Raw genomic sequence first — 549,478 nt, 5'->3', positions numbered from 1 at the left:
ATTGTTGTTCTTAACTTCAATGGATACAGGCCTGATCTGTTCAACCTTTCCTCCACAAGATAACACTGCTGTCCCCAATGCCCATCACCCCCACCATCCCAGGAATCAGGTTAGTGAATTCTAACAGTGAATAACTTCCTTGAGTAAGGGGACCAGAATAATACACAGCACTTCAGATGTATAGGCCCAGCGGCCTGTACAATTGCAGCAAAACTTCCTTACTTTTGTATTCTATTCCCCCAGTAATAAATGACAACATCCCATTTGTCATCCTGACCATTGGCTGTACCTGAATGCTCACATATTATGATTCATGTACATGAAAATACCCAATACCCTCTGAACAGCCAAGTTTTGCAATCTTTCTCCATTTAAATAACATGCTGCTTTTCTATTCTTTCTGCCAAAGAGGACAAGTTCACATTCTCCCACATCATACTCCATCTGCCAACTGTTTGTCCACTCACTTTTCCTATCTATAATCTCTTCCTAGACTCTTTTCATGTTGTCCTCAAAATTATCTTCCCTACTGATGTCTCATCCACAAATTTAGCAGCCATACTTTCAATTCCTTCATCAAGGCCCAAAGTTCTGGAGAGATCAAAATATCGGGCACAGTGGTTAGCACTGCTGCTTCACAGCTCCAGGGACCTGTGTTCGATTCCCGGCTTGGGCCACTGTCTGTGTGGCGTTTGCACATTCTCCTCGTGTCTGCATGGGTTTCCTCGGGGTGTTCTGGTTTCCTCCCACAGTCCAAAGATGTGCGGGTTAGGTTGATCGGCCATGCTGAAATTGCCCCTTAGTGTCCTGAGATGTGTAGGTTAGAGGGATTAGCGGGTAAAATATGTAGGGATACGGGGGTAGGGCCTGGGTGGGATTGTGGTCGGTGCAGACTTGATGAGTCGAATGGCCTCTCTCTGTACTGTAGGGTTTCCATGATTCCATATCATTTCTTCCATTCATTTTGAATTTGCAGTACTTTTAACATCCTCAAAGGTGGTTTCTGGCATAACCAGATAGCACCACTGGGCTCCAAAAGCCTAGTTTTCTGCAGCAAGATGTGGGCATTTTACTCCTGTAAAGCCACTTATGGTAGTTGCTTTGCAAACCATTTTTGGATGAATTGGTTTGTTTAATCTATCCATGACTAATGGTTGGCTGATCCTCCCTGCCATTATGGCCAAATAAATAGTTCATTGAACAAACTACTTAATAATTAATGTTCAAAGATTGTGGAACATTTCTGTTGGAGCACAGTTATAGCAAGACAGCTAGTCTTTCATTGCATATGTCTATTAACTAATGTTGCATTAAATTCTTCTTCTCCTGTACACCAGATGGAATTTCATCTCTGGGCAGTGACTTGTGTTTTGGAACCCAAAATGGTGGCATCTTGATGGCATCTGCCATTGCTGCTAATGTAACTGTGGTTTGCTGATTTCGACTGACTATTCACAAGGGAATAATAGATTTTCTGGATGCAATTTAATGAGGGCTGAAGGACCAGTGGGAGCCCCACATCACTTTTCTCAGGGAGGTCCAATGTTGTCTAGGCAAGGGTGGAAATCCTGGTCCATGAGAGACTGGCAGCTTTCTACTACTGGCAGTGTCACCATGGTGTGGTGAACATTGCTGGTAATATAGTGGGGCCATTAGCAGGGATTGCTGATTGATCCCTGGGAAAAGAGAACTATGGGCAGGATGAGGCTTGCAGGGTAGGAGTCACCTATGACGATGGGAGGAGGGGGTTTGGAAGCAAGGGCACTGTGATAGTTTATTGTGGTGATAGCTGTCCCTTGTCTTGCTTCCCCAATGTTGGAGTCACTCTATTAGACACAAAGTGCCTGTGATTGAGGAATCACCCTGGTGGGAACCCAACACTGTTTGCAGGGTGAGGCCCTTGAATGGCCTGCTGCAGATTTGAATATTGATGATGGTGGGATGAAACTCTTAGGTGGCCACTTAAGGATATTACAGCTAGGATTGGGAGAGAACTGAAACTCTTGTACCTTTTTCCTTACTGCCGATAATCAGTGTAGTTTTGGAGAGGAAGATGTCTGTATTTCTTATCCCCCAGAGTGTGCAGTCAATTTAAATAACAGCAGCAAACTTTTGTGGATTTAAATAAAGAGGATTATTTATTCACTCATTCACTCCAAAAGTCTAAATGCTACATGATATCGCACACATGCCTGCATGCAAATATGCACACAATGTAGAATTTGAGGAAAGTGTATAATGAAGAATAGTTCATTTTTCATGTTTGGCTTGGAATGAGAAAAGCAGCTGTGCTACTGGAAAGAGTAGTTTAAATGATTTTAATAACTAGTTATAAATTGAGGACTTTTGTATGATTCTCTTGAAGAGACCACTTGTTTCTTCTTATCAGGAAATTACAGGTAGAGTTAGAATAGAAATAAGAATCGGGCTGGGAGATGTAGTAGTCTCCGGGTTTAAAAAGCTGAGTCCACTACATTTTCTGCTTCTGATATCTTGCAGCTGGTGGTTGCTGTAATCTGCATGAGTTTAAGTCTTGATAAGTACAATTTATCTGAAGACTGATTTGTTCTTGCGATCTGGAAGTCTGAAACCATGGTGTCACAATGGGGCAATGGATGAATGAAGTACTACGTTGTACCTTGTATTGTTAACTGTGGATTAATATTTCACATCTTCTGTTGCCAGGTTTGCTTGTTAAGTGATTTGTCAACTGCTATCACCAAGTCAACATCAATTAATGTCTTTTGGGTTTAATACACTCTGAATGTTCCTCATGCTCAAATGCTTATTGGAATTCTCTATAGCTTTGAATTGCTTATTTTTCAATCCTTATTGCAACAAGAACTTCTCCAGCTACAGTGGTATCCATTCAGCAACTGACATTATTTTCTCACATTTGCCCCTAAGGCACTCCAACGCAATGTTATAATTCAGTGTAATACAAACTAGCTTATTCTATTTAATAATCTGTCTCTATTTACATTTTTGGGTTATACAGTTGATCCTCCTCTTTGTTTGAATGGATTGTCATTAGATAATCACACCACTGTTTTCAGCAAACTGGTTCATCCAAGTCTTGCCAAATATTCGGGTGGATATCATGTTTCACCCCGGCGCTTTCTATAACTGAGATACCATTCAGCTTCTCTTTCTATTCTCCCAACAATGCTAATTTTCTTTGACGCAGATCGAATTCGCAGGGGAAGGATGATTTAATTTATTTTCTGCTACAGCTTCTTTTTCAACTCAGTCAGTTCTCTAGGACTATACCAATTTTACTGGCCTTTTGTTCCATTCACATTGATCTGTGATTGTTGGCATGTTGAAGGTGTTACCTTCGGTGGAGTTCAGTTTTCTAGCCATGCAGCCCATAGATGGCTTTATCTTATACTAAAAAGAGTTTGGTCTATGTCAGATTAGTTATGTATTGTATTGCATACAGACTGGATTCTCCAATTTAACTGAATGCATGATTTATTCTCCAGAAAGTTCAATAGTGTAGTATTCTTGTTGTGTTGGATAGTGCACTGATGCCTTTAATGCCTGATGCATGTGGATTTTTTAATACTTAAATCAGTTTTTTTTTATTCTTCACGCTCTTTTGCTCACTGCACATCTTCCTACACTGCCTCCAGGCAACAAAACTCCTTAATCTTAAAATTCTTTGACTTATGTTTAAATCCCTCCATAGCTGCCTCGCTGACTATGGCTAAGCTTCTCCCACAGCCCGCCAAACCTCAAATCACGCACTCATCCAATTCTGAACTCTGCAGCTGTCAAATTTCTTTGCCCTGCAATTGGTGAGTTGTTGAGGCCCTGGGTTCCGAATTCATTTTCCTGAACCTCACCACCTCTCTTCTCCTTTAAAACTTATTTCTCTGACCAATCTTTTGGTTATCTGCCCAAATAATTTGTGGAACTTCTTGTCAAATATTGCTTTCTTTATTACACCTTGGGATTTCTCATTATGTGAATATACAAATGCAGGAAATGTTTGGATAAATGTCTCTGAATGAAATATGACTTAGTATCCGATTTATCTGCTTTGTTTTAAAGTAATGAGTTCATCATGAGTTCAAACTCAATGATGAAATATTTGATAAATCTATTGCCAGATAAACACAGCAATCACTCTTTAAAAACTCAACTGGTTTACTGATATTCTTCGAAGAAGTGAATTTGCCACCCCTAACTAGCCTGGTATACAAAATTCCAACTCCTGTATTAATACCTTTGGAAATGACCCTGGCAAACACTCCCATTTTGAGGGCAAATAGTCTTAAAAATACAGTTTTTTTGCAGCAGTAAGGAACAGCACGATCTGCAGCTCCTACCTGCTTTACTGCTCTATAGTGGACAAGAACATTCAATCACCTGAAGCAACAGATTAGAGTTTAATTATTGGGGGAAGTAATTTGAGTGTTGTATTAACTGAGACCCTTGCTCCAGTTAATTGATAAAGATCTTCTATCCCTGACCTTCTGCAATAACCTCTTGTGAGGTACCTTGTCAAACGCCTTCTGAAAATCAAGAAAGACCACATCCACCGGCTCTCCTCTATCCACCGCCCCAGATACATCCTCATAGAACTCCAGTAAATTTGTCAGACATGACTTCCCTTAGCGAGGGGGATTGAATATAAAAGTAGGGAGGTCTTGCTGCGGCTGTATAGGGCATTGGTAAGGCCGCAGCTGGAGTACTGTGTGCAGTTTTGGGCGCCGTACGTACGCAAGGATATTTTGGCCTTGGAGGGAGTGCAGAGGAGGTTTACTAGGCTGATGCCGGAGTTGAGGGGATTGAGCTATGAGGAGAGGCTGAATAAATTAGGCTTGTACTCGTTAGAGTTTAGAAGAATGAGGCGAGATCTCATTGAGACGTATAAGATGATGAATGGGATGGATAGGATAGAGGTGGAGAGACTCTTCCCGCTCAGAAAGGATAGTAGGACTAGGGGGCACAGCCTCAAGATAAAGGGGGGGCGGTTTAGAACGGAGTTGAGGAGGAACTTCTTCACTTAAAGGGTGGTGAATCTCTGGAATTCTCTGCCCGTTGAAGTGGTGGAGGCTGCCTCGCTAAATATTTTTAAGACGCGGGTTGATGGGTTTTTGATAAGAGAGGGGATTAAGGGTTATGGGGAGAGGGCGGGAATGTGGAACTGAGCCACGACAGATCAGCCATGATCTTATTGAATGGCAGGGCAGGCTCGAAGGGCTGGATGGCCTACTCCTGCTCCTATTTCTTATGTAAATCGCATCTTTATTAAGAAAATTAAAAAACCCTTAAATACTTATGACTGCTACAAAACTGATTCTCTTGCGCTTTATCACAAGTAACTGCTTCTAGCCTCCTATAAATCTACTACAGTAAGTTTACAAGCGTAGATTTGTAACTAATACATACCTAATGGACTGGGAAAGGGGATGTGGGGAGCATCACTATGCACTCATATGTCAGATATGGAGTGGGGTCAGACTACTTCAAGCTTAGAGCTTGGGGTTTCCTTTTCTTGCTTCTGTAGTTCTTCATTCAATTTTGCTTTCAAGACTTCAGTATTTATCTTTTGAGCCTTGCTGAAAACATGCATTCCCACATGTAGTAACTGACCTTGGATATATTGTTCAAATTAGTTTATTGCAGGCTGCTTGATCTTAAGGCCAGTTGTCTTCAATCATTCTGACTCCATTTTGAGTCATAGAATCCCTACAGTGTAGAAGAACACCATTCAAACCATCAATTTAGAACCAATGTCTTACAGAGTATCTTATCCAGGTTGTTTTCACCCACCCTATCCCAGTAACTCCACACATTTTACCATAGCTAATCCTGCTAACCTACACATCTTGGGACACTAAATGGCAATTTAACATGGTAAATCCACTTAACTTGTACACTTTTAGACTGTGGAGGGAAACCCACACAGACACAGGGAGAATGTGCAAACTCCCCACAGACAGTCATTCAAGGCCGGAATTGAACTAGGTCTGTGGCACTGTGAAGCAGCATTGTGAACCACTGTGCTGCCGTGACACCATTGATCGGTTAGCATGAGTCGTCCATCCTGCAAATTTTCATGGTCAACCTCTTGGACACCTATTATCCAGTACCTTACTGACTTTATTGCCCAACATAAAATCAAAAGTATTTAGTACACACAAACATACTTGTTGCAGGTCACGTACTTAGCCTGGAGTTAAAGCCTCTTGGTTCTCAAGTGAGCCATATTTCCCATCATGTCCTTTCTTTGCTTGGCGATTTTGTATCACTACTCAGACTTCTGCCCTTAATAGTGTTGAGGAGCAGAAGGATCTTGGGGTCCGGGTCCACAGGACTCTTAAATCGGCCTCGCAGGTGGAGGAGGTGGTCAAGAAGGCGTATGGTGTACTGGCCTTCATTAATCGAGGGATTGAGTTTAGGAGTCGGGAGGTAATGCTGGAACTTTATAAGACCCTTGTCAGGCCTCATTTGGAGTATTGTGCGCAGTTCTGGTCGCCTCACTATAGGAAAGATGTAGAAGCTATTGAAAGGGTGCAGAGGAGATTTACAAGGATGTTGCCTGGACTGGGAGGCATGCCTTATGAAGTTAGGTTGAGGGAGCTGGGACTCTTTTCCCTGGAGAGACGAAGGTTGAGAGGCGACCTGATAGAAGTTTACAAAATGTTGAGAGGAATAGATAGGGTGGACTCTCAGAGGCTATTTCCCCGGTTTGAAATGGTCGCTACGAGAGGACACAGATTTAAGGTGCGGGGAGGGAGGTTCAGAAGTGATGTTAGGGGTAAGTTTTTCACTCAGAGGGTGGTGAGTGAATGGAATCGGCTGCCGTCAGTGGTGGTGGAGGCGAACTCGCTGGGGTCTTTTAAAAGACTTCTGGATGAGTATATGGGGTTTAATGAGATTGAGGGTTATAGATAGGTCTGTAGGTTGGTAGGTGATGTGGTCGGCGCAACTTGTGGGCCAAAGGGCCTGTTTGTGCTGTAGTGTTCTATGTTCTATGTTCTATCAAATTACAGCTTGTCGGCTACACAAGAAAAGTGCAACTCCATTTGTTAAGTTATGGGTGCAAAGAGATCCCTGGCACTGTGAAGCCACGAAATTGGTTTTAAAATCAATGGTTTGGACAATTGTTACAGTGGAGAGAGAGAGAGACGATTTGGTCCATTGTGTTGGAGCTGGCTCTCAGAATGAACAATAGTGCTCTTCTCCCTGTAACTCTGCACATTCATCCTTTCAGATTATAATCCAATTCCCTCTTGAATGCCTCGAATGAAAGAGAGAAACTCTACAGTACAGAAGGAGCTCATTCGGCCCATCGAGTCTGCACAGACCACAATCCCACCCAGGCCCTACCCCCATATCCCTACATGTTTACCCACTAATCCCCTTAATCTATGCATTTCAGGACATGAAGGGCAATTTCTTAGCATAGCCAATCAACGTAACCTGCACATCTTTGGACTGTGAGAGGAAACCGGAGCACCCAGAGGAAACCCACGCAAACACGAGGGGAATATGCAAACTCCACACAGACAAATGTCCCAAGCTGGGAGTCAAACCCAGGTCCCTGGAGCTGTGAAACAGCAGTGCTAACCACTGTGCTACCGTGCCGCCCATTGAATCTGTCTCCTCCACACTCTCGAGCAGTAAAATCTAGATCTTAACCACTGGCTGCATGCAAATGTTTCTCCTCTTGTCTCCATTGCTTCTTTCACTAATTACCTTAAATGTGTACCCTCAATCTTCTCTGTCCGGATCCCTCATGATTTTGAATATCTCTATCAAATTTCCCTTCGATCTTTTCTTCTCCAAGAAAAACAGTCCCAACTTCTCTAATCTGCCTACAAAGTCAAGTTCCTCATCCCTGGAAACATTCTTGTGAATTTTCATTGCACACTCACCAAAGCCTTTGTACCATTTCTAAACTTTGGTGCTCAAACCTGGATACAATAGCTGAGGCCAAAGCCATGTTTTATAAAGTTTAACATAATCTCCTTGCTTTTGTACTGTATGCTCTATTGATAAAACCTTGGACACTGTAGCCTTTAATAAGCACTATCTCAACCTGTTCTACTACACTCAATAAAGTGTGGGTGGCATGGTGGCACAGTGCCAGGGACTTGGATTTCAAGTCTGGCCTCTGGTGACTGGGTGGAGTTTGCATTTTCTCCCCATGTCTGCGTGGGTTTCCTCCGGGTGCTCTGGTTTCCTCCCACAATCCAAAGATGTGCAGGTTAGGTATATTGGCCTAGCTAAATTGACCATTAGCGTAAGGGGAATTAGTAGAGTAAATACATGAGGTTACAGGGACAGGCCCTGGGTGCGATTGTTGTCAGTGCAGGCTTGATGGGCTGAATGGCCTCCTTCTGCACTGTAGGGATTCTATTACTTGTGCATCTAAACAACCAGGCCCCTTTGCTCCTGCAGCTGCCTTAGAATTGTCTTTCCTTGTCCTTCCTACTAAGACAAATCACTTGACACTTTTCTGCATTGAAATTCATCGGCCAATCTATTGACTTGTCTATGTCTTTTTGAAGTTCTACACTAACTTCCTCACAGTTCACAATGCATCTGAATTTCATTTGTGAGGGAATCTATATTTGTGGATTTTTGTCTGTGTTTTTCTAAATTAGCAGCCATGGGGGGATGACCCTTACTTAGTTGGCTGAAGATTGTAATGTTCAAGGCACAGGGTGTGTATACCCAGCTTGGATACATCAGATCCTGCCTCAGGGCAAGATGGAGCAGTGTTGGGAATTACTTACATGTCACACAGAGCAGTTTAAAGAGCAGAGGAAATGATAGTTATTGGTGAACATTGGTTGTCAGCTTTGTGCTGGTGAGGAGATTGGGATGGAAAAAAAAGCCTGGTTTAGTAATTAGCCAGTGAAGCTGATGCACAAGGCAGCCATTGGCTCTGTAACATTGGCAGTTGAGGACAGAAAGAAGCCTGTGGACTGTGGGGTTCTGCTCAGTGTAGCCAGAGAGCTGGAATGGGGGTGCAGCCGTATGAATCCAGTGGGATGCCGATTAAGAACCATAGGATCCCTACAGGACAGAAAGTGGCCATCCAGCCCATCAAGTCTGCACCGACTCTGAAAGAGCATCCCACCCTTTCCTCTGCCTTATCCCAAGCACTCCCAACACAGCTAATCCACCTCATTGAGGAACTGGGAGAGAGACAGTCTGAGTTGAAGCAGATTTTGAGGGAAATCTAGAGGGTAGATTTTTAAAAGAGGATCTGAAATCCCTCAGGAGGAAGACTGAGGGCAGAGATTTTGTAATTTTATTTGTTTTCTCAGGCAGGAAAAGTGGGTGGGGGGGGGTGGGGTGTGGGCAGAGATGCCTTGTTGGCCCTGCTTTTCTTGCCAAACTTTGCCAAAAGTACTTTGGAAAAAGTGAGAGGGGCGAGAATCATGATGTCATTGCTGGTAATGTGGGTTCTACAGCAACCTCAGCCTCAGACAGACTGATCTGAAAAGAAGTTATAAACAGGACCTCCCCACAGACACAAAACTCCAACAATACCACCCCCCCACCCCCAAGACATGAAACCTCCCCATCCCGAATCTCCCCTGTAGCAGTGCCCAGGTATAAACCTCTTTCTCCTCCTGGGGGCTGTACTTACCATGCATCCCCAGTGGAAACCATTCGCCAGGGCGCCCTCCCTCCCACCCCCCCAATGGTCCTGTTGTAAACCCCACAGACGTTTGGGGAGGTGGGGGGATAGGAAAGAATTTCCTATGTGAGGGGATAATATAGTGGGGGAGTCTACTAATTATATTTAAATATATGCTAATAAAGTTCTTGAACTTTCATGGCAGGAACCCCATTACATCATTGGCTTACCATTTGGGGACTCCTATTGGATTCTTTGCCTCCACCAGTTTTCCTGCCTGCCAAAGACAAGGGTGGAGAATCCTCACTAAGTTTTAAAGAATTTTGTGATTCAGTAATGTTTGGGTGGTTGGCTGAGAACATATGGGGGAACCTGTTGTGTGTTTCATTTAATGTGGGGTTTTCAACCCCAGTTTGCCTTTTGATTCATGTTTACCTTGTGTTCATTCTGGCTATTAGAGTATAGGATTAATGAGATATTTAGCTTTGCTGACTTTTGTATGTTAAAAATGCTTCATTGTTTAAAACCATGAAATCTTGTTGCTTTACTGAGTAAATATCTGGGATTTCTAATTGTGTCTACTTTAAAACAAAAGTTACTGGTTGTAAAAGTTACAAATCATAACAAAATTTGGGAGTCTGGTCTGTGATTGTAACTATCTGCAGATTTTGAAATTAGTCCATAAGATATAGGACCAGAATTGGGCCATTTGGCCCATCGAGTCTGTTCCAACATTCAATCATGGCTGAAAGTTTCTCACTTCCATTCTCCTGTCTTTTCCACATAACCTTTGATCCCCTTACCAATCAACAACCTATCTCTGTATTAAATATACCCAGCCTTCTATGGCAATGAATTCCATAGATTCACCACCCTCTGGCTGAAGAAATTCCTCCTTATCTTGGTCCTAAAGAGTCGTTAATATATATCTAGAAGAGCAATGTCCCAACACCAACCTCTGGAGAACTTAACCACCACAGATCTTCCTCCAGTCTGAAAAACATCTAAGAAACATTATTGTATCTTGTCACTAAAGCAATTTGTTGTTGCTACTGTCCATTTTATTCCATGAGCTGTAAGTATGTTGTGTGGCACTGTATCAAATGTCTTTTGAAAGTCCACGTTTATTACATCAACAGCATTACAGTCATCACGCCTCTCTGCTACCTCTTCAAAAAACTCCAGCTAGTTAGTTAAAGATTCTGAAGAACTGCTGAAAATGCAGCCTTTAATTAAATGTTGTATTGACTGCCAATAGGTAACCAATTAATTCTTTTCTTTGTACCTTTGTGGGAAATGTAATCTTTTCTGTCTGACCAAAATGTAACTGACTTTGTGAAGTTGTTTCCTTTTTGCTTCAGTGATGTTTTGCACGAGTTATTTGGTAAGATTTTGAGATAATCCATGTTGTCATGTCAAATCTAGGAATGTGAACTGTTTTGTTAGCATTTGAAACTGTCCAATTCTGACTGCAGAGCTCCTGAATAAACCCCTACAAGAGACATGACTAAAGTCAGAACATTTTGAATCATTATAAATGTTACCTGGCCGCCAAGGTTTCCATTACAACCAGAATTCTGGTCACTGTTCCTTATATAATACAGTATGGTATGTGTGCTGCATCTGAAGGCAAGCTGATGCTTCATCCTGAGCTGTTTTCTCAGCAATTTCTGGTCAGTTGTAGTTTGCCATTATCTTCCTTAGGATCAGGGCAAGGAGAACACAATAACCATGCTGTTCCCATAACATCAATACATTGCAAATCTTAAATATTATAAAGATATCAAACTCATTTAATAGCAAGGATAAAAACCTGAATAGTTCTGATGGTGTTCATATTTGCTATCTTGTAGTTCCTTACTATTGTATTTTGAAGGTGGAACTTTTGTTTCAAATGGTTTGAAAAATTCCAAGTCTACCTCAGCCAGGGCAGGAATCAAACCTGCCCTGTTGGCATTATTCAGAATCAAAAGCTAGCTGTCTAGCCAACTGAGCCTCCATGACATGAATGCATCTCATGTTTTCCATGGCCTTAAGTTGTGTGTTTATGATCTCAATCTTGGCATAACACTCCCACCTGATGTATTATAGGTGCCAGAGGTGTAGTTTTCTATTAAGGAGTTAAACTGATTCCTGGGCTAAGCAATAGGTGGTTGGTTTTATATCCCACTGTTGCAGTTGACCAACAAATCCTGCACTTCTCCTGGGTAATAGTGAGCAGCTGTTTCACGAAAATGCACTGGAATTGCAGGAGGATCCACAGCATAGAAGGTCCTTCGACTCAATGCTATTCACTCTCCACGTAGCCCAGTACCAGCCTCTATTTCAAATGCTTATCTACTCTTCCAATAAAGTAAATTGCTCCTCATTGCAAAGCGTTGCAGGCTGCACAGAAAAACATTCCCCCAAATGTGACTCAGATAGTCTAACCTAACCACCCTAAGAAAATCCTTCTTAATTTTAAAACTTTTATTTCGACCAGCTCTGTTCCAGCGGGAATACATATTTCTCATAATCCTTTCCGACACTGGCTATCTTGGTGAAACTAAAGCATCTGTCCTCTATTGTTTTAATATCTTTCCTATTATGTGGTGCTCAAAATTGTAGATGGTCCCACGGCCTCACGATTGTCTTGCCCAAATTAGTAACTTTTTTTGTTTCCTTACTTACTGTATTACTCGTACATACTGTGATATTCACCAACACTGCAGTGTCATGGACTTTACGTTATGTACACTTCCTGAAGTAATCTATCCGCCTAATCTTGAAACAATTCTCTGCTTGCCTGAACAATATTTTTGGAATTTGGGCAACAGTCAATTAACCCTTCCATTCCTTCACTCTCAAGTTCTGAAATAATTAAAGTTAGTTTTTGTTCTTTAGTGAGAAACCTTTAGTAGAGATTTACTAGGATTCTTACAAGTTTTTCTGTTACATTCTTTTCATTAATAAATAATCCCAGGATTATTGAACATTTACAGTCCGTGATTCTGCCTGCCTGATCAGCATCATATGGTGTGACACTTTTTCTGCAAATCATTCACTGTCCTTGCAGGAGCCAAAATTTCACAATTATTTGGGGTGTCAATGAAACTAAGCATCTACACATTTAGTCAACTGTGAAACCAGACATTTCTTTGGTCAACAAGCATTTTCGGCATTTAACTGGATGTTAACCTAATCAAAACCATTCATGCATGTCCTTTGCTTGATGTGCTCCATTGTTGAAGATTAAACCCACATTCCATTATACATTGCCACACTGCAGAAGGAGGTTTTTTTTTGCTGGATTTCAGTTCTCAACCAGTTGAACTGAAAACTGGTCCAGCAAGTAATGAAAATTGACTTTGCTGTTGATTCCAATCAGTTTAACAGTTCTTACAGTAAGTCTTTCATGATTGTTCTGCTCTTGTTCGATTTACTGGAGCATTTTTCTTTTTGTATTTTTAACAGTTTTAAATTTTATATGATCCAAACTCTCAATACTTAACACATGCAATAATTTTAACTTATGTTCTAGCCAATGTATGATTGAATTTAAAAGTTCTATTTATGCATTGTGGAGTTATGAGGTGGAATTCACTCCCTGAAAGAAGTGGAAGAAGACTCAAAAATAATTACATTTTGTTAAAACCTGCAACCCCTAACAGAGTCCGGACACTACACAAAGAAACTTGTTGGATTTTGTTTCGTTAAGAACAGGGGAAAAAAAGATCCCACGTAGATAAAAAAAGAAATGGGCTGGAATTTTACTGCCCTGCCCACCATGGGAATCGAAGTGGGTGAGGGGTGGACAATGGGAAGGTCCGTAGACCTTAGGTGGGATTTTACTGTTTTGGGACGAGTGGGGCAGTAAAGTCCTGCCTGTGGTTTGCACAAGTAGATTGAAATCAATACACAACAGATTTATTGAGATGTTCTCTGCATGGAAGCCTGCGAAACATTCCAATGAAATCATGACCATGTCATGTGATGTGCTCTTAAAGCAATCACGTAACCGCTTAAATATATAACAATTGGATGAAGAGTGGAAATGAAAATATTTGCTAGACTGTGGAGAAAGGGAATAGGACTAATTAGATAGCATTTCCAAATGGCCATCACAGACTTGATGGACCAAATTAGTATTGCCTGTGCTATACCATTCTAAGAATTTGCCCAAATAATTTTAAATGACTTTAAGATTGTGTAGTTGGAATTAGTAAGTCAGTTTTTTAAAGTTTACAATCAGCTGCATGCAATCTTTTTTTTTTGACTTAATAGACAGTGTTCAGATTTAATCATAAAGCAAGTTTTGGAAAGAAAGTAAGTATTGCTTTAAATTATTGAAAGCTTGGTTTTCACTCCTTGGCTTCAGTGCAGTGCTTATCGCAGTTTGTCACTCCATTCTCTTTCTTGTCCCTCCTCTGTTTTCCAGCTTATTAGTTTCATCTTCAAGTGTCTTCAATTCACTACATTTTACACTGCAAGTTGTGCTTTCAGCATGGGAAGCCAAAAGGGGAATTATGTGTGCTAATAAATGAGTTTCTCAGTTTCTAAGTTTTATCCTGACAAGTTGTCACTATCAAGAATTGGAACTCCTTGCAAGGAGGACCCTCTCTTAACCTACCGGGAGGCAGCCAGAATCCACCTGGAGGTCTCTGCACAGCCAGAATGGGGAGAGTGGGGGCAAACCATTCTTAATTGGGTACCTCTGTGTCTGAATTGATTGCTCAGAGGCTGGTTTTGTTGCCAAGGTTCCTGCTAGTGGTGTACACCATTGCAGCAGGAAGAGATCAGGTTCCCCTTCCAATGCTTTGCCCCCACCCAATGGGCTGGGAAAATTCAGTCCCATATCTCAGCAAAACCTCATGCTTTTCGGAGAAAATTGGGCTGATGTGAAAATATATAAGTAAAACAATAAAATGTCATTTGTCCTTCAAGCCAGTCTAAATACCATAACAATCTATTCAATTATAGACTAAGTACTTACATCCCTGAAGGCATAAATAGGCAAAAGTAAACTCATTGCCAGAAGGAGAAAATCTGAATGCAACTTACGCGTATTTGAACAAGATATACATCTGTATGTTTTCCACTTATAAACAAACTGAAAAATGGATTTGCCAAATATTTCTCAATGAAAACTATATTTTCATGTGAAGGAGGACTGATGCATTGTTGTGGCTTCCCCTGGTGGCTAAACTCTGTATTGCACTGAATAAGGAAATCTTTATTCATTTAATCATGCAACACATTTAAGCACATGGATAGTACACCACTTGGCTTCAGTGTGACCATGACTAATCTGTGACCTAACTCGATATTTCCACCTTGGCGGATATCTATTAATATTAGATTTTCAAGGAATGTTTGTCTGAAGTTCTGCACAACAACATTCCGACGAGACAGGGAAGTTTTGGTAGGTTACAGGAATCGTGGTGCACGAAAGTTGTAACGAACCTAGTCAAAAAGAAAAGCGTATAAAAGGTTCAGGGAGCTAGGTAATGTTAGGGATCTGGAGGAGTATACGGCCTTGTAGGCAGGAACTTAAGAAGGAAATTAGGAGAGCCAGAAGGGGTCATGAGAAGGCCTTGGCAGCTAAGATTAAGGAAAACCCTGAGGCGTTCTACAAGTATGCAAAGAGCAAAAGGATGAGATGTGAAAAATGTGACGGTGGGAAAATTTGTATAGAACTGGTAGAAATAGCAGAGGTGCTCAATAAATACTTCAGTATTCACGGTGGAAAAGGATCTCGGTGGTTGTAGTGCAGGTTTGCGGCGGACTGAAAATCTTGAGTGTGCGGACATTAAGAAAGAGGATGTGTTGGAGCTTTTGAATAGCATCAAGATAGATAAGTCGCCGGGACCGGATGGGATGTACCCCAGGTTATTGTGGGAGGCCAGGGAAGAGATTGCAGAGCATCTGGCAATGATCTTTGCATCATCGATGGAGATGGGAGAGATTCTGGAGGATTGGAGGATTGCGGATGTGGTCCCTTTATTCAAAAAAGGGAATAGGGATAGCCCGGGAAATTATAGACCGGTGAGTCTAACCTCAGTGGTTGGTAAGTTGATGGAGAAGATCCTGAGAGACAGGATTTATGAACATTTAGAGAAGTATAGTATTATCAAAAGTAGTCAGCACGGCTTTGTCGAAGGCAGATTATGCCTTACGAGCCTTCTTGAGTTTTTTGAAGATGTGACTAAACACATCGACGAAGGAAGAGCAGTAAAGGTGGTTTATATGGACTTCAGCAAAGCATTTGATAAGGTTCCCCCATACAAGACTTATTGAGAAAGTGAGAGGGCATGGGATCCAAGGGGATGTTCTTTGTGGATCCAGAACTGGCTTGCCCACAGAGGCAGAGAGTGGTTGTGGATGGGTCTTTTTCTGCATGGAGGTCGGTCGCCAGGGATCTGTTCTGGGACCCTTGCTGTTTGTGATTTTTATAAATGATCTGGATGAGGGAGTGGAGGGATGGGTTGGTAAGTTTGCCGATGACACAAAGTTTAGAGGTGTTGTGGATAGTTTGGAGGGATGTCAGAAGTTGCAGCGTGACATAGATAGGATGCAAGGCTGGGCGGAGAAGTGGCAGATGGACTTCAACCCGGATAAATGTGTGGTGGTTCATTTTGGCAGGTCAAATGGGATGAAGGAATATAATATTAAGGATAAGACTCTTAGCAGTGTGGAAGATCAGAAGGATCTTGGGATTTGGGTTCATAGGGCTCTCAAATCGGCTTCGCAGGTAGAGGTTGTGGTTAAGAAGGCGTATGGTGTACTGGCCTTCAACAATCGAGGATTTGAGTTTAGGAGTTGGAAGATAATGCTGCAGCTGTATAAGACCCTGGCCAGACCCACTTGGAGTACTGTGCTCAGTTCTGGTCACCTCATTACAGGAAAGATGTGGAAGCTATTGAAAGGGTGCAGAGGAGATTTACAAAGATGTTACCTGGATTGGGTGGCATGCCTTATGAGGATAGGTTGAGAGAGCTCAGTCTTTTCTCCTTGGAGAGATGAAGGGTGAGAGGTGACCTGATAGAAGTGTATAAGATGATGAGAGGTATTGATCAGGTGGATTCTGAGGCTTTTCCCCAGGGCTGAAATGGCTGCTACAAGAGGACACAGGTTTAGGGAGCTGAGGAGTAGGTACAGAGGAGATGTCAGGGGTAAGTTTTTCACTCAGAGGGTGGTGGGTGAGTGGAATCGGCTGCCTGCAGTGGTGGTGGAGACAGATTCGTTAAGGTCTTTTGAGAGACTTCTGGATGAGTACATGGGACCTCTGCACCCTTTCATTAGCTTCCACATCCTTTCTGTAATGAGGTGACCAGAACTGAGCACAGTGTTCTTGCATGGGGGAACCTTATCGAATGCCTTGCTGAATTCCACATCTACCGCTCTTCTTTCGTCAATGTATTTAGTCACATTTTCAAAGAACTCAACCAGGCTCATAAGGCCTTTGACAAAGCCATGCTGACTACTTTTGAGCATGTTAAACTTCTCTAAATGTTCATAAATCCTGTCCCTCAGAATCTTCTCCATCAACTTACCAACCACTGAGGTTAGACTCACGTTCAGTAATTTCCTGGCCTATCCCTATTCCCTTTCTTGAATATAGGAACCACATTCGCAATCCACTGGAACTTCTCCCGTCTCCATCAACGACACCAAGATCATTGCCACAGGTTCTGCAATCTCTTCCCTGGCCTCCCACAGTAACCTGGGGTACATCCCATCCAGTCCCGGCAATTTATCCATCTTGATGGTATTCAAAACTTCCAACACATCCTCTTTCTTAATGTTCGTACACTCAATCTTTTCAGTCCACCGCGAGCCTGCAGTACAACCACCCAGATCTTTTTCACACAGACATGGGGAGAATGTACAAACTCCACACAGAGAGTGACCTGAGGCTGGAAACAAACCCAGGCCCCTGGCATTGTGAAGCAGCAGTGCTAGCCACTGAGCCACCGTGTCGTTTCTATGGACTTGGACAACATTCCAGCAATAGTACTGAAGACTTGTGCTCCAGGACCAGCCATGGCCCTAGCCAAGCTGGTCCAGTACAGCGACAACACTGGTATCTATCCAGCAATGTGGATAGATTGCCAGGTTGGATTGGAAATCCAACCTGGCCAATTACTGCCCCATCAGTCTATCCTTGATTGTCAGCAAAGTGATTGAAGGGGTCAGCAACAGTGTTATCAAACAGCACCTACCCTGCAATAACCTGCTCACTTTGGGCCAGTATGGGTTCCGCCAGGATCACTCATTATAGCCTTGGTCCAAACTTGGGACAGAATCGCTGAACTCAAGATGAGTTGAGAGTAAAGTGAAATGCCTTGCCATGGAGGCAGCATTTGACTGAGTGTGGCATCAAGAAACTTCAGCAAGACGGGAATCAATGGAAGTTGGGGGTGGGCATGGGAGAAGGGTGATCTGGGGACCCGGTTCGAATCCTGCCTTGGCAAATAGTAATATTTGTTATCAAGAATCTACTGATGACCGTGAAACCATTGACAATTGGTGGAAAAACATATCTTGTTCACTAATGTCCTTTAAGGAAGGAAATTTGCTGTCCTTACCTGGCCTGGTTTACATGTGATTCCAGGGCCACAGCAATGTGGTTGACTCTCTGGGTGGCTTGGTAGCACAGTGGTTAGCACTACTGTCTAGCAGCGCTAGTGATCCGAGTTCGATTTCAGGCTGGGTCACTGTCAGTGTGGAGTTTGCACGTCCCTTTGGGTGCTCCAGTTTCCTCCCACATTCTGCAAGACGTGCTGGTTAGGTGCATTGACCTGAACAAGTGCCGGTTTATGCAATCAGGGGAATTTCACAGTTACTTCATTGCAGTATTAACGTAGGTCTTACTTGTGACCAATAAATAAACTTTAAATTCTCAACTGCCCCCTGAAGAAGGATAACTAGGGATCAACAATAAATGCTGACTAGCCAGCGACACCCATGTCCTACAAATGAATAAAAAGTGTCCTGGGGGTTATCATTGACCAGAAAATAAACTGAATTATCCACATAAATACTGTGACCACAAGTGTCATCATTATGGAGAAAAATCCATGAAATTATGCTCAAAACATTGAACTTTAAAAATTACTCAACTTTTATTTTTAAAATAGGCATAAGCCAGAAAAATGACTGTGAATGTATAATCATGATGTAGAGATGCTGGCGTTGGACTGGGACAAGCATAGTAAGAAGTGTCACAACACTAGGTTAAAGTCCAATAGGTTTATTTGATAGCACAAACTTTCGGAGCGTTGCTCCTTCCTTAGGTGAGTGAAGAGTTGTGTTCACAAACAGGGCATACATAGACACGGACTCAATTTACAAGATAATGATTCGAATGTGAGCCTTTACAGGTAATGAAGTCTTTACAGATACAGACATTGTGAGTGGAGAGAAGGTTAAGTACATATGCTGGATCATTGACACGGATGCCATCATCTCACATGAGGGCACCATCCACCAGGTACAGGGTACATATTCTTGCGACTCAGCCAACATTGCCTACCTGATAACTGCAGGAAAGGATGTCCTGAGGCATTGGTACATTGGTGAGACCATGCAGACACTATGACAATGGATGAATGAACACCACTCGACAATCATCAGGCAGGAATGTTTTCTTCCTGTTGGGGAACTTCTGATCCTCGGGTAAGCATTCTCCAAGGCAGCCTACATGACACACAACAACACAGAATCGCTGAGCAAAAACTGATAGCCAAGTTCCGCACACGAGGACGGCCTCAGTCAGGATCTTGGGTTCATGTCACACTATCTGTAACCCCCACGACCTGCCTGGGCTTGCTGGTGACAATTCACACCTCTTTAACCTGTGCTTAACCCTCTCTTTGTTCTGTACCTGTACCTGTAAATACAGGTCTGTACCTGTAAAGACTTGATCACCTGTAAAGGTTTGCATTCCAACTATTATCTTGTAAATTGAGTCTGTGTCAATGTATGTCCTGTTGGTGAACACAACTCTTCACTCACCTGAGGAAGGAGCAACACTTTGAAAGCTCGTGCTATCAAATAAACCTGCTGGGCTTTAACCTGGTGTTGTGAGACTTCTTACAATGTACAATCAGCCACTGACAGGAATTGCTGCAAGGTGTTTCTCTAAGGGACAATGAATCTTTTGCCTGTTTCCAGAGCATCCGGAGTCTGTTTAGCATCTCCTGTAAAGACAAACAGACATAATGGCCAACCCACCTTGAGAGATCCCATAATTGATTACCATCTCTGGTGAAGACAAAGATGTGGAGATGCTGGCGTTGGACTGGGATGAACACAGTAAGGCGTCTGACAACACCAGGTTTAAGTCCAACTGATTTATTTGATAGTAAACTCACAAGCTTTCGAGGTTTGCCTCTTCGTCAGGTGAATGGAGAGTTCTGGCCTCAGACAGAGCATATAACAGCACAGACAGTTTACAGATTACTGATTAGAATGCGAATCTTTACACCTAACCTGCTAATCAAGTCTTAAAGTGACCAACAATGTGAGTGGAAGGAGCATTGAGCTTGGGTTCATGTCGCACTATCTGTAATCCCTGTGACTTGCCTGGGTTTGCAAAACCTCACTTACTGTACTGTCTGGAGACAATACACATCTCTTTAACCTGTGATCAATGCTCCTTCCACTCACATTGTTGGCCACTTTAAGACTTGATTAGCAGGTTAGGTGTAAAGATTTGCATTCTAATCAGTAATCTGTAAACTGTCTGTGCTGTTATATGCTCTGTCTGAGGCCAGAACTCTCCATTCGCCTGAGGAAGAGGCAAACCTCGAAAGCTTGTGAGTTTACTATCAAATAAATCGGTTGATGACGAAGAGTCATAATGGCCATCTCATCTCAAAAGATCCTGTTTGTAATGCCTAAGCGGACTTGTGGACTCTGTTTTCCACTTGGAATATACAAAGGGGTTACAATCTAGCCGACAGAGTTGCCCCAGTTTGTGCTGGAAGCTTTTCGCACTGAATGTATGGGACACAGTAACAGAAGCAGCCAGCACTGCCCCTGCAAAAATAACGATGTGGAGATGCAAAAATAGCCATTTCTTTGCAGATGTCCATCAAATCGCTCAGTCTGACTGAGGGAGTCAATCCAGCCAACAAAATGTTTGCAGCTGGAAAGAGAACCGAAATTTCTCTGCAAAATTACAAAATACTGGAATCAAAGAACCAACTATTTGCTTACCGAGTCAATTCTACTGAAATCAGATCATAACTGCCAGACACTTCCATCATTGGCTCCTCAGGAATTGAGGACTGTTCCATGTATCCTTTTATATATATATTTACTTACTATTGCACTCAATTCTCACTTCTAACCTGTATGAATGTACATGCATGTTTTTAAATACTTTTTCTCCTTGTCTTTTTAGTAGTTAATAAACTTATTCTATCTTTAACTGAAGAAACCCTGCATAAATTGGCTCCATTTTAAACATAACTTTTGAGTCTGGTTAAGGTCTACACAGGGAAGGGAAACTTTATTAGATTAAACTTGTTGCCACCAGCAGAGGGTGCTGAATAAAGACAGGATCAGTCATCCCTCCTCACCAGAGTTTATAATAATTTGAAGGTATCACTAATGGACAGTGACAAGTCAAGGGGTCACATCCGGATCAACAAAATTGGGGAATTACCTCCAAAGCCTTTCCACCATCTACAAGGTACAAAACGTAGGAGTGTGGTGGAATACTCTTCACTAGCCTGAATGAGTGCAGTTCCCAATGACACTCAAGTAACTCCATCCAGGACAAAACAGCCCATTTGACCAGCACTCCATCCACTGCATTAAATATCCAGTCCACCTAGCACCAATGCAGTGTATACCATCTACAAGATGCACTCCATCAACTTGTCAAGGCTCCTTCAACAGCCTGCAACCTGCAACCCCTGCCACCAGGACAAGAGCAACAGATACTTAAGAACACCACCACCTGCAAGTTCCTCTTCAAACCACGCACTGTTATGACTTGGAACTTCATTATCGCTTCACCCTGTTGTATGGGGCACATTACAGCATTTTCTGGGTGTTTTAGGCATTGCTTTCTGCAATTAGTCCAGTTTACAGTGAGAATTGTAGTAGCGACCCAACACCGAATGATGACAGCATGGGGGGCATACAGCCTGTTATGCCTGCAGCAGCTCTCTTCAAGAACAATACAGCTAGCCTGATGTCCCTATCACTTCCCTGTAGCCCTGTTTTTTTTCTCCCTCTGCTTAGGTGCTTACTTAAAGGCACAATTGAATCCATCCTCACCATATTCTCAGGCACTATATTCCAGTTCTAAACCACTCTTGATAAAAGTCTTTCCCTTGTGTCGCCATTGCTGCTTTTGCCATTCACCTTAAATCAATATCATCTGCCAAAGCCATTTTTTCCTCATTTACCTGACCGAGAACTCTCATTAGGTTGAATGCGACTATCAAAACTACTCTCAGCCTTCCCTTCACTAAGGAGAACAACTTAAACCTTCTGCAATCTACCATGCTGCTTTTTCCGAGAAATTACATGACTTCAGTTAGATGACCAGCAAGTTAAGAGTCCCTTTGTTTTCTTGAGTTAAAGTAAAAGCAAAATGCTGCTGCCAGGCTGTAAACTGGGTGAAGTTCTTGCCGAGCAGTTTTTTCAAACTCAGTGCGCTCATGTGTGCATATTTTGAGATCAAACTGTAAAGGAAGATCTCCCCCCACCTACCCACCCATATTCGCTGTAGTCCAGCATAGCTGTTCACCTTCAGCAGAAAATTCACATCTCAAAATAACTTGTCTGTATTGAAAGCCAGTGAAACTGTGATAAACAAGACTTCAATGAGATTCACTGACGACTCATCTAAAAGATGAGCATACAACTGCTTTGCAAGTTGTTTTAAAAGTTTCATTTCATAATTATTGTGAGTTTATCAAACGCCTGGTTAAGATCTACTTATTCTAGGTCTAGCAGTAGCCAAGGTATACAAGTGGTGAGTAAATTAAACGTTGCTGTGACCTGCACACTTGTAGGATTTTGAAACGTAGACAACAGGTGATTCCATCATTACTGATATTTTTCTCATCCCCCATTCTCCTGCCTTTTCCCCATACTGTGGATCCCCTTATCTGTCTTAAAGGCGCTCAATGACATGGCCTTCACAGCCTTCTGCAGCAAAGAGTTCCACAGATTCGCCTCTCTCTGTCCCGATGTTGTACCGTCTGGCTCTAGTTTCTCCTACTAGTGGAAACATCCTCTCCACATCCACTCGATCCAGGCCTCACAGTATCCTTAAGTTTCAGTAAAATCCCCCCTCATCCTTCCACACCCCAACGAGTACAGACCCAGAGTCCTCAACCATTCGTCATACGACAACTCTTCATTCCAGGGGTCATTCCTGTGAAGCTCCTCTGGACCCTTTCCAAGGCCAGCATTCTTTCTTAGATATGGGGCCTAAAACTGCTCACAATACTTCAAATGGGGTCTGACTACAGCCTTATAAAACATCAGTACATCCTTGTTCTTTTATTACATAGTAAAAGTCTTTCAACACCAGGTTAAAGTCCAACAGGCTTATTTGATAGCTTTCGGAGCGCTGCTCCTTCGTCAGGTAAGTGGGAGTTCTGTTCACAAACAGGGCATATAAAAGACACAAGCTCAATTTACAGAATAATGATTGGAATGCAAGTCTTTACAGCTAATCAAGTCTTAAAGTCTACAGACAGTGTGAGTGGAGAGATCGTTAAGCACAGGTTAAAGAGGTGTGTATTATCTCCAGACAAGACAGTTAGTGAGATTTTGCATGTCCAGGCAAGTCATGGGGGGTTTACAGATAGATACATGAACCCAAGACCCTGGTTGAAGCCGTCCTCATGTGTGCAGAACTTGGCTGTCAGTCTCTTCTCAGCGACTCTGTGCTGTTGTGTGTTGTGAAGGCCGCCTTGGAGAACACTTACCCAAAGATCAGAGGCCGAATGCCCATCATAGCCGAAGTGTTCCCCAACAGGGAGAGAACATGCTTGCCTGGTGATTGTCTAGTGGTGTTCATTCATCCGTTGTTGCAGCGTCTGCATGGTCTCCCCAATATACCATGCCTCGGGACATCCTTCCCTGCAGCGTATCAGGCAAACAATGTTGGCCGGGTACTGTGTACCTGGTGGATGATGTTCTCACATGAGACGATGGCATCTGTGTCAATGATCTAGCACATCTTGCAGAGGTTGCTATGGTAGGGTTGAGTGGTGTTGTGATCACTGTTCTCTTGAAGGCTGGGTAGTTTGCTACGGACAATGGTCTGTTTAGGTTGTGTGGTTGTTTGAAGGCAAAAAGTAGGGGTGAGAGGATGGCCTTGGCGAGATGTTCGTTTTCATCAATGACATGTTGAAGGCTCCGGAGAAGATGTCGTAGCTTCTCTGCTCCAGGGAAGTACTGGACGACGAAGGTACTCTATCCACCGTGTCCTGTGTTTATCTTCTGAGGTCGATGCGGTTTTTCGCTGTGGGGAACAACAGAACTGTTGATCGAAGAGTCAAGCACCATGAGGGCATCTTTCAGCGTCTGGAGGTTTCTGTTGCGATCCTCCTCATCTGAGCAGATCCTGTGTATATGGAGGGCTTGTCCGTAGGGGATGGCTTCATTAACATGCTTAGGGTGGAAGCTGGAGAAGTGGAGCATCGTGAGGTTATCCGTGGGCTTGCGGTACAATGAGGTGCTGAGGTGACTGTCCTTAATGGAGATGCGTGTGTCCAAGAATGCAACCGATTCTGGAGAGTAGTCCATGAGAGTGAGTCTGATGGAACTTGTTGATGTCATCATATAGCTGTTTCAGTGATTGTTCACCATAAGTCCAAAGGAAAATAATGTCATCGATGTATCTAGTGTATAGCATCGGTTGAAGGTCCTGTGCAGTGAAGAAGTCCTGTTCAAACCTGTGCATGAAGACGTTGGCATATTGAGGTGCAAATTTGGTCCCCATGGCTGTTCCATGTGTCTGGATGAAGAACTGGCTGTTGAAGGTGAAGACATTGTGGTCCAAGATGAAGCGAATGAGTTGTAAAATTGCATCTGGAAGCTGGCAGTTGACTACTGAGGCAGTTGCAGCAATGCCATCGTCATGAGGGATGCTGGTGAGGTGCTGAGACATCCATTGTAACAAGGAGTGCTCCAGGGTCAACTGCTCCATGTGTGCTGAGTTTCTGTAGGAAGTCCACAACAAAAGCTGGGGGTTCTTTGTACAATGGGTTTCAGGATGCCCTCGACGTAGTTGGAAGGGTTCTTGCACAGGGTCCCGATACAATACAATATGCCCTGTTTGTGAACAGAACTCCCACTCACCTGAACAAGGAGCAGTGCTCCTTAAGCTAGTGGCATTTGCTACCAAATAAACCTGTTAAGACATCTTACTGTGTTTACCCCAGTCCAATGCTGGCATCTCCACACATTACGATTTTTATTACATGACATGAATGCTAACATTGCATTCGCCTTCCCAACTGTCAACTGAAGCTGCACGTTAACCTTAAGCGAATTTTGAACAATAATTCCCAAGTCCCTTTGTGTTTCTGATTTTCCAAACGAAGAAGAACAAAGAAAATTACAGCACAGGCACAGGCCCTTCAGGCCTGCATCGACCATGCTGCCCAACATAACTAAAACCCCTTTCCATCCTGGGGACCATATCCCTCTATTCATGTATTTGTTAAGACGCCCCTTAAAAGTCACTACCATATCCACTTCCACTACCTCCCCTGGCAACAAGTTCCAGGCATCCACTACTCTGTAAAAAATCCGCAGTAAGAAGTCTCACAACACCATAAAAAATCTGCCTCATATCCTTTAAATCTTGTCCCTTGTACCTTAAACCTATGCCCCTTAGTAATTGATTCTTCCACCCTGGGAAACATTTTCAGGATATCCACTCTGTCCGTGCCTCTCAATTTTGTAGAATCATAGAAAAACCACAGCACAAACAGGCCCTTTGGCCCACAAGTTGCACCGATCATATCTCTACCTACTAGGCTTACCTATAACCCGCAATCCTATTAAGTCCCATGTACTCACCCAGAAGTCTCTTAAAAGACCCTATCGAATTTGCCTCCACCACCACTGATAGCAGCCAATTCCACTCACCCACCACCCTCAGTGAAATATTTACTCCTGACATCTCCTCTGTACCTACTCCCCAGCACCTTAAACCTGTGTCCTCTTGTGGCAGCCATTTCAGCCCTTGGAAAAAGCCTCTGAGAATCCACCTGATCAATACCTCTCAACATCTTATACACCTCTATCAGGTCACCTCTCATCCTTCGTCTCTCCAAGGAGAAAAGACTGAGCTCTCTCAACCTATCCTCATAAGGCATGCCACCCAATCCAGGTAACATCCTTGTAAATCTCCTCTGCATCTTTTCAATTGCTTCCACATCCTTCCTGTAATGAGGCGACCAGAACTGAGCACAGTACTCCAAGTGGGACACAGTACTTACTCCAAGTGGACTTCTATCAGGTCGCCCCTCAAACTCTGTCATCCAGTGAGAATAAACCAACTTTCTTCAACCTCTCCTCATAGCTAATGCCCTCCATATCAGGCAACATCCTGGTAAATATTTTCTGTACTCTCTCCAAAGCCTCCACATCCTTCTGGTAGTGCGGCAACCAAAACTGAACACTATATTCCATATGCGACTTAACTAAGGTTCTATAAAGCTGCAAAATGACTTGCCAATTTTTAAACTCAATGCCCCGGCCAGCGAAGGCAAGTATGCCATATGCCTTGCTGACTACCTTCTCCACCTGCATTGCCACTTTGTGACGTGTATACTTGTACATCCAGATCACTTTGCCTATCAATACTCTTAAGGGTTCTGCCATTTATTGTATATTTTCTTTCTGTATTAGACCTTCCAAAATGCATTACCTCACAATTGTCCAGATTAAACTCCATCTGCCATCTCTCCGTTCAAGTCTCCAACCGATTCCTGCTGTATCTTCTGATGGTCCTCATCACTATCTGCAAATCCAACCTTTGTGTCATCCACAAACTAATCAAACCAGTTACATTTTCCTCCAAATCATTTATATATATTACAAATAGTTGGCTCTATTCTTTCTCCACAGATGATGTTAGACCTGCTGAGATTTTCCATTTTTGTTTCAGATTCCAGCATCCGCAGTATTTTGCCTTTAACAGGTGACTGGATGTGGATTAATACTAATTAGTAAAGAATAAAAGATATCAGGTTTATATATTAATAAATCAAATGGCTTTGAAAGTTACTGACTTATCTGGGAGTAAAGATGTGAAATTCTTGACTATATCTAAACAGATATTTAGCAGATAAATTGAATACAAATAAAAAAAATCATAAGGATATGATTAAAATAATTAGTATTTAGAATTACAAGACACCTGAAATTAATACATTACAGCAAGTCAGCTAATGTTCAGTTGCAAATTGAACAGCTTGATGTGAAAAAATTCAAAGTGAAAGAGTGCAAAGGAAACAAAAATGTTTCCATCATATTAAGACTGCCTACTTCCACCTCTGTAACATCCAACTGTTAAACTCAACGTCCGTGCCTTTATTACTTACGGATTTCACTGTTCTAATGTACTTCTGGCTGACTTCCAACATTATACTCACTGCAAAGTTATCATCTGAAACACGATTGCCCATATTGCTCATTGTTCTCTGGAGCAGTGTACCTGGTGGCTGTGGTGAGTGTTTGATTTTACTTTGGAAGCTTTTGACCGCATTTCCGGTTCGCAGGGTTTTTGTGAGTACTTTTTATTTCTGTAACGGAAGTCAGGCGAGGGGCTAGTCGGGAAGGGAGAGCGGGGGGTATAAAGAGAAGGCAGTAATAGACAGCGGACAGTGTCGGGAGCGGGCAGCGGAGTGAGTGGGAGCAGAGTGAGAGCTATAAGGGCTTTGGCTCGCTGGGCTTAGCGAAAGCAGGCTTAGGCAAGGTGAGTTGCTGGTTCCATCTCTCCTGTGTTCCATTTTGGTACATTTAATTCCAAGGGTGGTCAGGGCATGGCAGGGGCTATGGGGAGGTGCTTTAGCTGTGTTAGGTGCCACATGTAGGAGTTCTTGGAGGCATCACTTCTCCCAAGGGCCCACATCTGCGTCAATTGTTTAGAGCTGCAGTGTTTGAGGGCCCGGGTCAGGCAACTCGAGCTGCGTTTAGAGGATGCATTTCTGGTTAGGGAGGATGAGGAGATAATGGCTATGAACCATGAACAAGTGGAGGTCCCAGGGCCTGGGCGACAGGATGGGTGGGTAACTGTTTGGAGGAGGAAGAGGAAGAAGAAGAATAGTCCTGGTCCAAAGACCACCCCAGTGGCCCCGCAGAAGGCATCGACAGAGGTACAAAAGGAAAGACAGGAGGGCCAGAATGACTCAGAGGGAAGGAAGGGGGCTGGCAATGAGATAGTGGTGGGGGATGGGAGGATCAAAGGAATTAATAGGCGGTTCTGTGGGCAAAAGCGTGATTCCAGGATGGTAGTTTGCCTCCCTGGAGCAGGGGTACAGGACGTATCAGAGAGGATAGAGGGAATTTTGAAGGGTGAGGGGACCCAGGCTGAAGTTTAATACACGTAGGAGAAAAGGACGTAGGAAGGCAGAGTAGGGGGGATGTACGTAGGCAACTTAGGGAGTTGGGGGCCAAGCTGAAGAGCAGGGCCTCCAGGGTGGCATTCTCTGGGCTGCTGCCTAGTAACAGCAGGGCTAGGAATAATGAGATCATGCGGCTGAATGCATGGCAAGGTAGAGGGCTTTACTTTTGTCGATCACCAGGAAGTATTTGTGAGAGAAGAGCACCTGTACAGGAGGGATGAGGAACATTTGAATGGGAGGGGGACAAATGTCTTAGCTGGGAGGTTAGCTGGAGTGTTTAGGCAGGGTTTAAACTAATAGGGAGGGGGGTTGGGGATGAGACTGATAGCTCATTAGGCACTGGGATCGGGAGCGAGTTGGGTGACAGGGTAGGTTTGGTAGAAAGGAAAATTATCAGGGGAAATGAGGATCCGAGTGGGCCTGGAGGGTTGGATTGTGTCTGTTTTAATGCGAGGAGTGTAACAGGTAAAACGGATGAGCTTAGGGCCTTGATGTTCGTGAGGAATTTAGATGTGGTGGCAGTGACGGAGACGTGGTTAAAGGAAGGGCAGGACTGGCAGCTGAATATTCCTGGGTATAAGTGTTTTAGGTGTGACAGAGGAGGGTTGAAGAGAGGTGGTGGGGTGGCATTGTTAGTTAAGGAGCACATCACAGCAGTGCAGAGGGAGGACAATATGGAGGAGTTAGGGATTGAGTCGCTGTGGGTGGAATTGAGGAATAGAAAGGGAGCGATTACTATGCTAGGGGTGTACTATAGGCCACCCAACAGCCCAAGGGCAGTGGAGGAAGGCATTTGTAGAGACATTTTTAGATAGATGCAGAAAGAATAGGGTGGTTGTAGCGGGTGACTTTAATCTTCCTGGAGTCGATTGGAAGGTGCCTAGAGCTGGGGGTACAGATGGGGAGGAATGTGTAAAATGTGTGCTGGAAGGGTCCCTGGAACAGTACGTAACTAGCCCAACTAGGGAGGGGGCTATACTGGATTTAGTGTTGGGTAATGAGCCGGGGCAGGTGGTTGATGTTGCAGTAGGCGAACATGTGGCTAACAGTGACAAGTCTGTCTACTTTAGGATAAAAATGGAAAAGGATGAGTGCCGTCCGAAGGGGAGGGTGCTGAACTGGGGGAAGGCGAGCTATAGCCGGATTAGGAAGGAGCTGAAGGACACTGTTTGGGAGGGGTTGTTAGCGGGCAAGTCCACGGTTGGCAAATGGGAGGCTTTCAAGGGCAAACTGATAATGTTGCAGGAAAGGCATGTGCCAGTAAAGAGGAAGGATGGGAAAGGCAGGATTAGAGAGCTGTGGATTACAGGGGATATTGAGGACTTGGTCAGGAAGAAGAGAGAGGCATATGTTAGGTCTAAACAACTGGGAACGGAGGGAGCGCTGGAGGAATATAGAGAGAGCAGGAGGCAGCTTAAAAGGGGAGTTAGAAGGGCGAAAAGGGGGCATGAAATGGCTTTGGCTGATAGGATTAAGGAAAATCCAAAGGCATTTTACGCTTATATTAGGAACAAGAGGGTGGTTAGAGGGAAAATTGGTCCTCTTAGGGACAAAGGAGGGGAGCTATGCATCGAGTCCGAAGGAATGGGGGAGATCCTGAATGAATACTTTGTGTCGGTATTCACAAAGGAGAGGGGCTTGGTGTCTTGTAATGTCTTGGAGGGAGCTGTAGATCAGTTGAAGGAAATATCCATTACGAGGGAGGAAGTGTTAGGGTTTTTAGGTAGCATAAAAACTGATAAAGCTCCAGGGCCTGATGGTATTTATCCCAGGCTGCTTAGGGAGGTGAAAGATGAAATTGCTGGGCCTCTGACGCAAATCTTTGTCTCTTTGGACACAGGTGAGGTCCTAGAGGACTGGAGGATGGCTAATGTGGTACCACTGTTTAAAAAGGGCAGTAGGGATAACCCTGGTAATTATAGACCAGTGAGTTTGACATCAGTGGTAGGAAAATTGTTGGAAAAAATTCTTAGGGATAGGATGTATAAGCATCTGGAGCATTGCGATCTGATTAGGGATACGCAACATGGCTTTGTTCAGGGGAGGTCTTGCCTTACGAATCTGGAAGAATTTTTTGAGGAGGTGACAAAAATGGTTGACGATGGGTGAGCCGTTGATGTCATCTATATGGATTTTAGTAAGGAGTTTGACAAAGTCCCTCACGGTAGGCTGGTAGAAAAAGTTAAGGCACATGGGATACAGGGACAGGTAGCTAGATGGAGTGAAACCTGGCTAGGCAACAGGAGACAGCCAGTAGTAGTAGAAGGGTCCTTTTCTGGCTGGAGGTCTGTCACCAGTGGTGTGCCGCAGGGCTCAGTATTGGGACCGCTTCTCTTCGTAATATATATAAACGACTTGGAAGAGGGTGTACGTGGTGTGATCAGCAAGTTTGCAGATGACACCAAGATGGCAGGATTGGCGGATAGCAAGGAGGATTGTCAGGTGACACAGCAGGATATAGATACGTTGGTATACTGGGCCGATAGATGGCAGATGGAATTTAATCCTGACAAATGCAAGGTGATGCATTTTAGAAGGAATAATGCAGGGAGGAGTTACATGATAAAAGGTAGATCAATTAAGAATATAGAAATGCAGAGGGACCTGGGAGTGCAAGTGCACAAGTCTCTGAAGATGGCAACACAGGTGGAGAAGGTTGCAAAGAAAGCTTATGGAATGCTAGCCTTTATAGGAAGGGGTATAGAGTATAAGAGCTGTTGTCTAATGCTTCAGTTGTACAGAACGTTGGTTAGACCGCATTTGGAGTACTGCGTCCAGTTCTGGTCACCTTACTACCGGAAGGATATGGAGACCCTGGAGACAGTGCAGAGGTTTACCAGGATGCTGCCTGGTATGGAAGGACTGGGTTATAAGGAAAGATTGCGTAAACTGGGGCGCTTCTCCTTAGAAAGATGGACATTAAGGGGGGATCTGACAGAGGTGTATAAAATAATGAAGGGGATAGATAACGTCAACAGTGGCAGGCTTTTCCCTAGACTGGAGACAACTATCACGAGAGGTCATGAGCTAAGGGTGAGGGGGGAGAAGTATAATTTGGATACTAGAGGAAGGTTTTTCACGCAGAGGGTCGTGGGGGTATGGAATGCACTACCAAGGTGGTGGAGGCAGGCACGCTGGACTTGTTTAAGGTTCACTTAGATAGGCACACGAGTGAAACAGGAATGGAGGGTTATAGAAGACGGTTTTGAAAAGGGTCAGAGCCTCGGGACGATACTGGAAATGTAATACTACATGTTAATGTTTTTGTCTCTTTTAATCCGCAGCTAAGTCGGTCCACCTTGTTGTCAAACGAGGGGCACGCACATGGTGGGTCGTGCGTGGGCTGCTCTTGGATGTTACGAGAGTGGCCCAGTACTTTGTGTCGTTGTGTGCGCTTAAACCTGGACCAGCCGATGGGCACCACAACAGCTCAGTAACTATCACTGCTAGCTGTGCAGATACATGGATTTGGACCAGTGTCTGTGGGAGTTTGCGCATTCTCCCTGTGGCTGCGTGGGTTTCCTCCGGTGCTCCAGTTTCCTCCCACAACCCAAATATGTGCTCTTAGGCTGATTGGTGTACCAAATTGACCCTACACTATTCTCCCCTGAATCTGGCAACAGTAGGTGTACCATTCGCATACACACAGGGTAAGGTAGGTGTAGGAAAATGCTTTGTTGGAATGGCGGCACAGGCTCGTTGGGCCGAAGGGCCTGTTTCCTATGCTGGGTTGTTCTTCGTTCTTCATATCCTTGCACCAAGGTCTTACCTACCATGGCTCCTGATTAACAAACACCCTCATTTCAAAATTCTCATCCTCAATTCCAAACATCTCCCATTCTCCTCAAATTCTGGGTGCCAAAATGTCCTAATTTTAATTGTTCTGCCATTGACATTTGCCTTCAACTGCCTGCAGGTCCTCAAGTTATCCAAATGTGCTCTTTTCCTCCTTCAATACTCCTCTTAAAACCTACCTCGGTAACCATGATTTTGGTCATCTATCTCCTTATTTAAATTTGTATCAGTGTTTTATAATGCCCCTGCAAAGGATCTTGGAATGTTTCATGTTAAAAATTGCTGTACTGCGAAACCTCTTATAAAGTCAAATCACAGGTGTTGATTGGGAAAGTTGATACATATACTAAATAGGAATGGACAAGAGAATAGAACAGTTGAAGAAAAGTTTTTCTAATGAGGTATAACTTTTGACCTGGCCTAAAAATGCATTCACTGGTATACTAATGGACATGTCATTATTTTCTTTCATCAGTTTCCATTTTTATCCATTGCAGAGGGATATGTACACAGTCCTGCCACTGATTATGCCTCATGCAAGGCTTTCAGTTACACATTGTAAATAGTCGATTCCAAACATAACAGATACTTCCCTTGTAAAGTTCAACTCGATATAAAATTAATGGGTAGTGTGTAAAAAAGACGCTACAAACATTTGTGGGATGATTACTAATATTAGCTTTTTTAAAAGTAAGTAGGTTCAACTCCACTAAAGTTTTTTATTATAGCAATTTATTGCTAGTTCATTTTGACATACATGCCTAAAACAAAGCAGTATGGTAATATTAGCATTCCTGAGTTATAAATGGGACAAATGGAAGCTAGTTTAGTATCACATCATTGCACTTTCTTGACAATAGCATTTTCCCCCCCAAGAATGTCAAGTTGCAAATGGATTTGACTGCATTTCTAACAATTTGACTGATAAGAACGTTACTGATCATTATCACAGTGAATTTCTTCTTCCCATCAGAGATATTTTCATCTGAATTTTGTGATGGGTGACAATCAGCGTGGGGTGTGTGCTGGTGGACGGGGGGGTCCATACGTGTGCGTCAGTCCAAATGACTAAAGTCATACGTTGCCTTAGTTACCCAGGAGTTAGATTTGTATCTTTCTATCTAATGTTTGCTGCGTAACTATTCAGATAAGTAACCTTTAACTGTTCAAAGTACCCAATTCCAACTCAGAATTGGGGAGCTTCTTGAAGGACTCATGGGAGCAGAACTGCCCACCAGAAGTTCAAATTTCCCAGGCAATTATCACAGAAATGTTGCCAAGAGGTCTTGTGGGAGATATATCTGGCTCTGACTATCTGCAGAGTGGAAGAGCTAGACCTTTATCTTGCCAGCTATCAAAGACTGCACAAATAACCAGAATGCCTGGATAACACAGCATTCATTAACTCTTGCATACTGCTCTCAATGTGATTTAATGTTGTCTTTAACATAGTACAGCATTTAACATATATTTACAAAGATTTTTTAAAAGAAACTCTTGACATCAATAGTACTGTTATGGATGGCTTTTATTGCATATTTCATGTGCTCTTTGTTTATTTTCCAGGCAGGAGGATACCATCATACTGGAAAAAAAAAGAAATATAACATTAACCAAAGATTGCACTAAGTACATTTGCCAAACTGATTTCAGTTAAGTTGGTTTTTAAACACTTAACAAATGCTTTCAAATCTCTGGCTCAGTTCCAAAGTGCTATCTATAATGTTGAAGCTTATGTAATTACTTACAAGATATAAACTTGAAAGAGGCATGTCCTCTATTTTAAGAATTGCAGATGAAGTTTACTGTATGCCCAAATCACATTTTATTCATAAACAGCATCAGAAACCCAAATATTATTCAATACAAGAAACACAAGAGATGGTAAAGCAATATACAGAGAAAAATACAGGTAAATTTAATACCAACTGAGTTCCCAATCTCAGAAGGAAAATGGCATTCGTGACAAAGTGAATTACAACAGGACTATCCATGTAGACAGCATACAGGTAGCAAATCACTGGGAGCGGGGGAAGTTATCTTCAGGTAGTATTTGGTAGTTAATAGCTTTTCCCCACAGATAGCTGTTAAAAAAAGTCACATTCCCAATTTACTAAATTCTAAATATAAATGTTTGTCCCAGATTAATTTTAATTTTTTTTGAAAAACTGAAATTGCACTTCATTTATGTTTCCCATCTCTGGCCACTACTCTTTTGGTCAGTGCTAATATCTGGAGCTTCAACATTTGACTGCCAGCCAAAAGATCAATGTGGTTCTTCAGATTAACACAGGATCAGTGATCCATTAACAGTCTGGTGCATACAAATAATTTCTGTGACATTTGATCGTGCACACACAGCTAAAATCTCTGAACATCACATCTTAATTACATGCTGCTGGAAAAACAATGCACAATGTAATTCTGGAATTCAAACCAAGGAATGAATTTGTCTTCAAAAAAAAAATCCCAAAGGGATCTTATGGATAAGGAAGGCCATTCCTCCTCTCCTTCCCAAAATAAATAACACCTATCAACACTTAAAATTTAACCCTGTCAGTTCAATCATAGATCAAAACCCCCATTTAATTACCAATCCTTTAACTGATTCACTATTTGTGCATGGGGGGTGGGGGGGGGAGGAAGAACGGAGAGTGCCACACTGAAACATTATAACTTGGATCAGGAATTGTTGGTCTGAAAGTTTTGAAATCTAATATATTCTGCAGCCTTCTTGGAAATCTAACCATTTTAAGCAAACTGAAGATGAAGACAGATGGCATACAAATACACAAGATCCAGTTCTAAATTGATCACTTGTATTTTCCTGAAAACACAAAAACTGAAAGCCAGTCTAGACAATAGACGCATCAAAATCAGAGATACTGCTTACTTTCTGCTGAAACCACCTCATTGACTCCTCCTTGGAAATTTTGTGTTTTGCCCCAATGCGTCCCCGTTTCACCTTTTTATCGGAAATGCTGAAACCAGGCCGCCCCATGACCTGTGAATTATAAACAAAATCATAAAACAGAAACATGACTGGGTATGAATTCTAACTTCAGTCTACCTCATTGCCACAGAATAACTCACAATATCCTGAAGCAATAGACAATGTTGCAGAATCGTCTGTATTCAGAATTGGTCTGGGAAACAATTTGTTCAAGGAACTTGGCTGCTTTTAAAACAATACTGTTCTGCAGCCAGGACCATGGAGTTTCAGCTAGCTATGCCACTGTTCGTCATTAATCATTCAAATGGTGCAGTTAGCCTTACTGTAAGTAGTTATATTGCAGAGAGCTGTTAACCTGAAGGGGATTATGTAGCCTATTCTGAAGTGTGTCTGACAACAGGCTGGGGAAAACATAATCAAGTCCATTGTAAAGGATGTAATAACACAGCATTTAGAAGTAGATGATATAATCAAGCAGAGTCAGCATGGCTTCAAGAAGGGGAAATCATGCCTAGAGGACATAATCTCAGAGTAAAAGGTTTCCCATTTAAGACAGATGAGGAGGAATTGTTTCTTTTAGTGAATCTGCAAAATTCTTTAGCAGAGGGGTATAGAGTTCGAGATGTTCAAGGTTGCGATAAATCGATTTTTAACCATCAAGGCTTCATAGAATCATACAGTGCAGAAGGCCATTTGGCCCATCGAGTCTGCACCAACACCCCCCCCCCCCCCCCCAGACCATATCCCCACAACTCCTTGTATTTATCCTAGCTAGTCCCCCTGACACTAAGGGCAATTTAGCATGGCCAATCAACCCAAGTTGTACATCTTTGGTGATTAGGGGCCGACAGTGGGAAAGTGGAATTAAGGATTATTACATCAGAATAGTCTTGATCTCAATGAATTATGGAACAGACTTGATGGACCAAATAGCCTACTTCTGCTCCAAAGTCTTATGACCTTTATAGCTGACTCAGATTGCCAGCAAACACGTGTAAGGTGTTCATACTTGGGAGATGATGGCAGCCACATGTTTACAGTGGTTAGTGTGATGCTATTCAAAGTCTCAGGAAAGTTGAGAAAGCAGAGAATGTCAGGTCTTAAACAGTAATACCTTAAGCTGTCCATATAATGCAAAGAATGTTATCTCAAGGATAGCTAATCAGCAATTCTATTGGATTTGAAACCAATATGGTTGACTTTGCCACAAAGATGGACTTTGAGAGAGGAAGAGTCTATAAATAATCTTTGCACGCAGTCTGGAATCCAGGAGAGAAGCAGCTGAAGATCAAACATTTCTACTGTTCATTGCACAGGCATGTGGGTTAGAGCTCACACTTGGATTGAAAAGACCAAATTAGTGAGAATTTGAAACAAGCCTGGAAGATTTGCCTTGCGTTAAAGAATCACCGGGAAAAAACCCCCACCATGAAAGTCAGTTCTGGAGTTACAGGTTACCGGCCTAGGAAAGGAAAAGAACGGAAATAAAATCTTGGGTGTTAAGAATCATTTTGGCTTGTATTCAGGAAAACCATGCGACTACTTATCAGACAGCATAAAGTTTATCTATCTGTGAAGTGTGCTGCTCAGTTGTGTTAAAAAGTTAAAATGAAAAGTTTTGGTCTATAATCTGAAGTACAGGTTGCCTATAAAGAGTATTTAGTCAACAGTGTCAAATTTCTTTTTTTTAAAAACAATTGGTCTCTGAGGATCATATAATTTACAAATCTCAATAGTCACTCACCACATAGAAATCCAGACCATAAATTCCAATACTAGGATCATATTTGATGCCCAGATCAATGTGTTCCTGGATCCCAAAGCCAAAGTTCCCAGTGTTACAGAAGTTGCTCTTCCTCAGTTCATATTCTCGAACCTGAACAAAGAGTCGTTACATTTATATAGACTGGAAGCAAAATTTAAATTAATTCCAGGTGAGAAGCTTTGGTGTGAAGGGATGGATCACTTTCATTTCTGCTCCTGGTATCAACATCAAATGCTCACAGCTCCCATATATCATGGCCAGAAGCTATTTACATATCCCTTTACATAAATCTACCCAAAAGTAAACATGCTGCCCAAGCCACAAACACATCTTGGATCCCAGATATGACCCCAGATTCGGTTCTTCTCAGCTCAAGTGGCTGTGGGAACACCACCATTAGTCTTGGTTTCCTGGGTGGTGCAAGAAATTGGAGCAGGAAAGTAAGCCAAGATCTTTGTACTTTATTCGAATTGAGGGATAACTGGATAAACAAGTCAAGATGTTTGAAAGGTAGCTGGGGACAGGACAAGATGCGTATGATGCCTCCATGAACCAAACACCCTGGTTATGCTCACCATCATCACAAAGATAAAGCACAAGGAACTGCTGGCCCCTATGAAACTGCACCTCAGTGACAGTGAAAATTGTTTGGGGTGGGGAAGAAATAAAACAAATAGGAGAAAACTGAACATTCTTGCAATAGCTTTACAATGCACAATTCAAATCAGCAATTTCCATGTGTCATTTTCTACTCTCCCATGAAAAGAGATTGCTTACTAATTACATACAAAATCAATACTGGGTAATATTCAGATTTGAGCTAAGTGACAAGTAACATTTGTGCCACAAGTGGACCTTCTCTGACAAGAGGGAATTTAACAATTTTGCCTTGAAATTCCATTGATAATATTCCTATCAATATCATGGATGTTACCATTGGCCAGGAACTGAACTGAAACAGCCGTATATGGGCGGCACGATAGCACAGTGGTTAGCACTGCTGCTTCACAGCTCCAGGGACCTGGGTTCGATTCCTGGCTTGGTTCACTGTGTGCCGTTTGCACATTCTCCTTTCGTCTGCATGGGTTTCCTCCCACAGTCCAAAAACGTGCATGTTAGGTTGATTGGCCTTGCTAAAATTGCCCCTTAGTGTCCTGAAATGTGTAGGTTAGAGGAATTAGTGGTTAAGTATGTAGGGATATGGGGTTGGGCCTGGGTGGGATTGTGGTCAGTACAGACTCGATGGGCCAAATGGCCTCTTTCTCCAATGTAGGGTATCTATCAATATACATACTTCTGCTGCAAGAACAGGTCAGAGGCTGGAACTCTGTACAAGTAACTCACCTCCTGACTCCCCAGAGCTCATTCCCCATCTACAAAACCAAGTCGAGACTGTGAGGAAACATTCCCCATTTGTCTGGATGAGTGCAACTTCAATAACACTCAAGGAACTCAATCCCAGTCAGGATGAGGCTGACTGCTTGACTGGTACCCCACCCACATTTACCTTCAACATTTACTCCCTTCACCACTGACAGCAATATACTATCTGCAAGATGCAGAGCTGCAATTCACCTCTACTCCTTCAACAGCACATTCCAAACTAGTGATGTCACCTATGACAAGGCAGCAGATGCATGGAAACACCACAACAAAAAAACCAAAGAACAACACAGCACGGGAAACAACCTTTCAAGCTTTCCTCCCCCGTCCCCAAGCCATGTACAATCTTGACTTATACAGTCACAGATGTTTACAGCATGGAAACAGGCCCTTCAACTCAGCATGTCCATGCCACCTTTTTTTTAAACCCCCAAGTTAATCCCAATTGTCACATTTGGCCCATATCCCTGTATATCCATCTTATCCCTGTAACTATCTAAATGCTGTTTAAAAAGACAAAATTGTATCTGCCTTTATTACTATCTCTGGTAGTCTGTTCTTGATGCTCACCCTCTGTATGAAAAAATTGCTCCCCTGGACACTTTAGTATCTCTCTCCTTCACCTTAAACTTATGCATTCTAGTTTTAGACTCCTCTACCTTTGGGAAAAGATATTGACTATCGAGCTGATCTGTGCCCCTAATTATTTTATAGACCTCTAAGATCACCCCACAGCCTCCAACGCTCCAGAAAAAAGTTTGAGTCTATCCAGCCTCTTCTTTTAACTCAAATTATCAAGTCACAGTAGCATCCTAGTAAATCTTCTCCGCACTCTTTCTAGTTTAATAATATCCTTTCTACGATAGGGTGACCAGAACTGTACACAGTATTCCAAGTGTGGCCTTACCAATGTCTTGTACAACTTCAGCAAGATGTCCCAACTCCTTAAACTATATTACTGGACTTGGAACTATGCTACTGTTCCTTCACTGCTACTGGGTCAAAATTCTGGAACTTCTTAACACATGGGCTGCCAGCAGTTCAAGGCAGCTTACTACCAGAGAGGTGCTCTGTACTTCACTTCGGACTGGATTCAAATTTGATTTCCAAATTAGAACATCGAACACTACAGCACAAACAGCCCTTCAGCCCACTAGGTGCGCCGATCACTTCTATACCTACTAAACCATAGACCTATCTATCACCCCCAATCCCATTAGATCCCATATACTCATCCAGAAGTCTTTTAAAAGACCCCAGCGAGTTCGCCTCCACCACCACCAACAGCAGCCGATTCCATTCACTCACCACCCTCAGTGAAAAACTTACCCCTAACGTCTCCTCTGTGCTTGCTTCCCTGCACCTTAAATCTGTGTCCTCTCGTAGCGACCAGTTCAGCCCTGGGAAATAGCCTCCGAGAATCCACCCTATCTATTCCTCTCAACATCTTATAAACCTCTACCAGGTCGCCTCTCAACCTTCGTCTCTCCAGGGAGAAGAGTCCCAGCTCCCTCAACCTATCTTCATAAGGCATGCCTCCCAATCCAGGCAACATCCTTGTAAATCTCCTCTGCACCCTTTCAATAGCTTCCACGTCCTTCCTATGGTGAGGCAACCAGAACTGCGCACAGTACTCCAAGTGGGGTCTGCCAAGGGTCTTATAAAGTTGCAGCATTACCTCCCGACTCCTAAACTCAATCCCTCGATTAATGAAGGCCAGTACACCATACACCTTCTTGACCACATCCTCCATCTGCGAGGCCGATTTAAGAGTCCTGTGGACCCGGACCCCAAGATCCCTCTGCTCTTCAACACAGCTAAGACTCCTATCCTTGACATTGTATTCCTTCATCCCATTGGTCCTGCCAAAATGGACCACTACACATTTATCTGCGTTGAAGTCCATCTGCCACTTCTCTGCCCAGTCTTGCATCCTATCTATGTCCTGCTGCAACTTCTAACATCCCTCCAGACCATCCACAACACCACCAACCTTCGTATCGTCGGCGAACTTACTAACCCATCCCTCCACTTCCTCATCCAGGTCATTTATGAAAATGACAAACAGCAAGGGTCCTAGAACAGATCCCTGGGGCACTCCACTGGTGATCGACCTCCATGCAGAAAAAGACCCATCCACAACCACTCTCTGCCTTCTGCAGGCGAGCCAGTTCAGGATCCACAAGGCCAAAGCCCCCTGGATCCCATGCTCTCTCACCTTCTCAAGAAGTCTTGCATGGGAGTCCTTATCAAACGCCTTGCTGAAGTCCATGTAAACCACGTCTACCGCTCTTCCTTCGTCAATGTGCTCAGTCACATTCTCGAAGAACTCAACTAGGCTCGTAAGGCATGATCTGCCCTTGACAAAACCATGCTGACTATTTCTGATCATTCTAAACTTCTCCAAATGCTCATAAATCTTGTCCCTCAGAAGCCTCTCCATCAACTTACCAACCACTGAGATCAGACTCACCGGTCGGTAATTTCCCGGGCTATCCCTGTTCCCTTTCTTGAAAATAGGAACCACAGCCGCAATCCTTCAATCCTCCGGAGCCTCTCCCGTCTCCATCGATGACGCAAAGATCATCGCCAGGGGCTCTGCAATCACTTCCCTCACCTCCAACAGTAACCTGGGGTACATCCCATCCGGTCCCGGCAACTTGTCTATCTTGATAGAGTTTAAAAGTTCTAACACATCCCCTTCCTTAACATCCACATACTCAATCTTTTCAGACAGCCACAAACCTGTAGTACAACCTCCCAGATCACTTTCCACCGTGAATACTGAGGCAAAGTACTCATTAAGCACCTCTGCCATTTCTTCCGGTTCCACACAGAATTATCCCCCTTCACCTTTTATAGGTCCTATCCCTTCTCTTCTCATCCTTTTACTTTTCACATATTTGTAGAAGGCCTTGGGATTCTCCTTAATCTTACCTGCCAAGGCCTTCTCATGACCCCTTCTGGCTCTCCTAATTTCCTTTTTAAGCTCTTTTCTACAAGCCTTATACTCCTCTAGATCCTTAACGTCTCCTAGCTCTCTGAGCCTTTTATACACCTTTCCTTTCTTCCTGACTAGGTTCACCACAACCTTCGTGCACCACGGTTCCCGCGCCCTATCAAAACCTCCTTGTCTCATTCGAACGTTATCGTGCAGAGCTCCAGTCAAACACTCCTTGAATATCCGCCACCTTCCTTCTGTACTTTTCCCCAAGAACGCCTCCTTCCAGTTTATTCATCCAATTATCTGCCTGATGTCTTCATATTTCCCCTTACTCCAGACAAACACCTTCCTAGCCTGCCTGATCCTATCTCTTTCCAATGCTATCGTGAAGGAGATAGAATTATGATCTCCATCCCCAAGATGCTCTCCTACTGAGAGATCCGACACCTGTCCTGGTTCATTAGCCAGCACCAGGTCAAGTACAGCCTCTCCTCTCGTAGGCTTATTCACGTACTGTGTCAGGAAACCCTCCTGAACACACCTAACAAACTCCTCCCCATCCAAACCCTTTACCCTTGGGATATTCTAGTTGATGTTTGGGAAATTAAAGTCTCCCATCACGACAACTCTTATTACTACATTTCTCTAGGATCTGTTTCCCTATCTGCACCTCAACTTCCCTGTCACTATGAAATCATAGTGTGTTCATCAACATGCATCAACCTAGTATAACTCCAACTGACAACTGCTTGAAGCTTATTAAAACAATTACGCAGTAAGAAGTCTCACAACACCAGGTTAAACTCCAACAGGTTTATTTAGTTTCATGAGCTTTTGGCGCTTCATCACCTAATGAAGGAGTAGCGCTACAAAAACTTGTGATACCAAATAAATCTGTTGGACTTTAACTTGGTGCTGTGAAACTTCTTACTGTGCGTACCCCAGTCGAATGCTGGCATTCTCCACATCATTAAAATTATTACAAGATAAGAATGTCTTCATGATGAATCACTGTTCTCCCATGACAGTAAGTACAACTGTTTGACTTGCTGTCTTTGCTTATCCCTCAGTTGAACTTAGTCATCAAATTCAAAAATATAAATCACGTATCTATAAGCAGCTCACCTTGAGACCCTTCTCCAAGATTTCCTCAGCTTTGGCTCCACGGATTGTGCAATGAACGGCAATTTTCTCATTTCTTCGAATCCCAAACGATCGCACAGTATAGCGAGCTGTTGGGGAAATAAGCAAGTTTGAACATTTGCTACCATTATGCTCTCAAAATGCTGAACATCTGCTCTTTCCAGGCCAAGTAGGACAGATTCAACATTAACCAAAGTACCCTAAAAAACCTACTGAAAAACTCATACACTAATAAACCTGAAGTACATTGGAAAAGAATTGAAGATTCAAATTTTTTGATTCAATCTTAAATTCAATTAAATCAAAGCACAAAAAGCCATTTGGCCCATTATGTGTATAAAATTGGACACATCACTAAAAGTTTATGAAGATTTAGCACAGAAGACTCCAGGGGAGAGGGTGGTGTAGTGATAATGTCACTGAACTAGTAATCCAGAGGCCCAGACTTAAGTTCTGGGGAGATGGGCTCAAATCATAGTCTAAGTAATGTTGACCATAAAACCGTCAACCTTTGTAAATACCCATACGGTTCGCTAACAGATCCTTACCCAGTCTGGCCTGTGTGTGGCTCCAAACCCACAGCTGATGACTCTTAACTGTCCCCTGAGATAGCCAACAAGCGTTCAGTTCAAGGACAGTTGGGGATGGACAACAAATATGCTAGCCTTGCCAGTGATACCCACAACCCCAGAACAAATAAAGGGAAAAAAAAATTCAGTATGCTTTAATAGCTTTATCAAATTATCCTGCAAAATGTAGGTACACCTTCATATACCTGTCCCTGAATATGCTTTAAAATTGTACTATTACATTTGTATTGCCTCTCTTCATATTTCTTTCCAAAATATATCACTTAACTCCTAGCTTAAACTCACCCCTCAGAGGTATACCCAAATCTTGCATCAGGGTCAATTTTCTTATACCCTAGAGCCATATTATGACCCTTAATCAGATTGTCAAATTGCTTTTCTCATCATGAATGAAGGCATAACTGCTGTAAACTCATTCTATTCAACACTTGTGATATTATCTAAGAATTTTGTCCTGGTTGCATTTTAAACCAGAAACATGTTCAAAGCTACTAACTAATTTTCTTTGAAACATTCTGTCCTGATGGAAAGTGAGTATTAACCTTTAGAAAACACTGGGGTCTGGCCAGTGAGTTGCTCCAGCACTTTAGCAGCTCTGGTGAGTCTGTCACCACTTTCACCTACACAAATGTTCAGACATAGTTTCCTGATGCGGAGCTCACGCATAGGATTTTCCTTCTTTTCACCCTGAAACAAACCAATAAAAACATCATGAATAAAATATGACAATGTCTGTTACAACAAGCACTATTTCACTCCAGTTTCCCACAACCAACCTATTCAAAATGAAGACTCAGGAGAATTACCTGTGGCAATGGGAATCTGGCCAAGCAGCCAGTCTGGAGTTGAATGTGATTGAGGATGGGAAAAAGAAACCCAGAGTAGGAAAGGGCCAATGGGTCCTGCAGTGACAGTTATATAAATCACCATGACCAAACTGAACAAGGGGAAATAGTCTTGGTGGGACCTCCTCCTGATCTTCGGTTCCTTATTCTAAAATGATTAAGAGAGTGCATGGCGCTCATCTTTGCCCAATAGAAAACCTCCTAAACATTGCACTCACCTAACTGGGTCTCTTCTGGCAATGACTCAGCCTCCAGTCAAATTTCCCCAGCCAGGTCTTACCCCAGGAGTAAATGAGAAGGAGACTGCCTGTGACCCTTGGTCACCTGGAAGGTTGCTGAAGATGAAATGTGGTTGGAATGACTCCCAAATTTTCCACATTGGTTAGCCACTCTGCAAAAGGAGCTTTCAAGTGTCAGCTTTCAAAATTCCTCAGTGTTGCATTGCATTTACATCAATGGAAAATGAGTTGCATCCACTGAAGATTTCAAAGAAATATTTAAATCAAGATTTTCTGAGTCAGCTTACTGTGCATTAACTGAAGTAGTGAATAGTGTCAGAGAAGTGCAAAATGGGTGAAAGCTCCAATAACATGCAAGAAGCTCAACATCACCCAGGGCAAAGCAGCCCACTTGATAGCATCCATCCACAACCTTCAACATCCACTCCCTCCACTACCAATGCAGAGTGGCAGCATTGTATACCATCTACGAGATGCACTGCTCTGACCCACCTTTGATAGCACCTTCAAACCCACAATCTCTACTACCTAGGACAAGGACAGTAGACATGTGGGAACATCACCACCTTTCAAGCTCGCCTTCAAGCCATTCACCATCCAGATCTGAAAAATATCGTTCCTTCACTGTTGCTGTGTCAAAATTTGGAATTCCCTAACAGCTCTGTGGGTATTCCCATAACATACGGAATATAGTAGTTCAAGGTGATGACTCGTCACAAAGTTCTCTGCTCTTGCCAACACCCACGTCCCAGGGGAAAACAGAAAAGCTGCTGGATGTATTGGAACAGGAGTGCAACGGGTTAATAATACAAGTGAAAACCAAATTGAAAATAATAAGTTCAGGAGGGGTATTAAAACAGGTAAAGCGAGATTAAGAGATATAAAACATACAACTTTTAAAAATCCAAAAACTTTCTGTAAGCATATAAATAGTAAAAGGGTAGAATGAAAGGTAGGGCCAAAGTGGGATACACACACAGAGAGCATGTATACTCACTACATTGAGTACTTTTCATCTGCCTTTTCCATGAAAATGTTACCAAAATGAAAGTGGAGTTAGTTGAGACAGTGAATGGAGCATAAATTTATAAAGAGAATGTATTTGAAAGGTTAGTTGTATCTAAAGTTGTTAGGATATCAGGACTGGCAAAAATGCATTCTGTGTGAAGCAAGGACGGAAATTCCAGAAGCACTGGCCATAATCTTTCAATTCTCCTTAGATTCAGGGGTAGTGCCAGAGGACTGAAAAATTAATGATGCATGGATAAATTCAGCAATTACAGGTCAGCCAGTTTAACCTCAGTGGTGGGAAACTCGTAGAAACAATAATCCAGGACAAAATTCAAGTCACTTGGACAAATGTGGACTAATTAAGGTAAACCAATATGGATTAGTTGAAGTGTTTGATGAGGTTATTTTTGATTGGGCTTTTGAAAAAAATGCAGCAAGTGGCAAAAACCTGGAACTTGCTGCCTACAAGAGTGCTGACAGTGAGACGATGAATGATTTCAAAACAAACCGAATGGACTCCGGAGGGAAATAAATTTGCAGTGGGTTGAATGATTTCTATGTTGTAAAGATTCTACAAGTAGAAAGTTTAATAAGGGTAATTGCAACGCTGCAAAGTATCCAAAAGGCACTTCATGAAATGCCACGAAACAGGCTTGCCAGCATGGCTAAAGCCTATGGAATAAAAGGCACAGTGACAACGTAACACAAAGGTGGCTGATGACAGGAAAGAGAGCACTGGTGAAGGATTGTTTTTCTTGATTTCGTTTTAGGGTGGGAGGTGAAGCTATATAGTGGGGTTCCCTGGAATCTGTACTAGGATCATTGCTTTATATTCCTGACCGAAACTTGGAGGTATAGGCACGATTTCAAAATTTGCAGGTGCCAAAACTTGGAAGGTATTGTGAACCACGCATAGTGACAGACTTTCAGGAAGACATAGGTAGACTGGTAGAACGCGAGAACACCTGGACACATCAGCGAAGCTGGGTGTGTTCTCCTTGGAGAGGAAATTTGATAAAGCTGTTCAAAATCATGAGGTGCCACGACAGAGTAGAGAGAAACTGCTCCCATTGGTAAAAGGGTTGCAAACCAAATGACACTAAAAAGACACGATTGGCAAAAGAACCAAAAACAACACGAGGAAAAACTTTTTGCACAGCAAGTGGTTATGACCCGGAATGCAGAGTCTCCTGGAGGCAGACTAAATCATGACTTTCAAATAGGGAATTGGACAAGCACCTGAAGAGACAAAGTTTTCAGGGCTACAGGAAAAGAACGGAGGAGTGGGATCAACTGAAGTGCTCTTGGAGTACAACAGGCTGAATGGCCTCCTTCTCTGCTGTTCTATGATTTTATAAGTCAGTATTTTCACAGTGCACAGCCACCTAACAATTCAAAATAAAGAACTTCACAGTTTAGACAGAACATTATTCCATAAATTGGCGATTTTGTATAAGTTCAATGCATAACACATCCCAGCACAAGACAAGGCTTCACTTGTAACGAAAGTTAGTCAGAATCTGACTGCAATCTAACTAAAAACCAGTACAAAATAAGAGTTTGCCACTTGCAGAGTGAACAAATTTGACAAATTCAATAGAGAACCCATTCAGCGAAACAAAAATAAAACCCAATTAATTTAGACCATTAATAGAAAATGTTTACTGTAGCGACACCAAAAAAACTTCCTAAATGTCTGTTTATTGCAACATATCAAGAGGGCAGCACGGTAGCACAGTGGTTAGCACTGCTACTTCAGAGCTCCAGGGTCCTGGGTTCGATTCCCGGCTCAGGTCACTATCTATGTAGAGTTTGCACATTCTCCTTGTGTCTGCGTGGGTTTCCTCCGGGTGCTCCGGTTTCCTCTCACAGCCCAAAAATGTGCAGGTTAGGTTGATTGGCTGTGCTAAAAAATTGTCCCTTAGTGTCCAGGGATGCGTAGGTTAGAGGGATTAGGGTAAGGCCTGGGTGGGATTGTGTTCGATGCAGACTCAATGGGCCGAAGGGCCTCTTTCTGCACTGTGGGGTTCTATGATTCTACGATATCACTTTCAAGAATAGGCCTTAGGAAATATTTCTTTTAACACTTAATTCATTAAGTATTTATCAAACTTTTCAAATCAATTATATTTTCAAAGCCAAACCTTTTATGAAAAGGACGCTGTAATTTACTATCTGGTCCAATGTGCCATTCAGTCTAAAAGATGGTAAAAGACACGGTGCCATTCACCAGTAGAGAATATGGCTCTTCACAAAGAAAGATTTGACAATAGCAACACACCACTGAATATTTGACAAGTGATGATAAAACGTGCTGCTTTTAGTTTGGCAACAGGACAAACACTGGATACAAAAGGGAACTTTGCTATTGGCTGTTTTAGTTAGAATCACAGAGGTTTACAGCATGGAGACAGGCCCTTCGGCCCAACTTGTCCATGGCACCCAGTTTTTACCACCAAGCAAGTCCCAATTGCCCACATTTGGCCCATATTCCATTAACTGTCCAGATGCTTTTCAAGAGACAAAATTGTCCCCACCCCTACCACCACCTCTGGAAGCTCGGTCCAGACACTCACCATCCTCTGAAAGAATTCCCCTCTGGACCTTTTCGTTATCTCTCCCCTCTCACCTTAAAGCTATGCCTGCTGGTTTTACACTTCCCTGCCTTTGGGAAAGATATCTACCTTACCTATGCCCCTCATTATTTTATAGACCTCAATAAGATCACCCCTCAGCCTCCTATGCTCCAGGGAAAAAAGTCCCACTCTATCCAGGCAGTAGCATTCTAGTAAATCTTTTCTGCATTCTTTAGTTTAATAATATCCCTTGTATAATAGGGCAACCAGAACTGTACACAGTATTCCAAGTGTGGCCTTTACAACTGCAACAAGATATTCAAACCAAGCATATCAAATACCTTCCTCACCACCCCGTCCAGCTGTGACTCCACTTACAAGGAGTAATGAACTTGTACCCCTGGATCTCTTTGTTCTATAACTCTCCCCAGTGCCCTACCATTAACAGAGCAGGTCCTGTCTTGCTTCAATCTGCCAAAATGCATCACCTTACATTTATCTAAATTAAACTCCAGCTACCATTCATTGGCCCAATTGATCAAGATCCTGTTGCAATTCTAGATAACCTTCTTCACTGTCCACCATGCCACCAATCCTATTAACCGTGCCTTCTAAATTCTTATCCAAATCATTAATATGAACGACAAATAAGTGGGCCCAGCACCTATCCCTGAGGCACACCACTGGTCACAGGTCTCCAGTTTGAAATCAACCCTCTACAACCATCCTCTGTCTGCTATTGTCAAGCCAATTTTGTATCCAATCAGCTACCTCACCCTGGATTCCATGAGATTTAACCTTATGCAACAATCTACTATGTGGTTGCTTGTCAAAGTTCTTCCTAAAGTTCCTAAAGACAATGTCAACTGCACTTCCCTCATCTACCTCCTTGTCTGACAAATTTACTGGAGTTCTATGAGGATGTGTCTAGGGCGGTGGATAGAGGAGAGCCAGTGGATGTGGTCTTTCTGGATTTTCAGAAGGCGTTTGACAAGGTACCTCACAGGAGGTTATTGCAGAAGGTCAGGGGACAGGGAGTTGGGGGTAGGGTGTTAGCGTGGATAGAGGGTTGGTTGTCAAATAGGAGGCAGAGAGTGGGGGTCAATGGGTGCTATTCGGATTGGTGGATGGTGACTAGTGGAGTGCCTCAGGGGTCAGTGCTGGGGCCTCAGCTATTTACCATTTATACAGATGATCTGGAGGAGGGAACCGAGTGTAGGGTGTCGAAATTTGCTGATGACACCAAGATTGGAGGAAAGGCAAATTGTGCAGAGGGTGTGGAGAGTCTACAGAAGGATCTAGATAGGCTGGGTGAATGGGCCAGGAAATGGCAAATGGAATTTAATGTTGGCAAGTGCGAGGTGGTCCACTTTGGTAGGAATAATGGTAGGAAGCATTATCACTTACGTGGCGAAAAACTGCAGCAGGCGACGGTGCAGAGGGACCTTGGGGTCCTTGTGCATGAGTCGCAAAAACCCAGCTTGCAGGTGCAGCAGGTGATCAGGAAGGCGAATGGGATGCTGGCCTTCATAGCGAGGGGGATTGAATATAAAAGTAGGGAGGTCTTGCTGCGGCTGTATAGGGCATTGGTGAGGCCGCAGCTGGAGTACTGTATGCAGTTTTGGGCGCCGTACTTACGCAAGGATATTTTGGCCTTGAAGGGAGTGCAGAGGTGGTTTACTAGGCTGATGCCGGAGTTGAGGGGGTTGAGCTACGAGGAGAGGCTGAATAAACTAGGCTTGTACTCGTTAGAGTTTAGAAGAATGAGGGGAGATCTCATTGAGACGTATAAGATGATGAATGGGATGGATAGGATAGAGGTGGAGAGACTCTTCCCGTTCAGAAAGGATAATAGGACTAGGGGACACAGCCTCAAGATAAAGGGGGGGGGAGGCGGTTTAGAATGGAGTTGAGGAGGAACTTCTTCACTCAAAGGGTGGTGAATCTCTGGAATTCTTTGCCCGTTGAAGTGGTGGAGGCTACCTCGCTAAATATTTTTAAGACGCGGGTTGATGGGTTTTTGATAAGAGAGGGGATTAAGGGTTATGGGGAGAGGGCGGGAATGTGGAACTGAGCCACGACAGATCAGCCATGATCTTATTGAATGGCGGGGCAGGCTCGAAGGGCTAGATGGCCTACTCCTGCTCCTATTTCTTATGTTCTTATGACAGTTTCTTAAACAACTGTAATTTTGCACTGCATGAATTTCACTGGTTTTCTGGAATATTGCATTTAACAATGTAATGAGCAACCTATATGAGATCAATCACAGCAAATATCAAAAAAGTTCATTATCTAGCACTTTGCTGCATCTTCCCAACATTGCAAACCACTGAAGTGCAATCTTATGAAAGTTGAAGTAGCAGACACAGCAGGATCCCACTGATATTAATACAATGAATAACAAAATAACTTTTGACAAATATTGGCCAGAATATCAGAACTTTCTGCACTTGTCCACATTGTTGTGGGATTTTTAAGGTCTACATGAACAATAACAGCAAGACTGGGCTTCACTTTGATGTTGCATCCAAAGACTTTTTACAATGTCTCACTTGAGACATTTGCTCAGACTTCCTCACTTGAGGGGGGTGACCCTCAATTACATGTTTAGGCACTGAAATATCTGACAAGGAGTATAAGTAATACAACAAACATTAAATGATTTCTATTTAAATTACCTCTGTCTGGGTATTGCTTAGCTGTTCTACAGGCATTAACAATGAAACTTCTGAGAAAACTTAAAGCAAAGCCACATGGAGGTGAGCAGTACTAACCAATTGGTACTTAAATATTGGGATTCAAATCATTTGTACTTTGGTAATCCAGTTGTACTAAGGGAGCCACATAACGATAGATCCTTTACTAATACTGCAATTCTACTGGTGATCAGACCTCTACGTCTTTCTAGGGTTTAATTTCCCTGAGCATAATTTTCAACTTTGAAACCACAGTGGGAGGTGATCAACTGTCCATTTGTATGTTTCTTTCTTTGATGCTTTCTACCCCTGCTGAAATTCAAGATCTGCCTCATTGACTGTGGTACAGTTCTGAAGTTAGCAGCAACTTTCATACAAATCAGACAAACCTGGGTGGGATGAAAACACTGATCACGGATTCAAACCTGGGATAGTAAATATCAACAGCTTGTGACCAAGAACTCAGGAGTGATGTGGACAGAATGAGGCAGTGATCTCGGGATCAACTTTGCTCAGACTTCCAATCTGGATCAATAGACTATGGATTTAAACCCCACTTCAGCAACTGGAGGTTAACATGCTGTTGACCATTACATCCTTCTGGTGCAAAATAACCCAACTGTCACTCAGGTGGAGTAAAAGATCACTGAGTAATATTCAACCTAGTACATAACATTTGCCTCAGTTTCCTCAAAAGTATTTTTCAGCCAACATCACTAGAAAATATTATCAGGCATTATCATGTTGCTGTTTGTGGGAGTTTGCTATAAACAAATTAGCTGTTACATTATCTACAATGAATACTTCAGAAACACATTAATGGTGAGCTCTTTAGGGATATCCAGAGATCATAAAAGGTGCCACATAAAAATGCAAGTTCTATTTTCTTCTGAAAGTTCCCATCCAACCCAAGTTATCAATGCTATGTATTTAGCAAACTGAAAATCTCCAGTAGAATCCCAGTCCAAAAGATGGTTGTTAGGTGCACCGGCTATGCTAAATTCTCCCTCTGCGTACCCAATAGCTGCCGGAACGTGGCAACATTGTAGTTTAATGTAAATCTACTTGTGACAATAATAAACATAAAAAAAACTCTACCAGCCAAATGCCAACCTCTATTGTACAACAAATAGACTCGTTTCCTCAGTAGTTTCAACCAGTGTTTCTACAATGAAGGTGAATGGGATGAAAACACTGATCACGAAATCAAATCGACCACCGCCAGGGAACTAACTTACATCACTCCTGCATCGAAATTCAAAAATGTCAGCAACAGTTTTGCAAGGAGAGTAATGAAACCTGTCAGGCATTGTGTTCTGCAGTCCGGTGAGCTGACACAAGCCGCGGCCTTGTCCATCCTCCCCAACAAGCAGTAAGGAGGGTGGCGGCTCAGGCCGCAGGCCTGCCCCACCTCATCTCACTGATAAATCTTACATTATCAGCGCTGCCGCGGGTTATAAACACGGCAGATTGAAAGCTGCAGCCCGCTCCCCGTCTCTACAGCCCACCCGCTCACACAATCGATGGTTACAGTGACCGATGGCGGCGGATTCAAAATCAACCCCCTCCACCAGCAACAAACTCACCGCCATTGCCCCGGCCGCTCAACAGCGAAAGGCCGAACGGCATGTCGGGAAATTCTGACTCCGCCCGCCGCCGCGAAAGGCCCCGCCCACTGACAGCCCGGCCCTCCCAGTCCTCCGAGCACTGAGTCCGGTCCTCCCAGCCCAGCACTGACAGCCCGGTCCTCCCAGTCCTCCCAGCACTGAGCCCGGTCCTCCCAGCCCAACACTGACAGCCCGGTCCTCCCAGCCCAGTCCTCCCAGCACTGAGCCCGGTCCTCCCAGCCCAGCACTGACAGTCCGGTCCTCCCAGCCCAGCACTGAGCCCGGTCCTCCCAGCCCAGCACTGACAGCTCACCAAATCAGCCCAGGACTGACTGCCCAGTCCTCCCAACACTGATATCCCAGATAGTCTCTTCTCAGTCGAGCTCTGACAGCTCAAGTCAACCAAGATCATGTATTATTTATTTAGCGAAGATAGGAGAGATTAAATAGACTGGGCCTGTACTCGTCGGAGTTTAGAAGGCCGAGGGGGGACCTTTTAGAGACTTACAAAACAATGAAGCGGCTAGATAGGGCAGAGGTAGAGAGATTCTTCCCGCTTAGAAAGGAAAACAGAACTAGAGGCACAGCCTCAAAACAAGGCGGGGGGGGCGGGGCGGGGGAGGTGAGAACAGTGTAGAACAGAGTGGAGGAGGAACTTCTTCACTCAAAGGGTGGCGAATCTTTGGAATTCTCTGCCCATTGAAGTGGTGGAGGCTGCCTGGCTGAATATATTTAAGTCACGGGTAGATAGGTTTCTGATAGACAAGGGAATTAAGGGTTATGGGGAGAAAGTGGGAAAGTGGAACTGATCCACTTCAGATCAGCCATGATCTTATTAAATGGCGGGGCAGGCTTGAAGGGCTAGATGGCCTACTCCTGCTCCTATTTCTTATGTTCTAAAATCCCTTAGTCGCCACACTCTGGCGTCTGTTTAGGTACACTGAGGGAGAATTTAATGGTCAATGCACCTACCCAGAGCATTTTCCAGACTATGGGAAGAAACTGGAGCATCTGGAGGAAACCCACAGACACTTTGGGAACATGCAAACTCCACACAGACAGTGATCCAAGCTGGGAATCAAACCTGGGTCCCTGGCATTGTGAGGTAGCAGTGCAAACCACTGTGCCAATGAGCCACCCCAGTCCTTCCAGCACTGACAACCCAGTCCTTCCAGCACTGTTAGCCTGGTTTTCCCAGTACTGACAGCCCAATCCTACTAGTACTGACAGCCCAGTGCTCCCAGCATTAAGAGCATAGTCTTCACAGTCTCCTCCCAGCACTTACAGCCTACCCACCACTGACAGCCTGGTCCTCCCAGCATTAACATCCCAGTCCTCCTCGCACTGACAGCCCCCTCCTCCTAGTCCAGCACTGACAGCTCAGTCAACCAAACCCAGTCCTCCCAGCACTGACAACCAGACCCCCCTGTCCAGTCTTCCCAACACTGAGAGCCCAGTCCTCCCAGCCCAGCTTTGACCAGTTCAGTCAACCAAGATTATTTATGTATTATTTATTTATTTAATGAAGTTAGTGTGAAAATCCCCGAGTCGCCACACTCCATGGCCTGTTGGAGAATTTAGCATGGTCAATGCAGCTAATCAGCCCATCTTTCGGATTGTCAGAAGAAACTAGAGCACCCAGAGTAAACCCATGCTTGCACGGAGAGAATGTTCAAATTCCGCACAGACTGTGATCCAAACTAGGAATCGAAGCTGGTCCCTGGTGCTGTGAGGCAGCACTGCAAACCACTGTGCTACCATGCTGCCCTGTCTTCCCAACGCTGACAACCCAGTATTCCCAGCACTGACAACACAATGCTCCCAGCCCAATATTCCCAGCACTGAGAGCATATTCCTCACACCAAAAGAGAAAATGCTGGAAAATCTCAGTAGGTCTGGCAGTATCTGTAAGGAGAGAAAAGAGCTAACGTTTCGAGTCCGGATGAACCTTTGTTAAAGCCAGAAGGCATAGAATGTGGGAGATATTTATACTGTAGGGTGAGGGAATGAAAGGTGAGTCATAGCCACAAAAACAAAGGGAAAGGCTGCTAATGGCAGTCATTTCAGAGAATAGATGGCATGAAAAGCCAAACAGCAGAAAAACTGAAAACAGAGTGTAAACTGTGGCAGATGAAGATGTGGAGGGGGGAGGGGGGATAGGATGGATGGGAGAGAGGTAAAATTGAGAAAAGGGAAGGGAAGAGGAAACAAAGGAGAACAAAAGGTAAGGAAAAGGGAACAAAATAGGGGGAAAGTGGGGGAGAATAAAAATAAAGAAAATCAAAAAATAGAAAGTAGAGAACAGTTAAAAATTTAAATAAAATGGCAACAAAGGAGTCGACGTGAGGTAGAGCTAATCATCTGAAGTTGTTGAATTCAATGTTGAGACCGGAAGCCTGTAATGTGCCGAGCCGGAAGATGAGATGCTTTCCTCCGGTTTGTGTTGAGCTTCACTGGGACATTGCAGCAGGCCAAGGGAGCAGTCCTCCCAGTACTGACAGCCCAGTCCTTCCAGCACTGTTAGCCCTGTTGCCCCAGCACTGACAACCTAGCACTCCGAGCCCAGTGCTCCCAGCACTGAGAACATAGTCCTCACAGTCCAGTCCTCCCAGTACTGACAGCCCAGTCTTCCAAGCGTGACGGCCCAGTTATCTCAGCCCAATCCTCCCAACACTGCCAGGCTAGTCCTCACAGCTGTGACAGCCCAGTCCTCCTCGCCTAGTCCTCCCAGCACCGTCAACCCAATCCTCTCAGCACTGTCAGCCCAGTCCTACCAACACTGACTCTCCTGCCCAAAGATTAAGCATCAAATTGGGGTAGTGTCAGTGAAGATTATGGGGGTATTGATGCAAGTTGCCAAGAGGAGATTGAAACAGTATATTCATCTGTTGTGGAGCAAGAGGGCAAATGTGGTAACGTGAGTGATGGAGATGGGACTGCCAGGAAGGAGAAAAGAGAGGCCTAAGGCCAAATGGAAAGATACAGTGGCAAGCAACTTAAACACAGTGGGATTGGAAGAGGAAGAGGAATAGGTGACTGAAGAAAGGAAATGGAGAAGGGTGTGAAGTAACCCTGATTAAAATATGCAAAATCACTAAAAGAAGAAGGGGGAGGGGGGACAAGGGATTTGCAGATAATGCAGAAAAGCGGAGTTTTTGGGATAAAGGTTGAATGGTGGAGGTTTGAAGATACAAATGGTTTGCACCTCCTCCTATTTCTTACATTTTTATTTTCTGGGAACAGCCACGGACATCGTAATGCTTCAGGATCTGAAGCAGACAGACCTTATGCCTCCTGCAGGCAAACAATCCCAGTTCTTTAGCAGACAGACAACATAGACTTCCAAGGCCAATGAGTCATTAAGATCTACTTTTATATGCTGTACATTCTGAAAAAGAGACTACTTGTATGTCTGTACATACATGGCGTAGCGGTGCTGTCATTGAAGCAAATTTCAGAGAGATGTGATAACAAAGAGAGGCAGTTTCAATTATTCTAATGTAGACTAGGGAAAGAACAAAGAAAGGAGGAATTCCTGAAATACATACAGGAGAACATTCTTGATCAGAATATTCCCGATGTGGAAGGAAACAGTGAGGGATCTCATTGAGAGGAATGAAGTGGGGGAAAGGATAGCATTTTTGAGCGGAACACAATTAGAAAATGCTGATCACAATATCATTGGGTTTTTAAAAAATGGAAAGGGACAAGGAATGATTAAGTGGAAAATAGTTGTTTGGTAATAGAGAACTTGATTATTACTGGAAAAAAGTGACATGTTGTTGAAGCTTCTCATTTTGCATGACTGACTCAAAAATGCCAGGTTTCTAAAGGGACAATTTATACTGCATGTGAAAAGGCATGCTGATTGGTTGGCAAGTCCACACTGATTGTTCAAGATATTGCCATGGTAAATGCACCAGAGAGCTATTGTTCCTTACACTTCTTTTAATCAAAAAACTGCACCATCTGGATATTTTGCTTTTGCCTGCAGAAAATAAGCCCTACATTTGAATATATGTGGCTTCCAGCAAGCAGAAATGAGCCACATTGAGAACTGGCAGATAATCTTAAATTGGCTGTTAATGTAAGACTCAGCATTCTTGAGATTGTTCAGCTAAAGCTGCCCAATTGCAGAATCTCATCTAACATTAGACAGTGTGTTTTAAGTTTTGCAAACATGGAGTTGGTTAAGTGTGGTCGATAATTTGCCTTTAGTGAACAGGCCAAAGGGACATGATATTTGATAAAAATTGCTGGTCATTAGGGCATTTGGTCTAAATATCTGACGTCCTAGAATCCTGCAGTGCAGAAATAGGCCATTCAGCCTATCAAGTCTGCACCGACCACTACCCCACCATGCCCTATTCCCGTAACCCCATGTATTTACTCTGCTCATCCCCCTGACACAAGGGTCAATTTAGCATGGTCAATCTACCTAACCTGCACATCTTTGGACTGTGGGAGGAAACTGGAGCTCCCGGAGGAAACCCATGCAGACACAGGGAGAATGTGCAAACTCCACACAGACAAACTCCACCGAGGGCAGAATTGAACCCAGATCCCTGGTGCTGTGAGGCAACAGTGCTAACTACTATGTCACCGTGCTGCCCACGACACAATGCTGAAATTCATATACCATGTTACTAATCTGTGATAGGCAGAACATCTTTTTGGTTTGATGGTAGCATCCTGTTAGCACTGAACATCATTTGTATTGCCATTCATTTTAATGAAATGGATAGCTTCCACTTCTGCTCAAATGTTTGAGATACTTTAACCTTCCAGGGTAATTTGTGGTAGATTGGGCAATCTTCAGGTCTGAAAGAAGTGGCCTTAGACCCATTCACGAGATTGCGTGGTAGACAGGGAGCAATGATTTGACCGGTGTAGCCATTATCTTGTAGGATAGCTTTGGTGCGCCCTACTCCAGCATCATGCTTGCAGGGTGAGATTGCTGATAAAGTCAATCTTATAGTAATCTCAACGCATATATTGACCAGTGAAGATAGGGGTGCAGTTGATGCAGAAGATAATCCATTAACGAATTTCTCAACCAGCACATCGAGGAGAGAAAGTTTGTTAGACTGTCCATTTCAAGGTAAATTTGAATGCAAAATGGAACACATGAAGGTAGACAGGGAAATTCTATGATTGAATCTTACAACTGCAGATTCAAACATATCATCTATATATTGAAAAATATATATTGGAGAATGCTTACCCAAAGGTCAGAGGCCAAATGCCTGCGACCGCTGAAGTGTTCCCCAACAGACAGAAAACATTCCTGCCTGGTGATTGTTGAGCGGTGTTCATTCATCCGTTGTTGTAACGTCTGCATGGTCTCCCCAGTATACCATACTTTGGGACATCCTTTTCTGCCATGTATCGGGTAGACAATGTTGGCCGAGTTGCATACTCTTCCTGTTGGGGAACACTTAACCAGTCACAGGCATTTAGCCTCTGATCTTTAGGTCAGCGTTCTCCAAGGCGGCTTTCATGACACATGACAATGCAGAATCACTGAGCAGAGACTGATAGCCAAATTCTGCACACACGAGGATGGCCTCAACCGGGATCTTGGGTTCACATCACACTATCTGTAACCCTCACGACTTGCCTGGACTTGCAAAATCTCACTAACTGTCCTGGCTGGAGACAATATACATCTTTCTAACCTGTGCTTAACCCTCTCTCCACTCACGTTGTCTGTATCTTTAAGACTTGATTACCTATAAAAATTCCCATTCAGCTGATGTAGGGGCAGTGCTCCAAAAACTTGTGGCTTGTGCTACCAAATAAACCTGTTGGGATTTAACCTGGTGTTGTGAGACTTCTTACTGTGCTTAGCCCAGTCCAATGCTGGCATCCCCACGTTATACCCAATAAGCCCATTGTTATCGACATACAGGTCAAATATAGTCTCATATGGGAAACCTTCAACATGTGTATTGAAAACTCATTCAGAACTGGTTATAGCAACTCGTTCAATTACTTGATCAATTTGTGTTGACCATTCATAGACAAAATAGGACGAAATGGGGCATCACTTTTGTGTGTCTTAGGCAGCCTGTACATATGTGGATACATTGAACCATGAGGACGAGTCCTATTGAAAACACCACCAGCCAACTTATTTGTGCAAGTCTAACACAGGTTTCGTAACTTGCTTTTGAGCGGAGCACAATGATCACATGTAATGGATGATGCAATGGAAACGACTTTGGATCTGTCATTAAGAAAAATGTACTTTTCGTTAGTCTTTTTGTCCAGCTTGCAAATATGTCTGGGGTGGCCTTGATGCCTAGGAACACCAATAGACATTTATGCTGCATATGAAAATCAGACAATTCAACGGGTGTCTCTTAATATGCATGTGCTAGATTACTTTAAAGGACTTGGCACTTTACTGAACATTGATTGGGGAGCCATAAATTGCAAATACCTCTTTCCATTTGCTGTGGGACATTGGAACACCAAAATTGAAGCCATGCACAAGGACAAACTCCTCTCCTTCAGGGAGTACATATTAAACAGATTCACTATGTTTTTGTCACAATTACCATTGAGCACTTGACATGTCATCATATTCGAACAGAGGTACGGACCAAGTGCTGGTAGATACGATTAGGTGGGAATTCAGGTGTTTTTTGCATCGGTGAAGATTTGATAGGCCAAAGGGCCTCTTCAGCATTGCATTCTATGATCATTAAAAGTGCAACCAAAATGCTTCTGTTTGAGTGAATCTTGTGGGGTAATTTGAAGGTGGCCAATTGTGTCTTAACTCAGACAATTCAAAACTCACAATTCAAATATCTCTGTGCAAAGACATAATAAATTTATACAACATAAAACAAACAAAATAAACATACAGCCAACTGGAGACTTCCAAAAGGTTAAACAGCTCTGGGAATAGAGCTACAGAAGCACTCTGAAAGACCTGATGCACAGAGTTAATTACAGATTGATTATAGTTTTTTCTAATCAATGATTCTGCCTTTTATTTGCTTAAAATCAATTTCATTTAACAGTCATACATCAATACAAATCTCTGTCAAGTACCTCAGCCAACCATATGATACTTAATAGCATGGTGAAATCTTATTCACCCAGCTAGTCCAGATGCTGTTTCCCTCCTTAGCTCTAACTACATCCCCGTTGCCTGGTAACAGCAGACACTATCACAAGGTCAAAATGGACATTCCCACCAGCTCACGGCCAAGTTGAATAAACATGTGTTCCTGCATTCGGGAGCATATCTATCCTTGTATCTGGGCAGTGAATACATCCATCCATTAATGTTGCAGAACACATTACCTCATAGGAATCCTCCCAAAAACACTGCTGACTAGCTAATTCCCAGACCTTTAGTTTTAAACTAATGATTGTGTGCAGTTTTGGTCGCCGCACTTACGCAAGGATATTTTGGCCTTGGAGGGAGTGCAGAGGAGGTTTACTAGGCTGAGACCGGAGTTGAGGGGGTTGAGCTATGAGGAGAGGCTGAATAAACTAGGCTTGTACTCGTTAGAGTTTAGAAGAATGAGGGGAGATCTCATTGAGACATATAAGATGATGAATGGGATGGATAGGATAGAGGTGGAGAGACTCTTCCCGCTCAGAAAGGATAGTAGGACTAGGGGGCACAGCCTCAAGATAAAGGGGGGTGCAGTTTAGAACGGAGTTGAGGAGGAACTTCTTCACTCAAAGGGTGGTGAATCTCTGGAATTCTCTGCCTGTTGAAGTGGTGGAGGCTGCCTCGCTAAATATTTTTAAGACGCGGGTTGATGGGTTTTTGATAAGCGAGAGGATTAAGGGTTATGGGGAGAGGGCGGGAATGTGGAACTGAGCCCCGACAGATCAGCCATGATCTTATTGAATGGCGGGGCAGGCTCGAAGGGCTAGATGGCCTACTCCTGCTCCTATTTCTTATGTTCTTATGTTCTTATCATGCCTTTCTGTAACTTTGCTTGACCACAGTGAACAATACATTTAAAATATCAGCATATATGTTTTACAATCATAATTACTTGTTCTGATTCACTTATTGCATTCATAAATGTGTAAACTGTTTGCATTGGCTTGCCTAATAATCATTTAACTCTTTACTGATCCCTTGTCCTCTTAAGGACAGCATTCTGCCTATAAATCTTATTAGTTGGTTAGGAAACCCCTTCTTCAGTGAATTTATGGTGTGAGTGTCTTTTAAGTAGATATTGTTCATGGTGAGATCAACTATTGAGGCAATATAATGGCACAAATGGATCAAATTGAGGACAATGATCAGGAGAGATGAACTAAAGCTTTCTCTGTGAGATGGAATATTAAGGAGGGTGCAAGAGATTTAGGGGGAAGATCACTAAAAAAGGAGCATTTTCTGTTTAATTTTATTCCATTAATTTCATGGAATAAACTACCAAAGGAATCAATGATAAAACAGGAGCTGGATGATTTGGTATTGCTGGTTATTTTGGTTACAAAGTAACAATCAATCAGGTCAGTCTGTGATCAATCAGAAAGGGTGTTTCTCATGGATCAAATAATCTTTCCCTGTTCCTTAATTTTTCTTTGTCTTGTTGGTGGGCTTTTTATGCTACTTTATTCATTGAAGGACATTTATAGTCATATTAATTTTAGTGACATTTAAAATGCGTCACCTAACACTGCTTTGTTCAGATTAAAATATGACACAAATGATTTTAGCACGTCATTGTACCATCTGAGCATTAACAGAGGCTATACTGCCTTATCTGGATTATGCTGTGGGGATATTTTGTTATTTTTAATAATGTGGATACGTCATTTTTTAACATGAGGGAGATTTTCTTCACCCATTTTGGGCAACAGAATTCATCTTAAAGAAGATTTTAAAAAAATTAAAACCCTAATACACAAGAACATGTTTCAATGATCTTTCCCCCATATTTGAATTGAATGATGAAATTGTAAAATAGCACCATGATGTTGGAGCCCAAGTATTTTGATTTTATGTCAAATTCCTACCATGTACTCTAAATGATAGAATAAAACAGAATGGAATCTCATATTATTTTTATATGTATATGAATATAAACCAAGACATACTCTTAACATTTAACACTACATAAAATGTAACACTATTTTGTTGTTTTAGCCCTTCAATTTTCTACCTCCATTTCATCCTTGAAGGTACAGTCTACCTCTGTAGGGTCTGGTTCCATATTCAGTAGTTTTTTTGTTACTCGTTCATAGGACAGGATGATGGCAGCATTTAGTACATTGCCTATCCACAGTATCCCTTAAGGAGGTGGTGAGCCACTTTCTTGAACTGCTGCAGTTTATGTGGTGTAGCTGCACTCACAACATTGGTCAGGGGGTATGCTAGGAATTTGACCCAGTGGAGGAACAATGATATAGTTCCATATGAAAATAAGAAACAGGAGCAGCAGTAGAGCTTACAGACCCTCAAGTCATTCAATATGATCATAGCTGATTGTTGGCCTCATTGCCACTTTTCCACCTGCTTCCCGTATCCCTTAATTCCCTGAATGAACAAAAAACTTCCCATCTCGGACTTAAATATACTCAACAATGGAGCATTCACTAAGTATTATCCTAGAACCCCATTACCCAATGTGGCAGTGAAATCCGAAGATTCACAACCCTCTGAATGAATATATTTATTCTCATCACATTCCTAAATGCACAACTCTTATTCTGACGCACTGCCCCCATGTTCTACATTCCTCAGCCAGGGGAAACCACTTCTCAGTGTCTATCCTGCTAAACCCTTGCAGCCCTTTGATATTTCACCTCTCTTAATTCCAGGTAATAGAGACCGAATTTACATATCCTCTCATTGTATGGCTACTCTCTCGTCTCAGGGAACAATCTATTGAACCTCCAACAGAAGTATACTCTTCCTTAAATATGGAGACCAAAATCGTATACCAAATTCCAGATGTGGTCTCACCAAAGTCCTTTGCAATTGTAGCAAGATTCTATATTCTTCTACTCCAAGCTCCCATGCACTAAAAGCCAAGCACAGTGGCACAGTGGTTAGTATTGTTGTCTCAGCACCAGGGACCCAGATACAATTTCCAGTTTGGATCACTGTCTGTGTGGAGTCTGCGTGTTCTCCCCATATCTGTGTAAGTTTCCTCTGGATGCTCTGGTTTCCTCCCACAGTGAGCAAGACATGCTGGTTAGGTACATTGGCGATACTAAATTCTCCCTCAGTGTACCCGAACACTGCGGATGTGGCGACTAGAAGATTTTCACAGTAACTTCATTGCAATGTTAATATAAGCCTACTTGTGACACTAATAAATAAACTTTTAATTCCTCCATACTAACTTTGTTTTCTTTGTACGAATACAAAAAGTCAGGTTGAACATCAACATTTACAAGTTTCATACCCTTTAAAAAATATTCTGCTCTTCTATTTTTACCACCTAAGTGAATAATCTCACACTTCATCACATCATATTCTGTCACAGACAGAAATGTGAGAGAACTTTTGTTCCTTTTCCCTTACTGTCCATAATCTGTGTGTTTTTTTGGAAAGGAAGGTGTGTGTCTTCAATTCTGAGTGTATGGCCAATTTTTAATAATCAGTCACTGCGAGCCCATAGAAAGAGGTGTTTTGATTCCCAAATGGTTAGTCTAGATGGACTCAAATATGCCAGAGTAGTTTCAAGATTCTCTCAACAAGACTGACCAAAGAGTCCAATGGGTGATAGCTTTCCCAGAGGGGGTCGATGTCAGTCTGTCCTGTAGTTATCCAGAAGTTAGAAATGGTTTTAATTCTTCTAACTTTTTCTCAGAAGTTCAAGCTCCAGGGCAGTGCAACTGGGGGCAGGGCACCCCCATAATGTGCTGGGGCACTCCCCCAGAGGTTCCCTGCTAAGGATTGCATGGCAATTGAATGTGATACGTGACATTTCCCTGGGCAATTATCCTGCACTAGAAACCATCTGAAAATCTGACTTAAACTGCAGAGTTCAAATGTTCCAACTGGGTTACATCAATAGTTACCCAGAAACAGTAAGAAGAAATAAAACCCCTCCTACCTTCTGGGTGACTATTGTACTGACCCACGGGAATCTGTACCTGCAGCACCATGTTCCCTCAACACCACTCACTAGATTTGTGCATCTGCTCCCACACCCCTCGCAAGGCCTTAACACTCACATCTCCATGTGATCAACCAGGATCGTTCTGAATGGCTGAACTTGAACTCCTTGGTAGGCAGCATTTTTAAATTCTGGCACCACTCATTTCTGCTGCATGATGCCAGTAAAGAAAATGAGTTCCTGTGCATCTGAATAAAACCTGAAGCAGTTCGGCTTCCAAAATAATTCTTGCTCAGTGGTGCTATCCAGAAATAAAACCTTTGGCATTTTGATGTAGTGTGGAGAAGGAAATATAATTGTTCATCCACCCTCTGCACTGCACCTTACTGCACTAGAGTTAAATGGTACAGATGGTAAAGTGACCTACATTCTGATGCATTATCAATTGAAGAATTATATTTCAGAAAGTGTAGAAAGGCAGCAGCAAAGTCCATTTCAAATCTTAATCTTTAGTATTAAAAATCAAATATACAAGAAAGATCGCACTGAGAGTAATCACAGTATCAGCTATAATATTTTTACAGCTCTCTCAGATTCCAGTGTTTACATACTCAATTTCTGTTTTTAGGCAATATATTTAATGCCTAAAATACAATGTAATTAATTATGCCACTGTCTTACAGTCTTACTGTTTTATTGTTATCTTGCTCCCAAGTGAAACTTCTCAACAGTTATACAATAAAGGTTAAATTGGCAAAAAAATTCAAATGTTTATAATTTGTTTAGAAAGCTGTCAGCACTTTGTATCATGTTGCTCCAAGAAAAACAATATTAAAAATCTACCTGCTGAACATTTTGATCTCTTAAAAATAATTTCTCAATATCTGCAGCCGCATAGTGTTTTAAAATTCAATCTCAATTTTCAAGTGCACAAATTGGTACTCTTTGGTACAGGGCAGAGTCCTGAAAGGATCTGAATAATCTTGAAAACATCCAGAGATTTGAAAGCAAAAGGATGAAGCAAACTTTGAAAACTTGTGCTTCAAGAGGAGGCTCCAATCATAACTTTTATGGTCATAAACCTAGCTACAAGTGTTGGCCCAGCAATTTCAGGGAAGGTGTCCCACAAATCAACTGAGGAAGGTTATGCAAATTTTATTTCACTAAAGCCACATAAAAATTAGGCGGAAAAGCCTAGACTATTTCAAATACTAAGAACAGAACCAATCGAAAGAGGCACTTCAAGATGAAATACTTCAAGATAAACTAACAAACATCCTTAAGAATTTGCATTCTTCATTTCAATTCATGATTTATAGATCAAGAGCACATACCTCAAATGAACTAACAAAACACCTCTAAAACAGAAATGTTCAATCCTTTTGCTAAGTTGAATTTCTGTGGAATTTTATAACCAAGTATAACATGAAACACATGTACATCAACAGACTTAGCAAGCACTGTGTATTTTGCAGTGTGGGCCCATAGCCAATGGAAGTTGGATATAGCCTGCCAATCTGGGGAGGTGGCACCAAAGGGCAGGTAAACAGCTGCTTACTGCTGTAATTGTCTGCTTCAGCAAATTCCAGAGGAACTGAACTACATAGTGCCCCACCCTGGATATATGTGGAAAGTTGCTTCTTTCATTTAAAAGTTTCAGGCAGTTTGTTTTTGCCACAGCGCTGGCATACTGTGGCTACTGCCACCACAACACCAAATCTCACTGCCCAAGGTGACTACCTAGTTTGTCTAGTGCTTTCAGTGTCCTGGTTGTTTGGAGGCTTGTGTGCTCTCTCTCTAATACCTCAGCTTTACATCTATTTGTTCCTGACAAATTTTCTCAATACATTCAGTGCTGTGTCAAATGGGCCTGGCCAATTTTGCTCAGTCACAGGCCAGGAGCTCCCATGAATTTGAAAAGATATTTTGACCTGTTCAGGAATGCTTTCAGGACATCCCTAAAAGATTTTCATTGTCCTCCTGGGAGTATCCTGCCATGGCTAAGATCTGAACAGCACAGAGAGGGGATGCAGTGGTATTGTCACTGGACTAGCAACCCAGAGACCCAGGGTGATGTTCTGGAGACCTGGGTGCGAATCCCACGAAGGCAAATGGTGAAATTTGAATTTAATAAAAAGCATATGGAATTAGGAATCTGGTGATGACCATGAGTTTACTATCAAATAAATTGGTTGGACTAAAACCAGGTGTTGTCAGACTTTTTACTGTGATGACCATGAAACCACTGTGGATTGTCATAAAACCCCATCTCATTCACTGGCGTCCTTTAGGGAAGGAAATCTGCTGTCGTTACCTGGTTTAGTCTACACCAGATCCACAGCAATGTGGTTGACTCTCAAACATCCTTCGTTGAATAATAAATGGTGGACCAGCCAGTGATGCCCATATCGCATAAACAAATTTTTTAGAAGTTGTTTTTCTGGTGTCAGGAATATGAATGAAATGTCCTGCTCAGCAAGGCTGATTTTGAGTGACTAGCACCTTGATGCTAGGCATGTTGGCTTTGGAGGAGACACTGCTGTTGGACAAATGTCATCAACAATGCCTTCACACGATGCTCCAAACCCAGAGGTAAGCACTGTATATTTTGCTGTGTAGGACCATAGCCATAGAAGTTGGATATAGCCTGCCAATCTGGGGAGGTAGGCCTCGCAGGGCAGGTAAAGAGCAGGTGTCAAGAAAATGAACATGTCCCGCTTAGTGAGGCTGGTTTTGAGCGACTAGCACCTTGGAGTTGAGGGGGTTGAGCTATGAGGAGAGGCTGAATAAACTAGGCTTGTACTCGTTAGAGTTCAGAAGAATGAGGGGAGATCTCATTGAGACGTATAAGATGATGAATGGGATGGATGGGATAGAGGTGGAGAGACTCTTCCCGCTCAGAAAGGATAGTAGGACTAGGGGGCACAGCCTCAAGATAAAGGGGGGGTGGTTTAGAACGGAGTTGAGGAGGAACTTCTTCACTCAAAGGGTGGTGAATCTCTGGAATTCTCTGCCCGTTGAAGTGGTGGAGGCTACCTCGCTAAATATTTTTAAGACGGGGGTTGATGGGTTTTTGATAAGAGAGGGGATTAAGGGTTATGGGGAGAGGGCGGGAATGTGGAACTGAGCCACGACAGATCAGCCATGATCTTATTGAATGGCGGGGCAGGCTCGAAGGGCTAGATGGCCTACTCCTGCTCCTATTTCTTATGTTCTTATGTTGATGCTAGGCATGTTGACTTTGGGGAAGACACCGCTGTTGACATTTGTCCAGTGCTTTAAGGAATTTCAGAGACACTGTGATCATGTCTCTTTTCAAGAAAGGAGACAAGTTTGATTGCAGTAATTTCAGAGGAGTGAGTTTTCCTGCCACAAGGAAGATCAATGTAAAGTTCCACCATGATTACTTGCCCCCAGTGGCTGAGGAACACTTTGAACTCCACTGTGGTTTGTGCTCATCACAGGCACTGATCCTGGAGAAAATTTGCAAGGAACAGCAATAGCCAGTGTACAATGCCTTTTTTGATCTCCCTAAAGCAGCGGGCAGAATTTTACACAATAAATTTTAAGTGCCAAACAAACGAGAAAAGAGATATTCAGACAAGATTTTTGGGCGAGTTTGAAAATGCAATCTAATGGACCATTGTACAAAAGAAGTGTCAGGATGTAATTCTCGCCAGCAGGAGGGGATTTTGCTGGCAAAACAGGTGACAAACCCAGGACATTCCTGATTTTTCACCTCCCGGTGAATGTCCTGAGTTTGTCACCTGTTTTGCCAGCAAAATCCCCTCCTGCTGGCGAGAATTACATCCTGACACTTATTTTTGTTCTGTGGTCCATTAGATTGCATTTTCAAACTCGCCCAAAAAACATGTCTAAAAATCTCCCCTTTTCTCATTTGTTTGCACTTAAAATTTCCTCTGAAGCTACTGCAATCAAACTTGTCTCCTATCTTGAATATGGACACGATCACAGTGTCTTTGAAATTCCCCTGGCAAACACTTCTCTTCCCAGATGAGGGATAAAAGGATGTGCAGTCCTGCCAAGAGTCGATCTCTCCCTTGTTTCAGAATTTCAGCAGGGAATTCATCTGCTGCAGGGGCTTTAATGTATTTCAATGTCCGTTTTATTTTTCAACTTTGCTGTGGACTAGGATAGCACCAAGACTGAGCTGGACAGGACATTGTGGAACGAAGTTCAGGATATTTGAGACGCAGACAGAATCTCGGCTCACGTGCTCTTCAAAATGCTCTCTCCCGAGCAGCACTGACTGCCTCTCAATTTGCATCTCTCCATCTTTGCATCTCAGTGGGACACCCTTCAGTGCCAGGGCTATAGATAGTCTTGACAGTGCTGCAAAATTTACGTGTGCACAAATAATTGGATGTCTGCACTTTTTCTACTCACCATTTACCACTGCCTGTAGGAGTATTTATTTTCTCTTGAGCTGTGAAGAGTTTTCCAGTCAATGAAAGCTTTGCGCTTATGCTCAATTAATCCTGGATCCCTTGGTTGTTTCCAGGATTCCAGAAAAACTGAGGGGGCCAATACTAACTTGAAGAAATATACCCTCTGGTGGCCAATCTTGAAACTATTAAAAGAATCTCAGGAAAAGTTTGTGTCACTGACCATCAGATGCTTTAGTCCAAGTGGAATAAAAAGAATTGTTAATGATAGAATGGATGACGTCAACTGAATACACTGTTGGAAAGAAAACAATAGTTTTACAAATGAAAAAAGCATGTGTATATGACATTGTGTTTAATATAAATCAACTTGATTTGAATCCTGGAAATCATACACGGACAAACAAAATTGTGGTTATCACAAAATTACACAAATACATGATGTGTGCCGCCAACCATCAACAAGAACTCAGCACAGATGTTGGAGTTACGTGCCTCCTAATGGAATTATTTTGGAAATGCTTACAAAAATATAACATGTCAGTTTGCCTTTGCATTTGTCAGTTTTTCAGTTTACAACAACAAACATTTGCATTTATACAGGGTGTTTAATGCAGTAAACTATCATAAAATCACACAGCACAGAAGAGGCCTTTCAGCCCATCGAGTCCGCACTGACACATTAGAAACACCTGAGTTCCCACCTAAACCCATCTGCCAGCACTTGGCCCATCTTCCTGAAAGTTATGAAGTGCCATGTGCTCATCCAGGTACTTTTTAAAAGATGTGAAGCAACTCACCTCTAACACCCTCCCAGGCTGCACATTCCAGACCATCACCAGCCTCTGGTTAAAAAAAAAATTCTAACATCCCTCCTAAACCCTCACCTTGAGCCTATGTCCCCTCATGACTGATCCTTCAACAAAGGGGAGTAGCTGCTCCTTATCCACTCTGTCCATGCCTCTCATAATCTTGTATACACCAAACAGGTTGCCCCTCAGTCTTCTCTGCTCCAGCAAAAACAATTCAAGCTTTAAAAACGTTTCTACATAACTTAAACGTTCCATCCCAAGGAGCATCCTGGTGAATCTCCTCGTCACATGGTGTTTAAGAGCGGTGTAATCAAACAAAATTTGACATCCCACCACATAATGAGAAAATAGGACAGAGGGTCATAGAGGTGGAATTTAAGGAGAATCTTGAAGAAGGAAAGAGGGGTTCAGGAAAGGAATTTGAGAGGTTGGGGGCTTGTCAACTGAAGGTATGGCCAACAGTGGTGGAGTAATTAAAAATGCTCAAGAGGTCAGAATCAGAGGACTGCCATTATCTCAGAGAGTTCAGAGGCTGAAGGAGATTGCAGAGATCAGAGAAGGTGAGGCCATGGTGCAATTTGAATTGTGAATTTTAAAATTGAGGAGTTGCTTAATGGGAGGCAATGTAAGTTGATGAGCTTAGGGGAGTTGGGTGAATGGGATTTGGTGCATAGGAGATGAGGTTTGGATGACTTCAGGTTTACAGAAGATTGAATGCAAGATGCTGGTCAGGAGAGTTTTGGGATAATTAGGTCTAGGGGATAAAAAGGCAGGATTAGGGTTTTGGCAGCAGATGATCTGACACAGTGGGCTGAGTTGGAAATGTTATAGACAGACTTAATGATGCCACATATATGTGATCAGCAGCTCACCTCGGAGTCACCAAAGTTATAGACAGTCTGGCTCAAGCTCAGGCAGTTCCCATTGATGTGGGAGGCAGTGGCGCGGGAGTTTATGGAGCTCCAGTCTGATAAATATTATAAATAAAAACTTACGACAAATAAAAACTTAAGTGCTTTGGATAAATGCACTTTGCCTCATATATATTTGCCAATGTTCCAGAATCTAGCCAACTGGATAGACCCACCAGAGGCCACAGAGCATGTAGTCAAAGGATAGGGCATTGGTAACTACAGTATTGGCTTTAGATCCCATTTAGTCTCATAGCATCAGGTCAAATAATACCAAGCAGGCATTCTGATTATCTCCATCACCTTTCCTCAACTTACAAATCAGTGCTTCTTTACACTGGAGTACAACTTGCAGGAAGCAATAATGGAAATAAGGACACCAAAGTTATTGTCGTTGGTGGGGGCTTCAATGCCTATCATTAAGAATAGCTTAGTAGAATCATCCTTGATTGAGTTGGCCAAGTCCTGAAGCTATGAGATTGAACTGCATCAGATAATGAGGGGACCAACATCAAATATGTTGGCTGAAAGTGGCATTGATAGGAGTGATTATTGTCCTTGTATAGCCAAAGCCATGTCTCCACTCTCCACCATATAGGATGACACTGCATTCATGCTGAAAGTGCCAAACTCTGGACAGATGTACAAGTTAAAAACCAGACATTCATGAGGTATTGTGAGAGGGATAGAATTATATACCACTACGATTTGGAACCTCAAGGCCCAGCACATCCAGTATTCCTCCAGCATTATCAAGCTTGGAATATAGCAAGGCATACAAGAGCCATAATCAAGAATATTTTCGATTCTAAGGATGTGTCGATATAATGAAACTACAGCACAAGACACTTTTGCAAAAGTAACCAATGCATACATGCAATGGACACAACAACATTCCAGCTAATGCCCTATGTGATAACATTGGCCAATTCCCTCAGCCAAGCTAATCATGTATAACATTGGCTTCTAACCAACAAGATAGAATATTGCTCAGGTGTATTCTGTTTACAAAAAACAGGACAAAATTAGCCCACATCTTACTGTCTTCATCCCAGTCATCAATAAAATGCTGAAAGATGTCATCCATAGTATTATGAAGCAATGTCTACGCACCAATAATCAATCATTGAACCACTTAGCAGCAGCTCCTTGATTGAACTGACCCAATGGCTTAATGGTAATAATGCTGCTTCCAAATTAAAAGGTACAGGAGTTTGAACTTCACTCCAGACAGTCCTGATTAATGGGAGTTGGAACATCACTCCTGAGTTAATAACCAGCTGGATGCTCATGTCCATTGAGCATGGATATATCACCCAAACCTTCTGCTGGACTGTTTAAAAAATATCAGATTATAATAAAAATATCAACACTCATACTGTGTAGGATTGATCACCGGCTATAAAGACGGTTATGTTCAAGGAAGGAGTTTTCACTTCCTGTCAGACCATTAATCTGACCACAAATATTGCTTTATCTTATTTTTCAAGGGAACATTATGACCTTGCTCTCTTCGCACTCTTGACTCTGAGTCAGAAGGTTTATGTCTCATTTCAGAGATGTGAATACAGAATTGAGGTTGACACTGCAGTGCTGAAAAAACACTATTTTTAAATAGTGCAGTGCTGTCTTTCAGACGTTGTTAAAACTGGTTTCCTCACAGGCTTTCTCAGGGTATTACTTCGAAGAGGAGCTGGGGAGTTATATCTGGTCTGCTGGCCAACATCTATCTCTCAACCATCTTCACTAAAACAAATAATGTGCATATACATTATTTTGGTGGAACCTTGCTGTGTACAAATTAGCTGCCGCATTTTCAACATCATGTCACTTCAGAGTCCTTTGTTGATTATAAAATACTTTGGGAATGAGGTTATGAAAGTTACTATACGAATGGACAAAAGTATGGCAAATGAAGTTCACTGTGGAGAGTTATGAAGTGATACAGTTTGGAAAGACTAATATGGAAAAATAGAAGGCTATAAATGGCATGATTTTGAAAAGTGCAGATGAGTGGAGACACCTCGGCTCCCAAAAAGGCAAATCCTTAAAGGTGGCAAGGGGAGCTGACAAGGTTGTTTAAAAAAAAGCCGAGGCTGAAAATAGAGAAATAGGATCTCAGAATTGTTATGGTGTAGGAAGAGGATATTTGACCTATTTTGACTGCACTGGCTCTTCAAACAAGCACCATGACTTTGTGCCTGTCCTCTACCTTTTCCCCATCGCCCTGTACATGGTTTCTATTCAGATGATCATGTAATGCTGTCTTGAATGCCTCCATTGAACTTGCCTCCACCACTCTTCCAGGCAACCTTGAACCACTCAATGTGTGAAAAAGTTGTTCTCTCACATCACATTTGTTTCTTTTGCAAATCACTTTCAATCTGTGCCCTCTTGTTCTTGATGCTTTTGTGAGCAGGAACAGTTTCTCCCTATCTATTCTGTCCAGCTCCCTCATGATTTTGAACATCTCTATCAAACGTCATCCTAGCCTTCTTCTGCCTGAGGGGAACAGTCCCAACCTCTCCAATCTGTCCTCATAACTGAGGTTTCTTATCCCTAAAACCATTCTTGTACCCTCTTCTGCACTTTCTCCAATGCATTCACATCCTTATTAAAGCAAAGAGATAAGTTAGAACTTTATAAGCCACTGGTTAGGTCTCAGCTGAGTATTGTGGACAAGTTGGGTTGCCACACTTAAGGGATGAAGTAAAACCATTGAATGAACATGATCAGGCTTGAGAGATTTGGTGGGTGGCACGATGGTTAGCACTGCTACCTCATAGCACCAGGGACCTGGGTTTGATTCCTGGCTTAGGTCACTGTCTGTGCGGAGTCTGCACATTCTCCTTCCGTCTGCATGGGTTTCCTCCGGGTGCTCCGGTTTCCTCCCACAGTCTGGTGATACGCATTGATCCGAACAGGTGCCGGAGTGTGATGACTAGGAAATTTCACAGTAATTTGTGACTAATAAATTAATTTTTTACTTTGGATTTCAATGTTGGGATGGAGTTGGAAAAGTTAGGATTGTTCTCCTTGGAACAGAAAAGGCTAGGGGAAATATTCAAAATGATGAGAGGTTGTGTTAAATTGGATAGAGAGAAACTGTTCCCTCTAGAGAGTGAGTGACTATCTCCATGTCACAGATTGAAAATCATTGGTAAAAGATTGGAGGGGAGACAAAGAGAAAATATTTTTTCATTCATTAATTTGTTGGGATCTGGACGTTCAACTTGAAAGGTGGTGGCAACGGATTCCTTAGCTAACCTTAAAAGAGAATTAGGCAGGTATTAGAGTATCAGGAATTCAGACAAAGGGAACGTGGAGTGAGGGGCTGAGGGGGGGGAGCGCTGGGGGAGGAGGGGTGGGGGGAACGAGAGTGGGGGAATGCAGAAGGGGGTGAGGGGGCAAAGGTGGGGCGAGGGAGGGGGGAGATGAGGGGAGGGGTGAACGAGGTGGGGGCAAGGCGTGGGACGGATGGTGGCTGTGGTGCAACAAGGGGGCAGACGGGGGTGGACGAGAGGGCAACAAGGGGGCAACCAGTGGCTGACAAGGCGGGGGCCGAGGGGGGACTGGGGGCGGACGGTGGCATTGGTGGGATGGGGGGGCAGACAGGCGGCCCATGGGGCGGAGGGGGGGTGGATGAGGGGGGATACGAGGGGGGGCAACGAGGGGACAGGGCACGAGGGGGGGCCAGGAGGGACGAGGGGGGGCAAGGGGGTGACCAGGGGGGCGTGGGGAGGGGGCTAGGTGGGGGGGGGGGTGTTGGGGGGGCAGGGGGGTGGTGGGATTGAGGTGGGGCAGGAGGCATGATATTTGTGTCAAACACTTCCAAATAGACAGTAAGAGAAGTGGAAAGGCACCAAGTGCATTCTTCACTTTTAATACAACAGGTTTAACCCCTCATATAGACGCAGCGTATAGAAGTTGTAACCTCAATCTCAGGGGAAGCATTAACCGACCGAAATCTGGCATTACTGCCACACAACAGAGAGATGTGGGAGGTCTCGTCCAATTGCAGATAGAATTTACGACAGCCCTTTTTTTTTATTTTGTCGCCAGTAGCCGCCTGGGTGAAGCGGCTCACTTTCACCTTTCCAACAAGCCGCACCAAACAACAAAAAGCAGTTCCCCAGCGGCTCCGCTCTCCTCGTTCTTTCCAACCTTCCCCACTTCTCTTCTAACATAGGCCGCTGGGAATGTTGACGTCAACTTGAAGGAGGGAGTGTGGGTTCCGGTTCAGGAACTGTAACCAGAGGAAACAGTGAAGGAGCGAGAGAAAGAGAGAGAGAGAGAGAAAAAAATTTAAAGAGAAATGCAGGACCGGGAGAATGAGGGAAAAATAGAGCGGACCTGACACAAACTTCTGCTGACCGGGATACCAATAGTTAAAAGCAGCCAGCAACAGAAGGAAGAGAGAGAGAGGCTGGCTTGGATTTTTTTTTTAAATATTACTTATTTAAATGTACATTTAATTTAATGTACGATTCCTCTCTGCTCTGGTCTTGGTTGTTGTGCTGCGGGTGCAGACAGAAGCTTGGAGGCGGCTGGGTTCTGGAAGCAGAACACGGAGCACCGACAGAACGTTCCACTGGAAGCGCGAGACACTTCCAATAGAACCCCGTCCCTCCCCGGAGCGTTCCGTCGGAAGCGCGAGCCCCGTCCCCTGGACGCCCGAGACATGTTCAACTGCATTCCTCTGTGGCGGTGCAACCGGCACGTCGAGGCCGTGGACAAGAGGCACTGCTCGCTCCTCGCCGTCCCCGACGAGATTTATCGCTACAGCCGGAGCCTGGAGGAGCTACTGCTGGACGCCAACCAGCTCCGGGAACTGCCCAAAGTGAGTAGAGAGAGAGAGAGAGATACCTCTCACCTTCGGGTTCGCGTTTCATTTTCGGACTGAACTGTATGACCCTCTGCTCTCGGGGCACTTATTCATATGCCAGGTTGTATTTTCATACCATACCGCAACCCACCCCCTCCCCCGGGCAAATAAGTTACTCCGGCAAAAGAAGTTAACGAGGTAAGGGTAAGTGGAGAGAAAACAATAGAAACGCCAGTTCACATTTCACGGGATTCAACGTTATTGTCGGTTTTAGTCACTAAAAGAGAAAAGCAGTGGCTACTCTAAATTGATCTGTGGGTTGGTGGTTGTGGTAGCGGAAATCCTGAAATGTCAATAGACTTGGCAAGATTTCGTTTTAATTGGCAAATGGGATGGACCTACAAGTTGGCTTTCCTCACTGGCATTTCACCTTAGGTTCTACACTTTATAGATTTATACCGTTGGTGGGGGAGATACGTTTTGCGCGTTAACTCATGAATGACTCCAGTTACACGCGCAGAAATGATTTAGTATTTAAGCATAGAAGAGTCATTAGCTATGTGCCAGTAACTGAAAAAGGTGTTGTTCCAGGAACTAGATGATAACAGACAGACTTGTTACCTCACTTCTGAAACTGGGTGTAAACCAGAGCCTGACCAATGGGATAAAATCTTGTTCAGTCGTTCCAAAGAATTCACGTACATTTTTCCCCGCAGCTTCAGCCTAATTCCAGACACAGATCCGAGATGCATCTAATTTGGTAGATTTCGCTCAGAAGTCTACGCGGGGTGAGGGCGGTGGGTGGGGGGCTGTAGAAGACTATTTTAATGCAGTAGGTTAATTCTTGAGTACCCAGACCAAATGGGAGAAGCTTTACTCTGCATTTAAACAGTGTTTGATCGTGATACTGTTTCCCCATAATGGTCAATATTTCTGTATTGATAGCCGTGTGAAAAATTTTTTATCCTTAATGAAATTTATTTTAAAACAAAAATGTTTATCTGCATTGAAGCTTTGAGTCAGTTCCCCAGAATACCACACTCCCAAATCAAGCCAACCAGTTTGCTGAATTACATTGCCTGAATTCCAGGCAATAGAGACCAGTTTGATTACCATGGATGAAAGGTAAAGATGTCATTCTGTTTCCTCAAAAGATTTAAATAAAAAAAACTACCAAACAAAATATAATCAAAAGTCAGTGTTGAATTCTTTGAAGAAGTAACAGATTATTGACCAGTGCAAGGCAGTGAATGTAAACACACAGACTTTAAAAGACCTTCAATAAAGTACTGCATGTGTCAGAATGGATAACATGCTGACTGCAAAACAGGAATGAGAGTTTGAGCATTTAAAAGTAGTTCCTCAGACCTGTAGAAAGTAGGAAACGCTGTTCCACTGGCATCTGTGCAGGGATCATTCTTGTTCACCATTTGTACAAATGATTTGGACTTGGGAATGGAGTATTGCTGAGCGTAGTCAATAGCAAGAAAGACAAAATATAAGATAAGCTCAATAGGCCTGCAGAATGGTCAACACTACCAGGATGTAATTGAATGGTGCAGCAAGCTTGAGGGGCTGAACTGCCCACTACTTATCCTGTGTTTCTAGAATGGGTTAACAAACGGCAAATTAATTTCAGTACTGATTTGAGAGATGGTACGTTTTGTTAGGAAGAATCAGAAGGTCACCTTACTGCTTATAAAAGAGTGTAAATGGGGTAGAATTGCAAATGAACCTAAGGATGCAGTGCAGTATCACCAATCGTTGCATGCAGTAATTCAGGCCAAGAAAGCCATGAAAATAATGATCATCGATTTCTGAGCAGTAATTTAGTCTGATGTTGGCTGTGCTTTCAGTTACACTTCAGATAATTATTCCCCCTTTGTCCCTGACTCCATAAATTGCCTCTAGAATAATTGAAATAATTGTAATTTTGGTTGAGGATGCGTTCTGGCAAGTTGGATCTGAGTCTGTTTAAGGCCACAAGAACTGATATGGGGACAATTGAGAGTTGCGAAGGAGTTTGGTGAGAGAACTTTGCCGGTTGGGAATTGTGGGTTTGAGGTTTTGTAAAGTGAGAGAATTTCACGGTTGCTTTCCATCTGCAACAAAGTATGTTTGTGAATGCTGCAGTACCATTTCTTTACATATTGCATTGTATACAGATCCATAAGGAAGTTGCTCATGTTGTATCATGGGATGCTCCTGTAACTATGTGCTACTGGTTGTGACTGAAAATCACCCGAGGGAATAGCAAGCAGTAAATTTGCTTGCTAGTTTCTGTGTCATTTGGATCATGATGTTAGTATGAATATTTAGCTGAATCCTTCTAAATGAAAGCAAATGAGTTGTTGAAATTTTCCATTCGCTGTCGTATCGATGACTTTAGAAAATGAAGCTCATTCAAAGCATTCATTTGGGCATGTTTTAAAGTGATGCCATTAAGGTTCATTTAATTTTATATGTATATATGAAATGGCAGGGCAGAATTAACTCTCAACAATTGTGAGAGAAAGAGAGTGGATGCACAAATGTTAAACGGAAGTAAAAACTCTTCTCTTTACGCTTTCTTTCCTTGTTTGTCAAAATCAGTGAATGCTCCAATAGACTGATAAGTTGCTGAAAATAGTGATCAATATGATAACTTTTGGGTCACCATTTTAATAATTGTAAATAATTCATTGCAGTTTGAAATATTTGGGTTAAAGTAAAACACTGCATTCATGTTACATCATATGTATATGCCCCTAACCATACAACTAAAGTAGATACGAGGCTAAACTTGTATGATATTGTAGACTTGTTATCCAAGTCAAAATTATACTGATTACTAGACCTTTGCATAAGTACCAGCAAAAATGCATAGATTCGTTTAAAATGAAATAGTAAATTCAACATTGTGGAGGAGATACCTTGCTTGGTTCATTGGTCAAAAATGAAACTGGTCTTTGAAGGAATAAACTGAGCTTTGCCTTTGATTCAGCTGTACCAGCTAAGATCAATTAGTTGACCCACAAATAAACCCCCACTCTCTACTAAATCACTGGCATTGGAGTGCTTTTGTTGTGCATTCTACACAGCTGCTAAAATTGATAAAAGTTTCCGATAAATGTCACTCCAGGCTGAATTATCGAATGGGAGTTCAGTATTCTGTTCCCACTCTTCAGACTTTGCTACAATAATGATTTCCTACGTGTTATTAATGTTTTACAATTAAGCCACATATTGTGCATGAATGAAATGTCTTAGGCTGATGGTTTACCGTGGAAAAAAAGACAAACTGTTAATTACTTTAATGTCTTCTGAGCCAGTGCATGCCACTGTGCATGCCACTGTGCATCAAAAACTTGATCATTCTCGAGCTTCATCTGGTGGTTCTGAGAAATCATTATTTACCTATCGGAAATGTTTGACTCACAAAGTGGAAGAAGCAAAACTAAGGGGGAAAAGTTGGATACGGTATTTGGTTCCATCAAATGTCGTGTCCACTGTTTTCTTTCCTTCACTTCCTTTCCCTCTAACGGCAATAAGTTAAGAGGCATACTGATTGAATGCTGACTTCCCTCTTATCAGACTTCTCAAATGAGTTGACCTAAACAGTAAGCGTTACTAAACGTAAGGTTCCATTTTATTTGATAATGCACCTGTGAAGTGTCTCAAGCTGTTTTCCTATATTGAAAAGCAATGTTATATAAATGTAAACTTGTTATTGGCAGTGACTTGCTCACTGATGCTCAGTTTGGGTTCCTATTGTGGCCTTTGGTCAAATGTTGACAAAAGAACTGAACTCCAGAGGTGAGGTGAGAGTGACTGCCCTTGATATCAAGAAATTATTTGACTGAGTGGCATCATACCTAGAGGAAGATGAGCAAAAACATTGTAGATGCAGAGGAAGGTGGCTGTAGGTGTCAGTGGCCAATCATCTCAATCCCAGGACATTAATGTAGGTATTCCTCAGGTTGTGCCCTGAACCCAAACGTCTTCAGCTACTTCATCAATGACCTTCACGCTATCATAAGGCTAAAAATAAGGATGTTGGCAGATGACTGCATAATATTCAGCACCAATTCTGACTGCTCAAATACTGAAGCATCCTGTGTCACAAATACTGAGGCATCGCTCCTTGACATTCATTGGCATTAGCCCTACTATCAGAAAGTGAATTAGACCAGCTTTGGATACAAGAGCAGGTCAGAGGTTGGCAAGTATCTTTTCCTGACTCCCCAGATCCTGTCCATCATCAACAAATCAGGAGTGTAATGGAATACTTTTCACTCCACTTGCTTGGATGAGTGTGGCTCCAACAACACTCAAGAAGCTCAACACCATCCAGAATAAAACAGTCCAATTGATTGGCACCCCATTTACCACTCTCAACATTTACTCCCTGCACCACTGATACACAATACCATCAACAAGATGCAATGTAGCAATTCACTGCAGCTCCTTAGGCAGCACCTTTGAAATTCATGACCTCCACTACCTAAAAGGACAAGGGCATCAGATGCATGGGAACACCACCACCACCTGCAAGTTCCTCTCAAACCCATACCTTATCATCACTTGGAAATGTTGCCAATATTTCAGTTTTGCTGATGAAAACTCTGGAACTCCGTTCCTAAAAGCACTATGGGTGCACCAGATGGACTGTAATGGGTGCAGAAGACTAGGGAAGGGCAACAGATCCTGACTTTGCCAGTGGTGCTCACGTCCCGTGAAATCATTTAAAGCCCTCTGTTGATCAGACGTGTGCATGCTGCATTAAAAGTGCAGACTGCCTGACTTTTATTTCTATGCTCCACCCATAACCAAGGGATTCCAACATCAGTGGTTAGGTAGTTTGCTCAGATTAGCTGGTTTTAATGCATGTAGGGTAAGGTGGAGAAAAGCGATAGTACTATAATATATTGGGTGGTCATATAAAATAGAATCTAATGGTCCTCCATTTGAAAATGAACATGAAAAGGAGTATAAGAAAAACAGTGAAGCTGATTATGAAGCAAAATGGAGATCTATTGCAGATAGAAAGCATAGATGGCCAATGAGTACTTTGGAGCCAAAAGAGAAGTCAAAGGAGAAAATGTTGGGAAATCTCAGCAAGTCTGGCAGCGTCTGTAAAGATGTTTCAAGACCAGGTGACCCTTTGTCAAACCTGGAGTACTTTGGATTGTTGCTTGCTGTGATGGAGAGCTTTGTCAAAGCTGCCTTAAACAAGAAGTTGCTAGGGTACTGAATTAGATTTAAAAAACAGATGGAGATAGTGCTGAAAATGCTGGCATAGTCATTAATACAATAGAAAAGTTCAGGTGAAATACATCCTAAATTTCTGGTGGAAGCAAATTGTGGTGAAGCTTGCCCCAATTCTCCTGAAACTTCAGAAATTACACCCCTTTCAAAAAAAGAGGATAAATTTGCAGGCCAGCACATCAAAGTTAGTGGCGGGGTTGCTTTTAGAAATCACTTTTTCCTGGGTTACTAATAAGCATCTGGACAAGCCTGGGCTAATCAATGCAAGGCTGCACAGCACAGGTTGAATCTGGAAAAATCATGCTTCACTGGCTTGATTTTGTGTGTTGATGGGCAACAGAGGGGTGGATGATGGCCGTGCAATTTGTTTTGTATGTGCACTTTTGAAAGGCTTTTGAGAAAGTATCACACATTAGACTTCTTAGCACAATAAAGACTATGCAATAAAATGGGCAACAGCAGCATGCGTGCCAAATTGGCTGAGTGGTAGAAAGCAGAGAGTAGTGGTGATTGGCAGGAGAGAGAGAAAGATAAAGACTGGAGTTCCCCAAGGTTCACCCTTGTTGCTCATCTTTGTCTAGGTATGATACCAATATTTAGTTAAACTTGGGATACAAAATTTAAAAAATTTCAGATGTAAGTCATGAAGGTGATTGGAATAGATTTCTGGAGAGCATAAATAGACTGGTGGATTGTATGATACATAGCAGATGACAGTGCAAATATCAGATGAAACCTTTTACTGAGAGTGGAATGAAGAGAAACAATATAGGCTAAATGGTGAAATTTTGAAGGGGATTTAAAAAGAGTGTGACCTGAGGTGTTTCAAATTAATCTTTTAAAGTGGCAGCACAGGTTAGCTAAGCAGTTCAGAAAGCAGATGGGACTCTAGGCTTTATAGAGGCTGAGATACAAAAGCCAGGGAAGTTTGTTCAGCATTTTGAATATACAACGCTGGCCTCCCGATGCAGTATTGTGTCAAATTCTGGGCACCACATTTTAGGAAGGATGTAAAGGATTAGGAGAAGGTACAGATGAGATTTAATAGATTGGCTCGAGGAATGAAGTATCGCAGTCACTTGAATCGACTGGAGAAGTTGAGTTCAATCCTTTTGGAGTAGAAATTTGAAGGAGATGTTTAAAATCATGGAAATGTTTAGGTAGGGGCTAAATAAAGAGGCTGAAGGGTCAATAAATCATGGAGTTGGGGCAAGTGGCAATAACTGGAATGCTCTTCTAAAGAGCCGGCACTGACATGATGGGCTGAATGACCTCCTTCAGTGTTGTACTATGTTCAGAGATTAACCCTATTGACATAGTCATTAATGCACAGCAGTGTAGAGGGATCCAAATTGCAGCTTCTGAGCTTTCTATTCCTGATATCTTCCCACCAATCTGGCAACAGTCTAGATTTTAATGGACCATCTAGTCATGGTCTTATACTGTTACAACTTTTGTTTGCCTTGAAATTTGTATCTTCACAAGGTGCTTGTGACAGTGTCAAATTGTATCCGAGTAGTTCAAACTAAAATGCAATTTTATTGATCGTTTAATGATATCTGCTTGTCCTCACCAAGAGTTAGTTTGTTCCATTGTAAGTGAATGAGGTGGGTGAGCAAACAAGGGAGTTTGTGTGAATTGTGGTTTGCTGTCACTAACACTTCATTTGTTATGAGTTGGTGCTCCAAGCCCTAATGTAAAGTCATTGTCCCCAGTTTGTGAATCAGTCTCAGGAAAATTACAGTTGAAGCAGAAAGTTGGCAAATATGACAAGAAACTCAATTTGTGTCAGTAATATCTTGATACCAAACATGTCCGTCGCTTGGCCAAAAAAGTTGATGGCTTGGAAATTGGAATTCAGCACTTGCTGCAAAGGTTATTGGATAGAATTCCTGGCTTAGCTGTCTGGAACAGGGCTTCCCAAACTGTGGGTCACGACCTTCAGTGGGTTTGAGAGACAAGGCTTTAGGGTTGAAAGCTCTGAAGCAGCAGTGGCGATCATGGAGCTCGGGCTGAGTTCTAAAAGCTGTGATCTCCTTCAAATCCTTGCATTTTTTTTCTAATAGGCAAATTTTGGAACCTGATTTCTATGTTTTTTTGTTGTGAAAAGCTAAGTGTTCAGTTGTAGTTTAAGTAATTTCCACTATGTTTAGTCTAACTCTCCCACCATCTACCCCCACACAGCAGATGAAGGCAAACCACATTGCCCCCACCCTCTGTTCAGTAACGTTGAGTTCCAAATTTCCTGTTTAGGGTCAACGTTTGGGGCTTTTCACATGAGGGATAAATTTGGGAAACACTCCTATAGAATTTGTCATGTTGGTGTGTGTGGGATGAATCATGACTGGAAAATCATTTTTGTAGATTGGAATGAATAACTTCAGACTTTGCTTTGATTACCTTTGGTAGGTGATAGTAATTAAGCCATAAATAAAAATAAAACTGAATTGTTTTTGGATTTCGAAGTTAAAGATTGAAGGTGTGCCCTGAATTATGTCTTCATTTCATTTTAAGGCATTGTAAAAGTTTAATTCTAATTTCCCAGTTAACCTTTTATGGAGGAGAATAATATTTTACACTGAATGTTATATTGTGCATTGCATGGACTTCCTCCTAGCCCATTTGGTGTGATATGATATTGCACCATATAGACCAGGAGTATGAATTGGTTAATGAACTCCCTGGGGTGACCTTGGAATTGCTTCAATGGTTCTAAACATAGGAGGAGGTGGAGTGGAGCGGAACAAGGAAATAATTCAGGATTCCTGGTTCTTGACTTCTAACCAGTGACCCCATTCTGGAGCTGCAGTATGTGAATGATAAGTGACGACATGAGCAGGTTTAAGTCTAAATGAATAATTTACTAACACCCACTATCTTGTTGATAAACAAATTATGGTCAGTTAAGCACCACAGCAACTTGTGGCTGCCACTGTATCCCTGAAATGTCATCTGGCTCATCCTTCACAAGATTTCATTGCTTTCTCTCCTTTCAAGCCTCTCTAACTGGAGCAATGCAGTAGTCATCAAGTGATGCACAATAAAATTCACATTGATTTATTTACAATAGCAATTTTTATTGATGCGATTGTACTTTTTTTTTATTGATGCAGTTTTGTAGTGTCTTGTATTGATTAGGTAAGTCTGTTTCTATAAATGTGAATATTGGGACACTGGTATTGCATGCTTCAGGATTGGTGTTGGCATGTAGAGTTGGTAGGGTGGTTGGGAAGAGGTAGCTGGACGATGATTTACAAAGATAATTATAACGAATCAGATGGTTTCATTGGAATATGTTGCTGCTCATGTGTTGGTACGTTTTCATTTCTTCTGTATATGCTTGACAGGTGCTCCCTCTGTAGAGTGTTCTCATGGAGCTGATATAAAAGACTCTAGCTTGAAAAAACAGTAACGTTTGAACTTAAAGATTCTGTTTATTCAGATTCCCCTCTAGTTCAGTGAATTTATCTTCCAACTACCTTTTCAAGAGCAGTTAGGAATGGGCTATGAACGTTGGTGGCACGAGTACCTTGTGAATTAGTTTCGAAAAATCAGGTGCCATAACGATGAACACTTTGTATATTTTCTAAACTAAAGCATTTCACATTCTGAAGGTCAATAAAAGTATCTCGTGCAATACCCTTTGCTTATGCTCCATTGTTGTGAAGTGGTATGGTCCTGTTCGCACTTAGTGAATGCCGTGGTTGGGGAAATAAAATGCCTTTCACATGAAGCTGTATTGGGAATGGTATTTTGGATTTATTTGAGGGACTGGCTTGTGTGGAAAACAACTGAAACAATTGTACAGTCTCTCTCTCTCTCTCTCCATTTATTTTTCTCTGCGAGCTTCAACTCCATTTGTAATAGGAAATGGGCTGGGGGTATCCAGTCAAAAGAATAGGCTGATTGAGACTCCTATTTGTTTGTGCGGTGAGTGAATAAGCTTAACACAGTTAACCTTGTTGTGGAGTGTTGAGTAGCTTGATAGCAGTAGTAAAATCAATGTTTCTTTTTGCCCCCCAGTTATGCCTTTTCATCCGAAATGGGGTCAACTCTGTTAAAAGATCATTGACCTGTAATGCTAACTCTGCTTCTTTTCGCAGATGCTGCCAGCCCTGCTGCGTATTTCCAGTGTTTCTATTTTAATTTCCAGCATCCACAGTGTTTTAGTTTTGTTTCTCTTTTCTGCCACTTAACGATAGTGCAGTCTACCCGTGATGATGCACTGGCTCTCAGGAATCTACCTGACTGTACCTGCTCTGTTCCTTAGTGAACATTCATCTCTTTCTAAAAAGCACTTGCATTTTTGCAAATTAACAAGCTTTTTGTACTAGTAGACCTGTGCTGGATTTTTAAACCTTTTGTAAATAGGCCCACTCTTCAGATGGGCCTTAGGTGGAATTATGATCTGCTCAAATGCACAATAATGGAAGGGTCAGCGCTGGATGATTCAAGGTTGCATGAGAAGTAAGCAGTTAGCACTGACTCATGTGCTTTTTGCCTACTTTGTGACACTTGAGACCGCCCCACTGGAGGAGACTCTAATGCTCTAAGCCACTTTACAGCAAAGCTCTGCTATTTAAAAAATTGACATTCCATGTTTGATCTGAATTATTTGTTTAAAAACCCTGGAATTTCCACATCTACAAAATTGGCAAAATACTTACCTTCGTTTAAATCAAGTTGTGGAATATTGCTATCTGAAACTGTTGTTCTCAAAGTTTAAATGATAGAACGTCCAAGTAGAATATGTCTTTGGAGCCGCAGAAGATAAATTCAGGGTATGTGTATTTCTTTCTTTTTAAATCATTCATGGGAGAGAGGCAAGTAGCCTTGTGGTATTGTCACTGGACTAAGACTCGAGAGATCCAGGGTGATGTACTGGAGACCAGAGTTTGAATCCCAGCATGGTTGAATCTGAATTCAATAAAAATCTGGGTGTCACATTGCTCTTGAACTGGTTGGCTTGCTAGGCCATTTCAGAGGGCAGTTAGGAGTCATTGCTGTGCATCTGAGATCACATGTAAGGCCAGGCCAGGCAATGATAGCAGGTTTCCTTCCCTAAAGAACATTAGTGAATCAGATGGTCATCATTAGACTTTTAATTCCAGATTTTTAAAAATTGAATTCAAATTTCACCATGATTGCTACCTGACTTACCTTGTTATTCCCACATTGAACAAAACAAACAAAAATCAAAAGATATATTGCACTCCTGTAGTCTGAAGTTAATTTTGCTAGCTTTGAAAGAAACATTTTTGATCGTATTTTATTCCTTGGCAAGGTGTCTGACGCACTGTTTATTTGATGACCCGCGTTTCTGTCTGGGTAGCTGGTGGGAGTGCTTCAAGGTGGATCCCCATGGCACTCTCCTGACACCACGGCGAAATGCCTTTGTGGTGAGCCTGATGGCCCATTTGGGATTATTTAGTCAGCATCTGTGTTTCATTGGAAGCTGGAATTTCAACCCACATTTCCTTGTTTATGGCTGCTTCACTGCACCCATATGCTGTGTGATTTTAATTGTTCACATGTTTGTCCTGATCAATTGAGCCTAGTGAGCTGTTTGAATTAGATTACTTGTGTTTAATACTTGTGCCAAAACTATGGTCCGCTAATTGGTAAGTCTGATGAGGACAACATGTACTTTGCAAACTGAGAAAGTAGTTTTTCGATTTTAAATGAAGAAACCTGATCTTTGAAACTGTATACAACCAAGAGGAAATCTAGAATCTAATTTTTTTGGATGTGTATTATTTGCTTCCAGTATTTGTGAGGTTTTGTACTTGCCTTTTATTTTAAATATACCATTGATTAAAACTCCTTAAGGTCACTAATTCTATTCCTAGTAATGTGTAATGCAGTAAATGCACAAGTATATTGGATGGAAGTGAGCTGAGGGGTTTATAGAATTGGCAATTTCAACAAACATTTAAGTGAACTGCTTACTGTTCAGTCTGAAGACTGAACATGACTCATGTGGCATTGATGTCACTTTACAGATTGACTCCTTAAAACTGGGAAAGATACATTCCTTCTGTTGGAGTCCTGTTTATACTGTACACCTGCTGGGAGAATGGTAGGGAGGAGCAGTGTATGTGAATGCAGAGATAGACTTGCACTTTGTGGGGATCTGTGCTCACCTTAATTTCTGGAGTCCTTCCAATGGTGTCACACCTTGCCCCCAATGACTTAATGGACCTCTTGCCCCCACCCACCCATGCCCCGTAGAATCCAAAAGTGCAACCCACAAAAAGACACAGATCGCCGCTTAACTACTTTAGTGCTCTTCAACTTGTAAAAACATATCTGTAATTGCTGAATTGAAATCCAAGCTTACCACTTGTCAGAATCATGGTAGAGATGGTCAATAATGCACTCTGTCTTGAGGTGAGCAGACATAGAACTTGCCAATGAGCAAAGAGATGGAAAAATAAGCCGATGACATGACTTCAATCCAGGCCAGTACAGGACAAAATGAAGTGCAGGATCAAATGATCCAACCAACAAATGCATGTGCTGCCATTCAGTATATTTCAGTCTTGGTTTCAATTAAGTTAACTTCCTCACACCACTCCCAAAATCAAATACGTCATTGCTGTAAATTCACGTGATTGGAGTGTTCAATGAGTCCAAATCCAGTATCAGTGGTTTTGTTTGGCAGGATTCTGTTCCTTGCCTGAGAAAACACTTTCTGAAGGCCAATGTTGAAAGCGATGGGGGATGGGGGTTAGAACTATCTGTATGTGACCAACGGCCAGTATATCAGACCAACAGAAAAACAGAATTTAGACGAGAGAATATGGAAGTGTGACAGATTTTTAAGATTTTCTTGCTTCGTCCCTTATTGGCATGGCAATTCAGATAGGCTATGAAAAGAAATTGCAGAAAAGCTTTCTGCTGGCTCAGGCTGCCTGGCTATGGTATGGCCTTGCCCTTAGTTGTTCAGCCCTCCTCAACCCTGGTTTAGGGATCGTGTCACCCCACTGCTTCCCTCAACGTCTGCTGGAACTTCCTCGGCTCTCACGCCTCATGTCAAGCTCAGCGACCTCGCTGTGCTGACTCAGGTTGCGTACCTGGCTGTGTGGTCTCCTCAGTCCTGGGTCAGAAACTGATTGTTGCATTTTTAAAAACACTTCTAAGGATATCTTTGCTCCTGCTGTCTTCTTCCGAGTCAATTTCACCTCAATGACTTTGGCAGTGTTTCCTCACTCTAGCAGGGCTTGACCAATTCAAGCCCAATGTTGCCCAAATTCATGTTCCAGCTGCCCCACCCTTCTGCTGCTGGCCAGTAATAGGTGGCACCCTATGTCTAGGCACGGTGTGCTTCATTGCACGTCTGTCTTTGCATGTATGAAGGACCTTTGACCATTGCTTGCTTGCCATGGAATGGGAATGTAACATTTTGAGATACATAGTACAAGCAGTCCAATGTACTTTTTAAAAAACTCCACATTAATGGGTAATGCTGTCTCTCATCAGGCAAATCAGGAATTACTGTCGGGTTTCCTATCAGAGATATTTGCATGTATCTGTGCAGCTTGTTAAACATTGCTTTGACACTATTTGTAGAATATTCTTAGCTTAGTTGTTTTCTTACGTGCATGGCAAGGGGGAGACATGGAAGGCAGAACAGGATCGCAGTTGTTTGAACAGAAATCACAATTGACGCGGTGAATAGGAAAAATATTGAGGAATAAACTCCCAAAGGGAGCAAAGAAATGTAGAGAAAGGAAGGATAGTGTGCACCAATAACAGCAAACAATGTTCAGCGTTTGAAATAACGATTCAGAAGTAAACCCATAGGAGGTCAGCTATATGGATGTGGAATCTGTAGGGCATGTATTGTATACCACATTGATTGCTGATCTCACCAATGCTTCTACAAGTTCCTTCTCACCATAAACTTAAAGATGATTGATAAATTGTTGGAGCTAGGATATTATAAATGATTTCTGTCACAACCATTTTGAACTGGTCATTAATATAAGAGAACAAAGAAAATTACAGCACAGGAACAGGCCCTTCGGTCCTCCAAACCCGCACTGACCATGCTGCCCGACTGAACTAAAATCCCCTATTCTAGGGACCATATCATACTATTCCCATCTTATTCATGCATTTGTCAAGACACCCTTGTTTCTACTACCTCCCCCACTATAGTAATGGCTCTGTAATGTTAAGATTTATGGCCGACTGTCTGTTTGCACAGTTTGCACGTTCTCCCTGTGTCTGTGTGGGTTCCTTCGGGTGCTTCGGTTTGCTCCCACTGTCCAAAAAATGTGTGGGTTAGGTGGATTGGACATACTAAGGTGGATTTGGACATGAAGTGATCAGTGGAGCTGTAGAGGCTCACTTTAGCAGATAATTAATTGTTCCTAGAGTTTTAACAAAAACTTTCTATCTGTCTTGTGTCAGCTTTGCCACCGACCAATGTATCTGTGCCAGCTGTTTGTATCAGAAGGCAGTAATTTTAGTGGGTGCAAGTGTTTGACACAAATATAAATTAGATAAAGTGCATTCCAAAATGTTATTTTCTGAAAGAAGTCTGTGTGACTTGAGACATGATGTGCTAAATGTGGTGTGTTTGGGGATAAAAACATCATTTGGGAACTGAGACTGTGGTCCCTAACGCTTCCCGCCCCTTGGATTTTCCTCCCACTGTCTGGGTTGTTCTTTCCCAGAAAGCCAGTTGGTGGAAGGTAGAAATGAAGCCTACCTTTACAGTTTTTAAATTTATTTATGGTTACAAATTACAAGCAGAGACCTCCAACTCTTTGGAATCAAACAATTAAAATAAATTAAATAAACTAAGGGACAGCCCCCTAAAGGGGAACACCCCAAAATGAAACCAAATGTGATTTAAGAGGGTCAGTAAGGCACCCCCAAGTGTAGGCCTCCAAACCCTTTGACCAGCCTGTGTGTATTTTTTGGAGCACAATCTGCTCAATTAATTCCCAAACCTGCCTACAATTAAACACAGTTAATACAAAAATTAACATGATTCTATCATTAATTAATAGAGATTGACAGCCATATTAAATTAACTCCATTATCATTGTATCACATGACTGCAGATAGAGAACTAAATGCTCTATGATCTTTTCTCATTGAACAATTCCTCATGTTCCAATGAAGAATCACAGTCACATAGCCACTGGCTATTCCACAATATCTCTACTTGTGCTATCACTAACAGGTAGAACTATCGTGGAACACCCAATGGGTGGCACAGTGGTTAGAACTGCTGCCTCACAGCGCCAGGGACCTGGCTTTGACTCCCAGCTTGTGTCACTGTTTGTTTGTGCAGTTTGCATGTTCTCCCTCTGTCTGCGTGGGTTCCTCCGGGTGCTTTGGTTTGCTCCCACAGTCCAAAAATGTGCAGGTTAGTGGATTGGCCATGCTAAATTGCCCCTTAATGTCAGGGGGACTAGTTAGGGTAAATGCACAGGATAATGGGGATTGGGACTGTGGTCAGTGCAGACTCGATGGGCCAAGTGGCCGCCTCCTGCACTGTAGGATTTTTATGATTTTAAGATGCCAACTTCCACCTTAATGAAGCTTAGCTCCATTCCTGCCTCAACTCATCTGGTAACACTTTCCTCCGTAACTTTGTAATCTCTAGACAATTCCAAGCACTCGTGGCTAGCTTCCCATGTTCTACTCTCTGTAAACCAGAGATCATCCAAATTCTGCTGCTGGTGTCCTACCTAGCGTCGTGTCTCGGCCACCCATCACCCCTTTGCTTGTTGGCTTTTGTTTACGCAATGTCTTCCCAGCATTTTCAAATCTCTCCCTGCACTCATTTGTTCCCATCTCTGTAACCTCGTTCAGCCCCGCTGCCCACCAATGTATCCGTGCTCTTCTAATTCTGGCTTTTCGAGCATCTCGAGTTTTAATTCCTCCATCTTCAACTGCCAAAGCTTTGCGCTCTGGAATTCTCTCCCCGCAGTCTCTCCGTTTTGCTACCTCTCTTATCTTTTAAGGTGCTCCTTACAAGCTCGGTCTTTGACCAATCTTAAGTAATTTCCCCTAATATTGCATTGTGTGGCTCTGTGTCATATGCTTTATGTTATCCCTGTGAAGTACTGTGGAATGTTTGATTACATAAAGATGTTACATAGATAAAGGTTGTTGGTCACCTTTTAACCTCCTGTGTTCCAAGGAGAATGAGCCTAATTTTTCAAACTTCCTGCCAAAACTGACGTCCCTCACAGATGTGTTGAGAAGAATGGCTGTTTTTAACAGATATTCAGAACAGATTGCTTTTATAATAGAGGTGGTGATTCAGTTTCAACATCTGGTCTTGGGCACGAATAACTAGAAACAAATGTGTAGTAACTCCAAATTTTAGGCAATGATCCATAACCACAGGATAGTCGGGAGCTAAAAATAACTTTTCACCATAATCTTTAGTTTGCATAGTGGGATCTAGAGAAGAAGATTAAGATTTTATACTTAAAAGTAAAATGCTCAAATTACTCATGCTAACCTTTTGTGCAAAAATTATACTGCTTGTGTGGTTTCATTTAAAGATCAATGCTGTCATTGCTCTTTGTAAAACTCCTGGACTTGTGGGTTAATTTCTGAAACAATCTTATTTGTGTTCTCCCTGTGTCTGTGTGGATTTCTTCCAAGTGCTGCGGTTTCCTCCTGTAGTCCAAAGATGTGTAGGTTAAGTGGATTGACTATGGTAAATGCACAGCATTGTGGGAATAGGGCAGGGGGCTTAGGGCCTGGAAGACTCTTTGAAAGAGTCAGTGTAGACTTGATGGGCCGAATGGCCTCCTTCTGCACTGTAGGGGCTCTGTGGTAGAAGCAAAGTACTGTGGATACAGTAAGTTTGAAATAAAAGCAGGAAATGTTGGATCTACTTGGGTCAAGCAGCATCTGCAAAGAGCGATACTGAATCTGTTTTGCAAATACATATTCACTGTAGTTGTACTTCCTTGCAGTATTAAATATTCCAGCCAGTTATGGGAGTTGCTTTTATATATCATGATGCTGTCGACTCAGTGGAGATATTGGAAGCTATCATAGTTTCAGGGATGCCACAGTTGAGAAATGTCTTGGTGGGAATTTTGCCATCATTGCCATTTTCTTGTTTATAAAAATACAATAGGCCTGACCTGTCTTTTCATTATGTTCCTGGCAGCAGTTGTTTCTTCTGTTGTTGGCTGCATGTGCTGCAGGCTCTTCAGTACTGTAACATACGGAAGTCGGGGGGGTGTGGGGTGGCAGGAAAGTTTAGTCCAAATAGCTCTGATTTTTCCTCTTACTACCTGTCTGTAAACACAAGATAATTTGAAATTTTTTTTGTGTAAGCAGTGAATGATGTTTTACCCAACCCTACGATTTTTGTGTGATCCAATTTCTGGCAATAACCCCACGGCAAGCTCAAGTTAGGATTAGTTCATGGTGCGCGTTCAAAACAAAAACTGGACAGCTGCACTTTCGAGAGCTCTGGTGCTACTCATCTTTTAATCCTTTTATTTATCCTCAAACACAACCCATAATTATCTAAACCTGGAGTGTTATGTCCCTGGGAGGATCTGGTTTAATTTGGGTGATGGGAAGCCAAATAAAGTCAAAACAATCCTCGTTTGATCAAGGCGGTCGGAGATAGCTGATGTGGGACCTTATCTACACTGATGGTTTAGCTGGTGCGATGGCTCACGCTCTGGCAATGCTGTAGGCATCGAGATGATGGCTGCCATTGTGAGTAAAGTTGTGGATGTTGTTCTTGGCTCTCTGGCACAAATCTCTGGCGCTCACACTGATGAATTGCAAAATATCTGGAAAAAAAAACATGGGTGAAGTAAAGGAAAGAATCCTGTCACTCGTGAGCCTCCTTGGTGGAGGCTCACCTTCAGACCTTGAAAATCCTGCTGCATAGTATGTCAGACATCTTGGTTAATTTGGTGAGGTGGGTTGTTTGCCTAATCCCCCGAGAGAAGTTGAGGATAACTTCCTGGCCGAATATGAGAACTGGCTGCTGTGCTTTCACAATCTCGATTTTGAAGGCTGAATGTTTCACGCTGAAAGAGGCACACTGTACCCGGTCTTCGAGGACTAGGTTGGTAATTGGCCTTAGTCGCTGATTATGAGTTGTCTTGATCTCCGTGTTCTGGGGGAGGGGTGATGGTGGCAGCCAAATGTAATTGGACCTCTCCAACTGCCGAAGCCTAGGTTTCTCTCATTCGGGGCTTCTGGCTGATGATAGAGCAGAAGTGCAAAGGCTTTGGTGAAGCTACAGACGGATCCTTGTTATTGCGCGACAATCCTACCAAGGCATTGGCCTTTTCAAGCTCAGTGGATGGCTATTTTACCCTGAGGTTTATCATTAATCCTGTACTACTCCACTTGTGATTATAATCCTGATTTTGTGATGTTACCTTTTATCCTGACAAAGATGTTTTTTGTATACGTGCACTGAGGTGTCTGTTGCCTATTATCCAGTGATCTTTGAAAGCCAGGGATATCCATTTAATTCTGATGGAATTCATCCACCAGTGTGCTGTGGTGGGGGAACAAGGGAGAACTTAGTTTAAGGTATGCTACTGTTTATGTTTAATCTTGGTCTTTCTGTGTGGTATCAGGGGAGAGGAGTGGGCAAGAGGGTCTGCCCACCCTGCTTTTGGCCCTGTGTCAAATCAAAATTCATATGGTCTAGTATTTGTAATATGGAAACGTTTCCTTTGCTTGTGAACTGATAACGGATGCCCTCCATTCTATTCGGCAGCCTGCAGGGTTGGCTGTATAGCATCAGGGCTGTGCGACATTTATGCATTTATTTTTTATTTTGTTCAGTAGCCTTGGCATTTCTTATGGAGGATTATACTATATGGCGTCCTTTAATTATGGATAATATGAGTAGCGTCACAACAGGGTGTTAAGCTGGTTGTTTGGTATAGAGATGGTGGGTATGGCCTTCTAAGTCCTCTTAATGGGTGAGGAAAACCCCCTTTAGAACTAATGTGTCGCTTTTTTTTGTTGTTAGTTTGATCTGTGAAGACACAGATTACGTATCCTAGAAAAGACTGGGTTTTATTGTCATTGGCACTTCTGGCATTGGGGGAAGTAAATGCTGGTGTGCACCTGAGCATGGCCAGGGAATCTTTGGCTGTCTTGCCTTTTTTTTTTGGGGGTTCGTTTCCTGTGTTTTTCCTTTGTCGTGTGAGTTGTGACAGTGGCTACTTGGCAGTTTGACTCCTGGAATGTACGGTGAGCACATCATCCTGTTGGAGGGAGAATTCTTGTCCTTCTCATGGGATTCTTCTCGTAGAGAGGTTTACAGCATGGAAACAGGCCGTTTGGCCCAACTACAACCATGGCAAAACCAGTGGTTTCCATGCCACCTTTTTTTTCACCACTTAACTAGTCCCAATTGCCCACGTTTGGCCTATATTCTCTATAGCCATCTTACCGTGAAACGAAATGTTTTTTAAAAGACAGAATTGTACCCGCCTCTACCACTACCTCATTGGGTTTTAGTTCAGTCGGGCAATATGGTCAGTGCAGGCCTGGAGGGCGAAGGGCCTGTTCTTGTGCTATAACTTTTTGTTCTTTTGTTGTCTTATATTAATGAGCAGCTCTAAATGGTTGTGACAGAAATCATTTATGTCCCAGTTCCAACAAGTTTTTTTGTTCCAGACACTCATCACCTTCTGTGTGGAGAAAAATAACCTTGTTGGGAGGGGGAGGGTCGTACTTGTTCTCGAGCTATACTTTGTATATCTTGATGCTCCTCCTCCTCCTCCTCCTCCTCCTCCTCCTCCTCCTAGTTGGTGGGGCCTTGTTAGTGGGGAATTGGTTTAAATTTCTAGACTGAATGTGGGACTCAAGCAGCACCTCCGGTGTGGCTGGAGGTGAGTGAGGCTTATTTGTGGTGAGCCCAAGCATTGTGTGAGAATTTTAAAGCTTATTCCTTAGTGTCACAAATAAACTTACATTAACATTGCAATGAAATTACTGTGAAAATCACCTAGTTGCCGCACTCCGGCACCTGTTCGGGTACACTGAGGGAGAATTTAGCATGGCCAATTCACCTAATCAGCACGTCTTTCAGACCGTGGGAGGAAACCAGAGAACCTGGAGGAAACCTGCACAGACATTGGGACAACGTGCAGACTGCACAGACGGTGACCCAAGCCAGCAATCAAATCCAGGTCCCTGTCACAGTGAGGCAGCAGTGCTAACCACTGTGCCACCGTGCCACCATTCTGAGAATCCTTGACTTATTGGCATTTCTTTTATCTGTGTCAATATCTCTTTCTTTTTTGGCTGTATAGGCAAGAGTAGCAGCTGTTTTGAAAATTCATACATGGAATATGTGGCGATTATGTTGTAGCTTAGGTCTCCCTAATGGAAGGTATCCTGTTATCTTTGGGGTCTGAGGGCAAGTTTTTAACCTGGGCTTTGTTTTATCTGCACTCTTCCCATGCGGCTATATACTGTAATGCCATCTCTTTAGGGTTGTATCCTGATATTCCCCCACTTTCTGTGGGATCCTTTCATTGTTTGGAGTTGGGCCTCTGTTTTAGACTCCAGTTGGTTGTATATGACCCCATACAGGTTCCCTTGTGCTATGTAGCTTGGCCCTTGTTATCTTGTAGGTAAGGGCGTGCACCTTTCTGTCATCTGCTCATGGCTTTATCCTGATATTCCTCACACTCTATATTTCTTTCTGTCCAAAGGGAGGCCCCAGTTACAACAATTATAACAAATGGTATCTGTAGACCCACGAACTCTGCCAACAAGCTTGGTGTATCAAATGTAAATCGTCTCCATGTAGTTCTCTTTGAAGTTGGTCTATTTGGTTCCAGGTAGCCTGTTAGATGCTCCTCAGATAATGAGATGTGACATTTCTGAAACACACTGATAAGGAAGGACTGTAGAAAAAGTGATAACCCGCCATGGATATCTAAGGAAATAAAGGAGGGTATCAAATTGAAAGAAAATGCATACAATGTGGCAAAGATTAGTGGGAAACTAGAGGATTGGGAAATCTTTAAAGATCAGCAGAAAGTCATGAGAAAAACTGTAAAGAAAAGTAAGATGGATTATGAGAGTAAACTAGCTTAGAATATAAAAATAGATAGCAAAAGTTTCTACAAATACATAGAGGACAAGAAGGAGGATGTAATAACTGGAAATGAGAAAATGGTTGAGCCATTGAACAGGTTTTCACAGTGGAAGATGCAAATAACATGCCAAAAATTGATGACAGGAAGGCAATGGCAGGTGAGAACCTAGAAACTATCATTATCACGAAGGAGGTAGCGTTGGGCAAGTTAATGGGGGGGCTAAAGGTAGACAAGTCTCCTGGTCGTGATGGAATGCATTCTAGGGTACGAAAAGAGATGGCAGGAGAAATAGCAAATGGACTAGTGGTAATTTACCACAATTCGCTGGACGCTGGGGTGATTCACGCAGATTGGAAAACAGCAAATGTGACGCTACATTTTAAAAATGGAGGTAGACAAAAGGCGGGTAACTATAGGCCAGTTAACTGAACTTCTGTAGTAGGGAAAATGCTTGAATCTATCATCAAGGAAGAAATAGCGAGACATCTAGATATAAATTGTCTCATTGGTAAGACACAGCATGGGTTCATGAAGGGCAGGTCATGTTTAATTAGTTTGGTGGAATTCTTTGAGAACATTACATGTGCAGTGAACAATAGGGAACCTGTGGATGTGGTGTATCTGGATTTCCAGAAGGCATTTGACAAGGTGCCATACCAAAGACTGCTACATAAGATAAAGGTACACAGTGTAACGAGTAATGTATTAGCATGGATAGAGGATTGGTTAACTAACAGAAAACAAAGAGTGGGAGTAAATGGGTGTTTTTCTGGTTGGCAATCAGATACTAGTGGTGTGCCTCAGGGATCAGTGCTGGGACTGCAGTTGTTTACGATTTACACAGATGATCTGGAGTTGGGGACCAAAAGTAATGTGTCAAAATTTGCAGATGACACTAAAATGGGCAGAAGAGCAAAGTGTGTGGAGGACGCTGAAAGTCTGCAAAGGGATATCGATAATCTGAGCGAGTGGGCAAGGGTCTGGCAGATGGAGTACAATATTGGTAAATGTGAGGTCATCCATTTTGTTTGGAATAACAACAAAATGGACTATTATTTAAATGGTAAAAAATTGCAGCATGCTGCTGTGCAGAGGGACCTGGTTGTCCTTGTGCAGGAATCTCAAGGAGTTGGTTTGCAGGTGCAGCAGGTGATTAAGAAGGCAAATGGAATTTTGTCCTTCATTGCAAGAGGGATGGAGTTTAAAAACAGCGAGGTTATGTTGCAGCTGTATAAGGTGGGGCCATACCTGGAGTACTGTGTACAGTTTTGGTCTCCTTACTTGAGAAAGGATATACTGGCACTGGAGGAGGTGCAGAGGAGATTCACTAGGTTGATTCTGGAGTTGAGAGGGTTGGCTTATGAGGAGAGGCTGAGTAGACTGGGGCTGTACTCATTGGAATTCAGAAGAATGAGGGGAGATCTTATAGAAACATATAAGATTATGAAGGGTATAGATAAGATAGAAGCAGGGAAGTTGTTTCTATTGGCAAGTGAAACTAGATCTAGGGGGCATAGCCTCAAAATAAAAGGAAGCAGATTTAGGACTGAGTTGAGGAGGAACTTTTTCACACAAAGGGTTGTGAATCTGTCGAATTCCCTGGCCAATGAAGCAGTTGAGGCTATCTCATTAAATGTTTTTAAGGCAAGCATAGATAAAGTTTTGAACAGTTAAGAAATTGAGTGTTATGATGAGTGGGCAGGTAAGGGGATCTGAATCCACAAAAAAATCAGCAAAGATCTTATTGACTGGCAGAGCAGGCTCAAGGGGCCAGATGGCCTACTCCTACTCCTAGTTCTTATGTTCTTATGTAAATCTTCAGGACCTGATGAAGTGTATCCTAGGACATTGTGGGAGGCTAGGGAGGAAATTGCAGGTCCTCCAGCAGAGATACATGAATCATTGACAGCTACAGGTGTGGTGCCTGAAGATTCGAGGGTGGCAAATGTTGTGCCTTTGTTTAAAAAGGGCTGTAGTGAAAAGCTTGGGAACTACAGGCTGGTGAACCTCACATCTGTAGTGGATAAGTTGTCCGAAGGTATTCTCAGAAACAGGATCTACAGAGCGTTAAAGAGGCAAAGGTTGATTAGGGACAGTCAGTATGGTTTTGTGAGTGGAAAATTATGTCTCACAAATTTGAGTTTATTGATGGGGTAACCAAGAAGGTAGATAAGAGAAGTGCAGTTGATGTTGTCTCTGTGGACTTAGGCAAGACACTGCATGGTAGGTTGTTGCATAAGATTAAGTCTCACGGGATCCAGGATAAGATAGCCAAATGGATACAACATTGGCTTGTAGAGGGTTATTTTTCAAACTGGAGGCCTGTGACCAGTGATGTGCCTCAGGGATTGGTGTTGGGTCCACTGCTTTTGTCATTTATAATAATAATTTGGATGAGAATTTAGTAGGCATGGTTAGTGAGTTTGCAGATGACACCAAGATTGATGGCATAGTAGACCTTGAAGAAGGTTACTTTGGATTGCAACGGGATCTTGATCACTTGGACCAGTGGATTGACGAATGCCTGATGGAGTTTAATTTAAATAAATGTGAGGTGATGCATTTTTGTAGATTGAACCAGGGCAGGACTTGCTCATTGAATGGCAGGGCACTGGGGAGAGTTCCAGAACAAAGAGGTCTAGGGGTACATGTTCATAGCTCCTTGAAAGTAGAGTCACAGGTGGACAGAGTGGTGAAAAAAGCATTCAGCATGCTTGATTTCATTGGTCAGAACATTGATTACAGGAGTTGGGATGTCTTGTTGAAGTTGTACAAGACATTGGTAAGGCCACACTTGGAATACTGTGTACAGTTCTGGTCACCTTTATTATTGAAAAGTTGTTATTAAACTAGAAAGAATACAGAAAAGATTTACTAGGAAGCAACCAGGACTTGGTTTGAGTGATAAAGAAAGGCTGGATAGATTGAGATTTTTTTTCTTTGGCGTGTAGGAGGCTGAGGGATGATCTTATAGAGGTCTATAAAGTATTAAGGGGCATATACAAGCAAGATAGTCATATCTTTTCCTAAATGTAGGGGAGTTTAAAAGTAGAGGGCATAGGTTTAAGGTGAGAGGGGAGAGATACAAAAGGGTCTTGGGGGGGCAATTTTTCACACAGGGTGGTGAGTGTCTGGAACAAGCTGCGAGAGGTGGTAGTAGAGGCGAGAACATTTGTCTTTTAAAAAGCACTTAGACGGTTTCATGAGTAAGATGGCTATTGAGGGATATAGGCCCAATGTGGGCAATTAGGACTAGCTTAGTCATTTTCAAAAAAGGACAGCATGGGCAAGTTGGATCAAAGAGCCTGTTTCCATGCTGTAAACCTCTATGACTATGTGGGGTTACAGGGATGATCTGTCAGAGAGTTGTTACAGACTCGATGGGCCTCCTTCTGCACTGTAAGGATTCTATGACAGTGAAGGAATGGTGATATAGTTCCAAGTCAGGATGGTGAATGGCTTGGAGGGGAACTTCTTTGGTGGTGTTCCCATATATCTGCTGCTCTTGTCCTGCTCGTTGGTGGCAATTGTGGGTTTGGAAGATGCTGTTAAAGGAACTTTGCTGGGTTCCTGTAGTGCATCTTGTAGATAGTGACAGCAGTATGCACTGTACATGAATGGTGGAGGGAGTGAATGCTTCTTGAAGAGGTGGCAATCAAGCAGGCTGCTGTATCCTGGAACATTGTTGGATTCTGTTCTGTACCATTAGGTTTTCTGATTGTTTTGGAAGTTGTTGACTACTGAATGTTTCTCACTTGCTTATTTATCTCTTTAACTTGAACTTGTCTTGTGTCATCAATCAAACTTTCTATCCATTGATCAATGCCATTGCTGATTTATTGAGTACTATATATCCTCTCCAGTGCTCGCGTCACCTACTGTCATCTGTAAACCGATGTGATTGTTATTGCTAAGCAATCTACTTGTTCCACAGATTTTAAAAAAATGATTGGATCAGGTCTGGAGCCTCAGAACCGATGGAATGATGAATGTTGGGACTTCCACATCAATGGATGTTAAAGACTTTGCCAATTCTACAGATATTAGTGTGCATTGATGCAGTTTCCCAGTACTTCAATTCTCATCAAGAATTTTTATCTTGCCGTCACCAAGGATTTAATTTCAGAACAAAGGAATCCAACCAAGAAAGCAACTTGTTAACTATCTCGGGGAATAGCTGAAAGCCATTTTAACTCTGTCGTGACACACTGTAGAATTTATTAAAACAATTGTTGCATGAGCATTGACCAAGATGTCTGCTTTAAATTACACACTCAAGAATTTGCCTTTACTTCAGGCAAAATACCTAGTTCTTTGAGTACCCCTTGAATTACTCTGGACAAATGGGTAGCACCATCGTTTGGCTGGAGAGTCTTTGTTATTCACCTCCTTGTAGTATTAATGAGAAGAAATAAAAATCCTCTTCCCTGTACATTGTTCATGGGCCGAGCCGCATTTTCTCTGACTATTAAGTTCCTTACAATTCTGGACATAGTCAAAAATCCACCCAGAAACGCTTGAGTCACCCATTCATTCTTTCCTCCATCTGGGCAGATGGTGGAGTTAAGATCACACAGACCAGAAATACCTATAGTTGTCATAATCTTGTGGCTTGCATCCTATGTGACAGTACAGGTAGATGGGAAAATCTCAATTGGAGGAATATACTAGCAGAAAAGGAATCCAGGGCGTTAAATAGCTGGGGCTATTTAAAAAAAACTCAAACTGCCATGAGTTTGCAATCAAGTAAATTGGATTTAAGCAAGCAAAGTTAGTTATTCAGTCTAAACTTCAGTCTAAGTGAGAAGGTGGTTTAAACCAATTTATTCATCAACTGCAGACTGCTGTTGAATCTGTTCCGTTTGCTGATGTACTTCATCAATGTGCTGGAGTTCCTTTTTTATCATAAATCCTTTCTTTGCGGAGTCCAGCACAAGCCGAAAACTTCAATCTTAGCAAACCCAAGGCATAACCTTCTTTTGATATTTTTCAAGGGCTGAGTGGTAAGGATCTTTTTGAATTGGGAGATACTTCAAAAACAAAGTAGCCAGGATCTAGTAAGGCACTAAACTGCATCACCAGTACTGTCGCGCTTGCTCCTTTGGAGAACATGTGCGTGGCAGGCAGCACAAGAAGGTGCTGATACCAAGAAAGAAGTAACTTTGTTTATCAGATTTATTTTGAATCATAAGATTTCTGCAAGTACCATTAAAGCATGGAATCCTTCAGATTATAGTCAAAGCAACAAATACAGTGTTTTGTTTGAATTTCTATCCCACTCCACTTTCCTTAATAATGCCAGAGGAAGGATTCTCCTCTTGTTCCTTCCCAACCAGTTATTATTCATGCATTGGCCTCAACAGTAAGCACTGGAGGTTTGGACAATATCATAACTGAGCTAAATCCTGTCTTTTCACCTGGCAGCCACACATGCACAGCTTTGGGGAGGGATGTCAATAACGTCAACAAAATGAAAGAGATTGTCATCGACTTCAGGAAGCATGGAGGAGAACATGCCCCTGTCTACATCAATGGGGACGAAGTAGAAAGGGTCGAGGCTTCAAGTTTTTAGGTGTTCAGGTCACCAGCAACCTATCCTGGTCCTCCCATGCTGACACTATAGTTAAGAAAGCCAACGAATGCCTCTACTTTCTCAGAAGACTAAGGAAATTTTGGTATGTCAGCTACGACTCTCACCAATCTTTACAGATGTACCATAGAAAGCATTCTTTCTGGTTGTATCACAGCTTGGTGTGGCTCCTGTTCTGCCCAAGACCGCAATAAACTATAAAAGACTGTAAATGTAGCCCAATCTATCATGCAAACCAGCTTCCCATCCATTGACTCTGTCTACACTTCCCACTGCCTCAGCAAAGCAGCCAGCATAATTAAGGACCCCACACACCTTTGACATTCTCTTTTTCCCCTTCTGTCAGAAAAAAGATACAAAAGTCACAACGTCATATATCAGTGGACTCAAGAACAGCTTCTTTCCTGCTGCTGTTAGAGTTTTGAATGGACCCACCTTGCATTAAGTTGATCTTTCTCTACACGCTATAAGCTATGGCTATAACGCTACATTCTGCACTCTCTCGTTTCCTTCTTGATGAACGCTATGTTCTGTATAGCGTGCAAGAAACAATACTTTTCACTGTATGCTAATGCATGTGATTTAAAAATAAATCAAAAGGGAGGAGCTAAGGTGTAAAGTTCAGGAACAGGAACGTTCCTATCCTCCTGTTTCCTAATCCCACTGACATTGGTTGAGGTCACTTTACTCAGTACAGGCCAAACATGAGATATTGCGGGTCTTTGACTAATGTGGTAAGGAAATTCTAATCTATAGAGTTCCTTGTCATCTATGGTGGTGGTGGTAAATTCCACTATCTGTTTGAATTGCTGTCTCCTTTTTACCAACTCTTGCAGTTATTTCAACCAACCTCCTCAATTGTAACCTTCTACATGCTCATTTCTGGGCTGTGATCCATTCCATGGCATTTTGTGGGTTACATATCTTCAAACATATGGCTTATTCATTACAATCTTATGGTGTTGCAATGTATTACTTTACTGCGTGGGGACTCATTACCACCGTCTTTTCTATGACATGACACGATGTGACTGATATCCAAATTGGCTTTCATATCTTGTTCACTTGGGTTCTATGTACTTGCATTATGGAGAAGGACTCGGGAGATTTGTTGTGATATCTTTGGAGAAAAGGTTTGCATTTATATAGTGCTTTTCATGAACTTGATGTCCCAGAGTCCATTGTAGCCAAATAAATGATGATGTTGAAGTTTAGTCACTGTTGTATCATGAATAAATAATGGCCATAATCCATCTCATTAATGCTCAGTAGAAATTGCTCACTACCAAAGGTGTGAGTGACCTTCAACACTAAGATTAGTAGAAAATCTCTTGCACATGATACAAATAAATGATGTATAGATAAATAGTGTATACTTACTGAAACAGCTGCCAGTGCAAAACTTTGTCTCCAAAGATTGACTGATGAAGAACCAGATGTGATAGTGGTATTGGCAAGGTTGGCTTTGCTCTTTCTCATCGTTGGCAAACATTTTCGTGCCATAGCGCATTTCAACATTTCAGTGTGAAGTGGAAGAGGCTGAAAGGTATCTTGCCAGTATCTGTCATTACTGTGTGAATTGAAACCCTATATGATGTAAGCAAGTTGCTCACCAATCTCTCATCTGCATTTCCCAGCTGCCTACAATCAGATGTTATGAGCATGTGCTACCCAACAGAATCCAAAGCATGTCCCGGGTCTACCTGGCGTTGTACAGTCAGTCTTGTGCAGGTATCTGGTTCAAATATTTGAATGTGGGTATATGATACACTTTAAGATTTCATCACCGGATGAGATTGCATGTTGCATCCTGTTATACACTTGGAGCTTATAGCAAATAATTAAATTTATTTTGGTGACCACAGCTTAAAGGCATTCAGCGATGATGGCAACTAACCATCAGTAATATATTTCCTTATTTAATCTTTCAGTGTGGAATTCCCTGGCCCAGCTCAGAAATTTAAGATTGAAGTGAATAGTTAAAATGGTACATCATTAATGCCAGCCATGGCAGTATTTTAACACTGAAGTCAATATTTTATAATTGTTTGTTATGCTTTGATTTCAGGTCTAAACTGTCCTCAGAAGAAGCAGGAGTGATGCCATTTGGGGGGGGGGAAAGAATTGTGAGAGGAGGATGGGAGGAAAAGATTACACATTGATTGTTTAGGGTAGATTTATTGTGGAGCACTTTTCTCAAGTATTCCTTTTTGACCCTTCGCTTTTTGAAATCATCAGTATATTACTACTAGTTTTACAAGCATTATAATCATGTATCTAACATTGGGTTTAAATCTCTGAAGTAGTAATAGTAAACTTCCATTGAAAATAAGTACAAATATATTGACTACATTAGACAGCTATAACTTTCAAACTTGACTCCGAACAGCGTGTCATACAGCCGAAGGCTAAAAATTCAGTAATGTGGCAAGATCACTCCTACACTCCATAAGGCAGTGCTTTACTCCATGGCCTCAAAGAATATCATTTGTTATAGTTTGGGAAAGTGACAAGTCCAACAAGACATGACAAAGAATTAGGATTGATGAAGTGAATGAAGCTGGTTCTGTTTCAGAGGTGGTGCAATTTTCTTCCAAGGATTGAATATAAGATACTCTTCAGTGTTATGTACTAACAGTACTGCCTGTGTGTTTGTTTTGTTTTTGTACTTGAATTAGAAACCTGTTTTCTGTAGAAAGTTTTGCAGTTGATACTTGAATTCAACTGCCATCACGTTTAAACTTTTTCGCTACAAATTTGATGGAAGACTCTCTTCAGTGATATAAAGGGTTTTTCAATATTCTTCGTGCAGTTATACTTTTTTGCATTTGAATAAACAATATATAATTCTCAAGAGAATAGAATGTAATGGAATCAGAAAACATGAACAAACTGGTAAATCTTCTGCAGCATCGGTCTCAACTAGCCTGGGACTAGTCTAGTAGTTTTGATGTTTATCATGGTCTTGCTGATGCCTAAATAACAGCAACAATGGTAGTGCCTTTAATGTAGAAAAACTGCCAGTGGCATTTCACTAAAGTGTAAGCGACTAAAATGATGACAAAAGGAGGAGACATTACATGGTGACTAGAAGCCAGATTGGTGTAGGGAAGGATTTCGAGAATTTGGGATCTCGGCAAATAAAAACACAAAAACACCAGTAGTGTAGTGAAGGGAAGGCGATCCAAAAAGAGGCGATGAAGGAATTTAGACTTGAGCATGAGAACTAAAGCTAAAAATTGAAACAGTAATAGACCAGGGCCACTGATCACAGGAGAGACTGGTGACCAGTGAAAGAAATTGAAAGCACCTTGCATTTTTGTGCATTTTCCCAATCTCAGGATGTCCCAGTGTGGTTTACAGGCAATAGAATGCTTTGAAGTGATACCACTGTGGCAATATAGGAAAGGTGATGGACGAGTTGCATACAGCACTATCATCCTAAAAGCAATCGGGTAATGACAAGATAATCTGTCAGTGATGTTAGCTGAGGGATAAATATTGGCCAGGACATCTGGGAAAACTGTCCTTTTTCAAAACTGTTCCATGGGATTTTTTTTTTGCTTCTATATGAGAGGACAGGCTGGTTGTTAGTTTAGTTTAATAGCTCATCTAAAAGACTGCGACAGTGCATCATTCTCTCAGTACTGCACTAGCATCAGCCTAGATTATATCCTCAAGTTCCTGAAGTGAATCTTGAATCATCAACATTCAACTCACTTGAAAGTTTTCTCATTGAGGTGTGGGAAACACCAAAACAGTGCAAGAGATGTTGTGGGTTAATAGAGTTAAAATTGTGATGATAGAAGATGGGAGGTGAATATTGCAATAACTGAGTTTAGAAATTATGTGGATAAGCATTTTGATTGTGGATGTACTGAGATGATGTGGAGATGCCGGCATTGGACTGGGGTAAACAGAGTAAGAAGTCTGACAACACCAGGTTTAAGTCCAACCGATTCATTTGGTAGTAAACTCACAAGCTTTTGGGGTTTGCCTCTTCGTCAGGTGAATGGAGAGTTCTGGCCTCAGACAGAGCATATAACAGCACAGGTAGTTTACAGATTACTGATTAGAATGCGAGTCCTTACAACTAACCTGCTATTCAAGTCTTAAAAATGCCGACAGTGTGAGTGGAAGGAGCATTAAGCACAGGTTAAAGAGATGTGTGTTGTCTCCAGACAGTACAGTAAGTGAGGTTTTGCAAACCCAGGCAAGTCACGGTGATTACAGATAGTGCGACATGAACCCAAGATCCCTGTTGAGACCGTCCTCATGCGCGTGGAACTTGGCGATCAGTCTTTGCTCGGCGACTCTGTGCTGTCATGTGTCGTGAAGGCCGCCTTGGAGAACGATTACCCAAAGGTCAGAGGCCGAATGCCTGTGACCACTGAAGTGTTTGCCAACAGGAAGGGAACAGCATTGGCTGGTGATTGTCAAGCGATGTTCATTCATCTGTTATCGTGGCGTCTGCATTGTCTCCGCAATGAACCATGCTTCGGGACATCCTTTCCTGCAGCGTATTAGGTAGACAACGTTGGCCGAGTTGCAAGAGTATGTACCGTGTACCTGGTGGATGGTGTTCTCACGTGAGATGATGTCATCCATGTCGATGATCCAGGAGGAGACCATTCAGTCTGCCCCAACCACAATCCCACTGAGGCCCAATTCCCATAATGCCTCGCATTTACCCTACTAATCCCCCTGACACTAGGGTTAATTAAGCCTGGCCAATCAACCTAACCCGCACTTCTTTGGACTGTGGGAGGAAACCGGAGTACCTGGTGGAGACCCACACAGACATGGGGAGAATGTGCAAACTCCACACAAACGGTGACACGAGGGTGGAATTGAACCCGGGTCCCTGATGCTGTGAGGCAGCAGTGCTAACCACTGTACTGCCCCTTCTTCCTCTGATCAAGATCTGAAGCTTAGAATCTCAATTTGATGACATTGTATACAACTCCACCACCCCCCCCCCTCCCCCCACCCCGCAACAAAACCAATTTGCCGCTCGTTGCTGCTTTTGTTTTTGTGCATGGTCTCTCAATTATCTGCGAATTACAGCTTCCCAGGATTCTTACAAATGGTGTCTCTCTGTCCCTTTCTTGCACTCACTCACTTGACCAAAGTATTTCCCTTGTTCTCTTCTACCTTGTTGTTGCCTGATGTGGGTTCTGGTGCAGTCTGGACCTTGGAGTTTCCATTTGACTTCTGTGGAAATAAAAATTCCATGATGCATCTTGTACGCACAAATTTTCCACACCACCAGGGAATCTGCAGCACCGAGACCCAGGTGTAATTTTCAACTTAAGTCTCAGATTGCATTCACAAGAGGAGGCCCATTTAAGGGGAGCTTACAGCAGGCATTCCTTATGTTAAATAACCAGTTTTATGTGTGAGTAGTTGAGTGCCTTTTTTCAAAAGTAGTCTCATTTCATTTATTACACTGTAAGCAGTATTTTGAGCTGCATACAGTGGCTGGATTGAGGAAGAAATTGAAGAAGTTTTGATGAGATTTGCTGGTATATGACTGAGCTTCAGAAATTGATTGTTCTGTTTTGATTTGCAAGCTGATTATTTCTTCTGATTGCAGAATAATATAGCACAGAAGGAGAATGCTTGCCTCACCAGGCTTATGCCAACCCTTGGTGGAGCTGTCCACCTCATTTCACTCTGCCCTTTCCCATAACCCTGCAATTTTCCCCCTTTAGTTATTTAAAATGCTGTTTTCAGACTTATTATTCAATCTGCTTCCATCCTCCTTTCAGGCAATGCATTCCAGATCATCATTATTCTGTGTTTTTTAAGTTCCTCATGTCATATTTGGTTCTTTTTCCAATACCTTGAAACAGTGTTCCGTAGTTTTTGACCATAATGCTACTGGAAACCATTTCTCCTTATTTGTTGTAGCTCAAACTTTACTCGATTCTGAACATGTCTATCAAATCTCTTCTTACCCTTCTTTGCCTTATGGAGAACAATCACAGCTTCTCCAGTCTACACATAAAATTGCAATCCTTCATTTGTGCTACCATTCTGCTAAATCCTTCCTGAAGTGTGATTCTTCGAATTGGACTCAGAATTTCAGCTGAGGCTATACAGAGATTCATAAAAGTTTGTCCTAATTTCCTTGCTTTTGTACTTTATTCCCCGTTTAATAAGTTCAAGGACCCTGTACAGGTTTTCAACAAAGATTTGTGTTCATGTGCCATCAGCCACTTTGCTCCTGCAGTACTTTTAAAATTGTATAATGTAGTTTGTATAAAAATAAAATACCATGGAAGCTGGAAATCTGAAATATAACAGAAAATACTGGCAGTACTCAACAGGTTTGGGTACAGTTGTGGAGAGGCGAGGAGAGTTAACATTCTGGGTCAGTAACCTTTTTTTCAGAACTGGAAAGAGAGATTTGTCGGGTTTTTAAGCAAGTATAGAGGCTGGGCAAGTGGAAATGGGAGGCAAAACAAAACAGTGTTGTGATAAGAGTAGAAGGCAGCAGTGGCTAAAAATGCCTGGTTTATAATTCTTCTCCTTGCCCTTTCTATCAAAATAATCACTTTTTACTCAATTAAATTTCATCTGCTCTTATCACCAGCAGTCTACATCTTCCTCATTGTTTATTACATTTGAGTTTCATGCCATCTGCAAGCTTTGAAAATATGCGCTTGCATACCCAAGTCCAGGTTGTTTATACATACCAAAGAGCAATGGCTTCATCGCCAATCCCCGGGGAACATGGCTGTGCATTTTCCCTCCAGTCTGGCAAAATAAGTACTACACTCACCTTAATGTATTTTAACTAATTTATTCACACTACCACTGTGGTCCTTCAATCCCACAGGTTTTGATTTTATTAACAAGTCAATTATGTGATACCTTGTCAAATGCCTTTTGAAAATCCATGCATATATTAACAACATGCCCTTTATCCATCCTCTGCATTATCTCATCAAAGAACTCAAATCAAGTTAATCAGACATGAGTTGCCTTTTTTTTCCCCTGTTGACTTTCATTTTTTAGCTAGTGTTTTTCCGAATGCTAATTTGCTTTGTCTCTGAAAGCTTTCCTCACCAAAGTTGCTGTCCTGTAGCTGCCAAGTTTGCCCCTCTGCCCTTGTTTTCAACAGAGGTGTAATATCTTGCACTACACAGACATGATGGGCTGAATAGCCACCTCCTGTGCACTAACACTTCTGTGATACACTCTTATTGGAAAATAGTGCTTAGACCTCCCCAATTTCAACCCCTATTCCCTCAATAACTTAAGATGAATTTTATCTGGCCGAGGTTGACCTCTGTACTTTTAAGTGCTTCTTTATTTACTTTTATACTATCCACTGTAATTATTGCTTCCTCCTTGACTGCTACATTGACTATATCCTCGAGTGAAAACGGATGCAAAATGCTAATTCTTCAATTGTTGCTCAACCTTCTTGATTTATTCCTGCTTAAGTTGAAACAGTCTATAGGTTAAGATATTTGTTGTGGAAAATTTATCACTTTGGAGTCAGACTTGGAGGTTTCAACAATGCAGTTTTATTTCAGACAAAGCTTTGGGAGAAAGCACTGGTACTCCGCAGTACTTGGCAGCTAGCTTCTCAACTAAACAATGATAGTTGATCATTTTTATACTTTTTAGACAATAGGCAGTACGGACATTGGCCGTTAACACATCGTTAGAAGTCTAATAGACAGATACGGATGTCAACAGTTAACACATTGTTACAAGTAGACAGATACAGACATGGACAGTTAACATATCATTGTTCATAGAATGGATACATTTATGCATTTTTATGAATGACTGGTTTCAATCTACACATTCAGTGGCTGATCTTGTTACATTTATGAATTTATGTCCCCAGCTGTGGCTGACCTTATTATCAGACTCATTGTTCTGGGTCTGCTCTTATCTAGAGTGCCTCAAGCTCTGACTAGCCTCCTCCAGCAATTCAGATACAGCAGGTTTTAACCCTTTGTGCAACTGTCTGTGCCTAAAGCCAGTGCCTCTTAATGTCCCTTCCCAGGTAACTATTTTGTGTCCATCACTTTTAATTCCACCATAACATATTGATTGATTTATTTTCTGCCCAATGACAATGCATCTTTGAATTCACGCACAGCTCCTGTAACCGTGACGTGATGGCCATAATCCTGACATAAGACTTTGAAGTGTAAAGAAATTATTGCAACAGCGGAATAAATTCAAACTTATTTTCCCTCTTGTCACGCCCTCCAGCCTCCTTTCTGGTTTTGATTGTTCTCAAAAAGATGTAGGCAGGATACAGGCTTACAAATGCTTGTCACTTGTCTGAAGTCCTCTCTTCCCTTTTATTTTACATAGGATCGATAGTACAGAAACAGGCTGTGGAGCTTAACTGGGTTTATGTGTTACTTGAAGCCTGCTCCCATCTATTCTCATCTAAATCTACCATCGTAACCATCTACTCACATCTCTCTCACCTGCTGGTTGAGTTTCCTCTTAAATACATCTATACTATTTGCTTCAACCACTCACTGTGGTAGTATCAACTTCTGACCAGTTTTTGGATGAGCAAGTTTCTTCTGAATTCCCTATTAGATTTCTTGGCGACTATCTTTAATTGACAGCCCCTTGTTATGCTCTTCCCCCTCAAGACGGGGAACCTGCATCCTCTGTTTGAACAGAGAGGAGTATGATAAGATGAGGGCGGAATTGGCGAATGTAGGTTGGGGGCACAGATTGGTTGGTAGGATGGCTGAGGAACAGTGGAGGATTTTTAAGGAGATCTTTTCCGGTACTCAGCAGAAATATATTCTGATGGTAAAGAAGGACTGTAGGAGAAGAGATTAGTAGCCGTGGTTATCGAAGGAAATAAAGGAGGTTATTAAATTGAAAGCTGATGCGTTCAGAGCGGCTAAAAATAGTGGGCGATTAGAAGATTGGGAAAGATTTAAAAAACAACAAAGAATGACTAAGAAAGCGATGAAGAAAGGAAAGATAGAGTAGGAAGCTAAACTAGCTCTAAATATAAAAAAAAAGTAAAAGTTTTTACAACTATATAAAGAAGAGACTGGCTAGAGTGAATGTTGGACCCTTGGAGGATGAGAGGAGGGATTTAGCGGTGGGTGACGAGGAAATGGCTGAGGCTTTTAAATTTTTTTTTTGTGTCAGTCTTCACGGAGGATGACACAAATAGCTTGCCAAACATTAAAGATAGAAGGATGGTAGGAGCTGAGGTCCTTAATGCGATTACTGTCACTAGAGAGGTAGTGCTTCATAGACTAACGGGACTGAAGGTAGACAAGTCCCCGGGACCGAAGGGAATGCATCCCAGGGTTCTGAAAGAAATGTCTGAGGTGATAGCGGATGCCTTAGTAATTATTTATCAAAATTCGCTGGACTCTGGGGAAGTGCCGGAAGATTGGAAAACAGCTAATGTTACGCCGCCCTTTAAAAAATGTAGCAGACAAAAGGCAGGGAATTATAGGTCAGTTAGTTTAACGTCTGCAGTTGGAAAAATGTTAGAATCTGTCATCAAAGGAGAAATAGTGAGACACGTAGAAAAGAACGGTTTGATAGAGCAGATGCAGCGTGGATTCGTGAAGGGGAAGTTGTGTTTAACAAATTTATTGGATTTCTATGAGGATGTGACTAGTGCGGTAGACAGAAGGAAACCGGTGGATGTGGTGTTTTTAGATTTCCAGAAGGTGCTTGATAAGGTGCCTCATAAAACATTGCTGCAAAGGGTTAGGGTGCACGGAGTTGGGGGTAAGGTGTTAGCGTGGATAGAGGATTGGTTGTCTAATAGAAAGCAAAGAATTGGAACCAATGGGTGCTATTCTGGTTGGCAGTTGATGACTAGTGGAGTGCCGCAGGGATCAGTGCTGGGGCCTCAACTGTTTACCATTTACATAGATGATCGGGAGGAGGGGGTTGAGTGTAGGGTAATGAAATTTGCTGATGACACGAAGATGAGTGGAAAAGCAAATTGCATGGAAGGCACGGAAAGTCTGCAGAGAGATCTGGATAGGCTGAGCGAGTGGCGAGGACCTAGCAGATGGAGTATAATGTTAGCAAGTGTGAGGTTATCTGCTTTGGTAGAAATAATAGTAGGAGGGATTATTATTTAAAAGGCGAAAAGCTGCAGCATGCTACGGTGCAGAGGGACCTGGGGGTCCTTGTGCACGAGTTGCAAAAACCCAGTCTGCAGGTGCAGCAGGTGATCAAGAAGGCGGATGGAATGTTGGCCTTTATAGTGAGGGGGATTGAATATAAAAGTAGGGAGGTCTTGCTGCAACTGTACAGGGGACTGGTGAGGCCGCAACTGGAGTGCTGTGTGCAGTTTTGGTCACTGCACCTGCAGAAGGATATATTGACCTTGGAGGGAGTGCAGAGAAGGTTCACTAGGCTGATAACGGAGATGAGGGGGTTAGCCTGTGAGGAGAGATTGAACAGACTGGGTCTGTACTCGGAGTTTAGAAGGCTGAGGGGGGATCTTGTAGAAACATATAGATAATGAAGGGGATAGATAGGGTAGAGGTAGGGAGATTCTTCCCACTTAGAAAGGATAGCAGAACTAGAGGGCACAGCCTCAAGATAAGGGGGGGTATGCAGTTTAGATCAGAATTGAGGAGGAACTTCTTCACTCAAAGGGTGGTGAGTCTCTGGAATTCTCTGCCCGTTGAAGTGGTGGAAGCTACCTTGCTGAATATATTTAAGTCATGGGTAGATAGGTTTCTGATAGACAAGGGAATTAAGGGTTATGGGGAGAAAGCGGGAAAGTGGAGCTGATTCACTTCAGATCAGCCATGATCTTGTTGAATGGTGGGACATGCTCGAAGGGCCAGATGGCCTACTCCTGCCCCTATTTCTTAAATTCTTAAGAGGGAACAATCTCTTTTATATCGTTTCCCTCAAAATCTTTCAGAAATGTCCCGATCACTATTAGGTTGCCCCTAAGAGTCGAGAAGAGAAATTACCCTGCTTTTCTTGTGTCATCAGAAATGGAGAAGATCTTGCATCTGTCTTGGTTGACGATGAATGACCAGGAAACCAGAAGCACTGCCTGGTTATCGTTGAATAGTGCAATGGATCCTTTTATATGCATCTAAATGAGCCACAATTTAACTCATTCAGAGGATCCCATCTCCCATGTTGCAATACTCTGTATTGTCGCAAGTGCAGTGTTTCCTCAGATTGTGCTGTCATAACAACAGTAGAATGCAGGTCTTTGCAAGCCATGTTTGAAGCTGTCCAGACCATAACAAGGTCAGTCTTGACCACCATGTCTCGAGGGAAGCACTGGAGAGAAGAGCTAAGAGAGCCCAATCCTTTGTGTACTCCAGTCAACTTCTGAAATAAGATTCGAGACGTTTGAGCTTTTCAATTTTGAAAGGATGTGCTTGTCAGGTGGCTTTTGTTTGTTCTGAGGAGGTGGATTGCACTAATGAGAAAAGTCCCATCTTTAGTTACCTTGATGGCAGTAAGAATTAGCCATATTATCCAGGATTGGAGTTATCTGTAGACCAAACCAAATGGAGATATAAGTTCTTGGCCTCAAAGGACATTCACATTCATGAACCAGTTGGGTTGAAACTATTAATGACAACTTTGGGACCGGTATTGAGAAATTCTTAAGATTCTCAATGCAAGGAAAGGACTCCTGGATGTAGTAACGAAGATGAGGTATGAAGTCATTTGAGAAAGTGTTGGATGTTTCAGTGGGGAGAATTCAGAACCACCTTGGATGGATATATTGCCATGGGGTGAATATCCTTCATCATCCATAAATACCTTTGTTCACCCACTGTTATTTGACTCAGCAAAAGCACTGAAGTGTCGCATTCTGAACTCGTAAATGCTTTTGGCAGAACAATGGCGAGAGTAATTTCAGATAAATGAGATAGATCTCTGTAAGATGATATTGTGCTGTGCAATGTCAAAATTACTGTCTTTTAAATTCTGTCAACACCAGTAAAAACTAACCTGATTTGTGCACACAGAGCCTTGAAAAATACACTTGCCAAGGGACTTTACAGTGAAAGAGTGCAATGTAACCTTTGAGGGTCACCCTTTCACTATTACTGTTCTTCCTATATAGACAAACAATTTCATTGATGCAGTTGGTAGTTTTACATACATCCTGTGCAAGATGCAAGTTTTTGTGCCACTTAAGTGCAAGTCTGCTTATCATCTAGGATTTTACGTTAAGTGACCTCGATTAGTTTAGTTTAGACCTTGCTTCATAAAGCACAGTCATGGTGTAATCTGTAAAATAATAGGTACTAATTAGTTCAAGAGAACTGAAAAGAGATGTAGGTCATGTAGCATCATACTTGAGCAAACAGAATTCTGAAGATGAATGGGATGATAATTGGTTCTCATGCAGTCAATCGGACAGAAAAATTCAGATGATGAATGGATAGTAATACTTTTTTAATTTGGCAGTTTTTTAGTTAATGCAGCCTGATATAAAAGATTAATTGTGTCCATTGTAGCTTTGAAATTAAATGCACAAAATCTGTTAAAAACCATGGTTAATTTGTTTCTTGTGTGTTTAAAAATGAAGTGATGTGTTTTTTTTTGCTAACCCTGTGAAATCCCCAGTGGTATTTCTTCCAGTTTTAACTGGTTTTGATGTTTAATACTCTTGTATTTGAGTAATCAAAGCCTTCACAACAAAGCGGCCTTGCAGTATACCCATTAGACTGAGCCAAGCGATTTGTTTATTGGATAGAAAAGAGCAGTAGGAGAGCATTTGAATTGATTCTTATGCCAATTACGTCTGCAGTGTAGCAAGTGTGGAGAGACGTTGCTTGCTGAGGCAATGCCATATCTATCTAACAGTTCCTTCAGCCCGTGACCTGATTCTTGAATTCTTGGACATTGTTTACTTTCATTCTGAGCCCCTAGGCAATACTTGCAGTGATTCTTTCAAAGACCTTTTCTGCGAAAGGACTGAAACATTAATATAAAAAAGCAAACTCCAGTAGATGCTGGAAATCAGATATAGAAACAAAAATGTTGGAAATACTCAGCAAGTCAGGCAGCATTTATGCAAGAGAAACAGAGTTATTGCTTCAGGTCTGGTTTTTTTGAAATGTAAGAAGTCCCACAATACCAGATTAATGTCCAACAGGTTTATTTGGTAGCAAATGCCAAATTTGGTAGCAAATGGTGTGGCGTTTGCTACCCAATAAACTTGTTGGATGTTAACCTGGTGTTGTGATTCTTCTTACTGTGTTTACCCCAGTCCAATGCTGGCATCTCCACATTTTTTTTGAAATGTAACAGACCTTGAGCAAATAAAAAAGAGGTTTGAGTTAAGTTAGAAGTTTATTTATTAGTGTTACAATCAGGCTTACATTAACACTGCAATGAAGTTACTGTGAAAATTCTCCTTGTCGCCCCACTCTGGTGCTTCTTGGGGTACAGTGAGGAAGAATTTAGCATGGCCAATGCACCTAACTGACACGTCTTTCAGATTACGAGAGGAAACTGGATCACCTGGAGGAAACCCATGTAGACACGGGCAGAAGGTACAAGCTCAGCACAGACAATGACCCAAGCCGGGAATTGAACCCCGGTCCCTGGTGCTATGAGGCAGCAGTTCTAATCACTGTGCCATTGGAAAAGAACAATTTGATTCGATTTGATTTATTATTGTCACATATATTATCATACTGTGAAAAGTATTTTTTTTTTTTGCACGCTATACAGGCAAAGCATACTGTTCATTGAGAAGGAAACGAGAGAGTGCAGAATGTGGTTACAGTCATGGCTAGTGTGTAGAGAAAGATCAACTTAACGCGAGGTAGGTCCATTCAGAAGTCCGACGGCTGCAGTGAAGAAGCTGTTCTTGAGTCGGTTGGTACGTGATTTCAGACTTTTGTATCTTTTTCCTGGTGGAAGAAGATGGAAGAGAGGACATCCGGGATGCGTGGGGACCTTAATTATGGTGGCCGTTTTGCCAAGGCAGCGGGAAGTGTAGACAGAGTCAATGGAAGGCTGGTTTGTGTGATGGATTAGGCTACATTCATGACCTTTTGTAGTTTCTTGCAGTCTTGGGCAGAGCAAGAGCCATAACAAGTTGTGATACAACCAGAAAGAATGCTTTCTATGGTGCATCTGTAAAAGTTGATGAAAGTTGTAGCAGACGTGCCAAATTTCCTTAGCCCATGAGAAAATTGAGGCATTGGAGGACTTTTTTAACTATAGCATTGGCATTGAGGGACCAGGATAGATTGTTGGTGATTTGGATACCTAAAAGCTGAAGTTCTCGACCATTTCCACTTTGTCCTTGTTGATGTAGACATGGGTATGCCCTCTATTATGCTTCCTGAAGTCAATGACTATCTCCTTCATTTTGTTAACACTGAGGAAGAGATTGTTGTCATTGTACCAGTTCACCAGATTCTCTCTTTCCTATACTCTAACTCATTGTTTGAGATTTGACTCACTACAATGGTGTCATTGGCAAACTTGAAAATCGAATTGGAGAGGAGTTTGCCCACACAATCATATATATATCAGGAATATGGTGAGGGGCTGAGGACACAGCTTGTGGGTCATTGGTGTTGAGGATGATTGTGGAGGAGATGTTGTTGCCTATTCTTACTGATTGTGGTCTGTGGGTTAGGAGTTCAGGATCCAGTTGCAGAGGGCGGAACTGAGGCCCAGGCCACAGAGTTTGGAAATGAGTTTCATAGGAATAATGGTGTTGAAGGCTGAGCTGTGCTCAATAAATAGAAGTCTGAGATAGGTGCCTTTGTTATCCAGGTGTTCCAGTGTTGAGTTTAGGGACAGGGGGATGGTGTCTGCTGTGGACCTGTTGCGGTGATAGGCGAACTTTAATGGATCCAGGTAACCTGGGAAGCCGGAATTGATTTGTCATGACTAACCTTCTGAAGTACTTCTTATTGATGGATGTCAGAGCCATTGGATGATTGTCAAACTGCATGGCTTTTCTTTGGTATGATGGGCATTGTCTTGAAGCAAATAGGGACCTTAGATTAGTGTAAAGAGAGGTTAAAGGTGTGCATGAATACTCCTGCCCGCTGGTCCGTGCAGGATGTGAACACTTATCCCGTTCCCCCATCCAGGCCAGTCACTTTCCAGAGTTGGCTTTCAAGAAGGTTGCTTTGACGTCTGTGATGGTGACCTTGGAGATGGGTTGGGCTGAGGCTTCCGGTGGGCACGCTCCCGCTGATCTCTTGCTCAAAATGGACATAGAATGCATTGAGCTCATTGGTAATGGGACATGTAAAGAAACAAAATATGTGTTTAAAGGAGGTGTGAATGGTAAGATAGCAGCCAGCCAGACATAAGGTAAAGGAGATAAGTGCAAAACTAGAGAAAATAAAATTTGTAATTGTTTGGCTGGGGCAGCAATGAATTGGATTTCAGATACTGGAGTTTGAAAACAAATTAAATGTGAGATAAATATCAAATGATTTGGATTGGATGACCTGTCCATATGTACATGGCAGTCAATACAGTACTTGTAGCTGGGGTCCCAATAACAGCAGGGAGGGAGGTTAAGCTTCCCAAAATTTGGGGAATTAGGAAATTGTCTGTTGGGGAATGTGTTAGATGCCCACTATGTCTCCTTCCAATTCAAAGGGTAGACAATATTTGTGAACTAATGGCTTGTAACATGCAGTGATATGTTTTCTCTTCCCCCGGCTCCCCCAAAATTGATGTGTAGTTAAATCTATTGCAAATTGTGCTGTGGGGTATGATATTCTTTTCATCGAGTAATGTATTATTGTTGCTTTGATATTTATTGTGTTCGGGTGTAGTAGGGGATGCTATTGCCAAAGAACTTGCTTGAACTTAGAGGGATAAATGTCACGTCAATGCAAGAATTGTTAGATTTTAGTTTTTGTTCTTAATGCCATTAGAAGTGGAGTTGAATAGAGCTCCAAAAGCCATGTTTCCAAACACTGGAGATGTCCCCAGAACAGACCAAGCAAGCAGCTAACACTTTGAAACAGTTAGTGTTTGCACCTAATATTATCTATCTTGCTTTCAAAGATCATTTTATTTATGAATCTATGTACAAGGAAGTTTGACCTGTTCAGAGTGTAATATTTGGTGTATTTTGAATTGACCAAGATACAGTGGGCTTCCACCGCATTCATCAATGACCTATTTCCAAATCCAGGTTAGTTGTTAGAGTTTGTTTATATTAAATCAGGATAAACATACTAAGATCTGTTTATAAAGCTTACAGAAATGGCCTAATTGTCAGTTTGAGACAAGGGTGTTTAAGAATGGATGTGATTAATGACATATCTTTGATACCATAAGAATAGTTAATGGAAGAGTAATCTATACTTTGATTTATTATTGTCATGTGAAGTTTTTATTTATTGGTCACAAGTAGGCTTGCATTAACACTGCAATAAAGTTACCCTGAAAATCCCCTAGTCACAACACTCTGGTGGCTGTTCGGATACACTGAGGGAGAGTTTAGCACAGCCAATGCGTCTGACCAGCATGTGTTTCTGACTGTGGGAGGAAACCAGAGCACCCAGAGGAAACCCACCCAGACACAGGGGAGAACATGCAAATTGCACAGTCAGTCACCAGAGCCAGGAATTGAGCTCGGGTTCCTGGCGCTGTGAGGGAGCGGTGATTGCCACTGTGCCACCTGCATGTATTGGGATGCAGTGAAAAATGTTGTTTCTTGCTACAAAACATACGTTCATAAAAGTACATAGGGGAGAAGGAAAGGCAAGGGTGCAGAATATTATAGAACAAAATGTTGCAGTCATAGCTAGGGTGTAGAAAAAGATTAACTTAATATATGTTAGGTCCATGTACTTATACTGAGAGGCAATATTGAGTCTTGCTTTATTGCAATGTACGTTCTTAGAGCTTATTAAAAGAATCTGTATTCTGCATGTGGTTTGTATTAATTCAAAGCTGTATTAATTAAAGCTGGTGTGCTTTAACACTGGATGTTGAAATCATACCATTTCCCATTGCTCAAATCTGTAACCCTGAATTAGCAAAAGGAATGGAATCCAGGGAGACCACTTTGAATTTGGGCATATCAAAGAAATGATTTATTATTGTCACGCATATTAGTATGCAGTGAAATGTATTGTTTCTTGTGTGCTATGCAGTCAAAGCATACCGTTCATAGAGAAAGAAATGAGAGAGTGCAGGATGTAATGTTACAGTCATAGCTAGGGTGTAGAGTTTATAAGAGTTGGAATGAAGTTTGAGAAGTATAGAACGAGAGTAAAAGATAGAATTTGAAGGCATGCTGGGCACAGCTTGCAAGAAGTCGCCTCGCTTCGGCGCCGTCTGTGGAATGTTGCTAATTATTTTGGGCATATAAACAAATCATTAACAAGCGTACATGTGACAGCTTCCAACCTTATCATGATTGGAACTAGCGCTGGTAAAAATCCCCACTGATTCACATAGAAGTTTACATGTAGTTGTACTAACAATGAATGTTTTGTATGTGTTCTTTTAAATGCAGAAGGGTTACATTGTTGTCATTTTGGGAAGTTGGAAGCCTTGCAGGAGCAGAATAGGTTATATATAACTTTTTGTATGCCGTTTGAGTTGACAAGATACTACAAACCTGTTAATAATTTCATGAAGATGACTGTGTGTTTCAGTTGTGACACATTTGATAGCCCCAGGGACAGCAAGCTTGAGTTCCACTCCAGGTATAACTTTCCAAAAAATCTAGCCTGACAATTCAGTGTGCACTGCCAGAGGTACTGTCTTTCAGATGTGTTGTACAATTGCACCTCAGCCATACGGACACTACTGATTCGATGGAACTATTTCGAAAATGAGTAAGGTGCTTTTCGCAGTGAATTTACCACTAAACGGATTTGTCTGTCATAAGTAGTATCCATTTACATGGTCCCAAACCCAAAAGGTGTAAATTAATTTGGGATATTGAAAATTTCAGTTTGGAAATGAAAGCATACATTTATTTGGTTACAATTTTGTTTCTTTTTTTTGAATTATCCATAACTTTTTCTTTTCATTTCAGCCATTTTTCCAACTTGTGAAGTTACGAAAACTTGGACTAAGTGACAACGAAATCCAGCGACTTCCTCCAGAAATAGCAAACTTCATGCTGTTAGTCGAGTTGGATCTGTCCCGAAATGGTAATCTATAGGAGTGAGCTCTGTATTTTCAGTATTGTGTGGTTGTCCCCATTCATTGAACTGCGTTGGGCCTTCAGTCTTTGATTTCAGATCTTTCATTCCATCCGTTGTTACCTGGTTTCAGTTTCTTTGTTTTAAAAAAAAATTCACGCAATACAGGTATTATCAGTGACAAAACTCTGTTTATTTTCCTGGTCGTTCTGTCTTTACTATTGTTTAGCATTAGAAAAATATATGCACAGCCTGAACGCCAGTGATGAGGTAAAAGTCAATGCTTTTGACATCAATGCTGTATTTGACTGTCTGCTGGCTGGACTGATTACCTAACACACAGGAAGGTGGTTGAGTAGGCTATGGTGAATTATCCTAGGCTCAACCATAATTGGCTGCAGGAGCAGAGTTATATGTGCACAAATTGTTGAAGATGACAGAGCAGGTTGAGAAATTGGTTAATCAGACATTTGGATACTGGAACTTATTATAAATTAGGGCAGAAAGTACAAAAGCGAGGAAGTTTTAATGAACCTTTTATAAAATGCTGGTTTGATGTCAGCTAGTTTTCTTCATGTGCTCCAGTTTCACACCCTTAGTCCAAAGATATGCTGGTTAGGTGAATTGGCCATGCTAAGTTGCTTCTAAGTGCCCAAAGATGTTTACATTAGGTAGATTAGCCATAGTAAGTAATAGAATTACGGGGATAGGACAAAGGGTGAGGCTGAGTGAGATGTTCTTTTTGGAAAGTCAATGCCGAAAGCCCTCCTTCTGCACTATAGGAATTCTACAGAGCATCGTGTTCAATTCTGCATTTCCCACTTGGGAAGAATGAGAAGACATTGTATGGCTCCATGAATGAGGGACTTCAATTGTGTGGTTGGATTAAGGAAGCTGGGACTGTTTCCCTTGAAGAAGGGAAGGTTGGAAGAAGATTTGATGGAGATGCTCAAAATCATGAGGAACCTGGGCAGAGTAGGTAGGGAGAAACTGTTCAAATTGGCGGAAGGGAGAAGAGCCAGATGACCACAGGTTTAAGATGATTGACAAAGGTGCCATGAGGAAAACTTTTTTTTTTATACTGCCAGTGGGTTGGATCTGGAATGCACTACCTGAGAATGATGAAGGCAGGTTCAATCCAGTTGCTCAAAAGAGCACTGATAATTATCTAATGAGAAAATAAAATTGGAGAGATGAGGGAGTGACAGTTAGTTGCCCTTGCAAAGAGCCGACTCTGAATGTGGCTGACTGAATGGCCTCCTTCTGTGCTTTCATCGTTCTATAGTTCAATGATCTTCAGCTGTTTTGTCAATGATCTTCTTTACAATGTAAGTTTAGAAATGATACTGTTCACTGATTGTCCAATGCTTAGGCATACATACAACTGGACCTGGGCAGCATACAACCTGGGCAACTTAGTGGCATTTACCATTCATGTCAAATAAAGAACAGGCATTGACCATCTCCAAGAAAAGACTGATTAACCACTTTCCCATGATATTCAATGACATAACCATATCCAAGTCTCATACTGTCTTCATACTGGATGTTGCCATTTGATAGAAATTCAACGCGATAAGCCACTACCTAATTTGCTCGCTTTCCTATGTTTCCTCTGTAGCTGGATGAAGATCTTTACATCTTTACGTAATAACTCGTGGGAATATTTTTAGGCTGTGGTGGTCCAAGAAGCAGGTGAACTGCCATCCTAAGAGCAACTAGGAATTAGTAGTAAATGCCTATTTTTAACAATGTTGCCCACATCCTGAAATTCACATAAAATCAATGTTCAATTTCATAGCAATATTGTTTTATGTACAATTGCAAAGCGTAGATTCTAGGATGTTAGTGCTAAGAAGTGTTCCCGCCTTGGGAGTTTGCACGTTCTCCCCCATATCTGTGTGGGTTTCCTCTGCTTGCCCTGATTTTCTCCCATGGTCCAAAAATGTGTAGGCTAGATGGATTAGCAGTGATAAATGCACAGGCTTATGTGAATAGGGTAGTTGGGTGGGATATTTTGGAGAGTCGGTGCAACCTCAGTGTGCCGAATGGCCTAAATCTGCACTGTAGGGATTCTATGGATGTAATTGTTGGTTTTATATTCTTCAATCATGTAAAAATGTTTATTCCTTTACATAATGGTGCAAATACTCTGCAATGCTGTATCAATGAGCCTGAACTTTGACTTCTTGGGCATAGCACATCATTCTAGTAACAGAACTTTTATAGTTTGCAGCATTTGGTTTGCTTTGTGCTGTGTGTAAATTATCCACTGGGAGTTGGGTAAAAACATATACACCAGTTTTACCAAGAGAACATCTACAGTGAGCATGTGGCAATAAAGGAGACACATTTTATTAAGTGTTTGTAGGTGGCTTCGTAAGTTGGATTGAGTGTACATTTTTCAATTTCCTGTTTCTCTTTTGGCAATTCTTCAAAAAAATTAGAAGAACAAATTCAGCAGGATAATCATTTAGTTATTTGTACTCTGTTGGTTGAATTGGAATGGTAGTCTAAGATAGTTGTTAGCTTCTGGATTGCTGAAATGTTTCTTTCTCCTGGCTGACACAAGAATTAGGAGGCTGTTTTGCCCCTTGAACAAGCTTCACCATCTGGTAACGTCATGACTGATCTGTCCATGGCCTCAACTCTATTTTGCGTCCGCCCTACTTGACCCCCTTGCCTGTCAGAAATCTAACAGCCTTGAATGTAACCATTGATCCAAAGTTCATTGTTTTCTGCGGAAGAGAATTCCACAGACTAACCACTCTCTCAGAGAAAGAAATTCTATTCATCTCTGTCTTAAATTGCAGACCCCTAATTTTTAAACTGTGACCCCTGGTTTTAGACAGCCTAAAGGGGAAATATCCTCTTTGATTTGATTTATTATTTCTTGCATGCAGTACAGACAGAGCATGCCATTCATAGAGAAGGAAACAAAAGAGTGCTGAATGTAGTGTTACAGTTGTAGCTAGGGTGTAGAGAAATACCAACTTGGCACCCACCCTGCCCTCGGATCTTGTATGTTTCAATAAGATCACCCCTCGTTCTTCTAAACTCCAGTAGATACAGGCACAACCTACTGAACCTTTTCTCTTAAGTTAACCCCTTTATCCCAGGAATCACTAAGTGACCTTGCCTGAATTGCTAATGTATTTATATTCTGTCTCAAGTAAGGAGATCAAAACTGCACACATTACACCAGATGAAGTCTCACCAGTGTCCCGTAGCACAAGTTCCCTTTGCAATAAGCACAATTCCATTTGCATTTTTTGATTTGACTTATTATTGTCACATGTATTAGCAGAGTGAAAAGTTCTTTTGTGCACTATATAGATAAAGCATACTGTTCATAGAGAAGAAACACAAGCGCAGAATGTAGTATTACAGTCATAGCTAGGGTGTAGAAAAAGATTGATTTAATGCAAATTAGGTCCATTCAGAAGTCTGACGGCAGCAGGGAAAAAGCTTTTCTTGAGTTGTTTGGTATGTGACTTCAGAATTTTATATATTTTTCCCGATGGAAGAAAGTGGAAGAGTGTGTGTATGGATACGTCGGGTCCTTAATTATGCTAGCTGCTTTGCCAAGGCAGCAGGAAGTGTAAACAGTCAATGGATAGGAGGCTGGTTTATGTGATGGATTGGGCTACATTCACAACCTTTTTGTAGTTTCTTGCAGTCTTGGGCAGAGCAAGAGCCACACCAACCTGTGATGCAACCAGAAAGAATGCTTTCTATGGTGCATCTGTAGAAGTTGGTGAGAGTTGTAGCTAACATGCCAAATTTTCTTAGTCTTCTGAGAAAGTAGAAGCGTTGGTGGGCTTTCTTAACTATAGAGCCGGCATGTGAAGATCGGGACAGATTGTTGGTGATTTGGATGCCTAAAAACTTAAAGCTCTCGACCCTTTCTACTTCGTCCCCGTTAACGTAGTCAGGGGATGTTCTCCTTTCGACTTCCTGAAGTCGATGACAATCTCTTTCATTTTGTTGACTTTGATATTCTTAACATTCATGGAACGTAGAGCATAGAAGAACTACGGCACAAACAGGCCCTTCGGCCCACAAGTTGCGCTGATCATATCTCTACCTACTAGGCTTACCTATAACCCTCAATCCTATTCAGTCCCATGTACTTCTCTTCAAAGACCCTATCGAATTTGCCTCCACCACCACTGACAGCAGCCGATTCCACGCACCCACCACCCTCTGAGTGAAAAACTTAGTCCTGATGTCTCTTCTGTACCTACTCCCCAGCACCCTAAACCTGTGTCCTCTTGTGGCAGCCATTTCAGCCCTGGGAAAAAGCCTCTGAGAATCCACCCGATCAATACCTCTTAACATCTTATACACCTCTATCAGGTCCCGTCTCATCCTTTTTGCCTCCAAGGAGAAAAGACCGAGCTCTCTGAACCACTTGCTGTGCTTGTGGACCAACTTCTTGTGATTCAGGTATCAGGCCACCCAGATATTTCTGCATCACTGAGTTCTGTAATTTCTCTCCATTTAAATGATACATTTCTTTTCCATTCTTCCTGCCAAATTCTCACATTTATTCTCCATTTGCCAATTTTTGCCTGCTCACTCAACCTATCCATATTTCTCTATAAGCTTTTTATATCCTTTTCACAACTTACTTTCCTACCTCTCTTTGTTACATCATCAAATCTAGCCATCATATATTAGCTCCCTTCATCCAAGTTAACTAAACTGATTGTACATTCTTGAAGGCCTAGCACTGATCCCTATGGTGTTCCACTATTAACAGCTTTCAGACCCGAAAGACATTATTATTAATGTCTGCTTCCTGTCAGCTAATCAATATTTTATCCATGCTTATATGCTGTTCCCTACACCATGAGCTCTGACTTTGTGATGTGGCACCCTATCAAATGTCGTTTGGAAATTCAAGTGCACCTCATCTGCAAGTTCCCCTTTATCCATGTTTGTTACTTTCGCAATGAAATCTAAAAGAAATAGTCAAACGTGATTTCCCTTTCAAAAGCCCATGCCTGGTCATAATATAATTTGTGAACTCTTCTGCTGTTACTTCCTTAATCACGGATTCCAGCATTTTCTCTATGACAGGTGTTAGGCTAACTAGCCTATAGTTTCTTGCCTTTTGTCTCCCTCCTTTCTTGAATTAAAGTCTTGCATTAACGATTTTCCAATCACACTGGAATGTTTTCAGAACTTAGGGAAATTTGGAAGATCAACAAGCAATGCATTTACTGTCTCTGCAGTCACTTCTTTTAAGGCCTTAGGATGATCATCAGATCCCAGGGGCTTGTGAACTTTTAATTCCAATAGTTTTCCTCAGTGATTGTTTTAAATAGCTCACTCCCTTTTACCTCTTGATTTTCAAGTATTCCTAGAATTTTTTTTGCATCTTTTTATAGTGAAGACGGCTAAAATACCTGCTCATACTTCTGCCATTTCCTTGTTTCCCATTATTAACTTTCCAGCCTCACCCCCTAAGGAATCAACACTCACTTTTGTTACTCTTTTCCTGTTTAAATACTCATAGAAGTATCTTTAAATTTCTTAGTTAGCTACAGGTGGGGTGTCTTTTCCTGGAATCTTCATTTCTCACTGGAAATGTAACTTTGCTGAAAGTTGTGGATATCCCCTCAAATATCTGCCATGCTTTCTCTCCTTTCTCACTTTTAACTTATTTTCCAGTTCATTTTTGCCAGCTCTGCCCTTCTTTGTAATTGCCTTTATTTCAGTTCAGGATTCTAATTTTAGACCCTTGTTTCTTACCATTCTCTCCCTTGTATTGAATGCAAAATTCAGTCTTGTGATCATCCTTGCTACTGAGAGGCTCTTTTACTAAATGGTCAGTAACTAAGCCTGCCTTGCATACGGTCAGGTGTAGAATAGCCTGCTTTATAACTGGCTCTAGAATATGCTGCTCTTAAAAAATACTGACCTGAAAATATTCTGAATCCATCCGGTCTGACTCATTCGGTCTGTGTAGATTAAAATCCCTATTATTATTGCTGCACTTTTTGGCACGTCCTGTTGTTAACACTGCTGCCTCACAGTGCCGGGGGACAGTGTTCAATTCAGGCATTGGGTGACAGTCTGTGTAGAGCTTGCACTTTTTCCCTGTGTCTGTGTGGGTTTCCTTCAGGTGCACTGATTTCCTCCCATGCTCCAAAGATGCGTGGGTTGATTGGTCATGCTAAGTTGCCCCTTAGTGTCAGGGGGATTAGCAGGATAAATACAGGGGCAGGCATGGGTGGGATTGTTGTCGATGCAGGCTCGATGGGCTGAATGGCCTCCTTCTACACAGTTGTGATTCTGTGTTGTAGTGGCTCAACATGTGGCTCAAGATATGGACAGTCATGGTCCAAACAAAACAAAGACTTTATTCTACCAGTACGCGTACAGAGATGCAGCTCAAGAGAGACAATACAATGAACAAAACTTTGCTGTATTTTTCAATGTGCTTGTTGCTCAGATATCCAGTTAGTTGCATGACCACAACAGTACTAAAGAATTACAGTATCGATGTGTTGTTAGAAGACTAGACTGGTCTCCGTTTAGAATAAACACTTTCTTTGTCAAGCTAATCATGCCCATATTACAGTGACTATGTTTCTTTGACTGCAAATCAAGTTTCCATTCATGGCCATTATATTCTATGTTTCTAGTTACAGACATTATTATAGCTGTGTCTCTTTGTGTGGCTAAATTGCTCTGGATCTGAGTAGGTATGTTTTTAACCCTTTGATATTCTCAGCTTTGTGTCACCCTTGCACTAAGCTCCCAGCCTACTGTGTACCTATATACTCTTCCACGTACCTGTCTAGTCAGTCCCAATTTCCTGTTGTGTACCCCAGCCTACAGTGTAATTATATTAGGAGGTCTATAAATTATTCACGAGTGATGTCTTAGCTTTGCTTTTATCTTATCTGTACCTAAACTACTTCTACACATTGATCTTTTACAACTATATCTCTCTCACTATTGTACTGAAGTAATCTTTGAAAGGTTCTCTCTAGGACAGCCTTTCTAGGCTGGCATTGTGGTGGATGATGACTGAAAGGGGAGGGGGAGTGGGCAGCAGCAATTGCAGTATAAAGCAAAGGAGGAGGACTCAGCAGCAAGCTGGGCTTGGAGACTGTGATGCTAGATGTTCTCACTGATAATTTGTGTGTTCCTAACATTTACAGTGAACTCCTTGTCATGCTAAGCCTCTCTCATGGATTTGGGAAGGGCTGAAGCAGAGCTCTGGTTAAAAATACTGTACTCCAGTGACACTGATTTGATTTAATTTATTGTCACATATTTGCATACAATGAAAAGTGTTGTTTCTTGCATGCTATACAGACAAAGTGTACTGTACATAAGGAAAGAGTGCAGAATGTAGTGTCACAGTCATAGCTAGGGTGCAGAGAAGGATGAACTTAATGCGTGATAAGTCCATTCAAAAGTCTGACAGCAACAGGGAAGAAGTTATTTTTGTGTTGGTACATGATCTCAAACTTTTGTATTTTACTCCTGACGGAAGAAGGTGGAAGAGAGAATGTCCATGTGGGGTCCTTGATTATGCTGGCTGCTCTTCCAAGGCAGTGGGAAGTGTAGACAGTGTCAATGGATGGAAAGCTGGTTTGAATGGTGGACTGCACTTAGTTCACAATCCTTTCTAATTTCTTGCGGTCTTGGACAGATCAGGAACAATACCAAGCAATGATACAGCTAGAAAGAATGCTTTTTATGGTACATCTGTAGAAGTTGGTGAGAGTTGGCGTGGACATGCCAAATTTCCTTACACTCCTGAGAAAATAGAGTTCTGAACCTAACTGTGGTAAACGGCATCAGGGTTCATTTAATGTGAATCAATAGGAGATTCGTAAAGTAGGGAAAATGCCAATCTTCTTCAGCAATCTGAGTTACTCTTGAAGGAGGAATTGGGGGTGGTGTGCATGAGGCAAAACAACTTTTGTGAATGTTAGGCGAGGTGATGGCTAAGTGGTATTATTGCTAGACTATTAATCCAGAAACTAAGCTAATGTCCTTAGAATCCTGGGTTCGAATCCTGCAATGGCAGATGGTGGAATTTGAATTCAGTAAAAATATCTGTAATTAAAGATCTACTGATGACCACAAAACCTATCTGGTTCACTCATATCCCTTAGGGAAGGAAATCTGCTGTCCTTATCATGCCTGGCCACATGTGACTACAAAGCCAGAGCAATGTGGTTGACCTCCACCTGCCTTCAGTCAGCTAGGGTTGGGCAATTAATGCTGGCCAGCCAGCGACATCCACCTCCCATAAATGAATAAAATAAAATGTGATCAGGAAATATACCTCCCTACTCACATAATGACACCTGACTGACTGACTGTTGCCTAGCTTGAGGGTTTTTGCTTTTACACTTGGGAACAAATATTGGTCATTGTGTGGGGAAGTGCTTCCTCATGTCAAAATATAAGTAGGAAAGTAAAGGGATATGGATTTGGTGATCTAGCAAATGAAGTATAATTTGGGCAAGTGTGAAATTCTTCATTTTGATAGGAAGAGTAAAAAAGAAGTTATTATCTAAATGGTGAGAGATTGCAGAGGTTTGAGATACGGAGAGATCTGGGTGTCCCGTGCATAAATCAAATAAGTATAAGGATACAGCAAGTAATTGGGAAAGCTAATAGAATGCTAGTGTAGGGAAGTTACAGGGCATTGGCGAGACCATACCTGGAGTGTGTACAGACGGGTTTCCCAAACATTGCCCTAGAGTACCAACGGAGCCCCTGAGAAATACTCTTATTATGTTGAGGAGTAAACCACAAAATTGTTTTTGTACAGTAGGTAAAAACATACAAAAACAAATTTATTAAAATATTTCATTTCTTTGTACATTTATTATAAGTTCTCTTATTCAACAAAATATTTTCAACAAGTACTCTTACATTTTTATCATTTTTAATGAGGAGAGATTCTGCTTCCTTTGTTCACAAATTTGTTTAATATTAAAAGTGCTGTTGGACATGCACATTTGCACACCCCCTTGCACACTTGTAGTCCCTTCCCCTTTGCCCCATGGCTGCTGCCTTCCTTGCACTGCCATCCATGCTCTTCTTTAGTCTCGCCCTAGCCTGGACCTTTTGAGGACTCACTTTCCCCTTAATTCAACCAAGTCCATACAGAGGCTGAGTTCTCACTCATTGATAGGATCATTGGTGAACCTATCTTCAGCCAATGCAAGGAGAAACCAGCCTTTAATTGGACAAGCAGTTTCATAGCATTTTTCAAATTTTATGCACCAGCCTGGCCTACCGTAGAACTCCTGGATGTTTCCAACAGAATGTCAGGGTTCTGCGGAATGCACTTTGGGAAACACTGGTGTGCATAATTGATCTCTTTATTTATGGAAAGATATAAATGTGTTAGAAGCAGTTCAGAGAAGATTGAATGAGTTAGGCTTGTATCAACTTGAGTTTTGAAGTGTAAGAAACCTTTAAGATCCTGAGGGATATTGACAGGGTGGGTGTGGAGAGCATATTTCCTTTTGTGGAAGAACCTAGAACTAGGGTTATTGTTTAAAAATAAGGGGGCTCTTATTGAAGATGGGAGATGCCAGCATTGGACTTAAGACAGAGATGAAGAGAATTTTTAATTTCCTTTAAGGGGACCAAGACTGCTCGCTGTACGCCAGGTGTGGTTTCACCAGTACCTTGTACTGATGCAGCAGGACTTTCCTATTCCAATACTCCAACTTCTTTGAAATAATTAGCCTTCCTGATTACTTGCTATACTTGTGTGCTAGCTTTGTATTTTGTATACAAGTACCCCCCAAATCCCTTTGTGTTGCAGCTTACTGCAGTTTTTCTCCATTTAACTAATACTCTGTTCTTTTATTCTTCTTTGCAGCCTATCTAGATCCTTCTGCAGACTCTCCACACCCTCCGCACAATTTGCCTTTCCCCCAATCTTGGTGTCATCAGCAAATTTCGACACCCTACACTCGGTTCCCTCCTCCAGATCATCTATATAAATGGTAAATAGCTGAGGCCCCAGCACCGACCCCTGGGGCACCCCACTAGTCACCAACCGCCAATCCGAATAGCACCCATTGACCCCCACTCTCTGCCTCCTATTTGACAACCAATCCTCTATCCACGCTAACACCCTACCCCCAACTCCATGTCCTCTGACCTTCTGCAGTAACCTCTTGTGAGGTACCTTATCAAACGCCTTCTGAAAATCCAGAAAGACCACATCCACCGGCTCTCCTCTATCCACCGCCCTAGACACATCCTCATAGAACTCCAGTAAATTGGTCAGACACGACTTCCCTTTAATGAAACCGTGTTGCGTCTGCCCTATCAAGCAATTCCCTTCAAGATGCCTCGCAATTTCCTCCTTAATGACGGATTCTAACATTTTACCTACCACAGACGTTAAACTAACCGGCCTGTAATTCCCCGCCTTTTGCCTGGCACCCTTCTTAAACAACGGCGTAACATTAGCCGTTTTCCAATCCTCCGGCACTTCCCCGGAATCCAGCGACGTCTGGAAAATAACCACCAAGGCATCCACTATCACCTCCGCCATTTCTTTCAGAACCCTCGGATGCATTCCATCCGGTCCTGGGGACTTGTCCACAATCAGCCCCTCCAGTCTGTCGCGCACCACCTCTCTAGTAACAGTAATGTCATTAAGACCCTCCAGTCCTACCACCTTTCCATCGCTAACACCCGGCAAATTATTCACGTCCTCCTCCGTGAAGACAGAAACAAAAAAGTTATTCAAGACCTTAGCCATATCCCCATCCCCTACCACTAGGTCCCCTTTCTCATCCGCTAAGGGACCAACGTTCACCCTAGCCAGCCTCTTCCTTTTTATATATTTATAAAAACTCTTGCTATCCTTTTTTATATTAAGTGCTAGCCCAGCTTCATAGCTTCTTCTACCCTCCTTTATCAACTTTTTTGTCAATCTTTGTTGACATTTAAACCTTTCCCAATCCTCTTCTCGCCCACTGCTCTTAGCTACTCTAAATTCCTCCGCTTTTAATTTAACACTTTCCTTCACCTCCTTCGTTATCCACGGCTTATTACCTCTCTTCCTACTGTCCTTTTTAACCATCGGAATAAATTTCTGCTGAGCACCAAGAAAGATCTCCTTAAAGATCCTCCACTGCTCCTCAGCAGACCTACCTTCCAACGCGCTCCCCCAGTCCACATTCGCCAATTCTTCTCTCATCCTACCATACTCCCCTCTATTCAAACAAAGGACACGTGTCCGGGAACCCACTTTCTCCTCCTCCATCTGCAACAGAAACTCCACCATACAATGATCACTCTCTCCAAGAGGATCCTTCACCTCAAGGTCCCTAATTCTACCCGCCTCATTACATAGCACCAGATCCAAGATAGCTCGCTCCCTCGTCGGCTCCAACACACACTGTTCCAGGAAACTATCCCGGCAGCATTCCAAGAACTCCTCCTCGAGCCCACCTCGTCCAACATGGGTCGACCAATCAATATGCAGATTGAAATCCCCCATAACTACTGCCGTCCCATTCCTGCACGCCGCACTTATTTGCGCGTTAACAGCCCGCCCCACCTCCAGATCATTATTCGGGGGCCTATAGACGACACCCACCAGCGTCTTCCTCCCTTTGCTGTTCCTAATCTCCACCCACAACGATTCCACTTTCTGCTCTTTGGCTCCGATATCATCCCTTGCTACCACCTTGATGCTGTCCTTAATCAGCAGAGCTACGCCACCCCCTCTTTCCTCCTGCCTATCCTTCCTAAACACTTGATAGCCCTGTACATTCATCTCCCAGTCCCTGTCACCTTGCAGCCACGTCTCTGTAATGGCCACCAGATCGTATCCATTTGTGTCGATCTGCGCCACCAGCTCATCCACTTTATTCCGAATGCTTCGTGCATTCAGATAAAGCGCTTTCATCCCAGCCTTCACCTGGACCCTATTTGCCGTAACGCCACCACTTGGGACATCCTCAGCCTCTTCCCTTACCTGTCCCCTATCCTTAACTGTAGACCTCCTAACATCACCTACCCTCGCACCCTCCCCCCCCCTAATTAGTTTAAAGCCCTGTCTACAGTTCTCTTTACTCGATTCGCCAGCACTCTGGTCCCAGCACGATTCAGACCAACCCCATCCCGCCCGAACAAGTCCCACCTACCCCAATACTGGTGCCAATGCCCCATAAATTCGATCCCATTCCTCCCACACCAATCTCTGAGCCACCCATTCACTTCCTTTATCCTGTCAACCCTACGCCCGTCTGCACTCGGTTCAGGCAGTAGCCCAGAGAAGACCACCTTGTCGGTTCTACTTTTTAATTCCATTCCCAGCTTCTCATACTCCCTCCCCAGATCCTCAGTCCGCACTTTGCCTACGTCGCTGGCACCCACATGTACCACCAGAACTGGGTTCTCACCCTCCCACTCCAGATTCCTCTGCAGCCCAGCTGCGACATCCTGTACCCGAGCACCAGGCAGACAACACACCCTTCTGTGCACTTTGTCATTGTGACAAAGGACAGTGTCAATACCCTTCACCCCACTATCTCCAATCACTACTACGTTCCTTTTCCCCTTCTCTTTGCCTATGTCCTGCTGCATCACTGTACCGTGTGCAGTTTGCTCACCAACCTCACCTGCCTCGTCCTCTTCCAGACTGGAAGCAAGAACCTCAAACCTGTTATGCAGATTAAGAGGCTGAGGCCTCCGCTCCTCACCCCCCTTCCTCCTCCCAGCAGCCCCCTTTTGTTCCTGACCCTTAGATTTAGACAGTCTAGGGGGGGTGGATGTCACTTGCACCCCATTGACAATGACACCCTCTCTCCCCCTGATGAGCCTCAGTGTCTGTAGCTCAGAGGCCAGCTCATCCACCTTGAGCTGGAGCTCCTCCAGCAACCTGCACTTACTGCAGACATGGCCACTGGGAAGGACCCTGGGGTCCACCAGTTCCCACATCATACAGGAACCGCACATCACATGCCCCAGGAAATGGCAAATGGAATTTAATGTTGGCAAGTGTGAGGTGGTCCACTTTGGTAGGAAGAATGGTAGGAAGGACTATTACTTACGTGGCGAAAAACTGCAGCAGGCGACGGTGCAGAGGGACCTCGGGGTCCTTGTGCATGAGTCGCAAAAACCCAGCCTGCAGGTGCAGCAGGTGGTCAGGAAGGCGAATGGGATGCTGGCCTTCATAGCGAGGGGGATTGAATATAAAAGTAGGGAGGTCTTGCTGCAGCTGTATAGGGCATTGGTGAGGCCGCAGCTGGAGTACTGTGTGCAGTTTTGGGCGCCGCACCTGCGCAAGGATATTTTGGCCTTGGAGGGAGTGCAGAGGAGGTTTACTAGGCTGATACCGGAGTTGAGGGGGTTGAGCTATGAGGAGAGGCTGAATAAACTAGGCTTGTACTCGTTAGAGTTTAGAAGAATGAGGGGAGATCTCATTGAGACGTATAAGATGATGAATGGGATGGATAGGATAGAGGTGGAAAGACTCTTCCCGCTCAAAAAAGACAGTAGGACTAGGGGGCACAGCCTCAAGATAAAGGGGGGGCAGTTCAGAACGGAGTTGAGGAGGAGCTTCTTCACTCAAAGGGTGGTGAATCTCTGGAATTCTCTGCCCGTTGAAGTGGTGGAGGCTGCCTTGCTAAATATTTTTAAGAAGCGGGTTGATGGGTTTTTGATAAGAGAGGGGATTAAGGGTTATGGGGAGAGGGCGGGAAAGTGGAACTGAGCCACGACAGATCAGCCATGATCTTATTGAATGGCGGGGCAGGCTCGAAGGGCCAGATGGCCTACTCCTGCTCCTATTTCTTATGTTCTTATGTTCTTATGAACACCTTCACATTTTCCCACGTTTATACACCATTTGCCAAGTTTCTGCCTACTTGCTTAACCTATCAATATCTCTTTGTAAACTATTTGCATCCCCTCGCAGCTTGGCTTTTGACTTATTTTTGTGTCGTTTGCAAATTTGGCTACAGTACATTCACTCCCTTCTTCCAATTCATACTCTGACAATTACCTGTTCCCTTCTTTTTCTTTCAGTCTACTTCTATGGGACATAGATAAGCTGCACAGCTGGGCTGAGAAGTGGCAGATGGAGTTTAATGTGGAAAAATGTGAGGTGATTTACTTTGGAAGGATTAACAAGAATACAGAGTATGGACTAATGCTGAGATAGTTGGTACTGTCGACAAGCAGAGAGATCTTGGTGTCTATGTGCATAGATCCCTGAAAGTTGGCACCCAGGTTGATAGGTTTGTTAAGAAGGCGTACTGTGTGTTAGCTTTTATTGGTAGAGGAATTGAGTTTCGGAGCCATGAGATCATGTTGCAGCTCTACATACCTCTGGCGCGGCCACACTTGGAGTATTGCGTACAGTTCTGGTCACCATATTATAAGAAGAATGTGGAAGCATTGGAAAGGGTACAAAGGATGTTGCCTGGTATGGTGGGAAGGTCTTATGAGGAAAGGCTGAGGAATTGAGGCTGTTTTCGTTAGAAAGAAGGTTAAGAGGTGACTTAATAGAGGCATATAAGATGATCAGAGGATTAGATAGGGTGGAAAGTGAGATCCCAGCTGAGGCCGTTCTCGTGTGTACAGGACTTGGCTATCACTATTCCATTATCATCCATATGTTTACCCAGTGACCATTTAAATGCCCTTACTGTTCGCGAGTCCACTACTGTTGCAGGCAGGGCATTCCATGCCCTTACTACCCTGAGTAAAGAACCTACCTCTGACATCTGTCTTATATTTATTACCCCTCAATATAAAGCTGTGTCCCCTTGTGCTAGCCATCTCCATCCAAGGAAAAAAGCATCCGTATTGAAATTGCAGGGGCTCTGGCAAATATATTTAAAATATCAGTATCCACAGGTGAGGTGCAGGATGATAGGAGAATAGGTCATGTTGTTCAAAAAAGGCTCAAAAAGTAATCCGGGAAATTATAGGCTGGCAAGTTTGACGTCAGTAGTAGGTAAATTATTGGAAGGAATACTAAAAGATAGGATCTTCAAATACTTGGATAGCCAGTGACTTAGGGTGAGTCAACATGGCTTTGTGTGTGATAGGTCATGTTTAACCAATCTCTATTAGAGTTTTTCGAGGAGGTTACCAGGAAAGTGGATGAAAGGAAGGCAGTGGATGTTGTCGACATGGACTTCAGTAAGGCCTTTGACAAGGTCCTGCGTGGGAGGCTAGTTAGAAAGGTTCAGTCTCTAGGTATTGGCTCAATGGAAGAAGCCAGAGAGTGGTAGTGGAGAGTTGCTTCTCTGAGTGGAGGCCTGTGACTAGTGGTGTGCCATAGGGATCAGTGCTGGGTCCAATGTTGTTTGTCATCTATATCAATGATCTGATGATAATGTGGTAAAGTGGATCAGCAAATCTGCTGATGATACAAAGATTGGAGGTGTAGTGGACAATGAGGAAGGTTTTCAAAGCTTGCAGAGGGATTGGACCAGCTAGAAAAATGGCAGGTGGAGTTTGTAGACAAGTGTGAGGTTTTGCACATTGGAAGGACAAACCAAGATAGAATATACAAGGTAAATAGTAGGACACTGAAGAGTGCAGTAGAACAGAGGGATCTGGGAATACGGATACATAATTCCCTAAAAGTGGTGTCACAGGTAGATAGGGTCGTAAAGAGTGCTTTTGGAACATTGGCCTTTATAAATCAAAGTATTGAGTATTAGAGATGGAATGTTATGATGAGGTTGTATAAGACATTGGTGAGGCCGAATTTAAGGTATTGTGTGTAGTTTTGGTCACCTAATTACAGGAAGGATATTAAGAAGGTTGAAAGAGTGCGGAGAAGATTCACAAGGATGTTGCTGGGACTTGAGAAACTGAGTTACAGAGAAAGGTTGAATAGGTTAGGACTTTATTCCCTGGAGCATAGAAGAATGAGGGGAGATTTGATAGAGGTGTATAAAATTATGATGGGTATAGATTGAGTGAATGCAAGCAGGGTTTTTCCACTGAGGCTAGGGGAGTAAAAAACTAGAGGACGTGGGTTAAGGGTAAAGGGGGAAAAGTTTAAAGAGAATATTAAGAGGGGCTTCTTCAGAGTGTGCTGGCAGTGTGGAATGAGCTGTCAGATGAAGTGGTGAAAGAGGGCTCACCTTTAACATTCAAGGAAAACTTGGACAGGTACATGGATGAGGGGGGTATGGAGGGATATGGTCCAGGTGCAGGTCAGTGGGACTAGGCATAGAAATGGTTCAGCACAGCCGAGAAGGGCCAAAAGGCTTGTTTCTGTGCTGTAATGTTCTATGGTTCTATGGTGTTGATGACCTGGCATGTCTTGCAGAGGTTGCTGTGGCAGGGTTGTGTGGTTTCATGGTCACTGTTCTCCTAAAGGCTGGGTAGCTTATTGTGTGCAATGATCTGTTTGAGGTTGTGTGGTGTTTGAAGGCCAAGTAGTGGGGGCAGCGCTACCTATCAGCCAAGTTCCTCATACATGAGGACGTCCTCAACCAGGATCTCACTAACTGTCCTGGCTGGAGACAATAGACACCTCTTTAACTTGTACTTCACCCTCTCTCCACTCACATTGTTTGCACCTCTAAAGACTTGATTCCTGTTAAGACTCGCATTCCAACCATCATCTTGTAATTGAGTTTGTGTCTGTATATGCCCTGTTTGTGAAACAAATTCTGCACTCACCTGATGAAGGAGCGGTGCTCCGAAAGCTCGTGCTATCAAATAAACCTGTTAGATTTTAACTTGGTGATGTGAGACTACTTATTGATCAAAGATCATTGGCCTAAAACGTTAACTCTATAACTCTTCTCAAATGCATCCGGAACTGCTAAGTTTTTACAGAATGTTTTTGTTCTTATTTCAGTTTTCTAGCATCCACAGTACAATGAATTTAGAAAAGCAATGAACACAAGTTTGTTTTGTCCTTGATGATGATTTTCAGTAACTTACTCATCTCTGATGTTAGGCTGACTAATGTTAGGTAGTTTCCTCGTTTAATGTCCTGCCCTTTTTTGCATTGAATGTCATTGACACCTTTCAGAGCTGCACATGGCTCCTGTATCCGATTGAAAGATTATGGATGGTGTCTCTGCTATTTATCCCTTGGTTCCTTTGAGCAGCCTGGAACACATTCCATATTTTTTACTGGTACCTTCTGGTAATTTAAATCTAATCAAAAAAAGCCAATTCAAATTAAGTCTCATTATGGTCCCCACATGAGGGACAAACCAAATCTAAGCTGCCAAGTCATTGTACCCCACCTTGGGCTCGATCAAACAAGATCCAAGCCGACAGGAAGAAACATTGTATCACATTCTGGGCTTGATCAACGCTTCATCTTAGCCAAAAGACAGAGATAACTTTAAAGAATTGCACCAAGTAAAGCTTTGGTTTAATCTCATTGGCTATCCTGATTCTTTACTCTATCCTAGCTTGGGCAAACCACGATTGCAGTTGGACCAGGTGATTTATCAAGTTCTAACAATGCTAATCTCTTTCGGATCTTTTCTTTATCAGTGTTCTGTCCATGACTTCTGTCCCCTCTCTGTGAATAATTTACATCTCATTCACTTCCTTTGTGACAATAGTTGCAAAGTCGCAGTACTTTATCCAAGTCCTTTGCCTCGACATGAAGCTTTCCCTTTTGGTCTTTATTAGACCCAAGCTTTTTCCGAGCTAATCTGTTAAACTTTAAATTGTATCTTAAAACCTTGTATTAACGTGTAATGGTGTTAGTCATCTTTTTGTAACTTTTCTTTGTCTCCTGTATTAATACTTTCAGTTCATCTTTATGCATTCCATAATCTTTCTGGACATTAATTATTAATCTTCATTTCCAAAAGCTCCCTCATTTTAGTATTTATTTCCTTTTGTCAGCTCCAGTGTGAGGAATTTGGATGCTCTATCTTATTCCTGCAAAAGAATATATATACCAGTAGTTTGCACCAAACTATTTCTTCCCTGAATGCCCCCTGAAATTACCTTTTTTAATCTGCCTATTCTCAGTCCCTTCTTAAGTCACTGAAGTCCGCTCATTCTATTGTTGAGCATTTTTACATTCATTATCTTATGCTGCCTTTCCACATGCCATCAAATAATTTGAGTGCTCCACTTCCCTGACTTCATTCCCCAGAATCTCAGAATCCTACAGTGCAGAAGGAGGCCTTTTGGCCCATCGAGTTTGCACCGACTACAAATTCACCCAAGCCCTATCCCATACCTCATGTATTTACTCTAGCTAGACCCCTGACACTAAGGGGCAATTTAGAATGGCCAGTCCACCTAACCCGCACATCTTTGGGCTGTGGGAGGAAACTGGGCACCCAGAGGAAACCCTCGCAGACGCGGGGAGAATTGTGCAAATCCACGCAGTGCCCAAGCCGGGAATTGAGCCCGGGTCCCTGGCGCTGTAAGGCAGCAGTGCTAACTACTGTTCCACCGCGTATTCAATATTGCCACCTCCCTTGTTGGACTGGAGACATATTGATGGCCTAGTGGTATTATCACTCGACTATTAATCCAGAAACTCAGCTAATGTTCTGGGGATCCAGATTTGAATCCCGCCACGGCAGAATTCAATAAAAAAAAAACCTGGAATTAAGAATCTACTGAAGACCATGAAATCATTGTCGATTGTTGGAAAAACCCATCTGGTTCATTAAGGTCCTTTAGGGAAGGAAATCTGCTATCATTACCTGGTCTGGTCTATGTGGTTGACTGTCAACTGCCTTCCAAGGGCAATGAGGGATGGGCAATAAATGCTCTCCAGCCAGTGATGCCCATGTCCCACGAATGAATAAAAAAAACTGTCCAATTTGTGTGTCAAAAATTTCCCTCCTTCCCTGCCCTTAACACTAAATTGTTCTCAGTCTATCTCTTTTAATCTAGCTACTTTTTTTTTGTTTCACACATTTGAAATTTGAGGACAGATTTTCTTGTCAATCTCCTCACTATTTGGAACTCATAATTACTTAAGCCAGATAAATTCAGTCCTTGAATCAGCTAGTAAATCCTTTCAATTTAGAACTGTGGCATTATCCTTAATCAATACTGCCACACCTCCACCTCCTTTTTCTTCTTCTTCATTCCTGAATGCTTGGGAACCAGGAATATTAATGATTGGTCACTGCTCCTGCTTGTGTAGCATCTCTGTTAATGCATCCATAATCATAATCCCATGTAGCAATTTGTGCTTACAATGCATCAACCTAATTAGTGACACTGGATGTTGACATACATGCAGTTTAATGTCACCTTTGTCACTTTTGCTCTTTTCCTTGGTCTGCTTCCAGCATTTTTTGGAATATTTCTAATTTTTATGCTGTTTGTATTTTTCTGTACTCTAATCTCATAACTACTCCTTCCTGCCATTTTCTGGCTCTTCACCAACTGAATCTATGTTCAGGTGCAACCCCTCCCTCCTTTTGTACTGGTGTCCCTTCGTCAGAACTAATTTCAATGTCCCAAGAATCTGAAACCCTTCCTGTACCATTTCTCCAGCCTCACTTTTAACTGCACTATCATCCTGTTTCTGTATTTGCACGTGACATTGGGCGTAATCTTGAGATTGCTATCTTTTGGGTCCTTTCTTCGAAACTTTTCCTTAGTTGCTGAATCTCTGCTTGAAAGGCCTTGACGCTTTGACTTTGTGTGTTATTGTTTCCAACATGGATGATGACTCCTGGTTGCTACCTTTCTTGCAGATGTGCCCACTCAGTGATATTCTTTACCCTGGCCCTACCCACAAGGGAGCCAATATACTATTTGGGAACCAGGTCTGCTTTTTCAGAAACCTGATTGTGTCCCTGACTGTTGACTGCTGCATATCTAACCTCCCTGTTTCCTTTGGCAGTCACTTTTGCTGAAGTCATGGGAATTTGATTCTTCTTGTTTTCCTCCTCAACATTGCTCACCCTCTCAGTATTGAAACTAAAAACTGATTAGAGAGTCTTAAGAGATTACTGCATACCCATGCCTTCCTCCTCCTGTTTGTTTTGTCACCCATTCTGTCACCTCTGACAGCTGTGTGATGTGACCCCCTCAAACCCTTGGATTCACTACAGTGACTCCAGTTGCTCCCCGAGCTCCAAAACTCAAAGTTTGATCTCTGGCAACTGGAGGCACTCCCAGCCACCAGTTTCATGATGTTTATGGGCATTCCATCAAAGAACAGGACTTGCATGTCTCTGCTGGCTTCCCTTAGTGAATCCACTGAACTCTAAATCACTGAGATTCTGATCATAGGAAGACTGAGAAAACAAGACCTAAGAAGTCAATGCCTAAGTTACCTATAAAATTCTAAGGAACTGACCTTTGAAAGACTATAATACTAAAATCATAACAAGTTAACTAAGCGCTCTAGAAATTACATCTGAAAATCTAAATTACAGTGGAATCCAGTATCAAGTGTGCTTCAGTGAAGCAATGACACTGCTTAAATGTCTTTCCTCAATTTCTCATACTTAGACTTTGCCACTAGGTCACCTGCTTTTATTTGTTCTTTTATACGTTCCCCTTGGGTTTGTTCAAGAGTATTGGTGCAGGGAATGGAACACTTTATTGCAGCGACAGAATCAAATACTCTCATAGCTGGAATAGTGGAGATGGATGCAAAGCTACGATCCTTTCACTCTGCCCATGCAACAAAGTGCCATAATGCTAATTCCCAAAGGAAATAAATTGCATTTTCCATATCCGTCACCTTCTGGTATGTCTGAGTGACTTCAGCCATGGTGGAGCATATTAGAAACTGAAATGCAGCAGTCAAACGTTTTTCACAGAAAAAACCTTTTCAAACAGGCAAAGGAAAGTTTCATCCCATCATGTATGGCTTACAACCCAGCTCGTAGAATTTGTAAAGCTGGTGTCTCACCCAATGTACCAACCAATGATTCAAAGAATATTCAAAATAAGAATAGCATAACATATATGTAATAACTCAGGAGTCAGTTGTAAAGGAACAATGCTTCATTGCACAAAATAAAGTGAAGCAAAACCGCAAGCCTGTGGTGAATGCAAACAAGTTCCAATGAGGACAATACAATAATGGACCCACTCAGGGGCCTGCTTTATAAAGGGTTCAGTATATGAGTTCCACTTGTTAAGGTAATTACCAATCACCTGGAAACTATTCTATGAGCCCAACTGGGAGGTCAATTGGGGATTCTTCATGTGATTCCGGGGAGTTATCATATATATCTAATGTATTAAAGAAATGGTGATGATGAAACTCTTGAGTCCCCAAATTGTGATTTTAAAGTAACACAGTTTGGATAAGATGGTGTTTGAAGCTACCAAGATTTAAATACCATATTTGAAGTTGTGGAGTTTAGTCACTATGTTATATCTAGAAGGACCATTGGTTTTAAATATAAAATGAAGCATCATGATGAATTCAAGAGATTATTGTGTGTTAATACTTCTGTTAACATTGTAGCAAATAAAAACCACCAAATCTTTAATACCAGTTATATTCTGTTGAAATAATAATGCTGTACAACCTTATGGCAGAGGCTACTTAAGATCTTTTTGTCTCACAGATTTGTGTGGGGAATAAGTGCTGCCAAAATTCTCAAGCTATCTATCCACTGTGCCCTGCAGTAAAAGGTAGTTTTTCCTCTGCCAACAACCTTTTGACAGACCAAGGAGAGTGCAGTCTGAACAGCAATTGTAGTTGGAATTTTGTGTTGTTGGTATGGCGGATGCATTGTAAGAACATAAGAACTAGGAGCAGGAGTAGGCCATTTGCTGCTTGAGCTTGCTCCGCTATTCAATAAAATCTTGGCCGATCTTTCCGTGGACTCAGCTCCACTTACCTACCCACTCACCATAACTTTTAATTCCTTTACTGTGGAAAAAGTCTATCCATCTTAAAAACATTGAATGACGTAGCATCAACTGCTTCACTAGGCAGGGAATTCCATAGTTTCACAAATGTTTGGGAGAAGAAGTTCCTCCTCAACTCAGTCCTGAATCTGCTCCTTCTTATTTTGAGGCTCTTCCCCCTAGTTCTGGTTTCACCTACCAGTCGAAAGAACTCCCTGTTTCGATCTTATCTATTCCCTTCATAATTTTATATGTTTCTGTAAGAACCCCCTCATTCTTCTGAATTCCAATGAGTGTAGTCCCAGTCTACTCCGTCTCTCCTCATAAGCCAACCCTCTCAATTCTGGAATCAACCTAGTGAATCTCCGGTTCCAGTATATCCTTTCTTAAGAAAAGAGACCAAAACTGTACACAGTACTCCAGGTTGTAGCCTCACCGGCACCTTATACAGCTGCAACATAGTGTAACAGATTATGTACAGAAGTTTTTACCTTTGGGGGAGAAAGGAGTATTATTCTCTAATGCAGGGATGCTGTGCAATTCTAAACCAAGACTGAACTGTTTGGAGACCAAATATGCTCAAACTTTGCTACTTCCTTGTTTGCGTATAAACTCTGAATTTTTTGAGCATGTAACGAAGTGTGTGGATGAGGGTAGTGCAGATGATGTGGTTTATATGGATTTTAGCAAAGCCTTTGACAAAGTCCCACATGGGAGACTTATCAAGAAGGCTAATACACAGCATACAGAGTGATCTGACAAGGTGGATTCATAATTAGCTGAGCAGTAGGAGACAGAGGGTAGTGACAGACAGCTGCTTTAGTGACTGGAGGTCAGTGATCAGTGACATACCATAGGGAACTGTGCTGGGCCCCCTACTGTTTATCATTTATATAAATGACATAGCTGACTGTGTGGGAGTCAGATCAGTAAGTTTGCCAATGTCACAAAGATTGGCCAGGTGGTTAACAGTGAGGTTGAGTGTCTTGTGTTACAGGAAGATACAGACGAGATGTTCAAATGGGTGGCTAAGTGGCAGATGGAATTTAATCCTGAAAAGTGTGATGTGATGCACTTTGGAAGGAGTAATTTGACAAGGAAGTATACTATGAAAAGTCTGACACTGGGAAGTTCTGAAGAACAAAGGGATCTTGGCGTGTTTATCCGTAGATCTCTGAAGGCAGGTAATTAGGGTGATGAAAAAGGCACATGGCACACTGTCTTTATCAATCGGGGTATAGATTACAAAAGCAGAGAGGTCATGTTGGAGTTGTATAGAACTTTGGTGAGGCCACAGTTGGAGCAGTGTGTGCAGTTCTGGTCACCACATTATAGGAAGGATGTGAATGCAGTGGAAGGGTGAACAGCAGATTTACTAGGATGCTACTTGGGATGAAACATTTAAGTTATTAAGAGAGGTTGGACAGGCTTTCATTGGAGCAGAAAAGTCTGAAGGGGTGACCATGATTGACATGTTCAGGATTATGAGGGGCATGGCCAGAGTGGATAAGGAGCAGCTGTCCCCCTTACTTGAAGGGCCAGTTACAAGGGGACACAAGTTAAAAGTGAGTGGTGGGAGCTTAGGGGGGGGGATTTGAGGAAAAACATTTTTACTCGGAGGGTGGTGGTAGTCTGGAATGTACTGCCCGGGAGGGTGGCGGAAGCTGGATTCCTCACATCCTTTAAAAAGTACCGGGATGAGTACTTGGCACGCCTAACATTCAAGTCTATGGACCAATGCTGGCAAGTGGGATTAGGTGCAGATTAGATTCATGATTTGGTGCAGACTTGATGGGCCATTGCCTCTTCTGCACTGTAGCATTCTGTTGATGTACAACAGCTGCAAACAGGCTTTTGCACATGTCTCTAAATTGGAGTTGGGGAAAAGTGGTTTCCCTTTATTGTAAAAAGATATATGCCCTGCAGCTTTATCACTCTGATGAAAGGTTATGATTGTTAGATATGATGTCAACTCAGTCACATCCAGCAGAAAGTCAGTGTTCCACTGTACTTATAGTTCAAGGTTGTGTCATGCTAAGAGTGATCTGTACCTGTGTTAATAAATCCCTTAACTGAAAGAGTGTGAAGGTATGACTTCATTTTTTTATAACTCTTGTCACTGATTTCAAGATAAGTATTCCAAAAGGAAATTTGTTGAAATAAAATGTTAAATGATTTGAAAATTCATATTCATCAAAGTGTAGCATTAATTGTCACTTTGGATTCCATTAGCTGCTGGATTGTTTTAACTAGATGATTTGAAAATGTCGTGGTTAAGTGGAATTAAAACTTTAGTTTTTATTTTCTCACCGGATGTAGGTGTCATTGGCTAAGCCAGCATTTATTCCCTATCCCAAACTGGCCTTGAGATGGTGACAGTGAGCTTTCTTTTTAAACCATTGCATCCATGCATAGTAGGGGCTCTGACAATGCTGTTAGGATTTTGACCCAGCAACAGTGAACGAACAGTTTATAGTTCTAAGTCAGGATGGAGGGTGATTTGCAGGGGAACCTGCAAGTGGTGGTGTTCCGGTGCATCTTGTGCCCTTGTCCTTAAAGGTTGCAGAGGTAGAGAGTTTGGAAGGTGGTGTCAAAGGAGCCTCGGTGAGTTTCTGCAGTATATCCTTATAAACGGATGCTGCTAGTGTGTCAGTGGTCGAGGAATGAATGTTGAATTTGATTTTGATTCGATTTATTATTGTCACGTGAAAAGTCCCATACAATTGTTTCTTGTGTGCTATACAGACAGAACATAGCAAAGGAAACGAAAGTGTGCAAAATGTAGTGTTGCAGTGATAGCTAGGGTGTAGAGAAAGACCAACTTGATGCAAGGTAGGTCCATTCAAAAGTCTGATGGCAGCAGGGAAGAAGCTGTTCTGGTGCCAGTTGGTACATGACCCCAAAGTTGTATCTTTTTCCCAACAAATGAAAGTGGAAGAGAGAATGTCTAGGTTGCATGGGGTCCTAATTATGCTGGCTGCTTTGCGGAGGCAGTGGGAAGTGTAGACAGTCAATGGATGGGAGGCTAGTTTGCACAATGGATTAGGCTACATTCATGACCTTTCGTAGTTTCTTGTGGTCTTGGGCAGAGCAGGAGCCATATCAAGCTGTGATACAACCAGAAAGAATGCTTGCTGTGGTGCATCTGTAAAAGTTGGTGAGAGTTGTAGCTGACATGCCAAATTTCCTTAGTCTTCTAAGAAAGTAGAGGCCTTGTTGGGCTTTCTTAACTATAGTGTCAGCACGGGAGGACCAGGATAGGTTGTTAGTGATCTGGACGCCTAAAAACTTGAAGCTCTCGACCCTTTCCACTTCATCCCTGTTGACGTAGACATGTTCTCCCCTACACATCCTCGTTTTGTTGACATTGAGGGAAATTATTGTCCCTGCACCAGTTCACCAGCTTCCCTATCTGATTCCTGTACTCTGTCTCGTCGTTGTTTTGAGATCCCACCCACTATAGTGGTGCCATCAACATACTTGAAAATCCAGTTGAAGGAGAATTTGGCCAGATCGTCATAGGTGTATAAGGAGTGTAGTAGATGGCTGAGAACCCAACCTTGTGGGGCACCAGTGTTGAGGATGATCATGGAGCAGGTATTGATGCCTATCCTTACTAATTGTGGTCTGAGTTGGGAAATTCAGGATCCAGTTGCAGAGGGAGGAGCCGAGGTCCAGGCTACGGAATTTGGAGATGAGTTTTGTAGGAATAATGGTGTTGAAGGCTGAGCTGTAGTCAATAAATAGGAGTCTGACGTAGGTGTTTTTGTTATCTAGGTGTTCCAGGGCTGCTTTGTTTGGAGCGGTGTTCAACCTATTGAGTGTCATTGGAGCTGCACTTATCTGGTCAAGTAGAGGGTATTCCATCACACTCCTGACTTTTAGATGCTGGATATCCTTTGGAGAATAAGGAGATAAGTTATTCATCACAGAATTCCCAGCCTCTGACCTACTGTTATGACTGCAGCATTTATATGGCTGTTCAGTTCAATTTCTGGTCAATGATAGCCCTCAGGATGTTGGATAGTAGGGATTCAGTGATGGTAATGCCATTGAATGTGAAAGGAAAATGGTTAGATTCTGCCGTGTTGGAAATGGTCATTGCCTGGTGCTAGAGTGGCACAACATCTCTAAAGATGTGTGTGTTAGGTTGATGGTCATGCAAAATTGCCAATTGCCCCTTGGTGTTAGGGGACTAGTAGTAAGAACGAGGGGTTGTGGGGATAGAGTCTGGGTAGGATTGTTGTCAATGCAGGTTTAATAGACTCCTTCTGCGTTATAGGAATTTTATGAAATCTTGTTTGCCACTTATCACCCAAGCTTGGATGTTGTCCAGGTCTTGCTACATTTGGGCATGGACTGCTTCAGTAACTGAGGAGATGCGAATGGTGCTGAAAATTCTGCAATCATCAACGAACGTCCCCACTTCTGACCTTATAATGGAGGGAAGCAGCTGAGGATAGCTTGGCTGTGGACACAATCCTGAGGAACTCCTGTTGTGCTGTCTGGGACTGAGATGAATGAACTCCAACAAATATAGCTCTCCACCTTTTTGTCCTAAGCATGACTCCAGCAAGTGGATAGTTTGCCCATTGACTCTGGTTTTTGCCAGGGCTCCTTTATGCCACACTCGGTCAAATGTTGCCTTGATGTCGAGGGCTGTTACTCTCATCTTACCACTGGCATTTCAGCTTTTTTATCCATGTTTGAAACAAGGCTGTCATGAGTTTAGCAAGTTCTTAGTAGAACTTGTGTCAGTGAGCAGGTTATTACGGGATAAATGTTGCATGAAAATGCTGTGATGACCCCTTCCGTTATTTTACTGATGATCAAGAGTAGACTGATCATGCAGCAATAGCTGTTGGATTTGTCCTGCTTTTTGTGGACGGGACATACTTGGGCAATTATTCACGTTGCTAGGTAGATGCCAGTGTAGCTGTACTCGACCAGCTTGTCTAGGGATGCAGCATGTTCTATTGTCCTATTGTGAGAATATTGTCAGGACCTATTGCCTTTGCAGTATCCAGAACCCTCAACTGTTTGTTGACATCATGTGGAGTGAACCGAATTGGCTGAAGACTGACATCTATGATGCCAAGGACCTCTGGAGGAGATTGAAATGCATCATCCACTGGCACTTCTGGCTGAAGATAGCTGCAAATGCTTCAGCCTTGTTTTTTGCACTGAACTGCTGGGCTCTCCAAGATTATGGATGAGGATATTTACGGAGTCAATTCCTGATAGTTGTTTAGTTGTCCACCACCATTCATGACTGGATATGGCTTGTTTATTCCTTGTTGCCTTTGCAAGTGCTCCAGTATTGTAATTTCACCAGGCTGACCCCACATTTTTAGGTATGCTCAGTGTGGCCCTTGGTATGCCCTTTTGCACTTGCCTTTTGAACCAGGGTTAATCCCCTGGCTTGGCAGTAACATAGAACATAGAACATTACAGCGCAGAACAGGCCCTTCGGCCCACGATGTTGCGCCGACCAGTTACAAAAACAATGACCCACTAGCCTATACCAATCCCTTTTCGTCCATAAACCTATCCAGAGATCTCTTAAACGCCCCCAAACTAGACGCATCTACAACTGCAGCAGGCAGGGCATTCCAATCCCTCACCACCCGCTGGGTAAAGAACCTACCCCTGACATCCGTCCTGTAGCTACCCCCCCTTAATTTAAAGTCATGCCCCCTCGTGCTAGCTTTCTCCATCCGAGGAAAAAGGCTATCACTATCCACCCTATCTAAACCTCTAATCATCTTATATGTTTCAATAAGATCCCCTCTTAGCCGCCTTCTTCCCAACGAAAACAACCCTAGATCCCTCAGTCTCTCCTCATAGGACCTCCCCACCATACCAGGCAACATCCTAGTAAACCTCCTCTGCACCCTCTCCAACGCCTCCACATCCTTCTTGTAATGCGGGGACCAGAACTGCACACAGTACTCCAAGTGCGGCCGCACTAGAGTAGTGTACAGTTGCAACATTACACTGCGACTCCTAAATTCAATCCCCCTACCAATAAACGCCAAGACACCGTACGCCTTCTTGACAACCTTATCTACTTGATTCCCAACTTTCAGGGATCTATGTACACACACACCTAGATCCCTCTGTTCATCCACACTATTCAAAGTCCTCCCGTTAGCCCTATACTCGACACATCTGTTGCTCCTACCAAAGTGAATTACCTCACACTTCTCCGCATTAAATTCCATCCGCCACCTCTCGGCCCAGCTCTGCAACCTATCTAAGTCTCCCTGCAGACTATGACACCCTTCCTCACAATCTACCACACCTCCAACTTTGGTGTCATCAGCAAATTTACTAATCCACCCAACTATACCCTCATCCAGATCATTAATAAAAATTACAAACAACAGTGGCCCCAAAACAGATCCCTGAGGCACACCACTCGTAACTGCACTCCATGATGAATATTTACCATCCACCACCACCCTCTGTCTCCTATCTGATAGCCAATTCCTGATCCAACTTCCTAGATTACCCACAATCCCATACATCTGCATTTTCTGCAGAAGCCTACCATGGTGAACCTTATCGAACGCCTTACTAAAATCCATGTATACCACGTCAACTGCCTTACCCCCATCCACCTCTTTGGTCACCTTCTCAAAAAACTCAATAAGGTTAGTAAGGCACGACCTACCTGCTACAAAACCATGCTGACTATTTCTAATCAATTCATTACACTCCAAATAACTATAAATCCTATCCCTAATAATTTTTTCTAAGACCTTGCCCACAACAGAAGTAAGACTCACCGGTCTATAATTCCCGGCAAAGTCTCTGTTCCCCTTCTTAAACAATGGGACAACATTCGCTATCCTCCAATCCTCCGGGACTACACCAGAGACCAATGACGACCTGAAGATCTGAGCCAGAGGCTCTGCAATCACCTCTCTAGCCTCCCAGAGAATCCTAGGGTAGATCCCATCCGGACCAGGGGACTTATCTATTTTCAGCCCCTCAAGAATTTCCAGCACATCCTCTTTATCAACCGTAATACTGTCTATTTTACACCCCTGCAACCCAATGTCCTCCTCAGCTATATTCATGTAACGGTACAGTAGGGGGTATGCTGGGCCATGAGGCTATAGATTGTACAATTCTGCTGCTGCTAATAGTCTACAGCATCACATGGATGCTGAATCTTGAGTTGCTAGATCTGTTTGAAGTCTATTCCATTTAGCATGGTGATAGTGCACATTGGAGGGTATTGTCTGGACTTTGAAGACTGGACTTCGTTTGCACAAGGACTGTGTGGTGGCCAACTTCTACCAACACTGTCAGGAACAGACACAACTGTGGTAGGCAGGTTTGTGAGGATCAGGTTAAGCAGGTTTTTTGCTTTTGTTTGTTCTCTTACCACCCGCTGCAGACACAATCTAGAAGCTATGACCTTTGGACTTAACTAGCTCGATCAGTATTGCTAACCAGGCAGTCTTGGTGATAAACATTAAATTCGCTCCACCCAGAATACATTTGCCACCCTTGGTGCTCTTCCCAGTTGATATTCAACATGGAGGTGTACTGATCAGCTGAGGGAGCATGCTAAGTGGTAACCAGCAGATGGTTTACTTAACCATGTTTGACCTGATGCCTTGAGACCTCATGGGGTCAAGAATTGAAGTTGAGAATTCCCAGGACCACTTGCTCCTTACTGTATCCCACTGTGCCACCACTTCAGATTGTTGCTCTGCCTTGACGATGTTTCAGGACATACCCAAGGTGGTGCCTGGGGCATTATCTGTAAGGTATGATTCCTTGGGAGTGACTGTCAGGCTGTTGTGTGACTCATCTGAAGACATCTTTCTGAATTTTGGCACAATCCAGATGTTAGTAAGGAGGATTTTGCCAGGTTGACACGGCTGAGGTTGGCATGATTATTTCCAATGCCCATGTCGATGCCGGGTGACCTGTCTGGTTTATGCAAAGAGCTAGAGTGAAACAACCTCAGATCTCGGCTGAATTAGCTTCTCTCTCTGCATCTTTCTCTGTGTTTATTTTTCATGTGAACAGTTGAAATGGCTCATTGTACACTGTGCCACCCCTTCCCCATCTCTCATGGTTATGATTATAATATTTTAACTGAGTTACAATGTTGTTTGTTCCCTTCTGCTGTGCATCAGCTGAATTTGATGTACAGCAATCCTAGATTGGCGTACTGTACTTGTATCAGTAGATTGCTATCAAATTATTATTGCAGATGTTCCATTTTGAATGCTAATCTTCCAGTAAATGGCATTGAACAACTTGTGCAGAGCCCTGTTAGTAAATAAATAAATTGGCTCAATGGTTCTCACTCATAGCCAACCTGGGCTGCGTAATCGCAGATTTGCTTATAATTAATTTCTTGTTTCTTTTGGAGGAAAAGGGAAGAAAAAGGAAGCTATCAAATATTCAGATTATTTCAAATTTATTTGAGTTAACATTGTGTGTAGGCAGTAAGCTGCATCTGATATGAATGCAAGATTTACTGAAATTAGGGTTGGGTTATATAAGTTATGAATCACCTATGTTCTTCAGTCAGATATTCCTACCAAGTAGAATTAAGTGAGCCTTGGATAACCTTTGAAGCTAAAGTAATAGTTTAGTTTCTGGTGAAAGAGAACTAGCGATTAGAACTTTGATTTTGTGGAGAGATCAGTGAAGCTGGGTGTGTTTTGAGTACAAAAAGTTAAGGTGAGTTTTAATAAAGATGTTTAAAATGATGAAGGATTTGACAGAGTAAAGAAGAGGTTTCCATAGGCAGGAGAGTTGTTGACTCAAGGGCACAAGTTGAAGATAAAAAGCCAAGGGGGATAAGAATTGATTTGAAGTGTGATGGAAACAGGGTTAACTAAAAGTTTCAAAAGGGAATTGGATGTAAAGCTGAATTTGTCAGGCTATGTGGAATGAATCTAGCGAGAACCAGCAAAAACGTGCTCCGGGTTGAAGGGCCTCATTTTAAGTGCTGGAAGTCAGGGCCATGCCCTCCACCATGGCTAGCACATGGAGGCAGGTCCCAAATCCGCCACAACAGGGAAGAGGAGCATGGCCCATGCTGTTGGCATGAATCTGATTCAAACATGCTGCCCAGCCAACCAAGCTAACTGGCCCCCAGGGAGTCCAGGTTGTTGTGGCAACATGCACTATGGATTGTAGTGAAGAGGTGCCAATTGCATTATATCACATGCCAGACCAAGAATCTGTCCTCCTCTTACTGCACGTCACTGGCAGGATTTGTAAATTGATAATCAATCTGTCTGGTCATGTCATGAACACAACTTTTAAAAAATTTCATTTCCGACATTTGGGCATTGCTTGTTCCTGAATCGGATCTCCCTTAATCTGGTGCACATGTAATTCCCTAAATTGGCACCCTTTTGTTGTGGAGTCCACTAGAGGTGGACAAGAACGTTGACGATCGACGAAAGACTTGAATAAGGCACGCACACATAAAGTGGGCGGTGTGGGCTTGTAGGGCCGAAGGCCCTGTTTCCTGTGCTGAGCTGTTCTTTGTTCTTTGTTTTGCTGATGAGACCAGCACTTATTGTCCAACACTAGTTGCCCTTGAGAAGTTGGTAGTGAGCTGCCTTCTTCAACTGTTGCAGTCCCTGAGGTGGAGGTCCATCTACAATGCCATTAAAGAGAGAATTCCAGAATTTTGACCCAGCGACAGTGAAGGAATGAAGATGTATTTCCAGTCAGCATGGGGAGTGACTTGGAGGTGAATTTCCAGGTGGTGGTGTTCCCAGGTATCTGCTGCTTTTGACCTTCTAGATGGTAGTGGTTGTGGGTTTGGAAGATGCTATCTAAGGAACCTTGGTGAGTTCCTGCAGTGCATCTTTGTAGATGGTATACATGGCTGCCACTGCGGCAGTGGTGGAGATAGTGAATGATTGTGGATAAGGTGCCAATCAAGCAGGCTGCTTTGTCCTGGATGGTGTCAAGCTTCTTGAGCATTGTTGGAGCTGCACTTGTCAGGCAGAGTGGAGAATATTCCATCAACTCCTGACTTCTGCCTTGTAGATGGTGGACAGGCTTTGGGAATTGAGGAGGTGAGTTCCTCACTGTCGGATTCCCATCTTTTAACCTGCACTGGTAACCACAGTGTTCATGTGGCTTGTCCAGATTAGTTTCTGGTCAATGGTAATCCTCTTTTAGATCCTCCCTTGTTGGAGATGGTCATTACCTGACATTTGTGTGGAGCGAATTTTACTTGCCACTTGTTAGATCAAACCTGGATATTGTCCAGGTCTTGCTGCATTTGGATATGGACTGTTTATTATCTGAGGAGTTGTGAATGATACTGAATATTTGTGCTAACATCAGTGAACCTTACGTTAGCCTTATGATGGAGGGAAGATCATTGATGAAGTGGGTGAAGATGGTTGGGTCTAGGACACTACCCTGAGGAACTCCTGCAGTGATGTCCTGAGACTGAGGTGATTGACCTCCAACCACCACAACCATCTTCCTTTGTGCCAAGTATGACTCCAACCAGTGGAGGATTTCTCCCTGATTCCCATTGATTCCAGGTTTGTTAGGGTTCCTTGATGCCATACTTAATCAAATGACTGACCTTGGCCTGGAGTGGGACTTGAGCCTGGAGCTTTTGGCTGAGGCAGGGATGCTACCCACTGCACCACCTGAAGATTCAAAAGCCTCATGGATAATCTGTTGTCTGTAATTTGAATTGGAATAAACGTATATCTTTTGTGCTATACTGTCAATTAGTAACTTATCATTTTTCATTGATGCAGCTCCACTTTACCCATCTTTTCACTTTCTTCAGTCTATTTTCTTTTTCATACTCACTTCATACTCTTACTTCTGTTGTGGGCAAGGTTTTAGAAAAAATTATTAGGGATAGGATTTATAGTTATTTGGAGTGTAATGAATTGATTAGAAATAGTCAGCATGGTTTTGTAGCAGGTAGGTCGTGCCTTACTAACCTTATTGAGTTTTTTGAGAAGGTGACCAAAGAGGTGGATGGGGGTAAGGCAGTTGACGTGGTATACATGGATTTTAGTAAGGCGTTCGATAAGGTTCACCATGGTAGGCTTCTGCAGAAAATGCAGATGTATGGGATTGTGGGTAATCTAGGAAGTTGGATCAGGAATTGGCTATCAGATAGGAGACAGAGGGTGGTGGTGGATGGTAAATATTCATCATGGAGTGCAGTTACGAGTGGTGTGCCTCAGGGATCTGTTTTGGGGCCACTGTTGTTTGTAATTTTTATTAATGATCTGGATGAGGGTATAGTTGGGTGGATTAGTAAATTTGCTGATGACACCAAAGTTGGAGGTGTGGTAGATTGTGAGGAAGGGTGTCATAGTCTGCAGGGAGACTTAGATAGGTTGCAGAGCTGGGCCGAGAGGTGGCGGATGGAATTTAATGCGGAGAAGTGTGAGGTAATTCACTTTGGTAGGAGCAACAGATGTGTCGAGTATAGGGCTAACGGGAGGACTTTGAATAGTGTGGATGAACAGAGGGATCTAGGTGTGTGTGTACATAGATCCCTGAAAGTTGGGAATCAAGTAGATAAGGTTGTCAAGAAGGCGTACGGTGTCTTGGCGTTTATTGGTAGGGGGATTGAATTTAGGAGTCGCAGTGTAATGTTGCAACTGTACACTACTCTAGTGCGGCCGCACTTGGAGTACTGTGTGCAGTTCTGGTCCCCGCATTACAAGAAGGATGTGGAGGCGTTGGAGAGGGTGCAGAGGAGGTTTACTAGGATGTTGCCTGGTATGGTGGGGAGGTCCTATGAGGAGAGACTGAGGGATCTAGGGTTGTTTTCGTTGGGAAGAAGGCGGCTAAGAGGGGATCTTATTGAAACATATAAGATGATTAGGGGTTTAGATAGGGTGGATAGTGATAGCCTTTTTCCTCGGATGGAGAAAGCTAGCACGAGGGGGCATGACTTTAAATTAAGGGGGGGTAGCTACAGGACGGATGTCAGGGGTAGGTTCTTTACCCAGCGGGTGGTGAGGGATTGGAATGCCCTGCCTGCTGCAGTTGTAGATGCGTCTAGTTTGGGGGCGTTTAAGAGATCTCTGGATAGGTTTATGGACGAAAAGGGATTGGTATAGGCTAGTGGGTCATTGTTTTTGTAACTGGTCGGCGCAACATCGTGGGCCGAAGGGCCTGTTCTGCGCTGTAATGTTCTATGTTCTATGTTCTATGTTCAGTATTCACATTGAGTTATATATTTACTGTCATGGCTGTTTGCTTAGTAATTAGCCCAATGGGGTCTCACCGATTGCAGCTTTCTTTTACTGAGTCATGAATGAATGGGGACAGCACAGGAGGAGGCTGTTTGGCCCATTGGGTTTATGCCAGCTACCTGCGAGAGCAACCCAGCTGATCCCACTCCCTTGTCTTTTCCACATAGCTCTGCAATGCAATTATGTTCTCTTTGGATAATTATCCGTTCTTCTTTGTAAGCCATAATTGAATCTGTCTCCTCCATGCTCTCAGGCAGTGCATTCCCAGCATTTTCTAGCCACATCGTTTCCTCGTGTTACCTCTGGTTCTTTTGCCAGTCATATTAAATCTGTGTGCTCTGGATCCTGACTCTTATGCCAATGGGAACGGTTGCTCTTCATTCTCTGTTCAGACCTCTGGTAATTTTGAACAACTCAATGAAATCTCTTCTTAAGCTTCTCATCTCAAAGGAGAGGAGCACCAGATCTGCCATTCTGCTTGGGTCACTGTCTGTGTGGGGTCTGCACATTCTTCCTGTGACAGGATGCGTTTCCTCCGGGTGCTCCCGAATTCCTCCCACAGTCCAAAAGATGAGTTGGTTAGGTGCATTGGCCATGCTAAATTCTCCCTCAGTGTACCTGAACAGGTGCCGGATTGTGGCAGCTAGGGGATTTTCACAATAATTTCATTGCAGTGTTAATGTAAACATACATGTGACACAAGCTCCAGTTTGTCATGCTCCTGTCCTTGAGCTTCACAAGCCTAAGTTTGGCAGCATTATACTGTGTTCTGTATCATCAAACTTCACACACACGAGTGTGGCAGCGTTATACCACGTGTTTAGTATGGAAGATCTGTATAGGATGTGTATTATGACCCAACTTGTATACTGTACAATATTAGACAAATGCTGTTTTGGTGCACTTTGCAATGGTGATATAAAAGATTTTTTGACCATTTGTTTGCAAGGACAACAATCACACACAATATTATTACCAAGTATCTGACTAATTTAATTTTTTTTTTATTGCAGACATTATGGAAATTCCAGAAAGTATCTCATTTTGCAAATCATTACAAGTAGCAGATTTTAGTGGCAATCCCTTGACCAGGTAAAGAAAAACCTTATTACAGGAGCAAGCATATCTTGTTGTAACAGTTAATGTATGTTGTTTTAATCTGAGCTTTTTGCTTGTATGTATGAAGAACTGCCATTGACAATGTATAATATTATTAACATTACTAATACTGACTTGTGGGCGTTATTAGCATTTTTGTACTCAAGACCCATATGTACCAAATGTTATGAAATGGGTGAGCAAACTTTTTCTGTGACATGATTTACAAATCAGCAGCTTCTTATTTATCATTCAAATAGTTTGATGAAAGCTTTGATTACAGAAAGAAGTGTACAGGTTAACACCTCTTGTACCTTTTGTAGAACTGGATGTTTTATAATGGACTCCGTTCCATTATCATTTGCCTTTTGGATTCTCCAGGGTATTGTAGAGAATATTTTGGATGAGGTAATTGTTAATGTATTAATTTTAAAGATTAAAGAAAAACTCAGGTGGGTTTTCAGTGAATTTTACAGAAGACGCTCAACCATCGCAAACTGACTAGGTTTGTGAATGTGTTCACCCTGTGGGCATGTGCAAATTCACTTGCATCGGTGTGGGCCTGTGTGCACACATGGTCAGTCACACATTTGATGACTGGGCCAGACAACTTTTGGAGGTCCGTACTGTCAGGAGGTTCACAAAGGAACAGCATGGATGTATCTAAGACTAGGGCCTGTGTCTAATGGGGCAGAACTTGTTTATTAGCAAGAAAAATATCTGAAGATGTGATGCAGGTATTGGGATCTTATGGGAATACGTGAATAGAACCTTATCGCGCATCAACAGGCCATTCAGCTAATTTTGCTGGTGCTTGTTCATAGAATCATAGAATCCTACAGTGCAGAAGGAAGCCATTTGGCCCATCGAGTCTGCACTGACTACAATCCCACCCAGGCCCTATCCCCGTAACCCCATGAATTTACCCTAGATCCCCTTGACACAAAGGGTCAATTTAGGATGGCCAGTCCACTTAACCTGCACATCTTTGGACTGTGGGAGGAAATCGGAACACCTGGAGGAAACCTGTGCAGACAAGGGGAGAATGTGCAAACTCCACACAGACAGCGACTCCAGCCAGGAATTGAATCTGGACCCCTGGCACTGAGAGGCAGCAGAGCTAATCACTGTGTCACTATGCGGCCTGTTCTTTGAAAGAACTGTTGCGCTTTGTCCCACATCCCTGCTTTTTGTCTGTGGCCCTCTTAATTTCCTTATCCTCAAGTCTCTGCCGAATTCTCCTCTTAAAATGATTGATTGAGTCAGCTTCCACCATCCTTTTAGGTATAGGGTTACAGATTCCAATCATTCTGAGTTAAAATAATTTTGATCTCCTCCTAGATCTTTTGCCAATTGTTTTAAATCTAGGAACTCTGCTTATTGACCCACTTGCCAGAAGGAACAATTTTTCTCTGACTACTCTTATCAAAACCTCTCATCATCTTGAAAACCCCAATTTGGTCATATCGTAATGTTCTCTTTTCTAAGGAGAACAGTCTTAACGTTTCCAAAATTCGCCACATAAGTCAGGTCCACATCCCTGGTAACATTTGATAAATCCCCTTTACCAAATCCATTACCTTTATATCTTAACTAAAGTTCCGATGTACAGAGTTGTCCATAATATTCCAGTTCAAGTCTAGTCAACCATATATACAATTCCAGCATGATCTCTGCTTTTGTGTCCTGTTCCTCCATTTGTAAACCCAAGTTGCCCACCACCTGATCAGCTTCCCAGGACTTTTAAGGATTTGCATGTATGAATACCAAGTCTATCTGCTCGTTTACTTTTTAATAATTGTGCTGTTTATAATATTCCCTCCAAGTCATATACCCCTCTTTCCTGCATTTAACCTTACCTGACATACTTGCCATTCTGCCTGTCGCCTTCCTGAAGATTGTAATTATCCTCCTCACTGCAAACTACTTTGCCAAGTTTTGTATCATCTGTAAACTTTATCATTTGTTTAAATCTGGCTTTTGGGGAACCCTCACTGCAAATCATCTTCTACCCTGAAAAACTTCTGTGCAGCACTACCTTTTGCTTCCTGCGACTGAGCTGCTTTCTTCTTCATTCCATGGGCTTTCATCTGCTTAATTAGCCTAGTGGATAGTGAACAAGGTTATCTCTGATTGCAACGGGATCTTGATCAATTGGGCCAGTGGGCTGATGAATGGCAGATGGAGTTTAATTTAGACAAATGCAAGACGATGCATTTTGGTAGATTGAACCAGGGCAGGACTTCTTACTGAGTTAATGGGGCATTGGGGAGAGTTTCAGAACAAAGAGATCTAGGGATACATGTTCATAGCTTCTTGAAAGTGGAGTCACAGGTGGACAGAGTGGTAAAGAAGGCATTCAGCATGTTTGGTTTCATCGATCAGAACATTGAATACAGGAGTTGAGGCATCTTGTTGAAGTTGTACAAGACAATGGTAAGGCCACACTTGGAATACTGCGTGCAGTTTTGGTCACGCTATTATAGAAAGGATATTAAACTAGAAAGAGTGCAGAGAAGATTTACTAGGATGCTAACGGGACTTGAGGGTTTGAATTATAAGGACAGGTAGGGTAGACTGAGACATTTTTCTCTGGAGAGTAGGAGGCTGAGGGGCGATTTTATAGAGGCCTGTAAAATAATGAGGGGTGCAGATCAGCTAGATAGTCAATATCTTTTCCCAAAAGTAGGGGAATCTAAAACTAGAGGGCATAGGTTTAAGGTGAGAGGAGAGAGATACAAAAGTATCCAGAGGGGCAATTTTTTCAGAAGGTGGTGAGTGTCTGGAACAAGCTGCCAGAGGTAGTAGTAGAGGCAGGTACAACTTTGTCTTTTAAAAAGCATTTAGATAGTTACATGGATGAGATGGGTGTGGAGGGATATGGGCCAAATGCGGGCAATTGGAATTAGCTTAGGGATTTTAAAAAAAAGGGTCGCATGGACAAGTTGGACTGAAGGGCTGTTTCCATGTTGTAAACCTTTATGACTCTAATCTCCACAACCTTCTCGAGAGCAATTTAGAACATAAGAACTCGGAACTGAAGTAGGCCATTTGGCCCCTCGAGCTTTCTCTGCCATCCAATAAGATTTGGGATGGGCAAGACAAGAATATTTGTTATATAACTAGAATAAATCACATGGTGAATCAAGGCTCCTGTGCCATTCAATATGTTCGTGGTTGATGTCGAGTTTCTACACCACTTTTCTGCCCACTCTCCATACCTGTTAAATTCTGAAAGAACAAAAATTTGTCTATCCCAGCTTAAATGTATTCAACAATGGAACATCCACAACCCCCCGGGCAGAGAATTCTTAAGATTTGTGACCTTTTGAGCAGAGTATTTTCCCTTCATCTCAGTCCTAAATGATCAGCCCCTTACCCTCAGACATTGCACTTGTGTTTTAGATTCCACGCACCCCCACCCACACCCTCTTGCCTCCTGATGGAAACAAGCTCTCAAACCTTTTCAGAATTTTGCATGTTTCATCAAGAGTACATGTCATAGAAATCAAAGAAACCCTATTGTGCAGAAAGAGGCCATCTGGCCCATCGAGTCTGCACCGACCACAATCCCAGCCAGGCCCTACCCCTCATATCCCTACATATTTTATCCGCTAATCCCTCTGACCAATGCATCTCAGGATACTAAGGAGCAATTTTAGCATAGCCAATCAACCTAACCCGCACGTCTTTGGACTGTGGGAGGAAAGCGGAGCACCTGGTGGAAATCCACGCAGACAGGAAGAGAATGTGCAAACTCCACACAGACAGTGACCCAAGCAGGGAATCAAACTTGAGTCCCTGGAGCTGTGAAGCAGCAGTGCTACTGTACCGCCCACTCAATCTAATGTGGGTGATTGGGCAACTTCAATGTCAGACTTTTAAACTTGAGAATTTAAGCCTTATTTGTTTGGCCTCATCATCGGACAACCCTTGCATCCCAGGGATTAGTTTAGCGAGCCTAAACTCTATTATCTCCAATGCAAACATATCCATCCTTAAATGTGGAATCCAAAACTGTACGCAGTATTCTAGATGTGTTCCATCAAACCCCTGTACAATTGGGGAAGAATTCTTTATCCTTATACTTCACATTGCAATGAAGGCCAACATGCCATTTGCCTTCCTAACATTCAATAAATGACTAAAACAAAATGGCACACTGTAACATACTGCATTTACCTTGCTTCATTTCTCAAAACCAGTTCAACATGTTCTTGGTTAATACGAAAGCAAAACCCTGCAGATGCTGGAGGTGTGAACTAAAAGCAGAAATTGCTGGTTATCCATAGCAAGTCAGGGAGCATTTGTGGAGAGTGAAACAGATTTAAAGTTTCGGGTTAATTACCTGTCATCAGAGCCAAGTTCTTGAATTCAGACAGAGAGTCACCGACCTGAAACATTAACTCTATTCCTTGCTGCACAGATGCTACCTGACCTGCGAGTATTTCCAACGTTTTCTGTTTTATTCCAACACTTGTGCTGGAGGTGCATTTTTAGAGTAAGTTATCCAGTGCACATCTCCTTCCCTATCCTCTGCACTATGTTTTTCCCATTTGATAATTAATGTTTCATCACCAATAGATTTTTGTTACGTGCTTGGAAATTTTCTAAACGATTTGCTGATCTATCTCCTTCTAATTCTTTCGAGCTCCAGAATGAAAGACTCAGTGCTATCACTGATCCGACCCTGTTCCCAAACTCAAATCAATTGGAAACAGTAAGAAGTCTCACAATACCATATTAAATTTCAACAGGTTTATTTGGAATCACAAGCTTTGTGATTCCAAATAATCGCATGGTGAGTGCTGCTCCTTCATCACGTCACTCACCCAATGAAGGAGCAGCACTCCAAAAGCTCGTGATTCCAAATAAACCCTGTTTGACTTTAACCTTGTGTTGGGAGCCTTGTTACTCTGCCCATCCCAGTCCAACGCCAGCATCTCCACCTCATGGCAATTGGAAACTGTTCTGGGAGAATGAGCGTATCCTTTCTATTTTGAACTGTAACAGCATCCTGAATGCTACTGCACTCTTTCACTGTCTTTTATCATTTCTCAATGCTTGATAACCAGGAATATTAACCCAGTTCTTGTTTGCTTTGAGTAATGTTTCTGTTCGTGATAAATGAAAGCAGCCTATTTTGAAATCTCTTGGGAGTTGCTTTTTTTAATATGTTGCAAAATGATTAGATTTTTGGCTCCCGGTAGTGAAATGGGCAATTCAATAGGCGGATAAATCCCATGCCCCACTGTTCTGTGGTGCAGCTCTATTTTTCTCCATTTCTATAGATTACTCATAATGACTTTCACAATTTTAAAGTAAAGTTTATTTATTAGTTGCAAGTAAGACTTACATTAACACTTCAATGAAGTTACTGTGAAATTTCCCTAGTTGCCAAGCTGTGACACCTGTTCGGGTCAATGCACCTAACCAGCATGTCTTTCAGACTGTGGGAGGAAACCGGAGCGCCCGAAGGAAACCCATGCAGATACGTAGAGATTACGTTAACTCCATGCAGATAATGACCCAAGCCGGGAATCGAACCCGGGTCCCTGGTGCTGTGAGGCAGCAACGCTAACCACTGTGCCATCCCTATTCATGACAAATTAGCAATTTTATTGAACGCGTGGTAAGAAATAGAGTATTTTGCATAGAATGAGTAACTAATTAGTAAGATGCTATTCCTTCACTTGTCTGCAAGGTAAATATATTTATATTTTCTGAGGAAGTTACATTGTATGATGCTATATTTTACTTAATTGGAGTGGGTTCATGTCTTGTTGGAGAAGTTTCATGTCTGCTTAATGGGGTTTTGGCCTCTGGGTGATTTTATGCTTACTGAGATGAGCACCATTGATTTGTGATGATGTAGCGTGTGCTTACCTTTGAAGCCAAATAAACTGAAGTGAATGATTTTGCTTCTGTGTGCTGGTCAAACTCTGCCCCCCCCCCGCACCTCTATGGGTTGGTGCAGGTGGAATTGAGTGATCCAAACCACATTATAATGCTCACAAGAATGATGGCAGAGGGTGGGGCAATTTGTACCATCTGATGTAATTCACTGTTCATCAGAAGTTGTATCCTTACTTTTTTCCGAACATATAATATGTTACTTAACATTTTTTAAGTCCTTTTAAATAGCAAAAGTGACACCAATTCGGGAACAGTTGACAGGTACAATTTTTTGTGCAGTAGTCTGAAGAGACGGGAAATGCAAAATTGAGGGATTATGCTGGCATCCACTAGCGGGAGCATGTAATGATGGTGTGACGACTTGTTTCCATTCCAATGTGGGCAATTACATTTGTGTTAGAATGTGTTGACAAATGTGAAGTAAGATTTTGTAGATGGGAAACGTGTACAGATTTAAGTTTTTTAATATGTTATGTAGGTGAGGTGTACTGACGCTCGATATCTAAATCTTCTGATAGTTGATGTGTGCAGAACATTTTAATGACTCCTGATGATTTGTCTGCAGGTTGCCTGAAAGCTTTCCTGAGTTGCGGAACTTGACGTGTCTCTCCCTGAATGATATCTCACTACAGGCACTTCCTGAAAATATTGGAAAGTAAGTTTGACAGCTTTCAAAGCGGGATTTCTTAACTCTGTTTGAAAACAGTCAAATAAATTTGCAGTCTTATTTGTTTCTTAGAAATGCTATCGCTGTAACTATATGTGACCTCTGCGTAATGCAAAATAATTATAAATAATTAACTGACAGTAGTCACAAATCATGAGTATATTTTGCCTTTTGAAAGAAAGGATTGGGCAGATGAAAGACCAAAATGAAAATCTTGCTGTGGAGACAAGGGGCAAGGCTTAGGTACCAAATGGGTATTTATCCTCTGTCTTCTGTATAGAGGAATTTTCTACTAATGCCACAATAAAAAATGAGAAGATAGAAACATTACTTAGGATAGAAATAGATAAAGAGGAGGTGCTAGCAGCACTCAAAATAATAAAGACATCAAGTCCAGATAGGATGCATCGAAGGTTGCTGAGGGAAGTAAGTGTAAAAATATTGGATATTTTGGCCACAATCCTTCAATTCTCCTGTGATAGTAGAGTGGTGCCAAGGGACTGAAGAGTTGCAAATATCACACCCTCTGTTCAAAATGGTAAAGAGGGATAAACCTCAAGGATAGACCACAGGGAACTACAAAAGGTCGTGAATGTAGCCCAATCCATCATACAAATCAGCTTCCCGTCCATTGACTCTGTCTACACTTCCCGCTGCCTCAGCAAAGCAGCCAGTATAATTAAGGACCCCACGCACCCCGGATATTCTCTCTTCCACCACCTTCCTTCGGGAAAAAGATCAAAATTCTGAGATCACATACCAACCGACTCAAGAGCAGCTTCTTCCCTGTTGCTATCAGGCTTTTGAATGGACCTAGCTCGTGTTAAGTTGATTTTTCTCTATACCCTAGCTATGACTGTAACATTACATTCTGCACTCTCTAGTTTCCTCTTCTATGAATGGTATGTTTTGTCTGAATAGTGTGCAAGAAGCAATACTTTTCACTGTATGTTAATACATATTGTTATATGTATTAACATACAGTGAACATGTGACAATAATAAATCACATCAAACTGGTAACTACAGGCCAGTCAGTCTAATGTGAGTGATTGGGCAATGTCAAATTTACTTGTCACTGGGAAAGCACAGGATATTAAGTAACAGCCAATGTGAATTTGTTGCAAACAAATAGTATCCAGGATATCTGAGTTCTTCCAATTAATAACAGGAAGAGTTGTTGATGTTAGTGTAGTTGATGTGCATATGGACTTTTTAGAAGGTTTGATACCGAGGATAAGGGGCTTATTTTCTGAGGAAAGATTGGATGCCTGTATCCTTTGGCGCTCACAATATTGAGAGGTGATCTTATTGAAACATATAAGAGCTGAAGAGACTTGACAGGGGTGGGTGTGGAAAGGATGTTTCCTTTTGTGCAAGTAACTAGCTCATGGTGATGCAGCTTAAAAATAAGGGATCTTGCACTTAAGAGGGAGGTGAGGAGAACTTCTTTCTGAGGATCATGATTTGTTGGGACTTTCTTCCCCAAAGAGCAATGAAGGCAGGGTCATGAATATTTTAAGGCAGAGGTAGCTAATCTTTTATACCCTTGTTAGTCAAGATTCATAGTAAGGTGGGGAGTGGGTGAAATGTGGAGTTCAGGCCATCAGATCAGCCATGATCTTATTGAATGGCAGAGGAGGCTTGAGAGGCCAAGTGGCCTATTCCTGTTCCTAATTCACATATATAATTCAGCTGTATGTGTTGGATAAAGTGTCAGAGGCAATGCAGATCTGGAATAATCTGAGATGACAGAGCAGGGAGTAATACTGAACAGTTGTTTATCAATCTGGAGGGATGTATACAGTAACATCAATAGTGGTCGTCATTTGGACTGATGACCCTTTCAATAAGAAGTCTCACAACACCAGTTTAAAATGCAACAGGTTTATTTGGTAGCACAAGCTTTCGGAGCACTGCCCCTTCATCAGGTGAGTGGGAGTTGTGTTCATAAACAGGGCACATATTTGAAAATGTAGAAATATTGAAACTAGAAGCAGGAGTAAGTCAAGCATGCTCCCCAGGTAATTTTGATCATGGCTGATCATTGAATTCAAAACCCTGATACCCTATAAGTGGTTATGGCAAGCCTTTGTAAATCACTGGCTAGACTTTTTGATTTGATTTATTATTGTCACATATTAGTATACAGTGAAAAGTATTGTTCCTTGCGCGCTATACAGACAAAGCAACTGTTCACAGGGAAGGGAATGAGAGAGTGCAAAATGTAGTGTTACAGTCATAGCTCGGGCGTAGAGAAAGATTAACTTAATGCAAGATAGGTCCTTTCAAAAGTGGGATGGCAACAGGGAAGAAGCTGTTCCTGAGTCGGTTGGTACTGATCTCAGACTTTTGTATCTTTTTTCTGATGGAAGAAGGTGGAAGGGAGAATGCCCAGGATGTGTGGAGTCCTTAATTATGCTGTTTGCTTTGTCAAGGCAGTGGGAAGTGCAGACAGAACCAGTGGATGGAAGGCTGGTTTGCATGTTGGATTAGCCTATATTCATGACCTTTTATAGTTTCTTGGGCAGAGCAGGAGCCATACCAAGCTGTGATGCAACCAGAAAGAATACTTTCTATGATGCATCTGTAAAAGTTGATGAGAGTCTTATCAGACATGTCAAATTTCCTTAGCCCCCTGAGAAAGTAGAGGCATTTGTGGGCTTTCTTAACTGTAGAGTTGGCATGGAGGGACCAGGACAGGTGGTTGGTGATCTGGACACCTAAAGATGTGAAGCTCTCAACCCTTTCTACTTTTTCCCCATTGATGTAGACAGGGGCATGTTCTCCACTGCGCTTTCTGAAGTTGATGACAATCCTTCATTTTGATGACGTTGAAAAAGAGATTATTGTTGCTGCATCAGTTCACCAGATGCTCTATCTCATTCCGGTACTTTGTTTTGCCATTGTTTGAGATCTGACCCACTAGGTGTTGTCGTCAGCAAACTTGAAAATCGAGTTGGAAGGGAATTTGGCCACACAGTCATAGGTGTTTAAGGGGTATAGTACGGGGCTGAGAACACAGCCTTGTGGGGCAGCGGTGTTGAGGATGATCGTGGAGATGCTGTTGCTTATCCTTACTGATTGTGGTCTGTGGGTTAGGAAGTTCAGGATCCAGTCGCAGAGGGAAGAGCCGAGATCCAGGCCATGGAGCTTGGAAATGAGTGTTGAAGGCTGAGCTGTAGTTAATAAATAGGAGTCTGACGCAGGTGTCCTTGTTATCTAGATATTCCAGGGTTGAGTGCAGGGCCAGGGAGATGGCATCTGATGTGGACCTGCTGCTGCTTTAGTGGACCTAAGCAGTCTATGGAGCATTCTTATCTAATTCTGACACCACACTTGAGGAAGGATGTCAGAAGTTGCAGAGCTGATTTGCCAGAATGAAGGATTACAGTTCTCTGGAGTGATAAGAGTTTGAGCTGTTCCCCAGAGAGCAAAGGAGGCTGAGGGGAGATGTAGTAAATATGCTCAAAAGAATGAGACGTATTGATTATACTAAATAGGGGAGAAACTGTTTCCACTGGCAGGTGGGTCAATAACTAGAACACTAATTTAAGATTATAGGGAAAAACACCTGGGGGCAATTGAGATTTTCTTTTACATAGAGAGTTGTTGTTATACACTGTCTGAAGAAGTGTGTGAAGTAGAGTGAATAGTAACTTTAAAGGAGAATTTGCTACATTCTTGGAAAAGAAGTTATTTGAAAGGGAAAAAGCCAGCGAGTAGGGCTTGTTGGATAGCTCTATGATGAAATTGGCATAGACATGATGGGCTGAACAGCCTCCTTATGTATTGTATATGCTATGACTTCTTTTGCTGACTAAATAATTGTAATATACGGTCACAAGGGAATGTTAGAACCATAGAAAATTACAGCTCAGAAACAGGCCTTTTGGCCCTTCTTGTCTGTGCCAAAGCATTTTTTGTCAAGTCCCACTGACCTGCACTTGAACCATATCCCTCCACACCCCTCTCATCCATGAACCCGTCCAAGTTTTTCTTAAATGTTAAAAGTGACCCCGCATTTACCACTTTATCCGGTAGCTCATTCCACACTCCCACCACTCTCTGCGTGAAGAAGCCCCCCCTAATATTCCCTTTAAACTTTTCTCCTTTCACCCTTAACCCATGCCCTCTGGTTTTTTTTCTTCCCTAGCCTCAGTGGAAAAAGCCTGCTTGCATTCACTCTATCTATACCCATCAAAATCTTATACCCCACTGTCAAATCTCCCCTCATTCTTCTACGCTCCAGGGAATAAAGTCCGAACCTATTCAATCTCTCTCTGTAACTCAGCTTCTCAAGACCTGACAACATCCTTGTGAACCTTCTCTGCACTCTTTCAACCTTATTTATATCCTTCCTATAACTAGGGGACCAAAACTGTACACAATACTCTTAAATTTGGCCTCACCAATGCCTTATATAACTTTACCATAACACTCTAACTTTTATACTCGATACTCTGATTTATAAAGGCCAGTGTACCAAAAGCACTCTTTACGACCCTAACCACCAATGACGTCACTTTTAGGGAATTCTTATTGCTTCCTTGTGAGATTTCTGTCTGAAAACAAACAGCCCACAGTTTGGTGCCCTGGTATACATGTCCTGCAGTTTTCTCTGCTCAGCTGCACCTCTTAATCTTTCTCTGAGGATGATCATTAATATGGCTGCTCGTTACCTTCATGACGCTCTCAAGTGCAGCATAGCAGGAATGCTGAACTGTTGGATGTGCTTTTTTTTAACTGATGAGACTTTACATCAGGGCCCTGTCTGCCCTTTCAGATGGATGTGAAAGGTATTTGGACCAAGAACTTGGAATTTTCCAGTGTTAATTTCACTTCAGCCTACATTTAGTACAGCATTAATCTTTACATTATTTTGTGGTACAGGGTTTTAGAAGGCATACAAACTAATTTTCTTTTGTGTTTTTATTCCAATTCAATCAACTCAAGTCCAATTCAGAGTCTCAACAAGTTGAGACATTCGTGATCCACGCTGACAAGACAGGGCTCTCACCTCCTGTCCTGGGCTTGATCTACATGATCCAAGCTGATTAGCTCCTCCTCCAAGGCTTGATCTCATTTGCATCTTAGCCAAAAGACCGAGATGCCGCTTTTAAAAATTGCTTCAAATGAAGCCGAAATGTAACCTGATGACTTCCATCAAGATGTGGAGATGTGTTGGACTGGGATAAACAGAGTAAGAAGCTTCACAACACCAGGTTAAAGTCCAACAGGTTTATTTGGTAGTAAAAGCCACTAGCTTTCGGGGTTTGCCCCTTCGTCAACTGAGTGTTTGCCTTTATATGCACTGTTTGTGATCAGAACTCCCACTCACCTGACGAAGGGGCAAACCCCGAAAGCTAGTGGCTTTTACTACCAAATAAACCTGTTGGACTTTAACCTGGTGTTGCGAGACCTCTGACTTCAGCCAAGCACAGCATGTCAATACTACACTTGATCTTGGCCAAAAGGCCAAGAAGGCATACAAACTTGATTCAGATGGTGATGCAGATGATTTAATGAGCGTACGAATTCTTGAATTACTCTCTCTCCTTCACTCTAATAATTGCTTTTTCAGTGAAGTTGACATCCTTTGTGTTGGAACAACCATTGCCAGCTGGGTAATGTGGTAGATCTGTGTTACTTTTAATGGTGACAGTCGCTTGGCAATTTGTAAATAAATGAAATCTATTGAAGTGTTGCAAGAATTGATCGAGTCGTCCTGTTTATATACTGGTGGACTATTTCGCACCAGCCAGCAATATGTTATGATGTGGTCACGTTGTATTTTCAAGTGTGTAGTTTGAGTTTTTTAGGAATTATTGACCTGGTACCCAGCAAAATAAATGGCCTTTTCTGGATTTCCGTGGCTCTTGAAAAGCCCTGTTACTGGATAGCTTCCAAGTGTAACGAGCTTCAGGGTATATTGATGCTTCATGCCAGCATACCAGGGTCGTTTGCAATGCTATCTTGCCTGAACAGAGAAATGAGCTGACTTTAAGAACAAGATTTCAAACACCTAATGATTTGCACAGACATGCATGCTGCAATATTTCACCTACTCAACATATTTGCTAAAATAACCAAATTTACATATGTTCTCCTGCACTGTGACCAGAATCTATTGATACTTTGGTAATTAACCTCTCCAGTCTTAGAAGCTGGTGTTGTATAATTGATGATCTTCATGTGGAACGAGGAAGACAGTTTGTATTAATCATTTTCCATGTCGTGACTTGTATACCACACCCTCACGTGCTTGCCAATGACAAATCAAAATCTAACTAACTAATAGATATCTTCAGAAAAGTTAAATTGACGGATTGCTGAGGTAGTGGGTGAGCAAAGTGGCTTTTGACTCTTGACCTCTGCTGATGGTAAAGATTTGATGTGTAATGAGTACTGATGTGTAATGGCAGTACTGATCTGATTTTGACTGAACCTCAGCAAAAGATTGTTCACAAACGAAGCAAAATGGGAAAACTCAAATCACGTAACATGACCAATGATGTGGGGAGTGTAAAATAAAATCCATTGGTGGAGCAAGGAGTGCTCTTCTGATTTTGCCATTAAGGCAGATTGTTGCAGTTGAATTGAAGGAGCTTCAAGTAGTGTTCAGTGTTATAGTTGACCGGCGAGTGAATATTCTAAACTGAGTGCCTGGAACAAGATATGGTCTGTTTTGTACCACTAACTATTGTTGGGTTAGAGTAGTATTTCAGTAGCTCCAGAAGACTGTCAGCAGCCAACAGCCTAACTTTATTATAACACATTTATCATTACGAGAACACTTCCGTACACTAGCTTCTTTCCAGACATTCAGGTTACTTCCTTCTATGACATCTGGCTTCATTGCATGGTAGCACAGTGGTTAGCACTGCTGCTTCACAGCTCCCAGGGACTTGAGTTTGATTCCCGGCTTGGGTCACTGTCTGTCTGTGTGGAGTTTGCACATTCTCTTCATGTCTACGTGGGTTTCCTCCGGGTCCTCTGGTTTCCTCCTCAATCCAGAGATGTGCGGGTTAGGTTGATTGGCCATGCTAAATTGCCCCTTAGTGTCGTGAGATGCATAGGTTAGAGAGATTAGCGGGTAAATGTGTAGTGTCTTCTTTCTGATCATTACAACCTCTCTGATCTCTTCTGTTGCTCAATTGTAATTAAAGCTCTTTTGATTTCTCTGACTGTCCCCTGTTCCATCTGGACAATGGAAGATGTTGGGTTTGGTCATTTCTCCACTATTTCTCCAAATCTTGATTGCTGATCCAAACCTGTTCTCCCTATTGAAGAGCTGATAACGTTTTGCCCTGTGACAACTATCCTATTGTTTCATCTATTTGATAAGATTCCTCCCTTTCTTGTACTTTTTTAAGTTTATTTACTCGATCTGTGACAGCAATATATATGTGGAGGAATAAAAGTCTGTATCTGCAACCTTCTTCACATGAGTAACTGACATGAAGCCAATAAGGGCGAGGATCTATAACTCAATAGCATGAGATGAATATCCTCCTCTTTCAGTAATGTCTTTATACCTTTCAGGCACCTCTTTTTCCCCTCTGTTCCCCATTAGTCTGAGGAAACTTCATTGAGCTGACTGTGCAAACAGATCCAAAGAATTCTGTTATCTCTTGAATCTCTGTCTTCGTGAATTGCAGACCATTATTGGTTACCACAATATCAGGAATCCTATGGAATGTAAAGATTTATTTTAACAATGATATAATTGGTTTAAATCCATCTCAAGTTGCAATCGACTACTATTACAAACATTTTCCTTTTTTTCTCAAATATGTCCATTTGGGGGTGTTCCCAAGAATTTGTCAGAAAAGACAATGACAGTAGGTTAGTACTGCTACTTCACCATGTCAGGAACCTAGCTCTGGCCTTGAGTGACTCTCTTCTCCCCTTGTCTGTGTGGGTTTCCTTCCAAAGGTGTCCAAAGATGTGTAGGTTAGGTGGATTAGCCATGCTAGATGTGTGGGGTTTTGGGAATAGGGCAAAGGGGAGGGCCTGGGCGGGATGTTCTTTTGGAAAGTCAGTGCAGACTTGATGGATTGTAGTGATTTTATGGTTATCGGTTGTTCTGCACTATTGTGATTCTATGGTTCGAGGTAATTCTTTTGACTATGAATTGAGATACATCTGGGTATCATTCCTCTCAATGATGTTGACAAACTTGGCCGCCGAACCAAATACCACGCTGTGGCTCCGCACTTGGTTATACTAATTTCCCTTGGTGTAGGCATTGTAAAATTTCAAGTCTTAACACTCTTGAGATTACCGTTCTATCATCATTTATTAGTAAGTCATTGATCACTGGCAGATGTGCCCTCTGCTTGAAATATGGGCCGAATTCTCCCCAAAAAATTTGAAACCCCCAATTTGCATGAAAACCGGAGTAACTCCTGCCAGTTTTCTTCAGCGTGATGTTTAGATTGAATCTCCAACCCTCCGTGCATCACAGAGTGCCCTAGCAGAATTTATTCTGAAAATAAAGGGGCGGGACCTATTAGCGCTGGAGAGGCCAGCAGCATAGCGCTGAGTGGGCTGCAACATTGTTGGAAGGACAGGCAGCTTTCTTGGTATCTATCCCCTGAGAGAAATGTCTGCTGAATTTGTCTAAGTAAAAATAGACACATGGTAGAAATACCCAGGAGGTCAGCAGGTGTCATTTGTGGCAAATGAAGCGCCCTGAAGTTGGCAAAACCATTGACAGGTCATCAATCTGAAATGTGAGCTCTGCTCTCCTTCCAATGATGCTGCCCAGCCTGCTGAGCGTTTCCATCATTATCTCTCATCAGATTTCCAGTCTCTGCAGTGTCTTTTTTTTGAGAAAATAGATATTTTTGCACCTTGTAAAAGTAATTTGCTGTGGAAAATGTCCCCTACCATTTCAATTGGACTGTATACATGTGAAAATATATTACAATCGGATACTATTTTATTTACTTGCAAATTGCTTTGATTTAAAAAAAAATTTTGAATCCACCATTGATTTAATCATGGTTTTTACTTCACGAATATAATTAATTGAGATTTTATTTGAAAACAAGACGAACGTGTGATGTTTACTGGATTTGAGCCCTTTTCAATTAAATGACATGTATTGTGTGCAACAGAAATATGGCAAGTAGCTCAGTCTATTTTTAACTTTTAAAATGAACTTTGCGTGTCACGTATTTATTGTGAAAGGTGGCACATCTGTTTAGCACAAAAAATCCCAAATTCTGCTTTTCTGATTTGCTAAAATAATTACTATTAAGTTAATGATGATGATGATTCATTTAATCATAGGTTGCAAGGATTCTGCAGAAAGCAATTAATTCGTTTTTTTCAAAATGTACAAATTTGCAGCTCAAATGTTATGCAACAAGCCTAACACATCACCCTTTGATTTGGTTGAACTCCTTTCAGTATACATGTTTCATTTCTGATTCAGCCAAATATATAGGCATGCAAATAACCACATTAAAGTGATATACTTCCGTAGAACAAAAATACATTGGCCCAAAAAGGAGCCATTTGTTATATGTGAGAAATGCCTCGGCAAAGCTTGCACTACACAGGTTTACCTGCCATTTTGGAACCCTATTGCATAATCTGTCATAACGATGACAACTTGAAGTTATTCAGAAGTCCTACAAAGTCAAAGTGGATCCTATATTTGCCTCTTTTATGCCCTTACTTGCCTAATTTATATAGGTTTTCTTATGCAATTGGGCACCGCAAGCACAGGATGATGCTGCACCCTATCAATCATCCAAATATAATTTAAGATTATTTTGTTACATTGTGAATGACAGCAATAAGGAATAAAAGTGTAACAATTCAGTGTTTCTGCAGCATAATAGAAAATTGTTAAAGTTTCTACAAAGAAGCAAATGCAGATTCAATACCTCACAATTGTCATCATAGCCTCCTTCTGTACAGTAGATTCTATTTGGCCCATCCAGCCTGTACCAACAACAATCCCACCCAGGTCCCATTACCGTAACCCCACATATTTGCAGTCTTAAACCCCCTGATACTAAGGGGCAATTTATCATGGCTGATCAACTTAACCTGCACATCTTTGGACTGTGGGAGGAAACTGGAGCACATGGAGGAATCCCATGCAGACATGGGGAGAATGTGTGGAGTTTGCACTATCAGCTGAGGCTGGAATCGAATTAAATCCCTGGTGCTGTGAGGCAGTTGTGCTACCACTGTGCCATCTATCTGTCATTTTTTTCAGTCTAGACAAGAAATGAAGCTTAAATCTCTTTCCCATGAGTTTTGCACACAATTGATTTTGGGGTCTGAATTGGGAAAACTGACCTGAGTAAAATGCATTTGCAGATCCCAAGATAATGACAACGTTCCAACAAATTCAGCCACTTAGTCACAGTTAATTCCTGATATGTTGACAGAATTGAAAATTGCAATAATATAAAAGCAAAATAGTGTGGGTGCTGGAGGATGGAGAAAGTGCCTGAAGGACTCAGTCTGGGCAGTATCTGTGGAGTGAGAAATGGAGTTAATACTTCGAGTCTCATAACCCGTGAAGGTTCTTTGGATAACACCTATCAAACCTGTGTACTTGACCACTTAGAAATACAAGATCAGCAGATGAATGGGAACACTGGCAAGTTTCCCCCTCCAAGTCACATAGAAACCTGACTCAAAACTATATCAACCTTACTTCACTGTCACTGGGCCAAAATCCTAGAACTTCCTTCTGAAAAGCTCTGTACGTGTTTGTGTAACACGTGGACTATAGTGGTACAAGAAGATAGCTCACTACCAGATTTCCGAGGGCAGATCGGGATGGGCAATAAATGCTGACTGAACCAGTGATGTTTACATCCCACGAATGAGTAAAAGAAAGTAATTAAACATGGGATTTAGGATTGGAGCATAACTTGTACAATGAATGACTAACAGCTACAGTGTCAAACAAATCTAAATTGTAGTAATTTCTGAACGTCTGTATAGAGATTGAATCACTGCCAAATGGCATTGTGCAAAAAAAGCCTGATGTTTATAATTTGGGAAAAAAAAGTGTATACTTTAACATCACAGACAAATTATCTCTGGATGGACCAGATAAGTTCTGCAGTGTTGATATTTCTATGCAAAAGTCATGCCGAATGTTGACCCTGGTACATGTGAACCTGTCATGGTCAAACTTTATAGAACTAAACTTTGTTTAGATTGGTCAGACCAAGCTCTCTGAATTACTTTTTGGCCAAGGTATACCGATTTCTTTTGATGCTTTCCAGCTTGAAAATGGTTGATGAAACCCGAGACACTTATTAAGAATGAACAGATTGTTAGTTCTTTAAAAAAAACAGTTGGTATGGGGAAGGAACACAGGATCTCTAGGAACATTTTACTTCAAATATTTTTAATGCAGAACTGATTTTAGTTTTAATAACAATGACTGTTGTAAAAATTATAGTCTCATGAGATGTGATTCCACCATGCTGTGTTTGCAGTTGATGTAGCAATCTCTGTGGCATGAATTTCACTCTGGCAATAATTTCTATTCACGTTCAGTAGCAGTGGTGCCATCTAGAAGACTAAGCAATCAATCACATTGAAGAATTTTCACAGTCTGCAAACCAGGAAGTAAAAGACATGGATTCACTTTCATTTTTTAAATCATTTTACAGGCAATGAAATTGTTCTGATTGGAATAGGATGAGTGAGCAGTTGACCTATCCCCCACATCTCCTCCACACGCAGTTTTAGTTTAACTATTCAATTCATTCACCAAAATGGCCAATTATTCACTTCTGTTACCCAGAATAGAAGAAAATTTAACCTGGCTTCGTTTAATAAACAATAAACTTATTAGTCTATTATAAACCAGTCTGATTGAACAGAGATGCAAAAACCAACATACAGCATGAAATACGAAAATATACAAATTACTCTCTTGAAATTCCCTAAGTGTTTCTGTGTCTTTCTCTCACAAACACACACGAAAAAAAAGGAATTCTGCCAAAGGTTAAAAGTCAATAGTTCAAAGGCAAAGGATAGATGGTGGAGCCCTTGAAGTAGAATTCAGGTTAAATGCTTGATCTTCAGTGCTGATGCACAAAACAATCATTAGCTCTAGCACTGCTTTCCAGGCAGATTGGAGGGACACTCAGTAGTATTCTATTGCAGCAGCAAGCAACTCAGGAGTAGCATATATTGACTTGTAGCTGTGGACTGGCTCTGGGCTGGAGAAAAGATGTGGGGATGCTGGCATTGGACTGGAGTAAACACAGTAAAAAGTCTCACAACACCAGGTTAAAGTCCAACCAGCTTATTTGATAGTAAACCTACAAGCTTTTGGAAACACTGTTCCTTCGTCAGGCGTGTGAAAGGTTCTGATCAGGGAAGGGCATATGGAGGCACACACACTGTACAGAATACTGATTGGAATGCGAGTCTTTACAGCTAACCTGCTATTCAAGTCTTAAAGATGCAGACAATGTGACTACCCAGCCTTCAGGAGAACAGTGACCACAACACCACACAACCCTGCCACAGCAACCCCTGCAAGTCATGCTGGATCATTGACATGGATGACATCATCTGACGTGAGAACACCATCCACCAGGTACACGGCACATACTCTTGCAACTCGGCCAACATTGTCTACCTGATACACTGCAGGAAAGGATGTCCCGAAGCATGGTACATTGGGGAGACCATGCAGACGCTACGACAACGGATGAATGAACATTGCTTGACAATCACCAGACAAGACTGTTCCCTTCCTGTTGGCGAACACTTCAGCGGCCGTGGGCATTTGGCCTCTGATCTTTGGGTAAGCGTTCCCCAAGGCGGCCTTCACAACACACGACAGCGCAGAGCCACTGAGCAGAGACTGATAGCCAAGTTCCGCACACATGCGGACGGCGTCAACCGGGATTTGGGTTCATGTCACATTATCTGTAACCCCCATGACTTGCCTGAAATTTCAACATCTCACTTACTGTCCTGTCTGGAGACAATGCACATCTCTTTAGCCTATGCCTAATGCTATCTCCAGTTACATTGTCTGCATCTCTAAGACTTGAATAGCAGGTTAGCTGTAAAGACTCGCATTCTAATCAGTATTCTGTAAACTGTGTGTGCCTCTATATGCCCTTCTCTGATCAGAACCTTCCACACACCTGATGAAGGAACAGTGTTTCTGAAAGCTTGTGGGTTTACTATCAAATAAACTTGTTGGACTTCAACCTGGTGTTGAGACTTTTTACTGCAGAAAAGAGGCAGCTGTCTTCCTCTCCAAAGTTGTTTCTTTTCAAAGAAAAAATAAAGCCCAGTTTTTTAAAATATAATTCCAGGTGTGTTTTTTTTTTCAGAGCCATAAAATATTTTGTGACATTTCGCAATTATAATTTTTCCAGGAGCTGAGAGGATGTTGGCTGTAATTGTGAATTCAGCATGCTGGCAAAACCCAGCTCACTTCCTTTAACAAGTTGTAACATTTTTTTCCTAGTGTTTGTGCAACATGACTGATAGTACAAAAAGTGGAAGTTCACACAAATGGTTTCTGAGATTTCCACAGAGACCAGAAAATCACATCCTATGGATGGACAGAGATTTACTGACAATGGCTTCCGGATGTTCATGTTTAACTGCGCAGGGCAGATGCCAGAAGCTGCTGTCAGTTTTGCAGCTGTGATGCAGTGAGTGCTGACAATTCTGCTGCCATGACAACTGCAAAATTCAGGCCAGAACCTCTGCTATGGATTCAGCAAGGGCAGTAGGGGGCTGTATAAAGCTGCTTTAATGGTGACTAGGAAGTTGAAAAGCATGTGGTATCACACAAGAAACTCTGAAGATGAGGGAAACATTTTTGGCTGAGCCTAGTGCATCCCCATTGCCCACATTCTCCTTCCCTCCACCTTCCTGTGAGAATTGCAGAATCCAGTAGTGTTCTAAAATTATTCCACAATTTTTGATTCCACGGCTTGAGTCCATTCCAACTTCTGATTATTCTCCGTACGGAGAACTTCGTGATATCAATCCTATATTTTAGTTTGATTTTTGCCAGTGTGAACTTGTGCCGAGTGTGCTGCTGTGGCTAGTTTTTATTTGTGTGGTATTTTTAAATATTGGACAGCTATAATCTTTTTTGTAATGATCTTGCTCTATCTCTTACAGAGACAGACCTATGTATCCAGTATTTGTTTTAACCTTGAGATGCCTATTAGATGTCCTATGATTTCCAAACTGCTTCTCCTCTTGATTTCCAGATACCTTGTTAATTAATCCAGTCTGCTGAAAGCCTTGGAATTGATATGTTAAATGTGGCAACATGATCCTGCACTTTTAAACTTCTGTTTTGTTCCTTTATTTCTAATGCCTTTTTCTTTCCCTATTTCAAGCCACCTAGCCTGAAGCAACAAACAGCACTAATTAGTAACTTAAAAGCACCCAGGGAAGGCAAGTTCATTGTGTGAAACAAAATAATGTAGGGTGTAATTAATAGATCATTGACTTGTGTTCTGTTGAATCAAGGCTCGTTGAAAGGACCAAACAAAACAGTGGGAAACATCTGCGAGGTTTACTTTACTAATGTTGCATGGTGTCAGTCCTTGACATAATCACAATCCTGTAATCTGCTTAAAATCTGATCCATATCAACTAAATCCATTGTTTTTCCTCCCATTTTCTCCTTTTTTGCTAATCTATTCTGGTATTTAGAACCATGGTCATCTGTAACCATGAATTATATTGTCTGAATGGCCATTTATGTTGCAGGAACTACTACAAGGAGTGCTTTTTGGGCAGTAAACTAATAAGCGTCATGCAGTTTTTAAATTTGTGTTCGTAAATTCAGAGGCTGTGCTCAACCAAGATTGAATAGCTAAAAGGCACTCGATCTGGTTATATCTACAAACACACATTGCAGCATGAGCTACTGGAACATTAAAAAGTGAGGGAACTTTGGCTTTAAGTTTGTAACTGCTTTGGGTATTCATGCTCTCTTCCCTGCTCGTTTCAGGTTAATAACTAGTGCCCAGTGTGGTTTGAATGCGACTGTCCCTGCTGAGGTCAGTTAACTTATTAAAGTCCAACAATCAAACTCCAGAGCACACCAGATAGTACATCTTCTAACTGAACTGTCAAGGCCATTATAAGGTGGCACAGTGGAGCTTGTACGGTCACACAGTGGTTAACGCCAGGGACTTAGGTTCAATTCCAGGCTTCTGTTTGCACGTTTTCCCAGTGTCTATATGGGCTTTCTCTGGGTGCTTCAGTTTCCTCCCACACTCCAAAGTTGTGAAGGTTAGGCGGATTGTCCATGTTAAGTTGTTCCTTAGTGTCTAAATTTGTGCAAGTTAGCCATGGATTAGCCATGGTAAATGTGTGGGCGGGGCTGCGGAGAAAAGGCAGGGGGTTGGGCCTGAAGAAAATACTCACTTAGAATCTGTGCAGACTCAATAGCTTTTTTTGCACTGTGAAACTTCTATGAAAGGGAGAACTTGTAAATTACATGCATTGTCCTATTTCCAGATAGTGTTAACAGCTGAAAAATACTTCCTTTAGAGTAACTCAACAAAACTTCCCTGGGACTATCCATTTTGTGCACAGATGTGTTTACTATATTTAGAAGAGATATCACAAAGGATTTATTTGGGATTTTAAGCCGATTATAGGTTTTTGGTAATATCAGACTCATTGAAATAAAGTTCGCTCGTTCTAAGCAAATCCACTTGAAGCGTGGTTGTTGTAATAGCAATTGTCATAAAAGTCTCACTTTAACTATTGGGGTAACTTAATACATTAACAACAGCTATAAAATTAAAAGTTACTGGGTAGCTGTTTGCCATTTCTGTGTATGTGTTTATTATCAAAGCGGAAGATCTTATTGCTCAGGACTCTCAACACTCAGCAACAACTTGCATTTATATAACATGTTTAAGGCAATTTGCAGGAGTTTTAATCAATATGACACCAAGTTACATCAAGATATTAGGGTGAGCAACCTAAATCTTGTTTAAAGTGGTGTGTTTTAAGATATGTTGTAAAGGAGAAAATTGAGGAGAGGGGTTTAGGAGGGAAGGGCTTTAGCAACGCAAGATATAGTTACTAATGATGGAGCAATTAAGATGAGACTGCTCAAGAGGACAGAATTGAATGAACGGACATCTTGGAGAGTTGTATGTGACTTGTTGATCCAAAATGTGATCTGCAGGTTGCCCGATGTAGAGGCAGGTAGTAGTTGAAGGGTTGGTGAACTGAGTTATTTGGAGGTTTGTGATCCATTTGATTATTCAAGGATTACAGAGTTTGGAAGCGGTGAGGGAGACTATGGAGAGATTTGAAGGAATTAAGTCAATTTAGACTGATAAATAATTGGAGGATATAATGTGGGAGGCCACCCCTCCTTGAAACGGAAAACTTGCTTTGCTTTCGCCCAGCAATTTGCCTCAGCTCCATCCTGTGTAAAGCAATCCCAGATGTACCTGTAAGTTTTTTCCTATTCACACGCCTGCTGTCTTATGGCATTTCAGAATGCAATTGCTAACTAGTTGTCATGCCAGTGGTTGTATGTTTCTTTGAAAACCCGTTCCCCATCCGCACCCCTGTAGAGTGATGGATGCAAATCTGAGAAAGCTGCTGGAGAGCTCTTTTCATAGTTTCAGCATAACTGCTGTAATGGGACTTACTTACAACATTTCATCCACAGCTGCTGCGGCATCTGATGCTCATTAGTCTTTGAGCTTTGTTGGGCAATTATAATATAACTACCTTTTGGAAGGAGATTGGAATTGTTACTGAAGAAGTAAATCTAAATAATACTTGAAATTAGTTACTTGATTTCTGTTGTCTCAAGCGATTAATCATTAAAATTCTACAATGCAGAAGGAGGCCATTCAGCCCATCAAGCCCGCAATGACAACACAGCACAGTGGTTAGCACTGCTGTCCCACGGTGCCAGGGACCCAGGTTTGATTCCTGGTTTGGGTCACTGTGCAGAGTTTGTACATTCTCCTTGTGTCTATGTGGGTTTTCTCTGGGTGCTCTGGGTTCCTCCCGCAGTCCAAAGTTGTGCGGGTTAGGTGTTAAATTTCCCCTTTGTGTTGGGGGACTAGTTAGGGTCATGCATGGGGTTATAGGGATAGGATCTGGGTGGGAGTGTGGTCAGTGCAGTCTCGATGGGCCAAATGACCTCTTTCTGCACTGTAGGTGTTCTATGATTCTATGAATTCCACCCAGGCCCTAACCTGTAACCCCACATATTTACCTTGCTAACCTCCTCTAAGGGGCTATTTAGCATGGCTAATCAACCAACCCTCACATCTTTGAACTGTGTGAGGAAACTGGAGCACCCGGTGGAATCCCTTGCAGACATGGGAAGAACATGCAAACTCCACGCACACCTGAATTGAACCTGGGTCCCTGGCGCTGTGAGACAGCAGTGCTGCCATGACACCCTTAAAAATTGCTTGTTAAAAAATTGATATGAATGTTTTAAAGCTATTTTACATGTGGAAATTATTGTGCCAGTGCACTGTATGCAGTAATAATTCTGATTGAGTCCAACTGCAACATCTGAGAATGTCCAAATTTAGATGTATTATTTTAATCCCTTTCTAAAAGATATGAAGAGCATTTTAGATGAGTTTATATGCTACTGAATGATGAATCATCACTCAAATCAAACTGGCTGAGCACACAGACCACCACAAGCTGATCAAAGTGAGTCATCATGGAAGGGTAGACTATTTTGCAATAATTTGATTGGATCTTTTTGAGGATGTTACAACTATGGATTTTGTCCAGAAAATATTTGAACTGGTTCAGTGGAACAGATTAGCGAAAATAAAGGTAGACTCAATTGAAGGTAACCTTTTAAATTTATTTATCAGTGCAGTGTTAATGTAATCTACTTGTGACATTGAAGTTACTGTGAAAATCCCCTAGTTGCTACACTCCGGCTCCTGTTCGGGTACACTGAGGGCAAATTTAGCATGGCCAATGTACCTAACCAGTGCGGCTTTGGACTGAGAGAGGAAACCCACACAGACATGGGGAGAATGTGCAGACTCCACACAGTGGCCCAAGTCGGGAATTGAATCCAGGGGTTCCTGGTGCTGTGAGGCAGCAGTAACGTGGGCTAATATCTGGGAGTAGAAGACTGAGTTAGGACAGGGGGAATGGACTCTGATTGACAGGATGAGACAGGAGGTCTTCCCAGAAGTCAGTGACTGGGGATCCCTGCACTTCACCACATATGCGTTAAGGAATTAAAGTTGTACATTCAAATTAAAACATTTTTTATTGGTTTTCCAAATTTGAACTTCATTGTATTTTCTCTCATTGTTTCAGTCTTATAAACCTGGCATCACTTGAGCTGAGAGAGAATCTGCTGACCTTGTTACCAGAGTAAGTTCAATGGATGTTTATTGTCATTTTTGTATAAGTATGCATATGCACCAATACAAGAATGTGAATGGAAAATGGTAGCCAAGGAAAATTGAAGACTTTCTGAATTGGCTTCTGTTGTAGGCTAACATACATCACTGTTCTAGTTAGATATTTGCAGAAATATTTGAGTAAGCGAAAAAACTACCTATGAGATCGCCCTTCCCACTCAGTGACTGGATTCCTCATTTGGAATGAACTGAACTGTTTTAGTCCCTGCTTGCAACATGCTCTGTTTCTTATCCCTGTTGGCAGGGAGAGAAGAGAAACTTGTTGGAAGCTGTGATTTTGTAAAATATATTTTCAGCTTCTTGGCTTGTGGTAGTGAAGAAGTTGGTTAACTCAGTTGGCTGGATGTCTGGTTCGTGATGCACAGTGACACCAACAGTGCAGGTTCAATTCCCATCCCGGCTGAGGTTATTCATGAAGGCCCTGCCTACACAATCTTGTGATGATCTTCAGGTTAAATCATCACCAGTCAGCCCTCCTCCTCAAAGGGGCGAGAAGCCTGTGATCTTATGGGACTATGGTGACTTTCCTTTCAGTGAAGAAGAGATGACTAATCTGAATTTGGTGGGATGTAAGATATGTCTCTGCTTTGGCCTGTTCGGAAAGGATTTGTACCGTTACACAAACCATGAAGATCTAGGTTTGATTCCTTGCCGGGGGTGATCATAGCTAAATATGGGGCTGTGTGACTGACCTCTGCTCTAGTCTGCAAAGATATGGAGAATTGGGCTAATGTTCCCACTGCAGATGAAAGTACAAATGTGGACATCTGTAGGGGAGTGGGCAGGTTGGTCCTGAAGTCTTTATCATTGAATTTACTCTGACAATGCTGGTCTAGGCTCACCCATGAGTAATGATCACGTGGGCAGCTGGAGTCTGTGTGGGTTATGTTGTGCATTGCTGTTAAACTGGGGGAAATCCTACTACAAAATCTTTGTATCCTCTTTAGCCATGGGCGAAATACCAGAAGATTGGAGAGTCGCTAATATTGTTCTCTTGTTTAAGAAGGGCAGAAAAGACAATCGGGGAAATTACAGGCCTGTGAGCCTTACGTCAATGGTGGGGAAATTATTGGTGAAGACTCTTAGGGACAGGATATACTCGCATCTGGAAGAGAGGCTTATTAGTGATAGGCAGCATGGTTTTGTGAAGGCGAGGTCATGTCACACAATTCAGTTCTTTAAGGAAGTGATAAAAATTGACTAGGGCAGGGCAGTGGATGTTGTATACATGGACTTTAGAAAATCCTTCAATAAGGTTCCTCTTGGCAGGCTGATACAGAGCAAAGAACAAAGAAAATTACAGCACAGGAACAGGCCCCTCAAGCCTAAACTGAACATGCTGTCCAACTTAACTAAAATCCCCTACCCTTCTGGGGACCACATCCTCCCATTCTCATTCCTATTCATGTATTTGTCAATACGCCCCTGAAAAATCACTATTGTATCTGCTTCCACTAGCACCCCCAGCAACAAGTTCCAGGCACCCACCACTCTGTGTTTAAAAAAATAATCTGCCCCATACATCTCCTTTAAATGTTGCCTTTCACATCTTAAACCTATGCCCTTTTAGTAATTAATTCTTCCATCCTGAGAAAAAGCTTCTGATTAACCATTCTGTCCATTATCCATGCCTCTCATAATCTTGTAGATTTCTATCAGGTTGTCCCTCAACCTCCATCGTTTCTGTGAGAACAAACCAAGTTTCTCCAATCTCTCCTCATAGCTAATGCTCTTCATACCAGGCAACATTCTAGTAAATCTTTTCTGTATCCTCTCAAAAGCCTCCACATCCTTCTGGTAGTGTGGCAACCAGAATTGAACAATATATTCCAAGTGTGGCCTATCTAAGGTTCTATAAAGCTGCAACATGATTTACCAATTTTTAACCTCAATACCCCGGCTGATGAAGGCAAGCATGCTTCATTACAGGAAAGATGTGGAAGCCATTGAAAGGGTGTAGAGGAGATTTACAAGGATGTTGCCTGGATTGGGTGGCATGCCTTATAAGGATAGGTTGAGAGAGCTCAGTCTCTTCTTCTTGGAGAGATAAAGGATGAGGGGTGACCTGATAGAGGTGTGTAAGATGTTGAGAGGTAAAAATCGAGTGGATTCTCAGAGGCTTTTTCCCAGGGCTGAAATGGCTGCCACAAGAGGACACAGGTTTAGGGTGCTGGGGAGTAGGTACAGAGGAGATGTCAGGGGTCAGTTTATCATTCAGAGGGTGGTGGGTGTGTGGAATTGGCTGCTGGCGGTGGTGGTGGAGATGGATTCGATAGGGTTTTTTAAGAGACTTCTGGATGAGTACATGGGACTTAGTAAGATTGAGGGTTATAGGTAAGCCTAGTAAGTAGAGATATGTTCGGCACAACTTGTGGGCTGAAGGACCTATTTGTGCTGTAGTTGTTCTATTACAAAGAAGGTGAGGTGATGTGGGATTGGAGATGGTAAGATGGATACAAAACTGGTTTGGGCATAGAAAGCAGAGAGTAGCAGTGGAAGGATACTTTTCTAACTGGAGGCCTGTGACAGGTGTGTTCTACAAGGATCAGTGCTGGGGCTCGTTTGTTTGCAATATATATAAATGATTTGGAGGAAAATGTAGGGGTCAGATTAGTAAATTTGCAGATAATACAAAAATTGGGGGAGTAGAGAAGAGTGAGGAGGATTGTCAGAGGATGCAGCAGGATATAAATCAGTTGGAAACCTTGCTGAAAGATGGCATATGGAATACAACCCAGATGTGAGGTGATATGATTTGGAAGGCCTACTGCAGAAGGAAAGTATACAGTAAATGGCAGAACCCTTAGAAATATTAGCATACAAAGAGATCTAGGAGTGTGGATCCCTAGTTCCCTGAAGGTGGCAACTCAAGTGGACAAGGGATCAAGAAAACTTATGGCTTGTTGGTCTTCATTGGTTGAGGCATTTGAGTATAGGAATTGAAGAATCATGTTGCAGCTGGATAAGACTTTGGTTAGTGCACATTTGGAGTATTGTGTACAATACTAGTTGCCACACTACCGGAAGGATGTTGATGCATTGGAAAGGTAGAAAAGCGATTTTACCAGGATGTTGATTCATTTGGTAGAGAGACCTGATAGAGGTTTACAAGATTATGACAGGCTTGGATAGAGTGGATAGTCAGAGTCTTTATCCCAGGGTCAAAGGGTCAATTACTCAAGGGTGTCGGTTGAAAGTGAGAGGGACAAAGTTTAAAAGAGATGTGAGGGTCAGGTTTTTCACACAGAGGATGGTGAATGCCTGGAATGCGTTGCCAGAAGAAGTGGTGGAAGCAGATTCTATAACAACATTCAAGAGGCATCTGGATAGATATATGAATGGGAGGGAATAGAGGGATATGGAGGCAAGAAAATATAAGATTACAAAAGCGTATATGTTGGCACAGTCTTATTGGGCCAAAGGGCCTGTTCCTGTGTTGTACTGTACTTTGTTTTTATTGTTGTTTATATCCACAGAGCAAGAGGTGGGAGAAGAATTTGAGATTGTCACATGTCCCTTGAAGGCTACTTATAGAATAAAAGATATTTGAGCACATGATGCCAGGTTTTCTGTTGGTGAAAAATTGTACAGAAGAGCAGGTCCTAAATTGCCAATTTGAATTTATTAGTTTGAATTTATTAGTTGTTCTTCCTCTGCACTGTCGGATATGAAACCCAACATTAGTTGAATGTGGCCAGAGATTGGTTTATGTGTGGATTGTAAAGAATTTTGATTTACTTTACTACAGCCCTAAAGTTTACTCCTGTTTTCTTTTGACAACAATGCAAGGTAGAATTTAGAATTTGTTGCATTAAAAAGTGGAAACTTAAATTGAAATAAAATTATCCTTGTGCAGAACGATGATTTTTCAAAACTGATCTTTTCAACGTTAATAAATATTACCTTTGTTGATGAACAGATGCACAACGTATGTGGCATGGCCTTTGCCAAATTTCATTCATTTCGCACCTCTATTAATTGTTATGAAAAGCTTAGGATGTAAATAACATAGCATTAATAATTTGATGTTGAGCTACTATGTTCATTTACAGATCACTTGCCCTTCTCAGCAAATTGGAAGAACTGGACCTTGGAAACAATGAGCTATTTAATTTGGTAAGAATTGGTTTTAAATCAATTACTTTTTTTCATCTGAATAAGGTGAAGAAGTAAACTACAGTAATATAAGCCCCTCAATTTCATTCACGAAAATAATTTGTAGTTATATAAAAGGTTATAGAGTTCTCCATTGATTATCCTACTACTACATGTTCTACCAGGAGTTATTTTGGCACCTTGAGTAAAAATCACACAGCTATTTTTGGACTCCTTCGCTTGGGTTTGCAGTCATTCTGTTCAGAAATTAAGCCATTGCTGGGTATCGTATTCAATTATTTATGACTGTGTTTTCAAATAATTACCTACAACATCATTTCAGTTTCTCTATTAAGCATTATTATTCATGGTAATGCAATGTGTTGTTGCGCTTGCACGCAGCAGTATAGAATGGTGCAGCCACAGTCTGAATATTTCTCGGCACCTGACCTGTTAACCGGGGTTCCCAGATAATAGGCATGGCATTATGAAAACTTCTCACACATTGAGAGTGGAAAATAGTACATCCTTTCCATAATTGGGTCTGAGAAATAAAGATTGAGCTTGTGTTTATACAACATTTTATATATCCTGAGAGCATTTCAAAATAACGAAGCACTTTACGAATGTGGTCAAAATTATAACATAGAGAAGTGTTGCAACTAAGTTTACGTAAAACAAGATCCCACAGACAATTATGGGAGACGACCAGGTTTTTTTTTTAAGCAGTGTTGGTTGAGGCATGTAAATGTCGCTCGTGACACCAGGGGGACTTACCTGATCTTCAAATTGTAGGATAATCTTTTATTTGCAACAGATGTGGTTAACAGAGTTCAACTTTTCATCTGAAAGATGGCATCTCTGACTCCTTCAACACTAAATTGAAATGTTAACCTAAATAATGTGCCAAAGTAAGCCTTAAAGTCATGGCATGACTGAGGAGTGAGAGTTATTACTGAGTTATCCTTGAAGATGATAGAGATGAAGGTCAGCCACAGCTATTGTATGTTCTGAGTAGAGCAATGGAGTGTACACAAAAGAGGATTTCTTTGTTTATGTAATTACAATCATGACAGTTTTGACAGCTAAATCTTTCAAACGGCTTATTTTGTGAAGAACTTCCAAAATGGGACTGGCTCTTAAAGTTTGATTGCCTGCAAGTTTGAAGACCAACAGGAAGTGTAAACTGACCATAGTAGGTTTTCTCCACTTTAACTTCTCCCCTTTTGATCTTCTGCACTTTTTTCCTTTTTGTCACTAACTCAATTCCTGTCTGGAGGAATTGAATGATATGTGAGTAGACTTGGAGGGAAGTGGGAAGCATAAGAAATAATTTTAGTGCTGGAACCTCTCTCATAAGTAACATCAGCGAAAACAGATGATGTGAAGAAATATGTGTTTAAATGGTCAGGTGCAGTTCAAAATCCTCAGGAAAATAGCTAATGCTGTGGTAATTGTTTTGATGACTCTGTGAATGCTAAAGCCCAAACTGAGTATTAGAGATAATAAATGTTGTCCTGACAATTGAATCTGGAAACTCTGGACTAAGTACTGCAATCCAGCGGGTGGTGAGGGATTGGAATGCCCTGCCTGCTGCAGTTGTAGATGCGTCTAGTTTGGGGGCGTTTAAGAGATCTCTGGATAGGTTTATGGACGAGAAGGGATTGGTATAGGCTAGTGGGTCATTGTTTTTGTAACTGGTCGGCGCAACATCGTGGGCCGAAGGGCCTGTTCTGCGCTGTAATGTTCTATGTTCTATGTTCTATGTCTATAATGGCAAAAATGCACTGTTGAGCATTGTTTGAGGTGCTGTGTGGGCTTATCTCAGGAGAACCGAAGTGATGAGCATTAATTTGTTTAAATTTCAGAACATGCTTTCAGAAGAGGTTTGATAAAATTCCTTGTTTAAAAATTGAGAAGTTTAGAAATCAGTGATGAATGTTGATTTGAATAACTGATTTGACTGTATGATAATGATAAAAGGTGGAGTTGACAGTGATTCACAAGGATCCGTAGAGACCTCTGCTGGGTCATCTGGTCACATTGTACATATCGAATGGAGAATACTGTTCATTGCAAAATATACTGATGCAAAATTGTGCAGCCAAGTGGCAAATAAGAATTTCATGAACAACATTCAAAAACCTTTTTGGAATCATTTAATTAGATGCCCTAAATGGCAAGTGAGCTTGAATGCTGGTGAAATAAATCATTTGTGTTGAAACAGCAAGAAGTGCCTGTTAACAAAACCGATGAAGGTAATAGAAGCAGAGAAAAGTTATGGCACAGCAAGAGGCCATTCAGTCCATGGTGTTTCCGTCAACCAAAAAGAAAAAAAAACTAGCTACCCATTTTAATCCCGTTTTCCGGAGCCTGGTCAGTAGCCTTGCAGGTTACAGTGCTTCAGATACAGATCCGACTACCTCTTCAGTAAGTTGAACATTTTGGCCTCAACTTAGGTAGTGAATCCTAAATGCCCATCACCCTCTGAGTGAAAAAGCTTTTCCACATTATCCCTATAATCTTTCTACCAATCACCTTAAATCAATGGTACTTGACCACTCAGCTGGAGGAAAGCTGTCTACTCTGAATCGGCCCTCATAATTTTGTATCCCTAAATTGGGTCACCCCTTAGCCAACTCATCGAAGAAAAACAACATTCTCTCCTTGGAGCTGCAATTTTCAAAGTTGGCAACATTCTTGTACATCTATGTATTATGATCTCTGTGGAGACTCTGACACTGTTTAAAAAGACATTCAAACTTCCAAATTGATTGCTGAGAATGACATAATAAGATGTCGCGTCTTAAACTTTGCCTCTAACAAAAGACTCAGCAGTATTGACTAAACACTATTCTCTCTTCATGGGCAGCTTATACTTAAAACTGCAGAAAGTGATGGTCCCCTTTTATACTAACCATTCATCACACTCCATGGAATTAGTCTCTTTCACAACACTCCACGTTTATTCCCAGCTTCCAGTAGGCTCCAATATCCCAGTTCCTGTGCCCAGTAACTTTAAGTCTTCATCTCCCAATGTTTTCCTTAGTTTTTGGTGCGCTTCTTAAATCCACTCCTGATCAAGGATTCTTCTCCCTCCTGACAATGTCAGGATGAATCTCCCAAAATCCTTAGATGGCTGCAGGATGCATCTTTTCAACTAGAAACTATCACCCTTCTTCTGCACGTGTCAGTGATATTGTAACCTCGTCTCAAAAATGGTTTCCCCTCCCACATTCCCCATAGCAACATAAATTGTGTTAACCATGCATTCAGATAAAAATGCTAATTAACTATCCTTGATCCCAACTTTCTTAGTTTGCAGCACAACTGTTTACAACCCATTACCGTCAACACCTTTTTGGAGACTTTGGGAGACTGCTGCCATTGTCTCCAAGTGTAAATACCTCGTTTCACCAATAAAGTGCAATCTAAACCTCCCTGTGATAATTAGCAGTCAAACAATTCAAGACTTTCTGTCAGGAGCACTGTAGAACAGGGCATATGACCCCCTTTTATTTACCTTAAATTTAAAGCTACGGTCCCAAAATCTAATAATCTCACAAACCTCAAATGTCATAAAGAAAAGTCATTTAAGGATGAAGCATAATTATTGAAAATTTCCACTCAAAATTAAAGGGATTCTCAAAGTAGATCAAGCATTAGCAGTGCTTGAAGAACATGGGTGACTTTTGTCCAAGCTATCTAGCTATTTTTAAGTACTGTTGAAGTGACATTTTGGGTATTGTGTGCAGTTTTGGGCAGCCTTCATAGGGAAATAGTGACTGGGAAATTATCAATAACAAATGTAATCAGACCTATAAATAGACTGTAGGTCCCTTTGGGAGTTTCACAATCTACTACTAATACCCAGGTCAGAGGAGACAAATGATATAAATATCAGTTTCTGTGAGGTCTCCCACACAAATCTTCTGAAATGTGGTTGACAATTGAGACAGCCCTGTGGAAATTACTGGCAATAGACTGTAAGGATAGTCTTGGAGTATGCAAAGTTAGCTGGTTTCAAGTGAGATTTCCAAGTGGAATTTGAAATAGTTAACTATGAGTGTCCATAGAAAATCTGATCACAGGGAATTGAAAGTTGGTATAGAGTCTATGGAGTGCTATGAGGAAGGAACAGGGCATTGATGAGCCAAATGTGTGTGTTTCTACCTAAATCCTCTTGTTCCTCACAACAACAAGTCAAAGCTGATTACTGTGGGAAAAATGATCAGTCGTCTTGAGAAGTAAATTGCTGAAGGGTTTACAGATTTCTTCGTCTGCAAAAATGGAAACAACTCGCTGTTTAAGTGGAATAGTTTGAAGCACATAATGATTATAGGATAGCTGGAAGTAAATGGTCATGGTGTATCTGGTTGCAATTAGTCACGCAAGATGGATGCATGTACATTTGTAGTTCATCTCTGCATAGTCTGTATTAAATAAAAATACACTTCCTCCTCCCACACACTCAATGTTTTCATTGTGAAACTCCGTGGCATTGCACAAGTAGATAGTGTCGATCATTAAGCCTGATATTATGGGAACAAAAAAAATCCATGTTGGGCGCAAAGAATCTAATGAGCATTCTGACATGCATGCATGTGTTTTGCAAAGGTATAATTTTCTGCAGTTGAGGTGATGGTAAATGTAAATGTACTATCACGTCACTGATCCGTAGATCATTGAGCATGAGAAACCTGTGTTAGTGGCCGGTTTTTAGAAGGTTAGAACCATCACACGATTAATGCATAAAATTGATAGATTTTGGCTTTCTTTTATCTCTCATGCTGTTTTTCTTGCATAATATCATCATGTGCCATTCCTTAATTCAGCACAGTCTCTGGCCCTAATCTGATACCAAGATGGAAGCGTTTTAAATGAGACTTTTAGATGTGCAATTTGCATTGACTTTAGTTGATACTGACAAGAAATATTTGATGACCATCAATTAACGTGGAACTAGTGCCACTTATTGCATCTCCGTAAAGTAACTATTGATACAAAGCTGTACAACATACTCTTTCTTCACTGTTTAGAGAAAGAGAGTTCCACATTTATCCCTTTGATGATCTGGAGTATTTTTCATTACGAATTGCTCGTATTTTGAAAAGAAATTGATCATACGAGAATTTCTTTTCTTTCCAATTATAATTAGGTGGAAAGAACTGAGCATGAGTCGGTCCTCTAGAATATTGAGACTACTTATCCATTTTGTCAGTTGTCTATTTAATCTCAGTTCCCTTTCATTTCTCCTTATCACTTAATACACTTTCTTTTAAACACTTCAACTCGTATTGCATTTTCAGGCACTTTCGTGCAAATGATTTTTATTCTTTGATTTGTTTTTAATTAAGTTATTTAATTATTATGCTCCTTTTTTTTAAAAGCTTTCCTACTAAAAGGAAGACATTTTCATTACCCTTTGCTGTTTTCAACTCCCTCCACTAAGTAAGCAATCTCAACTCGATAAAATCCAACTTATTTGGCCAAATTCTCCTGGTTTAATGTTGAAAAATGTTCTAAGACATCCGTGAAGAGTCACTGGCAAGCCAACAAAGGATTTGTTGGGGATGACTGCAAGGTTGGCCAAAAGTTGGGGATAATGAGGATCTGGAAGGATGGTGAGGTACAGCAGCTTGGAGAAGTAATTCCAGAGTTCGCTGCTTGGATAGCTGACTATGCAGGTGCTGTGGTGAGGTACAGAGAATGGGGGTCGCAAAAGACGCTTGGGGAACATAGGATTCTGGGAAGGTTATAGAGTTGGAGATGGGTACAGAGTTGAGGAAGAGTGACCATGACATGAAGGCAATTAAATGGAGGGATATGAGTTCTAAAGGTGATGTCTTGGGAAAAGGAACCACTATGGGTTAGCATGCAGAAATATGAGGAGTGCTATGGTTTTCAGTGAGAGAGTGGCCAGCGTGGGAATGCAATTAGTTGCAAGGGCTTTAGGCAGATTTTTTGGTTTTCCTTATATAAACTAAAGCAAAGTGTGGCTCATTCAAGTCAGACAAGTAGCCTGTCGAGTCAAAGATCAGAGAGGTTGTGAAACAGGAGCTTAGTCTGTGTAACTGTGGCCCTAATCTTGCGTTTTTGGATAATGTCATTAAAGGGCTATCATGTAATTAAAGAAAGGGAGGGATCAAAAACAAATCCTGTAGATACTGCTGAAGTAGTAATGTGAGGGAGTGAAGAATGGTCAGTTCTGTAGATGCTTTAGATAGGATAGGACCAAGTGAAGACAGACTCCTCAGCAGGGTAAAGGAGGAAAGATGATGTGGTCAACTGTGTTTAATCCTGCAGTGAGATCGTAAAGTACGAGGAGGGTAGCACAATTCAATTAATGACTGGTTAAGCTCATCCCACTAGTATGGAAGGATGGGGAAATTCAAACATTGAGCATAACAGCCATAAGTTCCTTTTAATCGTTTGGTAGTCTAATTTACTGCCAAATAACCTCTCTGCAGCTGAAAATTAATTTTATCAAGTATGGAGCCTCATTCCTTCAGATTTAAATTAGTTTTGGCGATGTACAATTTTTAAAGTTTAATTCTAATTTTTCTTTTTGTCCCTCACCCTCTCTTCAGGTCCCGTGCTTGATTTGATATTGAATTAATTATTCTAACTGCCACTTCCTAGTTCAGACACTGCATTGCTTACAAATGATTCTTCAGTCTGATTGATTAAGGAGACTCATGGTTGCTTGCCCTTTTCACTGGGGCCCCTGATCCCCTGTATAGGTTGCCTAGTTTGGCTGTCCCATTGACTATAACTTGCCCTGCAAAACTCCGTGACAAATCCGTGGTAAGTGCAAGTGTAACAAAGTTTACGGAGGTCAGAGCAAATTCCAGCCCAAGGTCTTTTGGGCAATAAATAATTTGGGTTTATGGGGTTGGAGGGTGGTAGTTAATATACTTGCATATGAATGTTTACTGAAGTGTATAAATCATCTGACATTTGAAGCACAGAGTGTAATTTTGTTCAAGCCTTGTCCATCAAAAAATAGCATTGCATAACAAAAAAGAGTCAGAGCAACGTTAAATATCAAAGACTCACTGTACTCCTGGAACAACTACATTTTTACAATGTTGAATCTTTGGTCACTTACTTAGTGTGCTTTTCTGCTTTGTTTTCATAATGGCCCATGTGTGGGAGCTACGTGGGAGCTACATGTTCACTCCACCAGGTGAAGCTGAATGTTAGACATTTGTAATTAACTTCAAGATAACTACAGAGTTCTGCATACTGAAGTTGATGAGACTCTGAAAGAAACTGACTGATCAGTCATTTTAAAATGATTGTAATGGAATTGGCAGAATAACAACTTGTATTTACATAGCACTGTCAATGCCTCAGAATGTTGTGATGCACTTCATAGCAGTGTGAGCAAATGAAATTTGACACCAAGTCACAGATACACGTTAGGCAGATGCTCTTCCGGGAGCTTTTGAAGAAGGGTGGGGAATTCCAGAGCTTTGGCCCTCAGCAACCTGAAGGCACAGCTGTTGATCCTTTAAAACAGATGAGAAGGAATTTCTTCAGCCAAAGTGTGGTGAATTTGTGGAACTCTTTGTTGTAGAAAGTTGTGAAGGCCAGGTCATTGACTGTCTTTAAGACAGAGATAGGTTCTTGATTAATGGGGGGTCAGGAGTTCTGGGGAAAAGGCAGGAGAATGGGAATGAGGAAAATATCAGCCATGATTGAATGGTGGAGCAGATTCGATGGGCCGAGTGGCCTAATTTTATTCCTACGTCTTATGGGATGCACAAGATTATGAAGGGTGGGAAAGCAAGGGATGGAGGGCTGGAAAAGATTGCATGGTGGAGAAGCGTGAGGCCATGGAGGAATTTGAAAACTAAGATGAAAGTGTTGCTTAACTGGGAGCCAACATAGGCCAGCAAACACTGAGGTGCAAAGTGAACAAGATTTAATGTGAATTGGGACATAGGCAGCAGAGATTAGGATTATCTCAAGTTTATGAAGGGTGGAAGATGGGACACCGGCCAGGATTGTACTGGAACGGTCATGTCTAGAGGCAAGAAGGGTGTGGATGAGGGTTTCAGTTGTAGATGAGCCGAGGCAGTGTTGAGGCATGTTAATGAGGTGAAAATGACGATAGTGTTGATATGTGTTCAGAAACTTATCTTGATTCGAGTTAGATTTGGTATCGAGTGGTTGCCAGGTAGATGGATAGATAAAGACAGTGGCTAGGGAATTGAATTTGTAGTGGGAAATGAAGATACAGGCTTTGGTCTTCCTCGTAGGCTGCTGGAGGCTTTTACATTGCTTTTGGAGGAGCTTGCATTGCCTAGTTTTAAATTGCAGTTGTAATAATTTGTGCCGAGTTGTAACTTTGAGCACAACCACCACAGAAACTGTACTAAGATCAGTAAAAACTATTTGCTTGCTGAGCAACAGTAATCAACAACTTGTATCATTCTCACAATGGGGAACACGTTTCAGAATGTAGGTTGACCAGGTGCTCATGCAGAAGAACTGGAGAGTGATTTCCAAATTGATTCTTCCATATTGTCTTCCATGCAGCCTCAGTTGTGCAGTTCGTTGTCTTTGTATCAAGTTTTGAGGTAAAACTGGGTTGCGCTTTTTTTTGTTTGCATAGTCCATTTCCTGAGCCTTGGCCTTGTTTTCTGTTCAATTCCTGAACAGTTGACAAGCGTTTGTGACTTGCTGTTGTTCTGTTTTTTTTTTGTTTTCAGCAAACAAAAGTCTGTTATTTGTGATTAACTTGTAGTCTGGGTTTTTCATTAGCTAGAGTCAGAAGCGCATGACATTCAACTGAACACAATAACCGCAATGCTTTGCACTAATATACTTTGATACCTGTTTTAGCTGCTTTTTCTAAGAAGATTTTGCTATCAGTATCTTGATGCACATTTGCCTGTTTTGGGCAGCGCTTTTGGTAGATGCCATTGCCCAAGGGAACATGAAATGGACAGTATGAAAGATTCATTAACTGTTTCACTCTTCCCCATCTCTGGTTGTATTTAGCATTTTCTATTAATTGCACGTAGTATGATATTGAGATCTTAAAGGATTTATTAGTAGGACAGCAAAGGATAAATATAGAAAGGATAGAGAATGTGCCTTATTTAATGGGTATCGATGGCTCAAATGGTATTCCAGGAATGAGTGAAATGTAAATATATAATTCAAAGCCTTGGGTCAAGCACAGACCAGTGGACTGATTAGTAATTTCATGGATAGTGATTTGAGTCAATCAAATATATTGACTTAAGCAATAGGAGTGACTTAACCAGAAGAAATTGCTCATGTGTTTTCTGAACTTATCATTCCAATATCATAAAACTGAGTTAAAATAAAACTAAAAAGCGTACACATTCTATTACGTTATCTTCTGCAAGGTTGATTGTTTCTGGCTCATTGATTCTGACTTAACAAGTCTGTTCTCTCGTTTGTATTAAATTGCTGGTGCTGGTTTTTCTACTGTAGAAAATCTGGCATATCATTGGAGGACTTTTATATCCGGTAAGTTAAGTACAATAATAGGGATGAATTTCAGCCCTGGATGATGTTTTATTGGAGAATGTATAGGTGTAAGGTCACACCTTTCATTCGTAAAGAAGTGAGAATTCATCTACATAATGAATGTCGATAATACATGCCCTTGACACAGATGTCGAGATGTGTACCAGAGTAAAACTTAAAAGCACTACACTGATATCCTATGTAATGTAGGGATGGGGCCCGCTCTTCCCCATTGACCGCCCTTCACTAGGCCATGAAGATCCCTGCTGTATCAGCTACTTTTACAACCCTTGGATCATCATTATTGAAATGTGGTGGATTGCCTAGCCAGAGGATTAAGCTGAATGAGGGAGATGCCCTTTCACTTTCAATATTTCTCAACATGCTGCATCTGCTTGCTGCTATATTTATGCCTACCAAGCCAGTTATTCTTGGTGAAATCTTATTCTCCATCCGTTCGATAAATAAAGCTGAGAGATTGTGCAGCCTAGTTCCTTCTGCGATATCTACTGCCAGCAGAAATATAGTCCAGTATTGAGCAGTATTTAATCTACCAACATATTGGATCTTAATTCTAATAAATACAGATAACTCATAGTAATACAAGTTCAGACAGATAGAAACATAGAAAAATTGCAGCACAATACAGGCCCTTCAGCCCACAAAGTTGTGCTGAACATGTCCCTATCTTAGAGATTACTGGGCTTACCTATAACCCTCTATCTTACTAAATTCCATGTACTTATCTAAAAGTCTCTTAAGACCCTATCAAATCCACCTCCACCACTGTTGCTGGCAGCCCATTCCATTCACCCACCATCTCTGAGTGAAAAACTTACCCCTGACATTTCACCTGTGCCTTCTCCCCAGCACCTTAAGCCTGTGTCCTCTTGTGGCAACCGTTTCAACCTTGGGAAAAAGCCTCTTAACTATCCACCCGATCAATACCTCTCAACATCTTATACACTTCTATCAGGTCACTCCTCATCCTTTGTCTCTCCGAGGAGAAAAGGCTGAGCTCTCTCAACCTATCCTCATAAGGCATGCTCCCCAATCCAGGCAACGTCCTTGTAAATCTCCTCTGCACCCTTTCTATGGCTTCCACCCCCTTCCTGAAATGAGGTGACCAGAACTGAGCACAGTATTCCAAGTGGGATCTGACCATGGTCCTATACAGCTGCAACATTATCTACATTCCAAAACTGTAACTCTTTCTCCCTCTTCCCAGGCCTTAGATTTTTGCTGCCTCCAAACCCAAACTCTGATGTACATTAATAAAAACAAAATAGTGTGGATGCTGAAAGTCTGGAATAAACATAGAAAATGTTGCAAGAACTCAGCAGATCTGGCAGCATCTATAAAGACAGAAACAGAGCTAATGGTTGAGTCCAATGTGACTTTCTTAGAACCAAAGAAGAGTCATATTGAACTGGAACGTTAACTGTTCCTCTCCAAAGATGCTGCTTGATGTGCTGAGTTTGCCCGGCACTTCCCGTTCTTACTCTTGATGTGCTTTGTGTGAAAGCGATGAGGAGACGTGTACGCTGTGTGTGGTAAGATTATTTCAATGGCTGTAGAAGTTTGGATTGAGAGAGGAAAGAAAATCAAAAAAAATCTGAAAATATCCCATTCGGACAGATGTATTTTTGCTTAATGCCAAATTTTAAAAAAGTGCAATAAACAAGTATCCTGCTTTGCTTTCTTTTGGAAAGCAAATGAAAACTTACAAATGGATATCGATAGGCTACGAGAGTGAACCAAAATGAAGCATGTGAATATGCGTGAGGTTGTGCATTTTGCTCAGAAAAATGGGAAAGCGACTTACTGTTTAAATGGGGAGAGACTTCGGGCTGCTCCATTGCAGAGGGATCTGGGTGTCCTTGTTCATGAGTCACAGAAAACTGGCATGCAGCAACAGCAGAATGAGAGGAGATCAAATTGAGGTATACAAAATGATAAGAAGTATGGATAAAGTAGACGTGGAGTGGATGCTCCGTCTTGTGGGGCATTCTTAGGAAGTGGTCATAGTCTTAGGATAAGATATGTTGCAAATTTAAAACAGCGTTGCGGAGAAACTACTACTCCAGAAGGGTTGTGAATCTGTGAAATTCGCTACCCCAAAATGCAGTGGATGCTGGGACTGAGTAAATTTAAGGGGAACTTGGATAGATTTTTAATTGGTAATGGTTGAAAGGTTATGGGAAGAAGGCAGGAAGAGGGGATAAAGAGCATATCAGCCATGATCAAATGGCAGAGCAGATGCGATGGGTCAAACAGACTAATTTTGCTCCTATATCTTATGAACTTATGGGAAAGAAAGCTAATTAAATAATTTCCAACATGAGTACACTCCATAACAGTACTTTCAGATTCAATTTAACATTAGCATTTTTTAGTAACATTATACATTCCTTCATTTGAAACGCTAATACATGTGCAAAAGGATTAAAAAAATTTGGAAGGCGCAATTGAGACTCAGGTGCATTATGACAAAGAATTGGAAGTATCAAATATATCATGCAACATCTGTCTGGCACTGCCTAACTGGCAGTATGAAGGGACCATCAGTCGAGGAACATGATTATATATGATGTGGCAAAATAAATAATTACAAAGATGATGGAACTGAGGGACACTTGACTCATTCCACATAGCCATTTTGTGGCCAGGGGTGACAAGAGCAACAGGATGGATACTCTAACAGGAAATGTTAACTCAATGTGTAATTCATTGTACTCGAACTTAAGCAGGCGTAGCCCAGTTGCTATCTATTACTGACATGGAAGAATTACGGTATGGACCAAGTTTAGAGTTATCAGTGGAATTACTAAAGCATTGAATTTTTTTTGTTGTGAATGGAAGGAAGTGAATTGAGAGAAAGTAATTGGTTTGTTTTGGGAAAGAAATTAGTGCAAGCTACAGCATACTGCTACTTGTTAAAAGCACAACACGGATATCCATCTGCCTTGTACATGGCAATGGAAGCTTCTGTGTGAAAGTGCTTGTCATCCTGAAGCTTGGGTAGTAGTAACGACAGCTTTGACTTCAGTAAGAATACTAATGGAGGCTTTCTGTCGTTTGGACTGTTATGCATTCTGTCAGAGTGAGTTTAGCAAGGATTACTTTTCGTTGGGGTGGCTCAAATACATGCCATTTCTTTCAGTGCATTTGTGAAACAACCCTTTCTTCCAGTAGGCCAATGCTGAATACAATTCATAAGCTAGCTGAATTAGACATTGGCTTTGACGGAATTCAGACAATGTTGAAAAAGGATTTTGAGGTTTCGTTGAGTCGGGCAGCATGGTTGGTGCAGGCTTGGAGGGCCAAAGGGCTTATTCCTGTGCTGTAAGTTTCTTTGTTCTTTGATACACCACAAAGCTCTTAGAGTCATAGAGCATGGAAACAGGCCCTTCGGCCCAACTTGTCCATGCCACCCAGTTTTTAACCTTAAGCTAGTCCCAGTTGCCCATATCCCTCTATACCAATCTTACCAGTATAATTGTCTAAATGCTGTTTAAGAGACAAAATTATACCCATCACTACTACTACCTCTGACAGCTTATTTCAGACACTTGCCATCCTCTGCATGAAAAATTGCCCCTTTGGACCCTTTTGAACATAGAACATTATAGCACAGTATAGGCCCTTTGGCCCTTGACGTTGCGCCGATCTATGAAACCAATCTAAAGCCCATCTAACCTACACTATTCCAATATCATCCATATGTTTATCCAATGACCATTTAAATGCTCTTAATGTTGGCAAATCCACTACTGTTGCAGGCAGTTCCATGCCCTTACTACTCTCTGGGTAAAGAAGTATCTCTGACATCCATCCTATATCCATCACCCCTCAATTTAAAGCTATGTCCCCATCTGAGGAAAAAGGCTCTCGCTGTCCATCCTATCTAATCCTCTGATCATCTTGTATGTCTCTACTAAGTCACCTCTTAACCTTCTTCTCTCTAACGAAAACAGCCTCAAGTCCTCAGCCTTTCCTCATAAGACCTTCCCACCATACAAGGCAGCATCCTGGTAAATCTCCTCTGCACCCTTTCCAGTGCTTCCACATCCTTCCTATGATGTGGTGATCAGAACTGTATGCAGTACTCCAAGTGTGGCCACACCAGAGTTTTTTGTACAGCTGCAACATGACCTCATCGCTCATCTCTCTACCAATAAAAGCTAACACACCATATGCCTTCTTAACAACCCTATCAACCTGGGTGCCAACTTTCAGGGGTCTATGCACATGGACACTAAGATCTCTCTGCTCATCCACACTACCAAGTATTTTACCATTAGCCCAGTACTCTGTATTCCTGTTACTCCTTCCAAAGTGAATCACCGCACACTTAGAACACAGAACATTACAGCGCAGAACAGGCCCTTCAGCCCACGATGTTGCGCCGACCAGTTAAAAAACAATGACCCTCTAACCTAAACCAAACCCTTTCCATCCACAAACCTATCCACGGATCTCTTAAACGCCCCCAAACTAGGCGCATCCACAACTGCAGCAGGCAGGGCATTCCAATCCCTCACCACCCTCTGGGTAAAGAACCTACCCCTGATATCCGTCCTATAACTACCACCCCTTAATTTAAAGCCATGCCCCCTCGTGCTAGCTTTCTCCATCCGAGGAAAAAGGCTATCACTGTCCACCCTATCCAAACCTCTGATCATCTTATATGTTTCAATAAGGTCCCCTCGCAGCCGCCTTCTTTCTAATGAAAACAACCTCAAATCCCTCAGTCTCTCCTCATAGGACCTCCCCTCCATACCAGGCAACATCCTGGTAAACCTCCTCTGCACCCTCTCCAAAGCCTCCACATCCTTCCTATAATGTGGGGACCAGAACTGCACACAATACTCCAAGTGCGGACGCACCAGAGTTTTGTACAGTTGCAACATGACGCTGTGGCTCTTAAATTCAATCCCCCTACCAATAAATGCCAAGACACCGTATGCCTTCCTAACAACCCTATCTACTTGATTCCCAACTTTCAGGGATCTATGTACACATACACCTAGATCCCTCTGTTCATCCACACTATTCAGAGTCCTACCGTTAGCCCTATACTCTACGCATCCATTATTCCTGCCAAAGTGAATTACCTCACACTTTTCCGCATTAAACTCCATCCTCCACCTCTCAGCCCAGCTCTGCAACTTGACCAAGTCTCCCTGTAGACTAAGACACCCTTCCTCACTATCTACCACACCTCCGACTTTGGTGTCATCAGCAAATTTACTAATCCACCCAACTATACCCTCATCCAGATCATTAATAAAAATCACAAACAGCAGTGGCCCCAAAACAGATCCCTGAGGCACACCACTCGTAACTGAACTCCATGTCGAATACTTACCATCAACCACTACCCTCTGTCTCCTATCCGCCAGCCAATTCCTAATCCAATTTCCTAAATCACCCTCAATCCCATACATCTGCAATTTCTGCAGAAGGCTTCCATGGTGAACCTTATCAAACGCCTTACTAAAGTCCAAATACACCACGTCGACTGCCTTACCCCCATCCACCTCTTTGGTCACTTTCTCAAAAAACTCAATAAGGTTAGTAAGGCACGACCTACCCGCTACAAAACCATGCTGACTATCTCTAATCATTTCATTACTCTCCAACTAACTATAAATCCTATCCCTAATAATTTTTTCTAAAACCTTACCCACAACAGAAGTAAGACTCACCGGTCTATAATTCCTGGGGAAGTCTCTGTTCCCCTTCTTAAACAATGGGACAGCATTTGCTAACCTCCAATCTTCTGGCACTATACCAGTGACCAACGATGACATGATCAGAGCCAGAGGCTCTGCAATCTCCTCCCTTGCCTCCCAGAGAATCCTAGGGTAAATCCCATCCGGCCCAGGGGACTTATCTATTTTCAAACCCCCAAGAACTTTTCCACATTAAACTCTATTTACCACCTCTCAGCCCAGCTCTGCAGCTTATCTATGTCTGTCTGTAACCTGCAACATCCTTCCTCACGGTCCACAACTCCACTGACTTTAGTGTCATCTGCAAATTTACTAACCCATCCTTCTATGCCCTCATCCAGGTCATTTATAAAAATGACAAACAGCAGTGGCCCCAAGACAGATCCTTGAGGTACACCACTAGTAACTGAACTCCAGGATGAACATTTCCCATTAACCACCACTCTCTGTCTTCTTACAGCTGGCCAATTTTTGATCCAAACCGCTAAATCACTCTCAATCCCACGCCTCTGTATTTTCTGCAATAGCTTACCATGGGGAACATTATCAAACACTTCACTGAAATCCATATGCACCACATCAACTGCTTTATCCTCATCCACCTCTTTGATCACCTTCTCAAAGAACTCAATAAGGTTTGTGAAGCACGGCCTACCCTTCACAAAACCGTGTTGACTATCCCTAATCAAATTCATCCTTTCTCGATGATTATAAATCCTATCTGTCATAATTCTTTCTAAAACTTTGCCCACAACAGAAGTAAGGCTCACTGGTCTATAATTGTTTCTATTTCCCTTCTTGAACAAGGGGACAACATTTGCTATCCTCCAGTCTTCTGGCACTACTGTAGACAATGACGACCTAAAGATCGAAACCAAAGACTCGGCAATCTCCTCCCTAGCCTCCCAGAGAATCCTAGGATAAATCCCATCCTGCCCAGGGGACTTATCTATTTTCACGCTTTCCAGAATTGCTAACACCTCCTCCATATGAACCTCAATCCCATCTAATCTAATAGCCTGTATCTCAGTATTCTCCTCGACAACATTGTTGTTTTCCTGTGTAAATACTGGCAAAAAATATTCATTTATCTCTTTGGATTCCAATGTACAACTTCCCACTACTGTCCTTGACTGGCCCTAATCTTACCCTAGTCATTCTTTTATTCCTGACATACCTATAGAAAGCTTTAGGGTTTTCCTTGATCCTAATTGCCAAAGACTTCTCATGTCCCCTCCTGGTTCTTCTTAGCTCTCTCTTTATGTGCTTCCTAGTTAACTTGTAACTCTCCATGCCTAACTGAGCCTTCACGTCTCATCTTAACATAAGTCTCCTTCCTCTTCACAAGAGACTCAACTTCTTTAGTAAACCACAATTTCCTCACTCGACCACTACCTCCCTGCCTGACAGGTACATACTTATCAAGAACACGCAGTAGCTGTTCCTTGAACAAGCTCCACATTTCAATTGTGCCCATCCCCTGCAGTTTCCATCCACGTCCTATGCATCCTAAATCTCGCCTAATCGCATCATAATTTCCTTTCTCCCGGCTGTAACTCTCTTGTCCTGTGGTATATACCTATGCCTTTCCATTGCTAAAGTAAATGTAACCGAATTGTGGTCATTATGACCAAAGTTTTCACCTACCTCCACACCTAACACTTGGTCTGGCTCATTACCCAGTACCAAATCCACTGTGGCCTTGTCTCTTGTTGGTCTATCTACATACTGTGTCAGGAAACCCTCCTGCACACATTGGACAAAAGCTGACCTATCTAAAGTACTTGAACTATAGCTTTTCCAGTCAATATTTGTAAAGTTAAAGTCCCCCATAACAACTACTCTGTTATTTTTGCTCCTATCCAGAAACATCTTTGCAATCCTTTCCTCTACGTCTCTGGAACTTTTTGGAGGCCTATAGAAAACTCCCAACAGAATGATCTCTCCTTTCCTGATTCTAACCTCAGCCCATTCTATCTCAGTAGACGAATCCTCATCAAACATCCTTTCTGCCACCGTAATACTGTCCCTGACTAACAATGCCGCACCTCCCCCTCTTTTACCACCTTCCCTGATCTTACTGAAACATCTAAATCCCGGAACCTCCAACAACCATTCCTGTCCCTGCTCTATCCATGTCTGCGAAGTGGGCACAACGTTGAAGTCCCAGGTACCAACCCATGCTGCAAGTTCACCCACCTTATTCCGAATGCTCCTGGCATTGAAGTAGACACACTTCAAACCACCTTCCTGCCTACGACCTTAAAACCTTATTCGTGACCTCACTACTCTCAACCTCCTGTACACTGGAGCTACAATTCAGCTTCCCATCCCCCTTCTGAATCAGTTTAAACCCTCCTGAAGAGCATTAGCAAATTCCCCCACCCCCAGATATTGGTACCCCTCAGGTTCAGCTGTAGTCCATCTCATTTGTAGAGATCCCACCTACCCCAGAATGACCCCCAGTTATCCAGGTATTTGAATCCCTCTCTCCTGTACTATCCCTATAGCCATGTGTTCAAGTGCTCTCTCTCCCTATTCCTCCCCTCGCCAGCTCGTGGCACGGGTAACAAACCAGAGATAGCAAATCTGTTTGTTCTAGCTCTAAGCTTCCACCCTAACTTCCTGAATTTCTGCCTTACATCCCCACCCCTTTTCTTACCAATGTTTTTGGTGCCTATGTGGACCACAACTTGGGGTTGGTCCCCCTCCCCCTTAAGGGTCCCGAAAATGAGACTCGAGACATCACGGTCCCCAGTACCCAGAGGCAACACACCAACCGTGAGTCTCTCTCTTCCCACAGAACTCCTATCTGTCCTCCTAACTGTGGAGTCCCCAGTGACTAATGCTCTACTCCTCTCCCCCTTTCCCTTCTGAGCAACAGGGGCAGACTCTATGCCAGAGACCTGTATCCCGTGGCTTACCCTTGGTAAGTCGTCCCCCCAGCAGTATCCAAAACGGTATACTTGTTATACAGAGAAATGGCCACAGGGGATCGCTGCACTATCTGCTTCTTACCACTTCTAAAAGTCATCCAATTATCATCATTTCTAGGAGTAACTACCTCCCTATAGCTTTTATCTATAACTGCACCTCTCCTCTCTCACCTTAAGCCTGTGCCGTCTAGTTTTAGACTCCCCTATCTTTGGAAAAAGATATTGGCTATCGAGCTGATCTGTGCCCCTCATTTTCTTCATTGCAAATTGACTCAGCACATGGATCTCAGAAGTTATTGAGTGAATTGTTTGTGCGGTACCTGAATAATTTACCTCTTCATTTACGTTGTGTGAAGTAATTGGTTGGGAGATTGCTTCCATTCTTCCCATGTCTGTTATACCCCTTCGAAAAGCAGTGCATCTTCACTGTAATGGTTTGACTGGTTTCAGGGACTAGCTGTATTTCCTGCTGTAATGGTTATGTTTGCAATTGTTCACTGCTTCCTTAAAAGCATATGGTGAAAAATTAAAATGTGAAATGTCATCGTCCCCATCAATATAGCCTCAGTTGAGACCCCAGTTTTGCAGTGTTCTTTGGTCTGCGCTCCAGTGCTATGTCTCAGCTGCCCTCGCAGCTTATCGGGTCCTTGCATACGAAATAGCAATTTTCCCTTATCTGTTCCTTCAATAATTAAAGCTGACAATGAATATTTGCCAAAAATAGAGGGTTTAAATAAAGTTTTATGAAATATTGTGCAATATTTTAAGATTTTTTACGTTTCTGTATTTTTTTTTCACGTGAAGTGAGCAGTGCAATTTTCAGTTGTATGGCGGCATTTAGTGATTTTTTTTAACTTTGTATTTGCAGCCAGAATCTACAGGATCACTCTCAAACCTAAAAGATTTGTGGCTGGATGGGAACCAACTAGTGGAATTGCCTGCGGTACGCTTGTTCTGCAATTATTGTCTTTCCTTCAGTGCTGTAATCATGATTGTTGATTTGAATTGCCGTACTCTTGGTCTTTTGATATTTTTTTTCAGGTACTGTTTTCTTTGTTGCAGTTAATTACAATCTTGGTCCTTCTGCTTTTAAGTGTCGCTTATTCAAACCTTTGATTTATCACCCAGCTGTACTCCCATTTGAAGATTGCTTCGGCTGAAAAGCCTCCACATTCATAATGCCTTCCCATCAAAATCTTGAGCATTACTTTACTTACTCCAGGCGTGGGAAAGCTTGATGCTGAATGATTGAGATTTATGTAACCCTTTAAGTTTCATAGACTTCTTACAGTGCAGAAGGTGGCCATTTGGCCCAAGGAGCTTGCACTGACAACAGTCCCACCAAGACCCTATCCCTGTAACCCTACACATTTCCTCTGTCAATATCCCTGACACAAAAGGGCAATTTACCATGGCCAAACAACCTAACCCATGCAACTTTTGGAGTATGGGAGGAAACCCATGTGGACACTGGGAGAATGTGCAGACTCCACACAGTGAGCCAAACTGGGAATTGAATCTGCATCCCTAGTGCTATGTGGCAGCAATACTAGCCACTGTGCCACCATGCTGCCTTAAAACTGGACATCGTGTCAGCCAAGAGCCAAATCTGGATTCTTCTGATCTGTAGTTAGATGCATTATCCATTGCACCACTGGCCCAGTGAAGTTTGTGATCATATTTGTCATTAATCTGTATTTCCTCCTAATTTTTGCATTGGCAATTCTGTGCTTTCTTGTTAGACAGGAGGGTCTGCAAACATGACTTTCCATGCTTGTCTCAGCTAAAAGTAGCCATGCTTTTAGAGGTCAGCAGGACAATAGTTTTCCTCTCCAAAGGCATAATGCTTTCTCAACATGAAAATAATTGTTTCATTGCCTTCACAAGTATTGCCTGGCTGTTCAATCCTAGAATCAAAGAATCCCGACAGTGCAGAAGGAGGCCATTCGGCCCATCGAATCTGCACCAACCACAATCCTACTCAGCCCCATCTCCTAACCCCACGTATTTACCTTGTTAGTTCACCTGACACTAAGGGTCAATTTATTATGGCCAGTCGACTTAACCTGCACATCTTTGGAGAAAACTGGAATCCCCGAGGAAATCTATGCAAACACAGGGAGATTTTGCAAACTCCACACATGATGTGGAAATGCCAGTGTTGGACTGGGGTAACACAGTAAGAAGTCTCACAACACTAGGTTAAAGTACAACAGGTTTATTTGGTTGCAAATGCCTTTCGGGGCTTTGCCCCTCCACATAAACAAGGACCCAAGCTGGGAATCGAAACCAGGTTGCTGGTGCTGTGAGGCAGCAGTGCTAACCACTGTGCCATTGTGCTGCTATTGCATACATTAAAGATTTTGAAATGTTTTTCTCTGGGTGACACCAGAACACCCGCCACCTATCCCACCAACCAGAAACCCCCCTCCTGGTTACTGAAGGAGTACCAATGCCTTCTAGAAAGCAGGGCCTCTAAGGACAAAGTTGTTTTTGTTGGTATATAAGAATGGAAATAATGGACAAATGAGTGTTAGCATAGAGACCAGTAGACTTTGTTGGCATTTTGGGAACACTTCACACCCCACTGTGGTTCAAGTGTTGATGTGGAAGAGGAAAGAGAGAGAGACAGTATCAAGGTAATGGTGGGGGAGGTGGGGCCAGATATGGAAATACTGTTCTGTGGAAGTAAAGGAGCACTGTTGTGGAAATGGGTAGGAGAGACAGTGGGAAGGCTGTGAGCAGTGATGGCAAGGGAATTCCCAAATAAAAATCCCGTAGCATGCAGGAGTGAGTAAAAGATGGTTGATTCAGCGGGTTGGGAGTTCTGCAAATATGTTCTGTTCTTGTATTGAAAGGAAGGAATTGCAGAAGCTACTAAATGGTTGGGGTGAGTATTAAAATGAAAATTGCTGTTTGTTTCACCAGGGGACTGGGCTTGGATCAGTGTTATGGTACAATGTTTGCCTCAAGGCCAAGAGAGGGTGATGGGAGTGAAACTAAGTTTCCGAAACATCAGGAGTTAGAAAGATGAATTTACATTTTATTGAAATGTTTGGTTTTCAAAAGCTGGATATTCGGCTGCTCTGTGGAATCGGCATCTCCTGCTGAGATTTTCCAGCATTTTCTCTTGTGATTTCAGACTCCGGCATCCACAACGATTTTCTTTTATCTGACAAGCGATGCAGTCAATAGTTGGGAGTCCAAATTACACTGCAGAGAACTCATTTTGTAATGAAATGAAAAGCAACAATTATAAAGTGCTGTTTAACATTACATAAAGTAAATCTGATCAATCAAGCGGATCCAGTGCCTTCAGGGAGCTGCTTCTACAGCCCTTGTGATTGTACAGTTCATATGACAAATTCTATAGGTCCCATAGTAAAAGTATGTGGAGAAAAATGTTCAACTTTTTCAGGGAATTCTGCAAACCCGATGGTTATATTGCGCAAAGTGTTAACTTTAGGTGTACATTTACTACTTTAAATGTGGTAAGCAGAGTAATTTTAACACAAATGCAAGACATAATAACCCTAAGTTAAAAGGGACAGATGGGAAGTGTGTATGGACAATATTTGTAATACACATTTTTGCCTTAGATTTAGTTGTTGGGTAAACATTAATAGATAAGGTCTAATCTAATAGATCAAGAAGCTATGAAGTAACTTTTCACCAAATGGGGGGGTGCATTTAAGATGCAGACTTAAATTTATGCTTTTGAATGAATTTGAGACATTATAATTTTTAAATATTTAGCTAGTGGAACATTCTTTTTCACTTTTCATTCACTTAATCTTTTCGAAACCAGGTTAATAAGAACTTTGATTAATGACATTTTCAATTTTCAGAAATGGCTGGCTACAAATACATTTTTTTTAAAACAAAAAGCTTCTGTATTTGGAATCACCGGGAGAGAAATTGTCCTTCTCAGCAGTGCATGCTTCACCACTCAACTTTCATGTAAGGACATGAAATATTTTTTCTTTTTAATTAATACAGGAAATTGGAAACCTGAAGAACTTGCTGTGTTTAGATGTGTCAGAAAATAAACTGGAGAAACTCCCAGAAGAGATTAGTGGACTTGGTTTGCTCACTGATCTGCTGGTTTCACAGAATCAACTGGAGACTTTACCGGATGGAATCGGTGGGTTCACATTTATGGGAGGTCTTTAATGTGCCATGACCTGCTTAATGTTCATGAGACAGATTATTTGCATTTTCAGATCTATCAATTAACAAAATATGCTCTTTTGTTTGGAGAGTGCTTCAATCTTCCAATGATGCCCACTACCTGAGTATTAAACCGACAGCTCCCTCAGGAATTTAAGCTCCGGGAATTTAGAAAACTTCTGCCTTTCCCTTCCACTGATGACATTTATTTCTAAGTGGCTTCTCTTGACATGAAACTGTAGATTTCTTGTGCATTGCTGAAGAAATAATGTGGCAAGAGGAGCAAAGCACAAAGGACTTTTGTCAACTGACCATTTGCAATGAAGCTGTGCGAGCGATTCCATTAGAGGCAAGATGAGCTGTGTGACAGTCCCCATTATAGGCGAGATGAGCTGCGTGACAATCCCCATTACAGGCAAGATGAGCTGAATGATCTCTCCCTTTGCTGAAAGCTACTGTCTCTTCCACTGTTGGTGATGCATTGAGGGAAATGCACAATTGCTTTCCTATCCATCAGGCTTTATTGAACCAGAAAAATATTTGCACCAAACTGTAAATTTGTCTTAATTTGTCTTTGCATTCAGTTTTTTTTTGCAGCATGAAACTCCAGACTTGAGAACTTATTTGCATGAGTAACCTGCACTCTGAACCTGTTGAGCATCTCTCTCTATATTGTGTATTCCAACCCTGAATATTGATTACAGCACTGCTGTACAGCTAAAGATAATTGCATCAAATATTTTGCCCAAATTTCTGACTGCTGTCCTCTCAAGGTAATCCCACCTTTGACTGTGATACCCTGATAGAAAGTGGCATAGAAATAAAACTCCAAGCCTCAATTAGGGAATGGAACCAAATTTGGGTGGCATAGCTGTCACGTTTATTTAGTTTTGATTCCTTGGTTGCTTTGCCGTGAATGACTGATAAATAATGAACATATTGAAAGCTTTTTCTCTATTCCATTGTACCACTTGGAATGTGGCTTCATACTTTGTCATAATTTCAGAACAGGTCTGGGAATAGTTTACCCCCTCTATTAGAAATGGTTTAGAAAGGAAATATAGAAGAGTGAATTTTCTTCGTAGAAACCAGGATGGGCTTTCTTACTCCTTCTTCTTTATATTGTCTGTAAAGGGATGTCATATATCAAATTTCCTTTATCAAATTAAACTAACACCAAATTGCTTGATGTAGATATTACCTGTGATTGAAAATCTCTGCGAACAGGTGTAAACCTAAGCCAAATTTCTTGGTTTCTTAATTAATTAAGATCATTATTTGCACAACAGTGATTTGAATAAAATGTCTCCATTGATCTGAGTACAAAAAATTGAACTTAATATTTCATTGTGCTTTTATAGAGTTATAAACCTCCACCATTCTTGGAGGGATTGTCATTGTTGACCCTGACAGTCTAAATACAAACTTTGCCTGAGAAATGGGATTTCAAAACAAGTTGATGCGCAAAATATCTTAATAAATTTTCATGCAAAAGTTTCCTTTTAGTTTTCCTGTCTTGCCTTCCTATAGGAAAACTAAAGCACCTTTCCATTCTGAAGCTTGACCAGAATCGTTTGACACAGTTGACAGACACTATTGGTGAATGTGGAAACCTTACGGAGCTGGTGCTCACTGAAAATCAGCTGGTGGTCAGTACTGCTATTTATTCATTGTTGCTGTACCTGCATCAGTAACTCCAGAATAAACTTTCTGTCTATCTGTGTTCATGTCTTTCCCCCAGTTCAATTGAGACAAGGTGAAACTGGGAATGTTATCAGTGAAATGGGGTTTTGTAGCATTTAGTTTACAGTACTGAAACAGACCATTCAGCCCGACTGGTCTGTGCTGTTGTTTATTGTCTACAGCTGTCTTCAGTCCATATCTTATCTGACCTGATCAGCAGAAACTTCTCTTTGTTTATTCCTTGTTCTTATCTATCTTTCCCTTAAAGCACGTAAACTATTCCATGTGTGCGTGTGTTCTACAGTCTTGCCAGTCTTTGATTTACATTTATAGCTTCTAGTTTTAGACTGTCGCACAAGTGGAGACATTTCCTTTGGTCTACCCTACCAACACCTTTCATTATCTTAATCAGATCACCCTTCAGCCATATCTTTTCTTCAGAAAGAGCCCCAGCCTGTTCAGTGTTCCTGATAAATATCTCCCCTCAGTTCTGGTGAATATATTTCATGCTTCCTCTAATACTGCAATATAAACTAATAGCACAAAGACCAATGTTATGTACAGTAACTTCAGTTTTGGCCTAACTAAGATTTTATTTGAGTTTAACATGACTCATTTGATTTAAGTTTAGTTGTTCTATAAATGAACCCTAGTAAGTTGGTTCTTTTTAATGACTTTATTAACCAGTGTCATTACCTTTTACTGGAGGTCTTTTGGTGCAGTGGGTAACATCCCTGCCTCTGAGCCAGAAGCTCTGGGATTGAGTCCACCACGGTACTCAATGGCCAAGGAAGGTGCGTTCATAACGCAGTCAAATAAATTGATGCGTCAACCTGCAAATCCTTCCAAACATGCCAGTGGTTCACAGTAAGAGCAGGAGACACTGCTGGTCAATCACACTTTATGTAGAGTGCCACCTCTCAAGCTATAAATGCCCCTGGTGATAGATTAGTGACTTGTTCTGGGAACCCAGTAAAGGGACAGTCTAAAGGAAACTTTTCACTGAATTATAGAAATTCCTGCACAGAAAGAGGCCATTTGGACCTCAATGGTGGCATTATCTCCTATAACCTCATTTGTGCCCCCCCCCCCGCCCCCAGCCACATCCTTTTAAATTTCTCCTGTTCAAATTTTAACCATTTCCTTGTTAAATCAATTTTAAAATATCTACCTTAATACTCGTGTGTGGGGAAGTTCAAGAACATTTCTCTTCCCTTTTGCTCTTGACTCTCACAGGCCAAGTCTTTTTTTCCAAGTTTCACCCCTCTATCACCTTCGCATGGTCCCATTTCTGACACTTCTTTTCCCTTTCTTGACCTCTCTGTCTCAGTTTCTGGTGATAAACTGCCCACTAGTATCAATTACAAGCCCACTGACACCAACAACTATCTTCAATACAGTTCTGCACACACCACATCCTGTAAGGACCCCATCCCATTCTCTCAGTTTGTTTGCTTCTGCTGCATCTGTTCTGATGATGCCACTTTCCAAATAATGCTGCTGATATATCTTCGTTCTTCCTCAATTGTGGTTTTCCAGCCACTGTGGTTGACAGGCTCTCTATAGCGTCCGACCCATCCCCGGACATCTGCTCTCCTCCATATCCTCTTTCCCAGAACCAGGATGGGGTCCCCCTATCACTTTTTATCCCACCAGTTTCTGCATTCAAAGGATCATCCTCTGCCATTTCTGCCAACTCTATTATGATGCCACCACTCAACACATCTTCCCCTCATTCCCCCATCAGACACCCTCTTTCACACTCAACACCTCACCCCATGCCCATGGCACCTTCACATGCAACCGTAAAAGGTGCAACACCTGCCCCTATACTCCTCACTGCTTATCATTCCTGGTCCTAAACACCCCTCTCAGGTGAAGCAGCACTTCACATGCAATTCCTTCAATCTGGTCTATTGCATTCACAGCTCCAAATACGATCTAATCTACATTGGGAGACCAGATGCAGACTGGGTGAACACTCTGCTGAACACCTTTGGCCCATCTGCAAGCAGGATGCAGACCTTGCTGTTGCTTACCACATCAACACACCACCCTGCTCTCTACATTTACTATCAGGATGGTGAAGGGCATTAACTGTAGGTGGTATTTTGGAAAAGTAGGTGATATGATGAAACCAAGAAGCCTAGCATTACATGGGTGCAGGTGCCTGGTTGCTGACTTTGTTTTCAGTCATGATGTGGGTATGCCGGCGTTGGACTGGCGTAAACACAGTAAAAAGTCTGACAACACCAGGTTTTAGTCCAACCTATTTATTTGATAATATACTTGCGAGTATATTATCAAATAAATAGGTTGGACTAAAACCTGGTGTTGTCAGACTTTTTACTTTGTTTTCAGTGCCAGTGATTCTTTTAACATGACCATTTCTGCAGTTTCTCAATATTAAAAATATGTGCTTTCATAGAGTCAGAGGTTTACAGCATAGAAACAGGACCTTTGGCCCAACTTGTCCATGCCGCCCTTTCTTTTTAAAACCTCTATGATAATCCCAATTGCTGGTGTTTGACCCATATCCCTCTATACCCACCGTACCCATGTAACTATCTAAATGGTTTTTAAAAGATAAAATTGTCCCGCCCCTACAACTACCTCTGGCAGCTTGTTCCAGACCCTCACCACCCTCTGTGTGAAAAAAATTGCCCCTCTGGACACTTGTGTATCTCCCCCCTCTCACCTTAAATCTATGCCCTCTACTTTCAGACTCCCCTACCTTTGGGCAAAGATATTGACCATCTTACCTTGTCTATGCCTCTCATTGTTTTATAGACCTCTAAAGGTCATCCTGCGGCCTCCTACGCTCCAGAGGAAAAAGTCCCTTTCCTCACCATATTTCCTGCAGTACTCTCTGTGCTTTGGGATGCCAACTTCCCATTTGATATTCCAACACATTCTTACCTGTAAAGTGTTACCTGACTCAGTCTGTGAGCTAAGAATTTGTGTGTATGTGCATTTGCTTTCAATTTGAGTGATTCAATTTAAAGAACAACCCAACTGACGGGCTTTAAACAAGTTCATTACAAAAACTTACTGCTGAAAGTTATTTGTGTAAGAGTGATGAAGTTACTAACTAAAGTACAGGTTCAAAGATTAAAATTGCAGATAAAGAGTTTAAAAATACTTGAAGATAAGATTTCAGTACCATCTGAGATATCTTAGAGAGCCCATTGTTTGAATTCCCTTTTTCCAAAGTCAAAGGGCAGAAACATAAGGTTCAGTTTAGCTACTGCAATGGCTTCTGCAGTTGTATTTGCAAGTGGATTCGACAAACAAGACAGGTCCTGGGGGTAAGTGAAGGCTCCTGATTCACTTTTACAGTACTGCTTTTAATTGCCTGATTTGGTGCAGCAGTGCAATAGCTGTTTCTGGAAGCCTCCCTCAGTCTCTCCATGTTGAGTAGCAGTTTCTGTTTCAAGCTGTCTTTCTTGTGGTGTTCATGGTGGTTCTGCACACAGTGACTGTTCACAGCCACACTTTGTACAGCTCCAAAACTTAAAATGGCTGCTTTCCCAAACTGTTGAATCATGCTTCCATATTAGGTATTGGGTTACTGAAGTGGTGGGGTCATAGTCCCATCCATTCTCTTTGTAGCTGTGGTAATTAACCTTTTAAAGTTCTCTGCCATTAGTTTCAATAGTTCCATTCTCCCAAGTTTCAGGAGAGCAGAAAAACGCTATTTATATCTCCAGGGAAGCCACAGTGAGTTTGTTTTTTGTTTACCCTGGTGGAAATGCAAATTGAATTCCAAATATCTTCACATGCCTGGATATGTCTACCTGCAATCCACTTGGAGCTTTCTGGGATCTTGATCACATTACAATGAAAAAGGTCAGGTGACATTTGGCAGCTATTTTTATGATTTCTTGTGTCTGTTTAAGCGGGAAGATGAGCTTTTTTACAAAATCAACAATGCCGCAACTGAACCTTTATGACAAATATACAATCTAGAGTTGTATATTTATCTTGAGTTACATTTTTTAAATTAAGAAAACTGTGCAATTCAACTTCAGTGAATTCTACTTGGTTGTTGATGAGGAGTTGAGAAGTAATATAGCCTGTATAATGTTAATTTGAACTATTACGAATTTATTCAGAAGGAGATGAACAAAGACTCGTGATTCTTAAGCTGGTGTGGTTTGTAATATCAAGAGGGAAATAAAGTATTTATGTCTGAAAGAATAAATGTGAATATTGGAAGAATCTGAAAAGAAGTGGATACTGAGATAGTTGATGTGTTGGTTTTAAATTTCCTAATGTTTCCTAGATTTGAGGAAGGTTCCTTGAGATTGGAAAATAGTGAACGTAATTGCTTTATTCAGAAAGAGAGGGAGACAGAAAACAGGAAACTACAAGCCAGTTAGCTTAACATCTGTCATTGAGAAAATGTTGCAAGCTATTTTTTTAAAGATGTTATGGCAGGACATTAGAAAAAGTCAGGCAGAATCAACATGGCTTTGTGAAAAGGAAATCACATTGAACCAATTTATTGGATTTCTTTGTAGGAATCTATGTGGTTTTCTTCTGGGTGCTCCGGCTCCCTCCCAGGTTGATTGGCCATGCTAAGTTGACCCTAGTGTCAGGATTAGCAGGGTAAGTATGTGAGGTTAAGGGAATAAGGCCTGGGTGGTATTGTGGCCGGTGCAGACTTGATGGGCCTTCTGCATTGTAGGGATTCTGATTCTATGAGTCTCATGTGCGACGAATAAAGGGGAATCAGTGGATGTTCTGTCCTTAGATTTCCAGAGGGCATTTGATATGGTGCCACATTAAAGATTAGTGCCAAACAATTAAAAGGTGTTAGGGTGGTTAGTAGATTGGCCAACTAATAGGAAAGAGAGGGGAGACATAAATGGATCCATCTCTGGTTGGTAGGGTGTAATGAGTGCCACAATGATCACTGGCAATTTACAATTTATATCATTGACTTTGATGAAGGGACTGAATGAATGGTTGCTAAGTTGATGGCACAGAGATGGGTTGGAAAGTAAATTATAAAGAATCGTAGAATCATTGGTTTCCTGCACTGTAAGGATTCGTTCAGCCCATCGAACCTGCACTGACAACAATCCCATCCAAGCCCTATCCCCATAACCCCACAAATTTACCCTACTAGTTCTGCTGACATTAAGGGGCATTTTAGCATGGCCAGTCAACCTAATCTACACATCTTTGCATCTAAGAGAATATAAGGAGGTGACAAAGGAACATAGGTTACGTGAGTGAGCAAAGATATGGCAAATGGAGTGTAATGTGGAAAAATGTGAAATTGTCCATTTTGGCAGGAGGAATAAGAGAGGGAAATTGAATATAAAGGTAGGGGGATTATGTTTCAGTTCTAGAGGATGCTGGTGAGACCACACCTGGAATACTGAATACAGTGTTAGTCTCCTTATTGAAGGAAATATATAAATGTATCAGAAGCAGTTCAGAAAAAGTTTTCAAGACTAACACCTGGAATGGGCAGGTTGTCTTATGAGGAAAAATTGGACAAATTAGACTTGTGTCCAATGAATTTAGAAGAAGAGGAGGCAATTTGTTTGAAACCGTTAAGCTTTGAGGACTATTGACAAGATGTATGTGGAGAGGAAGATGTTTCCTCTTGTAGTTAGTAGATTGGTTAGTAGATTGGTCCTCTTAGTTAGATGGTCCTCTTGTGGGACCATCTAAAACGAGGGGTCGCTCATTTAAAACAGAGATGAGAAGAAATTGTTTCCCTCAGAGTCCTGAGTATTTGGACCTGTCTTCCTCGGAAGGCACTGGAAGCAGAGTCTTTGAATATTTTTAAAGTAGAGCTAGAAAGAATCTTGGTAAGAAAGGGAGTAAAGATTATTGGGATAGGCAGGAGTTTACAAACACATCAGTCATGTTCTTGTTGAATGGCAGAGCGGGCTCGAGGGGCTGAGTGGCCTACTCCCACACCTAAATTGCATGTTGTTATGTTGAAAATTTTAATGGAAGTAATTTGATTATAACTGTTTTCATTTTTCTTAAACACGTTTTATGTTAGTTCAGATAGGTAATGAAATAAGAATCCCATCCTTGGAAAATCCCAAATATCTGATCAGCATTATGAACTGGATAGATTCTTTTCACACAGAGGAGGGTGGGTGGCTGTTTGGAATGCACAGCTTGTGGAGGCGATGGAAGCAGGCACGTTAGCAATGTTCAAGGCGTTTCTTGATAGACACATAAATGGGAGGCAAACAGTGGGATAGAAACCGTGTGTCGGTGCAGGCTTGGTGGATCAAAGGACCTGTTCCGGTGCTGTGTTGTTGCTTGTTCTTTGGATGCATTGAGTAACAGTTGTAAATTGTTCTTTCTAAGGGTTTGCCAAGAAGTATTGGAAAGTTACGGAAGCTGACAAATTTTAATGTGGACAGAAATAGATTGACGTCCATTCCTAAAGAGGTAAGTTTATGTGATTTCTTCATTCTGAATCAATGATGCTGGTGTTTAGAAATCATTAATTAGCGCTTCTTGAGTGAGAAGATGGTACAGTTTCTAAAAGTGCCTGCTTCCACCCATCTCTGAGATCACACTGAAAATTCCTCTTATATATCTGAAGAGGGATTTTTCATATTGTAGTTATGGAATCTTGCTTCTTTTTAAAAGGGTTGACATCTGGCACATTAAAAAGCATAATTTTCCCTAGTGAAATCCACTTGAATATTCAAATCGAGTTCAAAGTCCCTTGGCCTTTCCTAAGTAATCATTATATTGAGCACTGTTACTTGGGCTATTAAAAAGGAAATCATTAGCGTTAGAATAAAATCAAAGCAAAATACTGTGGATCTGGGCTCAAACAAAAACAGAAGATGCTGGAAAATCTCAGCAGGTCTGACATCTTATATGGAGAGAGAACAGTGCTAATGTTTCAAGTCTGGATGATTCTTAGTCAGAGAGTCACGAGCTGGCGGGCGCATGCGCGGGCTGGCGGTGGTGCGGGTGCAGTCCGGCGCGTGCATGCATGCACATATGCACTCACAGGCTGGTGCCTGCTCGTCCACTGGTTGGTGTGTGCTTGCCCTCTGGCATGCATTCGCCTGCTGGCACGCACGTGCTTGCCTGCTGGCTATCTGGCACGCACGCGTTCGCTTCCTCGCCTGCTGGCTGGCATGCATGTATGGAGTGACATTCACTCAGTGGCGCACACGCCGCCCTCCCCTCCTGCCCTCGCTCGCCTGCCCTCCCCTCTTGCCCTCGCTCGCCTGCCCTCCCCTCCTGCCCTCGCTCGCCCGCCCTTCTCTCCTGCCCTCACTCGCCGCCCTCCCCTCCTGCCCTCGCTCGCCGCCCTCCCCTCCTGCCCGATGATGACCATGAAGCCATTGTTGATTGTTGTAAAAACCCATCTAATTCACTGATTAGTTGGACCACCTGGTCTGCCTGCATGTGACGCCAGGTGCACAGCAATCTCTGTGCCTCTTAAATGCCCTCTGAAACCACTCAGTTAAAGGGCAATCTAGGGTGGAGAATAAGTGTCACCCCAGCAAGGCAAGCCCACATCTATGCGCATATAGAAATAGTTTGGGCAGAAGTGCTAACTGCGCTGGGGACCATCCAACAAGTGATTGAAGTTGTTAATTTTAGATGGTTCTATCAGTTTTACTCTCGTAGTTACTCTGAGAGAGAAGAAAAAAAGCAGTTCTAACTCCAGAATAACTATTTTAAAGACCTAGACTGAGCCCTGCGCGGTACCGCTTCCACCTCCCTGCCTCCCCCCTCAAATGGGATTCCTAGCTCCGCCACCCTCCCCCGACAAAGTGATGCCACCTTTCCCTGATACGAGCGACAATGCCCCCCACCCCCAACAGAAGCGATGACACCCCACGTTCTATTCATGCACTTTGGAAACTTACTGTCTCCCTTTCAATGGGAGCTTTAAACTTGCCTGCTTTCGGGCAGATAGTGCAGTAAAAAGAGGGTGTATCCTCCTGCTGGTTAGGTGCATTGGCCATGCTAAATTCTCCCTCAGTGTATTCAAACAGACACCGGAGTGTGGTGACTAGGGAATTTTCGCAGTAACTTCATTGCAGTGTTACCGTAAACCTACTTGTGACACTAGTTCATAAACTTAAACTTATACTCAAATTGATGTTACAAACCTTTTTCTTTCAAGTTTACTGTTTCATTTTGAAGAACAGATAAGTCTTTTGGCAGGTTCAGCATGGGGCAGACTTGGTTTATGTAACAGGAGAAAAAAAACTTGACAATGTTAAATACTGTCAACAATGAGTAGGCCTAATTGCTGGAGAAAAGTGCCGGAGGATTTGAAGCTTGACGTTTTCATGTTTTTACTTCCTATGGCCATTCGCTGCTTGAATAATGAGTGAAATAGGAATGTGAACCTGTGAGTATGTTTGTGTGTGAAGCCCATCTTTGATTGCACGCAATGGTGAAATGCTGCATTCTAGTTTGGAAGCATTGTTTGCTTTGTGATTGCTTGACTTCATGCATTGCATTTCATGTCCTGCTTGGATTGTTTGCTTTGATCTATTAACGAAGCTGAATGTTTGACTGAGACAGCATGAGCATGCAAAAGAGGTTGTGTTTTCAATGGCGGTGGGATGCTTCAGACAAATATTATATCAATTTATGGAGTGATTAACTTCCAGCATCATTGTGCAGTTTTTTTTTGTTATTGGGTTGTTGCAAGAGAATAATGGAGATCACCCTTTAGTATCAAGGCCATGTGTGATAAATAACTAGGGTCGTTCATAAAATGTTCTTGAAATTTCTGATTTTATAGTTTTCCTTTTGCTGTCCTTGTTAGGAAGTTCAGCTTCCTGATGGTAAACATTTTGGCCCGTCAGACTGGAGCTTGGGTGTCCAGTATCAGGCCAGGCCGGGGGTTTATCTGGGGGCTGGGAGTGGTTTGGTAGGTCCCGTGTGAGGCTTGGTCTGGGTGCTTAAAATAGTTACTTTGGAGTAACAAATATTTTATTCCTCCCAACTGTTTCAGAGTTGGGTAAGGTAAAACTGGTAGAACCATCCGAAGTTAATGATTTAAATTGCATTATCAAATGATTCCCAGCCCACTGCAATTGTCCAAGAGAAGCTAGCCCTCCTGGACAATTGCTGGGTAAATCCTTGAGTGCAAACTTCTGAGAAGGAATCCCCAGTGCATCATTGGGCTACCCACTAAGTGCACCACTGAGGAGCCAAGAAGTTATGGCCCTCTGTTTTTGGCACACAATCTCATTGCTGTTATTCTGACCATTGGGATTTTCAATGATGAGGAAATCGTAGTGGTGGTATTGGTAAGCGAACTGAAGCATTGAAAATCAAATAGGATAGAGGAGGAAATGTTAAAAATCTAAAAATAAAAGCCATCTGGTTTGGAGTGTTTTAAGGCGGTAAGGGCTAAATTACGTGTCTCAACACATCCAAAGTTGCTTGGCATATATAACCTGTTGAGATCACGTTATCTCTGTAAAATGTGTGCAACTGGTATTTGTTTATCTGAGAGATAAGTAAATACCAAGTTTTGTCAAGTGAAATCATATGTGCTGCATTATTGGACGTCTCAGTTATTAGCTGTGCTGTGCTTACTTTCACTTTTTTAATAGTTGATCTCTGTATAAATGTGTGGCTGTGTATATGCAGTAAATCGTTGGTGGTGACTTGAAACTTAATCGTGTAATTTGTGCAAGCGAAATTGCCCAGTTTTATCCGGTTATGTATCTTTTATTTTCCAGTGCAACTTCTTGTCCAACACCATTTTCAGCATTGTATCAGAAGTGAAGCTTCATGTCTAATTTTGTTATAGGTTTCTGTGTTTTCGGGGTAGCACGTTGGAAAATCTTTGGAATTCTTATTTTTGACCACAAGGTCCAATCTACCAGGAATATATACTATATACCTTATGTCATTACAAGGCATTCCTCATATCATAGAAGCCCTACTACGATAGTGTAGAAGGAGACCACTTGACCCATTGAGTCTGCACTGACTCTCCTCCAGCGCATCTTATCCAGGCCCACCCCCGACCTCTATTTCCATAACCCCACACATTTACCCTGCTAATCCCATTAATTTACACGTTCTTGGACAATAAGGGGCAATTTAACATGGCTAACACCTTTAGATTGTGGTAGCAAACCTGCACAGACATGGAGAGACCATGCAAACTCCACACAATCACCCAAGGTTGGAATTGTGACAGAAGATGAGCAATTTGTTTTGGGTCAGTCTGAGCAAAGAAAATAGTCTCACATACCACTATCTTAATGCTGGTTGCAATGTAATCAAACAAAACACACTTCAGCTTATAAGGAGAGAAACCAGGCAGCCCCCAGGGACGTCTTCATATTGCCTATGTTGAATAATAGCTGACTTTCTGGTGAACTGCTTACATGACTAATGTTACCAGTATTTGAAGGTGAGTGAACAGATCTCTGCATCTACTTTAATTACGCCTGGACAGATTTTGTGTTCCCTTTGATAACCTCACTGCAACCCGTCAGTGAGGTCCACTAACACTAACTATGTAAAAGTATTAGTTGAAAGACTGGCACTTACTGTGTTAATGAAATAATTAAGGCAGAGTTAGACCCTAGGTCCCACTCTGCCATTTTTTGTATGGTACCCAGCTTTACCCTGGACAATTCTCACATACAGCAGGATTTATTTTCTGCTGTAAATGGGTTTGATTTTGGAAAGTGATAAAGTTCAAAAATAAAAAGAAAAATCAGTTGAACATTATTATAGGTTTAAAAACGCTGTCCAGTTCCAGCACTTGTGTCTCATCTTCTGAAGGAAATAGATTTCATTTTAGGTCCAATTTCCTTGTAATTAACTTGCAAACATGCCTTTGTGTCTGGTCCATTTTTGGAACTTAGTTTGGCAGTCGGGGGAAACATTGCAACTTAACTTGGGAAGCACTGCACTCTGTTTAGGGTTCCACAAAGAACCAAGTACGTTTTTATGATCAGGCACGCCAGAAGCATGTTCTTTTGAATGCAGTTCGAGGTGATGCAAGCTTTTCTGCGGCTATTTTAAGTCAGGAGTTCAATTAAACATAACCAGCTATTGCAGTTTCACTTGCAGATTTTTCTCCCCTTTTAAATTCCTGGAAAAATATCATTGGTTTATGGATAACAAAATTGATGGATGGCAAGGAGGTCATTTTGTGTAATCTCCTAGATAATTACAGCAGACCTTAAATCATTTTAAGACTGTTTTATGAGCTGTTTGTTGTTTTAATGTTCACTAAATCTTTAGGACTGATGGTAAAATCAAAAATTTGAGAAGGATAATCAGACATGTTTAGCATTGTGGGGAGATTTGTGGTCACGAAACTGACTGTTAAAAGCTTTTATCTTTTGAGTACCTCAGCCATAGGAATCCTGTATGCAGCTGAAAGGCAAGTAGGTAGAGCAGGATGAACATGTTTTACTGCCAGTTCTGAGAAAATTATCAAAAGATCTGGAATATTTTGGCTTGTTGTGGTTGTTTGAGTTCTGCTAAAAGGCAAGATTGCTGTCTGATATTGTCAGCAAAAAACTTCTTCCTCAGTAATCTGAGGCTCGCTGGAGTTTATTAGAGGATACCAGAAACTGTTCAGGAGTACTGAGGATTTCAGGTGATCTTATTTTGAACAAAGAACAACCCAGCATGGGAAACAGGCCCTTCGGCCCAACGAGCCCGCGCCGCCGCATCACCCTACACCTATTCTACCCTGCGTGTCTACGAATGGAACCCCTAACTTAGCCAGATTCAGGGGAGAATAGTGTCAATTTGGTAAACCAATCAGCCTAAGAGCACATCTTTGGGGTGTGGGAGGAAACTGGAGCGCCCAGAGGAAACCCACGCAACCACAGGGAGAATGCGCAAACTCCCACAGACACAGGCCCAAATCCATGTATCTGCACAGCTAGCAGTGCTATTCACCGAGCTGTTGCGGTGCCCGTCTACCGGTCCAGGATCAAGCACACACACCGACACGAAGTACTAGGCCACTCCCGGAACCTCCAAGAGCAGCCCACGCACGACCCACCGTGTACATGCCCCTCGTTTGACAACGAGGTGGACCTCCACCTGCGGAATAAAAGACAAAGACGTTAACTTACAAGTCTGCATTTCCGGTGTCTCCTGAGGCTCTGACCTTATTTAATAGCCCCTAATATAACCCTCCATCCTCGTTTCGCTCATGTGTCTGTCTAATTGAACCTTAAACGAGTCCAACGTTCCTGCCTCCACCACCCTCCTCGGTAGCGCGTTCCATACCCCCACGACTCTCTGCGTAAAGAACCTTCCTCTCACATCCAAATTATACCTCTCCCCCCTCACCCTTAAATCATGACCTCTCGTATTTGTACCCGGTCTAGGGAGCAGTCTCTCACTATTGACTCTATCTATTCCCTTCAGTATCTTATATACCTCTATCATGTTCCCCCTCAGTCTCCGTCTTTCCAAGGAGAAAAGTCCCAGTTTCTCCAACCTTTCCTTGTAACCCAGCCCCTCCATGCCAGGCAACATCCTGGTAAACCTCCTCTGAACCCTCTCCAGAGACTCCACGTCCTTCCGGTAGTAAGGTGACCAGAACTGGATGCAGTACTCCAAATGCGGTCTAACCAACGTTCTGTACAACTGAAGCATTAGACGGCAGCTTTTATACTCTATACCTCTTCCTATAAAGGCTAGCATTCCATAAGCCTTCCTAACAACCTTCTCCACTTGTGTCGCAACCTTCATGGACTTGTGAACCTGCACTCCCAGGTCCCTCTGTATTTCTATACTCCTAATCAGTCTACCTTTTATCACATAGCTCCCCTCTGCATTATTCCTTCCAAAATGCATCACCTCGCATTTGTCAGGATTAAATTCCATCTGCCACCTATCTGCCCAATGCACCAACCTATCTATATCCTGTTGTATCACCTGATATTCCACTTCAGTACCTGCCAACCATGCCATCTTGGTGTCATCCGCAAACTTGCTGATCACACCACCTATGCTCTCTTCCAAGTCGTTTATGTATACTACAAAGAGGAGAGGTCCCAGTACTGAGCCCTGCAGCACACCACTGGTCACTGGCCTCCAGCCCGAAAAGGTCCCCTCCACAACTACCCTCTGTCTCCTATTGCCCAGCCAGTTCTCAATCCACCTAGCCACCTGACCTCGTATCCCATGCGCCTTAACCTTTTCTACCAGCCTACCATGAGGGACTTTGTCAAACGCCTTACTGAAATCCATATAGATGACATCAACGGCTCTCCCATCGTCAACCGTTTTTGTCACCTCCTCAAAGAATTCCACCAGATTCGTAAGGCAAGACCTCCCTCTAACAAAGCCATGTTGCGTATCCCTAATCAGATCGCAACGCTCCAAATGCTCATACATCCTACCCCTAAGTATTTTTTCCATTAATTTCCCTACCACTGATGTCAGACTCACCGGTCTATAATTTCCAGGGTTATCCCTACTACCTTTTTTAAACAGCGGTACCACATTTGCTACCCTCCAGTCTTCTGGGACCTCACCTGTGCCCAAAGAAGAGACAAAGATTTGCGCCAGAGGCCCAGCAATTTCATCTTTCACCTCCCTAAGCAGCCTGGGATAAATACCATCAGGCCCTGGAGCTTTATCCATCCTTACACTACCTAAAAGCCCTAGCACTTCCTCCCTTGTAATAGATATTTCCTGCAACAGATCCACAGCTCCCTCCAAGAGACCGCACGCTTCCGAACCCCTCTCCTTCGTGAATACCGACACAAAGTATTCATTCAGGAGCTCCCCCATTCCCTCCGACTCAATACATAACTCCCCACTTTTGTCCCTAAGAGGACCAATTTTCCCTCTAACTACTCTCTTGCTCCTAATATAGGAATAAAATGCCTTTGGATTTTCCTTAATCCTACCAGCCAAAGCCATTTCATGCCCTCTCTTCGCCCTTCTAATTCCCCTTTTTAGCTCCCTCCTACTCTCTCTATATTCCTCCAGTGCACTCTCCATACCCAGTTGTTTCGACCTAACATACGCCTCCCTCTTCTTCCTGACCAAGTCTTCAATACCCCCTGTAATCCACGGCTCTCTAATCCTACCTTTCCCATCCTTCCGCTTAACCGGCACATACCTCTCCTGCAACATTTTCATTTTGCCCTTAAAAGCCTCCCACTTGCCAACCGTGGACTTGCCAGCTAACAGTCCCTCCCAATCAGTGTCCTGCAGCTCCCTCCTAATCCAGCTATAGCTCGCCTTTCCCCAGTTCAGCACACTCCCTTTCGGCCGGCACTCATCCCTTTCCATTTTTATCCTAAAGTAGACGGACTTGTGGTCACTGTTAGCCACATGTTCGCCTACCTCTACCTCAACCACCTGCCCTGGCTCATTATCCAACACTAAATCCAGTATAGCCCCTTCCCTAGTTGGGCTAGTTACATACTGCTCTAGAGACCCTTCCAAAACACATTTCACAAACTCCTCTCCCTCCGTACCCCCAGCTCTAGGCCCCCTCCAATCCACTCCAGGAAGATTAAAGTCACCCACTACAACCACCTTATTCTGGGCTTTGCCTGAAACGGCAGTAGTAATATTAGCAAACTTGAGTGTGTCTCATGAGCCATTATGAATAATTGCATTAAAGGCCCTGGGAAAATGTTAAAGTCCAATGGATTGTGAGATATTTTTTCTAAATTTTTTGTATCATACCTGCTTGTCTGTTACCTATCTTCAGCTGCTTGAAGCAGGAACTCTTGAGTTCTCTGCCTGAGCACTTGAGTCTCTTTACCTATCTCTGCCCTTCTCTAAGATGCTTCTTAATATCTATTTCTTTGCCCATGTTTTTGGTGGTGTCCTCTATATTCTGTGTGGCTCAGTGGCAAATTCTCTTTGATGTTCATATATGAAGTTTTTTGGGATATTTTACTATGTTGAACGAGCTATATAAATGCAAGTTGTTCGTAAGAACATAAGAACATAAGAAATAGGAGCAGGAGTAGGCCATCTGGTCCCTCGAGCCTACCCCGCCATTCAATAAGATCATGGCTGATCTGTCGTGGCTCAGTCTAATTGCATTTTCTTGAACTGTGTGTATCTCCATCATCAGAGAGCTCTTTTCCACTTTGGCATTTGTTCTGAACCCGGCTGATGTTATCTATAAGTTTGAGACCAGTTCATGGTGGTGTAAAATTTTATTTACTGGAATGATGTTAGGAGCCACGTGCAAGACCCAGTGAGATCAGTAACTAGCCCAGTAACCAGTCCAGTCAATAGTATAAAACTTATTAAAGACTATTTATTACAAGAAAGAAGATACAAATAGGACTGTAATGATGTAAGGCAGTTATGTGAGAACTACTACACACACCCATACAGTTTAAGCAGAAATTATCCTTTTGATCCAAAATACTTATCCGAGACTGGGGTCTTTCAGGACTTCCTTCTTCTCAAACAACGTTTCAGTTCAATAGATCTAAAAGTAAAGCCAACTTATAGATACCACACTATATATGATTGAGTAGTTATTCTGGGGGATGTTTTTTAGTTCAGCGAAAATATGGTTTTTAACAGCCTCTACAAAGCTTTCTGGGCTCTTGCTAGGGCTGCTAGGTAGAAGCAATTTACAGGCTGCTGAATGGAATCTGCCCATCAGGCAACTGAATGGAGTCTGCCTCCCTGTTTCCACAAAAAGTTTGTCAATCGTACTATTATTTCACTTTGGTTCTCTGTGTATTTGCTGCCTGCCCCCTCAGTTTGTATAATTCTAAAAAATTAACATATGTATACCTTCCCAAGGTGTTTCTTGTTAGCAAGATGAGTTATTCTTCTAGCCTGCCTACAACTGTTAATCTAATTATTGGGACTCCGATCCTGTGAAATACCTTTTGAAATATTGGTGGCTTTTAACCTGTTGGCACATTCATGACATGTTACGTATTTCAACACTACTGTGAAAAAACTAAATTAATAATAATCATTTTAAGTGAAAAAGTTCTTCGAATATTGCACTTAATCCTGTCAGATGGCTTTCAACTAATCATTATAGTCTATCTGGACAGATGCAAGAATGCCAAACTTCAAAGGGAGCAACAATTTATAAATGTACGGAATGGTTTCTGATTAGGTAGCAAGCTGACTCTGGTTGAGGCATTGCCAAAGAGGTTGCACTGGGGAAATATTGTTCCCATGCTTTCGCTTAATTCAAAATAGGCACAATGCCTGGAAATGTTAATTTTGCCTGCAGAGCACAGGTCTCTGCATATGAATGTGGCTTCAAACAACCTTATGTGAGCCATGTGGTGACTCCGACTGATGATCTCAAACTGGTTGTTAGTGTAATTTTCACACACTCAGCATTGTTCAGCAAGTGCTGTCAAATTGCGGATTCACATCTAACGTTAGACATTACGTTTGGAGTTTTGCAAGCAGAGGCTCGTTAAGTAGTCAGTATTCTTCCAATTGCATACAACCTAAAGCAGTGTGTTGATGAATGCAATCCATCGGTTATTGGGATTTAAGACCCTACATACCTGATGTTGCATCAGAACTAAAATTCGTATACCACTTATATGTGTGGTAGGCAGAATGCCCTTTTGGTTAGAATCATAGAGATTTACAGCATGGAAACAGGCCTTTTGGCCCAACTTGTCCCACATCCCTCTATACCCATCTTACCTATGTAAATGCTTTTTGAAAGACAAAATTGTACCCGCCTCTACTATTATCTCTAGCAGCTTGTTCCAGACACTCTGTGTGAAAAAATTGCCCTTATGGACACTTTTACACCTCTCCCCTCACCTGCTGCTCATTTTTTTGAGATACCTTGTACTTTCAGAGTGACTTGAGGTAGACTGCGTACTCTTTAGGTTTGAAAGAGCCGACCTTAGGCTTATTCATGATTATGAGCAATGCACAGTGAGCAGCAATTTGATCAGGATAGCCATTATCCTGCAGGATAGCGTTGACACATCCTAATTTTGGCATCAAGCCTGCACAGTGAGCAAATGGCTCTGGCCTTATTTATGAGATTGCCGATGAGGTCAATCTTATAGCATTTGGAACTGGAACATCAATGCATATATTAACCAATGAAGGTAGGCTTGCGGTTGATAGTAGTGAAGAACCAGTTTACAGTTTTTGCAACTAGCACATTGAAGCAAGGGAGCTCCACTTGATGAGTTTGAGCATGGGACGGAGCCCAGTAAGGTAAGTAAGAAAGTTCTTAAATGAAACTACAGATTCAAGTATGGCAAACATACAATCTATGTATCAATTAGAAATATACAAGGGGTAGGAGGTGAGGGGTGATTCGAAAACTAGCTGACATTTTCATTGATTTTTATGATAAATAAGAACTGGACCTAGAGGGGATTCCATTGCAATACCATCGCTTGGCCATGTGTAGTGTCATGAAGGTGAACTTAACTGCAATTGCTAAGTTCATAGGTTTAATGAATCCAGATTCAGATAATAGCAGTGCGTCTGGACCACCATGACATAGTAGGGTGTGTAAAAGTCTACAGCTTCCTTGAGTGGCACAGTAGTGAATAGGCTTGCAGCGTTGAATGAGCACATAGACGTGACATTGCTACTAATATGCAGGTTGTGCATAATCTTTGCAAAGGTGAAGAGATCCTCTACCATGAAAATTTCACTCAGAACTAGTTGTAGTAACTAAAGAACCAAAGAATCCTACAGTGCAGAAAGAGGCCCTTCAGCCCATCGAGTCTGCACCGAACACAATCCCACCCAGGCCCTACACATTTACTCACTAATCCCTCTAACCTACACATCCCTGGACACTAAGGGGCAATTTCTTAGCCTGGCCAATCAACCTAACCCGCACATCTTTGGACTGTGGGAGGAAACCGGAGTACCTGGAGGAAACCTATGCAGACACGAGAATGTGCAAACTCCACACAGACAGTATTTGGGCAATTCATGTTACGCAGAACCCAGTCACATATTAAGTAGTGCAAAATGGAATATGTCTTTTCTGTGTCTTGGGCAGCCCATTTATTATATGGGGAATCATGAGGATGAATCCTATAATAGATGCTACAAGGCAGCTTGTAACTCTTATGAAAGCCTAACAAATATTTCTGTAATTTGCCTTCAAGCTTAGCAGCCAGTGCAATGGACATGAATAAAGTCCGGTCATTAAGAATGGTGTGCATTTTGTCAATGTAGTAAGAAGTCTCACGACGCCAGATTAGGGTCCAGCGGGTTTACTTGGCAGCACGAGCTTTTGAAGCACCGCCTCTTCATAAAGTGAGTGGACTCACCTGATCATCACTCGCCTATTGAGGGGGCGGTGCTCCGAGGGCTTGTGCTGCCAAGTAAATTTGTTGGACTTTTGACCTGGTGTTGTGAGACTTCTTACAGTGCCCACCCCAGTCCAACGCCGGCATCTCCACATTTTTGTCAATACAGCTATACTTTTGAAAATGGCTGTCCAAGTCCTTTTATCAGGCTTGCAAATATGTATGTTTGGGTTAACCTTGAGGTTTTGCAATGCGACCAGACTTTCGTGCTTCATGTGAATATAGGTATTATGTGTATGCTCAGATTAGCTGGGCATGCTTCTAAGAATTGAATGTTTTCATTGGACATTGGTTTTTGGTGAAGTGACCAAGTTCAAACTGCACAAATACCTCTTCGCTGGCAACCAGAGTTGACATGCCAACCAATCAGCACCTTCCTCAAGCAGTATAAATCGTTGCTCCCTAAGAAATTTGGCATTCTTGAATTGTCCTAGTGTGTGCAAAACAAAAAACTTTGAGAGCACCTCTTTTTCAGAAATATTTGGGTTCTGTGCTACTGAATAATTTGATAAGCTATCTGTTTGCCTAATAATCTGGCCAGTGGTAACGTTACTGTGGAAAGGTCCTGGTCATTAATTACCTTTTTAGGCATCAGTGTTTCAAACCTTGACTGTACATGTGGATCTTGCAACCTGAATCTCTGGTATTCAAGCATATATGTAGTCAATACATAGATGATTTTCTGAATAGATTTATGCAAAGTACATGCTGTATTACTGTCTAAAGGTATGTCTACATTTGATTTTACTATTATTTTAATTTCATTCATGAAAACCGATCACTGGTTTGAGACCAAGTTTCTGTATGGTGGGCGTACTCACAGAGTTCAACTTCACTGCAGGTTATACAAAAATAACCATTCATATTCTTTATTTCGAGAGGATTGGAAGAAAAGGGAAATGGACTGGATAGAGCTTTTGTAGGATTCCATCTGCAGTTGCTCTTTTAGTTCTAGACATTGCACCTCAGGAAGGATACATTGGCGTTTGAAGGGAAGCAGTGGAGATTCACCCAAATGATACCAGGGTTAAACTTTAAGCACAGGTTGCATAATGTAGGCTTATGTTCCTTTGATATAGAAGATAAAGGGGTGATTGGGTTGAGGCGTTTAAGATAATTAAATTAATTGACGGGTAGATAAAGAGAAGCTGCTTTCTTTGGTGAGAAGGAACCAAGTTTGAGCTTGGTTACCCAATGGTGAAATCTCACAAATAGTAGGGGAGACCTGGAACTCTCTTCCCAATTTGTTGAGACTAGATAATTGAAAATGTCAAAAATGGAGATGATAGTTATCGTTAGGCAAGGTACAGGACCAGGTGGAGAAGGAGGCAATGGGATAGACATCATCCTTCATCTGGTTGAATGACAGTGAAGGTGCTGAATAGCCTGTCATGTTTCCCATGATCTTATAATATTCTTGCAAGTTCAAGTTTTGGGATTTTTTGTGTTGGAATGTCTGTTTGACACTAATCCCAAGAATGGGGGATCTGTCGTTTTTGCTTCCTTGCATTTTTTTGCTCGAGTTGTGCCTTAGTTGCTGAAATCAGGCTGGGCTAAAATGAATACTGGATTTGCTAGCTGAGAGTTAGGGTAGGGGCTTGAAGCAAGAATGAGACAGCTGCCCATTAGGGTCACTTATCCTTTGCAAAGTTAATGAGACATAATGCGTGCTTCAAGTCTAGATTAATCCGTTCCCTTTGCTCCCTCCCCGTTCCCTTGCTCACCCCAGCCTTACCCATTTAAGATAGATTTATAGAATCTCTACAGCGCCATTCTACCCAATGAGCCTGCACTGACCACAGTCCCACCCAGGCCCTATTTCAGTAACCCCACATATTTACTCTGCTAATCTCCCTGACACTAGGGTTAATTTAGTATGGCCAATCTTCCTAACCTGCACATAGTCATAAACAGCATGGAATCAGGCCCTTCGGCCCAACTTGTCCGTGCTGCCCCTTTTTTTTTTAAACCCCTAAACTAATCCCAATTGCCTGCATTTGGCCCATATCCCTCTATACCCATTGTATATAATTTACAATTATAGATTATATAATCTATATAATCTAACTATATAATTAGATTATAATTATCTAATTATAATCTAACTATCTAAATGCTTTTTAAAAGATAAAATTGTACCTGCCTCTACTACTACCTCTGGCAGTTTGTTCCAGACATTCACCACCCTCTGTGTGAAAAAATTGCCCCCTGGACACTTTTGTATTTCTCCCCTCTCACCGTAAACTTATGCCCTCTAGTTTTTGACTCCTTACCTTTGGGAAAAGATATTTACTATCTACCTTGTCTGTGCCCCTCATTATTTTATTGAGCTCTACCTCCTATGCTCCAGAGAAAAACATCCCAGTCTATTTAGCCAGTCCTAATAACTCAATCCATCAAGTCCCGGTGGCATCCTAGTAAATCTCTTCTGCACTCTTTCTAGTTTAATAATATCCTTTCTATAATAGGGTGACCAGAATTGCACACAGTATTCCAAGTTGACCTTACCAATGTCTTGTACAATTTCAACAAGACATTCCAACTCCTGTATTTAGTGTTCTGACCGATAAAACCAAGCATGCCGAATGCCGCCTTCACGACGCTGTCCACCTGTGACTCCACTTTCAAGGAACTATGACCAAATACCCCTAGATCTTTGTTCTGTAACTCTCCCCAATGCCCTACCATTAACTGAGTAAGTCCTGCCCCTGGTTCAGTCTACCAAAATGCATTACCTCACATTTGTCGAAATTAAACTCCCATCTGCCATTCGTCAGCCCACTGGCCCAACTGATCAAGATCCTGCTGCAATTGGAGATAATCTTCCTCACTGTCCACCATGCGATCAATCTTGGTGTCATCTGCAAACTTGCTAACCATGCCTCCTATATTCTCATCCAAATCATTAATATGAATGACAAATAACAGTGGGCCCAGCAGTGATCCCTGAGGCACACTGCTGGTCACGGGCCTCCAGCTTGAAAAACAACTCTCTACAACCACCCTCTGGCTTCTATCAGGAAGCCAATTTTGAATCCATTTAGATACATCACCCTGGATCCCATGAGATTTAACTTTATTCCACTACCTACCGTGAGGTACCTTGTCAAAGGCCTTGCTAAAGTCCATGTAGACAATATCAGCTGCACTGCCCTCACCCACCTTCTTGGTTACGCGTTCAAAAAAACTCAATTAAATTTATGAGACATGATTTTCCACTCACAAAGCCATGCTGACTGTCCCTAATCAGTCCTTGCATCTCTAAATGCCTGTAGATCCTGTCTCTGAAAATACCTTCCAACAATTTACCCACCACAGATGTAAGGCTCACTGGCCTGTAGTTCCCAGGCTTTCCCCTGCAGCTGTTTTTAAACAAAGGTATAACATTTGCCACTCTTCAGGCAACTCACCCATGGTTACCAATGATTCAAGTATCTTGGCTAGGGGAGCCGCAATTTCCTCCCTAGCCTCTCACAACGTCCTGGGATATACCTTATCAGGTCCCGCAGATTTATCTACCTTGATGCACTTTAAGACTTCCAGCACCACCTCCTCTGTGATATGTACACTCCTCAAGACATCACTATTTAATTCCCCAAGTTCCCTAACATCCATGCTTTCCTCAACAGTAAATACTGCCCTATTTTGTGCATTATTGCAATGACTGAACTGCAAAAAGTACTTAAAGTAAAATACTGTGGAGGCTGGAGATCTGAAATAAAAATAAAAAGCGCTGGAAGAAATTTCAGCAGGTTTGGCAGCAACTGCGGGGAGAAAAACAGTTAACGTCCCAAGCTGGATCCTTCCACAGTTGGAAGCAGTGGTATACTAGACTGGTCCTGTGGTTAGCACTGCTGCCTCATAGCGTCAGGGACGCAGGTTCAATTCCTGGCTTGTCTGTGTGGTGTTTGCACATTCTCACTCTGTCTGTGTGGGCTTCCTCTGGGTGTTGAGGTTTCCACTTAAGCAGTAAAAGTGTTTGTTGAATTTTTTTTTCCTCGGAATGAAGTGGTTCTAATTTTAAGATAGTTTTGAATTCCCTCACCAAAAGAAAAATCTGTTCTATATCTAATCTATCTAATCCTTTTATCATTTGAATTTTGGATCATCCCTCAACCATCTACACTTAAGGAATACAAGCCAATCCTACACAACCTGTCCTCCTGATTTAACAGTTTTTAACCTTGGGGTCATTTTGGTTAATCTGTGCTGTGCTTCCCATAAGTTAAATGTTTTTTGTGAAATGTGGGGCCCAGAACTGACAGCACAGCAGATAGAGTCCGTCCACTGCTTCCTTTATATGCTGTGCCCTGGAAATAAAAGGCAATATTCTATTTCATTACTTCTTGCCCCTACCCATTTAGGTTTTAGTGATTGTGTGCATAGATGTCTAAATCTCTTCACTCTACAGTTTAAAGTTTCTCACCATGGGGAGAATGCTCCGATTTATCTTGAACCAAAGTGGATGACCACATCTTTTCCTACTTTGAACTCCATTTGCCACAGTGTTGTTCAGTCATTTGATCTGTCTCCATTCCCTTAGAGCATACGGCTCTCCTTCCCAATCCATTTTGCATGATGTACTAACCCAATTTAAATGCATACTTGGCTATGCATGTCCAAAGAAGTGCAGTTTGGTTGATTGGCCATGCTAAATTGACCCTAGTGTCAGGTATTAGCAGGGTAAATATGTGGGGTTACAGGAATAGGGCTTGGGTGGGATTGTGGTTGGTACAAACCTGATGGGCCAAATGGCCTCCTGCACTGTACGAATTCTATGATTCTGTACAATAACTGTGTGTGTGTGTTGTGTGTTCTCAACCCACGTCCTCGGTACAGATCTCTGGGGACTTGTCCCAAGTCGTCATTCAGGGCAATTTTCCTTTATCATTGCTCTCTAACTCTTGCCTCCCCATCATTGTTGCAAGATTACTTCCAATTCCATGTTCCTGAATTTCTGTTCAGCTTTTATGCAGTCTTGGTGCAGATATGTGGTTGGAAGCTTAATTTGCTTCAGACACATCACCGAGGTTGGGAATGGTCTTCCTCAGTTTCAGGCAATTCTGAAAAATCGAAAGGGTGGATAGAAAATGGAGTTTGTGAGGCAAGCTAAAGATGAAAGCTTCTGACTTCCCAATATTTAGTTAAAAGAAAGTATATCAGTACTGCATACTGATGTGCAGTAAAATCACTGCATATGCTTTGATTTAGTGATCAATACTACATTACTAATTTTTATCAGTTATATTTTATTTGGGTTAACGACACTTAATGAACACGTGCTATGCTTTTTTTTCCCCCATTCATGGGATATAGGTGTCATTGGTTAACCATCTTTGGTTACACTTGAGAAAGTGATGGTGGTGAGCTGCCTTCTTGAACCATTGAAGTCTGTGGTGTAGGTATTGTTAGGGACTTTGATCGTGAAGGAACAGGGATATAGTTCAAAGTTAGGATGGTATATGAATGCAGCAAACCAGTGTGTCATTGTGATTGGTACTCTTTTTACCAGACTCCTCCTCCCTACACCCCCATGATGAATTACACCAAATTTGCTTGCGTTGTCGGGGGAGTGCCATGTTGGTTGTTTGATTCTTTCTTGTGACCGGTATGAAGAGGGGTGGGGTGTTGTGGGAAGTGGCAGAGGAGAGTAAAGCATACAGGTCTTTTAAACCTACCATTTTCCTTGTAGCTTGATCAATGTTGTTAGAGAGGAATGGGAGTTACTTGCCTTCCTAGCTGATAGGTTAATGGATGAGCAGTGAGAGAATCAAGAAGGGGAAAAACTGCTTTTTTGAAAGATTCAAAAATTAGTTTAAATCCAGATGATGATTTTTGTAAAGGTTAAAGTTGTAACTATTTTGATTATCACATCAAGTACAATCATTTCAGAATGCTGATGAAGTTTTAGACTGTTCAACTTGTGTGTTTTATACTAAATCGCTAACAATTTCAGACATTATGAAATTCAGTCACTTCCCAACTGCTTCACATTTTTGTGTTCAAAATTGGCAGCACAACATTTGTATGCAGTGGCTTTTTCCAGTTGGATTTGGTTGGGCTGTGGATGATTACATTACTTAAAACTAGTCATTCTTGTCTCTGCAAGTAGTAAAAACCCTGCTTCAAATGACAAGTGTATTGTGGTGAACTTGATCTGCTTTCTGCTTTTTCTGTCATTGAGACAGGAGTTGGGTTGATGTGTGGCTCTCTCTCTTATACACATAGTTTAATCATGCTCCACAATATGCGTTGATATTTTTACAATTATATTTTGTTGTCCATCCTACAGAATATAACTCCTCAAAAGTACTCTTACTCTGTCCAAATGTTTATTACTTGCGTTAAGTTTTTCTAAGTTTATCCTCGAGATGTAGGGAAAGCTGGCAAATCTACTAGTATCCCCAATTGCCGTGAGAAAGCAGCGATGGGTATCCTCCCTTTGTTTTGCCACTTCAGAGGGCATTAAGAGTGGGAGCTATAAAGGCTTCCAGGTTGAACTGAGTGGAGATGACAGGAACTCTTCTCTCAAGGGTAGCAGTGAAGTATTGGGTTTTTTATAGAAGCTTGCATGATCATTTTTTGATTGCTGGCAGATTACAATATCTCATTCAAATTAGTTTCGTATGCTGCTAAAGATATAAACTTGTCCACCTCAGGGTTGCTAGTTCAGATCTATAACTGCGACACTGTCGCACTTAGCTGCACGTTTCTGAGAAATGGGTGGGTATTTTAATATTGGGTTTTTTTCACAACTTTTGCCCTGGGGTCATAAAACTGATTTTCTGTGTTTGGTGATCATCAGCTGACATAATGTTTTGAAGTTATAATCACCATTGCAGTTAGTGGAGTCCTTCTGTGATGTAGACTGCTTGCTGTTGAAGTCATTTGATGGCACTATTGTGCCTGCCACACAGTCTGTTTGAACAAAGAATTGCAAGTAGACTTCATGTTAGTACAACCAATATTTATTTAAAACACACAATCGATAATCACTCACCCAACCAACAATAAGTTATCTTAGAGAAAACACTAAAGTTCAAATCCAATACAAGACCTTGCCTTAACTTTGCGTGACTGGCAGATACCCAAGCAGATATTGGCCTTTATCTGTGTGCAGGTCTCAGTAATCCTCTGCGCGTTCTGGTCCTTTGGTCTGGTCTTTTTCCTTCTCGGTTGTGGCGGCTGTCCTCGTGCTGGTCGTTGCTGGTGATGATACCGTTGTTGTAGCTCGTTCATGGAGTCAGAGAGAGAGAGAGATTCTTGGTTGCGCAGCACCCTTTATACCCTGTTGGGTTTTGCGCCCCTTTTGGCCATTATCAATCAATCAATCAATCGATCAGCAGTTTGATCAGCCTGATGGATAAAGTCCGATCGGGTGCTGCCACACCAATCTGTGGGTCTGGCCAAAATGGCCATGTCTGCAGGTGCTGGGGGCACATATGACACACACCTCCTTCCCAAGTAAGGGGTTACGGTGCCCCTACACCTGGTAAACAACCCAGTTTGACCAGAAAGTCGCTTTTGTCCTGGAGAAGGCCTAAATCCTGTGCCAGTCGTCTGAGTTGCAGCCTGCTTATCTCTGTCTTTTAGGCGACAGCATGCTGTTTTTAGTTCTTGCCCCGTTGTCCTAGAGTGCTTTACAAATCGCCATTTTAGGTGGCCTGTTTGGCAACAGTCCCCCCCCCCCACCCCCTTTGATCCTGAATGCGAAGCATGATGGAACACAAACTCCAGACCAGTATCTATCAGGAATTCCCCAGTCACTCAACAGTGAAGCAAGGCCCAGACATTGGCACGCACACTAATGATACATCCCTACAGCATATTTACATTCCGGAAGCAAAACTCTACAAACAACCACATATTCTAAACACCATTATTAAAATAAGCTAATTATAAACCAACGTTCAAACAAACATTACAATAAATCATTCGCAGATCTGAGGCACACGTTGGTAGTAGGATTTCCAACGGTTCATTAGTACAAATTGCAAAGTGGCAGGCTTCCGGTAAACATTGCTCTACTGAATTAGAGGGGACCATGGTTCAAGGGCGGACCCTACGTCCTGCCTCTGGGTGATCCTCTTTTTTCCATCAGCTGAATTGGACTTTGAGGATGATCAGGTATACCATGGTGAACAAAATCAGTAATGCCGCCAGGTGTGACATCATGCGAACAAATGGGTGGATTTGAATATTTGAGCCTCAGTTCCAAAGAAGTGACTTTAATTTCTTTAATTCCCCTTTTCACCTCTTGGATCTGCTGCATTACTTTGGTGAAGGTTCTGTGGGCTGTAGCCAATTTTACCCGAATCTGGTTCATGTCCTCCGGCAGGGGTTTTAGGCTTGTCATATTTCTCATGGTACTCCGCTAGAGTCTGTCGGTGCTTGTTAGTGGTGTTCAAATCTACCCTCTCCCTCTTATAGAAGTCTATTAGTTGAATGAGGCTCACCCTGTTTGATGTCTGGTTTGATGCAGAGTGTAGTGCTAGTAATGTCACAATATGTCAATATGGTGTGTCTGACCTCAGTGGTTGGTAAGTTGATGGAGAGGATTCTGGGGGACAGAATTTATGAGCATTTTGAGACGTTTAGAATGATCAGAAGTAGTCAGCACAGCTTTGTCAAGGGCAGGTCGTGCCTTACAAGCCTAGTTGAGGTCTTTGAAAATGTGACTGAACACATTGACGAAGGAGGAACAGTGGATGCGGTTTACATGGACTTCAGCAAGGCGTTTGATAAGGTTCCCCATGCAAAACTTCTTGAGAAGGTGAGAGGGCATGGGATCCAAGGGGCTTTGGCCTTGTGGATCCGGAACTGGCTTGCCTGCAGAAGGCAGAGAGGGGTTGTGGATGGGTCTTTTTCTGCATGGAGGTCGGTCACCAGTAGAGTGCCCCAGGTTCTAGGACCCTTGCCGTTTGTCATTTTCATAAATGACCTGGATGAGGAAGTGGAGGGATGGGTTAGTAAGTTCGCCGATGACACGAAGGTTGGTGGTGTTGTGGATAGTCTGGAGGGATGACAGAAGTTGCAGCGTGATGTAGATAGGATGCAAGACTGGGCAGAGAAGTGGCAGATGGACTTCAACACGGATAAATGTGTAGTGGTCCATTTTGGCAGGACCAATGGGATGAAGGAGTACAATATCAAGGGTAGGAGCCTTAGCAGTGTTGAGGAGCAGAAGGATCTTGGGGTCTGGGTCCATAGGACTCTTAAATCGGCCCCGCAGGTGGAGGATGTGGTCAAGAAGGCATATGGTGTACTGGCCTTCGTTAATTGAGGGATTGAGTTTAGGAGTTGGGAGGTAATGCTGCAACTTTATAAGACCCTTGTCAGACCCCACTTGGAGTACTGTGCGCAGTTCTGGTCGCCTCACTACAGGAAGGATGTGGAAGCTATTGAGAGGGTGCAGAGGAGATTTACAAGGATGTTGCCTGGATTGGGAGGCATGCCTTATGAAGATAGGTTGAGGGAGCTAGGTCTCTTCTCCCTGGAGAGACGAAGATAGAGGTTTATAAAATGTTGAGAGAAATAGATAGGGTGGATTCTCGGAGGCTATTTCCCAGGGCTGAAATGGTCGCTGTGAGAGGACACAGGTTTAAGGTGCTAGGAAGCAAGTACAGAGGAAATGTTAGGGGTAAGTTTTTCACTCAGAGGGTGGTGAGTGAGTGGAATCGGCTGCTGTCGGTGGTGGTAGAGGCAAACTCGCTGGGGTCTTTTAAAAGAATTCTGGATGAGTACATGGGATTTAACGGGATTGGGTGTTACAGATGGCCTGGTAGGTATGGATATGATCGGCGCAACTTGTGGGCCGAAGGGCCTGTTTCTGCAGTAGTGTTCTATGTTTTATGTAATGTCACAATATGTCGCGCCATACTGATATTGTTTCAGGGAAGGAGTGAGACAGTATCTCCCTGATCCCTTGTAAGCTACCTGAGTTATGTCTGTGTCCAGTTAGGCTCATGTTTGTTCTGAAGCCACACAGTGCATGCTCATTTAAGTAAACTGGGTACGGACATGTGATTATTTTGTCAGTTTGCTGACATCTGTTTAGAGTAGTGCTGATGAGTCTCCCTTCTTTCTCCACTGCGTACAACAAAGTGCCGTTGAACCCTGTCCAGATAGCCTCTTGGATAGTCCCTATATTTTCCACTTGAAAGACCCTCAATCTGATCCAGTCGTCAGTGATTATGGGGAGCCCTAATATCATTCCCAGGGCTTTCCCTTGAGACCCTTTGCAGACATCATTGAACCAGACTTTGGTCAACCGTTGCATCTAGCAGCCGAAGAGCTCAGGGTGTTTCTTACCTGTAAATAGGTGTTCCACCTGTTGGTCACTATTCCAAGACGGAATATGTCCACTGCGTACCTGCTCTAGGTTTTCCCTTAGCTGTTCTATCATCCACTGTCTGTATGCACTGCATAAAATCTGGTTCTGTTGTTGGTGGTCATCCTCTAATTTTTCCCTGATAATTTGATTGTCTTGGTTTGTCCTTCTAACACAGCTACCATGTGACTGCTGGCTGTGTTCCCAGTCAGTTCCCCTTCAGCATCTTGCCAATTGTCCTCATTGATAGAACTTAGTGTCAGTTTAACCTGTTGGGTCCGAACCCTAAGTTTATTGTCCAGGTCAGCTAAATCATGGGTGTTGATGGTTGCTACTCCTGCTCCTTATGCTGTGTAGCCATGTCATTGACTAACTCCTTCTTGGATCTTTCCGGTCTTTTATCTGTTCCTATCTTCCGTCCTAACAGTCTGCGAATCAAGTGGAGGTATATTCTCAAGTTGGGGAGAGAACCACTCTGGTGGTTGGGTCCCAGCTATATCCACCACCACCACAGGTACCAATTGGTGGTGGATGTTGTCATACAGCGTTTTCCCTGTGTGTTTTAGTATCAATCCATTCTGTGTTCTGGGGGACAAATCGAGTGGGATGGATCTGGGGTTGGCTTCTTAGTTCATACAATGCAAAGTTCCCCTCAGTATCCTGGGGCACCGCTGCCCAAGCTCCAATCCTTTTTCTGGGCTGTTGGCCAGACATCCAATTTCAGGGCAGCCATTATTTGAAAATCCCCACCAATCCCCTTCTATGGCAACAGTCAGATAACATTCAGTTGAACTGCCATTTGGTTTTCTGTATACCAACCACTGGCTGTTACACCCAAACATTATACTCTTCTCGGGGCGCACCCATAATACACCCTCCTCACATTCCCCTGTGTCAGGTGGGGCAAATCGTGAAAGATCTGGATACCACCAGCTCATCTTGCTTGGCGTGTCCTGTACGCTTATCCTGATGATGAATCTGATGAGGTAGATCGTAGGTCATCATCTGTCATTGTCCTGAGGAGCTATAGTGTACTTTCTACTTTTATGGCATCCAATATTTGATATATGCGCATATATTTAAACTGTTCATGGTTCCCCTCTCCCCTTTTTTTGAACACTGTTGACAGTGGTGTGGTCAGGAGGATCTGGGTATATCAATTGTCGCTTGCATGTCGTAGTTTTTTTAATTCTAATTGTGAACCGCTACCAAGCAAATTTTTTTTCAGATCAATAAATGTCATGGGCTGGTGGGAAAATAGTTTGTTTAACTGGCCAGCAAAATCAAGGCAGCCAGTTTTATTCCAGCAGCAGTCACCATTAACCCTCAGGATTCGAATAGCACTGGAATTGGTCTGCAACGACTTGGAGAAGTGTCCGTTCTGAGTGTCTCGGGGTTTGAAGGCGGAATGCATTTAAAATTTAGCACAAGTGCCTCTAAGAGTTGAAAATGTGGCCCCGTTGCCTTGACGATTTTAAAATTTAGCACAGATGTTTCAATGATGTTAATATTTAGCATAGCCGCCTCAATGATTTTAAAATTTAGCACAGCCGTCTCAATGCTAAAATTTAGCATAGCTGCCTCAAAGATCTGCATAGCTGCCTTTATGATGTCTTTATTCAAGAAAGCTGGTGAAAGAGCACAGTATAAATAACGTGGTTAGCCGTACTAGCAGTATACAAATGGCATGGGAAATGAGTCGGTCACGATGGACCGGCAGGTTGCAGGGTTTTTTAAGAGATTCTTGTACCTTCATTGGTCTGTACTGTAGGTTGAATTTCATCATTTGGAGCACCTTAGGTTCCTTCATTAGCATTTCCATTAACAAATTGCCCAACAGAGACTCATCTTCTGACTCGTGTACCTCATCGGGCTCCATCATTATCTCCTCACCCGGCCTCCATACCCGTGTGTTTGTTGGACTGCATTTGGATCAGGGTTCAGGAGTCCTTCATCCTTGTCTTCCAGTCTAATTAATTTATGTGCCTGGTCCCTTACCCAGGTGGGGGATACAGCACTGGGTGTCCCCATCAAAATAACCCAGTGCTGTTTAGTCAGGGCCTCACTGTTGGGCCTGGGGCTGTTAAGGCTTATGTTTATGCGAGAGTCCATAATGCCGCAATATCTAGCGAGTCGTGCCAGCCTCTAGGGTGCGTAAGTCTCCTGTTATGTCTCGGTCGATCAGTGCCCCCAGGATTGGGGGCACTTCAGGTGTGGACGAGGCCCTGGGCTGTAGTGTGGTAGGGGTAAGGGTCTGGTCTGAACCTGAAAGTGGATGAGAAGGTATCCAAGGAAATACATTTCCTGGGTGGGGCCATTCTGGTTGCCTACTGACACCCTCCCCTATCTCTAATGAGAGATGGTGGAAGTGATTATTCTGAGTCCTGTGAGTTTTCAGTTGATTGATGTGGAACCAACCAGTTTTCCCATTGGTGATTAGGACTTTATACACCAAGGAGCTTATTTTGTCAGTGATGGTGTGCACACCTGCATATCTTGGAGGCAACAAAGAACTGGGGTTGTAGAGGGAAATCATTACCTGCTGGCCGACTGTATATTCTACCAGGTGTATCCTTTTATTGAAATGTGCAGTAGAACTGGAAACAGTGTTATGTAACATCATGAGGGCAAAGGGAAGTATCACATGTTGTGTTGTTTTGCTGCCCTTTTAGTGTTTGGTTCATGCGCTCTTCGATTCTACTGGATTGCGGATGGTAGGCGATAAGGGATTTCTGCTTGGTGCCAAACATAACCATAACATTCTGCATCTCCCGCCCAGTGAAATGTGTCCCTTGGTTGGACTCTGCTGCGGGGAAGACCCCGTTGTGTAAACACCTGCTAGACTAATATCTTTGTGGTGGCCTTAGCTGTGTTGGATCTAGTGGTGAGCGCCTTGACCCATTTGGTGAAAGTGTCTATTGTTACCAGGATGTATTTAAATCCATTCCTACATGGCGGTAGTGGGCCAATATAATCAATTTGGAGATTTGTCCAGGAGTCTTTTACTGGGCATGTGTGACTTAGCTCTGCTTTTCTGGCATACCTATTGGGGTTGTTCTGGGCACAAATTAAACAATTGTCGATATAATGGGCAATGTCATCGTGCAGTTTGGGCCACCAACATAATTCTTTTAATTGCTCGATTGTTGTCTCGATGCCCTAATGGCCATGGTGCTGGTAGATGTGCTGATTTCTGCCCTGGGTAGGGACTACATATGTGCCTGTCTTTAATAGCAAACCATCCTGAATCTATATTTTGTCTTTCCATTTATCATATGGGGCTGGGTAGACTCCTTCTAAAATTTGTTTTAGAGAACTGTCAGTGCGCTGTGCCTGGACCAGGTCGGCTATATTAGTTTGGCAAATGGTCTTAACATTTACTTGCTCTCCTCCAAGTGGCTGCCAAAACTGTCCTGTGCGAGCACCGGCCTTGGCTAGTGCAGCAGCCTTACAGATACCAGGTGGGGAGGTCCTGTGGTGGCTTCTAAACGTAATAATTCCATATTTCACCCTTTGGTGGCCTGCAGAACCTGTTTGAGTAAGGCAGCTGGTGATAGGGGCTTTACGTCCACAGAGACGAAGCCTCTGGCTTCCCATGACGGTGGGAACTCGAGCTGTTGCACACGTACATACTATTGGAGTGTATGTTGGCAGGGATTGGAAATAGTCTGGGTGGCTCACTACGTATGCGACTGCTGCTAGTTCAGCAGCTTGAGCACTCAAATGGCTGGGTACCTTGAGGGCGAGTTTTATTAGTGCCTGTTGATTTTCCACATAAATGCCACATCCTGTGATTCTGGTCCCATTCTCTATGGTGGTTGAACATAAATTCTCATGGCTGAGTCTGTCCGTTCGGTGGTTGCCTGTTTTGTCCCTGATCGTGTCTCCTGTTGCTTCAGGATAAAGGGACCTGTGGGGTCCTTTGCCGCACTCATGCGGATCTCCCCCACAATTTAAATTATCTGCCAGGAATGTGAGCGCTTTGGTTCACTTTACCCTCCAGTAGTAGTGAACAATGGGCAGCATCGACCTGGTTTACCGAGCCATCTTTAAGGCAGCCATCCAGCCGACACTGGGTTGGGATGTGTTCAGTGAGGACAGTTATTGGGTTCAGTCCGGTGATAATAGACGAAATGCTGCACGGCCCAAAATACCCCGAGCAGGTGTCGTTCACACCCAGAGAAGCCTTGTTCAATTGGGTCTGATACTCGTGAGGCATAGGCTACTGGGCCTGGTCTACCATGTCTTTCTTGTAATAATACTGCTGAAAGTGTGTAGTCAGCGGCTGCAACTTCTAAGGCGTATGGTAAATCTGGGTCAGGGACTCGTAAGGTTCGCGTTGTGGTGAGGGCGCCCTTGAAATCGGTTACTGCAGCTGTGTGCTGCACAGTCTACTTCCAGGTCACACTTTTCTTTCGCAATTCGGAAAGTGGGGCTGCCTTGGTGGCGAAGCCGTCTATATGGATCTGACAGTACCCTACTAGTCCAAGGAAAGATCGGGGGGGGCACCCACATCTTGGGGCAGTGGGAGGTGCGCTATGGAGTCTATCCTTTTCTGTTTGATTTCCCTTTTCTCATGGGTAATCACAGTGACTAGGTATATAAGCTTGGGTTGCAAAATTTGGGTCTTTTTCGGGTTGAACTTGCAGCCTAATGAGTGGAGCAGTGCAATTAATTCATCCAGCAATGTTATATGGTCCTCTTTGGTGTTAGTCTATAACAATAAATCATCTACATATTGGACCAAGCACTCGGGTTGGGAAAACTTTTCTAGCCCGGCAGCTAGTTGCCTGTGAAAGATGGACAGGGAATTATGGAAACCCTTTGGTCGGCATGTCCAAGTGTATTGCTGTCCCTGGAAGGTGAAGGTGAACTTGTACTGGCAAGACTGATTTAAAGGGATGGACCAGAAGCTGTTACTAATATCTAGTGCTGTGGAAAAACTTTGCCTGAGCTCCCTGTCTCATCATAGTGACAGGGCTTGTGGCTACTGTGTGGGCTGTGAGTCGGGTAACCTTATTTAATTTATTAAGGTAGCACAGTGAAGCACTGCTGCTTCACGGCTCCAGGGACCTGGGTTTGATCCCTGGCTTGGGTCACTGTGTGGACTTTGCACATTCTCTTCGTGTTTGCATGGGTTTCCTCCAGGTGCTCAGGTTTCCTCCCACTCCAAAGGTGTGTGGGTTAGGTTGATTGACCATGCTAAAATTGCCCCGAGATGCATTGGTTAGAGGGATTAGTGGGTAAATATGTAGGGATATCGGGGTAAGGTCTGGATGGGATAGCGGTCGGTGCAGATTCGATGGGCCAAATGGTCTCTTTCTGTACTGTAGGGTTCTATGATTCTATGGATTCCCGATAATCGACCGTTAACCTCCATGGTCCATCTACCTTTCCCACAGGCCATATCAGTGCATTATCTGTGGATGCCACTTGTCTCAACGCCCCCTGCAGTAATAAACTATCAATTACTTTGCCACCTCCCCCTCTGTCTGTGGGAACTGTATTGTCTCTGTGGTTTTGGATCTGGTCCTTCAATTAACACCTCCCCAGGTACCTGGCCACAATCATGTTTATGCCGCGCAAACACCTCATTGTTTCTTTGCAGCATCTTCCTGATGGCTGGATCACTGCTAATCGTTAAGGAATCAAACCAGAATTCCCCTATTGCGCTAACTCTATTAGTGTATGTCCCAACCGGGTTGATTGATGGTGCTCTGCTAATTGTAGCCATCTGCCAAATGCATCAATTAGCTGGATCAAATGAAAGATTACATTTATTCATGTAATTAGCCCCAAAGATGTGTTTAGCGTTTGGGGGAAGGTCAACTAACACCACCGGATGGCCACATGCCATGCTACCTAGGCAGACCTGTACAGGGGCTGTAATGCATCCCTCCTGCATGTGTCCTGTGAATCCACTCAGTGTAATTGTGCCCATAATTTTGATGATTCAGGGTAGTTTGGGAGCCTCCAGTATCCCAAAGGAATTCTACGAGATGGCCTCTTACCTCACCGCTAACTAGGGATCTCCCTATTCCACGTGGTGCCACAGACTCAAGTTGGGGAGACCGGGCACAGGGTTCCATAGAGGGGGACAGTTGGATACAGTGGTGGGCTCGTGCTTACAGTATGCATGGGGTGACCGGGTCCATCTATCGGTGGTGGGCGGGGATCTCTCTCGTACCAAGGAGCTGGCTTAACTGGTGGAACCGGTGCTCCTGGTAGTCTCGGACTCTGTATATGGTGGTGGGGGTCTCCTACAATCTTGAATGAAGTGTCCTGGCTGCCCGCAATTAAAACATGTCCCCCTATCTCTCCCCGCGGCTGCTGTGATGTGGAGCTGTATTTCTCTGGTGTTGGTGATCCCCTGTACCCTCGTTTCTCCACACTGGACCGTATCTCGCCCTCATCGGAATCATTCTCGCCTCCCTTTCTGACCGTGACATTGGGGCTCCCTGAACTTCCTGTTTCCTGACTCGAGCTAAATGTCGGAGAACCCATGTTTCATTGTGTGTTGTCTCTGCGGGGTCAGAATTAGCACAGGCTTTCTTTCCTTCCTCTGTAGTGTGCGAGGCTAATCATAGAACCATAGAACCCTGCAGTGCAGAAAGAGGCCCTTCGGCCCATCGAGTCTGCACCGAACACAATCCCACCCAGGCCCTATCCCCATATCTCTACATATTATACCCACTAATCCCTCTAACATACGCATCCCTGGACACTAAGGGGCAATTTCTTAGCACGGCCAATCAACCTAACCAGCGCATCTTTGGACTGTGGGAGGAAACCGGAGCACCCGGAGGAAACCCACGTAGATTCGAGGAGAATGTGCAAACTCCACACGGACAGTGGCCTGAGCTGGGAATCGAACTCAGGACCCTGGAGCTGTGAAGCAGCAGTGCTAACCACTGTGCTACCGTGCTGCCCATAATGTCATAGCCCGTTTGGATGAATCAGCCTCATTTAACCTAGCCCGATCTAATTCCCCATATACTCCTGTGAAGTGGATCCATAAGCGACCGGCAAAGGCAGTCGGATGTTCCCCTTTCCTCTGCCTACATTTATTTAACCCATCTACAGGATCCCCTTTATTAAACCCTACCACAGGCAATATCACTTCCTTAATTTCGTTTGAGGTTCCTTCCCCGACATTTTGAGGGGCTGGCAGGGCAGACTGTACAGACTTGGTTGAGCACGTGACTGTCAGCTTCACTTCTTCCCTTTCATCTAGCCCATGCATTATCTCAAAGAAACTGGATCAGCCAATGGCTCAAAGGCTGTGGTTTTATTTGCGATTTCAGCCAATTGTGCCACTTGTAAACGGGGTCATGTATGTAACAGCTGGGTCCTGAGACTCTCCGACCCGACGTTCAGTCATCACTGGGTGCGTTGGTATTGGAGGTAAATCTGGCGGCGCAATAGGTATTGACTTCCCCTGGGAAAGATGGTGGTGGACCCCAATCCCCGGTTTCCATAATGTAAAGTTGAGCATTCTCCTTCAACTCTCCCCAATCCGCATCCTCTATCTCCACTTCCTCTACTGTCCTGAAGGTACACACAAATCCGTTCGGAACCGATAATAGGAATTCCAGCCGTGAAATTCCTTGCTGGCATTTGGAGTGGTCAGCGGTTGCCCTGTCTCTGTTCTTTACTGGCTTGATGTAGCGCTTTTATTGCCACCTGCAGATCAGTGCACTTAGCTTCCAATCGTGTTACTGCCCCCTCGGCTTCACCTTTGGCCAAGACAGCGTGCTGGGCATCTTGATAGGCTCTCTCATACTGGGTTTGAAAATTAGCCCAGTTGTAATAAATTTGTCTGGTTGGTTCTTCATAATTCATCTACCTCTCTGTTCTTTTCAGCTCTTATTTGCCAATTGTCTCCAGCTGCTGTTCCTTTGGTTTCTTAATCTCCTCCTCCTTTTCCTCCTGTGTCACTTCGATTCCTCCAGTTCCTTACAAACTGTGTTAAATTCCTTTTCTGTTCCTAGCAGCTGTCCTAAGCAGCTCACAATGGCAGTCGCTTTCCCACATTTGTCCGCCCTTTCTCCCTGAACTTTCCTCCGATCGTCCCAATACTCTGATCTCGGTCCTGTCTCAGTATTGGCACAAGATTCTGCCCATAGGGGCCACCCTTTCTTCTTAATGTATTCTCTGATTTTTGTTTCCTATATGGGACACTCCTCTGTTTCTGTGCTGTTTCCTGCCATTCTATATTCAACGACAAGGGGTAGGGAGTTGATAGGACTACGGCTACGGCTTTGGGCTGTGTTCCGGTCCTAATCACTCCAGATTCTAATGTAAACCTACAGAGTTTACCCTATCTTCCTTGTTAGTAACAACGCATGCACAATACACAATTTCCCGAAAGTAGCTATTTGTCCAATAAGGTGTTTACACCAGTTGGCTCTGTGTTTTAAATAATCATTCAGTATAGATTCTGTGGGATTCGATATCGGAGCAACAAAGTTAACTCTTGTCAATGTCCCGGTGGAGTGGCCAATTGTTGTGCCTGCCGCACAGTCTGTTTTAACCCTTATACATGGACAAAGAATTGCGTGTAGACTTCTTGTTAGTATAACCAACATTTATTTAAGACACACAATCAATAATCGCCCACCCAACCAACAATAAGCTATCTTACAGGAAATACTAAAGTTCAAGTTCAATATGAGATCTTGACTTAACTTTGTGTGACTGGCAAATTCCTAAGCAGACATTGGTCCTTTGTTCTGGTCTGGCACTCTGGCTCTAGTTCTCCTTCCTTCTCGGGTGTGATGGCTCTTCTCGTGCTGGTCGTTGCTGGCGATGGTCACCGTTGTTGTAGCTCGCTCGTGGGGTCAGAGAGAGAGATTCTTGGTTGCGTAGCACCTTTATACCCTGTTGGGCTTCGCGCCCCTTTTGACCATTGCCAATCAATCGATCGGGACTTGATCACCCTGATGGATAAAGTCCAGTCGGGTGCTGCTGGACACACTGTGTGTGTCCGAAATGGCCATATCTGTAGATGCTGGTGGGACGTAGGACACACACCACCCTCCCAAATAAGGGGTCACGGTGCCCCTATGTCTGGTAGACAACCCAGTTTGACGAGAAAGTCCCTTTTGTCCTGGAGATGGCCCACATCCTGTGTATTTAGTCATCTGGGTTGCAGCCTGTTTATCTGTCTTTTAGGCTGCAGCCTGCTGTTTTAGTTTATGCCCAATTGTCCCAGAGTGCTTTACAAATTGCCATTTTAGGTAACCCGTTTGGCCACAGAACATTGGAAGGAAACAAAAAAAATGAAAATGTCTAGTTTTAAAATGTTTTTTTGCTACAAAATGGAGGAGTATTGTTAGTAAGGAGAGGGGACAGGAGAAGAAACTATAACCTGTTCCGTCAACCTTCCCCTCCTCTCTTTCCATCTTCTTCTTCTTCCCCCCCCCCCGCCCAGTCAACCCCAAGCTTCCCTCTTTTACATTCGGACAGGAGTTGCTGGAAAGTAACAGCAGGTTAATGATGCATGATGGTTTGGTTGCACAAATTGGTCAGCAGCTTCAAGAGATTAAGAGATATGCTGTGTACTGCTTGTCTCCAGAACTCGTTGGTAGGTTTAAAACTTGATGGATTTTCATTTAATTGCCTATGGAACTCACTGCTGAAAGTGGGGCCTGAGGTTTAACAGCATGACTAGCTTTTTGACGATATGATAATTGTGCAAGTTGATCTCTTGTGGCTCAGAGATTGAGCAGTTTAAACAGTTCCAATTTTATTCCTGTGCATTGAGAATTATTGGTTTTTGAAATGTAGTTTAAAATTTTAAAGTTTTGTTCTTACTTTCCTGTCTTCCCTCTCTTGGCCCGACCTTTCTTCACTTTTCCTCTTCCTGATTTTGGATCGAATTCACCCTTTTTCTTTCTGTCTTTCTCTTCTGGTTCTTCCTCAACCCTTAATCTCAGTGGTTAAGGAGATAGACTGGTCCTACTTTTTATTGAAGTCCCAGGACTGCAGTGCCATTATCAGCATATATTTCCAGTAAGTTACATTGCAAAATAAGTTTTGAACTCAAGGGTGGAGGGAGAAAAAGGTTTTCCTAATGGTGCCCTGATGGGATGCCTCAGCATGATCAGTACCATAACTGACCAGGAACTTTGTGGTAACAATGATGTCAAAATTGTTAGGGTTCACCATCATTATTTGGATCAGAAATTGGTTAGCTGACAGAAGACAGAGGGTGGTGGTTAATGGGAAACATTCATCCTGGAGTTCAGTTACTAGTGGTGTACCGCAAGGATCTGTTTTGGGGCCACTGCTGTTTGTCATTTTTATAAATGACATGGATGAGGGCATAGAAGGATGGGTTAGTAAATTTACGGATGACACGAAAGTCAGTGGAGTTGTGAAAGTGTGGAAGGAAGTTGCAGGTTACAGAGGGACATAGATAAGCTACAGAGCTGGGCTGAGAGGTGGCAAATGGAGTTTAATGTGGAAAAGTGTGAGGTGATTCACTTTGGAAGGAGTAACAGGAATACAGAGTACTGGGCTAATGGTATACTTGGTACTGTGGATGAGCAGAGAGATCTTGGTGTCCGTATGCATGGATACTTGAAAGTTGGCACCCAAGCTAAAAGGGTTGTTAAGAAAGCGTACAGCGTGTTAGTTTTTATATGCAGAGGGATTGAGTTTTGGAGCCATAATGTCGTGTTGCAGCTGTATAAAACTCTGGTGCAGCCGCACTTGGAGTATTGCGTACAGTTCTGGTCGCCGCATTGTGGGAAGGATGTGGAAGCATTGGAAAGGGTGCAGAGGAGATTTACCAGGATGTTGCCAGGTATGGTGGGATGGTCTTATGAGGAAAGGCTGAGTGAATTGAGGTGTTTTTTGTCAGAGAGAAGGTTAAGAGGTGACTTAATAGAGGCATACAAGGTGATCAGAGAATTAGATAGGGTGGTCTGTTTGAATCTTTTTCATCGGATGGTGATGGCTGGTATGAGGGGACATGGCTTTAAATTGAGGGGTGATAGATATAGGGCCGATGTCAGAGGTAGACTCTTTACTCAGAGAGTAGTAAGGGTGTTGAATGCCCTTCCTGCAATAGTAGTGGACTCATCAACATTAAGGACATTTAAAAGGTCATTGGGTAAGCATATGGATGATATTAGAATAGCATTAGATGATATTAGAATGGGCTTTAGATTGTTGTGCTGACCTGTAAAACCATCGAGGGCCAAAGGGCCTATACTGTGCTATAATGTTGTATGTTCTCTGGAACTGACAGCAACTACTGAAGTCTGTACATGCACAGTTAAATGTGAAAATCCAGATGTTGCTGTCACTCATTCCACATCTCCCCCCAGGCTGTGGTACCCCGAGATTTGCAAGAAAGTAGAAATATACTTGCCTGGCAGGGAAGAGTCAATGATCCGACAGGTTGATCTCCCAGGTGAGGGTAGAGTCAATGATCAGGGTAGCTGATAAAGTTCAACTCTGGCATAGCCTAATGCAATTTTTCAAAGCCATCTCGCCTTTTGGCTAAGATGAAACATCAGATCAAGTCTGGCAGGGCGTGCAAAGCCTTATCTTGCCAGCCTGGATTTTGTTTGATCAAGCCCAAGATAGGGTGCAATGTTTTGTCTTGTCAGCTTGGATTTTGCCTGTCTCTCTTGTGAGGAATGTGAATTTAATTCAGTTTAATTCGGTTTTTAGGATGGAATAAAAAATTTTTGGTAAGTAGAAATGACTAAACTGACAACTTGCCCTTCAACACTATTTGTCTTATTGCAAAAATTCTTGCAAAAGTTCAGCCTTACTGAATATGATGCAATTGCATTTTTAATAGTATTCTGAATTTGTAATTACTGTTGAACAGCTTGCTGCCCTTGAGAAACTAATGTTGTGTTTGTGGAATTCAAACTTCTCCATGGTATAAAGAAAACGTTTTTAATTTATTTGAAACTGATGATATTTCTGCTGTTACCATAATCCCACATGTTTAATCCAGTTCCTTTTTTGGCCCTCTGAAAAACTTATTAATGGAAAGTGAAAAATTCAACACCATTTATTTCCTGGTTGGCTGTCTGTAAGAATACTTCACTGTCATTGGCTGTGTACCCTGTTTGATGATATTGGGTGGATTGGGATCTCCATGACCTGGTGCCAGATTTAAGCTGCTGTCGGAAAGGGGAAAACCACGCTACAGTGACCGCCAGATTTTTATGGGCAGCTTCCTTTGTGGTCAATGGTCAGTGCCTGTACTTCACTGCTGACCAGAAAATCTGGGCCAATTATTATTTTAGTTTTAATAATTGGTTGGTATTGGTTGCAGGCACCGTTGTAACAGCCCAGGTATTTGCGCTCAGAACGTGTAGTAGTAAATTGAAAATTCTGAATTAAGATCACATTCTGGAAGGTAAATTCTAATCCTTAGAGACAGACAGCAGGGCAAGTGGAGACTTCCCTAACCCCTTTGTTTTCAAATGCAGATTGGTGGGTGCTGTAGCCTTAACGTCTTCAGTCTGCGGGATAACCGATTAACAAGAATCCCACCAGAAATTTCACAGGCTACTGAGCTTCACGTGCTGGACTTGGCTGGAAACAGGTAAATGTGTTTTGGAGGTAACAGGTTGCCATTTTTGATATGCTTGCTTTGCTGCCAGAAAGCTACTGGAGATGATTAGGATATTGTTTGAAACATCAGTGCTGCTGGTGAAATACAGATGATTTATATGTCAATTTAGAACAGGTTTAAAAGTGCAGTGATCTAGACAGAGTATGAATTGTTTTGAAATTCAATTTTAGATATTGTGCGGGTTCTGGGAGCTTTAAAATTGCATTTTTCACCTTAATGAACTTAGCAAAAATGAGTTCTATATCAATAACTATTCCTTAAAAGTCCAGTATTGCTATTTTCCTGAAAATTCAGCAGAGGTTATCTGTTACAACCAAGCTGTCCAGTGAACAAGCCTTTCTTTAATCCATGCAGTTTTCCATGACAACAGCAAATACAGAGACTAAGTAATGTGAGAAAATGACTGTCATTACTTTCATTTGGAGTGTAATGAGGGGGTGTAAACCTTGTATCAAGATCTCTCACTCCACAAAATGCTGCATAAAATATAACAATTGAAGTACTCTTGTACGCATTCTGGATGTGCTCAGTCTCCAGTTCACCTGATCAGAGATCATGCAGAGACCATTTCACTGTCAGCAACCTCACCGTGCCAATGAACTGCCACACCTACAATAGTGAACCTGAACAATTCTTCAGCAGAAAGGAGCTGTTGCAATCTGACATCTTCCTTCAACAACTGTGGACAAAGCATCTGTGGGGCATTTGCTAATCTGAATGATAATCATGGAATTCCTACAGTGCAGAAGATGGTCATTTGGCCCATTGAATCTGTACTGACTCTCTGACAGGGTATCTTATCCACTCTATCTCTGTTTCCTGTGGCCAATCCTCTTAACCTGCACATCTTTGGACTATGGGAGGAAACTGGAACACCCAAAGAAAACCCCCACAGACATGGATAGAAAGTGCAAATTCCACACAGTCACCCAAGGTTGGAATCGAACTTGGCTTCTTGGCAGTGAGAGGTAGCAGTGCTAACCACTGTACCACCATGCCGCTCACTGTGCTACCCTGCTGTTCATAACACGGGCAGTGCATTGAGTGGGATGCCAAGGTGTTGGTCCTTCTTTTGCAGCTGCAGTGTACCTCTGCATTCTTCCCAGCTCAACTCCTCCATAATTCAGCACATTGCAGGCTGTTGGCTGGATGACAAGACCCTGACCCCTCTTTTATTTCTGCTGATATTCAGACAGACTAAATCTCCCTTATATTAAGTATAAGCTATGTTTTGGATGATGAAATTTGAATAGATGCCCTAAAGTGTGTCTCTGCAAGTGCCATTTATTGCTACCTGGGATTTACCGCCAATTAAGAATCTTGCAAAATTTGCCGACTTTGATGTTTTAAAAAATTAATGGAAAGTAGAATTGGTGCTCGCAGTCAAATTTAGAATTACATTGCAAAGTCAGAATCAAGATTTTGAGTGGTAGGGATAGACATGAGCAGCAGTGTCTAAAATTGGGTCAAATTGATTTAATACTAAAGCTCATTCTGTGCTGCTTGATTCTATTTATGTCACCCTATTCTATGTGGCGTTAGCAGATCTCAGTACAGAGGGAAAATAATTAGCTGTGGTTCCCCAGGACTGATGCATCTTTAGCGATCTCTTTGCTAGAGTGTATGCCTGTCCGAAGTGAGAGGCCTCCACTGGTTAAATAGCGTGCTGACTTTGATCACCTTAAGTTCACGCAAAAGTACTGGTCACGTGGATAAGTGTCTGCCTCACATTACTGCCTGTGCTTTCAGGAAAGGAAGGAGGAAATTGAGGGGAAGTGGCTTTGTACTGTGGCTCAGAATTTGATGTTTAATTTGCTGTGTGAGGTATCAATGTCCTGTATGAATGTGTCAGTTTTACAAGTAGTAAAATTTACTGTAACCGATCAGTGCCAGAAGGTGAATTGATGTTGTGTGGAACTACTGGCTCGTCATAATTCATGTGTTCACTTTCGATTATTTTCATTTTCAATGCAATGCCAACCAACATTACACCTTTAAATTGAAACAAAAGAACTCTTAAATAATTCAATTTCTTTAAATAACTTTTGAGTTATCACTTGTGATGAAGTATTAGCCTACGGAAATATGAACTGTTAATTTTCATTTGATTCTATGAACAATAGTGCCCAATTGAGAGCGGTTACTCCCAACGTACAGCTATAGGCAATTTGCCATCAGTCCTAAAACACCATATGATTGTGGCTCACAGTAATTTACCCACCAATTGTTAAGCCTGTTTTTCCCATTCAGGCAGATTACGCTTGGCCATGGCTCCACTCTTTGCTTCTTCCTGACAGGCCAATGAAAGTTAAAAATTGTGTTTAGTGGGAAAAGAAATACGCAAACTTGATGGGAATGGCACTTCAGAACAATGGAGGTGCTGTCCCACTGAACTGTCTGAGGCTTTTAATGGTTTATTTACATTGTATTGCCACCTTCTTTTATTCGACACAGGTTGATGTACTTGCCATTGTCACTGACCACCTTGAAATTGAAGGCCCTCTGGTTGTCTGAAAACCAGTCACAGCCTCTTCTCACTTTCCAGACTGACATTGATGTGGAAACGCACGAAAAGGTTCTGACCTGTGTATTGCTTCCTCAACTGCCTTCTGAGCAGAATAACTATGGTATGATATCTGTCATTGGTAATACTATAATGTTCTTGTCAGAGAAGGGCACTTGGAAAGATTTCTAGAAGGATTAATTTTCTTGAAAAACTAGATTGATTGCTACCTGTGGATCATTTTCATGTTTGCTTGTATACGCAAACCTCCTTTTGTCTTTCCACTCGCTCAGTAGCCTGTTTGAAAGTCGACTTCACCCTTGCTCTACTTTCCCACCTGCTTTTGCTTTGCCTGTGGCAATATTGAAAAATAATGCGTAATTCCTTGCGTTGGATCTGTGAAACGTCAGGGGAAAGGACGGTGAGTAATCCAACGATGTTGCATGCAGTGGAAACAAACAGGAATTGTCATTTGAGCACAGCATGTCACCATACTATATTGCTTCAGTGTTACGTACCAATTGCTGAGTAATGCATTCGAGTTATTATCCCACCGTTCCTGATCCAAACTTTTGTTATTTTATTGCACTGAACCAGTTGCTGTTTTTCTGTCTTTACTTCCTCTGCTTAGATGGTATTGTTTTGATAAAAGGATTTTGCTGTTAGCATATGTTCAAGCATTGTATTTTAAAGCACAATCAATTTGCATAGGATTAAAAATAGAAGACCGCAGGTTGGAGAATTTATTTTAAAACTAGACAAACCAGTATAATTGGGTATTGAGCAATCCATCCATCTTGTCTCATATGACTAAATAAGTATTCACTTCCATTGTGCTGGGCATAATTCTGTTCAGTTGGACGTGGCGTCATGTGTTTCTGGAGAATATACTGCAAGAAGCAATCATAAGTTTGCTTCATGGGCACGCCAGTGCGAACCTGCCTTCAAAATTTGGGCAGACAGAATTTGTTTAAAAGACAACCACTTTGCATCAAAAGTGGAAAGTAATGTTGCAGCTTTGGTTGATGCTGAGAATAATTGAGCAGCACTAGCACACTCCTGAATGCTTGTTTTTAAGTTTATTTATTAGCCACAAGTAGGCTTACAATCACAGTGTAATGAAGTTGCTGTGAAAATCCCCTAGTCAGCACACTTCGGCACTTGTTTGGGTACACTGAGGGAGAATTTAGCATGGCCAATGCACCTAACCTGCACATCTTCGGACTGTGGGAGGAAACCCGCACAGACACGGGGAGAATGTGCAAACGCCACACAAACAGTGACCCAAGCCAGGAATCGAACTTGGGTCCTTGGCGCTGTGAGGCAGCAGTGCTAACCACTGTGCCACTTTGCCCACTTGAAGGAATGATGAGCATCACTGTACCAAAAAAAAATCCCTGTACTTGGGATCCATCTGAATGTGACTGACTCTTAGAATGTGGCTTCTGGGTATCATCTTTTCCAGTGAACAGAATCCTTGCCTCTGTTCACTAACATATTTCAGAAGTAACATGCAGTTTTTTTAGCTGCTCTGGCAGAAAGACAAATTGATCTGCTTGCCCATTGCAGCAATGTTTCTGCTCATGTCTATGAGGCTTCCCGATGCATGAACTGAACAAAATCATGCTGTGCCTCTTAATGATTCATCTCCTCCCCCTGGCTTAATTTATGTGCGAGCTCTGTTTCTGCAGTCTACAAACATTGCATTCAATGAGGTCTTAATCACATAGGGTAAACATGTAAATAAACACTTTATTTTTTTAAGTCTGTCCAGCTGCACGATCCACAAGAAGGGCATAATTACCCTCAAATTGCTAATCGTAAATAAAACGCTCTTCTTGCATTCCACAGGGAATATGTTAAGCTGCATTTATCAACGTAAGCAAACATTTTCTTGATCTGAGGAGCTGTTGGGGTTGGGAAATGGGAGAGGAGAGGGGCTAAAAATGGAAGAATAAAGTAAACATCACAGAAGTGAGTGAAAATAAACACAGGAACTGTACACGGGAGTATGTCCAAGGAAGTGAATAAATTAAGAACATCCTGGGGGTTACCATTGACCAGAAACTGAACTGAACTAGCAATGTAAGTACTGTGGCTATAAGAGCAGGTCACAGGCTAGGAATCCTGCACTGAAAGTAACTTGCCACTTGTCTCCCCAGTGCCTGTCCATCATCTACAAGGCACACAGGTTTAGGAGTGTGATGGAATACTCCCTACATGCCTGGATGAGCTCCATCAACACCCCAGAGTTTGACACCATTCAGGACAAATCAGCCTGCTTTATCGACACCACATCCACAAACATTCACTCTCTTCACCATCTTAGCACAGGAACAGCAACATGACCATCCACAAGATGCACTGCAGGAACTCATCAAGATTTCTTAGGCAACCCCTTCCAAATCCACAACCACTGCAATCTAGAAGGACATGGGGAGTGGATGCATGAGAAGACCACGACCTGAGATTTCCCCTCCAAGCCACTCACTATCCTGTCTTGGAAATATATTGGTGTGGATGTGCCACATGGACTGTAGTGCTTGAAGAGCACAGCTCACCACCATCTTTTGAAGGGCAACTAGGAAAAGCAATGAAGGCTGGCTTAGCCAACGACGCCCACATCCTGTGTAGAAAGTGAAATGGTTAGCCAATAAGCACCAACTGATAAATCAACTGTATCAGGTTTAATTCAAATGGTAGCTGCATAGTTTGCATAATATTGTGTACAATGATGTGGAAATAATTAATTCATTCATGTGAGTGTCTGACCTGGCTAAAAACACATGTTTCTCTGAGGTATATAGTTATTACTTTAATTATCATTTTAGAGTTTCAATTAATTTATTTTATGGAATGTATGAATATTTTTTCCTAATGCTTTTTTGCAAGTCCCATTGTGCATTCTTTTCTTTCCCCGTTTATTTTCTTTTCAGCCTTATTGTGCTCTGTTTTCTTTCTCTTACCTTGTGCTTATGTAAGTACCATTGTGTACTTTGTCAATGACTTCTCTCCACTATTTTAAAGTTCCATTGTGCACACTCTACTTGCTCTGCTCTTTCTTTCTTTCAACACTGCTTGCATTTTTTTTATTTTCTCACTTTCTCTACACATTATTAATGTTCATTGAGTTTTCCTTACACAATTTAAGTCCCCTTTTGTGCTTTCACCATTCCTAGTCTCTTAAAAGGCTTATCCCCTTTTGAGTGAAAAGAACTCTTGTTGCGCACGCATTTAAAACAAAACGAATATCTTGTTAACTTGTTTAAACCACTTCTTTGATTAAGTTTTGATTTTGTTCTCTTCCTTGAACATATTCGTGCGCGTATTTTGATTTGCGTCTGTGATGTTTACTTCTTTAGTCCCTTCTCCCAACCACAATAACCCCTTAGGCCTAGGAAGTGTTTCCTAATGTTGCGAAATGCTGCTATAATATAACCCTGTCCCCTAGCATAAAAGTCTAGTTACATTTGGATAACAGTCAAGCCCTATGTCATACTGTCTCTGCTATATCTTTGGACCAAAGATGAGGAATAACTTTGATATTTAAGATGGATGGTATTCCGATTTCTAATATATTATAGTCAGTTTTTAAATCTATTCTTTGCTGATAAGCAGGAAAAGCTGTGAGGAAGCACCAAATCGAGTCGGAGACAGGCAGCAGAAAACTTGGCCAAAAGTCCTAATGCTATTTCGCGTATTGAAAGGCCTCTTTCATATTATTTCCTCTTTCATGAAGAAAAATGTTTAAAGAGCGATTTTCCTCTGTTTTAAAACCGAGTAGCTTATAAATAATTAATTATTAAAAATATAAACATAATGCAAGCTTATTACCACTTCTTTTTTGTAAAATTGTTTAAGTCATTAACTGTACTCAACCAATTTCCTGCAGATAACTTGCCACGCTGCGGAGCATTGGAAAGCTTGGTGAATGACATGTCTGATGAAATGTGGAATGAACGTGCAATGAACAGAATCAGTGCAATACGCTTCTTAGATGACGACGATGATGACGATGAAGAAAAGGTAATAGATGAGGAGCTAATTTCCATATGGTGCATTTTTCAGTCACTCAAGGAAACCAATGATGTTTCCCATAAGTCTTAGATTTCTTTCTTTAATCCTTATCTAAATGCACTGTTTTGCTAATGGTCTGGAGCAGCATTTTAAACATTCACGCTAATGCTACTAAGTGAATTGCAAGTTATCTGAGGCAGTTCAATGTGCAAATGAGTGAATAATTAATGGTACAAGTTGACCATCATCCTAAATCTACCTTTCTCCACTGAAAAGTTGCCTTTTTGACAGCAGACTGAAAAAGGACCATTCCTATTTGGATTAGTTCACTAAATCGTCTGTCTAGGAATAAAGGTAAATGCTGCCAGATTGACAGGGCCATCCTTCCCTTTCTAATTCTCTGGAAAAGGGCACTCCGACAACCTGGAAAGATGGGATGGGGACCGCAGAGTCTCTCAAACTCTTCCCTATTCGTGTGTGCCAGGCCATCCAGTGTTTCTTGCTGCAAGTCCCTTGAAGGCATGTCTGCAATGAATGATGTCAAAATGTGTCTCGCTGAACAATGCATTTCATCTTTCACAAAGCCGTGACTGTTGCTGTGCTCAGAGCATCTGAAATTTAGTGTCAGCCAACCGCATTTTAACTAGCCGTATGCAATCTTGTACATTCCCTCTGCTGCATCGAATACCTTTGTGCAATACTGTTGTCTCCACAATAAGACAAAGTGAGAAACAAATGTTCGCTTGAGGACCACAATCTAGGTTCCCAACCATTCATTGAACACCTCTATACTAAAAAAAAAATGGAGGCATACTTCTTATTTTCTGTTTTCTTCTATTATTGAGAACTTTGTCTTTAAATTCTCCCTGTCTTCTTGCCTGTTTTTTAAATCTCTCTCTGTCTCTCTTGCTCTCCCAGGGTGTTTGTGCCCTTTTGGAGTTTTCATTTTTTTGTCGGTGCATGGGGTGTTTGTCTTCAGTTCTAAATCCCATTGGTCATGTGCGTGGCCCTGACCAACATACAACATCTGAACTACACATGTGCTGCTTTTCCCCAGCTCTCGCACGCTTGGGGTCCCAAACTCCGTCAGGTCTTGGGAAACGCCGACCACAAAGCTGAAGACGAGGATTAGTTTTAGTTTAATTACATAAATTTTGATTCGTTTTGAATCTTTTTTCAGTGCCGCTGGTTGGGAAACACTGATACAGGGCATTCATTCTAGTTGAAGTAAAAGAAAGGACAACTAAAAGTTAGTAGTAATTATCTCACATCAGCAGCAGGTTGAAAAAGCAATGGTACAAAATTTGTAACTGCCCGTCTGTTGGCCCACACAGACTTTGTAAGTTCTCCCCACACCTTTCCAAATGAGTAGTGTCAGAACCATGGACTGCCACTTCATTGCATGTTCTTGTTTGCCATTGACTCCAGCCATTTTGACTGGAACTTCTAGAGGCAATCTTAACTTTTACCAGACTTAAAAACCACAAGATCTGATTCTGCATTCATTTGGCTTACTGCTAGTCAAACGAGGAAACACTGCGTCTTATGCGCTCATCAAGCTGTCACTCCAGGCAGCAAGAAAGTACATCACTTCAGTTTGGAGCAGCCCAAAACACTAATTACCACCAAAATTCCTCACCCTATTGATTTTCTTCATTGCAGTGTTAGTGTATGCCTATTGTGACAGTAATAAATAAATAAACTGATCCTCCCTTATCACAGAATAGGCAAGGCCCTGATACTAATCTGCCATTGGGGAAAGGCAAGAAGAGTGAGAAAAAAATCTTTGATCCATTTCTTTCTCAGCCAAGCCAAAGCAGAAAGTCAGAGTGGGGGACTATGTATAAAGTCTCCGATTTAAATGAGCAACCTGCAGTTTAGTGTGCACGTGTGAATACTGTATAAGAGTCTCAGCGTTAAGTTTAACAGGTACCAATAGACCTAATACGTACTACCGTGACCTGTGCAATAACAACAATAAAAATGTTTGGGAGGGGAATAAAACAAAGAAAAAGGATGACTGAGCTAATATGCCACCTCTCTTTGTTACCGAACTGCAGAATGCTCACTTATACCTGTGCGTTTCCCCCATGCTAACTTTCTGTTTTGACTTGGCTGAGAAAGAGATAGGTCAAAGATGTTTCTCACTCTTGCCTTTCTTCACTGGCAGCACCAAACAGGGTGGAGAACACTTCTTGCTCATTTACTCTCTGCCATTATTTTACAACTACAGTAAACCAGTTCTAGTTACCCTTCATTGTAAACTACAAAATAACACAAACCAATCCCTACCGCGTCTTATTTTTACCACATTTTGTTGTTGAAATGTAGATGTAGCTGATATCCACCTACGTCAAATCCCATCCACTTAGTAAACCTTTGTTTACTGACTGGAAAAGCAGATGCCTGATGTCTGAGCAGGATTTAGATGGTAAAGATACTAATTCTACAAATGATTGCTTTTAGTTTAATCTTGCATTCAATAAACATTACATGGAAGTCCATTAAAGTTTTTTAATGTATAAAATAATATTCTGTTTGTCCAACATCTTTAAATCCAACAAGATACATGTACTTACTACTGTTCACCCTGTTTTGTGGACAGTATAAACTTGTTTTTGAGACTATTGAAGCAATAGTTCTTAATACTACATTAATGTAAGAGAATATTTAAGCAATTAGTTGGCAAATAACAACTGACGTAAACAAGGTTACAATGTTCTGCTATGTTGTTTATCTGCTATGAAGCAGAATGAGTAGAATCCCTGTTAAACTGACCTGGATTTTGCAATCTTTGGTGAAGGAATGGCGCTTATTGTTCATTGTGCTTACCTGCCCACAGAATTTTCTGTGCTATTGAGCAACATTTTGCAGTTACAGAAGATCATTTCCTGCACTGTTTCCTGCGCAGGAGATCAAAGGCAAATGAGCAGGGCAACCAATAGCGTGACCCTTTAACTAGTCAGACTGAAGGATCCTCACTGAGACACAGAGCATATAAACCAGGAAGTATAAATTAGAATATTTAATATCATGTGAAATCTGGTACAGAAATCAAAATAAAGAGAAAAATGGGATTAAGAGAGTGAGAAAAGAGGCAGAGGTGAAGATACTTCCTTCAAAATCTCCAACAATAATTTAACTCTTGGAAGAATGAGATTTTGTAACTATGAAATTTACCTTTTGGGGCCAGAGGTATTGTTCTAATTAAGACCTAATAACATTATTAAGGATACACTCAGACTTGAATGCACCAGCCCTAACTTTTTCGGTTGTGGTTAGTGGATTAAGCATTGTAATTAAACACCCTTGCATGTATTTAAATGCCAAATGTCTTGATGAGGGGGAACAAAGCTTCTGGAGGAGCAGGGGACAACAGCTTCCAGATTGCCACGTTTAACTTTATTCCAAATGAAACATGAAGATTGACAAAATACTGTTTTTAAAAATGAGCTAACATGCCCGTACAACAATGTGCGCAGGGAAGCTGGTGGCAAGTGTGCATTGGGAGGAACCAGACATGAAGATTGCTGAAACATAATTACAGAAAAAAATTCAGGAGGAGGAAATAAAATCTGGAATTAAAAGCTAGCCTTAATAATATTGATTATGAAACCATTGTCGATCGTTGTAAAAACGAAATCACTTAATGCCCTTTAGACCAGGAAATCTAAATCCTTACCTGATCTAGCTTACATGTGACTCCAGACCCGTGGCAATGTGGTTGGCTCTTGACTGCCCTTTGAAATGGCCCAGCAACCCATTCAGTTCAACGGCAAATAATCCAGTCACGCCCACATCTCATGAAAAAATTTTATTGCAACTAATAAAGTTTACAATTACAAATAAACTGCATGGAACTAAATGAGCAAAATATTCACCAACAAATCAATTACTCTGGAGCTACAGACTGGACTGGATTAGAAAGTTCTTCTAGATATTGCTGATTGGCTCTAGGTTCTCTCTTCACCCAAACTTCAAGACATTGTTGAGTTCCTCCAGGTCCTTCTTTTGCCAGCTCTTCCAAAAGAATATATTGAACAAAATACGCAAACCCAGAGGACAAAATCCCTGGTCCTGATTGATTGCATATTTGATCTTTAGAAGAACCGAAGGAAGAGCATTAGTACTTCTAATTCATTAGAAAAAGGCGTAACCATTGGAGGTTTGGTGGATTGCTAACAATTCCTATATTTAAGAAGGGGAATAGGATATATCCAGTGAGATATAGACATGTCAGTTTCACATCAATGTTACGAAAAATGATGGAACCCTTGGCAAAAGAGAGAACATAAGAAAACTAGAAATGAAAAATATACTGAGTAGTCAGTGTGGATTTGAAAAGGGAAAATCTTACCTGATCAACTTTATTAGTTTTTTTGGGGAGGTAACAATGGTAATATGGTAGATCCAATTGTCCGTATTTTCAAAAGGCCTTCAATTAGGTGGCTCACACTAGACTTACAAATAAAATCAAACAGTGTGGGGGCAAGTGACAAAATGGATTGTTAATTGGCTTCAAGACAGAAAGCAAAGACTATGTGAGTAAGGGTCAGAAAGGCAGAATGTGCGTTTTCCATAATGATTTGTGCTGGGACAATTGTTATTCAAAATTTGCTTTAGTGAGTTGGATATTGGAATCAAAAATACAATTTCTAAATTGGTGGATGGCTCGACATTGGGATGGGGCAACATAGTCAATACTGAAGACAACGTCAATAAATGACAGGACGACATTAGTGAATCCTCAGAATGGATATATATTTGGAAAAGCGTGCACAACACAGATAACTGTGAGGTAGCACATTTTTGATGGGAAGAATAGAGGGAGGGTTACTTATTATTTGGAAGTGCAAGATTAAGTGGGTAAAGAAACAAGGGGATCTTGATACAAATACACCAATGAGTAAATGTTGTGCCACAGGTTGGCAATGTCTTAAAAATGTAAGCCATGCACCAGACTACAAAAAGTCATGAATGTCGCCCAATCCATCACGCAAACCAGCCTCCCATCCATTGACTCTGTCTACACTTCCCGCTGCCTTGGCAAAGCAGCCAGCATAATTAAGGACCCCAAGCACCCCGGACATCCTTTCTTCCATCTAGTTCCTTCGGGAAGAAGATACAAAAGTCCGAAGTCACGTACCAACTGACCTGAGCAGCTTATTCCCTGCTGTTGTCAGACTTTTGAATGGACTTACCTTGCATTAAGTTGATCTTTCTCTACACCGTATCAATATAATGCCACATTCCGCACAGTCTCGTCTCCTTCTCTATGAACAGTATGTCTTGTCTGTATAATGCGCAAGAAACAATACTTTTCACTGTATGTTAATACATGTGATAATAAATCAAACAAAAGACTTCATTTTAAGTAAGATCGAACTGAAAAGTAGGGAAGATATGCTAAACCTGAATAAAAACTTCAACCTCAGTTGGAGTAGCGTGTGCCATTCTTGTTGCCATATAGAGGCAGAAGAGAGGGTACAGAGAAGATTGACAAAGATGATATCAGAAATCCATGGCTATACATATCAGAAAACATTGACAGGCTGCACCTCTCCTCTCTTAAAAGTCGAAAACTGAGGATTGAGCTAAAGAGATCTTTAAATTTCTGAAAGATTTTGATTGAGTACGTGCAGAGAAAATGTTTCTGCTTGAGGACGATTATAACAAGAGCTGCTAATACAAGATAGTCACCAAGAAATCCAGTAGGGAATTCAAGAGAAACTTCTTCATCCAAGTGGGTTGAAGTGAATAGTATAGATGCATTGGAGGGGGAACTAGACAGTGTCAGAGAGGGAAGGGAATTGAGGGCTATGGTGGTGAATTTAGGTGCAAAAAGATGGGAGGAGACTCAGGTGGAGCATAAATCCAGGCGTGGACTGGTTGGGCTACCTGGTCTGTTTCTCTGCTGTAAATCCTATATAATCCTGAATAATCCTAAAACTGTGAATGGACTGACGCCAAAAGCTGTTGTCTGATTTACTTTGTAATAATGGTGAGCAGTACTAGTCCCACCATTATTTCTACTGCAAAATTTGGGCCATTGCAATTTTTTTCAATGAAGTACTGTTTGGCTTCCTTCCATGTCAGTAATCTGTGCTACTAGCATTGAGAGCCATATAAATTGAGTCACATATTAGGTGACCACTACAGCCTAGGAGATTTACTTTTCCTGTCTCAAGTATCCATTCTAAATATTAACATCTCTTAGCAACAGCTCAAGATGCACTGAGCTTTGTGTGATATTACAATGATTGCGTTAAACTTTTATTGTAGCTTAGAAAGCAAGTTTGCAGTCTTAGAGTCAGCAATCTATTAAGTTTCATTGAATTAGAAATAAACTGCTCCAATCTCCTTGCTCTTTTACCCTCATCTCTTTGTGGTTAGCTCTTACTCATTTAATAAAATTGACTTGGTTTCAGTGGTCATTTATGGTCCTTCAAGGATATGAAAATTAAATGGGTTTAACACTGTGGCTCAAATAAAAGTGTAATCTTCTCCTATTTCAAATATGCTACCCTTCCTGTTGTTCCATTAATCTCTTTTCTGAAAAGTTGAGACCATACACACTTATGCCTGGTGTCTAATTCCTTATCAGTAAACCACGTCCATTCATATGATGTTCACGCATTAATCACAGTATTTTCTGAAGTCCAGTCATTTTGCAATACAGGCTGCTTTCACCCCACCCCCTCCCTCTACTGCCTGACTGCTTCTGGCACATATTTGTGTACTACCTCCACAGCATGTTGACCTCTTCTGTCACTAATTTGTTAGTTCCTAATCTATATCAAAAGTGAATTGAATCTAGACTGTCTCAGTAGAGAGAAAGAAATTGCAAACAATGATCCTTGAACGGTTTACCTTCATTCCATAGGCTTAACAATCTACGTGTGTAAAATGTAAGAGACTTGGTTATTGCACATCTGACATACTATTTTTAAAATATCTCTACCATCACTGAGACGACCAACCTCCATAATACTGCCCGACTATATACTTTTCTCAACTCTGCTGCTCAAACCCTCCGCCATACCTGTTAATTCTAGACGAGACTGATTCAAAACACTCTTACTTGATCTTGCCTGTTCCATACTCTGTAAACTTGAGGCCATTCAATCTGCTACCTTTGTTTTAATTCACACCAAATCCCATGCACCTGTTACCCAAGTGCTTGCTGACCTTCTCTGGCTACAGATTAAGCAATGCCTTGATTGTAAAATTCTCACTTGTGTTTTCAAATCCCTTCATGACATTGCCTCTTCCTACTTCTGTGATCTTGTCCAGCTGCACAACTCCCCTGTGCTCCTCTAATTCTGGCCTCTTGAGCACCTCTGATTTTAATAGTTTTACACCAATGATGGCTATGCCTTTAGCTGGTGAAACTTAAGCTCCAGAATTCCCTCCCTGAGCTGTTTGGCCTCTTGAGGAAGAAGAATAAAAAAAAACGTATTATCTAAATGGTGAGAGATTGCAGAGCCCTGAGGTGCAAAGTGGTCTGTGGGGTGTCCTAGTGCATGAATCACAAAAGGCTAATATGCAGGTAATTAGGAAAGCTAATAGAACATTATCATTTATGTGGTGTTTGAGTACAAAAGTACAGAGGTTATGCTTCAGTTATATAGGCCATTGGTGAGACCATATGTAGAGTACAGTGTACAGTGTCGGCCTCCTTACTCAGGAGGGATATCAGTGCATCGGAAGCAGTTTAGAGACGGTTTACTAAACTAATACCCGAAATGATTGGATTGTATTGGAAAAATTGGACAGGCTAGGCTTGTTTCTACTGAAGTTTATAAGCGTAAGAGGCGACTTGTTGAAATGTATAAAACCCTGATTGTTCTGGAAAGAGTGGATATGGAGAGGATGTTCCTTCTTGGGTGAATCTTGAACCAGGGGGTCATTGCTTTTAAAAAAAAGGATTGCCCATTTACATAAGAACATAAGAAATAGGAGCAGGAGTAGGCCATCTAGCCCTTCGAGCCTGCCCCACCATTCAGTAAGATCATGGCTGATCTGTCGTGGCTCAGTTCCACATTCCCGCCCTCTCCCCATAACCCTTAATCCCCTCTCTTATCAAAAACCCATCAACCCGCGTCTTAAAAATATTTAGCGAGGCAGCCTCCACCACTTCAACGGGCAGAGAATTCCAGAGATTCACCACCCTTTGAGTGAAGAAGTTCCTCCTCAACTCCGTTCTAAACCGTCCCCCCTTTATCTTGAGGCTGTGCCCCCTAGTCCTACTATCCTTTCTGAGCGGGAAGAGTCTCTCCACCTCTATCCTATCCATCCCATTCATCATCTTATACGTCTCAATGAGATCTCCCCTCATTCTTCTAAACTCTAACGAATACAAGCCTAATCTATTCAGCCTCTCCTCATAGCTCAACCCCCTCAACTCTGGCATCAGCCTAGTAAACCACCTCTGCACTCCCTCCAAGGCCAAAATATCCTTGCGTAAGTACGGCGCCCAAAACTGCACACAGTACTCCAGCTGCGGCCTCACCAATGCCCTATACAGCCGCAGCAAGACCTCCCTACTTTTATATTCAATCCCCCTCGCTATGAAGGCCAGCATCCCATTCGCCTTCCTGACCACCTGCTGCACCTGCAAGCTGGGTTTTTGTGACTCGTGCACAAGGACCCCGAGGTCCCTCTGCACAGTCGCCTGCTGCAGTTTTTAGCCACTTAAGTAATAACCCTTCCTACCATTATTCCTACTAAAGTGGACCACCTCACACTTGCCAACATTAAATTCCATTTGCCATTTCCTGGCCCATTCGCCCAGCCTATCTAGATCCTTCTGCAGACTCTCCACACCCTCCGCACAATTTGCTGTTCCACCAATCTTGGTGTCATCAGCAAATTTCGACACCCTACACTCGGTTCCCTCCTCCAGATCATCTATATAAATGGTAAATAGCTGAGGCCCCAGCACCGACCCCTGGGGCACTCCACTAGTCACCATCCGCCAATCCGAATAGCACCCATTGACCCCCACTCTCTGCCTCCTATTTGACAACCAATCCTCTATCCACGCTAACACCCTACCCCCAACTCCATGTCCCCTGACCTTCTGCAATAACCTCTTGTGAGGTACCTTGTCAAACGCCTTCTGAAAATCAAGAAAGACCACATCCACTGGCTCTCCTCTATCCACCGCCCTAGACACATTTAACACCCGGATGAGGAGGAATTTTTTTGAGGTCATACGTCATTGGAACTCTGCTTCTAGCAGAGTCTTTGAATATTTTTAAGGCAGATGTGGATTCTTGACAAGCAAGGAGGTAGAAATTAATTGGGTGCAGGCAGGAATGTGGAGTTGAAGTTGTAATCAGATGTAATTGAACAGCTGAGTAGTCTGCTCCTAATTCTTATGTTCATGACCTTTCTTTTTTCCTTTTAAGATGCTTCTGTAAATCTATGTCTTTGAGAAAGCCTTTCAAGTCTTGTTCGTATCCCCTTGGGTGACTTTTTGGCTTTTTAACACTCTAGTGAAGCACCTCAGATATTTTGGTACATTAAAAGGTGCTGTAAGTCATAGAGAGAGAGAGACAAGTCCCACTTGTGTTTCCATTTAATTTGGTGTAACTCCCAGAACTATAAGAATTGTAGGAGTCCGACATTGCTTACCCCTCAGAAAATTACGAACTTGAAACTACACACGTACTTAAACAGAACTTCCTCTTGGTATCACAGCAAGTAAGAAAAGAAAATGTTCACCAGAATCAACAAAAGATTTCTTATTTGCTGCTGGTCATTGGATTGCTTCCAGTGTGGCAAATGAGTTCCTGTTGGAATCTCCTGCTGTTTACTAATTGTGTATTTAATGTCTAGGGCACACTTCAGAGGAGAGCCACTCCACACCCAGGGGAACTGAAGACCTTGAAAAAGACAGCAGAGAACTTGAGGAATGACATGAATGCTGCTAAAGGACTGGACTCCAACAAAAATGAGGTCAATAATGCCATTAAAAGAGTGACCACTTCTGTATAGAGTTTTACCTCAAACTCACCTCGTGTGTCTCCCTGACTGTGTAAACATTAATGTTAACCCATCCTTGGAACTGTTCCAGTCTGTGTGTACACACCAACCCCACCTGATTTTGTTTCTTCATGTCAACAATGTTTATAATAACTGCAACCTGGAAGAAAGTGCCTTGTTTTCACCAGTGATTGCACCCATCTGCCCATGTTTTCTCATATCATGTTTTTCTTGGAAAACTATTCATCTTTTTATATAAATATATATATATAGGTAGATGCACTGCTGTATAGAATTAGAAATCCTTGCATAAACTTTTGTTATACACAGGGTGAATGCATTTTTTAAAAAGAAGTATATTTTTGGGGGTTGTTTGTCCAGCTATTTGGACCTGCTGAAAAATAATTGTACAGTTTTATGTGAAATTTGATACTTTTATACGGTTTGGCAGCTTGGATTGTGTAAATTTTAAACTTTTTGTACAGCAAGTTTAATAATAGGTAATTCAAGTTTCTGAATCTCAAGAGCTGTGGTACATGTTTTTGGTAGCTGTAGAAATCAATTCTTTGTTTCCCAAATCATCTGCATTCTGTGTTCAAACTGCTCGACTTGTCACTTGTGTCTCTTACCCCACCCTCCTGCTCCATGTTGTAAGCCAAGTCTTTGGTGTGATATACCAATAACACAAAGCTGTTTTTCTCCTTGGGATGGTCTGGCAGTAGTTAGACATTTTTTTTGTGGGGCACAGAAAAAAACACTATATTGGAGGTGTACACATCAGAAGTTGAAGGTTTGTTTTAACTTTTAACTCTTGCCCTGCTGAATAAACAGAATTTGCACCAAATGAATATGCTGTGACGAACACCCTGAAGGGTTAATTCTAAGCAATGTAACCAATCTCCTTCCATCACTTTCCTTTGCCAGGCACTGCATGTTCTTTAGACTGGAATTTTAACTACTGTTGCACGGTGGCAAACAGTTTTATGATGAGTGAAATTTGGGGCCCAATCTGGACATACTTTTTGTTGATCACATACTGCACAAGAAACTTGATGATTTGTTTTACAATAAGTGAAGACTTTGTGCTGGGCAAAGATAACCACTGATGAATAAAATTTGGCAATTGTCTTTCAAATGAGCAGGTTGTTTTCTGGTTTGAATTTTTTTTTGTTGGTGCTGAGATGTAGTGAATTGATACCAGGGTGTGTAATCTTAGATTGAGACTGCCAGTCAGGCAAACCATGGAAGTAAAGCTCGAGTGGTTTCATGATCATTTTGGTCATTGTCTGAAGAGAGATTGTTACTGGTTTGAAATCACTCCTTGTCTGTTCAGAATGTACCCTGACCACTTTCATTTAGGCGATTACGTTGATGACTCTTTTTGTCCACTTTGGTCCTGTATCTGGAAACTGGTACGATGGGTTTGTATTGATTTATTGATCTGATTGTTTGATAAACTAGGTACATTTCATGTATTTTTGCCTAATAAACGTGATTAATTTTTGTACGAATCTATGAAAACAAAATGTTTTAAAATTAGTGTGATTTGGAAAAGATCTAAGTTCTGTGTTCTGCAGTTTTTTGAATTGTATGTTTACTGGCTAGGAATTGGCTCCCTTGACTTGTGTTTATCCTTTGTCAGTATGTGCAGTAGTTTTGCTGTTTTCTTTTCCTCTTTCTCCAGCTTTTCAGTAACAACTGAATTTTTTTTCATTTGGTAGTTTTTGACAGTTGCTTCAGAGCTTTAATTGACTATAGGAAAAATTCTGTGTGTGGTTTGTGTTATAATTATATTTCAATTGCATAATTGAACTGCCTTTCAACTTAATTGGTATTTATGAGCTCCTGTTGTCACCAATTTACTCCCTTGCTGCAGTTTTGCTAACTTCTTCAAAGAAACTTTCATTTACACAATCATGGTTTATACCCAAGTACCTCATTAATGGAAAAATGAACAAATTATTCTGATGTTGGGTTATGCATTCTGAAATTTGTGGGAAGTCCATTATTTTCCCCATGTGCTTTATTTTGAACAAAAAGTTGTTTACGGGCTTGCTATCAGCACTTGCTGCTTCTCAAGATTAGCAGCGATATCACCCATGACTTTCAGCGTGACCATCATGCTCAATCTTCCTGTCTCTACTTTGGCCATCTTGCCTTTGGCCTGAATCCTTTAGGGCAGCATAGTGGTTAGCACTGCTCCCTCAGCGCCAGGAACCCTGGTTCAGTTCCGGCCTCTGGCCATTATGTGGAATTTGCACGTTCTCCTCATGTCTGTGTGGGGTTTCCTCAGGGTGCTCTGGTTTCCTCCCATACTGCAAAGATGTGCAGATTAGGTGGATTGACTGTGCTAAATTAACAGGGTAGATATGTGGGGTTACGGAAATAAGACCTGGGTGGGATTGTGGTTGGTGCAGACTCAATCGGCCTATTGGCCTCCTCCTGCACCGTTGGGCTTCTATGATTCTGTTCTTTCATTAGAGCTTTTTGTTTTGGTTTAAAAAAAAAATTACCTCCATGCATCCAGGGCTTCAATATATGTTCCTAAGTTAGGACTAATTAACTCTTGGCTTCTTCTTATGTGAGGAGTCTGACTTTCTAACCAAATTTAAAATTACGCTTAGGCACTCCTAAGTAAAGGAACAATTAGTTTATACAAGTGGTTATTGCATTTGGCCATTAATCCATGCCAAGGTGGACTTGTTCTTGTATTGTCTTGTATGACAAGGGACAAAATATCAAATATGTTTCACAACGAATATAGTTTTATCAACTTACACACCAGAATCATCATTTTGGGAGTTGCTGTTGGGTCTCTTGTATTTCACAGCATTGAAATATCTGCAGCAACATCTAATGAAGCAAAAACTTTGGCATGCACTTCAAAAGGTTCACTATCTTGATCATAACTCTTTCATCTGGAACTTTATCTAAACTAACACTCATGGTTCTAAACAGATCTTTGTGGGTTGGTGCCACTTTACTGTATTCTCTTGACTCCTCATTTTTCAGGGTTTATTAACTTATTCAGTCCAAACCAGAATTTAAATAGAATTAAATTTAAATTACAGCATAGAAACAGACCATTCAGCCCACTTGGTTTCTGCTGATGCTTATGCTCCGTGTGAGCCTCCTGCTGAAGTAAGTCATCTAACTATATCTGCATCTCCCTCTATTCTTTTCTCCCTCATTTATTTAACCAGTTTCTCCATGAAGGCATCAATGCTCTTTATCTCAACTACTGTGTGGTAGCAAGTTTCACATTCTAACTTTTACAAAAAAATTACTGAATTGCTTCTTGGTTTCTCTGGCAATATTTCTGCTGATAATCACTAGATTTGAACTCACTCAGAATTTGAAACATCCGCTCTGCCTGCTGTATCAAATTCTTCCAAATTTTCAAGACCTCTTGTATATCGTCCCTCTTTTCTAGAGGAATGAGTCCTACCTGTTCAGTTTTCACTGATGAGTGTAATCTCTCAGTCTAGCATCATCCTTACATCTTTGCTGGTGCCTCTATATCCTTGTTGTAATAGTGAGGTAGGAACGATGCGCAGCGTTCCACATGTGATCTGTATAAGTTGAACGTAACTTTTCAATTATTCTTCTCTGAGAGTGGTCTTCAGTGCTTCGTTTGTATTCATTTGCCTTATTAAACTGCGTGCTGCCTTAAATACTTTGCGGTTAACATCCCTAGCTTTTTGGGGCAGCGCAGTGGTTAGCACTGCTGCCTCAGAGCGCCAGGAAGCTTGGTTTGGGTCACTGTCTGTGCGAAGTTTGCACATTCTCCCCGTGTCTGCATGGGTTTCCTCCGGGTGCTTTGATTTCCTCCCACAGTCTGAAAGACGTGCTGGTTAAGTTCATTGACTTGAACAGGCGCTGGAGTGAGACAACTAGGGGAATTTCACAGTAACTTCATTGAAATGTTAATGTAAGTTTTACTTGTGATCAATAAACTTTTCTCTGTACTCTTTTAGTGCATTTAGACTCTTATTTCCAAGGTATATGTGATCTCCTTATTCCTCTTGGCAAAATGCATCACCTCCCTTGTCAAAAATACTCACTGCCTTCACTCTCAAATTTTAAAATTGTACTACCAATTGTCAATTATAAATCATTGATATAAATGATAAATAGTACTGTGGACTACCACTTCTCACTGCAAGTTTGGATAACTTCCTTTACAACCATACTTCCTGCCTGTAACCAACTGACCATTTATTCTGCTTCTTGCCCCATGACTGCACGATCTCTGACCTCATGAGTTTATTTTTGTCTAAGGCTTTTTGAAATTCCAAATTTATGACATTACTGCATCACCCTGCAATCTCTGTCAATCTTGTAATCTTTTATGACCTCTATTGTCATCCAGTCCTAGCCTCTTGCTCATCCTAGAATCTCAATCCTCTATTGGTAACTGTGCCTTCAGTTGTCCAGGTCCTAAGCTTTGGAATTCCCTCCCTCAGCCTCTTCACCTCTCTCAATTCGCTTCGTAAACCTCCTGGTATCGATGAGCATTTGGTCACATGACCTAATGAAGCTGTGTGGCTCATTATCAAATTTTATTATGTTTTTGCTGTTTGCAGCAATGTACAAATGTTGGCACCAGTTGAAATGAGTAAAATTTCTGCACATGGTACAAGACCAATTTTTCTGCTACTTTTCCTCCTCTTGTAGGAGGTCTGTGTTTGGTCAACGACTTATGGAAAAATTAAAATGTCACCCTGGCCAAAACAAATTTGGATTTCAGCCACACTGACCCTCCTCTTATCCCTTAATACCTTCTTTCTTTAGAAACACATCATCCAGTGTCTTAAACCTACTTATTCTATCCACTTGAGTGGCCTTCCTCTCATTACTTTGTCTATTGCCTTTTATGTGACAGTTCTACTGGAATTTCTATTTGACCTTCTGATTACTTCTGTAGTTTTTGAGCTCTTTTTGTTGATGTGAGGTTTATCGACCCTCCCACAATGATTTTAAAAAAAAGTTATTAGCCAAGTTGTTGAAACCCTTCTTGCTGATGAGATATAATTTTTATTGCCCAATTCTAGACTGTCTTGCATAAATAAGTGTATTCTTTCAGTATAGTATCCAAAATATAGACAGTAATGTATATGGGTCAGGCCATAGACATAAACAAGTTAGGTTAATTTGTATTTTGTCACTCTCAAAGCAGATGCAATATTTTCTTATGTTTAGCTGCATCTAATTACTAAGTAGATTTTTTTCAATATTTTACTGCTTTTTGATCATACGGTTCTATACAATACCTATAGACGCAATGTTTCTGTGAAGGGCCTAAAAAGTTTTACTTTTTTAAACATGCTTTACAAATCCAAGTCATATTTCTGAATCATCTTCATTGAAAGATTCCTTGGGCTCTCTGGGAACTTGTTCAATTTTCTGGTTCTTGAAATAGCAAACTTAATTTTTGTTTCAGTTTAATCCTTCATTAGGCTGTTAGAGTGAGAAGTTTTCCAATACTGGATGGCACGGTTGTGAATGAAGCTTTTGAACTAGCCATATTTTAGCAATGAGATGGGTTTACACATTGGTTATCTATCACTAATATTCAGTGACAATTAAGAGCCAGTCATAATTTAAAGACTGTCATTATGACCAAATGGTGGGGGAGGCTGAATTAGCTGTTGCCATTGGTTGTGAGAACTGTTGAAACTGTGTGTCTTCACCTGCCAAAATTTGACTTGCTTTTTCGAATAGGAGTCTGGAATGTAAGCTCAGAGAAAGAAAAATGGTGGAACCGTGATGACGTGAAACCTCCAAACCTTTTAAGGCTACCAGGTTTGTTCTGGTCAGGGCCAATCTATCATTCACTTCATCCCTATCTTGCGTATGCTGCTCAACCTGCAGTAACAAGGAGCTGGCTATTGGATTAACTTTCTTCTGACTAATTTCAGGGAGACTGGGTGGGACTTACACCTGATTTCAAAATCTCTTGTTTGCCAGCTTTAAACCTTTCCAAGTTTCATTTGTTCAAAAACACTCCGATGCCAGGAAACACAGTGTCTATCAAAGCACAAGTGAATTTATGCAAATTTCTATCTTGTGCAACTGTGGAGGACTTTCTTTTTTGCCGTTGTTTCAAGAAGGGAATACCTAAATCCAAGTAAGTATAAATTATGTGAAGTTGTAGTGAGTTGGCTCAGCGTCATTACTATAGTCTTACTGGAACACTCTTCAATGTCAAAGTGTGGTTGATTTAATAAAATAAATGATGAAACTGAGGCTTAGATGAGTTTTTTTTAAATAAATTCTGCTAAATGCTTCCAGGGAACATGGTGTCCTTGACTGCCCAGACTTGTTGTCCTTTATTGGTCAGGATAGCTTACTGTAATCCTCTATTGTGCATCCCTCTTCAGAAAATAACACAACTACCAGAGGCCTCATTCTCTTGGGTGGAGGATGGGCAGTGTTTGATGAATGAATTGTCCTCATTCAAGACCTGTTATTCATTTGGTTGACTTGAGTGGGCCAATTTTTTGGATGTTGGGAGGTTATGAATGAGCAATAAATGGAATGAGGTGGGGAAGTTGTTGAGTGGGACGTTGATGGTGAGGCAGTGCTTCAGTAGTATCGCAGCAGCCAATGCAGAGTTTGTTGAAGAATGTTATACCCAGTGTAAAGGTTATATTCGGCTTCTCCCAAGCTTTCAGTGGCATGAAGGAGAGACCTAACCTCAAAAATTGCACTCGACACAGCGTATCATTATTAAAAGTTTCTTGTATCCTTATTTTGGAGGAATGTTTCTAGAATATATTGAATGGCTATAGCATGAAAGCAAGCCATTTGGCTTGTTGAGCCCTTGCCAGATCTCTGAAAGAACAATTTGGTTAGTTCAGCTGCTCCTCTATTTCCAGATGACACTATAATTCATTTTCCTTCAGACACTTACACCATTCCCTTTTGAACAACATGATTGAATCTGCTTTAACAACCTTTTCAAGCAGTAAGCAGTGCATTCCAAATTGTACCCACTTGTTGCATTAAAGGGCTTTCCCTCATGTTAACCTTGTTTCTTTTGCCAGTCACCTTCTCTCTTTCTTGATTCTTCTGCTGAAGGGAGTAATTTATCTCTATTTACTCTGTCAATGCCCCTCATGTTTTTGAATACTTCCATCAAATCTCTTCATCACCTTTATTTTAAGGGGAACAACTCCACCTTCTCCAACCTAAAAGTGTAACTGAAACTCAACCCGCAATCATTTCCATGAATCTTCACCCCCTCTCAAACCACTTCCTCTTTGCTAAAATGTCCAGAATTGGATGCAGTACTCCAGTTGAGGCTAAACCAATATTTTATAAAGGTTCATTATTATTTCCTTAGTTTTTTTCTCTGTGCCCCCACTTCGAATCCTGTTTCTGGAGCGTAGGAGGCTGAGGGGTGACTTTATAGAGGTTTATAAAAAAATGAGGGGCATAGATAAGGTAGATAATCTTTTTCCAAAGGTAGGGTGTCAAAAACTAGAGGACATAGGTTTAAGGTGAGAGGGGAGAGATACAAAAGTGTCCAGAAGGGCAATTTTTTCCCACAGAGGATTGTGAGTGTCTGGAACAAGGTGCCAGAGGTAGGAGTAGAGGTGGGTACAATTTTGTATTTTTAGAAGTATTTAGATAGTTACATAGAAAGGATGGGTATAGAGGGATATGTGCCAAATGCAGGTAATTGGGATTAGCTTAGGGGTTTAAAAAAAAAGGGCAGCATGGACAAGTTGGGCCGAAGGGTCTGTTTCCATTCTGTAAACCTCTGACTATGTTAACGCGGTTTATTCTTCTGAGCAAAATGTACCACTTCTCGCTTCTTGGTGCATCATCTGCCCCATCCATCCAGAACTGCTGCAAGGGCATTTGCCGCCCTCCACACCACTTCCATTTCTGGGAAACATTGGTGGAAGTGACTTTAAGGAAAACCGGTGACAAGGCATTAGTGGGTTCTTGGGAATCGCATCCTCATAACCCAGTGACAGGCTTAAGGAGCAGGTTAACATGGGGGATTCACTGCCTCCACATTGGCAACTCAAGCTGCCTCTTGTATGAATACACCCGGGCAGTGAGCAAGCTGTGGGTCAACACTCTGCTTGTTTAACTTCTGGTCAGTCATTTAGAGGAATAATGCACTGACCATTCCAGTAAATCTATAAATCAAAACACTGACAGAATCAGAAGTGAACTGATACGAACACCCTTCTCACGCCCATCACAATTGGACCAATACTTGCAGCTCACGCCTGATCCCTCAATGAAATTTATACCCTGCAGTCTGTCAAAATCCCAGCCAATCAGAATCCTGGCTTTTTTTTCCTCTGGTTGAGGAATTTTGAGTTTGTTTGAGCAGTGCAGTGCTGGATATGATGTCACAGCTTGGCAATGTCCCATGGCGATGGGAGGTACAATCTCTTTTCCCTGGTTGCTATGGAAAGCTGACACTGATTTGTTTAAATCACTGGGTTTCCGTTTTGTTTTAAAAGAACTGTTGGTTTTCTGCTGCCTGCTCCAGTTGGCGGTGCTGCCCAAGTGAGTCCATCGTGGTAGCGCCAGCTCCGACCCCACCAGCCTGCTGTATCCCCTTGAAGTCTGGCACTATCCTCTCTAAAGTTCACTGTGTTTCCAGGCTATCATGAACTGCAACATTGCTGGCATCTTATCAAAATGCTCGTGCACACCACATCAACAGCATTACCTTCAGCGAACCACACCAAAAATCTCAATCAAGTTAGTTAAACTTGATTTATCTTTCCACCACTGATCTGTAGTCACTGGCTTTATTTATACTTGCCCCCATTTTTAAACAAGAGAATCATTTGCAATGTTCTAGCTTTCTGGCACCAACCTTCATTTCTAAGGAACATTGGAATATTCCTGTTATAATGTCCACCCTTATCATCCTGAGATGCACCCCATCTGGTCCTGTTACCTTTAAATGCAACCACCTAAACCTCTAGCAATTTTTAGCCCATGCTATATCACCACCTTCTCCTCTTTCACAATGACTTTGGCAGCATTGTCCTTGCCAAAGACAGATGTAAAGTATGTGTTTTCTACCTAAGCCATACTCTGCACTCTTCCATGTTTTGGCCTCTTATTTGGACTCTAATCTGCCCCAGGCAATGCCTTTGAGAGCTGAATCAGCAATTGATTCAACTCTTTGATGGAAAGATGAGCCAGTGTAGGATTCTTGCTGAAAATCTCAGGAAGTGGTCATTTAGTAACTAGAAGGTTGTGGCAGGCCTGTCAAGTTTAACGGAGAAGTCAAACTGAAGGGGACTTCCAGGCTAACTTATTTTTACCCAAGATAGCATCAATTCCAAACCTTTTCAAGGGATGCAGAGAATGCGAGCATCCAATCCATTCTGTTGTTGGCATACTGAACTGGGTATCTCTGCAAAAGGCCTGCATTATGTTGAATGATTTTGTTCATTGAAGTCCCTCAAGCACTTCATTTCCACCTACTTCGGAGAAATACTACCCTCAGATGATTTGTGATATTTCATAAACAGCACATTGTCTGTTGCCATAAAACCTCTCCATTTGATTAAAGGGCCACCTGGTGTGTAGCTGCAAATAGCAAGAAAAATGTTTTGATTTTATTTGTTGGCTCCACTCTTCCAGTCTCTGGATCACGGGGGATTTCACAGTAACTTTATTGCAGTGTTAATGTAAGCCTACTTGTGACAATAATAACTAAACCTTAAACCTCCTTGGAGGCCAGATGCACCCCAAAAGAAAAGCTTCATGCTCCTTTGAAAATCCCAGTGCACTGACTATGGGAATTGTCGGGAATTTGAACTTCCAGTGGGTAATTTTCTTGCACCACAGTACCCTCCGAAAAGGCCTCCAACTCTAACTTAGTGTTGGAGGCCAGGCACAGTGTTATGAGCAGGGGCAAACTGGCTCTCCTCTCTATTTAACCTTCTCAGTTGATGATAACAAAGGTTTTAATTTCTTCAGTTCAACACACTCGTATTATTCTCTTCAGATTGCCTGCCTTCACCAGACGATACAGGATGTAAGCAAACCAGAGGAACAAGGCGAGCAGCCTCAGGAAGAAGCCTGCTCCTTGATTCAACCACTCCAGCCTCACTGGAGTCAATGGAAATCAGGAGGCAATTTCTGGCACATGGTAAGATGGTTGTGGTGATTGGAGATCAATCGTCTCAGTTCCAGGACATCACTGCAGCTGTTCCTCAGAGTAGTGTCCCCGGGCCAAGTATCTACAGCTGCTCCATCAATCACCTTCTTTCCACCATAAGGTGGGGACATTTTAGTACCAATCGTGACTCTTTGGATACTGTAGCAGTCCATGCCCAAATACAAAACCTGGATAATATCCAGGCTTGGGCTGACAGGTGGCAAGTAACATTTGTGCTATACAAGTGCCAGGTAATGACCATCTCCAATTAGAGAGGATCTAATCATTACCCCTTGACATTCAAAATGGCATTACCGTTGTTGAATCCCCCACTATCAACATCCTAGGGGGATTACCATTGACTAGAAACCGAACTAAACTAGTCGCAAAGTTACTGTGGTTACCAGAGCAGGTTAATTCTACAGCAAATAGTTTGCCTCCTGACACCCCAAAGATTGTCCACCATCTTCAAAGCACAAGTCATGAGTGTGATAGAATACTCTCCACTTACCTGGATGAGGGTAACTCCAACAACACTGGAATTCAAAAATCCAGGAAAGAGCAGTCTAAGTGATTTGTATCCCTTCCACAAATGTTTGCTCCCTGCACCACCGATGACCATTAGCAGAAGTGTACATCATCTACAAGGTGCACTGTGGAAACTCACCAGTACTTTCCAAACCGATGACCACTAACAACTAGAAGGATAAGGGCTGCAGATGCTTGGGAACATCACCACCTAGAGGTTACCCTCCAAGTCACTCACGTCCTGACAGAACTTCCTGCTGGCATGATACAACATCGGAAGGCCTGTTAGAATGCCTGTAGGCAAATGTTTTAATGACTATTCATAAGATGCAAATGGCATTCATGCCACCAGCTAGTGGGAAGATGGACTTGATATTGGGAAAATTTCAATGTGATTTTATCCTTGTGGGTTTATGACTTTTTGGTTCCCACTAGATTCTCCACTTCCACCTACCATCAAAACTGCCACAAGCAGCATCAGAGAATTCCACCCATTGACATAGTTATCAGCAATAAGAGGAATTAGAATCTAATATAAAAAAAATTATTTAATTGTTCTTTGATCAACTTTGAGGCATTAATTTTAAATGCTGCATAGAATTTGGATTAGAATCATAGAAAAGAAACATAGAAATATAGAAACCCTACAGCACAGAAAGAGGCCAGTCAGCCCATCGAGTCTGCACCAACCACAATCCCAGCCAGGCCCTACCCCCATATGCCTACATATTTACCCACTAATCCCTCTAACCTACGCATCTCCGCTCACTGAAAGCAATTTTAGCATGGCTAATCAATCTAACCCGCACATCTTTGGACTGTGGGAGGAAACCGGAGGAAACTCATGCAGACACGAGGAGAATGTGCAAACTCCATACAGACAGTGACTCAAGCCATGAATTGAACACAGGTCCTTGGAGCTGTGAAATAGCAGTACTAACCACTGTGCTACCGTGCCACCCCGATTAGCTGGTTCCTTAGATGCAGTCAGCTATAAAAGATTGAGATCTTGGTTTGCTGGTAGGTCTCTGGTAGATTTGGCTTCTCAGACTGGTGGACACTGTCATGAGGGAGAGAGAGCAGCTCACAGCTTTGTTCCTCTGTTGCAGACTGACTTGACACTGCCTGTATCACTTACACTCTCTCTCTATTGGCTGAACAGTCTAGCCTTGAAATACTTCATCCACAGTTTATTTCTAAGAGGTTTTGGGTGCCTGTGGCAGCCATTGTTTCAATACCAGTAATTTTCATTTTTAATATCTCCTCCTGAAACAGTTTTGAGTTTTGATGGGTGTCTTGATTATAGAAAATGTCTCATTTTTCACACTGCCTTGAGGGTGATTTGTTTGTTTCTCACCTTCATCTTGGAATATGACCTTGTGTTTTTAAGCACTTTGCTTTGGCTCATTTCAAATTGCAAAATTTTTAGTCGGTTGAAACTTGAAAAATTGTACGTTCAAATATAAAACAACATAGCCACATTACAACAGTTTGAACTCACTTACCTGGATTCTCAGTTACCCAGGAAATGTTCCTCATCTAACTATACAACTGACCTCTTGCAATCGCTTACACCGGCCCCCATCCTGACCTCATAACCCCCTCATTCAACATACAAGCAACCTGGTGCCAACCTGACACTCTCCATCCCCGATTATGCCTTCTTAACCCCACTATCTCTCCTGTCCACAAATTCCAGAATAGAATAAGGGAGAACCAGTACATGTGATGTATTTGGATTTTAAGAAGGTTTTCAATAAGGTCCTAAATAGAAGGTTAATAAACAAAGTTATAAAAATGGGATGGATGGGGCAGAAAACAGTTGGAACAAGTGGGTCATTCTCAGGTTGGCAGGATGTGACTAGTGGGATACAAGAAGAATTGATACTTGGGGGCCCCAGCTGCTTGCAATCTATATCAATATGTTGGACGTGTGAATAAAATATAATATTTCCAAGTTTGCATATGGCACAAAACTAGGTGGGAACATAGATTGTGAGGAAGATGAAAAGAAGCTTCGGGGGAATTGAACAGACTTAGTGCACGGGCAAGAACTTGGCAGATGGAATATAATGTGGATAAGTGTGAGGTTTTCCATCCTGGTAGGAGAAATGGAGGCGCAGAGTATTTCTAAATGGCAAGAGGTTGGGAAGTGTTGATGTCCAAAGGGACTTTGATGTCTTTTCTTCGTAAGTCACAGAAAGCCTACATGCAGATGCAGCAAACAATTAGGATGAAAATGGTATGTTTTCCTTTTTAACAAGATGAATTGAGCACTGGAATAAAGATGGTTTGCTTCAATTATATAGAACATTGATTAAACTGTATCTGGAGTATTGTGCACAGTTTTGGTCCCTCTATGTAAGGAAAGATATATTTACCAAGGAGGTAATGGAAGTTCACCAGGCTTATTCCTGGGATGGCAAGACTGTCCCAAAAGGAGAGATTGAGGAGCCTGGGTCTGTATTCTCTCAAGTTTATTAGAAGGTGAGGTGATGTAATTGCAACTTAAAGATGGAGTTAGACAGGATAGATGCAGAAAGGCTATTGCAGTCTCAGATTAAGGGGTAGGAATCTTTGAAATTCTCTATCCCAGTGTGCTGCAGAAGTTCTATCATTGAGTGTGTTCAAGACAGAGATTGATAAATTCATAGCTGCCAACGACATCAAGGGATATTGTGGGGTAAATAGTGTTGTGGTAGACGATCAGCCATGATCTATCTAATTGACTGGTGGACTAAGGTTGAATGACCGCCTTCTGCTCCAGTATTCCTACGTTCTCACCCAATCCCCTACCAGACACTCACCACTTGTTGACCTGATCTGAGCTCACCACTTAATTCCTCACCCATACCACTCAATTCACCTCCTAATGCAACCGGGTCCCCACCACCTGGCCTCTAGACCCACATCTACTTGACCTGACTATCCCCCACCATCTGACTCCACGCCATCTGATTAGCTACCTTCCTCCACCCACTGATGTGATCTGATCAGTCACCCACCTGACCAATGCACCTGCTATTCCCATCTTAACCCACCTCAACCTTCTGCCACCATCCCTGTGACCTACTTGATCCCTTCATCCATCCTATCCTGTTACCCGCCCTGCCTCCTTATACGTTTACCTATTTTTTCTTAGCTTTTCAAATAAGCTTCAGGATGTTAAAATTCTTTACTTATCGGTATATGGCAGCTAATGCCATTAAAAGGGGGCATGGCTTCTGACCGTCCAGCAATATGAAGAAGCAGCTCTGTAGATATGCTCCACGTTTCTGGAGAAGCCAAAATTGAAAGTCCCGACCAGAAAGGGGCACAGAAAAGTAAGAGTGGAGATGCAATCTGAGGGAGCTCGACACTGTTTGGAGGATTAAGGCCATTGTGTCCAAAAATAAAACCCGAATGACCTTTGGATCAAATCCATGCTATTCAAATTAGAGCAATTTATGTGGCCAGAAAAGCTTGGGGATTTGGTCATTAGCCAATCATCTGAAGTTGAGATATTTTCACAGGGCAGCTCAATTCTGCAGCAACAATTTCATTTTCAGTTGCCAGTGCAGACTACCCAACAGACAGTCTTTACCACATTTTTTTTAAGACTTGGATTTATATAGGATTCATGACCATTGGACGTCTCAAAGCCATTTATAGCCAATATGTATTTTTGTTTGAATTGTCGTCAGTGTTGTATGTCAGAAATGTAACAGCCAATTTTATGCACAATTGATACTGCACCGATAAACCACCGCACTCCTATGTCCTTGGTAAATTTATATGTACCCAGCGATAAGCAGCTGGTTATTCTGGGCTTCAGCCTGCGTTCTGCCTGCAGGGTGGTCAAGTAAGTTGGTGTACATTTTGTAGAGTTTGGTCAGTTAGATGGAATAACAACCTGACTAACATTTTTTTGCTGTCAAGCACAGGGTGTGCTGACCAAAGACACGTTTGTACTCAGGAACCTAATTTTCCTCCAATTTCCTAGAAATCAGTTTCTAATATTAGACCTCAGAGCAGCCACCTTGCTTGACTATTTTGGAGCTCTTTGATTTAATCAGGTGATGATGGTCTCAGCAATAACCTTGTCCTGTTTACTTTATGTAGACAGGGTATTAGCAAAAGATCTTTGATGTTAAGGCACAAGATCAACAAGGTCCAGGTAAAGACGTTACTCCAGGAAATTTCTCTTTCAAGTCATAATCACCCAGGACCGGTGGGAGAAGGGCGGAAGCTGCTGTTCAAGGCAAATGGGACCAAAGGGAATGTGATAATTGAAATGCTTGCAATTTGCGTTCTTTGCTCGTTATATCCAGGCGCCAACAAAACTCTATCATCCATTATATCAGCAAGCAGGAATTGATTTGTTTCCAACTAATAAGTCAAGGAAAAATTAAACCTAAACTCAGCTGCACCTGACAAAATGAGAGAATTGATCTGTGCAATGATTTCACATGTTGGACAAGAGAGAATTTCTAAACTGGTCTGCTGGGCACCACTGATATGAATCAGGGAAGTTGTGGTCACTAGTCTGCATTTAGACTGGCCAATAGTTCATCCTGGGGAAAAGGGGTCAAATAAGAGGAAAGTCAGGCATGGGTTGAGAGCACCCGCAGTTTTATTGAGACTCAAGTATAGCATGCTTGCCCCCATCTGACCACATAAAAAGATACCTTTTCAAACTGATCTATTTGTTTTTTTCCACAACTTCTTTAAAGACTGCAGTTTAGCTTTCTGTCAAGCCTGAACAACTAGTTGAATCTTGTGTAGTGCAAGCTGTAATGAGTCTTACATTTCCCATAATTGGTTGTTAAAACTCATTTCAGTATTGCATATTTCAGGTAGTGTCATGGTTGCCTTATAAAAATACCTTGATGGATTTAGTAGTTGTCCAGATAAATGAGATGTGTGGACTGTCCATCTGCTTTATTTGTCACTGTTGTACTTATCTTACACTCAGGGATCTAGAATTTAAGCCTCAATCTGACCAACCCGAGGAATATCTTGCTTGAACCTTGACTTAGTAGAAGTGAGGAACTCCAGGGCAAAGTCTCATTTATCACAAGTGAAAAGTCGATTAAAAGAAAATTCTGCAATTGGAGGTTGGCCTGTTGCATCCTCAAGGAATCTTTAGCATTGTTCCTAAAATAAAAGACAGCTCCATGTAGAAGACTTTGAAGTCCTTGTCTGTATTCTCTCCTATTCCCTGCTCACAGAATATGCATTTGGTAGAACTCGTTCTGAGCATTCTGCACTGGCTGCATCAGCAACATTTGGTGGTTTGTGGCAATGAGCAGAAGCAGTATTTCACAATCCTGAAAGGTCATCTGATTCAACATCCGGCATTCTTTTGATTGATGGCATGTTTATATTGAGCACCAACAAGTGTGGAGGGAATCTATTTAAAGCTAATAATAGAGTTAGCAATCTTTTGCAATGTTTGCTCCCATAATCATTCATTTGTATTGAACTGTGAATCTGACTGTGTGGCACAGTTAATGTTGTAAATGTTCATAATACCTTCATCTGTCATATGTAGATGAGAGCACGTTTGCCAGAACAGTGTTCTCGTTCTTTTTAATGATCAGATTTCAAAGGAAAGATGAAAGGGTTGCTTTTATATAGCATGCTTCATAGCCCCAGGATGTCTCAAAAGTGCTTTACAACCAATTAAACATTTTTGTCAAAATGTAATGATTGTTGTAGAGAATGTGGCAGTCAGTTTGTGGACAAGAAATTCTGATATGCAATAACCTGATCATCTGTTTTAATGATGTATGGAATAAATATTGGCTAGGACATGATCTACGACTGTAGAATATGTACTTGAGTCTCTGTGACAGATGGGACAGGGACTTCAAAGACTTCTACATGGAGCTGTCTCCTATATGAGAAACAATGCTAAAGATTCCCTGAGGATGCAACAGTCAATCTTCAACTGCAGAATTTTCTTTTAATCAACCTTTCACTTGTGATAATTGAGACTTTGCCCTGGAGTTGCTCACTTCTACCAAGTCAAGGATTTCTACTGAAATCAAAAGTAATACCATTGAGTTATGATTGACACTTTATTAAATTCAACTCTTACTGAGTTTTAGAAAACATGGTATGAACTGTAGGAAGAGGAAGGATGACAAAAACATTATGGTATATGTGATTCACAAAATGCCATTCTGTTACGAACTATGTTCATCTGTCTGTCTTCAAAAATAATAACCAATGCGCAAATCACTTTAGCCTTTTGATCCATATTTATTTTTGAAAAATTACATAGGATCATAGAATCATATAGTGCAGAAGAAGCTCTTGCAAGAAACACCTGAACTCCAACCTAATCCCATTTACCAGCACTTAGCCCACAGCCTTGAATGTTATGATGTTCCAGGAGCTCATTCAGGTACTTTTTAAAGGATGTGAGGCAAGTGGCCTCTACCATCCTCCCAGGTAGCACATCCCAGACTGTCACCTCTGGGTAAAAAAGTTTTTCCTTACAACCCCACAAAACCTCTGGCCCCTCATCTTGAACCTATGTTGGACAGCATTACTTTGTGTCTTGAACTATTTGAGTTTGAGTATCTTCTTCATCCTGGCATCTGTACTAATTAATTTTATGTTTCTCTTGTGTTGTCGTCACTGTCCATGTTCAATGTTCTACTTTTATCCTAATAAATATTTATGCTCTGCTTATAAATGGACATTACCCAATCTTCTCAATATTGAAAGCATGCATGCTGGCTGTCTACTGAGATTTTCTCCAGAGATCAGAGCCCTGTGTTTCTCTTTCTGTCAGTTTGAGGATTATCTGCTGTCCATTCTCTTGCTCTCACCCAGGTTCCGTTCATTCATTATTTCTGTACTCGCTGACCTACATTAGTTATCAGTTAGGCAATGCCTTGGTACAAAAAAAATTCTCAGCTTGGTTTTCCAAGCCCCCCATGGACTTGCGCCTCCCTAATTCTGTCACCTCCCACAATCTGTGAGATGCCAGCAGTCCTCTAAATTCTGGCCTCTTGAGCAACCCTCATTTTAATTGCTCCATTCTTATGAGAGACTTTTTGAATATCAAAACCTGGGCCACTTTAAACCTGTCCACCTCTCTTTCATTGTGTAAATCTGCTCCTTCAAACCTACTTCTTTAACTAAGCTACAAACTTAAAACAAAGTATTGCAGGTGTTGGAAATCTGAAATAAAAACAAAAAGGGCTGGAAATAGCCAGCTGGGTTTGGCAACATCTGTGAAGAAACAGCTGTCAAATGTTTCAGCTGTCATCAGAACCCATGCACTAATGATGTGGTTCAATGTCAAATTTTGTTTGATAATACTCTTGTTACGTGCCTTGGGACATCTTTTACTATGTTAAAAGGTGCTCTTTGAATGCAGGCTATCGTTGTTTTTCTCTCTCCCTCTTGTGCACCTATGTCATTTTACCACAAGGTATCTGAACTTGCACGTTCCAGATATGGTTTCCCTTTTGACTTGTGCAAGGTGAGAATAATTTGTTCTTGCACTTAAATGGATTGAAGTGCCGCCAAGTAACTAATTCATCTAATTTCATTGTTTTGCTGTACTGGAAACTGTTGCACGATTAATTGCCGCCAGACGTTTTTTGACTTCGCTGGTTCCTTCGTTGTGATGATGTGGATGTGCCGGCGTTGGACTGGGGTAAACACAGTAAAACGTCTGACAACACCAGGTTTTAGTCCAACCGATTTATTTGATAGTAAACGCGTTTACTATCAAATAAATCGGTTGGACTAAAACCAGGTGTTGTCAGACTTTTTACTGTGTTTCCTTCGTTGTGCCCAAGTTTCTTTTTCTGGTGCATGGCAATTAGTTTTTGCAACGGTCAAATGGTTTGCCTCTTATGCCTGTCAAGTATCTTGTGTCATCAGAAAACCTTACAATTTTATAGGAAGCACTATTACAAGTAATGGAAATAGCAGCACCCTCAAATAGGAACCTGTAGCATTCCATCACTCAATGGTTTCCAAGCCAAAGGGAAAATATGAACACAACTAGTTAAAGTCTAATTGCTAGCCAGTTGTTATTTTGGACTGGCTTCACCATATTTTTTTCTTAGAAATAATGAATATCATCTTCTCCCCTTACTGTTTCTATCTCATTGTACATACACTGCGTGATATATTGCAGCTGGTATCACCACTTGCTTCTCTCATCGCTGTCCCATCACCCGAAAGATTAACTTTGTCTCTGTCTTCCATTTTGGATGTTGAAAATATGCGTGCCATTCTGTCACTAATTGAAGATCCAGTATCGCTTAAGCTCACCTTAATCTACACCAAGGTGTCACAGAGGGCTGGCTAGAAGAGGCACCTTCACATGATTAATTGTTGGAACTCCAGTAGGGACTTAAAATGCCGCAGGTGTCAGCTTGTTAGATCGCCTACTAGCTTTGCTGCAGAGGATTCCATTGCCAGACCAGGATGCAAAAGAAGCCAATGGGCATACACCAAGAATGACCAGGTGCACTGGCAGCCTGCCAGCATGCACGATGGCTTGAGAGCAGGATGGAGATCAGCCCAGGTTGAGGTGCCAGGACTGGAGACCATTTTGTCCAACATGGCGAAAGTAGTCAGCTTTTTCAACACCACAATGAACAGCCTCTGTGATGGAGCCTCAGTCACCACATTGACTATTGAGAGTGTTGATGGCTTCGCCCAGAGGGTCCAGTCACTCTTGTGCTTTGTTGTTATGCTGAGGCACTGCCAAGGGACAGCAGCCTCCTCTCCATGGGAGAGGCGTCTGCTGCTGTCTCAGAACTACAACAGGACTATTTTTTGCCCTCCAACTCCGCCAGTGTCCATAACACCCAGTGTTGCTTTGAGGTCATCCACCATAACTGTGTAGTGGAAACTCGCCATCCAAGTTGTAACCATTAGGAATATATTTTGTTGGAGCACTCTGATAAATAAGGATTGCTCAAAGGTGAATCTTAATTGTTGCTGTTTACATTGTAAAGTTGAGTTGTGTTTCTGCATTTACTATTGTTGTTTATAACAAAGTATCTGGTTTATGATAAAGTATTATAAAGTAGGAAAACATCCTGAGATGCTTCGCAGGAAAGTTATCAAAAAAAAATTGGCACTGAGTCAGAGGTGAGCAAAAGGTTGTTCTAAGAGGGAGGTTTTAAACTACATCCGAAGGAGAGGGGCCATGTTTTTGAGGATGTGTGTGAGATACAGGCTGATAGGACAGAGGAGGTAGGTGTTCTGAGGGAAGACGTATTAGCAATTTTGAAAAACCTGAGGGTCGATAAGTCCCCTGGGCCAGATGGGATACATGTTGGGATACTTTGGGAGGCAAGGGATGAGATTGTGGAGCTTTTAGCTTTGATCTTTGGGTCCTTTGGGGATTGTGCCAGAGGACTGGAGAGTGGTGAACATTGTTCCTCTCTTTAAGGAAGGAAATAGGAATGACCCTGGTAATTATAGGCCAGTTAATCTTTGGTGATCGGTACGTTAATGGAAAGGGTCCTGAGAGATAGGATGGTATGACCTTTGGAAAGATGCAGTTTAATCAGGGATAGTCAGCACAGTTTCGTGAGGGGTAAGTCCTGCCTCACAAATGTGATTGAATTCTTTGAGGAGGTAACTAAGTGTGCGGACGAAGGTAGAGCAGTTGATGTCGTATATGTGGATTTTAGTAAGGCGTTTGGTAAGGTTCCCCATAATATGCTCATGAAGAAAGTAAGGGGGTGTGGGATAGAAGGAAATTTGGCTGATTGGATAAGTAACTGGCTATCTCATAGCCAGCGAGTGGGGGTGGAGGGAAAATTTTCAGACTGGAGGTCAGTTACCAGCGGTGTACCACAGGGATCAGTGCTGGCTCCTCTGCTATTTGTGATTTTTATCAATGACTTGGAAGAGGGGGCTGAAGGGCGGGTTAGTAAATTTGCTGATGACACCAAGATTGGTGGAGTAGTGAATGAGGTGGAGGGCTCTTGTGGGCTGCAAAGAGACATTGATAGGATGCAGAGCTGGGCAAAAAAGTGGCAGATGGAGTTTAACCCTGATAAGTGCGAAGTGATTCATTTTGGTAGGACAAACTTGAATGCGGATTACAGGGTCAACGGCAAGGTTCTGAGGAATGTGGAGGGGTAGAGAGATCTTGGGGTTCATATCCACAGATCTCTGCCACTCAAGTGGATAGAGCTGTGAAGAAGGCTTTATAGTGTGCTAGCGTTTATTAACAGGGGGTTTGAGTTTAAGAGCCCATGGGGTTATGCTGCAACTATACAGGACCTTGGTGAGACCACATTTGGAATATTGTGTGCAGTTCTGGTTAACTCACTATAAGAAGGATGTGGAAGCGTTGGAGAGGAGATTTACCAGGATGCTGCCTGGTTTGGAGGGTAGGTCTTATGAGGAAAGGTTGAAGGAGGTGAGGCTTTTCTCTTTAGAGCAGAGGATGATGAGGCGACTTAATAGAGGTTTATAAGATGGTGAGTGGGATAGATAGAGTGGACGTGCGGAGACTATTTTCTCAGGTAGATATAGCTGCTACTAAGGGGCATAACTTTAAGGTTCATGGTAGGAGATATAGAAAGGATGTCTGAGGTAGATTCTTTACTCAGAGAGTGGTTGGGGTGTGCCTGCTGTGATAGTGGAGTCAGACACTTTAGGAACTTTCAAGCGGTTATTGTATAGGCACATGGAGCACACCAGAATGATAGGGCATGGGATAGTCTGATCTTGGGTTTGGACATTGCTCAGCACAACATCAAGGGCCAAAGGGCCTGTACTGTGCTGTACTGTTCTATGTTTCTAACAGAGGGTAAGGTGGAAGGCTTTAGAGCTAATGTTTGTTTTTGTGAAATTTGATCTGCTCCAGGTCATTGGATGCTATTGAGCACTATTGAAAAGCACGACTTTCTAGTTCTCAGTGAGGTCCCGAGATAAAACATGGTGATTATTTCATCTTCATTGTGAAGAGAAGTCACTGCACAGAATGCAGACATAGCCCACCTTCAGATCTTTTTCATAATATTCAAATTCTTTCTGTCTTCCTGGCTAAGTGATGGTGATGATGTGGGTATGCCGGCGTTGGACTGGCGTAAACACAGTAAAAAGTCTGACAACACCAGGTTTTAGTCCAACCTATTTATTTGATAATATTCTCACTAGCTTTCGAGGGGACAGCCTCTTCGTCAGGTGAATGGAGAGTTCTGGCCTCAGACAGAGCATATAAAGCACAGACAGTTTAGAGATTACTGATTAAAATGCGAATCCTTACACCTAACCTGCTGTTCAAGACCTGAAGTGGCTGACAATGTGAGTGGTAGGAGCACTGATCACAGTTTAAAGAGATGTGTATTGTCTCCAGACAGTACAGTAAGTGAGGTTTTGCAAACCCAGGCAAGTCACGGGGGTTACAGATAGTGCGACATGAACCCAAGATCCCTGATCTTGGGTTCATGTTGCACTATCTGTAACCCCCGTGACTTGCCTGGGTTTGCAAAACCTCACTTACTGTACTGTCTGGAGACAATACACATCTCTTTAAACTGTGATCAGTGCTCCTACCACTCACATTGTCAGCCACTTCAGGTCTTGAACAGCAGGTTAGGTGTAAGGATTCGCATTTTAATCAGTAATCTCTAAACTGTCTGTGCTTTATATGCTCTGTCTGAGGCCAGAACTCTCCATTCACCTGACGAAGAGGCTGTCCCCTCGAAAGCTAGTGAGAATATTATCAAATAAATAGGTTGGACTAAAACCTGGTGTTGTCAGACTTTTTACTAAGTGATGGTGTACAGTTGCTTATTTAAAATTTATTCAAGGAATGTGGCTTCACTGGCTAAGCCAGTATTTATTGCCCGTCACTAAATGGGAAGGAAAAGTTAAAGGCCAAAAGATCAAGAAAATAGAGGGAGCAGCAGCTCTTGAAGAACCAAGAGGGTTTAGTTCCTGAGGGACCTGTGAGCATGGATAAAAGTCAACTCTTGTGTATGCACAATTGTAGGGAAATGGTGAAGATGAACTTGGTGTAGATAGAATATTGAATATTTTTTATTCAAACAGAGCTTCAGGTTTTCAGGGAGGAGAGAATGGATGGAAGTAAGGTGAACTTTAACAGGGGCTTCAGCATATCACTTCATTCCTTCACTTTTTTGTGCAGAGCAGTGGGGGAGTGCCCCATGCTCAGGCAGATGTTGGTGTAGTGATAATGTCAAAGGGCTAATAATGCAGTGGCCCATGCTGATTTTTTTTTTGAGGCCACTGGTTCAAATCCCGTTGCGGCAGCTGATGACGTTTAAATTTAATTAATAAATCCGGAATCTAGAGCCTGTCTCAATCGTGGTAACCACAAAAATATAATCTGATTCCACTAATGTCCTTTTGCTGGCGTTTTATTTTGTTTGGCCTACGTGTGACTCCAGATCCAGAGCAATGTGGTTGACTCTTAAATGGTCCAACAAGCCACTCAGTTCGAGGGCAGTTAAGGACAGGCAACAAATGCCAGTCTTGTCAATGATGTTTGCAATTTGCCAGTATGTGTGAGCGCAAGTGGTGGGAGGATATATGTACTGAGTGTGTAAGGAAACTTCTGAGCTTTGATTTATATTCAAAGGTAAAGTTTCACAATTTATCAGCAACTTCATGATTTTTTTTCCGTCTGCATGTCGGAACTATGCTAACATCTTTGTTTTATTTTGTTGAATATCAAAGGTAACTATTCTTTCTTGATGGTTACTTCGCATTTTAGAACAGTGATTCTAGGTAGAATATTTTACTTCTCTCACTGTCTCTTGCCAATGCAAGATGACGGCCTGTACATGTGCAGAAATCTGGTGACGTCACTCCAGCCTGCCAATATTGCTCTACAGAAGCACAGACTTCAGCTTGTGTGCAATTTTAGGCCTGCCTACACATAACATGGTGATGTTAAAAATATTAATTTTACAGGATGTAGGTATCTCTGGCCATGCCAGCATTTATTGCCCATCCCTGATTGCCCCTCAGAAGATGCTGGTGCGCTGCATTCTTGAACTGCTGCAATTCCTAAGGTGCAGGTACACCCATAGTACTATTAGGAAGCTCCAGGATTTTGAGCAACGACAATGACGGAATGGCGATGTATTTCCAAGTCAGGTTGGTGATGGTTTGGAGACGAACAGCAAGGTGATGGTCTTCCCAGGTATCTGCTGATGTTATCCTTCTCGATGGTAGTTTTCATGGGTTTGGAAGGTGCTGCCCATGGAAATTTTGGTGAGTTCTTTCAATGCATCTTGCAGGTGTATACACGGTTGGCACTGTTCATCAGTGGTGGAGGGACTGAATGTGGAAAGGGTAGCAATCAAGTGAGGTGCTTTGTCCTGGACAGTGTCAATCTTCTTGAATGTTGATAGAGCTGCAACCATCCAGGCAAGTGGAGAGTATTCTATTTGTAGATGGTGGACAGGCTTTGGGGAGTCAGGAGATGAGTTACTCCCCCACAGAATTTCTTGTCTCTAACCTGACCTTGTAGCCGTAATACTTATGGGCTAGTCCAGTTCAGTTTCCGGTCAATAGTAACTCTCCAGGATGTTGACAGTGGGGGATTCAGTGATGTTTGAATATTAAGGGATCAAGGGGTTAGATCCTCTCTTATTGGAGATGGTCGTTGCTTGCCACTTGTGTGGGAAAATGCTACCGGGCATTTGCCAGCCCAAGCCTGGATATTGTCCAGGTCTTGTGAATTTGGAGATGGGCTGCTTCAGCATCTGACAAGTCGTGACTGGTACTGAATGTTGTGCAGTCAGATCTTATGATGGAAGGAAGGTCATTGATGAAGCAGTTGAAGATGGTTGAGGCTTGGACACTATCCTCAAGTGATGTCCTGGAACTGAAATGATTGATCTTCAATCATCACAAGCATCTTCCTTTGTATCAGGTATAACTCCAACAAGTGGAAGGTTTTCCCCCCGATTTCCATTGATTCCAGTTTTGTTAGAGCTCCTTGATACCATGCACGGCCAAAAACTGCCTTGATGCCAAGGGCTGTCGCTCTCGCCTCATCTCTGGAGTTCAGCTCTTTTATCCATATTTGAGCCAGTGCTGTAATGAGGTCAGGAGCTGAGTGACTCTGGCAGAACTCAAAATGTGTGTCCATGAGCAGGTTATTGCTGAGAGTGTGCCATTTGCAAGTGCTATTAAGACCCTATCCATCATTTTAATGATGATCAAGAGTAGACTGAAGATGCGGTAATTGGGTTGGTTTTATTTCTCCTGTTCTTGGTGTGCAAGACATTCTTGGGCAATTTTCCACTTTGTCGGGCAGATGCCCAGCTTGGCTGGGAAGTGGCAAATAATAGAGCACAAGTCTTCAGTGCTATTGGTGGAATATTGTCAAGGCCGATGGTCTTTGTAGCATCCACTACCTTCAGGCATTTATTGATATCATGTGGAGTGAATCAAACTGGCTGAAGACTGACATAATTGGCTGACGCTGGGGATCTCCAAAGGAGGCCGAGATGGATCATTCACTCAACACTTCTGGTTGAAGATTGTTGCAAATGCTTCAGCCTTATCTTTTGAACTGATGTGTTGAACTCCTCCATCATTGTGGAGCCTCCCCCTCCAGTGAGTTGTTTAACTGCCCACCAATATTCACGACTGGATGTGGCAGGACTGCAGGGCTTAATCTGATGAGTTGCTGTGGAATTGCTTAGCTCTATCTATTACCTGCTGTTGGCCATGCAAGTTGGTGACATCAGAAGGATCACGTACATGTAAATTTGAAAGTTCAGTTGTTCCCAGGGGATGTGTCAGTCGGCACGGGCTATCCTGGGGGAATGTTGAGCAGTATTTACGGGGATCTCATGCTCCTCATTCCTTTCTCCCTCTAAAAGATGGAGTGTTAAAGGGAAGTATAAAAATTTCTTCTGCAGACTTCTTGGAGACAAGGATTAAAACGCTAAATCACCAGTCATGAGTTTGCCTTCCTGTGGCTATTGTAATCTGTTGTTGGCAATTTCTTCTGCAAGCTTAATTTATAAAGCAATACTTCCACACTTTCTCCTCAGAGCTTTAGGTGCTTTCACTCTCTCAAATCCAAAATGTATTCTCAAAGTCAGTTATGGGTAGGTAATATATATGGCTGTCATGCCAGCAGTGCCTTCATCCCATGAGAGGAAGGGGCGAACTAGAGTGCACCAGATATCAATGTATTGATGACGCAAATTCCTGCATTTGATGGTTTGCATCCAACAGGACGGGGAACAAGTGAATGTAGATGTTGTTGAGCTGCTTTGTGAAGATTGGAGCTTTGAAAAACTTAGGCTGCTTATGGAGAAAAAAACAAATGGTCCTTGCAACTCGTCGGTGACCTGAATCTTTGGACTTTTAAATGTGAAGATGTTAATGTTACAGCTTGATCCCAACAAGCCGACCAGAAAGAAACTTTAATTAAGTGTTCAGTGTTAAAACTCAACTGTCCACAGCGCCATCTTTAGTCTGGCTGCTGCATACACCAATTTCTGCCCCTGCCCCCACCCCTCCCCCCAATCAATGATGTAATTGCACAGGTAAGTATTCGCAGCGTGTTTAAAAACAAACTGGAATCTAACCCTGAAAACTTTCCAGATTCACTAATATGAATTACATACAAACAAGGAACAATAGGCCATTCAGCCCCTTGAACCTGTTGCACCATTTAATAGGATTATGATTGATCTAATTGCAAACTAAAACTGCATCATGCGTACCCCCGATAACCTATTGCCCCCTTGCTTCCCAAGAGTCTATCTCATTATATGCAACTGTACTTGGTTTTAGTTGGTCATTATTTTTAAGTTGCAGTGAGGCTGATCTGATAAAGGGAAATATCTGGATTTTCCAAATTGTGATTTGTGCATTAGTAAAAGACCACATGATAATGATCATGAGCAGTCTTTTCAAAGATTACTGGATAGAGTCAGAGGTTTACAGCATGCAAACAGGCCCTTCAGCCTAACTTGTCCATGCCGCCCTTTTTTTAAACCCTTAAGCTAATCCCAATTGCTCGCATTTGGCCCATATCCCTCTATACCCACCTTTCCCACGTAACTGTCTAATTGCTTTTTAAAAGACAAAATTGCACCTGCCTGTAGTACTACCTCTGGCAGCTTGTTTCAGACACTCACCACCGTCTGTGTGAAATAATTGCCCCTCTGGACACTTTTGTATCTCTCCCCTCTCACCTTAAACCTAGTTTTAGACTCCTCTTCCTTTCATAGAACCTTACAGTGTAGAAAGAGGCCATTCAGCCCATTGAGTCTGCACTGACCACAATCCCACTCAGACCCTACCCCCATATCCCTACATATTTTACCTGCTAATCCCTCGAACCTACGCATCTTAGGACACAAAGGAGCAATTTTAGCATGGCCAATCAACCTAACCCGCATCTCTTTGGACTATGGGAGGAAATCTGAGCACCCAGAGGAAACCCACGCAGACACAAGGAGAATGTGCAAACTCCACACAGACAGTGACCTGAATCGGGAATGGAACCCAGGTCCCTGGAGCTGTGAAGCAGCAGTGCTAACCGCTGAGCCACTGTGCCGTACCTTTTGGGAAAAGATATTTATTATCTAACTGATCTGTGCCTCTCATTATGTTATAGGCCTCTTTACGATCACCCCTAAGCCTCCTACACTCCAGAGGAAAAAGTCCCAGTCTACCCAGCCTCTCCTTATAACTCGAGCCATCATGTCCCGGTAGCATCTGAGTAAATCGTTTCTGGACTCTTTCTAATTTAGTAGTATCTTTTCTACAATAGGGTGACCGGAACTGTACACAGTATCCCAAAGTACAGCATCAACAAGACATCCCAACTCCTATATTCAATGTTCTGACCAATGAAACCAAGCATGCTGAATGCCTTCCTCACCAGTCTATCCACCTGTGACTCTACTTTCAAGGAGCTATGAACATGTACCCCTAGATCTCTTTGTTCTGTAACTCGCCTCAACGCCCTACCATTAATTGAGTAAGTCCTGCCCTGGTTCAATCTACCAAAATGCGTCACCTTGCATTTATTTAAATTAAACTCCATCTGCTATTCGTCAGCCCACTGGCCCAGTTGATCAGGATACATTCACCAGAATTTGAACCAGAAATCAGAGCTGAATTTCTCAACTTGTTATGGGACCCAATGTATTCGCTATCACCTGTTCACAACTACGGAGACTGGAATTTTACGCTCACTCCTGCTATGGGAATTGGAGCAGGTGAGGGACGGAACATGGAAAAGTCTGTTGATCTTGGGCTGGATTTTACAGTTTGGAATAAGTGATGCTGTAAAATCCCACCCATAATATAAGCTGGCACTCTGCTGAAGTACTGAAGGAGTGCTGCAATGCTGAAGGTACTCTTTGCCAGATGAGATATTAAACTGTCTTCTTGGGTACTGTTTCGAAGAGCAGAAGAGTTTTCCCCTGTTTTCTTGGCCAATATTCGTCCCTCGAGTAGCATTGCTAAATCAAATGATGTTGTTATTTATTTAACTGCTGTTTGTGGGAGCTAGCTATGCACAAATTGGCTGGCCCTGTTTCCACAACAGTGACTACTTCAATAAGTATGTCATTAGCTGTCAAAAGCTTTGGAAGGTTGTGAAGATGTTGGAGAAGTGGAAGTCCTTTCTTCATTCAATAAAACACAGTTTAACTTGTTGAGCCACTTTAGTGGCCTCAGTGGAATGCTGTATGTTACACTGCCAAACATCCTTCTTGCACACCATAATCAGTTAGGCTGAAAATTTCCAAATATTGTTTATTGATTTTGCCACATAATATTTTTAAAAAATTTACAAAATATAATCTTAGGCTGATTGGTGTACCAAATTGACCCTACACTATTCTCCCCTGAATCTGGCTACATTAGGGGTACCATTCACATACACACAGGGCAGGGTAGGTGTAGGAAAATGCTTTGTTGAAATGGCGGCGCGGGCTCGTTGGGCCGAAGGGCCTGTTTCCCGTGCTGGGTTGTTCTTTGTTCTTCATTTGATAATTTATTTTGATCAGAACTTGCTGAGAAGGGAAGGCTGAGAGGAAATTTGATGGAGGTTCTCAAAATTATGAGGGGTCTGAACAGAGGACACGGGGAGAGACTATTTCAACTTGTGAAAAGACGGAGAATGAGATTTAAAGTAATTGGTAAAAGAAGCAAAAGTAACATGAGGAAAGACCTTTTCACGCAGCGAGTGGCTGACTGCCTGGGAGAATGGTAGAAGCAGGATCAATCGAAGATTTCAGAAGGATATTAGACTGTTATCTGAAAAGGAAGAATTATGCAGGGTTATGGGGAGATGATGGGAGAATAACACAAAATGAATTGCTCATGTGGAGAGCTGATGCAAACATGACCTTCTCTGTGCTGTAGCGATTATGTGGGACAATTAATTTGTCAATCTGCAAGCATTTCTTGCTGACAGTAATTAACTAGTTTACATATTGCATTTACACATTACAGGGTGGCCCAGTGGTTAGCAGCGCTCCCTCACGGTTCCAGGGACCCGGGTTCAATTTCGGCTTTGTCTAACTGGGTGGAGTTTGCACGTTCTCCCTGTATCTTCATTGTTTCCTCCAGGTGCTCCAGTTTCCTCCCATAGTCCAAAGATGTATAGGTTAGTTGGATTAGCCATGGGAAATATGTGGGATTGTGGCAATGGGGTGGGGGGGCGGAGAGAGCCTGGATAAATTACTTTGTCAGAAAGTTGATGCAGAATGACTCATGATCTCTTTTGCACTGCAGAGATTCTATGATGATTTTTGAGGCTTTCAGAAGGACAGGCTAATTTAGGCAATGATTACTTGCTTCAGGAGCTATTAAATTAATTCCAATAAAGAAGAATATTCTAAGCTAAATATTGATCATACATATCTTAAGTTGTTCTATTAATGGAGATCATTTTGTGGTAATATTTGGACTCTTCCAATAATTAAATGGTTATTTATTGTTCAAATAATTTGTATGGGTTTGTGAACCACTTATTTTCAATTAAGGGTTCTTTTGTCACTTGTTTTGGTAGTGAACTGTCTTCAATGACTGGGTGAAGACTAGATAATAAGGGTAGCATATATCAAGTCAGTATGTGCGATGTGGACATTCAAATCTTTGGCATACAAACATGCATGCTGTGTGATGTGATATCAATGTTCGAGAAACCTGTAATTGAAATTCTGTTTCTCATTTCTCTACGTGTGTAGTCACCACATTTAATCCCAATTTCTTGCCGATAGGATTCCTTAAAATGCCGACCTAAATCACCAACAAACTGTGCTATTCTTGGCTGGGACTTAAGTGAAATATACTGGGCTTCTTCACTATCTGAACAGCAAATACCTTCCCATGAACATGAGTCCAAAAGTTCTTCAGGCCACAACAAATGGAGCAACTGCAGAGCCAGCCCTGAACAGGAGGCCGAGGAGGAAATAACAGACCACGATGAGGATGTAAGGAGTGCACAGTAATAGTAGCATTGATTGAAATATTACTGAATGGCATTTAGAGTCTGTTATGTGCTAAATTACAGAGGTCAAGAAGAACATTTCTGCTATTCTGGTGTAGATTAATGATTACCGGGCATGAGACATTATTAGAGGTCATTTGACTTCGTTGCTGCACCTTAGTATAGCTGGTGGCCAGATATTTGCCTGAACATTATTTTGTGTAGGTTTAAGATTATGTTTTGTATTTAATTTATATTTATAAATGTTAAACGTGGGAAGCTTATTATCTCACCAGTTCTATTAAAATCCCGAATTACACTGTCTTGTGCTAATTGCCTTCAGGATCATTTAAGTTATTTGCAGGAAAATGTTCAATCATTCTGTTGTTGCCTCTTTTTTTTTTTACTTTGACATAATTTCTGATTCTGTTCATTGGGCTTGAAACAGGAATATCATCCAGTAATGTTGATGGAAGCAATTCCAATAAAATGCAGCGCATCTCATAATTAGGGCACTTTATTCAATCCAAGAATGATAACTGGGACCGGTTCGTTGCAAACAAACATAAACTTTATTGGGAACACATGGTGAGATAGTTGCAGGCCTGGCGCCATCTTATTGCCTGGAGCAGAGCATTGGCACTGCCCACTGGTTATTTGCAGACTTGGGGGGGGGGGGGTGCAACTACTCCCCTTACTTCACCAAGTAGTAGAGCAGATTGTAAACTAAATGGTACAATTTTAAAGGAGGAGGACAGAGACGTGGCAGATCACAAACCCAGATAATCAGGTGGTTAAAAAAGAGCAGTCAGACTCTTTAAAAATAGAGGCATGAAGTAGGAAGTTTTGCTGAACATTTCAGCCTCAGCTGCTGTATTGTGTCCATTCTGGGTGCCACATCTTTAGTTAAGGCCTGAGAGAATCTGCGTAAATTTAATGAAACTATACCAGAGATGAGAGACTTTGAAGATCTGGAGCAATCTTTAGATCAGAGATGGTTAACGTAAGATTTTTATCAAGTTACTTAAGTCAGTGGGGTTGGGTTGAGGGATGCAGGGGGATGCACTTTGATCCAGTAAACAGGGAGAAATTGTTTGTACTGACAGGTGTGTTAGTCACTAGGACCAACTTGTCAAAGGAACCAAGGGGAAATGAGAAATGTTTTATTACAGTTGTTGTGATCCTATGCTGAATCAAGAGAGGGGATGCAGGCAGACTCAGTAATCACTCTCATCGGGAACTGGATCAATAAATGGCAAAAAGGTGAATGTAAGAGGGGAAAGCACAGAGGACCATGGGACAAATTGGATAGCTTGTTTACAGACACAATGGGCTGAATGGCTGTCTTCTGTGCTGTATAGTTTGACCTTTCCAGAAAGCTGAAAATAATTTGGTGAAAGAAACTGATCCAACCTTTAATTCTATCTCAGCATGAATAATCCTTGCATTAAATTTTTTGTTATTGTTCATTAAAATCTGAGACATTGTGAGAAAAGACTGCAATCTGAAAATCAAGGTCTTATCAGCAGATGAACCAATTAGCACAATCCCATTATACTCAACTGTCGGCAGCATTGATTCAACCTCGGCTTGCAGCCTAAACTACTGAAAGAGATCAAGAGCAATGCTAAGGGGGCACCGATCATAGCGAGTTTACCTCCCAAGTCACACATGAACCTGATTTGGTCATGTGTGTTGTTGTTCCATCATCCTGGAACTCCTTACTAAACACCAACACATGAGCAACACACCACGTGATCTGTATTGTTTCCTGAGGTTACCCTCCTAACTTCTAACTGCAGTTTGCCAACTTTAAGGGCATTCAAATGGTCATTGGATAGACATATGGATAATATTGGAATAGTTTAGCTTAGAGGGTCATTAGGTTGGTTCCACTGGTTGGCGCAACATCGAGGGCCGAAGAGCTTGTACTGCGCGGTTATGTTCTATGTTTGGGATGGGCAATAGTTGGCACCCTTGCTCGTGTTAACCCTGTAGCAACAGCAAATAAAATAAACTTAATAATGCTAATGGGATGACAGCATTATGCACTCAGAGTGGTTCGACATCATGATGTTAGCCTCCGTACATGATACAATATTTAAGCAGAATAGAAGCAATGGCTTAATGATTGATTATGAGTGATCAGAATATATCTGAAAATGCCCCATCTACTAAGATGGCTCGGTAATAACATTCTTATCTTCAAAGTAGAGCGGGGGAGTTCACCTGGTGCCCTGACTTCAACCACACCTAAACCTTATCTAGTTGTTATCATGTTGCTGTTTGTCGGACCTTGCTGTTCACAAATTGGTTTCTGCATTTCCTGCAATAGGGACTATACTTCAAAAGGAAAGCATTTTCGATGTCTAGCGACCATGAAAGGGATACTCTAAATGCAAGTCTGTTTCTTCAAATAGAATTTTTAGGTTATTTTCAGCTCCTTAAATTATTTTAATTGGTTTCTGGTATGTCATTTTAACTTCAGGAACCTGTATCTAAATTTTCTGGCAGTCTGTTTGACACAGAAGAAGGTTTTCATCGGAATCGACATATGAGAGCTTTTCTACACAATAATCAAAGGCAAAGCAAGCCAGCAAATGCTTCAGGCAACAGCAAGCAACAGGTCTGTAAGGTGGAAAACAATGCTGGCAAGGAGAGTTGGTGTCCAGAGCGAACTGAGGGCCAAGCAAAACTACTCATATCCACCGCATTCGAAGGAACTTGCACTAAGGTAGAAAAAAAGTCTAATTATTTCACAATTAAATGATGATATATATTTATGTACTTGACTTGGTTAGCAGCTTTCTTCTCCATAAATCGCCCAACCCAGACTGCCACTGCTGTCTATTATGGAGGGCATCCGTACTGTCTGAACTGTTGCTTTTGACGTGACATTAAGTAGAGATCCTTTGTGGGATTTTGTGGTCTCGCTCATTCCACAACTGTAAAGTTCTGCCTGAGGTCAATGGACCTTTCCGTTTTCTGCGCCTCATCTGCTTTGATTCCCATGGCAGTAAAAGTCCAGTCTCTATCTCCTTATTAAGGTGGGCATGAAAGCTCTCATCTTACTGAACGTGTGCCTGATATAGTTCTTTCCACTTGGTATTGTTCTTTCTGCCAATGCAAACAGCAGCAAAAAAAAGTGATTAGCTGATTACTGATGTCCTTTGCCCTTTTGGGATCTTGCTGCCTGTAAATGTATTTAATCTAGATGACTACAGTAACTATTGAGTGTAAAGTGCATTAACATGTAACTGGAGTCCTGATGAACTGGTACCTGAATTTATTTCGAAAATTCATACCATAGACTTGTGAGATACTTATTTAGGTGTAAACTAAATTAGGTGTCAGACTTTTCCTATTGTCTCAGATCATTTCTTTATATTAGTAGAAAGAAATAAACATAAGGAAAGATCCCACCTTTAAGCTAATCACATTGCAGAATTTATGTTTTCTAAATGGCCCTCGCCACTTCTTCAGAACAATAGAGCTGTATTTACAAGACAACAAAAACACAAAGAAAACTTTATTTCCCACAGACTGAAGAGGCTGTCTATATATGATGTTGCCTGCATTATATTTACTAATGTTACGCCGCTGTTTAAGCTAATGTTATGCTGCTGTTTAAAAAAGGTAGCAGACAAAAGGCAGTGAATTATAGGCCGGTTAGTTTAATGTCTGTAGTTGGAAAAATGCTAGAATCCATCATCAAAGAAGAAATAGCGAGGCACCTAGGAAAGAATGGTTTGATCGAGCAGATGCAGCATGGATTCATTAAGGGGAAATCGTGTTTGACAAATTTATTGGATTTCTATGAGGATGTGACTAGTGCGGCAGACAGAGGGGAACCGGTGGATGTGGTGCTTTTAGATTTCCAAAAGGCGTTTGATAAGGTGCCTCACAAAAGGTTGCGACAGAAGGTTAGGGTGCATGGAGTTGGGGTGAAGTGTTAGCGTGGGTAGAGGATTGGTTGTCTAATAGGAAGCAGAGAGTTGGTATCAATGGGTGCTATTCTAGTTGGCATTTGGTGACTAGTGGAGTGCTGCAGGGATCAGTGCTGGGGCCTCAACTGTTTACCATTTATATAGATGATCTGGAGGAGGGGGCTGAGTGTAGGGTGACGAAATTTGCCGATGACACGAAGATGAGTGGAAAAGCAAATTGCTTTGAGGGTGTGGAAAGTCTGCAGAGAGATCTGGATAGGCTGAGCAAGTGGGCAAGGGCCTGGCAGATGGAGTATAATGTTAGCGAGTGTGAGGTTATCCACTTTGGCAGAAATAACAGTAGGAGGGATTATTATTTAAAAGGTGAAAAGCTGCAGCATGCTGCGGTGTAGAGGGACCTGGGGGTCCTTGTGCACGAGTCGCAAAAACCCAGTCTGCAGGTGCAGCAGGTGATCAAGAAGGCGAATGGAATGTTGGCCTTTATAGTGAGGGAGATAGAATATAAAAGTAGGGGGGGTCTTGCTGCAACTGTACAAGGCACTGGTGAGGCTGCAGCTGGAATACTGTGTGCAGTTTTGGTCGCCACACTTGCGCAAGGATATATTGGCCTTAGAGGGAGTGCAGAGAAGGTTCACTAGGCTGATACCGGAGATGAGTGGGTTAGCTTATGAAGAGAGACTAAATAGATTGGGTCTGTACTTGTTGGAGTTTAGAAGGCTGAGGGGGGATCTTATAGAGACGTATAAGATAATGAAGGGGATAGATAGGGTAGAGGTAGAGAGATTCTTCCCGTTTAGAAAGGATAGCAGGACGAGGGGGGCAGTTTAGATCAGAGTTGAGGAGGAACTTCTTCACTCAAAGGGTGGTGAATCTCTGGAATTCTCTGCCCATTGAAGTAGTGGAGACTATCTTGCTGAATATATTTAAGTCATGGGTAGATAGGTTTCTGATAGACAGGAGAATTAAGGGTTACGGGGAGAAAGCGGGAAAGTGGAACTGATCCACTTCAGATCAGCCACGATCTTATTGAATGGCGAGGCAGGCTCAAAGGGCTAGATGGCCGACGCCTGCTCCTATTTCTTATGTTCTTATGTTCTTATTTACATTTCCAGGCCTGTGTCTTGTCTGTATGGTTTGAATTTAAGTTCTATTTTAACCGCAGGGTAAGAAATTCCATCTCCTGTGAAAAGTGTAAGTGTGCGATTCATTAAAGGATTTGTAATTTCATCCAGCGGTTACAGAACTCGAAGATCCAAACTATTTCACAGCATCAGGCAACTAGGATACAGCTGATTTATCTGGGATGTGGCAGCATCTGTTTGAGCAACTTGAAGTGTGTGAGGGAAGAGACACATCATGGAAACAACCTAATGTGAGGGCGAGAGAGGCATATCATGGGAGTTATTCAATATTTGGGGAGAGACACACACACATACACTTGGAAGTTATATGAAATAGTGCGTTATTCAGTATGAGAGACACATGCATGATTCAATATGTGTGTGAGAGAGAAGGGAAAAGCACACACTTGGGACATGGGAGAGGCACACTATGAACATTATCCAGTCTGTGAGACACACATCTTGATCAGTATTCAATGTGTGTGAAAGATGCACACCATGAACAGTATTCAGTTTATGTGTGTGAGAGAGACACATAATAAACATTATTTAATGTGTCTGAGACAAACACCATGAACAGTATTCAGTGAGAGAGAGGCACACACACACACACATGAACATTATTCAATGTATGAAGGAGAGAGACACCATCAACAGTATTCAATGTGTATGAGATACACACCACGAATAGTATTCAATGTGTGAAAGAGAGAGACACACACACCCTGAACAGTATTCAATTTATCTGTGTGAGAGATACACATAATAAACATTATTCAATGTGGGTGAAACACACCATGAACAGTATTCAGTGAGTGAGAGAGAGAGACACACACACACACATCATGAACAGTATTCAATGTTTGTGTGTGAGAGAGAGAGAGACACACACCATGAAAAGTGTGCAATATGTATATGACAGAGACACATATTATGAACAGTATTCAATGTGTTTGAGAGAGAAAGTCACACACCATAAATATTATGCAATGTATAAGAGAGCCAGTCAATGAACAGTACTCGCTGTATGTGAGAGGCACAGACACACACATCATGGTATCAGTAATGGTTTATGAGAAACATATAGGGGCCTGGCACATGTAGGATTAACGTGGGATTGAATACAGCACTGCCCACACATTGATGTAAGAGAACACGTCAGCCACATCTAGGTGTCAGTCTAGTGTTGAACAGAGCTGTGTGCACATGCAAGCATGGAGAAAGCTCCTAGCTTGAACCTTTTACTGTATATATAGTTCTTGTAGTTAATAAATACATGCAGTTAACCTACGTAAGACTATAAAGACTTCATTAAGACTTTTTGAACAGTATCCAACACCCTGCAACACACATCATGGAAATTATTTAATGTTTGTGAGACAGAGTACATGACAAAGGGGCAGCACGGTAGCACAATGGTTAGCACTGCTGCCTCACAGAGCCAGGGGCCTAGGTTCGATTTGCAGCTTGGGTCACTGTGTGTGTGTGTGTGTGTGTGTGTGTGTGTGTGTGTGTGTGTGTGTGTGTGTGTGTGTGTGTGGAGTTTGCATGTTCTCTCCGTGTCTCCAGTTTCCTCCCACATTCTGAAGGACGTGCTAGTTAGGTGCATTGACCCGAACAGATACCAGACTGTGGGGACCAGGGGAATTTCATGGTAACTTCATTGCAGTGTTAATGTAAGCCTTACTTGTGACTAATAAATAACCTTTAAAACTTAGAAGTTTCATCCTGCTCTTGTGGAACTACAACACCTAAAGTGCACTGTGACAGCCTCTATCATACGACGAGGCAGAAATGTAAAATTAATAATGGTAAGCAACAGATAAAATTGATTTCTATGTAGTCTAACCATTAAATTGAAAAAAAATGGTGCTCAAGATATTCTTCATATTGAGCCTTGTTTTTGCTGCTGAGAGGGATGCATGTTTATCCCAGGGTGAAAATGATCTTTGGTGAATTTGGTGATTGCTGCTAGAACCAGCAAGGCTTGGACTCTGATGAATGACTGAGCGATTTTGAGGAGGGTAAAATAATATTACTTACACTAGAAACAACATTTCATAAAGTAGAAAGTGAATTGCATTACAGGTGTTATGCAAGATACATATCCCTTTCACGATAATTATCTAGCTAGCTTTAGGTGAGTTTGTTCAATGATGGTGAGACAATATTCTCTCAGGCAAGGTTTCACATTTTAAAGTCTACTTTTCTAAATAAAGGGAAATAATTACAAATCAAGCCTGATTTAGAGAAACAATGTTTAGCCAGTATACTGTTTATTTCAGTTAGGACTTTCTAGCTTGAATTCAAATTCCATTACAATTCACTGGTTTATATACATTTTTTGACTAAATATCACTTCTACAAACCTTTTAAAGCATGCACCTACCTAGGTAAAACAGTAAGATGCATATTTGTGACAAATGGGAAAGTTAAATTATGATTGGTGAGATGCATAGCCCCATAACAATGGCCACTCAAACAGGATATAGAGGGTGATGGATCAGCTCTCATTTCTTCATTCAACTAAAGCAGGGATTGGTATACTACAGTGCTTTAAGAAGGACTTGACAAGCTGGTGAAGGAGAGTGAGTTTGGGATACATCAGGGTTACAGGTTAGTTAAATTTGTCTAGTTATGCATCGCAGATGACACTTTTGACTCACTCAGGAATTAGTGCCCTTGATGGCTGGGGTGGGTGGTATACAAAGTTTCAATGAGGAGGCAATGGGCTACTTATAGATTAGACTAATATTAATTCTTTTCTCCTTCTGTTATGTTTGCATTCCCCACTCCACCCCTCAAACCACTTTGCACCCCCCCACCCCCCCAACTTTCTGGGGAATCTGTGACCGCTGGTATTGCAGCTGTGTGTAAACTCTTCACAAAATACATTGTCAAAAATAGCACTAATGCTGATTGTGTTCTTTTTTTAAAAGCTCAATATTACTGTACGCAGCCAGATGGGAAGTCTGGGGATCAGCATTGCTGGCGGGAAAGGGTCGACTCCATACAAAATCAACGATGAAGTAAGTTTTTGTAAGTTAAACATGATCAAAAAGTACAAAGTTAGTTGACTTGCCATCTTGGAGGAAATACTTACTTCTGATGGTGAATTTTGAAAGATAGTTTTGGATGAATATTATTATTGGCAAAGTGGATATACATTGTATTCTTGAGCTGGTTATTCAGAAATATTCCATATTATCAATTGTATTTCCATGGAGGATTTCTAGTTCCCTTGAATGGAGCTTCTGGAGAATCATTAACTCGCACCCATAAATCATAATAGGTATGATAGTAATGTGTTGCTTCCTACATATGACTGAACTCTCACTTCGGAAAGTTGGTGCAGACTCGATGGGCTGAATGGCCTCCTTCCGCACTGTATGGGTTCCATGATTTGATGGATTCTCTAGAATAACGGGAATTTAGCCGAGTTATTTATGATTTGTGATTATTGATATTTTATACTTGCTATTTGGAAACATGTCTGACGGGATTTTACGGCCTTACTCATCCCGAAATCCCTGCCCAAGGTCAATGGACCTTTCCATGGTCTGCCCGTTGCCCATTCCAATTTCTGTGGCGGGCAGGGTATGAAATTCCACTGTCGTCTCCTAGAAGACTATCTCACCACCCTGGTGTGTGCTGTCTTCAGAGTTCAAATCAATTGGCCATCAGCTTGGCTCAACTTTTAAAATATTTCATTTTCTGTCCCTATTTCTCAGTCTGTCAGTATCATTTACTATTTTCCATTGAAGAAAGTTGGGAAGGAACATATGTTTGAAGTGGCAGCTGGGCAATAACAAGATCAGGGTGGGTGGGAGTGGTGGGACTCAAACCTCCCAGGCCTTGTCACAATGTTTCAAGCAAACATCTGAGTCTCCCTCACTCTCTTATCCGTGAAATAAACTCTTTGACGGCTGTAATTTCCCAGTAGTTTTTCTTTTTGTCTGTGTGTATCTACTCATTGACCTTTTGTTTCAGTTTCTTTATTTTTCACTGGGGCTTTGACTCTTTGTGACTTATTTGGCCTTGTCCAAAGACTATGGACACATCAGGGATCATAGATCATAGAACCCTGCTGTGCAGAAAGAGGCCCTTCGGCCCATCAAGTCTGCACCAAACACAATCCCACCCAGGCCCTACCCCCAATATCCCTACATATTATACCCACTGACCTACGCATTCCTAGTCAATAAGGGGCAATTTCTTAGCATGGCCAATCAACCTAACCCGCACATCTTTGGACTGTGGGAGGAAACCGGAGCACCCAGAGGAAACCCATGCAGACATGAGGAGAACGTGCAAAGTCCACACAGACAGTGACCCAAGCTGAGAATCGAACCCAGGACCCTGGAGCTGTGAAGCAGCAGTGCTAACCACTGTGCTACCATGCCGGATCTTGCAATAAATCCTGGCATACCTACGAAATTGAGAATTGGACAGAAAGTACTGGTTTATAAAGTTGACTCTATGTCTCAAATATACACTACAAACACACAGCAGTCATGTCAGCCACTGAGAAGGGAAGTCTAAGGTTTTGGGCAGAGAACCATAAATTTTGATTTGAAGCATGAGCTTATATTTTCTTTTTAAGATGCTGATGAACCTGCTTGTATGAAGAACCTTTTTTTTTGTTACAAGAGTATTGGCAAACAATTTAAATATTTTTCCTGAGAATGGTGGACTATATAAATCACTTATAATTTCAAAATGGGGGTGACCTGGTGGCACAGTGGTTAGCACCGTTGCTTTGCATCTCTATGGACACAGGTTAAATTCCAGCCCTGTTTCTGTGGAGTTTGTACATTCTCCCCGTGTTTGCATGGGTTTTTGCCAGGTGTTCCGGTTTCCCCCCTCAGTCCAAGACGTGTGGGTTAGGTAAATTGGTCACGTGTGTGTGTATGTGTGTGTGTGTATGCGTAAGTACGTCTGTGTGTGTTTCTCTTATGATAGACTGGTGTCCTATCCTGCCCAGCACCCAGTGCCTGTTGGAATAGACTGATTCCCCGTGATGCTGAATTGGAATAAGTGATTCAGTGAAAGTGAAGTTTCAAAATGTGAGCAACTTCAAGGGCAGGCCTGGAGATTAGAATCCATTTAGACAAATTAAAAGACAATTAATTTTGTTCAGGAACTGGGTTAAAATTTCTATAATCAACAGCTCCTCAGTGTTTAAACATCATTTAAGAGCTGATTTTTGTCTTGCTATTATTGATTTAAGAAATCCTATTATAGATTTAAAGAAAAACTTGCATGGAGGTCCATATGAAGAAAAAATGATAGATGGTCTTACAGTGTGGGAGATGCACTTGAGTTTTGACTTGCAATGTTTCCCTGGCAGCACCGAGTTTCAACTGATTTGGTGATGCTGTCAAAGATTTGGTACGTGGGCTTGAATCACTGCACCCCGTTTTATGACAAAGAAAGTACCAGTCTCTTTGGAATGTGCTAATTATAGTAATCAGCTCCCATGTGATTGTGATATTTTTCTGGTGAGCACTGCTCCTTCTGGTTATCACCCATATATAAAATCGGCACATCGTCAGTTGATAGCCTTCTGTTGGAAAAATTAATTGCAATCTTGCTTTTTTATTGAATGAGTATTCCTGTCCAGTTAAATTCTGCTGTGTGCATTGGTTACTGCTGCTGCAGATGTTTTGCAAAGTCACTTTTTGCGATTTGAAATTGCAGCAAACAAGTAGGCTGAGGTTGGAAGTTCTTTAAGATGTTTCCATATCCAGCCCACAATTTGAATGAGAAAAATCAATTCTTGAGATTGCATCAAATGCAGGCTCGACATGTCTGTACATTCAGTACCCCAACCTGAATATTGGGAACTGACTCGGAACATGTCTAAAGCCATTTGCTCCAGCTGCTTCTGCATCCGGAGCGAGATTATCAATGTTAAACCGTTCCGATCTAGGCTGACGGATGTGCAATCTTTACTGCATGGGTACCTCTTCCCATGGCTGTGAAGCTTAATAGTAAGCTTTTTCACTGCTGGGTCATGTTCAACCAATTGAGGGGATATTTGCCAGCTTATCCAATCGACAGTCACAGTTGCATTAAGAAAATGGGTTTGATTTTAACTCTTTGCGAATGAGTGGGTTTTTGAATAGATTTATATCTGGCTCTTTATTAATAGCTTTCTCTTTTGGGAAGAAGGCATCAGGCAATAATACTCTGGAATGTTACTGAGCGCAGGGCAGTGTCGATGACATCACATGTTGGTACTAGGTTTCCTTCACAATCAACGTCAATATTCCAGTGTTTTCTGATGATCGAAATATCATAACTTAAATAGATGTCCACTCTGCAAGAAGCACCTTTGTTATCCAGCAGTTATATTGCCTGCATTGCTTGAAGGCGTGTGTGCGCTGAAGAATAAAATGAAAATACTGTAGATACTGGAAATAAAAACAGAAAATGCTTGATAAACTCAGCAGGTCTGGCCGCATCTGTGAAAAGAGGAACAGAGTTAACATTTCAAGTCGAATATGACTCTTCTAGAGAAAAAGGAGGGTAAGGAAGAACAAAATCTGAGATTAAATAACAATGCTTTGTCTCTTTTTTATAACCATTACCGCTTGGTTTGCCTTTTGTTCCCGATATCTTAATCATTTAATCTGTCCTGCCCCCCTCCCTATTCCAGACTTTCCCCTTTGTTCTACCTCTCCCTTCTCCCTTTCGACAGCATAAATCCTTTCACATTTCTTCGGATGAGAAGGAAGGTAGAAAGATCACAATGGGCACAAAATGCTAACTCCATTTCTCTCTCCACCGATGCTGAGTATTTCCAGCACTTTCTGTTTTTTGTACACTGAAGAATGACTGCTGTGATCTGCAGCGATGAGAACTAGCCACCAACAAACTCCTGAAATATACTGGAACATAAACACCAAGAGGCAAATACCTCAACCTGAATTACTCTAAAACAGATCAGTAGCACCCTAAAATGTATCCTCCATTATTTAGTTAGTTAAGGTAGGGTGCAAAAATGAGAAAGCATTCGGCACAATGATGAAGGACAGAGCAACAGCAGGGCAGCAATAAGCAGAGACACAGTCAGGAGGCTTGGTGCAGCAAGAACTCATCAACCCTTTCACAAATATTGCAGTTGAATGAAACACCTTACAGTGGACCCAAAATAATATGCTGTACCTGAAGCTACCATCTTGCACCATGCTCCCATCATTTACTAGGAAGCAATAGGAAGGGGGGTTAATTTAAACAGCCATGGGTAAACTGAAAGATGTTTTGACTTGTTACTCTTTGTAAGCAGTGACATGTTTCCCAACTCCTCAGTTTTGCTGCAATCCAATTTTCTATTAATAACCACATAGCAAACACGAGTTTGAAGATGAAGTTTGAACCCCACAGCAAACACGAGTTTGAGGATGAAGTCAAAGGGTTAGTTTATTTGCGCACACAAAAAGGTTTGCAACATCTCCTTGTATTCTGATAGTAAAGAGAAGGTTAGAGAAAAGAAGACCACAGAGATAAGAAATATTACTACACGTGGTTTTCAGAGTTAAAGTCCAATGAGGTATTCTTTCATGGAGGCCAGTGGGCTGAAAGTTGATGGTGGATAATACATGTTTCTGGTAGTGTTGATTTCATGTACTGAGATAGGCATGCAGAGATGATTCAGCCTTGTAGGTTATGGTACAGACAGAAGCAGGATAGATGACATTGGGTGTCCACCCTGGGCCAGAGAATCAGATGTTAAAAAATAGACTGAACTACGGAGTTCAGCATGGCAATATTACTTGTCCTAAAAGCAAGAAACCAATGTCACGTGAGTTCCACCTTACCACTATCTTTGACAAAAGAATGTGTACCCAATGCCTGCATTCCAAACGATTTTGGTCATTAAAAAGTGAAAGGAAGATTGCAAGGCTTTTGTCTTAGAAATCAATCCATCCCCTTCTGGCTAGCCTGGGTTATGAAATGCAGATGACCTTTGTACAGCTCACTTTGAGGTTGAGCTGGACAGTCCACAGGGCCTAATAGTGGCTCCTTCGAAATAATGAAGTATGGGTTTTCCTAAAACTGCCAAAGGGCTTCTTTTGTTCAGGGGACCACAACAGCTGAGATCGGAGCAGACAGATGATCAGACATGAAAGCTCCCTGCTCAGTATAGCTTAAGACGGTGTAATTTGCACTGGCAGGACTCTGTGGTTTGAAATCTCCTGACGGAGGTAACTAATCAGAAGCTTCAAAATTGAAACTTTGAAATATTTCCTTCATCACGTCAAAGCAGCCTTCTCAAAAGTCAACCCCTGGAAAGCGACTGGCCTGGATGGGCTACCCAGATGAGTACTCAGATCCTGTGTGGATCAGCTGGCAGGAATATTTGCAGATATTGTTAACCTTGCTTTATATCAGTCTGAGGTCCCTATCTGCTTCAAGAAGATGACCATCATCCTGGCACCAAAGAAAAGCCAGACAGCGTGCTTTAATGACTATTGTCCAGTCACTCTGACATCCATCATTATCAAGTGCTTTGAAAGGTTAGTCACGGTACAAATCAATTCCAGCCTTCCAGATTGCCTTTCACTACAATTTGCCTACCGCTGCAACAGGTCCACAGCAGACGCCATCTCCCTGGCCCCGCATTCAACCCTGGAAACACCTAGATAACAGAGGCAGCCAAGTTAGACTCCTATTTATTGACTACAGCTCAGCCTTCAACATCATTATCCCTCTGAAACTCATCTCCAAACTATGTGGCTTGGGGTTCGGCTCCTCCTCTGTGACTGGATCCTGAACTTCCTAACCCCCAGACCACAATCAGTGAGGATAGGCACCAACCTTCTCCATGATCATCCTCAACACCAGTGCCCCACAAGGCGATGTCTTCAGCCCCTTACTATACTGTATGACTGTGTGGCCAAATTTCCCTCCAACTCAATTTTCAGGTTTGTTGATGACACCACCATAGTGGGTCAGATCTCAAACAATGACAAGACGGAGTACAGGAAAAAAAAGAGAATCTGGAGAACTGGTGCAACGACAATAATCTCTCTCTCAATGTCAGCAAAATGAAGGAGATTCTCATCGACTTCAGGATTCGTAGTGGAGGGCAAGCCCTTGTCTACATCAGTGAGGACGAAGTAGAAAGAGTCGAGAGCTTCAAGTTTCTAGGTGTCCAGATCACCAGCAATTTGTCCTTATCCCTTCATGCCCATGCTATAGTTAAGAAAGCCCACCACCATCTCTACTTTCTCAGAAGACTAAGGGAATTTGGCATGTCCACTACAAGTCTCACCAGCTTTTATAGATGCACCATGGAAAGCATTCTTTCTGATCGTATCACAGCTTGGTATGGCTCCTGCTCTGTCCAAGACTGCAAGAAACTATAAAGGATTGTGAATGAAGCCCACTCCATCACTTAAACCGCCCTCCCACCCATTGACACTGTCCATACTTGCTGCTGCCTTGGAAAAGCAACCAGCACAATCAAGGACCCCTCATACCCCGGACATACTCTCTTCCGCCTTCTTGCCTGGGGAAAAAGATACATAAGTCTAAGGACACATACCAACTGACTCAACTTCTTTCTTGCTGCCATCAGACTTTTGAATGGACCTACTTCGCATTAAGTTGATCTTTCTCTCCATCTGAGCTTTGACTGTAACACTGCATTCTGCACTCTCTCCTTACCTTCAGTATGTACGGTATACTTTGTCTGTATAGAATGCAAGAAACAATACTTTTCACTGTATACTAATATATATGGCAATAATAAATCAAATCAAAATCATCTTGAGCATGATTGTGTATGAGTACTCCAGGCTGCTGAAACTAGAATTCAGAGAGAAATTCCATACAATTGTAAGACCTTGCATGTGAACAGCTACTGAGTATGGACATGCTACTTTTGTTGCATGTGGGAATGCTGAGCAAAGAGATTTTGTATTTTGAGGAAGAATGCATAAACCTTTATTGCCTTCTGATGTATAAAATGTTTCCTGCATTTATTTTGAGCATTCTGTAATTGTCTCGGAGAGTTAGCTAACCTCTGATTTCAAAACAAAATGAATTATTGTGACAATTAATTATTCACTGTGTTGTCTGTGCCAGGGAATCTTCATTTCTAAAGTATCGAAGGGAGGTCCTGCTGATCTTGCTGGCGTACAAGTTGGAGACATGGTATTGGAGGTAAGTTTTTCCAATTCCTTGTAACCAACTCTGTTTGATCCCTTTTCATGCATCGCAGAATTTAAGAAGTATTGCTGATATCTCTTCTGATACTGCTGATGTTTACGTCCCTCTTTTAATCTATCAAGATAATTTGACAAAATTGAAGGAAAAAAAGAAACAGTGCCTTTCACAACCCCGGGACACACTAAAGCATTTGACATCCAATGAAGTAGTTTTGAAGTTGTTAGAACCTCAGCTGGTGTTATTTGCTTAGAAAGTCAAATCCACAAGGGAAACTTGTTTTAGTGATCATAACTCCCTTTCCTGTATTCTGAAAATGAGGAACAATCTACTGATCCCAGGAGCATAAGATTCCAGGAGCGCTTCTGTGATTATAAAATTAAAAGATCTATTAACCAGAAAAAAAGAAAATTTAGGCACCAGCAAACAACCATACAAAATATCTCCTCACAAAACCACTTGGTGAGAACACACAAGTAAACACCTTCAAAAATTACAAATTATTAACGATAAAAATCCGTGCCACATAACTTCTCAAACTCTTTCACCTAGCTGTGGAAATTCAGAAAAGAGACTGTTTTCTGACACACAGATTTTATTGATTTCTGAGTAGCTGCTTCAGATTTTGCATGCTGTCTCAGAATATTTTCCCAATACAGCAAACAAAATTCAGTTTAATATCTTTCCTTGAATATCCTTTTATCCTTATATCTTTGATTTTATTGTCCTCACAACTTTGAACTCAACTTTTCCAAAAATATAAAAATTCTTTCATGTCTTGCTACTATCACCCATTTGGAACATAAAAAAATCTAATAATCTTCCCTTGTTTACTAATCAAACCTTCCAAGTTACAAAACTTCTTTTACTCTCCTTTGAAATTTATCAGCTTAAAAAGGTGAATTACTGTCTATTTCCCTATTGCAAATGTGAAACCCAACTTTTTTACCTATAAATCCACTTAGTCACAGATTCTCCTTACAAATGCATGCATCTAGAACTTTTACCCCTTTTATCTCTGTTCCTGAGCTCGTTTGCCCTGCAATCTACACTGCTTTTACCAGTGTTAAATTCTCTCTTGCCAGTAAGAGATCTGCCAACACGTTATTCTGTAAATATAATTCTGTCATGAATGAGCTCATGTTTAAGATTCCATAATTGTAGTTCTCTGATAACCTATAGAGACCTTTGATGAATGCTTGGATTTTACTTCCTCATATTAAATTTAACTCACTCCTGTATTAAATTCTGTTAGACTCTGAAATAAGAGTTGAAAGCTTGTAGGAAATTTTCATAATAAGTTGAAGCCTCATCAACCCCGTATCCTATTAGTAATTTGCCAGTGATAAATCCTTCTGTGAAAAGTAGTGCACTGACCTGGTTGTCTTGAAGTAGTTCTGTACTTTTTGAACCTTTTTCACCAGTTGGCCCATTATGGCCCATTGCAAGCCTTCTGTATACTGAAATGGTTCTGGGTGGCAGTGTGGCTTCCATGCCTCAGCTAAATCCTAGAATTTCTGTCTGTTGTTTTGCTCATTGCTGTTCAGTCTCCAGGTCTATGCCCCAGCTTGTACTTGTTGCTCCGTGATGTTCCAGTGACGTCTTGGTGAGCATTCCTTCAAGGATCCCTCCTCCTTGCTGCCCACTATCTTTTTAGGGTCTGTTGGATATGGCCTCTGAAAATAAATGGAGTTTTGGCTGGAATGCCAAATTTTCCATCCTTGCTTGCACCTTGGATGAGACCATAGAATCTCATCCAGTATGAAAGGAAGGGTACAATTCTAAAGGAGAATTTGTCATGTAGTCAGGGTCTAGACCTAGGTTTTAGGGATTGTCTATTCACACAAAATGTTGCTGCTCACGTTTGTAGTTTCTCAAAACAATTTCTCTTTATTTACAGCAGCTATTTACACACTTGGACCTCTACACTAAGTTGAAGCTTCTCCTCCTTCCAGGTCTCACTCCCTTTCAGCCATGTGATCTGACATCACTATTACATCAGCATTGTGCATGCTTCTGATGTTAACCCTTTACTCTACATTTGCCTACTTTTTAAATCACCCTGTCAACCTGCTGTGCCACCGTCAATGATTTGTGCACCTATACCCCCAGTCCTTTTGCTTCTGCACCTTCCTTTAGAATTGTACCCTTTCTTTTATACTGGATGAGATTCTATGGTCTCATCCATGGCGTGACCCGTTGTAAGCAAGGATGGAAAATTTGGCATTCTAGCCAAAACTCCATTTATTTTCAGAGGCACTGGGAAATCCAGGCCGCGAATGAAGTTGGAAGATCACAGCCATTGTCTCACCCCACTTTTCCTACAAATTAAATCCCTTCACGCTCCTTTACATTAAATTATACCTGCCACCTGTCAGCCCCTTCCCCCAACCTGTCTATGTCCCTTTACATTTAACATGGAAGTGGGGACCTCGGTAAAGGAACACTGAAATAAGACATGAAATGAATGGTACCAATGGTTCAAGAAACAACTAGATTTGTTATTGGAGGATCAGGATATGTGAGGGGGGGAGGGTTAAATGGGACTCATTTTAAAGTGGACAAGTGCCATATCCATGTGTATCACTCCACTTGCCCTGTGGCTCATCTCTCTGCTCACACTCACAATGAATTGGAAGTTTTCAACTCCTTTCTGGCAGGGCATGTTAGCACATGTGTGGTATGTGTTTCCCCATTGTTCAGAGTGACTCATATGGGTAGGTTAGTTTCAGGTGAAAACAAATGGCAAATCATAACTTGCTTTGGCCTTGATGGTTCCTACTGCCAGGTTTTCGGTGTTTATTTGCTGTTTATTTTATTGAATTAAACAAAGCACAAAGAATGCAATTCAGCCCTCGGGCGATATCTCCCACAAGTCTTGAAATGTGTTACCTCAAATCTTGTCTGACCTAGTTAAATGGTATTTCAAATAGTTAATACATCTATAATATAGTACTCAAGGGGCGCTTTAAGGAAAACCAAGTGTTTGTTATAAGAGTTTTCTCTTTTGGCAATGAAGTTGAATTATATGGTGTCACTGCAATCCCAGAACTGCAGATCATTCCCAAATTAATACCTGCAGCAAACATTGACTACTGTTAGTGCTTGTGGCCCAGAACAAAATTTGACACATAGCTGTTACCACACACATATGGAATGTGCCATTTATTCCAGCTAGTTTGTGAGACAACACCCAAGTGAAAATGCTGCCAGCAGTTTAATAAGCCGAAAAAAAAATCCTGAAAGCTGTTGTCTGCTGACTCTCCTCACCAGTGGACTATAACCTGTAGCCATGGTAATATTGTTGCAGTGACTGCCACAAAGCATTGTGGAATGTTAATTGTGCAAATAAAAACTTTTGTTAACAGAAAAGAGAGTACTTGCATAATCTACATAGAATTTAAAATATCAACTGCTCAATAAAACTGAACTGAAGAAACCCTGCAAAGGGATCACATTATAATGACCAGCATGTATGCACAAACCTTTGCTGCCTCCACTTACCTATCTAATCATCAACTTGTAGTGTCACATCATTGATACCTGTCCTGAGTTATGATGCCACACAATTGCAAATTGTTGCCCTTTCACATTTTCCCCAGACACATCACACACCAATATTTTTAGCTGGAATGGTATGAAGCTGTATGTTTTTCAACCAATCGGAAAATCTGTACAACTCAGTTGAGGCATTTGTAAGTTCTACAAGTCTCTTTTGTTAAATCTTCTCAAAAACTACTCCACAACTAGGCATCAGGGAGCACAGATCTTGTTTTTAGTTCACACGTTCCACAATCCACATATTGACTGGCCACTCCGAGTGGACCCCAACAGCTCACCCCACACTCCAGGTCACCTGTCCCGTAAAGGGTCTATGCCCCAACATACATAACAGCCTTCGTTATTGAAATAAGTGTGAGTGAGGCTGCAGCAAATAAATACTGCAGCAAATGAAGGGTTGCCTTTATTTGCTGCAGTAACCAGGCAGGTGGCAGTTGTTGTTGCTTCCTGATTACCACAGTGAGGCTTAAAGGTCTGATCCATTTTTGATCAGGTCTTGTAAGCATGTGACCACGAAGCTGTGAATGCTGAATGTTGCTTCAAGGCAGCCAGCTGATCACAGAAGGTGGGGAGTCACCCAGTTATGTTTGCTGCTTTACACATCTGGATGATTGGGCGAGAGAGCTCTAAAGGAAGCTGTCCAGACATGAGCCAAAAGAGCACGCCTCCTTCCGATGGCACAAAATGAGGGAAAAGGAAACAAAAAGAGCCACTTGTGGGGTTATGCAGTGGTCAATAAGTGGAGCATGTACATGTGACACCACTTGGTACACAAAGGTCACGCTGGGGGTGATTTAAATAAGAGTCCCACAGGATTGCTGGTTGGCTTTCTGAAGGCCCACCCAATGTCATTTCAGCAAGATCTGATCCTTGTCAATTTTTGAGCAGCTGCTTCTTGGTGCCTGTCAGAAAGATGTAGAAAGTAGGCTCAATTGTACTTAATAAAATGTGATATTCACCAATCTCTAGTTACAGGATCTTTCAAAATGAATAAAGATAAATGACAACATAGTCTCTGGTTTTGTAGGTCAATGGAATAAGCCTCCAAAACACTACGCATCATGAAGCAGTGAATACCTTGAGGAATTCAGGGACTGTAATTAAGATACTAATTTTGAGGGACGGGCCGTCAACAGTTGACGATACAGTTGCAAACTGTGCTGAAGCAGACACAATTCGACCTCATCAGATTGAGTGGCCGTACTTTATAACTCAGCCAGCTGTCAGCTCCGAGCAACCAGAATCAGGGAATGTCTTTCTTGAAGGAAAGATGACGACTAATTGCAATGGAAATAGCACGGTAAGTAAAACTCGTGCATCTGAATGAAGGAAACTAAATTTGGTACCCTTCTCTTCATCTCCTAAAGCCTTTTCAAGTACAGCCAAATGACATTCCTTAATATCCGCACATAAAATAATAATATCTTCACAGGATAGATAAAAGCAAAACACTGTGGATGCTGGAAATCTGAAATAATAACAGAAAATGCTGGGTGAACTCCACGTGGCCTGACATCATCTATGGAGAGAGAAAGAGCATTAACATTTAGAGTTATAGAGATATACAAGGAAGCAGACTCAACTCATCCATGCCAACCAGATTTTCTAAACTGAACTAGCCCCATTTGCCTGCGTTTGGCCCATATCCCTCTAAACTGTTCCCATGTACCTGCCTCTACCACTTCCTGTGGCAACTCATTCCATGTAAGCACCACCTTTTTTCCACTTTCTGTGTGAAAGGGTTGTCCCTCTTTCCCCTCTCACCTTAAACCTATGCCCTGTAGTTTTGGACATTCTAGGCTATAAGGCTTATCAAGCCTCTTAGGATTCTATAAGGTCACCCCGTCATTCTTCTATGCTCCAGGGAAAGAAAAAATCCCTTTGCACAATTTCCTTGTGTTTGCGTGGGTTTCCTCTGGATGCTCCAGTTTCCTCCCACGGTTCAGAGATATGTGGGTTAGGTAAATTGGCCATGCAAATTGTCCCTTAGTGTCAGGGTAAACGCATGGGGTTATCAGAATTGGGCCTGGGCAGGCCGAATGGCCTCTTTCTACACTGTAGGTTTCTAAGTCCCAGCATATCCAGCCTCTCCTTAGAATTCAAACCTTCCCATCCTGGTAACATCCTTGTAAATCTTTTTTACACCCATTCTAGTTAAACCCTTACTGTTCTGAAGAAGAGTCACATTGGACTCGACATGTTAACTCTGTTTCTTTCTTCATTGACGTGGCCAGACCCGCTGAGTTTATCCAGCACCTTTTGCTTTTATTGTCTTCACAAGTGTGGATTTTAGGCAGGTATTCAAATACAATTGAGAAATTGTCCTTTTCACTTCTTAGTTTGAAGGAATTGAAGACATTTTTATGGCGCACTGCCTTCCACAGTGAAATCAGTATTCAGGGATTGAACTTGTGCCCTCCTGAATTGTTTCAGAATATTCTCATTCATTGGGAGAACCAGAGTTAGTGACCATAGGAAAGAAGAGCTCAGCAATGTTTAATAAATGGGCACAATTTTAGAAATCTTTGGTTGTTAGACTGACTATTGGTGCTGTTGGAGTTAAAATGTTCTCCTTTCTGTTCTTTCCTTGCTGATTCCACAAGGTGGTGCTGCAGACAGCCCAGTCACTCTGGGGTCTGTCTTCATCCTCTTGTTCGTCCTCAATATCTGGACAAAAAAGACTGAACAACCGCTCTAAAATTGTAGCAGTGTGTAGAATAGTGCACAATTTGTTATTACAAACTCTGATGTGTATGTGTATCTATATATATATAGTATATAAACGACACAATGGCCTTTTTCTCCTCCAATTTTATGTTAGGAATCTGTGACTTCGAAGAACCACACGGTTAAGTCTGCAAGTGAACCACTGCAAAAAAGTACCTCATTCCGTATTGTGAATTATGCAATGCCAGTGAGTAACAGCCTTTTCCTAAAATTTTGAGAAGTTCTAAGTTGGAGATTTAGAAGTGGCCTAGAAATATCACCGCCATAATGTTAAATTTTGTTCTGACTATGTGCTTGTAGAAGGCCAGTAATTCTTCTCGAAACTTTATTTGCTTAGATCTTATAATATTTAAGTCTACATTGCACAATATGGTAATGAAAAGGTCTTGATAGGTCATGCATTGAAAATAATCCAAGGTATACTATTCCTCATATCAGTTTGTACCTTTCAATCATACGTGACCACGATGACCATTTATGTTCATGCCAAAGGTTTGATAAGTTCCAGCAGTCCTCATGTGTGAATTTAAGCTGTCATTTGGAAATCATGGGACACTGTAGCTGGAATCCAATCATGTCCTGAAATGGAGTGCAAAGAGTTGCATTTTCCAGGAACCCTCTCTGTCTCCATTACCAGAGATGATGTGGAGATGCCGGCATTGGACTGGGGTAAACACAGTAAGAAGTCTCACAACATCAGGTTAAAGTCCAACTAGTTTGGACTTTTGAACTGGTTGGACTTTAACCTGGTGTTGTGAGACTTCTTACTCCATTACCAGAGCTCAGGATTGGTGAGACTCTAACTGCAGTTATCCCACTGACGTCTCAGCTAAGGGAAGCTACTTCAGCAGAGACTGTGGTTTGGACCTGAGATCTCCTTGATACCCATCAAAGCCACAGCACGAATCTCTGAGCTGCGGTGTACATTATTCCCTGGCTGTTTCTGGTGGCTGAGCAGTCTGGCAACACAGCACCTAAAATCCACTCGATAAGACGTTCCATTTAAATTCGGTGATTTAAAACAGATGGGAAAAATCTACCTGTTAGAGGGGAAAAAACTATTCTTTCAGTCCTGCCAGCAATCAGGAAATGAAAAATCAGTTTTCAATATTAGATGTGAAAACTATAGCAGAGAAAGATTATTGCAGAAGAGAGGTTAAAGATGGAGAAAGCAAGAATCATATTCGCAATTTACGACCAATGGTGTATTTTTGCCTACTTTGCTCTTCATAGGGAAGCTTTTCCCATGTAAGGTGAAACTATAAACCTGCTCCTTATAAATAGCTTTATGGTTTTGTTGCATGGATTCCTCCATTTGCCAGTCTGGATTTAAAAAAACTCTGTTTTAAACAACAATTTACTGATGTTTTGTGTAGGTCTCAGGCAATGTAGCCCAACATTTTTGGAAATCAAATGCATTTTTCTCTCGGCCTCAAAGTTTAGAGGTTTAATTCACTGACAGTTCTCCTCTCCTGATGCACTTTTATCAACCCTTTTCCATAAAAGGGTGAGATGCTCTTTTGGAGACTCGATGGGCCAGATGGCCTCTTCCTGCACTGTAAGAATTCTATGGTTATTATGGATTTTTCTACACAATTTCGTGAGTTTAATGTATTGGATACCAAAATCATTTTTTCCCTTTTAGCTCAAGTGAGAGGGGGTTGGGGTGAAGGTTGAATCAATCTCGGCCACTGTTCCATTTTCAAGTAACTTTTCCTACAAACTTTCATCTCTATTGTGTGTGGGTTTTTGTTTCCAAGATCAGATTCCCCTCGCTTCAGTCAGCGTTCAATCCCTCAGCATGGTTGATTAAGAATGGAGATGCCTTCAAAAAGTATTGGTGCATAGATTTTAAAAGCAATGCAGCAGATTTTCGAAGTGGATTCCAATTCAAAAATATTACTTCACCTGTTTCTATGTATGCACAATTATTTCAGTATTTTTGATGTGATTATTTATGTTTTTGTGTTAAGTACGTTGTTAATTTTATGTTTTTTCCTTTCTCCTTTTGTGAATTTCATTTTCTTCCTTATTGCTTGTACCTAATTTTCTTGCTTCATCACTTCCTACCTGATCCTAACTTTTATCCTTAAGATGCCGAGGATTATCCTTACTTGCCCTTCATCTTCAGACGAGGAACTGGAGCAGTTAACATTAGAGCAGGATGACTATTGCCTGGAACAATTTGAACACTCAGGCAGCAGTGATTATTCAGATTATTTAAATAGTGCATTTTGTCGCCAATAAAATGACACTCCTTGCCCAGTGAGAATAAGCATTTCCCACCAAGATTCACCATTTTTCAAGTAGACAAAATGGCCTGCCTTATTCTATGAGTCATTAGTTAAAGGAGACCCTTCACAGAAGGCAAGTTTAACACCTGTGACAGTATAAAGGGCGGTGACATTTTTGCACTGCAATGATGGTTTTCGTTCTCTGCAAATTCGGTCTGTGCGTCTTGTATTCAAGCAACAAAAATGGAAGCTGACAAGTTAAAGCGTGCAACTGACTGTGAAACTCGAAGTGCGGTGTGAACATTTCTACACTGAACATGTGCCCACTTTCCTTTCAAGACAATTACTCACTCAGATCTGTGGCTGGGAAGATATCTGATCTGTACTTGTTTGCAAATCTCAGGGCAGCGCTGGGATGAATGAGTTAGCCCACTTGTTTATGATGGAAGCTTTGCCTGAGCTCTTCTGATTGATGGTTGTCTGCCATGACTTTTTCTGGAAACCGTTGCTGTATGTCCATCAGGTGTGGACAGGATTGGTCTATTGCCATTCCTCCACTCCTTCCTACCCCCACCCCACAATCAAACCTCCTGCCGACACTGGCTAAACTCATACCTGAAGAATGGCTACTTTTAAGATGGGGCAGAAATCTGAAGGGGTAAAAAGATATCCAATCATGTGAAAAACTTAGAAGAAGAAGCCTCAATAAATCACATATGAGCAAAGTATGAATATAGTGAGAATTGTACATTACCCTTCATTTCTTTCATTCTGGGATATTTTTACCCTTTTAATATTTCATCAAAATTGAATTTTTTTCTTTCAATAAAACATAAGTACCCAAAACAATGAATCTGTCTTCTGCATTGTCATTTGGGAATGTTTTTTCCCAGTTAGTTTGTGATAAATCTTTCTGCCATCTGTAGAATAAGGTCCTTCCCTACGGGGCTAATTTGTGCATAGAGTTCACAATAACAGTGTGTGCAGCATGGCTCATGACTTTAGGATTAAGAAGTGACTCCCCAACATCAGGTAAACAGGCATGCGTCGCAAAATCAGGATTAGAAAAATTAATGGCGTGAGATCATAAACTAAACACTCCATCAGCTAAATTGAGCTGAATAGAATCAGTGTACTTGCACCACAACTCCTGATTAAGTTGATGCATTTAGAAGAAAACAGGATTCACTCCTGTTTCATCAGGGTATGGGACAGGGCCGAGGTGGAAATATAGTCAGCTCAGGTCCTGAAACAGGAGCTGGAGGAGAAAGCAGAGTGGATGGATTGAATTAGCCTTTCTCATTCCTCTGCCCCTGCGTTATGGTTTAAATCCAGCTCGTAACCAACCATGTGTACACAAACAGATGTTGGCAGCACTAAATAGCTCGCCAGATTTTTCTTTTATGAGTTCAGAGAATCGTTTCTCATCACATGAAGAATGCCATGAAATATCAGAGTAATGGTAAAGCAATTGATGTCTTTCCCTGATGTTGCCGTACAGGCTCGATGTGGCACTCTGTCGTACTGAACAGAAAACTCTATGGTTCGGTGTCCGGTCAGAAGATGCTCCTTCTTTCAGAGGGGGGTAGTTGGTCACTGAGGCAGTGGTGATGGGGTGGGGGGGATGAACCAGGGTACTTGCTCTTCTGAATGCCACCCACTGGTTCCTGATAAAATGTGCTTGTGTGCGTGTGGACTTTGGGTGAGGACAGAATTGGGTTCAGTTATGACACTGCACAGTCAGATGGCATGTGACCTTTACTGTAGGTGGTGAAGATAGTTTGACGTCGGCAGTAATCGATTTGGACTGCAGAATAATTCACTTTTAAAAAAAAAATGAAAGTATAAGAATAAATGTTAACAGAAAATCTGGTGACTTGATTCTGACTTTTAAACTGATGCTCACAAAATGAATAGTTGTAAAGTCCGATTGTCTAATTAATACGTATATGTCTTTTTCCTGGGTTTGGGCAATTATAGTGATAATGGCCTCCCATCCTCCCTTTCTGTCACTCTGAGACTTCACTCTTTTCATGTATCAGCTAAAATGATCTCAATAAAATATAAACATCAAAAACAACTGTGCTGCCATTTTGCTAACTAATATTTAAATAGATTTCCTCTTCCCCATGTTTTTTTCTTGTTAGTATTCTCCTCTTGCAGAGGCGGTGCGTTTGGGTTAAGAGGCGCATGGGGTTTTGCAATTCAGACTAATGAAGTGAGTCACTAACATATGGGATAGAAGTACAATTTGCAAAATCAGGGCTGAAGAATCAAGAAATTAGGGTATAATTTAAAGATGCCACCAGCTACGTTCATCTTGGAGACTTCATCTCAAATTTAGATTTGTTGATTTATGCAATAAGTAGTAATTAAGTAGGAAGCAGATTCATTCCTAAATCAGCAGGGTGTAAACTCCAAACCCACCAAGGATATGGGTGTTGGTTAGGGGAAAGATACAAAATACCTGTTTCAGTCCCAGAAACAGGAGTTGGAGGCAAACAGTAGCTGTCCTTATGTTATCATTTAAATCCAGCTGGTAACCAATCATACATCCACAAGCAGGTGTTGGCAGCACTAAATAGCTTACCAAATCTTTTTTTCTATGAGTTCTCAGAATAGATTTTCACTGCATGAAGCGTAACATGAAATGCTGAGAACAAAGGCAAGGCAGCCGACCTTCACAGGCTTTCTGTGGAACTCGGTCATGTTGAATAGAGAGGCCCACAGTCCAACATCCAGTCTGTGCCAAGTTAGCTGATGTCAGAGGGAGCAATTGGCTGCAGTTCCTCGGGAGGGTGGGGGATTAATCTGCAGAACTGCTCTTTTGACTATCGATTTCTGATTCCTGTTAAAATGTGCACGTGTATGGATTTCATGTGAAGTCAGAACCAGGATCAGCTGTGGCACACTGTGTTTGGATAGTTGGTAACCTTTACAATAGAACCTCACATTAACAGTGGCAGTTGAGCAGAGTAGGTGAGGGTTGCACCCCCAAGGGGATTGTAAACTTGCACAAATCACCTCAGATGACAGAATAAACTAGACAGTTGCTGAGATTAAAATTGTGATTGCTGTGATTAAAATGCAAACTTTGGGCTAACAGGAAATTTACAAACGTTCACAAAACTGGCATCGATTACAGCTTGGCAGTCTTGCTTCTGAGTTAGAAGGTTGGCGGCTCCCAAGCACTGAGGGAGTACTGCATTGTTAGAGGAATCGTATTTTGGACAGAACGTCAAAACGAGGTCCCATCTGCCCCCTGAGGTAGCCACGAAATATCCTGTGGCACTATTTTGAAGAATGATGGGAGAGCTTCCCCTCATGTCCTGGCCAATGCTTATTCCTCAACAATTGTCACTGAAACATGTTGCCCGGTCATAATCCTTTTGTGGGAGCCTGCTGTGTGCAAATTGGCTGCCAGATTTCCAACATTACGGCATATACTTTACACATATACTTCAGGAACATTTTAACATCTGTCACACACTTCAGTGTTATATAAAAGCAAGTATTTTTTTTCAGTTTAGTTTTTGGTGTTGTGAAGGGCAGCTATGTAAATTGATGTGAATTTAGCTCTCACTAAAATTTGGGCATTTCCAGTGAGAGAACTAAGTACCATTTTTATCATTCTGAGATTTGTTTTACCCTTTTAATATTACATTTAAATTGTTTTTACTTCTTAATAATATATAAGCATCTAAAAGTGTTGATGTATTTTTGATATAAACATATTTTTAAATGATTTCCTCCCCCCATCTTTAAGAGTTCTTTTTGCAGTCTGTAAGATAAACTCCTTTCTTTCAAGAGATGGCAGATAGTGCAGTATTCAGGATTTTAAAATAATGAAGTGAATTATTAACAATTTGTAAACAGGCATTGCAAATTCCAGAAAGAAGAATTAAGAAACAAGGTTATAAACTAAAAGAGCTGCATGATACTCGGTCCGCATGTAATACTCTATAACATCAAGAAAAAAAAAAGATAATCCAGATGTAAAAAAAGTCAAACATTTTCGACTTGCTCCGCCTTTTCTTGTAACTCCAAAAATATGTTTCAAAGATTGTCAGTTTTATGTGTGGAAAACATTCGAGAATACTACTTGAAAACTGGAATGATCAGTCAGAATTTATATGCACCTGCAAAAATTGAACAGTCATAGGAAAACGGGAATTGCTAAATGATTGAAGGTCCACCTCATTTTGCGTGCTATCATCCTGGTGTCGGATGATAATGGAGTTGTTGACTGATCACAGCTATGAATCTCTCTCAATTAGACTGAAACAGAAATGTCATGGGAAAAGCCCTGGTGTTGGAGAACTTTGGGAACCACTCTCCTCACAAACAAACTACAGTTTACCACAGGTCAAGTTCCAGTGTAACCCATATTCTGTTACGTCAGCCATTGCGACTCTCAGATTCAAATCATCTAATCCCTAACAGAGTTGTCAACCGGCGATATTGGACAGTTGGGGTATCACCAGAACTTGAATGGGGAAACACAGAGAAGTTAATATCTCAAAATGCAGAGTCATTCTTCAGAATGTTAGACCCTTAAATTTTTAACGATGATTTAGCCAGAATTCTTCTCTCAGAAAATGGCTTGTTGTGGCCAGAACAACTGAATATTTCAAAATACAAACAGCCTTCCATTTGATACGAGCAAAGCCCCAAATATTCTTCTCAGAGTTTCTCTGTCAAAGCAGGATTGATTCGTGAAAACATCATGCAAAAATACTTCCACCACATACTGTCTGCCCAAATGACTGCAATTGTGGATTATTTGGTTGCGATATGATGGATTAGGTTCAGCCTTTGACTGGATCACCAAAATGCTCTCCCTTCAGGAAGTAGTTTACAAGACAACAAGGTTTCAGTATGTTTAGTTTTGGATAGTTAAAGGGGGAAGAAATATTTTTGAGCCTTGAGGTTACCTAGAACTAACGAACTCTAAATTGATGTCAGGAAATAGAGAGGATTTTAGTGAAATGGCAAACTGAGAAAGAAGGCCTGCATGTAGCACTTTCTCCAGGCTTTGTACGGTTCAAGTTGCTAGTACCTGGCTGCAGCTTTACCTTCTCCCTGTCAGCCCTCTGTCCCTCCCCTACAGCATATACAGAGCCAGTGCTGGCACACAAAAAAGACTGACAGCACCAGTTGGATCGAGAATATGAACTGTGTGACTCCGTCATGGAATATCATCACAACTCAGGATCTGGTTTCACTCCAGTGGTAAGCAAATTGAGCAAGTGTATGGGTCAAGTTCAAGTTGAACATGGGAATGTTTGTTCAATCACAATAACATTGAACAAACTGCCATCATTTCGACCTTTGAATATGGTGGGCATGTAGAAATTCATAATTATATAAAAAAATGTGAGTTTGATTTTTTTAGCTCTGCCTGCCCGGCAGAACGGTGGGCACTTTTGTTTTACAAAATAACAAATTTACCCATTTGAATCGCAATGCTTTCCCACCGTTTCTGATTTTTAACCTGCAGGTGAATGAAGTATCCAGGCAAGAGGTGCAAGTCAGGGACCCATTGTGTCAAAGCCACCTCGATTGTATAGTCACTGCGCTCTGAGAAGAGATGCTAAGGCTTTCTCGCCAGGTTGACCCAGCTCGGCAGACAGAAAAGGCCCTCCCGAGGTAAGTGTGAAACTTTCCTTTGTCTGCCAGAAAGAGCAGGAGAGTTCCTCCAGACCCTATAAGGCGAGTCCCAATGCCCCCCCCCCCCTCCCAGCTCTCTTCTTATTTCCTTCCCGAAATCCTCCATGCTATACATATCTCCAGACCCACCATGGACTTTGCAGTCTCTCCCAGGTCCCAGAAACCTCTCAGTATCCTCTCTTTTTTTATGGCTGCAAAGTGGTCTAATGTTATTTAATTGACTCTGGAAAGTACACAGGAGTAGAAACATTTCCCTCTGAAATGCAAAATTTGAATGCAACCATTTGTAAATTGGAGCTCCAAGCAATTGTTTTGAGGGGTGGCAATTTAACTTACAAATTGCATTTCCTATTCCATTCCCAGGCTTGATTTTAGCTGTGGACATTTTGGATGGGTGAATAGAAACGTGTGTTAAGACCGCTCTTGCTGCTTCCCAAGGAAGGGGCAGGGTGTCTCGATTCCCTGCCCACATTTAAAATTCCTGCCGGCCAACTCCCCACCCATTCCGTAAGTCAATAGAGAGGGACAGAAAATTGCATGGCTTGGAGGCCCTCCTGCTCTTCCTGGCCTCGCAGGAAAGCAAAAATACTTACTTGTCTGGGCCCCTTCTGGCTCCGAATCCTTTTCCTGCTGCCTTGACCTGGCTGGAAAGGCCCAGTGACTTTCTGCACTGGCTGTCCATTTCAAATGAAGTCATTGGGACATGACAGGTATCTGTATAAAAAGGATCCTGACATTTTTTGCGAAATATACTGGCAATCTGCATACTGGAATATTCTGCTCCCTTTACTCGACTTAACGTCTCTGCAAGTGCCCATACGACATGTTCACTAGTGTCTGAAATTAATGGCACTTCAGGTGGTCACTATTCTGTGCGTTGATGGGAATGGATATTCTGTTATTTAAAAAAAAGTGTTGAGTGAAGCTTTAGGTAAATTGACTGAAGTCCGTTTAGAGTTTCATTAATGTGAGAATCGGGCTCAATAACAGGGAGTGCATGCTTCTAACAACAAAATATCAAGGATATTAATAAAGTTGAAAGAGTGCAGAGAAGGTTTACAAGTTGACTGCTGGGACTTGAGAAGCTGAGTTACAGAGAAAGGTTGAATAGGTTAGGACTTTATTCCCTGGAGCGTAGAAGAATGAGGGCAGAATTGATAGAGGTGTATAAAATTATGATGGGTATAGATAGAGTGAATGCAAGCAGGCTTTTCCCACTGAGGCTAGGGGAGGAAAAAACTAGAGGACATGGGTAAAGGGTGAAGGGGGAAAAGTTTAAAGGGAATATTAGGGGGGAATTGTTCACACAGAGAGTGGTGAGAGTGTGGAATGAGCTGCCAGATGAAGTAGTAAATGCGGGCTCACTTTTGACATTTAAGAAAAGCTTGGACAGGTACATGGATGAGAGGGGTGTGGAGGGATACGGTCCAGGTGCAGGTCAGTGGGACTAGGCAGAAAAATGGTTCTGCACAGCCAAGAAGGGCCAAAAGGCCTGTTTCTGTGCTGTAGTGCTCTATGGTTCTATTTCAGAATTTCAATTCTGCCAGATATTTCAAAAGTTGACAGGTTTTTAATAACTGATTCTTCTAAGAAATGGATTAGGTACAGGTACAGTGTCTCAATTCTGACTATCTGAAAACCAGAGCTGTATGAGTTTTAATTCTTGTTAAATGAGAGTAAAATAAAAATAGCTCATTCGTGATTCAGCTTGGGTGTGATCTGGCTCAAACTGCTTGGCCTGAACAGCCAGGTGTGCTAAGATATGCTAAGATCTGAAACACAGTGCTGACTTGGTACCCGAGGCTATTGGTTTTGAACTTATGTAATCTTAAGTTGGAAAAAAGGGTCGAAAGCTCGGCTTCCAATTGCAGTCAGAAAAAGCTGGAAACATTCAGCAGCTCAGACAGCATCCGTGGAGAGAGAAACTTTTTGCCTTGTGCTTGTCAGGACATTCGCGAGGATGTCAATATCAGGGGAAATCAATAGATTTATACCAACTGAGAAGAGTGCTGATTGGTTGGCTATCGATGATGATCGTTAGAGGTATTGCCATGGAAATGCAATAATTGATGGTGACGGACAATTAACTGCCAAGCGTTGTTTGAAATTTAAACCCGATAATTGACTCTGATCAAGCATTTGCCCCAAGGAATGAATCAGCGACTGGCTGTCATTTATTCTGTTCAGCTGAAACAGGTGCAATGTGTGTATCTGTTCTTTCTGTCTCCCAAGACCAAACCTTAGGTATTAGTCTTCCTGTACTGATTTATGTATTGAAATTGCAATTTACATTCGATTAGCAGGCTCAGGATTGATATTTCCTGGCCTAGTAGCGCCTTTTGCTTGCCCGGCAGCAGTGGTTCCCTTCAGCGGGGTCTACTACTGCTCCCACGAATGGGGAGCAGGCAGCTTGACCCCGCTGGAGGGAATAGAGGCCATTGAGGTCCGCCACTGGAGGTCGTGGGTGTCCCCTGGGCAGTACCAGCCTGGCCCCTTCACACTGCCTAAGGAGCTAATGGGCAGTGCCCAAGGGGCACCTTGACACTGCCAACTGGGCATCGGGCAGGGCCATGGGAGCAGAGCCAGAGGGGTGCAGGGCTTATAGAGGGGCCGATCTGTTCAGGTGGGAGGGGCCTTCACTGCCATTCTGCACAGGTATGGTGAGAAAACACAGGAAGGGGATGATTGGGACTGGCCATCTGGGTGGGTGGGTGGGGATGGGGGGGGTGCAAGGGTTGGGGTCGGAGTCGGAATTGGGACTGGCTGGGGGGATTGTGTGTGGTCGGGACTGCTGGGAGAGTGATTGGGGTAATCGGCACTGACTGGGGGGAGGAGAGAGGCATTGGGGGTTGCCTCGATATTCTGTAGGCCAGTAATTTGGTGGGGGGGGCGGGTGGTCAGAGGAACAGCACTGGAGGGGTTGTAGGGGTTGCCAGCAATGGGGCTGGCCAGCGATCAGGAGGCCAGCATTGCAGGCTACTGCGCGTGTGCTGATTTCCTCTCTGACAAATTGGCGTATGTACAGCAGCCCATTCAGCGCTACGCTCTCCGGTGGTAATAAGCCCTGCCCACTAATTTTCAGAATGAATCCCTCTAGGGCACTCTGCAGTGCTCAGACTGTAGGAGGTTTATTCTGAAAATCCCGCTAAGAAAATCGGCAGGGGTTACCCCTGTTTTTGCGCAAATGTGGCACTTAAATATATTAAGGAGTCAACTAATGGCATTAAAATGATGTATCCTGGTACTTCACTAACAGAACTGTTCCTTGTGGGATGTGCAGGACAATAAATCATCTTAATTGCCTGGTTTAAAATTTAGATAGAGATGAAATTTGGTAAATTTGATACTATATTGTAGGATAATGGAATTATACAACACAGAAAGAAGCTTATTTGGCCCATGGAGCCTATGCTGGTTCTTTGGAATTTTTGCAGTAACTTCATTACAGTGTTAATGTAAGCCTACTTGTGACTTTAATAAACTAAAAACTATCCAATTAATCTCCTTCTCCCAGTCTTTTTGGAACAGCTCTGCAATTTTTTAAACCTTTTAAGTGTTTGTACATCATATATGCATCTATAAAATATCTACCCAGTTCCCTTTTGTAAGTTATTATTGAATTCCCTTCAACTGTTCTGTCAGTCAGTGGATTCCAGATCATCATAACTCAGAGTTTAAAAACAATTCTCCTTTTGTTTCCCATGGGTCTTTTCTGTGATGGTCTTAAATCTGTGCCTTCTGATTACTGATCTGCTTGCTAATGGGGAAAACAGTTCTCTCTTTGCATTATATGTATTACATTCATACTGGGAACGGTGTTGGACTGGGATTTTCAAACACAATGGATTTTGCCAGAATTGTTTTGAAGGACTGAGTGGGTCAGTTGGAGATTAAGTGCAATGAAGGATGGTGGAGGAGAAAAGATTGTTAGTGTTACGAAGAAAAGGCAGCAAGGCAGCATTGCCCATACTCTCTAAAGCATGAGAATGTGCCGGCGGAGGTAACTCAAGGAAGCTGAGAGGATTTGAGACCAAGAGAGAACAATTGAGAAGGAAAACATGAGGCATGGAAAAATGGGCAGAACACACGCCCTTGTGCAGATTATGACTGGTTGAGCCTACTCTGGCATTCAGTTAGGTCATGGTAACTTCAACCCCACATTCCTGCCTACCCTTAATGACCTTTTGCCTTCTTGATATGATGATGCAACAAACTATTTTGGGTAGTTGAAATCTAACATCTATTCGATTTCATCCAGTTGACTGTTGCAAGATTCTTCATCAAAAATAGTGTCTCCTTTTTGCCGCAAAAAGGAGTCCCAGTCTATCCGATCTTTCCTGATTGTCAAACATTTTCGGAACAGGGAGCCTCTATGCCCTCTCAGTTAGGTTACTGGGATTGTAGTTACCCAGTTTCAAATTCTTGGCTTTGGCACCTGATAGGCAGGAAGTGGAGCTTGACTGATGATTCAGGCATTGCAGTATATGTGGAATGGTGGCTGTATTGATTGAATTATAATTGAAAGGAAAAGGAAGGCAGAGTTCAGGGAAGGAACAAGGATACAAGATCTGAAAAATGATAATGTTAACTTAATATGTAACCTGTGTGCTATTCAGATGGAATTTTATTTTGTCCCTTATACTATTTCCATGTTTTCTTTCTATTTTAAATGTGTTCCTTATTTAGTTGTCCTCCCTACTGCCTTTTGCAAATTTTCCTTTTATTGCTTCCTGTCTTTCCTGTTATTTTCTTATTATAATTCATTTCTGCCAATTTACCCTTACTACTTGCACTGACGTTAGCAATTCATCCAGTTTTTTCCCTAAGCTTTACCTATTTTTCGTCTCTCCACCACCAGAATCAGCACATAAGAACATAACATAAGAAATAGGAGCAGGAGTAGGCCATCTAGCCCTTCGAGCCTGCCCCGCCATTCAATAAGATCATGGCTGATCTGTCGTGGCTCAGTTCCACATTCCCGCCCTCTCCCCATAACCCTTAATCCCCTCTCTTATCAAGAACCCATCAACCTGCTTCTTAAAAATATTTAGCGAGGCAGCCTCCACCACTTCAACGGGCAGAGAATTCCAGAGATTCACCACCCTTTGAGTGAAGAAGTTCCTCCTCAACTCCGTTCTAAACCGCCTCCCCTTTATCTTGAGGCTGTGCCCCCTAGTCCTACTGTCTTTTTTGAGCGGGAAGAGTCTCTCCACCTCTATCCTATCCATCCCATTCATCATCTTATACGTCTCAATGAGATCTCCCCTCATTCTTCTAAACTCTAACGAGTACAAGCCTAGTTTATTCAGCCTCTCCTCATAGCTCAATCCCCTCAACTCCGGTATCAGCCTAGTAAACCTCCTTTGCACTCCCTCCAGGGCCAATATATCCTTGCGTAAGTACGGCGCCCAAAACTGCACACAGTACTCCAGCTGCGGCCTCACCAATGCCCTATACAGCTGCAGCAAGACCTCCCTACTTTTATATTCAATCCCCCTCGCGATGAAGGCCAGCATCCCATTCGCCTTCCTGACCACCTGCTGCACCTGCAAGCTGGGTTTTTGCGACTCATGCACAAGGACCCCGAGGTCCCTCTGCACCGTCGCCTGCTGCAGTTTTTCGCCACGTAAGTAATAGTCCTTCCTACCATTCTTCCTACCAAAGTGGACCACCTCACACTTGCCAACATTAAATTCCATTTGCCATTTCCTGGCCCATTCGCCCAGCCTATCTAGATCCTTCTGCAGACTCTCCACACCCTCCGCACAATTTGCCTTTCCCCCAATCTTGGTGTCATCAGCAAATTTCGACACCCTGCACTCGGTTCCCTCCTCCAGATCATCTATATAAATGGTAAATAGCTGAGGCCCCAGCACTGACCCCTGGGGCACCCCACTAGTCACCAACCGCCAATCCGAATAGCACCCATTGACCCCCACTCTCTGCCTCCTATTTGACAACCAATCCTCTATCCACGCTAACACCCTACCCCCAACTCCATGTCCCCTGACCTTCTGCAATAACATCTTGTGAGGTACCTTGTCAAACGCCTTCTGAAAATCCAGAAAGACCACATCCACCGGCTCTCCTCTATCCACTGCCCTAGACACATCCTCATAGAACTCCAGTAAATTTGTCAGACACGACTTCCCTTTAATGAAACCGTGTTGCGTCTGCCCTATCAAGCAATTCCCTTCAAGATGCCTCGCAATTTCCTCCTTAATGACGGATTCCAACATTTTACCTACCACAGACGTTAAACTAACCGGCCTATAATTCCCTGCCTTTTGCCTGGCACCCTTCTTAAACAACGGCGTAACATTAGCCGTTTTCCAATCTTCCGGCACTTCCCCGGAATCCAGCGACGTCTGGAAAATAACCACCAAGGCATCCACTATAACCTCCGCCATTTCTTTCAGAACCCTCGGATGCATTCCATCCGGTCCTGGGGACTTGTCCGCAATCAGCCCCTCCAGTCTGTCGAGCACCACCTCTCTAGTAACAGTAATGTCATTAAGACCCTCCAGTCCTACCACCTTTCCATCGCTAACACCCGGCAAATTATTCACGTCCTCCTCCGTGAAGACAGAAACAAAAAAGTTATTCAATACCTTAGCCATATCCCCATCCCCTACCACTAGGTCCCCTTTCTCATCCTCTAAAGGACCAACGTTCACCCTAGCCAGCCTCTTCCTTTTTATATATTTATAAAAACTCTTGCTATCCTTTTTTATATTAAGCGCTAGCCCAGCTTCATAGCTTCTCCTACCCTCCTTTATCAACTTCTTTGTCAATCTTTGTTGACATTTAAACCTTTCCCAATCCTCTTCTTGCCCACTGCTCTTAGCTACTCTAAATTCCTCCGCTTTTAATTTAACACTTTCCTTCACCTCCTTTGTTATCCACGGCTTATTACCTCTCCTCCTACTGTCCTTTTTGACCATCGGAATAAATTTCTGCTGAGCACCAAGAAAGATCTCCTTAAAGATCCTCCACTGCTCCTCAGCAGACCTACCTTCCAACGCGCTCCCCCAGTCCACATTCGCCAATTCTTCTCTCATCCTACCATACTCCCCTCTATTCAAACAAAGGACGCGTGTCCGGGAACCCACTTTCTCCTCCTCCATCTGCAACAGAAACTCCACCATGCAATGATCACTCTCTCCAAGAGGATCCTTCACCGCAAGGTCCCTAATTCTACCCGCCTCATTACATAGCACCAGATCCAAGATAGCTCGCTCCCTCGTCGGCTCCAACACACACTGCTCAAGGAAATTATCCCGGCAGCATTCCAAGAACTCCTCCTCGAGCCCACCTCGTCCAACATGGGTCGACCAATCAATATGCAGATTGAAATCTCCCATAACTACTGCCGTCCCATTCCTGCACGCCGCACTTATTTGCGTGTTAACAGCCCGCCCCACCTCCAGATCATTATTCGGGGGCCTATAGACGACACCCACCAGCGTCTTCCTCCCTTTGCTGTTCCTAATCTCCACCCACAACGATTCCACGTTCTGCTCTTTGGCTCCGATATCATCCCTTGCTACCACCTTGATACTATCCTTAATCAGCAGAGCTACGCCACCCCCTCTTTCCTCCTGCCTATCCTTCCTAAACACTTGATAGCCCTGTACATTCATCTCCCAGTCCCTGTCACCTTGCAGCCACGTCTCTGTAATGGCCACCAGATCATATCCATTTGTGTCGATCTGCGCCACCAGCTCATCCACTTTATTCCGAATGCTTCGTGCATTCAGATAAAGCGCTTTCATCCCAGCCTTCACCTGGACCCTATTTGCCGTAACGCCACCAATTGGGACATCCTCGGCCTCTTCCCTTACCTGTACCCTATCCTTAACTTTAGACCTCGTAGCGTCACCTACCCTCGCACCCTCCCCCCCCCTAATTAGTTTAAAGCCCTGTCTACAGTCCTCTTTACTCGATTCGCCAACACTCTGGTCCCAGCACGGTTCAGACCCACCCCATCCTGCCCGAACAAGTCCCACCTACCCCAATACTGGTGCCAATGCCCCATAAATTCGAACCCATTCCTCCCACACCAATCCCTGAGCCACCCATTCACTTCCTTTATCCTGTCAACCCTACGCCCGTCTGCACTCAGTTCAGGCAGTAGCCCAGAGACGACCACCTTGTCGGTTCTACTCTTTAATTCCATTCCCAGCTTTTCATACTCCCTCCCCAGATCCTCAGTCCGCACTTTGCCTACGTCGCCGGCACCCACATGTACTACAACGACCGGGTTCTCACCCTCCCACTCCAGATTCCTCTGCAGCCCAGCTGCGACATCCTGTACCCGAGCACCAGGCAGACAACACACCCTTCTGTGCACTTTGTCATTGTGACAAAGGACAGTGTCAATACCCTTCACCCCACTATCCCCAATCACTACTACGTTCCTTTTCCCCTTCTCTTTGCCTATGTCCTGCTGCATCACTGTACCGTGTGCAGTTTGCTCACCAACCTCACCTGCCTCGTCCTCTTCCAGACTGGAAGCAAGAACCTCAAACCTGTTATGCAGATTAAGAGGCTGAGGCCTCCGCTCCTCACCCCCCTTCCTCCTCCCAGCAGCCCCCTTTTGTCCCTGACCCTTAGAGTTAGCCAGTCTAGCAGGGGTGGATGTCACTTGCACCCCATTGACAATGGCACCCTCTCTCCCCCTGATGAGCCTCAGTGTCTGTAGCTCAGAGGCCAGCTCATCCACCTTGAGCTGGAGCTCCTCCAGCAACCTGCACTTACTGCAGACATGGTCTCTGGGAAGGACCCTGGGGTCCACCAGTTCCCACATCATACAGAAACCACACATCACATGCCCCTCCATTATTCACTGTAATTTTTTATGGGGAAAAAAATTTTTTTCCTTGTTTCCTGCTGTAGTAGTTTTGAAAAAAAATTTTTTTTCCTTGTTTTTTCAAACAAACTCACCTGGCCTTTTTTCCTCCAAGCCCTTTTTGATATTAAGCCCTATTAACTCACTCTGCTTCCCACTCACTCCGCTGCCCGCTCAGACGCTGCCCGCTGTCTACACCAGGCCTCCTTTTAAACCTGGCGCTGATTTAAAGCAGGCTGGTCCACAAATGCCTTTTAACCACTCCTTCAGAATTCTTAAAGCAGTAAATACAATAAATAAATGCTTTAAACAGTTCTACAAAGAGTAAAGTGCTTTAAACTTATTTTAAACAGGTTTTTAACAGGTAAAATCTTAGCTCTCTCTCTCTGCTTCAGCAAACAATGGAAGGCTTCACCGTGTGGCCCCTTGATAATTAAAGCAGGCTGGTCCACAAATGCCTTTTAACCACTCCTTCAGAATTCTTAAAGCAGTAAATACAATAAATAAATGCTTTAAACAGTTCTACAAAGAGTAAAGTGCTTTAAACTTATTTTAAACAGGTTTTTAACAGGTAAAATCTTAGCTCTCTCTCTCTGCTTCAGCAAACATCGGACTGTGGCTGTTCCCTGTTTTATTATGGGCTCCCACAATAGACAACAGCAGCAGCAAACTGCCAGGAAACAGGCTTTGCTGAACAAGGTGATCTCAGTGGAGACATGATGCTGGGGAGAATTAGAGCAGCCTTCACTGAGGGCATGTTCAGTAGCGTCACCTGAAGCTTTCCGGGATGATTATACGTTCCTACCAAATGCACTGTCTCAAATCTTATATCACTCTCATCCAATGCCTGCCATGACTTCAAAGCTGCCAGCTAACATTTAGTGTAACCATGCATCACTTACTCTTTCCCCCCCCACCCCTTATCCCTCAAACCAAACCTTTGCATTTACATTAATGCATTCAGTGATACAGGAGCTGCCATGTTGATTAATGTCACAAATAGGCTTGCATTAACATAACAATGAAGTTACTGTGAAAATCTCCTAGTCGCCACACTTCAGTCCCTGTTCAGGTACACTGAAGGAGAATTTAGCATGGCCAATGCACCTAACCAGCATGTCTTTCAGATTGTGGAAGGAAATCGATCAGGCCACCTGGAGGAAACACACAAACAGATGGGGGAGAACGTACAGACTCTGCACTGATGGTGACCCAAGCCAGGAATTGAACCAGGGACCCTCCTGCTGTGAGGCAGCAGTGCAAACCATTGTGCCATTGTGCTGCCCTGCGGTGCTATCTGAGGCTGAAGGCCCAGAGGAAGAGCAGACCTCTGAGGAAGAAATGCCAACACGTGATTTGACACTTGCAGCCTCCAGGTCAGATATCGTGGCACTGCTCATGACCAAAGGGCAGCCTCAATTTTGGATCTATACGTGGTGAGTCCACTGAGTTTGATTGGGCTACTGACAGGCCAGATAGAAAGGTCGGTGCATGTGCCAGCTGACTGGAGGACAAGTTTACAGACAAATTCTGCTGCAGAGGACTCAGATAAGGATTTTGTTGCGATGTACGGAAGAGGCTAATGGGCATTTCACAGAAATTGCATTGACTGGCTACCCAGCCTGTTAAGGAACAGGGAGGAATCCAGCACAGGATTGGCACAGATCCATTCTTTCCAGGATGCAAGTGGTGACCAACTCCATGAGAACATTTGTGGACCTGACTGTGACACTGTGTCTAATGGCTAATTTGGGTCTGAGCGCCATTATGTCTTCTCCCTTGCCTCCCACAGCACCTGAGACTCAATTCATCCACTCCTGGAAGTTTATCCACTTCTAAGCCTGCCAATGTCATGAATACCTTGTTCTTCCCTATGTCAATTTGCTCAAGAACCTCACAGTCTCTGTCTCTGAATTCCATACCCTCATTCTCATGGGTGAAGACGGATGTGAAGTCTATGGGTCCCAAAGAGTCAAAATCACTGGCATAATGAAGTCAAATTTTGGAGTCACTGTCACTGATTAACTTTGTAATCTTGCTGCCTTCGCATTGATTGCAGGCTTCACATTGATTGCAGGCTTTATGCAATGTTATGAATGATATAGCTCGAAATTCCTTCAACATAGAAATTAGGAGCAGGAATAGGCCATTTGGCCCTTTGAGCCTGTGCTGCCATTCAGTGTGATCGTGGCTGATCCTCTATCTCAACACACTCCTCATTGCCCTTGACACCCTTATCGATTATTATTATTATTATTATATTTATCGATTTCCTTCTTAAATGTATTTAGTGACTTAGCTTCCATAGTGGTAGAGAATTCATCGCCCTCTGAATGAAGAGGTTTCCCCTGGTCTCAGTCCTAAATGGCCAACCCATAATCCTGAGACTGTGACTCCTTCAGCCAGAAGAAATAACATCCCTGCACCCAATCTGTCCAGCTCCGTTAGAATTTTATAAATTTCAATGAGATCGCCAATCATTATTTTAAAATCCAGTGAATACAGACCCAGTTGACCCAATCTCCCTTTGTACAACAATCCTGCCATGCCAGGAATCAGCTTGGTGAACCTTTGCTGCACTCCCTCCATGGCAAATATATCCTTTCTTAGATAGAGATCAAAACTGCACATAATACTCCAGGTGTGGTGTCACCAAGGCCCCTATACAACTGCTGTAATGCATCCTGTACTCAAGTCCTCTTGCAATGAAGGCCAACATAGAATTTGCCTTCCTAACTGCTTGCTTCATCTGCATTCCAGAACAAAAGGCCTTGTAACTATGTTTTTATAACTAGCTTATAAGTAGTCAATCATTCACAAGATTCAAAAGTGTTTGGTCACACAAAACCAATGCCAAATAAACACGAACTGCAATGACTTCACCCATTGAGTAAGCATGTGGTCCCTACCCAAGGATAGAGAGAACGAGCATATCAAACCTTACAAACAAACAAAAAGGACATTTTCTGCAGTTTGTAGTCATGAATTCTAATCTCATCTGTGTGCTTTGATTGACAAAAAAGCCCCCTTATATTCTGTTTGTTATATTACCAGTTCAGTACGATACCCATGACAGAACTACAAATTTATTTATCACTTATTATTCATTACTACATGATTTGTCTCATATTATCTTCCTCTTTCTACCTTGTAGACATCCTATGTTGCAGCGTTTGGACCTTCAGTTAACAAAACACAATTCTTCTAGCATCTGCAGATTATCTTTAATTGAGGCAAATTTTCTATTTTGTTCCTTCGATCTGTTTCAATTAAATTTAGGGTTTCAGCTGCGTTCATATCTAAACAGATTCACAACCTGTGTAGATCAGAAGATCCCAGATTTAACAACTGATCAGTGAGCCTGCAGTTGCCCTTTAACAATTGTTCTATGTGTCTACGTGTTTGGATTCCTGGTATTGACTGCTGTTCAGTGACCCTTATTTGAAGCATTGAATCTACAGTACTTTGCTTTTACCCCAATTTGAATACTGGGGATTTGCTGTGATTTCTGTACCCCAACCCCTCCTTTCACGATCAAAAAACTTGCTGATAGTGACCTTCAGGCTAATGCATGAAGGGCAACAAAACTAACTTGCATTACATATAGCATCTTTAACACAAGTATAAATTTCCATATCGCCTTATGGTGATCATAAAAAAACTGACACTATCACATAATCCTTTAGTCACCTGTCCTAAAGCAAAGGGAAGAGCTGGATTTAAGGTTGACCTGCAAGGACACTGGGAGTAGAGAGGCAGAGCAGTTTGAATTCACGGCTGCCAGTGTTGGAGTGATTAAAATCAGGCATGTTCAAGAGGCTGGAATTGGAGAAACACAACGATCCCTAAGGATTATAGGGTTGGAAGAAAGAGGGAGGTATGAGGCCGTTGGAAGGAGTTGATAACAAGGATGAGAATTGTAGCTTTGTGATGTTGTGGGGACTAAGATCATTCCAGGTCAGTGAGCACAATGGAGATGTATGTGAATTAGGGATTCACATATATCACCAGAATTGGCGATCTGTGAATTAGGGATGCCAATCACAATGATGATGGACTGGACAGTTAACCAAACGTGGGCCCATATCCTTGTGTGAATCGTAAAGGCGGAAATGTAAATAGAATTAAAAACTACATAACTCTGCTGCTGACTTGGAAAGTTAAAACAAAAACAATGCCATTATCATCAGTGGCTGAGTACCTCCATCTATTTGTGTCTTTGGTAACTATATAAATAGAAAGTCAGTTCACACGGCCATTATCAGTCCAGCTGCCTAAGACTCTGCTGAAGAACTTGCACAATACTGTGAATTCCAACATGTAGATGACTTTCTAAAGAGAACACACTAATGCAACTGAATGGTAAACATCTTGGAAAAGCACAGAAGAGGGACAAAGAGACAAAAACTTCAATTTGTAAAACATTTTTGAAATGCTGATGGTAAGAAAATCAAAATGGGTTTGCATTAGTCATGTTCTATTTGTAAATTTGGGTTGGGTGAAAGTGCAGCTGTTGTTGAATAAAAAAAATACCTTGGCTTTGCGTAACAAAATTGTGCCCATACGGGTATCGTTCATTTTGAGCCTGTGCCCTTGAAGATTCATGACTTTTTCTGTTTGGGCTCTTTGGATTTTTATCATCTTTAAAAGGTAAAGCTGCTTGATTGAAAGTTACTAGATGATTTTAGTAGAATTACATTATGATTGATAAAGTTTCAGTTACTTGACAGCTCAACAGTTTTCTTTCCAACATTGGCTTTAAATTGAGTTATTTCTCTTTGCTTTATACACAAAGCTCCATTTACACAGATTGAACTTGTCACCCGGGACAGGTGATCTTTGCAATGCCTCTGAATTTGATCTCTTAAGGGCTTTGCATCAGTTGAGAAAAATACTTCAGCACTTAAACTATGAAACTTTAGGATATTTAAGCAGGAACAGTAATCATGAAATATTGCAGAATTTTGCTTGTTTCATTTCTCTGAAGCTGCTTGCCACAGTAGGCAACAGTCTGGTAAATCTGTGGAACTTTTTGCATTTCCCTTCAAAGTAAGTTTCTGCAAAGCTGCTAAATGTTAAGCTGAGAAATTTCACTTTTACATTGGGCAGAATTGGGGAGTTGTAGCACTCGAGGGATTGTGAATTATACAGCAGTTTGTTCCTGTGTGTTTCCCCTTTTTGATAACACCTCAAATTACAATGATGGATGCTTTCTCAGATTGCTGCCCCCACCCTGAAGCCAGTTTTAGAGTTTGTATTGGAGTGGGGAGTTGGGGTGGAATTTATTTGGAGTCCTTTGCTGAAAAGCCTGGACGTGCATGCCAGTGCAGGAAGCAATCATCTGTAATGTAAAGGCTGCATGCTAGTTGCATAGAGAGATAGATGGATGGCATCTGGGTCCCAGAGGAATTTGTTGATATCACTGCATGAGCTTTTCATTAAGTAGCATTCCCTCAGCTGGGGAATTCATATGAGCATTGCCCAACCTGATCTGAGCTTCCTCCCACAGACTCCAAATGTGTCTGCTCTTGAACAGGCAGCTCTGTGGTGCTGGAACTGGTTTGAGTGCTCATTCTTAACATGTGGGTTGCCTGAGTGCTGAGATATAGGATGGACTATGGTAGAGATGGCCTGCAATATCCTTTAATGTGTTGGGGGACACAATGGCCTAGTGATATTATTGCTAGGCTATTAATTCAGAAACTCTGCTAATGTTCTTGGAGACCTGGGTTCGAATCCCGCCACGGCAGATGGTGGAATTCGAATTCAATGAAATACATCTAAAATTAAGAATCTACTGATGACTGTGAAACCATTATTGATGGTTGGAAAAACCCATCTGGTTCATTAATGTCCTCCAGGCAAAGAAATCTGTTGTCCCTACCCGGTGTGGCCTACATGTGACTCCAGAACTGCAGCAATGTGGTTGACTCTCAACTGCCTTCCAAGGGAAACTAGGGATGGGCAATAAATGGGTGGCATGATGGCACAGTGATTAGCACTGCTGCCACACAATGCCAGGGACCCAGGTTCATTTTTGGCCTTGGCTGATTGTGCAAACTTCACACAGACTTTCTCCCCATGTCTGCGTGGATTTTATCCCACAGTCCAAATATGTGGTGGATTGGCTAGACTAAATTTCCCCTTAGTGTCCCAAGATGGGTCGGGTAGGGGAGTTAGCGGAGTTAATATGTGGGTTATGGGGACGAGGCCTGAGTAAGGTGCTCTGTCAGATCGTGCAGGCTCAGTGGGTCAGAAGACTTCCTTCTGCACTGTAGGGATTCTGTGAAATGCTGGCCAGCCAGCAATGCCCATGCTCCAGGAATGAATAAAAAAAAGAATTCAACTCATACTTTCTTTTCTGAATGGAAACATGTTGATAATGAAGCAACTTGTTGAATTTTACCTGTAAAATTTCAAACAAAACTGAGGAGGTTTTTACTGAATGGATGACAGATCTATTCTGTCAGGCATAAAAAGGAAAATTCAGGAAATTGACACGGGTTAGTCAAGATGAAAGGTTTCGGAATCATTTGTCAGAATCTGTATCCAGGTTCCTTCCCAGGATCCACCATACCAAAAGTTGAAAATTTATTTATTAGGCGCAAGTAGGTTTACATTAACACTGCAATGAAGTTACTGTGAAAATCCCCCATTTGCCACACCCTGGCGCCAGTTCGGGTACACTGAGGGAGAATTTAGGATGGCCAATGCACCTAACTTGCACATCATCTGGACTGTGGGAGGAAACCGGAGCACCCAGAGGAAACCCATGCAGATACAGGGAGACAACGCACAGTTACTCAAGACCGGAATTGAACCTGGGTCCCTGGCACTGTGAGGCAACAATGCTAACCACTGCTGCCCGAAAAGGGAAGGGGAATAAGGGAAAAGTTCAAATATCTGGAGTGCTTACATCAAAAAGTGGCTAATCAGATTATCGGCCATAAATATAAACTGTAAACACCAAAGAGGTGCAAAGCCTTAAATACTTCGTCAAAAATAATCCTAGTCTCTCAAGTCGAAGAGAAAGGGTGAGTGAGACACAGCTCCAAAATGAAGGGTAAAATAATTGACAACCCCAGCATTAAAAATGGAGAAGTAGCTAAAATTTAAATGTAAAACAAAGGCAAAATACTGCTGATGCTGGAATATAAAAGAGAAACAGACGTTGTAGAAATCCAGCCGGTCTGACAGCATCTGTGGAGACAGAATAGAGTCAACGTTTTGAGTCTGGATGACCATTGGGACGCTGTCAGTTCTGCTGAGTTTCTCCAGCATTTTCTGTTTTTGTTTCAAATTTAAACTTTAAGTTTGATGTATCATCCAACATTTGACATTACACAAGATCGTCTGTTTATAACCTTTTTGTTATCAAGAGGAACTGTGTGCATCTTTTTGAAGCAATTTCTTGCATCCATTGCGGTTTGTACAGAACAATGGTTTGATGCGTTGGTGTAAAGTTAGAATTGATTTAGATAATCCATTGTTTGTGTAATTATGAGGTTTAGCTGTTAAATTTCCTATAGTCCATTTTTGAAGCCCTGGCTGCCTGTGAGCTATTTAAACATCTATTAAATGCTCGACAAATGCACATCAGTTTTCACCTTTACCTGGTATGAGTTGATTCCTAATACAGTGTAACAAAAAATGGGATACAACTGTCCATGGATTGCACTGCAGGTATGATGTGGGCTTATGTTCTGTCATAGCCCACTTTATTTAGATTAAGTTCAGCTTTATTTTTAGAAGTGTTGTAAAGCTCCATAGCCATGATTTCCACACCCTCCGTATAGTTTTCTTCCTCTTCCCTTGGCCCTGTCCCTGCACTTCCATTCCAAACACAGTGAGCTGTATCAAATTCCCTGGAATCATTTGAGGATGGTTTCGTACGCCACTTTTAGAATGAGATAGCTAAACAAAATACTTATGGGTACTCCTGAAATCTTTTCCATATGCAATATGTTAAGAAAACACTACCAATCGTTAATATTATATCGAATCATTGGGGTATTCGGCAGGGCAGATATGGCTGAAATTTGACTGATTATTTTGAATCAGACTATCCTGGTTTGGAGTTACCAGTGTTGTTACTTAGAGGTAATTTTAAAGCTGAATATGCAAGTAATGGGCTGCAGGACCTGATGGTACAAAACCTAGGATGTTAAACCACATTGGAGCTGTATTATATCAGCCAATTATTTGTATGTTTAAAAGGTTCACTGAGAGATGGGATTATCTCCAGGCACTTGTCATAGGCCCATGCAATGTGAATATTTAAAGGGTCTGAATAGTGACTGATGTTGGTTCATGACTTTGGTTTTTGGGATCATCTCCAATAATGCACATCCCTTTGCTCCTGATTTTTCCAAAATTTGGTCCAGTGTGTGTATTTGCAAGCATAAATAGGTGTGAGTATGGGGAAGAGGATTGATGGTGGTGAAGGGAAGGGGAGAACATATTGGCGGTATCAGGAGGAGAGCACAATGCCTTAGCCCTGAACTTTCACATTTTTTCTCTGGTTTCTCCTCTGTCTCCCACAGGTTGCCTCTGAGCTTATCTTATTAACCATTAGACCAACTTCTTATTCCCTCAATTTTACTCTGACTAAACTGCATACTCACTGTCCCTTCCTGTCTCCCATGTGGCTGATGTTGATGGCTTTCTCTCCTCTGCTACTGTCTTCCTCCTGTTCAAATATACTGTCATCACCCATTTCGCCTAAAAACTAGACCTTGACACCCTCTGTCTTTGCAAACTACCATCCCATCTCCAATCACCCTTTCCTCTCCAAATGAATGTGCTATCACAATCTGTGGTGAGGCACAGTGGTTAGCACTGCTGCCTCACAATGCCAGGGACCCGGCTTTGCTTCCTGGCTTAGGGCACCATCTGTGCGGAGTCTGCACATTCTCCCAGTGTCTGTGTGGGTTTTTGCTAGGTGCTCCAGTTTCCTCCCACAGTTCAAAAGATGTGCAGGTTAGTGTAATGGCCATGCTAAATTCTCCCTTTGCATACCCGAACAGTGCTGGAGTGTGGCAATTTGGGGATTTTCACAGTAACTTCATTGCCGTGTTAATGTAAGCTTACTTGTGACAAGAATAAATAAACTAAACTAAACTAAGTTGTCCTTTTCTTTCTCGGAACCCCATATTTGAATCACTTTGAACAGCTTTCTACCCGACCACAGTACCATGAAGGACCATGTCAAAAGCCTGACTGAAGTCCATGCAGATTACATAAAACTGTTCTAATCTACACACCTAGTCACCTCCTCGAAAAATTTGATCAAAATTAGACACTCAAACAAATTTCTTATCACTTGGAACTTGTTGATCAAATTTTGTTTTGAATTGGATGGATGTGGCTTACATGTTCTTTTTATTGTGATACACCTGCAGGTGTTCCACTTCAGTATCCAAGTCTATTTCTTTTGTGCAACTCTCCCAGCAGAGACCTTCCGATTGAAATTTCTTCTTCTGTCCTCAATTTTTGTTTTTTTTATGGCCTTTTTGTGTTTTGTAGCTGTCTTATTATAAAACCATAAGACATAGGAGCAGAATTAGGCCATTTGGCCCATTGGGTTTGCTCCACCATTCAATCATGGCTGATATTTTTTGCATCCCTATTCTTCTGCCTTTTCCCCATAACCTCTGACCCACTTATTCATCGAAAACCTATCTACCTCTGTCTTAAAGACATGCAATAACCTGGCCTCCACAGCCTTCCACGGCAAAGAGTTCCACAGATTCACCACTCTCTGGCTGAAAAAATTCCCCTTTATCTCTGTTTTAAAGAATAATCCCTTCAGCCTGAGATTGTGCCCTCTGGTTCTAGTTTTTTCCACTAGTGGAAAGATCCTTTCTACGTCTACTCTATCCAGGCCTCGCAGTACTCTGTAAGTTTCAATAAGATCCCCCCTCATCCTTCTAAAGTCCAACAGGTACAGACCCAGAATCCTCAACTGTTCCTCGTACAACAAGTTCTTCATTCCAGGATCATTCTTGTGAACCTCCTCTGGACCCTTTCCAAGGCCAGCACATCCTTCCTTAGATATGGGGCCCAAAACTGCGCACAGTACTCCAAATGTGGTCTGACCAAAGCCTGATACATCTTCAGAAGTACATCCTTGCTCTTGTATTCTAGCCCTCTTGACATGAATGCTAACATTGCATTTGCCTTCCTAACTGATGATGAACCTGCACGTTAACCTTAAGAGAATCTTGAACAATGACTCCCAAGTTCCTTTGTATTTCTGATTTCCTAAGCATTTTCCCATTTAGAAAATAGTCTATTCTCCATTCCTTCTTCCAAAGTGCATAACCTCTCACTTTTCCACATTGCATTCCATCTGCCACTTCTTTGTCCACTCTCCTAACCTGTCCAAGTTCCTGTGCAGCCCCCCCCGCTGCCTTAATACCACCCGTCCCTCTACGTATCTTTGTATCATCTGCAAACTTAGCAAATCGTTAATATATATTGTGAAAAGTTATGGTCCCAGCACTGACCCCTGAGGCACACCACTAGTCACCGACTGCCATCCTGAAAAAGACCCCTTTATCCCCACTCTGCCTTCTGCCGATCAGCCAATCCTTTATCCATGCCAGGATCTTACCCTTAACATCAGGGGCATTATTATCATAGGAATTCTATGATTTTATAATTCTATATTGCAGAAGGAGGCCATTCGGCCCATTGAGTCTGCACTGACAACAATCCCTATCAATTACTGACAACAGCCCTATCCTCAGAACCTCACGTATTTACTCTGCAGTCCCCCTGACACTAAGAGGCAATTTAGCCTGGCCAATCAACCTAATGCATACATCTTTGGACTGTGGGAGGAAACTAGACCGTCCAGAGGAACTCCATGTAGACACAGGGAAAACCTGCAAACTCCAGGTCATGCGGCGTACAGTTCTGGTCGCCGCAATATAAGAAAGATGTGAAAGCATTGGAAAGGGTACAGAGGAGATTTACCAGGAGGTTGCCTGGTATGGTGGGAAGGTCTTATGAGGAAAGGTTGAGGGACTTGAGGTTGTTTTCGTTAGAGAGAAGAAGATTAAGAGGTGACTTAATTGAGGCATACAAGATGATCAGAGGATTAGATAGGGTGGACAGTGAGAGCCTTTTTCCTCGGATGGTGATGACTAGCACGAGGGGACATAGCTTTAAATTGAGGGGTGATAAATATAGGATGGATGTCAGAGGTAGGTTCTTTACTCAGAGTAGTAAGGGTGTGGAATGCCCTGCCTGCAGCAGTCATGGATTTGCCAACTTTGAGGGCATTCAAATGGTCATTGGATAGGCATATGGATAATATTGGAATAGTTTAGGCTAGAGGGTCATTAGATTGGTTCCGCTGGTCAGCGCAACAGTGAGGGCCGAAGGGCCTGTACTGCACTGTAATGTTCTATGTTCCACAGAGTCACATAAGGCCGGAATTGAATCTGGATCCCTGGCGCAGTGACGCAGCAATGCTAACAATTGCTACTTGTTTGGCTGGCCATACTCTGACTTTAGTCAGTAGATATTATGTTGTCCCTTTTGGAAGGCTGTTTGAAGATCCAAATAATACTGTCAACTGTAATTCAGCTGATCGCTGTCTTGCCTCTGAACCACAGTGTTGTGAGCTCACTTCAGAGACTTCACAACAATCTAGGTTGATAGTCCAGTATGAAACTGAAAGAATGTTGCACCGTTTTGGATGAGATTTTAAATGAAGGCCCACCTGTTCTTTCAGATAGAAGTTGAAGATCCCATGGTACTACTTCAAAGATGAGGGAGTTATCCTTTGTATCTTGCCCGATATTTATCCCTTATTCAATATCACTTTAAAAGAAACAGCTGATCTGGTCGTTATCATGTCGCTGTTTAGAGTTGTAGAGGTTTACAGCATGGAGACAGGCCCTTCAGCCTTACTTGCACATGCCACCCAGTTTTTACCACTAAGCTATTCCCAATTACCCACGTTTGGTATCCCTCTATACTTCTCTCAGTAAAATATCAGTAAGTTCAGTCAAGCAAGAACTTCTTTTCTAAAATTGTGCTGACTGCAATTATTAGGTTATTCATCTGTGTTTTTCTATTCCATCTCTCAGCAAAGATTTCTTTTTGACCCCCTCCCCCCGCCTCCACCACCAACATGATAAAACTGGTCTGTGGTCCCTATCTCCTTTTTTAAATATAAAACAGACATTAGCTGAGTGCCAGTCTTCTGGCACTATTCCCTTGTCTGAGGAACTTGATTCCCTGTATAAGTAGCACTTGGCTGTCATATCACTAGATTCTTTTGATTTGCATTGATGTACATGCCCAGGCCAGGGATTCTATCTTCTCTGATTTTAACTAGTTTATCAACGATCTAGCCACTTTCTATTGTGGTGACACTGTGCCCTTTAAGAAATGTATTTATGTCATGTTCCTTGTGAGGGGTATGTTTTGAATTCAGCTCTGTTGTACCTGATGCCAATTTATCTGCGCCAATCAGCTCACAGGCTGAAAATACAGGCTAATGACTGGGTTTATTTAGGGATGTGTTTGTTTTAATCTGAGTTGATGCATTTTTGTTTATTTTGGTTTTTCCTCTGGGGTTTCAGAGCAGGGTTTTTAATTAGGTTGGTTGACAAGAGAAAGAGTCATCTGAAGGGGTGGAGCTGAGTTTGCAGGGAAAATACAGCTCGCTTTTATTTGTAAAACAGTCAGTTTCTGCCTGATCCTGAAAGAAGCAGGAGGTGTCTCTGTCTCTGTCTCTCTCTCTCTCTGGAGGCTGATGTTTGGGGCTGTCAAAAGACAGGTGTCTCTCTTTCTCCAAAGATTTTCAAAGGCTCTAGGACTGTTAACAAGTACAAGTACGTAAGTCTATAGTTTTTGCTAACTGATTTTGAAGAGGAGTTTAAGTCTAAAAGGGAAATATTTCTTGGATTAGAACAAATAAGAGATATATTAGCAGTTAAGAACTGTATTTTGTCATGTTTAAGTATTGTTCAATTGATTAGTGTTAAACTATTTCATTTGTTATAGTGAAATTGTAGTGTTAAAGTATATTTTGATAAAAGCTTTGTAGTCAATAGAATCACACCTGTAGTGAAACACCTTGGGCCTGATTCTCCTATCACGACCCACAACTTTTCTGACAGGTCCAGTTCAGAGAATCATGTGTTGGCCATTTTGTGGGTTTTGTGCGTGCGTCGGGAATGCATGCCGTCTCCCAGAGCCAGAGAACAGTCGCAGTTGAGACTGTGCTGGAAATGGGCGGGAAGAGAGATAAGTAATTTGAATCTTTTTTAATATATTTTGCATGTGATTATTGGGCCAGTCTGGACGTTGCCGACCTTGTTGATATTGCCCACCCTGTCAGGAGTACTTTATTCTGGTGGCATTTAGAGTAGCTCCCTACGTTTGGAGAACTAGTGGAAGAACCCGCCAAAATGAAGTGGGGGGGCAACCAAGGCCCACCAGGGGGTCAGGTGATGGCGGGTGGTGCCCCTGGGCATGGGCACCCTGGCAGTGCCAATCTGTGGCTCTGGTGCTGCCCAAGGAGCAAAGTGTCCATGCTTGGGGGCACCTTGGCACTGCCCATTGGGCATCGCCTAGGGGCGATTGATGGGGTTGTGGGGGAGGGGGTTCCCGCTGCCACTTTGCATGGGGATCAGTCTGGGATTGAGGGAAGCCAGCGATTGGGCCGGGCTGGGGTTTGGCGGTCTGCCGGGGTGGGGGGATCACCACTGCTGGGAGTGTGGGCTGGACTTCGGGATGCTACGAAGGGGGGGGGTGTTCAGGTCTGGCCTGGGGAATTTTTGGGGGCTGTGGAGGGGGCAGGGCTGGAAGGGTAGCATTCAGCACTGTGGGAGCAAATGGGGAAACTGACAGATCAGAGCCACTACGCATGCGCAGAGTTCCGGAACTGTCAAACTTCAGCGTGAATCGGCCCCCTTCCCCAGGGTTTTAATAATATTCACAATGGGGACCTCTGCATTTCATAGAGTGGGGAGTTTCAGGTCTGAAGCTCCACTGAAAAACAATTGTGATCTCCAACAGTTTTCCTACTAATTCAGCACTTTTGGAAGAATCCCTGCCCTCGCCCTGTCCCCTTCTGCTCTTGTATCCTAACACTATGTTAAATGTCTTTTTTTCAAACTGAGGCAAAGTTAAACATTTCTTCCCGTTCACTCATTACTTCTGAGTTTATCTTGTATGTCCCTTACTGGCACTATTGTGACCTCCCTTTGTTATTTTTCTGTTTGTGGAATATAGTTCCTTGATTGTTTATTTTTACAGTTTCTCTTTGCCTTCCTAATTACTTATTGATTTATTTCATAACTTCTTCATATTTCTTTTCAATGTTCTTCTATGCATGAATAATAAACTTATGCTCCTTTCCTTAGTTTAAATACCTTTACTCATCCATTGTGTTTCATTATTCATTAAACTGCAAAATTAATTTTTCCTGAATACTATTGATCACCTTTGTAAATATCTCTTTCTGTTACTACTATCTTTCTCTAAACAGCATTTTATCTGGTTTCCTAGTTCCTTCTCATCAGCTGAAATTTTTTTTGTAATCTATTACTTTGGTCTTTAGTTGCTTATTTCTTTGATACTCATTACTTTGAACCTACTTATACTGTGATTGCTATTGCCTAGATATTTCCCTGCACTTACTACTTGGATCTGAGATGGTTTATTTCTTGTTACTAGACCTGGGAACAATTCCTCTCTTGTTGGGTTTCTTGAGTACTGAGTGGGGTTCCCAAAAGTTATTGATCTGGGTGAGAAAGCTCAATTGCTACTGTCTGGCTGGGATAACACCTGATTGTCGCAAACCCAGGTGAAGAGGGATGACTAGCTCCGTGTCTTTATTTAGCCCACCCTCTGCTGGTAGCTCTGACGAAAGATCAGCCAGACTCGAAACGTTGGCTCTATTCTCTTCCCACAGCTGCTGAAATTTGGCGTGTCAGCTCTGACTCTCACCAACTTTTACAGATGCACCATAGAAAGCATTCTTTCTGGTTGCATCACAGCTTGGCATGGCTCCTGCTCTGCACAAGACTGTAAGAAACTACCCAAAGGACGTGAATGTAGCTCAATCCATCGCAGAAAACAGCTTCCCATCCATTGACTTTCCGCTGCTTCAGCAAAGCAGCCAACATAATTAAGGACCCCACGCACCCCAGACATTCTCTCTTCCACCTTCTTCCATTGGGAAAAAGATACATAGGTCTGAGGTCACGTACCAACTGATTCAAGAACAGCTTCTTTTCTGCTGCCATCAGCCTTTTCAATGGATTAAGTTGATCTTTCTCTACACCCTAACTATGACTGTAACGCTACATTCTGCACTGTCTCACTTCTTTCTCGATTAACGATATGCTTTGTCTGTATAGCGCGCAAGAAATAATACTTCTCACTGTATGCTAACATATGTGACAATAATAAATCAAACTAAATCAAATCAGAAGACCTGTTGAAATTTTACAGCATGTTCTGTTTTTGTTTTTGATTCCAGCATCCGCAGTAATTTGCTTTTATCTTAAGGTTTCATCTAACAAGATTCTCTTTCCCTTGAATTCATTTCGCAGACCCAATAGATATGTTTGAAAAGGAGCCGATTCAACAAATTCTTGAGTTAAGAAGTTAAGTTGGACGGCAAGGTGGCACAGTGGTTAACAGTGTGCCACACAACTTCAGGGACCGGGTTCAATTCTGGCCTTGGGTGATTGTCTGTCTGTATGGAGTTTGTATGTTGTCCCATGTCTGTTTGGGTTTCTTCCGAGTGCTCTGGTTTCCTCCCATAATCTAAAGATGTATGGGTTAGGTGAATTGGCCATGCTAAATTGCCCCTTAGTGCCAAAGATGTGTAGGTTAGATAGATTAGCCATGATTAAAAAAAAATGTGTAGGGTTACAGGAATAGTTGGGGGAGAAGGCCTGGCTAAGGTACTGTATTGGAGAATTGGTGCAGACCTGATGGGCCAAACAGCCTCTTCTGCAACGTTGGGATTCAAAGATAAAGTCAGTTTATTAACTATTAAAATAGGTAAGGAGAAATGGTAAAGCACATGCATTTACATTTATACGGATTAGAAATAAATGTAAACAAATTGTTATACAAAAGTCCTTGCGTTGTGAGGAGTAGGAGATGATGCTTTCTGAGTATGATGGCTGGATTTTGATGCAGTTGACTTCTGATGAACAATTGGTTCTTTGGCTTTGGTGTTCTGTGTTTGCTGGAGATTTCCATTCTTTTGCCAGCAGCAATCCTGTGCAGGCCCCGCCTTGATCACTGGCATTAACTTTATGTGTAGTAATTTCCAGCTGCTGATCCCCAGCATACTCTCAGACCAATGCACAGGCAAACAGCGAGAGGGTCACAGAAGAAACCCTGGTAGGCAGGCAAGCACCCAGGTTTTTAATCCTCAAATGTGTATTCATGTCTTTGTTTGTCTAGTCTATTATGGACTGGGATCTTGAGATCAGATAGTGATTATGTTCCTTTGTCTTCCAGCTATGGCAATCAGCCTTAGAATGTTTTTTTTTACAAGTTTGTTGAATTGACTGGAAGCAGAGGAAAGGTTTCCCATAGTTCTGTAGAAACTACCTGCAGCCATCCTGGCAGTGGCTAATGGGGCATTCAACATCCGTCCTCTGGTCCAATTTTACCATCACATTTTTCGGGTGCGGAAACTCGGTAAAATTGGGCATGAGGCGAGTAGCGCAATCTGCGCCAGTTCCCCCTTTGCCAAGGCCCGAAAATGGCCGCGATTGGCACCGCACCTGAAATGGGTGAGAAGGCCATTTAAATGCATTCCCAACTTTGCCAGCACTTCTCCCTTTACCGCCCATCCAGAATCGGCTGAAACAGACATGCTCCATAAAAGTCCAATTCAGGTGCGCCATTTAGTGAGGAGGTAGGTTCCTAGCATCCGACAGCTTTCTGTTTGAGATCAGTGGGGGTGGGGGGAAAGGGGGGTCCGCTGCCACTCTGCCTGAAATCGGTGGGCAGGAAGGGGCTGGGAGGTGAAGGGGTCAGTAGTGTTGGGGGGACAGGGAATTGTATTTGGGGGCCAGGGGGACCATTATCCGACCCAGGAGCAATGTGTCAGGGGAGCGGCATTCTATCTTTTTTTTTGTCTGCGCACATGCAGTTGGAGGTGCCAACCGGAGCTGCAGGATTTTGGACATGTTAAGCCTCACCCATAGGCTTGTGCAGCGCAATTCAGAATCATTGAAATTTATTCAGGCTGAATGGGTGTAGAGGCGCCTGAGAACGGGTCTAAAAGTCGGATCTGAAACACTCCCAATTTCAAGTCCGCCCAGCACTTTGAATCAAAATGGTAAATAGAGCCCTTAGTGTCCATTTAAAAAAATATACGACTCAGGCAATATTAAAGTCCAATATTTTTGAACAACTCCATGTTTTTCCCCTAATATTGTAACAGTAAGAAAGAAGTCCCATGCACGTTAATAAAAACTCTGTTCTGCTTTCCCACCTCCTCTTGACAGAGGTTAGAGGTTGGGTCGTTGAAATCTCCCAGGGCAATTATTCAATATTTTCTAACCATTTCATAAATTTGCTTACTTATTTCTTCTTTCCTTTCCATTATTAAATTAGGATGTCTGTTGAATATACTAGCATAATCAATTTCTTAGCTAAGGTGGTTATGTCCTTTTTTGCTATTGCTGTTGTATTATCTCTAGTTAGGTGAGTTATCACATCCTTTCTCCCCCTTCCCTATCTTTTCGAATCATGTTATAACCTGAAATATTTAGCTTTCCTTTTATTTTTTAAGTAGCAAAGTTTCTGTTAGCCCTACTACATCTAGCACCACTCTCTGAGATGTCTCACAACACCAGGTTAAAGTCCAACAGATTTATTTGGTAGCACAAACCTTTAGAGCACTGTTTCTTCATCAGGTAAGTAAAGAGTTGGGTTCACAAACGGGGAATATAGATACAAGCTCAATTTACAAGATAATGGTTGGAATGCAAGTCTTAACAGGTTATCAGGTCTTTACAGGTACAGACAGTGTGAGTGGAGAGAGGATTAAGCACAGGTTAAAGAGGTGTAAATTGTCTCAAACCAGGAAAGTTAGTGAGATTTTGCAAGTCCAGGCATGTTGTGGGGGTTACAGGTAGTGTGACATGAACCCAAGATCCCGGCTGAGGCCTCGTTTGCAGAACTTGGCTCTTAGTTTTTGCCTGACAATTCTGTGTTGTGTGTCATGAAGGCAGCCTTGGAGGCTTACCCGAAAATCAGAGGCTGAATGCCCATAACTGCTGAAGTGTTCCCCGACAAGAAGGGAGCATTCCTGCCTGGTGATTGTCAAGTGGTGTTCATTCATTCGTTGTCGTAGCATCTACATGGTCTCACCAATGTACCATGCCTTGGGACATCCTTTCCTGCAGCGTATCAGGTAGACAATGTTGGCCGAGTCACAAGAGTGTACACTGTGTACCTGGTGGATGGTGGCCTCACATGAGATGAATGGCATCCATGTCAATGATCCAGCACGTCTTGTAGAGGTTGCTGTGGCAGTGTTGTGTGTGTCTCTCTCTGAATTATTGGCTTTAGTGTTCTGCATTGATTCAGATGCCATGCACATTGCCGTACTGGCAATTTATTTATCTTACTTTATCTTGAAGTAATTTTATAATTAGGTTCAGTAATTGTTTCTACTCTCTGAATGTTAATCATGATGCGTAAAGTTTATTTGTTAGTCACAAGTAAGACTTGCATTAACACTGCAATTAAGTTACTGTAAAATTCCCCTAATTGCCACAGTCCAGACTCTGTTTGGGTCAATGCACCCAACCTGGGGCGGGCACAGTTAGAAGTCTTACAACACCGAGTTAAAATCTGTTCAATAATAAACCTGTTGGACTTTAACCTGGTGTTGTGAGACATCTAAATGAATGTTAATGTTACCCTTGTTCCTTACTTTGTTCTTGATCTTTCCTTTCATCCTTTGTTTAACCTTTTGGTTTGTTTTAGTTTGAACAGATACCTCTTCCTGTCTTTCTAGTTTAAAGTCTTAATCACAATCCTGTTTTTTATGACCACAATGTTTATTTACCAGCTGTCACATTTAGTGATTCACCATTTTAGTTCACTGTGCGGTTACCATGTATTAATGGATCCCAGTGTGTCGACTGCATTTAGCACTTCTTGCTAAGCCAGTCCTGAATAGCAAGATTCTGTGTGTAAACTGGACATCCTGACAATCTCTCTGGTTTTTCAGGTGGTCCTTCAGGGTGCTCTTGGTATAGCATTGTTTCAAATTGTAAACACCAAACTCTTTAAAGTATGTCCAGTCTTGGTGGGAATGCGGAGGAGTGCACAGTAATTTGTTTTTATGCAGAAGAGATTTACTTAAATCATGACAAGGATTAAGGACGTCAGTTAAGTGGAGGTATTAGATGTTGTCATTCTCCTTTGAACAGAGGAGTTTTAGGAACATTAAGTTACATTTCTATAACTAACATGTCCCAAGACAGTTCACTGGAGCATTATAAAAGAAAATATGATACTGGGCCAAATGTGTAGTGACTGAAAGCATGCTCAAAGAGGGAGATTTAATGGAGTTTCTTATAGCTGAAAGTAAGGTAGAGAGAGAGAGGCAGAGAAATGTAGGGAGGGATTTTCAGAGCTTGAAGCCCAAGCAGCTATAGATAGCCACACCTACGGCTGCCTAGGTGCTATCTATGGTGGGGTGATTAAAGTTGGGGATGCTCGAGGCTAGAATCAAACTTTTTTTTTTGTTGACTTCATTAATTTCTATTAGATGATGATTGCAACCAACCATCTAATTGTTTGAACTGACACTGATGGATACAGCAGAACATAATTGTTGAGATGTATACAAAATTACATCTAAGGTAAATCTAATAGTGACAACAGTTATGAATCATTATAGAGTGGTTAGGTGATTTGACATTTTTGATTTGATTTATTATTGTCACATGTACTAGTATAGTGTGAAAAGTATTGTTTCTTACATACTATACAGACAAAGTACACCGTACATAGGGAAAGAGAGGGTGCAGAATGAAGTATTACAGTCATAGCTGGGGTGTAGAGAAAGATCAACTTTGATCTTTCTCTACACCCATGTCCATTCAAATGATGGTAGCAGAGAAGAAGCTGTTCTTGAGTTGGTTGGTAAGTTATCTCAGACTTTTGTACCTTTTTTCCCGAGGGGAGAAGGTGGAAAAGAGTATGTCCGGGGTGCGTGGGGCCCTTAATTATGTCGCCTGCTTTTCTGAGGCAGTGGGAAGTCTAGACAGAGTCAATGGATGGGAAGCTGGTTTATATGATGGACTGAGCTTCGTTCACAGTAGTTTCCTGCGGCAGTTTCTTGCGATCCTAATCGGAGCAAGAATTATACCAAGCTGTCATACATCTGGAAAGATGCTTTATATGGTGCATCTGTAAAAGTTGGTGAGAGTCATAGCAGACATGCCAAATGTCCTTAGCCTCCTGAGAAATTAGAGGCATTGGTAGGATTTCTTAACTATAGTGTCAGAGTGGAGGGACCAGGACAGGTTGTTGGTAATCTGGACACCTAGAGACTTGAAGCTTCAATCATTTCCACTTCATCCCCATTGATGTAGACAGGGGCATGTCCTCCACGATCTCTTATATGTTGTGGGGCTTGAAATGACCTTGGGCAGAGGCATTATCACTTTAATTTAATCATCTTTGTTTTCAAATTCCTCATTGATTTTCCGTAGCCAGCTCCAGACTTGCAACCTCTGTTGCTCCTCAGATCCTGATCTCATACGCATGTTTGATTTTAATTATTCCACTTTTGGTGTCCATGCCTTCAGCTGTCTTGTCTATAAGTCCTGGATTTCCCATCCTAAACCTTTCCCTCTCTGAACTCTGTCTGCTCTGTTTAGATGCATTTTGCTGACATCTTAGATCAAGCTTTTGTTTATCTCTCTCTCTCTCTCTCCTTTGCTTGGCAGCATTGTTTGACGATGCTGCGGCAATTTTAGTTCTATTAATTCTGATTGTACATAAATAACATGAAAATATAAATTAGTATTTGGATACTTGGAAGATCACAACAAACTGTTGGAATGGCACCTCACCTGCCCACTCACTAACCCACCTTCCTTCTGTGTAGGTTTGACACCCAACTGTGAATTAGAGACATTATGTAAATGCAAATCATTGCAGTCACCGGAAAGCAGACTGGGCAGAGTGTTCTCACAGTCAGGGTCGCCAGGAGGTAGTCTGGGAATGGTGTCCTCATAGCCAGCGTGACAACAAAACAGTTTGGGAATGGTGGCAGACGTGAGTCAGTGATCAGTTATGTTGATCTCCCAGGCTAGGTCGAGTCCGTGATCGGAATAACCGATGAGGTTTAATCGAGGCATAGCCTGCTGCAGTTTTCAAAGCCATCTTGGCATTATGGCTAAGATGAAGTGTCAGATCAAGCCCAAGATGGGTGTAATACATCATGTCAGCTTGGATCTTGTTTGTCTTTCTTGTGATTTGATGTATTATTGTATTACGATACAGTGAAAAGTATTGTTTGTTGCACACTGTACGGCCAGAGCATACCATTCATATAGAAGGAAATGAAAGCGTAGTATGATAGTCATAACTAGGGTGTAGAGAAGGATCAACTTAATGCAAGGTAAGTCCATTCAAAAGTCTGACAGCAGCAGGGAAGAAGCTGTTTTTGAGTCGGTTGCTACGTGATCTCAGACTTTTGTATCTTTTTCCCGACGGAAAAAGGTGGAAGGTAGAATGTTAGGGGTGCACGAGGTCCTTAATTATGCTGGCTGCTTTGCCGAGTGTAGACAAATTCAATGGATGGGGGTTGGTTTGCGCGATGGATTGGGCTATGTTCACGACCTTTGGTAGTTTCTTACGGTCTTGGGCAGAGCAGGAGCCACACCAAGCTGTGATACTCATTGGAATTCAGAAGAATGAGGGGAGATTTACAGAAACATATAAGGCTATGAAGGGAATAGATAAGATAGAAGCAGGGAAGTTGTTTCCACTGGCAGGTGAAACTAGAACTAGGGGGCATGGACGCAAAATAAGGGGAGCAGATTTAGGACTGAGTTGAGGAGGAACTTCTTCACACAAAGCGCAGAGAATCTGTGGAATTCCCTGCCAAGTGAAGCAGTTGAGGCTACCTCATTGAATGTTTTCAAGGCAAGGATAGATACATTTTTGAACAGTAAAGGAATTAAGTGCTGTGGTGAGTGGGCAGGTAAATGGAGCTGAGTCCATGAAAAGATCAGCCATAATCTTATTGAATGGCGGAGCAGGCTTGATGGGGTCAGATGGCCTTTTCCTGCACTTGGTTCGTATGTTCCTATACAACCAGAAAGAATGCTTTGTATGGTGCACCTGTAAAAGTTGGTGAGAGTCGTAGCTGACATGCCAAATTTTCTTAACCTCTGAGAAAGTAGAGGCATTGGTTGGCTTTCTTAACTGTAGTGTCAGCGTGGGGACCATGAATTGGATTCAATTGAAACTTGGATTGAATGTAAATTTTAAAAATGACTCCTCGCGTTCAGCATCGTAGTGAAGCAGTCTGGGAAGCATGTCCTTGTTGTCAGCGTCGTAGTGACACAATCTGGGAAGCGTGTCCTTGCAATCAACAGCATAGTGAAGCAGCCTGGGAAGAGTCTCCTCGCTTTCATCATTGTCGTGAACCAGTCTGAGAAGAGTGTCATTGCAGTCAGCATCGTATTAAAGCAATCTGGAAAGATGTCCTTGCAGTCAGCATTTAGTGGAGCACTCTGGGAAGAGTGTCCTTGTAGTCAGTGTCATAGTGAAGCAATCTGGGAAGAGTGTCCTTGCAGTCAGCATCGCAGTGATGCAGGCTGGGAAGAGTGTCCTTGCAGTCAGCATTGTATTGAAGCAGTCTGGGAAGATGTCCTTGCTGTTAGCATCTTAGTGAGGCAGGCTGGGAAGAGTGTCCTTGCCATTAGCAGCACAGCGAAGCAGTCTGGGAAGACTTCCCTTGTCAGCATCACAGTGACGCAGGCTGGGAACAGTGTCCTTGCAGTCAGCATCGTATTGAAGCAGTCTGGGAAGAGTGGCTTTGTAGTTGGCAGGTTAGTGAGGCAGTCTGGGAAGAGTGTCCTTGCATTCAGCAGCGTGGTGAAGTAGTTTGGAACATGTGTCCTTGCAGTCGGCAGTGTAATGAAGCAGCCTGGGAAGAGTTTCCTCGCAGTCAGCATTTAGTGGAGCACTCTGAGATCAGTGTCCTTGCAGTCAGCGTCGTAGTGAAGCGGTCTGGGAAGAGTGTCCCTGCAGTCAGCATTACAGCGAAACAGTCTGGGAAGACTGTCCTTGCAGTCAGCATCACAGTGGAACAATCTGGGAAGAGTATCCTTGCAGCCAGCATTATATCAAAGCAGTTAGGGAAGAGTGTCCTTGCAGTCAGCATCATATTGAAGCAGTCGGGAAAGAATTTCCTCACAGTCAGCATTGTAGTGAACCACTCTGAGAAGAGTGTCCTTGCAGTCAGCATTGCAGTAAACAGTCTGGGAAGAGTGTCTTTGCAGTCAGTTCTTGTTGAAAGGAAGTGGTGTTCAATGAGAAATCTGTGTCCTATTTGGAGTTTAGATCTCCTGAGATAACATCAGGATTCAAAAGTGACATGGGGCACGTGAGTAATTACAATCGGGTAAGCATTTACCACCTTTACAGCTTATAGTTTGTAAGGTGTTTATGTTGTGGTCTCTCGTTTGTAAGGTCTATGTTCTTTGGTAAGAACTGTTGTAAGGAGCAAAGAGTGTGGCAGTTTGGGAGTTAGGTGAAGAGAGGGAGGGAGGTGTATTTTGCTTATTTGGAAGAAGGGTTTAACTGAGAAACAACACAAATTAGTGAACTCAGGATCATTACAATAAAGTAATATAAGTAAATAAAGTAGGGTAAGGGAAGTAAAGTTAGGAAAAGGGGGGTACATTCCTGTAAGGATGAAGGATAAGTATGGCAAGTTTTGGGAACCTTGGATAACGAGAGATTTTGTGAGTCTAGTCAAAGAGGAAAAGGAAGGATTTGTTGAAGCTAGGAGGCTGGGAACACGCAAAGCAAGTGTGGAATACAAGGAAAGTAGAAAAAGTCTTGAGCAAGGAGGGCTAAAAGGGGTCCATAAAAAAGTATTGGTCAGCAGGATTAAGGAAAATTCCCAGGCTTTTTATACATATATAAAGAGCAAGAGGGTAACCAGAGAGAGGGTTGGCCCAGTCAAGGACATGGGAGGGAATCTATGCATGGAGCCAGAGGAAATGGGTGAGGTATTAAATGATTTCTTTGTATCAATATTCACAAAAGAGAAGGACTTGGTGGATGATAAGTCTGGGAAAGGGTGTATAGATAGTTTGAGTCATGTTGAGATCAAAAAGCTGGTGGTGTTGGAATCCTTGAGGAACATAAAAGTAGGTGGGTTCCCAGGGCCTGATGGGATAGACCCCAGAATACTGAGAGGGGCAAGGTAGGAAATTGCTGGGGCCTTGAGAGAAATTTTTGTATCCTCACTGGCTACAGGGGAGGTCCCAGAGGATTGGAGAATAGCCAATGTTGTTCCTTTGTTTAAGAAGGGTAGCAAGAATAATCCACATAATTACAGGCCAATGAGCCTTACATCAGTGATTCTTTGAGACAGCATTTATTCCCAATTGGAAATAAGTGGATGCATTAGCGAGAGGCAACATGGTTTTGTGAAGGGACAGCCGTGTCTCACTAACTTGATTGAGTTTTTTTGAGGAAGTAATGATGATTGATGAGAGTAGGGCAGTGGATGTTGTCTACATGGACTTCAGTAAAGCCTTTGACAAGGTCCCTCGTGACAGACTGGTGCAGAAGGTGAAATCACTTGGGATCAGAGGTGAGCTGGCAAGGTGGATACAAAACTGGCTCAGTCAAAGAAGACAGAGGGCAGCAGTGAAAGGATGAGTTTCTGAATGGAGGGCTGTGACAAGCTGCGTTCCTCAGGGATCAGTGCTGGGACCTTTGCTGTTCATAATATATATAAATGATTTGGAGGAAAATGTAATTGGTTTGATTAGTAAGTTTGCAGATGGCACAAAGGTTGGTGGATTTGCAGATAGCGATGAGAACCATCAAAAGATACAGCAGGGTATAGATCGGTTGGAGACTTGAACAGAGAGATGGCAGATGGAGTTTAATCCGGACAAATATGGGGTAATGCATTTTGAAAGGTCTAATATAGATAGGAAGTATACAGTAAATGGCAAAACCCTTTAGAGTATTGATAGGCAAAAGGATGTGTGTCTATAGGTGCACAGGAAAGTGGCAATGCAGGTGAAGAAGGTAGTCAAGAAGACATAAGGCATGCTTGCCTTCATCAGCCAGGGCATTGAATTTAAAAATTGGCAAGTCATGTTGCAGCTTTATAGAACCTTAGTTAGGCCGCACTTGGAATATAGTGTTCAATTCTGGTGGCCACACTACCAGAAAGATGTGGAGGCTTTGGAGAGGGTACAGAAAAGATTTATTAGGATGTTGTCTGGTATAGAGGGCATTAGCTAAGTGGAGAAGTTTGTTCTCACTGGAACAACTTGGTTGAGGGGTGACCTAATGGATGTTTAAAAGCTTATGAGGGACATAGACAGAATGGATAGTCAGAAGCTTTTTCCCAGGGTCAAAGAATCATTTACTCGGGGGCATAGGTTTAAGGTTTAAGATGCCAGGGGGAAGGTTTAAAGGAGATGTATGAGGCAGATTTTTTACACAGAGGGTGGTGGGTGCCTGGAACTTGTTGTGGGGAGGTAGTGGGAGCAGATATGGTAGTGACTTTTAAAGGCCATCTTGATAAATACATGAATGGGTTGGGAATAGAGAGATACGGTCTCCGGAAGGGTAGTTAAGTCTGGTCGGTTCAGGCGTGGAAGGCTGAAGGGCCTGTTCCTGTGCTGTAATTTTCTTTGTTGTTTGTATGTTGATAACATTCTTATAAAAAGCATAATCTTTTGTTAAAAAAGGGAGTCTATGGCAACTAATTGTGGCAGGAGACCTCGCAGTTGTGATACGTTCCTTCTGTGTCATGGAAGCTACAGTTGTCCCTGTTGACCACGTAGGAAGTGTGTCAAACTCAAGCTATTGGCGAACTGCGTTTTGGAGCTGGAGCTGAGAGTGGATTCATTGTTGAGATCCCAGAATACAGAGCACGTTGTGGATAGCATGTTCAGTGAGGTTGTCAACTGGAGATGAAGATTGAACAGACAGACAGGGCATGGGTGACCACGAGGCAGAGTAGAGGAAAGCAGGTTGTGCAGGAGTCCCCTGTGGCCGCTCCCATTTCTAATCGATATATCGTGTTGGATACTGTTGGGGGAGATGATTGTGCAGGGGAAAGCAGTGGCAACCAACTTCATGGCACCGTGGGTGAGTCTGATGCAGAAGAGGGGAGGAGGAAGAATGGCAGAGCTATCATGGTAGGGAATTCAATCATAATGGGAACAGACAGGTATTTCTGTAGCTGCAAAAAATAATTCCAGGATGATAGGTTACCTCTCTGGTACCAGGTTCAGGGACGTCACTGAATGGCTGCAGTGCATTCTGAAGGGGGAGGGCAAACAGCTAAATCATAGTATATATTGTTACCAACAGTATAGGTAGAGAAAGGGATGAGGTCCAGCAAGCAGAATTTAGGATTTGGAGTATTGGGATAAGCACTTGAAATATAACATTCAATGCTATGGGACCAGTTCTGGAAAATGGGATTAGAGTGACTTTATTGGTGGTGACTGTCAGTGCAGACTCGAGGGGCCAAAGGACCTTACTGGCTCTATCACTCCAGAACTAAATCAGTAAGTTTTGCATTATTCTTTTTAAGAGCATTAACAAAGGGTCTTTCCCAAATGAGTTTAGCAGATGATGTCAAATACCACAATGTTACAAAATCAACAGATGTGGGAACATTATTTGCATAAATTATTCATTGCTTTAAATGGTTCTGGCATGTACTCTGGACATGAATGGAAGAGTCTGATCCAATATGGTGAGCTTCAAGTTGGTATGCACTTTGCTGCCCAACGTAGTGGTGGCTTATTCATGTATTTAACTTTCAAAAATTGGGCAATAGACAATTAAATCTCTGGTCCACCACTTTATACCACTTAAAATCAAAACAAAGAAAGTCAGTATCCACAGTCATTTTGTTTGACCATGCCAACTCTCCAGTGCTTCTGTCTCCCATCCACTCACTTTCTTTTCCACACATTCCATAACTGCCGTTTAAACTGAAGCTCTGCCATTTGCTGCACAACACTGCCTTACGCACCACATCTCCCAAGATCTTGTGATGCACTTTAAAAAATCATTTGAAGATTAAATAAAGACCATTCATCTAATTATTCCAACATTGTCTCCACTACACGTAATGTGGTGCAAGCAAATGAGACTTGATAGTTGTTGATTTAGTTAGAATTCCACTGCATTCAAGGACAGCTTCCCCCCCCATGTTAATCCATTGGCACAAATTGCAGGGTCACAAATAGGATTCCAATTCCAGCTGGAGAGATTCCTGGAGGTGTCATCATGTGACCTTTTGTTGCCAATTGTCCTGCTGTTTGGCTCCTGCCTATGACTTCCTGACATATGCACACACACTATCTTCCCATGCCAATTGGAAAGTGAGCCGCCAATTGGAAAGTGAGCCACCTCTTCAACACTTGATTGGATGACACTTGACATTTTGTCCCAATCTCCAAAATTTTTATCACTAAAGAACAAAAGTATTTGCAGAATTTTTCTTTGAAAATACAAGGGGGTAAAATTGGAATGATCCATTAGATGATGATGCGTGATTAAGTGACCCTGTTTCGTTCGATTTGTGTAGGATGCAAACTTTATATTGCCTGCTGATTTACGTGGTAACGACGTGCAGCCTAGCACTAATCACACTGTTGAGTTTGTGCAAAGCTAGCGCCACTTAAAGCTAGCCTAGAACAACAACGTAAGAAACAGGAGCAAGAATAGACGAGATGGAACCTGCCTGTTGGAACTTGCAGCACTATTCAATGCAATCATGGTTAATCTTCAGCTTCAACTCCGTTTTCTCATTTGCTCTCCATATTGCTTAGAGTCGTAAAATCATAGAATCCTGTCATGCAGAAGGAGGCCATTCGGCCCATCAAGTCTGCACTAACCACAATCCCACTCAGGCTCTATCCCCATAATCCCAAGCATTTACTCTAGGTAGCCCCCCCCGACACTAAGGGGCAATTTAGCATGGCCAATCCACCTAACCCATACATCTTTGGACTGTGGGCAGAAACTGGAACACCTGGAGTAAACTCATGCAGACAAGGGGAGAATGTGCAAACCCCACACAGACAGTGACCCAAGCCAAGATTCGAACCTGAGACCCTGGTGCTGTGAGTCAGCAGTGCTAATCACTGTGTCACCGTGTCGCCCAGAGGCAACAAACATCTGTCTATCCCAGCCTTTAAATATATTCATTGATGGAGCCTCTACAATTTCCTCAGGGATGGAGAATTCCTAACATTCACAACCCTTTGAGTGAAGAAATTTCTCCTCAGCTCAATCTCAAAATGATCGACTCCTTATCATAGAAATTATAGAATCCTTACAGTGCAAAAGAGGCTATTCAACCCATCGAGTCTGCACCAGCTCTCTGACAGAGCATCTTACCCAGGCCCTCTCCCTGCCCTATCCCTGTAACACATTCACCATGGCTAATCCATCTATTCTACACATCTTTATCCTGAAACTATTCTCTCCATGTTCTAGATTTCTTGCCAGGCGAACCATTATTTTATGATATCTACCTTGTCAAACCGCTTCAGACCTTACAATCTTTTAATGAGATCACCTCCCACTGTTCTAAACTCCAGAGAGTGTGCTCTCATTTACTCAGCTCTCATTATAGATCAAACCTCTCATCCTGGGTACCAATCTGGTGAATCTTCATTGAACCACATTTAATACAAGTATAACCTCTGTTAAACATAGAGACCATACTGCACACAGTACTCTCGGTGTGGTCTCACCAAAGTCCTGTACAATTTTAACAAGGTTTATTTATGTTTGTGCTCCAGTCCCTTTGTAATAAAAGGCAACAACATATGCCTTCCTAATCGCTTGCTGTGCCTAATTTGCCTGGTATAAGTCCACCTAAGTCCCTTTGAACGTTGCAACAAGTTGATGGCTGATTTACATCTTAATAATGGTGTGCTTCATTCACACACCACCACCTTTTCAACAAAATTTAGGTATGTTTTAATTTTAAACTGCGATTGAGTGCATTCAACCGCCTACTTAAAGAATGCTGAACATCTTCACTAGACTCAGCTCAGATTAAGTTGGAAAGGGCAGTATCTAATTCTGTCAGCAAATTTGATGTGGAGATGCCAGCGTTGGACTGGGGTAAACACAGTAAGAAGCCTCACAACACCAGGTTAAAGTCCAACAGGTTTATTTGGTAGCAAATGCCGCTAGCTTTCGGGGCTCTGTCCCTTCGTCAGGTGAGTTGAAGACAGGCTTAAAGGACTTGAATCACTGCATGTCTTGAGAAAGAAAAGGTTAATTGTAGAATAATCTCAATTCAAATGCATTGTTGAATAAGCAGATGAAATAAATGCAAAATGATAATTTCACAATAAAAACCATTTTGAATTTGCTGCAAGACATGGTATCACTAGTAAAACATAATCATTCAATTTATTTGTGGGATGTGACCAGTTGGTTGTACATTTGGCTGGTCACCTGTGTCATTGATTGATGCTCTGGATCGAATCTGTTCTGATGTTAAAATACTGAGTAATAGCCATGTCTAACTTGCTTTGGCCTTTTGAGTTATTCATCTAGTTATATTCAGTAGGGAAGTGATACAAATAAGCAGAACTTGCTATCAATAGGAACCAGTCACTATGGGAAGTTTCTCTAGACTAGCAGCTATTGTAAATCTCTGGATGATTCTCCTGGGAAAGAACATATTATCCATTGGAAACTCGCTGCCTTTATTGGAATGTATTACTAAATTTTCACTTGGAAACAAAGAGGATGAGATAGAGTAAGTCATGTTGAAACTGTATATAATGTTCTCTGGTACAAGCATAGTTTGAGAAAGATGTCTACCACATGTTATTGAGACGCAAGAGACAAAGAGATTCAAGCACTGGAGGCAATTCAAAAAGTTCTGAGATTGGCCTCTTTTGCAAGGTTTATGATATCAGAAAATATATGAAACCTTTTTAATGCCTCTCCAGGTGATGCAACTGAAAGGTATTTTATAATGAGCGTATAAGTGCTGGGCGACACATTGGCACAGTGGTTTACACTGCTGCTTCACAACACCAGTGCGTCAGGTTCAATTCCAGCCTCGGGTCACTGTCTGTGTGGAGTTGGCATATTCTCCTTGTGTTTGCATGGATTTCCTCCGGGTGCTCTGGTTTCCTCCCACAGTCCAAAGTTGTGCAGATTAGGTTGATTGGCCGTGCTAAATTGATCCTAATGTCAGGGGGATTAGCAAGGTAAATATATGGGGTCACGGAATAGAGCCTGGGTGGGATTGTGGTCGGTGTGGACTCGGTAGGATGAATGGCCTCCTTATGCAGGGATCCCTTATGTAGGGATTCTATAAACATCATAGAAAGGATAGATCTGGAAAATTCCTTTAAACTAAATTGCTGGACCAAGATAAGAAAATATGACTTAAATGTTTCCTCAGGGCCTCCATACCTGCTTGATTACCAATCAGACTAACTGCATTGTTCTCTTGCAGATTGATTGAGCATCCAAGTAGCAATTTGATAAGGAAAGACATAACACTGTATGGACATGAAGGTATAAATGTCCCTTATTTCATGTAAAATAAGAACTCTTTTTGTCACTCAAGGCAAGCAACTGCCTCAGCGAAATGAATTATTTCATAGAATGTTTTCCTCACTCCCATTCTCTTATTTTATTCTGTTTACTCCATCTTGCACCATGCATATTCTTTGATCGAGGGGACCAACTTGTTTTCAGGTCCGCTCACTGGAAACTAAGGTAAAACGGTACTTCCTAACTTATCCTAGACAGATAGCGAGGGCAAGCAAAAATGCCTACTGAGTTTGGAAGCAGCATTTGATGGGAAAACAATGGTGAGCTAAATGCACCCACCGTTATTTGTGTGTAAAAACTCCAGCAACGTGTGATGAGAAAGAGTTACAGGTAAATATCTGTTCACACTGTTGCAAGCTAATCCGCATATGGAAAAACCCTCAATCCTTAACCAATTCCCTTTTATCAGATTCCTTCATTTTCATTTCATCCCAACTTCTTGACACCTGCACAAATGAAGCTCACCATAAATCCCTCTGAATTTCAACAAGTTTCATCATCTGCGTGGCTAAATTGTGGCGAACACATCACAAAGTTAGTGCTGGTATTTCATGACTTAAGAACCCTTTAAATTGGATTATTGTTTCAGCAACTTCTGTGGTCAAGAAAGGGACTAACCCTGAATGACTCTTGGAAGATTTTAAAATTTAATTTTTTCATTTTCTTTCTGTTACTTTCTTTTCTGTCTCTTCCTTATACTGTCTTCATTGCCTCATTTTCTCTTTCTGTATCTAATTTGACCTTAATTTGCTCTATTTTCTTTTCTGCACTCCTGTTTCTTCCTCTATCCTTCAGTCACAACGTTTAGAGATATAGGCGTGCATTTCTGTCTGAGTAGGGAGCATTTCCGGCTCTGTGAACCCGACTTTAAAAAATGGCAGCTTGAATCTCTGGGGGGAGGAGAGGGAAGCTGCTGGCTAAATTAACAGTAAGTAAGTTTATACACTTTTTGTGCACAATTATACTTAATTTTACAAATTGCAAAGGGCACCTTATCTCCAGCAAAGATGTCCCAATACCTCCACCAAAACGATATCCTAGCTGTCCAAAGAAATGCGCTAAGTTCAGACTTGCTCTTACTGAGTCTACTCTGCACACTTTGGGTTTCATACACCTGACCGACCAAAATCCAACTGTGTGTGGGCAACTGATGATTTAAATGGCCAGCTGCCTTTGTGCACATAAGCGGAAAAGATAAGTCCCGTGTTCGGGGGCATGTCTTCTGATGTTTTTGTCATTTTCGCTACGATAGAGAGGCAAATTGTGACAAAAATCCAAGCCATACTGTTGATTCCATTGTTCACTCAAGTCCCAGATGCCATGTTGAGTTTTCACTGCCAGCAGTTTCCAACCTAAAATGTTTCTTAGATGAATGATGAGGGGGAAAAAATCCAACTTATGACATGACAAGATATGCTTCTCCAGCAAGATCTGAACTAATGTCTTAGACTACGTTATGTCTCTGAGTTCAGGATCATTGAATGACAGTGGTGATCTTTGAGCAACAAGCACTTTAGCTCTCTGAAGCAGGATGAGTTGTCTTGAGTGGCATTGCTTGGAAAGAGCAATGGAAGAATAACAATTAAGGAACAATGAAGCTTGATTGTAGTTTGCAAGAAGGAAAAAAAAACCTGGCTAATGGTAACCACTGGCTAAATTAAACATAGTCACCTTAGCAGTGATAGATGCTGAGGTCAGAGTGTTGCCAGCAAAGTAAGATAATGAATATTTTATATGCAAATTGTTAGACTAAATATGTGTGACACATGGTGTGTACTGTTATTATAACAGATACAATTTTGACAACATCAGGAAAATAGATTTTTTTTTTAATGCATGTTCCTCAAAGATATTTGAGTGTGATTATGCATTTCGCTGTGTGTGGGAGGGTTTGCAGATGCACTATTTTCAGTAGCAGTGTTGCTTAGTTGTTTTCAGAAGAAATGCAATGGTTCCATCAAAGATCTTGTTATTTAGCTGGACAGTTTGGAAGCCCGAATCTTTTCCCTGGCTCAGCTCCCACCTCTCCTCTCTGAAGTATGATCTCTGGCAGTTCTTGTGAAATTTAATACAATGAAACATTCCACAGGGTAATAACAACTGGTCCGTTGGAAATTCCAGGCATAGTCATTCCTCACTTTGAACATTATGTTTGTTTGTCACCTTATAGGATCCTATAATTTGTAAGAAGCGTGACCAAGAGTGCCCCACAATGAAGTCAGCGGTAAGTGTTAACCAGAATCTACTTCAAACAGCAATGACATATTTCAATATCAAATACTGTGGAGGCACAACTCTAGGTAACATTGACTGTGATGCAGATCTTTCTGCAGCCAGCCCTGAGAGTGCAGCTGTTGACTATAAATGCCATTGATCTCCCTGTGCTGGCTTATAATATTCCAGATAACTAATACTGGTGAGGTACTGCAGATAAATTCATCCTTGATGTGAGATATTTATAATGCATTAAAATATAGCCTAGTGTATCTCCCAATAGCTACATCTAATGTTGAATTTGAGAAATAAATTCAACCTATAGATTTTCGTCATGAGGCTTTGTAAATACTTTTATAAGAAGAATTGTAGTTGCTTTCAACCAAAACGTTCTTTTTCCAAAAAGAAACATGATGTGGGTCTTACACTATACAAATTGGATCTGTTTGTCAATTAATGACGCAGTTTGGCTTCATTTATTGTTGACTTTATTAAGGAAGTTAGGATTGTGTCCAAATTGAATCTATGAAAGGGAACTATCACTGCAGCCATCTACTAGTACTCCAATTAAAGCACAGCATTATTCACCTTGGAATTGATTATTGAAACATCCCATGTGAGAGGAATTAGGAAGATAATAGCAGCTTAAATTCTAACCTATCCATTTAAATATGATTGATAGAATAACCACATAGCTAGTGACTATGAAAGCCTGTAACTGTTTTAAATAGTGGATTTTAAGAAGTAAGGTTTTTGTGTTTTCAGGTCATTGTTTTTTTTCTGGTAGATTTTGGAGCAGTTGCAAATGGATTGCTATGTTTTAGGCTAATATCTCTTTCCACCATGGATTCTGGTGGACACTGTTCAGAGCTGATACCTGGGAGTCAGTGTTACTGACTCCCAGGTTTTTTTGATTAAACCTCTGGGCACTCATGCTGACGCCCACCTTACGAGTTTGGTTCTGTCCTATGAAACCCCATGGGATATTTAGTTACATTAAAAGCATAGGATGAGATAAGTACAAGTTACTGCCACATTTTTAATGGGGAGATCAAAATTCTTAACATCACATTTTAAGGATGTTACAGGCAGTCAGATGACTGGCAGAGGTCGCTACCCAAAGCTAAATGACCCATCATGTATAACTAAAGCAGGGCACATATTATTTGATTTAAAAATATATATATACACCATGGACTGAAATCAGTTCAGAGAACAATTATAAATTCATCAGGTTTCTCACTTCCAAGAGTTCTTGAACCCATTGATTAGAATTGCTATGCTCCAGTTTACTCTTTTCATGAGGCTGTGAGATAGTGTAAAATTATGCTTGGAGAGTTGTTACAGTGCATTGTGCAGATACCCTCAGTGCATTAAAGTTGTTGGCTATGAAAGGACAGATAAGGGGCAACACAGTGGTTAGCACTGCTGCCTCACAGCACCAGGAAGCCAGGTTCAATTCACGGCTTGGGTCACTGTCTGTGTGGAGTTTTCACATTCTCCAAGTGTCAGTGTGGGTTTACTTTGGCTGCTCCGGTGTCCTCCCGTGGTCCAAAGATGTGTGGGTTAGGTGAATTGGTCATGCTAAATTGCCCCTTAGTGTCAGAGGGACTAGCTAGGGTAAATGCATGGAGTTATGGGGATAGGGCCTGGGTGGGAATGTGGTTGGTGCAGACTCAATGGGCCAAATGGCCTCCTTCTGCACTGTAAGGATTCCATGACTTAATATTGACTGAAGTAGCAGCAGCATCAGTCAAGCAATCCATTCTGTCCTGGATGACGGATAACTTAGTTGCAACTCTAGCTATCCAGCCAATATCCTAATTCACTTCTCACTTCATCCCTGTAAATGGTGGAGAAGCTCTGTCAGGTCAAGAGATGATCAAGGTCCACAGAATATCCAAGCTGTGTCTTGCTGTTATAGCCATGCAATTGGTATGACTGATGGAGTCAATAGCAATCACACCCAAAGATAATTATGCAGTAAAGATAATGAAGAAGTGGTCAGAATTTCTCTTGCTTGACATGGTCATCAACAGACAGTTATGTGGCATAAATTTTATATGCCAGTACAAGATGCTGTTTCAGTGTTGGAGTAGGCTGGCCTTTGTACTAAATTCTCTAAGGAATATTGCTGAAAGACAAACACTGTAGAAAAATCAGTTCTGCTCTGTTCTAAATGGAGTACGATGGGGGGGAAGTTATCAATGACACAGCTGATGGTGGTTGAACCCAAGGATGCTAACCTCAGGATCTCTGGTAATGATGAATGTTTTCAAAAACCACAACTGTTTTCTTCCTCGGTGTGGAGCTGTGTGTCATCTTTAGACTGTTGTAGCATTTAAGAGAGGGGCAGAAAGAAATGGAAGCTAAGAGTTACTCATGGGTGGTTCTTGGTTCGACTTGATTCGCAGCTCAAGAGGCTATGTAACCAGCCTGGAAGAGTGCTATGAAATCTCTATCTTATGGTCAGACCTCCTCCTGCGCTGTAGGGATTCTCTGATTCTATAATAGAGAAAAACTGACCCACATTTTCCCACAGAAACAAGCTTCAAAAATACTAACAGAATTCTAAAGCCACCTAATTGGAAAATTTGTCCTATCCTCATACCAAGTTCAAAAGTCAGGGTGGTGTTTGTGGAATACTTCATTTGAATACTAGAATATCAATTTACAACTTGACCCACACTTTCTGGTTGGTGTTGAGGTAAATTATCTACTTGTTCCATCTTTTGGTACAGTCAAGTGGTGAATTTGTGAACTATTAGCCATGGTGTTGTTCAGGCCAACCTCAGTTGGAAAATTGGCCATAGGAGATGAGCAAAAAGTAAAATTAATGGAGAACATCGAATAGAAATGAAATAGAAATGTCCTCATAGAAATCCTACAGTACAGAAAGAGGCCATTCAGCCCATCGAGTCTGCACCAACCACAATCGCACCCAGGCCCTACCCCCATATCGCTACATGTTTACCCTCTAACCCACGCATCTCAGGACACTAAGGGTCAATATAGCATGGCCAATCAACCTAACCCGCACATCTTTAGACTGTGGGAGGAAACAGGAGCACCCGGAGGAAACCCACACAGACATGAGGAGAAAGTGCAGACTCCGCACAGACAGTGACCCAAGCCGGGAATCGAACCAAGGTCCCTGGAGCTGTGAAGCAGCAGTGCTAACCACTTGCCCATTTGAGGAGTCTGCTACACCACTGCTTTAAACAGGGGTTTGGATGCGCATCCCAAACAAAACTGCATTTGATTGGAGATTGGAAATTTGACAAAATGTGCGGCCAACTTCCCCTCCAATTCGATTTTCAAGTTTGCTGACGACACCACCGTAATGGGTCTCAAACAGACGAGACAGAGTACAGGAATGAGATAGAGAATCTGATGAACTCTGAATCTGATGGTGCGGCAACAATAATCTCTCCCTCAATGTCAACAAAAGAAGGAGATGGTCATTGACTTCAGGAAGTGTAAAGCAGAAGATGCCCCTGCCTACATCAATTGGGACGAAGTAGAAAGGGTCAAGACCTTCAAGTTTTTAGGTGCCCAGATCACCAACAACCTGTCCTGGTACCCCCATACTGACACTATAAAGCTGACGAACGCCTCTACTTTCTCAGAAGACTAAGGAGATTTGGCATGTCAGCTATGACTCTCACCAACCTTTGCAGATGCACCATAGAAAGCATTCTTTCTGGATGTATCATAGCATGGTACGCTTCCTGCTCTGCCCAAAACCGCAAGGAACTACAAAAGGTCTTGAATATAGCCCAATCCATCACGCAAACCAGCCTCCCATCCATTGACTCTGTCTACACTTGCCGCTGCCTCGGCAAAGCTGCCAGCATAGTTAAGGACGCCATGCACCCTGGGCATTCTCTCTTCCACCTTCTTCAGTCGGGAGAAAGATACAAAAGTCTGAGGTCATGTACCAACCGACTCAAGAATGGCTTCTTCCTTGCTGCTGTCAGACTTTTGAATGGACTTACCTTGCATTAAGTTGATCTTTCTCTACACCCTAGCTATGACTGTAACACTACATTCTGCACTCTCTTGTTTCCCACTGGATGAATGGTATGCTTTCTGTATTGCTTGCAACAATACTTTTCACTGTATGTTAATACATGTGACAGTAATAAATCAAATCAAAAATCAAATCAAATCAAAACTGGGAATTACAATACTCTCTCCCCCATCCCATGTTAAGGAACTTCTAGTTTCCTTACATTACAACATGCTTCAAAAGAAAGGAATTTTTCTGGCTGTGAAGCACTTTGCAATGTCGTGAGGTCGTGGAAGGTGCAACATAAATGCAAACTCTTTCTATCTGAATCGGATGCATATCCCAACCAGTAGACCAAATGCACACTCCCATGAGAGTAAACAGAGTAGGACAAATACCTGTTCTAGTAATCAAATACATTGTCTCCCTCCAATAGACCAACCAGATGTAAAGGATCTGATGTATGCCTTTGTTGCTCCATCCATCCCCCCGCCCTCCCCCGCAGTATGTGAGAATATTAGAAAGCATGGAATAGCATTTAGCGCATGAAGGCTGCCGAACCATATATAATCAGTTCTATCATGTCCCTACCACTCATTGCCACACTTCAAGCATCTAATGTTCTGCTGTGGCATATTTAGTCTTCTCCATTTATAATTAGCTTGTAACTCTCAATTCAATTCAATTCATTGAAGAAATCAGTCAATGTAGGAACATAGCATTAATCTATAAAACCCAAATTTACTGGAATTCTGTTTCACACATCTGCACTGGAAAAAAACACTCCAGTCTTGCTCATTGAAGTGCACGTATTTGAATGCTGGGGATATGATGCATATCTCTACATTAGTCTGCTAATGACTGGATGCATACTTCCATACAGTATATAGCAGGGATTGAAGGTATATCTCTTCACTTGACTTCAGAACATTATCTCCTCGCTAAATCAATAAGGATTCCGAATGCCCTGTCACTGGATTTGAATTCACAGGATCTCTGCCAGGTCTCTAATGGCTGGACATACATCTATTCTTCAACTATTGATTATCAGCAATCAAGTAACAATCCCACCTTTTGATACCAAGATTTAGAGGCATAATGCTAGACCATTATAAGTTAAAAATAAATGCTCAGGATAGTGTCCTAGATCCACCCACCTGCTTCATCAACGACCTTCCCTGCATCATAAGAACAAACATCAAAGAAAATTACAGCACAGGAACAAGCCCTTTGGCCCTCCAAGCCTGCACCGACCATGCTACCCAACTTAACTAAAACCCCCTACCCTTCCTACACATATCCCTCTATTCCCATCCTATTCATGTATTTGTCAAGATGCCCCTTAAAAGTCACTATCGTATCTGCTTCCACTACCTCCCCTGGCAACAAGTTCCAGGCACCCACCACCCTCTGTGTAAATAATCTGCCTCGTACATCTCCTTTAGACCTTAGACCTTGGACCTTGGCCCTTGCACCCTAAACCTATGCCCCCAAGTAATTGACTCTTCCACTCTGAGGAAAAGTTTCTGACTATCCACTCTGTCCGTGCTTCTCATAATCTTGTAGACAGAAGTGGGGATAGTCACTGATGATTGTACAATGTTCATCATTTGTAACTCAGGTATCAAAGCAGTCCATATCTATTTGCAGCAAGACCTCAACAGTATCCAGGCTTGGGCTGAAAAGCGACAAGTTGCATTTGCACCACACAAGTACAAGGCAATGACCATCTCTAACAATGGAGAAGTTAATCATTCATCCACCTCTCCTTGATATTAAATGGCATTACCGTCGCCCAATCCCTCCCTGCACATCCTGGGGGTTACCATTGTGGAAAAACTCAACTGGACTGGTCATATAAATATTGTGGCTACAAGAGCAGGTCAAATGCAGGGAATTCTGTGGTGAGTTAACTCATCTCCTGATTCCCTAGGGTATGTCCAGTATCTATAAAGCACAAGACAAGAATGTGATGAAATACTCTCCACTTGTCTGGATGAGTGCAGCTCTCAGAATACTCCAGTTTGACACCATCCAGGACAAAGCAGCCTACTTGATTGACACCTTATCTATCACCTTCAAAATTCACTCCCGCCACCACCAAAGCACAGTGACAGCAGTGTGTACAATCTACAAGATGGATTGCAGCAATTCAGCCAAGCTCCTTCTACAACACCTTCCAAACCCGCAATCTGTACCAGCTAGAAAGACAAGGGCAGCAGATAGATGGGGATGCTACAGACTGCAATTTCCCCTCCTCGAAATCACTCATCATCCTGACTTGGAAATATATTGTTGTTTCTTCATCGCCACTGTGTCAAGATCCTGGAAGTCCCCTTCTAACAGCACTGCGAGTGGATCTATACCACTTGGACTGTGGTTCAGGAAGGTGGCTCATCACCACCTTCTCAAAAGGGAAAGAAGGAAAATGTGGGCAATGAATACTGGCCTAGCTAGTGACGGAATAAAACCAACCTGAGATCGCTTGACCATTAAACACAACCTGTATTACCAACACTTGCTCACATTGTCAGTTCTGTGTCCCTGAATCAGAATGATGCACATGTTTTCTAAATATTAAAAATAACCTAAAATAAAAGCAGAAATTGTTGGGAAGCATTAAGCAGGTCAGATGGGCAGCATCTTTGGAGAGAGAACAGATAACTAAAGCAATTTCAACCACAGAAAACAGTCGGGTTTGTGTCAGTGAGCAGTTAATATTTTTCAAATTTCAAACTTAAACTAAATCACTTTGTAATTCACCCGTTTCCTCTCATAACAAAGGTGTGACGGTGCCTGGGGAGTCAGCTTATCTGCTGTGAGGAGGAGGGTTGGTCGGTAAAATCTTTTATGGATTCTGCAGGCCTTTGCATTAATGTTTGGTAATTAATGTTGATCAAGAAACCCAACAGGAGAAAAGCAGACAAGAAGGAATTGGTCCATAATTTGAGTGCCTTTTAAGTGCTGCTTGTGGGCCGAAGGAGCAGAAATGTTTCTTCCAGGTCCCAGAAGTAAGATGCATCTTGACTTCCTTCCCCACTCCATCCCTGCCCTCTGCCCAGCCATGCCCCTCACCTTGCAGCTATACTTACCTCCATGCCCCTGGACTGGTTTTCAGTTTTGAAAACCAGCAGTAATTCGTGCTCACATAATGTCACACTGACTCAGTGGGAGGATAAAGCCTGGCTGCACATTATGGATCAAGATCGATAAGTAGTATTAAAGTTCATGGAAATCCAGTTCTTGCTCTTTCTGGGAGTGAACCTGATGATGTCACTGGCAATTGGGGAAAGACCTCAAACTAAGTTGGACCAAAACGTTGGAGCTTCTCCACCAGGCATCAATCTCTGAGGATGAGCACGCAACCTCGACTTAAATGTCCTGTGTTTCCTTACAGCTTGAACCTGGTCAACAATGCCAAATAGAGATTCATTGGTACTGTGCAATGTTGGGCAGAACTTACAGATTTTGTTTTGTCTAAGAGTCAACTCAGACAGGAAAGGAGGAGGATAGCTTGCCGGCTGCACTGCCGGTCTATCCTGTTGTCTCTTTAGATACTTTCAATCCAAAAATTCCAAAGGGCGGGCCCCACACTGTCATGTGATGTGGTGTGTCACCTTGCCGGTAACTTTGGCTTTTAGATGGAAAGGACACCCTGATGCAAAATAAAATGGAATCCCCATTATGAAGCAGAGTCTCCTCAGCACTGACCTTCTTACCCTGGTCACTGTACTGACCTCGGTGCTTCTGATTGCCAGGTACACCATGAGGGCGCCCTGTTGTCCATGCTTGCCCTCATGCCAATGTGAATGAAAAATTGAATGCTGGGGCGGGGGGCTATCATGCATAAATTTCAGATATGCATGGTTAAATAGATGCTGATGGGAATCCCAGTTTTTAAAGCTGGAATTCCTGTTATGTTTTCGAGGGGTGGAGGGTTTGGGGGGTGCGTGTGGGGGTGGAAACAAACAAATGGGAAAATCCTGCTGGCATAAAAGCTGTTTTGGGATTCCCTCTTGATTCTTCACTCCCTGAAAATAGGAGCAGAAAACCTCTTTTCGCCTAGTTGATGTCTCCATCCTGCCCTACTGTGAACCACAGGCAAATTTGCAGAGTATTCACTCAGGTGAGAAAGTCTCTCTGCATTCCACAAGCCACCGGCTGGGCAGACACCAATCTCTTGCATGTGACGGCACTGAGCAGCGGAATGGTGTGTTGTGCACACATGAAAGAAGGGTCAGTGGAAGCAGCTGAATTCAGAATCTATGGTCAGGTGACTGGTTTGTGACCAAAATGTTGCTGCCATTTGGACCCAAATTGAAGCTAGGGAAAAAAATAAGTTTGAATAACAGAGAAAGTATCATTCCAAAACACAGCTCTGTAGCCTTTATAAGTCGAGAGGGCAAATTTAACAGTGTCATCTTGCAAGTGCTCCTGTCATTCTCACCATGACTTTAGATCCACTGAAGCTGTTTACAAAGACAAGTTATAAATAGATTGGTGATAATACTATAAATAGTCGCACAAGTGAAATGAACTGATTATTTATAAAGACAACATTCCAAGTGAGTTGTTTGTCAGTATCTTGTTATGATATGCTCATAGAACTTTTTTTATCGTACCCACTTTTTAAAAAAATACAGTATATATTTAAGATCTTGTTATTCAGAGACAGAACCGTTAAATGCAATACTAAAGTGAATGCATTTATCCTTCCTTCAATTATTGAATGATGCAGCATAGGAGGCCATTTGGCTCACTGTGTCAGTGTCGGGCACTTTGAAAGAATCATCTGATTAATTAAGCTCCCCTGTCTCCCCCCTACCCAATTTATTCCTGCAGAGTATCTATCCAAATCCTTTTGGAAAGTAATTATTGAATCTACTTCCGTCACCCTTTCTGACAGGGCTTTCCAAATCGGCGTGATGCATTGCACCAAAAGAATTTTCCTCATCCCATTTCTATCGTGTTACATAAAGTTGGAGAAAGGAGAAGCTGGGAATCAGAAACACTTAATAGGGCGAGCAGCTGAGAGGAGAATCAATCTGTAACTCCCCCACTCACAAACCTTTAAAGACTCTACTGGCATTGCAGCATCGGACTCGTGGAAGTGCAAACATTTGGACAGTGATAAAAGAAGGCAGACCAGAAGCTCTGGTGTGATATGCATGAGTAACACACATGATAAGGAAAACAAATCTTGAATTTATATATATTGCTTTTTACCTTATCAGAGATAAGGTAAAATGTGTGTTCACAGACTAGCATCACTACTTATTGTAAGGGGGATGGATAAAAGTGGGGAAGTCTTTTGTGAACGTATTGGTGAAACCATAGGTGGAATACTGCATCCAATTTTGATCTCCCTTATTTAAGAAGGGATACACTTGCAATGAAGGCAGTTTAGAGAAGATTCACTAGGTTGATTCCTGTGCTGAAGGCCTTGCCTTATGAGGAAAGGTTGAGCAGGTTGGGCCGACACTCCTTGAAATTTAGAAGCTTGAAAAGTGATCTTATTAAAACACATAAGATTCTGAGGGGTCTTGACAGGGTCTATGCTGAGAGGATGTTTCCTGCTAAGGGGCGATCTCGGACTTGAGGGCACAATTTGAAATTGAGCAGTTTTTGCTTAAGGAATTTATTCTCTGATTGTTGTTAATGTTGGGAATCCTTTCCCCTGGAATGCAGTTGAAACTGGGTATGTTCAGCGCTGAATTGGGCAGATTTTGATCTGCAAAGGAGACAAACATAATGGAGGGTTAGGCAGGAGAATGGGGTGATTGGCACAGTCAGATCAACTATTAGGGCGGCACGGTAGCACAGTGGTTAGCACTGCTGCTTCACAGTTCCAGGGTCCTGGGTTCGATTCCTGGTTCGGGTCACTGTCTGTGTGGTGTTTGCATGTTCTCTTCGTGTCTGCGTGGGTTTCATCCCACAGTCCAAAGATGTGCAGGTTAGTTGATTGGCCATGCTAAGAAATTGCTCCTTAGTGTCCAGGGATGCGTAGGTTAGAGGGATTAGTGGGTATAATATGTAGGGATATGGAGGTAGGGCCTGGGTGGGATTGTGTTCGGTGCAGACTCGATGGGCTAAAGGGCCTCTTTCTGCATTGTAGGATTCTATGGTTCTATTATTTGACATAGCAGGCGCAAGGACGAAATGCCTTACTCCTCCTGTTTCTTATGTTTCTAATTGTCAGTCCTGAATTTTACAAAAAGTCTTCTTCTCTTTATACAAACTTTTACATCCACCCAAATTGGCAAACTCCACACAGTCACCTGAGGCTGAAATTGAACCCGGGTCCCTGGCGCTGTGAGGCAGGCAGTGCTAACCACTGAACTAAAAGATCTGCTTGATTGGTAGTGACCCAGTAAACCCAATAACCACAATCCACTATTGGTGTGCCATGGATGTAGTCTATATTACTGACTAGTTACAATGCAGTAAGTCACCAAGCTTAATTAGTATCACAGAATTGTTACAGTGCAAAGGAAGCCATTTTCCCATCATGTTTTCATTGGCTGTCCATATCAGCATCATGGTTTAATGTCATTCCCCTCCCCTTTCCCTGGAACCCTGCATACTGTTTCTATTCAAGTAATTATCTAATGCTCTCTTGAATGCCTTGATTGAACCTTCTTCCACCACACTTTCAGGCAGTGCATTCTAGACGAGGACTACTTGCTGTGTAAAAAAGTTTATTCTCACATCACATTTGTTTCTTTTGCAAATAAACAGAAATGTCATAAGTGTAATTATTTTAACAGTTTTTGCACTTATAAGTCTAGATTGCAATGATTTTCATGGTGGGGTTTTAAGTGTGCATGTCTCCAACTTGAGGGCACCAACATCCCTTGTCCTTGAATCTCTTTCATATGACCATATGCAGCTCTACTCATCTTCAGCACCGCAAGTTCAGAGCTTTGTGCACTACGGATGTTGATGGGGAATTTGGGCAACTGTTTGTCTATATAAACTTATATGCTAAGATAGAAACATATTCAGTAATACAATATTGAAAGTACATATTCTCAAATCGATTCTACCCACCATGTCCAATGTATAACCAACTTAATATGTTGACCGCAAGACTCCAGCAATGTCCTTTTATAGATTATGGGCAATTCCATACCCTTGTATACCAATTCCATTTTTGCAGGAGCTTCTTTGGTATTATTGAATTCAGCAATCACAGTCGAGCACTTGTAACCATTGGTTTTATATAGTTATTTTTTTCAGTTACTAAAAAATCTTATTGCTGTACTGTCTTATCACTAGCTATCTTACAAAGGATTGTCAGTATAGATTTATGATTTATGACTGTAGCTCTGAGTCCCGCCCTTAGATTTATCACGTTGAATAGATATCCTGTTTAGAATGAGACTGAAGTCTGTAAGGTTAATTATAGATATAGATGATAAGTATTCTGTGGAAGATGATGGTTCCCATGGTGGTGGGACCATGAAAAGATGATGTACAAGATTGAATTGTGTAAATTACAATGCTAAGTTAATCTCATGCCGTGTTCGATGGAAAATCAAACAGAAATTTAACAGAGCTTTTCATGTAGTCAATTACTCTGTACATGGGGCAGAGGACATGTTGCTGAAAATTTTGACATGATCTATTTGAAAGAATAAGCTTAGGTACTATAATTGCTTGTCTCTGATAAAGAATAAATGTTTCCTTTCGCTGCCTGCGATTAATATATTTGTGCAAGAGGGGTATATGTTTCTGTACCATCTGAGTGATTGTCCTAATTAAAGATTCCAGCAGCAAGGCTTTTCTGAATATAAAAATAAAGGTGATTGATTATCACTCACTTACCTGGGATATTTAAAATGCGACTCTTCACACATACTGTCTGGCACACGGAATATACAGAAAGGGCTACTAAGAAAATTATTAGAAATCAAAGCCAAGAAGTCACCAGGTTCTGATAAACTTTATCCTAGGGTCTTAAAAGAAATGGCTACTGAGATACTAAGTACAGGAAGAAGTCTCCCAATACCAGATTAAAGTCCAACAGATTCATTTGGAATCACGAGATTTTGGAGCACTGCTCCTTCATCAGGTGAAGGATGCAGTGCTCTGAAAGCTCCTGATTCCAAATAAACATGTTGGATTTTAACTTGGCATTGTGAAACTTCTCACTGTGCCCACCCCAGTACAACACTGGCTTAGATGCTTCAGCTTTAAATTTCCAAAACTCCCCAGATTCTGGAAAGATTGGAAGGGAATTGAAGTGGTGGAGGCTGCCTCGCTAAATATATTTAAGATGCGGGTTGATAGGTTTTTAATAGGCAAGGGGATTAAGGGTTATGGGGAGAGGGCGGGAAGGTGGAACTGAGCCACGACAGATTGGCCATGATCTTGTTGAATGGCGGGGCAGGCTCGAAGGGCTAGATGGCCTACTCCTGCTCCTATTTCTTATGTTCTTATGAGTAAATGTCACTCCTCTATTCAAAGGAGGAGGAGATAGACAACAGGAAACTACAAGCCAGTTACCTTGACTTCTGTCAGAGAGAAATGCTGGAACAGATTACTAAGGCGATTATAGGGGGGCACTTGGATAATATCAATGCAATTAAGCAGAGTCAACATGACTTTATGGAAGGGAAATCATGGTTGACTAATTCATTAGAATTCTTTGAGGAATTAACAAGCTATACGGATAATGGGGAATCAGTGGATGTGCAATAAGTTTCCAGAAGACATGTGACAAGTTGCCACAACAATATAAATACATGTAGGGATGTTTTTGTTGCAATTATACGAGGCGTTGGTAGACCACATCCAGAGCAATGTGTACGGTTTTGGTCTCTTTATTTAAGAAGCAATATAAATGAGTTAGAAGCAATTTGGAAAAGGTTCACTCAACTGATACTTGGGATTGGGGGTGCATGGGGGGGGTGGGATGGTGGTAGGTGGGGGTGATTATCTTATAAGGAAAGGTTGGACAGGGTGGATGTGTAGTCATTGGAGTTTAGAAGATTGGGAGGCAATCTTATTGAAGCATACAAGATCTTGAAGGTAAGAGCAAATTACTGCGGATGCTGGATTCTGAAACCAAAAGAGAAAATGCTGGGAAATCTCAGCAGGTCTGGCAGCAACTGTAAGGAGAGAAAAGAGCTGACATTTTGAGTCCAGATGACCCTTTGTCAAAGCTGGATCAAAGCTTTGACCTTTCGTCAAAGAAGCTCTTGAGGGACTTGTCAGGTTGGATACTGGAAGAATGTTTCTCCTTGTGGGAGAAACTAGAACCAGAGGGCCCAATTTAAAGATAAGATTGAAGACTGGGATGAGAAGAATTTGTTCCGTTAGAGGGATGTGAATCTTTGGAACTCTGTCCTTCCCTGGAAAGCGGTGGAGGCAGGGTAGTGAACAAGGAAGTCAAAGGTTATCAGCAGTAACTGGAAAGTGGATTTGAGGCCATGATAGGATCAGCCATGACCTTATTGAATGGCTTGAGGGACTGAATGGCTTACTACTTCTCTAAATTTGTATGCCCATATGAAGGTAAATCAACTGATTATGACTTGTAATTATTTCAGACTCATTTGTGCAGGTCTGTCATTTCTTAGATGAAATTAATGGTTTAATTGAGTAAAATTCTTGCGAAGATGAGGATTCTGTTAAAGTTACAGGTTGTTTTGTAGTCAATTTCAACCATGTTGGTTTCTCAAGTGAACTTGTTTGGAGGGTATTCTTCTCTAGTTTTCAAGATATTTGTGTTTATTACATTGGTTCAATGACCCTTAGTGGAATTTTTTGAGCCGTTTCTGTTGGGTTAAAAACAATCAAAATGGCTTCCTCATTGGTTGATCTTCCAGAAATCCAAACAAAGGGTGATGTTTCTCTTTATTCGAATTATCTTGTGCTGTCATTTGATACCTTGAAAGTTTGAAACAACCAGTGTATTCTTGTTTGAATGACCCATTGAACTTGCAACTACTTTTTTGAATTAGTTTCTCAAAAGGGCATTAATACAACATCAATCTGGAAGATTCCGTATGTTCCCTCCTGAAACGGGGGAGTATTTTCAATCCACAGGAGAAGTCACGTGTTCCGTGGCAGCCATGTTTTGCAGCCTTTGTATAGCTTTTAAAAAAATACAAAGTTCACAATATACTGCAACATGACATTTCTATTTCACAGTTGCCTTTTTAAGAACATCAAAGAGCCAATTCAACTGTATTGCTAGATAACGCGGATAAAAAAAAGAAAGTATAAAGTACATTTAAAGATGGCAATGCATCAGAATGTTCTGGAGAACACAAGTTGTTTTTATCCATTATAGTAACTCCTGAACCCAAAATTCTCATTTGTATTTCAAAAGTCTATTTGTTCTGTAAGCAGCACTAAAATTTTAAGGAAATTTATCCATTTCAATACCGACTCTCTTTGAGCAACATTTGGTTCACCTCATTGATTGCCTTCCTATATTGTTTATGTTGGAAACAAGTTTGGGGAGATCCTGCTTTCAGTTATTCTTCAGTAAGGTCATTAGATCTCACAGTGCCAGGGACCCGGGTTCAATTCCTGGCTTGAGTTATTGTCTGTGTGGAGTTTGCACATTCTCCCTGTGTCTGCGTGGGTTTCCTCTGGGTGCTCTGGTTTCCCATCTCAGTCCAAACGTGTGCAGGTTAGGTTGATTGGCCATACTAAATTGCCCCTTAGTGCCCCAGGATGTGTAGGTTAGAGAGATTAGCAAGGTAAATATGTGGGGTTGTAGAATAGGGCCTGGGTGTCGGTGCAGACTCAATGGATTGAATGGCGTTCTTCTGCATTGTAGGGATACTATGATTCTATTTGTCAAAACAGTGTGTGATAGTGATGCAAGCTCTTCACTTGCGCAGATATAGTTAACAGCTTGATCATGTATTAAGATACAAAGTTCTGTCAAATCATAAGCACAACAAAATGCCATTTTGAAGTCACCAGTTTTCAAACCCACACCATGACATTTTAAGACCAGGAATTCTTTAGAGCTTGCATAAAGCCCACTCAGTAATTGACAGAAATAGAACTTGTCAACACAGTCCTGTCATGCAGCCTCAGCATTACTTGTACACAAATTATTATTCCTTGCACTCGACGTGTTGTTTCTTTTTTCCCTTCCACTCACTGTATTTCATCCATTCAGCTGAGGAATGAAGACTGTTCTGGGAGTTTAACACCAAGTCTGCAAGCTACAAAGAAGGTTGGAGTTTAGTAAATCATTATTTTGATGTTATTTGCTTCTTCACTAATACTTTAACCGTTGATATTTTGAGCTTCCTATCTATTCTGTGGGATGTGTTTGTTTAACCTGTCTTATGTCAAAAAGAAGTGAAATGTCACATATCCAAGCTGTAAATTGGAATGTTCCACATTCACTTGTTAACATTAACTGTTTAAAGATTGACAACAGTCTCCATGCAAGATATCTATACACTGACCATTTTGGGGAGCTTTGTGCCTCACTTGTTAACATGAAATATTTAATGATTGAAAATAGTCACTATGCATAATAGCTGTGCATTGAACCAACTTTGAGGCAGAGTTTGTTGAAAAACACAGCTAGAGGTAAATAGAACTGAAAATGTTTGAAATCTGGAATCAGGACAGAAATTGCTGAAAAACAGTATATCTGTCAGCTTGATCACAACCAAGTCAGTGATCCTGGTTGTCACTGGATTCCAACCAGTGAGATTTTTCTGGTTGGAATCATTCATAATGTTTGAGATGTTGGGACTTAATAGGATTGAGGGTTATAGGTAAGCATAGTAGGTAGGGATATGATTGGTGCAACTTGTGGACCAAAGGGCCTGTTTATGCTGTAGTTTTTCTATGTTGCAATGTATTGCCTGTTTCCAGAGATGTCTTATTTCATTTTGATTTGTCATTATTGGATTTTCAGGAGTTCAGATGAACAGAATTTTAACTTGTGGTGATGGCAGCAGAAAGGATGACAGCAGATTCGTTGCCCTTTGTACTCCATTGACTGGAGAAATTGGGTAGTGGTGTAATAGGTGGGCATTTGCTTCTGCCAATGGTCATAACTAGGCCACTTTTTTTTAATCACATTTTGCTGTAGGAGGAATATGCTGCTTCATTGAGGATTACTGTCACTTTCGTGCCTGTCTTGGGGGCACTGTAAGTTGAGTGATTGAAACAATATCTTGGTTGAATTAGAGAGCAAAGCTTGAACATTGGATGTAGGCCACCTAAGCTTTAATTGATCGCAGGGTCCTTCCCTGACTCTGGGTATTGGTTGGTGCTGCTTTGCATTCTCTGAGAGGAAGAATCACGGTGAGTAACCTTCCAATAATAGGACACAGACTGCTTGGAGCTTCGCTAACTCTTGACTGAGGGCCAATCTTGTTTTGGTTAAATGTGTTCCATAGGTGTCTCAGCTACATTGCTGTTGAACTGTTCTATAAGCAGGAGGAGCAACATATCATTTTGCTCATCTGAGTGCTGCAGAAATGCTCTGCTCCTGTGGGTTGGTCCACTCTGCAATAAGGTGGACTCTTTGGACTTCAAAGACTTGTCGTGGTTCTTATGGTTTCCTGGCTGGAGTGGCTTAATGCAAGATATGACCAGAACAGGAGAGGGCTCCGCTGTCTATTGCCCCTGTACCAGTCAGGCAATCTGGAGGTGTTGAACATGTGAAGTCTGTAAACACACTAACCAACAATATTTTATTAGGACATTTAGGATAAAATAGTTCCAGTCTAGTCAGTTCTCAACCATATGGACAGGAGAATTAACATTTGGTCAAATTCCAATGTCATCCTGTCCTTATCCACTTTTCCTCGAGTTTGGACTGAGGATGAGAAGGGAACCTTCTTGGATCTGTTAGGTAAGTAAATAAGAAGGGTTTTGGAAGCCAATATCGCAGCAAGGTAAGTAAGACCTATTTTAGCTCTGAATCCTGAAGTTTCCTGCCAGGGGATCTGTTTCTTGACCCACCAGCAACTCACCAGGGTCATCAAACAGAATGCACAGCAATAAGAGCTTTCTCACTGAAACTGACAAACTGCACAGGCTACGATCGGTTACCCTGAGGAACTCCAAGAACAACATAGCATGGGAAACAGGCCCTTCAGCCCAACAAGCCCGTGCCGCCATTTTAACATTGAGTCCCCTCTCCACCCATGACCCTTGTCTATGCTTATGGCATTCCACATTGAGGGAAGACTAATTTAGGGACAACTCCAACCATGGCCATTGAGAGACTACTATTCAAAGCACTTCTTTTCTCAGAGAATCCTTTCACTACTTGACAGGAGATTTCTATCTCTTTGGAAGGCACTTTATCCATCTAGAATTGTCTCACTTTCAGCTGCACTTATCTGCTGCCAGCCTTCACCATGGCATGGGAACAGCTTATACAGTATTATTTTCCACTTCTGTTGAGATGAAGAATAGTGGCCCCACAACACCAACTGCACCATCAGCAACAGGAGCAACCTTAGCAGCAGGACCAGCTTTGTTATTCATTCTTGGGATATGGGTGCCACTGGCAGGGCCAGCATTTATTACACATCCCTAATTGCCCTCAAGAAGATTGTCTTTTTGAACAGTTGTAGCCCACGTGTTGGAGGTGCACCCACAGTGCTGTTAGGAAGGGAATTGCAGGATTTTGACCCAATGACAGCTAAGAAATAGTGATATATATTAGGATGGTGAGCATCTTAGAAGGGAATTTGGATGTGGTGTTTTTTCCAAACACTTGATACTTGTCTTTGTTCTTCTAGGTAGCAGAGTTTACAGTTATAAAAGGTGCTGTTGAAAGAGTTTTGGCAAGTTACACCTGTGCATCACTGTGCATTCTTTGTAGAGGTTGTGGATGGATAACATTCAAGAGGGCTGCTTTGTCCTGGATGGTGTTGAATTTCTTATGTTGTTGGAGCATTCAGCCAAGCAAGTGGAAAGTACTCCACTCTTGACTTGTGCTTTGTAGATGATGAACAAATTTTGAGGATTCAGGAGGCAAGTTACTTTTGCAGAAGAACATAAGAACATAAGAAATAGGAGCAGGAGTAGGCCAACTAGCTCCTCGAGCCTGCCCCACCATTCAATAAGATCATGGCTGATCTGTCATGACTCAGTTCCACATTCCCGCCCTCTCCCCATAACCCTTAATCCCCTCTCTCATCAAAAACCCATCAACCCGCGTCTTAAAAATATTTAGCGAGGCAGCCTCCACCACTTCAACGGGCAGAGAATTCCAGAGATTCACCACCCTTTGAGTGAAGAAGTTCCTCCTCAACTCTGTTCTAAACCGCCCCCCCTTTATCTTGAGGCTATGCCCCCTAGTCCTACTATCCTTTCTGAGCAGGAAGAGTCTCTCCACCTCTATCCTATCCATCCCATTCATCATCTTATACGTCTCAATGAGATCTCCCCTCATTCTTCTAAACTCTAACGAATACAAGCCTAATCTATTCAGCCTCTCCTCATAGCTCAACCCCCTCAACTCCGGCATCAGCCTAGTAAACCTCCTCTGCACTCCCTCCAAGGCTAAAATATCCTTGCGTAAGTACGGCGCCCAAAACTGCACACAGTACTCCAGCTGCGGCCTCACCAACGCCCTATACAGCCGCAGCAAGACCTCCCTACTTTTATATTCAATCCCCCTCGCGATGAAGGCCAGCATCCCATTCGCCTTCCTGACCACCTGCTGCACCTGCAAGCTGGGTTTTTGCGACTCATGCACAAGGACCCCGAGGTCCCTCTGCACCGTCGCCTGCTGCAGTTTTTCTCCACGTAAGTAATAATCCTTCCTACCATTATTCCTTCCAAAGTGGACCACCTCGCACTTGCCAACATTAAATTCCATTTGCCATTTCCTGGCCCATTCGCCCAGCCTATCTAGATCCTTCTGTAGACTCTCCCCACCCTCCGCACAATTTGCCTTTCCACCAATTTTGGTGTCATCAGCAAATTTCGACACCCTACACTCGGTTCCCTCCTCCAGATCATCTATATAAATGGTAAATAGCTGAGGCCCCAGCACCGACCCCTGGGGCACTCCACTAGTCACCATCCGCCAATCCGAATAGCACCCATTGACCCCCACTCTCTGCCTCCTATTTGACAACCAGTCCTCTATCCACGCTAACACCCTACCCCCAACTCCATGCCCCCTGACCTTCTGCAATAACCTCTTGTGAGGTACCTTGTCAAACGCCTTCTGAAAATCCAGAAAGACCACATCCACCGGCTCTCCTCTATCCACCACCCTAGACACATCCTCATAGAACTCCAGTAAATTTGTCAGACACGACTTCCCTTTAAGGAAACCGTGCTGCGTCTGCTCTATCAAGCAGTTCCCCTCAAGATGCCTCGCTATTTCCTCCTTGATGACGGATTCTAACATTTTACCTACAACAGACGTTAAACTAACAGGCCTATAATTCCCCGCCTTTTGCCAGGCACCCTTCTTAAACAACGGCGTAACATTAGCCGTTTTCCAATCTTCCGGCACTTCCCCGGAATCCAGCGACGTCTGGAAAATAACCACCAAGGCATCCACTATCACCTCTGCCATTTCTTTCAGGACCCTCGGATGCATTCCATCCGGTCGTGGGGACTTGTCCACAATCAGTCCCTCCAGTCTGTCGAGCACCACCTCTCTAGTAACAGTAATGTCATCGAGACCCTCCAGTCCTACCACCTTTCCATCTCTAACATCCGGCAAATTATTCACGTCCTCCTCCGTGAAGACCGAAACAAAAAAGTTATTCAAGACCTCCGCCATATCCCCATCCCCTACCACTAAGTCCCCCTTCTCATCCTCTAAGGGACCAACGTTCACCCTAGCCAGCCTCTTCCTTTTTATATATTTATAAAAACTCTTGCTATCCTTTTTCATATTAAGTGCTAGCCCAGCTTCATAGTTTCTCCTACCCTTCTTTATCAACTTCTTTGTCAATCTTTGTTGACATTTAAACCTCTCCCAATCCTCTTCTCGCCCACCACTCTTAGCTACTCTAAACGCCTCCGCTTTTAATTTAACACTTTCCTTCACCTCCTTCATTATCCACGGCTTATTACCTCTCCTCCTACGGTCCTTTTTGACCATCGGAATAAATTTCCGCTGAGCACCAAGAAAGATCTCCTTAAAGATCCTCCACTGCTCCTCAGCAGACCTACCTTCCAACGCGCTCCCCCAGTCCACATTTGCCAATTCTTCTCTCATCCTACCGTACTCCCCTCTGTTCAAAGTCACAGTCTCTGATCTGCTCTTGTAGGCACGTTCTTTACATAGCTAATCCAGTTACCTTTCAAGAGAATGGTAACCTCAAGGATATTGATAGTGGAGGGTTTTGCAGTGGTAATGCCACTGAATATCGAGGGGAGACGATTAGATTCTCCTTTATTTGAGATGGTCATTACTATGTGGTGTGAATGTTACTTGCCACTCATCAGATTATGCCTGAATGTTATCCAGATGTTGTTGCATATGGAAATGGACTGCTTCAGCATCTGAATAGTCACAAATGTTATTGGACATTGTACAATCAACAATGAGCATCCCCACTTCTGACCTTATGATAGGAGCATCACAGTTGAAATAGCTGAAGCTGGTTGAGCCTAATACACAATTCTGAGAAACTCCTGCATCAATGTTCTGGGGCTGAGATGAGTGGACTCTAATGACCACAATCTTCTCTCCTTGTGCTAGCTATGATTCCAACCAATGGAGAGTTTTCACCTGATTCCTTTCCATTTACTTCAATTAAATGAAGGCTCCTTGATACCATTCTTGCTCTAATGCTGCCCTAATGTCAATGGCCATCACGCTTACCTCCCCACCTGGAATTCATTTTTTTTCCATACTTGTAACAAAGTCTGGAGCTGCCTGATAGCTGTGTTAGTGATGCCTTCCATCGCTTTCCTAATGATCAAAAGTGGGTTGATGGGGCAATAATTGGTCAGATAGAACTTGTTCTGCAATTTGAGTACTATCTATATGTGGACAACTTTCCATGTTGCTGGGTGAATGCCAGCTTTCTAGCTGCACTGGAACAGCTTGGCTAGGAACGTGCCTAGTTCTGGGGCAGAAGTCTTCATTCATTGCTGGAATGTTGTCAGGTCCCATTATCTTTGCTGTATTCAGTGTGTTGATTGTTTCATGATATCATTTGGAGTGAATCGAATTCACTAATGACTGGCACCTGTGATGCTGAAGACCCCAGGAGGAGGTCAAGATGGATCATCCACTTGTGGTTGAAGTTGTCTGCAAGTGTTTCAGTTTTGACTTTTGCATTGATGTATCAGGATGTGGGGGGGGGACTCGCCGTAATTGAAGGTGAGAATGTTTGTGGAGACTCCTCCAGCTAGCTGCTTAATTGTCCACTGTCATTCATAGCCTCATCCCTCTCCACCTGACAGAGCGGCTGGACACTAAAGTGCAGCTGGGAGGAGACAAAACTTCTAACACAGGGTTTACAAGCAGAGAGGATCGTTTCTCTTGACATGTTTGAGCACCGGCACCTCAATATGCCAAGGCTTTTGTGCCTGGTCACAAAATATAGAAACATAGAAGATAGGAGCAGGAGAAGGCCATTTGGCCCATCGGGCCAGCTTCGCTATTCATTACGATCATGGCTGATTATCCAACTCAATGGCCTAACCCTGCTTTTTCCCCATTCTGTGGATGTGCCGGCGTTGGACGGTCTCAACAGGGATCTTGGGTTCCTATTGCACTATCTGTAACCCCCATGACTTGCCTGGGTTTGCAAAACCTCACTCACTGCTGTCTGGAGACAATACACATCTCTTTAACCTGTGATCAGTGCTCCTTCCACACACATTGTCAGCCACTTTAGGACTTGAACAGCAGGTTAGGTGTAAAGATTTGCATTCTAATCAGTATTCTGTAAATTGTCTGTGCTTTATATACGCTCTGTCCGAGGCCAGAACTCTCCATTCACCTGACGAAGAGGGAATCCCCTCGAAAGCTTGTGAGTTTACTATCAAATAAATTGGTTGGACTAAAACCTGGTGTTGTCAGACTTTTTACTGTGTTTTCCCCATTAACCTTTGATCCCATTTTCCCAAGTGCTATATCCAACTGCTATATCCAATGAATACATTGGCTGCCTCTTGAATACATTGAAGATGTATCACATACAAAGTATCACATACAAAATGTCCACCCGAGATAATGGTATTGGCTGACATTTCCTTTTGCTGGCATCTAATAAAATAATGTTTGCATATACACAGAACAATCTCAGAAAGCATGTTTATGGCAGCATTTATTGGGGGGATAGGGAGATGGGAGGAAAGAGGATTCAACATTTTTCATTGTAAAGTTAGTGTCTCTTCAATACAATATATGTAACACATAGCTGATGCAATTGCTTTCTAGTATTTTAACACTGAGAAAATATTTTTCATAATCAGTTACATAATGTTTAAAATACCTTTTGAAGTTATTATTTGAACTTGTTATTTGTTGTACTCACCAAAATGCGTGACACACAAGCTATGTTATGCCAATTTTGTCATTTGTGAGCTCCATTTCACAGCAGACTCTAATTCTTTGCTCACGAAGTAGCTTGATCACCATACTCATTACAGTCACACCGTGTGAAAACTGTTAAGTATGAACCTACACGCTCCACATCAGCAAACCATTACGTTAAACGACTTTGCCAGTTGTCTGACCATTTGTTATTCCTGATTTTCAAAAGTAAGAGTTATGTGCAAGATTGCAAACACTTTTTGGGCTGAATTTTCTCTAAAAAATGTAATCTGGTAGACTTGTTTCTCTTTTGGAATATAAATTATACTGCAGGATTTAAAAGGTGAACGTAAAATAGCAATAGCATAAATAGCGAAGAACGTGAGAACAACTTTGTTGTTAACTAGCTGGCAGATATAATAGTGTGTGTGAAGGTAGGCTGAAAGTAGTGAGGGTTTTGTCATGTGAGACAAGTTAGTAGGTGCTCACCTATAGCTGACTTGGAGTATTTTGTTCCCAACCTTCATCTTGGGGGAGGTCAAAGGCAGACTGATCCAGTTCCTCTCAGACACAACTTGATCTGACAGAACTATGAGCTAGACTGATTAGAAACAAGGTCAGTTATTAGGTATCACAGCAGGAGCTTTGTACCTATGACTGGCTTTCAAATACTTGACTAGATTCTGTTCGATAGTTTAGTGTTAAAGGAGGATAATTGCTCTTTTCTTTTTATGTTCACAGATAAATCCTGTTGAATACCAATAGAAAAGAGCTGTTAAACATTATGTAACGGTGACTGAATTTGTAAAGATAAGCCCATGTTATCCAATTTGAGCAAGGTGTTGCTCTCAAAGGAAGCGATGCTAAAGAACTAACTGCAGCTCTGTCTTCAGCCCACAATCCCATTGAGCATAGTCTCCACTGGGATTGCAAACTCTCTGACTTCAGTCAGTAACAAAGAGTTTTGAGGGCTAAATGCTGGAGCATTTAGCATTTAATTTTTTTAATGGGATGTGGGATCACTGGTAAGGCCAGCACTTGTTGCCCATCTCTAATTGCCCTTGAGCTGAATGGCCTCTGAGGCCATTTCAGAGGACAATTAAGAGCCAGCCACATTGCTGAAGTTATACGTAGGCCAGATTGGGTAACGGCAGCAGAATTTCCTTACCTAAGGAAACATTAGTAAACAGTTGGTGGAAGTTTCATGATCACTTTTACTGAGACTGGTTTCTCAATTACTAATAGAATTTAAATTCCTCTTATCTGCTTTAGTGAGATTTGAACCCAAACATTAGCCTGGTCACTAGTCTGGCAAGGTTACCGTTATGTCATAATTTCCCACTTCTGTGAAATTTATTTAGATGTAATTGAACTCTGAGAGTGCATCACATCTGATAGAAAGGGGATTGCCCTGATGCTAACAAATGAGGAGGATTAAATTGGATGTTGCAATTTTCAGATTTGAAGGCTTCGCATATGTTTGTATATGCAGTGTATGAATGTATAACATATATACACATTGTATGTAATAGCTTATTGGATCATTGAAATCAATGACTGAGGAACATTAACATTTTGTGGCAGTTAAGGTGCTTACTTTTTCTGCTCTAAATCAAATAGTATTACAAAGGGAATGTTGAATAGTATCTTTAGTTGTTTAAAGCTATTGTTTGGAAGTATTCTAGGTTCTGCACAGAAGTTGTGAAATGTCTTGATAAATTATATAAGAATCATAGAATTCTACAGTGCAGAGGGGGCCATCCGGCCCATCGCATCTTCACCGACCACTATTCCCCCCAGGCCCTATCCCCATAACACCACGCATTTTCCCTAGCTAATCACCCTAAGGGGCAATTTACCATGGCCAAATACCTAACCCGCATATCTTTGGAGTGTGGGAGGAAACCTGAGCACCCGGAGGAAACCCACGCAGACATGGGAAGAACGTGCAGACTCACGCAGTGAACCAAGCTGGGAATCGAACCCGGGTCCCTGGTACAGTGAGGCAGCAGTGCTAACCACTCTGTCACCATGCCATTAGTTACTGAAAGGGCTGTGTCACAAAATTTAATGAAAAATATTTCATCTTGTGTCAGTTAAAACCTGGTAAAAAGTCTGACAACACCAGGTTTTAGTCCAACCGATTTATTTGATAGTAAACGCACAAGCTTTCGAGGTTTCCCTCTTCGTCAGGTGAATGGAGAGTTCTCCAAATAAATCGGTTGGACTAAAACCTGGTGTTGTCAGACTTTTTACTGTGTTTACCCCAGTCCAACGCTGGCACATCCACATCAGTTAAAACCTGCCATCCAAATCTAGCTTGAGGCAGTTGGAAGATAATAAAGAGCCATTGAAACTGCCAAGAGAGGGATCATAAGTGCTAAGAAAAATCAGTGGCCAGAAAGAGGGTTTAAAGTCCCACAGTCACTATAATGCATTCCTGCTGCAACACAAGAGAGAAGTGGATGGGCTAGAAAGCAAACTTAGTTGTAATCTGAGCTACAGAGACTATTAAGGGGTGTCTGGTTTGTTTGTGTCAGATGGGGTGGTGCTGAGAGGTTCCTGCATCCTACACATCAAAGGGAAGTGGTGTAAATTTGGAGATTGATATGCCAAGGGCTTTTAGAGGACTTTTGGTTTGCAGATGTGTGGACCATCATTGGCATGTAGGCCAAGGAAGTCACCAGGACCCCTGAGGTAAAATTGGCAATTTGGGTATATTTATATTAGTGGGATTATTAAAGATGCAGGAATTGTATTGCTAATTGCAGAAAGAAACATTTTGATACTGGTCATTTTCAACAGACATCTGCATAACAGGCAGATTGTGTTTTTGAAAGAAAATAGAGATGAGTGGCATAAATCACTGCAGAATGTATTCTGGCAGATGGACCAAGCTACAGAGAGCACCATAATCAGGAAATAGTTGAGGAACACTGTAAACAGGATTAATCACTTTGATTGTAGAGAACGTTTTGAGAAAGGATTGAAATGGTTCTGATTTACAGGCTAAAAAAAAACATGTTTTCATGGTGACTTGGATCCACGGGGCATAACTTCAAACTTTGCAGACGAAATGAAACTTAAATGTTGTAAACATTGAGGAGGTTATTAACAGGCATGAGGAGGATGTGGAAGAAATGGGCAAATATATGGAAGATGGAATTCAATACAGAGAAGTGTGAAGTGATGCAAGTGAGTGGTTGGGATCTGGAATACACTGCCTGAGAGTGTGGTGGAGGCATTCAAAAGTGATGTGGATTATTGTCTGAAAGGACGGGTGTGCAGGTCAGTGGGCTAGGAGCAGATCAGAAAGTGGCGTGTGATAAAATTCTCCTTTGGAGAGCCACTGCAGACATAACGGGCTGAAGGATCTACTCTGCTGTAACCGTCCTGTGAGTCTGTGATTTTGCAAAGACGATTGAAGAGAAGCAAAATAGAAAATTTTGAAGTGAGTATAGGAATGGACCAACTGGAGGATATGGGTACAAAAATCTTTGAAGGTGGTAGTAAAAATTAAGAAGTTTGTTTTTAATTGGCTTCCTTAGTTGAGGAATAGAGAACAAAAGCAATAAGATAATTTAAAACTTTTAGACCATTGGATGGACATTAGCTTGTGTATTGTGCTGAATTCTGGACAGCACACGTTATAAAGAGGGTGCAGAAAAGACTTACCAGAATGGTGCCAAGACTAAGGGACCTTACTTAGGTAAAGAAGTTAGAGAAGTTGGGGTTTAGTCCCCTTGGAGCTGAAAAGGCTAAAAGAAATTAGATGGAGGTGTTCCAAATCATAAACGGTTTTGATGGAGTAAATAAGGGGAAACTGTTTCCAGAGGCTGAAGAATCGATAATCAGAGCAGACAGACTTAAGTTGCACAGTCTCCTTGCGGGAGCATTCTTTCACATAGTGAATTATTGTGATTTGAAATGCATTGCCTCAGCGGGTTGTGGAACTGTATTTAATAATAACATTTCGAAGAGAATTGGATAAATACTTTTGAGGCAACTGTCTATTTGATTAACAGAAAAGAAATGAGGGAATGGGATTGACTAGAAAGCTCAACTAAAGACTCAGCATAGGCAGATAGGCTGAATGGCTGCCGCCTGTGGTGTATCATTCTATGAATTTCTGATTCTATGAAACACAGTCCTTTTCAACAGCAAGAACAAAGATTGGTGATCTGTCATCAGCATCATAATCACCTTTTCATTTGTACTTGCACTTAAAGGTACATTTCAATTCCTTGTACTTTTGTTTTTTGGGTATTGCCAGAATGCTGTATGTCAGTTCAGAGATACTGCCTCAGCAGGCAGTTATGTAAGCTGGAAAGCCTTGAGACAGGTACAGAAGGAATTACACAAATGAGGATATGTCAGTGAAGTAACTCATTTTGGAGCAGAATTATTTATTATTGTCATTATTGGTTCTGCTTGGATGAGCTAAGAGAGGCAGAAGTTTGGACCCTACAGCTGCTTGCATGAACTGTCTAATGTTTATTGTCAAACGAGTATTTTGCAGTTGTGAAAATTGTAAGCTAGCATAGTTCTTTTATTCAATGTTTTCAGCTGTTAAAGATTCTGTCCACCCCAGAATCATTTCAGACTCCCAAATTAGCACACATCATCAGAAAGTTGTGACTTTGTAATTATACAAAACAAAACATGTTTGATTAGTTTAGTGATAAGTTTCTAGGATGTGTTGACTCTAAGTAAATAGACACAACTTGCTTTGATGAAACTACTTCTGGTGAGCTTATTGCTGAGATTTAGTCTATTTAATTCTTATCTGTGATCTTGTTACCAACCTTCCCCGCCCCCGCTATATGATTTTTACCCATACTGATACCAACCTTTGCCAACACTATTGCTGTTACCAAGGGATTCCATTTTGTCACATGAATCTGTGCCATTCAGATAATGTAACCTCTCAGATATGTTGATAAAGGTTTTTGTTTTTTAATACAAACCTATTCAGATATTGAAAATAGATCTATTATACTGGATTTCACGAGAATACTTTTAGAAGCTATCATTCTGTTCCTTCCTAGATACTCTGCAACTTCTAAATTTAGATCTTTTCTTTGACGGCCTATCTTCAGTTTTAATACCTGGTGTTTCTTTGTTGAGTATCTCCTTTGTATTGCACTTCATGTTAGGTTGTGGAGGTTATATTCACTATATTTACTTTCATATAAGGATAATGTCTTTACCTCCTGCCTGTCCTTTATTTAACACTGGATGTGATATTTTGGTAGTTTTTAGCTGCACTGTGAGAGAATGCCACAGTACCGACTAAAAAGGATTTGCAACCAGCATGAAATGTACCTCTGACCTTTACCACAACACTGCTCCCATCATACTTTTGAGAGGACAAAAAAATGCTAAGGAGAAAATTCTTTTCTAATTTATCTTATTAATTGTGCAGGTCCATGTTGATGAAACAGCCAAGCCTTTGGCTTTCACATTTGTGCCAACTGTTAGAAGACTTCCAGTACACATCCAGGTGATTGATACCACCAGATCCTCACCACAGCCTGGGAAACAGCAAATGCCTAAAGCCAATTCTTCAATAATGAATGAGGTAATCTCATAGTTTTCAACATTGATGTATTTTTTCCCCACACGCAGATCTTTTTAAATTAAATAACTGCTTCTACCAGTAGAAAACATATTATACCATCCAAATACACAATGTACGCACTGTCCTCCTAATATTAACAATGATAAATGTATTTTCATTGAGCTTGCTTTGATGCCTCAGTTGTCTTGCTGTACTGATGTACGCCGATGAAAACCTCATCAGACATTACAGTTAGAAATACTTTTTCTAAGCTAAATCCCTAACTGTATTTAGTAATGTTTAACATGGATCTACCATGTTGAAAAGCTGACTCACCACAGGGTGATCTGTTACTGCTATTGCATTTTATTCTCAGATAAGCTGTTGATGTGACCTTTCACTAGGAATAATGTCTAAGGACTAATGGCTATGAACTAATGGCTCTTTCAGTTCTCTGATATTATCTATATTTACAAATGGCCTTTTTATATGACAGACTAACAACTATTTATGTACGAATCCAATGTCACAAACAACCCGTAATACAGTTATTTATAACATGCATTCTAGCAACTGGGAAATAAATCTAAAAATTCTCTCAGCTGGGAAACTACCAGTCATTCTGGTGCATGAAGCAATTTAATGTTGCATATTTTCATCTTCCAACATTCGTAAACTACTACATGTCACTTTAGGATCTCCATTTCTATCCCTCAGACCATCTTTTTTTTGTTTACTTTATTCCAATCCAATCAAGTCAAATTAAAGCCAATTCAGAGTCCCAACAAGTTGGGATATTCCTGATCCAAGCTGACAAGACAGGGCTTCACCTCCTGTCTTGGGCTTGATTTACATGATCCAAGCTGATTTGAGTAGGCATAGCTCCTCCTCCAAGGCTCGATCTTATTTGCATCTTAGCCAAAAGGCCGAGATGCCACTTTAAAAAATTGCTTCAAATGAAGCTGAATTGTAACCTAATGACTTCAACCAAGTGCGGCATGTCGATACTACACTTGATCTTAGCCAATAAAATCCCTACAATGCAGAAGGAGGTCTTTAGGCCCGTTGACCTATCCCTCAGACCATCTATAGTACACAGTGATAATCTATGAAAGGCTGTATGATCAAAACTGTATCTGTTACCGTCCTGTAGAGCTAACTCTACATTTCTTTGTCATTTTGTTTTTTGACATATCTCTCAATTATGTTGCACAGCACTAGAAGCTGATGTTCCTTTGCTTGTGATGAAACCAAACTGTTTCTCACCCAAAATGAGAAGGAATTGTGAGTATCCTTCATAAACTACCCAAAAAGCTTTGACTCAGTCCACCATGCAGATCTGTGGAAAACCCTGAGCAGATTTGGATCATTAGGAGACTTTATGATCAGGTGAAAGGTGTGTTGTGTGTATTTGAAGTCAAGACAGAGCCATTCAGTTTTGGCAAAGGGGTCATTTAAGGATATCTGCTTTCACCACTACTTATCAATGCCATTGATGAAAAGGTCATGAGCGAATTTGGCCCAGGATACCCAACACTGAGTGCAGCCTTGGACAGAGTGTGGATGTTTGGTGAGGAGAGGGAGTTTGGTAAGGAGGGGAAGATGGTACTCTCTTGCATTTTCCAACTTTTTCACCCTGTAAGAATTAGTTTCTGCTGTTCTGTGGGAGAGGAGGTGAGCTGCTGGTTTTTAATCTGGTGAGCATCTCATAAGTGCTCAAAATCTATTTTCCAAAGATTTAAATTTGTCCTGCCATTTGTGATAAGATTAATTCATGTCTAAAAGAAAATAATTAAAATATTACATATTTAAATTTAAAATCATAAATATGATAGGACAGTTGATGTATCAAGGCTGGTGCACGTGGGAGTTCCTGAATACCAGGGAGTTTGGACAGAATACAGCTGTTGAAGTTGAATGAAGGGCCACGTCCATTGGGTGGGAAATGACAGATCCTGAATGTTAAAGGTTGCGATGGAAAGACTGTGAGGTTATATAAGGTGCCACATTTGAGTGGAAGTGATATGAGTTCTTGTTACTACATGAGGGGTTTACATTTCAATGAATAAGAAAAATTCTAACAGGTGGGTTTACCATCTTTGGTTAACTTAAAAAAAAGTAAATATAGTTCTCAACTTAAAAAGAATATAATTGCACAAAGATGGGTGGCAGGTCAGAAGATTTGACAAAATATTTAAAAGAAAGCAAAGAATGACTAAAAGATTGATAAGGAAAGAAAAATTTAAGTATGGGAAGAAGTTAAATAGAAATATAAAGACATAGTAAGAGCTTCTATAGATATTTTTGAAAAAAGTTAAAGCTCATCCTATAGAAAGCGAGTCTGGGGAATTAATAATTGAAAATTAGGAGATGACAGATGAACTGGACATGTGGAATCATAGAAGCCTACAGTGCAGAAAGAGGCCCTTCGGCCCATCGAGTCTGCACTGAACACAATCCCACCCAGGCCCTACACCCATATCCCTACATATTGTACCCACTAATCCCTCAAACCTATGCATCCCTGGATACTAAGGGGCAATTTCTTAGCATGGCCAATCAACCTAACCCGCACATCTTTGGACTGTGGGAGGAAACCAGAGTACCTGGAGGAAACCCACACAGACACGAGGAGAATGTGCAAACTCCACACAGACAGTGACCCGAGCTGGGAATCAAACCCAAGACCCTGGAGCTGTGAAGCAGCAGAGCCAACCACTGTGCTACCGTGCCGCCTCCCTGTGCTACCCCCGGTACTTTGCATCAGTCATCAATATGGAAGATACAAGTAACATCCCAGAAACAGCTATAAATTAGGAAATGGAAGGAGGGAGAAACTCAGGATAATTACAACTATCAGGCAGGTGGACCTCAGCAAGCTGTTGGAGTTGCAGGCTGACAAATCCCTGGGTTCTGATGGATTTCTGTCGAGGGCTGAATGAGTGGTGAATGAGATAATTGATGAGTTGATTTTAATTTGTGATTTGGGGAAGGTTCCATTAGATTGGAAAATAACGAATGTAACTCTTCTGTTCACAAAGGCAAGGAGTAAAGCAGAAAACTACAGGCAAGTTAACGTGACATCTGTCATAGGGAAAATGTTAGAAACGATTAGTAAAGAAATTTTGAGAGATTATGGGGAAATAAAAATCAGGATAATCAGGCAGAGTCAGAATGGTTTTGTGAAAGGGAAGTCTTGTTTAACCAAATTATTGGAGTTCTTTGAAGGCGTAATATGTACTGTGGATAAAGGGGAACAAATGGATGCACTATACTTAGATTTCCAGAAAGCATTTGATAAGGTGCCACTGGCATCAATCTTCGGATTAGTGTCGGTGAACTTGTCAGGCTGTGCGGGCTTGACTTGCAGCGGTTGGTGGGCCCGCAAGATGTCTTCCACGGGCAGCAATGTTCAGAGTATTGTCACTGAACGTGTTAGGCGGTGTGGGCTCGGTTTACAGCGACGGGTGGGCTTGCAGGTATCTTCCACAGGCACCAAAGTTCAGATTAGTGTCAGTGAAAGTGTTAGTGGGGGGAGGCACGATTTGCAGCCGTGCCACATCAAAAGTTAATGAGTAAAATAAAAACTCATGGTGGGAGGCAGAGAAGATTGGTTAGCCAACTGGAAACAGAGGGCAGATATAAATGTTTTTTTTTCTCATTGGTAAGTTGCAGTGAGTGTTGTTTCACAGATGTAAGTGCTAGGGCCTCATGTTTTCACAATTTATATAAATGACTTGGATGAAGGGACTTAAGGAATGGTTACTAAATTTGCTGATGACACAAAGATAGGTAGGATAGTAAAATGAACACAAGGCAATAAAAATATATAGGTTAAGTGAGTGAGCAAAGACTTTGCAAATGGAGTATAATATGGGAGAGTGTGAAATTGTCCATTTTGTCAGGAATGATAAAAAAGAAGCACATTATTTAAATGGTGAGAATTGTAGAGCTCTGAGATGCAGAGAGATCTGGGTGTCCTAATGCACGAATCACAAAAGATTGTGCAGCAAGTAATTAAGATAGCTAATAGAATATTATAATTTATTATGAGGGAACGGATACAAACATAGGGAGATTATGCTTTATTTATACAGACCTTGGTGAGACCAACCTGGAGTACTGTGTACGGTATTGATCTCTTAAGGAAAGATGGAAATGCATTGGTTAACTAAACCAATGCCTGAGAAAAGGACAGGCTAGGCCTTAATCTGTAGAAATTTAGAAGAATAATAGGAGATTTAATTGAAATAAATCAGATCCTATGGGGTCTTGACAGGGTGGATGTGGAAAGGATGTTTCCTCTTTTGGGAGAATCTAGAGCTAAGATCGCTGATTAAAAATAAGAGGTCGCCCATTTAAGACAGAGATGAAAATTTGTTTCTCAGAGAATCGCGAGTCTTTGGAACTCTCTTTCTGAAACGGTAGTGGAGGCAGAGGGCCCTATTTTACCATTTTGATTCTAAATGCTGGGTGGACTTGAAACTGGGAGTGTTTCAGATCCGACTTTTAGACCCGTTCTCAGGCTCCCATGCCTTTGCGAAGAGGGATATGAAGAACTTGTTAATAACTTAGCCGTGTCGTCAGCCTCTTCAACCTTCAAATGGAAGGTTTCTAATTGAATCTTGAATAGACGCAACATTTTTCCTGCTAATCTCTTGCGATTTATGGGGGTGTGGTGGGGGGAGGGGCAAGAGTGAGAAACATTGGATGCAGGGTAACTGAATTAGGTGAGAGCCAGTATTATCATAGAATATACGGCATGGAGACAGCCCTTCAGCCCAGATTGATCCATGCCACCCAAAATGCTCATCTGAGCTAACCCCATTTGCTTGCATTTGGCCCATGTCTCTCTAAACCTTTCCTATCCGTGTATCTGTCCAAGTGCCTTTTAAATGTTGTCAATGTTCTTGTCTCAATCACTTCCAACTGGCATATGTACCATCCTCTGTTTAAAAAAAAGTTGCTCCTCAGGTTGCCATTAATTCTTTCTCCTCTTAAACCTATGCCCTCTCATTCTTGAATCCCCAACTCTGGGAAAATGACTGAATGCACTCACCCTATCCATGCCTGTCATGATGTTATACATCTCTATAAGATCACCCCTCAGTCTCCTATGCTCCAAAGAAAAAAAGTCCTAGCATGTCCAATCTCTCCCTATAATTCAGTCATTTGAATCCTGGCAACATCCTTGTAAAACTCCTCTGCACTCTCTCCAGTTTAATAACGTCTTTCCTATAGCAAGATGACCAAAACTGAACACAAGTCTCCAGATGCAGCCTCACCAACATCCTTTACAACGACAACATAACACCCAACTTCTATACTCAATGAAATGACTGATAAAGGCCAGCATGCCAAAAGCCTTCTTCACTGCCCTGTCTACCTGTGACTCTGCCTTTAGAGTACTGTGCACCGGAACTCCAAGGTCCCTCTGTTCCATGATATTCCTGAAAGTCCTATACCCTGGTTAGGTGCATTGACTGTGCTATATTATTGTACCCGAACAGGTGCCGTAGTGTGGCACCTTGGGGATTTTCACAGTAACTTCATTACAGTGTTAATGTAAGCCTACTTGTGACATTAATGGATAAACTTTAAACTATTAAACTTTAAACTTTTTTAAACTTTAAACTTTTAAACTTTAAACTTTTAAACTTTAAACTTTTAAACTTTAAACTTTTTAAACTTTATAACTTTAGACTTAAACTTTTCTCCACCTGGAGACAGGAGTGTTTCAATCCATAAAAGATGTCAGGTGATCCTTGGGTGGCCATCTTTTTAGTCTTTTTGTACTTTAGAATATAAAAAATATTTTGAAGTTCAAAATATGCTGGAATATGACAGCCTACATCATTTTAATTATCCCCACTGAAAGCTATCTTGGACAATCTCCTTTCCAATGCATAGAATAAAGGGCTTGCTAAGCCTGCGAGTTCAGCAGTATCCCACATTGTGGACAGTACAACATTGTGGGATATTAGCACGAACAGTCAATAAAGTGTGTATAAAACAACACAACATTATTTCTTCCACAGTAAAGGAAACTCCCCTGTAACCATTAATGCATGCCAACCATGAAGCGTGCTATTACATTGAGCTCTCTGCCGAAGCTAGTTTCAACAAATAACAATGATATTTACAGGAATGAAGTGAAAAATATGTAATGTTAAATATTTACAAGTGAAATGTTAATTTGAAAAATATTTGTGCCACCTTTGTACTCTCAATAAGTCTTATGTTGACGGCAATGGAGTTTGGCAGGAAAGTTTTAGCCATCATGCAGAGCATCCCTATTTGACCAAGTAGCTCTTTAATAGACCATCTGTAGCTGCAATATTGTTAAGTGTTGGTGGGTGTAACCAGCGAAAAGTTGCCTCTGATGTGGAAATGCATGTCTCCTTTGTAGGCTGTTGGTCTTTAAATTTTTATAATAATAGGAAAAATGCAAGAAAGTGAAAGTGGTTCACACTTCTGGTTACACCATCAGAAATAGTGTACCACAGATAAAATCCCACCCTAAGTGTTATAAAAAGTTTTGCGGTTTAGTTTAATATTGCCCATTGATCTTTTCTCATAAACTGACTTTACCTCTTGTAATAAATATTACAATTTCCTTAGGTATTTTCCTCAATCCTCCTGGTTATTTGCAGAATTTTGCCCCTGATGTTTATCACAAACCTTTTTCTGTTTTACTTCCAATTTACTTTCTGCATCATCTAGAATGCATTAGCTTTGGATACTCTACCTTTTCATTTCAAATGAACCTAAGTAGCTTATTCCTAAATGATCCTGCCCTTTTAGTTTGTATCTTTTATACACTAACAATATTGTGCGCTGTGTAATCATTGTCTGATAAATATTGTCACCTGTACCTGGGAGAGAAAACAAAGTAAGTTGAAAACTTTTCTTGCAGCCTTTGCACATCACTGAAGAAATGCCCTCTGAAGATGTTACAATAACAGATAGCATTGGTGGAGGAACTCCACGGCAACAGGAAGAGATAAGCCAAAGCTGGTTGAATAATAAGAGAGGGGATGTGTCTGCTGAAGAAACTGTACCTTTACAAGGGATTTTCAAAGCTGAGCTTGTGTTCTTAGCAGATTCCTATGGAACTAACAATGATTGTTTGTCAAGAGAAGATGAAGCAGCAGCCAGTCTGTCAGCAAAAACATCACCTTTGTTAAGTTTGTCTCCAAATCCTTTTGGGGATGACAAGAGGAGCTCTATTCGAACGAGAGTAGTAGTGGATGAATCAAAGACTCCATTGTTGCAAGTTGCTGAGCAGAAGGTGGATGGGGCATTGGAAGAACCATTCTTTCAGGCAAGTGAAAAATTTTTGTTCATTCATGTTCATTTGCATTCTTTCTTTTAAGTCATCTGGTGTTTAGGTTGCTTTATTTCAGAGTTGAACATTATAATCACTTGATATCTAAGCATAGTGATTTCAATTTTACATTGGACAATGCTTGTCATAATGAACTTTATCTAGAAACAGTGAACAGTGCTCATGGACTGTATTTGTGCGCAATATTGATGAACATAACTCCATGGAAATGTATTGAATATAATCTCTTGGGTAAATTGACAGGCATCGGACCTTTCTATAATGCCATAACTTTAAGCAAAGCACCCCTTCTTGTATGTTCAAGTTCCCCACTTATTTCTTCAACTCCATGACTGATTACGTATTTATGCATTGTTTCACTGGAGTTATTATAATTGTGCTACTTGCTGCTGACCACTCTCCAATATCGGCAACAGTAAATGAGTGTTTAAGTTGCTAGTTTACTTAATGCTTGAGGTGATCAGAGTCTGTTACTTCTGCTAATTTAATCACAACATTATTATCTACAACAATTGTTTCTTTCTGTTTTCAAACTAAATGTTTAATTCCCATGCCTCAGCACTTGGAAGCTGTTTGCAGTGTTGATAAATATTGTTTACGAACAATATTACTAATAAACAAAAGTCTTCAATGATACTACATAGAGACCATTCACAATGTTAATAGACAGAGAATGGGAACTGTACACTGTATTAATGGAATGAGAATGGGAACTGTGCACAGTGTTAATGGACGAAGAATGGGAACTGCGCAGTTTAATAGACTGAGAATGGGAACTCTGCATAGTCTTAATGGACAGGATGTGGAGATGCCAGTGTTGGACTGGGATGGGCACAGTAAGAAGTTTCACAACACCAAATCAAAGTCCAACAGGTTTATTAGGTAGCACGAGCTTTCAGAGCACTGTTCCTTCATCAGGTGAGTGCTCCTTCTTTCAGCTCCTTCACCTGATGAAGGAGCAGTGCTCCAAAAGCTTGTGCAACCAAACAAACCTGTCCATTAACACTATGCACAGTTCCCATTCTCTGTTCATTTACACTGTGCACAGTTCCCATTCTCTGTTCATTTACACTGCGCACAGTTCCCATTCTCTGTTCATTTACACTGTGCACAGTTCCCATTCTCTGTTCATTTACACTGCGCACAGTTCCCATTCTCTGTTCATTTACACTGCGCACAGTTCCCATTCTCTGTCCATTAACACTATGCACAGTTCCCATTCTCTGTCCATTAACACTATGCACAGTTCCCATTCTCTGTTCATTTACACTGCGCACAGTTCCCATTCTCTGTTCATTTACACTGCGCACAGTTCCCATTCTCTGTTCATTTAGACTGCGCACAGTTCCCATTCTCTGTCCATTAACACTATGCACAGTTCCCATTCTCTGTTCATTTACACTGCACACAGTTCCCATTCTCTGTCCATTAACACTGTGCACAGTTCCCATTCTCTGTCCATTAACACTGTGCACAGTTCCCATTTTCCATTCTTTAATACTGTGCACAGTTCCCATTCTGTGCCCATTAACACTGTGCACAGTTTCCAAGCTTTCTCACTGTTAATGGACAGTGAATGGGAGCAGTGACAGTGTTAAAGGACAGAGAATGGGAACTGCGCACAGTGTTAATGGATAGAGAATGGGAACTGCGCAAAGTGTTAGTGGACAGAGAATGGGATCTGTGAACCATATTAATGGACAGAGTGTTAATTTTGATTTGATTTATTATTGTCACGTGTATTAACATACAGTGAAAAGTTTTGTTTCTTGCACAAACAAAACATATCATTCATAGAGAAGGAAATGAGAGAGTGCAGAACATAGTGTTACAGTCATAGCTAGAATGTAGGGAAAAATCAACTTAATGCAAGGTAAGTCCATTCAAAAGTCTGACACCAGCAGGGATGAAGCTGTTGTTGAGTTGTTTGGTACGTGACCTCAGACTTTTGTATCTTTTCTCCAACAGAAGAAGATGAAAGAGAGAATGTCCAGTGTGTGCGGAGTACTTAATTATTTTGGCCGCTTTGCCGAGAAAGTGGGTAGTGTAGACAGAGTCAATGGATGGGAGTCTGGTTTGCATGATGGATTTAGCTACATTCGGGACCTATTGTTGTTCCTTGTGGTCTTAGGCAGAGCAGGAGCCACACCAAGCTGTGATACAACCAGAAAGAATGCCTTATATGGTGCATCTGTAAAAGTTGGTGGGAGTCATAGCTGACATGCCCAATTTCATATAAATCATAGAAACATAGATTTTTATGATTTCTAGTCTTAACTGACATGCCAAATTTCCTTAGTCTTTTGAGAAAGTAGATCATAGAACTTGTGAATTGTGTACAGTGTTAGTTAATTTTTGAGATTTGAGAATAACAATAACATTAATGGACATTTGGATAATGGACAATGCAGTAAATTATGATTAAAGCTTATCTTTCAGCCTGGAGGGAAGGTGACGTGTGTCTGCTTATGATCAGTATTAGGAGAACTGTTCTTTTTGCTGTTACGTATTATTCACCTGGATCCAGGTCTACAAAATCCATTGCTTAATTCTAAAAATGAGACATGCTTAGGAAAGTACTGAACAGCATAAATGAAGTAGCAAATTTCCAGAATCCATATGTGAAATGGGCATATATGTGGCAGGCCAGTAGAAGTTTACAGCATGGAAACAGGCCCTTCGGCCCAACTTGTCCACACCGCTCTTTTTTTAAACCCCTAAGCTAATCCCAATTGCCCGCATTTGGCCCATATCCCTATACACCCATTGTACCCATATAACTGTCTAAATGCTTTATAGAGTCATTGAGGAATGTAGGGAACATAGGGAATTGTAAAGCAACATATTTTGGTTGTGTGAACGAAGAGAGTATAGAATTAGTGGTACAATTTTAAATGGGATGCAAGAACCATCTAAGGTTTACTGCTACACGTCCTGAAAGTGGCAAGGCAAGTGAAGAAGGCTAAATAAAAAGCTGGATAAAGAGCATGCAAAATCCTTTGCAACAGAGGAATGAAGTGCAAAATCAAATAATTAATGTGAAACCTTCATAGACCTCAGTTGAAGTCCCTAGAAAAATTGTGAGGCCTTAGTGAGAATACAGAGAGCATTTGCTGGAATGGCACCTGCGAGTAGGACATAGAGGGACTAGGTACCCTGAGATTGTTCTCCTTGGCACAGAGAAGGATAAGGGGAGACTTAAAAAGTCCATTCAAAATCTAAACTATATTTAAGAAGGGATGTTTATTACGTATAGATTGCAATAAACTAGCCAACTTTACATCAGTATTAGGAAAGGTAATGGAATTTCCACAAAAGAAGACGACTTACAAACCAAAAAGATATTAATGATTAGTTAGCATGGATTTTAATAGGGAAAATCTTGGTTGGTAGCCCCAGTGAGAGAGTAAGTGTAGATAATGGCAATGTGGCAGATATAGAACATTTAGATTTCCCAATGGCCTTTGATGACATACCTCATAATAGGCTAAACAATAAAGTCAGAGCTTGAGGTATAGGAAAGAGAGGAATCATAACGGACAGTTATCTGGCTGCATGATGCACAGTAAAAAGTCTGACAACACCAGGTTTTAGTCCAACCTATTTATTTGATAATATACTCGCAAGCTTTCGGGTTAGCCCCTTCGTCAGGTGAATGGAGAGTTCTGGCCTCAGACAGAGCATATAAAGCACAGAAAACTGTCTGTGCTTTATATGCTCTGTCTGAGGCCAGAACTCTCCATTCACCTGACGAAGGGGCTAACCCGAAAGCTTGCGAGTATATTATCAAATAAATAGGTTGGACTAAAACCTGGTGTTGTCAGACTTTTTACTGTGTTTACACCAGTCCAACGCCGGCATACCCACATCATGCATGATGCACTGCAGAGATTAATGGCAAGGAATAGCTAAATAGCAAATCAACAGGTAGAATGTCCACAAAGCTAAATATTGGGACCGCTATTATTCACGTTTTATATTAATGATTTAGCTATTGAAATTAGAGGTACTATTTCTAAACTGAGGGCTGGGGGAATAGTCAATATTGAGCGGGCCTGCAACAAATTACAAAAACACATGAATAAACTTTTAGATTGGGTATTTAATTGGCAAACATATTTCAAAATAGTTTACAGCATTTTGCATTTTACTAAGAAAAGGATGTTTAAGATTACCTGGAAAGTAAGAATCTAAATTGAATACAAATTGAGTTTGAGATGGCAGATGGGGTTTAATCCGAACAAATGTGAGGTAATGCGTTTTGGAAGGTCTAATGCAAATGGGAAATATACAGTAAATGGCAGAACCCATAAGAGTGTTGATACGCAAAGGGATCTGGGTGTACAGGTACACAGATCACTGAAAGTGGCAATGCAGGTGGAGAAGATAGTTAAGAAGGTTTACGGCATGCTTGCCTTCATTGGCTGGGGTACTGAGTTTAAAAATTGGCAAGGCATGTTGCAGCTTTATAGAACCTCGGTTAGGCCGCATTTGGAATATGGCTCAAACTTGGTTTGTTCTCACTGGAACGATGGAGGTTGAGGCGTGACCTGATAGAAGTCTACAAGATTATGAGAGGCATGGACAGAGTGGATAGTCAGAAGCTTCTTCCCAGGGTGGAAGAGTCAGTTACTAGGGGACATAGGTTTAAGGTGCAAGGGGCAAGGTTTAAAGAAAATGTACAAGGCAGATTTTTTTACACAGGGTGGTGGGTGCCTGGAACTCGTTGCCGGGGGAGCTGGTGGAAGCAAATACGATAGCGAGTTTTAGGGGGCATTTTGACAAATACATGAATAGGATGGGAATAGAGGGATATGGTCTCCAGAAGGGTAGGGGGTTTTAGTTAAGTCGGGTAGCATGGTCGGTGCAGGCTTAGAGGGCAGAAGGACTTGTTCCTGTGCTGTAATTTTCTTTGATCTTTGTTCTTAATCCAGAGATTAGTAAGGATATGCACTTCGCTACAGAGGGTTGTTGAGGCGAGCAGTATAAATCTATTTAAGGGGAAGTTAAATAAGGAACTGTGGGAGAAAAAAAATAGTGGGTTTGGCAGATAAGAGTTCAGTTTGAAAGGTTTTGAGAGGACCCAGATATAGTGTAAACACTAACATGGGCTGATTGGTTTGACTGGTCTTTTTTTGAGCTGCGTGATCTATATAATTCAATGTAAGGACCAATAACCAAAGGGCGCATATTTAACGTGGTTCCAGAGGAGCCAGAGGTGAGATTACGTGATTTGCTTTTTAACTTAGTGAGTTGTTTTGATTTGGAATGCAGTCCTTGTAAAGATAGTGGAAGCTGACTCAATAGCAGGTTTTGAAGGCAAACTGGATATATACTTGAAGTAGCAGAAACTGCAGCTAAATGTGGAAAAGTAGTGAAATGTGACTAATTGCAATACTCTGGTTCTGGTAAGATGTGCCCTCTGGACTCTCTGTAAGATTCTGTTATTTCTTGGGAACCTTGCTTGGAGATAATGGCCATTACGTGGGAGCTGAGCAAAGTATTAATGGGTATTTCTTGCACAATGTTTGTGGATGTTATTGAGATGTAGAGATGCCGGCGTTGGACTGGGGTAAACACAGTAAGAAGTCTCACAACACCAGGTTTAAGTCCAACCAGTTGGACTTAAACTTGGTGTTGTGAGACCTCTTACAATGTTATTGAGAACAGTGCAGTGTTGGTGGGCATTAATTGGTTCATGTTTACAATGTTGGATAGGGCTTTACCTTGATAAAGTGAGAGTTAGTGACTTCACACTGTATATCTTCTCATAGCTGATGATTACTGATCTAGACTGCTGAGAGAAAGGGTGGAGATAAAGGAGCAGCAGATTGTTAAATCAGTCCAGGTTGCGCACTCTATCATCTAAGGCCATTTGGTGATTTCAGGATTCTCCTGCTGGTCTTCCACCTTGTACCTTCCATAAACCTCAGTTTTGGCGTACTGTACCAACATGACGTGGACTGGGATGCTTCAAGAAGGGGGCTCACCACCACCTATGATGGATAATAAATGGGCAATAAGTACTGACCTTGCCAGCAACATCCTTTCCCATGAATAAAAAAATTCATTTATTGCTGCCTCTTCACCCATCACTCCTGTGGCTCGCTGAACTTCATTCTTTCCCAGTTGGGCAACAACTGCATTTGAAAATATTCATGCCTATTTTTAAATTCTTCTATGTGGCCTTGCCACTTCCTGTCTCTGTAACCCCACTTCAGCTCAATAATCCTCCCAGACCCCTCTGCTCCTTCAATTCTAGCGTCTTGACTAACCTTGGTTTTATAGACTGCATCATTAGCAGCTGTGCCTTCAGGTGTTTAAACCTTAAACTTTGGAATTTGCTCCCTAATGCTGTCCCTCTTTTCTACTCTCATCTCTCCTTTAAAACTTTTCTCTACCTCATTGGCCCAATTTTTGGCCAACTCCCCTTACAGTTCTTTATATGGCTTATGTCAAATTTTGCTCAATAATCCTAGTCAGACCCCACTTGGAGTACAGTGCTCAGTTCCGGTCGCCTTATTGCAGGAGGGATTTGGAAGCTACTGAAAGGGTGCAGAGGAGATTTACAAGGATGTTGCCTGGATTGGGTGGCATGCCTTATGAGGATAGGTTGACGTAGCTCGGTCTTTTCTCCTTGGAGAGACGAAGAATAAGAGATGACCTGATAGATGTTGAGAGGTTTGGATCGGGTGGATTCTCAGAGGCTTCTTCCCAGGACAGAAATGGTTGCCATGAGAGGACATAGGTTTAAGGTGCTGGGGAGTAGGTACAGAGGAGATATCAGGGGTAAGTTTTTCACTCAGAGGATGGTGGGTGAATGGAATCGGCTGCCGTCGGTGGTGGTGGAGGCAAATTCGATAGGGTCTTTTAAGGGACTTCTGGATGAGTACATGGGACTTAATAGGATTGAGGTTTATAGGTAAGCTTAGTAGGTAGGGATATGATCAGTGCAACTTGTGGGCCAAAGGGCTTGTTTGTGCTGTAGTTTTTCTATGTTCTGTGTTCTAATCCTTCTGCTGTAGCTGTCATTTTGAGCAGTGATCGTGCAATGCCATTTATGCAGCCATCCAATGAGCCAATTTGTTATTTTTTAAAATAATAATTTTTGGGATGTGGTTATTGGTGGCAAGGCCAAGATTTATTGCCTATCGCTGAATGACCTTGAGATGTTGATGCTGAGCTGGAACCTCACACCGTCGCTATTGTATGGTGAAGGTACTTCTGCAGTGCAGTTAGGTCAAGCATTTCAAAACTCTGTGATCGAGGAGCATTCATTATATTTCCAAGTCAGGATGGTGTGTGTACCTTGCGGGTGGTGGTGTTGCGGTGCAGCTGCTGTGCTTGTCTTTGTAAGTGGCAGAGATTGTGGACATTGGAGATGCAGTCGACAAACCCTTGGCAATTGCTGCAATGCAGCCTTGATGTGATTTGTTGGAGGGGATTGGATGTTTAAGGTAGTAGATGGTTGTGGGTCAAATGGACAGTTTTGCCATGGATGATACTATCCTGCTAAATGCTTGTCATTGGGCACATTTTACAATGCATGTGTGATAAATGCATGTGTGATGTAGAGATCCTTTGATTTGAGCCCAGTAATCAAATAGTTGAACATTTAGCAAAAAAAATCATCTTCCAGTATGATGGATTTAAATGTTTTCTTTATGTACTGACTCATTTCTTATTTCAAAATTGCAGAGATTTAAGATACTGGTTGCAATATATACTTAACTACATCTAAACTGATAACCATGAAGGGCTGTGAAATTGGATTGTGATCCAATGTATCAATCATGATCTAATGAAATGATAGGAAAGGCTTAAGGGTTTCGATGGCTTACTTCTGTTCCTGTGTTCCTTTGTAATTTAGATACAATTTTCACAACATTTTTGGTTAACAGTCAGACTTGGTCTCATGATCTACTTTCTGTTCAATGAATGTCAAAATACTTCAAATCAATTTGAGTGGTAAACTGTTCAGCTTACTTCTGAGCCAGCAACAATGTAACTAAATTATATGTGACTATCAAAGCCCCCATCATTTTAATCAGTTAGCAATTAGCAGATCACTGCAGATCATTTTGCAGTAAAGATGGTAATGAGGCTGCAAATTAAACATATTTTGTGTTCGTTGTCCTGACTGATTCTGGCTGGAATTCTCCGATGCCGTACGCCCGGCCACCACTGCCAACAAGAATGGACAAGCTGGTGCTCAGCCAAATGTCCGTTCACAGCAACGGGACTGGAGAATTCCCAGCCCGCCCATGTTTTGATTTGCTGAATGTTCAGTAATCTGATTATTAATCCCATGTCATCTTTTTATTTATTCATGGCATGTGGGCATCACTGCCAAAGCCAGCATTTAATGACTGTCCCTAATTGCCAGTAAATGCTGACTTTGCCAATGATGCCTACAACCCATGAATGAATATATATAGTTTAAATGATACGATTTCTGCAAACAATCCTATTTGAAATGCAACGCCAAATGTGCCAGTGTTGGACACGAAGCTGGGTAATAAGACAGCACATTTTGGAATTGTAGCATCTTAAAAACTCCACCTTTAGTTGGGAATTATGTTGTAGGTATTTTCGGTTACAGATCCATGATTTTGCTGTTGAACATGTTTCCGTCTTAGTTTTAGCAGGTTGAGCATCAAGCCCTTAGAAGGGGACAGGTGGATATTTACCAAACCATATCAACTGTTCCACACAGACATAAGCATATCTTCAAGTATCTTCTGTTCACTGTATTAAAAAAAGTAAGATATGCTTTCTCTAAATAGATTGAGTGATTTCGTAGATGGCAGAAACATAGAGGCAAAGATTATCAACATAGATGCCTTTTCTTTTGAAACTTTTAATTTCCGAGCTAACTCTTGTTAGTTAACTTCCATCAGAAGAATTTAGTTGTGATTATCAAAGCTATGTGGAATGACTGAAGAGTTTTTCTTAGAAATAGTTATTAGCTCAGGATTTTTTTTGAAAAATGCTGGTGAGTTCAAATGCTCTGATCCAGTGTGATTTGGATGTTCATTTAGGATAGTTGAAAAATTTGGATTTTTATAGTCCAGATTCATTTTGGGTGCACAGCAAAAACAGAAATAAATTGAAGCTGAGTTATTGCTTCCACAATTGTTCCCTGAGTGCAGTTTGACCCTAGCAGTTTTTATAAGCAGAGTGTGGTAATATGCATGCTGACCTGACTATGCCAAATGCTGTATTCACTAGCCATTCACAAACAGAAAGCTGATTCTGTGACTGCTGGCTATGTGAGGTGACTTAAATCCAATTACTGAATGAAAACCATGGCCAGAACTCATTGGCTGCTCACACTGGCAGGATCTTCTGGTCCCACTGTTGGTGCACCCCCTACTGCAATTTTCCTGATGGGGGTGGGGGATGGAGTTCATAGAATCCTACAGTGCAGAAAGAGGCCCTTCAGCCCATCGAGTCTGCACCGAACACAATCCCACCCAGGGCCTACCCCCATATCCCTACGTATTATACCCACTAATACCTCTAACCTATGCGTCCCTGGACACTAAGGGGCAATTTCTTAGCACGGCCAATCAATCTAACCCACACATCTTTGGACTGTGGGAGGAAACCGACGCTAAAAGTTAATGGAAAATCCCATTGAAAGTGACGGGGCCAGAAGATTTGCCACCGACAAATGGTGGCCTGCCTCCCATCGCAGGAACCATGCTGTGGGGAGACCAGAGAACCTCGCCCCATGTCTAGATTGAGTAGGATTGTCAATCGGGGGTTGTGAAGAAGTATCTTTTTTATGCAGCGCGTGGTAATGATCTGGAAATCACTGCTTACCAAGTGTTGGAAGCGGAGCAGATCTTTGATTGCAAAAGAAAATTGAACAGGTAGTTGAGAGAAATACATTTTGCAGGGATGGAGCAAGGAAATGGGTCTGGCTAATTGTGCTGCAGACGGCTGGCATGGAACCAATGGGCTAATGGCTTCTTCCTGCGGAGTATTGCTTTGATGACTCAATTCAAAAAATCATGGACCGTTGATTGGAATTGTGCTTTTGTTGATTATCCTCCATGATTTGAATTTTGTGAAGTATTTTCTGATTTGGTTGTACATAATTATTTGTGTTTGTTTACAGGGAAGCATTAAAAGCAAAAAAAGGAAATGCATTTAGTTTAATTCAATTCAAATTTTAAAACCAAGGGAGCATAAAATGTAATGAGATGAAAATTTTACTCGAATCTGCTTCAGGTTTAGAAAATTGATTCACATGGCTCCTCAGAATCTGAGCTTAAGTTATTATGAAGACTGGTGATATTATTGTGTTATGAAGTATGTGTGTGAAAACACCACAACAAGCGCACAGGATAGTTATTAAAAATTAGGATCAATTAAAAAGATTTTTGTATTCTATCTTTGACAGCAATGATCAATTGTTTCATTTATTTACTTTGAAATTGATTATCACTTTGAATATCCCTTTTGAGTGCTTGAAATAGCAACTCAACATTTATTTTATCAATTCTACTATCAGAAACAATTATGATCAGGCTTGGTGGTTTTAAATGGTGCTTCTGCATTAGAGTCAGAAGAGTCAGAACATATTCACATGGTTCTGTCTTGTCAATGAAGCTAATAAAACCCTAAACTGAACTCCTCCCACTCCCCTCATGTTTCACAAGAAACATGACAAATACATTTCTTAAAGGCTCAGCATCGTCATACTTGAATATCTTCCATTCTGAGGCACTTTGTCTCAGAAGATTCCAAATGACCTGAGTGATTCAGGCCAACTAAACCATTCAGGCCTTTAGTCCAGTTGTTACCATGCTGTGCTTTAATTCTGAAAGCTGCTGGATTTCTTGCGGATTATTCAAGTCCACATAAGTACTGATTATGTCGCCACCCATTTAAAAAGAAATCAATGTTCCATCATGGCTTTGCCCAAGAGCCCAATGGGCTAATTTGTCCAATCATATCTGTCAATTTAGAGATTTAAAATGAATAAATATATAAATTTACATTTAATAATGCGAAGAGTGGCACGGTGGCACAGAGGGTGGCACAGTGGTTAGCACTGCTGCCTCACAGCGCCAGAACAGGGACCTGGGTTTTCTTCCCAGTTTGGGTCGCTGTCTGTGTGGAGTTTGCAAATTCTCCCCATGTCTGTGTGGGTTTCCTTTGGGTGCTCCGGTTTTGATCCCGCAGTCCAAAGATGTGTGAGTTAGGTGGCTTGGCCATGCTAAATTGTCCATTAGTATCATGGAGATTAGCAGGGTCAGTACATGGGGTTACAGGGATAGGGCCTGGGTAGGATCATTATCGGTGAAGGCTTGATGGTCTGATTGGCCTCCTTCTGCACTGTAGGGATTCTATGGTTCTATGCAGGTGTGTGATGAATTTTGCTGTCTGTGGGGTTGGAGCTGGTGGTGAAAACTTCTTATGTGCACATAATTGTGTCACTTTATAAAATTTTTTTTGGATAAACTCCCCATTCATTCCATTTTAAACTTTTATTTCCAATTATTTTGTGTTGTTTTTCTTCATCTTTCCCTGAGTTTTATCCTTGGAGATTGAAAACTACTAGAACTTTTACTAATATTATCAATTTTGAAGGAAAATATCATTTTATTCTCATCAGCGAAGAGAGTATTTGGATTTCTAGAGTGAAGAAGAGTAACATCATTAACATGCACATTATTTTTCTTACAAAGGTTGACTCGTTGCATTTTCTACCCTCCCATTTCATTCCTTCCATATTTCTGGCTGAGTGTGTGTGTATGTAATCTGCTCCCTGACCTCTGCTGATGATCTGAAATGCCTGTTCGAGAGCAGTGGGGGAACATAGCCTGCTTCGCAGTGTGTGAAGGATATGAACTAGTCAGCAGCTTCCCACAGTACGAATGAGGTGGGGGATTCCAGAAAGAGGACTGCACGTGTGAATGTACTTATTATTCTGGAGGCAGTTCTTTAAAGCTTCAACCTGCTGCAAGATTGCACTGTTTATTTGGACAAACGCACATTGGCAGCTGCTGTTTTTCACTATAGTTCTCTACCAGAGACTTCTCAAGTGTCTCTCTCACCTCGTTGAGAGAGAATACAGGCTCCAAATAACTCCTCGTGACTCAGATCAGAAACCAAGTGACGCATGGCTTAAAGTCATAGAATCCCTGCACTGCACATTTGGTCCATCAAGTCTGCACCGACTCTCTGACAGAGGCAGCTTGGGCGAGATTGTAAAATCCTGCCCGAGGCCAACAGAAATTTCAGTTCTGTGAGCCTCACCCGCCCTGATTCCGGGGCGAGTGAGGCGTTAAAATTCCAGCCTAAGGGGTGACTTAGCATGGGCAATCCACCTAACCTGTACACCATTGGATACTGAGAGGAAATTGGAGCACCTGGTGAAACCCACGCAGACACGGGAAAATGTGCCAACTCCATAGAGACAGACATGGCAGAATCACTTTATTGTACAGAGCAGGAAAGTTACTAATTCATATCATATTGTTCTGAGAAGACTGGGATTTCTTTAAGTTTAACAGTGTGCTTACCAGGTCACTGGTTTGAGTGGCTACTGGCGATGTTTGTGCAGGGGAGAGCAAAACATTGGAGGGAAACTATTTTGTTAGTAACATTTATTGACTGAGCTAAGTGATGTACTTACTGGATCAGAAGCAAATAATTACAAAGTGAGCATTTTCAGTGAAATGAGGAATTGCTGGTGGGTGTCAAAGAGGTGCAGATTTTATATTTAAAATACTGCTGAAGTTTTACTTCATGCGCTCAAAAGCAGGATGGCAATTGATGTATAATAATCCCCCTTTTGAGTGTGATTAACTGAAGTGAACGTGTTTATGGACATAATCTACAACAGCCAGAGTGTTCAGGAGTTTCAATCTCAGTTCTATCTGGTTGTGGCTGGGCAGTGTTTCGGCCACTGGACCATCAATCCAGAGTCTTGAAGTAATAATCCAGAAAATATGAGTTTAAATCCCACCAGAGTAGTATGCAACTTTGAATTCAGCTTACAAAAATGGAATCTGGAAATAAAAGGCTGTTATGTATAAACATGAGCATGAAACTATTTGGTTGTTGTGAGAATCCAACTGGTTTGCTAATGTCTTTCAAGGAAAGGAAGCTGTGTTGTCCTTTACGTAAACCCATTCTGGCAGCAAAGTGGCTGATGCTTAGCTGCCTCTAAAGTGCCCTAGCAAGCTGCTAAGCCACCACCAAACCACAATTAAAACGCCCACCATTGCTTTCTTAGGGAACTAAGAATATGCAATAAATGTCAGTATTGCCATAGATGCCCACACTTTAAGAACTGATTCTAAAAGAAATCAAATGGCAATAAATGGAAGCAATGGAAAAAAAATCAAATGTGAAAAGAAAAACCTCAATATATGTTGTTAAGTTTTCATGACCATGTTGCTTTTACTTATTTTTTCCTTTTTTTTACTTTTCACAGTCAAGCACTTCTTGTACTCCTGATAACCTCACTGCTCAACCGCTATCTTTCACAAATGGGAGTGGAGAGTCCATCCCAGCTGATCTGCCACATGTTTGCAGTTCATCCTTATTAAATAAATCTTCACTCAGTTTTCCTGCCAAAACAAATTCAGAAAAGAAATCCTCCAGTTTACCCAGGTCCACTTTCTTGACTTCTTCTGAGACGTCCTTCTTGTCTTCCAGCTCCTTACCCTCAGCCCTTAATACTAAGTCCCTTTTCCCATCCAACTCTTCCTTTAGGAAGTCTAAAACAGCATCACCTTCCTATCCCCCATCTCCATTGCATTTTCTGAGCTGTAGTGATTTGCAGTCTTCCCCTGCCTGGTCCTCCTCATCTCTACCTTCTTCACGATCCACCGTGTGCTCTCCAACTCGTGTACCATCGTCGCTTCATTCATCAAGTCAGAATATACATTCTCCCACTTCTCAGCGATCCTCACATCACTCTCCTAGAATTCTTAATGATTCCAGTGTGATCTCAGCACACACTAATGTTGCCAAATCTGCTGTAGTATCTTCTCCTCCAACTCAGTTGTCATTGTTGACTTCAATTCTAAGGTCTGGAAAACGGCCTCCTGTCTCATCCAAATCCTCAGAACAATCAAAACTAGTCTCTTCGGCCACATCTCTAAGAACTGTTGATTCCCAATCTTCTAGCAAATCTCCAATTCCATCAACTCCACAGCCATCGCCTTCCGGTCAAAAAGCCAGAACACTTTCCCCCACTCTAGGGAGTATTCTGCTGGATTCTCCTGGAATTCTTGGAGGCACTTCTTCGGTCTCATCAGGGTCCCTAGCCTCTCCTTTGTCCCCAAAGCCTGGGAAACACTCTGTTCGTTCCTCTTTCACATCTTTATCTCAAAGACGTGGAAATATTGCCACAGGGACAGCTCAAACTCCATCATGCTCCTCATCCGTAAAACATCATGTTGATGCCTTGAGCCCAGGGAACTCCACAGCTGCACTAACTTCATGGTGCCATGGCCCAAAGCCCCTTACATCATCCCATTGTCCCTCCGAGAGACATGGATTGCTTTCTCCTGGCACAGCACAGTTTTCTTCACATCGTTTCTCACCAATCAGTTCACTCTCCCTGGCGCAAGAACCAGGGTCTCCTTTACCAGACCCCAGTTTGGGTCATTTACCTTCTGAGAGAGCTAGTAAAATTTCCCCCACCCCTCATTATTTGAGTTTAAGTTACTGCCCTGCAAAACTTGGCAGTCTGTCTCTTACTCCAACAGCTCGTTCCCTTTCTCCTTCTGCAAGGCCCCACAATATGCCCCCCTTATCAGAAAAGTTTGTTTCAGCTTCGTCCATTTCTTCATCCCCTACTCCAGTTAACTCTTTCCCACAATCTGGTTCCATTACACCTACCCCCTTGGGTATGAGTTCTCTTTTCTCTTCACTAAGATCAAGTTCAGTTTCTCCTGCCCTAAATCAAATCAACCCCCATTCTTCTTCATTAAGGCTGAGCTCCAGTTCCCCAACTCCAACTTATTCTACCTCACTAAGACCTCCTATTCCGGGACAGTTATCTTGCCATCTTTTCCATTTCCCTAGATCCAGTGCTAGTGTTAATTCTCCAGTTCACTGTGCAGCACATTTTTCTAACCCAAGACTTGATATAACATCACCTGGTCCAGCCCAGTCTCCTCCACTGCCAACACATTTCTCAGCTTCTGGCACACAGTCTCCAGCACAATCTTTATCCTGTTCCACTGAGAATGTGACTAAGAAACCAGAACAAAAGGTACTTTGCATCTCTTTCTTTTGCATGTTGTAGATAGTGATGAATATTGTTTTTTGGAATGGCCTTTTCACCCTCTGCTCTTATTAATTAACCTGCATCAAGTAATTGATATACAGTGAATCTATTTAAATAGCTAATCTTACCCTTCTAGTACTCATGAGAAAAAATCCTGAACTTCCTTAACTTTCCTGAGTTTGCCAGAATTGCTATCTCAGAGTATATTTAAATACTTTCTTATTATGTTAAATACTGACTTGTGAGGTTCAGAAATTGCTCAATCGGAGTCTTAAGAAATAAGCATAACTCTTTTGAGACCTGGGCGAGGTGCTGAAATTTGCTCCTTAATTGGTCCTTTTTAAACATTGAATAGTGCATTGCAAATGGAAAGCAACATTAATGGGCATTTTAAACATTGAAATATTGCATTGCAGATGGAAAGCAACATTAGTGGACATTATTGGAGATGAATTTATTGCAGGATTACAAAAGATGGTTGTTGCCATGTTTACAAATCTGTTCAAATTATAATCACAGCATTATAATTTTCAACCATCTCCGTCCAGTAATACATCTTTTTGCTATTTTTACTGCGTCACCCAATTTCACTGCTTGTTCCTTTTATTTTTGACTATTTCACTCCTGCAGTACAAGATCAAGTCAACTTATAAGGCTTTTGCAGCAATACCAACAAACACACTGCTTTTGGAGCAGAAGGTCAGTGTCAGCCATAGGAAACTTTGCTTCAGTAGTCCTGCTTTCCTCTTTGTGTGAGCCAACAAGCATTACGTAGACTATTGGCAAACTTTGAGATTGCTGTTGTTGTTGGGGGAGGATAGAGTAAGGTGAATCCTTTCTATCATATAGTAAAGGATCTTAAGGCAACACAATGTTTAATAATATCACGAATATTATTGCATGTTGAATGGTTGTTGTGAGGTGGATATTGTCCCAATGTTGTGTTCTGCAGTGTGATGTGTTTTTTGCAATGGGTTCTTACTTTGTCTTGTGAAAGCACTTCCTTCTGTTAAAAATGAAGGAAACTTGGATTGCATGTATCCTGTTCAAGCATTAGAAAGAGATTTACCAACTTGCATGCCTGTTGCTCACTAACCCGATCACCTGCAGTTGCTGTCTTGTCAAAGCAAGAGTGCATTTTCATCTTTAAGAGTCCTAATTTGCAAACCTGGGTTTTGTATCTTAATTAAGATCTTGCTGATTTGAACTTCTGGTCATAGTGATCATAAGCATTAATCTCAAAAAAAGAGTGAAAGCTGTGCGAAGCCTCAACTCTCCAGAAGGTGACGGTTCAAATTTAGCTTTGATAAAGACAAATGTTTCAACTGAAAATGCGGAGTCACAAGATAATGTTTCTGGTTCAATCACCTTTATTGCAGTAAAGCAAAACGCCAAGTGTAGTTAGTAGAGATGGTGAGTTCAGAAATTATTGGTGTGAGTGCTGACAGCAGGAGACTTATTTTCTACAGGAAAAAAAACAGACAATTTGATCATTACCTTGTTGCTGTTTCTAGGAGTTTGATGTGCACATGTTTCCAAAAACACAACAGTGATTACGTGTCAAAAGCACTTAATTGGCTGCAAAGTACTTCAGGCATCCTCGGATTATGAAAAGACATTGTATAAGTGCAAGTTGTCTTATTTTATTTGGTTCAATGTATACTATGAAGAAAGCTATTATTATGCTTAGGTAACATCATAGCTGCTTGCACACTGAAGAATGTCCTCCCTCAGAAAAACTATCGCAGTCATTCTTGAGAAAATACTTTTCATGCAAAACAAATAATCAACCCAGTTGACTAGATTGGATCAACTGCAACAATAGACAAGAACTTTGACACCATTGAGGCCATCAAACCCACAATCCTTTGACAATTCTGTCCAGGTATATTTCATCATGACATTGGAGAGTCCTTTGTGGGTTTTGAAGACGGACGGCTCCCTCCTTTTCCTCTCCCCCTTCAATAGGATTTCCATGGAAGCCGCTAAAAAGAGGGTTGGCCCTTTATTTTGCTCTGTATATTGCTTCTTAGCTCCCTACGCTCACAGCCAGATGAAAGGTCTTCCACACACACACTGCTGAGAATTCAGAATCAGAGACTTGCCAACAAAATGAGTGGGAGAGGTCTAGCTGTTATCAAAACAATTTTCTTATCATTTACAATTTTGGAGAAAGACCCTTTTGTCTTGGTGCTTTTTTTTAACAAACTTGTGTGAATACAGTTTGCTTTACAACATTTTTTTAATATATATCTTAATTTGCATTTATATTGTCTGTATTATTGAATGATGAAGGCATTCAAAAAATATAAGTGTAACTGAGTCTTTGTTACCTGTGTTAACGGACTCAGAATTCAGTACAGAAAGTCTGTTGGCATCTCAAGTCTAGGTGATGCATACTATGCAGTAATGGTGCATGAAATTTAAGTTGGCACCAAGTAGGCATTCTAAGCCCATGACCACAGAAAATTCATGCAAATAACTTATGTAGTACATAAATAATTTTTGAATATGTACAGATGATATGTCTTTCTTAAAGTCCTAGGCCATTTGGCCCATCAAGGTTGTTAAATACACATGGATTGTCTTTCAAATGTTCTTTTCTTTTCTGAGCTTCCGTAAAGCTGCAAAGAAAAGTAATGATCCTATAGACTCCGAAAGACACAAAGAACAACGAAGGGATGCAACAAAAATGGTTAGAACTGCAGAAAGAGAAATCAAGAAAAGACTTGAGGAATCTCGAGGGCAAAACTTCAGGAGTTTACGAATATACATACATGTGAAATGGAAGCAGAAGTTGGCCATTCGGCCCCTTGAGATTGCTTTGCCATTCCCATCGACCCCCGATAATTTGATTTCCTTGCCTAACAAAAAATCTATTAACTTCCGCCTTAAAAAATACTCAAAGACCTCACCTTCTGAGGCAGGGAGTTCCAAAGTCGCAGAACCATCAAAGAAAAGAATTCTCCTCATCTCTGTCCTAAAAGGGCAACCCCTAATTTTAAAACAGTGCCCTCCAGTTCTGAACTCTCACACAAGAGAAAACATCCTTCCCACATCCACCTTGTCAAGGCCTTTTAAGATCTTATATACTTCAATCAAGTTACCCCTCATTCTTCTAAACTCCAGTGTAAAAAAACTCAGTCTGTCTAACCTCACAATCACAGAATTGTTGCAACACCAAAAGAGGCCATTCAGCACATCTTTCCCAATGACCATTGTGAGCAGTGCCATTCCTCTGCCTTTACCCGATTCCCCTGCACATTGTTTCTATTCAAATCATTATGCCCCCTTGAATGCCTTGATTGAACCTGCCTTCACCACAGTTCCAGGTAGTGTACTCCAGACCCGAGCCACTTGCTATGCGATAAAGCTTTGTTCATATCCCATTTGCTTCTTCTGAAAGTTACTTTAAATCAGTGCCCTCTTGTTCTTAATCCTTTATTAAATGGGATCAGTTTCTCGCTACCCAGTCCTGTCACGATTTTGAACACCCCTATGAATTTCCTCTTGGCCTTCTTTTCTCTGGATAGAACAGTTTCAAGCTCTCCATTCTATCCTAATAACAGAAGCTTCTCATTCTTGTAAACCTCTACAGCAACCTTGCCAATGTGTTCACATCCTTCTTCTAGTGTGGCGCCCAGAACTGTACACAGTGTTCCAGCTGAGGTCTAACTAGTGTCTTACATAATCTCCTTGCTCTTGAATGCTAATCCCATGTTAATAAAATCCAGGATGCAATAAGCTTTACTAATTGCTCTTGCTACCTATCCTTCAATGACCTGTGCGCGTATAACCCAGGTTCCCCTGTTCCTCCATCCCCTTAAGATTTTTACTCAGATTGGGCCAGTGGGTTGATGAATGGCAGATGGAGTTTAATTTAGACAAATGCGACAAAATGCATTTTCGTAGATTGAACCAGGGCAGGACTTACTCAGTTAATGGTAGGGCGTTGGGGAGAGTTATAGAAGAAAAAAATCTAAGGGTACATGTTCATAGCTCCTTGAAAGTGGAGTCACAGAGTGGTGAAGAAGGCATTCAGCATGCTTGGTTTCATTGGTCAGAACATTGAATGCCAGAATTGGGACGTCTTGTTGAAGTTGTACAAGGCATTGGTAAGGCCACACTTGGAATACTGTGTACAGTTCTGTTCACTCTATTATAGAAAAAATATTATTAAACTAGAAAGAGTGCAGAAAATATTTACTAGGATGCTACTGGGACTTGATGTTTTGAGTTATAGGGAGAGGCTGGATAGACTGGGATTTTTTTCTCTGGTGCGTAGAAGGCTGAAGGGTGATCTTATAAAAGTTAATAACATAATGAGGGGTGTAGATCTGCTCGATAGTCAATATATTACCCAAAGATAGAGGGGTCTAAAACAGAGGACATAGGTTTAAGGAGAGAGGGGAGAGATGCAAAAGTGTCCAGAGGGGCAATTTTTTCACACAGAGCGGTGAGTGTCTGGAATAGCCTCAGTAAGAAGTCTCACAACATCAGATTAAATTCCAACAGGTTTATTTGGTAGCACAAGCCACGAGCTTGCCCCTTCATCAGGTGAGTGGGATTTCGGTTCACAAACAGGGCATATAAAGGCACAAACTCATTTACAAAATAATGGTTGGAATGCGAGTCTTTACAGGTAATCAAGTCTTAAAGATACAGACAATGTGAGTGGAGAGAAGGTTAAGCACAGGTTAAAGAGATGTGTATTGTCTCCAGACAGGACAGTTAGTGAAATTTTACAAGCCCAGTCAAGTCATGGTGGTTACAGATGGTGTAGTTCAAGTTCCGCACACTTGGTTCAAGGGAACTTGGTTCAAGTTCTGCACACATGAGGACGGCCTCAACCGGATCTTGGGTTCATGTCACACTATCTGTAACCCTCTTTATATGCCCTGTTTGTGAACTGAAATCCCACTCACCTAATGAAGGGGCAGCGCTCCAAAAGCTAGTGGCTTGTGCTACCAAATAAACCTGTTGGACTTTAACTTGGTGTTGTGAGACTTCTTACTTTGTTTACCCCAGTTCAATGCCAGCATCTCCACATCATGGAATAAGCTGCCAGAGATAGTAGTAGTGGCGGGTACAATTTTGTCTTTTAAAAACTATTTAGACAGTTACATGGGTAAGATGGATATCGAGGGATATGGGCCAAATGCGAACAATTGGGATTTGCTTAGGTGTTTAAAAAAAGGGTGGTATGGACAAGTTGGGCCAAGGGCCTATTTCCCATGCTGTAAACCTCTATGACTTTATGACTCTATATTTTATATTGTCTTTCCATGTTGTTTCTATCAAAATGCATCATCTCACACTTCTCCACATTCAACATCATTTGTCACCCATCTGCCCACTGCAGCAAATTGGCTCTGTCCTTTTTAGTTCTATTGTCCCCTTTAGATACTTTCAAGTTTTGTATCATTCACAAACTTCGAAATTATTCCCTGCACACCAAGATCTAGATCATTAACATATATCAGGAAAGCAAGAGTCCTAATACCAACTCCTGGGGAACTCCACTACATTGCTTCCTCCAGCCTGAAAAATATCCATTGACTCTCTGCTTCCTATTATTTCAGTAAGAAGTCTCACAACACCAGGTTACAGTCCAACCAGTTCATTTGATAGTATTCTCACAAGCTTTCGGAAACGGTGTCCCTTCGTCAGGTGTTTGGAAGGTTCTGATCAGAGAAGGGCATATAAAGTCACACACAGTTTACAAAATACTGATTAAAATGCAAATCTTTACAGCTACATTCTAATCAGTATTCTGTAAATACTGTGTTTACCCCAGTCCAATGCCGGCACCTCTACATCATATTATTTCAGCCAGTTTATATCCACATTGCTACTATTCTTTTTATTCCATGAGCTATAACCTTTTAGAAGTATACTAGGAGAACGAGTGTAGCATACAGAAATGTGTGTCCATTAAAGACAGATGGTAGACTTGCCAAATTCTTACCCGGAATTCACAGTAAAGAATGAGGATAAAGTATCAGAGTTACGTCAAGAACTAAAAGTAAAAAGCCTATTAGGAATAAAAATAATAATAACAGAAATAATCCAACAAGAGGTTGACAAATCTCAAACCTAAAGTTTTCCATCTACAGTATTGAAAGAAACGGGTTAGGAGTTCTTTGATATTTCAGTCTTGATTTTCCAAAATTCTCTGAGGTCAGTAATTGTTCCTTTAGCTTGGAAAATTGTCAATGTCTTCTCACTATTTAAGAGGAGATAGAAACTCGGGAATGATAGGTCAATTCGTCCAACATCATTTGTGGAGATGTTGTTAGAGACAGAGTAACTGAGCACTTGGACAGTATGAACTGATCAGAACAAACTAGTAAAGAGTTGTAAAGGATAAGTCATGTCTAATGAACCTGGTTGAATATTTTGAGGAGGTGGCTATTCTGGAAGATATGAGATGCCTATGGCCTTCCAGAAAGCATTCAATAAGATTTCACATTTGAGACTGTTAACAATGGAATTGGAGACGTTTATTGACATGAATAGAGTATTGATTTGGAGATGGGAAGCAGAGAGGATGGATAATGGATATATAATTAAATTGACAGAATGTAACAAGTGGTATCCTTCCGGCTTCTGGAGTCTAGGGATTTAATTTTTCTTCATATTTGCAAGTGAATTAGACAAAAAAATTGTTAAGACCAGGCTAGGTGGTACAATGAATAATATTACAGGAACAGAAAGTAAGTAAAGTGAGTGGGTAAAGTAGTCGAAATGTAGGAAAGTGTCTTCTGAATGGTGTAAAGAGCAAACAGATTCTGGGACCAGGCACAGAAAATAAGTTTAAAAATAAGAATATTGCCCTTTCATCTGAAATGGGATGGGAACTATGCCACAGTTGTACAGAGCTCTGGTTAGATGACAGTTAAAGTGCAACTTTCAGTTCTAGGCACTAAACCTGGAAGAATAAGTTGCCTGTCTGAGCTCTCATCTTATCCTCGAGAACCACCCTCTGCTCTCTTGGATCTATTCCCACTGAAAGCTTCCCTTCCTGGTTGCAATATTAGCTTCAAGCCCCTTTACCCCCTCCTTTTCAAACCTGCCATTGTCACCAACCCCTCCTCAAAAGAAAACCCACCCATGACCCTACCATTGCAAACAACCAGCCCATCACTAAACTGCCCTTCCTCTCCACATGTCCTTCAGCATGTCATGTCAACTTGAAATCAGTGACCTTTTTCTGTGCAATTTCAGGTTTGAATCTCTCCAATTGTGTTTCTCTCTCACAATGACACTGGAACAATCCTCATCAAAGTTACAAATGGCATCTCCTTTGAGACTGTACTGAGCTATCTTCCTCCATCCTTCTCAATCACTCTGCAGTCTTCAACTTGGTTGACCAGACCTTCTGCTTCCAGTCAGACTGCTCTCACCTGTGTCTATTGTTATTCATGATATGGAGATGCCAGAGTTGGACTGGGATAAACACAGTAAGAAGTCTCACAACACCAGGTTAAAGTCCAACAAGTTTATTTGATAGTGGGTTTACTATCAAATAAACTTGTTGAACTTTAACCTGGTATTGTGAGACTTCTTATTCTATTGTTATTCAGCCAACTATTGTCAGGGAAGTTAATGAAATAGCTTCTCACATTGTTTAGTCCTAGCATTCCTTATGGATCCATCCTGCCCTTTGACAACATCATCAAAAAAAACACAATGACCAATTTTTAAAAATTATTTTGTGGCACGTGGGTGTCACTGGTGAGGCTGACATTTGTTGCCCAACCCTAATTACCTTGAGAAGATGATGTGATCATCTTTTTGAACCATAGCAGTCCATATGGCATAGGTAAAACCATTATGCTGTTATTGAGGTAGTTCCAGGATTTGACTGACGACACCCAACTCTACCTCATCACCACCTATCTTGGATTCCCTCAGCTACATCTGATTTGCCATGTCGCTTTACATCCAATGTTGCATGAACAGGAGACTGGAGCCATTGTAGAATCATAGAAAACCTGCAGTACAGAAAGAGGCCATTCAGCCCATCGTGTCTGCACCGACCACAATCCCACCCAGGCCCTACCCCCATATCTCTACATATTTACCCATTAATCCCTCTAACCTATGCATCTCAGGACAGTAAGGGCAATTTTAGCATGGCCAATTAACCTAACCCGCACATCTTTGAACTGTGGGAGGAAACCAGAGCACCCAGAGGAAAGCCACGCAGACACGAGGAGAATGTGCAAACTCCACACAGACAGTGACCCAAGCCGGGAATCGAATCCAGGACCCTGGAGCAGTGAAGCAGCAGTGCTAACCATTGTGCCACTATGCCACTTCCACCATAAACTCTGTTCCCTAGTCTGCATTGCCCTCCATGACCATTATTTGTTGCTCAACAAGCCTGTATTCTCTCGATCCCTTGCTTGCGCTGTTATAATGTCGTCCATATCTGCCCATTCCTCAGCCTATCTGCTGCTGAAACGTTCTTCTATGATTTTCTAATGATTGGACCCAGCAATCTGATAGTTTCCTGACCATCCATCTCAGCTACCACCCCCCTGTAAACCTGTGCTGCCTCTTTCCTGACTTGCATCAGGTGCCTTTCTCCTGTTATGCCTTTGCTTGCTGCAATTCCTGGTCCAACAACATCTCCAATTCGGAATGATCATCTTTCTATTTAATTCCCTCCGTAGGCTCACCCTTCCCTCTCCCTCTAAGTACTGCAAACTTTTAAAAATGTTATATTTCATCAATTCTGGCCTCTTGTGCATCCCTAATTTCTTCTGATCCAACATTGGTGACTGCGCCCAAAAAAGAAAATGCTGGAAAATGTCAGCAGGTCTGGGCAACATCTGTAAGGAGAGAAAAGAGCTGATGTTTCGAGTCCAGATGGTGCTTTGTCAAAGCTTTGGACGTCTAGACTCGAAACATCAGATTTTTTTTCCTCTCCTTACAGATGCTGCCAGACCTGCTGAGATTTTCCAGCGTTTTCTCTTTCAGTTTCAGATTCCAGCATCTGCAGTATTTTGCTTTTATGTCAGTGACTGGGTCTTCAGTTGTCTCAGCTTCAAGCTCACAATTTTGCTCCCTAAACCTCTACTTTGTTTAAACTCTGTCTCCTTCTTCAACAGACACTTCTTCTGCTAACTCTCCTGTGCAGTGCTTTAAGATATTTGACCATGTTAAAAGTACAACTACTGTTATTGGAATATTTGGATTTCTATTTCGCCATCATGAGGTCATTACTTGACCTGACCAGCAGGGGTAGCTACAGTACAACCAGATACTGTTCGAAATGAATCAAAATAGTTTCTTGTGTTTTGAAGAGCTGTTTGCGTTCCCATCTAGTCAGTGAAAGGAACGATTTTCTGTTATGCTTGTGAAAAAACTGACAATAGAGATTTAAACTGAGGCAATTGACATAAACTGAGGTGACATTGACATATAATCCAGTTAAATCAGGCACAGGTCCATATAATAAAAGGTAACCTTGTGATTTTATTGAACAGGTTCAAATGATCATGCAAGTGAAGACCGTTTGCTTTGCAAGCAATAGAAAATTAGAGATGAGATTGCAGTCTTGAGATAACTGCCATCTACACAACCATTTTAATTTTTAACTTGATTTATTATTATCACTTGTATTGGTATACAGTGAAAAATATTGTTTCTTATGCATTATACAGACAAAGCATACCATTAATTGAGAAGGAATGAATGCAGAATACTCCAGCAATTGTGGTGATTGTCGATGGTTTAACACATGCTTTTTGCTGTTAATGCTACATTAAACTATATGCTCCATGTAAACATAGAATTACCCAATCATGGGAACCTAGAGCACAGTAGGAGACCATTTTACCCATCGTTCCTATGCTGGCTCTTTGAAAGACTAGTTGTGTCATCTTTTTGAAATAGCTGAGCTACACGTCCCTGTTTTTTCATCTATTACTTTGTAAGCTCTTCATTTTCAAATACCTGTCCAATGTCTTTTGATACTGAGGGGGTTGAGCTATGAGGAGAGGCTGAATAAACTAGGCTTGTACTCATTAGAGTTTAGAAGAATGAGGGGAGATCTCATTGAGACGTATAAGATGATGAATGGGATGGATAGGATAGAGGTGGAGAGGCTCTTCCCACTCAGAAAGGACAGTAGGACTAGGGGGCACAGCCTCAAGATAAAGGGGGGGTGGTTTAGAACGGAGTTGAGGAGGAACTTCTTCACTCAAAGGGTGGTGAACCTCTGGAATTCTCTGCCCGTTGAGGTGGTGGAGGCTGCCTCGCTAAATATTTTTAAGACGTGGGTTGATGGGTTTTTGATAAGCGAGGGGATTAAGGGTTATGGGGAGAGGGCGGGAATGTGGAACTGAGACACGACAGATCAGCCATGATCTTATTGAATGGCGGGGCAGGCTCGAAGGGCTGGATGGCCTACTCCTGCTCCTATTTCTTATGTTCTTAAAATCATTGGTGGAATTCACTTCCAGTACTTTTTCAGTTCCAGATCCTGATCATTCTGAGTGAAGAAAATCCTCAAGTCAGCTGTTCACACCTGGAGTACTGTGAACAGTTTTGGTTCCCTTACCTAAGGAAAGATATATTGGCATTGCAGGCAGCCTACAAAAAATTCACTAGGTTGATCTTGGGTATGGAGGGCATTACTTCTGAGGAGAAGTTGAGTAGGTTGGACTGCTAATCATTGGAGTTTAGAAGAATGAATGGCAACCTTATTGAGACCTATAGGATTCTCAGTGAGCTTCATGGAGTAGACGCTGAGAAGTTGTTCCGCTTTGTGGGAGAGATTAGAACTAGAAAGATGGTAATGCGTATCATTATGTAACAGGGACACCAGCAGTCATGAGTTAGAGACTCTGTAGAAAGTGGAACTAGCCTGTTCACAACACAGATGTACTTACCTTGAAACTGATTATTTGTATAGGATGAATAAAGTCATTTTGGAAAAAATCTACTTGAGCCATACATGAGTAGAAGGAAACCTTCTCCATATAGATTAGATCACAAGTTACCTGAAGAGAGAGCCGTAGAAACCAAGCCGTGAAACATTATCTGTCATTTTGTAACACTTTCAAACTTTAAAATTCTGCTTCATACGCCAAAGAGTAATGGAACAAAAACTGAGGCTAGGGATGCATCACTACACTACTGGTTTGAAAACTATCCATCCACCACAACCTTTCGCTTCCTATCACTGCACCAACTTTGTATTCATACTGCCACTTTCCTCTTAATTCCATGGACTTCCATCTAGCCATTTGTGTGGGATTTTGTTCAATATCTTCCAAAATCCTTATATTCAATATATACCGTATTACCTTGACCAACGTTGTCTTCATCCACTCTTTAAAAAGTTCAGTCAAATTAGATAGACAGGATTTTTTCATTCTTAGCTCATACTCTGATTCTAACTCATCCTCGTACTGTTTCCCCCTCAAGGCACGGTTGCTCGGCTCTCACTGATTTTTATGAAATTGTTGCATTTGCACAAGTTGGCCATTAATCTCACCGCAGAAAGCTAGAGTTGGAATTTAACAACTTACATATCTTGTTAATGAAGGAATTAATGTTTCAGCAATGCCACTCAACCCCTCTGACCCCGAGAGGGAATGATTTTAACTGAAGTCTCATTCCTACAGGTCATAAATTATTACTAGAAATTTTAATGATTTTTGTTGGTTCCTTTTCTCATTCAATCCAATCTTTCTTTCCTGCTCGTTATCTGTCTGCAACTGGATTAACTGTAATTCTCCCTGTCTCTTCCTTTGTAATTTCTTCTTAATTATTAATTCCTATCAGTTAGGGTAATGGACTGTTTATCCTATTGTTCATTAAAGTTCCAGGTGTCTTGTTGCATTGGTATCAATTTACACTTCGGGCAACTTATAGGACAAAGCACTTCTGAGCAGAAGGATGTGGAAAAATGTCTAACAATAATGTGACATGCTGTGAGATGTCCAGCTCCAACAAATTTCCAGGTTATTGCCTCAACTTTAAATACTGGAATCTCCATCATGTCAAGTACATGAAAATTGGAAAATTGTAATTACTACTAGTGGCAGACATTCAAAGACTAGAAAGTTGTGGAATGTGTTTCCGCAGAAGGACTGAGCATGTCAGTAGGAGAGACCGCTAAAGTGAAGAAGTTCCCACAATGGCAGAGGAGGAATGATCGTTAGTGAATATCATCGACGAAAGGCAACAAAGTCGGACTGACAATATTCTAAGACACGCCAGCTTGGTGAAAGAGGTGATAAAGCGAAGATAAGAATGATGCTGACCAAGAGGGAGAAAGAGAACAATGAAGTTAGATGCCTCAAATTTGTGCAAGACTGTAAGACGTAGGGAAATGAGCAGAGGATCTACCCTTTGGGGAGATCAGTTTATGTATTAGCCCTGGGCTTGCTAACCCAGTTAACAAGCTCCTCTCTCTTTGCCTCCATCTGGTTCATTAATGTTGTATTTTTTTGTTGTATTTGTTGTATTTTTGCTCAGTTTGATTTCATTTTTAACTCCATTTCTCTGTTTTTTTTTGATTTGCTAATTTTCTTAAATTTTTCACATTTAAAAATTTTCAAACTTCAAATTTTTAGTTTTCTTAATTAAACTTGAGCCCATTTTGCTCGAGTATATTAGAATTTTCATGGTTTTAATTCTTGGTGGTGCGATGTTACAGTTCACTCAATTTGTGTCCGAATTGCTATGGCAACATACATTTTAATATGCTGAAGCCTGGAGCTATGGATTGTGGTGATAGATATTCCAATGTTCTTTCCAGCACATGGCTGAGGAGGAGTATCTCCCACTCTTGCGCCCTTACCACTGGCATGTGTTGGAAGGATTTGCAACTTGATAACTCAACCCATTTGACTGCGTTGTTTAATTTGATTTGATTTGATTTATTATTGTCACATGTATTAACATACAGTGAAAAGTATTGTTTCTTGCACACTCTGCAGACAAAACATACTGTTCATGGAGGAGGAAACGAGAGAGTGCAGAATGTAGTGTTACAGTCATAGCTCGGCTAGAGAAAGATCAATTTAATGCAAACTTCATTCAAAAGTCTGACAGCAGCAGGGAAGAAGCTGTTCTTGAGTCGTTTGATGCATGACCTCAGACTTTTGTATCTTTTTCCTGAAGAAGAAGGTGGAAGAGAGAATGTCCGGGATGCGTGGCACCCTTAATTATGGTGGCTGCTTTGCTGAGGCAGCGGAAAGTGTACCTTCATTGACCATGAAATCCTGTGTGGAACTCAAAGCCAGAGCTTCTGGCTCAGACGCAGGGACACCATCCACTGCACCACAAAACCTCACTCTTTTCAAATATTTAGTTCAGACACAGGTTGGGGATTATATGAATGAGTGAAAACAGAGCCTATTAAATACTCATTTGATTTAAAATAAAAAAAAATTATTAATCACAAGTAAGGCTTATATTAACACTGCAATGAAGTTACTTTGAAATTCTCCTACTCAACACACTTCAGCACCTGTTCGGGTCAATGCACCTAACCAACACGTCTTTCAGACTGTGGGAGGAAACCAGAGCACCCAGAGGAAATCCACGCTGACAGGGGAGAACGTGCCAACTCCACACAGACAGTGACTCAAGCGGGGAATCAAACCCAGGTCTCTGGCACTGTGAGGCTGCAGTGCTAACCACTGTGCCACCATGCTGCCCCATTATTGAGCAGCTGAGCCATTAGATGTCTTTTTTTTTGGAAGTGTTCAGGCAGAGGTTAGTGATGAAGATTGCTGTGTTATTGCTGACATTTAATAATCTCACTCAATGCAGCGCCTAAACAAGTTCTTTCACAGCAGATTCTGCAATGCTCAAAAATGTAAAGAAAGAATGAGAAAGACCACTCAGCCCATCTGGCCTATCCCTTTGGTGTGTGGATCATGTATTCCACTTTTAGAGAAGAAAATGCTGCTGATATTCAGTCTAAGCATGGTCCAGTTAATGGATGGACATTCTCACTTACTGCATTACAGTGTGTTTCCTTGTGCTACAAAAACACGGGATAGAAAAATCTGAGTTGGTTTTAAAGTGTATTTATTAGTGTCACAAGTAGACTTACACTAACACTGTATGAAGTTACTGTGAAAATCCCCTAGTCGCGACACTCGTGCACCTGTTCAAGTACACAGAGAATTTAGCATGGCCATTGCACCTAACCAGCACATCTTTCAGACTGTGGGAGGAAACTGGAGCACCTGGAGGAAACTCACGCAGATACAGGGAGAACGGGCACACTCGCCACAGCCAGTGACCCAAGCTGGGTATTGAACCCAGGTCCCTGGCACTGTGAGACAGCAGCGTTAACTACTGTGCTGTCGTGACGTGGTGTTTGGGAGATGGGATTGGAAAAGGGTTGTATGAGTAAATGATTGAGATACACACTTCTTAATCAGGCTAGAGCTTGCTTGTGAAGGATTTTGCTTTTCTTTTCAATAGGCAATTGATGAAGCAATCAGTGACTCAGAGGAATCTGCAGCAGTCAACATGTCTGAGAAAACCCATTCACAAGTAAGCTTCACGGAAACAACATTGACTATTATTGCTGGTATTTTGATTTTGTGATTGTGCAACTAATATGTATAACACCCTTTACTTTCACACAGTTCCTGATTGAATCTGAGAGTCTCAGGCAGCAGTCTGAGGAACTGTATGCTACTATTGAACAATTATTAGAGGATCCATTGCCAATGGTAATGAACAAATTGAGCAAATATTTTAGTTTTCTTTCCTGTTTCCACCTTACTCCCTCCTCCCACCAAACACATGTTCCTCACGTTTCACCCTCCTCTCTTCTAGCGCAGCTCAAGCTCTACTCCCAAGTCCTTACAGAAGCCACAGGACTCAAAAGCGTATAAAGTACGTGAGTGTTAATACGTGAACTTTCAAACTTGCATGTGCCTGGAAGGTATGATGTTTTTGCCGAATCTGATAAGTGAGACAAAGTCGATTTGCAGAAATAAACTTTGATACAATTTTGCACCAATGAATACTTATATTGTTCTTGCAATAAGAATATAATCAAATGCTGATTCACTGTTTGTGATTTCACTTATACTTTCAAATCTCTATACAGTAAAATTGTAATGTCATTTCTTAATTCATCTGTTGTTAACATACTCAATCATTCCAGGTTCCTGAACTTTTTATTCTGCTGTCCTGTTTTGCTGTACAATTTGATATTGAAAATTAAGGTGACCTTATTTTTGTAGCACTGTTGTTATTAAGTAACATTGTGTTACAATACCCATCGGAAACCATAAAGCAAAATAAACGTAATTGCCAAATGCTCCCCCACATGAAGGAATTACCAACAAGATTTCACAGTTCCTAACTTGTATGTTACCACAAATCAGAATCAATGTGAGTTAACAGGCAAATAATACTTCAAATGAAAATGATATATTTAACTTTAAATAGAACAAAGCTACACTTTACACAACACAATCATCTGCACCGATCCCTGCAGTGTAGCACTGTGTAGCAAATCATTATTATTTATTCATTAACAACAACTTTTATATCCCGGTTTAATGATTTTGATTATCATCAGGTATCACAGTGGCACAAGTGGTTAACACTGTTGCCACACAGTGCCAGGAACCTGAGTTCAGTTCCGGCGTCGGCTAACTATCTGTGTGGAGTTTGCATGTTCTCCCCGAATCTGTGTGATTTCATCCAGTTTTCTCACACAGCCCAAAGATGTACTGGTTAGGTGGAATAGGCCCTGTTAAGTTGCCCCTCCGTGTCCAAAGATATATAGATTAGGTGGATTAGCCATGGTAACTGTGTGGGGTTACGGAGATAGAGTAGAAGGTGCCGACTCGATGGGCCAAATGTGCACTGCAGAGATGCTATGGTTCTATCAGCAAGGCACGCTTCTTAAAAACTTTGGGACACAAAAGTATTAATTGTGTAACTTTCCAGGGTTATTTTTCTATCAACCAAGCAATAATAGCCAGAAGCAGTTATGCTGCTTCTGTTAAAGCTCTTAAGCACCTCTGAGGTATTTGCCAACCTTCCATGTATTAAACCTTTTTGGCCAGCTTCCACATTAGCACCAAAAGGCAATTCCTGTCTCCTTTTCTGCCAAACGGGAAGTTTGACTTCTTTTTAGTAGTGATTTTCTTCTTGCCCTCCCAAGGATTCAATGTCTTTGTCAGTTATCTCTTTCTGTCAGTATCTGTGCAGCCTTTAGGCTTTTTTGTCTCTCTTCTTTGTATCTGGCCACATAACTTTGGTTTTAACTTCCTTCCTGTTGGTATTGCTTTTACATCAATGGTTACCAGACTCCATGAACAGTATTTCTTATTCGTAGAAATCATAGAAGCCCTACAGTGCAGAAGGAGGCCATTTGGCCCATCTAGTCTGCACCAACCACAATACACACAGGCCCTACCCCCATGTTCCTACATATTTGTCCACTAATCCCTCTAACCTACGCATCTCAGGACACTAAGAGGCAATTTTAGCACAGCCAATCAACCTAACCCATACGTCTTTGGACTGTGGGAGGAAACCAGAGCACCTGGAGGAAACCCACACAGACAAAGAACAAAGAACAAAATCAGCCCAGGAAACAGGCCCTTCGGCCCAACGAGCCCACGCCACCATCTCAACACCACCAGTCCCCCTCTCCACCCACGACCCCTGTCTAATGTTTTATGGCCATCCAGATTGAGGGAAACTGATTTAGGGACAATTTATTCCTGCCAGTCAGCCTAACAGCACATCTTTGGGGTGTGGGAGGAAACCGGGGCACCTGGAGAAAACCCACGCAAGCACGGGGAGAATGTGCAAACTCCCACAGACACCGGCCCAAATCCATGTGTCTGCACAGCAATCAGCGATAGTCACTGAGCTGTCGTCTTGCCCAGTATCTGGTCCAGTTTAGGCACGCACTAACGACATGAAGCACTAGGCCAATCTCGAACAACCAAGAGCAGCACTAGTACGACCCATCGCGTGTATGCCCCTCGTTGGACACGAGGAGAATGTACAAACTCCACACAGACAGTGACCCAAGCCAGGAATCGAACCCAGGTCCCTGGAGCTGTGAAGCAGTAATGCTAACCACTGTGCTACTGTGCTGCCCATAAACTTATTCAAATAAATTACAAACAATCACTTTACAATTAAAGAAACCTTTTAAAAGTCCCTTTCAAACGTTCATAAAACCAATTAGACTCCCTACACATTTTAAAGCATTTTTTCCTTGCTATTCTGTCTAAAAGGTTTCTCAATTATTCATCCAAATTAAAAGCTAAAATGATAAATAGTTGTCAAATTAGTTCTTATACGTTTTTACTATTTAAATTGGCTGAATACAGAATACATTATTAAACCAGTAAATGGCACAATGGCAGTTACAATGATGGGAAGTCTCATAAAGCCACCAATTAATAATGCAGCTCAATCCTGGGTCTTTGTTTTTGTGTACCTTGTTCAGTAAATGACACTGCAAAAATCTGTGTTCTTCAGATAAAAGCTCTCAATACAACCCTCATTCCACTCACGCTTTCACAGAGTGAGGATTTTTTGTAATCAATAAGACATGAATGCATTTTTTTATTCATTCATGGATGTGGGAGTCACTAGCTGGCCAGCATTTAATGTCCTTCCCTTGTTCAAAGGGCAGTTGAGAGTCAACCACTTGTTCTGGAGTCACACGTAGGCCAGAACAGGTAAGGATGGCAGATTAAAATAAAAGCAAATTACTGCGAATACTGGAATCTGAAACCAAAAGAGAAAATGCTGGAAAATCTCAGCAGGTCTGGCAGCATCTGTAAGGAGAGAAATGAGCTAATGTTTCGAGTCAAGGTGACCGTTTTTGTCAAAGCTGACAAAAGGTCATCTGGACTCGAAACATCAGCTCTTTTCTCCCCCAAGGATGGCAGATTTCCTTCCCTAAAGTACGTTAGTGAACCAGATCTCCGATAATTGGCAGTGGTTTCATGGTCATCAGTTGATTCTTAATTCCAGATTTTTAAAAGTTGAATTCAAATTCCACCATCTGCCGTGGCGGGATTCGAACCCGGATCCTCAGAATATTAGCTGAGTTTCTGGATGGATAGTCTACAAACAATACAACTAGGCCAACACCTCCCCATATTGTAAGCAATGCTGATTGAAACATTAAATTACAGAGATATTGATTGATGGAACGAATGAAACTGTGGCAAATGGATTTTAATGTAGGCAAATGTGAGGTAGTCCACTTTGGATTTAGAAAGGATAGAACAGAGCATTTTCCAAAATGTGATAAACTAAGAACAATGAAGTCCTTAGATTGTGGCCGGCATTTTCTGTTTTTAGTGGATGGGAATGGTAGAAAATTCAATGAGACACCCCCAAATAGCTTTTATCCCACCTGGACTACCCGTTCTACTCATGTGTCCTTCCAGCACATCCCTGCCACTCCACCCACCCGTGCCAATGATGTAATTGGATTTCTGCCATGAAAGGTTACCATACCATTACCATACATTTTAATACCATTAGCGGGCTTCCCATGCTATTATCCCACCATGTTTAGATTTCATGACATATGGATGAAGTGTACAACAACTTTGCCAAATGGAGATCTGTGAAGAGAATCTGCTGGTGTTGTGTATTCCCATTATTCCTAGTTGGAACAATTCATTTTAAGGGACTGATTATGTTACATCTTAATGACTCCATCGGCCTTTTGTGCGGGCAAATGAGCAGTCTATCCTAACAACTTTTTCAACTTCAGAGGATGAACTTTCTCCTCCAGCTTCACCCCACTTCCATTTATTTTATTCCATTTCATTCCACCTCATTCAACTATTTTATAATCCTTTTTTCACTTCTATTTTTTCACTTCTCCATTCGAGTTTTCCTTCTTTCCACAGGCATCCCCCCCAACCCCCATCCTTCAGTGCAACTGGCACGTTCCTCAGGCAGTCCTTTAACAGTCTGTTCTGCCGTTCTTGAATTCTGATCATTTAATGGACGCCCTTAGCACCTTCTCAGCCTTCTGTATCGTTTACATTCCCTTTGTCCAATTCCACATCCCTTCCCCCCCTGCACTCTGCCCCAGTAGTATAAATCCCTGCTGAATCTCTCTGCTCTTAGCTCTGATGAAGGGTCATCTAGACTTAAAACGTTGGCTCTATTCTCTCCCCACATATGCTGTCAGGCCAGCATTTTCTGTTTTTGTTGCAGATTTCAACATCCGCAGTACTTTGCTTTTATCTCAGTCCATCTTAACAGCCTTCTTCGTTTGTACCTTCATGGTCTGCAGGCAACCCTTTAAAAATACCACAGCCAAGGCTGCCGAGGGGAAGGTTATGCCCAGGCAGTACCCTGGCACGGCACTGTGGCCCCAATGGGCAATGTCAAGGGACGGGGGCTTCTGCTGAGGAGGTCTGTTGGGGTGGATGGGCTTCCCTGATTTGGTCATGGTGGGGGTTTCCTGTGTCCATGGGAGATTGCGCATCATGGAGGGAGGTGTGTCTTGTGTCCATGTGTTTGGGGGGTGTGGGGGGGGGGTCACTGTGTCCATGGGGAGGGAATCCTTGTTCTTATTTTTATTTGTGTTAGATCGGTGCTCCCTTTTGAAGGACCAATCCTTTAAAGGCTGAGGTTGTTCGCAGGGCGAGCTCTAACCGAGTGTCAAAAGAGTATGGACAGGAAGAGCCAACAGACAGCGCACTGCTTTTCCCACCTGAGTTGACACTTAGTACAAAAATTCTAGAAAATTCTGTCCTGTGTTTTCAAGTCTAATTTGAGGGCTCTAACAAATTGCAATTCTTTTGAGAAGTTGTACTGCCTTTGCTAAGCTTTGCTGACCTATTTTGAAGTCAGCAGGTTAATAGTTGTTTGTACCAATTCTGAAATAATTACCTCAAGCCATTGAAGAAGAATACTGCTTCTCTCCATTTCAACTGTGAGATAATTCTAGAATATTTTTCCTTTCTAGCGCATTAGTCCCACGCCAAAATCAGCTGGGAGAGAAACCAAATATGTGAGTATTATTTCTGGTCTGATAAATGAGTACAATCAGATTTTCTGGAGAGGGTACGTTGAGTATTTGGCACTCAGAATAAACCATGTTGGATTACAGTTGTTCTGATTTTGCTGTGGGATGCCAAAAATGATAACCTTGTTAGTGCTTCAGAAGGTACTTGGAAGTTCTGGAACCTGAAGACCATGGACTAAATGCTGGAAAATGGGTTTAAACTGAACGGCTCGATTCTTTCTTTTTTTTGACTGGTGCAGACACGATGGGCTGAATAGCCTCTTTCTGCACTGTAACATTTCTATGGTTTTATGATCTGAATGATTACCTTTGTTGATGTGCTTAAACAAAACATACACATTTCACTGTGCACGGCACAACTGCCTCACAGTGGCAGGGACCTGGGTTTGATTCCAAACTTGGGTGGAGTTTGCACATTCTGTCTGTGTCTGTTTGGGTTTCTTCCCACAGTCCAAAGATGTGCAGCTTACCTGGACTAGCCATGCTAAATTGTCCTTAATGCCCTGAGATGTGTAGGTAGGAGGCTTAGCGGGATAAATACATGGGGTTATGGGGATGGGGCCTGGGTAAGATATTCTTTCGAAGAGGCGACGCAGATTCAATGGGCTGAATGGCCTGTTTATGCACTATAGGAATTCTATGCTTTATGAAACCCACTGATCATTGCGTATGCAGGACCACCATCAAATACTTGAACAGCTGATTCTGGGTGTGGGGGTAGCATCTTTTTAATCTCCGCCTCTCCTCTTTGCATGCAAGTCAAAAACTCCAGGATTTGGATTTCTCTGGATCATATTTAAGAAACAAAGTCTTTATTCATGCAGAGTGACATTTATTTTTCACTTTATCGTGTCTCCGAGTTCCTGCTGGTCCAAAGATGCAACTCATATTAGTTGGTATTTATTGGTGAAGACTGATTAGAAATTGAGAATTGAAAAGAAATTAGAAATTAAGAGCAAAAGGGCAAGATGCTTTTTAAATACAACAGGAATAGATTGTGTATTGAAAGATTTTTGAATCGGATGGTATTAATGGATTCACGAGATGTCCTTTCAAAGCCAGAAGAAATTTCAGAGAAATGCATACATCTGTGCCTCCCAGGTATCACTCCACTGTCAAAAGATTATGGGCAGAATTCTCCAACGTCAATCTAAGTGTCGAATTCACATGAAAACTGGAGTAATTCACACTTTTTTTCAGTGGGAGTTCAGGGAAGAATCAACCACACTCTGCACTGCAGAGGCCACCAGTGTGATAGCATTAAATTTCAGAGAGTGGGGTCTATGCCTACTGGAGAGGCTGAAATCAGTGCGAGATTGGCACATGCGTAGTGGCCCCGCACTGCCAGCCTCCTGATTGCTGGTTAGCTCAATCGTTGGCCAGCCCCATGACCCCTGCAACACTGGCTGTGTGCCCTCCCACAGCCTGATCGCTAGCCCACTGACCGTTCCCGGCCAGCCCCTCACCATCCCTCTTCCCCTGGCCTGCCACAAACTCTAGCCCTCTCACCACTGACTTCCCTCATCTGCCCTCGCAGTCCTGACCATCTCTCCGTGAAGACCACCCCTCCCCCACACAGCAGGCTAATCCCGCCCCCCCCAACCCATTAACCCCCTTTCCCTAGCCTGCCCCAATTGCTGGCCTCACTGCTTCCCCCACTGATCCCTGTGCAGAGTGGCAGCGGGAACCCCCCCCCACCCCACAGATTACACCAGGAAGCCCTGCCCTCCCATCAGAACCTGTTCCCTTCACACTGCCGGATGCCCAATGGGCAGTGCCAGAGTGCCCCCAGAGGCATGGGCACTTTGCCCCTTGGGCAGTGCCATGGGGTGGGCTGGCATTGCCAGGGTGCCAGTGCCAAGAGGGCGCCCCCCCGCTGCCCAACGCTCTGGTGGGGTCAAGCAGGTAGCTCCCCGAAAGTGGGGAGCGACAGGAAACCCCGCTGGAGTGAAACACTAGTGGGCCTGGAAACTTCAGTCCCAGCCCCTAATTGTTTTTAAATAACATTCAAATGACCATTTAAGTAGTTTTTGCACCTCCACACTAATTTCCGGCACAGAGCAGACATAGCTGGAAATTTGGCGCTGGGTAAGGCAAGCAGGGCACGGACACTCATGCGAATCCCACAAATCATCCAATGTGCCAACCTCCCGGCCCTTTGCACTAATTTTTTAGATGTGGAGACGCTGGCTTTGGACTGGGATAAACACAGTAAGAAGTCTCGCAACACAAGGTTAAAGTCCCAACAGGTTTATTTGGTAGGAAAAGCCAGTAGCTTTTGGAGCACTGGCTACCCGTCGCCCCCCGTGAGTGGGAGTTCTAATCACAAACAGGGCATATAAAGACACAAACTTAATTTACAGAATAATGTTTGGAATGGAATTCTTTTCAGCTGATCAAGTCTTAAAGATACAGTGTGACGTCTGTGAGGTGTAGCCGTACTGAAGAGGTGACTGTGATTTTTCACAGTGCTCAGCAAAAATATATATACCAGTGATAAGGAAGGACTGTAGAAAAAGAAATAATCAGCCCTGGATATCTAAGGAAATAAAGGAGGGTGTCAAATTGAAAGGAAATGCATACAACGTGGCAAAGATTAGTGGGAAGCTAGAGAATTGGAAAACCTCTAAAGGTCAACAGAAAGCCATGAAATAAGATATAAAGAAAAATAAGATGGAATATGAGAGTGTAAACTAGCTAGAATATAAAAAGAGATAGCAAAAGTTTCTAGAAACATGTAAAATGAAAAAGAGTGGCTAAAGTAAACATTGGTCCTTTAGAGGATGAGGAGGGGGATGTAATAACTGGAAATGAGGAAATAGCTGATGCAATGAACAGGTATTTTGTGTTGATCTTCACATTGGAAAACACAAATAACATGCCAAAAATTGATGACAAGAAGCCTATGGCAGGTGAGGACCTAGAAACTATCATTATCATGGAAGAGGTAGTGTTGGGACAAGCTAATGGGGCTAAAGTTAGTCAAGACTCGTGGCTCTGATGGAATGCAGCCCAGGGTACTGAAAGAGATGGCGGGGGAAATAGCAAATGCACTAATGGTAATTTACCAAAATTCGCTGGACTCTGGGGTTGTTCCCACAGATTGGAGAACAGCAAATGTGACACCACTGTTTAAAAAAGGAGTTGGATAAAAGGTGGGTAATTATAGGGCAGTTAGCTTAACTTCTGTAGTAGGGAAAATGCTTGAATCTATCATCAAGGAAGAAATAGCAAGACATCTGGATATAGCATGAGTTCATGAAGGGCATATCATGTTTGACTAATTTGCTGGAATTCTTTGAAAACATTATATGGTGCAGTGGACAATGGGGAACCTGTGGATGTGGTCTATCTGGATTTCCAGAAGGCATTTGACAAGGTGCCGCACCAAAGGCTGCTGCATAAGATAAAGGTGCACAGTGTTATAGATAATGTATTAGCATGGATAGAGGATTGGTTAACTAACAGAAAGCAAAGAGTGGGGATAAATGGATTTTTTTTTGGTGATCAGTGACTCGTGGTGTGCCTCAGAGATCAGCAATTGTTTACGATTTACATGGATGATTTGGAGTTGGGGACCATGTATAATGTGTCAAAATTCGCAGATGACACTACGATGGTTGGAAGAGTAAAATGTGTAGAGGATGCTTAATGTCTGCTAAGGGATATAGATAGCCTAAGTGACTGGGCAAGGGTCTGGTAGATGGAGTACAATGTTGTTAAATGTAAGGTCATCCACTTTGGTAGGAATAACAGCAAAATGGACTATTATTTAAATGGTAAAAATTGCAGCGTGCTGCTGTGCAGAGGAACTTGGGTGTCCTTGTGCATGAATCATAAAATGTTGGTTAAGAAGGCAAATAGAATTTTGTCCTTCATTGCTAGAAGGATGGAGTTTAAAAATAGCGAGGTTAGGTTGCAATTGTATAAGGTGCTGGTGGGGCCACACCTGGAGTACTATGTACGTCATGGGTAGATAGGTTTCTGATAGACAAGGGAATTAAGGGTTATGGGGAGAAAGCAGAAAAGTGGAACTGTTCCACTTCAGATCAGCCATGATCTTATTGAATGGCGGGGCAGGCGCAAAGGGCTAGATGGCCTACTCCTGCTCCTATTTCTTATGTTCTTATGTTCTTATGTGTACAGTTTTGGCCTCCTTACTTGAGAAAGGATATACTGGCACTGGAGGGGGTGCAGTTGAAATTCACTGGGCTGATTCCGGAGGTGAGAGGATTGGCTTATGAGGTGAGACTGAGTAGACTGGGGCTGTACTCATAAGAATCCTGAAGAATAAGGGGAGATCAAGTAGAAACAGATAAGATTATGAAAGGAACAGATAAGATCAAAGCAGGGAAGTTTCCACTGGCAGGTGAAACCAGAACAAGGGGGAGCAGATTTAGGACTGAGTTGAGGGGGAACTTCTTCCCACAAAGGGTTGTAAATCTGTAGAATTCCTGCCCTACATTCTTGCTCACCTCTGATGACCTTTCACCCCCCCGCCCCTGTTAGCAATAATCTATCTAACTCTGCCTTAAAAATATTCAAAGACTCCACTGCCTTTTGAAGAAGAAAGTTCCAGAGACTCATTGGAAAAACTTTCTCCTCATCTCTGTCTTAAACGAATGATCCCTTGTTTTTAAACAGTGGCCCCTAATTCTAGGTTCCCTGATAAAAGGAAACATACTCTCCACATTCACCCTGTTGATCCCTCTGGATCTAAAAGGTTTTGGTAAGGTTGCCTCTTACTGTTTTAAACTCTAGTGGGTACAAAGCTAACCTCTCCAATCTTGCCTTATGAGAAACTTGCCCATTCTGTGAACCTTCTCTGAACTGCTTCTAACAAATTTATACCTTTCCTTCAATAAAGAGACCAATACTGTACACAATACTCCAGATGTTGTCTCAGCAATGCCTGATACAGAACGGTGTAAGTTAAAACTGATCATATTTGCTATTTGTCCTGAAATGATAAAGCACACACTCATGCAGTGTAGGGTGGCTTATGAGATGAGGCTGGTGCGTATTCTTGAGGTAGGTTGGAGGAAACTGCACATCACATGTAACTTGGCTGTCCTTGCTTGCCTCTGAAATGGAAAAACTTCCTGACTCACTTGCCTCAACATTTTGCAAAGAAAACTCACCAATTATATAATTAAGTATTAGTGTACAAAAAGTTATATTATTACAGTAAAAGTAATTGAATTTTGATTATTTTTGATTATGGTGGACAGCTCAAACATAAAATGAAAGAATGACTTTGGAAGGACAGTGTACGTTTTGACAATGGTTTTGTACATGAATGAAACTACAAGCAATTTGGGAGATTGCCCTGTTATTGATAGAAAGAACTTTTATTGATCAATAACAGGTCATCAGTGGTGGATCCATTAGCATCGGAAATGCTCATGAAGCAGGAATTGGAGGAGTGCACATACCTCAGAGGGTTGTAGGTGTTGTGAGACTTCTTACTGTGTTTACCCCAGTCCAATGCCGGCATCTCCACATCAGAGGAGTTCACAGAGAGAGGGAAGGGTGAGCCCATATGGAGGGATTTGAAATTAGGGATGAGTATTTTTAAAGTTGAGGCTTTGCTTAATCAGGAACAGGTGGGTGAGCAGAAAGATGACGGATGAAGCTGGAATTTATTACAACATAAATAAATGTTTCATAAAAAATTCCTTCTTCTACCTGTGAGTAAGACAATTTTAAATAGCTGAAACTGACTTTACAAAATGGTACTGAATCATTTCGTTCACCAGTATGTGGTTGACAACTTCTTAATGAAGTAAAGATTTTGAAATTAGTACCTAAAACTGCAGCTTAATTTAAAAAGACTCTTCAATGGCTTGCAGTGGTTGCAGTCAGTAGTAACTTCCATTCTGATTGGTGGGATGTAGAGCGGTAGCTAGTTTTGTTGAATGGGACCAGCTTCCGGCTTGATGCTTTTTTTAACTGGTGTTAAAGATCATGGAAATGCAACCTACACTAAGTGTAAAGTTCCGGGATCTTCTTTGTGGATTTGGCTATTTCTGGTGGAACGTGCTGGATTTACCAAGCAGAGACTCTGGGCCTGGATGTAATTAGTAGTTTAAGTAATAGAAAACAAATAAAAGGTGCTTTTAAACTATGTTGTAAGGCCACTCATTATATTTCTGCCACTAAAGTGCATCCTGGGGCAGGGTCCGTTAGAGAAGGTTTCTTTAATAGGTAATGAGCTGGAGGGTTGGTTCACATAGCTACAGGGTTGAAAGCACTGATCTAGTCCTGTGCCTGCACCGCAGTCGGTTAATACATTTTTGAGGCTTATGGAATTAAATAGCAGGAAACATTTCAGGTAGAATTGTGATATATAACATTGGAGCAAGCAGTGACAGAGTAGCCTTATTCTGCACCAATATCTTGCACTTCAAAATCCCAGGTGAATAACATAGTTAATTTGTACAGTAGAACGTTCTCCCTTTTCATACTGAGGATAAATAAATAAACGCCTTGCTGCACTGTGGGTTACTAGAGATTCTGGTACACTGTTGGAATGCTGCCAGTTAGACCATAAGACAGAGGAACACAATTAGGCCATCGAGCTTGCTCTGCCACTCAATCATGGCTGATATTTTTCTCATCCCCATTCTCCTGCCTTTTCCCCATAAATAAGACCGTAAGACATAGTTGCCATCTCGGAATATTTTCTTTTGTGCTGCCATTAGTAGTGTTATGTTATTTGATCGATTTGTTTCCTACAATATCCTCTTACTCTCTGCAATCCATTGTTCCTAAGTGCCTGCTGCTTTGTAACATCCCCTTGTATCTTTCAGGCAAATCTTCATCTGTCAACATCAGAGTCTACGGATGATAGGCCTGTAAGTACTTCTTGCAACCAATCCTCCTGGCAGCTTAAGGTATTGTTTATTGTGTTCTGTGTGCGTGTTAAGCTGTCTTTGACAAGTGGTTCATGTTATCTTTCACGATATGGTTTTCCACTCCTAGCATGCATGTTTAGGGGCCAAATCGCAAAAAGGTTTAGCTTGGCTGTGGACGTTCTGTAGTGATCTTCCCTCCACTGTTACGGTGGTGAAAATGAGGTGGTGAACACTGCCATCATTTCCTCACACCAAACTGCATTTACTTCACTTTCCCCTATCCTGTCATGTGTAAATGCTGACACTGCGGCTCAGTCTCAATTCCCTTCTATCAACCTTTCTTTCCATCACAACCTAGAGAAGGTGTGTGGGCGGGAGGGTGGGGGGGGATAGAATCATGGCAGGAAGGCTCATAAACACTCATTGCAGGGTGAGAGGGCCTAAAATTGGCCTCTTCCCCTTCCGCTTCTGTCCCATCTACGTATAATGGCTGGAATTTTCTCACAGCCAGCGCACCACTGCCCACAGGTTTTGCAGCAATATGGGGTGACATCAATGGGAAATCCCATTGACAGAAGTGGAACCAGAGAATCCTGCCAGCAGCGAACAGTGCACCACCTCCTACCGCCAGGAAATACTTGACTGGGAGGTCAGAAAATGTCACCCAGTATCTTAGCTGAGGTCTGACAAAACTCTTCTATTGTTTTATTTTTAATGGGATATAGGCATCGTGGGCTGGGCCAGCATTTATGGCTCATCCCTAATTGGTCTTGCAGGGGCAGTTAAGAGTCAACCACATTGCTGTGGCTCTGGAGTCACATGTAGGGCCAAACCAGGTAAGGACGGCAGATTTCCTTCCCTAAAGGACATTAATGCATCAGGTGGGTTTTTGCCAGAATCGAAAATGGTTTCATCATTTTTATTGAATTCAAATTTTATTTAATTCAAATTTCACCATCTGTCCAGGATTTTAACCTGGGTCACCGGATCATTACCCTGGATCTTGACAATAGTTTTGTACAAGAACGAATCTGCAAGTCCAGTGACAATACCACTCGGCCACTGCCACTTTGAGGTCCTTTGTCCCGTATTGAGATGCTGGAGTAATAATCTGGCCTGCAACACTCCCTTTTGGCACTGTTAGGCTCCCGCCTGGTGGTGGGGATTGCAATAGGAGCTCAGCATGCGTGGGAATGACCCCAATCAAAGTACTTGTTTTAAAATGTTCCTTTTCTTCCAAAGAAAATAATAATATGTAATTGATGCTTAATTTCATCTGCAATTTAGCAAACCATGTAACACTGTAAGTCTCCAGGTATGATAATTAATGTCATTTCTCCTGGAGACTGGAAAATCAGAACTAAAGGAAAATAATTGCCTTTTATTCTCTTATAATATTTTTGATGTAGAAAGCATTGGCTTCAAGCTAAGTATTGGGAAGTTTTACAAAATGGCAGAGAGATGTTAGAAGCATTTATTTAACTTGTGGGCTGCAGATTAAGTGGTTATGAAACTGATGAATTTGGCTGTAGAAAAATGATGGGTGATAGTTCAAATTCTCGCAATGACTTGAAAACAATCCGCAAAAGTATAAGGCATTGCATATTCTTACACAAACCCAGAGTAATGCTCAAGTGATGTGCACAGGACACGTCACTACTGATGCTTCAATATATTCTGTGAATGAAAATTAGAATAATATGAGTAGATAGATGAATCAGTGTGCTCATACTGAATAGTTGGAAGTCTGATTTTAATGAATACCTTCTCCTGATTTGTGCTAAGTTAGCTGCTGACCTCAGTAAAATTGATAATTTTCAACACCCCCAAAGTCAGGAGTGGAAAAATCAGCCAAAGGTTCCATTCTTGATTCGTATAATTTAGAAATTTGAGTGAGAGCCACATCAGTTTTGACTGCAGAATTTCCCTAAACCCAGTGGTCCAACAGTTTTGTGGTACTCACAGTCGAGGCTATAGAGAAAGATCACTTGACTCAAGTACCATAGAATTCCTACAGTGCAATTAGAGGTCATCTGGCTCATTGGGTCTGCATCGACTTTCCTTAGATTATCCTCTGATTACTTGTAGGGAAGCCTGAAGCATCTGCAACAATCTTTAGCCCGAGGTGTTAAATAAATGACCTATCCCAGCTTCCTCCTGGAGGCCCCGGCATCACAGATGCCAGTCATCAGCCAATTCGATTTACTCCATGTCATAACAAGAAACAGCTGAAGGTGCTGGACACTGCAAAGATCCAGACAATAGTTCTGAAGACTTGTGTTCTACACCTTGCTGTGCCCCACGCCAAGCTGTTCCGGTACAACACTGGCATTTATCGGCAATGTAGAAGATTGCCCAGGTATACAAAAAGCAGAACAAATCTAACCCAGCCATTTACCACCCTAGCAGCCTTCTCTCAATCATCAGTGAAGTGTTGGAAGGAGTCATCCACAGTTCTACCAAAGCAGCACTTACTCAGCATAACTTATTTACCGATACTCAGTTTGGGTTCTGCCAGGACCACTTAGTTCCTGACCTCATTTCAATCTTAGCTCAAACACGGATAAAAGAGCTGAATATCAGAGGTGAGGTAAGAGTGATTGGCCTTGACATCAAGACAACATTTGACTGAACGTGGCATCAAGGAGCCCGAGTAGAACTGGAGCCAATGGGAACCAGGGGGAGAATTCTCCACTGGTTGGAGTCATAAGAACATAAGAAATAGGAGCAAGAGTAGGCCATCTAGCCTTTTCAGCCTGCCCCGCCATTCAATAAGATCATGGCTGATCTGAAGTGGATCAGTTCCACTTTCCCGCTTTCTCCCCATAACCCTTAATTCCCCTGTCTGTCAAAAACCTATCTACCCGTGACGTAAATATATTCAGCGAGGTAGCCTCCGCCACTTCAATGGGCAGAGAATTCCAGAAATTCACCACCCTTTGAGTGAAGAAGTTCCTCCTCAACTCTGATCTAAACTGCCCCCCCGCCTTATCTTGAGGCTGTGCCCTCTAGTCCTGCTATCCTTTCTAAGCAGGAAAAATCTCTCTACCTCTACCCTATCCATCCCCTTCATTATCTTATATGTCTCTATAAGATCCCCCCTCATCCTTCTAAACTCCAACGAGTACAAACCCAGTCTATTTAGTCTCTCTTCATAGGCCAACCCCCTCATCTCTGGTATCAGCCTAGTGAACCTCCTCTGCACTCCCTCCAAGACCAATATATCCTTCTGCAAGTACGGCGACCAAAACTGCACACAGTCGTCCAGCTGCGGCCTCACCAGTACCCTGTACAGTTGCAGCAAGACCTCCCTACTTTTATATTCTATCCCCCTCGCTATAAAGGCCAACATTCCATTCGCCTTCTTGATCACCTGCTGCACCTACAGACTGGGTTTTTCAGACGCATGCACAAGGACCCCCAGGTCCCTCTGCACCGTAGCATGTTGCAGCTTTTCACCTTTTAAATAATAATCCCTCCTACTATTATTTCTGCCAAAGTGGATAACCTCACACTTGCTAACATGATACACCATCTGCCAGGTCCTCGCCCACTCGCTCAGCCTATCCAGATCTCTCTGCAGACTTTCCACACCCTCCACTCAATTTGCTTTTCCGCTCTTCTTCGTGTCATCAGCAAATTTCGTCACCCTACACTCAACCCCCTGAGTCATACCTGGCTGAAAGGAAGATGCTTGTGGTTGTTGGATATCAACCATCTCAGTCTCAGGACATCGCTGCAGGAGTTCCTCAGGGTAGGTGCGAGACCCAGACACTTTCAGCTGCTTCATCATTAAATCATAGAATCCCTGCAGTGCAGAAGGAGGCCACTCGACCCATCGAGCCTGCACCGAAAACAATCCCACCCAAGCCCTAACCCCTTAACACAATGTATTTTTACCCTTCCAGTCCCCCTGACACCAAGGGGCAATTTAGCATGGCTAATCCACCTAACTTGCTTATCTTTGGGCTGTGGGAGGAGGCCGAAGCACCTGGAGGTAATCTATGCAGACACAGGGAGAATGTACAAACTCCACATGGACAATCATCCAAGCCTGGAATTGAACCCAGGTCTTTGGCACTGTGAGGCAGTAGTGCCAACCACTGTGCCACCGTGCTACTCTGGTCAGAAATGGGGATGTTCGCTGATGATCTCACAATGTTCAGCACCATTTGCAACTCCTCATATTGGATACTGAAGCAGTCTATATCCAAATGCAGCAAGACTTGGACAATATTAAGATTTTGGCATGTTAAGTGCTATGCAATTATCACAACAAGAGGGAATCTAACCTTTGCCTAATATGTTCAATGGCTTTACCATCACTGAAAAAGCCACTATCAACATCCTGGGTTACCATTGACTAAAAACTGAACTGAATTAGCCATACAAATTCTATGGTTATCAGAGCAGGTCAAAGACTAGGAATCTTGCAGTGAGTAAGTCACCTCCTGGCTCCTCAAAGTGTGATCACCATCTACAAGGCACATACTTGCCTGGATGCATGCAGCTCCAGCAACACTCAAGAAATTTGACACCATCCAGGACAAAGCAGCCTGCTTGATTGGCATCCCATCCAGAAACATTCGCTACCCCCACCACCAACGAATAGTGGCAGCAGTGTGTACCATCTACAAGATGCACTTAGTATCTACCTGATACAAGTATCTACCAGGTGCATCCAGTATAAACTGAAACGGATGCCATTGTCTCCAAGTATAAATGCCTTGCAGCTTCCTCATCTTCCTTTAATAAAAGTAAAGTATTGCAGATGCTGGAAATCTGAACTAAAAACAGAAAATGCTGGATAACCTCAATACATCTGGCAGCATCTGTGGAAAGAAGCAGAGTTAAGGTTTTGTATCAAAATTAGTCCTTCTACAGGAGTCTTTCTTTGATCTCTAATAAGCAAACAACCCAAAATTAAAGGAGATGAGATTAGGTTCAAAAGGCTCCAAGTTATTTTCAAGCCAATATCACAAAGTGCTCATTTGCAGTATTCAGATTCCAGTGGAGACGAACACAAAAAGAACCAAATTTACCAATCAACCTGAACAAGAAAACCCAATTTTACTTTCTCTAACTTTTACTTTAACAATTGAACCAAAAATAAATATTTTTAAAATAAATAAAATGAATTAACAATAAAATTGTCAATGGCAAACCTAACTTACACATTAAGTATCAAATACACTGAAGCTGGATCTCTCAGTTGTACTAGCATATATGGCAGAAATTTCAGGTTTCACAAAATACTACAATGCAGAAGAGGCCTTTCAGCCCATCAAGTCTCCACCAATGCATGAAAGGTCCTGACCTGCCCACCTAATCCCACTTGCCAGCACTTGACCCATAGTCTTGGATGTTATGGCATGCCAAGTACTCATCCAGATACTTTATAAAGGATGTGAGATATCCCATCTTCCCCGCCATCCCAGGCAGTGCATTTAGACCATCCCCACCCTCTGAGGAAAAATGTTTGTCCTCAAAACCCCCACTCACTTTTAATTTGTGTCCCCTTGGGGTGAATGGAATCAAAGGTTATGGGGAGAATTAGGCTAGTGAGTTGGATGATCAGCCATGATCATGATGAATGGCAAGCTTTAAGGACCAAATGACCTCTTTCTGTACCTATTTTCTACGTTTCTATGTAACTGACCCCTCAACTAAGGGGAACAGCTGCTCCCTATCCTTTAAAAATCTGCAATGAACTTCCTCAGGCAGAATTTCAGTTCCTTTTCTGCAAGAATTTAGCCACCCATTCTCATTTGGCAGCAACTCCTGAACAACTTGAGATCCACAGGCATATCTTCTCCAAAATGGCACACTTCTGACGATTTTCCTCAGCTTTGTTCACATGGATAATGTGGATCCCCCTTTCTAAAGAGGCATCTTTTTCCAAACTCTCTGTAACAATTCTGTGCACTGACTGGTATTTTTTGGTCAATCAGTTCGTTTAACGTAACTGAAGCAGCAGCAGTCACCTTATTTTCCTTTATTCCTGCTCCCAGATCCTTCATGTTCCTTGAGTCTGCACAAATGGCATCAGAGGCCCTCTGAGCATGGATGGCTCTGTGTATTTACTTGGTTTCAATAAGCTTCAGATTATATTTCTGTTTTAGTTTCAATAGGAACATGAAGGTTCAATTTCCTTTTCAGTTAGGTTCTGGCCCAAAAGATACAAGCTCTGAAACCAGGGTTAGTGCACCAACAGAGCTATTTTGAAGAAAAGCAGGGAAGTTTTCCCTGAGGTCCTGGCAAACATTTATCTCTCAATCAACTTCAGAAAAAAAATTATCTGGTGATTATTGTATTGTTCTTTGTGGGAGCTTGCTGTGCACATATTAGGTGTTTCCTACATTACAACAGTGAATAGACTTCTAAATGTGCTGTATTGGCTGTAAAGTGCTTTGAGATGTCAAGTAGTCATAGAAAGTGCTCAACAAATCCAAGTCTCCTCCACCTCAACCTTGTTAATTAAATAGATGTTCATACAATTATTTTGTGCCCTGTTTTTGTTAAACAATAGTAATTGCCTCTATTAACATAGTAGAGTGAGGAATTTCAATGGTGCTTACAACTAGCATCTGACAAATGTAATTTTGAGGCTATTGAGGTGACATGTGTCATTGTTATCACAGTTGACTACTTTACTTAGCTGCATATAACACCAGACCATTTTATCTTTGTTTTTTCAACCTCTAGACTAGACCTGGTGTGATTCGCCCAGTTACCATGGTACAGAAAACAGCTACAACCTCAAAGGTAGATGACCGCTGTCACAATCCTTTTCGGCAATGTACTGAAGCAACCGGTGATACTGAAACCAAGGAGGTAGGCAGCTGTAATGTCTGGTGGCACTACTGCTTGTTGAATTAAAACATCAGATATTCTCTTTATTATCCTGAATTATCCTTTGAAGATACACAAATGTTGTTGCAATTTTACCTGCTTGCTGCTGTTTCTCATTTGGATATAACTCAATCCAACTGTGAAACTTGACATGTCTAAAGCTAACTGAAGCAGACTGTTAAAGTGTGGATTATGTAATTGATGGCATTGTTTGCTAAACAGTGATAGTGTTCAGTTCAGCCATATATGTTTCATTGTACCATATTAATGGTAACCATTGAAATCCTTTTTATTAAATTAACATAATCTCAAAGCTGAGGGAGTGGTTCTGCATTTGCTGTTTCTCTGGCATTCGCTTTATTTAAAACCCAACACACAAAAATGGCTAGCACTGCCTGGAAATGTACTTAAATTTTGTTCCAATTGTACAGTGCAACACCACAGTGATTGACAATTAAATGATATCATCACAGCATTAATTTCATCCACTGCTGTAATCAAAAACTATAATGTATAACATTATCATCCTAGAACTGCTGTTTCCTGAGTGTAAAATTGTCCTGATAGCCTTAATACTATTTGAATGGCAGCCACTTTGAGGAAGATGTGGACACTGATTCCTTAATGGTGCTGTGTTATGCTTTAAAGATAATGAACTGAAAACAAAACGTGATTTAGAGATTGTTTTGCTTTGTTTGTCCTTTACCCACTTCCCTAATTATCTGTTAAGAAGTTATCTATTGGAGAGTTGAGGTAAATGCAGGGGAGGTGAGTTACTTAGCAAAAATGGTGCTTTCCAAACTCCAGCTCTGATGTTAAATGTAGTTACAAATATTCCTTTGCCTCTTGGTAGAAAGGTTGAGCTGTAGAGAAGCAGTTTCTCAGTTGAGCTTTGTTTTGGCTCAGAATAATTTCCTGCAAATTTTCATGGTATTCATTTTGACCTCTGATAGTTATGGCTGTGTAGTAGCCTAACATTGCTTTACTCTCTATCACATAATCGGTTTTCACTGTCACTCACTGTCACTGATGTGTGTTCTGCAATAATCTTTTATAGAGTGAAATTCCTATCGATAGTTTTCATGTGAAATTTGACCTGAGTTTTAAAAAAAGAGATATTCTTTTATATACTTCCACTGACTTTTTTCTTTTTGCTAAATTTATCTCTATTTTTTAAAAAATTGCACCTCCAAAATGTTATTGAGTGCAGTTCATTCACACGTATTGTTCCATCTGTTTTATTATCTGCTCTTCTTCAACAGTGGCTGTTCCCATTATCCACCATCCTAACTTCTGTCACAAATCCCAGTTTGTACCACGAAACGTACCAGACCATGCTGTGCTCTCGGGACATGTCCCAGTCAATTCCACTGTCTCTGTCACCTGTCACTTGTCTAACCTCTGGATCACACATTCGTTTCTCTCCCATTGCCCCATGTAACTACTACATGACCTCTAACCTCTCTCGCAGTCTCCACTCCCTGTACATTAAGGTGAGAAGCTGGTCAGTAATGCTTTGATGTGTTTTCTTTTGTCTGACTGTAATCGTTGCACTCAACGGAGTTGAGTTTTACACAGGTGTATTATTAAGTGAAGAAATAACATGCATTTAAAAAAAGCACAAGATGTGGACATTGCTGGCAAGGCCAGCAGTTATTGTCAATTTCAAGTTGTACTTAAGAAGCTGGTGGTGAGCCGTTGTCTTGGATACAACTTAATGGCTTGCTAGGCCATTTCAAAAGATGGTTCAGCGTCAATCCCATTGCTTTGTGAGTCTGGAGTCTGGAGTCAGGCCAGGGTAAAGTTTGCTTCCCTAAAGAACATTAGTGAACCAGTTTGGCAGTTTCAGGATTTTATTATTAAATCTAACTTTTTAATCATAGAATTGTGTAACTATTTAAATTTAAATTCCCCATTTGAAAGATTTGTGCTGATAACACTTTAGGTCATTCATCTATTACATGTCCAGTCACTAAACCATTTTGAAATTTTCTTTCTCGCTAATTTTTTCCTTGTAATACAAGAAACTTCATGAAGGATTTAATTTCTTTTTTCTTTGAAAATTGTTGCAACACTTGCAGTGGATACATGACTGTATATGGTGTTGCATATTTCAACATTTTATATCCATATTATGGGTTTGAGGTTATGAGGACGGGAGATGGCACTTGAAAAGCAAGATTTTCTTCAATGCACTAATGATAGCAAGTAAAAATCAGTGGATGCATGAAGCTCAGAGTAAACAGAAAAAATAACCCTATTCAGTATGTTTTACTCCTCGATTTTGTATCGCATTTGTTACAAACCTGTTAGAGACTGTTAACAGTTAAAGAAGGTTTTTTTTTGTTTTTATTCCAATTCAATCCAATCAATTCCAATTCAGAGTCTCAACAAGTTGAGACATTTCCAATCCAAGCTGACAAGACAGGGCTCTCACCTCCTGTCTTGGGGTTGATCTACATGATCCAAGCTGATTGGCATGTAGGCATAGCTCCTCCTCCAAGGCTTGATCTCATTTGCATCTTAGCCAAAAGGCCAAGATGCTGCTTTTAAAAATTGCTTCATATGAAGCTGAAATGTAACCTAATGCCTTTGACCAAGTACAGCATGTCGATACTACACTTGATCTTAGCCAAGGGAAAGAAGTACACCTCAAGATTCCATATTTTTAAAAACTAAACAAATATTACGGTATATAAACCAGAAATTAAACAATCACTACTATGCTATAGCTTGTAAAGATTTAAGTATAATTCCAGTTTTGCTTCACACCACCCCCAAGTTCATTCATTTCTTCTCTGGACCAAATCAAGGTAAACCTCAGCTATCTGGAATTCACTCTGATTTCTCTTCAGTGTTTCAGCTATTCTCCAAAATATCATGGGGTCCTTCCAGTGGCTTTTGGCTAAGTGACACGCCAACTCTGCCAAAACCTTATGATCCTAGATTCTACAGCTGAAGCATTGCAACGCCTGTGCAGTGGCTGCAAAACATCAGGAAACATCCAATTAGTGTCCAGTAGCTCACTGGCATGGTTTCAAAGAACCCCAACTGCAACTACCTATTGTTGAGGATTACTTCCTTTCGCTTTAGGCTGAACAATTATTCGTCTATTTCTCCCTTACCAACTCTGTATTCAACTGAATACCAGCTCCCATTCACAGGCTGCATCATGGACAAGAGATCTAATCGTTAGCCTACTTCAGATATAGGTCTGGCTTTATCTCTCAATTACCAAGTAGGCGCAAGTTACCTTAGACCCAAAGCTGGCATACTCTCCGAGGTGCTTTCCAAATATCAACCAGTCTCACTTACTGGGTATGTACTAACTAAATTCACAGAGATAAACTCAAAACAAAGAATCTCACTAAGTTCCACCCATCTCCATGGCACTAACATACAAGTCATAGAATCATAGAAACCCTACAGTGCAGAAGAAAGCCATTTGGCCCATCGGGTCTGCATTGACCACAATTCCACCCAGATCCTATCTTCGTAACCCTACGTATTTACCCTGCTAATCCCTGTTACCAAGTAGAAATGCAAATTAACTACTTTAATTTCAAAGATTTCCTTAATTCTTATATAACTTGGATATTTTACTGGAACAGCTGCAGATGTCACGTCCCCAGCTATTTTAGCTAAATAAGCACACCTGTCATTTTCTGATTCTCACCATTTCACTCTGACCTTAACACAGATCAACCGTAACACAAGGTAAATACAAGTTACCTTTTGGATTGTTATTATTCTTAAGTCTGTGTGCTTTTCCAGCCTCGAGATGTTTACCAGATGTTTTTCCCACTGAACTTGTATGTAAAATTAAATTTCAGTGCTTAAAAAACATCTGAATTCTGAAGTTCAACATACAGCATAGTACAGGCCTTTCGGCCCTCGATGTTGTACCGAGCTATGTCCGAATCCAAGATCAAGCGATCTCACTCCCTTTCATTCTGGTGTGTTCCATGTGCCGATCCAATAACTGCTTGAAAGTTCCTAAAGTGTCCGACTCCACTATCACAGCAGGCAGTGCATTCCACACCTCAGCCACTCTGAGTAAAGAATCTACCTCGCACATCCCTCCTATATCTCCCACCATGAACCTTATAGTTATGTCGCCTAGTAACAGCTACATCCACCCGAGGAAATAGAATGGACGTGCAGAGACTATCTTTCCCCGTCATCATCTTATAAGTCTCAATTAAGTCGCTTCTCATTCTCCTCCACTCTAAAAAGAAAAGCCCCAGCTCCCTCAATGTTTCCTCATAAGACCTACCCTCCACACTAGGCAGCATCCTGATAAATCTCCTCTGCACTCTCTCCCCAATGCTTCCACGTCCTTCTTATAGTGAGGTGACCAGAACTGCACACAATATTCCAAATGTGGTCTCACCAAGGTTCTGTATAGTTTCAGCATAACTCCACGACTCTTAAACTCAAACCCCCTGTTAATAAACACTAACGCATTATAAGCCTTCTTCACGGCTCTATCCACTTGAGTGGCAACCTTAAGAGATCGTGGATATGAACCCCAAGATCTCTCTGTTCCTCCACATTCCTCAGAAACCTGCCGTTGACCCTGTATTCCGCATTCATACTTAAGACATTGCAGCAATTCAGTAATCTGTTACACTGCATCATATTGAATGTTGAATAGATTCTTCAAACCTTGTGCTATCATATCGATTCCAGAGACATTCATTGCGGTGGACTTAACGTTATTATTGCATTAAAACCTGCAATAAAACAATTATTTCATTAATTGTGGCTGAAGCATATTTAGATATAATGCCTTTTTCTTACTATGATGTAAAAGTCCAACCATTGTTCACAGTCACAGACTGGAATGTTACCACCATTCAAGCTGGTGGGATTTTCCCATCCCGCTTCAGTGAATGAAGATTTGGCTGGGTGCCAATTTCTCCAACTTTGCTGAAGCAGCAGTGTTTTGCGAATGGCTGCTGACATTGTGCCCATAGAGCTTCACTCAACAGAAAGAGGCTCTTCAGCCCATCGTGTCTGCGCCAGCCATCCAGAACCTATCTAATTTAATGCCATTTTCCTGCATTTGGTCTGTACCCTTGTATGTTATGGTGTTTCACGTGCTCATTTAAATGCTTCTTAAATGTTGTGAGCATTCCCGCCTCTACCACTCTTTCAGGCAATGAGTTCCAGATTTCCACCTTACTCTGGGTGAAAATGTTTTTCCTCAAATCCCTTCTAAATCTCCTGCAGCTTACCTAAAATCTATGACCCCTAGTTATTGACCTCTCTACTGAGGGGTTGTGAAAATATCCAAGACCATTGGATATTTGACAACTGAGGTTTGAAAAGTAGAGAAAAACAAAAGGCAATTCAATATGCAATAGGGAATGGGGAGATGTACAGTGTTCTCCAATGGTAAATTTTGCAAGATTCCATTCTTGGAAGAATTAAACATGGAGGTCAATGCTGTCAATTTTCTGTGCAAGTTTCCCAGTGACCAGTGTGAAATTGGGATGCTGTGCTTTGAACTTGCTGGCCTCTCCTCCCAATTATTCAACTGAGGATCTGTGCTAGGAACCCCTGCTCATAAAATCTATTCTTACAGATCAGAAAAGCCCCACCATCTCTTGGTAGTAACATTGATTGTCATCAAAGTTCTTCGCCTTTAGCAGCTCAAGATGCTGAGCTCCCTACCTGACGGTATTGCGAGAGTAGCTTCATTACTGGAATTGTAGCTTAAAGTTCAAGAATTTGACCCCACACCACCATACGTCAGCTAGGATTGGGAAATAAATGCGGGCCTTTTCAGCAATGTCCACATGTCAAAGAATTTTTTTTTAAGAAATGAAGTTTATTATGTCCTGACTCATGAACAGAATAAAATAGACATTACACTGTTAGAATCTATGAATGAAATACAATATTTTTAAATCTGTTTCCCGTTAAGATTGTTAACCCTGGATACTGCCAGTGAATATCTCCCATGGAGTCTGTTTTTGATTATCTGCTCATGGATTGTGGTCAATGCTGCCCATCCCTAATTTGAGAAGGTGGTAGTGAGCTGCCGGCTTGAGTTTTGATATGTATTCCAAGTCTCTGTTTTGTGTCTTTGTAAAGTGTAGGGCTATCTTGAACAATCAAAATTGTGCAGTCTGATGTTATCCAATCACAGTCCATTTAATACCTCAGAATTGTAGAACTCTAAACCATTTTTCTATTTCTCTATGTTTTGAAAGGAATTCTATTTGGCCTTTAGCAGATATTGTAAGAGAGTTGAGAAATGAATAAAACATGCACCTTACATAAGTAAATATGCTTCAGCTATACACCATCAGGTGTCACTGCAAGATGACTGGAGGCAAAGGGGAAGGAAAGTTAGGAAATTATTTCAATTTGCTTTCAAATGTGGAAGTCAAAAGAAAGATCAGATTGCAGGAAATCTGAAATCAGAATTGAAAATGCTGGGAAGGCACAAGCTAGTGAACATTTTAAAACTAAAAGGTGAAATAATATTGTGGGTCCAATTATGATAAAATATCCAGCTGAAAGTCAGCTCTCTCCTAATAATCCTGAGCCATCTGCACAAATTCAACAATTTTGATTTTGGACATCAAAAGAGAACCCCTGCAGCAATTAAGCTGCACATTGCTATGCGTTTTCTCCAGCTGGCAATAGCTGTTTGGTTCTACAAATAGAATTCTCGTTTCACAGTGCCGATTTAGGGAATGATAACAACTTTGCCATTTCTGCATTTAGTTTCTCGCCAAGTAACCGTGGGATTAGTTGGGAAGTTTACCCAACAATGTTCACATTGCGGTATTGAAAACCATCTACATCTTAGTTGCACAGTGATTGACTGAAAGTATTGACTTCTGGTTGAGGATGCCCTTTAATTCCTTTAAATGTAAATTCCTTTTAATTCCTTTTTAATTCTTAATCCTTTCAAAGGATTTAATTCCTTTTAAAAAAAAGGAATTCTGAAGTAAAGTTATCTCATGTTTCAAAACCTGGTTATAGATAAACTGCAGAAGAGGATCATTGATAATACTATATTTTTTCTTTGTTTCCTTTAATACTTTCTCCTCCCTCAGTGACTGTTAACTAATCGAAAGCTGAAATTCTTCCTTCCTTTGACAATCGACTGACTGAAAATACAAATTGTGGCGACCTGGGATCACTATGTCCTCACTTAACTCATCAGACACGAATTCAACTGTTACTCATTACAATGAAATAAAATGCAAAACCTTTCAGTGCTGGAAATCTACTTTGTAAATTGAGTCAGCAATCTGATCTAAAAATGCAGCTGGGATGAGTAAAGAATACTGTAAAGCCAGCTTAAAATATAACGCTATTATCTGGTAAATTGATTCATTTTGCATTTTATTTTGTTCCAGTTTTTTCTCCCTTTTTTGTATTGTCCTCAGGATGATGCAGCATTAGCTCATCGCCTGAATGAACAAAGTGGTAATTCTTCATGTGACCTTAAATATTGAGCATTGGCAGACTATTCACTGGTACGTGGGGCCCATGGCAGGGGACAGGTGGGACGTCACATCAAACCCTAAGCTAACTTTCATTTCAGTCTTGTTGTATTGTCTAGTCAGGACTGCTAGCTGAGAACTGTATATATTATTGATCCCTCTCACTTGGGATGCTGAAGCTAACTAGGCCACACTGAGTGTAGCTGAGTGCCAAAGATCAGTCAGTACATATCTTGAGTTTTGGATATTTTGACCTGTCTGATATTGTCAGACTGAATGTTGCTGGTGAATGATGCTGTCATCCAGATGGGTGGGACTGCTCTCACCTGATTCCATTCTTATCTATCAAATTGCAGCCAAAGAATATATGCCATGGTTTCTCTTCCTCCTCCTGCTTCTGGTGCTCTCCCATGGATTTATCCTTGGCCCCTTCCTATTTTTCATCTACATCCTGCCCCCTAGGCAATATTGTTTGAAAGGAGAATGTTTGTTTTCAAATACATGCTGACATCACCCTGCTCTGACTCATTACCACCTTTTTTTCTCCTTCGTTATCTTCAAATTATCAAACTGTTCATTCGACATCCAACACAGGGTAAGCAAAATCTCCCCCAATATTGGGAAGACTAAAGCCCCTGCTACAAACATTGTTTCCTAGCCACTGGCCCTAACCCTCCCCAAAACTCTGAGACTGAATCAGACTGTTTGGGTGAGCTATAACTTCAAGGTTGCAAAGAGAAGTTTCCAACACATACGTTTATAATATAACCATTTACTACCTCAGTAACATTGCCTAATCTCATCCAAGCCTTTTTTATGTCAAGAATTGACTATTCTAATACATCTATGGATGGCCTCCCATACTCTATACCCTTTGTGCGATTGAAGTCCTCTAAAACTCTGCTGCCCCTTTCGTAATGTCTACCACATCCTGTTCACCCAACTGCCCCCTTTGCTCATTGACATGCATTGACTCCTGGATAAGCAGTGTCTCAATTTTTAAAATTCCGATCCCTCCATGGGTGGCTAGGAACATGCTGGAGAGTCAAATTTAAAGATAACAAAGACAGAGATCAAGATTCCATTAACCGATGAGATAAAACAGCGTTTGAGCCAAGCAAAGTTATAGAGATGGAAGTGGGCAGCCTTTATGATAGTGTGGCAAGAGTTCAAAAACTCATCTTGTGATCAAATACAATTCCAAGTGCCAAATGATTCTGCAGATCATCATCAACCACTGCATAAAAAACACATCTTGCCTCTGGTTCTTTTGCCATTTACTTTAGTTTTATATATTCTAATTACTGACTTACCAAGTGGAAACTGCTTCTCTCTTATTCACTTAAGATCAGTCATGATTTTGAGCACCGCTATGAAATCTTCCCTTCGTTTTCCCTGCTCTAAGGAGAACAGTAAATGCTTCTCTATCCTCTCCACATGCCTAAAGTATTGTATTCATGTTACCATTCAAGTTAATCTCCTTTGCATTCTTTCTAATTAGCTTCAGTGTCTTGAGTTGGAGCTGAGAGTATTGCCCAAAGTTATTGCTTCTTGATATCTAGTCAGTACTGCTGGAAGGTGTATGTGGAAGTGCCAGACTAATTGGGACACGGTCAGTTCTTCCCACAATTGCCAAATATTCCACTGCTATCATTTTTTGGGCAACCAAGTAGGAAATGTCAAGTTGGGGAAAGAAATTTGGCACTGTGATCAAATCCATGTATCAGTCTGAGACAGGAAGGGAAAATCTTTTCCCTGAACCTTGTGCCCACTGAACTGCAAATCCAAGATATTAGGCTTATTTACTGAGCTGATTTATGTTTGCTGTGATCATAAACATCCACGGAGGCTTTTGCTGGGGAATGAGAGTTTAAGTGCTGCATTCACTCACTCACTCAGTGTGAAGGAACACTGTGTTCTGTATTGCAGTAGGGAAATCCCACCTGTCCCCTGCACTTGTGAAAGTGGCTGTAATTCGGCTTGTAACAACAAAAGACAAAACTGCATGCACAATTCTTAAATTGTAACTGCAAAAAAGGGACTCATCATGAAACATGATTTATGTTGTACTAGCCTAGGCTGCTGTATATATTGTCAGTTTCCTTTAATGTGACTGATTTAATTTGATAGTCTTCGCTTAGTCAATTACTCTTGTTGTTTCAATGTTAATAAGCTTAAAGGAGCAGACTGTAATAAAAGTCATACCCTCCCTAGAACATGCACAAAACATAGCTGGAGCAGTGTCTCACTGTGCCCTCGTGTTTGAAAAATAAGTATTGAATTCCATTCTTTCATTTTTCTGTCATTCTGCATTTGTATATTGTGAAGCCCCGTCACTCAATAACGACAATCCATGAAAACGAAGCTCTGGGCATCGATGAGGTAACGAGTCAATCTGCCTTCATAGAAATTTAGCTTTAATTACTTACATTTTGTTTGCCTGAATACAATCCAATGAATGCCATCTGTTCAGATAGTTTTTGAAGCTTTCAACTTTTCTGTTGTGAAGGCTTAATGTGAAGTGTTGATAAATTGACCTGGAGTTTCTCCTAGGTCAGTGCACATGATGATGCAAATCATGTGCAATGTAAATTGAGTTATTGTGATATGTAATGCTGATTAACAAAGCTAGAAGCTGACCACACCTTGATCACATTAATCACCGTTCCATGTTTGTGGCCCTTTAAGGATACACTTAAGCTTTAACTTTAGATAAAAGGTCACCAAGCACACTCTAAAAACTTTCAGTTATTTGATAAAGTGGAAAAAAATGGTTGTCCAAGGCATCATGGTAGATGTTCCAAGTATGGACATTTTGATAAGATATTTGATAAAGTGCCAGTCGATCCAAAATTGGGTCAGTGATGCAGAGGAAATTGTGGTGTTGTTATTGTAGATATTGTGAATAAACTGTTATAATTAAAGTTTGTGCACAAATACAAGCTAGTGTGTCATCCCTGCGTAGGTCTGACTTTCAGGAAGTGTACAACAGGTGGTGGCAGTTGGCATTTTTCAGCCTGAGAGATAGTGAACACCATTGCAAACTAAGGCTCAGTTTTTGATTAACTACTCTTTTCCAGTGTTGTAATTAACCTAGGCTCAGATATAAGAAACAGAATTTGAAAGTTTGCAGATGACGGACAACTTGCCACAGAAGTAGATAGCAATGGAGAGGATTCTTCAAGATAGGATGTATTCTCACTTGGAAATAAGTGGACATGTTAGTGAGAGGCAATGTGGTTTTGTGAAGGGAAGGTTGTGTCTCACTAACCTGATTGAGTATTTTGAGGAAGTGACAAAGATGATTGATGAGGGTAAGGCAGTGGATGTTGTCTACATGGACTTCAGTAAGGCCTTTGACAAGGTCCCTCATGGCAGACTGGTGCAGAAGATGAAGTCGCATGGGACCACAGGTGAGCTGGCAAGGTGGATACAAAACTAGTTCGGTCAAAGAAAACAGAGGGTAGCAGTTGGAAGGGTGTGTTTCTGAATAGAGGGCTGTGACAAGTGGCATTCCTCAGGGATGAACAGGGCATTTTAATTCTTTATAATCTTCATATAAATAGGAAACTACTCTTTCAATGTTGGCGTCTTGAAGGTAAAACTGTGTCTTATGTAGCACAGGGCGTTCAACTTCAGTATTCCAATTTCATCTCGATTGAGCGGAGCCACATTTCAGTGCCAATCCAGATTTCTCAAGTTGGTGAACATTTTCATAGCAATCCTAACATTAATTTTCTGCTAAAATAAGAGTAGATTTAACTGTTTGGAATTGCAGTTTGAGAAATTAGTGTTTTCTGAATTTTCTGAATTTTATACTCATCGAGCATAGAGGTTTACAGCTTGGAAACAGGCCCTTCGGCCCAACTTGTCCAAGCTGCTCTTTTTTAAACCCCTGAGCTAGTCCCGGTTGCCCGCATTTGGCCCATATCCCACTATATCCATCTTACCCATATAACAGTTAAAAGACAAAATTGTGCCCGCATCTACTGCTACCTCTAGCAGCATGTTCCAGACACTCACCACCCTTTTTGTGAAAAAATTGCCTCTCTGGACCCTTTTGTATCTCTCCCCTCTCACCTTAAACCTATGCCCTCTAGGTTTAGACTTCCGTATCTTTGGGAAAAGATAATGACTATCTATCTGATCTGTGCCCCTCATTATTTTATAGACCTCTATAAGATCACCTCTCAGTCTTCTACGCTCCAGAGAAAAAAGTCCCAGTCTATCCAGCCTCTCCTTGTAACTCAAACCATCAAGTCCCGGTAGCATCCTAGTAAATCTCTTCTGCTTTCTTTCTAGTTTAATAATATCCTTTCTAATATTATGTTATTTCTATAAACAATAATATAAAATTCTATCTATTCCAATTTGAAAAATTAAACTATTCACACAATAAATGATTTGGGGTTGTTTTCGCTGGAAAGAAGGCGGCTAAGAGGGGATCTTATTGAAACATATAAGATGATTAGAGGTTTAGATAGGGTGGATAGTAATAGCCTTTTTCCTCTGATGGAGAAATCTAGCACGAGGGGGCATGGCTTTAAATTAAGGGGGGGTAGTTATAGGACGGATGTCAGAGGTAGGTTCTTTACCCAGAGGGTGGTGAGGGATTGGAATGCCCTGCCAGCTGCAGTTGTAAATGCGCCTAGTTTGGGGGCGTTTAAGAGATCCGTGGATAGGTTTATGGACGAAAAGGGATTGGTTTAGGTTAGTGGGTCATTGTTTTGTAACTGGTCGGCGCAACATCGTGGGCCGAAGGGCCTGTTCTGCGCTGTTATGTTCTATGTTCTATATCTTCAGTTGGTTTGGTTCTAAATGTGCAATGCTTCAACTTGGAGCTGATGTGGAGCACAGTGGGTCATGTTCATTTATTGTTTACAAATTTCACCATCTGCCGAATTCGAACCCGAGTTCTGGGAGCCCCTATTCAAACCCGAGTTCTCAGAAGTTTAGCTGAGTTTCTGAATCTAGTGATAATACCACTCGGCCATCGCCTCCCCTGGTTACTTACCCTACTTATTCTACCATGGTGACAATTTGAATGAAGTTTCTTTTTATGCCACAGGATAGATTTTTGCACTCCGCAGAGGAGTGTTTCAAACAGTGAGGAAATGCAGTGTGGCTTTTATATCTGTTGAAATGAATGATAGAAAATCCTGATGAGTCGACTGACCTTCATCTTTAAATTCATGATGTGTATTTGTGGTTGAACTAAAATTGTCAGGTTTTAAGAAGTGTCTACAATTCATCGCTCATTGATCACATTCAGCTACCAGCCTGATGCCATCTGAATTGGTGGTAAGGAAGTTACAAATTGTCCCAGTGTATCTCGACTGGCGGTTTCAGTTTCAATGAACTCTCCAGGGAAGTGAATGTCCGTGGGTGTGGCAGAGCGAGGGCAGCTTCAGGCTCTAATATAGCACACTGCTTTTGGGAATCGGCCAGCTCATGGGTATTAAGTCAGCACCCCTCAGGAAAGTGGAGGAGGTAATTCATGAACAAGCAACAATTTCACTTCTGCAACAATATACAAACTCATCATCATCATCTGTTGATTCACCAGAAAGAACATTCTGTCTGTGATGGCCCCAGCCCTGAACATTTGAAAGCTAGGTCGCTGGACAGAAAATTACACACAATGTACATGTTTATTAAAAGCAGCTGCCCAACGTGGAAATGAATGATTATGACAAAATGGTCACTGCAATACGCAAGACAAGTTGTTGTCAGCTGCGAGCTTTTCAACTTGATTCTGTGATACAGGCAGGAAATTTTGTCTCCAACCTTGTATTGTGACAAGTACTTAGGGTTTATCCAATACTAAATGTTGGATTAGAGACATTCCACTTAGTTGAGGCAGATTGGACAGCTGTGCTGTCAACAAGTAAATGACCTTTGATGGGAAAGCAGCATTGATAATGTTAATGGATACAGAATTTGCAGCTAAAGGATAATTAAAACTGATGGAACACGTCAGTGCAGTTACGAGCAGTTGGTTTCATTGCCAACAGCAGTGTTAAGATTGTTAACTATTTGTTTGCTTGACACCTTATGTGAATGAAGTTTGGTGGAATAAATATCCACTTTTGAGTTTTTTAATCCGGCACTGAGCACCGTCTCATTTCAGACTTGCTGGTTTGTTAGAGAGACAGTCTGGCAGAGGGGGAAGTTGGAATGGTACTGGATGAACTGTAAATTCACATACCCGCAGTGCCCAAGGCCTGGAAAGTTTCTAGCTCCTGGGACTCATTCCCAGAATGCAGCTTGAACTGCTGCCCAGAATTGGTGCAAATCATTCCCTGGCCAGTGAGAGGGAGCAGGAACTCCAGTGACAGGAGGACATCGTCTGCTGCCCAATGGAATTGTTCCCAGCAGTCAGACAATTTGATTGGAGAAGATAAATAATAGCCATGGTTGTGGATAGTAAATCTTGGGAGGGACAAGCGTAAAGTCTTCCTGTGAGACAAAGGTCACCCTTCTTCCTGGCCCTGAGGCAACAATCAAAAAGAAATTTAAACTTATCTGAGGCTCTTCAGACCCGTGATCCAGCTCATCTGCCTACTTTCCACCTAACTCATCATTTAAGATCGTGCAGCTGGTAATTGAAAAGTTTGACAACATGCACTGGCAGTTCAATGATAAATAATGGGAGGAGGATGAAGTAAATGAATTAAAACCTTCAGGAGATGAGTTTTGGCAATGTGCCTGAAGGCTATTTTGCCTCAACTGAATCTTATCCTCTCCTCAACTAACACCTACAGATGCTCACTTTCAACATAACAATCAGGGGCTGGAACCGTAGCTTATTTTCCTTTCTTCACTATGAGTATGAAGCTAAAGAAGCAGTACAGCTCTGCTCCCCACCAGTTCCCCCCCCAAAGAGAGACAGTTCTTGTTTAAATGGAGAAGCACAGGGGCAATGCACCACTGAATGTTTTGCTCAATTACTTTGAATTGAGGGGCAACACAGTGGCATAGTGTTTAGCACTGCCTCACGGCACCAGGGACCCGGGTTTGATTCCCGGCTTGGGTCACTGCCTGTGTGGAGTTTGCACATTCTCCCCGTGTCTGCAAAGGTTTCCTCCCGGTGCTCCGGTTTCCCCTCTCAATCCAAAGATGTGCAGGTTAGGTACATTGGCCATGCTAAATTCTTCCTCAGTGTACCTGATCAGGCGCCGGAGTGTGGCATGTAGGGGATTTTCATAGTAACTTCATTGCAATGTTAATGTAAGCCTACTTGTAACTAATAAATAAACTTTAAAACGTTAGGGGAAATAACTTTCACTTTCCTTCGTTTTGACTCTTGCAGCTCACTGATATAACAAGAAAACTGAACAGGGATCAGCATCAATGCCAAAAGGATCCTAAGGAGTCAGTCCTGTCAATCACTGATTCTAATCAGGAAGCCTTGGTGATATTGGAAGAGGAGCTGGAGCAAGGAGTTGAAACAAGCTGAGCAAAGGTGTGAAACACTCTTCTTGATACAAAACTTAGTTACTGGGCAGTTATTTGAGATCATGTAACTCAAAATTGGATATTAGCAGAAAGTTGATGCTCTGCATGAAGAAAAATCAAGTTAAGGAAGGACAATTTGCATTCATTAAATCCAGTTCTTTCCTAGGATTTGTGCCCTGGCTACTGTCCAGTTAATTCAGCACACAGCATTTGCTGAGCAAAACCACAAAAACATCTTGCTTCATTTAACCCTTAGGTTGCTCTCTACAAATGATATTAAATAAATTAAACATAATCCTTTAGTTGTAATCTGGGTTTATTATAATCAAAAGTCTGACATGAACTTGTTAAACGTGTAGTTTTCTTTTTCTACTCATCACTCTAGCTAAATTGCAACATTTCAAAGATTCGGCCACCATTTATAAACTTCCTTCCAACACTTCAACCTCAATTAATCCCTGACTCCCCCCGCCCCCATGGAGAGAGAAGATCTGGAGATTAAAGAGTTAAACATAGGAGTGGCAGTAATCCGCTGTAGCCTTTTTTATGGTGGCAGATTGCGGGGTAGACTTAATTAACACATCTCACCTCTCAATCATTACATTTTCCCAGAAACTTCAGGAAATTGTGTTCTCTGTGGCACTGTTTGAGACATTCAATTATAATGTTGCATTCCTCTGTATGCAGGTCCAGATGCATGTTTAGGGGTGCAAAGACAAGTGAGTTGAAGTGTGTTGTTGTTGTGCACCTTTCCAGGGGCCAGGAAATTCAGCAGTGGAAGGGGGTGGGGAGCGGTGGGCAGAAGCTGCTGGCTTTGAAAGTTGTGTGCCTTGGTCAGCTCTCCTTGCGGGCACTGGAGAAACGGGAGTTCTCGCCGTGCCCCTCCAGGAAACATTGGGGCAAAAGTTCAGCTCATCAGCGACTTGCGCCCTCGGCCCTGCTTGCGTCCCTGAGCTGAATTTTGGCTTCAGCTGCCAATGTTTTGTGCTCACCCTATCGAAAAGCTGGCTTGTGTAGGCGGGGCAAGTGAGTTTTTGCACTGAGACCTGTACCTTTCATTCCTGAGACCGTGAGCCCACCTGTAACCTGGCTCTGGCGAGAACTGGCTTCCCGGAAGTGACCTCTTGTTTATTTTGTACATCAGGTCATTGGGCTGGGTTTTCATTCCACCAAGGCAGTGGGTGTGCCGGCAGTTTTGGGGAACGCGCCAGCCTGCTGGCCTCCGGATAAATTTGAAGGAAGGGAGAGGGGCGACTGCCAGTGTGGGCCAGCCAGTTAGGCTAGTTAGAGCGCACTTTTCACATGCGGGTTGGCATTCTCCAGACTGCAGACGGATCTCCAGCTGGTTCCTGGCGGCAGGCTGGGGATGCCACCAATATCTTATTTAAATATCTCCCGTGTCCGGCAGTCACAACTGCAGCCGCAGGCTTTCCTGTGATGGGATTACCACTCCACAATGCTGGCCTGGAGCTGTGACCGTGTTTTATTTTTAAACATTGGAAATTCTCCGGAGGATGCACCTATCTTTTCGTTCTGCCAATTCTGCAGGTGCAGTTGCCGGCATCTAGAGCCTCTCTTTAATTGGGCAAGGTTCCCGGAGCTGGCCGCCTTTTTCAAAATCTTCCTTTGCCAGCATTTCCGGGTTTCCAAATTGGCAATTCCAGATGGTATTAAGACCTTGGGACAAAATCCAGCTCAGTGTATCTGGGCTAATACTTGCAGCTAGGATCATACTTAAGGCAAAGAGTCAAACTATAAATTACAGCAGATTGCTTACAGTATAATACTTTAAAGTATTAAAGTTAGAGTCAGTGGGCTAGAGATTAAAATGTTCTTTACTAGAAGTATTTTTCAATAACATATTTTGTAAAGTGACAAAGTTTGAGTAAAAGTGTATGTAGACCTCCATGACGTGATTGGAAAGATGTATTAAACAAGGTTAAAAGCAAAATACTGCGGATGCTGGAACATAAGAACATAAGAAATAGGAGCAGGAGTAGGCCATCCAGCCCCTCGAGCCTGCCCCGCCATTCAATAAGATCATGGCTGATCTGTCGTGGCTCAGTTCCACATTCCCGCCCTCTCCCGATAACCCTTAATCCCCTCGCTTATCAAAAACCCATCAAACCGCGTCTTAAAAATATTTAGCGAGGCGGCCTCCACCACCTCAACGGGCAGAGAATTCCAGAGATTCACCACCCTTTGAGTGAAGAAGTTCCTCCTCAACTCTGTTCTAAACCGCCCCCCCTTTATCTTGAGGCTGTGCCCCCTAGTCCTACTGTCCTTCTGAGCGGGAAGAGCCTCTCCACCTCTATCCTATCCATCCCATTCATCATCTTATATGTCTCAATGAGATCTCCCCTCATTCTTCTAAACTCTAACGAGTACAAGCCTAGTTTATTCAGCCTCTCCTCATAGCTCAACCCCCTCAACTCCGGTATCAGCCTAGTAAACCTCCTCTGCACTCCCTCCAAGGCCAAAATATCCTTGCGTAAGTGCGGCGACCAAAACTGCACACAGTACTCCAGCTGCGGCCTCACCAATGCCCTGTAAACAGAAAATGCTTTTAAAATCTCAGCAGGGTCTGACAGCATCTTTGGGGAGAGAATAGAGCCAATGTTTCAAGTCTAGATGACCCTTTGTCAGAGCTGAGAGAGGTGCAGGCTCTAATCCCTCCCCACAGATGCTCTCAAATCTGCTGAGATTTTCTGGCATTTTCTGTTTTTGTATTAAACAAGGTTCCTGCTCATTTAATAGGATCTGCATTTCAGAATTAAGCAGGTAATGCAGTCATTTATTCTGAACACAAGTGTTTCCTTTTTGGAGTTTCAGCAGGGTCCTACAGGCTGTGAGGCAACCTGTTAATATTGAGATACGAGGTGTGATTTTCTGGATGTATCAGCCGTTAATGGATATGTCTGGAGCTGAGTGCAGCCATCAGTGATGTATGTTTAAAAGGAGAAATATTGCTCAGTACATGCTCTGAAAATTGGGTCTATTATTTTTCTCTCAAACAATTTCCTTTATAGATAAGACATGAGAGATAATGGGAGTCATTCTCCAGCTTTGCTTTTCAGTCAGAAATTAATATGGTTTCTAATGGTTTCATAGAAATTATAGGCTTGGATGCATTAGTCTTTCAAATAGATACTGTCCATGCCACTAAACAACCTCTCAGATTTGACTAGGACAATTTAGGCTGGCTACCTTACTGCCAGTGACTCTCAGCGAAATTATGGAGAGTGCAGGAGGAAAGAGAATGGCAGGAAAAGTACTCACACCTGTGCAATGGTGACAGAGTGCATTTCTTCTTTGCATGAAAGTAGATGAAAATGTACTTTCGTTGTGAAACCACAGTGATTGTTGAAAAACCTGAGTCCAGCATTAATCGGTTTCTCAGAGAGGCTCTTCAACAGTCATTGCCAGTGGCCATAAGTGTGCTTGGGTCACCAGCCCACCCATCATCCCCAGCTGGTTCTCTGTCTCTCCTGAAGTTGTTCTGCCAGATGAGAAGTTATAAATGTGAGAAATGGAGATTAGGAGCTGGGCCACATTTGTAGATGGTGAACATAAGGCATGGGGTAAAATTATGCAATGGAAATGAGTGTCAGTGTAAGTACTGGCTGCTCAGATGAGGTGTGAGGAGGTGTTTGGAGATGAGGTATTGTTGGTCTAAGGAGTGCTATACAGGTGAATACTGGGAAAGTCACAGCTTGGAATTGGCAGCTGGCAGTACTACACCACTCACCTTTCCTGCTTCAGAGACCTTGGATCCTCATGGGGCACTTCTGATTAGGAGGACCACAATTCTGCTGTTAACTTTCCAGAAGTTGGTCTGTTCCTCCCATCCTTGGGAAACATTACTTCACTGCAGCCCCTCAGATCTCACAGCAAGACCTTCAGGTGAGAGAGAGAATGGCAAGGGCACTGAGAAAAGCCTTCTCAGGCCCTCCTCTCCATTCCTAAGATTCCTACAGCCTCGGGAATCCTTGCCCAGTACAACCACACTGACCTTCGGGTAGAAATCCTTCCTTCGACAGCATCAATTCTGCACACCCTCTTGGGAACAGAGTTGCTTGTTCTGTGGTTCCTTCCTGACCTCCTATAAGTCCCATCATTTTCACTGGAACAATCAGTTGCAAATTCCATCCAATATTTTGGCTGTCTTAAATACTGAACATGGTGCATCCTGGTGAGGGCTGAGTTGGAGGGGAGGGGGCTGGGAGGTGATGGGTGGGTAGCACCAAAGTGTTTTTTTATAAAGGCGTACTGCTGAAGAAGATCTGACATCAAGTGAATTTAGTTCAAACACACCATTTGACAAGTGAACTGCTGCTGGTATCTTGCAATGAGGTAATATTGTTTGGAAATTATGAAAACAATCAAAGATCAGCAGTGAGCTTAATGTTCAGTGTTCTGTCCAAGTGGAAGTCTCTCATTGAATTCCTCGCTGTAAAATCATACAGCGCAGAAAGGAGGCCATTTGACCCATTGTGACTAAGCCAGAATTCCCATGTGGAAACAGGACCTGAGACCACGGTTAATTGGACCAGAGCATGGAAACACAATGTAGTTATTAATTTGAATGGACTAAAAAGGAATTTAAAGATGCTTTACTTCAATTTCTCGTGCAAAGATAAAATCAGAAAGGTGCCACCTAACACTGATTGCATCTCAGCTACTCTGTTTAACAGTGTGCCTCTGTGGGACTTAGTTAAGAACAGGATTATATTTAATTTGAATCCTTGTTTCCTGCCCTCCCCCCACCCCCAGCAGCCAAGTAGTGCTGTTGGACACCAGCAGTTCCCACGCTCAGAAATTTTGATTCCTCAGACTTGTCAAATCCTCCTAGTGCAAACTTTTCCATGTGAAACTTCAGTGTTTCACAAGGAATACCAAGAGAAATCTCTGATTTATCCAATCAATCCAACATTTAAAGCACAACAAGCAAGGGATGCATTATTTGACAGTTGTTGGACATCCTGCATACGCTAATGAGGGACTTAATGCCACTTCAAGGATTTCTCAATAAAATTGGCCACCGCTATGGGACTTTAGGCTTTACAGTGATTGCCTCAGTTTCACCCAAAAAGTAAGATTTTATGTCATTTTCATGAAGTGGGGGAATGTTCCTCTCCATCCCACAGCACTTTAAATGGCTGCTATCTGTGCGCACTCCTATCCCTCCCCCAATCCAATTCACCTCAATAACCCACCTCCCTTATTTACCTGAGATTCAATGAGTTAATGCTCAGGATGGTCCTAGGAAAATCCCTGAATTTCTGGATTTCTGGATTTCTGACTGGTGACTTGCAGGCACTGAGCTGATCTATGTTTTAGTGCTGTTACTGATTGCATTTGACTGTGGATATACCCTAAAATGGGAGAGAGTTGGCAGTGGACTGCCAGAGCCTTTGTATCCACACCCATCAGGAAAGAAAAAAATTAAAATTCAAATTCAATATTTGGGAAGAGGAAGCAGCACAGAGCAGGAGAGAAAAGACCATAAGAACTAGGAGCAGGAGTAGGCCTGGAGCCTGCTCTGCCATTTAATACTATCATGGCTAATCTCATCTCAGCCTCATCTCCACCTTACAGCCCATTCTCCATGACCCTCCATCCCATTACTAATCAAAAATCTGTCTATTTATTCAATGACCCAGCATCCACGTCACTCTGGGGTAGCAAATGCCACAGATTCACAACCCTTTGAAAAAAGTTTCTCCTCATCTCTGTTTTAAATCTGCTACCTCTTATCCTAAAAGTATAACCTTCTGTTGTAGATTGCACCACAAGAGGAAGCATTCATTCTTTGTCTGCTTTGTCAATATCCTTTGTTGGTGGGGTTTTCGAGGTGGTTGGGTACCGTCAGAAATCTCAGACAATACAAGACTCACGAAGCCAATGTCTCAGTTTAAAGATGTGATCTTTATTTTGACCAACGGCCGCTAGGAGAAATCAAAGGGTCAGGGCAGTTCTGAGAAAGAGCAGCTAGACCTCGCCAATGAAATCTGACATACAGTTCAAAACAGATCAATTATAGGTTTTCTTGTCAATTACTCCGGTTACAAGTCAGGTTAGATACTTCAAGGTGTACTATGAAGCTTGCCTGACCTGTAACGTTTTATGATGAATTTGGCTAGGAGGAGCATGAGAGGTTTCACTTCAGGTGTGATTCAATTGACACACGAGGAGCATAATCAAAAACAAAGTTAATTAAAAATGTTGTTAATATGTATAGTAAGACAATTAGCAAGCGCTTTTAACAATTACAGACAAGAAACACAATAACCATGATAGTGTATAACTCTTAATGAATATCTCTAACGTGTTCCAACTAAAGCCAGCATCCAATACACACACCCTCTAAATGTGCACAATACAGCATAGGTTAATGGCCATGTTACAGGAATCCCTTGTGAAGAAATTCGAAGAGGTTGTAGGCAAATCTGTTTCCCAAAACACAGCTTCTTTAATGCAGGATGGCAATAAGCCTCACCTTTAGCTAACTGGTAACAGCCTCAGAACCAAACAAAATAAGAACAGGGAGATAGAGAGACTGCTTCTTAGCTTGCTACTAAACTGCTTTCAGCACCCTCCCCAAAAGAAAACTGAAAGCTCAAAGGAAAGAAAAACCTATCACCTGACTGCCACAGCTGAGCTCCACCCCCAGTGACATCACTGAAGCTGAAAGCTGCATGATGTTTTAAAGAAACTTTTCTTAGATGACACTCCCACTTTTCATTAGTTTTAAATCAATCGTCTTCAATGTACATAAATCAACAGTAATACCTATCATATACCTTAGACAATTACATCTTTCTGGCATAATGGCATTTCATTAGTCCTTAGAATTTGGATGCTAACTTGCTTGGATTAACCTTGCTTATCTTTTCCTTTAGTAATCAGACACCAGCCCCAAAGTTCAAAGGGTGCGTTCCCATGAGTTCCTCTGCAGGTCACTGCCAAACTAGGTCAACACATGGCATGCACTCATCTGGACAGTGAATAAACCCTATTCATGAAATGTGATTAAGTGTTCTGAATATTTTCTCTATTAGAAACACTGCTGATAAAACTTGCATTTTTGCAAAGCTTTAATATTCTCTTAGAATATGGCTTTGCCCTAATGCCCTTTATCATGATGCTTCACCTTTGGCTTAAGTGTACAATGATTCTTAAAATACATTCAAAATATCAGCACATGTGTTTTTAAATCATAATCACCTGTTTAAACCTCTTACTGCATTTCATATGTGTGTAAACTGCTTTCTCGTTATCTTATAAATCTGTTTTAATGCCATTTAACTTAATGCTAGTAGTTCTGTCAATGTCTTAATGTCTAATGATTTAAAAATCTTACTAACTTATTAGGATTTTTCCCCTTACACCTTTTATCATATATCCCTCAATTGGATCTCCCCTCATTCTTCTAAAATCTAAAGAGTATAGCCCAAACTGCTCAATCTTTTTTCATAAGACAAATTCCTCATCTCTGGAATCAATCTAGTGAACCTCCTGTGAACTGCCCCTAATGCCATTATATCCTTCCTCAAATAAAGGGACAAAAACTGTACACAGTACTCCAGATACAGTCTCACTAATGCCTTGAATAGTTGCAACAACACCTCCTTATTATTATTCTCTATTTCTTTAGTTATAAATGCCAAAAGCATAACTTTCCTTATTACCTGCTGTACCTGCATATCAGTTTTTTATGACTCATGTATGAGGACACTCAGATCCCTCTGCACCAAAGCACTCTGAAGTCTCTCTCCACTTAGATAATAAGTTGCATTTTCATTTCTCTGACCAAAATGGATAACCTCACATCTCTCACATGTTAAACTCAATCTGCCACATATCTCCCACTCACCTAACATCTATATCTATTTGTAATAGATATTTTAATGTCATCTGAAAATTTGGCTATAGTACTTTCTATGTCTGTATCCAAGTTATTAATAGAGATGATAAATAGTGGGGGCTCAAGGTCTGAATCCTGTGGTACCCTACTAGTTACATCATGCCAAACAGAAAAAGACCCATTTATTCTGCCTTCTGTCAGTTAACCAGCTATCTAAGCTAATAAATTAGCCCCAACTGCATGTGATCTTACCTTGTGTATCAAACACCTTCTTGAAAGGAGGCAACATAATTGAAACTCATACCAGCCATGCTCCTGTGTATTGGGAAACTGGTCACACAAATGTGTGCATCAGTTTGTGTCTCAGTGTATAGGTGAGAATTCGGGTGTTGTGTTGGCTTGAGTACAATGGAGAGTATGGATGAGAATAGTCACATGCTGAAGATATTTTTGAAGCACTGTTCAGTTGCTTTCAAAAGGTATTAGACTTTCTGTTAGCTACTACAGATCAGCTGCTGACATCGCTCTTTTACATAACCAGAGCTACAATAAATGGTGGATCCACTGAGCAACATAAGTTGAATTCTGATTATCATTAAGCTGAGCTCAACACAATTTGCACAAGTGTTACTGAGCCAAGTTCAGTAAACCCATTGAAAGTGGAAAACTTTTTTTCCCACAAATACATTTATCACTGACATCAGTGTTGGAGGTGCCGTCATTCTGATGAGAGAACTGAAGTTCTGATGGAATTTAGTATCCTCCCCCGGCGAGTTTAGTGGTGATGGGGCTATTTAATCAGTGGGTGAATAGCAGGCGGATGGCAAGAAGGCCCACGGATAGTCTTCCCATTTTGCTGATACTAAGGCCTTTAAGTGGACAATTAATGTGCACATAATGGCCTCATCCTGCTAGTATTAATCCAATGGTAGATGGTGGGGGCACAGTGGGAGTACAAACCCATGTGGATTTCCTTACCAGATCCTGGTGGGGCCAGATGCCTAGCTCAAAAGCATTCAATACTTTATTGGGGGACCCAGCATTGGGAAGGCATCAAGAGCTATACCCCCCTTGCATTTGCTGCTGACTGCCTCTCCCTCCTAACCCCATGCCATGATCCCTAATCTTCAGCTATCCTATGGCCTTGGTCTCGGACCTTGAATGGATTACCAGCAGCAGCCACTTCCTTCCAAGTAGCACTTCTGAGCAATGCAAGTTGCCAGCCTCTGATTGACTGGTAGCTCTTGGCTGGAGGACTTCCATCATGATGTGGAGATGCTGGCGTTGGACTGGGGTAAACACAGTAAGAAGTCTCATAACACCAAGTTAAAGTCCAACAGGTTTATTTGGTAGCAAACGCCACTAGCTTTCGGGACTTTGCCCCTTCATCAGGTGAGTGGGGAGTTCTGATCACAAGTAGAGCATATAAAGGCACACACTCAGTTTACAGAATACTGATTAGAATGCGAGTCTTTACAGCTAATCAAGTCTTAAAGATGCAGACAATGTGAGTGGAGATAGCATTAAGCATAGGTTAAAGAGATGTGTATTGTTTCCAGACAGGACAGTAAGTGAGATGTTGCAAGCCCAATGGGAGTGAAGCAACTGCATTTGTCATTGACCTTGAAAAAAACTTTCCACAAGGTGTAGCAATCAGTGTCATTGGAACTTTCTCTTTACTAACCACATCTGAAACTGGTGCCAAGTCAAGTGGATCTTCAGAGATCCAGTAGCAATGATGTCGTCAAACAAGGCAGGCAGCCAATCACAGACTGTATTTAGATATACTGGGAACATGTGGTTCCCAGTGGTAGATGGCCACATTATCACCAGAGAAACTAACTGTATGGAGCTGAGAGACTGCAGTATGGCAAAAGTGTATAACATGGAGGGGTGGAATAAGTACAAGGGGATGATATTTTTGTTTATTTTTTATAGAATTAAATAAACTGTTGATCTTGATATTAAATTACTAATTGTTTCTGTCTTTCTTTTTCAGGTATAAAAGTGCAACTTGCCAAATGTCATATCATGAAGTAACTTCATCTCCGCTGTATTTAAAAGGGCTTCTTTTATTGTAAATTTGTACTTTTTAAACTCTTAACATTTTATGAAAACTGTAGTGAGTATGCAACGCCATCTGAAGCATAATTCTCTGATGATCATTTGATTTTTTTTGTATATTGAAACCTTTCAAAGTACGCATCTGAGTTGTTACTTATGCACAATGTAATTTTTCAATATTGTCGGTTGTCAATAATCAGTCAGATGTTTCTGTAAGTACAGCAATCAATTAACAGTTGAGACATTTTGCTTCTGTACCTGGCAATTAGTTCTGTTGGAGGCTATTTGGTACATCTGCCACATGTTCCTAGTATATTTGCTTTTGATGGTTTTTAGCCAGGCTCAAAGACATTTTGAAAAACAATAATTTTCATGCCATCAACTCATTAGTAAAGCCATCACCTGATGATTTTAATGGATGTCACATTGTTTTTTCTGTAAGAATGTATGGATTTTTGGATGCTTTTTTGAAAAATAAAGAATGTCAAATTTTATTGATACTATTTTAAAACAAGCTATCTTGAGTTTTGAATTGTTCATTTTTAACAACTTTGACTTAGATAAACTTAATTAGAATAGCAAGTACACATTTCAAAATGTTTTGGTTAGGTATAATGGAAACACAAAATGAAAATTGTTAAATCAAATGAACAATAGACAGGATTTTCTGACCATTCCCACTGCCAGGTATCGCTGAGAGACCCCCTCCACCACCACCGATGCACAGCATTGCAGTGACAGAGGGGGTGAACAATGGAAAAGCCCATTGACAACTGTAGGACCAAAAGATCTTTCCACCAGCCAATGGTAGGCTGCCTCCACCACTGCAAAGCATGCTGGAGGAAGGAAGCCTGCTGAACTCCAAGGACATTTGAACGGCTCACTGCATTTTTCAACCCTGCCCCACTTCCATAGGGGACTGTAAAATTCTGTCCATTGAACTTGCATCTGACAACATTTCCAAAAGTCTGGCAATGGCTTCCACACACGCGAGTACAACAGATTTAAAAAGTTGAATGAGCAGGTCTAAATGAGGCATTCATTAAAAATCAGATATTGAAGTTGACACAGAAGGGGAGTTCAGCAAGTGTTACTCCATCAAAGGAGTTGATCCAGTTTAGTAGAAGAATATTGTATTAAATTTGAAGCTGAAGTTTACATACCTGGAACTATGTTCTGTGAAATGTCTTTTGTAACCTAAAGAAATGTATTTTGCCTTCAGTCATGCAGTGTAACATAGCCATGCATCTTTTTTGGGTTAAAAGGATAGCGATATATTTAAACTTGTATACATTAATTGACTCTCTGATCACTCGAGGATCATGAATTTTACACAACCTCCCATACATGATGGAATAAATCATACTAGGCCTGATAAAAGTTGAAACAGAAACAGAAAGTGCTGTAAAATCTCAGCAGATCTGACAGCATCTATGGAGAAAGACTAGAGCCAATGTTTCGAGTCTCGATGACCCTTCATCAGAGCTGAATCGAAATGTTGGTGTACTCTCTCCCCACAGATGCTATCAGATCTGCTGGAGATTTTCCAGCATTTTCTGTTTATTCAGATTCCAGCATCTACAGTATTTTACTTTTATCTGATAGAAGTTAGCTTTTTTTAAATGTAGTTGTCTCTTTCTTTCAGAACGAAGTGATTTCAGAATGAGTGAAATAATTCAGTTTTGCTGGGCATCTTTTTTGCGATAAAACATGACAGGACAGCAACAAGAACTTGTCTTCTGAAGAAGAGTCATGTTAGACTCAAAGCTTTAGCTCTGCTTCTCTCCCACAGATCCTGTTAGACCTGCTGAGGTTTGCCCAGCACTTCTGTTTTAATCGCAATAACTTGCACTGCCTTTGTTGCAGCAAAAATGTTCTAAGAAGAGAGTACATGGGAGAGCAGGGAACACTAACCAAGCAGAAGTTGGAGATGATACCTGGAGAAGTCAGCAGAAAACATCAACAAGTTGGATAGAATTTGGAAGAGAATGTCAGGGTCAGAGAGGGCGATGACATCATTTTACAGTGGGATGGGCTTAGTGTGCAGTAATTGTGAGTTGGAACCTTTCTACAGCATGTTTCTGCTCTAAATACATGTTACCAGTGGGAGCTCAGTGGTTAGCACTGGTTGACCCAGGTTGAATTCCAGCCTTGAGTGACTGTGTGAAGTTAGCCAATTCTCCCTGAGTCTGTGCGAGTTTCCTTCAGATGCCCTGGTGCCTCCCACACTCCAAAGGTGTGTAGGTTTGGTGGATTATCCATGGTAAATGTATAGGGTTACGGGGACAGGGCAGAGGGGAGGGCCTGGGTGAGGTGCTCTTTCAGAGAATTGGTACAAACTCAATGGTTGAATGACCTCCTTTGGCACGATTGGGATTCTATGGTTATTTTGTTGTAATACTATATCTGCCATGCATTTTCTTTCTAATACAGCTTGTCCAAATCATATTGAAGCATCTCTGCATCCTACTCATAGCTCACCCTCCTGCCCAGCTTTTGTCATCTGTCTTAAAGAAAACCACGGACAATTTGGTCTGGATCTGCCTTCAAGACATGAGCAAAATTGCCCCTAGTTGTACCTGTAGGAAAATAAATATTTAAAAAGGAACCATGGGACTTGCTGCTGCGGAAAGAAAAGTTCACTAGAACCACACATGAATCAGTTTCCTGTTCGTAAGGATCTGTGTATCTGTAACCTTTATATCATCAGACACAATCCCAACGCTCTGTCATCTCGATGCAATCAATGATCAACATCTAGATGACATTGCCAGATGAAAGTGCAGCATGAGCTTCTTATTAACATTGCAGTTCTTGCCAAATAGAAACATGAATAATTAGGAGGCTCACCCAGAAATGCATGTGATTGCTGCATCATATAGCAAACAAATACACCAAATTGCCTCAGCTCCACACAGTTCAGCATCATGATGTAGAAACAACAGTACAGGCAATAGGCATTTTATTCAGATTTATAACATGCCCAGGTATAAGATATCATCACTCATTCACCTTTAAGAATACACTTTTCGTGAGCAGAAGGTCTCCCATTGTACTAGGATCCAAAAGGTCTCCGAAGTGTGGTGGCCCATATACTTTTGAGGGAACAAAATATATATCTTGTGGGGTGATGTCCCCCTTAAGAACTAGAATCTGGTTTTCAGGAAAAAAAGCAACTTGGGTGAATAAATAATCATGGGACCATAGAACATAAGAAATAGGAGCAGGAGTAGGCCATCTAGCCCTTCGAGCCTGCCCCGCCATTCAATAAGATCATGCTGATCTGTCATGGCTCAGTTCCACCTTCCCGCCCTCTCCCCATAACCCTTAATCCCCTCTCTTATCAAAAACCCATCAACCCGCGTCTTCTTATACGTCTCAATGAGATCTCCCCTCATTCTTCTAAACTCCAATGAGTACAAGCCTAATTTATTCAGCCTCTCCTCATAGCTCAACCCCCTCAACTCCGGTATCAGCCTAGTAAACCTCCTCTGCACTCCCTCCAAGGCCAAAATATCTTTGCGCAGGTGCGGCGCCCAAAACTGCACACAGTACTCCAGCTGTGGCCTCACCAATGCCCTATACAGCCGCAGCAAGACCTCCCTACTTTTATATTCAATCCCCCTCGCTATGAAGGCCAGCATCCCATTCGCCTTCCTGACCACCTGCTGCACCTGCAAGCTGGGTTTTTGCGACTCATGCACAAGGACCCCGAGGTCCCTCTGCACCGTCGCCTGCTGCAGTTTTTCGCCACGTAAGTAATAGTCCTTCCTACCATTCTTCCTACCAAAGTGGACCACCTCACACTTGCCAACATTAAATTCCATTTGCCATTTCCTGGCCCATTCGCCCAGCCTATCTAGATCCTTCTGCAGACTCTCCACACCCTCCGCGCAATTTGCCGTTCCCCCAATCTTGGTGTCATCAGCAAATTTCGACACCCTACACTCGGTTCCCTCCTCCAGATCATCTATATAAATGGTAAAAAGCTGAGGCCCCAGCACCGACCCCTGGGGCACTCCACTAGTCACCATCCGCCAATCCGAATAGCACCTGTTGACCCCCACTCTCTGCCTCCTATTTGACAACCAATCCTCTATCCACGCTAACGCCCTACCCCCAACTCCATGTCCCTCGACCTTCTGCAATAACCTCTTGTGAGGTACTTTGTCAAACGCCTTCTGAAAATCCAGAAAGACCACATCCACCGGCTCTCCTCTATCCACCACCCTAGACACATCCTCATAGAACTCCAGTAAATTTGTCAGACACAACTTCCCTTTAATGACCATGCTGACTGAAAGATAAAACAATAGTTGAAAATGAATCACCAGGTTAATTATACGAGTGAGTGGGTTTCTAGGGGTGGTTCTTAATTCACACAGTTTATCTTGAGAGTTTAGAACAAATTGGAATGTAAGAAACATCTCTTTCAGCAGGATTTGGGAGCATTGACAATAGGAGCTCAAACTCTTGTTAATTGAAGGACTCTATTAACATAGAGTTGAATTTCTGGTATAGCCAAGCTGAAGTAAGAGAGAGAGAGAGAGATTTGGATAAGAAATTCCATAGCTGAAGAATATTAGAGCCAAGGGAGATCTAACCCAATGTGGCCAGGCTTAAGACACCAAAGCTGCCTATGGTATGGTGGGGAGGTCCTATGAGGAGAGACTGAGGGATCTAGGGTTGTTTTCGTTGGGAAGAAGGCGGCTAAGAGGGGATCTTATTGAAACATATAAGATGATTAGGGGTTTAGATAGGGTGGATAGTGATAGCCTTTTTCCTCGGATGGAGAAAGCTAGCACGAGGGGGCATGACTTTAAATTAAGGGGGGGTAGCTACAGGACGGATGTCAGGGGTAGGTTCTTTACCCAGCGGGTGGTGAGGGATTGGAATGCCCTGCCTGCTGCAGTTGTAGATGCGTCTAGTTTGGGGGCGTTTAAGAGATCTCTGGATAGGTTTATGGACGAAAAGGGATTGGTATAGGCTAGTGGGTCATTGTTTTTGTAACTGGTCGGCGCAACATCGTGGGCCGAAGGGCCTGTTCTGCGCTGTAATGTTCTATGTTCTATTATGTTCTATGTTGAAAAGGAAGTTTGCAAATTTAAAGTTTATTTATTTATTAGTCACAAGTAAGGTTTACATTAACACTGCAATGAAGTTACTGAAATTCTCCTAGTTGCGACACTCTGGCGCCTGTTCAGATCAATAAACCTAACCATTACATCTTTCAGACAGTGGGAGGAAACCGGACCACCCAGAGGAAAATCCACACAGACACTGAAAGAACGTGCAAACTCCACACTGATAGTGACTCAAGCCAGGAATCGAATCCGGGTCTCTGTGCTGTGAAGGCAGCAGTGTTAACCACTGTGCCGCCATGAAAATTGGAAGAGATTCGAAGGGACAAGATTGCAAAAAGTAAATGGAAGGCCCAAGAATTTTCAGTCTGTGTACGAGTCGCTGAAGCAGGACCCAGACCAAATCTTTAATCTTCCAATTTTCGTTAAGTATCTGACTTGAGCATTTTGGGCATGTAAGTTTAAAGGGTATAGAGGGAAAGTGGGGGGTGGGGGGGTGGGTTAAGACATTTGATTTGGATATGAGTCATTATGCTTATTGAATTTGTGGTTTAAACAAACAAATTTTACTACACAAAGAGCAAAGAACATAAACTATAATAATTCTTAAATATCTTAATTAGTTGTGTTAAGGATGATAAAAATACAATAAGCATAATGGCTCATACTCCAAATCAGATGTCTTCAGTCCACTTTCCTTCTATACTCTTTAGACTTACATGCCCAAATTGCTTAAGTCAGTGCATCTTGTAAATGGTATGCACCACTGCCATTGTGTACAAAGATGTGGAGATGCTGGCGGTGGACAGGAGTGGGCACAATAAGAAGTCTCACATCACTGGGTTAAAGTCCAACAGCTTTATTTGCTATCATAAGCTTTGAGGGTGCCACTCCTTCATCAGTTGAGTGGAGAATTGGGTTCACAAACAGGGCATATATAGACAAAGACTCAATTGCAAGATAATGGTTGGGATGCGAGTCTTTATAGGTACAGACAATGCGAGTGGAGAGTGATTTAATTACAAGTTAAAGAGGTGTGAATTGACTCAAGCCAGGACACTTAGTAGGATTTTGCAAGTCCAGGCCAAATGGTTGGGGTTACATATAGTGTGACATGAATCCAAGATCCCGGTTGAGGCTGTCCTCATGCATGCGGAACGTGGCTGTCAGTTTCTGCTCGGCAATTCTGTGTTGCGTCTCTTGAAGGCCTTACCTGAAGATTGGAGGCTGAATGCCTTTGAGTGCTGAAGTGTTCCCCAACAGATAGGGAACACCCCTGCCTGGTGATTGTTGATTGGTGTCTGTTCATCCATTGTCGTAGCATCTGCATGGTCTCACCGACGTACCCTGCCTCGGGACATCCTTTCCTGCAGTGTATGAGTTAGACAGCATTGGCTGAGTTGCATGTATACTGTGTACTTGGTGGATGGTGTTCTCACGTATGATGATGACATCCATGTTGATGATCTGGCACATCTCGCAGAGATTGTGTGGTGTCGTGGTCACTGTTCTCCTGAAGGCTGAGTAGATTGCTGTGAAAAATGGTCTGTTTGAGGTTGCATGGTTGTTTGAAGGCAAGTAGTGGGGGTGTAGTGGGAGATGGCCTTGGTGAGATGTCTTCATGTATGACATGTTGAAGGCCCTGAAGAAGATGTTGTAGCTTCTCTGCTCCAGGGAAGTACTGGACGACAAAGGGTACTCTGTTGGTTGTGTCCCATGTTTATCTCATGAGGAGGTTTTTCGCTGTGGCATGTTGGAACTGCTGATCGATGAGTCGAACGCCATATCCTGTTCTTACGAGAGCATTTTCCAGTGTCTATAAGTGTCTGTTGCATTCCTCCTCATTTGAGGCTTGTCTGTAGGGGATGGCTTACTTAACGTGTTTAGGGTGGAAGCTGGAGAAGTGGAGCATCATGAGGTTATCCGTGGGCTTGCAGTACAGTGAAGTGCTGAGGTGACTGTCCTTGACGGAGATGCGTGTGTCCAAGAATGCAAGCGATTCCGGAGAGTAGTCCATGGTGAGTCTGACGGTGGGATGGAACATGTTGATGTCATCATGTAGTTGTTTCAGTGATTCTTCGCCGTGACTCCAAAGGAAGAAAATGTCATTGATATATCCAATGCACAGCGTTGGTTTAAGTCCCTCTGTGGTGAAGTGGTCTTGTTTGCACTTGTGCATGAAGATGTTGGCATATTGAAGTGCGAATTTGGTCCTTGGCTATTCCATGTCCTCAATGAAGAACTTGTTGTTGAAGGTGAAGGCGTTATGGTCCAGGATGGAGCGGGTGAATTGTAAAATTGCATCTGGAGATTAGCATTTGTCGGTGTTGAATACTGAGGCAGTTGCAACAATGCTGTTGTCATGGAGGATGCTGGTATAGAGCCCCAAGTGTCACCCAAGCACAACGCAATGCTAGCCGTGCTCTCAAGACCAACCGCAACACTGTCATCAAACCAGCAGACAAAGGAGGGGCCACTGTCATACTGAACAGAAAGGATTACTGCAAAGAAGTGTACCGATAACCGAACAACCAGGAACACCATAGACAGTTACCCGCAGATCTGACAAAAGAACACACCCGCCAACTCAACAGGCTGATCAAGACCTTTGATCTGAACCTTCAGAACACCCTCCATGCTCTCATCCCACGTACCCCCTGTGTTGGAGACCTCTACTGCCTCCTGAAGATACACAAGGCCAACACACCCAGCCATCCCATCGTATCAGGCAATGGGACACTGTGTGAGAACCTCTCTGGCTACATTGAGAGCATCCTGAAACCCATCATACAAGGAACCCCCACCTTCTGTCTTGATACTATGGACTTCTTTCAGAAACTCAGTACCCATGGAGCGGTTGAACCAGGAACACTCCTCACCACAATGGACATCTTGACATTCTACACCATATCCCCCTTGATGACAGCATTCCTGCAACTGCCTCAGCACTCAAACCGACAAATGCTAATCTCCAGATGCAATTTTACAACTTATCTGTTTCATCCTGCATCACAACTTCTTCACCTTCAACAACCAGTTCTTCATCCAGACACATGGAACAGCCATGGGGACCAAATTCGCACCTCAAGATGTCAACATTTTTATGCACAAGTTCAAACAAGACCACTTCACCACACAGATCCTTCAACCGATGCTAAACACAAGATACATCAATGACATTTTCTTCCTTTGGATTCATGGCGAAGAATCACTGAAACAACTACATGATGACATTAACAAGTTCCATCCCACCATCAGACTCACCATGGACTACTCTCCAGAACCGGTTGCATTCTTGGACACATGCATCTCCTTCAAGGATGGTCACCTCAGCACCTCACTGCACTGAAAGCCTCATGATGCTCCACTTCTCCGGCTCCCACCCTAAACACATTAAAGAAGCCATTCACTGCTGACAAATCCTCCATACACAGGATCTGTTCAGATGAGGAGGAGTGCAACCCTGGAAGATGCCCTCATAAGAACAGGATATGGCGTTCAACTCATTGGTCGACAGTTCTGATGCCCCACAGCGACAAACTGCACCGACCTCCTCAGAAGATAAACACAGTTCACGACCAACAGAGTACCTATCGTCATCCAGTACTTTCCCAAAGCAGAAAAGCTACAACATCTTCTTCGGAGCTTTCAACATGTCACCGATGAAGATGAACATCTCGCCAAGGCCTTCATCTCAGGACATTAAGGGGCAATTTTAGCATGGCCAATCAACCTAACCCGCACATCTTTGGATTGTGGGAGGAAACCGGAGCACCCGGAGGAAACCCACGCAGACACGAGGAGAATGTGCAAACATCACATAGTCAGTGACTCGAGCTGGGAATCGAACCCAGGACCCTAGAGCTGTTAAGCAGCTGTGCTTGCTACTATGTCACCCATGGTAGCACAGTGTTAATGTTAAGGTGTTAAGGTTAGCACAGTGTTAAGGTTAGCAGATCCAAAAAGTTAGTTGGGCATCTGTATAAAATAAATCTTTGCCCATCATGGCTGAGCAACTTCATGACATTTTTTTCCAATCCCAGACAAGTCACCCTATCCTCCCCTGTTGAATTAGGTTCACAGGGAATTATGAAATGGCTATGGCACAGAAGAAGGCCATTTGCCTCTCACATCTATATCAACTCTCTGTTAGCTTCACTCCTTTGTTTTGTTTTCCCTCTGTAGGTTTGCAAATGGTTCGTCTTCAGGTATTTATCCAATTCCCTTTTTGAAAGGCACAACTGAGTTTGCCTCCAACACACTCCAAGGCAATGCTTTCCAGATCAAATCCACTCGCTGGATTTAATCTGGCTTTTCCTCAGCTCATTTTTGGTTCTTTTGCCATTCAGTTTAAATCTATGGTTCTCAAGCCCAATTTCAGAGAGGACAATTTCTCTGTATCCACTCTGTCAAGATTGTTCATGATTTTGAATACTGCTGTCAGGGAACTGTGGGGCAGGAGGTGGGGGTATTGTCATCTGTGAGATCAGAAAATTCTGCCACAGAAAGGGTGGGAAAATTTCGGAAACTGAATTAAACTGTAGTAGTTGAGGTTGGCATTTGCTTACTTATAATCTGTAATGATTTTAAAATGCTTGTAAAAGTGTGTAAAAATTGGCTCCAGTTATATATTTCGTTAACTGTCTTGCTGGAGTTATAGTATTTTATGCCTTTTTAGCTGTTTCTCAAAGTGTCACGCACCTCCAATGATCTGTGAGCATGTGTCTCGAGGTCTCTCATGTCCAGTTATCCCCGGAACCCTACAGTTTATATTACCTCTCCTAGAATTTCCTACCAAAATGTATTGTTTTGCAGTATTCTGTTAAATTTTTTCTGTTATGTATCTGCCAATTCCACAATCTGTCTCTATGCCCTTGAAGTCTATTATTACCTTCCTCACAGTGTATGGTAACACAGTCTTTATAAAACTGGTCCAGCAATCCTATTGCTATGACTAATGATTCAGAAACTGAAATTCAAATGTCACCATCTGCCATGGTGAGATACAAGCCCACGTCCCAAAAGCATTATCTTGGATCCCTGGCTTACTAGTCTAGTAACAATACACTGCCTCCCCTGAGCACCACTACGCTACCGCCTCCTACATGTGAATATGTTCCGCACAGGTATTCATTGTGTAAAATATTTCAGTATTGTGATTAAATGCAGGGTTTTCCTTTCACTTAGGGCCCATCAACAGAACACTCTGATAATGCCTGACTCCTGAAACTTTGGAATCTATTCTGTATTGGACATTTCCAGTTCCAATACAGCGAAAACAGGGAGTACATGTTGAGAATAAGCTCATAGACATGACTTTCATTCTTTGGAATAATTGGATAGAAGATATCATTCAGGAAACCACTATTTCTGGTCTTTTGCTGCCTGTGCTCTCCTTCTTGCTAATAACACCCAATTGAAGAAGTAATTCAGTCTGTCCTGGATGTTCTTTATCTTGGGTGCCTATTTATCTATCCCCATGCTCCAGGAAATGTTTCTGCAATGTTATTGCTTGTTGTGCAGTTATGCAATGAATCACCGTAGATTGACCCCTCTTCTAATCCAGCCACTAAAGCCCCATGCAGTCAGTTAGTTAGTTACTGACTCGACTTTTTTGAGATTCAGGCATAATAATGATTTTTCAGGAATACTGAGCTCATATTTCTTCATTGGTACTGGGATTTGCCCATTTTCAGTAATGAAATGAGAGGGTTAAGGCTAAATATATAGTGCAAATGAAGAGAAGAAAGGGCGAGAGGCTGATGCCTACATCATCACAAAGAGTATGTATGGTAAGAGAGAAATCAACAAAGATAAAGAGGATTAGTTATGAAGAATCCCTGCTTGGTCCTCCCTCAGCATTTCAAGTCACAGTGGTCTTGACACTTTCCTTTTCCCTGGTCTTCTTTGAGAAACAGGAAAGTGTGAAGATGATGTCTTCTTTTAGGAAGGAAGTCAAGACATTGTAGGAGAGATCTCCTGAAGAGGTACGAGGGATGAAAGATTTTAGTTATGTGCAGAAGCTGGGGAAGTTGGGATTATTCTCTTTAGAGCAGGTATGGTTCAGGGAGATTTAACGGAGCTGTTCAAAACCATGGAAATAATGATAGAGTAAATAAGAAGGAACTGTTTCCAATGGTGGAAGGAGTTCATCAGCAGAGAACACAGAATGGACAATGAAGGGTGATGAAAATAAGTTTTTTTAAACTCATGGATTGTAGTGATCTGAATTGCACGAGAAATGAAAGGCTGCTCCATCAACAATTCCATAGTAACTTTCACAAGAGAATTGAATAATTTTTTTAATTTTATTTTTTACTAGTGTTATAAATAGGCTTACATTAACACTGCAATGAAGTTACTGGGAAAATCCCCAAGTCATCACACTCCGGCACCTTTTCGGATATACTGAGGGAGAATTTATCATGGCCAACGCACCTAACCAACATATCTTTCGGACTGTGGGAGGAAACCAGAGCAACTGGAGGAAACACATGCAGACACAGAGAGAATGTACAGACTCCGCACAGATAGTGACCCAAACCAGGAATCGAACCTGGGTTCTTGGCACTGTGAGGCAGCAGTGTTAGCCACCGTGCCATCTGCGCTGCCCCTTTAGAGTTAGATTTAAGTGGTGCCCCTTAAATACACCAAGAGAAAATAATTGCTGGGCTATGGAGTGGTTGATTAACATTAATTGGTGATTCTTTCAAAGAATCAGCTTAAGCATGATGCGCTGAATCTTTTGAGCTGTGTGATTCTATTTTGAGACTAGTGATAAGTGTGAGGAGGATGTGGAGGAAAGTGTGTTGCACTGATTGTAGTGGAGTGAAAGATAATGGGAGGGGGCTCCTGTGAGTCTTATGGTTATTAAGGTGGTAGGTGATGGAAGTGGAGCAGTGACTGAGGAAATGTTACTCTTGCTGCACTTTGTCTAACTCTAAAGGGGTGGCACAGTGGTTCGCACTGGTGCCTCACAGCACCAGGAACCTGGGCTCAAGGGGAATTTTACAGCAACTTCATTGCAGTGTTAATGTAAGCCTTGTGGCTAATAATAAATTAAATTTTAAATTCAATTCAAGCCTTGGGTCACTGTGTGGAGTTTACACATTCTCCCTGTGCCTGCGTGGTTTTCCTCCAGGTGCCCTGGTTTCCTCCCACACTCCAAAGATGCGCACGTCAAAGATTGTCCATGCTAAATTGACCCTAGTGTTGGGGGTTTAGCAGGTAAATATGTGGGGTTACAGGGATAGGGCCTGGGTGGGATTGTGGTCAGTGCAGACTCAGTGGGCTGAATGGGCTCCTTCTGCACTTAAGGGACTCTATGATTCTTTGATTCCAAAGCATAGAAACCTGCCATCATCTCAACTGTTCCATAGTGCTGTTTATGCTCCACACGACTCTCACCCCAAACCTTCCTCATTTAACTCCATCAGCACATTTCTCTATCTTTTTCTCCCTCATGTATTTACCTTGCTTCACGTTGACTACATCTATACTGTTCATCTCAATTACTCCACATTCTTACCATTCTTTGGGTAAAGAATCTTCTTCCAAATTCCCTATTGGATTTATTAATGACTGTCTTTCATGTATGGCTTCATGATTTTGGATTCCTATAAGTGGAAGTACGTTCTCTATGTCTACCCCATCGAACCCCTGAATTATTTTAAGGACCTTCATTAAATCATCTCTGTCTTCACTTTTCAAGGGAAAAAAGGAATCCCAATTTGACTAATTTTGTTCTGATAGTTATAATCCCAGTTCTGGTGTCACCCTTATAAAACTTACTCATGTTTGTTTTTCCTGTAATATAGAGCCTGGAACTGGGCCCAGTGATCTAACCAAGATTCTATATACATTCAGTATCATTGTTCATTTCACAAGAAAACAAAGAACAAAGAAAATTATAGCACAGGAACAGGTCCGTCCACCCTCCAAGCCTGCACCAACCACACTGCCCGACTGAACTAAAAGTCCCTACCTAACAAACAAAGAAAATTACAGCACAGGAAATTTCATAGACATGTCACAACTTTTCAAATCTTTCCCTTTAGAAATAAACCCAGGATTTTGTTTGATTTCTTATGGTCTTGCTTCACTGTATTGCTGCTTTTAATGTATCCCTAGATTCCATTGCTCCTCTATTCTATTTAGACCATCAAAGCATTGTGTGATGCTTTTGTTCTTCCTACCAAAAACATAATCTCACACTGACCGCAACTTCCCCCACCAAGTCTCACCAAAAAAAATCAGATGGTCATGGCAAATGCCACAAGAGAAAGCCTTAACAAGTGTCGATGAACATATTAGCCTATTTCGACCCTTTCAGACCACTCATCATAACCTGTGATGCCTCCCCCTATGGGATAGGAGTGGTACTATCACTCCTCTGTTGGGCCTCTTCGCAGTAAGCAAGGCAATTTTTCCCATCACATCAGATCGGCTGGGCACTGCAGTTAAGATGCCTGTGAATATGCCCTCGAACATCATTCAGAGAGGCAGATACCAATGCAGATACAACTGCCTTGAGCCTCCTGTCAATATCGAATAACTTACCTTCACATTTGAAGATGGATTCAGTCATCATGACTTTGAATTTCATGCACACTATGTCAGTAGACACTAATCAAATTCAGGTTTGGACTCAAAAAGATCCTACGTTAGGAAAGCTACATCACATCATCTAACTGGTGGACCACAAGGGTGTCCTACAGAGGATATAAAACCTTATATTTCCAAATATCAAGAGCTGAGTATTGAAATTGGCATCATCTTATGGAGAGCCTGGGTCCTGTGTCCAGGCCAGCGACCAATATTTCACAAAAAGCTGGTCACCCAGGAATTCTTAAAACGTAAATGCTTGTAAGAAGATACATCTGATGGCCTGACATAAACAAGGGTAGTGAAATCCCGGTCAAGCAATGCAAAGCCTGACAGGAAACATAAGAACATAAGAAATAGGAGCAGGAGTAGGCCATCCAGCCCTTCGAGCCTGCCCCGCCATTCAATAAGATCATGGCTGATCTGTCGTGTCTCAGTTCCACATTCCCACCCTCTCCCCATAACCCTTAATCCCCTCGCTCATCAAAAACCCATCAACCCGTGTCTTAAAAATATTTAGCGAGGCAGCCTCCACCACCTCAACAGGCAGAGAATTCCAGAGATTCACCACCCTTTGAGTGAAGAAGTTCCTCCTCAACTCTGTTCTAAACCGCCCCCCCTTTATCTTGAGGCTGTGCCCCCTAGTCCTACTGTCCTTTCTGAGCGGGAAGAGTCTCTCCACCTCTATCCTATCCATCCCATTCATCATCTTATACGTCTCAATGAGATCTCCCCTCATTCTTCTAAACTCTAACGAGTACAAGCCTAGTTTATTCAGCCTCTCCCACCAGCAGCCTTGTTACACTCCTGGGAATGGCCAGCAAGACCTTGAGTGGGCCACTTTTGGGCTCTATGTTCTTAATTCTCATTGATGCCCATTCAAAGTGGATCGACATGCACTGAATAGCCTCTACTACTTCTTACAACACAATAGAAAACTCTGGCAATCTTTTTGCACAGTATACCTGAGGCCCTTGTGAGAGACAACAAGGCCCCATTTACTAGCAGGGAGATTCAGACCTTTATGAATACAAATGGAGTAGGGCATATCCTCACAGCATCCTATCACATGCCCTCAAATGGCCTGCCTGAGTGAGCAGTCCAGCTATTCAAAACTACATGAAGAAACAAATGGCAGGCTCTTTGGAGATGAAACTGGCATGTTTCCTTTTCAATTATAGGACATACATGACAATGGGAATAGCCCCAGCAGAGTTATTGATGGGCCGATGCCTTCAGACCGGGCTTAACCTGACTTTTTCAAATTTGGGTGACAAAATTGAAGGAAAACAAGAAGCCCAAATAAGGGACCACAATGGTCATAAGCGTGACAGGATCTTCAAACCAGAAGCTGTCGCTGAAGTTCCATCTATGGAACTTCATAGACAGCTCCCCTTGGACTCTAAGAGTTGTCCTCTCAAAAACAGGGCTGATTTCACACATGGTAAAGACTTGGGAGAAGACGATGAAAAAAACATTGCTCACGTCTGCTATTGGAAACCCTGATGTGGGTATGCCGGCGTTGGACTGGTGTAAACACAGTAAAAAGTCTGACAACACCAGGTTTTAGTCCAACCATATTATCAAATAAATAGGTTGGACTAAAACCTGGTGTTGTCAGACTTTTTATTGGAAACCCTCCACAGGGAGACTGCTTCACCCGATGCATCACCATTGGCACCTTATTCTCCGTCTTGTGGACGGGAAAATTCCACCCATAGAAAAACTAAGAGAGGTCTACGAAGACTCATCCTCAGAAATGGAGCTGGAGGTGGGGGAATCACAGTCAGAGATTGTCATCGAGGATGAGCCCCCTGAAGTGGTTCTTCAATGTTCCACAAGGGAGAGACTTCCGTGTACTTAGTGTATGATCCCCCCCCGACCACACCATACAAACAATAGAAATAAGGCCATGGGCCGAGTCACAAAGACCACCCCACCCCCCATTGTCATAGGAGCGAAGGGAACCCTCAGACTCAGAGGGCAAGGGGATAACCCCCATGAGTTCTCTAATCGATCTCCCTGTGGGGCTTGTTGAATGCGAGTTCCCTTGGCAACAGGCAATGGCCTGCCCAGGTGTAGCTTGCCACCTGAGTCCTTTATAAGGCACTGGGAACAGTCTGCACAACTGTTGTCCGGATTTGTGTATGTATGCAACAGAGCAGTGATTATGTTTAACAATAAATACCGTTCCTTTCCAATCGGGCTTCCTGAGTTATTGCACCTGAGAATTCATGAATAAAGATGTGTGAGCCTTATGATGCTTGAAATAAATGATACACAAAGAGCGCTACAATAGTTCATTTCTATACATGGCAATTGGTCATTTGTAAACATCATCCGGTCTTAGGTAATTGATTAGTCACCAGCTCCGAAACATGCTCTGTTCTTATCTTCACAAGTTTGTTCTCTTGTTACCGAATAGGAAGAATGTAACTAATTACAATCAATATAGACATTTGGCTGACGAATAAACAAAATATGTCACTTTTTCTTAGAATCCCAAAAGGCCAATTTAAAAGTACAAAAGCATTTAATTTAAGTAAACTGCAAATGTTGGAAATCTGAAATAAACACGGAAAATGCTTGATATATGTGGCAGATCAGGCAGCCTGTGGAGGGCAACACAAATTTCACTTTTCCTGTAGATAATCTTTCATCAGAACAGTTTAAAGTATTATAGTTTAGAAAAGAGGATTATGCAAGAGCAATTAATGTTATGTAGTTTAACTTTGAAAGGAGGCCAAATAATCTATTAGTGTTGGACACCTGGAAATTTGCTGCCTGTCAACTTGAAGGTACTAAACCATTTATTTAAAACTGATTGCATTTGAAGTTAGCTGTTGATAGCACTCTTACCTCTGGTGTCAAAAGATTGGAAGTTCAAGACCAACTTTAGACATATAAGCACCCCGATATAACACCAAGAGGGTGCCGCGCTGTCAGTGATGTTGCCTCCTGGACGAGACATTCAACTGAAACCTGGCCTCCTGCTTTGATGGATCATGGTCCACCAAATGGGCCGAAAGGCCTCTTTCTGCACTTTAGGGTTCTATGATCTACATAGTCCTATTTAAAGAAGAGTGGGGATTTATCCTTGGTGCCCTAAGCAATATGTATGCCTCAATCACTGTCAATGGAAAAACAGGTTACCTGGTTATTATCGCATTACTGTTTCTGGGGGACCTTGCTGTGTGCAAATTGGCTGCTACACTTCCTAAATTACAACAATGACCATGTTTTAAAAGGAACTCATTGGCTGTAAAGCACTTTGGGATGTCCTGCAGTCATGAAAGATAACGGCTGGAATTTTCCGACCATTCATACCCGCGGGATTTTCCCATCCCACTGCAGGCAATGAAAATTTGGCTTGGTGCCAAATTCTCCGGCTTCGTTGCCAGTGGCATCAACGGCTGCTAAAACAGCTACCCTATATGTATGAGTTTAAATCTTTCTTTTATTCCTCCATTAAAATAGTGGGCAGCAAAAATTCACATGATTGCAGATAATTTGGATCATGTTGAGATCAAAAAGGAGGTATTGGGGTTTTTGAGAAACATTAAGGTAGACAAGTTCCCAGGGCCTGATGGGATATACCCCAGAATACGGAGAGAGGCAAAGGAGGAAATTGCTGGGGCCTTGAAAGAAATCTTTGTATCCTCACTGGCCATAGGGGAGGTATGATGCGGAGGTGCTGGCTTTAGACTGGGGTAAGTACAGTAAGAAGTCTCACAACACCAGGTTAAAGTCCAACCGGTTTATTTGACAGCATAAGCTTTCGGAATGTTGTTCCTTCTTCAGGTAAGTGAGGAATTGTGTTCACAAACCGGGCATATATGGAGACACAAACTCAATTTACAGGATAATGCTTGGCATGCGAACCTTTACAGGTAATCAAGATACAGACAATGCGAATGGAGAGAGGGTTAAGCACAGGTTAAAGATGTGTGTATTTTCTCCAGCTAGGACTGTTAGTGAGATTTAGTGAGACATCCACTGTAGCCAGTGAGGTTGCAAAGATTTCTCTCAAGACCCCAGCAATTTCTTCCCTTGCCTCCCTCAGTATTTTGGAGTATATCCCATCAGGTCCTGGGGTTCACATGGATCACTTCCTTGCAAACCCAACAGGAAGCAGACATAATCAAAGCGGACACTATTATTTCCACTAATTACATAGGGTCCATAATTATTCCATTAGTCAAGACTCATGGTGTAACTGTAGAGAGTCACTTTATTCAGAGTAAGCATCACTCACTGTACAGAGTCACTGTTTATTCAGGGCAAGGGCCACTCAAGGTGTAACTGTACAAAGTCACTATATATTCAGGGTAAGGATCACTGACTTGTAACTGTACAGAGTCACTGTTCATTAAGGGTGAGGAACATTTGATTCGCTGGTTAAAAGGAAAAAGGCTTATGTCCGGATGAGACTTGAGGGCTCAGGTAGTGCACTTGAAAGCTTTAGATTGGCTAGGAGGGAGTTAAAGAGTGAGTTAAGAAGGGCTAAAAGAGGACATGAGAAGACTTTGGCTGATAGGATTAAGGAGAATCCTAAGGCGTTCTATAGGTATGTTAAGAACAGAAGATTGGTTAGGGCAAGATTAGGGCCAGTTAGAGACAGCAGTGGGAAGTTATGTGTGGAACCGGAAGAGATTGGAGAGGCATTGAACCAATATTTCTCTTCGGTATTCACGCAGGGGGACATAAAGGTAGCTGTGGAGAACACTGGGTTACAGGGTTGTAAACTGGACAGTATTGCAGTTGATAAGGAGGATGTGCTAGATATTCTTGAGGGTTTGAAAATAGATGAGTCCCCTGGGCCGGACGGGATCTACCCTAGCATTCTCTGGGAGGCAAGAGAGGCGATTGCAGAGCTTCTGGCTCTGATCTTCAGGTCGTCGTTGGTCACAGGTATAGTGCCAGAAGATTGGAGGATAGCGAATGTTGTCCCATTGTTTAAGAAGGGGAACAGAGACTTCCCCAGGAATTGTAGACCGGTGAGTCTTACTTCTGTTATGGGCAAGGTTTTAGAAAAAATTATTGGGGATAGGATTTATAGTTATTTAGAGAGTAATGAATTGATTGGAGATAGTCAGCACGGTTTTGTGAAGGGTAGGTCGTGCCTTACTAACCTTATTGAGTTTTTTGAGAAAGTGACCAAAGAGGTGGATGGGGGTAAGGCAGTTGACGTGGTATATATGGACTTTAGTAAGGTGTTTGATAAGGTTCACCATGGAAGGCTTCTGCAGAAAATGCAGATGTATGGGATTGAGGGTGATTTAGGTAATTGGATCAGGAATTGGTTAGCAGATAGGAGACAGAGGGTCGTGGTTGATGGTAAGTATTCGTCATGGAGTTCAGTTACAAGTGGTGTGCCTCAGGGATCTGTTCTGGGGCCACTGCTGTTTGTAATTTTTATAAATGATCTGGATGAGGGTATAGTTGGGTGGATTAGTAAATTTGCTGATGACACCAAAGTCGGAGGTGTGGTCGATAGTGAGGAAGGGTAGTCATAGTTTACAGAGAGACTTGGACAAGTTGCAGAGCTGGGCCGAGAGGTGGCGGATGGAGTTTAATGTGGAAAAGTGTGAGGTAATTCACTTTGGCAGGAATAACAGATGTGTAGAGTATAGGGCTAACGATAGGACTCTGAATAGTGTGGATGAACAGAGGTACCTTGGTGTATGTGTACATAGATCCCTGAAAGTTGGGAATCAAGTAGATAAGGTTGTTAGGAAGGCATACGGTGTCTTGGCGTTTATTGGTAGGGGGATTGAATTTAGGAGCCGCAGCGTCATGTTGCAACTGTACAAAACTCTGGTGCGTCCGCACTTGGAGTACTGTGTGCAGTTGTGGTCCCCACATTATAGGAAGGATGTGGAGGCTTTGGAGAGGGTGCAGAGGAGGTTTACCAGGATGTTGCCTGGTATGGAGGGGAGGTCCTATGAGGAGAGACTGAGGGATTTGAGGTTGTTTTCGTTAGAAAGAAGGTGGCTAAGAGGGGACCTTATTGAAACATATAAGATGATTAGAGGTTTAGATAGGGTGGACAGTGATAGCCTTTTTCCTCGGATGGAGAAAGCTAGCACGAGGGGGCATGGCTTTAAATTAAGGGGTGGTAGATATAGGACGGATGTCAGAGGTAGGTTCTTTACCCAGAGGGTGGTGAGGGATTGGAATGCCCTGCCTGCTGCAGTTGTAAATGCGCCTAGTTTGGGGGCGTTTAAGAGATCCCTGGATAGGTTTATGGATGGAAAGGGATTGGTTTAGGTTAGAGGGTCATTGCTTTTTAATTGGTCGGCGCAACATCGTGGGCCGAAGGGCCTGTTCTGCGCTGTAATGTTCTATGTTCTATGTTCTAACATTTACTGTCTAACTGTACAGAGTCACTGTTTATTCAGCAGAGTAAAGATCACTCACTATGTAACTGCAGAGTCACTGTTTATTCAGGGTAAGGGTCACTCACTGTGTAACTGCACAGAGACACTGTTTATTGAGGATAAAGATCGCTCATTGTGGAACTGTACAGGGCAGGGGAGGCCCCAGGGGACTGTAGAATAGCTAATGCTGTGCCTTTGTTTAAGAAGGTTGGCACAGATAACTCAGTGAGCCTTACATCAGTGGTAGGGAAATTATTGGAGAGGATTCTTTGAGACAGGATTTACTCCCACTTGGAAATAAGTGGGTATATTAGTGAGAGGCAACATGTTTTCTGAAGGGGAGGTTGTGTTTCATTAACTTGATCAAGTTTTTCGAGGAAGAGACGAAGATGGCTGATGAAGCCAGGACAGTGGATGTTGTCTACATGGACTTCAGTAAGGCCTTTGACAAGGTCACTTGTGGTAGACTGGTACAGAAGATGAAGTCCCATAGGATCAGAGGTGAGCTGGCAAGATGGATACAGAACTGGCTCGGTCATAGAAGACACAGGGTAGCAATGGAATGGAGGTCTGTGACAAGTGGCGTTCCTCAAGGATCAGTGCTGGGACCTTTTCTGTTTGTAATATATATAAATGATCTGGAGGAAAATGTAACAGGTTTGATTAGTAAGTTTGCGGACGACACAAAGTTTGGTGGAATTGCGGATAGCAATGAGGACCATTGGAGAATCTAGCAGGATATAGATTGGGTGGAGAAATGGCAGATGGAGTTTAATCTGGACAAATGTGAGGTAATGCATTTTGGAAGTTCTAATACAGATGGGAAATATACAGTAAATGGCAGAAAGCTTATGAGTATTAATAGGCAGAGGGATCTGGGTGTACAGGTGCACAGGTCACTGAAAGTGGCAATGCAGGTGGAGAAGGTAGTCAAGAAGGGATAGGGCTCACCTTCAATCGGCCGGGCATTGAGTTTAAAAACTGGCAAGTCATGTTGCAGCTTTATAGAACATGAATTAGGCCGCACTTGGAATATGGGGCCCGATTTTACCATCAAGTTGCACCTGTTTTTGGGCGCAAAAACTTGGTAAAGGCATGTGTGAGGCGAGCACCGTAAATTGCGTCCGCCTCAACGCCAGTTCCCCCTTTAACAAGGCCTGAAAATGGCCGCAATCAGGACTGTGTCCAAAATGGGCACGATAGCCATTTACATGCATTTGCATGTATTTAAATTGACTGACTGAATTGCACAACTAACCTTACCATTGCTTCCCTCTTTACCACTGCGTTCGCCCATTCAGATTCAGCGCGAAACAGACATGGTCTACAAAAGTCCAATTCGGGCGCTCCAGTTAGTGAGGAGATCAGTGTCGGGCATCCGACAGCTCTCTGCTTGAGATCAGTGGGAGGGCAGGTGTACTGCCACTCTGCCTGTGATCAGTGAGAGGGAAGGGGGGGAGATCTGCTGCCACTCTGCCTGTGATCAGTGAGAGGGAAGGGGGGGGGGATCCGCTGCCACTCTGCCTGTGATCAGTGAGAGGGAAGGGGGGATCTGCTGCCATTCTGCCTGTGATCAGTGAGAGGGAAGGGGGGGGGATCTGCTGCCACTCTGCCTGTGATCAGTGAGAGAGAAGGGGGGGGATCTGCTGCCACTCTGCCTGTGATCAGTGAGAGGGAAGGGGGGATCTGCTGCCACTCTGCCTGTGATCAGTGAGAGGGAAGGGGGGGGATCTGCTGCCACTCTGCCTGTGATCAGTGAGAGGGAAGGGGGGGATCCGCTGCCACTCTGCCTGTGATCAGTGAGAGGGAAGGGGGGGGATCCGCTGCCACTCTGCCTGTGATCAGTGAGAGGGAAGGGGGGGGGGATCCGCTGCCATTCTGCCTGTGATCAGTGAGAGGGAAGGGGGGATCTGCTGCCATTCTGCCTGTGATCAGTGAGAGGGAAGGGGGGATCCGCTGCCACTCTGCCTGTGATCAGTGAGAGGGAAGGGGGGGATCTGCTGCCACTCTGCCTGTGATCAGTGAGGGGGAAGGGGGGGGATCTGCTGCCATTCTGCCTGTGATCAGTGAGAGGGAAGGGGGGGGGATCCGCTGCCATTCTGCCTGTGATCAGTGAGAGGGAAGGGGGGGATCCGCTGCCATTCTGCCTGTGATCAGTGAGGGGGAAGGGGGGGATCCGCTGCCATTCTGCCTGTGATCAGTGAGAGGGAAGGGGGGGGATCCGCTGCCATTCTGCCTGTGATCAGTGAGGGGGAAGGGGGGGGATCCGCTGCCATTCTGCCTGTGATCAGTGAGGGGGAAGGGGGGGGATCTGCTGCCACTCTGCCTGTGATCAGTGAGAGGGAAGGGGAAATGGCCGGCGATTGGTGAGGGGGGTGGGGGGGTAAGGGGGTCAGTAATGTTGTGAGAGTTGGGCAATGCCTGTGGGAGTCAGGGGGAGATATTATCCAGCCTGGGAGCAATGTGGCAGTGGCATTGTATCGTTTTTCTCCTGCGCATGCACAGTTGGAGGCGTCGATCGGAGCTGCAGGATTTTGGGTGTGTTAAGCCCTGCCCACAGGCTTCTGCAGCATGATTTGGAATTGCTGATATTTTTTTCAGGCAGAGTGCATGTGGGGGCACCTGAGAACGGGTCTAAAAGTCAGATCTTAAACATCTCAGTTTCAAGTCCGCCCAGCACTTAGGGTCAAAATGTTAAAATAGGACCCATAATTCATAAACTACCAGAAAGATGTGGACGTTTTGGAGAGGGTACAGAAAAGGTTAACCAGGATGATGCCTAGTAAGGAGGGCATTAGCTATGAGAAGAGGTTGGAGAAACTTGATTTGTTCTCACTGGAACAGTGGAGGTGGAGGGGAGACCTGATAGAAGCCTACAAGATTATGAGGGGCAATGGACAGAATGGATGGTCAGAAACTTTTTCTCAGGGTGGAAGAGTCAATTACTGGGGGGCACAGATTTAAATTGTGAGGGGCACGGTTTAAAGTAGCCAAGCTTTTTGTGCAAGAGAGTGGGCGGCACGGTAGCACAGTGGTTAGCACTGCTGCTTCACACCTGCAGGGTCCTGGGTTCGATTCCCGGCTCGGGTCACTGTCTGTGTGGAGTTTGCACATTCTCTTCGTGTCTGCGTGGGTTTCCCCCGGGTTCTCCGGTTTCCTCCCACAGTCCAAAGATGTGCCGGTTAGGTGGATTGGACATGCTAAGAAATTGCCCCTTAGTATCCAGGGATGTGTAGGTTAGAGGGATTAGTGGGTATAATATGTGGGAATATGGGGGTAAGGCCTGGGTGGGATTGTGCTCGGTGCAGACTCGATGGGCCGAAGGGCCTCTTTCTGCACTGTAGGATTCTATGATTCTATGAGTGGTAAGTGCCTAAAATTCGCTACTGGAGGAGATAGTGGAAACAGATCTGATAGTGAGTTTTAAGGGGCATCTTTACAAATATATAGATGGGATGGGAATAGAAGGATATGGTCTGTGGAAGAGTAAGTTCAGTCGGGCAGCATGGTCAGTGCAGGCTGAAGGGCCTGTTCCTGTGTTGTAATTTTCTTTGTTATTTGAGTGCAGTAACATTTTCTTCACTGACAACACATATTGCAATTTCAAATACAATTAAAATAACTTCACCTTTATTAAGGAGTTAATTGCATGGCTAATAGTCTTGCTACTTAGTATGCCACTATATTTTGTTAATTTTCATTTAAATAATAGAATTTAATTCAACATCAGGGGGTGATTTTCTTTTGGTGTCTGGTTCCCAAGACAAAAGTAGCCTGGGAATGTGTTTTCCATGTTTGTTCTAATTAGTATTAATAATTAGTATCAAGTTTCAAATTAGAATTTTTATTCTGGAATGTGAATCATAGAATCATACAGTGCAGAGGGAGGCCATGTGACCAATTGAGTCTGCACCAACCACAATCCCACCAGGCCCTATCCCCACAACCCCATGCATTACCCTAGCTAGTGCCCCTGACACTAAGGGGCAATTTAGCATGGCTAATCCATCTAACCCACTCATCTTTACACTATGGGAGGAAACCGAAGCACCCGGAGGAAACCCAAGCAGGCATGGGGGGAATGTGCAAACTCTACAGTGACCCTAGCTGGGAAGCCAACGCAGATTCCTGGCGCTGTGAACAGCAATGCAAACCACTGTGCCATCGTGTTGCCTGTGTTGAGAGATAATATCAATGAGGAATATTGTTCCAAATACAGAATGTGCAATGCATTTAGAAAGTATTGGAGGTGAATGCACTCTGTTCTTGCAAATCAAGTATACTATTGAATATTTATTCATTTTGTAAAAGTTGTTTTTTCGAACATCCTGGCCTCTGAAACTACTTAAATACTTAAACTATGTCAGCAGACTTTAACTATGATCCAAATTTCTCCATTTATAGAGTTAGCTTGATAAAGACCAAAAGGAAAAGATGTAAGCCATTTGGTCCCTCAAGCCTGCTCCGCCATTCAATAGGATCATGGCTGATCCAACATTCCTCATGTCCACTTTCCTGCCCTTTCTCCATAACCCTTGATTCCTTTACTAATCAAAAATCTGTCTATCCCAGCCTTAAATACACACAAGGACTCAGTCCCACCGCTCTCTGTGGCAAGGAGTTCCAAAGACTCACAACCCTCTGAGAAATGTAAGTCCTCCTCATCTCAGTATTAAATTAGCACCCCTTTATTCTGAGATTATGTCCTCTGGTTCTAAACTCTCCCCTGAGTGGAAATATCCTCTTAGAATTTACACTGTCAAACCACTTAAGAATCCTATATATTTCAATGAGATCACCTCATTCTACTAAATTCCAATGAGTAGAGTCCCAACTTGTTTAACCTTTCCTCATGAGACAATCTCTCCAAACCGGAGATCATCCCATTGAACCCTCTCTGAATTGCTTCCAATGAATTAATAGGTGGGATTCTCCACCCATGCTCTCCTGAAGACTGGACATTGTCGCCTAAACTCAATGGTCCTTTAAATGGTCCACTGAATTTTTTGTCTTGCCAGCTATGATTCCCAAGGCAGCTGAGATGGGAGAACCTCGACCAATATCCTTCCTTAATTAATGTCTCTTTTACAATAGCGAGGGGAAGTGTTTTAGACAGACGTGATAATCTTTCATGCATCAGTAGTCTCTAGAGTAATTTGAAAACACTTTGGTTCCTTTCCTTGCTTTGGAAGGTATCTACTTCATTGAATTTGTTTCTGTCAAAGACTGATCAGAGATATATGGCTGCAAGATAGCACTGCTGTTGAAAGGCAGGTGAGAGGAAGTGTTGTTCTGAACTGCCCCCAACCTGGGTTCTGGTTGGTACCTCATAATTCAGGCAGATGTTTGGACACTTTTCGAACAATCCAATTTGAAGCCATTTTTTATTGGCAAGCACGTGTTTCCTATGAGTTGAATTTTGATCCTATTTTGAACTGTGATCCTATATCCTGGATGAAGACTAAACACCTACAATGTTGAGGTGATAGCTTGGGAAATAGTATGAGTGATTGTCATTTTGTGTTTATTCTCTGTTGGAAATGCATTTGCTTATGCAGTAGGCCTGATAGTTGTTTAAGACAGCCACTAGGATAAGATAGCCTGAATATGCTTGTGCTGATTTTGCACCAGAAGTATGTTTAATTCTAAAATTGGAGATATTTGCCTTCTAACCAAAATATGAAAACATTGCTCCTCAGATCCTCTTTAAATCTTTCTCCCTCAACTTAAACCTACGCCCTCTAGGTTTGGACTCCCCTACCTTGGGGAAAAAGTCTTGGCTATTCACTTCTTCTATGTCTCTCATGATTTTATAGATCTTTATAAAGTCATTCCTCATCCTCCTACGCGCCAGGGAAAAATGTTTCAGCCTCTCTTTATAATTCAAACCTTTCAGTCCCAGTAACATAAATCTTTTTGCACCCTTTCCAGTCGAATAACATCTTTCCTACAGCGGTAATGTAGATAAATAGGGCAGTCAAGCAGCGCACAATAATAAGAAATGAAATATGTGGAGAGGTAATCTTTCACTGATGATCGCTGAGGGATAAGCTAGGAGAAACCACTGACCTTTTTTAAATGCAGCAATGGGATCTTTCACTAAGAGCCTCAGTTGAATGAATATCCAAGAAGAAGCACCTCCAGCAATGTCATTCTCTTTCAGCAGATGTCCAAAATGTCAACACAGATTATGAGTTCAGATCCTAGATTGACCTTGAAGCACATCTGTCTAAGAGCTATAAGAAGTCTGACAACACCAGGTTTAAGTCCAACTGATTTATTTGATAGTAAACTCACAAGCTTTCGGGGTTTGCCTCTTCGTCAGGTGAATGGAGAGTTCTGGTCTCAGACAGAGCATATAAAGCACAGAGAGTTTACAGTTTACAGACAGTTTGTGCTGTTATATGCTCTGTCTGAGCCAGAACTCTCCATTCACCTGACAAAGGGACAAACCCCAAAAGCTTGTGAGTTTGCTATCAAATAAGTCGGTTGGACTTAAACCTGGTGTTGTCAGACTTCTTACTGTGTTTACCCCAGTCCAACACCGGCATCTCCACATCATAACTAAAAGCCACCATTACTAATACAGGGCCAAGCTTGAAAACTGATGATCTGTGAAGGAGTCAAGAGAGGTGGTGAAGAGATAGAGTTCGGTGTTGCCAAAACTAATACAAGCAAAATGTCTCCTAGGTCTGAATTTGAAAATGTCTTTCACCTGGTGCATTAAGGACCTGTAGGTAACTGGGTGGATCTCAGGGTAACATTGTGGTCTATGGTTAATTACAGTCTATGAATCTCAGTTTGATTGATTGATGATGATGAGAACCTTGTTTTCAGCTTGGGATCTGGCCATCTAAATCAATGCCCATCGGCTAAAACATGGAAGCTCAGAAGAAGGTTGGGGAGAGTTGGTTTAGTGACAGTGGATTGATTCAACCAGGGTATCAAAAATCACTCATGATCAAAGACAAGTCCAGGCATAAAGGAACACGACTGAAGGGGAAACAGCATATGCAATGGTAAAGGGAAGCTATCAATGGAGAACCCAGGTCATGGGTGGAACTCATGAATATATACATAGACTGTGATGTTGAGCTTTCAGCTGTACAATAACCACATCGAGGTTGCAGGATATTTGAATCTGAAGAGCGTCTGATTGTGATTGTACTTTGCCTGGTTAACTTCTCTTCATGTTGGCTGTGGTAACACGGTTCCTTTAAGGGGTGACCGTTTGTGGGCCGGACCCCTGGAGCAGCTGCACAGGAATCCGGGCCAATTGGGATGTCCTGGATTGGGGAGGATCTTCAGTTGGGGCCAGGGAGGAGAAGGAGGAGAAGAGAATAGACCTGTGCATATATTCTTGCGCAACCCTTATTCTGTATATCGTTATATTAGTTTAATAAAACCTTTGCAGTTGGACCGACATCAAGCTGCCTCTAGTTATTACAAAGGCAAAGGAAGAAATGTCTGGTGTCTAAGACCATGATCTGATTCAACATTAATCAATTGAAATCTCCCAAAAATTGGAAGCACTAATTTCTTACAGCGCTAAGTTGTGTGATGGGACCCAAGGCCACTACCACCCCAGATTTAGGCAGGAACAGGGATGTGGTGAGACAAACATTTCCCCAAATATACTGAGAGCTGTAAAAAGAGTTTTAAAACAATTAAAACCTAAAACAACAATTGATGCCCAAATGATGCTGTGTTTAACAGCACAACACATTCTCCTCATCCATTTTATCCGATCTGATCTAATTTCTTAAGAACATAAGAACTAGGAGCAGGAGTAGGCCATCTGGACTCTTGAGCCTAATCTTTTTGTGGACTCAGCTCCACTTACCCGTCCCTTCACCATAACCTTTAATTCCTTTATTGTTCAAAAATTTATCTATCCTTGTCTTCAAATCATTGAACGAGATAGCCTCAACTGGGCAGAGAATTCCACAGATTCACAACACTTTGCGTGAAGAAGTTCCTTCTCAACTCAGTCCCAAATTTGCTTCCCCTTATTTTGAGGCTATGCCCCCTAGTTCTAGTTTCACCGGTCAGTGGAAACAACTTCCCTGCTTCTATCTTATCTATTCCCTTCATAACCTTATATGTTGCTATAAGATCTCCCCTCATTCTTCTGAATTCCAATGAGTATAGCCCCAATCTACTCAGTCTCTCCTCATAAGCCAACCCTCTCAACTTCAGAATCAACCTAGTGAATCTCCTCTGCACCTCCTCCAGTGCCAGTAAATCCTTTCTTAAGTGAGGAGGCCAAAACTGTACACAGTACTCCAGGTATGGCCTCACCTTATACAGCTGCAACATAACCTCACTGTCTTTAAACTCCATCCCTCTAGCAATGAAGGACAAAATTCCATTTGCCTTCTTAATCATCTGCTGCATCTGCAAACCAACTCCTTGAGATTCCTGCACAAGGACACCCAGGTCCCTCTGCACAGCAGCATGCTGCAATTTTTTACCATTTAAATAATAGTCCATTTTGCTGTTATTCCTATCAAAATGGATGACCTCACATTTACCAACATTGTACTCCATCTGCCAGACCCTCATCCAATCACTTAGATTATCTATATCCCTTTGCAGACGTTTTTGCTCTTCCACTCATTTTAGTGTCATCTGCGAATTTTGACACACTGCACTTGATCCCCAACTCAGAATCATCTATGTAAGTTGTAAACAATTGCGATCCCAACACTTATTCCTGAGGCACACCACTAGTCACTGATCGCCAACCAGAAATACACCCATTTACCCCCACTCTTTGTTTTCTGTTAGTTAACCAATCCTCTATCTATGCTAATACATTACCCGTAACACTGCACACCTTTACCTTATGTAGCAGACTTTGGTATCTTTGGTCTTTTGGTATTTCTACTTCCCTAATTTGATTTGGCCTGATGAAAGATCAATTGACCCTTTCAATGCTTCATAGACATATTGAAATTTTAATGACACTAATAGTTAAGGGAGCTGATGAATAGCTGATGAAATCGAGTACGTTCTGCATTGCTCAACATCTTAATTTCCCATTGGCTATGGTATTTCTGAGGCTTGGAACTAGGACAAAGTAATGTTCTGCTTTGCAAAATTGAGGAAAAGACAATTCCCATCTCAAAATCAATGTACCCAAGTCCCCAGTCAATCTGACTTCCTTACAATCAAATTGTCAACTCCCCATAGACCTCTTTACAAAGCTAATGTAATAAAGGAAACATACTTTTTTCATAATCAGTTATTCACAACAATAATAATTATCCTGGAAAGGCTACACTTATCGTAGTATCAGACAATCCCTACAGTGCAAAAGGAAGCTGTTCAGCCCATTAAGTTTCCACCATCTCTCTGACAGAGTCTTACCCAAACCGTCTTCTAGGCCCTATCCTCATAACCACGTATATTTACCATGGCAAATCTGTCTAATTTACATATTCTTAGTACTGAGGAGCAAGTTAGCATGGCGAATCAACCTAACCTGCACACCTTCGCTCTGTGGGAGGAAACTGGAGCACCCGGAGGAAACCATGCAGCCGTGGGGAGAACCCCACACTGTCAGTGGCCTGAGGCTGAAATTAAACCCGGGTCCGAGACGCTATGAAGCAGCAGTGTTGACCACTGTGCCACCGTGATTTATCTGCTAGGAGGGTGAAGATTTGCTTCTAGATTGTTATTTTCATCGATTGTGGAATCATGAAGCGACAGTTGAATAGGTTACAAAGGTGTTGCTAAATCAACATTACGTTATTATACCCTCTCAAAAGGGATACATGGCCTCTCCAAAAGAGAGGTGACGTCTCCAAAACGAGACTTGGCCACTCCAAAAGGAGGCCTATCACCTCCAAAGGACTCCAGAATGGTGCTTGAAGATTAGGATATGACTGAAATGTATATATATATGTTCTGTATTCATTTTCTATGTTTCTATGTTTCCATTTTCACTATTGAAGCTGCTACAGTGGAAGGTACAAACGTTTTAGCTATTGCCTCCTTGAATATAAATGCACAACTGGCCTTAATTTGGTTTGAGGCATTGAAAATTGATCACATTGCTAGATCTGATAACATTTAACCTTAAATGCTATTGGAAATTGGAGAGCTATTATGCCAGGCATTAATCTCGTTGCTTAATAGTTCTTTGAAATCTGGACTAGTTTGAATTGATTGGAAAAAGTTGCATGAAGGCTTCCACATATGTACTAAGTACCATTCATAAATATCTAGATAGGAACACAAGAGCAAGGGAAGGCTACTCAGCTCCTTGAGCTTGTTCTGCCACTACTTTTTTTTATTCATTCATGGTACTTGGGCATCGCTGGTTAGGCCAGTATTTATTGCCCATCCCTAGTTGCCGTTGAACTGAATGACTTGCTAGGCTATTTCAGAAGGCAGTTGAGAGTCAACCACATTGTTGTGGATCTGGAGTCACGTGTAGGCCAGACCAAGTAAGAACAGCAGATTTCTTTCTATAGGAGACATTAGTGAACCAGGTAGGTTTTTCCTCACAATCAACAATTGTTTCATTGTCATCAGCAGATTCTTAATTCCAGACATTTTTTATTATATTCAGATTCCACCATCTGCCATGGCGGAGTTCGAACCCAGGTCCCCAGATCTCTGGCTGAATTTCTTGATTAATAATCTAATGATAATGCCACTCGGCCATCACCTCCCCATTTACACAGATTATGGCTGATCTGTATCTTAAATTTATTCACCCAGTTTTGTCCCATATTTTATAAATAAAGCTCTGTAATTCATGTTTTTAATAGGTTTGAATTATATCATTAAATTGTTCCATAATGAATTTCTAGTTATTCTAAAAACTAATGTTTCATGGTTCAAAATAAAATGCCAATTCATTTGGAAAGCATAGTTTTACTGACATGTGGAAACTCAAATAATTAATACATATAAAAACACCATCATAGAATATTGAGATGGAAGAGATATTGTGTGCCAGGGTTGGGGAGGAAGGGAGAGTATGTGAGAGGGATGGAGGGGGAGGGAGAGTGTGTGCGAGGGGTGGTGAAGAAGGGAGAGTGTGTGTGAGGAGCGGGGAGGAAAGGAGAGTGTGTCCTGAGGGGTGTGGAGAAAGTGAGAGTATGTGGTCTATTTTGTTCCACAGTCTCCATCCCAGCTCCAACATTATAATCCATCACATTTCTACCTCTCTTCAGCTCTGTAGAAGAGTCATATGAATTCAAAATGTTAACTCTATTTCTCTCTCCATAGATGCTGCTGACCTTCTGAGCTCTCCATCATTTTCTGTTTTTATTCATTACATTTAGCGTCAGCAACTGCAAGACCAACAGAACTGGCACTGCACCAATCACATACATCACGTCTTCTTAGAGATAGCTAAATCCAGAGAGGAGAAGATCAGATTTCATGGCTGTAAAAGCAAAATCTAAAAAATAACTTTAAGGAATATAAGTGTATATGGATTGAGCTGTCAGAGGAGGAGACGAGTGCAATTACAACATTTAAAAGACATTTGGGCAGATACACGGATAGGAAATGTTTCAAGTGATATTAGCCAATCGCAGGCAAATGGGACTAGTTGAGTTCAGGACATCAGGCCAGCTGAAGAGCCTGTTTCCATGCTGTATATCTCTATAACTCTACAGCTGTGAATGCACATCCAAAATATTTGGATGATTCTGTCATGCTTCGGAATGTCTTTAAAGACATTATATAGTCACAGTTCTTTCTTTGCAGAGGGACCTCGGGGTCCTTGTGCATGAGTCGCAAAAACCCAGCCTGCAGGTGCAGCAGGTGGTCAGGAAGGCGAATGGGATGCTGGCCTTCATAGCGAGGGGGATTGAATATAAAAGTAGGGAGGTCTTGCTGCAGCTGTATAGGGCACTGGTGAGGCCGCAGCTGGAGTACCGTGTGCAGTTTTGGTCACCGTACTTACGCAAGGATATTTTGGCCTTGGAGGGAGTGCAGAGGAGGTTTACTAGGCTGATACCAGAGTTGAGGGGGTTGAGCTATGAGGAGAGGCTGAATAAACTAGGCTTGTACTCGTTAGAGTTTAGAAGAATGAGGGGAGATCTCATTGAGACATATAAGATGATGAATGGGATGGATAGGATAGAGGTGGAGAGACTCTTCCTGCTCAGAAAGGACAGTAGGACTAGGGGGCACAGCCTCAAGATAAAGGGGGGGCGGTTTAGAACGGAGTTGAGGAGGAACTTCTTCACTCAAAGGGTGGTGAATCTCTGGAATTCTCTGCCCGTTGAAGTGGTGGAGGCTGCCTCGCTAAATATTTTTAAGACGCGGGTTCATGGGTTTTTGATAAGCGAGGGGATTAAGGGTTATGGGGAGAGGGCGGGAATGTGGAACTGAGCCACGACAGATCAGCCATGATCTTATTGAATGGCGGGGCAGGCTCGAAGGGCTAGATGGCCTACTCCTGCTCCTATTTCTTATGTTCTTATGTTCTTATGTTTACTTCACAGCCATGGAAGTGCAGCACCCTTTACATGAAGGATGCAATTCCTGCTTGTTAGTTTATAACTTGCAGAGTTTGGGGGTGACTTTGGCAAACACTTTTTGAAAAGGCTGCAGATTTCATCTTCAAAATATTAATTAGTGCAGGAAACGAAGGAAAACAAATGAAGAAAATGTAGTTTAGTATAGATTGATTTTATTATTCTGTCTCGGGGAGTTCAAAGATATGAAAGAATTGGCCTGAAAATCTATTGAAGTGACTTGGATGTTTCATCAAAGGCTTGGTAAATGTTATTCGGTAATATGTCTGCTGAGGTAGAGAAACTGACTTAAGATCCATGCTGTGTTTGTTTACTGATGGCTTTGAAATGATACTGGCATGAAACCTACTTCTCAGGGGAAATAAATAGCCTATATATGAAGAATTCCTATCATTGTCTGACTCACTTTCCTAGAATCAGGCATGGCATGCAAATCTTCTAAATTTACAAATACAGCAAATAAAACAAACCCACTGTTATTTATATCAATACTAAGCACATTTGACATTTTCTTCACTAACCACCAAAATCAAATTAATCAATTTGATTAATTTGATTTTACTTTATAACTAGCTTTGAGGGAGTGTCCACATTAAAGCAGGAAACAATTGAGAAACATGCCTCTATTCATGAATTGGAAATTAATCTTGGCCTAAGTGTTCCTCAAGACTTCAGTATCCAACTCTCATACTCACACACCTTCATTCTCGAATTTAGGTGGAAGCCTGGGCAGAGGTAGATGTATAAAGCATGAAACAAACTATCAACTATACAGCCAAGGCAGTTATCGCACTGGAAGCAATCTAATCAATAACCGTAATTAATTGAGATTCGGCTAGAACCACTTTGCATGCAGCGAGGTGAGGTACTTTGAATCCTTTTTAATGAAGAGTGACATTTTAATTTATTATCTGGAAATTACTGAAACTGGTAAGTTGCAAATATTAAATAACTGCTGGAGTCTGAGGGAAAGAAGGAAGAACTTTAGTTTGAGCTATCGGTTAGAACTAGAGAGCAAGAGAAAGAGTGAGACATTCTGGGCCTGATTCTCCCAAAAAAATTCTAAGTGCTGAATTGGCGGGAAAAGTGGTATAAATCATGATTGTTTTTCCAGTGGGTTTTCAGGCCCGAATCGCCCACACTCTGCAGAGGTCACAATCGTGAATATCATTAAAAACTTGGGGGGCGGGGTGGGTCGAGGCCTATTCATACCTGAGTCTGACAGTTCTGGAGCTCTGCACATGTGCAGTGGTCCCGATCTGTCACCCTCCTGTTTGTTGGCCAATCACTGGCCAACCTGAACCCTCGCAATTCTGTCCCTCCCAACCCTCCCTGGCCTGATTGCAGCCCTCACGACCATTCCTGGACCAGCCCTGACCCCACCCCATCCTGGCAGACCACTCCCCCCACCTCGCACCCCAATTGCTGGCCTCCTTCCAGCCCTTACCAAGTCCCAATGCAGAGTGACAGTGGGACAACCCACCCCACTGACTATCCAATAGGTCCTTCTCCCAGCAGGCCTTGCTCCTAGGCCTAGCCCCCTTGGCACTGTCCCATTGCCAGTGGGCAGTGCCAAGGTCCTCGCAGGGCATGGGCACTTTGCCCCTTGGGCAGTGCTGGGGGCATAAGCTGGCACTGCCAGAGTGCCCATGCCTGGGCGGCCTCGATTGCCCCTCTTCACTCCAGCGTGGTCTCCCACTAGTCCCCCGAAAAAAGTAGGTTGCTACTCTAAACCCCGCCGTAGTGAAACATTCCTGGTGGGGTAGGAGATGCTATCAGGCCCAGAGAATTCAGTCCTGGGCCTGACAATGGCATTTAATTTCCATTACAAATAGATTAAGATCACTTACCTGGTCTTCCCGCTGCTTTCTGGTGTGGCCTGGACTACACCTAATCTCTGGCAATGGGAGATGTGCATGCATCAGAATTCTGTGAAATGGCTGACATGTGCATCTCCCAACCTGACGCACCAAAAAAATGGCACGTCGCGATGGGAGAATTGGTCTCTCCGTTACTAGTTTATTCACAGCATGCAGAGATGTATGATAACTTGTCAGTCAAATTCTGTCAGCGCATCCCCATTGGCCATTGTTCTGCAGGGAGTTGTTTGCAGGGATGCTCCTTGACTATATTTCCAGCTAATGGGCTATTGAACAGTAATAACGATACTCTGATTTATATCACATAATACTATAGATGAAAGACAAATCTTGGTCCACCTATCAGCAAAGATCCAAAAATCCCTCTGTTGCAACAATCAATCAATTCTGAAGTGACTTTAAGATTTTGACTTCCATGACTCTATCCATTTGAAATATTGACCAATCTTTGCGTGCTTTATTCCTTGATTTTCTTTTAACTGTGTTGAACAGATGTGTTTCTGTATTACTCTCACAGATAAAAGCATTTTGCAGGATTTGTCTTTCCCTTGCTATTCCCCATACTGCATAATTTTTTGCTATTCATTCAAGGGATATGGGCTTGGTTGGCTGGACCAACATTTATTGCCCAATCTTAACTGCCCTTGAGAAAGTGGTGGTGAACCCACAATGCTGTTGGGAAGGGAGTTCTAGGATTATGACCCAGCAACACTGAAAGAACAATGATATATTTCCAAGTTCCAAGTTCGAATGGAGAGTGGCTGAAGGAAATTTCCAGGTGGTGGTGTTCCCAAGTATTTGCTACTCTTGTCCTTCAAGATCAGAGTGGTCTTGGGTTTGAAAGGCGCTGCCTAAGGAGCCTTGATTAGTTCCTGAGGTGCATCTTATACGTACATGTACATATAAGATGCACGATGTACATACTGCTCCCATTGTATGTTGCTGATGGAGGGAGTGAATGTTGGTGGAAGGGATGCCAATCAAGTGGGCTGCTTTGTCCTGGCTGATGTTGCTAAAGCTGTACTCATCCAGGAAATTGCAGAGTTTTCCATCACACTGCTGACTTGTGCATTGTAGAAGGTAGGCAGGTGTGGGGATACAGGAAGTGAGTTATTAGCTGTATGATTTCTGGCCTCTGACTTGCCCTTAGAACATAGAACACTACAGCACAAACAGGCCCTTCGGCCCACGAGTTGCGCCGATCACATCAACACCTACCAACCTACAGACCTATCTATAACCCTCAATCTCATTAAACCCCATATACTCATCCAGAAGTCTTTTAAAAGACCCCAGCGAGTTCGCCTCCACCACCACTGACGGCAGCCGATTCCATTCACTCACCACCCTCTGAGTGAAAAACTTACCCCTAACATCACTTCTGAACTTCCCTCCTTGCACCTTAAATCTGTGTCCTCTCGTAGCAACCATTTCAACCCGGGGAAATAGCCTCTGAGAGTCCACCCTATCTATTCCTCTCAACATTTTGTAAACTTCTATCAGGTCGCCTCTCAACCTTCGTCTCTCCAGGGAAAAGAGTCCCAGCTCCCTCAACCTAACTTCATAAGGCATGCCTCCCAGTCCAGGCAACATCCTTGTAAATCTCCTCTGTACCCTCTCAATAGCTTCTACATCTTTCCTATAGTGAGGCGACCAGAACTGCGCACAATACTCTAAATGAGGCCTGACAAGGGTCTTATAAAGTTGCAGCATTACCTCCCGACTCCTAAACTCAATCCCTCGATTAATGAAGGCCAGTACACCATACGCCTTCTTGACCACCTCCTCCACCTGCGAGGCCGATTTAAGAGTCCTGTGGACCCGGACCCCTAGATCCTTCTGCTCTTCAACACTACTAAGACTTCTGCCCTTGTAGCCACACTGTTTATTTGTCTAGTCAACAGTAACCTCCAGGATGTTGATAATGGAGAATTCAGCAATGTTAATGCCATTGAATATCAAGGGGTGATGATAAGATTCTCTCTTCTTAGAGGGAGTCATTCCTTGACACTTGTGTGGTGGGAATGCTATTTACTGCTGGACAGCCCAAGCCTGACAGTGTCCAGGACTTGTTGCATTTGAGCATGGCCTGCTTCTGTCAGCATTGTTCCAAAGGCTATTGTCGGGAATGGTGCTGAACATTGTGTAATCATAGATCCCAGCAGTGCAGAAGGAGGCCATTTGGCTCATCGAGCCTGCGCTAGCAATAATCCCACTCAGCCCCTATCCCTGTAACCACATGCATTTACCCTGATAATCCCCCTGACACTAATGGGCAATTTAGCGTGGCCAATCCACTTAACCCTCACATCTTTGAACTGTGAGAGGGAACCAGAGCACCCGGGAAAACCCACGCAGACACGTGGGCTTCTTCCTTCTTCCAAGGTCAAATACTGGAAGACACTTTTTTTTGCACAGTCCATTGAGATAAATGGCGATATTGAGCTTTGGCATGCAGGAAGTTATGCATCTTTCTTCATTATTCTCCAGATAGGGGGTGGAATTTTACTGGTTTGCCGTGCCCATTGATGGATGGAGCGAGCTGGTAAATTTGCGTGAGAGCTGAGAAATCAGGATCACGCCTGATTTCATGGCTCTCGTGGTCTTACGAAAGCCAGATTTCTAGCGAGGTCAGCCTCTCACCCATTTCTGGCAAGAAGCTGAATAAGTTATTTAAATATATGTTAAGCATCATTGCCGTGTGATTAGCGAGCCTGGCGCTCACCCGTCCGGACTAACTTGAGGGTTGGGTTCAAAAGGGATGGGTTGTATCTGAACTGGAGGGGGACTAATATCCTGGTGGGGAGATTTGCTAATGCTACTCGGGAGGGTTTGAACTAATTTGGCAGGGTGGTGGAATCCAAAGCAGTACAGAGACAGAAGAGAAGATTGAGGACAGCATAAAAGTTAAAGAGAGCACATTAAGCTGTAAAGGCACTGTCAATAATCCGAGTGCCAGACTGATCAGACAGAAGCAAGACAGAGAGCAAGGTGAGTCCAGATTAAACTGCATTTACTTCAATGCAAGATGCCCGACAAGCAAAGCAGATGAACTCAGGGCATGGATGGGTACGTGGGACTGGGATATTGTATCAATTACTGAAACATGGCTAAGGGAGGGACAGAACTGGCAGCTCATTGTTCCTCTGTACAGATGCTATAGGAAAGATAGAACAGGAGGTAAGAGAGGAGGGGTAGTTGCACTTTTGATTAAGGAAAGCATCAAGGCCGTACTGAGAGGGGATATATCCAAGGGTTCAGCCACTGAGTCTATATGGGTAGAACTGAGAAATAAGAAGGGGTAAATCACTTTGATGGGGTTGTACTGTAGGCCCCCAAATAGTCGTCGGGAAATTGAGGAGCAAATGTGTAAGGAGATTACAGACAGCTCCAAGAAAAATAGGCTGGTAATGGTCAGAGATTTTAACTTTCCCAACATTGACTGGGACAGCCGTAGTATTAGAGAGTTGGATGGAGAGAAATTTGTTGAGTGTATTCAGAAGGAATTTCTCATTCAGTATATGGATGGCCCAACGTTGGGGAGAGTTACAGAACAAAGAGATCTAGGGGTACATGTTCTTAGCTCCTTGGGAGTGGAGTCACAGGTGGGCAGAGTGCTGAAGAAGGTATTCGGTATGCTTGGTTTCATCGATCAGAATATTTAATACAGGAGTTGGAATGTCTTATTGAAGTTGTACAATATGTGGAGATGCCGGCGTTGGACTGGGGTAAACACAGTAAGAAGTCTCACAACACCAGGCTAAAGTCCAACAGGTTTATTTGGTATATATAAAGTCTTTATATGCCCTGTTTGTGAACAGAACTGTCACTTACCTGATGAAGGAGCAGCGCTCTGAAAGCTATTGGATTTTGCTACCAAGTAAACCTGTTGGACTTTAACCTGGTGTTGTGAGACTTCTAACAAAGTTATACAAGGCATTGGTAAGGCCACACTTGGAATACTGTGTGCAGTTCTGGTCACCCTATTATAGAAAGGATATTATTAAACTAGAAAGAGTGCAGACAAGATTTACTAGGATGCTACTAGGACTTGATGGATTGAGTTATAAGGAGAGGCAGGATAGACTGGGACTTTTTTCTCTGGAGCGAGAGGTGATCTTATAGAGGTCTATAAAATAATCAGGGGCACTGATCAGCTGGATAGTCAATATCTTTTCCCAAAGGTAGGGGAGTCTAAAAGTAGAGGGCATAGGTTTAAGGTGAGAGGGGAGAGATGCAAAAGTGACTGGAAGGGCAATTTTTTCACTCAGAGGGTGGTGAGTATCTGGAACAAGCTGCCAGAGATAGTAGTAGAGGCGGGTACAATTTTGTCCTTTAAAAAGCATTTAGATAGTTACATGGGTATGGTGGGCACAGAGGGATATGGGCCAAATATGGGCAATTGGGATTAGCTTAGGGGTTTTGAAAAAAAGGGCAGCATAGACAAGTTGGGCCGAAGGATCTGTTTCCATGCTGTAAATCTCTATGACCCTATGACTCTATGACTTGCCTTTGCAGCATTGCCAGGAGAAGTTCTCTCCAGCAAGGAAAACACCAGCTCCCCATGAGCAGGAAACAGTTGTGTTGGCCTTGCCAGTAGAACCGGAGGTCATTGAAACTCTGGAGAGACTATGGGCAAGTGAGGTGGCCCTTGGGCAATGTCAGACTGGCAGTGCCAGCCTGGCACCTTGGCAATGCCAGCTGACACCTTGGCAATGCCTACTGAGCATCTTGGCCCTGCCCAGGTGCAAGGGCCTATGGGGGCAGGGCTTGATGAGCAGGACATATGTGATAGGGCCTGGAGGGGCAGGAGCTGGAAGGGTGGCCCACTCAGGGAGGGGAGGTTCCTGCTGCCACTCTGCCTACAATTGGTAGGGTGAGGGATGGGAGTCCCGCTGCCACCATGTCTGCGATCAGTGGGATGAAGGAAGTTGGGGCCTGCTGCCACTCAACATCAGGTTGGTGGGGGGGAGGCAGGTGTGATTGGTCTAGGCAGTGGGGTCGGTGGGGGCTACATTTACAGGTGGTGTAAGTATGTGGGGGACCAGTTGTTTCAGGCTGGCTGCAACAGCAGAGGCCTAACAGCTCTCCCTCTCTCTCTCTGTCTCTCTACTGCTGTTGTGCATGTGCAGCATCAGAGATCTGCACATGTTCAACAGCTCCCTCTGCTGCTGGCTGGTGAATTAAGCCCCGCCTGCTGCCTGTAGCAGCAAGAAACAGTCCAGCCCATTTTTTCATGTGCCCAAGATTGGGTGTAAAATTCGCCCAAAAAACGGATCTCCAACTCTCCCATTTTCACACTAGCTGGATGTTTAGAATCATTTTCATAAAATTCCATCTTGGGAGTCATCCTCGGTATTGCCGTTGCCTTCTTACGGAGACTTTTAAGTTTGTAACAACACAGACTTTCTCTTCAGCTGATTATTATTGAAAAACGTTCCCTGCAGATCAGAAAACAGAACGAGTGTAAGTAAAGGGCTACACGTTAATGACCCTGCGTGATGTTTTGAGGAGAAGACGGAAAATCAGAAATTGCTGCAAATCTGAAAAACTTCTAAAATTGCAAAGTTAAAACTGAGCATTCAAAAATCCACAGCTTGGTCAAGCAGCATTCGAATGAACACATAAATTTGAACCTGACTCATTCAGGTGAAAACTAACCTGTTGTGCATTTTGTGAATGAACATTCTCTGGCATTTTAAGTACTCATGCTGGAACATAATATAACAATTATTGTTTGGAAAAAGCACAAAGCAATAGCAGAAAGTTTTATTTACTTTTTCATGGGATATGGGTGCCGCTAGAAAGGCCAGCATTTATTGCTTATCCCTAATTATCCTCGAGCCAAGTGGTTTGCTGGCCATTTCAGAGGGCAGTTAAGAGTCAACCACATCGCTTTGGGCCTAGAATCACATGTAAGCCAGGCCAAGTAAGGATTGCAGATTTCCTTGCCGAAAGGACACTAATGAATCTGATGGGTCTTTACAACAATCAATGACAGTATTATGTACACCATTATTGGTACTAGCTTTTTTTATGTTCCAGATCTTTTATTAATTGAATTTAAATTCCACCAGCTGCCATAGTGGGATTTGAACACATTTGCAAAGCATTCATTTGGACCTCTGGATTACAAGACCATAGAATCTTACAGTGCAGAAGGAGGCCATTCAGCCCATTGAGTCTGCACCAACCACAATCCCACCCAGCCCCCATCCTCACAACTCCATACATTTACCCTAGCTAGTCTCCTTGACACTAAGGGGCAATTTAGCATGGCCAATCCACCTAATCTTTAGATTGTGGGAGGAAACTGGAACACCTGGAGGAAACCCACACAGACATGAGGAGAATGTGCAAACTCCACACAGACAGTGACCCAAGCCAGGAATCGAACTCGGGTCCCTGGTGCCGAGAGGCAGCAGTGTATATTTGTGAATTATTAGGATAATGACAATATCGCTATGCCATTGTCTCCCCAAGTCAAAAACTACAGATGATTGGCATCTAAAACAGAAACAGCAAACCTTGAATATGGCAGGCAGTATATGTGGAAAGTGCATGTGAGTTAACATTGTAGGAATCGAGCCATTAACAGCAGGTTGCGATATAGTTTGATGATAGCTGAATTAGCTTGTACCAAGAAGTAGTCAAATGATCTGCCAGAGAATCTTAATAAAGTTTCCCTTTGTTTATGACTATTGCAAGAAAAGGAGAGTTCACGTGTTGATTGGGAATCAGTATTTGCATTAATAATTTTCCTGTAAAGTTAAATGAGTATAAATGATAACTTTATGACTTTGTGTGCCAACAGAAACAACAACTTGTATTTATAGAGTGCCTGCAAATAGAACAAAACATCTTAAGGCATTTAATAAGAGCATTAATAAACAACAGAGATATTAGCATTAGTAACCAAAAGCCTAGCCAAAGAGGTAGGTTCTCATCAGCATTTTAAAGAAAGAGTAGAGCTGCAGAGAGGTTTAGGGAGGGAATTCCAGAACTTAGGCTCTAAGCAGTAGAAGGTACAGGTGACATAGAAACTTAGAAACTAGAAGCAGCAACAGGCCATTCAGGTTTTCAAGCCTGCACTGTCACTCATTATGCTCATGGCTGATCATTGAATTAAATATCCTGATCCTGCCTTCCCCCATATCCCTTGATCCTTTTAACCTCAAGAGCTAGAAGTAATTTTTTTCTTGAAATCATACAACATTTGGCCTCAACTACTTTCTGTGGTGGTGAATTCCACACAATCACCATCCTCTGGGTGAAGAAATTTCTCCTGACCTCTGTCTTAAAAGCTTTACCTCTTATTCTCACACTTCGAATCCTTTGGGAGTTTTGGACTCCCCCACCATTGGGAACATACTTCCTGAATCTACCCTTGTCTAATCCTGTGACGATGGTAATTGGAAGTGTGAAACATGCTGGAAAGAGAGGAAGCACAAGTTTCAAGGAAGGTTAAATGGGTTTATTGATAGGAAGGGGTGGGGGACAAGGTCACAAAGGGACTTTGTCAAGAATGAACATTTTGAAAAATCTTGTCTGTTTGCTAAACTATTTTGGAAATATAATTTTTTTAAAAACACATTTTCCAGACCATTTGACCACTGAAAATCACAAGGTTTGCACTTAGTCAAATTGCCGATAAATCATTTCTAGACAGGAGACTCATTGCTGCAGATTGACATATCAGAAAAGGAAATCAGTTTGAGAAGGGAGTATAGGAAAAGAATAAGCAGAACGGAACGCACAACAATCCAGCAGCAGTACTAATCTGTGCAGAGAAGCATTAAGCAAAGAAATGTCTTTATGTTGCTGTGTAGCAATGGCTTTGGAAAATCTCAAATCACAAAAGATTATATTTGTTAATTTATTCTTGATGAAGTATGCACTGGTGTATTTTTGACTGCTTTCCAATACATTGAACTCTTAAAGAGAAAATAGGATAATTCCTCTGGTACACTGAAGGAGCAACATGATAATGAAAAATAGAACCAAGTTTAGCCAAGGTATTATCTGTATAAAAGATATATTTAGGATAAGCTTCACTGAAGTGAAAAGTGAACAATCTTGTGGCAATATAAGTGAATCAATGACCAAATAAATGTCACTTGCAATGGACTACCTGTGTATAATTCCTTCTCTAGTATTGTCAGATGAGGAGAGATTGTGTTCACTGGGTTTGTAATCATTGGAATTTAGAAGGAGAGTGGATCTAATTGAAAGGTATAATTTTCTGACAGGGTTGGTCAGACTGGATGCAGGGATGTTATTTCTCTCATTGGAGGGTCTAGAACAAGGGTTCTAGAACAGTCTCGGGATATGGGTTCAGCCATTTTGGACTGAGTTGAGGAAAGATTTCTTTACTCAGAGGGTGGTGAACCTTGGAGCTCTCTACAACAAAAGGCTGTGGAGGCCAAATCACTGAAAATAAATAAAGAAGGAAATAGATAAAGTTCTAGGCTGGAATTTTATCATCCTGCCCACCCTGGTAATCGGAAAGGGCTGTTGACTTCTGGTGGGACATTACGGTTTTGGGACAAGCAAAATTTCTGTAATCTCCTATGTTTCTACAGGTTATGGGGGAAAACAGGATTAGGCTATTTAGCTGGATGACCAGCCATGATCGTAATGAATGGCAGACCAGGCACAAAGGGAGAAGTGAATGGCCTTCACCTGATGTTTCTATCCCACCTCTAGACTCTAAAGGTGTCAAGAGGCATGAGGAGAGTGGGAGTGTGGCATTGAGATAGAGGAGCAGCCATGATCATATTGATGGAGATTACAGAGTCAGGGAGAGGAAAGACCATGGAGAGATTTGAAAACAAAGTTTAGAATTTCTAAATCATGGTGTTGTTTGACCAGGAACCAATCTAGGTCAGTGAACACAAGGGTGATCGATCAGGACACGCTGTGAGTTAAACTATGGGCAAAATATGGGCAGGGGTGCGGTGCACATTTCAATTTTCAATTTTTTTGTATTCAAGGGGCTGAATTTCAGAGAGATTAGTTATTTCATAAAAAAGTTGAACATTAAAAAAAGAAGCAACTTGCTGAGTAAAAATAAAACAATGTCAAAGCAATACATTTATAATTTATTACTTAAAAACGAAGTAGTTAATAAAGATAAACAACAGTGTATGGGAGTGACTGATTATGTATCCTGCTCACTGGCGGTCTCAGGATGCTGACTAACCCACTCTCTGAATGGGTGAGTGTATGTGTTGGTATGTGACAATGAGAGTGAGTGAAAATCCTGAGCCAGACACACACACACACACACACACACACACACTCACTCACTAACTCTCTCATGCACACATACATGAACTCTCTCACACATATTCACTCTGACACTCATGCTCTCTCAGACATTCTCATACACATACATGCACACACTCAAACACTCTGACCCACACTCTCATGCATACAAACTCTCTCACACTCACACACACATCTGCTCACACACTCTCTCACACACACTCATTTGCTCACCCTCAAACACACTCATTCCAGCACACACAGACACTGTCTCACATATATTCATTCACAGACACACATATACACACACACACACATACACACACTCATTCTCTCACACACACCTGTACACACACGGGGGTGGGGGGGGGTTGGTATCTGACTGTTGTTCCCCACCAGCCGATGGGCAGTAAGATTGTGACAGAACCAAGAAATCAGGTTCATGCCCAATTTCTCACCTCTTGTGATCTTATTGACACTGGATATCCAGTACATTCAGCTTCATTCCCATTTGCAGCACAAGACTGAATTGATTAGTTAAATTGAATGTAAATATAATTTAAATGTGATTAGCGAGCTTGGAATGCAATCGCCTGGGCTCATTTGCCTGTGTGGCCTTGCCATGGTAGGTTCTTTCCAGCGAGGATCATGTATGGACCCCATCAACAGGGTCCTGACGTGATGGTTTCACTGATAGAACCCAAGGTCATTGCGGCTGCCCTAGGTAATCGGGGAAAAGGGGGGGGGTGCCCCTTGGGCAGTGCCCGATTGGGGGCAAGACCAGTGTGGGATGATCGGAAGGACGGGGGGCTGCTGCTACTCTGCAGTTGCGACTGGTTGGCAGGAGCAGGGAGTCGGGGGAAGGGGGATGGGGGGGGTCAATCGTTCTTGTCAATGGGGGTGTGGGCATTTGGAGAGGAATGAGGGGTGGCTCATGATCAGCTGCAGAACCCCGCAGTAACGCCTGACGCAGTGTCGGGTTCAGGTCTGCCAGTTACAGCAGCAGAGGCAGTGAAAGTCTCAGCTGCTCTCAGAGCGGAGACATGCACATGCGCAATTGTGATTCTGCTATCAGTCGGTTTTCAGGTGATGGATGGCCCCACCCACTCCCACTACTGGCAAGAAATGTGTTCATTTTTTAATGCACAGAGTGCATAGGATTCAACATTTGAACTCACCGAAGAAACGGATCAGAAGCTTTCCCATTTTCATGCTCGTTCTGGATTTAGAATTATTTCCATACAATCGTCCCCACATACTCTCACACACACTCATCTGCTCACCCCCACTACTCTCTCACCTACACCCATTCATTCAAACACACACACACTCACAACACACTCACTCATTCATGCACACTCAAACACACGCACCTGCTTACCCACACTCACTCACTCACTTACACACTCTGCACACACCCAAGTTTCCTTCTTTCCTTTTAAGTAGACTTCTGTTCAGTACAAAGAACAAAGAAAATTACAGCACAAGAACAGGCCCTTCAGCCCTCTAAGCCTGGACCGACCATGCTGCCTGACTTAACTAAAACCCCTTGCGCTTCCGGGAACCCTTTATTCAAATCTCATTCATGCACTTGTCAAGAAGCCCCCTTAAAAGTCACCACCATATCAGCTTCCACCACCTCCTCGGACCACGAGTTCCAGGCACCCACCACTCTCTGTGTAAAAAATCTGCATCGTATATCTTTTTAAAATCTTGTCCCTCGCAATTTAAACCTATGCCCCCTAGTAATTGACTCTTCCACCCTGGGAAAAAGCTTCTGACTATCCACTCTGTCCATGCCTCTCATAATCTTGTAGACTTCTATCAGGTCCCTCCTCAACCTCCGTCGCTCCAGTGAGAACAAACCAAGTTTCTCCAACCTCTCCTCATAGCTAATGCTTTCCATACCAGGCAACATCCTGGTAAATCTTTTCTGTAGCCTCTCCAAAGCCTCTACATCCTTCCGGTAGTGTGGCAACCAGAATTGAACACTATATTCCAAGTGTGGCCTCACTAAGACTCTATAAAGTGTAAAGGTGACTTGCCAATTTTTAAATTCAATACCACAGCCGGTGAAGGCAAGCTGGGTTCCAGCCATTACGTTGTTAAATCCAGTTTCTGTGGATCAGTAAAGATTTATGTATCAGGAATTTGACCCTCTTTGAGGAGAACAAGCTTTGGCAGAGAATTGGCTGCTGAGATTTGCCACCACTTAATCTTTCCTTTGAACACCAGTGCACAGTCCTTCAGAAATCGAAAGATGGAAAATATTTAACTATAAATGTAATATTCATGACTCACAATATGTGACAGAATAATTAAAAAAAAGAATAATATGTGAATGCAATTCTCAGTGAGATTCCATGTGTAGATATATTGCTGAGTGTTGCTTTGTGGATATCATTTGCAATTCAACTTCAATGGGATTCTTTAATGAATGGAATAAAGAAGCTGAATTCTTGAGAGTTGCTTTGAAGATCTATTTGTGATTCTGCAACCTTCTTATCTCCAGATGACGTGAATGTGAATGGCTGTAGCTCCCTATGAGGAATAGCCATTCCCTTTCTTGCTCTGTAGGGGCTGCACTTTGCAGCATCTTCTACCTTCAAAGGAATAGCTGAATCTGATTTGAAGCTGATCTGGCTACTGAATAGAGACTGCCTGAGTCCTCTGTTTGGAACTGGCTTAAGCAAGCAATTCCATGATGCCTCTGAATCCTTCACTCATGGGTATCTTGCTAGCTAAAACCAGTTGTTATTGCACCATTAACCTCAACATCTGGCCAGTCTCTAATAGTAGTACAGTGACCAATTCAATTTTGTTTCCTATAACATTTCCAATGCTTTCCAAGATATCTTCATTTCCAAGATATCTTCTTAAAATCACAAAATTTGTTATAATGTCACTCCTAGCCCTCTCAGTGACTAGATCACTGCGTCATTTGCTCCTCTGTTTGCTGCCTCACTGCTGCCATGCATCCACCCTGCTCAACACCTTGCTCCAAAAGCTTGTTGGGATTGGGGAGAGACTTCCTGAGGATTGAGGATAGACTGGCTGGGAATCAAACTACCTGAAGCCTATGTATTAAATCTTTTAGGAAAATCTGATTTGTTTAACGTTGTTCTGATTGAAGTTGCCCATTTAAAGGATGCAACTTGAATGTTAAGTGAGGAATGACTGCAAGAGTATTCCACAAGGGATCTGAATTCATGCCTCACTGCAGGGCTTGATCACAAACATCAGGGCAGACACTCCCGCGCAGTACTGAGGGACTGTTGCAATGCTGGAGATGCCATCTTTTGAACAAAAAACAAGGAACGAAGAGAATTACAGCCCAGGAACAGGCCCTTCGGCCTTCTAAGCCTGCACTGACCACGCTGTCCAAATTAACTAAAACCCCCTACCCTTCCAGGGATCATATTCCCATCCTATTCATGTATTTGTCAAGACGCCCCTTAAAAGTCATTACCATATCCGCTTCCACTTCCTCCCCCGGCAGTGAGTTCCAGGCACCCATCACCCTCTGTGTAAAAAATCTGCCCTGTACATCTCCTTTAAACCTTGCCCCTTGCACCTTAAACGTGTGCCCCCTAGTAATTGACCCTGGGAAAAAGTTCTGACTATCCGTTCTGTCCATTCCTCTCATAAACTTGTAGACTTCTATCAGTTCACTTCTAACCTCTGTTCCAGTGAGAAAAAACAAATTTCTTCACCCTGTCCTCATAGCTAATGCCCTTCATACCAGGCATCATCCTGGTAAATCTTTTCTGTAGCCTCTCCAAAGCCTCCACATTCTTCTGGTAGTGTGGCGACCAGAATTGAACACTATACTCCAAGTGCGGCCTAACTAAGGTTCCATAAAGCTGCAGCATGATTTGCCAATTTTTAAACTCAATGCCCTGGCCGATGAAGGCAAGCCTGCCGTATGCCTTCTTGACTACCTTCTCCAGCTGCATTGCCACTTTCAGTGACCTATGTATACCCAAATCCCTTTGCCTATCAATACTCTTCAGAGCTCTGTCATTTACAGGTATGTTTCCTATCTGTATTAGACCTTCTAAAATGCATTACCTCACATTTGTCTGGATTAAATTCCATTTGCCATCTCTCCACCCAAATCTCCAACTGATCTATATCCTGCTATATACTCTGATGGTTCTCATTGCTATCTGCATAGCTATCAACTTCTGTGTCATTCACAAACTTTCTAATCAAACCAGTTTTGGTTTGGATGAGGTGTTAAATCAAAGCCATATCTACTAATTCTCAGCTGAATGTAAAAGTTCCCATGCCTGTATTTCTAAGAAGAGTAGCGTCTTGGCCAATATTTGTTCCTCAATCTAAAAAAGCCATCTGGTCATTAGCACATTGCTGTCATCAAGTCCTACATTCTCAATTCTCAAATGGCCCCAACATTCTTGAGAAGAACAAAGAGACTCAGAAGCAGTCCATAAAGCATTCACGTCCATGACTGGGAGTAGTTTCTTTTTCTTTATTCTTTCCTGGATGTGGGTGTTGCTGACAAGGCCAGCATTTGTTGTTCACCCCTAATTGCCCTTGAGCCGAATGGCTTGCTAGGTCATTTCAAAGAGCAGTTCAGAGTCAAAAACACTGCTGTGGGTCGGGAATTACATGTAGGCCAGACCATAGCCTATTATATGTAGGGACAGCAAATTTCCCTCCTTAAAGGACCTTCGTGAACCACAGCTTTTATGCAAATTGATGTTAGTATCATAGTCACCATTACTGAACCAGCTTTACATTCCAGATTTATTAACTGAATTCAAATTCCACCAGCTGCCGTGTTGGCCATGTCCCAGGAGCACCAATCTGGGCCTCTACATTCCTAGTATGGTAACATTATCATTATGCAACTGCCTCCCTTTGCTACCAATCGTTCAGCACGGCAACAGTTCGTTCGTTGCCCTACATCACACTTTGTGTGCCAACATCTTCATGATGAGGCAGAGCGGCAGCAGAAAAGGAAAGAAAAGGAAGTAAATCCTGCACTCCGGATCCCAGTATGGGTGCATCCTGCCCCTTGTGCCCAAAGTGTTGAACGTTATAGAACATAGAACATAGAACACTACAGCACAAACAGGCCCTTCGGCCCACAAGTTGCGCCGACCACATCACCTACCAACCTACAGACCTATCTATAACCCTCAATCTCATTAAACCCCATATACTCATCCAGAAGTCTTTTAAAAGACCCCAGCGAGTTCGCCTCCACCACCACTGACGGCAGCCGATTCCATTCACTCACCACCCTCTGAGTGAAAAACTTACCCCTAACATCACTTCTGAACCTCCCTCCCCGCACCTTAAATCTGTGTCCTCTCGTAGCGACCATTTCAAACCGGGGAAATAGCCTCTGAGAGTCCACCCTATCTATCCCTCTCAACATTTTGTAAACTTCTATCAGGTCGCCTCTCAACCTTCGTCTCTCCAGGGAAAAGAGTCCCAGCTCCCTCAACCTAACTTCATAAGGCATGCCTCCCAGTCCAGGCAACATCCTTGTAAATCTCCTCTGCACCCTTTCAATAGCTTCTACATCTTTCCTATAGTGAGGCGACCAGAACTGCGCACAATACTCCAAATGAGGCCTGACAAGGGTCTTATAAAGTTCCAGCATTACCTCCCGACTCCTAAACTCAATCCCTCGATTAATGAAGGCCAGTACACCATACGCCTTCTTGACCACCTCCTCCACCTGCGAGGCCGATTTAAGAGTCCTGTGGACCCGGACCCCAAGATCCTTCTGCTCCTCAACACTACTCAGACTTCTGCCCTTGATAGTGTACTCGTTCATCCCGTTGGTTCTGCCAAAATGGACGACAACACATTTATCCGCGTTGAAGTCCATCTGCCACTTCTCCGCCCAGTCCTGCATCCTATCTATGTCCCGCTGCAACTTTTGCCATCCTTCCAGATCATCCACAACACCACCGACCTTCGTGTCATCAGCGAACTTACTTACCCATCCCTCCACTTCCTCATCCAGGTCATTTATGAAAATGACAAACAACAAGGGTCCCAGAACAGATCCTTGAGGCACTCCGCTGGTGACTGACCTCCATTCAGAAAAAGCCCCATCCACAACCACTCTCTGCCTTCTGCAGGTTGGTCTGATCAGTCACACAAAGACCCATGGCAAAAACTTACCACCCTGAGGAGATGCCATCTGCAAACTGAGGGACAGCAAATGATGCAGATGATGCTGTTCATATGGGGCTTTGCTGTGCATAAATTGGCTGCTGTGTTTGCTACATGATAACATTTTAAAAGCTACACTTTAAAGGTACATCATTGGCTGTAAAGCATTTGACATGGCATCTGGTTGTTAAAAGCCCTATATAAGTGAAGGTCTATTTTCCTTTTATGATGCTAACAGGTTTGAAACACGAAGCTTTCAAATTTAATTATTTCCCAAGATCAAAACTGAGGCATTTTTCACTAAATTTGTAATTAATGGATTTGGTTTTCTGACATTTGATTAAAAAGCTTAGCTGTTCTGGTACGTATTTGGAATGAATTATCTCAGGGACTTTAAAGAATCTATTTGTCTTTAAGCCTATGACTGGTAACGATATTGAGCTGCAGTCAGTGTGGGTTCATGGAGATAGCATAGCACTGCTTGATGCTCAGTGAAGCTTGCTATCTAATCTGTCTGATGTTTTTGACCTGCATGTCCTGGAGACTTATTGTAACATTTTACTACTGGGGAATTGTCTTGCCAAGACTAGTTTAAAGCTTGAAATGCAATGCAGATTAACACTCAAATCCTCATAGATCCTTTTTGTAGATCAGTTTCCAAGTTTCTTTCACAAACAGTTTTAATTTTCTTTTTGTCCTGCTGTATTCTGAATGAGGATTTCTATGTTAATATTTTCCTGGGTAAAAGTCACTACACTTATAGATCATATCTTTCCAGCAGTTCCTGTAAATTATTGATCTGTTTGCTCCAAAGTTAGGTGCGTTTTTAAAGTAAGAAGTCTCACAACACCAGGTTAAAGTCCAACAGGTTTATTTGGTGGCAAAATCCACTAGCTTTCGGAGTGCTGCTCCTTCATCAGGTAAGTGGGAGTTCTGTTCACAAATAGGGCATATAAAGTCACAAACTCAATTTACAAAATAATGTTTGGAATGCGAGTCTTTATAGGTAATAAAGTCTTAAAGGTACAGACAACGTGAGTGGAGAGAGGGATCAGTATAAGTTAAAGAGATGTGCATTGTCTCCAGTCAGGACATTTAGTGAGATTTTGCAAGCCCAGCCAAGTCATAGGGGTTACAGATAGTGTGTCATGTCACATTACCTGTAACCCCCACGACTTGCCTGGGATTGCAAAATCTCACTAACTGTCCTGACTAGAGACAACGCATATCTCTTTAACCTGTGCTTAAGGCTGCCTCCACTCACATTGTCTGTACCTTTAAGACTTGATTACCTGTAAAGATTCGCATTCCAACCATTACTTTGTAAGTTGAGTTTGTGTCTATATATGCCCTGTTTGTGAACAGAACTCCCACCTACCTGATGCAGGAGCAGTGCTCAGAAAGCTAGTGGATTTTGCTACCAAATAAACCTGTTGGACTTTAACCTGGTGTTGTGAGACTTCTTACTGAGTTTACCCCTGTCCAACGCTGGCATTTTTAAAGAACATTAAAATGAATAGATTTGACTTCCTCTGACATTGGAAGAATAAATTTTGGACTATTAATTTCACTTTGTTGCTATTCTGAATTCAGAATCACTGGGCAGAATATTACGTCTGCCCCTCCCTCGACAGTGAGCTGGGAGGCAAAGTCAATCGTTTAATTGGGTGGAGAACCTGTCATCTTCCTGACTGTTCTTCCAACACTAAATTAGGGGTGCGGGAGATTGACCTTCTCATGGCAAGGCTAATTCAGGACCTTATGAGGTCCTTAGCCTATGAGGAGAGATTGAATAGACTGGGTCTGTACTCATTAGAGTTTAGAAGGATGAGGGGGGGTCTTATAGAGACGTGTAAGATAATGAAGGGGATGGATAGGGTAGAGGTAGAGAGATTCTTCCCGCTTAGAATGGACAGCAGGACTAGAGGGCACAACCTCAAAATAAGGGGGGGGCGGCCAGTTTAGATCGGAGTTGAGGAGGAACTTCTTCACTTAAAGGGTGGTGAATCTCTGGAATTCTCTGCCCATTGAAGTGGTGGAGGCTGCCTCGCTGGATATATTTAAGTCACGGGTAGATAGGTTTCTGATAGACAAGGGAATTAAGAGTTATGGAGAGAAAGCGGGAAAGTGGAACTGATCCACTTCAGATCAGCCATCATCTTATTGAATGGCGGGACAGGCTCGAAGGGCTAGATGGTCTACTCCTGCTCCTATTTCTTATGTTCTTATGCTCCTTAAGTGGCCAGTTGAGGGCCACATCTCGTCATTGCTGGTATTGTACTCTGTGGACTCCTGCTGTATGGATGCCCTCTTGATTGTGCACCTTGGGGCACATGGAAGGTCCTGACAAAATCACCCCATGAGAAACAGCCCCCTTGACTCTCCACTCCGGTTCATGCCCAACTTACCTACACTCTGGGGCTTCCATATTTGCTCTGTTCCTGATCTTATGCCTACTACAGTCCCAGTAGTGGACACTGTTCCTGGTGGCGCTGTTTGGGTCGGAGAGCTGCTGACCTCTGATTGGGTAGCAGCTCTTGGAAGTGAGATCTTTGCCTTTAAAGGCCCAGGAACCAAGACGGCAGGCAGGTAACTGCCTGATAGGGATTAATTTCATTGAGAGTCTTGGGAATGACCGCAGTGGTTTTGCCACTAGCTCTCCAGTTTGTGGATAGGACCACTCTTGTGGCCACTGAACCTGTTATCTTCTTTAAGCTGCTTCTGTGTGTTGGCAATGCACAGGAAGGGAAAGCCTGGGAAGAATCTGGTCACTTTTCATGACTGGTTTGAGGAAATCGGGAAATTTGTGGGAGAAGCAGAGAGATTGCAAACATTTCACGAGGAAATAAATTCAGCCAAACTTTGTTACCAATGTTAATCAGAATGTGCAAAGTGCTCCCGGGTATGTAGGCCGGCAGCATGTAAACCATCCAATTCAGGCATACAAGTGACAGGCAACCTGCTATCATCATTTCCAGAATGGTAGGGAGAGTTAAAATCTCCCTGAACTGTGACAGAACATAGAACATAGAACGTTACAGCGCAGAACAGGCCCTTCGGCCCACGATGTTGCGCCGACCAGTTAAAAAACAATGACCCTCTAACCTAAATCAATCCCTTTTCGTCCATAAACCTATCCACGGATCTCTTAAACGCCCCCAAACTAGGTATTATGACAAATTCTATATAGTAGTGCTTGAGGGGCTGAATTGATAACTCTTGTCTATATTTTCATTGAATACAAATGTAGCAGTGTGAATGAAATGGAGATGTTCTAATTGTGTCTTCAACTTGATAACCTGCTTCTGCCTCATAATTACAATGTAACTTCCCATCCCATTTTTCAGAGGTTTCTATTAATGACTTAATTACCTCTTCTCGGTCTCCAAAATCCTTTCTCTCTCCTATGTTTTTCACGTCTCCCGTCCTGTTCAATATTGAATATTCCTCACACATCCTCTTTAAATGACTGATGTTAGTTTCAAACATTCCCCACTTATTTCTTACCCACCTCAGATTTGACTCTTTCGTTCAGTACTTTTCACTTTTACTGTCAATGACTCACTTTCAAAGTCACTCTTGCAGCATTATAGAATCATAGAATTCCTACAGTGCAGAAGGAGGCCATTCGGCCCATTGAGCCTACACCAGCAACAATTCCATCCAGCTCCTATCCTTTTAGCACCACACATTTACTCTGCGAATCCCATTAAAGGGACAATTTAGCATGGCCAACCAACCTATCCCACACGTCTTTGGAGTGTAGGAGGAAACCCATGCAGACACGGGGAGAAAGTGCAGACTCCACACACTGACCCAAGACAGGAATTGAACTCGGGACCCTGGCACTGTGAGGCAGCAGTGCTAACCACTGTGCCACCCATGTTGCCCCTTGCACAATGGAAGTAAAGTTTACCTCTGCATTCTCAGTGCCAGTAAAAATTGTGTGCTTCTTTTCATGGCAGAAAGCATATCCCAATTCCCAGAAGGAATGGTCTTATTCCCATGGAGAAACAGCCTTCTCCCCAGTGAACAAAAGAAAAAAAAGAACAACTATACAGTACAGCTCAGGAACAGGCCCTTCAGCCCACCATGTTTGTGCCGACACAGATGTCTCTTTAATCTAATTTTTTTTGCCTGTATGTGGTCCATATCCCTCTATTCCCTGCCTATTCATGTTATAGAGTCTGCTTCCACCACCTCCTCCAGCAGCTCATTCCAGGCATTCACCACCTTCTGTGAATCTCTAAGTGGCAAGTTTTTCACACAGTGGGAGCTGCCTTCTCCTCATGGGGAAACAACTTTCTCCTTGCTAGAAACAGCCTTCTTCCCAATGGGAATAGTCTTATCCTCAGGGGGAATTAGCCTTATCCTCCAGGGGAACAGCCTCATGAGAAAATAGCCTTATCTCTAGTGGGAGCAGTCTTATTCCCTGCAGTAACATCTTCATCCTCCAGGAATAAGGAAGCCTTATCTTCTACACATTGGAAGGAATCTGCCTTATTGAAATTTACAAAATGTCTCTCACAACTCCAGGATTCCCCAGAGAGCTTCAAAGTCAATGATGTACCGTTGAAAAATGACAGTCAATTTGTGCACAGCAAGGTCACACAAGTAACAATGTGGTAATGACCAGATGATCTGTTTTAACCTGATGTCTGCATCTTGTCTTTATAGTTTTATGCTCACTAATGGTATCTGGAGCACTTTTAGTAAGTGTTTGGCACAGATGCATTCAGAATCAAGGCCGATTCGTTCGTCTCTTGGGGTATGAATAGTTATTGTGTGGTTAACATCTGCAGTGCAATGATTATCCTTCAAACAGTTCAATAGGAGCTGTCAAGTCCTTTAAATGCCATTAATATGAATGACACATAACATGCAGATCCAGCATTCTCCATTTCCCTTATTTTGTTTTCATGCTTGTCCATGACAGTTTTCAATTTCGGATCTGCCTCAAGAGAGATGGTGACAAAAGATCCAGGCAGACCCTCCTAGAAACGCTTCATATTTCTCTGAACTTGAAGTCAAGACGTTGCCAATGATGTATAAAGCTGGATTCAGAATGTTTGTAACATTGTGCTGTGTTGATGGTGTTTCATTTTATCTGAGTTGTTGACACTCATTAAAAATAGTGAGAGTAGAAGAAGATGTGAACTACATGTCATGGCTAACATTGACACAAAAACCACTTGATGAACACTGCTTTCATATCCCATTTTAGGTTTATTTCTATCTTGTGTGCATCCAAAGTTATCAACATTTCAAGTTACACAAGCGCTTTATAAAACCCTGTAGAATGTCTTCAACATGAACAAAATGTCCCACCAAAGCCTCATGGCGTGCAAATAGATAGGAACTCAGGATAGCTGAAAAAGGGCCACATTTCAGTGTTGAGAAGGAACGTAGCCCTGTTGGATTGAAATCAAAGATTGGCAGATTAAACAGTAAATGAGCAATGAGAGGGTTTAAAAAGGAAATAATTTGGGTACAGATTAAACATATTCTGGAGGGATATAGGAGACTGTTTTAAATAAGGTTCAGGAGCCTTGGGACATCCCTGGGAATCAATTGATTCCTATGGACCTTCCAACATATTTTCTGGCTCACTTGTTTCACTTGGGGATTCCCTTGAATGTATGTATAAGGATGTGGATGATAGTGATGTTTTTCTCTTTTAATCCACAGGTGCTTTGGTCCGCCTTGTTGTCCAACAAAGGGCATACACGCGATGGATTGTATGAGGGCTGCTCTTGGTTGTTTCGAGAGTAGCCTTCACGTCGTTAGTGTACGCTTAAACTGGACCAGACGCTGGGCAACACGACAGCTCAGTGACTATCAATGTTTGCTGTGCAGATACATGGATTTGGGCCAGTGTCTGTGGGAGTTTGCGCATTCTCCCCTTGCTTGCGTGGGTTTTCTCCGGGTGCTCCGGTTTCCTTCCACACCCCAAAGATGTGCTGTTAGGCTGATTGGTGTAACAAATTGTCCCTAAATTAGTCTTCCCTCAATGTGGAATGCCATAAGCATAGACAAGGGTCATGGGTGGAGGGGTGACTCAATGTTAAAATGGCGGCGCGGGCTTGTTGGGCCGAAGGGCCTGTTTCCCGGGCTGTTTTGTTCTTTGTTCTATTCCTACAAGGCAAAAATGAAGGGCATCTAAAGCCAGAGCAATCTGGAGGACCAAAAACGTCAGGTGGTTGTTGTGGCTGAAAGATGAAAATATGAACTAAATGGACACAGTGCTAACAAAACTCCCCAACAATTTGGATTTAGCACACGATTCTGCTCGCAGTTGCTGATCACCATAATTTGACATTGCTGGAGCTGCTGCACCTGAAACTTAAAGATTTAGTACCCGTAGTACAGGGAGCCGTTTGAGTGGGAGAAGAGAAAAGAAATGTAGTCATAATTGGGGATAGTATAATTAGGGGCATTGACTCTGTTCTCTGTGACCAGGATCAAGAATTTAAAAAGTTGTGTTGCTTGCCTGGTGCTCGGGTTCTGGTCTGCAGAGTAACTTGGAGTGGGAGGGTGAAGATCCAGTTGCTGTAGTCCACATAGGTACCTATGACAGGTAGAACAGGAACAAAGGTTCTGCTAAGGGAATATGAACAGTTAGGAGCTATATTAAAAAAGCAGAACCAAAAAGGTAATTATCTCTGGATTACTACTTGAGCTATGAGCTAACTGGCACAGGATCAATAAGATTAAGGAGGTAAATGCATGGCTCAAAGATTGATGTGGGAGGAACGGGTTTCAATTCCTGGGACACAGGGGAAAAAGGGACCTGTTCCAATAGGAAGGTCTTCATCAGAACTATGCTGGAACCAGAGTGCTAGTGAATCATGTAACTAGGCCGCAGATAGGGCTTTAAACTAAATTGGGGGCAGGGGGTGGTGGGGAATGGATTCAGTTGTATGGAGAATTAGAAAATCAAAGTTAAAGGAGATGTTAGAAATGCAGGTTAACGGAGCTGAGGGTTCAGGAGAGGTTGGTAAAGTTTCCAGACCACGTAATAGAACAGGGAGTGTCGAAGGTGGCAGGAATCTAACCTCAGGCAGAGTAAAAGAGGTGACAAGGATGAGAAGAGAGATGGTCAATGCAGGACTGAGGGTGTTGTTCTAAATGCGCGCAGTATACAGAGCAAGGTAGATGAGATTTTTGCGCACATTGAAATTGGCCGGTACAATGTTGTGGGCATCACAGAGACGTGGCTGCAACGGGATCAAGGCTGAGATCTAAATATCCAAGGATATATGTGTCCTATCGGAAGGACAGGCAGATGGGCAAAGGGGACAGAGTTTTATTGTTAATAAGGAATGAAGTTAAATCGATAGCAAGAAGTGAAATGTGATCAGGAGGCATAGAATCTGAGTGGAATTGAGGAATCACAAAGGTAATAAAACCCTGATGGAAGTTTTATACAGGCCCCTTAACAGTAGTCAGGATATGGGGCAGAAAATAAATCAGGAGATAGAAAAGGCATATAAAAAGGCAATATTACAATAATCATGGGTGACTTCAATATGCAGGTGGACTGGGAAAATCAGATAGATAGTGGATCCCAAGAAAAGGAATTTGTGGAATGTCTAAGATGGTTTTTTTTGGAGCAGCTTATTACAGAGCCTACTAGGGAACAGGCAATTCTGGATTTGGTGATGTGTAATGGGACAGATTTGATTAGGGAACTTAAGTGAAGGAAACCTTAGGGAGCTGTGACCACAGTATGCTAGAATTTACCCTGCAGTTTGAGAAGGAGAAACTGGAGTCAGATGTAACGGTATTACAATTAAATAAAGGTAACTACAAAGACGAGGAAGAAGTTGGCCAGAGCTGATTGGAAAGGGACCCTAGCAGGGAAGACAGTGGAACAGCAGTCGCAGGAGTTTTTCAGAGTTAATCAGGAGGCACAACAGAAATTCATGCCAAGGAGGAAGGAACCATGCAAAGGGGAGGATGAGGCATCCATGACTGATGAGGGAAGACAGGACTTCAAGCATAAAAGCAAAAGAAAAAGCATTAAAAGTGGCAGGGAATAGTGGGAAGCCAGAGGACTGGGAAGCCTTTAAAAGCATGCAGAGGACAAACAAAAGAGCAATAAAAGGGGGAGAAGATGAAATGTGAGTATAAACTAGCTAGTAATATAAAAGAAAGTAGGAAGAGTTTTTTCAATATATAAAAGGTAAGCGAGGCAAAAAAATTGCCATTGAACCACTGGAAAATGAGGTCTAAGAAGTAATAATAGAAAACAAAGCAATGGCAGATGAACTGAGCAGTTACTTTGTATCAGTCTTCACATTGGAAGACACCAGTGGGGTAACAGAGCTCCAGGGGGCACAGGTGAATGTAGTGACCATTACTGAGAAGGTTCTGGGGAAACTGCAAGATCTAAATGGATAAATCACCTGGATAGACTACACCCCAGGGTTCTAAAAGAGATAGCCGAGGAAATTGTGAAGGCATTGGTGGTGATCTTTCAGGAATCACTGGAGGCGGAGAGAGTACCAGAGAACTGGACAGTAGCTAATGTAACACCTCTGTTTAAGAAGAGAGGGAGTCAGCAGATGGGAAATTATAGACCGGTTACCCTGTCTTCAGTCATTGGCAAAATTTTAGAGTCCATTATTAAATATGACACAGAGTACTTGGAAGTGCATGATAAAATAGGACTGAGTCAGCATGACTTTGTCAAGGGGAGGTCATGTCTGAAAGGAGAGCCGGTGGACGTGATTTATTTAGATTTCCTGGTGGCCTTTGACAAGGTGTAGGAAACTGTTAAGTGCCCAAGACAGTTTAGAACAGAGTTGAGGAGGAACTTCTTCACTCAAAGGGTGGTGAATCTCTGGAATTCTCTGCCCGTTGAAGTTACAAGAACATAAGAAGTAGGAGCAGGAGTAGGCCATCTAGCCCTTCGAGCCTGCCCCGCCATTCAATAAGATCATGGCTGATCTGAAGTGGATCAGTTCCACTTTCCCGCTCTCTTCCCATAACCCTTAATTCCCTTGTCTGTCAAAAACCTATCTACCCGTGACTTAAATATATTTAGCGAGGTAGCCTCCACCACTTCAACGGGCAGAGAATTCCAGAGATTCACCGCCCTTTGAGTGAAGAAGTTCCTCCTCAACTCCGTTCTAAACTGTCCCCCCCCTTATCTTGAGGCTGTGCCCTCTAGTTCTGCTGTCCTTCCTGAGCGGAAAGAATCTCTCTACCTCTACCCTATCCATCCCTTTCAATATCTTACACATCTCTATAAGATTCCCCCTCATCCTTCTAAACTCCAATGAGCATAGACCTAGTCTATTTAGTCTCTCTTCATAGTCCAACCCCCTCATCTCCGGTATCAGCCTAGTAAACCTCCTCTGCACTCCCTCCAAGGCCAAAATATCCTTGCGCAGGTGCGGCGACCAAAACTGCACGCAGTACTCCAGCTGCGGCCTCACCAGTACCCTGTACAGTTGCAGCAAGACCTCCCTGCTTTTATATTCTATCTCCCTCGCTATAAAGGCCAACATACCATTCGCCTTCTTGATCACCTGCTGCACCTGCAGACTGGGTTTTTGCAACTCGTGCACAAGGACCCCCAGGTCCCTCTGCACCATAGCATGCTGCAGCTTTTCGCCCTTTAAATAGTAATCCCTCCTACTATTATTTCTGCCAAAGTGGATAACCTCACACTTGCTAACATTGTACTCCATCGCCCACTCACTCAGCCTATCCAGATCCCTCTGCAGACTTTCCACACCCTCTGCGCAATTTGCTTTTCCACTTATCGTGTCATTAGCAAATTTCGTCACCCTACACTCAGCCCCCTCCTCCAGGTCATCTATATAAATGGTAAATAGCTGAGGCCCCAGCACCGATCCCTGCGGCACTCCACTAGTCACCAACCGCCAATCAGAATAGCACCCATTGATACCAACTCTCTGCCTCCTATTAGACAACCAATCCTCTATCCACGCTAACACCTTACCCCAACTCCATGCACCCTAACCTTCTGAAGCAACCTTTTGTGAGGCACCTTATCAAACGCCTTTTGAAAAAAAAAATCGAGAAACACCACATCCACCGGTTCCCCTCTGTCTATCGCACTAGCCACATCCTCATAGAAATCCAATAAATTCATCAAACACAACTTCCCCTTAACGAATCCGTGCTGCGTCTGCTCTATCAAACCATTCCTCTCCAGGTGCCTCGCTATTTCTTCTTTGATGACAGATTCAAGCATTTTTCCAACTACAGACGTTAAACTAACCAGCCTATAATTCCCTGCCTTTTGTCTGCTACTTCTGTATAAGACTTTGATCAAATCCCATTTGGAGTACTGTGCGCAGTTTTGGGCCCCATATCTAAGGAAGGATGTGCTGGCCTTGGAAAGGGTCCAGAGGGCGCTCACAAGAATGATCCCTGGAATGAAGAGCTTGTTGTGTGAGGAACAGTTGAGGATTCTGGGTCTGTACTTGGAGTTCAGAAGGATGAGGGGGATCTTACTGAAATTTACAGGATACTGTGAGGCCTGGATAGAGCGGACGTGGAGAAGATGTTTCTACTAGTAGAAAAAACTAGAACTAGAGGGCACAACATCAGGCTAAAGGAACAATCCTTTAAAGCATAGTTAAGGAGGAATTTCTTCAGGCAGAGGGTGGTGAATTGTGGAACTCTTTGCCGCAGGAGGCCAGGTCATTGAGTGCCTTTAAGACAGAGATATAGGTTCTTGATTAATAAGGGGATCAGCGGTTATGGGGAAAATGCAGGAGAATGGGGATAAGAAAAGCATCAGCCATGATTGAATGGCAGAGCAGACTTGATGGGTTGAGTGGCCTAATTCTGTTCCTACGTCTGTGGTCTTATAGTACTCAAGTGTGATTAGATGGAATTTTTGTGGCGTTATCAAGTGGGCTCCTTGTTTGTGTGTATTTCTATCAAGGAATTGGATTGTTTTGATTGACACAGCAACACTTTGTAAATGGCTCAGACGTGAAGGGAGAAGTTTGCAGACAAGGCACTAGATCTGTTGGGAGGAGGTTTAGAGACCATAAGATCATGAGAAATAGGAACAGGAGTGGGCCATCCAGCCCTTGGAGCCTGCTCTGCCATTTAATAAGATCATGGCTGATCTAACACTCACTAAGTCCACTTTCCTGCCTTCTCTTTGTAACCCTTAATTCCCCGACTGATTACAAACCTATTGATCTCAGCTTTGGAAAGGTTGAAGGACTCAGCCTCCACAGCTTCCTGGAGTAAAGAATTCCAAAACTTCTTTGAGATAAGGAATTCTTTCTGAAGTCTGTCTTAAATTTAATGTCTTAAATTCTGAGACTATACTCTCTGGTTCAACACTCCCCCTTGAGTGGAAACCCCCTTCCAACATTTACTCTGTCTAAACTTTTAAGAATCTCTGTGCGTTTCAATCATATCATTGCTCATTCTTCTGAACTCCAAGGCATGCAAACCTGGTCAGTTTAAATCTTTCTTCATGTGGCTGGGATCATCCTAGTGAACCTTCTCTATACTGCCTCAAATGATAATATGCATTTCCTTAAATTAGGGGACCAAAAGTACATAGACTTCTAAATGTAGCCTCGCTAGTACCTTGTAAAGTTGCAGTAACACCTTTTTACTTTTATATTCCAGCCCCCTTGAAATAAAAACTAGCATTCCATTTACCTTCCTTATTATCTTCTGCACTTGTACCCTAACTTTCTGGTTTTTGTGATCAAGGCAACCCAAGTCCCTTTGTGCTCCAGCTTTCTGCAGTCTGTAAGTCACTCATGTCCCTTTCTCCTTCAGCAATAGGACGTCATGTCCTCCTCCAACTAAGCTAGACCATGTGGTGTATTGAAAACTGCATCCTGCATTTTGTCCACTGAAGCTACCATAAACATATCTACCAGTAGAGGGAGCTTGGAAGATGAAAAACATCCACGATTTAACAGCAGTGCTAATTCTGAATGTTTCTGACTGAACTTAAAAGTTTAAGTTTATTTATTAGTTTCACAAGTAGGCTTATATGAACACTGCAATGAAGTTACTGTGAAAATTCCCCAGTCGCAAAACTCCGTTCTCTGTTCAGGTACACTAAAGGGAGAATTTAGCATGGCCAATCCACCTAACCAGCATGTCTGTGGGAGGAAACCAGAGTTGAAATAACTCCATGAAGGTGAAATTCCCGTCACCAAGTTACTTATTTACACCATCCATCTGTACACAGCCAGCTCTCCAGTTGCTCCCTGCTGAATGCAGGCTGGGTGGCTGACACAGCATGAGACACCCTGATTTAACCAATTAGATCAGCATCTCTTTCCAATACAAAAAGAAATAAAACTAACTCAAATTAACTTAAGGACAAATTAAAAAAGGGCAGATCCCCAAAAGAAGGGGGAATCAACCCGAACCAAAAAACAAAGTCGAAAGGAAACTTAAAACATTAAAGGTGATTAATCAGGGTTGATAATACACCCCAGCCCCTGCGGTGCCCAGTGGGCACAGAAGATGTCAACTGCACCTGTGAACACCGCATACTCTCTCCAGGGACAGCTGGCTGTGAATATAGCCCCGGTAGAGGGGCAGACAGTCAGGATGGATGACCTCATTGATCGCTTACTGCCTGGACCTATTGATGGCTCGTCTCTCCATGCCCAGGAGCAGGTTCACGAGGAGGTCATCCTCCCAACCTGACCCCCTCTACACCAGGTGCCCGTAGATCAGAAGCGTGGGACTGGAGGGCAAACAAAACATCAATGAAAGGTGTTTCAGAAAACTGAAAAGGGTGTGCAACCTATAACATGAAACATAGACATGGTCTATGGACCCCACAAGACCACAGAAGGGGCAAGCTTGGGAGCCCCTGAACCGAAAGAACGTATGGTTGTACGGAATTGCTGTGTGCAACACCCTCCACCCCAGGTCTCCAAGATAATTGGAGATAATCTAAGATAATAATTCCAAATAGGGACCTCCACTGGAGGCCTCCACCGCCTGGTGGCAACAAGGCCCACCAAGGTGAATCCGGGTGACAGGCAAGGATGCAGTAGTGCAAGGCATGCAGCAGCTGCCTGTACAAGAAATGGCTCTGCGCAATGGAAAAAGGCACTGAGACCTCGAGACCGAGTGTGCACTCGGGGCTGAGCATAACCGCTCCAAGGTCTTGGATGGCTTTGGCTGCACTGCCAACCCTGCGCGCTCAGCCAGCACGTGGGTGCTCATCCAGCCCGCTCCTCTGTCATCCAGCATGCCCCCGATCCTGGTCACCACGGCATCCTGCAGCCTCCTCTCCGCCAACCACCTGAAGTCATACAGCTAGAGGAATGGATTCCCGAGCAGCAGTTCTCACACGAGAGGCACTACTCCTGATGGGGGACAGCTGCATCATGAGGCAAACATGTTCCAGACCATGAGGAGGTCCTGGTAAAAGACGGGCAATGCCTGCAAGGAGGGAGGTTGGAATACGCCCCAGGTTGATAAGCAGGAGCTGCACGTCATAATTCAGGCTGTGCAACTGGTGGAAGAAATATGTTCCCAGGGCACACCATTGTGGAGGAGGCTCTAATGTAGAAGTATCTCTGCAGGCTGAAGATTGCAATCTGCGTGCAAGGCACAGCAGACCTTGACTGCCCTCCCTATATGGGAGATGCAGAACCTCAGCGGAGACCCAGTGCAGTCAGTTGTCCCTGAAGAGATGGACAAAAGGTATTTTGGTAATGGTGATAAAGCCAGGATGAGGAGTCAAAGTGACCAGCCGGTAACAAACATGGAAGTGAGCAGCTGGTTTATGATGAGAACTCGCGCCCTGTAAGGCAGCACTCGGAGCAGTCATAAGAACACAAGAACATAAGAAATAGGAGCAGGAGTAGGCCATCTAGCCCTTCGAGCCTGCCCCGCCATTCAATAAGATCATGGCTGATCTGTCGCTGCTCAGTTCCACATTCCCGCCCTCTCCCCATAACCCTTAATCCCCTCGCTCATCAAAAACCCAACAACCCGCGTCTTAAAAATATTTAGCGAGGCAGCCTCCACCACCTCAACAGGCAGAGAATTCCAGAGATTCACCACCCTTTGAGTGAAGAAATTCCTCCCCAACTCCGTTCTAAACCGCTCCCCCTTTATCTTGAGGCTGTGCCCCCTAGTCCTACTGTTTTTTTTGAGCGGGAAGAGTCTCTCCACCTCAGGCGGATGGAGATTTAGACCTCTAACTCCCGCCAGTTTGGTCAGGATTCCTTGGCTGGACCCCCAGGTAGAGGAGGTTGGTCCTGCTCCAGGTGAAAGGCCTGAGTTCCTCCAGGAGAGGGTCTGGCTCCCACGGACTGACCAGGAGTCCTGAACACTTGGCGAAGGATGCAGCAGAGTACACTGCCAGGCATTCGTGTCTCATCCGCAGGTCAGCAGGGTCTGTGAACAAGAAGAGCACGTCATCGGCTCAAGCTGACAGGACCACCCCTATGTCCTGGCCACACAGAGCCAGGACACGACAACCTCCTTCACAAGAGGTGCAGGAACGGCTCCACGCAAATCGAATACACTTGGCTGGACAAAGGGACAGCCCTGCTGTGCTCCTCTCCCAAAGCGAAAGGGTGTCTCCAGAGACCTGTTAACCTTAAATCAGACACTCTGTGGCAGAGTGATCGGATCCGGGTGACAAAATGCATCCCAAACCCGAATGCCCGCAGAGTTCTGAGTAAATACTCATGCTCCACCCTGTTGAACACCTTCTCCTGATTTGAGTGCTGCCTTGTCTCTCACAGACCAGCCCTCTGGGAATGGGGGATAAGGTCCTGGGACCAGATGGAAGTTATCATGGATAGTGCAGCCCATGACTGTGTAGGACTGATCAGGGTCTGTCATGTAGTCCAGCACAGAGCAAAGGCATGATGACACAGCACAGATTATAAAATCTTCAGAGCTAAAAAGAGACCGGGCGCCAGTTCTCAAGGCACCGGGAGATCCCTATTTTTGGGCAGTAGGGCAATGATGGCCCTGTGCCATGAGAGGGCCTCCTCCCCAGTTGCGGTGGTCTCCCCAGAGAACCCTGAAGAACACCACGGCCAGCCCTGGGGCTCTGCCCCATTGGAAGCTATCAAATGCGCCAGTCAGCTCCCCCAGGCTTATAGAGGCCTCAAGCCTGCCGACCCCCTCTGGGCTGATCCGTGGCAGGTCCTCCTATAAAACTCTGCAGGCATCCTCGCTGGACGGATCCGGAGAGAAGAGGGTGGTGTAGCAAACTGGGGCAATAGTCTGGATGCCCTCTGGATCTGAGACAGGGAATGATTGTCAGCCAGCAGGGTAAGGAGCTGCTGACAGTTAGCCTGCCCTTTTTCCAGTGAATAGGAGAAGGGGAACGCGGATCAGGTCCATGTGGAACTGGAGCCGTGACCACAGGCCATGACAGGTTGCAGGTCCTGCAGTGCGCCTTTCCTCTCCCTGTACCCCAGCCGCAGGGCCGGGTCCACACTGGGCTGGCTGAGGTGTGACTCCAGATCCAACTCTGAGCCTGGATTTCCACCACGTTGTCGAACCCCTCGCATCCTCCTGACAGGGTACATGGATGAGAGTCTTGCCCACATCCCACCATAGCCTCAAGGAGGGGAAGCCTCCCCGCTTCCTTCACCAGCCGGCCCAAAATCGATGAAAGGAATCCCGGAAGCTCTTGTCTTTCAGCAGCAGCTTGTTAAAGTGCCAGTGCACAGCCTACCCCCGGAACAAATTCTGCCCACACCGGGTGGTGGTCTGTGCGTGGCACCTGCTGCATGGAGGCCGATGGGATGCTGGGCACTTGCTCCCTCGAAATGTAAAGGCAGCCGAGTCTGGATGCTTCACCTCCAGGCTTCATGAAAGTGAAAGTTCTGGAGCCACGATGGAGATGTCTCCAGACGTCCACCAAGTCGTGTGTCGTGAGTAGGTCCCGTAACCTCGCCACTGCCAGGTTGCACAGCCAGGGGCCGGTGCAGTCCTGTGCCTCGAGGGTACAGTTGAAATCCTCCCCAAGGATGATGCATTTGGCCCCACTGATGGTCTAGATGAGCGGACACTTTCTTGTAGAAAGTCGTTTGCCGCGGTCCACCAGTTGGGGCGTAGAAGTTCAGAAAGTGAATAACCACACCCGTCTCACAGATCCTCAAGTGCAGCAATTGGCCTGACACCGGCTCCTTGACTCCCAAGATCTCTGGCTGAAAACACAGGGCCAGCAAGATACCCCACTAGAAGTGAGCGTGAGGTGGCTCATGACTCCAAGAGCCATGGGGCTTCATCTCCCGGAATGGTACGGGTTTCTTGCAGGAAACACAGCGCATACTTCCCATCATGGGGGACCAAGTTCTGGAACCTGCGGAATGGCTCACTGCTGTCGTTGATGTTGAGGCTGGCTATAGTGACCTTCATGTCAGCAGCTCAATGTCACCGTCACCTCTTATCTAAAGGTGAGGGAATGATGGCGCAAGACACACCAGTCCATTCCCTCATGAGCCCAGTGCCCCATTCTTCTCCATGTATTCCAGCCGCAGGGCTGGATCCGTGTCGGGCTGACTGAGACGTGCCTCCAGGTCGTAAACCTCCCGATCCAACTCCTTGACCCTGGATTTCTACCTCTTTGTCGACCCCCTTGCATACTCCTGACAGAAGGTATGGATGAAAGTCTTGCCCACATCCCACCATAGCCTTCAGAAAGGGAAGCCTCCCCGCCTCCCTCTCCAGCTGGTCCCAAGTTGACGAAATGAGTCCAGGAAGCGCTTGTCCTCCAGCGGCAGGTTGTTAACCCCTCCCCCCTGCTCAGCCTTCAAGAAGAATATAGCCTTGCCATACATCTTTGAGGCCTTGACAATGGCTGAGGGGCTAACAACCTCAGCCATTGCCCTCGCACAGGATTCAACGGTCATGAGAACATAATAAGAACTAGGAGCAGGAGTTGGCCATCTGGCCTCAAGCCTGCTCCACCATTCAATAAGATCATGGGTGATCTTTTTGTGGACTCCACTCCACTTACCCACCCACTCACTATAACACTTAATTCCTTTATTGTTCAAAAATTTATCTATCCTTCCCTTAAAAACATTCAATGAGGTAGCCTCAACTGTTTCACTGGGCAGGAAATTCAACAGAGTATAGCCCCAGAATTTCCTCAGTCTTCTAAATTCCAATGAGTATAATCCCAGTCTACTCAGTCTCTCCTCATAAGCCAACCCGCTCAACTCCAGAATTTATCTAGTGAAACTCCTCTGCACCCCCTCCAGTGCCAGTATATCTTTTCTCAAGCAAGGAGGCCAAAGCTGTATACAGTACTCCAGGTGTGGCCTCACTAGTACCTTATATAGCTGCAATATAATCTCACTGTTTTTAAACTCCATCCCTCAAGCAATGAAGGACCATTTGCCTTCTTAATTATCTGCTGCAACTGCGAACCAACTCCAAGATTCCTGTACAAGGACACCCAGGTCCCTCTGCACAAACTAAAAAAGGGTGTGTTTTCACCCCACCCCTGTGAAAGATCTGTGTTCTTCCCCCCTCTCCTTTTCAGGCACAGGTCTTCAATGGTTCGGGGCACTAGCCCTCCAACTCAGTCCTTTGATGAGATGATTTATTCTGCTCTTGGTCAAGTGTTGTCCTCCCTCCTGCAGATGGACATTTCTGTCTCTCCCAAAGAGAGGGCACCTTCTAGTGATTGGTGGGGCCGATGGCTCTTTCTCCTTCCTTCTGATTGGAATCTTTCAACAAAAGCAAGAAGATTCATCCACCCAGCTTCTTTTTTTTTTCTACAGCAGCAACAGTAGATTTCTCTGTATCCATACAAGCAGCCCTCACAGGGGGTCCCTGCTGAATGCAGGCTGGGAGTCTGACACACCTGCTTTAAATAGGGAGCATGAGGCTCCCTGATTTAACCATCAATTAGAATTTATTAGATAGCTCTTTTTATACCAAACAAATCATAGAATAGAATCCTGCAGTGCAGAAGGAAGCCATTTGGCCCATCGAGTCTGCACCGACCACAATCCCACCCAGGCCCTATTCCCGTATATTTTACCTACTAATCCCTCTAATCTATGCATCTCACCACTCTAAGGGGCAATTTTTAGCATGGCCAATCCACCTAACCCGCACATCTTTGGACTGTGGGAGGAAACCGGAGCACCCGGAGGAAACCCACTCAGACACTAGGAGAACGTGCAAACTCCACACAGACAGTGACCCGAGCTGGGAATCGAACCCGGGTCCCTGGAGCTGTGAAGCAGCAGTGCTAACCCACTGTGCCACCGTGCCGCCCTATAATAAACTAACTCAAATTAATATAGGGACAAAAGGAAGGAGAACAGCTCGAACCAAAAATCAAAGTAGGAAGGAAACATAAAACATTAAATCAAAATGTGATTATCGGGATTGATAACACTCCCCAGCCCCTGCGGTATCCAGCAGGCACGGAAGGCATCAAATGCACCCATGGTCACCGCTTTCTCCCTCACCAGGGACACCTGGCCATGAATGTAGCCACAGTGGAGGGGCAGACAGTCGGGATGGACAACCCCGTTGATTGCCCGCTGGCTGGACCTATTGATGGAGCGTCTCACCAGGCCCAGGAGCAAGTTATGGATTCATCAGATATCTCTTTTAAAGGTACCAACCAAATAAACAAACTTAACTTAACTTAAGATTAACTTAAGGACAAATTAAAAGGGGCGACTCCCCAAAAAGGAGGGGGAAACAGCCCGAACAAAAAGTAAAATCAAAGGGAAACTTAAAACATCAAATTAAAATGTGGTTATCGGGGTTTATAATACATCCCAGCCCCTGCGGTGTCCCGCGGGCATGGAAGGCATCAACTGTGCCTGTGGACACCACATGCTCCCTCTCCAGGGACACCTGACCACCAATATAGCTGCAGTAGAGGGGCAGACAGTCAAGATGAATGACCCATTGATCGCCCACTGGCTGGACCTGTTGATGGCGTGCCTCATCAGGCCCAGGAGAAAGTTATGGATTAATCAGATACTACATACTCTAGCAAGCCCACCTCATTAGCCTGGCTAAAGTCATCACAGGAGCACCTGGAGGAAACCCATGCAGACACAGGGAAAACAGTCATCCTAGCCCTGAATCAATCCCAGATCTCTGGCGCTGTGAGGCAGCAGTGCTAGCCACTGTGCTACCCTATAGTTCCCTTAATAAGTTGCCAATGATCAAGCATTCCCTTTCTCCTGGTTATTCCAGTATAATGTCCAGTAAGCTGGTGCAGCACAACTTACAACTTCAAGGTGGAGATCCCAAAGGGTTTCAAGAATAAATGTTTTTTGAGTGTTGATGATGTCTTGACTAATTCTTGGAAAGTCTCTTGGAAGTTTCTCAGAATTCCTCATCATAGATTTGACAGCAACCACACGCTCTTGGCTGGGAGTTTGACCAAGGAACTTCAGGATGATAAGATTCAACATGCAACTTATGAGTAAATAACCATTTCAGGATGTGATGTTGTGAGTAATTTAGTTAAAATGGCAGCGTGGGCTCGTTGGGCCGAAGGGCCTGTTTCCCAGGCTGTTTTTGTTCTTTGTTCTTTTGTTCGTTGTTCACTCCAAAGCATGAGGGATTCCTCAGACAAATCATCATTGTGTTACCTAAGCTAGAGAATGATAATCAAGACCACGAGCAGGGCATGAGCACACTTCATTGTCAGCAGTATTGAGTTTCCTTGCAGAATAATTTTAGCAAGCTATCAGCAAGCATTGTAAAATTCTATGTTCTCTAATATTCTTATCAGAGAGTCATAGAGATATACAGCATGGAAACAGGCCCTTCAACTCAACTCATCTATGTCGACCAGGTTTCCTTAACTGAACTAGTCTCATTTGCCTGCGCTAAGCCCATATCCCTCTAAACATTTCTCATCCATGTATCTTTCCAAATGTCTTTTTAAATGTTGTAATTGTACCCATCTCTACCACCCCCTCTGGAAGTTCATTCCTTACAGGTACCACCCTCTGTGTGCAAAGGTTGCCCCTTAGGTCCCCTTTAAATCTTTCCCCTCTCACCTATGCTCTCTAGTTTTGGAACCCCAACCCTCGGGGAAAAGACTTTGGCTATTCACCTTATCTATGCCCCTCACGATTTTATAAATCACTACAGGGTCACCACTCATCCTCCTATGCTCCGCAGAAAGAAGTCTCAGTCTATTCAGCCTCTCCTTATAATTGAAACATTCCAGTCTCAGTAACATCCTTGTAAATTTTTTTGCACCCTTTCCAGTTTAATAACAACCTTCCTATAGCAGGGTGACCAGAATCGTACACAGTACTCCAGATGTGACTTACCTGTATCCTGCACAGTTGTAACATAACATCCCAACTCCTGTACTTAATGCTCTAACCGATGAAGGCAAGTGTGCCAAATGCCTTCTTCATCACCCTGTCTATTCATGATGCCACTTTCAAGGAACTTTGCACATGCACCCCTAAGTGTCTCTGTTCAACATCACTCTCCAGAGCCCAACTATTAACTGCATAAGTCCTGCCCCGGTTGTCTGTTGCAACACATCTCATTTATCAGAAATAAATTCCGTCTGCCATTCCTCTGGCCATTGTAGTCTTAGATAAATTCTTCACTGTCCACTGCACCAACAATTTTGGTATTATTCGCAAATTTACTAACCATGCCTCCTATATTCTCATCTGAATCATTCCTATAAATGACAAACAATTCTTTTGTCTCTTTTGGGAGGACAGCCAGATGGCACCTAATCTCTTACACTTTAGCACATAATGACAAAGATTTGCTTTACTGAGTTTGTAAATGCCATCATCACAGTTTGAATGATGTATTCGCAAAGGAATCCAGTCAGTTGTAATCATAAATGGTTAAGGTTACTAAATTAATGACTTATGGTAAGATCGATCTTCCAGCTCATGAAGAACACCCCTGTTGAATTAATTTACATAAGAAATTTTAATTCTATAAAGGGAGTGATAAATCTTTAAGGAGGATCTTCAAATAATTTTTATTCTTTTTCAAGCTAATGAGGCACTTCCAGCTGTCATACATAAAATATAACTTTAACAATGTTTTAAGGGTAGATAACACAACGTGATCTGTAAACATACAGCAGTGAAATGGATTATTGTATTAGATTGCCAAATTGGGATATAATACCAAGGTGGTTTTATATTTATTGTATACGTGTATATTTCTAAAATGTTCATCTTTAAAGGGGAAGTGATTGTGGGGAGAGCAAATTTTGGAAGTATTTTGGGGGGTTACAATCCTAAAGTGGCCACAATGAGGTCTTGAGCCGAAATGCCAGTCTGGTCTACGTTGAGAGGAAAGCATTGTCTTATATAAAGGAATTGAAACCAACATGAGGAAGGGCTGCACAAAAACATGTTAAAGAGCTGATTGCTATTTGAGTTGTCTGTTAGCACTTATTAAGGGGACTCCATGATATTTTGGTTATCATCACTTAGAAGAGCAAGTGAACAGAGGACCTGGAGGCAGTAACCACCTTTTCAGCCTTTTAGTTAAGATCATGTGGTGTATTAAATGTAATACCTGCTCTTGTCGGTTGGATCTGAAATGTCTCACTTGCTGAGACTTTGAATTGGACTTTGATTGGATTGAATTGAATATAAACAAAAAAAAACCTGCTCTTGTCAGCCTCTGGGCTAGGATCAAGTGTAGTTTTGGCATCCTGCACTTTGTTGAAGTCATGAGATTACACTGAGGTCTTATTTGAAGCAATTTTTTAAAGCGACATCTAGGTCTTTTGTCTAAGATGCAAATGACATCAAGCCTTGGAGAAGGTGCAATGCCTGCTCCAATCAGCTTGGATCATATAGATCAAGCCCAAGACAGGAACTGGGATGGCTGTCTTGTCAACTTTCATCCGGAATGTCTCACTTACTGAGGCTTTGAATTGGAACCTGCTCTTGTAGGAGTTTGTATGTCTCTTGGCCTTTTGGCATTGGATCAAGCCCAACATCAGATGCAATGCCTTATCTTGTCAACATGGTTCTTGTTTGTCTTTCTTATGGGATCATGAATTGAATTCAATTTGAATTAATGTTTGGAGCAAGCAAGGAGATGGATTAAGAGCTTGACCTGTCCCCTCTGCCCAGTGACATTGTAACTCTGAGAAAGGAAGAATATTTTTTAAAAAAGGGTGGCTGTAATGCCTGTCCTTGTCAGCACGGAGATGAAATGCCGCTTGTGGGGAGCATGAATTAGATTCAATTTGAATTTGAATTGATTTTTGGAACAACCACATTGACGGCTTGCTGAGATCACTCTGTGTGTTGGCTTTGTAACTTTGAGAAAGAGAAAAACCTAGCGGCAAGGTTGAGAAGTAGACCTGGAAGTAGTAACCACCATCTAGATGAGGTAGTGAATACTGTTTAGAAGAGTGAGAGAGGAGCAGGATTGTCATTAACAATATGAGAAGAGCCTGATCTAAGGGTATTTGGGGTATGTTTGGGGGGACCAGGTCATGCCTTACAAATTGGAAGGAGTGAGTAGGTATACTGAACCAAAAACTGGGCACATGATAGTGATGCTCCCTTTCCACTGCAGTTAAGAACTGCATCATCAGGTGTGAGGCACTCTCAGTGTTGCTGTAAGTGGTACAGTTCAGTCCACTTCTCCACTTCTGCGTTGTGGCAATCCCTGAGCAATTTTCTGATATATTTAGAGATCAAAAATGATTCACGTTTGCAGGGATGTGATATACAAACCTCTAAAGGGGGGAGAAACATATCCAACATTGTCCTAATCCTGATGGCCACCTTTGTGTGCATCAAGCTATACATTGATCCATAATACACAATCACCAAGTGCCACTAAGTGCTGAGATGCTACCTGTCCACTGCGTTTTCAAGGATGGGTGTAGCCATGCTGCCACAGAACCAAGTAGTCGAACCATGCTGTACCACCTGTTCCATGTGTAAAAGTTTATGTAGAAGAACATTTTTGACTACAAGTCCATCAGGCAATGGTCTGCACGTAATATCCTAGAGGCCTTATGGGAAAAGGAGGTGTTGGATCCTGTCAGATGAATGAACACCGCTCGACAATCACCAGGCAAGACTTCTCTTCATGTTGGGGTACACTTCAGCAGTCATGGGCATTCGGCCTCTGATCTTCGGGTAAGCATTCTTCAAGGCAGCCTTCACGACACACGACAGCGCAGAGTCACTGAGCAGAGACTGATAGCCAAGTTCCGCACACATGAGGATGGCCTCAACCACGATCTTGGGTTCATGTCACACTATCTGTAACCGCCACAATTTGCCTGGATTTGCAAAATCTCACTAACTGTCCTGTCTGGAGACAATACACATCTCTTTAATTTGTGTTTAATGCTCTCTCCACTCACATTGTCTGTACCTTTAAGATTTGATTACCTGTAAGGACTTGCATTCCAACCATTATTTTGTAAATTGAGTTTGTGTCTTTATATGCCCTGTTTGTGAACTGAACTTCCACTTGCCTGATAAAGGAGCAGCGCTCTGAAAGCTAGTGGCTTTGCTACCAAATGTACCTGTTGGACTTTAACCTGGTGTTGTGAGACTTCTTACTGCATAACACAATGACCAGCTGGTGCTGATATAGATTTCCAACTCCACCTAGGGAGACACTCATTATTTTGTCTTCATTACCTCTGGAACACCATCTGAGCCATTTTGCCAAGAATATTGTAGCAATATTTATTCTGGAAACGCTCCAAGGGCTTCATATAAGTGGAATAGGTGTTGACCCCTTAAGGCATGGACAGTGGAAGGTGGAGATGGGACCAGGCAAAGATACACCAGCTGCTGCAGAAGAGATGAACAATAGTGTGAGGTAGATGTTTTCCCAATTGCAGTTCTCAGACATCCTCCCCTCCTCTGGAATATGCCCAGCAGGATCTCCATTGCCTGAGCCATCTTGCAGCACCTTCAGTGCAACTCGTTCCAGAAAGAAAAGTCCCATCTATCCAGCCTCATAACGCAAACCATCAAGCCCGGTTAGTATCCTAGTAAATCTTTTCTGCACTCTTTCTAGTTTAATAATATCCTTTCTATAATAGAGTGACCAGAACTGTACACAATATTCCAAGTATGGCCTTACTATATATGGTAAGCCCACATATATTGTCTGTGAAAAATTGCATTTAGTAGCTTTTGAGTGATACACCTGCAGGTAGCTGTTTCAGCAACTTCAAAGTGTGTGAGGAAGTGTGAAAGAGTGTGTGTGTTGCGTGTGTGTATATATGTGTGTGTGCGTATGTGTGTGTGTGTGTGTATATGTGTGTGTGTGTTCAGTCTGGTCGTGTCTGATTCACAAATGTGGTCTATGCATTTGTACTGAACATCTCTACAAATTATTCTTAGTAGAATATGTGTGTAGCAGCACGACAGGCAGCTGGTGACATGTCCCAGTGTGCCAATGTCTTAAGGAGAGTCCATGATGCTGGTAGAAGTAAATGAAGCATTTTCTCCCTCAGGAGCGTGGGGCATTATACCTGAGGGGCTTTCCTGACCACTCCGGGAGCAGTGAACGAGATGGTTAAGGCAGGTGAGCTGGGACAATTAAGAGTGAAGCTCGCTAATTACATTGTGATGAAAGCAAAAAAATGCAAATTGATGTTCCACATATTTTGGGTGGGTTCCTGATTGCAGTGATTTAAAAAAAATTTCAATGGAAATAGATATGAAAATGGGCGCAATTCTTCCTAGTCGCATTTTGCCCTATTTTATGACATTTTCCCAGTGCAAAATGGGTGCGATGATGTCGTAAAATTCCACCCACTGTCAGAGTCAGCACAGACTCAATGGGCCAAATGACCTCCTTCTCCATTTTGGGGATTCTATAATTCCAATTACTTTTGTATAGTTTTGCTCATAAAACCACAGAAAACCAAATTTTCATTGATCAGCTAGTCTTGTCACTACAAACTGTACAATTGATTCACCATCTTCTCGGTTGCTACTATGAAACCTAAACCTTTCTGTGTTGATTAAAGATTTTGGTGAATAGTGGTCCTGCAATATTTACACTAGTTCATCATAGGTTTTCATGCCTGGTTGTACCTCCTGAGGAGATTAAATGTTTTCACTCCCATTATAGTCAGGA

General features: G+C 42.3%; 2 protein-coding genes across 2 annotated transcripts; one reads left to right on the top strand and one right to left on the bottom strand.

The window, feature by feature from the left end:
- Positions 1-33,511: 33,511 nt before the first annotated feature.
- LOC145344823 (large ribosomal subunit protein uL5-like) lies at positions 33,512-51,806 on the bottom strand. The gene is made up of 6 exons (XM_080192022.1): positions 51,736-51,806; positions 43,322-43,466; positions 42,172-42,278; positions 36,699-36,830; positions 34,895-35,005; positions 33,512-33,586 (listed from the first exon to the last, which is right to left on the bottom strand). The coding sequence occupies exons 1-6, from the start codon at positions 51,739-51,741 to the stop codon at positions 33,557-33,559; spliced, it is 531 nt and encodes a 176-aa protein (XP_080048148.1). The 5' UTR covers positions 51,742-51,806; the 3' UTR covers positions 33,512-33,556.
- A 21,109-nt stretch (positions 51,807-72,915) lies between these two features.
- lrrc1 (leucine rich repeat containing 1) lies at positions 72,916-475,044 on the top strand. Its single transcript, XM_080192020.1, has 36 exons — positions 72,916-73,776; positions 117,695-117,812; positions 152,866-152,944; positions 159,432-159,521; positions 177,863-177,919; positions 182,022-182,085; positions 201,117-201,191; positions 204,248-204,392; positions 205,949-206,067; positions 212,447-212,530; positions 247,177-247,292; positions 249,777-249,949; positions 253,718-253,851; positions 263,686-263,805; positions 273,830-273,973; positions 293,731-293,943; positions 296,428-296,673; positions 301,947-302,036; positions 309,103-309,180; positions 313,772-314,044; positions 315,566-315,658; positions 365,243-365,296; positions 380,445-380,501; positions 393,190-393,345; positions 400,241-400,648; positions 414,129-415,919; positions 416,565-416,633; positions 430,398-430,469; positions 430,565-430,651; positions 430,758-430,817; positions 435,904-435,948; positions 442,776-442,820; positions 449,526-449,654; positions 459,470-459,523; positions 464,454-464,606; positions 474,466-475,044. Exons 1-35 carry the CDS (start codon positions 73,618-73,620, stop codon positions 464,598-464,600), a joined length of 5,844 nt encoding a protein of 1,947 aa, XP_080048146.1. The 5' UTR covers positions 72,916-73,617; the 3' UTR covers positions 464,601-464,606; positions 474,466-475,044.
- The last annotated feature ends 74,434 nt before the right edge of the window (positions 475,045-549,478 follow it).

The sequence above is a fragment of the Carcharhinus amblyrhynchos genome, chromosome 7, assembly GCF_965287045.1.
Source record: "Carcharhinus amblyrhynchos chromosome 7, sCarAmb.v2.hapA, whole genome shotgun sequence".
NCBI lineage: Eukaryota > Metazoa > Chordata > Chondrichthyes > Carcharhiniformes > Carcharhinidae > Carcharhinus > Carcharhinus amblyrhynchos.
The sequence above is the reverse complement of the archived record's forward strand: the minus strand, read 5'-3'. Positions and strand labels throughout refer to the sequence as shown.

What these genes read in the sequence shown, in the direction of transcription:
- LOC145344823 (XM_080192022.1), bottom strand. An exon ending in TCTTGGAGAAGGGTCTCAAG is followed by an intron (nt 36,831 to 42,171) that starts GTGAGCTGCTTA and finishes CTCTTTGTTCAG; the next exon opens with GTTCGAGAATATGAACTGAG. An exon ending in ATGGTCTGGATTTCTATGTG is followed by an intron (nt 35,006 to 36,698) that starts GTGAGTGACTAT and finishes TATAATTCACAG; the next exon opens with GTCATGGGGCGGCCTGGTTT.
- lrrc1 (XM_080192020.1), top strand. Translation starts at nt 73,618, where the DNA reads ATGTTCAACTGCATTCCTCTGTGGCGGTGCAACCGGCACGTCGAGGCC. An exon ending in TGACGTCCATTCCTAAAGAG is followed by an intron (nt 212,531 to 247,176) that starts GTAAGTTTATGT and finishes TTTCAAATGCAG; the next exon opens with ATTGGTGGGTGCTGTAGCCT. An exon ending in AGGACTCAAAAGCGTATAAA is followed by an intron (nt 430,818 to 435,903) that starts GTACGTGAGTGT and finishes TTTCCTTTCTAG; the next exon opens with CGCATTAGTCCCACGCCAAA.